At 50.2% G+C, this 576,716-nt stretch overlaps 1 protein-coding gene, 2 long non-coding RNA genes, 1 other non-coding gene and 2 pseudogenes across 4 annotated transcripts; 2 read left to right on the top strand and 4 right to left on the bottom strand.

The window, feature by feature from the left end:
- Window positions 1–96,694: 96,694 nt before the first annotated feature.
- Window positions 96,695–159,093, bottom strand: LOC138498091 (uncharacterized). The gene is made up of 5 exons (XR_011278695.1): window positions 158,878–159,093; window positions 112,895–112,989; window positions 97,682–97,745; window positions 97,488–97,556; window positions 96,695–97,390 (listed from the first exon to the last, which is right to left on the bottom strand). It is a non-coding gene; the product is annotated as an uncharacterized lncRNA (long non-coding RNA).
- Window positions 159,094–159,274: 181 nt separating this feature from the next.
- On the top strand, window positions 159,275–511,622 carry LOC138498080 (zinc finger protein 850-like; annotated as a pseudogene).
- On the top strand, window positions 180,491–182,556 carry LOC138498414 (histone-lysine N-methyltransferase PRDM9-like). The gene is made up of 3 exons (XM_069622174.1): window positions 180,491–180,978; window positions 181,062–181,141; window positions 181,189–182,556. Exons 1-3 carry the CDS (start codon window positions 180,495–180,497, stop codon window positions 181,489–181,491), a joined length of 867 nt encoding a protein of 288 aa, XP_069478275.1. The 5' UTR covers window positions 180,491–180,494; the 3' UTR covers window positions 181,492–182,556.
- Window positions 440,362–444,056, bottom strand: LOC138499083 (28S ribosomal RNA). Its single transcript, XR_011279122.1, has one exon. It is a non-coding gene; the product is annotated as a 28S ribosomal RNA (ribosomal RNA).
- LOC138499419 (5.8S ribosomal RNA) lies at window positions 444,539–444,689 on the bottom strand (annotated as a pseudogene).
- On the bottom strand, window positions 472,075–560,311 carry LOC138498081 (uncharacterized). Its single transcript, XR_011278694.1, has 3 exons — window positions 560,222–560,311; window positions 559,913–560,024; window positions 472,075–472,219 (listed from the first exon to the last, which is right to left on the bottom strand). It is a non-coding gene; the product is annotated as an uncharacterized lncRNA (long non-coding RNA).
- Window positions 560,312–576,716: the final 16,405 nt, after the last annotated feature.

The following is a 576,716-nucleotide window of genomic DNA, read 5'->3' as shown; positions in this document are numbered from 1 at the left end:
CCTGCACTGCTGGGCGGTAGGGGGTAATAGGGGACATGAGTGGGGGCCTGGTGGAGGCTGACCCTGGTGGCTGGGAGGTGGGGGTCATGGTAGACATGAGTGGGGTTCTGGTGGAGGCTGCCCCTGGTGGCGGGGGGTGGGGGTGCTGGGAGAAAGGAGTGGGAGCCTGGTGGAGGGTGCCCCTGACTGCTGGGGGGTAGGGGGTGCAGGGAGACAGGAGTGGGGGCTTGGTGGTGGGTGCCCCTGCACTGCTGGGGGGTGGGGTTGGTGGGAGACATGAGTGGGGGCCTGGTGGAGTCTGCCCCCGGTGGCTGGGGGGTGGGGGGTGGGGTGGTGGGAGACATGAGTGGGGGCCTGGTGGAGGCTGCCCTTGGTTGCTGGGGGGTGGGGGTGGTGGGAGACATGAGTGGGGGCCTGGTGGAGGCTGCCCCTGGTGGCTGGGGGGTGGGGGTGGTGGGAGATATGAGCGGGGGCCTGGTGGAGGCTGCCCATGCACTGCTGGGGGGTGGGGGTAATAGGGGACATGAGTGGGGGCCTGGTGGAGGCTGCCCCTGCACTGCTGGGGGGTGGGGGTAATAGGGGACATGAGTGGGGGCCTGGTGGAGGCTGCCCTGCACTGCTGGAGGGTGGGGGTGGTGGGAGACATGAGTGGGGGCCTGGTGGAGGCTGCCCCTGGTGACTGGGGCGTGGGGGTGGTGGGAGACATGAGTGGGGGCCTGGTGGAGGCTGCCCCTGGTGGCTGGGGGGTGGGAGTGGTGGGAGACATGAGTGGGGGCCTGGTGGAGGCTGCCCCTGCACTGCTGGGTGGTGGGGGTGGTGGGAGACATGATTGGGGGCCTGGTGGAGGCTGCCCCTGGTGACTGGGGGGTGGGGGTGGTGGGAGACATGAGTGGGGGTCTGGTGGAGGCTGCCCCTGGTGGCTGGGGGGTGGGGGTGGTGGGAGACATGAGTGGGGGCCTGGTGGAGGCTGCCCCTGCACTGCTGAGGGGTGAGGGTAATAGGGGACATAAGTGGGGGCCTGGTGGAGGCTGCCCCTGGGGGGTGGGGGTTGGGGGTGGTGGTAGACATGGGTGGGGCCTGGTGGAGGCTGCCCCTGCACTGCTGTGGGGTGGGGGTGGTGGGAGACATGAGTGGGTGCCTGGTGGAGGCTGCCCCTGGTAGCTGGGGGGTGGGGGTGGTGGTAGACATGGGTGGGGGCCTGGTGGAGGCTGCCCCTGCACTACTGGGGGGTGGGGGTGGTGGTGGACATGAGTGGGGGCCTGGTGGAGGCTGCCCCTGGTGGCTGGGGGGTGGGTGTGGTGGGAGACATGAGTGGGGGCCTGGTGGTGTCTGCCCCTGCACTGCTGTGGGGTGGGTGTAATAGGGGACATGAGTGGGGGCCTGGTGGAGGCTGCCCCTGCACTGCTGGGTGGTGGGGGTGGTGGGAGACATGAGTGGGGGCCTGGTGGAGGCTGCCCCTGCACTGCTGGGGGGATGGGGGTGGTGGGAGACATGTTTGGGGGCCTGGTGGAGGCTGCCCCTGGTGGCTGGGGGGTGGGGGTGGTGGTAGACATGGGTGGGGGCCTGGTGGAGGCTGCCCCTGCACTGCTGGGGGGTGGTGGGAGACATGAGTGGGGGCCTGGTGGAGGCTGCCCCTGGTGGCTGGGGGGTGGGGTGGTGGTAGACATGGGTGGGGGCCTGGTGGAGGCTGCCCCTGCACTGCTGGGGGGTGGGGGTGGTGGTAGACATGAGTGGGGGCCTGGTGGAGGCTGCCCCTGGTGGCTGGGGGGTGGGGGTGGTGGGAGACATGAGTTGGACATGAGTGGGGGCCTGGTGGAGGCTGCCCCTGCACTGCTGGGGGGTGGGGGTAATAGGGGACATGAGTGGGGGCCTGGTGGAGGCTGCCCCTGGTGGCTGGGGGGTGGGGGTGGTGGGAGACATGAGTTGGACATGAGTGGGGGCCTGGTGGAGGCTGCCCCTGCACTGCTGGTGGGTAGGGGGTAATAGGGGACATGAGTGGGGTCTTGGTGGAGGCTGACCCTGGTGGCTGGGGGGTGGGGTCATGGTAGACATGAGTGGGGGCCTGGTGGAGGCTGCCCCTGGTGGCGGGGGGTGGGGGTGCGGGGAGACAGGAGTGGGAGCATGGTGGAGGGTGCCCCTGACTGCTGGGGGGTAGGGGGTGCAGGGAGACAGGAGTGGGGGCCTGGTGGAGGGTGCCCCTGCACTGCTGGGGGGTGGGGTTGGTGGGAGACATGAGTGGGGGCCTGGTGGAGGCTGCCCCTGGTGGCTGGGGGGTGGGGGTGGTGGGAGACATGAGTGGGGGCCTGGTGGAGGCTGCCCCTGGTTGGTGGGGGTGGAGGGAGACATGAGTGGGGGCCTGGTGGAGGCTGCCCCTGGTGGCTGTGGGGTGGGTGTGGTGGGAGACATGAGCGGGGGCCTGGTGGAGGCTGCCCCTGCACTGCTGGGGGGGTGGGGGTAATAGGGGACATGAGTGGGCGCCTGGTGGAGGCTGCCCCTGCACTGCTGGGGGGTGGGGGTGGTGGGAGACATGAGTGTGGGCCTGGTGGAGGCTGCCCCTGGTGGCTGGGGGGTGGGTGTGGTGAAAGACATGAGTTGGACATGAGTGGGGGCCTGGTGGAGGCTGCCCCTGCACTGCTGGGGGGTGGGGGTAATAGGGGACATGAGTGGGGGCCTGGTGGAGGCTGCCCCTGGTGGCTGGGGGTTGGGGGTGGTGGGAGACATGTGTTGGACATGAGTGGGGGCCTGGTGGAGGCCGCCCCTGGTGGCCGGGCGGTGGGGGTTGTGGGAGACATGGTTGAGGGCCTAGTGGAGGCTGCCCCTGCACTGCTGGAGGGTGGGGGTGGTGGGAGACATGAATGGGGGCTGGTGGAGGTTGCCCCTGCACTGCTGGGGGGTGGGGGTGGTGGGAGACATGAGTGGGGGCCTGGTGGAGGCTGCCCCTGGTGGCTGGGGGGTGGGGGTGGTGGGAGACATGAGTGGGGGCTTGGTGGAGGCTGCCCCTGGTGGCTGGGGGGTGGGGTGGTGGGAGACATGAGTGGGGGCCTGGTGGAGGCTGCCCCTGCACTGCTGGGGGTGGGGGTAATAGGGGACATGGGTGGGGGCCTGGTAGAGGCTGCCCCTTGTGGCTGGGGGGTGGGGGTGGTGGTAGACATGGGTGGGGGCCTGGTGGAGGCTGCCCCTGACTGCTGGGGGGAGGGGGTGGTGGGAGACATGAGTGGGGGCCTGGTGGAGGCTGCACCTGGTGGCTGGGGGGTGGGGGTGGTGGGAGATATGATTGGGGGCCTGGTGGAGGCTGCCCCTGCACTGCTGGGGTGTGGGGGTGGTGGTAGACATGAGTGGGGGCCTGGTGGAGGCTGCCCCTGGTGGCTGGGGGGTGGGGGTGGTGGAAGACATGAGTTGGACATGAGTGGGGGCCTGGTGGAGGCTGCCCCTGCACTGCTGGGGGTGGGGGTAATAGCGGACATGAGTGGGGGCCTGGTGGAGGCTGCCCCTGGTGGCTGGGGGTGGTAGGAGACATGAGTTGGACATGAGTGGGGGCCTGGTGGAGGCTGCCCCTGCACTGCTGGGGGGTGGGGGTAATAGGAGACATGAGTGGGGGCCTGGTGGAGGCTGCCCCTGGTGGCTGGGGGGTGGGGGTGGTGGTAGACATGAGTGGGGGCCTGATGGAGGCTGCCCCTGCACTGCTGGGGGGTGGGGGTAATAGGGGACATGAGTGGGGGCCTGGTGGAAGCTGCCCCTGGTGGCTGGGGTTGGGGGTGCTGGGAGACAGGAGTGGGAGCCTGGTGGAGGGTGTCCCTGACTGCTGGGGGGTAGGGGGTGCAGGGAGACAGGAGTGGGGGCCTGGTGGAGGGTGCCCCTGACTGCTGGGGGGTGGGGGTGGTGGGAGACATGAGTGGGGGCCTGGTGGAGGCTGCCCCTGGTGGCTGGGGGGTGGGGGTGGTGGGAGACATGAGTTGGACATGAGTGGGGGCCTGGTGGAGGCTGCCCCTGGTGGCTGGGGGTGGGGGTGGTGGGAGACATGAGTGGGGGCCTGGTGGAGGCTGCCCCTGCACTGCTGGGTGGTGGGGGTAATAGGGGACATGAGTGGGGGCCTGGTGGAGGTTGCCTCTGGTGGCTGGGGGGTGGGGGTGGTGGGAGACATGAGTTGGACATGAGTGGGGGCCTGGTGGAGGCTGCCCCTGGTGGCTGGGGGTGGGGGTGGTGGGAGACATGAGTGGGGGCCTGGTGGAGGCTGCCCCTGCACTGCTGGGAGGTGGTGGTAATAGGGGACATGGGTGGGGGCCTGGTGGAGGCTGCCCCTGGTGGCTGGGGGTGGGGGTGGTGGTAGACATGGGTGGGGGCCTGGTGGAGGCAGCCCCTGCACTGCCGGGGGGTGGGGGTGATGGGAAACATGAGTGGGGGCCTGGTGGAGGGTGCCCCTGGTGGCTGGGGGGTGGGGGTGGTGGTAGACATGGGTGGGGGCCTGGTGGAGGCTGCCCCTGCACTGCTGGGGGGTGGGGGTGGTGGTAGACATGAGTGGGGGCCTGGTGGAGGCTGCCCCTGGAGGCTGCGGGTGGGGGTGGTGAGAGACATGAATTGGACATGAGTGGGGGCCTGGTGGAGGCTGCTCCTGCACTGCTGGGGGGTGGGGGTAATAGGGGACATGGACGGGGGCCTGGTGGTGGCTGCCCCTGGTGGCTGGGGGGGTGGGGGCGGTGGGAGACATGAGTTGGACATGAGTGGGGGCCTGGTGGAGGCTGTCCCTGCACTGATGGGGGGTGGGGGTAATAGGGGACATGAGTTGGGGCCTGGTGGAGGCTGCCCCTGGTGGCTGGGGGGTGGGAGTGGTGGTAGACATGGGTGGGGGCCTGGTGGAGGCTGCCCCTGCACTGCTGGGGGGTCGGGTGGTGGGAGACATGAGTGGGGGCCTGGTGGAGGCTACCCCTGGTGGCTGGAGGGTGGGGGTGGTGGTAGACATGGGTGGGGGCCTGGTGGAGGCTGCCCCTGGTGGCTGGGGGGTGGGGGTGGTGGTAGACATGAGTGGGGGCCTGGTGGAGGCTGCTCCTGGTGGCTGGGGGGTGGGGGTGGTGGGAGACATGAGTTGGACATGCGTGGGGGCTGGAGGAGGCTGCCCCTGCACTGCTGGCGGGTGGGGGTAATAGGGGACATGAGTGGGGGCATGGTGGAGGCTGCCCCTGGTGGCTGGGGGGTGGGGGTGGTGGTAGACATGAGTGGGGGCCTGGTGGAGGCTGCTCCTGGTGGCTGGGGGGTGCGGGTGGTGGGAGACATGAGTGGGGGCCTGGTGGAGGCTACCCCTGGTGGCTGGGGGGTGGGGGTGGTGGTAGACATGAGTGGGGGCCTGGTGGAGGCTGCTCCTGGTGGCTGGGGGGTGGGGGTGGTGGGAGACATGAGTTGGACATGCGTGGGGGCTGGAGGAGGCTGCCCCTGCACTGCTGGCGGGTGGGGGTAATAGGGGACATGAGTGGGGGCATGGTGGAGGCTGCCCCTGGTGGCTGGGGGGTGGGGATAATAGGGGACATGAGTGGGGGCCTGGTGGAGGCTGCCCCTGGTGGCTGGGGGGTGCGGGTGGTGGTAGACATGAGTGGGGGCCTGGTGGAGGCTGCCCCTCTCCTGTTGGGGGAGGGGGTAATAGGGGACATGAGTGGGGGCCTGGTGGAGGCTGCCCCTGGTGGCTGGGGGTTGGGGTTGCTGGGAGACAGGAGTGGGAGCCTGGTGGAGGGTGCCCCTGCACTGCTGGGGGGTGGGGATAATAGGGGACATGAGTGGGGGCCTGGTGGAGGCTGCCCCTGGTGGCTGGGGGGTGGGAGTGGTGGTAGACATGGGTGGGGGCCTGGTGGAGGCTGCCCCTGCACTGCTGGGGGGTCGGGGTGGTGGGAGACATGAGTGGGGGCCTGGTGGAGGCTACCCCTGGTGGCTGGAGGGTGGGGGTGGTGGTAGACATGGGTGGGGGCCTGGTGGAGGCTGCCTCTGCACTGCTGGGGTGTAGGGGGTGCAGGGAGACAGGAGTGGGGGCCTGGTGGAGGCTGCCCCTGCACTACTGGGGGGTGGGGGTGGTGGTAGACATGAGTGGGGGCCTGGTGGAGGCTGCCCCTGGTGGCTGGGGGGTGGGGGTGGTGGGAGACATGAGTTGGACATGCGTGGGGGCCTGGAGGAGGCTGCCCCTGCACTGCTGGTGGGTGGGGGTAATAGGGGACATGATTGGGGGCATGGTGGAGGCTGCCCCTGGTGGCTGGGGGGTGGGGGTGGTGGGAGACATGAGTTGAACATGAGTGGGGGCCTGGTGGAGGCTGCACCTGCACTTCTGGGGGGTGGGGATAATAGGGGACATGAGTGGGGGCATGGTGGAGGCTGCCCCTGGTGGCTGGGGGGTGGGGGTGGTGGTAGACATGAGTGGGGGCCTGGTGGAGGCTGCCCCTCTCCTGTTGGGGGAGGGGGTAATAGGGGACATAAGTGGGGGCCTGGTGGAGGCTGCCCCTGGTGGCTGGGGGTTGGGGTTGCTGGGAGACAATAGTGGGAGCCTGGTGGAGGGTGCCCCTGACTGCTGGGGGGTAGGGGGTGCAGGGAGACAGGAGTGGGGGCCTGGTGGAGGGTGCCCCTGACTGCTAGGGGGTGGGGGTGGTGGGAGACATGAGTGGGGGCCTGGTGGAGGATGCCCCTGGTGGCTGGGGGGTGGGGGTGGTGGGAGACATGAGTTGGACATGAGTGGGGGCCTGGTGGAGGCTGCCCCTGCACTGCTGGGGGTTAGGGGTAATAGGGGACATGAGTGGGGTCCTGGTGGAGGCTTCCCCTGGTGGCTGGGGGGTGGGGGTGGTGGGAGACATGAGTTGGACATGAGTGGGGGCCTGGTGGAGGCTGCCCCTGCACTGCTGGGGGATGGGGGTGATAGGAGACATGAGTGGGGGCCTGGTGGAGGCTGCCCCTGGTGGCTGGGGGGTGGTGGTAGACATGAGTGGGGGCCTGGTGGAGACTGCCCCTGCACTGCTGGGGGGTGGGAATAATAGGGGACATGAGTGGGGGCCTGGTGGAGGCTGCCCCTGGTGGCTGAGGGGTGGGGGTGGTGGTAGACATGAGTGGGGGCCTGGTGGAGGCTTCCCCTCTCCTGTTGGGGGTGGGGGTAATAGGGGACATGAGTGGGGGCCTGGTGGAGGCTGCCCCTGGTGGCTGGGGGGTGGGGGTGCTGGGAGACATGAGTTGGACATGAGTGGGGGCCTGGTGGAGGCTGCCCCTGCACTGCTGGGGGATGGGGGTACTAGGAGACATGAGTGGGGGCCTGGTGGAGGGCTGCCCCTGGTGGCCGGGGGGTGGGGGTGGTGGTAGACATGAGTGGGGGCCTGGTGGAGGCTGCCCCTGCACTGCTGGGGGGTGGGGGTAATAGGGGACATGAGTGGGGGACTGGTGGAGGCTGCCCCTGGTGGCTGGGGGTGCTGGGGGACAGGAGTGGGACTCTGGTGGAAGGTGCACTGCTGGGGGGTAGGGGGTACAGGGAGACAGGAGTGGGGGCCTGGTGGAGGGTGCCCCTGACTGCTGGGGGGTGGGGGAGGTGGGAGACATGAGTGGGGGCCTGGTGGAGGCTGCCCCTGGTGGCTGGGGGGCGGGGTGATGGGAGACATGAGTGGGGGCCTGGTGGAGGCTGCCCCTGGTGGCTGGGGGGTGGGGGTGGTGGGAGACATGAGTTGGACATGAGTGGGGGCCTGGTGGAGACTGTCCCTGCACTGCTGGGGGGTGGGGGTAATAGGGGACATGAGTTGGGGCCTGGTGGAGGCTGCCCCTGGTGGCTGGGGGTGGGAGTGGTGGTAGACATGGGTGGGGGCCTGGTGGAGGCTGCCCCTGCACTGCTGGGGGGTGGGGGTGGTGGGAGACATGAGTGGGGGCCTGGTGAAGGCTGCCGCTGGTGGCTGGAGGGTGGGAGTGGTGGTAGACATGGGTGGGGGCCTGGTGGAGGCTGCCCCTGCACTGCTGGGGGGTCGGGTGGTGGGAGACATGAGTGGGGGCCTGGTGGAGGCTACCCCTGGTGGCTGGAGGGTGGGGGTGGTGGTAGACATGGGTGGGGGCCTGGTGGAGGCTGCCTCTGCACTGCTGGGGGGTAGGGGGTGCAGGGAGACAGGAGTGGGGGCCTGGTGGAGGCTGCCCCTGCACTACTGGGGGGTGGGGGTGGTGGTAGACATGAGTGGGGGCCTGGTGGAGGCTGCCCCTGGTGGCTGGGGGGTGGGGATGGTGGGAGACATGAGTTGGACATGCGTGGGGGCCTGGAGGAGGCTGCCCCTGCACTGCTGGTGGGTGGGGGTAATAGGGGACATGAGTGGTGGCATGGTGGAGGCTGCCCCTGGTGGCTGGGGGGTGGGGGTGGTGGGAGACATGAGTTGAACATGAGTGGGGGCCTGGTGGAGGCTGCCCCTGCACTTCTGGGGGGTGGGGATAATAGGGGACATGAGTGGGGGCCTGGTGGAGGCTGCCCCTGGTGGCTGGGGGGTGGGGGTGGTGGTAGACATGAGTGGGGGCCTGGTGGAGGCTGCCCCTCTCCTGTTGGGGGAGGGGGTAATAGGGGACATGAGTGGGGGCCTGGTGGAGGCTGCCCCTGGTGGCTGGGGGTTGGGGTTGCTGGGAGACAATAGTGGGAGCCTGGTGGAGGGTGCCCCTGACTGCTGGGGGGTAGGGGGTGCAGGGAGACAGGAGTGGGGGCCTGGTGGAGGGTGCCCCTGACTGCTAGGGGGTGGGGGTGGTGGGAGACATGAGTGGGGGCCTGGTGGAGGATGCCCCTGGTGGCTGGGGGGTGGTGGGAGACATGAGTTGGACATGAGTGGGGGCCTGGTGGAGGCTGCCCCTGCACTGCTTGGGGTTAGGGGTAATAGGGGACATGAGTGGGGTCCTGGTGGAGGCTTCCCCTGGTGGCTGGGGGGTGGGGGTGGTGGGAGACATGAGTTGGACATGAGTGGGGGCCTGGTGGAGGCTGCCCCTGCACTGCTGGGGGATGGGGGTAATAGGAGACATGAGTGGGGGCCTGGTGGAGGCTGCCCCTGGTGGCTGGGGGGTGGTGGTAGACATGAGTGGGGGCCTGGTGGAGACTGCCCCTGCACTGCTGGGGGGTGGGAATAATAGGGGACATGAGTGGGGGCCTGGTGGAGGCTGCCCCTGGTGGCTGAGGGGTGGGGGTGGTGGTAGACATGAGTGGGGGCCTGGTGGAGGCTTCCCCTCTCCTGTTGGGGGTGGGGGTAATAGGGGACATGAGTGGGGGCCTGGTGGAGGCTGCCCCTGGTGGCTGGGGGGTGGGGGTGCTGGGAGACATGAGTTGGACATGAGTGGGGGCCTGGTGGAGGCTGCCCCTGCACTGCTGGGGGATGGGGGTACTAGGAGACATGAGTGGGGGCCTGGTGGAGGGCTGCCCCTGGTGGCCGGGGGGTGGGGGTGGTGGTAGACATGAGTGGGGGCCTGGTGGAGGCTGCCCCTGCACTGCTGGGGGGTGGGGGTAATAGGGGACATGAGTGGGGGACTGGTGGAGGCTGCCCCTGGTGGCTGGGGGGTGGGGGTGCTGGGGGACAGGAGTGGGACTCTGGTGGAAGGTGCACTGCTGGGGGGTAGGGGGTACAGGGAGACAGGAGTGGGGGCCTGGTGGAGGGTGCCCCTGACTGCTGGGGGGTGGGGGAGGTGGGAGACATGAGTGGGGGCCTGGTGGAGGCTGCCCCTGGTGGCTGGGGGGCGGGGTGATGGGAGACATGAGTGGGGGCCTGGTGGAGGCTGCCCCTGGTGGCTGGGGGGTGGGGGTGGTGGGAGACATGAGTTGGACATGAGTGGGGGCCTGGTGGAGACTGTCCCTGCACTGCTGGGGGGTGGGGGTAATAGGGGACATGAGTTGGGGCCTGGTGGAGGCTGCCCCTGGTGGCTGGGGGTGGGAGTGGTGGTAGACATGGGTGGGGGCCTGGTGGAGGCTGCCCCTGCACTGCTGGGGGGTGGGGGTGGTGGGAGACATGAGTGGGGGCCTGGTGGAGGCTGCCGCTGGTGGCTGGAGGGTGGGGGTGGTGGTAGACATGGGTGGGGGCCTGGTGGAGGCTGCCCCTGCACTGCTGGGGGGTGGGGGTGGTGGTAGACATGAGTGGGGGCCTGGTGGAGGCTGCCCCTGGTGGCTGGGGGGTGGGGGTGGTGGGAGACATGAGTTGGACATGAGTGGGGGCCTGGTGGAGGCTGCCCCTGCACTGCTTGGGGTGGGGGTAATAGGGGACATGAGTGGGGGCCTGGTGGAGGCTGCCCCTGGTGGCTGGGGGGTGGGGGTGGTGGGAGACATGAGTTGGACATGAGTGGGGGCCTGGTGGAGGCTGCCCCTGCACTGGTGGGGGTGGGGGTAATAGGGGACATGAGTGAGGGCCGGTGGAGGCTGCCCCTGGTGGCTGGGGGTTGGTAGTGCTGGGAGACAGGAGTGGGAGCCTGGTGGAGTGTGTCCCTGACTGCTGGGGGGTAGGGGGTGCAGGGAGACAGGAGTGGGGGCCTGGTGGAGTGTGTCCCTGACTGCTGGGGGGTAGGGGGTGCAGGGAGACAGGAGTGGGGGCCTGGTGGAGGGTGCCCCTGACTGCTGGGGGGTGGGGGTGGTGGGAGACATGAGTGGGGGCCTGGTGGAGGCAGCCCCTGGTGGCTGGGGGGTGGGGGTGGTGGGAGACATGAGTTGGACATGAGTGGGGGCCTGGTGGAGGCTGCCCCTGCACTGCTGGGGGGTGGGGGTAATAGGGGACATGAGTGGGGGCCTGGTGGAGGTTGCCCCTGGTGGGGGGGTGGGGGTGGTGGGAGACATGAGTTGGACATGAGTGGGGGCCTGGTGGAGGCTGCCCCTGGTGGCTGGGGGGGTGGGGGTGGTGGGAGACATGAGTGGGGGCCTGGTGGAGGCTGCCCCTGGTGGCTGGGGGTGGGGATGGTGGGAGACATGAGTGGGGGCCTGGTGGAGGCTGCCCCTGCACTGCTGGGGGGTGGTGGTAATAGGGGACATGGGTGTGGGCCTGGTGGAGGCTGCCCCTGGTGGCTGGGGGGTGGGGGTGGTGGTAGACATGGGTGGGGGCCTGGTGGAGGCTACCCCTGCACTGCCGGGGGGTGGGGGTGATGGGAAACATGAGTGGGGGCCTGGTGGAGGCTGCCCCTGGTGGCTGGGGGGTGGGGGTGGTGGTAGACATGGGTGGGGGCCTGGTGGAGGCTGCCCCTGCACTGCTGGGGGGTGGGGTGGTGGTAGACATGAGTGGGGGCCTGGTGGAGGCTGCCCCTGGTGGCTGGGGGGAGGGGGTGGTGGGAGACATGAGTTGGACATGAGTGGGGGCCTGGTGGAGGCTGCCCCTGCACTGCTGGGGGGTGGGGGTAATAGGGGACATGCGTGGGGGCCTGGTGAAGGCTGCCCCTGGTGGCTGGGGGGTGGGGTGGTGGGAGACATGAGTTGGACATGAGTGGGGGCCTGGTGGAGGCTGTCCCTGCACTGCTGGGGGTGGAGGTAATAGGGGACATGAGTTGGGGCCTGGTGGAGGCTGCCCCTGGTGGCTGGGTGGTGGGAGTGGTGGTAGACATGGGTGGGGGCCTGGTGGAGGCTGCCCCCGCACTGCTGGGGGGTGGGGGTGGTGGGAGACATGAGTGGGGGCCTGGTGGAGGCTGCCCCTGGTGGCTGGAGGGTGGGGGTGGTGGTAGACATGGGTGGGGGCCTGGTGGAGGCTGCCCGTGCACTGCTGGGGGGTGGGGATAATAGGGGACATGAGTGGGGGCCTGGTGGAGGCTGCCCCTGGTGGCTGGGGGGTGGGGGTGGTGGTAGACATGAGTGGGGGCCTGGTGGAGGCTGCCCCTCTCCTGTTGGGGGTGGGGGTAATAGGGGACATGAGTGGGGGCCTGGTGGAGGCTGCTCCTGGTGGCTGGGGGGTGGGGGTGGTGGGAGACATGAGTTGGACATGCGTGGGGGCTGGAGGAGGCTGCCCCTGCACTGCTGGCGGGTGGGGGTAATAGGGGACATGAGTGGGGGCATGGTGGAGGCTGCCCCTGGTGGCTGGGGGGTGGGGGTGGTGGTAGACATGAGTGGGGGCCTGGTGGAGGCTGCTCCTGGTGGCTGGGGGGTGCGGGTGGTGGGAGACATGAGTGGGGGCCTGGTGGAGGCTACCCCTGGTGGCTGGGGGGTGGGGGTGGTGGTAGACATGAGTGGGGGCCTGGTGGAGGCTGCTCCTGGTGGCTGGGGGGTGGGGGTGGTGGGAGACATGAGTTGGACATGCGTGGGGGCTGGAGGAGGCTGCCCCTGCACTGCTGGCGGGTGTGGGTAATAGGGGACATGAGTGGGGGCATGGTGGAGGCTGCCCCTGGTGGCTGGGGGGTGGGGATAATAGGGGACATGAGTGGGGGCCTGGTGGAGGCTGCCCCTGGTGGCTGGGGGGTGCGGGTGGTGGTAGACATGAGTGGGGGCCTGGTGGAGGCTGCCCCTCTCCTGTTGGGGGAGGGGGTAATAGGGGACATGAGTGGGGGCCTGGTGGAGGCTGCCCCTGGTGGCTGGGGGTTGGGGTTGCTGGGAGACAGGAGTGGGAGCCTGGTGGAGGGTGCCCCTGCACTGCTGGGGGGTGGGGATAATAGGGGACATGAGTGGGGGCCTGGTGGAGGCTGCCCCTGGTGGCTGGGGGGTGGGAGTGGTGGTAGACATGGGTGGGGGCCTGGTGGAGGCTGCCCCTGCACTGCTGGGGGGTCGGGGTGGTGGGAGACATGAGTGGGGGCCTGGTGGAGGCTACCCCTGGTGGCTGGAGGGTGGGGGTGGTGGTAGACATGGGTGGGGGCCTGGTGGAGGCTGCCTCTGCACTGCTGGGGTGTAGGGGGTGCAGGGAGACAGGAGTGGGGGCCTGGTGGAGGCTGCCCCTGCACTACTGGGGGGTGGGGGTGGTGGTAGACATGAGTGGGGGCCTGGTGGAGGCTGCCCCTGGTGGCTGGGGGGTGGGGGTGGTGGGAGACATGAGTTGGACATGCGTGGGGGCCTGGAGGAGGCTGCCCCTGCACTGCTGGTGGGTGGGGGTAATAGGGGACATGATTGGGGGCATGGTGGAGGCTGCCCCTGGTGGCTGGGGGGTGGGGGTGGTGGGAGACATGAGTTGAACATGAGTGGGGGCCTGGTGGAGGCTGCACCTGCACTTCTGGGGGGTGGGGATAATAGGGGACATGAGTGGGGGCATGGTGGAGGCTGCCCCTGGTGGCTGGGGGGTGGGGGTGGTGGTAGACATGAGTGGGGGCCTGGTGGAGGCTGCCCCTCTCCTGTTGGGGGAGGGGGTAATAGGGGACATAAGTGGGGGCCTGGTGGAGGCTGCCCCTGGTGGCTGGGGGTTGGGGTTGCTGGGAGACAATAGTGGGAGCCTGGTGGAGGGTGCCCCTGACTGCTGGGGGGTAGGGGGTGCAGGGAGACAGGAGTGGGGGCCTGGTGGAGGGTGCCCCTGACTGCTAGGGGGTGGGGGTGGTGGGAGACATGAGTGGGGGCCTGGTGGAGGATGCCCCTGGTGGCTGGGGGGTGGGGGTGGTGGGAGACATGAGTTGGACATGAGTGGGGGCCTGGTGGAGGCTGCCCCTGCACTGCTGGGGGTTAGGGGTAATAGGGGACATGAGTGGGGTCCTGGTGGAGGCTTCCCCTGGTGGCTGGGGGGTGGGGGTGGTGGGAGACATGAGTTGGACATGAGTGGGGGCCTGGTGGAGGCTGCCCCTGCACTGCTGGGGGATGGGGGTGATAGGAGACATGAGTGGGGGCCTGGTGGAGGCTGCCCCTGGTGGCTGGGGGGTGGTGGTAGACATGAGTGGGGGCCTGGTGGAGACTGCCCCTGCACTGCTGGGGGGTGGGAATAATAGGGGACATGAGTGGGGGCCTGGTGGAGGCTGCCCCTGGTGGCTGAGGGGTGGGGGTGGTGGTAGACATGAGTGGGGGCCTGGTGGAGGCTTCCCCTCTCCTGTTGGGGGTGGGGGTAATAGGGGACATGAGTGGGGGCCTGGTGGAGGCTGCCCCTGGTGGCTGGGGGGTGGGGGTGCTGGGAGACATGAGTTGGACATGAGTGGGGGCCTGGTGGAGGCTGCCCCTGCACTGCTGGGGGATGGGGGTACTAGGAGACATGAGTGGGGGCCTGGTGGAGGGCTGCCCCTGGTGGCCGGGGGGTGGGGGTGGTGGTAGACATGAGTGGGGGCCTGGTGGAGGCTGCCCCTGCACTGCTGGGGGGTGGGGGTAATAGGGGACATGAGTGGGGGACTGGTGGAGGCTGCCCCTGGTGGCTGGGGGGTGGGGGTGCTGGGGGACAGGAGTGGGACTCTGGTGGAAGGTGCACTGCTGGGGGGTAGGGGGTACAGGGAGACAGGAGTGGGGGCCTGGTGGAGGGTGCCCCTGACTGCTGGGGGGTGGGGGAGGTGGGAGACATGAGTGGGGGCCTGGTGGAGGCTGCCCCTGGTGGCTGGGGGGCGGGGTGATGGGAGACATGAGTGGGGGCCTGGTGGAGGCTGCCCCTGGTGGCTGGGGGGTGGGGGTGGTGGGAGACATGAGTTGGACATGAGTGGGGGCCTGGTGGAGACTGTCCCTGCACTGCTGGGGGGTGGGGGTAATAGGGGACATGAGTTGGGGCCTGGTGGAGGCTGCCCCTGGTGGCTGGGGGTGGGAGTGGTGGTAGACATGGGTGGGGGCCTGGTGGAGGCTGCCCCTGCACTGCTGGGGGGTGGGGGTGGTGGGAGACATGAGTGGGGGCCTGGTGGAGGCTGCCGCTGGTGGCTGGAGGGTGGGAGTGGTGGTAGACATGGGTGGGGGCCTGGTGGAGGCTGCCCCTGCACTGCTGGGGGGTCGGGGTGGTGGGAGACATGAGTGGGGGCCTGGTGGAGGCTACCCCTGGTGGCTGGAGGGTGGGGGTGGTGGTAGACATGGGTGGGGGCCTGGTGGAGGCTGCCTCTGCACTGCTGGGGGGTAGGGGGTGCAGGGAGACAGGAGTGGGGGCCTGGTGGAGGCTGCCCCTGCACTACTGGGGGGTGGGGGTGGTGGTAGACATGAGTGGGGGCCTGGTGGAGGCTGCCCCTGGTGGCTGGGGGGTGGGGATGGTGGGAGACATGAGTTGGACATGCGTGGGGGCCTGGAGGAGGCTGCCCCTGCACTGCTGGTGGGTGGGGGTAATAGGGGACATGAGTGGTGGCATGGTGGAGGCTGCCCCTGGTGGCTGGGGGGTGGGGGTGGTGGGAGACATGAGTTGAACATGAGTGGGGGCCTGGTGGAGGCTGCCCCTGCACTTCTGGGGGGTGGGGATAATAGGGGACATGAGTGGGGGCCTGGTGGAGGCTGCCCCTGGTGGCTGGGGGGTGGGGGTGGTGGTAGACATGAGTGGGGGCCTGGTGGAGGCTGCCCCTCTCCTGTTGGGGGAGGGGGTAATAGGGGACATGAGTGGGGGCCTGGTGGAGGCTGCCCCTGGTGGCTGGGGGTTGGGGTTGCTGGGAGACAATAGTGGGAGCCTGGTGGAGGGTGCCCCTGACTGCTGGGGGGTAGGGGGTGCAGGGAGACAGGAGTGGGGGCCTGGTGGAGGGTGCCCCTGACTGCTAGGGGGTGGGGGTGGTGGGAGACATGAGTGGGGGCCTGGTGGAGGATGCCCCTGGTGGCTGGGGGGTGGTGGGAGACATGAGTTGGACATGAGTGGGGGCCTGGTGGAGGCTGCCCCTGCACTGCTTGGGGTTAGGGGTAATAGGGGACATGAGTGGGGTCCTGGTGGAGGCTTCCCCTGGTGGCTGGGGGGTGGGGGTGGTGGGAGACATGAGTTGGACATGAGTGGGGGCCTGGTGGAGGCTGCCCCTGCACTGCTGGGGGATGGGGGTAATAGGAGACATGAGTGGGGGCCTGGTGGAGGCTGCCCCTGGTGGCTGGGGGGTGGTGGTAGACATGAGTGGGGGCCTGGTGGAGACTGCCCCTGCACTGCTGGGGGGTGGGAATAATAGGGGACATGAGTGGGGGCCTGGTGGAGGCTGCCCCTGGTGGCTGAGGGGTGGGGGTGGTGGTAGACATGAGTGGGGGCCTGGTGGAGGCTTCCCCTCTCCTGTTGGGGGTGGGGGTAATAGGGGACATGAGTGGGGGCCTGGTGGAGGCTGCCCCTGGTGGCTGGGGGGTGGGGGTGCTGGGAGACATGAGTTGGACATGAGTGGGGGCCTGGTGGAGGCTGCCCCTGCACTGCTGGGGGATGGGGGTACTAGGAGACATGAGTGGGGGCCTGGTGGAGGGCTGCCCCTGGTGGCCGGGGGGTGGGGGTGGTGGTAGACATGAGTGGGGGCCTGGTGGAGGCTGCCCCTGCACTGCTGGGGGGTGGGGGTAATAGGGGACATGAGTGGGGGACTGGTGGAGGCTGCCCCTGGTGGCTGGGGGGTGGGGGTGCTGGGGGACAGGAGTGGGACTCTGGTGGAAGGTGCACTGCTGGGGGGTAGGGGGTACAGGGAGACAGGAGTGGGGGCCTGGTGGAGGGTGCCCCTGACTGCTGGGGGGTGGGGGAGGTGGGAGACATGAGTGGGGGCCTGGTGGAGGCTGCCCCTGGTGGCTGGGGGGCGGGGTGATGGGAGACATGAGTGGGGGCCTGGTGGAGGCTGCCCCTGGTGGCTGGGGGGTGGGGGTGGTGGGAGACATGAGTTGGACATGAGTGGGGGCCTGGTGGAGACTGTCCCTGCACTGCTGGGGGGTGGGGGTAATAGGGGACATGAGTTGGGGCCTGGTGGAGGCTGCCCCTGGTGGCTGGGGGTGGGAGTGGTGGTAGACATGGGTGGGGGCCTGGTGGAGGCTGCCCCTGCACTGCTGGGGGGTGGGGGTGGTGGGAGACATGAGTGGGGGCCTGGTGGAGGCTGCCGCTGGTGGCTGGAGGGTGGGGGTGGTGGTAGACATGGGTGGGGGCCTGGTGGAGGCTGCCCCTGCACTGCTGGGGGGTGGGGGTGGTGGTAGACATGAGTGGGGGCCTGGTGGAGGCTGCCCCTGGTGGCTGGGGGGTGGGGGTGGTGGGAGACATGAGTTGGACATGAGTGGGGGCCTGGTGGAGGCTGCCCCTGCACTGCTTGGGGTGGGGGTAATAGGGGACATGAGTGGGGGCCTGGTGGAGGCTGCCCCTGGTGGCTGGGGGGTGGGGGTGGTAGGAGACATGAGTTGGACATGAGTGGGGGCCTGGTGGAGGCTGCCCCTGCACTGGTGGGGGTGGGGGTAATAGGGGACATGAGTGAGGGCCGGTGGAGGCTGCCCCTGGTGGCTGGGGGTTGGTAGTGCTGGGAGACAGGAGTGGGAGCCTGGTGGAGTGTGTCCCTGACTGCTGGGGGGTAGGGGGTGCAGGGAGACAGGAGTGGGGGCCTGGTGGAGTGTGTCCCTGACTGCTGGGGGTAGGGGGTGCAGGGAGACAGGAGTGGGGGCCTGGTGGAGGGTGCCCCTGTCTGCTGGGGGGTGGGGGTGGTGGGAGACATGAGTGGGGGCCTGGTGGAGGCAGCCCCTGGTGGCTGGGGGGTGGGGGTGGTGGGAGACATGAGTTGGACATGAGTGGGGGCCTGGTGGAGGCTGCCCCTGCACTGCTGGGGGGTGGGGGTAATAGGGGACATGAGTGGGGGCCTGGTGGAGGTTGCCCCTGGTGGGGGGGGTGGGGGTGGTGGGAGACATGAGTTGGACATGAGTGGGGGCCTGGTGGAGGCTGCCCCTGGTGGCTGGGGGGGTGGGGGTGGTGGGAGACATGAGTGGGGGCCTGGTGGAGGCTGCCCCTGGTGGCTGGGGGTGGGGATGGTGGGAGACATGAGTGGGGGCCTGGTGGAGGCTGCCCCTGCACTGCTGGGGGGTGGTGGTAATAGGGGACATGGGTGTGGGCCTGGTGGAGGCTGCCCCTGGTGGCTGGGGGGTGGGGGTGGTGGTAGACATGGGTGGGGGCCTGGTGGAGGCTACCCCTGCACTGCCGGGGGGTGGGGGTGATGGGAAACATGAGTGGGGGCCTGGTGGAGGCTGCCCCTGGTGGCTGGGGGGTGGGGGTGGTGGTAGACATGGGTGGGGGCCTGGTGGAGGCTGCCCCTGCACTGCTGGGGGGTGGGGTGGTGGTAGACATGAGTGGGGGCCTGGTGGAGGCTGCCCCTGGTGGCTGGGGGGAGGGGGTGGTGGGAGACATGAGTTGGACATGAGTGGGGGCCTGGTGGAGGCTGCCCCTGCACTGCTGGGGGGTGGGGGTAATAGGGGACATGCGTGGGGGCCTGGTGAAGGCTGCCCCTGGTGGCTGGGGGGTGGGGTGGTGGGAGACATGAGTTGGACATGAGTGGGGGCCTGGTGGAGGCTGTCCCTGCACTGCTGGGGGTGGAGGTAATAGGGGACATGAGTTGGGGCCTGGTGGAGGCTGCCCCTGGTGGCTGGGTGGTGGGAGTGGTGGTAGACATGGGTGGGGGCCTGGTGGAGGCTGCCCCCGCACTGCTGGGGGGTGGGGGTGGTGGGAGACATGAGTGGGGGCCTGGTGGAGGCTGCCCCTGGTGGCTGGAGGGTGGGGGTGGTGGTAGACATGGGTGGGGGCCTGGTGGAGGCTGCCCGTGCACTGCTGGGGGGTGGGGATAATAGGGGACATGAGTGGGGGCCTGGTGGAGGCTGCCCCTGGTGGCTGGGGGGTGGGGGTGGTGGTAGACATGAGTGGGGGCCTGGTGGAGGCTGCCCCTCTCCTGTTGGGGGTGGGGGTAATAGGGGACATGAGTGGGGGCATGGTGGAGGCTGCCCCTGGTGGCTGGGGGTTGGGGGTGGTGGGAGACATGAGTTGGACATGAGTGGGGGCCTGGTGGAGGCTGCCCCTGCACTGCTGGGGGGTGGGGATAATAGGGGACATGAGTGGGGGCCTGGTGGAGGCTGCCCCTGGTGGCTGGGGGGTGGGGGTGGTGGTAGACATGAGTGGGGGCCTGGTGGAGGCTGCCCCTCTCCTGTTGGGGGTGTGGGTAATAGGGGACATGTGTCGGGGCCTGGTGGAGGCTGCCCCTGGTGGCTGGGGGTTGGGGGTACTGGGAGACAGGAGTGGGAGCCTGGTGGAGAGTGCCCCTGACTGCTGGGGGGTAGCGGGTGCAGGGAGACAGGAGTGGGGGCCTGGTGGAGGGTACCCCTGACTGCTAGGGGGTGTGGGTGGTGGGAGACATGAGTGGGGGCCTGGTGGAAGCTGCCCCTGGTGGCTAGGGGTGGGGGTGGTGGGAGACATGAGTTGGACATGAGTGGGGGCCTGGTGGAGGCTGCCCCTGCACTGTTGTGGTTTGGGGGTAATAGGGGACATGAGTGGGGGCCTGGTGGAGGCTGCCCCTGGTGGCTGGGTGGTGGGGGTGGTGGGAGACATGAGTTGGACATGAGTGGGGGCCTGGTGGAGGCTGCCCCTGCACTGCTGGGGGATGGGGGTAATAGGTGACATGAGTGGGGGCCTGGTGGAGGCTGCCCCTGTTGGCTGGGGGGTGGGGGTGGTGGTAGACATGAGTGGGGGCCTGGTGGAGGCTGCCTGTGCACTGCTGGGGGGTGGGGATAATAGGGGACATGAGTGGGGGCCTGGTGGAGGCTGCCCCTGGTGGCTGGGGGGTGGGGGTGGTGGTAGACATGAGTGGGGGCCTGGTGGAGGCTGCCCCTCTCCTGTTGGGGGTGGGGGTAATAGGGAACATGAGTGGGGGCCTGGTGGAGGCTGCCCCTGGTGGCTGAGGGGTGGGGGTGCTGGGAGACAGGAGTGGGAGCCTGGTGGAGGGTGCCCCTGACTGCTGGGGGGTAGGGGGTGCAGGGAGACAGGAGTGGGGGCCTGGTGGAGGGTGCCCCTGACTGCTGGGGGGTGGGGGTGGTGGGAGACATGAGTGGGGGCCTGGTGGAGGCTGCCCCTGGTGGCTGGGAGTTGGGGGTGGTGGGAGACATGAGTTGGATATGAGTGGGGGCCTGGTGGAGCCTACCCCTGCACTGCTGGGGGATGGGCGTAATAGGGAACATGAGTGGGGGCCTGGTGGAGGCTGCCCCTGGTGGCTGGGGGGTGGGGGTGGTGGGAGACATGAGTTGGACATGAGTGGGCGCCTGGTGGAGGCTGCCCCTGCACTGCTGGGGGTGGGGGTAATAGGGGACATGGGTGGGGGCCTGGTAGAGGCTGTCCCTTGTGGCTGGGGGGTGGGGGTGGTGGTAGACATGGGTGGGGGCTTGGTGGAGGCTGCCCCTGACTGCTGGGGGGTGGGGGTGGTGGGAGATATGAGTGGGGGCCTGGTGGAGGCAGCACCTGGTGGCTGGGGGGTGGGGGTGGTGGGAGACATGAGTTGGGTCCTGGTGGAGGCTGCCCCTGGTGGCTGGGGGGTGGGGGTGGTGGGAGACATGAGTGGGGGCCTGGTGGAGGCTGCCCCTGCACTGCTGGGGGGTGGGGTAATAGAGGACATGAGTGGGGGCCTGGTGGAGGCTGTCCCTGCACTGCTGGGGGGTGGGGGTGGTGGGAGACATGAGTGGGGGCCTGGTGGAGGCTGCCCCTGGTGGGTGGGGGTGGTGGGAGACATGAGTGGGGGCCTGGTGGAGGCTGCCCCTGCACTGCTGGGGGGTGGGGGTAATAGGGGACATGAGTGGGGGCCTGGTGGAGGCTGCCCCTGGTGGCTGGGGGGTGGGGGTGCTGGGAGACATGAGTTGGACATGAGTGGGGGCCTGGTGGAGGCTGCCCCTGCACTGCTGGGGGGTGGGGGTAATAGGGGACATGAGTGGGGGCCTGGTGGAGGCTGCCCCTGGTGGCTGGTGGTGGGGGTGGTGGTAGACAAGAGTGGGGGCCTGGTGGAGGCTGCCCCTGCACTGCTGGGGTGCGGGGGTAATAGGGGACATGAGTGGGGGCCTGGTGGAGGCTGCCCCTGGTGGCTGGGGGTGGGGGTGCTGGGAGACAGGAGTGGGAGCCTGGTGGAGGTTGCCCCTGGTGGCTGGGGGGTGGGGGTGGTGGGAGACATGATTTGGACATGAGTGGGGGACTGGTGGAGGCTGCCCCTGCACTGCTGGGGGGTGGGGGTAATAAGGGACATGAGTGGGGGCCTGGTGGAGGCTGCCCCTGGTGGCTTGGGGGTGGGGGTGATGGGAGACATGAGTGGGGGCCTGGTGGAGGCTGCCCCTGCACTGCTGGGGGGTGGGGGTGATGGGAGACATGAGTGGGGGCCTGGTGGAGGCTGCCCCTGCACTGCTGGGGGGTGGGGGTGGTGGTAGACATGGGTGGGGGCCTGGTGGAGGCTGCCCCTGCACTGCTGGGGGGTAGGGGGTGCAGGGAGACATGAGTGGGGGCCTGGTGGAGGCTGCCCTGCAATGCTGGGGGGTGGGGGTGCTGGGAGACAGGAGTGGGAGCCTGGTGGAGGGTGCCCCTGACTGCTGGGCGGTAGGGGGTGCAGGGAGACAGGAGTGGGGGCCTGGTGGAGGCTGCCCCTGGGGGGTGGGGGTGGTGGGAAACATGAGTTGGACATGAGTGGGGGCCTAGTGGAGGCTGCCCCTGCACTGCTGGGGGGTAGGGGTAATAGGGGACATGAGTGGGGGCCTGGTGGAGGCTGCCCCTGGTGGCTGGGGGGTGGGGGTGCTGGGAGACATGAGTTGGACATGAGTGGGGGCCTGGTGGAGGCTGCCCCTGCCCTGCTGGGGGGTGGGGGTAATAGGGGACATGAGTGGGGGCCTGGTGGAGGCTGCCCCTGGTGGCTGGGGGTGGGGGTGGTGGTAGACATGAGTGGGGGCCTGGTGGAGGCTGCCCCTGCACTGCTGGGGTGTGGGGGTAATAGGGGACATGAGTGGGGGCCTGGTGGAGGCTGCCCCTGGTGGCTGGGGGTGGGGGTGCTGGGAGACAGGAGTGGGAGCCTGGTGGAGGGTGCCCCTGACTGCTGGGGGTATGGGGTGCAGGGAGACAGGAGTGGGGGCCTGGTGGAGGGTGCCCCTGACTGCTGGGGGGTGGGGTGGTGGGAGACATGTGTGGGGGCCTGGTGGAGGCTGCCCCTGGTGGGTGGGGGGTGGGGGTGGTGGGAGACATGAGTTGGACATGAGTGGGGGCCTGGTGGAGGCTGCCCCTGCACTGCTGGGGGTGGGGGTAGTAGGGGACATGAGTGGGGGCCTGGTGGAGGCTGCCCCTGGTGGCTGGGGGGTGGGGGTGGTGGGAGACATGAATTGGACATGAGTGGGGGCCTGGTGGAGGCTGCCGCTGCACTGCTGGGGGGTGGGGGTAATAGGGGACATGAGTGGGGGCCTTGTGGAGGCTGCCCCTGGTGGCTGGGGGTGGGGGTGGTGGTAGACATGAGTGGGGGCCTGGTGGAGGCTGCCCCTGCACTGCTGGGGTGTGGGGGTAATAGGGGACATGAGTGGGGGCCTGGTGGAGGCTGCCCCTGGTGGCTGGGGGGTGGGGGTGGTGGGAGACATGAGTTGGACATGAGTGGGCGCCTGGTGGAGGCTGCCCCTGCACTGCTGGGGGTGGGGGTAATAGGGGACATGGGTGGGGGCCTGGTAGAGGCTGTCCCTTGTGGCTGGGGGGTGGGGGTGGTGGTAGACATGGGTGGGGGCTTGGTGGAGGCTGCCCCTGACTGCTGGGGGGTGGGGGTGGTGGGAGATATGAGTGGGGGCCTGGTGGAGGCAGCACCTGGTGGCTGGGGGGTGGGGGTGGTGGGAGATATGATTGGGGGCCTGGCGGAGGCTGCCCCTGCACTGCTGGGGTGTGGGGGTGGTGGTAGACATGAGTGGGGGCCTGGTGGAGGCTGCCCCTGGTGGCTGGGGGGTGGGGGTGGTGGGAGACATGAGTTGGACATGAGTGGGCGCCTGGTGGAGGCTGCCCCTGCACTGCTGGGGGTGGGGGTAATAGGGGACATGAGTGGGGGCCTGGTGGAGGCTGCCCCTGCACTGCTGGGGTGTGGGGGTAATAGGGGACATGAGTGGGGGCCTGGTGGAGGCTGCCCCTGGTGGCTGGGGGTGGGGGTGCTGGGAGACAGGAGTGGGAGCCTGGTGGAGGGTGCCCCTGACTGCTGGGGGTATGGGGTGCAGGGAGACAGGAGTGGGGGCCTGGTGGAGGCTGCCCCTGGTGGGTGGGGGGTGGGGGTGGTGGGAGACATGAGTTGGACATGAGTGGGGGCCTGGTGGAGGCTGCCCCTGCACTGCTGGGGGTGGGGGTAATAGGGGACATGAGTGGGGGCTTGGTGGAGGCTGCCCCTGGTGGCTGGGGGGTGGGGGTGTTGGGAGACATGAATTGGACATGAGTGGGGGCCTGGTGGAGGCTGCCGCTGCACTGCTGGGGGGTGGGGGTAATAGGGGACATGAGTGGGGGTCTTGTGGAGGCTGCCCCTGGTGGCTGGGGGTGGGGGTGGTGGTAGACATGAGTGGGGGCCTGGTGGAGGCTGCCCCTGGTGGGTGTGGGGTGGGGGTGGTGGGAGACATGAGTTGGACATGAGTGGGGGCCTGGTGGAGGCTGCCCCTGCACTGCTGGGGGTGGGGGTAATAGGGGACATGAGTGGGGGCCTGGTGGAGGCTGCCCCTGGTGGCTGGGGGGTGGGGGTGGTGGGAGACATGAATTGGACATGAGTGGGGGCCTGGTGGAGGCTGCCGCTGCACTGGTGGGGGGTGGGGGTAATAGGGGACATGAGTGGGGGCCTTGTGGAGGCTGCCCCTGGTGGCGGTGGTGGTAGACATGAGTGGGGGCCTGGTGGAGGCTGCCCCTGGTTGCTGGGGGGTGGGGGTGGTGGGAGACATGAGTTGGACATGAGTGGGGGCCTGGTGGAGGTTGCCCCTGGTGGCTGGGGGTGGGGGTGGTGGGAGACATGATTTGGACATGAGTGGGGGCCTGGAAGAGGCTGCCCCTGCACTGCTGGGGGTGGGGGTAATAGGGGACATGAGTGGGGGCCTGGTGGAGGCTGCCCCTGGTGGCTGGGGGGTGGGGGTGATGGGAGACATGAGTGGGGGCCTGGTGGAGGCTGCCCCTGCACTGCTGGGGGGTGGGGGTGATGGGAGACATGAGTGGGGGCCTGGTGGAGGCTGCCCCTGCACTGCCGGGGGGTGGGGTGGTGGTAGACATGGGTGGGGGCCTGGTGGAGGCTGCCCCTGCACTGCTGGGGGGTAGGGGGTGCAGGGAGACATGAGTGGGGGCCTGGTGGAGGCTGCCCCTGCACTGCTGGGGGTTGGGGGTGCTGGGAGACAGGAGTGGGAGCCTGGTGAAGGGTGCCCCTGACTGCTGGGGGGTAAGGGGTGCAGGGAGGATGGAGTGGGGGCTTGGTGGAGAGTGCCCCTGACTGCTGGGGGGTGGGGGTGGTGGGAGACATGAGTGGGGGCCTGGTGGAGGATGCCCCTGGTTGCTGGGGGGTGGGGGTGGTGGGAGACATGAGTTGGACATGAGTGGAGGCCTGGTGGAGGTTGCCCCTGGTGGCTGGGGGGTGGGGGTGGTTGAAGACATGATTTTGACATGAGTGGGGGCCTGGTGGAGGCTGCCCCTGCACTGCTGGGGGGTGGGGGTAATAGGGGACATGAGTGGGGGCCTGGTGGAGGCTGCCCCTGGTGGCTGGGGGGTGGGGGTGATGGGAGACATGAGTGGGGGCCTGGTGGAGGCTGCCCCTGCACTGCTGGGGGGTGGGGGCGATGGGAGACATGAGTGGGGGCCTGGTGGAGGCTGCCCCTGCACTGCTGGGGGGTGGGGGTGGTGGTAGACATGGGTGGGGGCCTGGTGGAGGCTGCCCCTGCACTGCTGGGGGGTAGGGGGTGCAGGAAGACATGAGTGGGGGCCTGGTGGAGGCTGCCCTGCAATGCTGGGGGGTGGGGGTGCTGGGAGACAGGAGTGGGAGCCTGGTGGAGGGTGCCCCTGACTGCTGGGGGGTAGGGGGTGCAGGGAGACAGGAGTGGGGGCCTGGTGGAGAGTGCCCCTGACTGCTGGGGGGAGGGGGTGGTGGGAGACATGAGTGGGGGCCTGGTGGAGGCTGCCCCTGGTGGCTGGGGGGTGGGGGTGGTGGGAAACATGAGTTGGACATGAGTGGGGGCCTGGTGGAGGCTGCCCCTGCACTGCTGGGGGGTGGGGGTAATAGGGGACATGAGTGGGGGCCTGGTGGAGGCTGCCCCTGGTGGCTGGGGGGTGGGGGTGCTGGGAGACATGAGTTGGACATGAGTGGGGGCCTGGTGGAGGCTGCCCCTGCACTGCTGGGGGGTGGGGGTAATAGGGGACATGAGTGGGGGCCTGGTGGAGGCTGCCCCTGGTGGCTGGTGGTGGGGGTGGTGGTAGACAAGAGTGGGGGCCTGGTGGAGGCTGCCCCTGCACTGCTGGGGTGCGGGGGTAATAGGGGACATGAGTGGGGGCCTGGTGGAGGCTGCCCCTGGTGGCTGGGGGTGGGGGTGCTGGGAGACAGGAGTGGGAGCCTGGTGGAGGTTGCCCCTGGTGGCTGGGGGGTGGGGGTGGTGGGAGACATGATTTGGACATGAGTGGGGGCCTGGTGGAGGCTGCCCCTGCACTGCTGGGGGGTGGGGGTAATAAGGGACATGAGTGGGGGCCTGGTGGAGGCTGCCCCTGGTGGCTTGGGGGTGGGGGTGATGGGAGACATGAGTGGGGGCCTGGTGGAGGCTGCCCCTGCACTGCTGGGGGGTGGGGGTGATGGGAGACATGAGTGGGGGCCTGGTGGAGGCTGCCCCTGCACTGCTGGGGGGTGGGGGTGGTGGTAGACATGGGTGGGGGCCTGGTGGAGGCTGCCCCTGCACTGCTGGGGGGTAGGGGGTGCAGGGAGACATGAGTGGGGGCCTGGTGGAGGCTGCCCTGCAATGCTGGGGGGTGGGGGTGCTGGGAGACAGGAGTGGGAGCCTGGTGGAGGGTGCCCCTGACTGCTGGGCGGTAGGGGGTGCAGGGAGACAGGAGTGGGGGCCTGGTGGAGGCTGCCCCTGGGGGGTGGGGGTGGTGGGAAACATGAGTTGGACATGAGTGGGGGCCTAGTGGAGGCTGCCCCTGCACTGCTGGGGGGTAGGGGTAATAGGGGACATGAGTGGGGGCCTGGTGGAGGCTGCCCCTGGTGGCTGGGGGGTGGGGGTGCTGGGAGACATGAGTTGGACATGAGTGGGGGCCTGGTGGAGGCTGCCCCTGCCCTGCTGGGGGGTGGGGGTAATAGGGGACATGAGTGGGGGCCTGGTGGAGGCTGCCCCTGGTGGCTGGGGGTGGGGGTGGTGGTAGACATGAGTGGGGGCCTGGTGGAGGCTGCCCCTGCACTGCTGGGGTGTGGGGGTAATAGGGGACATGAGTGGGGGCCTGGTGGAGGCTGCCCCTGGTGGCTGGGGGTGGGGGTGCTGGGAGACAGGAGTGGGAGCCTGGTGGAGGGTGCCCCTGACTGCTGGGGGTATGGGGTGCAGGGAGACAGGAGTGGGGGCCTGGTGGAGGGTGCCCCTGACTGCTGGGGGGTGGGGTGGTGGGAGACATGTGTGGGGGCCTGGTGGAGGCTGCCCCTGGTGGGTGGGGGGTGGGGGTGGTGGGAGACATGAGTTGGACATGAGTGGGGGCCTGGTGGAGGCTGCCCCTGCACTGCTGGGGGTGGGGGTAGTAGGGGACATGAGTGGGGGCCTGGTGGAGGCTGCCCCTGGTGGCTGGGGGGTGGGGGTGGTGGGAGACATGAATTGGACATGAGTGGGGGCCTGGTGGAGGCTGCCGCTGCACTGCTGGGGGGTGGGGGTAATAGGGGACATGAGTGGGGGCCTTGTGGAGGCTGCCCCTGGTGGCTGGGGGTGGGGGTGGTGGTAGACATGAGTGGGGGCCTGGTGGAGGCTGCCCCTGCGCTGCTGGGGGGTGGGGGTAATAGGGGACATGAGTGGGGGCCTGGTGGAGGCTGCCCCTGGTGGCTGGGCGGTGGGGGTGCTGGGAGACAGGAGTGGGAGCCTGGTGGAGGGTGCCCCTGACTGCTGGGGGGTAGGGGGTGCAGGGAGACATGAGTGGGGGCCTGGTGGAGGGTGCCCCTGACTGCTGGGGGGTGGGAGACATGAGTGGGGGCCTGGTGGAGGCTGCCCCTGCACTGCTGGGGGTGGGGGTAATAGGGGACATGAGTGGGGGCCTGGTGGAGGCTGCCCCTGGTGGCTGGGGGGTGGGGGTGGTGGTAGACATGAGTGGGGGCCTGGTGGAGGCTGCCCCTGCGCTGCTGGGGGGTGGGGGTAATAGGGGACATGAGTGGGGGCCTGGTGGAGGCTGCCCCTGGTGGCTGGGCGGTGGGGGTGCTGGGAGACAGGAGTGGGAGCCTGGTGGAGGGTGCCCCTGACTGCTGGGGGGTGGGGGTAATAGGGGACATGAGTGGGGGCCTGGTGGAGGCTGCCCCTGGTGGCTGGGCGGTGGGGGTGCTGGGAGACAGGAGTGGGAGCCTGGTGGAGGGTGCCCCTGACTGCTGGGGGGTAGGGTGTGCAGGGAGACAGGAGTGGGGGCCTGGTGGAGGGTGCCCCTGACTGCTGGGGGGTGGGAGACATGAGTGGGGGCCTGGTGGAGGCTGCCCCTGCACTGCTGGGGGTGGGGGTAATAGGGGACATGAGTGGGGGCCTGGTGGAGGCTGCCCCTGGTGGCTGGGGGGTGGGGGTGGTGGGAGACATGAATTGGACATGAGTGGGGGCCTGGTGGAGGCTGCCGCTGCACTGCTGGGGGGTGGGGGTAATAGGGGACATGAGTGGGGGCCTTGTGGAGGCTGCCCCTGGTGGCTGGGGGTGGGGGTGGTGGTAGACATGAGTGGGGGCCTGGTGGAGGCTGCCCCTGCGCTGCTGAGGGGTGGGGGTAATAGGGGACATGAGTGGGGGCCTGGTGGAGGCTGCCCCTGCACTGCTGGGGGGTAGGGGGTGCAGGGAGACATGAGTGGGGGCCTGGTGGAGGCTGCCCCTGGTGGCTGGGGGGTGGGGGTGGTGGGAGACATGAGTGGGGGCCTGGTGGAGGCTGCCCCTGCACTGCTGGGGGGTGGGGGTGATGGGAGACATGAGTGGGGGCCTGGTGGAGGCTGCCCCTGCACTGCTGGGGGGTGGGGGTGGTGGTAGACATGGGTGGGGGCCTGGTGGAGGCTGCCCCTGCACTGCTGGGGGGTAGGGGGTGCAGGGAGACATGAGTGGGGGCCTGGTGGAGGCTGCCCCTGCACTGCTGGGGGTGGGGGTGCTGGGAGACAGGAGTGGGAGCCTGGTGGAGGGTGCCCCTGACTGCTGGGGGGTAGGGGGTGCAGGGAGGCTGGAGTGGGGGCCTGGTGGAGAGTTCTCCTGACTGCTGGGGGTGGCGGTGGTGGGAGACATGAGTGGGGGCCTGGTGGAGGCTGCCCCTGGTTGCTGGGGGGGTGGGGGTGGTGGGAGACATGAGTTGGACATGAGTGGAGGCCTGGTGGAGGTTGCCCCTGGTGGCTGGGGGGTGGGGGTGGTGGGAGACATGATTTGGACATGAGTGGGGGCCTGGTGGAGGCTGCCCCTGCACTGCTGGGGGGTGGGGGTAATAGGGGACATGAGTGGGGGCCTGGTGGAGGCTGCCCCTGGTGGCTGGGGGGTGGGGGTGATGGGAGACATGAGTGGGGGCCTGGTGGAGGCTGCCCCTGCACTGCTGGGGGGTGGGGGTGATGGGAGACATGAGTGGGGGCCTGGTGGAGGCTGCCCCTGCACTGCTGGGGGGTGGGGGTGGTGGTAGTCATGGGTGGGGGCCTGGTGGAGGCTGCCCCTGCACTGCCGGGGGGTAGGGGGTGCAGGGAGACATGAGTGGGGGCCTGGTGGAGGCTGCCCTGCAATGCTGGCGGGTGGGGGTGCTGGGAGACAGGAGTGGGAATCTGGTGGAGGGTGCCCCTGACTGCTGGGGGGTAGGGGGTGCAGGGAGACAGGAGTGGGGGCCTGGTGGAGAGTGCCCCTGACTGCTGGGGGGTGGGGGTGCAGGGAGACATGAGTGGTGGCCTGGTGGAGAGTGCCCCTGGTGGCTGGGGGGTGGGGGTGGTGGGAAACATGAGTTGGACATGAGTGGGGGCCTGGTGGAGGCTGCCCCTGCACTGTTGGGGTTTGGGGGTAATAGGGGACATGAGTGGGGGCTTGGTGGAGGCTGCCCCTGGTGACTAGAGGGTGGGGGTGGTGGGAGACATGAGTTGGACATGAGTGGGGGCCTGGTGGAGGCTGCCCCTGCACTGCTGGGGGATGGGGGTAATAGGAGACATGAGTGGGGGCCTGGTGGAGGCTGCCCCTGTTGGCTGGGGGGTGGGGGTGGTGGTAGACATGAGTGGGGGCCTGGTGGAGGATGCCCGTGCACTGCTGGGGGGTGGGGATAATAGGGGACATGAGTGGGGGCCTGGTGGAGGCTGCCCCTGGTGGCTGGGGGGTGGGGGTGGTGGTAGACATGAGTGGGGGCCTGGTGGAGGCTGCCCCTCTCCTGTTGGGGGTAGGGGTAATAGGGGACATGAGTGGGGGCCTGGTGGAGGCTGCCCCTGGTGGCTGGGGGGTGGGGGTGCTGGGAGACAGGAGTGGGAGCCTGGTGGAGGGTGCCCCTGGCTGCTGGGGGGTAGGGGGTGCAGGGAGACAGGAGTGGGGGCCTGGTGGAGGGTGCCCATGACTGCTGGGGGGTGGGGGTGGTGGGAGACATGAGTGGGGGCCTTCTGGAGGCTGCCCCTGGTGGCTGGGAGTTGGGGGTGGTGGGAGACATGAGTTGGATATGAGTGGGGGCCTGGTGGAGCCTGCCCCTGCACTGCTGGGGGGTGGGGGTAATAGGGGACATGAGTGGGGGCCTGGTGGAGGCTGCCCCTGGTGGCTGGGGGGTGGGGGTTGTGGGAGACATGAGTTGGACATGAGTGGGGGCCTGGTGGAGGCTGCCCCTGCACTGCTGGGGGATGGGTGTAATAGGAGACATGAGTGGGGGCCTGGTGGAGGCTGCCCCTGGTGGCTGGGGGGTGAGGGTGGTGGTAGACATGAGTGGGGGCCTGGTGGAGGCTGCCCCTGCACTGCTGGGGGGTGGGGGTAATAGGGGACATGAGTGGGGGCCTGCTGGAGGCTGCCCCTGGGGGGTGAGGGTGCTGGGAGACAGGAGTGGGAGCCTGGTAGAAGGTGAACTGCTGGGGGGTTGGGGGTGCAGGGAGACAGGAGTGGGGGCCTGGCGGAGGGTGCCCCTGACTGCTGGGGGGTGGGGGTGGTGGGAGACATGAGTGGGGGCCTGGTGGAGGCTGCCCCTGGTGGCTGGGTGGTGGGGGTGATGGGAGACATGAGTGGGGGCCTGGTGGAGGCTGCCCCTGCACTGCTGGGGGGTGGGGGTGGTGGTAGACATGGGTGGGGGCCTGGTGGAGGCTGCCCCTGCACTGCTGGGGGGTAGGGGTGCAGGGAGACAGGAGTGGGGGCCTGGTGGAGGCTGCCCATGCACTGCTGGGGGGTGGGGGTGCTGGGAGACAGGAGTGGGAGCCAGGTGGAGGGTGCCCCTGACTGCTGGGGGGTAGGGGATGCAGGGAGACATGAGTGGGGGCCTGGTGGAGGCTGCCTCTGGTTGCTGGGGGGTGGGGGTGGTGGGAGACATGAGTTGGACATGAGTGGGGGCCTGGTGGAGGTTGCCCCTGGTGGCTGGGGGGTGGGGGTGGTGGGAGACATGATTTGGACATGAGTGGGGGCCTGGTGGAGGCTGCCCCTGCACTGCTGGGGGGTGGGGGTAATAGGGGACATGAGTGGGGGCCTGGTGGAGGCTGCCCCTGGTGGCTGGGGAGTGGGGGTGATGGGAGACATGAGTGGGGGCCTGGTGGAGGCTGCCCCTGCACTGCTGGGGGGTGGGGGTGATGGGAGACATGAGTGGGGGCCTGGTGGAGACTGCCCCTGCACTTCTGGGGGGTGGGGATGGTGGTAGACATGGGTGGGGGCCTGGTGGAGGCTGGCCCTGCACTGCTGGGGGGTAGGGGGTGCAGGGAGACATGAGTGGGGGCCTGGTGGAGGCTGCCCTGCAATGCTGGGGGGTGGGGGTGCTGGGAGACAGGAGTGGGAGCCTGGTGGAGGGTGCCCCTGACTGCTGGGGGGTAGGGGGTGCAGGGAGACAGGAGTGGGGGCCTGGTGGAGAGTGCCCCTGACTGCTGGCAGGTGGGGGTGGTGGGAGACATGAGTGGGGGCCTGGTGGAGGCTTCCCCTGGTGGCTGGGGGGTGGGGGTGGTGGGAAACATGAGTTGGACATGAGTGGGGGCCTGGTGGAGGCTGCCCCTGCACTGCTGGGGGGTGGGGGTAATAGGGGACTGAGTGGGGGCCTGGTGGAGGCTGCCCCTGGTGGCTGGGGGGTGGGGGTAATGGGAGACATGAGTTGGACATGAGTGGGGGCCTGGTGGAGGCTGCCCCTGCACTGCTGGGGGGTGGGGGTAATAGGGGACATGAGTGGGGGCCTGGTGGAGGCTGCCCCTGGTGGCTGGGGGTGGGGGTGGTGGTAGACATAAGTGGGGGCCTGGTGGAGGCTGCCCCTGCACTGCTGGGGTGTGGGGGTAATAGGGGACATGAGTGGGGGCCTGGTGGAGGCTGCCCCTGGTGGCTGGGGCTGGGGTGCTGGGAGACAGGAGTGGGAGCCTGGTGGAGGTTGCCCCTGGTGGCGGGGGGGTGGGGGTGGTGGGAGACATGATTTGGATATGAGTGGGGGCCTGGTGGAGGCTGCCCCTGCACTGCTGGGGGGTAGGGGTAATAGGGGACATGAGTGGGGGCCTGGTGGAGGCTGCCCCTGGTGGCTGGGGGGTGGGGGTGATGGGAGACATGAGTGGGGGCCTGGTGGAGGCTGCCCCTGCACTGCTGGGGGGTGGGGGTGATGGGAGACATGAGTGGGGGCCTGGTGGAGGCTACCCCTGCACTGCTGGGGGGTGGGGTGGTGGTAGACATGGGTGGGGGCCTGGTGGAGGCTGCCCCTGCACTGCTGGGGGGTAGGGGTGCAGGGAGACATGAGTGGGGGCCTGGTGGAGGCTGCCCTGCAATGCTGGGGGGTGCGGGTGCTGGGAGACAGGAGTGGGAGCCTGGTGGAGGGTGCCCCTGACTGGGGGGTAGGGGGTGCAGGGAGACAGGAGTGGGGGCCTGGTGGAGAGTGCCCCTGACTGCTGGGGGTTGGGGGTGGTGGGAGACATGAGTGGGGGCCTGGTGGAGGCTGCCCCTGCACTGCTGGGGGGTGGGGGTGGTGGTAGTCATGGGTGGGGGCCTGGTGGAGGCTCCCCCTGCACTGCCGGGGGGTAGGGGGTGCAGGGAGACATGAGTGGGGGCCTGGTGGAGGCTGCCCTGCAATGCTGGGGGGTGGGGGTGCTGGGAGACAGGAGTGGGAATCTGGTGGAGGGTGCCACTGACTGCTGGGGGGTAGGGGGTGCAGGGAGACAGGAGTGGGGGCCTGGTGGAGAGTGCCCCTGACTGCTGGGGGGTGGGGGTGCAGGGAGACATGAGTGGGGGCCTGGTGGAGAGTGCCCCTGGTGGCTGGGGGGTGGGGGTGGTGGGAACAATGAGTTGGACATGAGTGGGGGCCTGGTGGAGGCTGCCCCTGCACTGTTGGGGTTTGGGGGTAATAGGGGACATGAGTGGGGGCTTGGTGGAGGCTGCCCCTGGTGGCTGGGGGGTGGGGGTGGTGGGAGACATGAGTTGGACATGAGTGGGGGCCTGGTGGAGGCTGCCCCTGCACTGCTGGGGGATGGGGGTAATAGGAGACATGAGTGGGGGCCTGGTGGAGGCTGCCCCTGTTGGCTGGGGGGTGGGGGTGGTGGTAGACATGAGTGGGGGCCTGGTGGAGGCTGCCCGTGCACTGCTGGGGGGTGGGGATAATAGGGGACATGAGTGGGGGCCTGGTGGAGGCTGCCCCTGGTGGCTGAGGGGTGGGGGTGGTGTTAGACATGAGTGGGGGCCTGGTGGAGGCTGCCCCTCTCCTGTTGGGGGTGGGGGTAATAGGGGACATGAGTGGGAGCCTGGTGGAGGGTGCCCCTGGCTGCTGGGGGGTAGGGGGTGCAGGGAGACAGGAGTGGGGGCCTGGTGGAGGGTGCCCCTGACTGCTGGGGGGTGGGGGTGGTGGGAGACATGAGTGGGGCCTGGTGGAGGCTGCCCCTGGTGGCTGGGAGTTGGGGGTGGTGGGAGACATGAGTTGGATATGAGTGGGGGCCTGGTGGAGCCTGCACTGCTGGGGGGAGGGGGTAATAGGGGACATGAGTGGGGGCCTGGTGGAGGCTGCCCCTGGTGGCTGGGGGGTGGGGGTGGTGGGAGACATGAGTTGGACATGAGTGGGGGCCTGGTGGAGGCTGCCCCTGCACTGCTGGGGGATGGGGGTAATAGGAGACATGAGTGGGGGCCTGGTGGAGGCTGCCCCTGGTGGCTGGGGGGTGGGGGAGGTGGTAGACATGAGTGGGGGCCTGGTGGAGGCTGCCCCTGCACTGCTGGGGGGTGGGGGTAATAGGGGACATGAGTGGGGGCCTGCTGGAGGCTGCCCCTGTGGGGTGGGGGTGCTGGGAGACAGGAGTGGGAGCCTGGTAGAAGGTGAACTGCTGGGAGGTTGGGGGTGCAGGGAGACAGGAGTGGGGGCCTGGTGGAGGGTGCCCCTGACTGCTGGGGGGTGGGGGTGGTGGGAGACATGAGTGGGGGCCTGGAGGAGGCTGCCCCTGGTGGCTGGGTGGTGGGGGTGATGGGAGACATGAGTGGGGGCCTGGTGGAGGCTGCCCCTGCACTGCTGGGGGGTGGGGGTGATGGGAGACATGAGTGGGGGCCTGGTGGAGGCTGCCTCTGCACTGCTGGGGGGTTGGGGTGGTGGTAGACATGGGTGGGGGCCTGGTGGAGGCTGCCCCTGCACTGCTGGGGGGTAGGGGTGCAGGGAGACAGGAGTGGGGGCCTGGTGGAGGCTGCCCCTGCACTGCTGGGGGGTGGGGGTGCTGGGAGACAGGAGTGGGAGCCAGGTGGAGGGTGCCCCTGACTGCTGGGGGGTAGGGGATGCAGGGAGACATGAGTGGGGGCCTGGTGGAGGCTGCCTCTGGTTGCTGGGGGGTGGTGGGAGACATGAGTTGGACATGAGTGGGGGCCTGGTGGAGGTTGCCCCTGGTGGCTGGGGGGTGGGGGTGGTGGGAAACATGAGTTGGACATGAGTGGGGGCCTGGTGGAGGCTGCCCCTGCACTGTTGGGGTTTGGGGGTAATAGGGGACATGAGTGGGGGCTTGGTGGAGGCTGCCCCTGGTGGCTGGGGGGTGGGGGTGGTGGGAGACATGAGTTGGACATGAGTGGGGGCCTGGTGGAGGCTGCCCCTGCACTGCTGGGGGATGGGGGTAATAGGAGACATGAGTGGGGGCCTGGTGGAGGCTGCCCCTGTTGGCTGGGGGGTGGGGGTTGTGGTAGACATGAGTGGGGGCCTGGTGGAGGCTGCCCGTGCACTGCTGGGGGGTGGGGTAATAGGGGACATGAGTGGGGGCCTGGTGGAGGCTGCCCCTGGTGGCTGGGGGGTGGGGGTGGTGGTAGACATGAGTGGGGGCCTGGTGGAGGCTGCCCCTCTCCTGTTGGGGGTGGGGGTAATAGGGGACATGAGTGGGGGTCTGGTGGAGGCTGCCCCTGGTGGCTGGGGGGTGGGGGTGCTGGGAGACAGGAGTGGGAGCCTGGTGGAGGGTGCCCCTGGCTGCTGGGGGGTAGGGGGTGCAGGGAGACAGGAGTGGGGGCCTGGTGGAGGGTGCCCCTGACTGCTGGGGGGTGGGAGTGGTGGGAGACATGAGTGGGGGCCTGGTGGAGGCTGCCCCTGGTGGCTGGGAGTTGGGGGTGGTGGGAGACATGAGTTGGATATGAGTGGGGGCCTGGTGGAGCCTGCCCCTGCACTGCTGGGGGGTGGGGGTAATAGGGGACATGAGTGGGGGCCTGGTGGAGGCTGCCCCTGGTGGCTGGGGGGTGGGGGTGGTGGGAGACATGAGTTGGACATGAGTGGGGGCCTGGTGGAGGCTGCCCCTGCACTGCTGGGGGATGGGTGTAATAGGAGACATGAGTGGGGGCCTGGTGGAGGCTGCCCCTGGTGGCTGGGGGGTGGGGGTGGTGGTAGACATGAGTGGGGGCCTGGTGGAGGCTGCCCCTGCACTGCTGGGGGGTAGGGGTAATAGGGGACATGAGTGGGGGCCTGCTGGAGGCTGCCCCTGGGGGGTGGGGGTGCTGGGAGACAGGAGTGGGAGCCTGGTAGAAGGTGAACTGCTGGGGGGTTGGGGTGCAGGGAGACAGGAGTGGGGGCCTGGGGGAGGGTGCCCCTGACTGCTGGGGGGTGGTGGGAGACATGAGTGGGGGCCTGGTGGAGGCTGCCCCTGGTGGCTGGGTGGTGGGGGTGATGGGAGACATGAGTGGGGGCCTGGTGGAGGATGCCCCTGCACTGCTGGGGGGTGGGGGTGATGGGAGACATGAGTGGGGGCCTGGTGGAGGCTGCCCCTGCACTGCTGGGGGGTGGGGGTGGTGGTAGACATGGGTGGGGGCCTGGTGGAGGCTGCCCCTGCACTGCTGGGGGGTAGGGGTGCAGGGAGACAGGAGTGGGGGCCTGGTGGAGGCTGCCCCTGCACTGCTGGGGGGTGGGGGTGCTGGGAGACATGAGTGGGAGCCAGGTGGAGGGTGCCCCTGACTGCTGGGGGGTAGGGGATGCAGGGAGACATGAGTGGGGGCCTGGTGGAGGCTGCCTCTGGTTGCTGGGGGGTGGGGGTGGTGGGAGACATGAGTTGGACATGAGTGGGGGCCTGGTGGAGGTTGCCCCTGGTGGCTGGGGGGGTGGGGGTGGTGGGAGACATGATTTGGACATGAGTGGGGGCCTGGTGGAGGCTGCCCCTGCAATGCTGGGGGGTGGGGGTAATAGGGGACATGAGTGGGGGCCTGGTGGAGGCTGCCCCTGGTGGCTGGGGAGTGGGGGTGATGGGAGACATGAGTGGGGGCCTGGTGGAGGCTGCCCCTGCACTGCTGGGGGGTGGGGGTGATGGGAGACATGAGTGGGGGCCTGGTGGAGGCTCCCCCTGCACTGCCGGGGGGTGGGGGTGGTGGTAGACATGGGTGGGGTCCTGGTGGAGGCTGCCCCTGCACTGCTGGGGGGTAGGGGGTGCAGGGAGACATGAGTGGGGGCCTGGTGGAGGCTGCCCCTGCACTGCTGGGGGGTGGGGGTGCTGGGAGACAGGAGTGGGAGCCTGGTGGAGGGTGCCCCTGACTGCTGGGGGGTAGGGGGTGCAGGGAGGCTGGAGTGGGGGCCTGGTGGAGAGTGCCCCTGACTGCTGGGGGGTGGGAGTGGTGGGAGACATGAGTGGGGGCCTGGTGGAGGCTGCCCCTGGTTGCTGGGGGTTGGGGGTGGTGGGAGACATGAGTTGGACATGAGTGGAGGCCTGGTGGAGGTTGCCCCTGGTGGCTGGGGGGTGGGGGTGGTGGGAGACATGATTTGGACATGAGTGGGGGCCTGGTGGAGGCTGCCCCTGCACTGCTGGGGGGTGGGGGTAATAGGGGACATGAGTGAGGGCCTGGTGGAGGCTGCCCCTGGTGGCTGGGGGGTGGGGGTGATGGGAGGAGACATGAGTGGGGGCCTGGTGGAGGCTGCCGCTTCACTTCTGGGGGGTGGGGGTGATGGGAGACATGAGTGGGGGCCTGGTGGAGACTGCCCCTGCACTGCTGGGGGGTGGGGATGGTGGTAGACATGGGTGGGGGCCTGGTGGAGGCTGCCCCTGCACTGCTGGGGGGTAGGGGGTGCAGGGAGACATGAGTGGGGGCCTGGTGGAGGCTGCCCTGCAATGCTGGGGGGTGGGGGTGCTGGGAGACAGGAGTGGGAGCCTGGTGGAGGGTGCCCCTGACTGCTGGGGGGTAGGGGGTGCAGGGAGACAGGAGTGGGGGCCTGGTGGAGAGTGCCCCTGACTGCTGGGGGGTGGGGTGGTGGGAGACATGAGTGGGGGCCTGGTGGAGGCTGCCCCTGGTGGCTGGGGGGTGGGGGTGGTGGGAAACATGAGTTGGACATGAGTGGGGGCCTGGTGGAGGCTGCCCCTGCACTGCTGGGGGGTGGGGGTAATAGGGGACTGAGTGGGGGCCTGGTGGAGGCTGCCCCTGGTGGCTGGGGGGTGGGGGTAATGGGAGACATGAGTTGGACATGAGTGGGGGCCTGGTGGAGGCTGCCCCTGCACTGCTGGGGGGTGGGGGTAATAGGGGACATGAGTGGGGGCCTGGTGGAGGCTGCCCCTGGTGGCTGGGGGTGGGGGTGGTGGTAGACATGAGTGGGGGCCTGGTGGAGGCTGCCCCTGCACTGCTGGGGTGTGGGGTAATAGGGGACATGAGTGGGGGCCTGGTGGAGGCTGCCCCTGGTGGCTGGGGGTGGGGGTGCTGGGAGACAGGAGTGGGAGCCTGGTGGAGGTTGCCCCTGGTGGCTGGGGGGTGGGGGTGGTGGGAGACATGATTTGGATATGAGTGGGGGCCTGGTGGAGGCTGCCCCTGCACTGCTGGGGGGTAGGGGTAATAGGGGACATGAGTGGGGGCCTGGTGGAGGCTGCCCCTGGTGGCTGGGGGGTGGGGGTGATGGGAGGAGACATGAGTGGGGGCCTGGTGGAGGCTGCCCCTTCACTGCTGGGGGGTGGGGGTGATGGGAGACATGAGTGGGGGCCTGGTGGAGACTGCCCCTGCACTGCTGGGGGGTGGGGATGGTGGTAGACATGGGTGGGGGCCTGGTGGAGGCTGCCCCTGCACTGCTGGGGGGTAGGGGGTGCAGGGAGACATGAGTGGGGGCCTGGTGGAGGCTGCCCTGCAATGCTGGGGGGTGGGGGTGCTGGGAGACAGGAGTGGGAGCCTGGTGGAGGGTGCCCCTGACTGCTGGGGGGTAGGGGGTGCAGGGAGACAGGAGTGGGGGCCTGGTGGAGAGTGCCCCTGACTGCTGAGGGGTGGGGGTGGTGGGAGACATGAGTGGGGGCCTGGTGGAGGCTGCCCCTGGTGGCTGGGGGGTGGGGGTGGTGGGAAACATGAGTTGGACATGAGTGGGGGCCTGGTGGAGGCTGCCCCTGCACTGCTGGGGGGTGGGGGTAATAGGGGACTGAGTGTGGGCCTGGTGGAGGCTGCCCCTGGTGGCTGGGGGGTGGGGGTAATGGGAGACATGAGTTGGACATGAGTGGGGGCCTGGTGGAGGCTGCCCCTGCACTGCTGGGGGGTGGGGGTAATAGGGGACATGAGTGGGGCCCTGGTGGAGGCTGCCCCTGGTGGCTAGGGGTGGGGGTGGTGGTAGACATGAGTGGGGGCCTGGTGGAGGCTGCCCCTGCACTGCTGGGGTGTGGGGGTAATAGGGGACATGAGTGGGGGCCTGGTGGAGGCTGCCCCTGGTGGCTGGGGGTGGGGGTGCTGGGAGACAGGAGTGGGAGCCTGGTGGAGGTTGCCCCTGGTGGCTGGGGGGTGGGGGTGGTGGGAGACATGATTTGGATATGAGTGGGGGCCTGGTGGAGGCTGCCCCTGCACTGCTGGGGGGTAGCGGTAATAGGGGACATGAGTGGGGGCCTGGTGGAGGCTGCCCCTGGTGGCTGGGGGGTGGGGGTGATGGGAGACATGAGTGGGGGCCTGGTGGAGGCTGCCCCTGCACTGCTGGGGGGTGGGGGTGATGGGAGACATGAGTGGGGGCCTGGTGGAGGCTACCCCTGCACTGCTGGGGGGTGGGGTGGTGGTAGACATGGGTGGGGGCCTGGTGGAGGCTGCCCCTGCACTGCTGGGGGGTAGGGGGTGCAGGGAGACATGAGTGGGGGCCTGGTGGAGGCTGCCCTGCAATGCTGGGGGGTGCGGGTGCTGGGAGACAGGAGTGGGAGCCTGGTGGAGGGTGTCCCTGACTGGGGGGTAGGGGGTGCAGGGAGACAGGAGTGGGGGCCTGGTGGAGAGTGCCCCTGACTGCTGGGGGGTGGGGGTGGTGGGAGACATGAGTGGGGGCCTGGTGGAGGCTGCCCCTGGTGGCTGGGGGGTGGGGGTGGTGGGAAACATGAGTTGGACATGAGTGGGGGCCTAGTGGAGGCTGCCCCTGCACTGCTGGGGGTTGGGGGTAATAGGGGACATGAGTGGGGGCCTGGTGGAGGCTGCCCCTGGTGGCTGGGGGGTGGGGGTGCTGGGAGACATGAGTTGGACATGAGTGGGGGCCTGGTGGAGGCTGCCCCTGCACTGCTGGGGGGTGGGGGTAATAGGGGACATGAGTGGGGGCCTGGTGGAGGCTGCCCCTGGTGGCTGGGGGTGGGGGTGGTGGTAGACATGAGTGGGGGCCTGGTGGAGGCTGCCCCTGCACTGCTGGGGTGTGGGGGTAATAGGGGACATGAGTGGGGGCCTGGTGGAGGCTGCCCCTGGTGGCTGGGGGTGGGGGTGCTGGGAGACAGGAATGGGAGCCTGGTGGAGGGAGCCCCTGACTGCTGGGGCTATGGGGTGCAGGGAGACAGGAGTAGGGACTGGTGGAGGGTGCCCCTGACTGCTGGGGGGTGGGGCTGGTGGGAGACATGAGTGGGGGCCTGGTGGAGGCTGCCCCTGGTGGGTGGGGGGTGGGGGTGGTGGGAGACATGAGTTGGACATGAGTGGGGGCCTGGTGGAGGCTGCCCCTGCACTGCTGGGGGTGGGGGTAATAGGGGACATGAGTGGGGGCCTGGTGGAGGCTGCCCCTGGTGGCTTGGGGGTGGGGGTGGTGGTAGACATGAATTGGACATGAGTGGGGGCCTGGTGGAGGCTGCCGCTGCACTGCTGGGGGGTGGGGGTAATAGGGGACATGAGTGGGGGCCTTGTGGAGGCTGCCCCTGGTGGCTGGGGGTGGGGGTGGTGGTAGACATGAATGGGGGCCTGGTGGAGGCTGCCCCTGGTTGCTGGGGGGTGGGGGTGGTGGGAGACATGAGTTGGACATGAGTGGGGGCCTGGTGGAGGTTGCCCCTGGTGGCTGGGGGTGGGGGTGGTGGGAGACATGATTTGGACATGAGTGGGGGCCTGGTGGAGGCTGCCCCTGCACTGCTGGGGGGTGGGGGTAATAGAGGACATGAGTGGGGGCCTGGTGGAGGCTGCCCCTGGTGACTGGGGGGTGGGGGTGATGGGAGACATGAGTGGGGGCCTGGTGGAGGCTGCCCCTGCACTGCTGGGGGGTGGGGGTGATGGGAGACATGAGTGGGGGCCTGGTGGAGGCTGCCCCTGCACTGCCGGGGGGTTGGGGGTGGTGGTAGACATGGGTGGGGGCCTGGTGGAGGCTGCCCCTGCACTGCTGGGGGGTAGGGGGTGCAGGGAGACATGAGTGGGGGCCTGGTGGAGGCTGCCCCTGCACTGCTGGGGGGTGGGGGTGCTGGGAGGCAGGAGTGGGAGCCTGGTGGAGGGTGCCCCTGACTGCTGGGGGGTAGGGGGTGCAGGGAGGCTGGAGTGGGGGCCTGGTGGAGAGTGCCCCTGACTGCTGGGGGGTGGGGGTGGTGGGAGACATGAGTGGGGGCCTGGTGGAGGCTGCCCCTGGTTGCTGGGGGGTGGGGGTGGTGGGAGACATGATTTTGACATGAGTGGGGGCCTGGTGGAGGCTCTCCCTGTACTGCTGGAGGGTGGGGGTAATAGGGGACATGAGTGGGGGCCTGGTGGAGGCTGCCCCTGGTGGCTGGGGGGTGGGGGTGATGGGAGACATGAGTGGGGGCCTGGTGGAGGCTGCCCCTGCACTGCTGGGGGGTGGGGGCGATGGGAGACATGAGTGGGGCCTGGTGGAGGCTGCCCCTGCACTGCTGGGGGGTGGGGGTGGTGGTAGACATGGGTGGGGGCCTGGTGGAGGCTGCCCCTGCACTGCTGGGGGGTAGGGGGTGCAGGGAGACATGAGTGGGGGCCTGGTGGAGGCTGCCCTGCAATGCTGGGGGGTGGGGGTGCTGGGAGACAGGAGTGGGAGCCTGGTGGAGGGAGCCCCTGACTGCTGGGGGGTAGGGGGTGCAGGGAGACAGGAGTGTGGGCCTGGTGGAGAGTGCCCCTGACTGCTGGGGGGTGGGGGTGGTGGGAGACATGAGTGGGGGCCTGGTGGAGGCTGCCCCTGGTGGCTGGGGGGTGGGGGTGGTGGGAAACATGAGTTGGACATGAGTGGGGGCCTAGTGGAGGCTGCCCCTGCACTGCTGGGGGTTGGGGGTAATAGGGGACATGAGTGGGGGCCTGGTGGAGGCTGCCCCTGGTGGCTGGGGGGTGGGGGTGCTGGAAGACATGAGTTGGACATGAGTGGGGGCCTGGTGGAGGCTGCCCCTGCACTGCTGGGGGGTGGGGGTAATAGGGGACATGAGTGGGGGCCTGGTGGAGGCAGCCCCTGGTGGCTGGGGGTGGGGGTGGTGGTAGACATGAGTGGGGGCCTGGTGGAGGCTGCCCCTGCACTGCTGGGGTGTGGGGGTAATAGGGGACATGAGTGGGGGCCTGGTGGAGGCTGCCCCTGGTGGCTGGGGGTGGGGGTGCTGGGAGACAGGAATGGGAGCCTGGTGGAGGGAGCCCCTGACTGCTGGGGCTATGGGGTGCAGGGAGACAGGAGTAGGGACTGGTGGAGGGTGCCCCTGACTGCTGGGGGGTGGGGCTGGTGGGAGACATGAGTGGGGGCCTGGTGGAGGCTGCCCCTGGTGGGTGGGGGGTGGGGGTGGTGGGAGACATGAGTTGGACATGAGTGGGGGCCTGGTGGAGGCTGCCCCTGCACTGCTGGGGGTGGGGGTAATAGGGGACATGAGTGGGGGCCTGGTGGAGGCTGCCCCTGGTGGCTGGGGGGTGGGGGTGGTGGGAGACATGAATTGGACATGAGTGGGGGCCTGGTGGAGGCTGCCGCTGCACTGCTGGGGGGTGGGGGTAATAGGGGACATGAGTGGGGGCCTTGTGGAGGCTGCCCCTGGTGGCTGGGGGTGGGGGTGGTGGTAGACATGAATGGGGGCCTGGTGGAGGCTGCCCCTGGTTGCTGGGGGGTGGGGGAGGTGGGAGACATGAGTTGGACATGAGTGGGGGCCTGGTGGAGGTTGCCCCTGGTGGCTGGGGGTGGGGGTGGTGGTAGACATGATTTGGACATGAGTGGGGGCCTGGTGGAGGCTGCCCCTGCACTGCTGGGGGGTGGGGGTAATAGGGGACATGAGTGGGGGCCTGGTGGAGGCTGCCCCTGGTGACTGGGGGGTGGGGGTGATGGGAGACATGAGTGGGGGCCTGGTGGAGGCTGCCCCTGCACTGCTGGGGGGTGGGGGTGATGGGAGACATGAGTGGGGGCCTGGTGGAGGCTGCCCCTGCACTGCCGGGGGGTTGGGGGTGGTGGTAGACATGGGTGGGGGCCTGGTGGAGGCTGCCCCTGCACTGCTGGGGGGTAGGGGGTGCAGGGAGACATGAGTGGGGGCCTGGTGGAGGCTGCCCCTGCACTGCTGGGGGGTGGGGGTGCTGGGAGGCAGGAGTGGGAGCCTGGTGGAGGGTGCCCCTGACTGCTGGGGGGTAGGGGGTGCAGGGAGGCTGGAGTGGGGGCCTGGTGGAGAGTGCCCCTGACTACTGGGGGGTGGGGGTGGTGGGAGACATGAGTGGGGGCCTGGTGGAGGCTGCCCCTGGTTGCTGGGGGGTGGGGGTGGTGGGAGACATGATTTTGACATGAGTGGGGGCCTGGTGGAGGCTGCCCCTGTACTGCTGGAGGGTGGGGGTAATAGGGGACATGAGTGGGGGCCTGGTGGAGGCTGCCCCTGGTGGCTGGGGGGTGGGGGTGATGGGAGACATGAGTGGGGGCCTGGTGGAGGCTGCCCCTGCACTGCTGGGGGGTGGGGGCGATGGGAGACATGAGTGGGGCCTGGTGGAGGCTGCCCCTGCACTGCTGGGGGGTGGGGGTGGTGGTAGACATGGGTGGGGGCCTGGTGGAGGCTGCCCCTGCACTGCTGGGGGGTAGGGGGTGCAGGGAGACATGAGTGGGGGCCTGGTGGAGGCTGCCCTGCAATGCTGGGGGGTGGGGGTGCTGGGAGACAGGAGTGGGAGCCTGGTGGAGGGAGCCCCTGACTGCTGGGGGGTAGGGGGTGCAGGGAGACAGGAGTGTGGGCCTGGTGGAGAGTGCCCCTGACTGCTGGGGGGTGGGGGTGGTGGGAGACATGAGTGGGGGCCTGGTGGAGGCTGCCCCTGGTGGCTGGGGGTGGGGGTGGTGGTAGACATGAGTGGGGGCCTGGTGGAGGCTGCCCCTGCACTGCTGGGGTGTGGGGGTAATAGGGGACATGAGTGGGGGCCTGGTGGAGGCTGCCCCTGGTGGCTGGGGGTGGGGGTGCTGGGAGACAGGAGTGGGAGCCTGGTGGAGGTTGCCCCTGGTGGCTGGGGGGTGGGGGTGGTGGGAGACATGATTTGGACATGAGTGGGGGCCTGGTGGAGGCTGCCCCTGCACTGCTGGGGGGTGGGGGTAATAGGGGACATGAGTGGGGGCCTGGTGGAGGCTGCCCCTGGTGGCTTGGGGGTGGGGGTGATGGGAGACATGAGTGGGGGCCTGGTGGAGGCTGCCCCTGCACTGCTGGGGGGTGGGGGTGATGGGAGACATGAGTGGGGGCCTTGTGGAGGCTGCCCCTGCACTGCTGGGGGGTGGGGGTGGTGGTAGACATGGGTGGGGGCCTGGTGGAGGCGGCCCCTGCACTGCTGGGGGGTAGGGGGTGCAGGGAGACATGAGTGGGGGCCTGGTGGAGGCTGCCCTGCAATGCTGGGGGGTGGGGGTGCTGGGAGACAGGAGTGGGAGCCTGGTGGAGGGTGCCCCTGACTGCTGGGGGGTAGGGGGTGCAGGGAGACAGGAGTGGGGGCCTGGTGGAGCGTGCCCCTGACTGCTGGGGGGTTGGGGTGGTGGGAGACATGAGTGGGGGCCTGGTGGAGGCTGCCCCTGGTGGCTGGGGGGTGGGGGTGGTGGGAAACATGAGTTGGACATGAGTGGGGGCCTAGTGGAGGCTGCCCCTGCACTGCTGGGGGGTAGGGGTAATAGGGGACATGAGTGGGGGCCTGGTGGAGGCTGCCCCTGGTGGCTGGGGGGTGGGGGTGCTGGGAGACATGAGTTGGACATGAGTGGGGGCCTGGTGGAGGCTGCCCCTGCACTGCTGGGGGGTGGGGGTAATAGGGGACATGAATGGGGGCCTGGTGGAGGCTGCCCCTGGTGGCTAGGGGTGGGGGTGGTGGTAGACATGAGTGGGGGCCTGGTGGAGGCTGCCCCTGCACTGCTGGGGTGTGGGGGTAATAGGGGACATGAGTGGGTGCCTGGTGGAGGCTGCCCCTGGTGGCTGGGGGTGGGGGTGCTGGGAGACAGGAGTGGGAGCCTGGTGGAGGGTGCCCCTGACTGCTGGGGGTATGGGGTGCAGGGAGACAGGACTGGGGGCCTGGTGGAGGGTGCCCCTGACTGCTGGGGGGTGGGGGTGGTGGGAGACATGAGTGGGGGCCTGGTGGAGGCTGCCCCTGGTGGGTGGGGGGTGGGGGTGGTGGGAGACATGAGTTGGACATGAGTGGGGGCCCGGTGGAGGCTGCCCCTGCACTGCTGGGGGTGGGGGTAATAGGGGACATGAGTGGGGGCCTGGTGGAGGCTGCCCCTGGTGGCTGGGGGGTGGGGGTGGTGGGAGACATGAGTTGGACATGAGTGGGGGCCTGGTGGAGGCTGCCCCTGCACTGCTGGGGGGTGGGGGTAATAGGGGACATGAGTGGGGGCCTGGTGGAGGCTGCCCCTGGTGGCTGGGGGTGGGGGTGGTGGTAGACATGAGTGGGGGCCTGGTGGAGGCTGCCCCTGCACTGCTGGGGGGTGGGGGTAATAGGGGACATGAGTGGGGGCCTGGTGGAGGCTGCCCCTGGTGGCTGGGGGTGGGGGTGGTGGTAGACATGAGTGGGGGCCTGGTGGAGGCTGCCCCTGCACTGCTGGGGTGTGGGGGTAATAGGGGACATGAGTGGGGGCCTGGTGGAGGCTGCCCCTGGTGGCTGGGGGTGGGGGTGCTGGGAGACAGGAGTGGGAGCCTGGTGGAGGGTGCCCCTGACTGCTGGGGGTATGGGGTGCAGGGAGACAGGACTGGGGGCCTGGTGGAGGGTGCCCCTGACTGCTGGGGGGTGGGGGTGGTGGGAGACATGAGTGGGGGCCTGGTGGAGGCTGCCCCTGGTGGGTGGGGGGTGGGGGTGGTGGGAGACATGAGTTGGACATGAGTGGGGGCCCGGTGGAGGCTGCCCCTGCACTGCTGGGGGTGGGGGTAATAGGGGACATGAGTGGGGGCCTGGTGGAGGCTGCCCCTGGTGGCTGGGGGGTGGGGGTGGTGGGAGACATGAGTTGGACATGAGTGGGGGCCTGGTGGAGGCTGCCCCTGCACTGCTGGGGGGTGGGGGTAATAGGGGACATGAGTGGGGGCCTGGTGGAGGCTGCCCCTGGTGGCTGGGGGTGGGGGTGGTGGTAGACATGAGTGGGGGCCTGGTGGAGGCTGCCCCTGCACTGCTGGGTGGTGGGGGTAATAGGGTACATGAGTGGGGGCCTGGTGGAGGCTGCCCCTGGTGGCTGGGGGTGGGGGTGGTGGTAGACATGAGTGGGGGCCTGGTGGAGGCTGCCCCTGCACTGCTGGGGTGTGGGGGTAATAGGGGACATGAGTGGGGGCCTGGTGGAGGCTGCCCCTGGTGGCTGGGGGTGGGGGTGCTGGGAGACAGGAGTGGGAGCCTGGTGGAGGTTGCCCCTGGTGGCTGGGGGGTGGGGGTGGTGGGAGACATGATTTGGATATGAGTGGGGGCCTGGTGGAGGCTGCCCCTGCACTGCTGGGGGGTAGGGGTAATAGGGGACATGAGTGGGGGCCTGGTGGAGGCTGCCCCTGGTGGCTGGGGGGAGGGGGTGATGGGAGGAGACATGAGTGGGGGCCTGGTGGAGGCTGCCCCTTCACTGCTGGGGGGTGGGGGTGATGAGAGACATGAGTGGGGGCCTGGTGGAGACTGCCCCTGCACTGCTGGGGGGTGGGGATGGTGGTAGACATGGGTGGGGGCCTGGTGGAGGCTGCCCCTGCACTGCTGGGGGGTAGGGGTGCAGGGAGACATGAGTGGGGGCCTGGTGGAGGCTGCCCTGCAATGCTGGGGGGTGGGGGTGCTGGGAGACAGGAGTGGGAGCCTGGTGGAGGGTGCCCCTGACTGCTGGGGGGTAGGGGGTGCAGGGAGACAGGAGTGGGGGCCTGGTGGAGAGTGCCCCTGACTGCTGGGGGGTGGGGGTGGTGGGAGACATGAGTGGGGGCCTGGTGGAGGCTGCCCCTGGTGGCTGGGGGGTGGGAAACATGAGTTGGACATGAGTGGGGGCCTGGTGGAGGCTGCCCCTGCACAGCTGGGGGGTGGGGGTAATAGGGGACTGTGTGGGGGCCTGGTGGAGGCTTCCCCTGGTGGCTGGGGGGTGGGGGTAATGGGAGACATGAGTTGGACATGAGTGGGGGCCTGGTGGAGGCTGCCCCTGCACTGCTGGGGGGTGGGGGTAATAGGGGACATGAGTGGGGGCCTGGTGGAGGCTGCCCCTGGTGGCTGGGGGTGGGGGTGGTGGTAGACATTAGTGGGGGCCTGGTGGAGGCTGCCCCTGCACTGCTGGGGTGTGGGGGTAATAGGGGACATGAGTGGGGGCCTGGTGGAGGCTGCCCCTGGTGGCTGGGGGTGGGGGTGCTGGGAGACAGGAGTGGGAGCCTGGTGGAGGTTGCCCCTGGTGGCTGGGGGGTGGGGGTGGTGGGAGACATGATTTGGATATGAGTGGGGGCCTGGTGGAGGCTGCCCCTGCACTGCTGGGGGGTAGCGGTAATAGGGGACATGAGTGGGGGCCTGGTGGAGGCTGCCCCTGGTGGCTGGGGGGTGGGGGTGATGGGAGACATGAGTGGGGGCCTGGTGGAGGCTGCCCCTGCACTGCTGGGGGGTGGGGGTGATGGGAGACATGAGTGGGGGCCTGGTGGAGGCTACCCCTGCACTGCTGGGGGGTGGGGTGGTGGTAGACATGGGTGGGGGCCTGGTGGAGGCTGCCCCTGCACTGCTGGGGGGTAGGGGGTACAGGGAGACATGAGTGGGGGCCTGGTGGAGGCTGCCCTGCAATGCTGGGGGGTGCGGGTGCTGGGAGACAGGAGTGGGAGCCTGGTGGAGGGTGCCCCTGACTGGGGGGTAGGGGGTGCAGGGAGACAGGAGTGGGGGCCTGGTGGAGAGTGCCCCTGACTGCTGGGGGGTGGGGGTGGTGGGAGACATGAGTGGGGGCCTGGTGGAGGCTGCTCCTGGTGGGTGGGGGGTGGGGTGGTGGGAGACATTAGTTGGACATGAGTGGGGGCCTGGTGGAGGCTGCCCCTGCACTGCTGGGGGGTGGGGGTAATAGGGGACTGAGTGGGGGCCTGGTGGAGGCTTCCCCTGGTGGCTGGGGGGTGGGGGTAATGGGAGACATGAGTTGGACATGAGTGGGGGCCTGGTGGAGGCTGCCCCTGCACTGCTGGGGGGTGGGGGTAATAGGGGACATGAGTGGGGGCCTGGTGGAGGCTGCCCCTGGTGGCTGGGGGTGGGGGTGGTGGTAGACATGAGTGGGGGCCTGGTGGAGGCTGCCCCTGCACTGCTGGGGTGTGGGGGTAATAGGGGACATGAGTGGGGGCCTGGTGGAGGCTGCCCCTGGTGGCTGGGGGTGGGGGTGCTGGGAGACAGGAGTGGGAGCCTGGTGGAGGTTGCCCCTGGTGGCTGGGGGGTGGGGGTGGTGGGAGACATGATTTGGATATGAGTGGGGGCCTGGTGGAGGCTGCCCCTGCACTGCTGGGGGGTAGCGGTAATAGGGGACATGAGTGGGGGCCTGGTGGAGGCTGCCCCTGGTGGCTGGGGGGTGGGGGTGATGGGAGACATGAGTGGGGGCCTGGTGGAGGCTGCCCCTGCACTGCTGGGGGGTGGGGGTGATGGGAGACATGAGTGGGGGCCTGGTGGAGGCTACCCCTGCACTGCTGGGGGGTGGGGTGGTGGTAGACATGGGTGGGGGCCTGGTGGAGGCTGCCCCTGCACTGCTGGGGGGTAGGGGGTACAGGGAGACATGAGTGGGGGCCTGGTGGAGGCTGCCCTGCAATGCTGGGGGGTGCGGGTGCTGGGAGACAGGAGTGGGAGCCTGGTGGAGGGTGCCCCTGACTGGGGGGTAGGGGGTGCAGGGAGACAGGAGTGGGGGCCTGGTGGAGAGTGCCCCTGACTGCTGGGGGGTGGGGGTGGTGGGAGACATGAGTGGGGGCCTGGTGGAGGCTGCCCCTGGTGGGTGGGGGGTGGGGTGGTGGGAGACATGAGTTGGACATGAGTGGGGGCCTGGTGGAGGCTGCCCCTGCACTGCTGGGGGTGGGGGTAATAGGGGACATGAGTGGGGGCCTGGTGGAGGCTGCCCCTGGTGGCTGGGGCTATGGGGTGCAGGGAGACAGGAGTAGGGACTGGTGGAGGGTGCCCCTGACTGCTGGGGGGTGGGGCTGGTGGGAGACATGAGTGGGGGCCTGGTGGAGGCTGCCCCTGGTGGGTGGGGGTTGGGGTGGTGGGAGACATGAGTTGGACATGAGTGGGGGCCTGGTGGAGGCTGCCCCTGCACTGCTGGGGGTGGGGGTAATAGGGGACATGAGTGGGGGCCTGGTGGAGGCTGCCCCTGGTGGCTGGGGGGTGGGGGTGGTGGGAGACATGAATTGGACATGAGTGCGGGCCTGGTGGAGGCTGCCGCTGCACTGCTGGGGGGTGGGGGTAATAGGGGACATGAGTGGGGGCCTTGTGGAGGCTGCCCCTGGTGGCTGGGGGTGGGGGTGGTGGTAGACATGAGTGGGGGCCTGGTGGAGGCTGCCCCTGGTGGGTGGGGGGTGGGGGTGGTGGGAGACATGAGTTGGACATGAGAGGGGGCCTGGTGGAGGCTGCCCCTGCACTGCTGGGGGTGGGGGTAATAGGGGACATGAGTGGGGGCCTGGTGGAGGCTGCCCCTGGTGGCTGGGGGTGGGGGTGGTGGTAGACATGAATGGGGGCCTGGTGGAGGCTGCCCCTGGTTGCTGGGGGGTGGGGGTGGTGGGAGACATGAGTTGGACATGAGTGGGGGCCTGGTGGAGGTTGCCCCTGGTGGCTGGGGGTGGGGGTGGTGGGAGACATGATTTGGACATGAGTGGGGGCCTGGTGGAGGCTGCCCCTGCACTGCTGGGGGGTGGGGGTAATAGGGGACATGAGTGGGGGCCTGGTGGAGGCTGCCCCTGGTGACTGGGGGGTGGGGGTGATGGGAGACATGAGTGGGGGCCTGGTGGAGGCTGCCCCTGCACTGCTGGGGGGTGGGGGTGATGGGAGACATGAGTGGGGGCCTGGTGGAGGCTGCCCCTGCACTGCCGGGGGGTTGGGGGTGGTGGTAGACATGGGTGGGGGCCTGGTGGAGGCTGCCCCTGCACTGCTGGGGGGTAGGGGGTGCAGGGAGACATGAGTGGGGGCCTGGTGGAGGCTGCCCCTGCACTGCTGGGGGGTGGGGGTGCTGGGAGGCAGGAGTGGGAGCCTGGTGGAGGGTGCCCCTGACTGCTGGGGGGTAGGGGGTGCAGGGAGGCTGGAGTGGGGGCCTGGTGGAGAGTGCCCCTGACTGCTGGGGGGTGGGGGTGGTGGGAGACATGAGTGGGGGCCTGGTGGAGGCTGCCCCTGGTTGCTGGGGGGTGGGGGTGGTGGGAGACATGAGTTGGACATGAGTGGAGGCCTGGTGGAGGTTGCCCCTGGTGGCTGGGGGGTGGGGGTGGTGGGAGACATGATTTTGACATGAGTGGGGGCCTGGTGGAGGCTGCCCCTGTACTGCTGGGGGGTGGGGGTAATAGGGGACATGAGTGGGGGCCTGGTGGAGGCTGCCCCTGGTGGCTGGGGGGTGGGGGTGATGGGAGACATGAGTGGGGGCCTGGTGGAGGCTGCCCCTGCACTGCTGGGGGGTGGGGGCGATGGGAGACATGAGTGGGGCCTGGTGGAGGCTGCCCCTGCACTGCTGGGGGGTGGGGGTGGTGGTAGACATGGGTGGGGGCCTGGTGGAGGCTGCCCCTGCACTGCTGGGGGGTAGGGGGTGCAGGGAGACATGAGTGGGGGCCTGGTGGAGGCTGCCCTGCAATGCTGGGGAGTGGGGGTGCTGGGAGACAGGAGTGGGAGCCTGGTGGAGGGAGCCCCTGACTGCTGGGGGGTAGGGGGTGCAGGGAAACAGGAGTGGGGGCCTGGTGGAGAGTGCCCCTGACTGCTGGGGGGTGGGGGTGGTGGGAGACATGAGTGGGGGCCTGGTGGAGGCTGCCCCTGGTGGCTGGGGGTGGGGGTGGTGGTAGACATGAGTGGGGGCCTGGTGGAGGCTGCCCCTGCACTGCTGGGGTGTGGGGGTAATAGGGGACATGAGTGGGGGCCTGGTGGAGGCTGCCCCTGGTGGCTGGGGGTGGGGGTGGTGGGAGACATGATTTGGACATGAGTGGGGGCCTGGTGGAGGCTGCCCCTGCACTGCTGGGGGGTGGGGGTAATAGGGGACATGAGTGGGGGCCTGGTGGAGGCTGCCCCTGGTGGCTTGGGGGTGGGGGTGATGGGAGACATGAGTGGGGGCCTGGTGGAGGCTGCCCCTGCACTGCTGGGGGGTGGGGGTGATGGGAGACATGAGTGGGGGCCTTGTGGAGGCTGCCCCTGCACTGCTGGGGGGTGGGGTTGGTGGTAGACATGGGTGGGGGCCTGGTGGAGGCGGCCCCTGCACTGCTGGGGGGTAGGGGGTGCAGGGAGACATGAGTGGGGGCCTGGTGGAGGCTGCCCTGCAATGCTGGGGGGTGGGGGTGCTGGGAGACAGGAGTGGGAGCCTGGTGGAGGGTGCCCCTGACTGCTGGGGGGAGGGGGTGCAGGGAGGCTGGAGTGGGGGCCTGGTGGAGAGTGCCCCTGACTGCTGGGGGGTGGGGGTGGTGGGAGACATGAGTGGGGGCCTGGTGGAGGCTGCCCCTGGTTGCTGGGGGGTGGGGGTGGTGGGAAACATGAGTTGGACATGAGTGGGGGCCTAGTGGAGGCTGCCCCTGCACTGCTGGGGGGTAGGGGTAATAGGGGACATGAGTGGGGGCCTGGTGGAGGCTGCCCCTGGTGGCTGGGGGGTGGGGGTGCTGGGAGACATGAGTTGGACATGAGTGGGGGCCTGGTGGAGGCTGCCCCTGCACTGCTGGGGGGTGGGGGTAATAGGGGACATGAGTGGGGGCCTGGTGGAGGCTGCCCCTGGTGGCTAGGGGTGGGGGTGGTGGTAGACATGAGTGGGGGCCTGGTGGAGGCTGCCCCTGCACTGCTGGGGTGTGGGGGTAATAGGGGACATGAGTGGGTGCCTGGTGGAGGCTGCCCCTGGTGGCTGGGGGTGGGGGTGCTGGGAGACAGGAGTGGGAGCCTGGTGGAGGGTGCCCCTGACTGCTGGGGGTATGGGGTGCAGGGAGACAGGACTGGGGGCCTGGTGGAGGGTGCCCCTGACTGCTGGGGGGTGGGGGTGGTGGGAGACATGAGTGGGGGCCTGGTGGAGGCTGCCCCTGGTGGGTGGGGGGTGGGGGTGGTGGGAGACATGAATTGGACATGAGTGGGGGCCTGGTGGAGGCTGCCGCTGCACTGCTGGGGGGTGGGGGTAATAGGGGACATGAGTGGGGGCCTTGTGGAGGCTGCCCCTGGTGGCTGGGGGTGGGGGTGGTGGTAGACATGAGTGGGGGCCTGGTGGAGGCTGCCCCTGCACTGCTGGGGGGTGGGGGTAATAGGGGACATGAGTGGGGGCCTGGTGGAGGCTGCCCCTGGTGGCTGTGCGGTGGGGGTGGCGGGAGACATGATTTGGACATGAGTGGGGGCCTGGTGGAGGCTGCCCCTGCACTGCTGGGGGTTGGGGGTAATAGGGGACATGAGTGGCGGCCTGGTGGAGGCTGCCCCTGGTGGCTGGGGGGTGGGGGTGATGGGAGACATGAGTGGGGGCCTGGTGGAGGCTGCTCCTGCACTGCTGGGGGGTGGGGGTGATGGGAGACATGAGTGGGGGCCTGGTGGAGGCTGCCCCTGCACTGCTGGGGGGTGGTGGTAGACATGGGTGGGGGCCTGGTGGAGGCTGCCTCTGCACTGCTGGGGGGTAGGGGGTGCAGGGAGACATGAGTGGGGGCCTGGTGGAGGCTGCCCTGCAATGCTAGGGGGTGGGGGTGCTGGGAGACAGGAGTGGGAGCCTGGTGGAGGGTGCCCCTGACTGCTGGGGGGTAGGGGGTGCAGGGAGACAGGAGTGGGGGCCTGGTGGAGAGTGCCCCTGACTGCTGGGGGGTGGGGGTGGTGGGAGACATGAGTGGGGGCCTGGTGGAGGCTGCCCCTGGTGGCTGGGGGGTGGGGGTGGTGGGAAACATGAGTTGGACATGAGTGGGGGCCTGGTGGAGGCTGCCCCTGCACTGCTTGGGGGTGGGGGTAATAGGGGACATGAATGGGGGCCTGGTGGAGGCTGCCCCTGGTGGCTGGGGGGTGGGGGTGCTGGGAGACATGAGTTGGACATGAGTGGGGGCCTGGGGAGGCTGCCCCTGCACTGCTGGGGGGTGGGGGTAATAGAGGACATGAGTGGGGGCCTGGTAGAGGCTGTCCCTGGTGGCTGGGGGTGGGGGTGGTGGTAGACATGACTGGGGGCCTGGTGGAGGCTGCCCCTGCACTGCTGGGGTGTGGGGGTAATAGGGGACATGAGTGGGGGCCTGGTGGAGGCTGCCCCTGGTGGCTGGGGGTGGGGGTGCTGGGAGACAGGAGTGGGGGCCTGGTGGAGGGTGCCCCTGACTGCTGGGGGTATGGGGTGCAGGGAGACAGGAGTGGGGGCCTGGTGGAAGTTGCCCCTGACTGCTGGGGGGTGGGGGTGGTGGGAGACATGAGTGGGGGCCTGGTGGAGGCTGCCCCTGGTGGGTGGGGGGTGGGGGTGGTGGGAGACATGAGTTGGACATGAGTGGGGGCCTTGTGGAGGCTGCCCATGCACTGCCGGGGGTGGGGGTAATAGGGGACATGAGTGGGGGCCTGGTGGAGGCTGCCCCTGGTGGCTGGGGGGTGGGGGTGGTGGGAGACATGAATTGGACATGAGTGGGGGCCTGGTGGAGGCTGCCACTGCACTGCTGGGGGGTGGGGGTAATAGGGGACATGAGTGGGGGCCTTGTGGAGGCTGCCCCTGGTGGCTGGGGGTGGGGGTGGTGGTAGACATGAGTGGGGGCCTGGTGGAGGCTGCCCCTGCACTGCTGGGGGGTGGGGGTAATAGGGGACATGAGTGGGGGCCTGGTGGAGGCTGCCCCTGGTGGCTGGGGGGTGGGGGTGCTGGGAGACAGGAGTAGGAGCCTGGTGGAGGGTGCCCCTGACTGCTGGGGGTAGGGGGTGCAGGGAGACAGGAGTGGGGGCCTGGTGGAGGGTGCCCCTGACTGCTGGGGGGTGGGAGACATGAGTGGGGGGCTGGTGGAGGCTGCCCCTGGTGGCTGGGGGGTGGGGGTGCTGGGAGACAGGAGTGGGAGCCTGGTGGAGGGGTTGCCCCTGACTGCTGGGGGGAGGGGGTGCAGGGAGACATGAGTGGGGGCCTGGTGGAGGCTGCCCCTGGTGGCTTGGGGGTGGGGGTGGTGGGAGACATGAGTTGAACATGAGTGGGGGCCTGGTGGAGGCTGCCCCCGCACTGCTGGGGGGTGGGGATAATAGGGGACATGAGTGGGGGCCTGGTGGAGGCTGCCCCTGGTGGCTGGGGGGGTGGGGGTGGTGGTAGACATGAGTGGGGGCCTGGTGGAGGCTGCCCCTCTCCTGTTGGGGGTGGGGGTAATAGGGGACATGAGTGGGGGCCTGGTGGAGGCTGCCCCTGGTGGCTGGGGGTTGGGGGTGCTGGGAGACAGGAGTGGGAGTTGGTGGAGGGTGCCCCTGACTGCTGGAGGGTAGGGGGTGCAGGGAGACAGGAGTGGGGGCCTGGTGGAGGGTGCCCCTGACTGCTAGGGGGTGGGGGTGGTGGGAGACATGAGTGGGGGCCTGGTGGAGGATGCCCCTGGTGGCTGGGGGGTGGGGGTGGTGGGAGACATGAGTTGGACATGCGTGGGGGCCTGGTGGAGGCTGTCCCTGCACTGCTGGGGGTGGGGGTAATAGGGGACATGAGTTGGGGCCTGGTGGAGGCTGCCCCTGGTGGCTGGGGGGTGGGAGTGGTGGTAGACATGGGTGGGGGCCTAGTGGAGGCTGCCCCTGCACTGCTGGGGGGTGGGGGTGGTGGGAGACATGAGTGGGGGCCTGGTGGAGGCTGCCCCTGGTGGCTGGAGGGTGGGGGTGGTGGTAGACATGGGTGGGGGCCTGGTGGAGGCTGCCCCTGCACTGCTGGGGTTGGGGGTGGTGGTAGACATGAGTGGGGGCCTGGTGGAGGCTGCCCCTGGTGGCTGGGGGGTGGGGGTGGTGGGAGACATGAGTTGGACATGCGTGGGGGCCTGGTGGAGGCTGCCCCTGCACTGCTGGGGGGTGGGGGTAATAGGGGACATGATTGGGGGCATGGTGGAGGCTGCCCCTGGTGGCTGGGGGGTGGGGGTGGTGGGAGACATGAGTGGGGGCCTGGTGGAGGCTGCCCTTCTCCTGTTGGGGGTGGGGGTAATAGGGGACATGTGTGGGGGCCTGGTGGAGGCTGCCCCTGGTGGCTGGGGGTTGGGGATGCTGGGAGACAGGAGTGGGAGCCTGGTGGAGGGTGCCCCTGACTGCTGGGGGGTAGGGGGTGCAGGGAGACAGGAGTGGGGGCCTGGTGGAGGGTGCCGTGACTGCTAGGGGGTGGGGTGGTGGGAGTCATGAGTGGGGGCTTGGTGGAGGCTGCCCCTGGTGGCTGGGGGTGGGGGTGGTGGGAGACATGAGTTGGACAAGAGTGGGGGCCTGGTGGAGGCTGCCCCTGCACTGCTGGGGTTTGGGGGTAATAGGGGACATGAGTGGGGCCTGGTGGAGGCTGCCCCTGGTGGCTGGGGGGTGGGGGTGGTGGGAGACATGAGTTGGACATGAGTGGGGGCCTGGTGGAGGCTGCCCCTGCACTGCTGGGGGATGGGGTAATAGTAGACATGAGTGGGGGCCTGGTGGAGGCTGCCCCTGTTGGCTGGGGGGTGGGGGTGGTGGTAGACATGAGTGGGGGCCTGGTGGAGGCTGCCCGTGCACTGCTGGGGGGTGGGTATAATAGGGGACATGAGTGGTGGCCTGGTGGAGGCTGCCCCTGGTGGCTGGGGGGTGGGGGTGGTGGTAGACATGAGTGGGGGCCTGGGGGAGGCTGCCCCTCTCCTGTTGGGGGTGGGGGTAATAGGGGACAAGAGTGGGGGCCTGCTGGAGGCTGCCCCTGGTGCTGGGGGGTGGGGGTGCAGGGAGACAGGAGTGGGGGCCTGGTGGAGGGTGTCCCTGACTGCTGGGGTGTGGGGGTGGTGGGAGACATGAGTGGGGGCCTGGTGGAGACTGCCCCTGGTGGCTGGGAGTTGGGGGTGGTGGGAGACATGAGTTGGACATGAGTGGGGGCCTGGTGGAGCCTGCCCCTGCACTGCTGGGGGGTGGGGGTAATAGGGGACATGAGTGGGGGCCTGGTGGAGGCTGCCCCTGGTGGCTGGGGGGTGGGGGTGGTGGGAGACATGAGTTGGACATGAGTGGGGGCCTGGTGGAGGCTGCCCCTGCACTGCTGGGGGATGGGGGTAATAGGAGACATGAGTGGGGGCCTGGTGGAGGCTGCCCCTGGTGGCTGGGGGGTGGGGGTGGTGGTTGACATGAGTGGGGGCCTGGTGGAGGCTGCCCCTGCACTGCTGGGGGGTGGGGGTAATAGGGGACATGAGTGGGGGCCTGCTGGAGGCTGCCCCTAGTGGCTGGGGGGTGGGGGTGCTGGGAGACAGGAGTGGGAGCCTGGTAGAAGGTGCACTGCTGGGGGGTAGGGGGTGCAGGGAGACAGGAGTGGGGGCCTGGTGGAGGGTGCCCCTGACTGCTGGGGGGTGGGGGTGGTGGGAGACATGAGTGGGGGCCTGGTGGAGGCTGCCCCTGGTGGCTGGGGGGTGGGGGTGATGGGAGACATGAGTGGGGGCCTGGTGGAGGCTGCCCCTGCACTGCCGGGAGGTGGGGGTGATGGGAGACATGAGTGGGGGCCTGGTGGAGGCTGCCCCTGCACTGCTGGGGGGTGGGGGTGGTGGTAGACATGGGTGGGGGCCTGGTGGAGGCTGCCCCTGCACTGCTGGGGGGTAGGGGGTGCAGGGAGACAGGAGTGGGGGCCTGGTGGAGGCTGCCCCAGCACTGCTGGGGGGTGGGGGTGCTGGGAGACAGGAGTGGGAGCCAGGTGGAGGGTGCCCCTGACTGCTGGGGGGTGGGGGTGGTGGGAGACATGAGCTGGACATGAGTGGGGGCCTGGTGGAGGTTGCTCCTGGTGGCTGGGGGGTGGGGGTGGTGGGAGACATGGGTGGGGGCCTGGTGGAGGCTGCCCCTGCACTGCTGGGGGGTAGGGGATGCAGGGAGACATGAGTGGGGGCCTGGTGGAGGGTGCCCCTGACTGCTGGGGGGTGGGGGTGGTGGGAGACATGAGTGGGGGCCTGGTGGAGGCTGCCCCTGGTTGCTGGGGGGTGGGGGTGGGGGTGGTGGGAGACATGAGTTGGACATGCGTGGGGGCCTGGTGGAGGCTGCCCCTGCACTGCTGGGGGTTGGGGGTAATAGGAGACATGATTGGGGGCATGGTGGAGGCTGCCCCTGGTGGCTGGGGGGTGGGGGTGGTGGGAGACATGAGTTGGACATGAGTGGGGGCCTGGTGGAGGCTGCACCTGCACTGCTGGGGGGTGGGGATAATAGGGGACATGAGTGGGGGCCTGGTGGAGGCTGCCCCTGGTGGCTGGGGGGTGGGGGTGGTGGTAGACATGAGTGGGGGCGTGGTGGAGGCTGCCCTTCTCCTGTTGGGGGTGGGGGTAATAGGGGACATTTGTGGGGGCCTGGTGGAGGCTGCCCCTGGTGGCTGGGGGTTGGGGATGCTGGGAGACAGGAGTGGGAGGCTGATGGAGGGTGCCCCTGACTGCTGGGGGGTAGGGGGTGCAGGGAGACAGGAGTGGGGGCCTGGTGGAGGGTGCCCTGACTGCTAGGAGGTGGGGGTGGTGGAAGACATGAGTGGGGGCCTGGTGGAGGCTGCCCCTGGTGGCTGGGGGTGGGGGGAGACATGAGCTGGACATGAGTGGGGGCCTGGTGGAGGCTGCCCCTGCACTGCTGGGGTTTGGGGGTAATAGGGGACATGAGTGGGGGCCTGTTGGAGGCTGCCCCTGGTGGCTGGGGGGTGGGGGTGGTGGGAGACATGAGTTGGACATGAGTGGGGGCCTGGTGGAGGCTGCCCCTGCACTGCTGTGGGATGGGGGTAATAGGAGACATGAGTGGGGGCCTGGTGAAGGCTGCCCCTGTTGGCTGGGGGGTGGGGGTCATGGTAGACATGAGTGGGGGCCTGGTGGAGGCTGCCCGTGCACTGCTGGGGGGTGGGGATAATAGGGGACATGAGTGGGGGCCTGGTGGAGGCTGCCCCTGGTGGCTGGGGGGTGGGGGTGGTGGTAGACATGAGTGGGGGCCTGGTGGAGGCTGCCCCTCTCCTGTTTGGGGTGGGGGTAATAGGGGACATGAGTGGGGGCCTGGTGGAGGCTGCCCCTGGTGGCTGGGGGGTGGGGGTGCAGGGAGACAGGAGTGGGGGCCTGGTGGAGGGTGTCCCTGACTGCTGGGGGGTGGGGGTGGTGGGAGACATGAGTGGGGGCCTGGTGGAGGCTGCCCCCGGTTGGCTGGGAGTTGGGGGTGGTGGGAGACATGAGTTGGACATGAGTGGGGGCCTGGTGGAGCCTGCCCCTGCACTGCTGGGGGTGGGGGTAATAGGAGACATGAGTGGGGGCCTGGTGGAGGCTGCCCCTGGTGGCTGGGGGGTGGGGGTGGTGGGAGACATGAGTTGGACATGAGTGGGGGCCTGGTGGAGGCTGCCCCTGCACTGCTGGGGGATGGGGTAATAGGAGACATGAGTGGGGGCCTGGTGGAGGCTGCCCCTGGTGGCTGGGGGGTGGGGGTGGTGGTAGACATGAGTGGGGGACTGGTGGAGGCTGCCCCTGCACTGCTGGGGGGTGGGGGTAATAGGGGACATGAGTGGGGGCCTGCTGGAGGCTGCCCCTGGTGGCTGGGGGGTGGGGGTGCTGGGAGACAGGAGTGGGAACCTGGTAGAAGGTGCACTGCTGGGGGGTAGGGGGTGCAGGGAGACATGAGTGGGGGCCTGGTGGAGGGTGCCCCTGACTGCTGGGGGTGGGGGTGGTGGGTGACATGGGTGGGGGCCTGGTGGAGGCTGCCCCTGCACTGCTGGGGGGTAGGGGGTGCAGGGAGACAGGAGTGGGGGCCTGGTGGAGGCTGCCCCTGCACTGCTGGGGGGTGGGGGCGCTGGGAGACAGGAGTGGGAGCCAGGTGGAGGGTGCCCCTGACTGCTGGGGGGTGGGGGTGGTGGGAGACATGAGTTGGACATGAGTGGGGGCCTGGTGGAGGTTGCCCCTGGTGGCTGGGGGGTGGGGGTGGTGGGAGACATGGGTGGGGGCCTGGTGGAGGCTGCCCCTGCACTGCTGGGGGGTAGGGGATGCAGGGAGACATGAGTGGGGGCCTGGTGGAGGGTGCCCCTGACTGCTGGGGGGTGGGGGTGGTGGGAGACATGAGTGGGGGCCTGGTGGAGGCTGCCCCTGGTTGCTGGGGGGTGGGGGTGGTGGGAGACATGAGTTGGACATGAGTGGGGGCCTGGTGGAGGTTGCCCCTGGTGGCTGGGGGGTGGGGGTGGTGGGAGACATGATTTGGACATGAGTGGGGGCCTGGTGGAGGCTGCCCCTGCACTGCTGGGGGGTGGGGGTAATATGGGACATGAGTGGGGGCCTGGTGGAGGCTGCCCCTGGTGGCTGGGGGGTGGGGGTGATGGGAGACATGAGTGGGGGCCTGGTGGAGGCTGCCCCTGCACTGCTGGGGGTGGGGGTGATGGGAGACATGAGTGGGAGCCTGGTGGAGGCTGCCCCTGCACTGCTGGGGGCTGGGGGTAATAGGGGACATGAGTGGGGGCCTGGTGGAGGCTGCCCCTGGTGGCTGGGGGGTGGGGGTGCTGGGAGACAGGAGTGGGAGCCTGGTGGAGGGTGCCCCTGACTGCTGGGGCGTAGGGGGTGCAGGGAGACAGGACTGGGCGCCTAGTGGAGGGTGCCGCTGACTGCTGGGGGGTGGGAGACATGAGTGGGGGGCTGGTGGAGGCTGTCCCAGGTGGCTGGGGGGTGGGGTGGTGGTAGACATGGGTGGGGGCCTGGTGGAGGCTGCCCCTGCACTGCTGGGGGTTGGGGGTGGTGGGAGACATGAGTGGGGGCCTGGTGGAGGCTGCCCCTGCACTGCTGGGGGGTGGGGGTAATAGGGGACATGAGTGGGGGCCTGGTGGAGGCTGCCCCTGGTGGCTGGGGGTGCTGGGAGACAGGAGTGGGAGCCTGGTGGAGGCTGACTGCTGGGGGGTAGGGGGTGCAGGGAGACATGAGTGGGGGCCTGGTGGAGGCTGCCCCTGGTGGCTGGGGGGTGGGGGTGGTGGGAGACATGAGTTGGACATGAGTGGGGGCCTGGAGGAGGCTGCCCCTGCACTGCTGGGGGGTGGGGATAATAGGGGACATGAGTGGGGGCCTGGTGGAGGCTGCCCCTGGTGGCTGGGGGGTTGGGGTGGTGGTAGACATGAGTGGGGGCCTGGTGGAGGCTGCCCCTCTCCTGTTGGGGGTGGGGGTAGTAGGGGACATGAGTGGGGGCCTGGTGGAGGCTGCCCCTGGTGGCTGGGGGTTGGGGGTGCTGGGAGACAGGAGTGGGAGCCTGGTGGAGGGTGCCCTGACTGCTGGGGGGTAGGGGGTGCAGGGAGACAGGAGTGGGGGCCTGGTGGAGGGTGCCCCTCACTGCTATGGGGTGCGGTGGTGGGAGACATGAGTGGGGGCCTGGTGGAGGATGCCCCTGGTGGCTGGGGGGTGGGGGTGGTGGGAGACATGAGTTGGACATGAGTGGGGGCCTGGTGGAGGCTGCCCCTGCACTGCTGGGGGGTGGGGGTAATAGGGGACATGAGTGGGGGCCTGGTGGAGGCTGCCCCTAGTGGCTGGGGGGGTGGGGGTGGTGGGAGACATGAGTTGGACATGAGTGAGGGCCTGGTGGAGGCTGCCCCTGCACTGCTGGGGGATGGGGGTAATAGAAGACATGAGTGGGGGCCTGGTGGAGGCTGCCCCTGGTGGCTGGGGGGTGGGGGTGGTGGTAGACATGAGTGGGGGCCCGGTGGAGGCTGCCCCTGCACTGCTGGGGGGTGGGGATAATAGGGGACATGAGTGGGGGCCTGGTGGAGGATGCCCCTGGTGGCTGGGGGGGTGGGGGTGGTGGTAGACATGAGTGGGGGCCTGGTGGAGGCTGCCCCTCTCCTGTTGGGGGTCGGGGTAATAGGGGACATGAGTGGGGGCCTGGTGGAGGCTGCCCCTGGTGGCTGGGGGGTGGGGGTGCTGGGAGACAGGAGTGGGAGCCTGTTGGAGGGTGGCCCTGACTGCTGGGGGTAGGGGGTGCAGGGAGACAGGAGTGGGGGCCTGGTGGAGGGTGCCCCTGACTGCTGGGGGGTGGGGGTGGTAGGAGACATGAGTGGGGGCCTGGTGGAGGCTGCCCCTGCACTTCTGGGGGGTGGGGGTAATAGGGTACATGAGTGGGGGCCTGGTGGAGGCTGCCCCTGGTGGCTGGGGGGTGGGGGTGGTGGGAGACATGAGTTGGACAAGAGTGGGGGCCTGGTGGAGGCTGCCCCTGCACTGCTGGGGGATGGGGGTAATAGGAGACATGAGTGGGGGCCTGGTGGAGGCTGCCCTTGGTGGCTAGGGGGTGGGGGTGCTGGGAGACAGGAGTGGGAGCCTGGTGGATGGTGCACTGCTGGGGGGTGGGGGTGGTGGGAGGCATGTGTGGGGGCCTGGTGGAGGCTTCCCCTGGTGGCTGGGGGGTGGGGGTGATGGGAGACATGAGTGGGGGCCTGGTGGAGGCTGCCCCTGCCCTGCTGGGGGGTGGGGGTGGTGGGAGACATGAGTGGGGGCCTGGTGGAGGCTGCCCCTGCACTGCTGGGGGGTGGGGGTGGTGGTAGACATGGGTGGGGGCCTGGTGGAGGCTGCCCCTGCACTGCTGTGGGGTAGGGGGTCCAGGGAGACAGGAGTGGGGGCCTGGTGGAGGCTGCCCCTGCACTGCTGGGGGGTGGGGTGCTGGGAGACAGGAGTGGGAGCCAGGTGGAGGGTGCCCCTGACTGCTGGGGGGTAGGGGATGCAGGGAGACAGGAATGGGGGCCTGGTGGAGGGTGCCCCTGACTGCTAGGGGGTGGGGGTGGGGTTGGTGGGAGACATGAGTGGGGGCCTGGTGGAGGCTGCCCCTGGTTGCTGGGGGGTGGGAGTGGTGGGAGACATGAGTTGGACATTAGTGGGGGCCTGGTGGAGGCTGCCCCTGGTGGCTGGGGGGTGGGGGTGGTGGGAGACATGATGTGGACATGAGTGGGGGCCTGGTGGAGGCTGCCCCTGCACTGCTGGGGGGTGGGGGTAATAGGGGACATGAGTGGGGGCCTGGTGGAGGCTGCCCCTGGTGGCTGGGGGGTGGGGGTGATGGGAGACATGAGTGGGGGCCTGGTGGAGGCTGCCCCTGCACTTCTGGGGGGTGGGGGTGATGGGAGACATGAGTGGGGGCCTGGTGGAGGCTGCCCCTGCACGGGTGGGGGTGGTGGTAGACATGGGCGGGGTCCTGGTGGAGGCTGCCCCTGCACTGCTGGGGGGTAGGGGGTGCAGGGAGACATGAGTGGGGGCCTGGTGGAGGCTGCCCCTGCAATGCTGGGGGGTGGGGGTGATGGGAGACAGGAGTGGGAGCCTGGTGGAGGGTGCCCCTGACAGCTGGGGGGTAGGGGGTGCAGGGAGACAGGAGTGGGGGCCTGGTGGAGAGTGCCCCTGACTGCTGGGGGGTGGGGGTGGTGGGAGACATGAGTGGGGGCCTGGTGGAGGCTGCCCCTGGTGGCTGGGGGGTGGGGGTGGTGGGAAACATGAGTTGGACATGAGTGGGGGCCTGGTGGAGGCTGCCCCTGCACTGCTGGGGGGTGGGGGTAATAGGGGACATGAGTGAGGGCCTGGTGGAGGCTGCCCCTGGTGGCTGGGGGTGGGGGTGGTGGTAGACATGAGTGGGGGCCTGGTGGAGGCTGCCCCTCTCCTGTTGGGGGTCGGGGTAATAGGGGACATGAGTGGGGGCCTGGTGGAGGCTGCCCCTGGTGGCTGGGGGGTGGGGGTGGTGGTAGACATGAGTGGGGGCCTGGTGGAGGCTGCCCCTCTCCTGTTGGGGGTCGGGGTAATAGGGGACATGAGTGGGGGCCTGGTGGAGGCTGCCCCTGGTGGCTGGGGGGTGGGGGTGCTGGGAGACAGGAGTGGGAGCCTGTTGGAGGGTGCCCCTGACTGCTGGGGGTAGGGGGTGCAGGGAGACAGGAGTGGGGGCCTGGTGGAGGGTGCCCCTGACTGCTGGGGGGTGGGGGTGGTAGGAGACATGAGTGGGGGCCTGGTGGAGGCTGCCCCTGCACTTCTGGGGGGTGGGGGTAATAGGGTACATGAGTGGGGGCCTGGTGGAGGCTGCCCCTGGTGGCTGGGGGGTGGGGGTGGTGGGAGACATGAGTTGGACAAGAGTGGGGGCCTGGTGGAGGCTGCCCCTGCACTGCTGGGGGATGGGGGTAATAGGAGACATGAGTGGGGGCCTGGTGGAGGCTGCCCCTGGTGGCTAGGGGTGGGGGTGCTGGGAGACAGGAGTGGGAGCCTGGTGGATGGTGCACTGCTGGGGGGTGGGGGTGGTGGGAGGCATGTGTGGGGGCCTGGTGGAGGCTTCCCCTGGTGGCTGGGGGGTGGGGGTGATGGGAGACATGAGTGGGGGCCTGGTGGAGGCTGCCCCTGCCCTGCTGGGGGGTGGGGGTGGTGGGAGACATGAGTGGGGGCCTGGTGGAGGCTGCCCCTGCACTGCTGGGGGGTGGGGGTGGTGGTAGACATGGGTGGGGGCCTGGTGGAGGCTGCCCCTGCACTGCTGTGGGGTAGGGGGTCCAGGGAGACAGGAGTGGGGGCCTGGTGGAGGCTGCCCCTGCACTGCTGGGGGTGGGGTGCTGGGAGACAGGAGTGGGAGCCAGGTGGAGGGTGCCCCTGACTGCTGGGGGGTAGGGGATGCAGGGAGACAGGAATGGGGGCCTGGTGGAGGGTGCCCCTGACTGCTAGGGGGTGGGGGTGGGGTTGGTGGGAGACATGAGTGGGGGCCTGGTGGAGGCTGCCCCTGGTTGCTGGGGGTGGGAGTGGTGGGAGACATGAGTTGGACATTAGTGGGGGCCTGGTGGAGGCTGCCCCTGGTGGCTGGGGGGTGGGGGTGGTGGGAGACATGATGTGGACATGAGTGGGGGCCTGGTGGAGGCTGCCCCTGCACTGCTGGGGGGTGGGGGTAATAGGGGACATGAGTGGGGGCCTGGTGGAGGCTGCCCCTGGTGGCTGGGGGGTGGGGGTGATGGGAGACATGAGTGGGGGCCTGGTGGAGGCTGCCCCTGCACTTCTGGGGGGTGGGGGTGATGGGAGACATGAGTGGGGGCCTGGTGGAGGCTGCCCCTGCACGGGTGGGGGTGGTGGTAGACATGGGCGGGGTCCTGGTGGAGGCTGCCCCTGCACTGCTGGGGGGTAGGGGGTGCAGGGAGACATGAGTGGGGGCCTGGTGGAGGCTGCCCCTGCAATGCTGGGGGGTGGGGGTGATGGGAGACAGGAGTGGGAGCCTGGTGGAGGGTGCCCCTGACAGCTGGGGGGTAGGGGGTGCAGGGAGACAGGAGTGGGGGCCTGGTGGAGAGTGCCCCTGACTGCTGGGGGGTGGGGGTGGTGGGAGACATGAGTGGGGGCCTGGTGGAGGCTGCCCCTGGTGGCTGGGGGGTGGGGGTGGTGGGAAACATGAGTTGGACATGAGTGGGGGCCTGGTGGAGGCTGCCCCTGCACTGCTGGGGGGGTGGGGGTAATAGGGGACATGAGTGAGGGCCTGGTGGAGGCTGCCCCTGGTGGCTGGGGGTGGGGGTGGTGGTAGACATGAGTGGGGCCTGGTGGAGGCTGCCCCTCTCCTGTTGGGGGTCGGGGTAATAGGGGACATGAGTGGGGGCCTGGTGGAGGCTGCCCCTGGTGGCTGGGGGGTGGGGGTGCTGGGAGACAGGAGTGGGAGGCTGTTGGAGGGTGCCCCTGACTGCTGGGGGGTAGGGGGTGCAGGGAGACCGGAGTGGGGGCCTGGTGGAGGGTGCCCCTGCACTGCTGGGGGGTGGGGGTAATAGGGGACATGAGTGGGGGCCTGGTGGAGGCTGCCCCTGGTGGCTGGGGGGGTGGGGGTGGTGGGAGACATGAGTTGGACATGAGTGAGGGCCTGGTGGAGGCTGCCCCTGCACTGCTGGGGGATGGGGGTAATAGAAGACATGAGTGGTGGCCTGGTGGAGGCTGCCCCTGGTGGCTGGGGGGTGGGGGTGGTGGTAGACATGGGTGGGGGCCTGGTGGAGGCTGCCCCTGCATTGCTGGGGGTGGGGATAATAGGGGACATGAGTGGGGGCCTGGTGGAGGATGCCCCTGGTGGCTGGGGGGTGGGGGTGGTGGTAGACATGAGTGGGGGCCTGGTGGAGGCTGCCCCTCTCCTGTTGGGGGTGGGGGTAATAGGGGACATGAGTGGGGGCCTGGTGGAGGCTCCCCCTGGTGGCTGGGGGGTGGGGGTGCTGGGAGACAGGAGTGGGAGCCTGTTGGAGGGTGCCCCTGACTGCTGGGGGGTAGGGGGTGCAGGGAGACAGGAGTGGGGGCCTGGTGGAGGGTGCGCCTGACTGCTGGGGGGTGGGGGTGGTGGGAGACATGAGTTGGACATGAGTGGGGGCCTGGTGGAGGCTGCCCCTGAACTGCTGGGGGGTGGGGGTAATAGGGTACATGAGTGGGGGCCTGGTGGAGGCTGCCCCTGGTGGCTGGGGGGTGGGGGTGGTGGGAGACATGAGTTGGACATGAGTGGGGGCCTGGTGGAGGCTGCCCCTGCACTGCTGGGGGATGGGGGTAATAGGAGACATGAGTGGGGGCCTGGTGGAGGCTGCCCCTGGTGGCTGGGGGGTGGGGGTGGTGGTAGACATGAGTGGGGACCTGGTGGAGGCTGCCCCTGCACTGCTGGGGGGTGGGGGTAATAGGGGACATGAGTGGGGGCCTGGTGGAGGCTGCCCCTGGTGGCTAGGGGGTGGGGGTGCTGGGAGACAGGAGTGGGAGCCTGGTGGAGGGTGCACTGCTGGGGGCTAGGGGGTGCAGAGTGACAGGAGTGGGGGCCTGGTGGAGGGTGTCCCTGACTGCTGGGGGGTGGGGGTGGTGGGAGACATGTGTGGGGGCCTGGTGGAGGCTGCCCCTGGTGGCTGGGGAGTGGGGGTGATGGGAGACATGAGTGGGGGCCTGGTGGAGGCTGCCCCTACACTGCTGGGGGGTGGGGGTGGTGGGAGACATGAGTGGGGGCCTGGTGGAGGCTGCCCCTGCACTGCTGGGGGGTGGGGCTGGTGGTAGACATGGGTGGGGGCCTGGTGGAGGCTGCCCCTGCACTGCTGGTGGGTAGGGGGTGCAGGGAGACAGGAGTGTGGGCCTGGTGGAGGCTGCCCCTGCACTGCTGGGGGGTGGGGGTGCTGGGAGACAGGAGTGGGAGCCGGGTGGAGGGTGCCCCTGACTGCTGGGGGGTAGGGGATGCAGGGGGACAGGAGTGGGGGCCTGGTGGAGGGTGCCCCTGACTGCTGGGGGGTGGGGGCGGTGGGAGACATGAGTGGGAGCCTGGTGGAGGCTGCCCCTGGTTGCTGGGGGGTGGGGGTGGTGGGAGACATGAGTTGGACATGAGTGGGGGCCTGGTGGAGGCTGCCCCTGGTGGCTGGGGGGTGGGGGTGGTGGGAGACATGATTTGGACATGAGTGGGGGCCTGGTGGAGGCTGCCCCTGCACTGCTGGGGGGTGGGGGTAATAGGGGACATGAGTGGGGGCCTGGTGGAGGCTGCCCCTGGTGGCTGGGGGTGATGGGAGACATGAGTGGGGGCCTGGTGGAGGCCGCCCCTGCACTGCTGGGGGGTGGGGGTGATGGGAGACATGAGTGGGGGCCTGGTGGAGGCTGCCCCTGCACGGGTGGGGGTGGTGGTAGACATGGGCGGGGTCCTGGTGGAGGCTGCCCCTGCACTGCTGGGGGGTAGGGGGTGCAGGGAGACATGAGTGGGGGCCTGGTGGAGGCTGCCCCTGCACTGCTGGGGGGTGGGGGTGCTGGGAGACAGGAGTGGGAGCCTGGTGGAGGGTGCCCCTGAGAGCTGGGGGGAATGGGGTGCAGGGAGACAGGAGTGGGGGCCTGGTGGAGGCTGCCCCTGGTGGCTGGGGGGTGGGGGTGGTGGGAAACATGAGTTGGACATGAGTGGGGGCCTGGTGGAGGCTGCCCCTGCACTGCTGGGGGGTGGGGGTAATAGGGGACATGAGTGAGGGCCTGGTGGAGGCTGCCCCTGGTGGCTGGGGGTGGGGGTGGTGGTAGACATGAGTGGGGGCCTGGTGGAGGCTGCCCCTCTCCTGTTGGGGGTCGGGGTAATAGGGGACATGAGTGGGGGCCTGGTGGAGGCTGCCCCTGGTGGCTGGGGGGTGGGGGTGCTGGGAGACAGGAGTGGGAGCCTGTTGGAGGGTGCCCCTGACTGCTGGGGGGTAGGGGGTGCAGGGAGACAGGAGTGGGGGCCTGGTGGAGGGTGCCCCTGACTGCTGGGGGGTGGGGGTGGTGGGAGACATGAGTGGGGGCCTGGTGGAGGCTGCCCCTGCACTGCTGGGGGGTGGGGGTAATAGGGTACATGAGTGGGGGCCTGGTTAGGCTGCCCCTGGTGGCTGGGGGGTGGGGGTGGTGGGAGACATGAGTTGGACATGAGTGGGGGCCTGGTGGAGGCTGCCCCTGCACTGCTGGGGGATGGGGATAATAGGAGACATGAGTGGGGGCCTGGTGGAGGCTGCCCCTGGTGGCTAGGGGGTGGGGGTGCTGGGAGACAGGAGTGGGAGCCTGGTGGAGGGTGCACTGCTGGGGGGTAGGGGGTGCTGAGAGACAGGAGTGTACTCCTGGTGGAGGGTGCCCCTGACTGCTGGGGGGTGGGGGTGGGTGGAGACATGAGTGGGGGCCTGGTGGAGGCTGCCCCTGGTGGCTGGGGGGTGGGGGTGATGGGAGACATGAGTGGGGGCCTGGTGGAGGCTGCCCCTGCACTGCTGGGGGTGGGGTGGTGGGAGACATGAGTGGGGGCCTTGTGGAGGCTGCCCCTGCACTGCTGGGGGGTGGGGGTGGTGGTAGACATGGGTGGGGGCCTGGTGGAGGCTGCCCCTGCACTGCTGGGGTGTAGGGGGTGCAGGGAGACAGGAGTGGGGGCCTGGTGGAGGCTGCCTCTGCACTGCTGGGGGGGTGGGGGTGCTGGGAGACAGGAGTGGGAGCCAGGTGGAGGGTGCCCCTGACTGCTGGGGGGTAGGGGATGCAGGGAGACAGGAGTGGGGGCCTGGTGGAGGGTGCCCCTGACTGCTGGGGGGTGGGGGTGGTGGGAGACATGAGTGGGGGCCTGGTGGAGGCTGCCCCTGGTTGCTGGGGGGTGGGGGTGGTGGGAGACATGAGTTGGACATGAGTGGGGGCCTGGTGGAGGCTGCCCCTGGTGGCTGGGGGGTGGGGGTGATGGGAGACATGAGTGGGGGCCTGGTGGAGGCTGCCCCTGCACTGCTGGGGGGTGGGGGTGATGGGAGACATGAGTGGGGGCCTGGTGGAGGCTGCCTCTGCACGGGTGGGGGTGGTGGTAGACATGGGTGGGGTCCTGGTGGAGGCTGCCCCTGCACTGCTGGGGGGTGGGGGTGCTGGGAGACAGGAGTGGGAGCCTGGTGGAGGGTGCCCCTGACTGCTGGGGGGTAGGGGGTGCAGGGAGAAAGGAGTGGGGGCCTGGTGGAGAGTTCCCCTGACTGCTGGGGGTGGGGGTGGTGGGAGACATGAGTGGGGGCCTGGTGGAGGCTGCCCCTGGTGGCTGGGGGGTGGGGGTGGTGGGAAACATGAGTTGGACATGAGTGGGGGCCTGGTGGAGGCTGCCCCTGCACTGCTGGGGGGTGGGTGTAATAGGGGACATGAGTGCGGGCCTGGTGGAGGCTGCCCCTGGTGGCTGGGTGGTGGGGGTGGTGGGAGACATGAGTTGGACATGAGTGGGGGCCTGGTGGAGGCTGCCCCTGCACTTCTGGGGGGTGGGGGTAATAGGGGACATGAGTGAGGGCCTGGTGGAGGCTGCCCCTGGTGGCTGGGGGTGGGGATGGTGGTTGACATGAGTGGGGGCCTGGTGGAGGCTGCCCCTGCACTGCTGGGGTGTGGGGGTAATAGGGGACATGAGTGTGGGCCTGGTGGAGGCTGCCCCTGGTGGCTGGGGGGTGGGGGTGCTGGGAGACAGGAGTGGGAGCCTGGTGGAGGGTGCCCCTGACTGCTGGGGGGTAGGGGGTGCATGGAGACAGGAGTGGGGGCCTGGTGGAGGGTGCCCCTGACTGCTGGGGGTGGGGGTGGTGGGAGACATGAGTGGGGGCCTGGTGGAGGCTGCCCCTGGTGGCTGGGGGGTGGGGGTGGTGGGAGACATGAGTTGGACATGAGTGGGGGCCTGGTGGAGGCTGCCCCTGCACTGCTGGAGGTGGGGGTAATAGGGGACATGAGTGGGGGCCTGGTGGAGGCTGCCCCTGGTGGCTGGGGGGTGGGGGTGGTGGGAGACATGAGTTGGACATGAGTGGGGGCCTGGTGGAGGCTGCCCCTGCACTGCTGGGGGGTGGGGGTAATAGCGGACATGAGTGGGGGCCTTGTGGAGGCTGCCCCTGGTGGCTGGGGGAGGGTTTGGTGGTAGACATGAGTGGGGGCCTGGTGGAGGCTGCCCCTGCACTGCTGGGGGGTGGGGGTAATAGGGGACATGAGTGGGGGCCTCGTGGAGGCTGCCCCTGGTGGCTGGGGGTGGGTGTGCTGGGAGACAGGAGTGGGAGCCTGGTGGAGGGTGCCCCTGACTGCTGGCGGGTAGGGGGTGCAGGGAGACAGGTGTGGGGGCCTGGTAGAGGGTGCCCCTGACTGCTGGGGGGTGGGAGACATGAGTAGGGGGCTGGTGGAGGCTGCCCCTGGTGGCTGGGGGGTGGGGTGGTGGTAGACATGGGTGGGGGCCTGTTGGAGGCTGCCCCTTCACTGCAGGGGGGTGGGGGTGGTGGGAGACATGAGAGGGGGCCTGGTGGAGGCTGCCCCTGCACTGCTGGGGGGTGGGGGTAATAGGGGACATGAGTGGGGGCCTGGTGGAGGCTGCCCCTGGTGGCTGGGGGGTGGGGGTGCTGGGAGACAGGAGTGGGAGCCTGGTGGAGGGTGCCCCTGACTGCTGGGGGGTAGGGGGTGCAGGGAGACATGAGTGGGGGCCTGGTGGAGGCTGCCCCTGGTGGCTGGGGGGTGGGGGTGGTGGGAGACATGAGTTGGACATGAGTGGGGGCCTGGTGGAGGCTGCCCCTGCACTGCTGGGGGGTGGGGGGTGGTGAGTGGGGGCCTGGTGGAGGCTGCCCCTGGTGGCTGGGGGGTGGGGTGGTGGGAGACATGAGTTTGACATGAGTGGGGGCCTGGTGGTGGCTGCCCCTGCACTGCTGGGGGGTGGGGGTAATAGGGGACATGAGTGGGGGCCTGGTGGAAGCTGCCCCTGGTGGCTGCGGGGTGGGGGTGGTGGGAGACATGAGTTGGACATGAGTGGGGGCCTGGTGGAGGCTGCCCCTGCACTGCTGGGGTGTGGGGGTGGTGGGAGACATGGGTGGGGGCCTGGTGGAGGCTGCCCCTGCACTGCTGGGGGTTGGGGGTAATAGGGGACATGAGTGGGGGCCTGGTGGAGGCTTCCCCTGGTGGCTGGGGGGTGGGGGTGCTGGGAGACATGCATTGTTGATCAGTAGTGCAAGGTGACGTGTGGGTTGGCTGGGGGGCATGCCCATGGTGGATGGGCTGCCTGCGGGACATGAGCAGGGGTGCAGGGTAGTCCCCCGTGGTGTGGGCTGCCTGCAGGGGCCGTGGAGGTTGTAGAGCGAACACCTGGGAGGACCCACACGGCCAATTCACGTGTAGTACTCCTCAGAACCCCTGAAATACACGTACCCTGCTGAAATCGTGTGTGGAACTTCCCGCGCACCCCTGAAATACACGTACCCTGCTGATATCTCGTGTGGAACTTCCCCCGCACCCCTGGAATACACGTACCCTGCTCGCACGGGGCCATTCGCATGTGGAACTTCCCACGCACCCCTGAAATACACGTACCCTGCTCGCACGGGGCCAATCGCGTGTGGAACTTCCCGCGCACCCCTGAAATACACGTACCCTGCTGAAATTGCGTGTGGAACTTCCCGCGCACCCCTGAAATACACGTACCCTGCTGAAATCGCATGTGGAACTTCCCGCGCACCCCTGGAATACACGTATCTTGCTCGCACGGGGCCAATCGCGTGTGGAACTTCCCGCGCACCCCTGAATACACGTACCCTGATGGAATCGCGTGTGGAACTTCCCGTGCACCCCTGAAATACACATACCCTGCTGAAATCGCATGTGGAACTTCCCGCGCACCCCTGAAATACACGTACCCTGCTCGCACGGGGCCAATCGCGTGTGGAACTTCCCGCGCACCCCTGAAATACACGTACCCTGCTGAAATCGCGTGTGGAACTTCACGCGCACCCCTGTAATACACGTACCCTGCCGGAATCGCGTGTGATACTTCCCGCGCACCCCTGAAATACACGTACCCTGCTGGAATCGCGTGTGATACTTCCCGCGCACCCCTGAAATACACGTACCCTGCTGACTTTGCGTGTGATACTTCCCGCGCACCCCTGATGCACACGTACACTGGACAATCGCGTGTGGAACTTCCCGCGAACCACTGGAATACACGTTCCCCACTTGGCGTTTGCTGTTTGCCAGCCCTGTGAACTGGTCCAGGGTTATCGCAGCCCTTTGCGATTATTTGGGGATTTTGAAGGCTTTTCCTTGCGCGAGGGCGTTCCTGGGGGCGTAACTGGCACTGCTGCAGGGTCGCTGCGCCACACTGCGCCACGGCTGGTTTTGGATGCGAAAATCCATGAATACGCTGTGCGCGGAAATCGATTTTAGCGCATGCGGCTGGCGCAGACATTCGCACGGGCACGCTGTGCGCCAGTCGCGTGCGCCACTTTTGTGCGAATTTCTATGAATTACCCTGAATGTCTTCATTTCTAGCTCATGCTTGAGCTCCATTTCCCTAAGCCTTAGTTCTTTTTCAGTTTGAGCACTAAGTTTTTTATACTCTAATTCTAGTTTCATTTTCTCCAGTTCAAAGTATTGAGGACTAAAGGTGGGACCTGGCAAAGGTCCAGTAGGTACAGCAGGTAGAGCAGACAGAGGCCTAGGGGGGACAGTCACAGCAGCCTCACCCTCCCCTTCTGACTCTTCCTCAAGATCATCAACATTTTCTTCAGGTTCAATCTCTATACTGTTATCTACAGTTGCTGGAGGGGTAGGTTCCTCTGAACCATCATCCAGACTTTGGTTAGCTAACAACCTTTCTATCAATTCCATTTTCTTGCCTTTAGTCATGAGATTTTTATGCTTACAGAGAACTCTTAAACAATCAGCAGTTTTTGTAGCAAGGGACTCTTGACTATAACTTTCCATATTTAACATGTTAGAAAGATTACTTTTTCAGTGCTAAGCTTTGTGGTTAGTTGCACTAAGGTATCTTAAAATCACTCTAAAATGTATACTCAATACAAATCCCACCACTGTACACCAGTGTTAGGCAGAAACATGTGCAGTTCCCTTACGGACCACTGCAAAAGATTTAGGACTACAGGTGTTGGCAGTAAACCCACTTGGTAGCAGTCTGCACCACCCAGATTTACCTGGTAGCTGTGGCTGAACAGTCAGACTTCCCTCAAGAAGAGTTAGGCAGTATGTAAAGTATACACAATAGGCACTCAGACACAATAGCACAAGCAAACACTGACCAGAGCTTTGGTATCAATGTATATAATTATTTATTTAAAAACACACTTATTGAAACACTCCAGCACTATTATTGTAAATCACTTCAAACACAGTTACTATTAATATATATACATCCCTTATTCCTTATCAGACAAGTCTTAGTTAATACCATTTATTTCCAGACAGAGGTGAGCGCTTAACTATAGATGGCACTCCAATAAGTTAATGAGAAAGGGAGGGAAAAAGACAGAATGTAGGAAAATACAACACACTAATACTTAGGAACTCTTAAGCAAGGCAGGAAAGTCAAAAGTTACTTGTGAGCCAAAGTCCATAGGCCGGGCCCACTCTTGGAGAGAGCAGGGCACAAATGCACCCAAGATCACACAACTACAACAGGCTTAAAAAGTCTTGCAGGGAGTTCAGAAAGGATTTAGTTAGGCTCAGAAAAGTTTAGCCAGGGTGTCCCAGGCTAACCCAGGTTCGAAAGCCGGGGGCTAAATCTACCCCGTACAGTCGGTTGCAAGGGAAGCCAGGCGGAACACAGTACCTTATGTGGAAAGGATCCTCCAGCGGGGGCAGTTGTTCCTGGCAGCGGGTGCAAGTCACAGCGTCGTCCAGAAGAAGAGAATATCTCGACGTGGAGGAAAGATGAAGGTCGTTGCACTGCCAGGGAAGAAACCAGCCGCAGAGTTTTCCGGTTAAAGGTACTACCCTTTGTTTCGCGGTCGTGGTAAAACGTGGTATCCCGGTTGCCGGGGTGCTTGGCACAGGCAAGGCGGCCATGAGATGCTCCAGGAAGCGAAAAAGGAAGGCAGATTGGTTATCCCCACCAGTCGAAGGAAGAAGTCTCTCCGGATTGGAGATCTCCTCTGTCGTTGGGAAGTGGTGAGACGGTTCAGCAGGGTTCCACCGGTGGTGTCGTCATTGCAGGTCGGCTCAGCTTCTCCCTCGTCGGATTCTTAGGTCCTGTGGCGACTTCTGAAGATCCAGTCCCCAAGACCCTGCTTTTATGCAGCAAACCCCCATTCATCAGTCCTAGCTGTCACTCAAACATGCTAAGTGGTGAGACAGGCGGCTCACCACGGGGCCAACCAGAGAAGAGTGCGACTTGGGTTGCCAAGGCAACGCAGTCCAGGGTGCCTAAATCCCCCTCCACCCCTTCTAAGTACCCCAGACAGAGTGGCACCACTTGGAGGGCTTCTGTGGAGAAGCCCGCCAAAACGGTGGAACAAAGGGCTCGAATTGGGTTGGAGTCACAGAAGCAAACACAAACGCCATTTTGGAACAGAGTTTCGGCAAAATATACCAACCGGCGATTTTATATTAATTTAATAAACCAGCGGTATGTTCGAGGCTATATTAAAAAGTGGTAGCCTCGAACAATGGGAAAATCCCATAGGGATATATGCGCGGTCGAATATAAAAAGTAGTTTCCACTGCCACCAGCCAAAACTCGATCAGGGGGGACGGAGACGTGCCCCCTCGAACAACAGGCCCCGGGGCAATCGAATTGCCCCGACCAGTACGTCCACAATATGATGGTTTGTACTGGTTCTGTTTCAGAATTGCAGACTAGTAAAGTCAATGGGGACTTTACATGCCCTGGGAGACAGTAGTCAGTCCCAGGGTATGGAGTCTATGTTTGGGGGTCACTATGACACCCCTGTGTTACTGCACTGAGGGTGCTGTGTAACACACATCACAAAAACACATGAAGCCCTATGGAGTAAAAGACCCCATAGCCCATAGAACACATATAGAGTCAAAGAAACACACTCATATCATGTCCAGGAGTGAGGGTTAAAGAGGGTTAAAGAGTCTCACTCATGGCAGGAGAAAGAAATAAACCCCAAAAATCCAGCAAAGCTGCTGGGGGACTCACTAGGTTTGGGAAATTAGCCTTTACAGAGAATTCTCCCTAACACCCGGATTGGCCACCGTGTACCCCATCGGCCCCAGGCACAGGCGTTACTTTTCAACCAGGCCGCACCGCACACGCGGCCCAGGGCTTTAACCTTCTCTGCTCTGGCCCGGCGCGCAGCCCAGCTCGGCCCCTTCAGAAGGCCCAGGGGTAGGGGTGCTCAAGGCTGTGACCCCCCAGGGAGTACCGCTTTTTCTTTTCTTTCTGGCCTTTTTACATTCGCCTTTGGTTTCTCTGCCTTTCAACTGTCACCTTCTAACGGTTCCTCCCTCTTCAGGAAATTCTAGTCCCTGTCTCTGTCTGTTGGCAGGGGAGGCCTGCCCATTGTCCCTCAGCCTCAAGGTTCCATGTGTCTCCCCTGGTGGGGACCGTGGTACAGTCAGGTAAATTCATGTTAAGCACATACACATTTAATAAAAGCTTTTGAACTTCTTCTTGAGGCTTGTCTTTTCTTATATATGTTTACATAACCCCCTATCTGTAAGGGCCCCATTTGGGCCAGGGGTTACATTCATCTCATTTTTGCTTTATTTTTAAATCCTTTTAAAGGAGCACAAAATAAAAATGTAATTTGTCAAACATGGCATTTCTGTACTGGAGAGAGTATTGCACACTTGCTATTTCTATGCAGACGGCCCTGAAATACCAGCTGTAAACTGGCAAATCAATGTAATGACACGAGAGAAGGTTTTGCATGACAGAAAGAAGCAATTGATGATGCATTATGTTGACATACATTGACACTGTTTATTACACTGCAGCACTCAAAATCCATGTCAGGGATGGGCCGCTCATCCAGTCCTGGTTTTGTTTGCATTCTGATTTTTCAGGTTATCTGTATGTGTTATCCTCACTGCTTACACCATGAGTCACCTGGGAATTCCATGTTCACAAGTGGGGTATGTTTCCCCCCTTGAATGGATCTTCTGATGGCTCCCCAAATCCCACATGAGAGGCTTTCCTAATGTTCATACAAGTCACAGCTTGTAGAGCAACTTGTCTTCCATTTCATATGCTATTCAAATTTCTCACTAGGAGTGATTGTTGGACAGCGGCATGCAGCAGACCTCTGAGCAAAGCTTTTCCTGCACTGTGTGCTCTGGTTCAGTTGCTCGCCAATGTGGACCATCTGATGTTTGTATAGGTCAGAGTGAAGCTTTGCATGCATGTTGTATGCCTTTATAGTTTCGCTGCAGTATGTGATGACTGTACAGATGAGAACTGGGACAGAACCCTTTCTTGCACTGGTATGGTTTCACCCATGTATACAGCATCTGATGTGATGACAGCGGAGAGATCTGAGTGCAGCTTCTCTCACCCTTTATGCACTGGTATGGTTTCACCCATGTATACAGCATCTGATGTGATGACAGCGGAGAGCTCATAGTGCAGCTTCTCTCACCCTTCATGCACTGGTATGGTTTCACCCATGTATACAGCATCTGATGTGATGACAGCGGAGAGCTCTGAGTGCAGCTTCCCTCACCCTTCATGCACTGGTATGGTTTCACCCATGTATACAGCATCTGATGTGATGACAGCAGAGAGATCTGAGTGCAGCTTCTCTCACCCTTTATGCACTGGTATGGTTTCACCCATGTATACAGCATCTGATGTGATGACAGCGGAGAGCTCATAGTGCAGCTTCTCTCACCCTTCATGCACTGGTATGGTTTCACCCATGTGTACAGCATCTGATGTGATGACAGCGGAGAGCTCATAGTGCAGCTTCTCTCACCCTTCATGCACTGGTATGGTTTCACCCATGTGTACAGCATCTGATGTGATGACAGCGGAGAGATCTGAGTGCAGCTTCTCTCACCCTTCATGCACTGGTATGGTTTCACCCATGTATACAGCGTCTGATGTGATGACAGCGGAGAGCTCATAGTGCAGCTTCTCTCACCCTTCATGCACTGGTATGGTTTCACCCATGTATACAGCATCTGATGTGATGACAGCGGAGAGCTCATAGTGCAGCTTCTCTCACCCTTCATGCACTGGTATGGTTTCACCCATGTATACAGCATCTGATGTGATGACAGCGGAGAGCTCATAGTGCAGCTTCTCTCACCCTTCATGCACTGGTATGGTTTCACCCATGTATACAGCATCTGATGTGATGACAGCGGAGAGCTCTGAGTGCAGCTTCTCTCACCCTTCATGCACTGGTATGGTTTCACCCATGTATACAGCATCTGATGTGATGACAGCGGAGAGCTCTGCGTGCAGCTTCTCTCACCCTTCATGCACTGGTATGGTTTCACTCATGTATACAGCATCTGATGTGATGACAGCGGAGAGCTCTGAGTGCAGCTTCTCTCACCCTTCATGCACGGGTATGGTTTCCCCCATGTATACAGCATCTGATGTGATGACAGCGGAGAGCTCTGAGTGCAGCTTCCCTCACCCTTCATGCACTGGGATGGTTTTACCCATGTATACAGCATCTGATGTGATGACAGCGGAGAACTCATAGTGCAGCTTCTCTCACCCTTCATGCACTGGTATGGTTTCACCCATGTATACAGCATCTGATGTGATGAGAGCGGAGAGCTCGGAGTGCAGCTTCTCTCAACCCTCAATGCACTGGTATGGTTTCACCCATGTATACAGCATCTGATGTGATGACAGCGGAGAGCTCTGCGTGCAGCTTCGCTCACCCTTCATGCACTGGTATGGTTTCACCCATGTATACAGCATCTGATGTGATGACAGCGGAGAGCTCATAGTGCAGCTTCTCTCACCCTTCATGCACTGGTATGGTTTCACCCATGTATACAGCATCTGATGTGATGACAGCGGAGAGCTCTGAGTGCAGCTTCTCTCACCCTTCATGCACTGGTATGGTTTCACCCATGTATACAGCATCTGATGTGATGACAGCGGAGAGCTCTGAGTGCAGCTTCTCTCACCCTTCATGCACTGGTATGGTTTCACCCATGTATACAGCATCTGATGTGATGACAGCGGAGAGCTCTGCGTGCAGCTTCTCTCACCCTTCATGCACTGGTATGGTTTCACTCATGTATACAGCATCTGATGTGATGACAGCGGAGAGCTCTGAGTGCAGCTTCTCTCACCCTTCATGCACGGGTATGGTTTCCCCCATGTATACAGCATCTGATGTGATGACAGCGGAGAGCTCTGAGTGCAGCTTCCCTCACCCTTCATGCACTGGGATGGTTTTACCCATGTATACAGCATCTGATGTGATGACAGCGGAGAACTCATAGTGCAGCTTCTCTCACCCTTCATGCACTGGTATGGTTTCACCCATGTATACAGCATCTGATGTGATGAGAGCGGAGAGCTCGGAGTGCAGCTTCTCTCACCCTTCATGCACTGGTATGGTTTCACCCATGTATACAGCATCTGATGTGATGACAGCGGAGAGCTCTGCGTGCAGCTTCGCTCACCCTTCATGCACTGGTATGGTTTCACTCATGTATACAGCATCTGATGTGATGACAGCGGAGAGCTCTGAGTGCAGCTTCTCTCACCCTTCATGCACGGGTATGGTTTCCCCCATGTATACAGCATCTGATGTGATGACAGCGGAGAGCTCGGAGTGCAGCTTCTCTCACCCTTCATGCACTGGTATGGTTTCACCCATGTATACAACATCTGATGTGATGACAGCAGAGACCTCTGAGTGCAGCTTCTCTCACCCTTCATGCACTGGTACGGTCACTCTCTGGTATGCAGCTTTTGATGCCTGCATAGATTAGAGCTGTAATTGAATTTTTTCCTGCACTTTGTGCATTGGTATGGCCTATCCCCAGTATGCATCCTCTGATGTAATAACAGATTTGAGCTCCAAGTGAAATTGTTCTCACACACTGTGCACTGGTGTGGTCCCCTCCCCCCCAGTATGCAACATACGCGTCCTGGACAGAGAAGAGCTCTGAATGAAGGTTTTTTCACACTCGTGTTGGGGCAGACCCATAATTGCCTCAGTCAAAACTGAGCTCACCACCTGAGGAACAAGTGCATGTTTTGTACGTAAAGCAAGGTTTATTGTACAAATATCCAGGGAGCACTTAGATGGTACTGTAGGACCAAACAAAACCAAGTCTCAAAATGTACATCAATTGATACATGTGTATACATTTTAACAACAGTTGAATCAATTCAAGATAATTTATGACCACCCACCCCTCAAACATGATTGGACAAAACATTTACAAAGAAGTACCATCTTTTGCCCAGTTCATTATTTCTCATTGATCATTGACAATCTTTACCACCATCTTCTGATTGTGTTCGAAGTCTGTCTTTACTGGGGATTGGTCTGTGGTAGGTTGTGACATCATGGCACAATGAAACATTCACATACAACATTATTCATTACTTGGTAACAACTGTCCTAGAGCCCTTTAACCTTAAGTGTGATTGCACATGGTCCACTCGGATATCTTAGCAATACGAAGAAGGGCTCACCAAACAGGTTCTCTTTGAACTACTGAATGCAATCTCATCTGCCCCAGCATCCCTGTTCCTCTTTAGACATTCTAATTTATGTGACTAATGCTCCAACATGTACACCTGCTAGTTTTACCCTGAGAAAACAATTGAACCCCGGACACCCTGGCCTCGGGCCCTATCTTTATTGCTGGCCCAAACTCCTCTGCACGACTTCAATGCAATGGGCAAGATTGTGTCATGATCTCTGCTTCCAAAAGGTCAGGGTTTTCCCAACTCCCTTGGAAAAAGATCCATACCCCAGGTTCCGAGTGCCAACCAGTCCCAATTGGGACCTTTTGGACCCAGTCCTGGCGTCAGTGGCACCAGGCTCATAAATATGCCCAGTCCCAGCGCTGGAAGCGCCGGGCTCATAATGCTTGGGTGGACTTACCTGCAGCAGACCATGCTGCTTACTTGCCTGCCAGTTGAGCCTCTGATCCTCTTCTGTTTGGAACTACTTTTCCTGTTGGGTGGGGCAGGAGCCACTCCCTAGATTCAGAACACTGGAACTCTTCTGGAAAGCAGGAACTCTTTTCTTACCTAGGAGTGGCTGTGGAAGGAGACACCTAAGCAATACAGGAGGCTATTTAAACCACACCCGATGGATGAATCTTGCTTTGCGTTATTCTGCATCCTCTGCAGCAGAACGCTCATCGAGTCTTCTGCATCTGATCCTGGGCCTAAGGAAAAAGGCTTACCATTCTGAATCCAGTCTTCAGCAACACCTATAAAGACAAGAAAGAACAGGTTAGCATTACGGTCTTCAGTGACAGCTCTTCACTTACCTGGTCCATCGGCTGTCACCAACGCCTCGCGCTGCATTCCGGCATCTGAAAGACAAAGGCTTACCTACTCTTCGTGCGCTCCGGAGGTCTTCACACTGCATTCCGGCATCTGAAAGACAAAAGCTTACCAACTCTTCGCACGCTCCGGAGGCCTTCGGCCCTGCATCCCGCATCTGAAAGACAAAACAAGGTGCGTTTAAAGACATTGGGGAACTTTAATACTCACGTGCCATTACTCCTTTCCACATCTAACCCAGTGGGTATTCCGGCACCCTGCAGCCGCTCCGAACTTGTACCTGCAAGATAAAAAGACAGTTAGAGCGCATCGTGAAGCAGGCAACAAGCGCTTACTTACGTGCTTCCAGGCGCTTCTATTCATCACACGGGCTCCATCTTCAACTCACTTCAGCCCATCATCCGCCATCGCCGGAACCCTGCAAAACAAGAAACATCATTACTAAAGACTTTAAAGACATTAGAATTACTCGAAACTTACCGTTCGTGCAGTAAACGACGGACAGCAGTCCTCTGAAGTCAAGAGGCCTGCTCCCCTTATCCAGTGAAGAAACTGGTTACAGCACTCTGCCCCGAGGCAGATGGAGAGCACGGCGTTCACTTACCTAAGGTGAGAGCGTTAACCTTTGGGGTTCTACTGGAGAAGAGAAAGGGAAGAAGAGAGAGACATTCAATAACCCAGTTCCTTAATCCCATATTTTCTATCTGCAGACATCTTACCCTTCGAGTCAGACATACAGTGCACAGAGGTCCAGCCCAAAGAGCCAGCCGTGTGTTACACATCACCTTTGAAGATACGGTATATGCCCAGTCAAGACCGGCGCCTCTACGGGAATCAGGTGAGCGTTACAGAACACAAAGCCTACCACAAAACTCCCGTCCAGGCGCTATGGAAACCTCGGATACCGACCAGCTAGCCCAGTTACTTGGGTAACTAAGGGCAGAAGTGCATGCAGCCCGTCAGGAAACGAACGCTCTAAGAAGGGAACTGATTATTTCCAAGGAGCGAACAGATGATCTCGCTAGACAATTGCTACAGTCACAAGCCGGACAGACCCCGTTACCCGCATCTGGGGGAAATCTTCCTTCTACATCCTCTATGAATCCAGTGCAGATCAACCTACCTGCGAATGTACCTCTGGCTCCGCCCGAACGATTTTCTGGTGACCCAAAGAGGTTTGCAGTATTTATCAATCAGTGCCGGTTGCATTTCTTATGCCGGCCAGCAGCCTTTCCAACTGATCAAGCTAAAGTAGCTTTCGTGCTTTCGTACCTTAGTGGCAATGCGGCAGACTGGTCGATCCCTCTAGTAAATCAAGATGATCCGGTCCTCCATGATTTTCAAGCTTTTCAGCTCAGTATGGAAAAACTGTTCGCAAGACATTCACAAGGGCAGGCCTTGGACAATGAGCTTCTTTCGTTGCGACAAGGTAATCAAGACCTTTTGGCTTATATTGCGTCTTTCAACAGACTGATAGTGGAAACTCAATGGCCTGAGGACAAAAGGATTACGCTGTTTTATAGAGGTCTACGTGGAGAGCTCAAAGATGTGTTAGCCCAAGTAGTGAATCCCCCACAAGATTGTTCGGACTATATAGACTTAGTCGTTCAAATAGATCACAGACTGCAGAACAGGAAGGCCGATCGTTCCAAGTTTGATGCTCGAGTATTTTCCAAACCGCCAACTCCTTCCAAAGGAGTAGACTCCGGGGAACCCATGCAAATAGGGGGTATGAAAGGTCCTCTAACACAAAAGGAGCGGGAAAGGAGAAAACAGTTGCAATTATGCCTCTATTGCGGAAACTCAGGGCACTTTCTTCGAGACTGTCCGGTGAAACCTGCCAAGAAGGCAGTAGGAGCTGCAGTTACCAAAGTTACAAACTCTGAGCAGGGATACGACCTCGCCCGACAAGAATAGAGGTCCTCTTGCCGAGCGTGAAAACCAGTTCCGTGACCTCGCATTTCGTGATACCTATGGTCCTCATTAGCCCTGATAATCCGGATCGATTACATGCAATTGAAGCTTACGTCGACAGCGGTGCCATCGGCAATTATGTGGATCATGAAATGGTTTTGAGGATGAATCTAACTCTTTGTCCCAAGGCTGTAAAGGACGTCATTACTACGGTGGATGGTACGGAGATAGCCTCCGGGCCAGTAACGCATACCACTCAAGAGGTGACGCTAGTAAGTCAAGATGGACACCATGAGAAGATCGTGTTCGATGTGATCAAGGCCCCTCAGTTTCAGATTATTCTAGGAATACCTTGGTTAGAGAAACACAATCCTCTGATCGATTGGCGAGCAAGAACGGTCCAGTTTCCAGAATGTGTCTCTACTTGTCACCCTCCACCTGGTGTTGCACTGGCAGCAATTTCTTCAGAGACTCCCCAGTTACCTCCCGAATACCTAGAATACCAAGATGTTTTCCGGAAGGATCAGGCTAACTCTCTACCTCCTCATAGGTCTTATGACTGCCAGATAGACCTGATACCTGGATCTACTCCTCCTTGTAGTAGAATTTATGCCCTCACCGAGCCTGAGAACCTTCACCTTCGACAATACCTGGATCAATACCTGGCAAATGGTTTATTCGTCCTTCCAAGTCCCCTGCTTCTTCAGCTTTGTTCTTCGTTCCAAAAAAGGAAGGAGACCTTAGAACTTGTATAGATTATCGCTCCCTGAACCAGATCACCGTTAAGAATAGATATCCGTTACCTTTGATCCCTGAACTCCTGGACCAAGTCAGAAAAGCATGCATATATACAAATCTGGATTTTAGAGGAGCTTACCACTTGGTACGAGTAAAAGAGGGCGATGAATGGAAGACGGCCTTCCGCACCAAGTATGGGTTATTTGATTATCAGGTCATGCCCTTCGGACTTTGCAATGCCCCGGCCGCCTTTCAATATTTTATGAACGATGTCCTCAGAGAGCTCATAGATGTGTGTGTTGTTGTTTACATTGACGACCTCCTCGTTTATTCTTCATCGGAATCTGAACATCGGAAACACGTGAAAATGGTCCTCGAAAGATTGCGTCAACACAAACTTTTCGCTAAATTGGAAAAATGTGTTTTCAACGTGACTGAAGTTGAATTCTTGGGATTCATATTATCACCTGGCGGAGTGCGTATGGATTCAAAGAAGGTCGATGCAGTTCTCAAATGGCCATCACCATCCTCCGTAAAAGGTGTGCAAAGCATGTTAGGCTTCGCTAACTTTTACCGCAGGTTTATCCCCGAATTCTCTCGAATAGTCCAGCCCATCACTGCCTTGTTAAAGAAAAACAAACGTTTTGAATGGTCTACCGAGGCGGAACAAGCTTCCCAGGATTTGAAGACTAAATTTATCTCTGCACCAATCTTAAAACACCCTCGCCCCGAACTCCCCTACATCGTGGAAACTGATGCTTCAAGCCTTGCCATGGGGGCAGTTCGATCACAAAAGGACCCGGTAACCAATCAGTTGCATCCCGTGGCATTTTGGTCCCGCAAATTCTCGCCTCCTGAAATCAATTACACGATTACTGACAAGGAACTTCTGGCTATCAAGTCTGCCTTTAAGGCTTGGCGGCATTATCTGCTGGGGGCCCGACACACCGTTACTGTGATTACGGATCACCGAAACCTGCAATATTTGAAAACCGCAAAAGCCCAATCCTCTAGACAACTCCGTTGGGCATTATTCTTTGCCGAGTTTGACTTCATAATTACCTATCAACCTGGTACAAAGAACGATAAAGCTGATGCCCTTTCTCGGATGGGAGTGGAAGAACACTTGATCAACCCTAAACCTGTACCAATCATTCCCGAACAAAGAATTCTGGGTGTAATCGCCACAGAATCCATAGAGGAAGTTAAGGATAAAGCCAGGCAACTTGTAACTCCAGCAGACATACAGAATTGGCATCTGCAGCGAAAGGACTTTGCAGTAAAGGACAACTTATTGTATTTCCAAGAACGATTATACCTACCCAGCACAGATTTACAGAAAAAAGTAATCTCTTGTTATCACGATTCTTTAATGGAAGGACATCCCGGTATGGCCAAGACCTCAGAAAAGATCAAGCGCTACTTCTGGTGGCCGTCTTGGAAAAAAGATATCAGAGACTTTATAATGTCCTGTGGAGTATGCGCCCAAAACAAGAGTCAAAAGGAAAGACCAGCAGGCCTCTTACGCCCTATTGACATCCCACCTCGCCCTTGGCATACGCTTTCTATGGACTTCATCACCGATCTACCTCCATGCTCCGGATACAAAACGATTCTAGTAATCGTGGACTTATTCTCCAAGATGGCGCATTTCATTCCGCTCAAAGGCTTGCCAACAGCAGCAACTCTGGCCCGAGAATTTCTCGAAAACATCGTCCGACTGCACGGTTTTCCTTCGGTTCTAATTTCGGATCGAGGTAGTCAATTTATTTCTCATTTTTGGCGAAGTTGCTGTCGGTCGGCTCAAATTGATGTGAGACTATCGACCAGTCACCACCCTCAGACCGACGGACAAACCGAGAGGACCAATCAAACTCTGGAACAGTATTTACGCTGCATGCTGCAACAAACTGAAAAAACTTGGAAAGACATCCTTTGGATAGCCGAATATGCCTACAATAACTCTGTCCATTCGGGAACTGGGAAAACCCCGTTTTTTCTTTTGTACGGCAGTCACCCTCGAACCTCGGAGTTGGATCCCCTCCAAGATCTTGAAACACCAGCAGTAGACTACCTGCATTCTACAATCACCCAAGCCTTTAAGGAAGCTGTTTCTCACCTTCAAAGGGCTAAAGAACAATACAAGAAAGGAGCAGATCAACATCGGAAGGAAGCCCCTCAATATCAAGTAGGGGATCAAGTCTGGTTATCCACCAAATATCTACCTCTAAAAGGGCCACGCACATTCAACCCAAGATACCTTGGTCCCTATTCCATCACTACCATAGTAAACCCAGTAGCGGTCAAGTTGGACTTGCCCCCGCACATGAAGATACATCCGGTCTTCCACGTCTCTCTATTAAAACCCGTGCAACCTCAAACCCGACTAACTAAATCTCCAAAACCTATCCTAGTTGATGGAGAACTCGAGTTTGAAGTCAAAAGCATTCTGGACTCCAAGATCTCCAAATCTAAACTATTTTACCTAATTGACTGGAAAGGCTACGGCCCCCAAGAGAGATCCTGGGAACCTGCTGAATATGTCCACGCTCCTCGCCTAATCAAAAGATTTCACCGAACATTTCCTGACAAGCCAAAACCCCCGGAGAAGCCCGGTTTGGGAGGGGCCTTGAGGGGGTTACTGTCATGATCTCTGCTTCCAAAAGGTCAGGGTTTTCCCAACTCCCTTGGAAGCAGATCCATAACCGAGGTTCCGAGTGCCAACCAGTCCCAATTGGGACCTTTTGGACCCAGTCCTGGCGCCAGTGGCACCAGGCTCATAAATATGCCCAGTCCCAGCGCTGGAAGCGCCGGGCTCATAATGCTTGGGTGGACTTACCTGCAGCAGACCATGCTGCTTACTTGCCTGCCAGTTGAGCCTCTGATCCTCTTCTGTTTGGAACTACTTTTCCTGTTGGGTGGGGCAGGAGCCACTCCCTAGATTCAGAACACTGGAACTCTTCTGGAAAGCAGGAACTCTTTTCTTACCTAGGCGTGGCTGTGGAAGGAGACACCTAAGCACTACAGGAGGCTATTTAAACCACACCCGATGGATGAATCTTGCTTTTCGTTATTCTGCATCCTCTGCAGCAGAACGCTCATCGTGTCTTCTGCATCTGATCCTGGGCCTAAGGAAAAAGGCTTACCATCCTGAATCCAGTCTTCAGCAACACCTATAAAGACAAGAAAGAACAGGTTAGCATTACGGTCTTCAGTGACAGCTCTTCACTTACCTGGTCCATCGGCTGTCACCAACGCCTCGCGCTGCATTCCGGCATCTGAAAGACAAAGGCTTACCTACTCTTCGTGCGCTCCGGAGGTCTTCACACTGCATTCCGGCATCTGAAAGACAAAAGCTTACCAACTCTTCGCACGCTCCGGAGGCCTTCGGCACTGCATCCCGCATCTGAAAGACAAAACAAGGTGCGTTTAAAGACATTGGGGAACTTTAATACTCACGTGCCATTACTCCTTTCCACATCTAACCCAGTGGGTATTCCGGCACCCTGCAGCCGCTCCGAACTTGTACCTGCAAAATAAAAAGACAGTTAGAGCGCATCGTGAAGCAGGCAACAAGCGCTTACTTACGTGCTTCCAGGCACTTCTATTCATCACACGGGCTCCATCTTCAACTCACTTCAGCCCGTCATCCGCCATCGCCGGAACCCTGCAAAACAAGAAACATCATTACTAAAGACTTTAAAGACATTAGAATTACTCGAAACCTACCATTCGTGCAGTAAACGACGGACAGCAGTCCTCTGAAGTCAAGAGGCCTGCTCCCCTTATCCAGTGAAGAAACTGGTTACAGCACCTTGCCCCGAGGCAGATGGAGAGCACGGTGTTCACTTACCTAAGGTGAGAGCGTTAATCTTTGGGGTTCTACAGGAGAAGAGAAAGGGAAGAAGAGAGAGACATTCAATAACCCAGTTCCTTAATCCCATATTTTCTATCTGCAGACATCTTACCCTTCGAGTCAGACATACAGTGCACAGAGGTCCAGTCCAAAGAGCCAGCCGTGTGTTACACATCACCTTTGAAGATACGGTATACGCCCAGTCAAGACCGGCGCCTCTACGGGAATCAGGTGAGCGTTACAGATTGCATCTGTTCCTTGCAGAACTGTTAAACCATAAACCATTACGTCCTGCTTGATGGTTGACCCTCTACTGGATTGCTGATTCTTTCTCCATCAACCCCCAAGCAGAAGAAATTCAGCTGTGAGTCTTCATCCCAACTCCCCAGTCCTTCATGGAACTGGGGACTTCCTTCACATTGACCGCAAGTGTAGCACATTCTAATGCAGTACCAGTTACAGCTGCTGCCCGGGATTATCAGTTCTAAGAGGAATCACTGCTGCTGCCTGGGAATGCACAAAACATCTTCCCACCCACGCCTCATAGCAATAATTACCAGCACCTGACACAGCAGGACGGCTCCCTTATGAAACCCGATATGTGCACAACCTGCGTGCACACGTTCTTCCCACAGCATTAAGGGGATTGTAGTTTCTCGCCACCAGAACAGTCTGGGCCCCAGCGCAAGACACCTCCAGGGCTTGTTAGCCTGCGCTTGGTGGCTCTGGCCACAGGAGACCCTAGATGTGGCCCCAAGTGCCCCCATCCACCTAACAATGGACCAAAATTAGATGTTCCTCAGGGGTTAGGAGAAAGAGCACATAAAGGGTAGAGGAACTGCACACACCTCACCAGGCTGGAGGCAACTGCCTGTATGCGTTTTGTCCACAGGTCTAGAAGTTATCTAGAAAAGCAGCCACACCTCCAGACATATCTGCAATGAAAAGCGAGCAGCTGCAGTTCTATTTGTGCCAACAGGCACCGTGCTATTGCCCTTAAAACATGATCCTGTTCGGCTGTGGGTGGTGAATCGAGCACATCATTTGCTTGATCCCTTTGAGCAAAGTCATTTCTATGAACAAAATATTAAAGAAGTGGGTTACATTGTCAGATTTTAAGACCTCACAAATTCCCCACTGCGGAAACGCCTCTCTCACCAGAAATCTCGCTGATAATTTAGCATCAGCATGTACAAAGGGACCAACCTCCAGCCGCCGGGAGAATGGACAAGCTACCATGATTAAATATCTGAAATGACTGCACCACATGATCATGTCCTCGAAAGTGATGTGGAGCTCCTTGAATGGATCAGAGGGCCTGGGCAAGGCCCCCCGTCTTTGACCCCATGGTATTTCTGGGATTGAACTCCTTACACACTGCACAATTCCTTATGAATCTAATTACCTGTTCTTGTAAGTTAGGGATAAACCAGTCCTCCTGGTTCCTACTGCGATTTGTTGCCAAGAAGTATGTAATGGGTAGTGCAGAGCCAAAAGAGGCGGCTCTACAGGCATTAATACCTTCCCCGTCACCTCCTGTCTCCACAGCAAATCCGTGGGTGAGAGAACACATCATTCCTTTTTCCAGAGCTCGTTATTCTATAGCGGCTTTCTCTTACATTTCTATAATCTAAATCAAGGGACTTCAGTATATGGGCCTGCTAACCAAATGTGTTGGGACAGGGGGTCCATGTACTGAAAAAGGTAAATAGGCCACTTACTTTGCGGCCTTGTCTGTGGCATCATTCCCACAAGCTATTGAACTAATGCGGTTAGTATGGGCAGTGTATTTAACTAAACCTATCTCTAATAGCAAAGTTATTGCTTCAATTAATCAGGAGAGCAGCGCAGCATGCTAGACAGGGGACGTGTCACACCTCCTGAACCCTCTTCTCTGCCATCTTGATAACCGAGAATGGACAGTGGACGTGACATACTCGGAGACAGGATAAACAGTAACTGCCTTCCCTTTAGTAATTTCTAGTGCCTCTCTGATTGCCACTAATTCCAAAGCTTGCATAGAGTATGAGAAGGCAACCATCTCTTCAATCTGACCATGTGTTCCCCATCCACAAGACCCATGACAGCTGCACCCGTAAGCCTCTCACCCATCTCCTGGTTGATGGGTGAAGACCCAGCAACATAAATCAACTCAAGCCCCTCCAGGGAATCCTCTTTCACATTCACCCTCTCTTCCTCTTCTCCCTCATACATGGCACAACCATGAACAATATCTTCAGGCTGCACTGGCTTGGCTACAAATGTTGCAGGATTCGGGAGGAATGGATGCATTTGACAAATTACCTCATAGCCTGAAACACGTTAAAGACATTAACGTTGACTTAGACTTTTAAAAAATCACAAAAACTGCATGTTCCACGTACAATGTCACTGGCAACCATACTAATGGTTGAAGACATTTGAATCGTAAAAGCCGCCACTGCTTGAGCTTGCTCTCAATGGAACGGTCCCTGTATTACTGGATCTAGGAGTCCGCTGTAGTATGCTAAAGGTTTGCGGCTTAGCAATGTTTGCTGGGCCAGGACCACTGTCATCACCTGCCTTTTCGAATGTGAAAAAGATCAAATGGCTTCTTGTAATTCAGGGTCACTAAAACCAGAGCATTGCTGATTGCAGCCTTGAGTTCCCACAAACAAGTCCCTGTTTCTTCAGACCACTCTACCGGACAATTCTTTTTTTTTTGTATTATGTATGGTTCATTTCAAACCTCTCATACATTTTACATACACTTTAAAACTATTTTTATCATCTTCACAACCAAGAATTACAATGTTACTATTCTTTAACATCCACCCAAATACAGATACATCCTTTTTTCAAAAAAACAATCCATAAAAAAAGAAGAGGGAAAAACAAAAACACAGGGGTGATTATAAAATCAGCCTCAGGATATCCTAAATCAGATGTCGCAGATCCTCCAGCCAGTCCCTTTCAATGGAGGATCTGTGGCACCTCTTCCACAAATGCCTTTACCCCGATGATAGTTGATTTATTCTCCCCTATTAAAAACATAATCCACCATTCTTTAGGTGACAATGACTTGCAGCCCTTAGTAATATCGCACATATATTTCATCCTCATAATTTTTAGAGAATTATATTCAGAGATGACATGCTCTAGAGATTCAATCACGGTCACATGGCCACAAAATCTACATTCTGGCCCCAGGTCACCCAGCAACCTTCTAGCACCAAGAACTTCTCTTGTTGGTAAGATGTTGAATCTAAATCATAGTCTAGTATTAGGTTCTACTTGTATAAAGAGCGACTTGTCTTTGAAACAAGGTTCTACCAACCTTCTTTCAGTTTGGCTTCCATCTTCCATATTTTTATTCTTTGGTATTGGCACCAGAGAGAACTTGTTGAACTCACTAAGTCTTCTCTGCACTTCCTCATTGTGGTTTGGATATCTACAATATCAAGCGAAAGTCTGGCAGCGACAGCAGAGTGTTGCCCCTCCAGGCTACTTCGACTTGCACTTATAGACAACCCTACTCCTTGCATTACTGGATTTGCAGGAGAGTACATTCATGCATAATCTGGGGAGTCGGGACGTGTAAACACCTTCTCCAGAAATGCATACTCGTCCGCATAACCAGAAACTTCCTGCCACAGTGGGAATGCTTGTTCGTTGTCTTCATTGTTTTCTTCATCTTCACGTTCATTAGAGCCCTCATTGGTGCCCTCGTTATCAGTGCGTATCTTCATCTGCTCTGAGGTAGGCAGAAATGACTGAGGATGCCTTGTCTTTCCCATGGGAGTTTCTCCAAAAGCCATTGAGGTATAGCAAACCCTTATCCTCCCACATACCTCAGGTTCATTTGTCTCAAGTTCGAGTCTCCTGTCACTGGGCGAGTTCAAATCAGGATGTAGTGTTGTATCTGTGGCACCCATTGTGTCAGGCGCCTCTTGGGGGGGGGGCATAGGGTTCCGTGGCATTGTTAGTGACCGACTCTATTGAGTCACTGGGCATATTCCCTGCGCCATCAAGAACAGTCAAATCAGCCGGGCCAGGACTGCCGAGGGAGGGCGACGGGTGAAGTCTGGGCAGTAGGGTTTAAAGCTCTGAGGTAGTAGATGGCGCTTTCTCACGTTTTCTTCCCTGCCTGCGAGTGCACAGACCTTTTGGTGACATTTAAGTGTCAAATATCTATGGTAGTGTAATATAGATAAAGGGAGATCGTATCCAGGTCGTACCCAGGGCAACAGAGACACAGATGGCACCAATGAGCTTCCCACTCACACAAAAGGGCTTCGGCTCCATTGGGTTTTGGAACCTGGTTAGACAGCTCACCATGGCCCACAGAGAGTACTGACAGTACTGGCCTTACCAAAGATAGTTTTTAGTGTCCTGGGATGTATGTCGTCCATATCCCACCCTGAATGGAAGATTCTCAAACAGCCACTGCCAGACTGCTCCACTCAGCACCCCTCTGCGGCTCACTCTGAGAGGGAAATGCTGTTTTGAACACTTGCTCTGACTCCAAAGGATTAGAGAGAATGGACAAACTCTCAAACAGCCACTGCCAGACTGCTCCAATCAGCACCTTTCACCTTCTGTGATTCCTTGAGTACTTGCAGTAAGGGCCTCAGATAACTGGAGTCATTGAAGATCCATGACCTACAATAGTTATAGAGCCACAAAAACTGCTGCATCTGTTTCACTGTGACTGGCTGAGGCGTTTTCTGAACTGCGGTGGCCTTCTTCGGCATTACGTTCCTTCCTGCAGGAAAATATACTACCTCTGTCTCTCTCTGTCTACCTCTGTCTATCAGTACTGCAATTTATTTGCCCACTTTGTACCCCTTACCCATGAGCAGGGTGAAGGGCATTATTGAGTGTCCTCGACACTGCTCCTCTGAAGTGCTACAGACTAAGAAATTATCCACGTACTGAATTATGCAACTGCATACATGTAAATTCCCCAAATCCATCTGAATCACCCTGTTAAAGACACTCAGAGATTCGCAGTACCCATGGAGCAACTTTGTGTGCTCGAATCTCTGACATTGATATGTGATGAATCAGCAATGATTCACCACATAAACCTGTCCTGAGACCCGTCTCATTTGGCCAGGGGAGGGCAGACACTTCCTGATCCCAAACCTGGAGGTGCTGTTCTGCAGGAGGATCACATGGGTGGGTGGAACAGGTCAGGAAGACTGGGAAAAAACCCTGCTTAACTTTCACCGCAACTGCACCCTTTTAAAGGCATATTACCAAGTAGAAGAAATGAGATAACCTCATTTTGTTGTTAGGGACTACAGATCCCATAATCCCTGAAATATTGGGACTAGGTAGAGGGCTCAAGAGCAATGTTGCAGGAGTAGACAGCTAATTAAGCAAAATGACCCTAACCTGAGGGAAGCAGAGAGGCTTAAAAGGCCCCCTCAGGTGCAGGCCATTAGATGGAGCTGTAGCTGGATTGGTTGCAGAAACAGAGCACAGTGTTGGCAATCCAAGTAGATGTGGGTGAAGAGAAGGGATGCCAGGACTTTGACCAAGCTGATTTTAGATTCCTGTCCTGAGAGGGTCCTGTTCCCTGAAAATCTGAGGTGCAGAGTTTGCAAAGCGGAAAGCATGACGGAAGTCTATGTTTCCCCATGTGAACCTCATTGTGGAGATTGCGCAGCAGAAAGCGTGCCGGAGACCGTGACTGACAGAAGTTGTATGACTGAGGGTCCTAGGAGTGAGAGAGCTCCATAACGGCATGACAGTAACGAAGACACCTTCACAGAGGAGAAGGGTGTGTGCTCATACAAAGCCAGAAGACACTGAAGCCCTGCAGCATGCAAAGGGAGCAAGACAGAAGCCAGTGAGTGTTACTGATCTTTCTGATTTGTTGCATGAACAAAGGCAGGCAACTGCATCCAAGAAGAATCATTTGCGTACGAGTGAAAGCTATATTCAACCGACCATCAATTGTCGGACAATGAGACGTCTGAAAAGTAGCACTCACGTATAAATTAACTTCATCCCTTTCACTCGTGTAACAGTTAAAGGCTGTGAAACCAAGGCCCTCAGGCAAACCTTCTCTTTGACAGATGCTTCCCGTGCCTCTTCAATTTCCTTTCTTCTCCTGATGTCCTCTCTCTTCCCCCCACAGCTTCCTTGCCTCCCCCTACTGTCTTCTCCTTGGCTACCTTGCTCTCTCCTCCTTCCTCTTCTGCCCCTCCTCAGGCTTCTTCTATACCTCTGCACGGCGTACCTCTGATTTGTACCCCTCCACAGAAGTTTTTCAAGGACATGGCTCTCAACTCTCGCTCTGATGTCAAACACTCCTCTGACATCTGCTGCCTCCTGGAAGAACTTGACCTTGATGTTCTCGGTCTCACCGAGACATGGTTCACGGCTAGCTCTGTCATGAGCTTCGACACTCTGCTCCCCGATACAAATACGTGACCTCAGAGCTACTGAGAATCGGGGTGAAAGGGAACACAGAAAAATTCATTTTTTAAATCAATTACCTTGAAGTGGGTCGACCCAGTAGGCATGCTGAAGTGAATGGTGGCAGGATTCAGTACCACTGGAAATTACACCTCAAAAATATTATTGAGGGGGCGCAAATACTGGACCATCTGCCAACTGGACGCCTTCAATTTCTTCACAGGGTAGATAGCAGTATTGCATGTAGACACAGGAGGTTGTATTGTGCATTGATTTAACAGTGCCATAAGGCTCTCGTAAATCCCTTTGTCCGCCGCCCTGGACATGGGGTACTGCTTAATCTCCAGTAATATTGCACCGGGTTTCAATGTTATCCTCACAGCTACAACACCCTTTGGCAGCCCCACATCATAAGGATTAGTGGTCCGGCATTTTTTCCAAATCCTTCTTCCAATATGGTAATGTACTTCTAACGATGAACATTGTCTGTGATAATTCCATTTGCTCTATCGCTATCTGGCAAGGAACCCACATTTCAAAGACCATCTCACCTGTGTCTTGGGTACCTTCAAACAATTTCTCATCGGACACGTCCCTCAGTGACAAGGGCAGATAAATGCACAGAACTGTGCGCCATTCTCTGCCTTTCTCATCAGTGCCTGACAGAACAACCCTGTTCCTGATCACTACGAGAATCGTAACAATGTGCCGGGTGTTACCTCCTGTGGTACATCAGGCCAAAATATAAACTCAATTAGTGCCCACCAAGACCGATTTCTGATCCCCACGACCAACTTAACAAAACCATCACCCCTAAATAAAGTGGTGAATGTACGGGAACCCCTCTAATCGCGCTGTCGCTACAATAGGCCAGAATACACGCTGCTTCCCTTACCGGATACAACCCTGGTGTCGAGCATACAATACCATCCTCCGTGAAAGCAATCGAAATCTGTAACCAGCTCAGGAGGTCACTTCCCAAATGATGCGCTGGGGTGTCCAAACAATACAACAAAGGGGCTGATACATTTTAAGTACTTATCTTAATATGAAGATCTTCAGTATAAGGAACCAACAGGATAGCCCAAGAGAATCCCTGCGTGCCCATCATTCTGCCTGACAAAGGGAACTCACCTTCCTTAATGCAATATTTTGTAGCCCCTGTGTCGACCATGGAAGATAACGTTCAGTCACCTACCTGCATGCCGATCCAGGGTTCATCTTCCGGATTGGTGGTATCGGACAGGGCTGGACACATCGGAGACCCCTGTGGGCTGTCCTACTCCTGGTACATATTAGCACCGGGAAGAGTCAAAGTATTTCTTCCAAACACCCATGCTCTTGTATAGTGAGTAACCGTTCCTTGCGGTAAAGGATTCTTGTACCATGTCACCACCGATGTTTGCGCTGGCATGGTTGGGGGAATCCCAAAGGTCTGTGCAGCCACAGAGTTCTGTTCAACCCGTGCCTGCTGTGATTGCACAGAGCCTGGAGCATATGGCAAGTTTGGTGCTTGCAGCTGTTGAGCTCACAACAATCTCATGACACATGTCCCAACCTTCCACACGACCAACACCAGAACTGTTTCTCATCGGTCCATTAAACCGAGGACCCATTCCTCTGAACCTGCCAAATGACCCTCTCCCTCACAGAAATCCTCCCCCGCTCCTCGGAAAGTCTCTCATTGGCAACCGGGAACATACCCGTCCATCTACCCCTGTGTCATACCCGGTTCACTGTGTCCCTGTTGTCCCAATTGCCCATGCTGTCCCTCCATAGAATTCGTAATTACTGCCCTTTCTAGACAAATCTTCGCCAATGTCTTTTGAATGAGCTTAGCCTCTGCTTTTTGTGCCTGCTCGACACTTTCTTCTTCTTGTCTTCTTTTGCAAAAATGCATAATATGTGGTTGAATCTCTGACCAACTCTTGGCCTCCATTCCTACCACCATATCTAAATCATGCTGGACTTTCTTAGGGATCCTTTCTTTAGCATGTGGTAAAAGATTGCCACTCTTTGATCCCACCCTTCTCCGGTCTCTGCCCTCCACATCTCATGAATTAACCGGATTTGCGCGGCAGGATCATCCTCCAATTTCATTGTCTTCATTAATATCAAATTTATATCTGCCGGATCCGGAAGCAAAGTTCCCAGGGCACCCCAAACCTGTACTGTATAATTATTAAACAATGCTCCATCATGGGTATTCAGAGCTAACCGAATTCCCGGAAATCCCACTTTTTTCCAAAGCTTATCTGACCGCTCCACAATCAGAGCCACAAATAGGCTTTTCATATCCCCTATGGCCAACATGACACCGGCGGTATGTTTTTCAAATGCATAAATCCATGTCCCCACTCCTACAGTGAGCGAAGGGAGTGTCTTCATCAAGTTATTCTGGTCCATTTGTGACCACAGGACATAATACACCTTTTCTTGAACCTTCTGAAGTAATGGAAACTGAGTTACATCCAGTTTAACTGGGGCCTGGGGAATAGTGCAGATTACCTATGGGAAACACCACTATAGTACTGGGATGAAGAAGAAGGATCCTGAAAGCTACAGGACTAAAGGTCAGGGATTTCCTGTTAATTGGATTAATTGTGGGCAGGCAATTGGCCCTGAGGCTGTACACCTGCAACCTGTTAGTGCTCACAGGTGCATAAAAGGTGTAGTCACAAACACCAAGGAGAGTGAGAAGCCTGTGTGAAGAAGGAGCAGCAGGACGCCCAGCTCAACACACAGAGCGCCGGAGCAGAGCGTGCTGCCAAAATGCTGAAGGAGGGCACAGACAAACAAGTTGTCAGTGCGTGGTGTGGGCGCTGTGTCTCCAAGGAGTCAGAGAAGGTGGAATAAGGGAGTTGTGGGAAGTGCCGGCTCCTTTGCTGTGGCCAAGAATTGCTTGTTCCCCTGAATGACAATAACCATCCAGTGGTGCCTGGGGGGCAGACTGTGAGACCCTGACCTCAACTACCAGAAACCATCTTATCAAAAGAACCGATGAAAGGTACCCGGCAACCAGTGAGTTTCAAGAGAATGAGAGGAATCCAGATGCGCATATGAAAGTGAATGAATCACATTGTATCGGAGTGATCGCGTGCGGTCCGTACATTCCCGAAAGTCTCAGAACCAAAGTTAATGATTGAATTATGAGAAATGCAATGTTTGTAATGGATTGTAAAGAAATGTTGGGTCAGAGTGGTTACATTAAAGCGCTACGTATTGAAAAGTCTCTGATTAACTACGGATAGTAAATAAGTATCACGTAAATGAGAATACTATGAATAAAAGAATGAAAGCTATGAGAGTGCAACCCGATGCGAGGCAGTGAAGTGCGAGCAAAATGCTGATCAGGCAAAACAAGGCTGTAAACGAAAGCCAACCAAGTAGATTATAGAAAAGAGAGGCAAAGAAGTATCCATAAAGGCAAACACTTGATCTATGAACTTGTGAGACCTGGTAAACTGCCAAAGTGGCAGAATGCTGGGCAACTGGTGGCGTGACCTGTAGCGGGTGGGCCGTGCGGCCTGTTAACTGCGCCGGGACCAGGATGCTCCAACGAAACCAGGAGAAGCGTGAAAACAACTTTTAAACACAATGAAGCTTGGGGAAGAGAACTACTGAGCTCCTATGGAACATTGTTGTTTTGTGCATCAAGGAATGCAGCTTGGGGAAGAGAACCCCTGAGATCCTGTGGAAAATTGTTGTTTTGTGCATCAAGGCATGAAGCTTGGGGAAGAGAACCCCTGAGATCCTATGGAACATTGTTGTTTTGTGCATCAAGGCATGAAGCTTGGGGAAGAGAACCACTGAGCTCCTATGGAACATTGTTGTTTTGTGCATCAAGGCATGAAGCTTGGGGAAGAGAACCCCTGAGCTCCCATGGAACATTGTTGTTTTGTGCATCAAGGCATGAAGATTGGGGAAGTGAACCACTGAGCTCCCATGGAACATTGTTGTTTTGTGCATCAAGGCATGAAGCTTGGGGAAGAGAACCACTGAGCTCCCATGGAACATTGTTGTTTTGTGCATCAAGGCATGCAGCTTGGGGAAGAGAACCCCTGAGATCCTATGGAACATTGTTGTTTTGTGCATCAAGGCATGAAGCTTGGGGAAGAGAACCCTGAGATCCTATGGAACATTGTTGTTTTGTGCATCAAGGCATGAAGCTTGGAGAAGAGAACCACTGAGCTCCTATGGAACATTGTTGTTTTGTGCATCAAGGAATGACGCTTGGGGAAGAGAACCACTGAGCTCCTATGGAACATTGTTGTTTTGTGCATCAAGGAATGAAGCTTGGGGAAGAGAACCACTGAGCTCCTATGGAACATTGTTGTTTTGTGCATCAAGGCATGAAGCTTGGGGAAGAGAACCACTGAGCTCCTATGGAACATTGTTGTTTTGTGAATCAAGACATGAAGCTTGGGGATGGGAACCCCGGAGCTCCTATGGAACATTGTTGTTTTGTGAATAAAGGCATGAAACTTGGGGAAGGGAACTCCTCATAATACGGTTTTACTTTGAGAGTTTATTTTTGGGAGAAATTGGAATTCCTTGTTATCGATACTGTATATTGTTATTTTTGAAAAGCACAGAAAAAGCACAAGAACTTGAGTGTGAATTCCTTTTACGTGTCTACCAATGAGTGGGAATTTCACTCAGACTTGGTAATGAAATCTGCCTGCCCCTTACCCTCTGATTCAAAAGGAGGGGGATATCAGGTAAAAGAGAGGGGAGTAAACCTGATACAAATAATATGTCAATATAAAACAGACTCCCTGTCTCGTAAGGTAAGGTGAGAAAAATCGCTAGACTACGGGGTATGCATCACCTGTAAACACTTGACATCACAAAACCGTTACAAACAAGTGCATGGAAAATGAAGCCAATAGCACTCTAACTCAACAGTATCACACATATTTTTAATGCAAGATTATAAAACACAATTCAATAAAACATCATAAACAACTGTATAAAATATCCCAAAGTGCGAAGTGCAGATACCTGAAAGGTGTGATTGGCACCTCAGGGTGTCAACTGTGCAAAATATGCAATCTTGTTACAATAATGTAAGCACCTATTTACAACACACAAATGGCAAACAAAACACAATGTTGGACACCATTCAGTGAAATATTCATTTCTGTAGAATCCGAATCCTGGTTGGTAAATGATAGAAACCACAGTCACAAAGACAGCAAAAGAAAACAAGCAATGCACAGAGTACTCCAATCGAGAGTTACTCTAAAGTTGATGTGTACGCTGTCTAATGCTTTGTTAACATCACATGTGGTAATTGATCCACCTCCAAACACTTGGTTATAGTGTTAAAATAAACCCTACATGTTTCGTTCCTACAGCTAGTAATATAAATACAGGATTCTTTTCAGGGGCATTATATTTCTCAAGCGTGGACCCATAGGGTCACAACTTTCAGTGGTTTACAAACACAGTCCAAATCTAAGTTTGGGCAACAAACAACTGGTGTTTAAATTGAAGGTGACATTGCTCAAATGCATCCCCAAAGGAACAATTGCAAAGTAGCTTGTTCCATAGGCTCTTCTCTGTATAGTAGAGTTCAAGCGTCTAGACCAAACCTGGGTACAAAAGCAAAAGAGAGGGACCTAATTAGTAATGGTCACCAGTGTTATTATCCACTGTGTCAAATATAAGCGGTATAATAGTGGTGCTTACCGTCTATTAATGTCGGTATCGCATCCTGTGAGGCTGGTAACGGAGTCTGTAATCCAGTCACTTTTATCCCTATGGATATACAAAAAGGACACATGGGGTCCTGTCATCAAAATCGAGAAGCGGTGGCAGACAAGGAGTAAATCGCTTAGCAGATCGTCACAAGTTTATACCGGAGAGAGAGTTATAGTACTTACTGTCATTCTCTCCGGTGTACTGTTATAAAGTTGAAAAAGATGTTGTAATCGCGCGTGGTTATACCTAAAGGACAAAGCACGCTTTAATTAGCAGATAGGTTAAAGTATACATGTGTTAGACATTAATGTATACATCAAGATAGTGTTCAAACAGAGCACGTCTTAGTATAAGTGAAGGGGAAGAAACGATTGCGACAATCTAAAAGAGCTGAATCCATATGGTGGCACTAGTTCATGCCTCATTAGGTCGAGCAGTAAAGTAAACACAAAATTATATTCGTGCCCTAATATGTAAAATATCTGGAGCTGCAGAGTGAGGAAAACAAATGTCAGGAGTGAAAATAAAGTGGCATATGCATCACTCTTTATGGAACCAAAATGTGCTGGGCCATGCAAAAGATGAGGAGAGTGCGATCTATATGGAGTGCGCGCGGGAGGAAGTTGCATACATTGGGAAACAGATTGCCAACATTGCTGAGAAGTGTACATTAACGGTACAGTGGTACGCATCCCTACCCAGTATTGAGGGAGGAGAAAAACTATAGTCAATGTAAATCGGGATTAGAATTAGAGCCAGCTCCACATCGGTGCACTCACCAAAGGGTAAAGGTCCAACGGGAAGCAGAGTGATGGTGTATATTGAATAACACACCAGAGCAGCGAACTCAGCACCATGTCCGCCATATCACGGGATAGAGTGCACGTCAACCCAAATTACACATGCGTACTGCGTCAGTGGTCCGATGTGATAGAAAAAGGACTGCTGAACGGTACTATAGATCCATAACGCCATGTTAGAATGGTAGCGTTACGAATTAGAATTAAGGATCTAGGAGTGAGATCTAGGAGTGAGTTGACGGCTTCGAGTACATCTAATATAGTACTCTATATGTTATCTGCATTTCTGGTAAAGAAGGGGGGTAGGAGTATTGGGGGGGGTCCCTAATTAAGGGGACCATCATGTTAATTTAAACAAAGGTAACTCGCCCCACTCATCTAGATAGTATACTGAAGTGGATAATACTAATGCGGCATAACGGAGCACAATCGATCACATGGACCGCAAAGTAGTGCACAACCACCAGTTTTTTGTCTAAATTATAAACACATTCCAATCTATATTTTCATTCAGGCCCGTGAGGTGGCTTTTAGTAAGGAAGATCATTTTCTGTTCTTGTATACTGAGCATTTGTTTACTGTTACAGGTATTGTCAGACTGTCCAATTTTCATTACTACTGACCACCTTAATTCTTCTGGTTTGTGGCCTAGGCTATTAAAGTGACCAGTTAGGGGTGCATTTAAGGTATTGTTCCTTATGCAACTTTTATGTTCCCCTATTTTGACCTTTATTTTTCTTTCAGATTGTGTAAATTACCATCATGGAATTACAATTGCTCAAGGATCTTTGTTCCCACAATTTAGGTAGCCCAAATCAATGTTCTTGGTTCTTTTGGTCTGTGCACAACAACTACATTGTCCACACGGGCTCTGTCCAGTTGGTTTAGGTAAGCCCCATTGTTCTGTAATTGTAGTTTGTTTCTGCTTAATCATCACATCATTTCTCATTGTTAATTCCTTCAAAATTTTGCATCTTTTTTTTAAAATTTTATTTAAATGTTTTTGGGTTGTCTTTCAAACCTTTCATTTCATTTACTTATTTTGGATCACTTTATTTCGCCTTCTTTTCCATGAGATATGCATAGACCTTTCTGATTTTAAAGGTCTTTTCATCCTTTGTCGTTTCTTAGCCTATCTGTGGCTGTTCCATGAAGTTGTTCCAGAATGAGACCACAGCATATATCCATTTTATTTTCCTTTCCCACTAGGATTGAAGCCCATCTGTCTTTGGGTGTACGTTTTGCTTGGTTCTGCATAAACCATCCAACAGACAGATTTCTTTTCTCGCTTAGAGCTGGGCAGATCATTATTATGTGGTGTAGACTCTCTAATGTTGCTTCCTTGCCGCAGAATCTGCAGAATTTCTTTTGTTCTGTTATTATATTCCATGCCGCCATGATTATAAAGCATATTTGGACCTAGCCTCATTTGTCTTTATCCAGTAATTTTCTATCAATCTTTTTTTTGCTCTCTGTGGTCTGTTTATGAGCTGATCTCTGGATATTCCTTCGTCTTCGCATTTAGCTTTGATGACATTTTTCCACAGTTCCAAAGGTTGAGCTGTCATCTCACTTTCTTTGTCTTGTAGAATTTCTATCGGTGGTGGAAAGTTCTCGCTTGTTATCTTTCTGTATAGGTCTAATTGCTTCCAGAGGACACGAGATTGCAGTGATTGTGGAGCTAGTTCTGCTCTAATACGTGGCATGGGAAATGATGGGGGTAGATTTAGAACTTTCCACCAGAACAAGCCTTCAATTTGTTGCCATACATTTTTGTCTATAATCAGCATTGATTCTACGCCATATGAAAGTATGGCCATCACTTTCTGTTTGTATAACATTGTTATTGGTGTCATGGAGAATTTTCCATATTTTGCGTGTATTACCTTTGCTTGCCGTGCTAAGGCTCACGCTTTGTTCTTGAGGAGTGCTACTGTTTCTGTTCTGATGCCGATTGATTTAGCCATATGCCAAGGTATTTTACTTTGTTCACTTCCTCAATTTTTTCTTTTCCAATATAATAGGCATATTTTCATCCTTTCTTGCTGTGTTGTTTCTTCAGAGTCATAATTTTAGTTTTGTTCACATTTATTATCAGTTGGTTTTTGTCCATATACGACTGTATGTTGTCTATAGCAATTTGCAGGCCCCGTGGGGTTTTAGCAAGTACAACTATGTCATCCGCAAAAATGATGCACGTTGTTATTGTACCATTCAGTTTTGGTGGATTGATCCGGGGTGTGTGGATGCATCCTTCTAAGTCTGCTGTGTAAAGGTGAAAGAGGGTAGCGGCCAAGGCGCATCCTTGTTTTAATCCATTGGTTGTTTTTATCTTGCTAGAGAGTATGCCTTCTTTACTCATTCTTATCTTGATGGATGTGTTCTGATATAGTAGCTTAATTGGTTCCAGGATGTTATTAGGACATTCCCAATCGCTGAGCTTTTTCCAAAGGAGTTTTCTGTTGACTGTGTCGAATGCGAGTTTTAAGTCTATGATTCCGGGGTATATTTGTGTCTTTGATTGTATGGCTTGATGCTTTAACAGGTTGATGTTGGTTCCTATATTTTTAGCAAATCCAGTCTGCCTCTTTGCATATTTTTTTTCCTTTGTTGCCCAGTTATTCAGCTTCCTCAGTAGTATTCTTGAAAATACTTTCCCGAGAGGGTCTAGTAAAGCCAGTGGGCGGTAATTGCAGGGTTCTTCCACAGGGCCACTTTTGTAAATTGGTATGATGATGGCCTGCTGCCATGTTTCAGGTATGTTTTTGGTTGTTTGTATGAGACTGAATATGCTGTTACATATAGATCTCCATATTTTCGGATTATTTTTGATTATCATATTAGTCAATCCGTCGGGTCCAGGGGCTCTTGACATATTTAAAGCTTTTATTGCTTCATGGATATCATCCATCTCCCACTCAAGCTGCCATGTAGCAATCTTTGCCCGTTTGTCGGTGTGTTTGTCCATTGTCTTTTCTCCATAAAGTTCCCTGAAGTATTTTATCCAACTTGCTTCTGGTACGTTTGCTGTCATGGCATCTTGGATCCGAGGCTGCGCGTTGAGTAGAGTCCATAACTGTTTCGTGTTCCGGTTACTTACAGCGTGCAGCATTTCCTCAGCGTCGACTTGGAGCATCATTGCCTTGTTGTTTTTCATCCAATTTTTATGTTGTTGTTTTGCCCGTTTGATTTCTGATGCCGTATCTTTCGTATTCTCTTTCTTTATTTGCTTTATTGTGTGTCTCAGATCTTTCTTTTTTCGTGCAATTTTCAAGTTATATGCATGTTGGTGGATCTGTACAGTTGTTTGGGTTGTTTTTGTGTCTTTCATATATGGGAGAAGGAGCCAACCATAGTTCATCCTTTCCTTGTCTTCCAAGTTTGATTTTGTCATAGCATCAGGAAGCTTGTTCACATTCTGTTGACTAATCCTTAAGCTGCTCATTCCTTTGTTTATTTCCATTATCGGTAGACGACAGGTAGCTTTCTTCGTGGGCACAATATTCAAACATCTTTTCAACATGTAATGATCGCTGTTTGGGTTTTTGAGATTGGTTGAATATGTTATCTCTTTGTGTATGTCTTGTGACATGTAGATGTAATCTATTATTGCAGTTTTTCCGCCCATTGCCCAGGTTTCCATCATGCTTCTTCCAGTGTTGTCCATGCAATCTGATCTCAACAGATATCTGTTTGCAGTTTCTTTGCTCCATTGTCTAGCTCTATTTTCCAAAACGTTGTTGTTTATTAGACAGCCTTCCCTATTGAATAGATGTATATTTAGGTCGCCGCAAATGATGAATTCTGTTAGGTCTTCGGTCTTTGCTTGGTCAATTGTTGAAAATACGCTATCTATAAAGAGTTCTTTTATTGCATTGGGATTCCAATATACGTTTATTACACACCAAATAAAGTTTTTATCTGTGCTTCTGTTGGTATTGGGTACGGATTGGGTGTTATTAATGTTTATTGTGGTGGCCTGAATCCAAGGAAGTATGTTTTCCGACTTGATTATTTCGATATTTGCTGTGCATTTTAGCATAGTCAATAGTCCTGCTGATGGATGGCCCTTTTCTCTATGTATCGCAGGGTTCTTCAATGTCGTAAATCGGTCAGATATAGGTTGTTCTTTTATCCAGGGTTCTTGTATGCAAACTATATCACAGTCATTTAGTATTTCTCCTGTATCTCTAAACAAATGCTTGTGTCCACGTGTGTTCCATGAACATATTGAGATCATGGCCTTCCTGTTGTTCTTTCGTTGTTATCTTTGGTCATAGGGGCTTTCATATTCGCTCACATCTGAATCGTTGTATTGTCTCCATATTCCTTTTTCTTTCCTTGATTCCTGCCACTTTCTCTGCGTTTCTTCGCTTCCACTGTTCTCATGCATCTTACTCCTTATCTGAGTCTCTTTGTGTGTGTTGAAGATTTCTTTTCCGTTATTCCATTCGTTACTCTTCTGTGGCATCATTGTTTGGCTGTCAAATTTCATCTGCTGTTTTCCAGTTTTGGGCTCTTGGAATTCTGATTGTGCTATATCAAAGCCTAGTTGTTTTAGAGTCTTCTCATTTTGGATCATTTTTGTTAATGCTTTTTCATTTGCAAATTCAATCCATACCGAAGTATATTAGCCAAGGAGGCTGAAAAGCAGAAGCATCAAAGTTGGGAGAGTGGGTAGGAGTTCACATATGAAAAGCCCTGGCAGGAGAGTATACCAGACTGTTGCAAAAGGTGTAAAAGAAATCCTGACAGGGAAATACACGGGGAGAGTTGGAAGTGAATAAGATATGACATAGCCAGCAGGCTGTGTTGGTTTAAGAGACAGGCAGAAGAGTACACCAGGTATGCCAACAACACATAAAAAGACAACGAGTTTGAAGATAAATGTTGCTGTTAACACAAGGAAACGTCAAGAACTGTTCTTTTGAACCCGGAATAGGCAGTCTGACTAATCACAATCTGCCTTTCCTGGTTGCGATTCGCCATCACTGCTTGCAGTAGCGGAAAAAAAAAAGAATAAGGAAAAGGAAATAGCTGCCATTAAAATAGAAAAGGGACTAGGTCCCTTTCGGATGACAGCAGCCATTTTGAGCCTATTTTCAACGGCCGCCATCATCTGAAAAGGGAGCTAATCCCTCTTCCATTTTAATGGCAGCAGCCATTCTTTTGTTGTCAGTTTCAAACCTCCGCCCGACAGGGGAAGCGTCACACACATGCATCTCTGATACGGCACCCCCCCCAGAAAACTATCTGCATGCCAGGAAATTCCAGGGTGCGAGTAGCTTTCACGCCCCTCAGCCGGAACGGACATGGCATTGAACAGCCTGTAGCTGAACATTTATAAACCACTCAAGGCCAAAGCCATCATCCTTTTCATGTTTTTGTTTGGAGTGTGAGGGTCAGAATAGTACTTTGGACACAGGATGGTTTGGATTGGACATTCTGATACTAAGAGATCCTTAGTTTTGAGTTTAAGTAGGGAAACTCTGCTAGTGCAGGGACAGCAAGGCCTTTTCCCAACCCAGTTTGGGTTAGAAGTCTTCAGCCGAAATCATGTCTAACTTGTGTCCCAGTATCATTTCTGATACCTCGGTTATCACAATCCCATGAAAAGAAATAAACACTAGAGTAATCAAAATCCCATACAAAAGAAAGTTCATCCATCGCTTTTGTTCAAAGTGTAAGAAAAGTGGCAGGTCATGCTAACAAATGTTTATACAAGACAGGAAATATATGGGTTTAATTCACTGGAATAATTACAACATTTTGTATATATTAATTAATTTGTGAGCACTTACCTTCATTTACACAATTTTTTCTCTTTGATGCCATATCGTCTTCAGTTTAGGATTATGGTATGGAAGGGCACACCATGCAGATTTGAATACCAGCACCTCCTTCTCTTTACCCCACCTGCTCTGTCACGACCAGCTCCCTCCAAGTACACCACTTTCCCACCCCTCCACAGACCCCATTACCCACTCCTCTTTAACCCACCTGCTCCATCACGACCAGCTCCCTCGATGTTCACCTCTTTCCCACTCCTCCACTAAACCCATTACGACCATCTATTTACCCCATCTCCTCCGTCACAACACACTCTCTCCATTTTCATGACAATAAAGTTTAAAAAGTGGACAATAACATTCATTACAGCATAAAACTGGAATAGAGGTGGTCACCCCACTAAAACAATTGAATCACCTCGGTTCCAGGAAGCAGTTTACACAAATGTGAAGCCAGAAAAAAAGATTTAATACACAAATGAAGTTATTACTAACAATTTCATTTAATGTTAACACAGTGACATATTGGCGGAAAATCAATATTCATTTTATCACCATTTCCTTCAGTGTATGAATCCCGGTGGGAGACTTTTACATTAGACATGTCAGTTTATCCAAGACCAGCCTTATTTTATAAACATTTATGTCCACTATTCCTTCTTGGAATTTAGAGAACAGCTGTGATATCATTACACCCACAACTCTTTCATTTCAGACAGAAAGGCACCATTTCATTTCCAAATGTGCATGAGTTTTATTGTTTCATAACACAGCAAACATTTCTATTCCATTTGCCCTTTCTACTCTATTCACAAAATGTCACTTTTCTAAAATGCATGTAAACATAATTTTATGGAACACTTGACATCTTCTCTGGACTCTTCTCACCAAACCAATTTCTCATAAGGTAGTGCTTTAATGGTGGGCATGCACCCTCCCTTGTGTAACTGCACCTCCATATGCCGATCCCAGGCTAGGGAACCATATACTTATGCTGCAACAGAGCTAGGCAATAGTGTAATACAGTAATGGGATCCTAAGGAGAAAAGAACACAGTAGTGCTGTAGAAAATGCTACAAAAAGTGGAAACGATGTGGCATTCAGCAAGGATGGCACACCAGGTGAGGCATGCATTTCTTGGAAACTGACTTCTGGAGTGATATTGGAGACTCCAGTTTTATGGATTCCATTCACCATGTTTTCCCTTTGTAAAACAGTCTTTGCACATGTGTTGTGCCAAGTTTAGTCTAATTAGCCATAGGAGATAGAACTTTCTCCAATTTAATTAACAAGGTCCGCAGATAATTTAAATGTGGGGTATTTTAATCCCCATGTGTTGATGTTGAAAGTAAGAGTACTTTGTGGGTGTGTACACATGTAATTCTAGTAGAGGCATTTCGAATGGATTCCTTCCTGCCACAGATTCCTCATCTATGTTATCCATATCCCAGGGCAGCTGTTCTCTGGAAACATTTCTTCCGTGAGGGACTCTGCATGGCTCTGTGTTGGGTCCATCCAAAGCCTCTTTGTGCCAGAAATGACACTGAGGCCAGTATAAGTAGTCGAGCCATTCCCCATGACCCTTTCCACACTTCAACGACATCACGCCATGGACTCTGTGGCTCTGTGGGAATATGTCCCGCTTCCCATCAACACTTATGTTGAAAAGTATGACACAATGAGGAAGGCGGCCAGATCCCATTTGGGTTGGAGCCCATGAGTTCTAGAGAGGAGAAGGACTAAGTTCTATGGGAGTGGCGACATGCTGGACTTGGCAGCTGAACTGCCAGGGCACAGCGGTATGGACACTTCCCTGGAGTTGGACATTCCACCAGCACCAACACCATGTAAACCTCCAGCTGCTTTTCAGTGCCTGATGGGAAAGGGGGCCAATACCCTGGGTTACTCTCCGCCGCCTAGGTCCAGAGTGCATCACAAACTCTGCGACATTCTGGGCGATGCACCACAGAGGCACGCCCTATTTACGGAAAGGTTTCTGGAGAACAGCTGTGCTAGGATATGGATATCATAGATGAGGAAATCGTGGCAGGTATATCCATCAGAAAAAACATTACCGAAAGGCAAGTTATTTGTTAGTTTACTTATGTAGAAACAATTGTAACTTTGTAATTCAAACTTCTTTATGACTAGCGATTCATGTAAAATAAAATATAAATGTTTACTTTTTAGTTTCTCTACATATCAGGCAGAAATCCCTGTAGGCTGCCATTCACTGGTACTGCCTGGCTGGCATGACTGGGCTGAACATATTCACGAACCTGAGTGGGAGAAAGCAGGAAAGTTGGCACCTATTTGTCTATTGCTTCCAATTTTACAGTTGGGAGTTTTGCTACTTTCTTAAAGTTAGTAATTGTCAATTTGTGTGGAGTAATTGGTTAATACACCACTTATCTGTAGGGCTGGTATGAAGAGCTGCGTTTTTTTAATTTAAGAAAGCATTTGTCTATGGCACATATTCACCCAAAGGTTTATGGGTTCTAACAGCAGGAGGACATTAAAACATTGGAGAATCCAGCAGAATTAAGGAAAGAAACCAGACCAGATGGGTCTATAGCACGCATCTGAAGGTCATCTGGCCCGTGGTGATGTGCCATCTCAGATGAGGGCATTCCAGATACAGGGAGCAACCCTTCCCCCCAAAAAAAGGCACAGCACCTGCTCATTTAGAGGAATAGATTTAAAGGTACAGGGAGGACAAGGGTGGAAGGATCCAATGCAGAAAGGGGGACGTTTGCCATAAAAGACACAATGAGCTAGACAAAGCACGTTAAACCCAATCTGAGAGGTCACAGGAAGCCAATGCAGGCGGTAATGAAAGTGATATGCCACATTTCTCAATGGGTGAAAAAAGCAGGTTGGCACTTTATGCCACCTGACGTTAGTCACATATGCCAGTGAGCACAGAAAAAAACAGCATTGCCATAGTGAAATCTATAAATAATTAGGGTTATAACAACTGATAGAGTTTGAAGGATGAGAAGTATCTATAAAAGGCTGGTTGGCTGACTTGCTGAGGCGATGCTATGATCCTGTGAGAGGGAGAAGGGGGTGCACGCCTTAAGCTGCACCTTTGAGTCATGATCTGGGAAAGTATTGCAATGGGGTTTGCTTGACTCAATAATGTGCTCCACCTTTGGTTTTGGGATGATGCAGTGATATTTTGTTATGCATTTGAACATTATGATGATTTGCATAGATATATATATTGCTTGATATATTGTGATTTGCCATAAAATAGCTTGTATAGGCTCATCAAACCTATTACTTTATGACATTGTATGCATATTGCTTCAGTGATAGAGCAAGTTTATTTGGACTTAGATGTATCTTAAACAGAAGGCGTAAGGCTGGAAAGGACTTGTGTCCGTCAATGGAAAGGCTATTTAAACCCCAGGTGGAGTTGGACAGTGCTTTATATGCTTGACATGTACTTTAATATCCAGGGCTAAAGAAGTGATGTGGAGTGATTTGATTACAGAATATGAGACTTGGTGCTTATCAGACAAACACATGTTGGAATTCTAAGTGAACGTGCAGAGTTGGAATATGTCGTTATTCTAGGGAGAGAATGTGTAAATAAATACTTCCTTTTACAACATTATTCATTCTTGGCTCTCAGACATTTGTACAGTGAAATGTCAATTGATAACACTGTTATGTAATGCATATTATGCCTCTTTCCCTGAAGCCTTTTTGTTTTGTGAAAACCTATATCTCGGTATATGTGCATTAGATGTGACAGGAACTGTTGTGGATGTGTTGCAGAACCCAGGAGTGTAGTACATTTTAAGGGTTGTACATTGGTAGAGCTGTGCAATGGAGTTGGGAAGGGAAATGCATTTTGAGCACCTCAGAATCCACTTTTAGAATCTATGAAGCAAGAGCATAATATCAGTACTTAAAAAGAAGAGGAGACATCCTCTGGGTTCCATTTCAGTAGCTGGTAGCTTCCCTGTTGCATAAGAAGGGTCCTAGACCTTAGATAAGCCAGCCGCTGGTGGGAGCCCTCCCCTTATGGTCAGAGGCCTTACTAGCTGCAGAATCAGTCTGAAGATTAAGCTGGGAGATGGCCAGCTGTTCCGGGAGTTTCCCAGGAAAGGTGCGATGGAGATCGTGCAGTAGTTAGCCGGGCATGAGGAGTCGGCAGTGGGTATCTTGAGAAGAGGATACACAACAGTGCTTCAGGGGGGCGGGGAAGGCTCCAGAGGCGAAGGAGAGGTTACAGAAGGCAGCCAGAGCAGGAGAAAGGGTGTCAATATGGTCCATGATGGTTTTAGATAAACAGGGACAAACCTGTTTTGATGAGACTTTCATAGATCGGACTAGTCTTGAAACCTCGTCGGGGGAGAAAGGAGGAAAGGAAGAGAAGGTGGGACGGGGACAGCTTTAGGAGGACCAGAGGTAGAGGAGAGAGAAGGGGGAAGAGAGGACAGGAGAGTGGACAGGATGTCCTGTTTTTTTTTAGATGAAATGAGAGGCAAGGGCTGTGTAAAGGGCCTGGGAGGAGATAGGAGAGGTAGAGACTGCAGCAGGGTTGGCCAGCTCCTTGCAGATTTTAAAGAGTTCTGCCTTGTTGTTAGAGGCCAGAGGCTTGGATATGGGCCCTCTCCTTCATTCGGACAAGGAGCTGGTAATGCCTTTGGAGCAGGCGGCAGGCATGTCTGACAGAGGATGTACAAGAAGCCTGCCATTTCCTCTCAGCCACCCTACACTTGCGTTCAAGGGTTGCTATGTCAGAGTCGTACCAAGAGTTGCACTTAGCTTTGGGCTTCAAGCGGATCCTCATGACAGGGGCAAGAACATCCAGAGTTTCAGAGATAGAAGAGTAGAGCATGGAAAGGGCCGTGTCAGGATGAGAGTCAGCCGGAGGAGGAGTGGGGGAGAGAGTGGGGGCGAAAAAGCCTCAACTGACATGTTTCATGGGTTAGATGACCGAGAAGGTAGGTGGCAGTTTTGGAGTTGGATTGGCCTGAGGAGTAGAGATGGAGAGATGGGAGGAAAGGACGGAGCAATCACTCCAGGAGAGGGAGTGGTTAGAGGGATGGAGAGGGAGAGGTCAGAGGAGATCAGAGCATGTAGCGTGTGCCTGCGGAGTGAGTCAGGCCAGAGGGGAGAATGTATAGAGAGAGGGAGAATCGCAGAGGTCACGAAAGAGTACAGAGGAGGAAAAGGGAGCATCCACAACAGGGAGGAGTTGAGTGGTAGAAGCCAGGAGGGAGGAGGTGATCTGATCAGGTGGCTGATAGATGTTAGCCACGGTAAGAGAGTGGTCAGGAGAGAGCCTGCAGACAAGGCATTCGAAAGAGGAGTAGGTCTGTAGGAGTAGCTGTGTGCATGCAACATATATATTTGTACTAGCCTATTCTGTTGATGTTATTATACCTGCTGACTCCATTGATTATACTAACCTATGTCAAAGTTGGACTAGCCTATTCTGTTGATGTTATCATGCCTGCTGACTCCATTGATTATACTAACCTATGTCAAAGTTGGACTAGCCTATTCTGTTGATGTTATTATACCTGCTGACTCCATTGATTATAATCACCTATGTCAAAGTTGGACTAGCCTATTCTTTTGATGTTATTATACCTGCTGACTCCATTGATTATACCGACCTATGTCAAAGTTGGACTAGCCTATTCTGTTGATGTTATTATACCTGCTGACTCCATTGATTATAATCACTTATGTCAAAGTTGGACTAGCCTATTCGGTTGATGTTATTATACCTGCTGACGCCATTGATTGTACTCACCTATGTCAAAGTTGGACTAGCCTATTCGGTTGATGTTATTATACCTGCTGACGCCATTGATTGTACTCACCTATGTCAAAGTTGTACTAGCCTATTCGGTTGATGTTATTATACCTGCTGACGCCATTGATTGTACTCACCTATGTCAAAGTTGGACTAGCCTATTCGGTTGATGTTATTATACCTGCTGACTCCATTGATTGTACTCACCTATGTCAAAGTTGGACTAGCCTATTCGGTTGATGTTATTATACCTGCTGACTCCATTGATTGTACTCACCTATGTCAAAGTTGGACTAGCCTATTCGGTTGATGTTATTATACCTGCTGACGCCATTGATTGTACTCACCTATGTCAAAGTTGGACTAGCCTATTCGGTTGATGTTATTATACCTGCTGACGCCATTGATTGTACTCACCTATGTCAAAGTTGGACTAGCCTATTCGGTTGATGTTATTATACCTGCTGACGCCATTGATTGTACTCACCTATGTCAAAGTTGGACTAGCCTATTCGGTTGATGTTATTATACCTGCTGACGCCATTGATTGTACTCACCTATGTCAAAGTTGGACTAGCCTATTCTGTTGATGTTATTATACCTGCTGACTCCATTGATTATAATCGCTTATGTCAAAGTTGTACTAGCCTATTCGGTTGATGTTATTATACCTGCTGACGCCATTGATTGTACTCACCTATGTCAAAGTTGGACTAGCCTATTCGGTTGATGTTATTATACCTGCTGACTCCATTGATTATAATCGCTTATGTCAAAGTTGGACTAGCCTATTTGGTTGATGTTATTATACCTGCTGACGCCATTGATTGTACTCACCTATGTCAAAGTTGGACGAGCCTATTCTGTGATGCGGTTAGACCTGCTGACGCCATTGATTGTACTCACCTATGTCAAAGTTGGACTAGCCTATTCGGTTGATGTTATTATACCTGCTGACTCCAGTGATTATAATCGCTTATGTCAAAGTTGGACTAGCCTATTCGGTTGATGTTATTATACCTGCTGACGCCATTGATTGTACTCACCTATGTCAAAGTTGGACGAGCCTATTCTGTGATGCGGTTAGACCTGCTGACGCCATTGATTGTACTCACCTATGTCAAAGTTGGACTAGCCTATTCGGTTGATGTTATTATACCTGCTGACGCCATTGATTGTACTCACCTATGTCAAAGTTGTACTAGCCTATTCGGTTGATTTTATTATACCTGCTGACGCCATTGATTGTACTCACCTATGTCAAAGTTGGACTAGCCTATTCTGTGATGCGGTTAGACCTGCCGTCCCTCCTGATTGCACTCACCTATGTCAAAGTTGGACTAGCCTATTCGGTTGATGTTATTATACCTGCTGACTCCATTGATTGTACTCACCTATGTCAAAGTTGGACTAGCCTATTCTGTGATGCGGTTAGACCTGCCGTCCCTCCTGATTGCACCCACCTATGCTAAGCTCAGACTAACTGATTATATTAGGCCTGCCCATTCCATTGATTGTATTTGCCTTTGCCAATGTAGATTTGATTGAGATTCTTATCCCAGTATGTTTACCACGGCCCCTAACTGCAGCGCCTTAGTCACACTTCTTACTCTCAATATCCTATTGAGCTTTGCTAGACACCCGACCCTTTACCATCCTACTCCTCCGAGCATGGCCAACCCTACAATGACTACAGACACAAAGCTGAACCAAACCCAATTTAGTAACTCTACAAAGGGTTTATTCCTAGGCAACCCCTGTAATATAGATATTAGGAATACTAGACTTTGATCTAGACTAGCCAAACTATTTGAACCCCTCGTCAGATCTATGCCCATTGCTAATCTAAAAACTAACCGTGCCCCTCATAGCCAAAATACTATAAGTGCCAAACCCTCAAAAAATCGCTCACCCCTCCATGTTACTTCCAAGTACTGTAATACTCATCAACCTAAGAGAGCAGACTCTCTACCTCCCCACATACCTGCCATAAATCTCCCTACTCCTCCGCTCAAGGGGGCTCTAATCAATACCAGATCCCTGGTAGCACAAGCCACAGAGATTTCTGATCAGATTATGGCAGCAAATCTCAACTTCCTTGCCATTACTGAGTCATGGTTGCATGCTGCAGCAGGACCTTTACTCCTGCTAGCTATTACTGGCGGCTATACGATTATTAGACAGGACAGACATGAGGCGCGAGGTGGAGGCATCGCCATCATCGCACAATCTAGCTTAACCTTGAGACTTGCCCCCTCCCAAGACATCCAATTTTGTGAAGTTCTCAAAAGCTAAATTACCGCTGGTCAACTCCCAGACCTTTATCATTCATCTGATCTACAGACCCCCTGGCACCATTGGGACATTTGAGGAGTAGAGAGAAACTCCTCTTTCAATCACATTCTCTTGTCCCTCATAGGAGTGGCAATAGGTTTTCAGAAGTTTTGGCACCAAGTACTATAAGGAGACACAAGCTCCAGCAGGAACAACTCTCCTTCTCTACATTTTTGAGTGTTAATAATGCTTCTGAGAATGATTTGAAGTTATCAAATAATTCTGTTTGCTCCCTCCCTACCATGCCCAAGCTCACACCCTTAAAAGCAGTTAATCCTCACGATCATGGAGTAAGATATGGGATTCATTCTCCTAAGCAAGACATCTGATAACCATGAACACCACAGTCCGTTGGACGCCCAAGATGAAGTAACTTCACAAACCGTCAAAGGGATGCATATAGGGGTACCACCTGTAGCAAGTTCAGACACAGGGTTAGCGGACTCCAAAACTTCAGTCACGTGGCGACACCTCAAGGCACCGATGCTGCGCAACCTTGCGGCATGTTGCAACATGGAGGATTTTCAGGCCCTTTCACGCCCAAGCCACCTCTGCCACATGCACTAATGTTTATTCAAACCGAACCAGAACTCGAAGGCATAGAAACATCTACCCAAACTCGTCCTGGCTTTCTTGGTACCCATCAGGGTTGTCAAACAGTCCCCATAGAACTCCCCTCTGCAGTCTTACCTAAGCAAACTAAGTCTGTCAGGCCGGTTCCTCATTTGCTGGGGGAGCCATTACGGGAAGTCGTCCACCTGGAGGGCCAAAATCACGCCAATCACCTGCCAAAAAGAGAGCAGTGGAGAACGTCAAAATTAAGCAGGTGACTCCAGGTAGCCTGTTTGTAAGGAAATCACAAATGCCTAATATCGAGAATGGGATAACCAAATCTTTTGTCATAGACCAAAGGAACTTTGTGATTACCAACATCAAAAAACTGGATGGGAGAGAGAAACATTGAGAAATAAGGTACTCGCATGGTTATGACAAAGGACAGGCCCCGGTGTGGTCAGAATGTCTGACCTTAAGATCCTACGTAGGATAGACTTGAGCGATTGGTGCTCCGAACTCACCTGCGATTGCGTGTTACTGGTGGGTTGTGGGTTTAGCACTGTACGCCTCTATCTTAGAGCATGTAAACCCACTCCCATGAGAGGCACAAACTGTAAGCTTGTACTCTGATGTGTTGCGGCATGTAGAAATGTCACCCATTCTCAATTCTTTTTCCACAATCTGCAATCCATTCAACATTACCAAGGCAGCGTCCACGCCGTTGCCACATTCGGCGTGGTGGGGGGGCCATCTCATGCAGCCCTCATATCTGCCCCCAGGGAGGGCTGCATGAGATGACCCCCCACTCCATTTTGGGTGGGGGGGAGAGGGTCAACCACCTTTCCATTACAAAATTCCCCGGCGGTTTAGGGTGTCCCTCAGCCCCCCTAAAATGGAGCCTACCATTTTCCATTTTTTTCTTTGTTTACTCAACTTCCGTTGGTGCAGATGGGCACATTTGTGTACCAATATTCCCCCAGGGTGCCATAACCGTCTGCCCTATCCACTGGGGGGCCTGTCCCATGTTTTGTGGTGGCCCTCTCCCCCACCCCAAATGGATGGGGGCCCCTCATGTGTTTGTAGATGCCACTGAGTACATATCCTTGGAGTTGGGTGGATGGCATCAGCCGTCTCCGGAGTATCGCCCTCCATCTTCCCTTAGTGGGGTTGCTGATCTGGGTGGACTCCTTTCTCTGTCTCTGGGTGCCAGAGTCTCTGGACCAGATTTTCTTTCTGGGCTTCCGCTATTGGTGTCTGTTCCATCGGCATGGTGGGGGCATATTTGTCCTGTTGAGCTTCTTCCCACAGGGTAGATGATGTCTGCCTGAAGTGGGCCATGTTTCTGGTGACTGTTTCCAGGCCTTGTGTAGCTGTAGCCACCCAGTGTTCTCGATGGGTGACGGCCCAGGGGAGAGACTCATAGGGGAGGGTCATATTTCCCCTAGAGGTGGCGTTCTTGACGAGTACTATATCCCACACTCTGAGGTGATTTGGCGTTGCTTATCTTGCATGGTCTTTCCTTGCATTGTGTTCTTGTCTCCTTTGTTCAATTTGCTACAGATCTAATTGAGGTGATCATCACGAGTGGTGTTGGGGAAGTCCTGCTTGAATGGGTGCCCCGAACATCAGCACTGCAGGGCTGGCCTGAGTGGCTGAGTGGGGGGTTGCCGGGTCAAGCGAAGGAACCGGTATAGTTCCGGTAGCCATGCCCGTTTTTTGTCTTTGGTGATCCTCACACACTTGTTGATAGACGCCTTGAATAGTTGGCGTAGGGCCAGTATGTGTGATATGGTGGTGGCTGATCCCCATGTCGTTGATGAAGTGTTTGAATTCTTTGCTTGTCAATGGGGGCCCATTGTCACTCTTTATTGACGATGGTATGCCTTGGACTGCAAACATCTTCTCCAGCGCTGTCGTGACAGAGGCTGCATCCGTTGAGTCGACTGGCTAGACCTTGGGGTATCTTGTATATATATCCACTACCATCAGGAGGTAGGCCTCGTTGGTGATAGTGCAAAAGCCTATGCTCACAGCGTCCCAGCGACACTCAGTTCTTGAGGGGCAGACCATGGGCTCTGGCAGTCCCAGGTCTGGCGTGGCTAGGCATGCTGTGCAGGCTTCAACAAGGTTCACGAATTTCAATTGTATTTGCAGCATCCAAATTCGAGATTTGAGGAACACCTGTGTCTTTACAATGCCCTGGTGCCCTTCGTGTGCGAGCTGGAGCACTCTCTCGTGGAGGTTGGTGGGCAAGATGGTGCAGTGTCTTTTAAGGATTAGGCCTTCCAGAGACACAGACAGCTTGTATCATATTCCAAACAGTGATTGCATCATCTCCTGCGCTTGGGGTGTCCGGAGAGCAACAGCTGAGAGAAACGTCTTCCACTCCCCGGAGAGTATTGCTTCTTTTGTCTTTTGGAGGCAGGGATCCTTGTCTGTTTCTTCCACGATTTCATGTAGCTTCATGGTTTTGGGTTTGGCACAGGCGATGATCTGGCATACATGCTCTTTCGTCTCCTTGGCCTCTTCGCATTCTGTTGCTGTGGCTGGTCGGGGTTGTTGGGATAGGAAGTCTGCAGGGTTGTCTGCTCCTGCCAGGTAGTGTACTTCAAGGGCAAATTGCTGTAGCTGCAGCATCAAGTGTTCAATTCTGGCTGGAGGTTGTGGTGCTGACCCCTTGAATATTCGTACCAGGGGTGTGTGGTGCATTAGTACGATCACGGGGTGGCCCAGTATGGACACGAGAAAGTGTCTGCACCTCCCATATGATAGCGAGGGCCTCTTGTTCTATGTGCACGTAGTTTCTTTCTGTGGGAGTGAGGGCTTGGCTGGTGAATGCGGTCGAGACAACCGTCCTGTCTCAGTCAGTCTGGGTGAGGACTGCCCCGAGGCCAACCAGACTGGCGTCCAGTAGTAGTTCTGACTTTCTGGATGTGTCGAAGAATGCCATGGTGGCATCGCTGGACAGCGTGTCCTTGATCTTTTGGAATGCTGTCTCTTGAGGCGCTCCCCACTCCCATTTCGTTTTTGCTTTTGTGAGCTCCCGCTGGGGGGTGGCAATGGAGGCCAGATTGGGGATGAACCGCCCACAGTATGTTGCAATATCTAGGATGCTGCAGACTTCGGTGGCACTGGTGGGGGCTCAGCCATTTTTGATGTCTTCTACATTTACAGGGTCCAGGGATACACCTTTCTCATTGAAGAAATACCCGAAAAAACTTAATGTAGATTTACCAAATTCGCATTTCTCCTCGTGGAGCATTATCCCTGAATCTTCTAGCTGCTGTAGTGTGGCAGCCAGCCGGGTGTTGTGTTCTTTTTCGGTTTTGCCGTACACCGAGATGCCATTGCTGACATTTGTGACCCCAGGGAGATGCTGCAGTACTTTTCGTATTTCGTGTTGAGCCAGTGTAATTACATTTTTCCAAAATGAAACCTCAGAACCTGGTTTAATTGAATTTAAAATTGAGTCTGTTGCCCCTCCCACTGATTGATCAATGTTCCTGATCGTTGTGGACAAACGTTTATGTGGTGCTGGGGCCGGAGTTGAAGAATAAGAGGTTATTGAGGAGTCTGACTCTGTGTCTGCAGCCTCTGAAAACACGGCAGGGTATTAAAAATAAAAGTCCTCTGTACCGATCGCCTCTTCTTCTCCCTCCTGTACCACAGAGAGTTCCCGGTCCGTCACCAAGGGTAACAAGGGATCACTGTAGTCAGATCCTCTCTTCTAGGCGACGTTCCTGGTTGTTGTTGGTCATTCACTTTACTCCTTGGTATTGTAGAGAAATAGGAGGCAATAGAGACCAAGGTCTTATCTCATGGAATGGCTGTGTCGTCCTGCCCCCCTCCCTGCCGGGCATGGTCCCCACTCCCATGGAGTCCTATGGGAATGGGGATTAACAGAATTACTGGCGCCTGATTTCGTGGCTGCTGGGGTTTTACCGGGATGTCAGGCGCCAGTAATTCTTTACGGTATCACCAGCAGGGTTACTGCCGGACCCGTAATGAGGCTGTGATTTAGATTCTGTAGCTCCTAGTAGGTGAATTGGTTAGAGAGGTTTTGGTGAAAATAATCTGAGCACGAATGGCCCTGGTTAGTGTGGAGAGAACAGTGAATTGGTGTTCTTTCCTACAGAATTTTGTAGGGGGGTGGAGATACTCATTCTGTAAATGTGGAGAAGGGGCAAGAGAGACCCAACTGGGTCCAAGAGGTTCCAACACAAGAAAGATACATGCGCTTGGAGCCACTGGGCCAGTCCAACTGTTCTTCTGAGACACCTAATCATTTTATGTCTTCTGGAGGACTGCCCAGGGATGTAGAAAGATGTAAGGGAAATGCTTCCTCTTGCATCCTGCGTGGTGACAAAGGCACAGACGGGTGGGAATACAAAGAGTATTATAATTTGCCTTTTGTCCTGCAGCCTAAATGACAAGAAGGTAGAAAGGAAAGAAAAATATAAATAATCATATACATAGTAAGCAGGGGGTCTGGAAGCTGAAAATGGAACGTGTTTCATTTGAAAACAGATGTATGGTTCTAAACAGATCTGGTATTCTGAGGTTGTTCATGGGAATTCCTTCTCTAAGAGCAATTGCCATGAGAGATACTAACAGAACAGATGTGGTATCTGTGGTTTGTTTTTCCAAAAAAAGAATATGATCGTATATTGAGTGAAATGATACCCTTGAACCATCTGGGCTTTGATCCTTGTCAGATCTATTCCCGATTGGGACAGGATAATAGGGGGAGGGCTGGGCACATGGAATGAAGGAGCCAGGAATGACTTGAGAGACACACTCAGGAGTGAGAATAATGGTTTCCCGAAATGGTCAACGGCAAGGGTCAGACGGATTAAGAAGACCGAGCGAGAGGAATGACTGGGCCTGGGTGTTGGGGCCATTAATGATCATTCTCAAGTGAGGCAGTGGGGAAGAAGCGTTCAAATGTTCACTCTGATCTTGGAACAGTTGGGGACACAACCATTTATCTGCAAATCCGAGCCTGGGTAAGATTCTACAATAGTATGTTATTGTTTTTATCCAGGAAACATGGTTGACCGAAGCACCAGTGGTAGACGGGTATTTGACATTGTTTAAAGCGGCAGAAAAAGGCCCTAGGGGAAGGCCCCCTGGAGGCCTGGTAATGTTAATAAAAGAAGGGGCTGGGATTTTTCTAGGGCACCAAATAATCGCAAATAAAAGTATGCTTGTGGTGCAAATAGGTATAATGATTGCAGGAGTTAAAAAGAAGTTCCTATTAGTGAATATCTATTGCCGTTGCCTATTGTGTAATCTTGAGAGCATGCTTAATGAGGTGACAGAATGGTTAGCGAGCTGGTCATCAAAGTGGATTGATGTTGTAATAGTTTTGGCGGGGGATTTGATTTCATTCTGTTTCTCTGATAACACTGTGTGAACGGACAGGGAGGATCCCTTCTATGGTAAAAAGGAAGTTTGGTAAGGTCGCTTGTATAGGAAAATGTTGAGTCTGAAATGGTTTCACATGAGAGGTTTAATCTACTGGAGCGGTCAGCAAGGTCGATGACATATTCATGTAATATTAGTAGTACTGAGTCGTCGATAGTTGAGGAATTTCCAATGTTCTCATGCACATCTGTATGTGTTGTTAAGTTTAAAAGGTTGTCTTTCAGAATTTCTGGTGATACTTTGCTTGGTGTCAAGAATGGGTCGATGATGAGTGGTATCAGCTGGTTTAGATTCGTTATTGTTTTTCTTATTTGTACTGCAAGAGGTTAATTGGCTAGTGCTAACCGGTTCTATAGGGACATCAAGATTTCTTAAAAATGCTCGAGATCCTGTTTGTCTGTTACCCTTTTTTTTGGTTTTGGGAGTCTGTTTGTTAATGACAATGTCATTTTGGATTTTATTTGTAGAGAAAAAGTGGAAAATATCAGTTTGCTTTGTTGCAGGTGGGATTTCATTGACTGATATGTGTGGGGTGATCGGATAATCTGATGAGGAGGCGGTCGGCTCAGTCGCACTCTGTCACAACGTCACGCTGGAAGGCCTGTCAGACGTCTTCGGAATCGTTGGTGGAGGTGCCAAGTTGGTTTTTGGAGATGGGGCAGGATGGGATTTCAACAAAGTCATCATTGTCGAGGTCAGGAGTGCTTTTTCCGCCCTGTCAGCTGCTGCCATTTCGAATAGTCTTGTTTGCCATTGGTGAGAATGTTCTGCTTCATGGTCTAAGCGTTCTTTTCAGGGTAGCAATGAAAGACTCGAGATGGATTTGCTTTGTATGAAATAATGCTAAAAGGGTAGTTTGATCTTTGACTTTCTCATTGGTAGATTCAGATAATTTGCAAAATGGAATCCTAGTTTGAGTGGTGATTGCTATGAGCATGTTTTGGAGCTCAACCATGGAAGTGGGGATCCTCTGCTGGTATTGATCGTCAAGCATTTCGCATTGGCAGTTGGTGGAAGCTTGGAGGTCTATTGGGTCGCACCTGAGTGAAGCTTTTTTCTTGTTGCCCCTTTGGGTGGCTGGGATGGGAGGATTTATTTCTTTGTATTCAAAATCCAAATGACTAATTAGTGTGGCTGTGGTATTAGTAGATGAGTGTATATCCTGAGTGGTGTTAGCAAGATGTTTGCCAGGTGGAAGAGAATGTCTTATAGCCGGGGTGGATGTAGAAGGCGGATCATTTGTCTGCTTAGAGGACATGACTTGTTTTCTCTTTTCAATGCTTGTCATGAGTGACTCGATTTCGGTGATATCTAGCATAGCTCTCAACTCACACGCTTTTGGCGGGTGTTACCCGCCTTGTAAAAGAGTGGACTCACCCGCCAAGCCTCCTGCAGGCCCATTCATTTCAATGGGCCTCTCACCCGCCAAAAACAAAATCGGGTGTTTTCACCCGCTGTTGCGACTCAAATGGTTGAGAGCTATGTATCTAGCGAGAGTCGTGCCGCTCTTATTTGGTTGATTTGGGGGTCTTTGCGCCGTGATTTTTGAAGGCCTCTGACAATCGTAAGATTGTAGCCATTTCAGTTTGGCTTGCTTCGCTCTTTCTTTCATTGATGAGTCAGCACCTAAGGTCATGTTTGCTTTGTGCGTAGAGGCTTTCGAAACTTTAGCAAGTGACGTTTTAGATAGGAGGGCCGGATTGGATTCAATGGCCTTCTCTGTCTGGTGGAAGCCTTGAGTGGGCTTGTTCAGTAGATCAATGGGAGGGGCACTTCCAGTTAATAGAGGCTGGTTCAGAGTCTATAGGGCTAATGTTGGCCTCTGCACGATTACAGTCGGAAAAAGACAGGATTCAATAATCGTGGGATTCGATTCAATGGATTGAAGATCCTCCTGTTGATAGGTTTAGTGTTGGTAGGGGCTCTCGTAATCGGTTCTTCATGGTCCAATGGTGAAACCTTTTGTAATTCATTTTCTCTGCACAGTGGTGCGAGATTCTCATTGGATTCAAGGCTTGATTTGAGTCTCTGGGGTGCTGGAGTTTTCCCAGACAAAGTGTCAGACTCTTTTCCAGAAAGTCCAAGGTTAGTTTCTTGGGTGTTCACTTTCACATCTTTGTTTTTGTGGAAGGATGGAAGGACTTGGAAAGGACTTGTTCAATAGTGGGTTGGATTGAGAGGTCAAGAGAAACTGGCCTTTTTGTTTGGTCACGTTTCCCATGTAGCCTGGTTCGCGGTCCGGATGTCTGAGGATGAGTGTTGTCTTGTCCAATTGGTGATAAGTGTGCCCGGGAGGGCATCTTGATATAAGGTTCAATGGCAGATTATGACAAAGGTGTCTCGGATTGCAGTGCTTGAGGATGCCGAGGAGAACGCCAAACAGTTTTGCCAGGCGGGATTCAAGGGGTTGCCACCCCCGCAGTCTCCCGAGCTGGATATTTCTACTGGAGGATGGGTGGGTATGTGCAAGTAAGATGCACTGCAGTCAGACCTTAAGGGGGGGTGCTTTAATTTCTTCTCCTTCCAGGTTGATACCCCTTTGTTCCGTTTCCTTGTTTGTTAATGGTCCCTTCTCCTCTCTTTATCGTTCGTGTTCTTTCCTTATCTGGGGATCCATGGGATTTCTAGGAACAGTGCTAGCGGGGAGATCACTCCTGTGCAGGGCCTGGCAGGTCAACGATATAGCTGGTCAGTGAGTTTCAAGGTAAAAAGAGGGTGTCCCACTGACAGCCCAGCATGGGAAAGCAAAACTATCTGGTAGGCGGTCTATGAGGAATTGGCGGCACCGTACACAGTCAATGCGGCGGGCAGGATCAAAGGGGCGAGCCCCCACAGTCTCCTGGATGCAGCACAAGGGGCAAGCCCCCTCAGTCTCCTGGATGCAGCGCAAGACAGGTAGGGGTCACTTGCTTGTGGGTGCGGGCAGAAAGTTGCAGGGTCGGGTGTCGCAGCCGACTGGCGGGGCCGCGCAGCAGTACAGAGCAGCCTAGTGGGTGGTCTGTTGAAAGCTACCACCACCAGATGAAATCAGCGCATCAGACATGATCAAAGGGGCGAACCCCCGCAGTCTCCTCTACGCGACACACGACAGATAGGGGACGCTTGCTCAGGGGGGCAAACAGGACGATGCAAGTCCGAGAGTCACAGCTGATGGGAAACCCGGTGGGGAGGAGTGGCAATGTAGTGTAGTCTAGCAAATAATCTCTTGGCCGCTGATTTGGAGGGGCAGACCGGAAGACTCAGCAGTTCCGACAATTAGTGAGGTTGGTGGCACACTGCTTCAAAGCAAACGAGTGGGCTGTAAAGGCTGCTTGAGTGCATGCAGCTGTAGAGATCAAAGGGCAAGCCCTGCAGTCTCTCCGGTGCTGCGAACGCTCACAGCTGGCCTCAGCTGTTCCCGGGCTTCACACACACCCTCCTGCTAGCTCGATAATCAGGAGGTTAGTTCGCTAGATCTAGGACACTAGGCAGTAGGAAGGCAACAGCGACAGGGGAGTGTGGGTGGGTTGCGACTAGTTAGTAGTTTTGGTAAGGACAAGTGTACTTACAGTTCGGTTCCTTTGGGAATAAGTAGGGTCTCAATGCGGATGGTCGCACATGCTCGGCGATGGTTTGGGAAAGCGATTGAAGGCAGTTACGCCAGACCCACACCACACCTGTGCACTGCCAACTGTCACTTGACTCATTTAGCTCCGCTTCGCTTGAAGTGAGGTTTATGAGTCCGTGGCAGCAGTGGGTGGTAGGAGCCCACAGCAGTCCCAGGGTGCACAGTAGTCTTAAGGGCACAAGGCATGTTCTTGCAGCAGTGTTAACAATCCGAAAATAAAAGCTTTCACTAAAGCACTGTAATTCCAAAGAAAGACGGCAGTACTTCTTCCTGCCAACACTCACACATCACTTATCTTCTTATACCCATAAACACACAACACCGCTCTCCCATCATCACCCATTCAACTCACCCACCACTTTTCCCAGACTACAAACATATCCACAGACCACAAAACATAGTTCTGCTGCTCAAACATGTTGCAGATCCGTGCAGGAATGTTCTGCACGATAAATGGTTTCCAACATTTGTCTCTCTATTCTATTGATGACTTTTCTGCTAGACAAAGCCCGGGCATGTTCACCCATTGTTAAATGCTTGTGCGCTGTTGTGCTGGACACGCTGCTGGATTAGCTCTCTCTTGCTTGCTTAGGACCTGGCTCCACGCTGCATGCCTAAGAGGAAGACTCCCAGGCTGCCGTCACGTGGACTATAAACAGCAGCATATGGACTGTGTTGCTCTGAAGTAAATCTTTGTTCTTACTTGGTTCACTCTTACGTGAACTTTGTTGTTTTTTCAACCCCTAACTCCACAGCTTCTTTAATTTGTGCTGTCTGCTGCTCGGCCACCCACTCTGAGAAACCTTACTTCAACTCTGTGCACGCGTACCTACAGTGCACCTAAGTCTGCTGTTTGGATGTGCGGGGTGTTCAGGCTTTGTGATCATTTTCTTTTTTGACCGTACCCTGATAAACACTGTAGGTTTTTCATTTTTATTTTTGAGTGCTAGTCCGTCTGGGCAATCACGCTCGAGGACTTAAACACAGCCCTTTTTTTGTTAGAAATGTGCGTTGCTTATGCATAATCTGTACAACTACTTTTCTGTGCAATTAACTCTGCTGCCTGTGCTTAGGGGCGTATGGCTTTGGTTTTTCTTTCCTGCTATTTACTGAATGTGCATCGCTCTTCACCATTCTCCACTCAGCACACATGTTGCATGGTTTATAGTGACTTTTTCGAATGGCATTTTTTCGAATGCCATTTTGTCGACAGCAATTTGCCGAAAGAAAATATTTCGAATGTCTTTTTTTTTTTTAAATGGGGGGGTTCCGGGTCCCCCCCCCCCGAAACCCTATTTTTTTAACACTTTGTTTGCTTACAAAACAAACAAAAAAATATAAACTAAAAAATACATTCGAAAAAAACATTTTCGTCAAAATTGCTGTCGACAAAATGGCATTAGAAAAAATGTTTTCAATAAAATAACTGGATACCATGTTGCATAGGGAATTGCCGTGTTAAACCTATTAGGTTTTTGATACTTTTAATGAAACTCATGTATGCATCTATGCCTGTGAATGGTGTGCCATTTAAGACTGGCAATATTCAACCTGTGGCTTACTCACGTAACATCTTACAGGCAATGCGTGTGTAGTCTGTCAACTGATTGCCTCACTACAGGCTCTGAAATTGCCACTAAATCGTGAACTTTTTTTAGTGAACCTATTAGGTCTTTGATGCTTCTAATAAAACTCATGTATGCATTTATACTAGCAAATGGTGTTATTTAAGTCTGGTAACATTTAACCTGTGGCTTACTCACGCAACACCTTATAGTCAGTACGTGTTTAGTTGGTCAACCGATTGCCTCTACAAGCTTTGAAATTGCCTCTACATAGTTAATTTTGTTTTTCTCTGCTTAATCTGGAATTGACCTTGTCACTCTTGTCCTAAATAGGAACAATAGTTACACAGTCAATAAGCATCCTTTCATTCCAAGCTTCCCAGTACTGACTTTTGCTCTTTCACTAGGGATATAAGTCTCAGAAGTGGAAAGCGCTTAGGTGAACACTCCACAAAACCTAGAGCTGCGCTGCCTTTAGTCACTAATGCAAACATATCTATCATGCCCACGCCTGGGCAACGCTTATTACTCTCTGTGTCCTTCCAATCTTCCCACACAATGTTGAGCAGCAAAATAGATAGGAGCTTGCTTGATATGCCTACGGGAAATCCCTTTCCATCTTCAATTCGGGTTGTTAAGAAGATATTATCCCCAGTCCCCAACACGACCGTTTCTCTGAAAGATGTGAATGAACATGACCCCAGCTTCATGATTCCTTCTATAGATTCGTCTGAACTGGACTTATCGAGCATGGGCAACCACGATGCTGGACAGTTTGCTCCGATGTCTGATACTTCTTTACTCGCTCCAGTCGTCATGACGGCATTGGACAAATGTGTACGTCTTTCCATTGGCCCTTCAACCCCAGTTACTAAATCTCATAAACAGTGCGAACAAGTTCATTTTCACAAGACTGACACCCCTACGTTCCCTGTGATGTCTGTCCCTGAGTCTTCGCCCTCAGCGTCTAGCTTTCCATCATCGATCCCTATAACGGTGAGCTCTCCCACTTCAACTAAGTGGGTTCCATTCCCGCTCCACTTCAACCTGACCCGTATCTCTTGGGCCGTTCTAAGGATGCTTCCTTCTCTCGTTTCCTAATCGGCCTCCTACTCCTCCCTTCATACATTAAGATGCAGATAACAACTTTTCAGAACAGGAATTACAGAACTTCCCAGTACTGTTTAGAATTCTGAACCTGCTTGATAGGGGCCATGAATATACTCACATAGGACTCAAAGAACTTAAAGAGGTAGCTGCCACTACAACAGCAAAATTGAGCAACATTGAAGGCTACATCCTAGCACAGGAAGCTTGTCACCAATTCCATGCTTCCTGTCCTGAGAGGTCTATGTTGGCCGTTCAAAACGTGCTTCTTGCTCAAGCAAAAACCGCATCCTCATGTGTTGCATCTACACAAACTAATGATGATTTTTTGCTGATAAATGCTGGGCCCAAATCCTTTGCCCATGTTGTCCAAGGCTGCTACTCAGACACAAACATGCCTTTACAGTCATGTGACATCGATTTAGTATCTGTGGCCAAATTACAACACGAGAGACTATCGCAAATTGAACAGATTCTTTTTAGGGCTAACTGAGTGCCTAATTTCTGTCTGAAGAAATTCCCACATGCCTTGGGAACCACACCTTTTGTTGAATCTGCAGACAGCCCTTCTGCTACTACTGACATTCTGGACCAACACGCACTCATTTTCCAATTTCAAATTCCCCTTTCTGAGAACTCTCTATCACATGATGACACTCAACCCACACAATATTTTATGTCACGGAAAGTAAAACAATCTCAGAGAGCATTAAAAGGAAGATCAATACTCCGTTTATAGATGTGAAAGCCAAACCCAAAAATCAGCCTTCCACTAAAATGAAAGGACATAACTCTAATGTGAAAACATTATGTAACCTCTCTCTTGAAGATCAAGCACTGCACCTTAAACAATGATGAGAGCAAAGCAGTACTGCAATTAAAAACAGTCAAAGGGACAACCACTTTCTCAAATCCCTCTTTGGGAACTGCACAACTGGTAAAGCTTAATCCTACCTTGGCTACTAGCAAACAATCCCAACGGACCGCACTCTCATCAGCTTCTCGAGATTGTGAAAATCAGGTTCCCCTTGTTCAATCTCAGCTATCAAACCTTTTTCCTGTAACTCTTAATAAAAAGGTTTCTTATGCACTGCATTCAGATGGGATTAGTGTAATCAAAAAGGTTTCTTATGCACTGCATTCAGATGGGATTAGTGTAATCAATACTCCACTAGTCCCACCATTTCCTGCTACTCTTGTACCTCCCGCTCAGGACACACGTGGACCTCCTAACGTACAGCAATCCGTCATTAGCTGTGGTGATCCTATCTTGACATCTGTAAGCCCTGCTTCTAGGAGGCAACTTATACAGATGAGCCATTGCATAGTATAAAGACTACTTTGCCCCAACATCTATGCATATCAGTTCTGATATTGCACATTTTGCTGGCCCGCCCGTCAGTCTGACCACCTGTCAGTATGAGAAGTGATCCACTTCCTCCTAGTGAAATGAGAACACTTCTGGGGTGGCATAGTGATCCTCTACTAAACGGTACTGCATGCATTAATCGGTCCTATTTTTTGAATGCTCTATATAAAATTCCCTCTTTGCGCATTCTCACATCCAGTGATGTTGAATGGATTAAGCTTTCAAAGTACAATCCTCCATTATTGCAAAGCTTTTATGGGACTATAACTCAGATCTAGCCCTGCTTGGTCTTGAGATGCATGGCTTTTGCGGCATTGATGAAGCGTGGGCTTTTCTTGACTTTCAGCCTCCTTCTAAACCTGCACTGACATCCAATGATAATAAGGATCTTCTCTCGAAAGTAGCCAATAAAGAAATGTTAGTACAGTTAACATCTCTGGCCAATGCTCCTAACGGTTTGACCTGGCTGGAACCATTGATCAAAGCCGCTACTCATTGGGAAGAGCTTGCAACCACTTCATAATCCTCTCCTTTTTCCATTCTTTCATGCAATTGCTGTGGTCTCAAACATTTTTTGTTATGGTTTAGTTCTTATTCAGTATGCCAACTCCCCTCCATCATTCTTTTACAGGAGACTATGTGTACCTCTGACTTTCATCCTATTTCTCTCCTGCAAAACGCACAACTACAGGAAGACCTGCTGGTGGACTGGTAATACTCATTAATAATAGCTTGAGATATACTGCTAAACTCTGCTATGCGTCTGAGCTCTGTCTTATCCTAGAACTACATTTAGAGGAATTTTGTTGTAAGATTGTGTTGTTTTGTTGTATTGATCTCCTTATATTGGAATCTAGATGCGACTCCGCATGATATGGCTATTCTCAGCCTGAATTCTGCATTCTCTGAGGCCGTCTCCTGCAGTCCTGAATGTGAGATTATAATAGGGGGTGACTTCAATGCCTCTCTGTTTGCAGACTTGCCCTCTCAATCGAAGACATGTCAATCCTTTCATCTCAAGCTTTCGCTTATGCGGGGGCAGATCTGGATCATTTTTTTGGAGGAATGGGACTTTCACCTTGTATCTCCAGCTTCTCCCCAACAGTATATTACCTGGCAAAGAGGCCTTGCTTGTTCCTCGATTGATTATATAGTAGCTTCTAGGATGATGTCTGGTCTTCTTGTACCGGTTGTTATCATCAATCCCCACCCGGTGATCATAGGATACTGTCTACTTCGCTTCAGTTCTACCCCAGAAGTCACAATTCTATGCCTGCTCTTTCCTTGCTCCAAATAGATAGGCATGCGCGATCCATTCATTGGAACCCTAGGATCTGCAGGAAATTGACCTTCTTAGTCTATCACGTTCTGTGGGTAGTCAATGATGAATTCCTCTCTTCCTCCTTCATGCAACGGATCCTGGTATGGAATTTAAAAATGATTAACGCCCATTTTAGTACTTTGGCTTCTCGGACCTCGCCTATTGCTAATTCTTCAGATTTAAAAATCCCACTTTTGTCCATCACTGCTCTCAAAAACTCTAAAAACCGCAAGCTCAGAAGGGCAAAAGCTAATGCGGTTTGACTTTATGTCGTACCTTAGTACTAAGAAACGGATAATAGCACGTTATAAAATTGAGATTAAAAGGACCCGCTTTCAACACCATTTGGAGAGGAAACAAATGATGGTCCTAAACATATGCTAGCGTAATACCAAAGATATTTGGACACTTCTGAGAAAGCCTTTTGGGAACTTATACACCACCCCTGAATTCCTCCATTGATGGAGGGACTTGGCACACATTTTTTAAGAACAAATATATGCGTACACTGTCACACAATCCTTTTGATGTGACTCCATTACTTCAGTATATCCCTTTGCAATGTCCTTGGTCCTTTGATGATATCCTATACGCTATCAACAAACTAAAATCTAAAACCACCCTGCGTAATTAAAGATGATCCTCTTTTTTGGGCAAAAATTATATTCAGGACTATCTTTTGCTACAGAAATCTTCCTTCTTCTTGGCTCACATCAATTATTATTCCTTTACATAAAAAAGGTCCAATAAATGATCCTAAATATTTATTTATTTATTTTATTTATTTATTTGTTTATATAACGCTAAAGCCCGCGGGCATCAGAGCACTGACACATAGACAGGACAACAAAAAGAAGAAGACGGGACTAGTCGGGAGAGGCCTAAATTAACTCAGTAAGATACAATGTGTTTCTAGGATTTACTTAAAAAGAAAGGTTTTCAGTTTTTTCCTGAAGATGAGATAGTTAGGCTCAAGTTTTAGTGAAGTGGGTAGGTCATTCCATTTACCGATGACTATTGTCGGGAAGGCCTTGCCAAGGCCATGTTGTTTTTTAGTGATAATGGTTTGAAGTTTGCCTATATTAGATGATCTAAGGCTCCTGGATGGTTCGTACCATTTAAACTGTTTCTTGAGATAGGCCGGGGCTGTGCCATAGAGACAGCGATGTGCTATGGTGAGAGACTTGAAGGAGATTCTCTCCTCCATAGCCAACCAATGGAGGGCTTTCCTTTCTCCGGAGATGTGTTCTCTCCATGATTTTCCAGTGATCGTTCTGATAGCGTTGTTTTGGATGATTTGACATCTTTTCAGGCACTTGCTGTTGGCTCCCAAGAGTAGGGAGTTTCCGTAGTCTAATCTAGATAGTATAGTGGCCCTAGCAATGATGGTACTATTCTTTTGGTCTAACAGTGGCCTGATCTTTCTAAGGAGGATTTGGTGATATTGACAGTTTTTTTTAAGGTAGTTTGTGTGTGCTTCAGCGCCAAGAGAGGCTTGAAGATACACACCTAGGGTCTTTACTTTTACAGATATTGGGATCTGGATGTTTTTGATGGTAAATGAATTAAAGGCAGGGCTCAATTTCTTTCTGGCTTGTGTGGATCCGAAGATCATGAGCTCGGTCTTAGAGCCGTTTAGGCACATCCAGTTTTCTTTCATCCAGTATTCGATGGTGTTGTAAAGGAGAGTAAGCTTATCGTTGTCTATTTGATGGTTCCCGCTGAGTTCAAACACCAATTGGGTGTCGTCAGCGAAGTTGGTAAAAAATATGCCCATCTGTGATAACATAGTGCATAGGCATCGCATATAGAGATTAAAAAGTAGTGGGGAGAAACTGGCTCCCTGAGGGACCCCGCAGTCGACTAGCTTAGCGCTAGATGTTTTGTCTCCCCAAACAATCTTAGATTGTCTGTTTTGCAGAAAAGAGGCAATCCATTCAATGGCTCCCTTTGAACAATTGCCTGATTTTTCAAGGGCCTCGCGGAGTTTGACATGGTCTAGCAAGTCAAACGCCGCTGAAAGGTCTAGCAGTATCAGCAGCCCCGACTTGCCTTTGTCCAAAATGGAGAGCATGTCAGTTTGGAGGTCCAATAATGCCGACTCGGTGCTGTGACTGGATCTAAACCCGGATTGTTGTGGATGAAGTAGGTTGTTTTCATCTATGTAGCTTTGAAGTTGGTCAGTAGCTATTTTATCCATAATTTTCAGCAGAAAATTGCAATTTGTGATGGGCCTGAGGTTGGCAGGGTCCTGTTGGTTGAGGTCTGGTTTTTTTGGTAGGGGGGTGACCGTAACCGTTTTGATGGTGTTGGGTACAGTGTGATCTCTGAATGAGGCATTTACCATTCTTGTGAGAAAGGGACCAAAGATATCAGGGTTTTCAAGAATGAGCTTAGGGGGAAGAACATTTTCTAAGCACGAGGTACACCTCATAGTGGATAGTGTTTTCTTCATTGTGTCGACTGTGATGTGTAAATATGTTAGGCCTATTGTCTTAATTGATGTAGCAACCAAAGTGTTCTCCTTGCTCATTCTTAATGAACTTGAAAAATACATGGCAGACAAGCCTATCTTCTCTAAAGCGCAGGTGTCATGGCCACTGGTCAAGGGCCATTAACTTTATGCCCTGCAGGGTCTCAATGGACCCAGTCCTGGCGCCTCTGGCGCCAAGCTCATTTAAAATTGTGCTCTGCACACAGTATGCTTAAAGCACGTGCACCCAGGCCGGGCGTGGCCATACAGATCATTGGAAGCACATGCAAAAGACAGGGGGAGTGGCAAGGTCGGGCCACAAGGCGGGGCCTAAAGGGAGTGGACGGGGCCAGGCTATACAAGCCATCCCCATGCTGGCGCTTCGCGTTAGTCTGCTGGAGCAGCATAATGCTTACCACCGCCTACAGATCCTTACCTGTTTCCAGTTCAGCACAAGCATCTTTCGTCTCCAGAACTCCTCCTACATCTTACTTGAGACTAGCCATGCCATTGCTCGAAGCTCTGCTACCCGACTCCAACTCTGCAGCTACCGCGCGCATCTTACCTGAGACCAGCCACGCCATCGCTCAAAGCACTGCTACCCGCTTCCAACTCTGCAGCCACCGCGCGCATCTTACCTGCCTCAGCAAATCCAACTCTTGCAGCATCTTGCATCCTTACCTGTCCCGAACGCCCATCAACACAGAGTCATCTTCCGGCTCAGCATCCTTGCAGATCATTCCATCTTGCAGCCGACAGGAGTTCAGAACACCGCTCGCCATCAAGCGACGTTTAGCTGAACCTGCTAAGGAGACAGAAAGCACAAGGTTAGCAATTGCATAAACTTTTAACGCTAGGCCACGCAAGTAGCAAACTCAGCGCATCATCCGGAATCCCAACTTACCTCTTGTAGGTTCTCCGGATTGGCCGTGTTATGGACTCGCTTCCATCACCGTGTACTCGTGGGCCTTCTTCATACCTAAAGGGGAAGGAAAGGACATTATAAGTTACGGACAATGATCATTGGGGAAAATCACCACAGAGGATACGCACAATAATCATTGTTATAAAACACATACCTTCAAGGCGGAATTGGTCGCAGCCCGTCTGGGCCACCACGCATAAGGACCAGTGACGCAACTTGGTCTATCAACGGCGCCCCTGCTGAGAGAAAGCAGGACGGAGAGCACATCCTTATAATACAACAGGTGAGGGCGTATGGGAAAACGCATGCTCATCCCATTCTGGCACAAAGGGTTCGAGGGGGATCGCTATACCACCACAGCATTCTCATTGCCTCTTACCTTCTCCCAGGGGTATAACCAGCAACCCGGGCTGTCTACACTACCACAGTCGAGGGAAGAGCCCAAACCAGGTGTCCAGTCCAGGGAGGGCTCCAACCGTGCCCCAACGTTCCCACAGAGACCAGGTGAGCGTAAAAGAACGTGAAGCCTCTCTGAATCTCTGCCTGGGCGTTATGAACACCTCAGAGACTGACAAGTTTGCCCAATTGCTGGGGGAACTACGGGATGAGGTGCATGTCTCCAGACAAGAGACAAATGCCCTAAGAAGAGATCTAATTGCCGCTCGAGAACAAACTGACGAACTGGCACGACAGCTGCTTCAAACTCATGCAGGGCAAGACCCTTTACCTGGAATTGCACCAACCCCTTTGCCACAGCCATCACCACCAGTTCAAGTGGTACTTCCGGGGGCTGTACCTTTGGCCCCACCCAAACGGTTCACCGGTGACCCCAACAAATATGCCATATTTATGAATCAGTGTCATCTTCATTTTTTGTGCCGTCCTGGGGCCTTCCCTAACAATAGTGCCAGAGTTGCTTTCATACTTTCATATTTGGGAGGCAGCGCACTCCTGATCCTGCACTTCACAATTTTGGGGAATTTCAACGGGAATTGGAAAAGTTGTTTGCGAGACACACCCAAGGACAGGCCCTAGATAACGAACTGTTGTCCCTAAAACAAGGAAGTCATGATCTGCTGACGTACATAGCCACCATTAATTGCCTCATTGCGCAAACCAACTGGCCCGAAAAAAAGAGAACTACATTATTCTATCGAGGACTACGTGGGGAATTAAAGGATGGACTATCCCAAGTGGTCAACCCTCCTGAGTGTTGTGCAGGATATATTAATCAGACGGTACAACTGGATCATAGGTCACAAGATTGAAAAATGGACCGCACAAGAACTGAAAGGAGGTCGGTTTATATGCCTGTGCCTGTGCTTCTTACGTTTTGCAGAGTAGATGACACAATATTGTATTTAGATCTAGAAATGGAAGACAGTGGGCCTCATTACGACCCAGGCGGTAAGTTACCGCCTGAGTCGTACCCTTACCACCATGGTGTAAACTATGTTTACGCCATGGTGGATGGCAGATTTACCGCCCCATTCCAAGGTGAGTGGGGCGGTAAATCCCCATTTCCCATTTTACCCTTCCCCATTCCCATTTTTGCCCCATAGGGCATAATGGGAGTGGGGAAGGCGCTAATTACGCCACCGTAAATTACGGTGGCGTAATTAGCACCATGGTCCCTTAGCGCCATGGATTTTAACGCCTGCAAAAAGCAGGCGTTAAACTCACCATGGTGCAAAGGGACCTCGGAATCAGGCGTTAAGGGTCGGTGCCGTTTACGGCGCCGTTAACCCCTTAACGCCTGACTCGTAATGAGGCCCAGTATTATGTTATTAAAATACTACAAACGCAAGACATCCTATAACGATATATAACCGAAACGTCCAAAGAGGAGCTTCTGTTCTCTGCCCGCCCAGGAATACACCCTTGATCACATACACAGAAGAAACGATTAACTGGAGGTTTATGAAGAACAAACAGGGACAATGTAAATAACACTTGGCCAAAAACAGATGATCACTTTCTCACTAAAAGAGGTGTGAAGAGTGGCTGGTCACTCACCTACAGCAAATAATTCCTTAAAAGACATATTTCACATTTAAAAAAGTAGCATTTGAGGTCCGAGGGTGATAAAAAGGAGCCCATCCACCCAGGACAGTTACCAGTCCAGTTGGTGCCCAGGGTGAAACACTACAATGCGACCGCCACGCTCAGCATGCGCGCCACTCCCAAACTACACCCACAATTAAGTAACTCCTACCAAATACCAATAAATCACTGCTATACAAAACAGGTTTATTTTATTGTGATTCAAGAACTTCGCAAAAAAAAAGCAAAAAATGCTAGTGTGGGCATGTTTTTCAGTCCAAGTGTGCCACTTTGATGAGTTGCTTCACTGTGCAACTAGTAGTTGTGAACATTGTTGCTGAATAAATATCCTTTAAATTGCACTATTTGCATTACATTTTTATCAAAGACACCCCCTCCCCATTGGCTACTATTCAAACAGTCTGTCGCAAAAGGAATGAATTGTCATTTGCAACTATGGGCCACTTTTACATTGGTGCCCGAGCCAATGTTATGCCCCAGTCCCACCCTGGTGCTGTCAAAAGTGAGTCACTGAGGTTGTATTCTCAGGGCAGGTGCGGATGGTGGGGAGCACCAGGTGCAAAAAAGTAATCAGAGAAAAATGATAGGAAGCCACAGAGGCCGGGGCAGTAGCCTGGCCGGGCCCAGGCACCATACGGGGGGGCATGTAGAGCTGTAGAACCCCATGAAAGGACAATGTACGCGCGCCGGATGCTGCTTCTACGCAGCGAGACGTGGCTTCTCACCTGGTTTTATCCACGCCCTGAAATCAGCAGGTGTGGTGCTGCCCGATGACGGGACGCGGAGGCGTGACGTTGCACACCGCCGCATGCAGTATAAATAAACGGGGTGTTCCCTGCCGCGGCAGTGCGACCGGGAAGCCCGAGCCAGAAGGACGTGTGTGCGAGTCCTTTGTCTGCTGGGGGCCTATGGGAATTGCCGGGGTCTGGACACACCCCCAACAGTGGCGACGAGTGGGGAGATGATGCCTGGGTCCGGCGGTGATGAATCTGCAATTTTTTCTCTCTGAAACAGAGTATTGCTGTAACTTCGTTTCGTGCCGTAGGCCGTGCATCACCCACGCGGCTGGCGGCCATTTTGAATACAAGGCCATGGAACTACACAGAGCTCCGGTTTGGGCGGTGAGTGGCATCCAGGCCTAATTTTTGGACACACTGCTAGCAGGCAGTTATACCTGCATGCCTATGCCCGATTTTTGTCATCGAGTGCAAGCAAGAAGGAGGGCTACAATGGCTGGGCCTGCAGAGCTCACAATTCTTTCTTGACTCAATTTTTGGACCAGCTGAAGGCTGGGGCCTTCTTTATCCTCTTCATCATCAGCCTGGTGGCCCTGTTCTTCTTCATTTTCTTCATCATCTCGGGGGTGCGTTGCAGTTGTGTTTTTCACTCATCGGATTGGTGGCTCTGCTGTTTTGGCCCACTTCATCATCATGAGGTGTATTGCAGCTGTTTCTCCACCGGTGAACTTTCCTGTGCCTGAATGGGGTCAGAGTCTGAGTTGTGGCCCCCATTTCACATGCGGGGGGTGCCTGTGCGCTCGGACTCATGAGTGACACTGAGGATTTGGACGGTGGTCAAGCAGCAGCGGTGCAGCAGCCTCCGATTCAACAGCCTCCACATGCTGAAGCAGGCCCTCCGCCTCCAGCGCAGCCGGTGGTTGCACCTATTGTCCAGCCAGGATTTCCTGCCATGGCCCAGGTACATGCTCATGCGGCCTTGCAGCCCATCCTGGAGTTTGATGTCTCGAGCCCGCCCTCTAGCTTGGGGCCCAGATGGAAGAGGTGGGTGGACCGCCTGGACATGTACTTTCGAGCTGCTCAGGTGGCAGATGACGACAGCATGCTGGCAACCATGCTGTACTCGGCAGGCCCCTCAGTCCAGGAAATCTTTGAATCACTTCCACCAGGGGATGGGTCATACGGTCAGGCAAAAGCTGCGCTTCAAGATCATTTTCTGCCTCTTGCTAACGCGGACTATGAACGTTTCGTGATGTTGTCCGCCAAGCAGAAAGAGGACGAGACTTTGGACACTTTCTATGGACCCCTGCGGCGCCTGTCGCTGGCCTCTGCATGGGGAGTTGCGGACAACATGATTAGGACCATGCTCATCCAGGCGTGTTCCTCAGGTAAGCTCAGACACCAAGTATTAAGGGAGCCCGGAATCACGCTCCAACGTATCCTCGAGCTGGGGCGGTGCCATGAGGTGTCTGAAGCAAGGGCAGCCAGAATGGAGGGTGGGTCGCGCCCCATCAAGACTGAGGAGGTGTGTGCCATGTGGCATGGCGCCAGAGGTACCAGAAGGCCTGGCGGTGGTCCCCGTGACAGAGCTGGAAGGGCAGGGGAGCCCTGCCAAAAGTGTGGGTACGACCTGCCCCACCCGACGGAGTGCCCCGCAGCAGGAAGAACGTGCGGAAGGTGTGGGCTGCCGGATCACTTCTCGAGGGTATGCAAGGCTGCCATGCCTGCGATGGTGCCGCGAGGCCCGCCCCGATCCGGGCTTCTTCATCAGGGTAGACCGCAAAATGTTGCCCAGGTGGACCAGGGTGAAGCGGAGGCCCAGGCAGAAGAAGTAGACGAAGAGGAGGAAGAGAACATTTTCTTCGTCTCCAGTGTGGCGGTCCTGAAAGGAAAGAACAGGAGACAGCTGAGGTGCGTGGTGGAGGTTCACCGGTCTCCAGTCCCAGTCTTGGTGGACACATGGGCGTCAGTCAACGTAATGGCCCGGGGACACTATGACGCCATGGTCATGCCCCCCAAGCTGGTTGCACCGAAGGCGCACATATTCTCCTTCGGTGGTCTGGACCCCATCCCCCTGGATGGTGCTTTTGTGGCAAAAGTGGAACACGACAGCTCGCAGATCACGGCACGCTGCTACGTGACGGAGGTGAGCACCAACACCCTGCTAAGCTGTGCAGCGGCGGAGGCCCTTGGCATCGTAAGTTTTGCGTACTCCGTCTATCTGGAGGACATTAATGACCTGCTGGAAAAGTATGCCGCATTGTTCACTGGAATCGGACAGATGGCTGCTGATCCAGTAAGACTGCATATTGATGAATCTGTGCAGCCCATCGCCCTGAAACAGCGCAGGGTACCCTTCCACCTTTGTGAACATGTGGACAAGGAGTTGGATAACTTGGTCGATTTGGACATAATTGAGAAGGTGGAGGGTCCGACTCCCTGGGTGTCCCCGATTGTGGTGGCACGGAAGCCCAAACAACCAGATGCCGTCAGAATTTGTGTCGACATGAGGCTGCCGAATAAAGCGATCAAGAGAGAGAGGCACCTCACCCCGACAATCAACGACATCATTGCGGAGGTGCAGGATGCTTGTGTCTTTTCGAAGCTGGACCTCCGTTCAGGCTATCACCAGGTGATTCTTCACCCCGAATCGAGGTACATCACCACCTTTACCACACACCGAGGGCTTTATCGCTACAAAAGACTGAGCTTTGGTGTGTTCTCGGCGGCAGAAGTTTTCCAAAATGTCATCCGGGGCGGCCTGGCAGATCTGGAGGGCGTCTTGAACATGAGTGATGACATCCTGGTGTTTGCAAAGACTGAGGTGGACCACCTGCGGCGGCTGGCGAAGACGTTTGAGAGGTTTCAGTCACTGGGCCTCACCCTCCATAAAGAAAAATGCAAATTTCTGCGATCATCGATAGAATTCTTTGGCTTCGTGTTTAAAGAGGGCGGGGTGTCACCAGATCCAAAGAAGGTCCAGGACATTAAAAAGGTGCAGCCTCTGAGGCGTAGCCTCTGGAATCCGTGTCCGATGTGCGGAGCTTCCTTGGTATGGTTACATACTGTGGACGATTCATCCAGAATCTCGCCTCCAGGTCGGAACCGCTCAGAGCCCTGACAAGGAAAGAGTCCACCTGGAACTGGGGCCCGCTTGAGCAGGCGGCCTTTGACAACATCAGGGGTGCGTTAACTGCAGAGGACACCATCTCATTCTTTGACACTGCATTACCATCAGAGATCATTGTAGACGCCAGCCCGTTTGGCCTGGGGGCCGTGCTGACGCAGATTGATCGCGATGGGGGTGTCCGCCCGGTGGCCTACGCCAGCAAGGGACTGTCGGATACCGAGCAGCGGTATTCACAGATTGAGCGTGAAGCGCTGGCGGTGCTCTGGGGCTGCAGACACTTCCGGCTCTATGTTCTCGGACGCCCGGTGACAGTGGTGACGGACCACAAGCCGCTGATTCCCATCCTGGCAGGGTCGTTGTCCAAGCCGCCGGCGAGGATAGAGCGGTGGATGCTCGCTCTCCTGGAATACGGAGTCACACTGGTGTATCGGCAGGGGGAAAACAATGCGGCGGACTATCTTTCACGACACCCGGGTGCGCCTGGGGAGGGAGTCCAAGGAGACCATGACACCTGTGTGGAAGAGGCAGATGAACATGTCCGTGTGGTAGTGGAGGCGGCCACGCCTAATGCAATGCCCCTTCGAGGAGCTGGAGGTAGCCGCAGCAGAGGATGAGTGTTTCGGAATCCTGAGGCACGCCATGCAGCAGGGATCCTGGAAGTCAGTGCTGGAGGCTCTGGCGCGTCGCACACAGGAGGCCAGAACCGGTCTGGAACAGCTGTGCTATCCTTTTCAGCCTCCGGCCTTCTGCTCAGAGGAGACCGCATTGTTGTGCCTCAGGCCAAGGTGAAGGATGTGATTACGCTTGCCCACCGTGGTCACCAGGGAGCCGCCAAGACCAAGGCATGTTTCAGGATGAAAGTATGGTTCCCGGAACTGGAACGGAAAGTGGACGATTTTGTGGTGGCCTGTGTCTGGTGTCAGGCGGTGTCTCCTCTGCAGCGGGAGCCAGTCATCGAAGCCATGCCTCGAGGGATGCGACCATGGGAAGTCGTTCACGCGGACTTTGGCTCCACCACGATGGGCACCCACTTCCTGGTGCTGGTCGACGAATACTCTCGCTACCCGGAGGTGGAGTTTGTGGAGTCGGTGGTGTTTGAACACGTCGTAGTGGCCATGGAAAAGGTGTTTGCGGCCCATGTTTCCCCTACACAGTGTGCTCGAACAACGGGGCACCGTTCCAGAGCGAGTGGTTCTCGGAGCTGATGGAGAGCTGCGGGGTAATCCATCGGAAAATCATGCCCCTCTTGCCGAGGGCAAATGGAGAAGCCGAACGGCTAATGAGAACTCTAAACAAGACCTTCAGAATCGCCCAAGGCCAGGGACAGTCCCTCCAAAGGGCTCTCTATCAGTTCCTGAGGGTATACCGCACAACTCCACATGCCTCCATCGGGGTGGCACCGGCTGAGGCGTTATTCAAGCGGTGCTCTCGTGGACTGTTACCAGAAGTGGGCGAGAAAGAACCGGGGGTGATCGACAACCAGCAGGTCGAGGCAGACCGGCGAGTGAGGATCGAGCAGGAAAACATCCGGCGAGGGCTTCGCCCGCAGAGGCTGGAGCCGGGCGATGAGGTCCTCATTCGAAATAGACACCCCCATGGAAAGCTGTCCCTTCCATATGAGCCGGAGCCGCTGGACGTCATTGCAGTCAAGGGTTCGAAGGTAACTGCCTCCGACGGAATGTCCGCAGTAACACGCAATGTGAGCTTCTTCAAGAAGCTAGGGGACCCGAGGACTGACCCACCCCCCGATCCGGACTTACTGGTGGTCCCTGAGGACGGAGGAAATGCACCCTGCCTGCCTGAATACCCGGCCCGGGGAACGGCCATGGACAGACCACCCGTGCCAGAGTTGAGCAGGAGGTACCCCCAGAGGACTGAGCGAGGGATACCCGCTCACCTCAGCGACTACGTATTGGGACACTTATTTGGTCGGCCCGAGGCTGAGAACAATTAAGTAAGGGGACCCGGGTGGATGTGAATAAAGGGGTGTTCTTGAAAGTGGGTGTTTAAAGTTGTATTGTTGTGTTGGTTTGCAGTGTGTAGTTCTTAAATGCTTTGTTGTTTGTCCTCCCGAAAAAGGAGGAGTGTGGTGCTGCCCGATGACGGGACGTGCACACCGCCGCGGCAGTGCGACCGGGAAGCCCGAGCCAGAAGGAGGTGTGTGTGTGTGTGTGTGAGTCCTTCGTGTGCTGGGGGTTTACGGGAATCGCCGGTCTCGACACACCCCCAACAGCAGGGATCAAGAACACCTTTCAGAGGCGCCCTGTACCCCCACACACCAGCGTGAAACTTGAGACAATGGGGCCCCTGCACGTGCTGCACGTGCATTGGGTAGCGTGCGTAAGAAGCAGCACCTGCTGCTACTACTCGCCCGGGTGCCCGAGGACAATAGCGCCCCTCAGGCCAATGCGAGTTCCAGCAAAGAAACGGACCTCAGCCTCCCACGGCTCACGACTGGGGGGAGTGGCTGTGGATTGGCCAGAGCCCGGCCCGGAAACAAAAGAACAGACATGCGCAGTATTGAGACACAGCCCACTAGAGCATGCGCAGTGAAAGGATGGGCAGTTTTCATGTCTTACAGAGAGGTGATAAAAAACCGTGCCGGAAGATAAGGCACCCTACCAACCCAGGTGGCCCAATGGCAATGCGAGCTCCTGCAAAGAAATGGACCTTCAGCCTCCCGCCGCTCGCGACCTCGAACACTGACTGCTGATTGGCCAAACCCAAGATCAGACATGCGCAGTGCTGAGACACTATTTACCAGACCATGCGCAGTGAAAGGATTGCGGTATTCATGTCTTACACAGTGGCGATAAAAAAAAAACTCGCCGAAAGCTAAGCCACCCTCTTCACATCCCATCCGAGCAGGCGTGCCACAGGGATCGAACCTCGGACCCTTCCTGTTCAACCTCTTCACCAACGACATCCTGACAGATCTCCACAAGACGAACCTGGCGCTGTATGCAGACGATGTTGCAGTCATCTCCCAGTCATTCAGCGAAAAGGAAGTGGCGAATAACCTGCAAGATTCATTGGATACCATTGCAAAGTGGTACAGCGACTGGCGGATAGAACTCAACACCAGCAAGACAACTGCAACGCTGTTCACCAGAAAGAAGATCAAGGAGCACCCACACATCAGCCTCAACGGGGAGACCATCAAACGGGAGAGCAGCAGCCGCTACCTCAGTGTGACCCTGGACAGCAAACTCAACTGGGAAAGCCACATCGAGAATACTCAGCAGAAGGCAACAGGAAAGATGGCAGCGCTGTACCCACTCCTGAAGAGCAAGTCCATGCCCCTCCAGACAAAGATCAACGTCTACAAGGCGATCATCAGACCAACCCTGACTTATGCCTCACCAGCATGGATGACCTGCCATGAGCGACACCGGAAGAGTCTTCAGATAGTCCAGAACAAGGCCCTGCGGATATCATCTGGAGCTCCAATCTTCACAAGGATAGCAGACCTTCACAGAGACCTGGACATCGAGATGTTGGATGAACATCTAGCGAAGCTGAGTAAGAACTTCTGCCAAGAACTGGATCAGAACCCGAACCCTCTGATCAGAAGACTCACTGCCACCACTGCAAAACCCTTCGACCGCTACCCGCGGCCCATCACTGCAAAGACCCTGTGAAACCAGCCCTACTGTGACAAGACCACACAGACCAAGAAGAATACAAACCCACGACTACACACTCAACCTGAGAAGATGGAGTAATGAGGCTTAAGCCTCGGTATCCAAAAATCACCGCTGATGGATAAAAATCTATCAGCAAGAAGAAGAACAAGCGCTAAGCCACCCCACTCGCCCAGGTGGAGCAATGGCAATTTCAGAGAGGTGATAAAACTAACTGGCCACTATCCGAGAAATGGACCATAGCAACGGCCCGCCTACTCTTCTCCACGTGACTCCTGACGTCACCGGAGTGATTTTCCAGAGCAATGAAGCGGTTTCGGAGCACTTCCAGAGAGCGGGTCTGAGCGGGAAGCGGCGAGGCTCTGGCTGCAGGAGCAGCAGCAATCCGGGTGCTCTTGGCTGCAGGAACAGCAGCAATCCGTGTGCTCTTGGCTGCAGGAGCAGCAGCAATCCCGTGTGCTCTTGCTTGCCAGCCTGCAAGGGCAGCAGCAATCCGTGTGCTCTTGGCTGCCAGGCTGCAGGAACAGCAGCAATCCGAATTTGTTTTTGGTGGGTGAGAGCCTATTGAAATGAATGGGCGTGCAGGAGGATTGGCGGGTGAGTCAGTTCTTTGCAAGGCGAGTGACACCCGCCAAAAGCATGTGAGTTGAGAGCTATGCTGCAAGGGCAATAGCAATCCACGTGCTCTTGGCTACAGGAACAGCAGCAATCCGTGTGCTCTTGCCTGCCAGCCTGCAAGGGCAATAGCAATCCATGTGCTCTTGGCTGCAGGAACAGCAGCAATCCGTGTGCTCTTGGCAGTCAGGCTGCATGAGCAGCAGCACTCCGTGTGCTCTTGGCAGCCAGGCTGCAGGAGCAGCAGCAATCCGGGTGCTCTTGGCTGCAGGAACAGCAGCAATCCGGGCGCTCTTGGCTGCAGGAACAGCAGCAATCCGGGTGCTCTTGGCTGCAGGAACAGCAGCAATCCGGGTGCTCTTGGCTGCAGGAACAGCAGCAATCCGTGTGCTCTTGCTTGCCAGCCTGCAAGGGCAGCAGCAATCCGTGTGCTCCTGGCTGCCAGGCTGCAGGAACAGCAGCAATCCGTGTGCTCCTGGCTGCCACGCTGCAGGAACAGCAGCAATCCGGGCGCTCTTGGCTGCAGGAACAGCAGCAATCCGTGTGCTCTTGGCTGCAGGAACAGCAGCAATCCGGGTGCTCTTGGCTGCAGGAACAGCAGCAATCCGTGTGCTCTTGCTTGCCAGCCTGCAAGGGCAGCAGCAATCCGTGTGCTCCTGGCTGCCAGGCTGCAGGAACAGCAGCAATCCGTGTGCTCCTGGCTGCCAGGCTGCAGGAACAGCAGCAATCCGTGTGCTCTTGCTTGCCAGCCTGCAAGGGCAGCAGCAATCCGTGTGCTCTTGGCTGCAGGAACAGCAGCAATCCACGTGCTCTTGGCTGCCAGCTTGCAAGGCATAGGTCTCAACCATTTCTGTCGCAAAGGCGGGTGAAAACACCCGAATTGGTTTTTGGTGGGTGAGAGCCCATTGAAATGAATGGGCGTGCAGGAGGATTGGCGGGTGAGTCAGTTCTTTGCAAGGCGAGTGACACCCGCCAAAAGCGTGTGAGTTGAGAGCTATGCTGCAAGGGCAATAGCAATCCACGTGCTCTTGGTTACAGGAACAGCAGCAATCCATGTGCTCTTGCCTGCCAGCCTGCAAGGGCAATAGCAATCCATGTGCTCTTGGCAGCCAGGCTGCAGGAGCAGCGGTAATCTGTGTGCTCTTGGCTGCAGGAACAGCAGCAATCCGTGTGCTCTTGGCTGCAGGAGCAGCAGCAATCCCGTGTGCTCTTGCTTGCCAGCCTGCAAGGGCAGCAGCAATCTGTGTGCTCTTGGCTGCAGGAACAGCAGCAATCCGTGTGCTCTTGCCTGCCAGCCTGCAAGGGCAATAGCAATCCACGTGCTCTGGCTACAGGAACAGCAGCAATCCGTGTGCTCTTGCCTGCCAGCCTGCAAGGGCAATAGCAATCCACGTGATCTGGCTGCAGGAGCAGCAGCAATCCACGTGCTCTGGCTACAGGAACAGCAGCAATCCGTGTGCTCTTGCTTGCCAGCCTGCAAGGGCAATAGCAATCCACGTGCTCTGGCTGCAGGAGCAGCAGCAATCCACGTGCTCTTGGCTGCAGGAACAGCAGCAATCCCTGTGCTCTTGCTTGCCAGCCTGCAAGGGCAGCAGCAATCCACGTGCTCTGGCTGCAGGAGCAGCAGCAATCCACGTGCTCTGGCTACAGGAACAGCAGCAATCCGTGTGCTCTTGCCTGCCAGCCTGCAAGGGCAATAGCAATCCACGTGCTCTGGCTGCAGGAGCAGCAGCAATCCACGTGCTCTTGGCTGCAGGAACAGCAGCAATCCGTGTGCTCTTGCTTGCCAGCCTGCAAGGGCAATAGCAATCCACGTGCTCTGGCTACAGGAACAGCAGCAATCCGTGTGCTCTTGCTTGCCAGCCTGCAAGGGCAATAGCAATCCATGTGCTCTTGGCTGCAGGAACAGCAGCAATCCGTGTATCTTGGCAGTCAGGCTGCATGAGCAGCAGCACTCCGTGTGCTCTTGGCAGCCAGGCTGCAGGAGCAGCGGTAATCTGTGTGCTCTTGGCTGCAGGAACAGCAGCAATCCATGTGCTTTTGGTTGCAAATACAATTTGCATTTTCTTCCGGATACTGTGAACGTTTCTGCAAGACACCTGATTTAGACAGGGGAGCGGGCAATTACACTTACTTTAAAAATTATGTTCAGCTATTCAACATGAAAGGTATGGAGGACCAAGGGACAGGGAGACAGTGGATGGTAGTGTTTAACTGATCAACGGGGGCTAATAGAGTGAGTTAATGTTTCATGAGGGTTTGTTTAGGATGGGTGGTTTTAGAGGGGGTTGGCCTGGGCATCTGTTGCAAGGGGGAAGGGGCATCTTGCTATGTGGAGGTAGAATGGGCATTATGGTATTGGTCTAGACTAGAGGGAGGGATGGGGCATCTTGGTGGGGTCTGAATGGTTGGATAGGGTCACGCTGGTGTGGATCTGGTGGGATGGGGCACATTGTTGTGAGTGGAGAGATGGATAGAAACATAGTGGTGTGGGTCTGAGAGGGAGGGATGGGGCATATTGGTGTGGGTCTGGAGGGAGGGATGGGGACATTTCTGTGGGTAAGAAGGGAGGCATAGGACACATTGGTATGGGTCTGGAGGGAGGGATGGGGTACATTGGTGGAGGGAGGATATGACATCATGGTATGGGTCTTGAGGAAGGGATTGGGCATCTTGGTGGAGTCTGGATCAGAGGGGGGCATTGTTGATCTGGAATAGAGGGACAGGGCATATGATGGGGGCATGTCAGGGAATGATGGAGCATGTGGATCAGGGCTGGAGCACAATGGTGGGAAGGAAGGGGGCATCTGGGTGTGAATGGAGGATGTGGTATGCATGTCTGAAGAGAAGGATGTTGGTTTATTGGAGGGGTGAGAGCATGTGTGTCGAAGGGATGGGGTAATCGGGTGTGGGTATAGAGAGAGGGAAGATGGCACCATCTGAATGTGAGTCTGGAGGTAGAGGTGAAGCACATGGGCGTGGCTCTGAGGGGTGCAGCATCTTGGTGTAGGGATGGAGGGAAGGATGTCGGTGTCTGTGTGGGTTTGGATGGAGGAAGGGTGGCATGTGGGTCAGGAGGGAGGTGGCATTTGAATCTGGAACGTGTTTGGAAGGAGAAATGGGGCATTTGAGTGTGAATTGGGGAATGTAGGGGTAGTGTATCTGCTTGTGAATAGGGGCATGAAGAATCATTAACAGCGGAGCAGAGCGAGAGAGGGCCACAGGCCTGACCTCGGTTGCATCCCAGACGTGCACACGCAGAGCCCGGGGCAACTCTCGCAGAGCGATCCAGTGCGCATGGTCAACCACGTTCCAGGGAGCAGGAATTCCCTTCCATCGGAGGGGGGTCCGCGACCCAGCAGATGGGTGATGTCGCCTGGCGGCTTAGAAACCTCTGGGTATTTAAGCACGTTATAAACACGCAACTAAGACAACAAAAACAATTACGCAACTAACAAACAATTCCTGTAACATCGCATCGATGCCCGTGGGCTGTGTGAGCACTTAAAAAAAAAAAAGTAAAATAAATAGAGTGGTGCACTTCAACCAAAAGAAAACGGCCCCACACTAGCATTTAGCGTTTTTGCGAAGTTCTTGAATCGCGATGTAATAAAACCTGTTTCATTCGTATAGAAGTGTTTTATTGACATTGGGTAGGAGTTACTTAACCGTCGAGTGTAGTATGGGAGGGGCGCTCATCCCGCGCGCGGGGGGAGGCGCACGCGCATTGTAGTGTTTCGGCCTGGGCACCACATGGACTAGAAGCTGCGCCTGGGTGGAGGGGCTCATTTTTGTCTCACTGGGACCTCAAATGCTACGTTTTTAAATATGAAATATTTCTTTTAGGGGAATCATTTGCTGTAGGCGAGTGACCAGAGACTATTCACTCCTCATTTGGTCCGAAAGTGATCATCTTTTTTGCTTGTTCTTCATAAACTTCCAGTTAATCCTGTCTTTTGTATGGGATGGAGGATGCATTACTGGGCGGGGAGAGTGGACCGGCAGCTCCTCTTTGGATGTTTCCATTATATGGTGTTATATGATGTCTTGTGTTTGTAGTATTTAATAACATAATGTCTTCCATTTCTAGATCTAAACACATTATTGTGTCATCCTACTCTGCAAAGCGTAAGAAGCACAGGCACCAAAAGGTAAATAACTGCTGTAATTTGTTTCTCTACACAGGTTGTGATGCTTCTGAGATAATCTGTCTCCCGCCCTGCGTTCCTGGACCCTTCATGTCTCCTTCTCTCCTGTCTTGTCTCCATTCCTCCTTCCTGCCTCTTCCTGGAAGTGACGTCCAGATCCAGGTTTAGGGTCCAGGTCTGTAGCCCAGTGACTACTTCATTCTCTAGAAGGATTGATGCATGTGACCTCATAGTCACTGGTTTGAATCCCTGCAGGTCCACCCAGCACTTCATCCACCCAAGATTAACTGAATGAGTACCACTGAGTTGTGTAACATTGTTAGGTGATTGAACCCCTTATTGGCTAGAGTCCCATATGCATTCCTGATGAAGACCCACTTTGAAGCACTCTCCTTCACATTGTCCTGGGAGGGAAGCTCCAAGATGTGGCTCCATCAACTGGGCCTAGGTCTTCATCAAGTCCTCACGGCTCAGACCGTGAAGATACTGTTGCTAACAGCAGCATGATGCAGTCATAACCCGTAAGGAGCTCTGCATGACATGCTATGTGAGGGATCTAAAATCCTGATATTGCCCCATCCTGGCAGGAGAGGTACTGGATGGACCATATCCATTAATGCCTCAATAACCGATGTGGCAAAGCCATTATGTGAAATATAGCATTAAGAATCTTGGTTTTAGGCCAGAGTACCCAGACCTTGGTGTTACGGTACCACCTGCTGAGGAGGAACATAGATATTTTAGAACTGATATATTTTCTTTTCAGGAATAATCTCTCCTACACATACCTGCACTCGCCTCACTGTAAATCATGATGTAGTCAATTACATGTGAAAGTGAGCAGCAAAGATAGGTAAACCTACTTATTCCAAGCAGGCAAAATCCAGATTATTTTTGAAAATATGTTGCTATCTTGGGAGCTTTGCTTAAAATGGCAGCTGATTTCTTTCCTCTCATTGTCCTTCTTGATGTTCTTCAGCCGCCCTGTGCTTCTTGGTTCCGTTCTTTTCCTCTTCTTGCACCTAAGCATTGGAGCGCTCTTTCACATTCTATCCGTGCATCCTCTACCTATCAGTTTTTTCATTCCCAATTAAAAACTCTGTTCTCTTTCCTCTAATCAGCTTTGATCATTGATTTTGTTATCGTGCTACATTTTTTTTTTCAAAATTGCCATTGTATTTCAAATGTTTGTAAAGCGATAAAAAAAGAACTAGCAGCCTAAAGGATCTAGAGGGAGATGAGAATCAACATGCTAACAGAGAGTTTCCTACCATTTAAGAAGCACTAGCCCAAGAACAATTAAAGGAATGTTTGAATGAGACCACTACCCAAGGGATAAGAGAAAACCTAGACTCCAGCACCCTGCAAGATGATAGTCCCCATAGGCAGGGACAACATAGAAATGATCAGTCAAACAGGTGGCCCTAGGTAACGGGCAGAAGAGCCCGGCAATAGCACCAGAGCAGTTGGACGCTCAACAATCAAGCACAGCCACTTTTCCAGCATTGCATTTTCTCATGAACTGCCTGGTTTCTGTTTTCAAGCATTTGAAAACAGAGGTGCAATCTCAAGCAGGGCTTCTGCTCGAACTAACTAGAGAAACAGCAAACTTTGAATCTTCAACAATCGGAATAACTAGCACAGACAATACAATAGTGATTCAATCTCTCACTCCCTTCCTGGGCAAGCTCCTGGTGAAACTGGCCATCTCCCAGCTTAATCTCCATGCTGAATCTGTTGGTAGCCTTCATGACCATCAGTCTGGCTTCAGAGCTGCCAGAAGCACGTAAACTGCTCTCATGAACATCTGTGAGGATCTACTCTCGAACCTTGACTCTAACATTCCATGTGTTCTCATTTTGCTTGATCTCTCTTCTGCCTTTGACACTGTCAACCATACCATCCTGCTCAACCGTCTCCGTGATAACCTGGGTATCACTGGTCAGGCTCTGGCTGAGCTAACCTCTTTCCTCTCAAATCGACCCTCCCAGGTCCAACTAGGGTCTTTTCTCTCTGACATCTTTTTCTCTACCTGTGGTGTCCCCCAGGGTTCTAACCTCTCTCCCTGGCTGTTCAACCAGTATCTGGCACTTCTTGCCCACCACATCGCTGCTCTCTGCCCCAACTTTCAGTGCTATGCGGACGATACCCAGCTCATTTTCAGGCTACCCTCTGCCTCCTCTTCTCCTTCCCTCATCTCTGACTGTCTTTCTGCTATCCAGGAATGGTGTGCCGCCAACGACCTCTGCCTTAATGCCAGTAAGACTCGAGATTCGACTCATCGGCACACCCACTTCCTCCTTCCCTGCAGCTCTCTGGCCGGCCTCTCTTGGCCCTCTTCCTGCTCCTACCTGCAAGGCGAAAAACCTTGGGGTCATCTTCGACTCCACACTCTCCTTCTCTCCTCACATTTCTGACGTTTCTAAGAAGTCACACTACCAGCTGCACCTCCTCAGAGGTATCCTTCCTTTCCTCTCCTTCCCCCAGAAGCTCACTGTCTCCAGAGCCCTGGTTCTCTTGAAGCAGGACTACTGTAACAGCCTCTATCTAAATCTGCCTGCCTCTACCCTCCGCCCTCTGCAACTCATCCAGAACAGGACTGCGAGACTTGTCCTTGGCCTCAAGCCCAGGGACCGTATCTCTCCAGGACTGAAATCGCTACACTGGCTCCCTGTGGCTGCGAGGATTAAGTTCAAAACCCTCTGCATTGTCCACAAGGCCTTCTGGGGCCTTGGGCCGAAATATCTTCAACTCTCTCTTCCTAAATATCTTCCTTCTCAAGCTCTTCGCTCTTCCTCCTCCAACTCCCATAGGGTCAGCCGCTTCTCCAAGCAACGAGTTGGGGGAAGATCTCTCTCCGCAGCAGCGGCCTCCCTCTGGAACAGCCTTCCTGCCTCCCTGAAACTTGAGGAGAACCATCTACGGTTCCGGAAGCACCTCAAAACCTTTCTCTTTGCTTCTGCTTTCTCTCCCCCTCTCCCCTGCTAAATCACTATAACTGTACTGAATAAGCAACTGGGCCACTCACCAATTTCGGTCCTTGGCCCAGCCACTCTCCCCTGCACTGCCTCCCTGGCAACCCCTGCACTGCAGGACTGTCTCTGTATCCCTACAGCCCCCTTTCCCAGCACTTGTCTGCACTTATCCTGCACTTGCCACCAGCTGGCCCTCATTATTTATCTTGTTTTTTACTAATCACTTTGTACCGCACTTCCCCTCTCCTTTTCCCCCCTGCACTTTTGCCGTCCACTTACCCCTGCACTTGCGCGATCTGAATGACACCTGGCCTAGTAGGATCGTTTGTCTGTCTCCCCTGTTCCCCCCTCCCTGCCTCGTCGCGCCTTGAAACACTTGTGTATAGGCGCGTTACAAATGCCATATCATATCATTCCGACCCTCGAAGACTCAAGGCTGAAGATAACTAAACAAGGGCTGGACCTCTCCGCTATTCAAGTGTCTCTGAGGGAAAAGGAAAAGGGAGAAGAAGCCCTTTATGCATCAGTTTGGGATCTTCTGTCTCAGTTAAATGCTTCAAACCGTAAAGGAGTGAGAGAGGCGGAGGCAGAAGAGTATGAAGAGCCACCAAATCCCTTCGATGATACCCCCCTCTCTGAGTCTACTATGGAGGAGTTTAGAAGACTTGCGCTAGTGGTTGAGGGAGAGGTGGAGAGGGGAAGTTACCCTCCCCAAACTATCATAGAAGTACTTGCACGAGAGAATGACGTCTCCTCAAAAGTGGATAGAGGAGGGCCTACAGCACTCTAGAGGTAGGAGGAAAGCCAAGAAAAGAGTGGCAAGACAGAACCGTTCAATTTGTCTTTCTAAAACCTCGTAGGGAAACAAAACGACAGATTTGAGTTCCTCCCCTTAATCCTCTCTAGGTCTACCCCAAGAGGGCAAAACATTGTAGAAAGGAAGAGTGGGCACAGGAGAAGAAACTCAGGGGCGCCCAATAGACATCACACCAATATGCAATCAAGTGGGCAATCTGAGTAAGAAGCAAAAGATTGTGAGGTACTCAATGCAGTTCCCACTAACGACAAGTTTGGGTTTTCCAATGTTCCTAATAATTAAGTGTATCATCTTTGTTTTTCAAAAATCAATGGGCAGCCCATTTTCACCTGCATAATTATATAATTCAAACAGTAGTCTTTGAACACCCACATATGTGGGATCAAGGATCACAAGATCGACTTTGTATGACACAATTAGGTCTAGGGGAACAGCTGTCAATCCTCCCTAGAGTTGCAGGAAGACCAGACATGTATTTGTTAAACAGCAGGGGAGCTAGCGCACAGCCTTGTTTTATGCCTTTATTGATAAATATTGGCACAGTGACAGCTCCCCTGCTGTCCAGCCTGACCTGTACACCGGTATTCTCATGCATCTCCCTGATGGCACCAAGGGTACTCCCTGGGCAACCTAAGCACTCGTCTTACTCCACAGTTTGTCTACGGAGTGAAATGCTGCTGAAATCTACCAGAGTTGCCTACACACTAGGACTGCCTTTCTTTGTTGCTGCTAAAATCTACCAGAGTTGCCTGTACACCATGAGTGCCTTTCTTTGTTGCTTGCACATGAGTGTTATGTTATGGAACATTCCAGAACCAGGTCTAAATCCTGTTTAGAATAGATAGTCTGGCCATTTATGTTTTTCGTTGAGTAAAAAGGAAGTGAACATTTTCCCTATTAGCTCAAACATTGATAGCAGACTGTAGTTTGAGAGTTCTGTAAATCTACCTTATTTGAAGACCGGTTCTAATTCCAAATTCTTCGAGATGCAGGTTTTACACCCTCCACACATACCTTGCTGAACATAAGCTGCAATATCGGGGTCCAAGCCTCGTGATCTTCCTCCACACATACCTCGCTGAACATAATCTGCAATATCGGGGTCCAAGCCTCGTGATCTTCCTCCACACATACCTCGCTGAACATAATCTGCAATATCGGGGTCCAAGCCTCGTGATCTTCCTCCACACATACCTTGCTGAATGTAATCTCCAGTATCGTGGTCCAAGCGTTGTGATCTTTTTTGGAATGCTACCTTTGCAAGTCCCTTAGGACCTGGAGCCTGAGATCCTTTGAGCTTGGCTATTTTGTTCGGTATATCATCTCTGTCTGGTACAATATTGAAACCTCCAGGTTCCTTATTTATAGCTTCAGCGTCGACTCTCGAACGTACAAAGTTCTGGGGTATATAGTTGCACCACTGTGAAGAACTGACAGTTAGCTACTAAGTGGTCTTTAGCAGCTCTTGTTTTGCCCAAGAGGTTCCACATTTTCTTGTGGTCCCTGGTATTGATCACCTTGACTAAATGTTGCCATTGCACATTTTTGTTTGAGGTGCCCCACCATTTAGTGAGGCCCGTCTGCGGTTAAGAGTGGCTGTTCCGAGCCGCAGGCTATTTTAAGCAGAAGGTTATTTGTCCCTAGATGCTGTGTTGCTGCGGGAGGTCTATTTCAGGGACTCTGAGGAACGCCTGCAGCGGACTGTCTGACTTTCTTACATCCAGCCTCATATCCTGCCCACGACGGGGAAAGGGCGTTGTGCCTGGCGCTGCCAGGGTTTATGTGCAGCAGCATTCTACGTCATATTTTCCAGGGAGCTCCCGCCAATGTTACTCCATCTGAGGTTTGCTGTTTGTTGCCTCGCCCTCTGCGTATTGGCTTCTTCTAAACCCCCCGCCTGGCTACTCATTCTTTGTTTGTTTGCCCTGCTTGCATGTGGCCGTAGGTCCGATGGTCTTGGACAATGACATGAGCCCTGTTGGCGCAGGGTGTTGGAGGGGAGACGGACCATGGCGGCCCCTTGAGATGTCAGGCTTGCCTGTCTTGTTGCCCAGTAGTACTGCTGTGCTGAGCTAGAGCCAGTTGTTCTGTCTGTGCTTAACCTGGCTTTACCTGAGACTGATTAGACATCTAATGCCAGCTCGACTGTTGGGAAAAGCTCACTGCTGCGTTGATTGCATATTCATACAATGTCCATGTACTTGTATCTTTATTGCATGTGATTGTCTGTGCAGCTGAGTACCATTACAATATACACAGCAAGCTGTATTTATTCTGTGTGTGCCCCGAGTGCCTAGAGTTTCCGGACTGCGAAGCAAAAAAGGAGCATGACTAAAAGAAAAGCGGGGAGTTCCCCGATTGATAGCACGGCAGGCAAGCAAGCCTCAATTTTTATCGCTCCGATAGATTAGACTAATGCCATGATTGAGGAAATAGCTGGCTTGGTCCATTCCATAATATTGAACCTCAGGCTCACCCCAATGGCAAGGCCGGGTGGAGGGAGGAGTGTGGGGAGAGTAAGGAAGGTGGTTGACACGGATGACCTCTGTCTATAGCCAGCAGCGATGTGGCCCCTTCAGAGTCCCGCTTCTGACAGGGGAATCAGCTGCCTGTAAACTCTCTGTGAAAGAGAGGCGAAAGCTAGCACAGGACAGCATGGGGGCATCTAAAATTACGCTTGCAGCCCTGGCTGAGTACGGTCCTGGCTGAGAATGGGAACATTTTAATGGGGCACAAGGTTCCAAATCGGCCAGAACAACAGGGGGCTGTGGGGGGGATCTTTTAACATTCCTGAGGAGCTAAACTATTCTCAGTCTGAGAGGTCCCAGATGGGAGGTAACGCTGCTTATTCTGCCACCACCAGCTTTGATGTAGTGATGTCTTAGTCCCCTGAAGTAATGATGGATATGTGGCACCGAGCGATTTGGCCCTGTATGGGCAAGGTCTATCTCTTCCCTGTCCCCAGAGCATGTATGTATGATATGATATGGCATTTATAATGCGCCTATACACAAGTACTTCAAGGCACGACGCGGCAATGGGAGGGGAAACAGAGGGAAGACAGAGTCAACAATCCTACTAGGCCAAGTGTCATACAGATTGCGCAAGTTCAGTGGAAGGGGAAGAGCATACCATTTTTGAAAGTGCACAGGCAGACCTTTTGAAGGCTGGGTGACTTGTGCAGAGGACAAAAGCATACATTGCCTAAATCAGCAATTAAAGGTAGGTCACATTTGGGAAATGAAAGGGTTGTGTAACAAAGTGCAGTAGCAAATGTATGAAAACATTATGAAAACCAAGAGAAAACAAATGTCCTACCTTCCCGCAGGTGTCCGAATGAAAACCGTATGTCACATGTGGGGGTGCACCTACCTGGGCGCAAAGGGAAAAGGCTAAACCACTGGTAACCCAAGTGTTTCGGGAGAGCAGACTCCCGTGGGAACCCACAGAGGTCTGACTTGCGCGAATCGCACAAGAATTTATTACCCAAAAGCCTGGCAAAGTCTGAAATTTAGGAGCAAGAAAACACAATTTTCAGACATTTCCCACCTGGAAACTACTGAAACATACCGCCAATAACACATGTCCTACCTTACCACATTCCCACAGGTGTCCGAATGAAAACAGTACCTCATGTGTGGGTCCACCTACCTGGGTGAAAAAGAAAAAGTGTTAACCATCCCCATGTCCAACGGTTGTCCCAAGGAGCCCCGGCAGGGTCCCCATCTGTTTCCTGAGAGAAATTCTGTAATGCTGTCTAGCCAGAGCTCCAGGATGGTCGGGGGTGATGTCCCCGGCCTTGGACGACTCTACCATGTGGGTCCACCATCCATCCCCAAGCTCAGCGGCACTCCCAGGGAGCCCGGCAGGGTCCCCGACCTTTCCCAGAGGGAGAAGCTGTAACAGCTCCGGGATAGTTGGAGGTAATGTTCCTGGCCTTGGGCAGTTGTCTCCCATATGGGGCGACCATCTCCAAGAGCAGTGGCTGTCCCAGGGAGCCCTGGCGGGGTCCCCATCCCTGAGGGAGTGGTACCCTGCCGGAGCTTCATGGAACTGCTGCTGGGCTGCGGGACGGTCAACCCACATGGGAGACAGCCACCCAAGGCCAGGGATATCACCTCCGACCATCCTGCTGCTCTGGCTGCCCACATTTCCAGCTTTTCCCTCAGAGGAAGAATGGGGACCGGGCTGGGGATCACTGGAACTGTTGCTGGACTTGGGGACAGTCGACCCACTTGGGAGACAGGTGCCCAAGCCCAGGGACATCACCCCCGACCATCCTGGAGTGTTGTCTGGCTGTGTTACAGAATTTCCCTTGGAGAAGGGATGGGAACCCTGTCGGGGGCTTCCTGGGACAACCGCTGCACTTGGGGATGTTTGCTTCATATGAGAGACAGTTGAGAGAGAGGGCAAGGTAGCCAAGGGGGGAGAGTAGGAGACAGCAGGAGATGAGAGAAAATTGGAGGAGGAGATTGGCCTGAGGGCCTTGGCCCATAACAGTGCCATTAAGGTAGATATTAATGATGACTTTAGAGGAGTCGAAGGAAGCCATGAGAATTTCCCAGTGAGTCCCACCATTAATGGGAGAGGAGGAGATTGGACAGAGCACAGACATCATATGAGGAGTCCATAGATCTGGTGAAGGAACGACAAAGAGGATGTCGGTGAGGGTCTGTCTGTAGGAAGTATTGGAGTAGGTGTCGATGATAGGAAGACCAGAGGCCAAGATATCCTTTTCAAACTTCTTCCTACCAGACTTAGGGCCTCATCACGAGTTTGGCGGTAACCCTTAAAAGCAGCGGTAGCGCTATTACCGCTGCATTTAAGGGTCTGCCAAATCATGGCCTTGGCTGATTTCCCCTCAGCTCTGTGCTGGGGGTAAATCTGCCAAAAATGTGCTGATGTTTGGCACGTATACCGCCGGCGGGAAATCCGCCGGCAGTAATGGCACGAAAATTCCCCATTGTGCCCAATGGGGGATGAGGAATTCCCGAATGGGCCCAATGGGAATGGGAACCAACTGCTCAGCCAAACCCGTGATCCACGCTATTAGCGCCAGGGGGGTTTGGCAGTATCGCTAATAGCTCCAGCACTAATAGCGCCAGCCCTACCGCCCAACTCGTGATGAGGCCCTTAGTGAGAAGGGAAGGTTATTCAATGGAGAAATTCTATGGACAGAAATGGAAGCATTTTGCCACTTGGTTCCGGTAGCAGAAGATCGACCCTCTCAGTGTCATGGCTCCTCAGATACTTCTGTGTTTGTCATTGGATAATTCAGAGCTGGCACATGACCCCATCAAGGTACATCTTGCGGCTATCTCCCGCTATACCAGGGCTCCGGGACGGTCTTCACAGTGGTTGCACCGTATAGTGAAAGAGTTCATCAAGGGACTGTTGTGCTCGTTCCTGCCGGTGAAGGGCCTGGCGTGGGAGCTTAACGTGGTGCTGACTAGGCTTGTGGGGGTGGCCCCAATCGAACCTATGCATTCAGCGCCACTCGAGTGTCTGTCGTGGAAGACAGCTTTCCTCGTGGCCATCACCGCTGCAAGAAGAGTAGGTGAGATCCAGGCTCTGTCCTGCAAGCAGCCTTATTTGACTTTCCACGAGACGAGGGTAGTGCTGCAGACGCACCCCTCCTTCATGGCCAAGGTTCTGTTGGAATTTCATGTCAATGAGCCCTTGGTGTTGCCTGTGTTCTTCTGGTGCATTTGTGGCCGGCTGAGAAGACTTTGCACTCGTTGGATGTGGCCTGAGCGCTAAAGGTTTGTGGCCTGCATGAAGAGTTTCCGGAAAACCTCTCTGTATTTTTAACTTTGGTCTTGTGAACCATGGGAAGGCCCTTTCCAAGGCTTCCATTTCCAGGTAGCTCTTCGGCTGTGTGTGGTATATATTTATCAACTCAGCTGTACTTCCCCACATCACCAAGCTGCATTTCAGCAGAAACAGCAAAATGGCTGCACTGGCTCCTGTGAGCACCATGGCCTCAAAACTGCATTTTGCAGTGACAAAAAGATGGCTGCACCATCTTGCCAGGCACATATTGGGCAGTATGGAACCAGGGGGCACACTGAGGGAGCTTGCTAGCGTGTTCTTACATATATAAAAGGAATAGAGTAAAAAAAAAGCAGCACTGCTTTGCTGCCGGCCCAAAGTCCCCATTGTAAAGGGGGTATTTTACCTTACAATGATGCTGCTCTGATGCTATTTTTATCTGTTCTTCCTTGAACTACTTTTATTAATAAGGCCCTGCCATGCCAATTCACATCCTCATTGTGCTTCAGCAAAACCAAGTATGACCCCTGAATGACAGGCTCTGCCAAACCAAATCTGAGAAAAATCAGCAAAGAAACTTCATTTTCCGGCGCACAGGAAAAGCTTCACTTTTTAAGTTACAATGTGTCAATGATCAGTAATTCAAAGGAACTCCAGCTCTGGGCTATGTCAATTTCAGTGCATAGGTGGGTACTACCTACAAGAAAATAACTATGGCTGCAAAAGCGTGTGGGAATCCAGATGAAAAGTCAAAAAGCGAATTTGAAAGCAAAGTGCTAGCAGCTTGCACCACATGTGTAAAAATGGGCTTTGCAAACTAAAGAAGAAAGATGCCTGTTTAAGAGTACTATGTTGAACAAAAACCTCTTCTTGCATAGCCATGTGAAAGGGGATTGTGCTGTGAAGGTACACGTATGGGATAGTTCTATTCAGCAAGTTTTCTTCAAATTCAGAACAAAAATAAATACAATTCAATCAAACTTCAGTGGCTGCATGGGGGGAGGAATCAGCCCAAAACAGGTTTCTGCTGAGAGAATGACAGAAACAAAAGGGCCCCTCTCAGTAGATACTAACACCCAAGTGATAATGCATAGGTTGGGCAGAATCTGGTCTGGGCTGAACCCTCTGACAATGGAACTTCCAGGACACGGGAGTGTGAAGTGGAGAAGGGGCAATAAACTTTCAATCAATTTGGAAACCCCCACCTTACTCTGGAGTAAATGATAGTTGGTGGTAGCTGAAAGCAAAAAATGGTCCAGTGAAGGACAAAGGACCGCCCATCTGTTTCCAGAGATTATTTTATAAATAAACTTTAAAGACTTTTGTCTTTGCAGCAGGATTTTGCAAAAATATAAACATTTAGCAGTTTAAATAAATGGGTCCACATGTCCCGATGGCCTCTCCCCTACATTGACCAGGGGCTGGCCCAGATCCAGGGGTCAAAGGTATACACTGCCATTGACCTGACCAATGGGTACTGGACTTTGCCTGTCAGTAGGAGGACCAATATAAGCTGCTATTTACCTTCGGGTGGCAGCAGTACACGTGGACCCGGACTCCCTTCGGATACATGAACTCCGGCAACAAATTCAACATCTTCCTACATAAGGCCATGCGCGACTTGGGTGGAAGGGGTAACCTGGCCTATGTGGATGATGTCCTGATAAAAAGCTCAACTGTGGAGGAACATATAAATCCGTTATGTTCTGACCCAGTTGATGGTTGCCAGAGCAAAAATGTTGTTAGGCAGAAACCTGTGCAGTTCCCTTAGGGAGCACTGCAAAAGATTTAGGACTACAAGTGATTAGCAGTAAACCCACTTGGTAGCAGTCTGCACAACCCAGATTCACTTGGTAGCTGTGGCTGAGCAGTTAGACTTCCCTCAAGAAGAGTTAGGCAGTATGCAAAGTATACACAATATTCACTCAAACACAATAGTACAAGCAAACACTGACCAGAGCTTTGGTATCAAGGTATATAATTATTTATTTAAAAACACACTTATTGAAACACTCCAGCACTATTATTGTAAATCACTTCAAACACAGTTACTATTAATATATATACATCCCTTATTCCTTATCAGACAAGTCTTAGTTAACACCACTTATTTTCAGACAGAGGTGAGCGCTTAACTATAGATGGCACTCCAATAAGTTAATGAAAAAGGAAGAATGTAGGAAAGTACACCACACTAATACTTTAAGAATACTTAAGCAAGGCAGGAAAGTCAAAGTCTACTTGTGAGCAAAAGTTCATAGGCCGGGCCCACTCTTGGAGAGAGCAGGGCACAAATGCACCCAAGATCACACAGCTACAACAGGCTTGAAAAGTCTTTTAGAGAGTTCAAAAAGGTTTTTAGTTAGGCTCAGAAAAGTTTAGCTAGGGTGTCCCAGGCTAACCCAGGTTCGAAAGCCGGGGGCTAAATCTACCCCGTACAGTCGGTTGCAAGGGAAGCCAGGCGGAACACAGTACCTTATGCGGAAAGGATCCTCCAGCGGGGGCAGTTGTTCCTGGCAGCGGGTGAAAGTTGCAGCATCGTCCAGAGGAAGAGAAGATCTCGACGTGGGGGAAAGATGAAGGTCGTTGCACTGCCAGGGAAGAAGCAAGCCGCAGAGTTTTCCGGTTAAAGGTACTACCCTTTGTTTTGCGGTCATGGTAAAACGTGGTATCCCGGTTGCCGGGGTGCTTGACACAGGCAAGGCGGCCATGAGATGCTCCAGGAAGCGAAAAAGGAAGGCATACTGGTTGTCCCCACCAGTCGAAGGAAGAAGACTCTCCGGATTGGAGAACTCCTCTGTCGTTGGGATGTGGTGAGACGGTTCAGCAGGGCTCCACCGGTGGTGTCGTCGTTGCAGGTCGGCTCAGCTTCTCCCTCGTCGGATTCTTAGGTCCTGTGGCGACTTCTGAAGATCCAGTCCCCAAGACCCTGCTTTTATGCGGCAAACCCCCATTCATCAGTCCTAGCTGTCACTCAAACATGCTAAGTGGTGAGCCGGGCGGCTCACCACTGGGCCAACCAGAGAAGAGTGCGACTTGGGTTGCCAAGGCAACGCAGTCCAGGGTGCCTAAATCCCTCTCCACCCCTCCTAAGTACCCCAGACAGAGTGGCACCACTTGGAGGGCTTCTGTGGAGAAGCCCACCAAATAGGTGGAACAAAGGGCTCGACTTGGGTTGGAGTTACAGAAGCGAACACAAACGCCATTTTGGAACAGAGTTTCGGCAAAATATACCAACCGGAGATTTCATATTAATTTAATAAACCAGCGGTATGTTCGAGGCTATATTAAAAAGTGGTATGCTCGAACAATGGGAAAATTCCATAGGGATATATTTGTGGTCGAATATAAAAAGTAGTTTCCACTGCCACCAGCCAAAACCCGATCAGGGGGGATGGAGACGTGCCCCCTTGAACAACAGACCCCGGGTCAATCGAATTGCCCCGTCCAGTACGTTCACAATATGATGGTTTGCACTGGTTCTGTTCAGAATTGGAGACTAGTAAAGTCAATGGTGACTTTACATGCCCTGGGAGACAGTAGTCAGTCCCAGGGTATGGAGTCTATGTTTGGGGGTCACTATGCCACCCCTGTGCTACTGCACTGAGGGTGCTGTGTAACACACATCACAAAAACACATGAAACCCTATGGAGTAAAAGACCCCATAGGCCGTAGAACACATATAGAGTCAAAAAAACACACTCAAATCATGTCCAAGAGTGAGGGTAAAAGAGTCTCACTCTTGGCAGGAGAAAAAAAATAAACCCCAAAAATCCAGCAAAGCTGCTGGGGGACTCACTAGGTTTGGGAAATTAGCCTTTACAGAGAATTCTGCCTACCAAATGTCCTTCCAAAAGGCACAGTGGTGCAGGACCCCTGTCAACTTCTTGGGGAATGAGATAACTCCTGAGGGTCTCTGTCCCCAGGAAAAGAAAGTGGACGCACTCGTAAAACTAAAAGACCCCACAACTCTGCGTGAGCTAAGAAGCCTCCTTGGACTGGAGGTATGCATTGGTACGTTGAGCCCTGGGCTGCAAGAGGGTGGGTGTGTGTGATGGATGAGCTGGTCATTAGCACGCGTGCACTGCAATGTGAAGATACCATAAGGAAAACAGGCTCTGGCATTAACTAGCAAAAGGCTCTGGGATTAACTAGCAAGAGGCTCTGGGATTAACTAGCAAGAGGCTCTGGGATTAACTAGTGAGAGGCTTTGGGATTAACTAGCGAGAGGCTCTGGGATTAACTAGCGAGATGCTCTGGCATTAACTAGCAAGTAAAGGCAACACAACAGTAAAGAGCTGGAGGCTGTAACATGACCTGAGGGGCCCAGCAGGGGCAACACAGGATGCACATGAGCAATAGTGCATGATGCACGCACTGCAATATGAAGGAACTGGGCTGAATAGCTGACACATGACTACCTTGTAATGTCGGTGCAGTTGCAGGTTTCTCGCCCTTGTTATCCTTTTTCTGCGCATGCGCTAGTGAATAGTGTGTCAGCGCTCTGCATGTTTAACACCTCTGCGCAGGACGCAGATCACGGAACACGTTCGGAAATGTCCGCATGGTCCTCATGGTCCTTTTCCTGCGCATACTTAGATGATTCTCTCTCAGAGTTTGTTATTGCTGTCTTAGCGCTCGATATGTTTACACCCCTGCATAAGACTCCGATTCTTGAGCATGCGCAGTTTGTTCTATGATGTACGCATGCCCGGTGCATCACGTGATTACTGCGCATACTCTGTGAAGCTGTCTCTCAGCACTGCGCATGCGCTGAGGATCAATTTTCCAGCACTGCACATATCTGTTCTTCGGGTTTGCGGCTCGGCTTTGCTGATGCGGATCTTTAGTGCGAGGTCCCGAGCGGTGGACGGGGTCAAGTTCGTTCTCCTGCACGTCATCATACAGGAGCAGGGAGAGTTGCCGTGCGGAGCAGGCAGCAGATGCTGAGATTGATGCATTGCCGGGGGCGGAACTAGCTATTGAGACACTCAGCACCGGGAGCGGCTCCTGCAGCGGTGCAGATCTGGAGGAAGTAGTTAGGGGCTCAGGTGCGACGCGTTGGGGGGCCGATATGAGTGAGCAGGGAAATACTCTGGAGAAGGCGGCTGCGGAGTGAGGGTGCAAGATGGCCTAAGGCCTGCGCCTGGGAGGGTGATGCATTGGGAGGCAAGGGTACCCTGGGGTCTGCAGGGGCTGCTGCACCTGGGAGAGGTGATGCATTAGGTAGTAAGGGTACCCTGGGGTCTGCAGGGGCTGCTGTGCCTGGGAGAGGTGATGCATTGGGTAGTAAGGGTACCCTGGGGTCTGCAGGGGCTGCTGCGCCTGGGAGGGCTGATGCATTGGGTAGTAAGGGTACCCTGGGGTCTGCAGGGGTTGCTGCGCCTGGGAGGGTGATGCATTGGGAGGTCAGGGTACCCTGGGGTCTGCAGGGGTTGCTGCGCCTGGGAGGGTGATGCATTGGGTAGTAAGGGTACCATGGGGTATGCAGGGGCTGCTGTGCCTGGGGGGGGTGACACATTGGGTAGTAAGGGTACCCTGGGGTCTGCAGGGGTTGCTGCGCCTGGGAGGGGTGACACATTGGGTAGTAAGGGTACCCTGGGGTCTGCAGGGGTTGCTGTGCCTTGGAGGGTGATGCATTGGGAGGCAAGGGTACCCTGGGGTCTACAGGGATGATGCATTGGGAGGCAAGGGTACCCTGGGGTCTGCAGGGGTGATGCATGGGAGGCAAGGGTACCCTGGGGTCTGCAGGGGCTGCTGCGCCTGGGAGGGGTGATGCAATGGGAGGCAAGGGTATCCTGGGGTCTGCATGGGTTGCTGCTCCTGGGAGAGTGATGCATTGGGAGGCAAGGGTAACCCAAGGTCTGCAGTGCAAGGGCTGCTGTGCCTGGGAGGGTAGTGCATTGGGAGGCAAGGGTACCCTGGGGTCTGCAGGGGCTGTTGTGCCTGGGACGGTGATGCATTGGGAGGCAAGGGCAACCCGGGGTCTGCAGGGGTTGGTGGTGGTGTATCTGACAAAGTGTCTCTTAGGACTGGAGGGGGGAGCCCAAGTGGGACGAAAAGTGGCAAGGGTGATGGTGGGAAAGGGAAATTGGCTGCGGGTGGTGGTTGGCAGTCTCTAGCGGAGGGTTTGGTGGGAGCTGGTGTTGATGGTGAGAGGAAAAATAGGGGGTCGCTTGAGGATGTCAGGGGGGAGCTGCTTTGTAGTAGACCCCCCCCCATCCTCCTCTGTGAATTGGAGGGTGGAGGGCAGTGGGGGTTCTGGTGATGGACAGCAGTGTGTGGGTGGGTGAGAGGCTGTGGTTGAATCCATGGAGGCAGAGTTGGGGTGGCAGGTGGTCATAAAGTCGGCAAAGTCCGATCAGGATCTCAATGGAGTTGGCCCTTTTGGGGTGTCAGAGTGGGTCTGCAAAGGGATTGGTGCTGTGCAGTCTGTCCAGGTAATCAGTAGGGGGCGTTTGTTGGTTAAGGGTGTGGGTGAGCTGACCAGGAACAAGGCATTGTTTTTGGGATGTCTTGGGAGACATCCTGTTTCTGTGTCGGATCAGGGTGGTGCAGTGTGTAAGAGAGTGATTTATGGTGTACCTCTTTGTGTGCATTACAGGGACATTGAGTTTGTTGCAAGAGTTGGGGGTTTTGGAGGTGTGACGGTTGGGTAGGAAAGATCCTGATGGGGGTATCATTTCTACTACTGTGGCTTTTTGGTTTAGTGTGAGTGAGGTGCCGGAGCATGTGTTTTTGGGGTTTCGGGTGAAGCCTTATGTCCCAGCCCCCCTTAGGTGCTATAAGTGTCGGGCGTATGGTCACGTGGCGCGATCTCATAGGAAGAAGAGAAGGTGTGGTAAGTGTGGGGGTCCCCATGATATTAAGGATTGTGTCTCTGTATGTACACCAAAGTGTTGCAATTGTGGTAGGGATCATGTTGCTTCTTTTAGGGGGTGTGTTGCACATGTGGAGGCCTGTAAGGATGTGAGCACTAAGGTGTGTCAGTTCAGGAGGTGCGGGCGGAGCAGGTGGTTGTGGTGGGTAGTCCTGCTGTAGTGGTGAAGTGACTGGAGGTGGGGGAGGTTCAGTCTTTGGCGGTTGAGAGGGTGATTGGAGGGGGTGTCACTATCAGAATGGCGAATTTGTTGTGTTTTATTATTGTAACTGTTAATATGATGGCCGAGTATCAGTCGATCGGACAGGTTACAGGCGGTGGTGAAGGCAGCGAAGATGTATTTAAGGAAGTACATAGGATGATGAGTGGGGGTGTTTTTGTGCTCCCATGTCCTCCTCCCTTGTCGCGCTCTGAAACACTTGTGTACGAGTGCGATACTAATAAAATATCAATATTAAAGTGGACCATAGTTGCAAAATACAATTCATTCCTTTTGCGGCAGGCCTTTTGAATAGTACCCAATTGGGGGTGGGGAGGGTGGGAGTTTGTTGATCAAATGTAATGCAAATTGTGTACAATTTAATCAATATCAATAATTGATATTTATTCAGCAACAATGTTAAAAACTACTAGTTGCACGGTGAAGCAACTCATCAAAGTGGCGCACTTGGACTGAAAAAACTCCCACACTAGCATTTAGTGTTTTTGCAAAGTTGTTGACTCGCAATGTAATAAAATCTGTTTCATTTCAATAGCAGTGATTTATTGATATTGGGTAGGAGTTACTCAACTGTGGGGTGTAGTTTCGGAGTATCGCACATGCCGAGCGCAGGGGGCGCATTGGTAGTATTTTGCCCTGGGCACCAACTGGACAAGTAACTGTCCTGGGTGGATGGGCTCCTTTTAATCACCCTGGGACCTCAAATGCTACGTTTTTAAATGTGAGTAATGTCTTAAGGAATCATTGGGGAATCATTTGCTATGGGTGAGAGACCAGCGACTATTCACTCCTCTTTTAGTGAGAAAGTGATCATCTGTTTTGGCCAAGTGTTATTTACGTTGTCTCTGCTTGTTCTTCATAAACCTCCAGTTAATCCTGTCCTCTGTGTATGTGATGGACGGTGCATTCCTGGGCGAGGAGAGAATGGAAGCTCCTCTTTGGATGTTTCTATTATATATCGTTATAGGATGTCTTGCGTTTGTAGTATTTAATAACGTAATAATGTCTTCCATTTCTAGATCTAAACACAATATTGCGTCATCCTACTCTGCAAAACGTAAGAAACACAGGCACCAAAAGGTAAATAACTGCTGTAGTTTTTGTCTGCACAGGTTGTCCTATGCTTCTGAGATAGCCGGTCTCCCGCCCTGCGTTCCTGTACCCTTCATGTCTCCTTCACTTCTGTCTTGTCTCCATTCCTGCCTCTTCCTAAAACTGGTGTCCAGATCCAGGTTTAGCATCCAGGTCTGTGGCTCAGTGGACTAGTGCATTCTCTGGTAGGATCCTTGGTTGTGAGTTCTCATAATCACTAGTTTGAATCCTGCAGGTCCACCCAGCCCTTCATCCATCCAGGATGGACAGAATGAGCCACTGAGTTTTGTAACAATGAAAATCTGATTTTCAAGGAGGAAATGGCCTAGCCATCAATGCCGCAAACACTAGGAGCATGGTCTTTAGTGTTGGGGGAAAAGAAGAAACCGAAACCCCTAAGGTTAGAAGAGGTTTGCATAGATTGCATCAACCACTATGATTATCTAGGCTTGAAGGTGGCGTTGTCCTGCTGTTGGGATCTGCACATGGACACGGCGAGGGTCTCATTGGCTACATACAGTGGGGCCCTCTAGAGGTTCTCGAGCAACTTTGGCAATGTTGCTATCCTACAAAGCCCAAGCAAGGCAGGCACGATCTGCGGAGCAGTGGGGGAATACAAACTGCTCACTACTAACCACAATTGAAAATAAATATCTCACAAACATGCTGGGTTTCCATTTGGCTACCCCGAATATACCGGTTTGGTTGGAAACGGCGATCCAAAGTCCACATTCTATTACTGAGTTTGCTTGTGGTCAAATGAACTTTTAGTTAAGTATAGGGAGGCCATGAAAGATGTGTTGACACAGGCTGGGGTTGCGGCTCTGCCGGGGATTGTACATATTAAGGTAGAAATGAGAGTACAGGCTTGAGTGAGCTTTGGTGCATTCCCTCAGCTATGTCTGGTGCAGTCCAGAGAGGTGAAATCAGCGATGGGGAAGAATTTTGAATGCAACTTTGTTTCTAAAGCCGAAGGTTCAACTGCCTTTCTGCGCTACTGTAATATGAAGCAGAATATGGGTTATGCAGGCCTTGCTGCGCTACTGTAATATGAAGCAGAATATGGGTTATGCAGGCCTTGCTGCGCTACTGTAATATGGAGCAGAATATGGGTTATGAGGGCCTTGCTGCGCTACTGTAATATGAAGCAGAATATGGGATATGCAGGCCGTGCTGCGCTACTGTAATATGAAGCAGAATATGGGTTATGCGGGCCTTGCTGCGCTACTGTGATATGAAGCAGAATATGGGTTATGCGGGCCTTGCTCCGCTACTGTAATATGAAGCAGAATATGGGTTATGCGGGCCTTGCTGCGCTACTGTAATATGAAGCAGAATATGGGTTATGCAGGCCTTGCTGCACTATTGTAATGTGAAGCAGAATATGGGTTATGCAGGCCTTGCTGCGCTACTGTAGTATGAAGCAGAATATGGGTTATGAAGTGTATCTGGGTTTTGTAAACACCAACTATGAAAGATCATTGTATGCAAAATTTCTAATAGGGCCTCTACCAATCACTAACCTCTAATAAGTGGGGCCATTCTGTTTTTTCGACTTGCCCCCCTGTGTGTTTGCATTTGTGATTTCTGCTCCAATTCTAGCCCTGTGCCAGTAGTTTTCTCAACATGTTAATATCTTGTGTGGGCATTGAGACTGAGAAGGAAAAGACCATGTTGATTATATCTGGGGACAATTTACTGTACTAATGATCACCATTGCCAGAGGTGTTTTACTCTGTGTTGTTTTTGATCTGCAATATTGGAGGTTTCATGCCTTGGTATGAGTGGGTAAGCATACATCTAAAGAGTTCTTCTTTTATTTTTGACATGATTCACTAAATGTTATAGTCACTATATGTCAGCCATCAAACACTCCACTGACATCTGCCTCCTTCTTGAAGACATTGACCTCGACATTCTCACACTTACCGAAACATGGTTCAATGCCAGCTTAGTCACTGCTTTTGACTCTCATCTCCCTGATGGCTATGAGATCCTTTCCAAGCCATGACGTACCTGTGCTGGCAGTAGGGTTTCCCTTATCCATGAGTGGGTTCCTTCCTCCCTCCTTCCCACTCAGCTCTACTCTCCCTTTGAGAGCTTGGTTTGCAAGTTGGTCATCTCTCCCTCCTCCTCTCTGACCATTGTCATGGTCTACGGGTCCCATGGTGCTGCCACCCTGTCCCTCTCTGAATGGGCTGATTTCTGCTCCTCTCTCCTCTGAACCTCCTCTAAACTCCATTCTTGGGCGAATTCAACATCCCCTTGTACTCTGCTGACACAGTATCCACTCTCTTCCTTGACCTCTTCACCTCGCTCTCCCTCTTTATTTTCCCTTCGGGTCCAAACCACACAGCAGGACACTCTTGACACCCTCATCCACTCTGATCTTTCCCTCTCTCCCGCGCCACTGATCACACCTCTTTCCTTGTCAGACCACTCTCTCCTCCCTTCTTACCTGGGTCCCCTCGGCCCTTTAACCGCACCTCCTCCAGCCCTGCCAATATCATTCACAAACATCTGTCCGATGAAACAAGTGTCAGGTGCTGTCTTCACATCAAACTTCATCCCCCTCTGTCCCAACCCAGACTCTACCTCTGACTCTGCTCTCAGCATCCTCCATCTGGCTATTACTAACACTCTGGACATTCTTGCCCCAGTCATGAGGATCCGCTTGAAACCTGCTTCCCAAGCGCAAAACCTGGTATGACTCTGAACTTGCAGCCATGAAACTCAAGTGCAGAGCTGCGGAACTGAAGTGGCAAACCTCGGGTTCACCCTCTGACAAACGGTCCTGCCGCCTGCTCCAAAGATGATAAAGACTACCCGTGCCAAGAAAAGGGCCCACATCCAGGCATGGGTATCTGGTGCATCCAACAACACGGCTGAACTCTTTAAAATCTGCAGGGAACTAGCCAAGCCTTCTGCAGTCTCCTCCTTCTCTCTTTCGTCCCAAGGACCTCTGCAATGCACTGGTCACACACTTCACCACTAAAACTCTGGACATCCTGAGCGCCCTTGCTACCCTCTCCTCCAGCCTCTCTCACTCTATCACTCTTGCTGCTGGTAATTTCCCCTCCTCCCTTAAGCACTCCCTTGTGCACCCCCTCCTGAAAAAGATTTCAGAATATCCCTACCTGTCCAGCCAACTACCACCCATTTCTGTCACCCCTTCCTTGGGAAACTCCTGGAGAAGCTGGACTTCTCCTAACTTACCTCACATATTCAACCTGTTGGCGGTCTCCACAACCATCAATCTGGATTCCGAGCAACCAGAGGCACGGAAACTGCTCTTCTTAAGACCTGTGAAGAGCTGCTCCCATCTCTGGACACTCTCTCCTCTGCCTTTGACACAGTCAACCACTCCATCCTCATAAAACTGCTCCATGAAACCCTTCATATCTTGGAGCAGGCACTGGACTGGCTGATCTCCTTCCTAACTGATTGTTCGTCCAAGTTAATCTGGGCACCTTCTCTTCACCTATCATTCTCCACCTGTGGTGTCCCCCAGGGCTCCAATCTCTCCCCCCTGGCTTTTTAACATTTAACCTTCTCTGCTGGCACTCCTCATTTCCTCCTTCTCCCCCAGATTCCAGTATTACACAGATGAGACACAATTATTTTTCCAGCTTCCTGCTGACCCTCTTGCAGACTGCCTAGCTGCCACCCAGTCCTGGTGCACTTCCAACAATCTCTGCCTCAATGACAGCAAGACCCGCCATCCTTTATGGGCTCTCCCCCTTCTTCATCTCAAGCCGCAAACCTTGGAGTTATCTTTAACTCCTCTTTCCTTCCTCCCGCACATTCAGGACATTGCCAAGAAGTTCAACTTTCAACTCTTCCTTCTCAAAGGAATTCTCCCATTTCTCACTTTCCCACAAAAGCTCACTGTTACCAAAGCTCTGGTTCTCTCTAGGCTACAATACTGCAACAGCCTTCTCTTGAATCTACCCTCATCCTCTCTATGACCCCTGCAGCTAATCCAGAATAGGGCAGCAAGATTTATCCTTGGCCTCAAGCCCAGGGACCGCATCTCTCCTTCCCTAAAAACTCTTCACTGGCTGAGTTGCTGCAAAGATCAAGTCCAAATCCCTTTGTATCATCCAATACAGATGTCTGGATCCACGCTATCTACAACTTGCTCTTACTAAATACTCACCCTCTAGACCTCTACATTCCTCTGGTACCAACTATCTGCGTGTCAATTGTTTCTCTAAACAGAGGGCTGGAGGCAGATCTCCCTCTTATTTTATAGCCTCCCCCTTCTTCTTGAGCCGGATCTCCTCAAATTCCGGAAGCTCCTCAAGAATTTCCTTTTCACCTCCTCTGTCCCTTCTTCCCTCCTCTGCTAATCTCAGTCGCTGTGATTGGTGTTCGGGGCCCTGGCCTTCCACACCCAATTGGCTCCGCCACTGCCTGCGCACTGCACTTGCCTTGACACTTAACAGCCTTCGCCACTGTAGGCCTGCACTTTTACACCTGCTCCTCACTCACAAGCACTTCAGCACTTACCCCCCCACCCCACTCTACCCCCCTCCTCTCTGCACTTGCACGCTCTGAATGCTCACAAGGCCTAGTAGGTTTGTCTTTATCCTCCAGTGTATTGTTTTCTGTCCCATGTTCCCTCCCTGTTGCCCTGTGGGCGGTTAGAAACACAATGTACTTGTTGTACAAGCGCCTAACAAATGCACAATAAATAAAAAAATAAACCAATGCTGTGCAATAGGGTGTAATATTCATGAATGTTGAGATGCATTGTATTTTTATTATTTTTTTTTACAATGTGTATTGTATGTGGAGCCTTTCCCTGTTAAGGTACATAGACCCAGTGGCCTTTAAGCCCTCTAGCGCGGAGCCTTTCCCTGTTAAGGTACGTAGTCCCAGTGGCCTTTAAGCCCTCTAGCGCAGAGCCTTTCCCTGTTAAGTTACGTAGACCCAGTGGCCTTTAAGCCCTCTAGCGCGGAGCCTTTCCCTGTTAAGTTACCTAGACCCAGTGGCCTTTAACCCCTCTAGCGTGGAGCCGTTCCCTGTTAAGTTACGTAGACCCAGTGGCCTTTAAGCCCTCTAGCGTGGAGCTGTTCCCTGTTAAGGTACGTAGACCCAGTGGCCTTTAAGCCCTCTAGTGTGGAGCCTTTCCCTGTTAAGGTACGTAGACCCAGTGGCCTTTAAGCCCTCTAGCGCGGAGCCGTTCCCTGTTAAAGTACGTAGACCCAGTGGCCTTTAAGCCCTCTAGCGTGGAGCCTTTCCCTGTTACGTTACGTAGACCCAGTGGCTTTTAACCCCTCTAGCGCGGAGCCGTTCCCTGTTAAGTTACGTAGACCCAGTGGCCTTTAAGCCCTCTAGCGCGGAGCCGTTCCCTGTTAAGGTACGTAGACCCAGTGGCCTTTAAGCCCTCTAGCGTGGAGCCGTTCCCTGTAAAGGTACGTAGACCCAGTGGCCTTTAAGCCCTCTAGCGTGGAGCCTTTCCCTGTTAAGGTACGTAGACCCAGTGGCCTTTAAGCCCTCTAGCGCGGAGCCTTTCCCTGTTAAGGTACGTAGACCCAGTGGCCTTTAAGCCCTCTAGCGCGGAGCCTTTCCCTGTTAAGGTACGTAGACCCAGTGGCCTTTAAGCCCTCTAGCGCGGAGCCTTTCCCTGTTAAGGTACGTAGACCCAGTGGCCTTTAAGCCCTCTAGCGTGGAGCCTTTCCCTGTTAAGGTACGTAGACCCAGTGGCCTTTAAGCCCTCTAGCGCAGAGCCTTTCCCTGTTAAGGTACGTAGACCCTTTCCCTGTTAAGGTACGTAGACCCAGTGGCCTTTAATTTGAAGAATATGTTTTGTAGTGAGTCAAGAGTCTTTAAAGCCAACAGATGAGTATATTGTTCCAGTGAAGTGTGGGAGATTAGGAGTCCTTTCCCAATCTGATCACACTAGTACAGTGGTCTCCAAAGGTTTTCATACTTACCCCCCTCCATCACCCCCAGTTTGAGTAAACCTATTGTTTCTGCCCCCCACCTACAAGTTGGTCCCCCCCGTCCCCTTTGGTGGGGCCTAAAGGATGTCTAGGGGGGCCATGCTCTTTTCATTGTAAGCAGATGTTCTACTGCTTATATTTTCCATTAAAAGCAGTCACCTTAATCCTTTAAAAAAAAGCATCTGGGGCCTTGGCTAGAACTACACCAATCATGATTGGGCAAGGAAGAAGTAGGGTGACTACCTTCCACCCCTTAATCTCTGTTATGGGTGTGTGCGCGGTATAATTACTATGCAAGCTTGTCCCCCATTATTCCAATTAAGCTAACAACCACCACTAGAGTTCCTAAATTCACTTGGATCCCTTAATTCGGTTGCAGAGGGTCCAGGTGTCGTGGATGCAGTGGTCACTTTCAGTCCCTGGATTGTGTCCCGCTAAGTGTCGGTTCCTAGGACTGATTAACAACATTCACCCACGAATGGGAGGGGATTGTCAGACCAGGGGATGTTACACTTCCGCTTTCTCTCTACCTCACCTTTGCTGATGTCCCGACTGCTGGGCTTACTGGCTTCCTGGCCACCCACTGATATTACGGGTTCAGGCTCCTGCATGATCAGTGGCTCCTGCATGATCAGTTGCCCGTGCACTACCTCCAGGCTACCCAGCCACTTAGGGGACTGTATCTGCAACCCTACAGTCTCTTGACCACCTGCACCTATGAGCCACTTCCTGGCAGCATTTACTAGTTACTTGCACTCCCCCACCACCCCCCCGCCCCTTGGCACTTGTCCCGCACCCTTCCCCCTGCACTTGCACATTCTGAATGACACTAGGCCTAGTAAGATTGTTGTTTTGTCCTCCCTTCCTTGGCTTTTCGTGCCTAGAAACACTTGTGTACAGGTGCGTTATAAATGACTTATCATATTAGAAAAGCCTGCTCTGCTAATCAATTATGTAAAACTAATTTATACTTTGCGGTTAGGAAAGAGGGTTATTATCAGATGAGAATCCTGTCCCAGTCCTGAGGACAAAATAGTAAAAAGAAGCCAGTTGACAAGAGAAGTGAAAATAATATATAAAAGGGCATTACCCAAACCAGATGGGGGAACACACAGAGAGTGGAAACGAGTCCCCCTAGGAGGTAGGGAAGACACCATATGAACAGGATAAAAGAGGAGTGAGTTTTAGACTGTCAATTCATAACTAGGAAAGCCTGATAAGGGGTCAAGATACCCCAACTCGCGAAAGTCTGAAATTAGAGACTGGGAAGTCTCTACAAGGGACGACAAGAATGTGAGGAACCACTGCCAGAGAAAACATTCTAAATATAGGACCACAGAAAGCACAAAAACTAAGAACTCATCTCGGAGACGATTCAAGGAGACTAGGGGCCTCATTAGGACCCTGGCGGAGAGGGTATTACGCCAGCGTAGTGCATGGCGTACCTCTCCGCCATACTACGAGTTCCCGTAGCGCCATGGAGGTTTTCTCCGCCTGGTTTTACCAGCCGGAGAAAACCATGGCGCTACGGGACCTCGTTGTTAATTACGCCACCGTATTTTACGGTGGCGTAATTAACTCCTTCCCCACTCCCATTATACCCTATGGGGCGAAAATGGGAATGGGGAAGGGCAGAATGGGGATTGGGGATTTACCGCTCCGCCGAGGTCGGAATGGGGCGGTAAATCCGCCAACCCCCATGGCGCTATCGGCGGCTTTCCGCCATGCTTCGCGGTGCATTTAGCACCGCGAAGTCCGCCCGGGTCGTAATGAGGCCCTATGTCAAGAAATATCTGTACCACAGAGAAAAGGTATAAATAAAGAGACTATCTGAAGAGAAGACCAGGCAAATATAAGAAACTCTCCTGGCCTATTTAATTTCTTTGGCTATAGTGGTAGGGTCAGATAGTTAGTTTGGAAGGAGGACACGTTTACTTTGGACTTCCTGACAACTGACTAGCACATTCCTTTAGATGGGTAGAGTGTTCCCTCTAGCAATAGGGAAAGATAAGCTTTTGTTTATAATTTCATTAAAGAGATTGAATAATGTCCTCAGTGTTTCCGGCTCCTTCTTCCGACCCACCACACAACTCGGTAGTTATGGTCATGCTGGGTACCATATTTCACTATGTAGTGCCAAGTAACCTTAAGTATAGCGCTAGCAACTCTGTAACATAACCTGTGTATTTATAAAGCTCACGTTCACCCCCGTAGGGGCATCTTGGCGCTAATAGCAGTTGTTTGTTACCCAACTTAATGGTACTCCTATCAACCTCGGAAGGAAGAAGGGCTCTGGGAACCTGCCAGGATTTGAACCTGTGACCATGAGGTCAAACAAAGGCCCTTGTAGTGGATGCATTAGTCCACTGAGCCACAGACATGGCTGGTCTGGTTACGTCGGGGGTACCATATTTCCCTAAATAGTTTCATGTAACTGTAAGTATAGCGGTAGCATATTGTTTATTTGTAATGCGCCTATACACAAGTGTTTCGAGGTGCAATAAGGCTGGGGCGTGGGGTGGAAACAGGGGAGACGAAAAGTGGTCTTACTAGGCCATGTGACATTGAGATCATGCAAGTGCAGTAACCAGAAGTGCAGGAGGAGGGGCGAAGTGCTGGAACAGGGCTGTTGGGCCAGTGACGAGGACATGGCCGGGGAAGAGAAGGGAAACAAAGCCAAGTGCAATGGAGAGGGAAGGAATGGCCATCCAGTCATGTGCAGGCGGGGGGGGGGGGGCAAGGGAGGGAGGTTGTGGTGGGTCCGGGGAGAACAAGGGCATGGCTGGACTGGACAAGGGGGCTGGTGACTCTGAAGGAACCATGCCAGGGCAGAGGGGTAAAATTGGCAGGGGAGAGGGAAGGAAATGAGAAAAGGGAAGGTCTTGAGTCACTGTGGCAGGGGAGTAGGAGAGGGAGAGAAGAAGAAAAGGAGGATCTTGAGAAGCTTCCGGAACTTAAGGCGATCCGGCTCACGAGGCCATTCCAGCGTAAGCCACCTGTGGAGGAGAGCTCTTTCCCCTTACTCTCTGCTTGGAGAAACATCTGATCTGCGGAGAGTTGGAGCTCAGAGACCAAAGGGCTCTAGCAGGTATGTATTTCGGGAGAGAGAGTTGGATGTAGTGGGGTCAAAGGCCCCAGAAAGCCTTGTGGAACATGCAGAGGGTCTTGAATTTAATCCTTGCAGCAACTGGGAGCCAGTGGAAGTGCTTGGGGTCACACAAGAAAAAATGGCTTATTCCTGACCCCTCAAGGCCATCCCTTTTCTCGCATCGTCCCCCACTTCTCAGCAATGGCGACCATGACTAGTTAATATTGAGAGGCGTCCAAACGTGGGAAGGAGTGTCAAGGCTTCAGCAAGGAAAACTCGTGCCATATTGTGCAAGTACCTGGCACATAATAGCAATACCTGATAATGATTTGAGTGCCTTCCATTTGAATTGACTGCCTGTTGTCTTTAACTTTCCATTTGATACCAATATCTGTAAAAAGAATTGCACTACCCAAAAGCAGTTGGCTTTTCTGTACTTCTCCCTATGTGCTTGGAACACCAAGAATGTCACCCTGCCCTTTTATAGCACGCCCTCCGTTGCGTCTCGTGCAACGATCATCTTTGACTATTCAATAGTTGCACAACTGAACCAAACCTTAAAGGTTTAGCACCTCATTAGCAAACTATGGATACCACTTTAATTATTGACTAGCTCTCTCCTCTAAGAAAAATAATTTCTCTTTCTTTACCTAAATTGAACAATCATTTTAGGAAAACCAGCCATCTTATTTCCCTTGTATCACTAAAGGAGGGTGACAAGATGATTGCATGTTATCTGTACACCCCTTCTTAGTTTTGGGTATTAGCTGGTGCTAGAAGGCAAATGTTTTACCTTAGAATATTGATAAGCGGGAGATCAGATAGGAGTGAAGGACACACAGCTTGTCTGTGTTTGGCATTTTACTGACTCAATTGACTGCCTATTGCCAGGCCAATCTCTATGGCCATTCCCACTCACTACCTACCCTTCCCACCCAAAACACATCCTTCTGAAACCTATTTGAATTATCTCTGTCTAGCAGCAACATCAAACATTATGCTGTGTATATAGGGCCTGCCAGTGTTATTTTTATCTTAGAATGGCTCAATTGCAGCTGTAAAGGAACCTTTGGTGTAATAAAGATACCATCGCTTAGTGTGCCTTCAGCTGCTCAATTTAGAAGCAATACGTCTCCTCACATCTGTTCCTTGCATTGGAGTTTTGTTAGAAAAAGCACTGGCAAAGCCAACACTTTTGGCTTGTGTATAGGATAGACATTTGGCACACACTGACATTATATGGCCAGGTACTCGCACCATTTTCTAGCTGTTATCATCTTATTGCCAAGTACTAGGGCCTGGTAAATCCTGAGCCCTTCTCCATACAAAAGCCAAAACGAATGGTTTTGCCAATGCTTGTTTTTGTCCTGATGAAGGTCCCCTACTAGCCATAAGTCACTAAGCTCGAAGTGGATGGAAACACAGCGTGTCGTCAGACAACCGATTAGATATAAATGTCACATTAAATATAACAATCTCATTAGTGTCTTCAAATTGTGTCCATTGATTTGCAGTGAAGTCTATTATTTGTATTTATAAGGGTATATAGCGCTTTAATCCAAAGCGCTTTACATTATTACAACAGGATTACAAAAAAGAATGAAATAGAAGCATATTTACAAACGTGAAACAAACCAATGAAGCAATATGTAGAACAATTTACCTGGGTAGTAGAAAGGTGAAGGGAGGGGTGAGGAGTAAGGGAAGAGAAGAGGGAGTCAAGATGGGGAATATAGATGAAGTTTCAAGGGGATAGGAGGAGGCATAAGAGGGAAAGGAGAGGGTGGGAAAGGTGGGCAGGAGGCAGAATAGGGAAGTAAGAGAAGTGAAGGAGGTCAGGGCGGGGGATGGAGAAGAGATTTCAGGCAGGCGCGGATTTAATCGTGCCAAGAGATTTCCAACTGTTTATGCTAAACAGTTGGCACGATGATGCACACATGGGTTCCCGTGGTATTTGAATGATATGAAGTGTTGAGATTTTATTTACATTGTTTTGTTGTAAAATAAAATATGTAATTTTGTAATGGAGGTTTGCTGACATATTAGGCATTATTTGAGTAGCCTTAAGTTTGTGTGTTTTTGGGAAAGTTAGGGTTGATCTAGCTCATCCCAGAATGATGGATTAATGAAGGCTTTTGGGCCCTCTCTATTAAAGAAAGATCATTGAATCATTCAGTAAAAATGCAGGTGTCTTGACTGGTGGACCTGTGGTGTCGAGGTACTTCGATCTTTGTTCTGAGTTTACCTTTTTTAGTGCGTTTCAATTAAAATGGATGATTTTAACAAAACACTGAGGTAATGTGGGTTTTTAGGTTATAGGAAATATGTGTATTAATTATGTTGTGTTCTTCTAACGTAAACTCACAACGGTAATAGAGTGTAAGTAATAACCAGACTATTTGGGCTTAGCTTACAATTAGCCAACGGAGAAAGATTTGCTTATAACACATTTTTGGAGTCCATTTGCATAGAATACATTAATTTGAGACCAACATTAATGTGATTTGCTTCACAGATGTCACCCCAGTTTGTTTTTTAGTTTCTCAAGTAACGTTGGTGCTCGCTACTTAATCTAGACCATGATAGCTTTGCATATACACCGTCTTAGACTATATGCTTGCCAAAATGGCATCTCATGTGAGCCTACACAGGCTCCCAAACCTTCCAACACTACCGGGCAGGGGAATGTCAGAAAGGCAAGTGGACATGGATCATCTGGTCTGGAGCGGAGTATGCCTCGTTCCTCATGCATGCAGAGTAGAAGGGCTGTGGAAGGCAACAGCACAATACAACACCTGTGAGGCCGAGGAGAGAACGAATGAGCAGTGGCGGCTGGTGACTTTGAAAGGTGGTGGGGCGTAAATTTCTCCTGGCGAATTAGTGAGCGAGCAAGCCCAACCCACATGAAGAGTGGTGCGGGGGGGTCACCCCCGTGAAAATATTTGAAAAATGGCTTCCAAAATGTACAATTTACTGTTCAAACCCACAGAAAAAGGACATAAAAAGCATTAGGTTTTACATACTAATGGTGGTACATTATTCTTACGTGTGCACGTGTGATGGTGTATTTCACAGCAGCTTGTATTGAGAATAGCTGGTACTATGGTGTAGGCATATCCAGTAATGATAGAAAATTATAATTTTGTAACTCTGTTACTGGCTTTCAAATTTAGCAAAAGAAATTCTTAAGAAGTCAATGCATAGCGCATAAATAGAAAACTCACGTGCCTACAGCACCCATCCCAAACATAAAGCCTGCAATCCACAGCCTCAAATACCTAACACCCGGCCTAGACAGAAGATTGCATTTCAGCAGGGCCAACTCAGCCCTCCAATCGCCCGATGGCATTTTGCAATGCTTAGAAGCGTGAAGAACCTGGCATGGAGCGCAGCGCTATATAACAATGGGACGTTACATATTAAGTTGTCAGCTGAGCTGAAGCTCTGAAGAAAACCTAGTGAAAGGGAAAACCCAGGAGAGGTGGGTGCACTGTGAAGTCCAGATGGGTTTATTATTCCACTGTGTTCAAATTTCAATAACGGGGCGCCTTAAGGTGGTTTGCAGCTCTCTGAGACACTACACGCATACAAGAAACAAGAGCTGGTTGAGGAACAGCAAGGATCGGTGCGCAGGGATGTGAGACATAAGAGTCAATATGAGCACCCAGGTACTTGAACTGTTTTCTCTTTGAATACCCAATTATTGTCTCGAGCAGCGTCAATTGTTCGAGTGATGTCTTCTTGAACAAATCACCCCGTAACCTCAAGCACTTTTGATTTGATTCTGCCATCTTTTGACAGTTCAAAGGAATCAAAGGCGGCCTTACAAGGACTGCGATTGATTTGTGTTCTTGCTTATCACGCTAATTCCCTTTTGCCTGATTATTGCTCTTAGAAAGACTGAGGATTGCTGGAGATCAAACGGGCCAGTTATTGTTATCACGCATTGTCCAGAGCCAATACTCCAAGCATGCCATACAACATTCCAAATCTCACGGGATCCGCCATGTTGCCAACATTTAGCACGAGTTTTTCTACCTTCCCCTAGCTGGCTTCCTCAGAAAGGGCATATTAAATATAATGCTATGTATGCACATCATTTTCGAGGGAATTATAATGTGAAGCCTGTATGATTAATTAATATGCAACCACAAACTAGTACTCACTGCATTAAATAGATGATAAAGCACATCACAAAATTCATTCATAAAACCATTGCAGATTTTAAGGTTTGTATTTTAAATGCGTACGTGCATCAAGGGGCCGCATGTTAATCACTAGTTATTTGGCTATTGCATTTCACTGGAAATGTGCCTTTTTTATTGCTAAAAGGGCAAGTTTAATTGACCTTTTGGTCTACATGCGACTGAGGAATAACAGTTTATTGACCTGCCTTGACACATAATACATATCATGGGGCCTCATTACAACTCAGGCGTTAAGGGTTAACGCCACCGTTAACCCTTAACGCCTGATTCTGATTTTAACGCCTGCTTTTAGCAGGCGTTAAAATCCATGGCGCTAACCTGCCATGGTGCTAATTACGCCGCCGTAATTTACGGCGGCGTAATTAGCGCCTTCCCCACTCCCATTATGCCCTATGGGGCAAAAATGGGGAAGGGAAAATGGGAAATGGGGATTTACCGCCCCACTCACCTTGGAATGGGGCGGTAAATCCGCCATCCACCATGGTGTAAACGGAGTTTACACCATGGTGGTAAAGTTGGTGCACTTAGCACCAAGGTTGTAATGAGAAATGTCAAGGTGATTTCTTTCATGTGTGTTTTCCTGTAATACATGCCAGTGAAAGAAATTACCTTAACATTTATTTTTTAAGACCATGATATGTATTATGTGTCAAGGCAGGTCTCCGGGTAAAGGCGAGAATGATGTGTTTCTGTGCCTCGGTCTAGTTGCGCACAATGGCACACTGTTGTGGTCAAAAGGATAACACACCATTCGCAAACCTATCCAGCATGTTCCCCCGCTCCCCACAAACCTAACCCACCACCGTTTGCACGACCTCCAGCCTGATCTGAAAGAGAGGGGGACTCCGACCCCCTCCCATTCAGCTCAGGCTGGAGGTCGTGCAAACGGCAGGGGTGCGCCTTAACGCAGGAGCGGCAATCAGCCCACTTAAAAAACAACACTTTGGGCATGGGAGTAAAGGTGCCAGACCGTCGATGGCGTCGACATGGGGAACAAGGCCCTGCATACCCCAGTGCACGGCTCCAGGACCAGGACGGTCTGTGAGTGGGAGCACTGTCCTGGGGAATGGCGGGCTGTGGGCACAAACATTTCGAACTTTAACTAGGCCCGGCCCCTGCATTCCCCAGGGCAGGGCTCCAGAGGAAGACTAGGACGGCCCTGGGCTGGGAGCACTGTCCGGGGGAATGAAGGCCGGGTGGGCATCATGTTAAGTTAGCTCACTTACTTACAGGAGGCAGAGGTAGGCCGTCTGACGTGGACCCTGCTCTGCTTTTCTGTTCTCTGGTCTGGGTGGGCAGCTTGATGGCATCACCACACGCTTGCGCCCAGCCACACAGCCATGATGAATGTCATTGGCTGACAAGCAGCCAATGGCATTCCAGTATAACCTGTTGCTGTGCCCATTGCCAAGGAGGTCCTGACAGGTGCGCTGTTTGCGCACAGAATAATACTGGCGGGGCCACCCCTCGAGCGCCCCGCCAGCATCTACATTGCTTTGGTGTTACGTAGAGTGCGTGGAGCTACGAGCTCCAGGCACTCTACAGTGGAAATAAATGCGTAAAAGGGGACGCGCCCCTCTGCAGCAGGCCCAGCCAGCCATGAAGACGGCAGAGAGCCTGGGAGCAGCCGATTGTTTATTTATTTATTGCCTTGATTTCACGGCAGGCAGCGCTGCTGAAAAAGGATGCATAGCAGAGCTAGAGAACAGAACGTGAACATCTGTTCCCTGCACACGCCGTGCTTCCCTGGGGTGGGGGGCGGCGCCCCCCCGCCCTATGTAAGCGGCCGCCACTGCGAATGAGCAATCCATATCTAGGCTTTCCAGAGATCTCCCACCAACCCGTTGCTCATGCTTCCTGCAGGATTGCCCCTACCCTGGTGGGATGCTCCATTGGGCAGACGTCCTGGGAAAAGGAAGCATTGAGGATGATAGCCAGGCACTAGAGTACAGAGGGATGGGCATGGCTGACGGCAGCAGCAAGGTGCGGTTTAATAGACCAAGCACTGGCGGGCAAATTATTCACAGTATCATGGCAGGCTGGTGCGATATTAATGATGCAGGGAGAGAGAGTGCCTGGGCCATGCACAGCCTTTACTCCTGCTAGAATTACATTGCCAACTTGTGGTAGTGTTCAGCTGTAGGTTCCTGACAGCCCAGCTGAGAGCAGTTCACCAACTTGTGAAACAATGCAAGGATCTGGGAAAACCTGTGCATTACATTTCTGGTAGAGGAAGATGATAAAGATGTGTCTCATGAATGAATCAATGGTCTTTGCTATGTTGGAAGGAGTACTGGTCAAGGGCAGGACTCTGGCTCATTCTGCTTCTTAGTAAAGAACCTGAGTGGTGGAGTTTTTAATTAGTTTCCACTAAGCGAGTTCAGAAGCACACATGTAGAGACTAGGATGGAGGGTGTTGAGGTACAGCAGGGAATTCTACTTTTTATTGCAATTGCTTATTATAGTACATTGTGGCCAGATAAATGGATCAACATTCGGGGAGTGCAGAAATAGGATTTAAAGGGGACTCAAGATTGATATGCGCCACACAGGGATATGGTTAGACCAAGATTGTTAAATATTGTGGGCCTTGACAGCCTAAAAAAGAGGTGTTGCTTCTGAAGGGTGGGTAAGCTTGCACAGCCTAAGGTGGTGGCTACACAGATGACACACCTGACAACAGATGAGGGGGAGTTTGTCCTCTAAGTATTATCCACTCCGAGCATAGAGCACTCCCAAAAAATGACTTCATCGTGTCACCTCAAACTGGTGTTTGTCCCCCATACTGGAAAGTTCAAAGGTTCACGCATATACTGTTGTGATGGCTACCTAACTAGACACACAATACCTACACCAGACACACAATACCTACACTAGACACACAATACCTACACTAGACCCACAATACCTACAATAGACACACAATACCTACACTAGACCCACAATACCTACACTAGACCCACAATACCTACACCAGACACACAATACCTACACCAGATACACAATACCTACACCAGACACACAATACCTACACTAGACAGATAATACCTACACTAGACCCACAATAAATGTAGGTCTGGCAGAGAAACAGGTGGACAGTTGGGGTGACTATGCATACTATTAACATGTACATACATCTTATTCCTGGGTTGCTGCCATATGGGTTGCAAGAGATGCAGGCTTTAGAATTCTCGTCCCTTTCAGGTCATGGATCTGTGGGATTATGTTGAGCAGATTCCCCTGGAGTAGGTCGAGTAGAATTTCCACAGTAGATCAACAGGAATAATGTGTGGAATCACTAAATGGTGGCATCAATTTGTGGATAATGGCAGTGATGGGGCAACATCCCCATTGGTTATCAGGAATGTGATGAAAGCAGTTCTTGGTCACAGCACAGAGGGTACAGGGGCATGCTGAGATTGAACCTAAGGTGCAAGGATCAGAATCCACAAAAAAAGGGTCTGGGTCAGTTTAGGGGAGCCTGGTAAGTAACAGACCCAATTACACCCACTCCTTAACAGTAAAACAGAGTGTGTACCACCTCCTGAAAACGACACTGTGGTATTTCGAACAGGGAAACGGAAGTGGGATCCCTCTGGCCAATTAAATTTAGTACTTGGCAAGGGGGCATTTATATAAAAATTAGGTAGGCAAATTGGGTGATATTGTGGAGTTCACAGAGTCTTTCATACACTTTCTATTCTTTTGGTCTCTGACACAAACTCCAGATCCATCCCTCATCTCCAATTTATCTAGGTTTAAAGTCAATGGGCCTCATTACGAGTCCGGCGAAAACCACGGCGGTAAAACCGCCAGGTTACCGCCGGACTCGTATTACCATTCCGCCTCTGTGATTCCCAGAATTACCGGGGCATTACAACCCCAGTTTCCCGGGAATCACAGAGGCAGAATGGTGTTAATCCCCATTCCCACTAAGTCCTATGGGACTCAATGGGAATGGGGATCATGGAAACACCGGCAGGATCTCGTAATGCTGCCGGTGTTTCCTCGTCCGCCTGCAGGTGGGTGGTGTTAAACCCACCAGGTCAGACCTGGCGGGAACATCACCTCCCGCCTGCAGGAGTTGTGATCGCCCGGCATGGAAACAACGATGGCGGCGGGTTTACCGCCACCGTTGTTTCCATACCGGGCAATTTGTAATGAGGCCCAATGTTTTGAATGTAGTGGCAGCATGGCCTGTGCCATTCTCACCATGGGAAGAGATTGGCGCTTTCCTTTTTTAAAATCACAATTCTGTCCTTGTTTCCTCAATAGTGCTGTTTGTTGGGTTATATTATTCATGTTTGGGCCAATACCCAAGTCATCAGTGATTACGTAATGGACTGGTCAAGCAGGCGTCTGATTTGTGGCAAACGCCTGCTTTTTATCATTTGTGTATGGAAAATGGGAGCTTCCATGTACTAATTTAGTCATTTCCGAATAAATATATAAAATATGCATTTAAAATGTTTGTTCACCAAGCCTGTGTTTTTCCCTAGTGTTTTGGATGCAAAACCTTTCTAAATAAAAATTAATCGCATTATTCCTGCTGCATGTTACCTCTGTTCCACTAAATGTTCCCATTGGAGCACGTTACACATGCACAAAATGTGGGAACAATTGCCATCTCAAGAGCATACTTACTGCTCACATGAGGACATAGGTAAAAAACCTTATCAGTGCACTGAATTTGATAACTGTAGCATGAAAATGGACATCATTATCAGCCACCAGCAAATAAATAAAGGTGAGAAACCTTATGAGTGCATTCAATGTCAGAAAGGGTTTGCTACAAAGGGGGAGCTTGCTATCCACCAGAGAACACATACAGGTGTGAAACCTTATGAGTGCACTGAATGTGGACATGGGTTTGCTTGGAAAGAACATCTTATTAATCACCAGATAACACATACAGGTGGGAAACCTTATGAGTGTGTTGAATGTGGGAATGGGTTTGTTCAGAAGGGAGCTCTTAGTAGCCACCAGGGAACACATACAGGAGAGAAGCCTTATGGGTGCACTGAATGTGGGAAAGGGTTTGCTACAAAGGGAGTGCTTACTATCCACCAGAGAACGCATACAGGTGGGAAGCCTTATGAGTGCACTGAATGTGGACATGGGTTTGCTCGGAAAAAAATCTTATTAATCACCAGATAACACATACAGGTGAGAAACCTTATGAGTGCACTGAATGTGGGAAAGGGTATGCTACAGAGACCTTACTATCCACCAAAGAACACATACAGGTGAGAAACCTTAGAAGTGCATTGAATGTGGAAAACGGTTTGCTCAGAAAGGACCCCTTATTCGGCACCAGAGAACGCATACAGGTGTGAAGCCTTATGAGGGCATTGAATGCGGAAAAGGGTTTGCTACAAAGCAAGAGCTCACTATCCACCAGAACATTCATACAGGTGAGAAGCCTTATGAGTGCACTGAATGTGGACATGGGTTTGCTCGGAAAGAACATCTTATTAATCACCAGATAACACATACAGGTGAGAATCCTTATGAGTGCACTGAATGTGGACATGGGTTTGCTCGGAAAGAACATCTCATTAATCACCAGATAACACATACCAGTGAGAAACCTTAAGAATGCATTGAATGTGGGAAAGGGTTTGCTTGGAAGGGACGTCTTATTAGCCACCAGAGAACACATGCAGGTAAAGAAAATGCATAAATGCGTTGAGTGTGGGAACTGCTTTAGTCATGAGGTACGTCTTATTTACCAGCACTGAATCAAAAATTGTCAAATTTGTATACTCCCTTTTTGCAGTGATTCTTAATAACCCCTCTTCAACTTTTCTCTTTCATGCAAATGCTTGGTAACTCTGCTGTGTAGTAGAATAGGGCCTCATTACGAGGTTGGCGGTAGCCGTCCCTGTATGGCATGCATGGCTACCGCCACCTGTAAATGGGCAATTACCGGCCCATTTTGAGTTGAATGGGCTGGTAATTGCCCATTCGCGGGTGGCGGTGTTACCGCCCTCCCCATCCCCATTCTGCCCATAGGCAGAATAGGGCAGAATTGAGATGGGGAGCATGGATGCACCGTTCACACCGTACCGCCAAAGTTATCATGAGGCCCATAGTCTTGATTCTAAAATAAATAAATGGGTGTGTTTATAACTTATAACACTGTTCATGTGCTTACCAATAACTAATGACTATGAATGCAACTAGATATCTGGTCTCTGGCGCGCTCACGTTTAGTCATGAATGAGGAAAAAGCATCGGAGGTCATGGGGGCGTGGCTCCACTACTTACACTGGCCTCAATGTCTTTTCTGGTGTAAAGCTCATAGAGGCTTTGGACGGACCAGACACATAGCCATGCCGAGCTTCCTGACGGCAGAAATGTTTCTAGAGAACAGCTGCACTGGGATATGGATATCATAAATGAGTAAACTGTGGCAGGAAGGAATCCATTAGAAATGCTTCTACTGGGAATTACATTTGTACACCCCCATAAAGTAATTTTACTTTCAACATCAACACATAGGGATTCAAATACTGCAAATTTCAATTATTTGGAGCCCTCCTGAATAATAAAAATGGAGAAGGCTATATTCTCACATGGCAATTAGACTAAGCTTGGCACGACACATGTGCAAAGACTGTTTTGCAAAGGTAAAACATGGATAATGGCATCCATAAAACTGGACTCTCCAATGTTACTCTAGAAGCTCATTTAAAAGAAATGCATGCCTCACCAGGCGTGCCATCCTTGCTGAATGCTGCAGTGTTTCCACTGTTTGTAGCATGTTCTACAGTTTCCTTTTCTCCTCAGGATGCCCTGTACTGTATTACACTATTGCCTATCTCTGTCAGTGCATTTAGGATTAGTAGATGATTCCCTTGCCTGGGATCGACATGTGGGGTTGTGATTACACAAGGGCGGGTGCATGCCCACTATTAAAGCACTAACTTAAAAGAAATTGGTTTGATGAGCAGGGCACAGAGAAGATGTCAAATTATGTGGATATGTATTTTAGAAAAGTGTCATTTTGTGAATAGAGTAGAAAGGGCAAATGTAATAGAAATATGCACTGTGTTGTGAGACAATAAAAGTCATGCAAATTTGGAAATGAAATGGTGCCTTTCTGTCTGAAATGAGAGTTGTGGGTTTAATGATATCACAGCTGTTCTCTAAATTCCAAGAAGGAATAGTGGACATAAATGTTTAGAAAATAAAGCTGGTTTTGGATAAACTGACATGTCTGATGTAAAAGTCTCCCACCTGGATTCATACACTGAGTGAAATGCTGATGAAATGAATATTGAGCTTCAGCCAATATGTCACTGTGTTAACATTGAAAATAAATTGTTAGGAACTCCATTTGTGTTAAATCTTTTTCCCTAACTTTTTGTATAAACTGCCTCCTGAAACTGAGGCAATTCATTTGTTTTAATTAGTGGGACCACCTCTATTCCAGATTTATGCTGGAATGTATTTATTTTATTTTTGGATTTGTAGAGCGCGCTACAGCCCACAGGCATTGAGGCGCTGTAAGGACTTGTAAGAGAGCTTGCTTGAGGATTACAGGAGTGCGGCCCATGGAGAAATGCTTAATACAATTTGCTTGGTTACAGGCTAATAAGTTACTTTACAGAACAAACAGTAAATGAGCGACAGGATGAACACAGAAGAATGCATAGCATGATGGGATGGGCCATTTAGAAAAATAACCTGGTTTTGAAGCTGCATGAGAATCAATCATCTTGATTGGGACTGGGAGGGTGTTCCAAAATGTTGCGGCCATGGTTGAGAAACTGGAACCCCCAGCACGTGCTCTACGTTTGGGAGGTGCAGTGATCTGATTGGCATAGGCAGACCTGGATGGTCTGGAGGAGGTCAGTTTGGTGATCCTGGGTGCTAAGTAGGGGGGTGCCAGGCCATGAAGACATTTATGTGTGAGGGCCAGTGCTTTGAAGACAATCCTTTTCTTGACAGGTAGCCAGTGTACCTGCCTCCTAACCCCAGAAATGTGATCTCTGCTTGAGATGCCTGTTGATGCCCTTAAGGCATTGTTCTGAGCTATTTGGAGTTTAGCCTGATTCTTCTGGGATGTCCCAACAAAGAGGGCATTGCAATAGTCCAGTCTTGAACCAATGATGGCCCTTGCGATGGTGATGCAGTTCTGTTGGGAGAGGAAGGGCCTTATTGCATTGATCAGTTTAGAGTGATAGGCTGCGGAGGATGCAATGGCATTGACCTGCCTATCCATGGTAAGGCTAGGTTCAAGATACTTGCCCACAGTCTTGATTACTTGAGACACTGATGGGAATGTTGTCTTGAACTTTCTGGTCATTACCATGGAGGGAGTGGGTAGTAACAGAGGAGGTGGGGTAAGGGGGTGGGAAAGAGGTGATCATGTAGGGAGCTGGTCATGACTGAGGAGGTGGGGGGAGGGGGTGGCAAAGAGGTGATCATGGTGGGAGCTGGTCGTGACAGAGGAGGTGGTGTAACGTGAAGGAGATGGTAATGGTTTCAGTGGAGAGGTGGCAAGGAGGTGATTATGGTGGGAGGTGGTAGTGACGAAGGAGGTGGGGTGAGGGGGTGGGAAAGAGGTGATCATGTAGGGAGCTGGTCGTGACTGAGGAGATGGGGTTACGTGAAGGAGGTGGTAATGGTTTCAGTGGATGGGAGGGAAACAGGTGATCATGTAGGGAGCTGGTTGTGACTGAGGAGGTGGGGTAAGGGGGTGGGAAAGAGGTGATCATGTAGGGAGCTGGTCGTGACTGAGGAGGTGGGGTAAAGAGAAGGAGGTGGTAATGGTTTCAGTGGATGGGTGGGAAAGAGGTGAACATGGTGGGAGGTGGTAGTGACTGAGGAGGTTGGGTAACTTGAAGGAGGTGGTAATGGGTTCAGTGGATGGGTGGGAAAGAGGTGAACATGGTGAGAGGTGGTAGTGAGGAAGGAGGTGGGGTAACGAGAAGGAGGTGGTGATGGGTTCAGTGGATGGGTGGGAAAGAGGTGAACATGGTGAGAGGTGGTAGTGATGGAGGAGGTGGGGTAAAATCTGCAGGGTGTGCCCTTCCACACCTTACCCTTCATCGGCATTACAGAAAAAATGGAGGAAATGAAGTTAAGTGTTTGCAAATCAATGGATTGATAGAAAATTGTGTAATCAATCCAGTGAATTAAACCCACATTCTACATTTCCTGTTCTTGTATAAACATTTGCTAGCATGACCTGCCACTTTTCTTACAGCAAAAGCGATGGATGAACTTTCTTTTGTATTTGTGATGCAAAGGCGGGTGAAATCACCCAATTTTCTTTTTGGCGGGTGAGACGCCCATTGGAATTAATGGGCGTGCAAGAAGATTGGCGGGCGAGTCAGCCCTTTACAAGGCAGGTGACACCTGCCAAAAGTGTGTGAGTTGAGAGCTGAGTTAGACAGGATTTTGGCTGAAGATTTTTGTTATAACACCAACTGGTTTGGGGAAAGGCCTCGCTGTCCCTGCACTAGCAGAGTTTCCCTACCTAAACTCAAAACTAAGGATCTGTTGGTGCCAGAAGTCCAAAACAAAACCATCCTGTGTGGAAGTACTATTCTGACCCTCACACTCTAAACAAATAAATTCTAAGGTGAAAAGGATGAATTCTGAGGTGAAAAAGATAATGTGCCTCATTATGACTGGCGGTGGCCGGCTGCCACCAGAGTAATTTTTTTTCCACCCGGAAAAAGAATATTCCCCATTCCCATCGAGTCCCATAGGACTCGATGGGAATGGGGAGGACGGTAGCACCAACACCATTAATAACAGTGCCGATGCTACCGTCAAGGTCTGCGAGCGTGTGCCGGTCCCCCCGCCAGGTCAGCCCTGGCGGGCAGAAAGGCACCCGCTCGCAGAACTCGTAGTATCGCGGTACGGTAACACCGGTGCCAGTAGCTTACCAGCACTGTTGTTACCGTACTGCCATACTTGTAATGAGGCCCAATGTCTTTGGCCTTGAGTGCTGTATAAATGTTAAAAATAAAGGAAAAATGTATAAGTCCCACAAAAAAGAAGTCTTTCAAGTATGGGCATCCTTGCTCCAGAGGGTTCTTCCCTTCCGCTGGTCACTTCATCACTTTTTTTGGGTTACAAGTATAGCTTAAACCGCCCCGCCGCCGGGTCAGACATGGTGTTTAACGTCCCACCAGCCTGAGCTTTGTAGGCCCGAGCTGAGGGCCGTTAAAATGGGAAACGCATAGCTTTTTTTGCTTTTGCATGACGGGAGATACACTCTGCGTAAGCACATCTCCTGAAGAAAACAAAAATGACATAAGTAATGGCAGCCACCCTTAAAATGGAAGAGAAACTAAGTCCCTTTTCAGATGATGGCGGCCATTGAAAATATGTTAAAAAATGACCAACCTAATCTGAAAAGGGACCAAGTCCCTATTTTTTTAATGGTGGCAGTCAGTGAAGGCAGAATCTCGCCCGGGAAAGGTGGATTCTGATTGGTCAGACCGTCTTTCCCGTGTGCAAAGAACAGTTCTTTGCGTTCCCTTGGGTCATCAACAAAAGTTTCCTTCAAACTGGTTGTCTTCCTTTTCATATGTGATTCGGATACCTGGTACACTCTCCTGCCAGGGCTTTTCATATGTGAACTCCTGCCCACTTTACCACCTTTTGATGTTTCCGCTGTTTAGCCTCCTTGGCTAATATAATTGGTTTCTTATATATGGTCTTTGTCTAATATGCTTGCAGCATGCATTGACTAACTTGAAAGTCTCTCCTCTTAGAAAACTGCTCTTTCAGTCTTTCTCTGGGTTTAGACACGGCCATCGCTATTGGATCTAGTTCCTGGGTTGAACCGCTGCGGGAGGTTCACCTGGATGGGCGTGTCTTTGGGGAGTGGAAGTGGGACACCGAAGGGTGAAATGCGGTATCCCATTCCTTAGGACACCTTTTCCCCATCCTACCCCGTAGGATACATAGAAGCTCTACCCCGCCCCCTTTTCCAACCCAAACACTTTCTCACACTGTGAAAGATAATGGACTAACACCAGAGCCGTTTACCTGACATGTCCCAACACAAGGGTCAGGCAGTGCTGATAACTACACACACTTGACTGCCCTTTCCCTTCCCCACTGGGATAAAAAGCGGTGGAGCATGAGAGCACACTTGAGCGAGGCCGGAATGCACGAGGAAGAAGCCATTCCAGGACGGCAGTTAAAACTGAGGAGAAAGACGTAGAGATCTGAAATGACGACCAGGAGGGAATTACCCTTGCCCTTTCCAACCTAGACCTGCATAGCCTCTGTGAAAGGAAAAATAACACTGAGAATCACAGCTGGCGAGTGTTGTCGGATGTCAGTGATACATGGACCCCTCCCACCCTGCTTGCCAGGGCGGGGAGAAGTGGTTGCCATTGTGGTACTGTCCTTGACTCTGGCGGCGAAGGAAACGCCAACGATTTCAGCACAGCCGGCGAGTCGGAAGAAGCTGATAGTAGACCAGACAGTGTTTGGCTGAAGGTTGCAGTGGCAACATTGTATGTGAAGATAATAGACAGAGGTCTTTGGTGAGTAGAATTGGTACCAGCAATAGAGTTGTCTGGTGCCACGTGGGTGCTCATTCAAAAGACTCAAGCTTGTACCACTCTCCTGAAAGAAAAATAAGTATTGAACTAAGAACTTTTTGATTAGTGAAACTACAGAGACCAAGAGGCCTAGGGGAGGCCAGCGTGAAGTTTCAAAGGGGTCATACGAGGGTCAAGCTAAATCCCTCGTACAGTTGAAAGTCTTTGACACGTTGTGAAATGAAGTGAGCACTGATAATTGGCAAACGTGAACCTGACTGAGGGATGCCTGCGAATTGGGGTAAATAGTAATATACCCGTGAACATTCTGACAAGTATGATCCCGACTAAGGGATGTCCACAGTGAGTTGATGGTCTGAGCCTGATCGAGGGGGCTAATGTTGATTAAAGGATCGGAACCCGGCTGAGGGGGATCCAAGGTGAAGTATAGTCGCATGATGTTAAGATTAACAGAAGGAACTTATTTTTTGTGTCTATAACTATCAGGCCCTCTGAAGCAAGAGACTTTGCATGAACGAGACTTTGGTACAGAAGACCCTTATATTGTGGAAAGGAATTATAAGCTTGTGCCGGAGAAACCCTAAGGTGTGCTGTGCTCAAGAGTCCTACCTTGTCCCATGCCAAAAAACGTGGGGAAGGGAGACCTCACCTTTAGCATCCTGACTTATAATTTTGTGAACACACTTTTTTTTCTTGTGAACATTATCCCACACTATTTAGTAGCATAGCGGTAAGGATGGGCAATATTTTATTTTAGTATAGGCCCTTTTATATATGACTAGGCTCCACCAGGACTGTATTATTAATGTTTGATGGTTGTAGTTTTCTACCAACATCTAGGGGTTTATTTCACCCATTGTTGCAGTTTAATAAACACCCTTGAACTGTGATCACTTGTGTCTGTCTTACTTTGATGCCATGCCTTCCTTACAGGACACAGGTGTGTGCTTGCTGCCACTAGAGTGCTGCCTGTGCTCGTGGAGTCCTGTGTTCTGCATTACTCCGCTCCTCTTCCTCATCCCAGTATTGTGGGAATAGTGGTGCCTTCCTGAATGCACTGTATGAATGTTTGCCATGGGTTTTAAAGGAAACTAGGTTTGGAGGAAGAAGAGTAGGTGGAGTTGGAAAAAGTGTTTTGTAATTTTACAAGGCCATTTAGAGTTTGAGAGTTGGCCTTCGGGGTGTAACAAGATTTGTACTACTCTCCATGTGGGAAAGAGGGGAGGTGTTACAATAGACTATGGGGAATTGGAGATGTATCTTCAGAAAGGAAATGGGGATACCATGTCTCACCCGATGACACCATAACCCTCTCCTGGAGCCTATCTCCCCCATGTGATCCTCCCTCATATAACCGCCCCCAGGGTCAGGCTCAGGTAGCGACAGCCGTCCCCTGGCCACATGGGAGGAGGTCACCGTCGGTAAAAGAATGATGATACCATTAGATAATCACAATCCCATGATTTTTGCATGGCATTGTGATTCCTTTGCTTTTTTTGCACGGGATTGTGATTCCTCTGGTGTTTTTTGCACAGGAGTCTGAATTACCTCCATATAGACACCCACGAGGACGGACACCCCAGCACCTACTCCACTGCCCTCTTCCTTCCTGCACTTGCACATTCTCAATATTCACAAGGCATCGTAAGTTTGACCGTTCCTTCACTCACTATATTTATATTTGTGTTTCTAATGTACTTCAATTCTATGTCCCCCCGCGCCCCTCTCGCCACTTTTAATAAACAGACTTAATTTTCTGTATAAGGGCCTAACAAGCAAACAATAAATAAAATGAAATAGCAGTTCCTTGTCCCAGTGCTTTCTCATGAAGGTGCTCCACCTGCTGACAGAACTCATACCAAGAAAATGTTTCATCCTCCTGCCTCATTCAGGGCATAAAAACATTGCGCCCCCCCAGAATCCACCTGTTTTCCTATTGGAGTCAGAAAGGTCACTCTGGGTTCCTAGTCATGGGGAATGTGAACCTGTCATGGTTGAGGGAAAAAGGCGAGAATTTGAGGAAAGGTGCTGATGACCTGAGTTTTGGAGAAATTGAGTATCGGGTGGTAAATTGTTGCACACTGGGGAATTTTAGACAGGGAATCAGTGCTGTGGGAAGAACGCTCTGGTTAAAGGAGGGAAAGAGAAAAGTATTTGGATAAGAGCTGGTAAGGGAGCCCACAGCAGGAGATGTGCTTGCTTAGGAGCTGGAAGTAAAGAGGAACTTGTAGAGGTAAAAGAACACACACTTGAGGAACTCCTCTGATAGAGGGGGTCAAGAGGATGCTGTGGAACGCAAGGAGGAGAAAAACTGGCTTTTCAGTAAGTAGGTAGCAATACAGGCTTGGGCACTACCCTGCAAGATGTGGTGCAACAGTCAAAAAGGACAAAGTTGGCAACAGTACAGAAGGCATCAGAAATCCGAGAGAGTGGTGAGGAGGTTTGAAGCATGGGCGAGTGCTGTCTCACTGTGGAATTCAAATGGGATTTGGGTGTTAATGTGTTAAGGTGCTGCTGAGTCCATGCATCCCAATTTATGACGATGCAGCTGAGCACCATGTGCTCATGAAATCTTAAATAGTTCAGAAGTGAGACATGACGGGTTAAGCAGCGTTTATGGCATCAGCTGTTCTGCATTTACTTTTATACCCTGCCGCCCCCCAACCAACCAACCCCCCCATCAGACGTAGTGACAGAGTAGAACAGCAGGCAACCTATTGTAGGTTAGGAAGATTGCAGTGAACTGGAAGATGTTGAACATGTGAGAGCAGTAGGTGCAAGGCCGGGGTGTCGGCACCTTAACTGATCCTGGGTGATAATGGATTGAAAGAATCATGGGAAGTGTCAACCGACCAAAGGACGAGTGCTGTTCCTGCTAAGGGAGTGGGGGTAAAAAAGAGACTGGCGAAAATTGATTGGGTGTGTGTAAGTGTGTTGGAGAGGGTGTCACTGATGTTTAATAGAGTAGTAGAAGTAGTAGATGGTCACAAGGGGATGGGAGTAGAGCACAGCCAATTGGGGTGGGAAGAATGGACTGGGGGACCTTGATAAATTGCAAGTCTGGGAGCAGAGGGCGTAGTAACATGATTTCATAATATGTGGCAGTACCTAACAACATACAAGCTGCATTTATCATACCGACTGTACCAATGCTCTTCATAGCTGTGAACAAATTACTCGTGATCTGCATGAGTACAGGGATGAATACCGGCTAAACTGTCTACCCTGACCGACATTGGTACTAAACCAGCAGTGATCCAAATCCTAAAGGTGAAACGGGCACAGCCTTATAGGTATATCACCTTCACCTCTTTTGCTAACGTGGCCCATGGATGGGCTTTATCTACAGGAGTGTTGTGAGCTGATAAAGTTGCAACACAAACAATAGTACGATGGTGTCAAAATAAAAGCATGTCAATCAAGGCTCTGAAAATAGGAACTTTAGTAACAATGATCAATGGACACAACAAATTAAACCAGTTAGACCAGGGAGTGCTGCGAGTGTGTTTTGTTACTGGAGCTCTACCCAGACAGTCCAAACCAGAGTCTTTCTACAGTCTCCATTTGTGTGACGGCAGAGCAACCACGCTAAAACCTGCAGCTACAGTGAAGCGGATTAATGCAAGTGTGTTTACTGTGTTTCCTGCTGGTTGCTTGATATTCCCAGCCCTGCTCTATGGAAAAGTTACATCACCCCAGGGGATATTTGAGCCGGTGTTTTCAAAGAGGCAATGGACGGAAGCCTGGGGGAGGGGAGTGCTTGCTGGTGAGTAAAGTGAGTCTCACAGGTACGCTGTGCCTGCTAAAACGGTTCTTGTACTCTTAGCATAGCAAGCGCTCCTTGCATTGATATGAAGGTTGTAAACCAGAAGGGGGCATTTATTTCTATTTTCTCCCTCTATACAGACTTGCTCAATCCACCCAGCCTGTCACAAATGAGTATTTACTCTTTAAGGAGTGGTGCAAAGATCTCCCACACCGAAAACCTGGCAGCACACATTGGGATAACCGATCAGGAGACAGAAACAAAGCCCCCCTGCGTCCCCAGTGCTTCCCCCTTGAACAGACACTGCGTTCCTACAACTATCTTGTATTATGACGGAAAATAAAATGATAGAGATCCCCGCAGAGCCAGTGCAAGAAGTGTTCACCCGAATAAAAAATGTTTTTATTCCTCCACAGCCTCAATTTGTTTCTTTTTCTCCACAGCCTCAATTTGTGACAGATGAAAACTTGTCCCAAACCCCACTGTTTTTTGCCTAAGAGTCCTTGGACCCTAAGCAAATGCCTTCACCTCTGGACCTTCCACTGCAGGATTCCTCTCAAAACGAAGAGGGATCCATCCACATGCATACTACCATAGACAACATACCCAACACGCCGGGCTCTGCCCTTCATGCTCTGAACTTTACCCTTTCCCGGATGGGGAATCCATACGACTCAATCTCTGAGGAATTTTGCAAACAGCACGCCCCCCTAACTACAATGGTTTCATACATGGAAGGGTTCAATGCCAAGATGAACGTGCTGGCAAAGTAGGGGTACCACAGTCAGGAGGGAGGGGGGTCAAGAAGCCAGTACTAGTTCTGGCTTTGAGCCGCTCTCTCCGAAAAAGAAAGGGAACCAAGCAGCGAAAACGGAGAACACAGTGGGGAAGGAAACAAAATGCGTCAGTTTAAAATCAAAGAAACCCAAAAATCAGACTATTCTCCCAAAACGAGGGTGAAGTGGATCACAGAGTTTCAAGAGGAGCCCATAGAGTAGTCAGTCTCCCCCTACAATTGAGGAGGTTGTAACCACCAACCACCACCAAATCTAACCCCTGCAAAACACACAAGCAAAAAGCCAGCATGTGCCCCCCAGGAAGGAAAAGAAGAAGTCAAATAAGCAAACAAAGGGCTCCGCGGAAGGGCTAAAGGGCGTAATTGACAAGTTTGTAAAAACCACCGGAACATCTGTAAAAAGTTCGGATCACAGCATCCTGGAAGGGTATTCGGACATAGAGAGTGTGTGAGTGAACCAGCGGACTTTAGCTTGGCTTATATGGAAGATTTTTCGCCAACCTCTGCATTGGTAAATGCCTTGACCACGGTGGAGCAGCAGCAATTGGAACACCCAGTGGAAAGCCAGAACAGATTACAGGAGAGGGCTCTGCAACTCGTGCCAATTTTCCAAATACGGGGCCTGGCGCCCAAATATCCACTAGAAACAAGCCCTGGTAAGTTGAGATAGCCTACAAATGACTTTCAGTCTCCTAAACCCAGAGTCATGTGATGTGCAAAGAGCGAAATCGCGATGCCCAGGAAATCAAATGAGCAGAGCGGCCTACTTGGGGAAGTGAAGTGAGGGATATACCATGATCGCTAAGCAACAGCTTTGAACAACAACTAACCCAAATCTGGGAGAGACAAGACAATATAACTATAATATGAGGCACATCCTGGGGAAACAACCCCCCAATCTTTTTCTTCAATTATTCTTGCCTTGATAAGGACCCCTTTGGGTCGAAACACGTGTCAGCTGACCACTATTTAGACCAAGTGTCTACACCATAATAAATAAATAATCTCACAGAGAAATACTACATCCTAGCATGAGAATAATTGTATGCCTAAGATTCACTCAAACCAAAAACTGCAAGGTAACCACGACTGTCTATAATTTCCTTACTAGAGGCGTGGGTTCGCTTCTACCAACCTGGGACCTTGCATAGATACCAGGACTGTCTATAATTTCCTTACTAGAGGCGTGGGTTCACTTCTACCAACCTGGGACCTTGCCTAGATATATCCGGAGCATTAGACTAAATGACTAGCTCACCACAGGAGTGTTCATATCTAGAGCCCAGCCTTCTCTCTACCCTAGTTTTGTACTAATATGGATGTGTTATGCAATTATAAGTGCAATACCCATTGGCATATTCTAACTGTGTATTGTAGGCATTTGGGTGGAAGGAAAGTTAAGTAGGCATTTGTTACATTTGCTGGTAACCTGTGTTTTTGAGTAACCGAAGTGTCGTTACATTTCAACCAACCACTTTTTTTTTCACAAATGCAGTATAGTGGCCTGAAGTGGTTGTGGCACCAGAGTGGTAAATTATGCCAACTGTTGTGAAGGTTTTCTTGCCAAGAGATACTTGGCCATGTCTAAAGCTGGTGAGCTTACTGTTATTTTTGGTATCATCTGCATTGTACCTTAAAAGCATTAGTATGACATATTGGCACGTGAGTTTATATGTATGGTGGAACGATTGTCTGAATTGATTGCAAAAAGATCATAATATGCCATGCCTTGCATTTTGTAGAAGCTGTTGAAATTGAATAGTTTCTGAATTTGGTATAGATACATACCCAAATCGTTCATTATGGACGTGCTCTTGTGAAACATCGATGCACAGAGTGCATTTATGTTTTCACGTGTATGAAATCTGGAAGATTTAATTTATATGGCTGTTCTTTGTTTATAGTACTTGTAGTAAGTACATTAGGAATTCTTGTGGATCTTCCTGTGTGTTTATGGTGAATTTAATCATTCCTGTTGTGAGGGATCAGAAATGAGAGACGGACACAAAGGTAACGTTTTCTCAAGGATTGTCATTTTTTTCAAATAAAAAAAGGTTTGATAAATGCCTATCTTTCCCTATCCTGACCACGAGGGCCCTGCCTCACAAACTAAAGAAAAAGACCTAGGGCCTCATTCCTGGCAGTAGCCGGTAAAACCGGCACGGCTGCTGCCAGAGTTTCATCTGGGCCTGGCACCCGCGAATGGGCAATTACCAGGTCATGCCGAGTTCAGCGGACCCATTAATTGCCTTTTCACGGTCGCCGGTACCAGTAGATCCCCATTCCCATTGAGACCCATAGGGCTCAATGGGAATGGGGCGCTCGGATGCACCGGCACCGTCAATCACGGTGCCGGTGCATCCGACGAGCTGTGCTTGCAGGGGCCACTCTGCCCACAGTCACCCGCAAGCACAGCTCATAGTATGGCGGTACGGTAGCAACAGTGCCGGTAGCTTACCAGCACCGTTGTTACCGTAACGCCATACTTATAACGAGGCCCCCAGTGTTCAAAACAGCTCTGACCCTTACACTAATACACACAACAGAATTATACAAGGACAGTATGGCACATTTTTAGTTCAACAAAACAATATCTTAAATCGAACTCAAGAGATCTTGAAAGCACTCCTTGCGACCAGGTTTGGTCTCCCTTCCCCTAGATCAATACAGGAATACCTTGATTACAGCTCTGATTCAACAAAGTTCTGTTCAAGGCAACAGAAAAGTATTTTTCAACCACTGTGACTTTCTCTGGGATACAACAAATGCCTCTTCCACAAAGTTTGGTTGATAATTCAAACAACGTGATGCTTTCCACAATATCTCTCCTGAAAAGATAATTGTCTTTCTTTTCCAAACACAAGTTCAAACCAATGTAATTATTCTGTTATCATGTCACACCTTCTTTAGAGGAACTACTTTTTTCCTGATAGCACTTGAACTTTTCTTAGTACATCTTCTTGAAGTAAAACAATTTGATCAGGCTAGTAAATCAACTTGGCTTAGTGATGCCACTGCTTGTTAAACAAATGATAAACTAAATGGATTTCTTCAACAAAGGTTCTTTCAATACACCTTTATGCCACAAACGTATTTTATCAAAAAAGGTTATTTCCAGGTTCACAACTCCTACAACTACTTTCAAACAAACCTTTGATGGCAAAATTGTTTCCAGGGTTCTCAACACCAATCTCTCTTGGAAGGAGGGTTGCAAAATAACTGCCTTTTCTTATGGTCTCTTGAAAACCTTTGTTCCAGTTTTCCCAAAACTGAGAATGGAATATAAAGGAATTATTCTAAACGTGTCTCTTAATAACTTCTAGATAGCCTCTTGACTGATATCATTTTGGATTACAAGCTTCCCCCAGGTGAGATCCCAAAAAGGAAGAGTTGCGCACTTGTTGCCTCTGTATGGTTTCACATTCTCTTGGCTGTTGGTAATGTGAGATATAAGCTTTTCCAAAAGTATATCTCTTATAAGAGGATTTTTGCTTTGGTTGCTTTTATGAGGTTCTCTCATAACGTCTTGCCTGGTGGTAAGGCTGGTTCTCAGTTTTCCCCAGTGCTAGTCTTAGTATGTTTTTCTCATAGCCTCTTGGCTGTTGGTAAGGCTGGTTTTGAGTTTTCCCCAGTGGTAGTCTTAGTATGTTTTTCTTATAGCCTCTTGGCTGTTGGTAAGGATGGTTATGAGTTTTCCCCAGTGGTAGTCTTAGTCTATTTTTCTTATAGCCTCTTCACTGTTGGTAATACTGGTTAGAGACATTCCCCACTGGTAGTTCTATTCAAGACTATTGACAGCCTCTTGGCAGTTTATAATACTGGTCATACACTTTCCCCAATGTTAGTCCCTTATTGGGAACTTTTTCTTTGCCAATTATGTTCGGTTTCCTTACTTGTTCGATATTCAGAAAATGGATTCTGTTTTAATTCATTAATTGTTTGCTATTCAAAATTGTTGTATTGTAACAATGTTCTTGTGTGGAGCACCCCAGGGTCAGCATTTCCATTCAGCCAATTTACCAATTCTTTGCAGAGGCTGCTTGCTATCAGGCTTTGCGGCAGACATCCAGCTTTTAGTTTGCTTTCTCTCCCGCCTCTGCAAACTTCCAGTAAGCTGCGTATTGTCTTCTGGAGCGCTAACTGCTCCGTTGATGTTCCGCAGCTCTGCGAGCACGTGTATCCTCTAGCTGGGCTTCTTCTTAGTTTGCTGTTCCCGCTGCATGTACTCTGCAATTCAGTTAATTTCACCCTGTGTGGTGACTTCTGCTAGCGTGCTTCTCGCTGTAGTTGCTCATGCACCTCGGTTAGCTTCAGCTTCCTCAGCTATGCCTCCTGTATGGTCTTCAGTAACTCTGTTACTTTCTTCCTCTGCTTCACCTGCATTTTGAATTATGGGAACTATAGTCCACAGAGGATTGTATGACTTTAGTTTGTAATTAAACATTAGATTGAGGACTTCTAATTAAGGCAGAATTATGACAATTCAAGATTCTCATTTTTAATTCCTGAACCCTTGAGACACCAACCTTATTCTGTTTAGAAGATTTCTAATGACAGATTCTTTTGGTAGTTACGTGGGAGAGACTTGTAGACTGCAAACATACCATTAGGTATCTGGGAATGATTTCACTTTTATCCTCAGAAAAAGATGATAGCCGTCTCCTCCCATGTGATCTTTCCCCTTAATACCAACTTCATGGTTAGGATCAGGTAGTGGCTGCCTTAACCTGGCCACAGGGGAGGAGACCTTCGGGAGGGGTCATCTGAGGACTCTGCTGGATTCATCACACCCTGCACAAGAGGTGTTTCCCTACCTAAAACCAAAAATAAGGATCTGTCAATGGTCAGAATGTCCAAAACAAAAACTGTCCAGTGTTCAAAGTCCTATTCAGGCCCTCACATGCTAATAATATAAACTCTAAGGTGAAAATGGTTATGTCTTTGGCCTTGAGTGGTTTATAAATGTTCATAAAGGGAAAGGTATAACTCAAACACAAAAGTTCCAAAAGGATAGAGTTCCTTATTCCAGCGAGTGGTACCGTTTTCCCTGGATTTCTCTTCCTTCTGTTTTAGATTCAAAGATATCAATTCCTTGAGTTTCTCTTATTCCACTACACAACAAGCAATTTTGTTCTTTGTCTTTGTGTTTCTCTTGTTCCACAACACAATTGATATACGAAGGAACTTGGCTCTTTGCCCTTTTCTTGTCAGAATACCTGGTGGACTTTCGTGCCAGATTTTCACTCATCTCTTTTTGTTTTCACAAAGCCTTTTCCTAGTCCTAATTTATCCTCCTTAGGAGTCGTTTTTCATAATGTGTTCCCTATACACTTCAGTTTGTCCATGCCTGGTGTGAATTCCTGACAGAGCTTTCCCAATTGCACTCACTTGCAACTGCCTGGTATACTCTCCTGCCAGAGCTTTCTCAAATGCACTCTCTTGCAACTGTCTGGTATAATCTCCTGCAAGGGTTTTCTCAAATGTATTCCCTTGCAACTGCCTGGTGTTGGGTATTTTGTGGATATTTGGGGCTTTGCGGTATTTTCTTACCGCCAAAATACCTTTAGCAATAATCACTCTCTGTATTCATATTGGGTCACACATAACAATAATACATTGCATTATTTCAGAATTCAGACCTATTTAGATGATGTGCGCGGTAATTTGCGTGGTTGGTTTATTTGTGGCCCCAATATCCAACATCCCTTGTTTTTATCTAGATTGTTCTTGATCACTAGAGAGACCTCAGGCCTACATTTTAGGGATACCACATTTTCAGTGTTAGTGTTGTGTGCCACCATGGGCTATTGTGGTATTTTTGTGGTAATTTCCACTACCTTATATACGGTATGGAACTATGTCCAGAGAGTCTCTCGTCCCGTTGGCTCATGTACCTCCAACAAGCTATGCTACAAACAGTCACTCACAACTGTCCATACTGAATAGAATCATGCACACATCTGTTCTAAAATGACAATTGCACTGTTTAAAAATCTACCCACGTTTAAACCTTTTCCCATGCAAAATGAAAGAGAGAAATAATACACACTAGCTATCTGTTTTCAGATATTTTTGTATTATAGAAATTTCTTTTAAACAGGGTTTCACTTTTTTTACAGATACAGAAATAAATGAAATGGTACAACATTATGTGTGATAAAATGAACAGAGAGCTGCGAGAATATATTCAATTGGTAACATTAAATATGCTGATAAGGGACTGGGACTCCCTCGAATACACTGATTGAACAGTTTTGCACACTTTCGCACAGCTCCCACACGCTTCTGTAATTACCTTATCTGTTCAGCATGAGTTTTCTCCAGCTATTCTCTTTCTGAATTTGGCTCCCTTGAAGATTAACCCCAGTGAAAACAAGCGTCTGCCGTTCTCAAACCGGGGTTATTGATTGAAATTCTCAGCTTTTGCAGCAGGAATACCTCAGCCAGGAAACAGGTCCTTCTCCCAGCTCTGCAAGATCTCGATTGCTCTCCCCCTCTCCTCAAGCTTCCCCAGCAAAACTCTAATCACAGCCTCTAGCATGATACTTGCTATGACGCTGCTCCAATCAGAATCAATCATGTCATCTCCTCCCTCACTACACAATGGCTCATTTCTACAGTAAAAATTGTAACAAACTGATTTCCTGTTCCTTCGAGCTCTTTGCTTCCTGTAGTTATGTGGGCAGAGCAGCAGAGAAAAAAAATGAATGTGCGTTTAAAAGTTCACTTTCAGAGTAGGCCTAATTCTGCAGTGGAGACACATTTTTATTAGTGGATTATGTTAAATGAAGTTTTATTAGTCAGGTTAGTTATTAATAAGGTTAGTTATTAATTTTCAAATGTGTCTCTTGCAACATAGGCATTTCAGGTGAAAAATAGTGTGCATTTTGAATGTGCACATGTGTGCTTTTAACTGTAAAAATAGATTTGCATCTTATATGTAAAAATCGTGTTTGACTGAATAGCCTGTCTTTACTTATATGTCCATGTTACTCTGGCAACACATATAGCAATGCAACACACCCATGCGGTGGTGCTGCATCAAAAAAAAAAAAATGCTACCTGTGCAGTAGTGCTGTACTCTGTGCTGTAACACGCCAAATATCCTTACACTGGTATACTCTCCTGCCAGGGCTTTCTCAAATGCACTCTCTTGCAACTGCTTAGTATATTCCTCTGCCACGGCCTTCTAAAATGTTCTCTCTTGTACCTGCCTGGTATACACTGCTGCCAGGGCTTTCTCAAATTCACTCACTTGCAGCTGCCTGGTATACTTCTCCTGACAGGGCTTTTCTCATATATGTATTTCATAGATTCATCACTCTGTAACTGCTTTGCTTTAGATCTGTTTCCCCCATTAAAGAAATGCTCATGGTTTCTTTCTCTTTCATACTGCATTTGATTCCTTTGCGGCCATTCACGTTTGGCATGGTTCCCAATACACCCTGGGTTTTGCTGCTTCCTTTTCTTGGACTCACCAGCTCTTGCTGGCATGCTTTTCTCTTGCGGCAAGGCAGTAGCAGATACTTGTTGATTCTTCCCGCCTCACCTCCTTTGTTCGGCTTCTCTGCCTCTAGCGGTTCCTCATTCTTGCCGAGTGTGTGTCAGGCAAACGCTGCCTCATAACACCGGCAAACATCCCGGAGTCCTGTGTTGGCTTCTGGCATTATGATATGATATGGCATTTATAACGGGCCTATACACAAGTGTTTCACGGCGCGATGAGGCCATGGAGGAGGAACAAAGGGAGGGGAAACAATGAACCTACTAGGCCAGGTGTCATTCAGATCGTGCAATTGCATGGGAGTGGGGAGGGGAAAAGTGCGGGGGAAGGGGCAGTGCAGTACATGGCATAGAACAATAACAATAAGTAAAAAGTAATGGGCAACAGGTGGCAAGTGCAAAGTTAAGTGCAGACATCAGGTGTCAAGAGCTGGTAGTGGGACTGTAGGAATAATGAACAGTCCCCAAGTGCGGGGGTTGCCAGGCAGGCAGTGCTGGTGTGCGTGAACTGGCGAGGGAGGGACCTACGCCCAAAAATGGAGGGAGGCCAGGTAACCAGTGCTGATTCAGTTTCAGCCAGGAGGTCAGCAGAGGAGAGTAGGAGAAAAAAGGTTTTGAGGTGCTTCCGGAACTGGAGATGGTTCTCCTCAAGTTTCAGGGAGGCAGGGAGGCTGTTCCACAGGGAGGCCCTAGCCGAAGAAAGAGATCTACCACCTACTTGTTGCTTGGAGAAGCAACTGACCCTAAGGGAATTGGAGGCAGATGAGCGACGAGCTTGAGAGGGAAGAGAGAGTTGAAGGTATTGAAGCCCCAGGCCCCAGAGGCCTTGTGGACAATGCAGAGGGTTTTGAATTTGATCCTCGCAGCCACTGGGAGCCAGTACAGAGATTTCAGTCCTGGAGAGATACGATCCCTGGGCTTGAGGCCAAGGACAAGTCTCGCAGTCCTGTTCTGGATGATGAGTTGTAGAGGGCGGAGAGTAGAAGCAGGCAGATTTAGAAAGAGGCTGTTGCAATAGTCCAGCCTAGAGAGGACCAGAGCTCTGGAGACAGTGAGCTTCTGGGGGAAGGAGAGGAAAGGAAGAATACCTCTGAGGAAGTGCAGCTGGTAGTGTGACTTCTTAGAGACGTCAGAGATGTGAGGAGAGAAGGAGAGTGTGGAGTCGAAGATGACCCCAAGGGTTTTAGCCTCGCATGTGGGAGCAGGAAGAGGGCCAAGAGAGGCTGACCAGAGAGCTGCAGGGAAGGAGGGAGCGGGTGTGCCGATGAGGAGAATCTCAGTCTTACTAGCATTAAAGCAGAGGTCATTCGTGGCACACCACTCCTGGATAGCAGACAGACAGTCTGAGATGAGGGAAGGAAAGGAGGAGGCCGAGGGTAGCCTGAGAATGAGCTGGGTGTCATCCGCATAGCATTGAAAGTTGGGGCAGATAGCGGCAATGCGTTGGGCAAGAAGTGCCAGGTATAGGTTGAACAGCCAGGGGGAGAGGTTAGACCCCTGGGGGACACCACAGGTAGAGAAAAAGATAGCGGAGAGGAAGGACCCAAGTTGGACCTTGGAGGATCGGTCAGAGAGGAAAGAAGTCAGCCACGCCAGGGCCTGACCGGTGATACCCAGGTTATCACAGAGACATTTGAGCAGGATGGCATGGTTGACCGTCTCAAAGGCAGAAGACAAATCAAGCAAGATAAGGACACAGGGGATGTTAGAATCAAAATTGGAGAGCATGTCTTCACAGATGTTCAGGAGAGCAGTTTCCGTGCTTCTGGCAGCTCTGCAGCCAGACTGATGGTTATGAAGACAACCAACAGATTCAGTGTGGAGATTAAGCTGGGAGATGGCCAGTTTGTCTAGGAGTTTGCCCAGGAAGGGCGTGATGCAGATTGGGAGATAGTTAGCCGGGCAGGAGGGGTCGGCAGAGGGTTTCTTAAGAATAGGGTGCACAAGGGAGTGTTTGAGGGGGGATGGGAAGACTCCAGTGGTGAAGTAGTGGTTGCAGAAGTCGGCCAGGGCAGGAGCCAGGGAGTCAATGTGGTCCTTGATGGTTTTGGAGGAACAGGGTTGAACCTGTTTTGATGAGACTTTCATAGATCAGACTTGTCTCGAAACCTTGTCTGCGGAGAACAGGGGAAAGGCAGAGAAGGAGTGAGGAGAGGTGGCTGCAGAAGGACCAGAGGAATAGCAGGGAGTAGAGGGAGGCAGGAGAGAGGAAGGAGAGAGGAGGAGAGTGGAGGAGAGTGAGGACAGGATGTCTTGAGTTTTAGAGATGAAGTGAGAAGCAAGTGCCGTGCAGAGGGCCTGGGAAGGGACAATAGAGGTAGAGACTGCGGAAGGATTGGCCAGTTCCTTGCAGATTTTAATGAGTTCAGCCGAGTTGTTGGATGCCGCAGAGATGCAGGCTTGGATAAGAGATCTCTTCTTGGTGAGGACACAGAGGGGGTATTGCCTTTGGACCAGGCGGCAGGCCAGTTTGTCAGAGGATGTACATGAAGCACGCCATTTCCTCTCTGCCACCCTGCACTTGCATTGAAGGGTGACAAGGCCTGAGTCATACCAGGAGTTGTACCAGGAGTTGCACTTAGCTTTGGGCTTCAGGCAGATTCTCATGACAGGGGCAACAATATCAAGAGTATCAGATATAGCAGGGTGGAGCAGGGAAAGGGCTGTGTCAGGCTCAGAGTCAGCCAAAGGGGGAGAGGGATGTGAAAGTGGCGGCGAAAGCCTCAACTGACGCACGCTTCATGGGTCGGATAACTGAGAAGGTAGGTGGCAGTGCTGGAGTTGGCTTGGCCTGAGGGGTAGAGAGTATGAGGTGGGAGGAAAGGAGAAAGTGAACACTAAAGGAGAGAGTTGTGGTGAGCGGGGCAGAAAGGGGAAGGTCTGAGGAAATAGGAAAACATCCAGAGTGTGCCCTGCAGAGTGTGTCGGGCCAGAGGGGAGAGAGAGAGAGTTGCAGAGGTCGCGAAAGAGTCCAGAGGGAGGACAGGAGGCATCCAGGTTGATGTTGAAGTCTCCAAGAAGGAGGAGTTGAGTGGTTGAGACCAGGAGTGAAGAGGAGAGGTTCCTGTAGCTTGTTTTCCATTTCAGTCACCCCTCCTTTTCTTCCTCCAAGAGCCGGTTGGCTTCACAACACTTTCAGCAGGCCCACGGTCTCTCCGTCCTTTCTGACAGAAGCAGCTTCCTTTCTCCAGCAGCAAGCACAAGTCAGCATGCGTGTCTGTGGTTTAAATCTTCCGGTTTCAAGTACGTGCTCACAATAACTAGAGCGCAGCCTATTCTTTTGGTCTTTTCTGCTCTGCATTACTTGGCTCATCTTTCTCGTCCCAGTATTCCCATGGTTATGGGAATGTTAGTTGATGTATAAGTGTTCTCAGAAGTCTTTAAGGGCAAGTTGGTTCTGAATAACCTGTAGAAAGAGTCCAAGAAGATACTTTCATGAATAATGAGGGGCAAGATAGATCTTAATGGTTCACACACAGATCTTATTCAAAGTTATTCAGTACCTTTCCTAATGGAGTGAGGAGAGGTGTAACTATATGCCATGAGTGCATTGGGTATGGATGGGGTAGACTCGAGAGGAAGAGAAATACCATGCGTTGTCTGATGGTGCCCTGCCACTCCCGCAGAGGTTGCCTCCCCCATGTGATCCTCCCTCAGATAGTCGCCCCCAGGGTCAGGATCAGGTAGCGGCTGCTGTCGCCTTGCCGCATGAGGAGAGGTCGCCTCCCCCATGTGATCCTCCCTCATATAGTCGCCCCCAGGGTCAGGATCAGGTAGCGGCTGCTGTCGCCTGGCCGCATGAGGAGAGGTCACCTCCCCCATGTGATCCTCCCTCATATAGTCGCCCCCAGGGTCAGGATCAGGTAGCGGCTGCTGTCGCCTGGCCACATGAGGAGAGGTCGCCTCCCCCATGTGATCCTCCCTCATATAGTCGCCCCCAGGGTCAGGATCAGGTAGCGGCTGCTGTCGCCTGGCCACATGAGGAGAGGTCACCTCCCCCATGTGATCCTCCCTCATATAGTCGCCCCCAGGGTCAGGATCAGGTAGCGGCTGCTGTCGCCTGGCCACATGAGGAGAGGTCACCTCCCCTTGTGATCCTCCCTCATATAGTCGCCCCCAGGGTCAGGATCAGGTAGCGGCTGCTGTCGCCTGGCCACATGAGGCGAGGTCGCATCCCCCATGTATCCTCCCTCATATAGTTGTCCCCAGGGTCAGGATCAGGTAGCGGCTGCTGTCGCCTGGCCACATGAGGAGAGGTCGCCTCCCCCATGTGATCCTCCCTCATATAGTCGCCCCCAGGGTCAGGATTAGGTAGCGGCTGCTGTCGCCTGGCCACATGAGGAGATGTCGCCTCCCCCATGTGATCCTCCCTCATATAGTCGCCCCCAGGGTCAGGATCAGGTAGCGGCTGCTGTCGCCTGGCCACATGAGGAGAGGTCGCCTCCCCCATGTGATCCTCCCTCATATAGTCGCCCCCAGGGTCAGGATCAGGTAGCGGCTCCTGTCGCCTGGCCACATGAGGAGAGGTCGCCTCCCCCATGTGATCCTCCCTCATATAGTCGCCCCCAGGGTCAGGATTAGGATCAGGTAGCGGCTGCTGTCGCCTGGCCACATGAGGAGAGGTCACCTCCCCCATGTGATCCTCCCTCATATAGCCGCCCCCAGGGTCAGGATCAGGTAGCGGCTGCTGTCGCCTGGCCACATGAGGAGAGGTCACCTGCCCCATGTGATCCTCCCTCATATAGCCGCCCCCAGGGTCAGGATCAGGTAGCAGCTGCTGTCGCCGGGCCACATGAGGAGAGGTCACAGCTGTGAAAGAAGTTATGACACCATCAGATTCATCACATACCCTTCCCCTTAGGACGTGTCCTCCTGCCAAGGGCTACCCTTTAAGCTTTGGCCTGGGGTTTCCCCTAAGGAAGGAATTTCCTCTTGGACATTGGCATTCCACCTCCACAGAGGACTTTCAGGTATAAACCCATCTTCTTCCCAGCAATTAAGAGGGGAGTAAGGAAGGGGATACTTATTTGTTCTTTTTGTATGGTTTGAAAACTTGGAAAGTCTGGGCCAATTATGGTCTCTTCCGGCAATCCGATAATGACAGCAGCATTCATTTGGGGTGATTCTCCCTGGCCTCAGATGGTAACTGGGGTTTTGTGATATATCTCTTCATCCCCATGGACGCAAGTCATTTCTACAAGACGTTCCCTTCCAAACTCTCTGGTTAAGATTACGTCAGCTCTTACCGCTGTCTGTTTGTCTGCCTGAATCAATTAAGGCCTTACCTGGCACCCCGGACTCAGTTGCTGAATCGTGAGTTTTAAATGGCATCGCCCCCAGAGATGTTGCTTGCTGTTTCAATAAATTAGCACCTTGATTAACAATAATTGCAGGTGGGGACATAACCTCTCTTCCTGTAAAAGAGGGAGGTCAAACTCTGCTATAATCATATCATTGTCACTCCAATCACAGGGGATCACTTTAAATTGTTTGCACATAAAGAAATAAACCATCATCAACAAACATATAGTTCAGAATGAACTGTTTGTCATCCTGAGCCCAGGTAGTGTGACTCGGAAGATCACCCTCAATGGAACCATTCAACCACTGCAGACCAGGGGACTCCAGGCATTCTAGCCATCTCTTGCCAAACTTCCTTTTTACCATAGATGGGATCCTCCCTGTCAGCTCACATAGTGTTATCAGAGAAACAGAATGAATTCAAATCCCATGCCAAAAGTATTACAACATCAATCCACTTTGATGACCAGCTCGCTAACCATTCTGTCACCTCATTAAGCATGCTCTCAAGATTAAACAATAGGCAACGGCAATAGATATTCACTAATAGGAACTTCTTTTTAACTCCTCTAATCATACTGTGATGGCCTGTCTTCAATGTTGTATAAATAAAGGTCTGAGACAACAAATAGTTTTTATGGAATTCAACGAGAACCGAAATAACTTTATTAACAATGTTTTCCTCTTCTCTTTCAGAGGCAGTTTAAAAGAAAAGGATACGTCTTCACTGTTGGATCTGGCCAGCTTTGCAGCAATATGGACTTCTCTTCCGGCTTAAGGTAAGTTGTCTGTCTCTTTAATCTACGTTGACTCTTTCCTTTCTGGGTTGATGTTACTTCCCTCCTTTCACCATACAGTTTTGAAAACTTGTCTCTTTTCTCTTCTCTGTTCAGTGACTTATCCCTTGACTTCCTTACGTTAGTTTTACTATTCTCTTTTCTTCAGAGTAACCTTCTACGTTTGTTTTTCTCACTTTGCCCAAACGTATCCTCTAACACTTCTGATAATATATATATATATTCAGAGGCTAATATTGGTAGTCCCGGTTCCTATCACATCGTCGCAAAGTCTCTGCAGCTTCTCTTCACGAGGTATTTCGGTTCATAGGAAGTGGTAGACATACCTTTGAGACTCCCTTCTTACTTAGCTCCTATTCATAGTGATGTTGGATTCAACCTCTCACCTACTTCAGCTTCTTCTAGTTATGTTCTCCAAGAAATTCTGCAGGTCGCTGTTTATCTACACAGCGTCGTATCGTAGTCTTTATCAGGCATTCGGTTCCATAATGATGACCATTAAATAAAGATGCCTCCTTATTTGCGGTTCCCTGAAGTCTATAATGCTATCCCTCTTTAGAGGTCTGTCACTAGTAGCCAGCTCTCCCATACGATTTTCTGATCTTACTTGTTCACCGTCTCAACGGCGCCTACTGCTTCCTTCTGGACAAGAACATATGCGATCCGCCGTTCCCTTCTGGGCACGACTCGTAGTTGGTTCAGCACGGCTTCTCCAGGACAACGGCGTCTACTGCTTCCCGTTTCCGCTACGTCCGCAATCAGCTGTTCCCCTCCGGACACGGCGGTTTTCGTTGGTTCAGGGCGGCGCTTCTCTCGGCCAAGTCAGCGACTACGATCGCTGTGTTGAAACTCACACAAACAAAAAAAACTCCTCAAACTGCGCAACGGCGCAACTTTGTATCGATTTTTCTAAACTTCAGGCCGAAGCCAACAGCTGCTTCTTTTAAGAAAACCTCCTCTTCAATATGCCCAGGCATAACCGTCCTTCTCTCCTTCTTCCACTCGAGACCCCGTCTCCTAGGTAACAAAACATGACAGCCAGGCCATTAGAGGAAAGTCCATACACGGATCAACTAAAACAGGACTTCCTGGTTATACGTTCAATAGAAAGTCCATACACGGATCAACTAAAACAGGACTTCCTGGTTATATGTTCAATAGGTAATACTGTATACGTGAGTTTACCACATTTAAAGACACCGTCACACCCCCTCTACTAAACCCTTACGTTCGGGAAGGGTTTCTGCTCTGGACAAATAATCAGCTTGTGATAGCATCTTTCCAGGTCTATGAACAGTATTAAAGGAGAAGGGCTGGAGGGAAAGAAACCATCTTAGAACCCTCTGGTTTGAGTCTTTATTACGGGCTAACCAGACCAAGGGAGCGTGATCTGTAATCAGCGTAAACTCTCGACCAAGCAGGTAGTACCTAAGTGCATCAATGGCCCACTTGACGGCCAGACACTCCTTCTCTATGGTCGGGTAACTTAACTCATGTGGTAACAATTTCCTACTGATGAACAGTATAGGCCTTTCCCCTCCGCCTTGATTCTGAAGAAGCACTGCTCCGAGTCCCATTCCTGAAGCATCAGTGTGAAGAGTAAATGGAGATTTAAAATCTGGACATTGCAAGACAGCTCTTTCGGTGAGGGCCTCTTTTAGAAGATTAAAGGCTTTTCTGGCTTCAACTGTTTCCCAAATTTTCTTAGGTACCGTGGGTTTCTTCAACAGATCTGTTAGAGGAGTGGCTAAAGTAGAAAAATGCGGGATAAACCGTCTGTAATACCCCACAAATCCTAGAAATGCCCGTACTTGTTTTGGACTTTCGGGGAACTTCAACTGCTTTATAGCCTTCACTTTTTCTTCTTGAGGTCTAATCATTCCCTGACCCACATATTATCCCAAATATTTAGTATGAAATGTTGCTACATGTGTCTTCTTAGGGTTTATGTGTAATCCAGCTCGTTTCAAAGTCGAGAGTATATTCCTCAGATGTACTAGATGTTCTTGCCATGAGTGACTATAGATAATGATGTCATCAAGATATGCCCCGACATAACTTTCATGACCTTTTATGAGGTAATTCATCAATCTTTGAAATGTTGCAGGTGCTCCATGTAACCCAAAGGGCAACACCGTGAACTGGTATAGGCCGGTAGGTGTAGCAAAGGCTGTCTTCTCCTTATCTGTTGGTGATAACGGTATCTGCCAATAGCCTTTGGTTAGATCAATAGTGGTTAAGAATCTGGCCTTCCCTAGATTATTCAGTAAATCTTCTATGCGTGGCATGGGATAAGCATCAAATTTAGAAATTTCGTTCAGTTTTCGGAAGTCCATGCAGAACCTTACACTGCCATCTGGCTTTGGTACCAAGACTACCGGCGAACTCCAATCACTATGTGAGGGCTCGATGATACCCAAATCTAACATCTCCTGTACTTCCTGGTTGATGGCGTTTATTTTTGACTCAGCTATTCGATATGGTCGGAGTCTTATTATAGATCCAGGTTTAGTATCTATACGATGGCAAGTTAGTTTGGTTCTTCCTGGTAGGGATGAGAATATCTCCGTGAACTCTTGTAAGAGGGAAGACAGATCAGATTTTTGTAGGATAGACAATTCAGGGTTAATGTTTAAGCTTTCCACACCGAACCTTTCCTTAATCTGTGGGAAGTTTTCTTCTGGTGGTACTTTTCTAGTAATCATAGCAACGGTTTGCACTGGAGGTATCCACTTTTTCAGTAAATTCACATGATATGTCTGACAAGCCAGTCTACTACCTGGCTGCTTCACCTTATACGTTAAAGGCCCCAGAACTTCCTGAATTTCAAAAGGTCCCTTCCAGCTGGCTAACATCTTATTGTCTGAGGTGGGCATCAGCACTAGTACTTGATCCCCTGTTTTGAACGTACGTAACTGGGCCTTTTGGTTATAATATTTTCCTTGTTTCACTTGAGCTTGAAGAAGGTTGTTTCTAGCTATATCTTGTAGCTTCTCGATTCGATCTTGTAACTGTGATGCGTATTCTGTTAAAGTCAACTCCTGATCTGGTTGTTCCTCCCAATTTTCTTTCAGAATGTCTAATAAAGTTCTTACTGATCTTCCGAACAGTAACTCGAAAGGCGAGAAACCTGTTGATGACTGGGGTGTGTTTCTTAGAGTCATTAATATCCACGGTAACATTCTGTCCCAGTCTCCGTTTCCTGGCGAAGTTGTCTTCCTTAGCATCTGTTTAATAGTTTGGTTGTAGCGCTCAACTAACCCATCAGTCTGGGGATGGTATACAGCTGTTTTTAGATGTCCAATTTTTAGTATATCACAGACTTGCTTCAAGACATTAGACATGAAGTTCGACCCTCGGTCTGTTACGATTTCTCTTGGGATCCCCACTCGTCCAATAAAGGGAATCAATACATCACATATCTGTTGTGTATTGGTGGCTTTCAATGGAAAAGCTTCTGGGTATCTAGTGGCATAGTCTACCACAACGAGGATGTACTTATGACCTCTTCTTGTGGGTTCTATCGGCCCGACAATATCAAGTCCAATCCGACTGAAAGGCTCTAGAACAAGTGGCATTGGTTGCAACGGTGCTTTCTTTATATTAGCTCTATTTTTCTTCTGACAGTCTTCGCAGGATTGTCAAAACCTAACCACTTGTTGGTATACGCCTGGCCAGTAGAACCTATCCAAAATTTTTCTAGTAGTCTTTTCCGTTCCGAGATGGCCTTCACCAACTTGTAAGTGAGCTACCTCCAGAACTGTTTGATAATATTTTCTTGGGACCAGAAGTTGCTTCACCTCATCTCCACTCCTGGACTTACTCACTCGGTATAACAACCCCTTCTCTTTTATGAAACGTGGACCTTGTCCCTTAGGATCTTCTGACGTTCGCTCCCGAGCATACTGAAGTAATGGATCCAGCGCTTGAGCCGACCTAAAACTATCGCCATCCTCTTCCAACTTCCAATCAACGGCTAACGGAAGCATATTCTTGTCCTTCCATTCCCTTTTTTGAGTTCTCTTCAATTTCTTGCTCTTTTGTTGCTTACATGAGGGGGCGTAGATTTCTTCTTCCCTGAAAGGGGCCTCTTCCCACCAGCTCTTCTCAATTGCACGTATTATCTTAGGAAATTCAGGTATGTCGGACCCAACTAATAAGGGTTTTGGTAAAGAGGGTAGTACGGCTGCTTTCACTCCCAATTCCTCCCCTCCCAATTTGATCTGTATGTACTTTGATGGATAAGCCTTTACATCCCCATGTACACAGCGAACTGGGATCTCCCCTGAGGAATTATAACTTTCACCTACCAATTCTGATGTCACAGCAGTCTGAAGGCTTCCCGAGTCGACTAGGGCAGTTGTAGGTTTTCCATCCACCTCAGCCTCACACGTATATAGGTATTGTGACTGCCTTCCAGTGAACCTGCTTGTTCAACGTATTCACTTTCTTTAATGGAGTCGAAGACCCCCACATCCATTGGTTCTGTTCTTGGTTTCTTTGGGCAAAATCTAGCAAGGTGGCCCCAGTCTCCGCAGTCAAAACATTGAGGTCCTCGAACGGTTGTGGTGGAAGGACGATAATTTACGGGGCCCTCACTGTTGGGTCTGGACCGTAACACTTCCCCTTCCGGCTTCCTCAGCATGGAGTGGGGCCATCTTGGTTGAGGCCCAGCTTTATTGTTGGTTGTATGTGCTTTATACGTTGTCGTATAGGATACCAACCGTCCCTGGCCCGCTTTCTGATAAGCGGAGGCCACATCTACCGCTTCCTGTAGAGACAGTCGATGATGTTGTTTGACCCATCTCTGCACAGGACCGGGAAGGGCCTCAATGAACTGTTCCAAGATCACTTTCTCTGTTATTTCATTTGTAGTGGTCAGACTAGGTTGTAACCATTTCTCCGCCAGTTCCTTTACCCTATAAAATAACTGTCTGGGGGTTTCCTCTCCAGTCAATTTGACTTCTCTAAACTTGATTCGGTACATTTCCTCATCATGTCCCATTCGTTCCAGCAACACTTTCTTCATATCTCCGTATAGGGTATCCCCCGTTGGGTTCGCGGCCTGATAGGCTGACTGCATTTCCCCGGTCATTAATGGTGCCATGTAATGGCACCATCTCTCGGCTGGCCATTGGGCATTCCTAGCTACCCTTTCGAAGTTCACAAAAAAATGGGTCGGATCCTCCCCAGTCGCGTATTTTTGCAAGACAGATGTAGGTACTTGAGGGTTGTTCCTAGTATTAGTAACCTCTAATAATTGTGCTTGCTGCATTTGTAATGCTTGCTGAAAAGCTAGTCTGTCTGCTTGGGCCTGTTGATTCTGCATTTGCAAGGCCTGCTGTAACATTTGTTGTCCCTCACTTAGGGTCTTGATAAATTCCTCCATTGCGTGCTCTCTATCCCACTTCTGACACCAACGTGATGGCCTGTCTTCAATGTTGTATAAATAAAGGTCTGAGACAACAAATAGTTTTTATGGAATTCAACGAGAACCCAAATAACTTTATTAACAATGTTTTCCTCTTCTCTTTCAGAGGCAGTTTAAAAGAAAAGGATACGTCTTCACTGTTGGATCTGGCCAGCTTTGTAGCAATATGGACTTCTCTTCCGGCTTAAGGTAAATTGTCTGTCTCTTTAATCTACGTTGACTCTTTCCTTTCTGGGTTGATGTTACTTCCCTCCTTTCACCATACAGTTTTGAAAACTTGTCTCTTTTCTCTTCTCTGTTCAGTGACTTATCCCTTGACTTCCTTACGTTAGTTTTACTATTCTCTTTTCTTCAGAGTAACCTTCTACGTTTGTTTTTCTCACTTTGCCCAAACTTATCCTCTAACACTTCTGATAATATATATATATATTCAGAGGCTAATATTGGTAGTCCCGGTTCCTATCACATCGTCGCAAAGTCTCTGCAGCTTCTCTTCACGAGGTATTTCGGTTCATAGGAAGTGGTAGACATACCTTTGAGACTCCCTTCTTACTTAGCTCCTATTCATAGTGATGTTGGATTCAACCTCTCACCCACTTCAGCTTCTTCTAGTTATGTTCTCCAAGAAATTCTGCAGGTCGCTGTTTATCTACACAGCGTCGTATCGTAGTCTTTATCAGGCATTCGGTTCCATAATGATGACCATTAAATAAAGATGCCTCCTTATTTGCGGTTCCCTGAAGTCTATAATGCTATCCCTCTTTAGAGGTCTGTCACTAGTAGCCAGCTCTCCCATACGATTTTCTGATCTTACTTGTTCACCGTCTCAACGGCGCCTACTGCTTCCTTCTGGACAAGAACATATGCGATCCGCCGTTCCCTTCTGGACACGACTCGTAGTTGGTTCAGCACGGCTTCTCCAGGACAACGGCGTCTACTGCTTCCCGTTTCCGCTACGTCCGCGATCAGCTGTTCCCCTCCGGACACGGCGGTTTTCGTTGGTTCAGGGCGGCGCTTCTCTCGGCCAAGTCAGCGACTACGATCGCTGTGTTGAAACTCACACAAACAAAACAAACTCCTCAAACGGCGCAACGGCGCAACTTTGTATCGATTTTTCTAACCTTCAGGCCGAAGCCAACAGCTGCTTCTTTTAAGAAAACCTCCTCTTCAATATGCCCAGGCATAACCGTCCTTCTCTCCTTCTTCCACTCGAGACCCCGTCTCCTAGGTAACAAAACATGACAGCCAGGCCATTAGAGGAAAGTCCATACACGGATCAACTAAAACAGGACTTCCTGGACTTCCTGGTTATACGTTCAATAGAAAGTCCATACACGGATCAACTAAAACAGGACTTCCTGGTTATACGTTCAATAGGTAATACTGTATACGTGAGTTTACCACATTTAAAGACACCGTCACACATACCTATTTGCACCTCAAGCATATGTTTATTTGCTATTATTTGGTGCTCTAGAAGAATCCCAGCCCCTTCTTGTATTAACATTACCAGGCCTCCAGGGGGCCTTCCCCTAGGGCCTTTTTCTTCCGCACTAAACAATGTCACATACCAGTCTACCACTGGTGCTTCCGTCAACCACGTTTTCTGGATAAAAACAATAACATACTGTCGTAGAATCTTACCCAGGCTCAGATTTGCAAATAAATGGGTGTGTCCCCAACTGTTCCAAGATAAGAGTGATCATTTAAACGCTTCTTCCCCACTGCCCCGACACTCAGGGCTAGTCATTCCTCTCGCTCTGCCTTCTTAATCCTTCCGACCTTTGCCTTTGACCATTTCGGAAACCATAATTCTTGCACCTGAGTGTGTCTCTCAAGTCATTCCTGGCTCCTTCATTCCATGTGCCCAGCCTCCCCCTATTATCCTGTCCCAATCAGAAATCGATCTGACAAAGATCAAAGCCCAGCTGGTGCAAGGTTATCATTTCACTCAATATAAGATCATATTCATTTTTGGAAAAACAAACCACGGTTACCACATCTGCTCTGTCAGTATATCTCATGGCAATTGCTCTTAGAGAAGGAATTTCCATTCATAACCTCAGAATACCAGATCTGTTCAGAACCATACATCTGTTTTCAAATGAAGCACATTCAATGTTCAGCTTCCAGACCCCCTGCTTACTATTTTTCTTTTTCTTTCCTTTCTACCTTCTTGCCATTTATGCTGCGCGACAAAAGGCAAATTATCATACGCCTTGTATTCCCACCCTCCCGTGCCTTTGGCACCATGCAGGATGCAAGAGGAAGCATTTCCCTTGCTTCTTCCTGCATCCCTGGGCAGTTCTCTTGCAGCCAAAAAAGGATTAGGTGTCTCGGAAGAACAGTTGGACTGGCCCAGTGGCTCCAAATGCATGTATCTTTCTTGTGATGGAAACTCTAGGACCAAGTTGGGTCTCTCTTTCCCCTACTCCACATTTACAGAATTAGTATCTCTACCCCCCAAACAAAATTCTGTAGGAGAGAACACAAATTCACTGTTCTCTCTACACTAACCAGGGCCATTCGTGCTCAGATTATTTTCACCAAAAACTCTCTCATCAATTTACCTACTAGGAGCTAAAGAATCTAAATCACAGCCTCATTACGGGTCCGGCAGTAACTCTGCTGGTGATACCATAAAGAATTACTGGCGCCTGAGTTCCCGGTAAAATCGGGCTATTACAACCCAAGCAGCCACGAAGTCAGGCATCGGTAATTCTGTTAATCCCCATTCCCGTATAATTCCATGGGAGTGGGGACCACGGAAGCACCAGCTCCGTTAATAACGGTGCCGGTGCTTCCGTTAATAATGTTGCCGGTGCTTCCGTGACGGCTACCCTACTGTGGCTGCTATGTCGGGCACAGCTGCTCCGGCAGGCAAACCCATACCGGCACCGTTGTTTCTGGACTGGCACACATGTAATGAGGCCAGTGATTCCGCCTCATTACAGGCAGGCAGGATGGCACCCACCCGCAAAGTTGTACTGTGCCGGTCCGGAAACAACGGTGCCGGTAGGCTTACCGGCAGCGTTGTTTCCGTACTGGTACAATTGTAATGAGGCCCACTGTGTTTGGTTTTCACAAAGGGGAATTGTTTGGGCAGATGAATCCTTTTCAGAAATACATCTGTGAGTTGAAGGTGAAGTACCGACTTATCTGGCCTTAACATCTTTTGCTGAGGTCTTTCTATCTTGTTCCCCACCTTCAATATGTATTGGTTCATCCTGCCTCTCAATTGGCTTCCAAACCTGCACAAATTTTACCGGGATAGACAAAGCTTTAAAAAAGAATTTAGCACTTGAATTAGGGATCTTTGTTTGTTTGATGTTTTTTTATTTCTTTTGCCGTTTACATTTAACTTTTTCAAAATGTTTGGAAGGAGGACGGTGAGGTTCAGGGCCCAACCCTTCCACTTCCGCTCTTTCTTCCACTATAAAAACCTCCTCTGTACCAGGACACCCTAGATCACTCCGTGACTGAGACACGCTCAGAGTTGATTGTCCCAGTTTCTAGAACACTCTTGTCCGTCCATGGGGTCTTTTATTAGCAAATCGACATTCATTTTCTGTAAACTTGAGCCAGTGCAATTACATTTTTCCAAAATAAAACCTCAGAACCTTGTTTAATTCCATAGAAATGGAGTCTGTTGCCCCTCCCACTGATTGATCAATGTTCCTGATCGTTGTGGACAAATGTTTATGTTGTGCTGGGGCCGGAGATGAAGAATAAGAGGTTATTGAGGAGCAGCCTCTGAAAACACAGCAGGGTATTAAAAATAAAAATTCTCTGTACCGATCTCCTCTTCTTCTCCCTCCTGTACCACAGAGAGTTCCCGGTCTGTCACCAAGGGTAACAAGGGATCACTGTACTCCGATCCTCTCTCCTAGCCAACGTGCTTGGTTGTTGTTGGCCATTCACTTTACTCCTTGGTAATGTAGAGAAATAGGAGGCAATGGGCCTCATTACGAGTTTGGCGGCAGCCGTGCCTGTAACACAGGCACAGCTGCCGCCAAACCCGTGATTTTACCGGCACCCGCAAATGGGCAATTACCGAGTCGTGCCGAGTTTGGCGGACCTGGTAATTGCTCATTCGCGGGTGTCGGTAATAATGCGCTCCCCATCCTCATTCTGCCCCATAGGGCTGAATAGGAATGGAGAGCATGGATGCACCGGCACCGTTCATAACAGTGCCCGTGCATTCACGAGTTGTGCTCATGGGTGCCCGCACTTCCCGCCAGGTCAGACCTGGCGGGCAGAGCGAGACCCGCAAGAATAACTCAGAGTATGGCGGTACGGTGACAACGGTGCCAGGAAGCAGGAGGCCCACTTTATTTAGAGACCGAGGTCTTATTTCGTGGAATCGCTGTGTCGTCCCCCCCCAGGCATACCCGGTGGCAATGGTATAGATAGAACAGGGGCTTGTAAGGTGGGGGCTGTCACTGTAACCGGAGAAATAGGTAAAGGAAGTTCCCTTGCGAGAGACATTGCTGCTGAGACATTCATTACTCCTGCTTTGCTCCACTCCTCAATTCATATATGGATTTTTTAGAAATAATCGCTTGGTCTGCCATATTTTCCTACTTTAGGAACCACGTTTCTAAGATTATAACCCAAAGTGGTCAACTTGAGAATACATTTCAGTCCAGTTTGATGATTGTAAACATAGGTAAAAAGAATTTCCAAGCCCTGATGGCTCACCTACCGCTTTAAGAAGAATGCTGCTGACAGGAGAATTTTTCGGGGAAAGCGATCCAGCCCTCAAGCCAGCAAAACTGTAACAACTTGACTTTCTCCACGACTTTGCATGCCATCGTGCTGGGCGGGGCTTTTGTATAAGAAGTAGGAATTAGTAGTGCGCCTACCGCGCAGAGCTCGAGAAGCTCCCAGGCATGATAGGTAGAAATCAGATACAGCGCTGAGGGGTAAAGAGAAAGAGCTGGTAATGGGTTCAGTGGATGTGGAAAGAGGTGAACATGGAGGGAGCTCGTAGTGACAGAGGAGGTGGGGTAAATATGAGGTGGTAGTTCCAGTGTAGGGGTGGTAAGGAGGTAAAATATGGACCGGGTAGTGGCAGAGGAGGTGGAAATAGGTTTGGTGGAGATGTGGAAAAGAGCTGAAGATGGAGGGAGCTGGTACTGGGTAAAGAGGTGAACATGGTGGGAGGTGGTAGGGTCAGAAGAGATAGGGTAAAGAGGAGGTGATAATAGGTTCAGTGGATGGGTGTGATAGGTGAGCATGGAGGGAGGTGGTCATGGTGGAGGAGGTGGGGTAAAGAGAAGGAGGTGCTAATAGGTTCAGTGGAGAGGTGGGGAAGTGGTAAACATGGAAGGAGCTGGTAGTGACAGAGGGGGTGGAGTAAAGAGGAGCAGGTGGTAATAGGTACAGTGGAGAGGTGGGAGAGAGGTGAGCATGTAGGGAGCTGGTAGTGACATAGGAGGTGGGGTAAAGAGGAGCAGGTGGCAATAGGTACAGTGGAGAGGTGGGAAAGAGGTGAGCATGTAGGGAGCTGGTAGTGACAGAGAAGGTGGGGTAAAGAGGAGGAAGTGGTAATAGGTTCAGTGGAGGAGTGGGGAAGAGGTGAGCATGGAAGGAGCTAGTTGTGACAGAGGAGGTGGGGTAAAGAGAAGGATGTTGTGGTGGTAAAATCTGCAGGGTGTGCCCTTCCATACCTTAACCCTCAGCTAAAGAAGATATGGCATTAAAGAACAAATTGAGGAAATTAAGATAAAAGTGCTCACAAATCAATGAATTGATAGAAAATGATTAATCAATCCAGTGAATTAAACCCACATTCTACATTTCCTGTCTTTGTAAGTAGAAAAGGATGATACCTTTAGTCATCAAACTAAGCTTGACAGGTTGCCACGCCCCTTTAACCAGATGTCCCGCCCTAGCGGAGGTCCCGGGGTCGGAAGTACCATCATTGCGGGGCTTCCCCGGAAGTTCCGCCTGAGCAGAATTCCCATCCTGGAAGTGATGTAGGGGTGTTTAACCAGAGCTTAGTTGCTAGCGGGTGTGTTCCACTGGATGTGATATCATAGGTGCTAGCAGGAAGGTCCCCCCAAGGCCTGGAGTCCCTAGGGCCCCCACTGGTGCTGCCACCGGATGTCCCCCACAAAGGCTGATGTCCCCCACAGAAGTGTGTTGCAGTGTTTTGACATGGTGGGGTGCCTGAAGGTGATGTCTAACAGGCGTCCATCTTTAGGGGTGTGGCATGTAGGGTGTATATATACAGCTGGGGTTTGGGTGGGAGGTACAAGCCACTCCTGAAGCCCTGGAAATATCCGATAGCTCAGCGATAGCCATCCCGGGAATTATGAAGCGCTACAGCTACTACTCTAAGAATAATACAGAGGCCGATGATTTGAGCACCCTTCAAAAATACTACAGCCTTGAAAGTCCGTCTGCAACAACAACAACTGTCGAAAGTGAACCTGATGACGCTGCGGCTATAGATAAGATGTGTGAAAGCCAGCCTGTGATGACTTTTGATTACTTGACAGAGCCTGTTTCTACTATCATGCCCTCTGATGGTGTAGATGACCCCTATATAGATGCCGACTATGCGGATATGGATAAGTCTGTTAAGGCTCTTAAGGAGCACCCGTATGAAAATCTGGATGTTTTAGAGAGCCGGTTTCCAGAGTCCGCAATGACACCTTCGTTGGAACCAGCGTCCACTGAAGATAAGTTGTTTATGGATATAACCAGCGCCTCTTTGCTGGAAGATGCTGGCTCTGAAACGTGTACTATGGTAAGTAATAAAGTATGTCAGGGTGTGGGTGTGTGAAAAAAACTGTGAAAACATGGGCTCAGGAGTTAAACTTCTTTCTTTATTGAATTGCAGAAAACGCCAGATAAACTTGACGGCACTGTGGGCCTGACCAACACATTCAATCCTGTCAATTATTATTGTGTGTGCTGTTCAAAAGGGATCGAAAGTCCAGCATTCCCAAGCGGTGATATGTATAAGAAATTTGACATTTCAAAATGCTTTGAAAGCTCTGATGAAGAAGAAAATTAAACTATGGCCCCTTTGGAGCCTTTAGCAGTCCAAGCTTTTGTTGCGTGTGTTGTGAACATATGTTTGAAGCAGGACTATTACCGATGGTGTGAAGGGCATAAAGGCGAAGACCCCAGCAGGATGCTCATGATCGTTTACTCCTGCATCATCATGCAGGAGCAATACGGCAGATATGTTTTATGTTGAATTCATATAACGTTTTTCAGATGCTTAAATGTGTTTTATAAAGCCATGGGTATGCGTGTACATGCTAGTGTAGGGGGGTCTACTAGCAAAACAGTCCTGGAAATATAAACATGTCGCAAGCCTGAGAAAAAAATAAAATATTTACAACTGGCAGCCACATGGTTTTTAGAAACCATGTAGCCTGTTTAATGCAGAAAGACTTTTCTAACCTATGCAGTGTTAGGAAGAGCCATAAGGGGTGTCCGGTATGGCGAAAGGTTTTTTAAAGATAAAAATACAATAAGCCTGCTCCTTATTCATGTACATTGTTTCTAGGGTAGCATTTCTGGAGGACAAGCAGGGCGTTTGTAGCGTGCCCTGATGCCTGGACGTATGTGTATGGAAAAACTTGTATACACTATGCTGAAAGCGAGAATAGCTGTAAACAGCCCACACCTGCTGTGGGATTCTTGTGATACCGACACTCGGATATCAGTGGATTTGTGAAAGTGAAATCTGTACAAGGGTCATATGTAACATCATCAAGATGCTGGCGTGTGATGAATACGGTTCTGTATTCCGATACGATTTGGGATCTTTATACCTGTGTCCTAGAACGGTGTTGCAGCAACACGTGGCTGAATGGCATGCAAGATACCTCTGCTTTGAAGGTCGTATTTTACAAGCCTTTGAACTATCTGAACTGTTAACTGCTACAAGTATCTGGTGCCTGCAGTGTTTTAGACAGGGGGACCAAGTGGGCGTGTATAGCATGTTTTATAATGCGTCCAATAAAATATCAGCGGTGGTAACGCTGCGTCACACCCCACATGTATAAGACCCGTTATGAAAAATAAAACCTTATACAACAGCTTGGTGTCTGGTTATTTTTTTGTAGTGCTTCAATGGATAACAACACGCATTCAAGATTGCATATATGCTATTATGATAAAAGTGGTGTTGGGAGTTATGGTGGTATTGAAGTGCTTTATTGAAAATTACAGCATGATAAACACACCATCACATGTGGAGATGTTAAGGCTTGTGTCATGATGCCTACCTCCAAGGAGACAGACCAGGCCCAGCTACCCCAGAGGCAGACATCTTGTCCCCGAGGGAAGTCTCAGCAGCCCCAAATAGGGGCCCTTTGGACTCAGGCGCCAGGCTCATATAGGACAACAGTCCTGGCGCCATAGGCGCCAGGCTCATAAAAGATAACTTTGTGTAGAAAGCTGCTTGGTGTAAACTTACCTGATGCAGACCATGCTGCAACATCCAGGCCATCTAGAGGCCTGAATGGGACTACTTTATCTTTGGGGACTACTTAACCACACGGGTGTGGCCGGAGGAAGAATACATACCTGAGAGGAAGGATACATACCTGGTACTACTTTGAAGGCTATTTAAGCCACGCCCAAGCAGCAACTCACGCTTCGCTTTGTTCTGCATCTAGCAGCTGGACGCTCACCGTGTCTGCTCCTGCATCCTGACTTCTGCCACGCCCGCCAGCATCCTGGAACACCTGCAAAGGGAGAAGAGAAGAGAATAGAAGAAAGAAGAGTCCTTACCTGCTAAATCCACATCCCGGAGACATTTCGCCGACGATCCTGAAAAGGAAGACATTCATTTTAAAAGCACATCGCATCGATCGCTGCAGCGCCGCATTCCACTCACCTTTACTGGGCGCCTCCATGTTCATCAGCGACCATCTGGATCCGCAGCCACATTTCAGCGCCTAGGGAGAAAAAGACAAGAACAAAGGTGAGCTAGGGAAGAGAATAAGAAAACCTTAATTTTCCATCATAAGATTTACCTGTTGGGTCATTCCCACTTAATTTCGGGTCGGTGCTGCATCCTGGCATTTCCGGACCCCGGCCCCTAAGGGGAAAAAAGAGACATCAGCGTTAGTGAGCGAATGCTAAGACATTACCAGCACGCTCATTAAAGACTTACCTGATATCTACTGGAACTGCACCTCTCACTTCGGGTCGGTGCCATATCTCCGGCATTTCCGAACCCCGGCCCCTATGGGGAAAAAAGACACAAGGATTAGTGCATTAATGCAAGGACACTAAAGGAACCTCTCATCAAACAACTCACTTGAGTTTCCTTCGTCGGTTCCATTGATCATCTCAGAATCTTTGTTCTGCACCTGAAATAGAGACAACGGACAATTATTATTTCGGGCTCATACTTATAAACAGAATTCTCACAGTATTTTACCGGGAAGGTCAAGCAAACTTGAACTCTCTACAATCCAAGATCCAGTGAAGTAACTGGATTACAACGCACCCCTGCATCAGAAGCAGGATGGAGAGCTTGTCCTTTCAGACCCTAAGGTGAGACTTCACAGGGAATCGCAGAAGGGTTTCGTGGAGGGTGAGAAAGGAGTGGGAGGCTTACACATTATCCTGCAGATTGTTAATACTCCCTTTTCACACAAAGAAGGATATTTCTGCGAGCCAGACAAGCCAGACTTGAGGGTCCGGTCCTGTCCATCTTCCGAGTCCTGCGCTTCACCATAGAAGAGGCAACAGCACTCCAAACCAGGCCTGCGCCTCCGTGGGAGTCAGGTGAGCGTAACAGCTTGTCTATCTGAGCAGGAGACATATACCCTTCATACAAATGCTAGAAAACGTTTTAAAAGAAGAATGACCGTTGTATCCTCCAAAGATCATCAGTGGCAGGCGGATCTCGTGGACGTTTGTCCTTCTGAAAAGCAGAACGACGGTGCACAGTACATCCTGACGGTGATAGATATTTTATCAAAATACACCCTTTGCAGAGATCTTGAGGGATAAGACTGGTGCAAGAGTGGCCGCGGATTTCAAGCATATCTTCAGCAAGGGATGAGTACCTGTAAAATTACAAACTGATGCCAGTGAGGAATTTCTGAATAGGACTCTCCAAAACCTTCTAAAACAACACGGCGTGCATCATTTTATTACACACATGGAGGTTAAAGCAGCGGTTGTTGAACATTTTAATAGAACCCTGAAATCTAAACTATGGAGATATTTCACAGCCTATAATACACAGCGCCATGTGGATATATTACAGCCTTTTATAGATGTGTATAATGACAGCGATCACCAGTCTATTAGAATGACTCAAAAATCTGTGACGTCTGAAAACTCATTAGACGTGTGGAGAAACCTGTATGCTGCAAGGGTAACAGAGAAGATCAAGAAAACAACCTTACGCATAGGGGACCACGTCCAAGTATCCAAGTTAAAAGGTGTCTTTACAAAAGGTTACCATCAATCCTTTACCAATTAAATTTTCATTGTGACAAAAGCAACCGTGAAAGAGGGGGTGTACATATACCATCTGATGGATTATGCTGGTGTAGTTGTAAGCAGTAATTTCTATACAGAGGAGTTACAAAAAGTGGTTGACGATCCAGAACGTCTTTATAGGGTTGAGAAAATGATTCAGAGTAAAGGTAAGGGGTCTAAGAAACAGCACCTGGTAAAATGGGTAATTTGGCCTGAGAAATTCAACAGTTGGGTCAACGCGGCTTCTCTAGAGGATGTAAAAAGCCGAGGAGCTCCCTGAGAAGTAGAAGAAGATGGAAAACACCAGCTTTTATATCACCTTGACCAGCAAAGCCTCTTTAGATACATTCCCCACCAACAAAATAGCAGATTATTCTGTTAAACTGGCTAAGCGTGTTAATTTACAAGGTCAGTGGGAAGTGAGTCTGATGGAGATTCAGTACCCCCATACGTGGGACACCCTGGACAAAAAAGAATCCTGGTATACCATCAAACGTGGAGAACCTGCTGAATTGTTAAACATGGGTTTTCCTCATGGCTTCTACCCCACAATACAAGTGCTGCTCGATACTATCAACAAATCGATCGCAAGCATTGAGCGCTATGCAGATATACAGCTGTTTCTAAATAACTCACGGGGGAAAGTATTTGTAAGATCGCCCGATCTTACCATGGAGTTTATATGTAGCGGGAAACTTGCTATGGTGTTGTGGAACATTCAACATATAAAAACATCATAATAAAAATACGGAATAGGACGAAATTACTGAAGTGGAAAAGTCTGACCACCAAAAGTCTGACCCCGATTTATTCGCATATGTATATGTGGGGGGGGGTAAAGGTAATAAAAATGTATAAGTGTAAGGTGGAGGGGCTGTGGGAGGTCTCCCCCCACATATATATATGCGAATAAATGAAGAAAAGAAAAAAAATGTTTGGTGGTCGGACTTTTCAACTCAGTAATTTCACGCCCATCCTAAAAATACAGACCGAACACATGCTGATATTGATGGTGGATTTTACAGCCTCATGATCTACGGTGATATAGAAGAATACCAACGGGTTGGCGACTCATATGCCCCCCTGATGGGAACCGCACAAGTCAAGGGTGAAAATAACAGCATTGTTAATATACAATACATGAAACCTGATTATATTCCTGTTTCTAAGTGTCATTTTGACACCATCCACATACAATAAGGGACGATCAGGGTGAGCTGGTCTCATTTAAATACGGGGAGGTCCTAGTGAAACTACACGTGCACCCTAGACTAGAGAAAGACAGTTAGACCATGGTAATCATGAAGAATTACAGGGAGCCACATGCTTATAGCAATTATTACTGCAGACAGGCCATTATAGAGATCAACCATACTTCCAAGGAGCGCTGGTTACGTATGTTGAGGGTCTAGGAAGTATTTTCAGAAGTCTTTTTCAGAGAGCCATGCCCTTCCTGCGCAAAGGGTTTGAATTAGCCAAGCTGCATATGACAACAGCTGCTACAAACATTGATAAGGATGTGGTGTCTACGGCAACAACCTCCATTGCAAATCGTTTCACCCAACCAGCACAAGAGGGTTCAGGCCTGGTTTATCTGGGTAAAAGCCCATCAAAACGAAAAAGGCGAGCTTTGCACAGACGGGGGCCTCCAAAGCCGCATAAAAAACGAAGATCAACAACTAGAGCCCCTCAGAAGAGAAAACGCACGTCAAAGAACAGACGGGGCAAGCGAAATAAAAGCAGACCCAGCATCAATATTTTCTAAAAGATGGACTTTATCCAGTGTGCTTCGGGGGAGTGTGTGAAATCTGAACTAGGCCTGTTAGTCATACCCCTGAGACAGATGAGCATTGAAAACAGTTATTTCATGGAAGTTACGCTCCTAGCAGCACTATCTCCTTTAGTGCCCATAGAGTTTTACATATCGGGCTCAACGGAAACGTACCTGGATCTGAATGACACCTTACTCTACCTATCCTATAGAATAACAAAAGCAGATGGGACAGCTTTCAGAGCTGCTGCTAAGGTCACCACGATTGCCTATCCCGTGGCAACCCTTTTCAACCATGTGGATATTATTCCAGGTGATTGACTGATTACACAGAGTGACAATATGTACATCTATAGAGCGTACATAGAAAGCATTCTGAACTACAGCAATGACACTTTGGACACACAGCTCACTGCAAGGTTTTTTTTATAAGGACACTGCGGGGCATATGGAGTCTTATGCTCTAGATGGAAACAACAAGGGGTTTATAAAGAGCGCATCGTATGCGCGCAGTAGCAGAACTTTTGATTTACTAGGGCGTCTACGCGCAGATCTGTTTTTCCAGGAGAAACTTATGGTGAATGGTGTTGAACTGAAAATTAAACTCTCTTGAAATAAAGACGCCTTCTGTCTTAACAATGATGATGCAGAAGCATACAAGCTGGTAATAGTATCAGCTAGTTTATTCATTAAAAGGGTCAACATGTCACCTACGGTCAGACTCGCTCATGCTGACACTCTACAAGTATCTAACTTGAAATACCCAGTGGAGAGGACATCCTTGAAAATCTTCAGTGTACCAGTGGGCAGTTGGGTCGCCAGTCAAGATAGCTTTTTCCTGGGACAGCTACCTAAAATAATCATTATTGGTTTTGTGAATAAGACTGCTTTTTCAGGGGATTACGAGAGCAATCCTTTTAATTTTAAACATTACAGCATTAACAATGCTGCTCTTTTTAAGGATGGGGTTGTCATACCTGCCAAAGCCAACAGCCCCAGTTTTGAACACAAAAATACGATTAGGGAGTATCTGGGACTAGTCGCCAAAGCATTTACATAAACACATATTTTATTACAAACAGCACCTTTGTTTAATCAATCTGGCTGGTTATACTTATAAAAAACATTTACATAAACACATATATATATATATATATATTCACTGACAAAAAGCGTTGTTTAAGGGACGTTATGGTTAAGTTGCACTAGTAAAAACCTATGCAATTCACTCACAAAAAACATTGTTAAAAGCACGTTATGGATAAGTTGCACTAGTACAAAGCTATTTAATTCACAGACAAAAAACGTTGTTATAGGGACAATATGTTTCAGTTCCCCTAAGAAAAACCTATCAAATTCAGTGCAACAAGTACTTGAAAGGAACATTACACTTACTTTGCACTAATAACAACCTATCCATCTTATGGTTACAAGTAAAACCAAGAAACCCTACAAATTCGCCAGTTGTTGTAACCCAAGCAACCATAACCCGCACCACCACTTTGCACTGCTAAGACTAACACCCAGGACATCAAAGATGACATCAAATTACAGTAACATTTTAAAACAGAGTAAAATTAATTACATAAAATAAGACAAACACACATAAAAAGAAACAAGAAGGCCAGGCCAGGGCTAGAAATGATAACTAATCAAAAAGAATTAAGATAAAGGACATGGGTCAAAGGACATAAGATACAATGAGGACAGCAAACTTACATGGCAGGTTCCTTAGGCACACAAGAGATATCGAAACACGTGGTATATATAATAACAGAGGGCATAATGCCCAATTGTCAGACATACAATAACCAACCTACCAGCCAGGTCAAATAAGAAAACATAGTGACCATTAGCATCTTTACTTCTAGGCTAGGTATCTCGATCCATCAGCAATTTGGCCTCCTCTTCAAATTTTCGCAGGCGTTCATTAACCACCTTCCAAATCTGGGAAATGGCAATGACCAAACTAGTATTCATCCCAGAGAGGCACCTCAGCCAGAAGATTTCACTTTCACTATATACCTGATCATATTCAAATTTGGCAAAATATTTGTCATAGGTTGATCTCATCATCGGACAGCAGGTGAGTACATGCCTAGTAGTTTCCACCACTGTATCATCTAGACAGAGGGCCTCATCATGAGTCTGGCGGTTACACTTAAATGCGGCGGTAGCGCTATTACCGCCGCATTTAAGGGTCCGCTAGATCATAGCTTTGGCGGATTTCCCCCCAGCTCTGAGCTGGGGGGAAATCCGCAGAAATTTTGCGCTCTTACCGCCGGCGGGAAATCCGCCGGCGGTAAAAGAGCAAAAAATTCCCATTGAGTCCAATGGGGTATGGGGAATTCACGAATGGGCTCACTGGGGAATGGGCAATACCCGTTCCGCCGAACCCGTGATCCAGCGCTATTAGCGCCGGGGGTTCGGCGGTAGGGCTATTAACGCCGGTGCTAATAGCGCCGGCGTTACCGCCCAACTCGTGATGAGGCCCAGAGTCTGCAATTCCTTCTCTCAACTGGAACACCAGACCAGACTCCCCGTACCACTAATGCATTCAAGCAGTTAAGTCTAATATCCAGAAGAAATATTCTACGATTGGCCTGAGACGGCATCAATTTTCAGTTTTGAGGCTTTTTATATGAGAAAGGCATCTTGGCAAACGTAGACAGAGAACTCATAGTAGCTACCTTATCATGGCTGGCAACCTAGTCTCACTTCTCTATTGAATCCTTGAGAGATTTTAACACAGCCCCTTCCCCATATTCCCATTTGGGAGACCATCCAATTCTATCAAAGAGTTGATCATTTAACTCATGTGTTCAGGGCATCCATTTTACCCCCCCTCCAAGCCTTCCCGAAGGATATACAACAGGGTTTCAAGGCGGGCATATTTGATTTTTACATAGAACTTAGCTCTATGATGCTCTATCTGTGCAGAAAGGGAGATAATTCCTGCTGCAATGACTTACAAAACTGACCCCATTGGTACTCACAGAATTGTGAAACGTACATTGTGTAATATATATTGCTTCATGTACACCTAACACATTTTCTTTTCCGTAAGAGAACATATTGGAAAGGAAAGCAAGGCAGCACAAGCGACACCCCTTCCACAACAGTATACGGGCATAGGAAAGGAAAGAAACTCTGTAAATAGCTAAATGGACAGCCTGGAAGCCAAAATGGAAGAATTGGTGTACAGTTTTGCCTCCTTAAAAGATTGCGTACGAGGGTATATTATGGACTAAATAAAACAGCACCGCCAGACCTGCACGTGTACCTCTTCCCCATGTCACAGCCCGCCATCCCCTCAAAATCCGTGTGATGGGAGATGATACGGTGATACCTCAATCTCTTCGTCCCCTCCGTCACAACCAACTTGTGGAAATCCCCAAATCCTACAATAAGTATCCACTACTGCTAACCCTTCCCTTTCCTAATGGTGTGTATGAATGTGTGGAAGTAAACGTTGATATTTAAATTGTTGCTGAGTGTAAATATGGTATTGTTTGTTTTTTGAAATGCTGTTATGGCTCTGCGGCTCACAATCCTCATAGGAATGACTGCAATTTATGAAAGGTTGGGTGTCCTATGGACACCGCACCTGCCCGGCCTATCTGCAATTACAATCGAGGCATCCGTACCACACCAGCACAATCCTCATGTCCGCATGTTGTGCACCACCTATAATTACATGTGGGAGCAGACGTTTGTTTGTTGTGCAAGTAGGCGCATGTGTATGTGTTCCTGTGTGTCCTGGTAACACCGCCACTGTGCAGCATATGCGACCAAACTTTATTTAGCTTGAGGCGCCCACCCACGTCCCAGGTAGCTATACAGATAAACATCCCACCTGCTATACCCTTAAACAACCAGCATCTTCCAAAATGGTCGGCACATGTGTGTCGCACTATTATTCAGTAGACAAGTGGAATTGGACACTTATGCTCATGCGCACAATGTATTCCGCCCAAAACAGCCGTCCCAAGGGAGAACAGTGGCAATGTCACAAGGCGACCGCACCCACGCTACGCCTGGGCCCTTATTTCGGGGGCAGGATTCAGACCCTCGAACAGCAGAAAAGTACAGTGTTGTGCAATGTACAGAGTGTGTTTAAGAAAGTACACACTTGCAAACACACCAGAATGTGCCGTTGCACATGTATGTATGTATGTTTTTGAACAATGTAGGCCTGTTTTCCGGGTGAAAGTTCTCCAGAGCAGCGCTACAAAAGGCTGCACCCCAGAGCTGCTTCCGCAATGTGTTTGTAGCTTTTCAGAGCACAGTAGCAGGCCACATTGGTTTGCCCTATAATTGATGACGGACCGAATGTGCTGAGCTACACTGCCTTTGCAAGCAATGGCAACCATGTCAGCCCGGCTCGCTACGCACAGTAATGGAGACAAGTATTGCGTGTGGGCGTGGAGGAAATAATTCCAACCTGGGTAGGGGAGTTTGTTTGTAAGGGCGGCTCTAAAAAGAGCCTTTTTTTATTTTGTATTGCAGGTGCTTCTAGTGAAACACCTTTTTTCGGGTTTTATTTGCTTTTGTTTTTTCTTGTGCTCACATCGTTACAGTAAAGTCTTCACTGCATCCTGTAGACGGGCAAACAAAACAGCATTACCAATGGACGACAACGAAATGCCATTTGCTTGGAAAAACTCTGCATTTTCACAACTCATGATTTCATTGTTGCAGAAGAACATCCCACCAGCGGACAAAAAAGTATACATGCTTCTGTTCAAGAGACACTTTCCAACCTCTTGCTCGGAACAACTTCCATGACCATTGGCCCCTACTCTTCTTAGGGTTATGGACGAGCAAAGCACCTTGGCAGTGCGAAAAAGCCGCTTCACGGCATTGAGCAACCTCTTCAGTCAACGGAGGAAACCTAAACAAGTCAGGTAAACCATATGCATACCACCGTAGTGCATGATGATAACATCGACAGTATGAAATGTGGCCAGGTCTCTGCAAAGTGCATGCACATCGGCGAAACTGCGGTCATACACAGCACACCACAATGCGTCCACTCCTTCCAAACCGAAATTGCCATCAAAGTGTCTTTCCAGGGCATATTTGTGCAGATCTATCACAAAGGCATCACCCAAAGCCAGCTCAATGCGTTTCACCTTGTCAGACAACCTCACTATGTAGCGTAATATACAACAGTATGACCGCCCCTTTCTGTGAACCACACCTACAGTACCTGATTGATAATCCCCAGTCCCATTTCTATTGGCCAGCATGGTGAGAAGTGCAGAATGTGGCACGTGCGCTTCCCAAAGAACCGCGAGGGCCGCGCCCCACTAAAGCAGGAGCAATTATTCTTCCCTTAACACTTCCTTCTTTCCAGCACGCCGTCATTATGTACTGTTAGAATGTTCCACACGCATCCACCAATCACATAGAAGAGCTCTCCATGTAACAGTATCAGTTCTGTAAACCAGTCATCTGCGTCCTTACCACACCCAGAAACGGTATTGCGCAATACTTCAGCCTGCACAGTCCCATTTCCATGGCCATTATCAAAATCCCTGGATGTGGATTTCGTGCTGCATGCGGGCGTGGGGGAATAAATTGCAACCAGGATAGGGGAGTTTGTTTTTAAGGGCAGCTCTGAAAAGAGCTTTTTTTAAAATTATTTTTTGTTTTAGGTGTGTCTAGTGAAACACCTTTTTCTGGTTTTTATTTAATTTTGTGGTCACATGGCTACAGCAAACTCTTCAACACATGCTGTAGATTGGCAAACAAAACAGCATTGCCAATGGGTGAAAACGAAATTTCATTTGTATGGAAAAACTCTGCATTTCCACAACTAATAAGGTCATTGTTGCAGAAAAACATCCCCGAGCGGACAAACAGTCAGAGAGGCTCCTGTTGATGAGACACCTCCCAGCGTCTGGCTCAGAACAACATACATTAGCATTGTCCCATACTCTTCTTGGTGTTATTGATGAGAAAAGCACCTGGGCAGTGGGGAAAAGGCGCCACGCTGCATTCAGCAACTTCCTGAGTCGACAAAGCAAACCTAAACAAGCCACGTAACCCATATGCATACTGCCGTATTGCACGACGACAACATCGACAGTCACAAACGTGGCCAGGTCTCTGCAAAGCGCATGCATATTGGCGAAACTGCGGTCACAGACAGCGTGCCACAAAGCATCCACTCCTTCCAAACCAAAATTGCCATCCAAGTGTCTTTCCATGGCATACTTGTGTAGATCTAGCACAAACACATCACCCAAAATCAACACAATGGGCCTCATTACGAGGTGGGTGGTAAGGGGTTAACGGCACCGGTAAGGGTGCCAGTGCCATTAACCCCTTACCGCCCTGTTACGAGGTACCCTAGAGGGACCCGCTCAGAACGTCTGGTCAGACCAGACGTCCTTTGCAGGTCCCACTAGGGGACCAGGGAGCTAATAACAGGCCGTTATTAACAGGCCCGTTATTAGCTCCCTCCCCATTCCCATTGAGCCTTCGGGGTGGGCGAGGGTGGGATCACCGAGGTTGTTTGCTCTAGAACTTCTTCCGACGACGCAACACAAACCCCTAAAATTAAACAAAAGAAAAAGAAGTTTGAGCATGGTATTACAGAAAAACCAGGCCAAGCAATACTTTACAATGAAATGCTAGGGTAAACCTAGGGGTTTACAAAATCACATTAAAATATTAAAGGACCTAGTTGGTAAAAATAGTCCAAGCAATACTCTATAATGACATGAGCAGACCAGTATAGGGTTTTAAAAAAAGACACACTGAAATATTAACAGACAGCGCTGTGGAAAAAGGTCTTTTTCGTTGTTTCCGCTTTAACAACGGGACATCCTATGAGGTTCTCCAGCGTGTGCATCTGACGGGGCATCCGATGAGGCTGGTCCTCCAGCGTGTGCATCTGACGGGGCATCCGATGAGGTTGGTCCTCCAGCGTGTGCATCTGACGGGCAACTGATGAGGCTGGTCCTCCAGCGTGTGCATCTGACGGGGCATCCGATGAGGCTGGTCCTCCAGCGTGTGCATCTGACGGGGCATCCGATGAGGTTGGTCCTCCAGCGTGTGCATCTGACGGGGCAACTGATGAGGCTGGTCCTCCAGCGTGTGCATCTGACGGGGCATCCGATGAGGCTGGTCCTCCAGCGTGTGCATCTGACGGGGCATCCGATGAGGCTGGTCCTCCAGCGTGTGCATCTGACGGGGCATCCGATGAGGTTGGTCCTCCAGCGTGTGCATCTGACGGGGCATCCGATGAGGCTGGTCCTCCAGCGTGTGCATCTGACGGGGCATCCGATGAGGCTGGTCCTCCAGCGTGTGCATCTGACGGGGCATCCGATGAGGTTGGTCCTCCAGCGTGTGCATCTGACGGGGCATCCGATGAGGCTGGTCCTCCAGCGTGTGCATCTGATAAAGTCACAGAAAACTGTTACCAACATGCTCTACATCGAGCATCCACACGGCCACCATATGCTTCAAATGCTTAACACTATTTTACACAAAAGACTCAAATCTTGGAAAACAACTGTTACCAAATAACAGAGATCAACCTTTAACTAACATAGCTAGAGTGACAGCAGTCATTACCTGTTACAATGATTGATGCCTCTCCCAACCTCAGAAGACACCGCATCAAGCGGTTGAGTATCAGCGTCATCGGGCCTGTCACTGCAACAAAAAAAAGAAACAGCACACATTATTGTAAAAGTAAAATTATAATTAAAAAATCTAATTACACATATTAATACACACCAAAAGTCTCAACATTAATCCCAATTCCGTTCAAGACGTCAGTCAGGGTTTCGGAATCTAGACAGACTGCCTCCAAACGGGCGATCCATGTAGCATATTCCCCGGCTAGAAACATATAAACAAGCACAAGCCTCTGGCCTCACATACTGCAAATGACCAAACCCAGTGGCACCAGACACATGAGCGCACAAGAGACACAACATGCCATGCTTGGGGCCCTTATTCATTGTGGACCATTGGGAGGCAGGTTGTGGGGTTAATGCACTATGAGGCTAGTAGTTTTGACCAGCGTTGCTGAATAAACATTCTTTAAAATGTACACTATCACATTTTATCAAAACCAACCCCCCGGGGGCCTGTTCAAACGGTGTCACAAAAGGCATGGATTACAATATGGATCTGTGGCCCCTGGGGGCCTTTTGATGAGTTACTTCACTATGAGGCTTATAGTTTTGACCAGTGTTGCTGAATATTCATTAAAATGGACACTAACACATTTTATCAAAAGCATCCTATTTGGGGTGCGGTTCAAGCCGTGTCACAAGAGGCTTGCATAGATAATTGCTGCTGGGCCCCCTTATTTGCGGGGGCCCTACCCACGGGTGGTGCGGCATCACCCTGCAGAGCCCCTTATTTGGTGGGTTGGCCCCGCAACCTGTGGTGCGGCACCCCCTCGTTGATTGGGCCAGCAGGGGTGAAACGTGAAGACCCAGCCCTGTCACGGTGCAACCTCCAACCCCAGCCATGAAAATAAAGAGGGCTGCCTCAGCCCGCCTCTAGGCGCACCATCTATGCACATTAAAGCAAACACGGTGCTGCCGCCTTTGCTTAAATGCGCCTGCAAGGATTTTTTTGTAACACGAATATGGGGAGCTGGTAATTAGATGGCTCAGCCCCCCGCATCCGTTTTACGAGGCTTGCAGTCGCATTAAAACAAACGCGGCGCGGTATTACCGCATTTGCTTTAATGCGGCTGCAAGCTTTCTTTTTTTGGGGTAAAACGAATGCAGGGAGCTGGGTCGTCTAATTACCATCTCCCAACCGCAGTCACACTGGGGACAATAAGAGCCTTTAACAGGCTGCATATGGAAAGGGCTGGGATGCCGTTCATGCACTGGCCATCTCTGCCCTTTCAATGGCAGGTCGTTAACGGTTCTTATTGCCCGCTACATTCCGGCGGCGCACAGCGGGCTGTAAGAGCCCTTAAGAACATGTCATTGGAAAGGGTGGGGAGGCCGTTCATGCCCTTGACATCTCCGCCCTTTCAATGGCAGGTCGTTAACGGTTCTTATTGCCCGCTACATTCCGGCGGCGCACAGCGGGCTGTAAGAGCCCTTAAGAACATGTCATTGGAAAGGGCGGGGAGGCCGTTCATGCACTGGACATCCCCGCCCTTTCAATGGCAGGCTGTTAACGGTTCTTATTGCCCGCTACATGCTGGCGATGCACAGCGGGCTGTAAGTGCCCTTAAGAACATGTATTGGAAAGGGCGGGGATGCCCCGCTTTTGCTTTTTATTGAGAGACCACATTTAGTTTATTGTTCAGGGCCATTATGTGATTAGAATTATTGGCCCCTGGGATCACCACACCAAGGTAAGTATATTGGGGAACAACTTCCAACACCACTGAACGGATATGCCATTTCCATGAGTGTTTGGTCTGTCCATTCGTGTTTCGTTTTAGTGGGTTACACACCATCACCTTTGTTTTATTCAAATTAATTGTTAAAATATTTCTTTCAACATATGAGGAGAGGGCATCTAAAAGGTTCTGTAACCCTCTCTGTGTTTTTGAAATCAGCACATGGTCGTCTGCATATAGCAGAGCTGGTACAACCTTCCCTGCTAGTTTCGGCGCATCTGTAACAACACCCTTAACTCTTCCCCAATATCTGAAATAAAAAATGTAAACAGTGAGGCTGCTAGTATGCCCCCTTGCCTCAATCCAGGGAAGGTTTTAATGACTGAGGACAGTGTTCCTTTGGTATCAAGTCGCACTGTCAAATTAGTATTCGTGTGCAAGGCCTCAATGAGGTTGATTTAGTAAGGGGGACAACCTTCTTTCAGAAGTTTTGAAATCAACAAGGCTCGGGAAACTAAATCAAAAGCTGCCCTGAAATCAATAAAAGCAAAAAATAAAGTTTGCTTCAAGATCCGATGATGATGTATTATCAATGTTAATGTGAATAAATTGACAGCAGTCCCCATCCCAGGGATAAACCCGGTCTGATATGGATCTTGCTTCCGGGCAACTTCAGTCCATTTATTAAAATCCCTCAAGATGAACCTGGCAAATAACTTTCCCGGAATATCCAAGAGGGCGATTGGTCTGTAGTTAGACGGACAGGCACGATCGCCCTTCTTGAATATCGGGACAATTATTGATGATTGCCATGATAGAGGGATAGTATTAGATTTCACGACCTGCACAACAATATTATACACTATCCGAGCCCAGGATTCAGGGTGTTGCTTCATCATTACATTTGTAAGGTCATCCGGCCCAGGAGCCCTCAAATTTGATGACTTCATTATATAATGCAGAATGTCACTCTCCTGAATATCCAAATATTGATAGTTTACCTCAGTAATTACCGGTCTACGTGCCCACCCATCACAAGCAAAGTACAGGTCCGAGAAGTAAAGTATCCATGAGGCCTCCAATACTCCATTGATCTGCATAGTGGTTTGCTTTGTGTTGGCAGACGCATTGAGGTGAGACCATATTTCCGCAATGTTTTTGCACACAATCGATTTCAGCATTGCCTCCCCATCAGCTTGATACAGCATACTTCTTTGTGATTTTATCCAGTTCCTGTAATTATGCTGTATCACCTGCAGGGTGGATTTTCTGATGACCAGGGGTAGACTCATCGCAGCCTTCCTTTCTCGGCGCATAAAACTTCTCCGATTTTGAATTGTGATGTTAAAGTTATGTTTTGGAATGGGTGCCTGATAGAACGCTGGACTCGCGATTACCTGAAAGATCTGCAGAGCAGTGTTATAAGGCACTGCTCGACCCTGAGGAAGTTGGTAGTTCTGCAGAATAGTGTCATTTAGACTAGCTAAGGATTTTTCTGACCAGTGAAAACGCAATCTAGCATTATTCACCGTTAAGTCAAACATATATTTTTTAGATCTTAATTTAGTAGATGATATATCGTAACTCCACTCAGCTGATAACAGATCATGGTCACTGAATGGTTGTTTTAGAATGCAAAATTGCATAATTGCTTGAAACGTAACCTTATCTGTATAGATGTAATCTATAATTGATCGAGTTGTCTCGCGGGGGGACATCTCCAGCTATAGTTCCATTAAGCATATACATGTTACGATGTCTCATCAATAGTTCCCAATTCCCACAAACAGGATTTTTAGCAAACTGTTTTGGGTCTAAACATTGTAAATTGAGATCACCCACCACAATGGTGTTGGTTATCTCTGGCGTCAGGGAAATTAAGTTAAATAATTGATTCAGTTCATGAAAGAACACCTGATCTGTTATTGCTAATGGGTTGAGATAGATGTTAACTAACACAACAACTCCTGTGGGGAATTTAATTTTGACCATTTGAAGTAATATATTCGGAGCTTGCCACGGCAAAATGATCATTCCTCGACCCAATTTTACTGCTACAAGTAAACCTGCTGATGGTCGACCTCTCATATTAGCTTTGGCAGCTTGGAATGCAATATCATATCCATCCCACACTGTTCTGTCCACCAACTATGTTTCCTGAAGGGCCACCACGTCAAACTTATTCAAGGTTGCGGCACTCTGACCAGTTAGATGGATATATCCACAAGAATACCAGCAGGCCAAAGTTATGGTTCCTTGCTGTATTTTCTCGAATTGTTATGATGGGATATTTAATTCGTTAACATCATTAATTTCTTGATCTCGAAGCCAATTAGATTTGGATCTCACATTCTGCGTAGTTGTCAGCGATGGGGCTCACCTGTGATTCGGAGTCTGATTCGCAGGAAGATAACTCAGATTCTGTAGGTTCTGTAGTCCTGTCCGGAGTTCCTTTTTTGGAGAAGAGATAGGGTCTGTTCCGGGAACTCGCCACAGTGGTTGTGTTGAGGACAGACAGCAATCAAAGTGGTGATTCCCCTGCACAGCCCTTTAAGGAGGAAAAAGCCAGTGGCACAAAAAACCCCTGTAGTTCTCTGACTAGACTGGCCAGAGTAAAGTCTCAATAGAAGTTTCTGAATGGAAGTGCGCAGGAATTCCGGAAACAGCTGGCAAGTAAATCCAGACAGGAATCAGGCAAATAACACTTCAGTAAGAATTCAAGCAGGAATCCAGCAGGGATAAGGCGGTAAGGTTCCTTATTATTCTTAGGAATCCAGCAGAGGACAAGGCAGGAATTAAATCTGAAGAGAAGGTGTAAAGAGATGGGTGACAATAGAAGGGGGGGGGTTACTAAATACAGTGAACTGCAAGAAAAGGAAAGGTAGGTAGCATAAAGTAGTACACGTAAGAACCAAGCAGCAAGAAAAAAGGAACCGCGTGTATTAACAGAGAAAGAATGCCAAAACCAATAAGAACTCACCATATGTTGAAGAGTAGGAAAGAAGAAACAAGGTGTGTTAGCATTACGAGAGAAATGCTAGCGACCGCAGAGTGAGCCCAAGCCTGAAAGGAAAAAAAAACACAAACAGGGCAGGAGGCAGAAAGAAAACGGCAACGGCACAGGAGTAGGAGTGAAACACGGAAATTAAATGCCCGAGAGCAGGCGGACAGAAAGCACAACAAAGGCGGGAGCCGAAAACGGCGAATAGTAAACATACAAGGTCCCGAGGACCACTGAAAGGGAAACTATAAGAGGAGGAAATGCCAGGAGAAGGAGTAGCACACAAAGTGTCAGGAATCTGAGGAAAGACACTGGTCGGCGCTTCTTGCTTTGCAAGAGGCGATAAACTACATTTCCCATGAGGCATTGGGAAGTGTGTAGTTCTCCTATCGCACGCTACAACAGATGCTCAATAACAGCAACTGTTAAGACTCGCCGCTGCCCGTGCCTCGGTGCAGGTAATTAATGATTCTCAGCACGGGTGGCGGCAGCTTAGGAGCAGGCATGCGGAAATTCTCAGACGCCGAAGGACTGATGGAGCTTCCCCGGGCTGCGACGGTGACGAACAGCTGAATAAACACGGGCCGCGGCGGTGAAGCGGGCTCAGTCCCAAAAGCTTTGGGCATCGCTCTTCAGGGTCCGGATGTCCTTGTGAGGCATCCGGACCATCAGTTAAGTGTTTTTGACCCCAGTGTTCATATTCTGGAGTTGCTATATGCTTACTTTGTTTATTAATTGATTACTTCAACACGGCAGTGAGTGTGTGATGTAACACGCCCTAAAGATACATGCCATGTTTTAGACACGCCATGTGGAGAAAACATGCTATAAAGCTCTGAACGGATAAAACAGGGCACTGGGAAAGATATAGAGACTATTCAAAGCACATGTATGGGTCCACACAGTACAAGGACATGTTCTTGTGTGTCTTTTTTCCTAAATCATTGTTTGTGGCTTCATTGTGCCCGACGGGCCATGTGTCTCGTGTCTTCATAAAAAGGGACACCCCTTTGTTTGTGCCATTTAGCTTGTAAGCCAATCTATGCGTGTTCAAGAAATGACTGTCCAAGTCCTACGTTATGTTCAAGCCCTATGTTATGTTCAAAGTCCATGTTCTAGGTTATCCGCTTATGTTCTGTGAGGTGCAAAGTGGAGTTTAGAGAGCTCCTATGGTTCGTATGTAGCAAGGTCATTACAGGTATAGGAGGTCAGGCTAGGTGTTCAGGAAATAGAGGTACAGGTTCAGGAATCTTGCTGTATTGTATGTATTTGCTTGTGTATGTTCCCTTCCTTTCCTTTGTCACTCCATCCCCTTTTCCCTAACTCCATCTTCCCCCATTGGCTGCCACGTGGCTTCCTGTGATATCAGTTTTCAGGTGCCCGTGCCAACCACGGTGGGAGAGGTCAATCTATTTAGCTTCTGTGGTTAGGAAGACGGGATTGAGACCCCTATTCCCTATAAGTTTGACAGAATTACCTGCCCCCGATTTCGGGGTAATTGAACCACCCAGGCCAAATGGATACGAATCCTCCCTCTTTAGAAGATGTGCTAAAAGCACTACAAGACATACAAGTAGAGTTGGTACAAGCTAGACAAGAGCCTAGTATATTGAAAGCCCAGGTACAGGGGTTGGTCGCACAAGGCACCCCGCTGGATGGGGCTGGAACCTCTACGGAGGGCAAACTGGTAGAGCCCCGCCTACTGTAATTGTGCAGCCCCCCTAGTAGTGTGCCATTAGCCGCACCAGGAAGATTCACAGGAGACCCTAAGAAATACATGACCTTTTTAACACAGTGGAGACTTCATTTGTTGTGTAAATCTAAGGCATTTGAAACAGTACAAGCTAGAACAGCATTTGTTATTTCCTATTTAACTGGAGATGCAGCAGCATGGGCTATGCCTCTGGTGCAAAAGGATGATCCTTTATTATATAATTGGGATGGTTTTCTAGTGGAGTTTGGTAGGTTATTTGATCGCTGAGAGGTGTCTTTGGCTCAAGACAAAGAATTGTTAGCTTTAAGACAAGGAACACGTGACTTGGTTTCGTATGTTACCCAATTTAACAGGTTGGTGATTGAAACTGATTGGCCTGAGAATAAACAGACTGTGTTGTTTTATCAAGGGCTCAAAGAGGAATTGAAGGATGCTATTGCTCAAGTAGAACCTCAGCCTAGTACATGTACCGCCATGATTGATTTAGCCCTAAGATTGGATCTATCTATCTATCTTTTTAAAATTATGCTCTGGTCACAAAAGGGGTGTGGCTTCCCACATCACAGGGTGGAATAACTGGTTTATCCACTTCCCCCAAGCTCAGCTGCTAGCAGAGGCACTGCCCCTCCCAGTTTCCGCTAAGAGGAAGCCACTTTTACGACGCCCCCAATATAACATTTGCCTGAGTCCAGGACAGGCCTTTGTTCAACTCCCTGTAGTCCCCAGCTGCCACTCCCCTTTCAATCAACAGGGTCATGTGACCTCAGGATGCAGCCAGGCCTGGCAGACACAGCTGTTGATCCAGTTTCAACTCCTGTCGGGGGTAGTTGTCAGGCAGAATTCAGTTTCATTAAGCCAGGTTTCAGCTAAATGTCACTTTTTGTTCCCAGTTTAAATCACTTACAATTTTTACATATACATTAAATAATTACTTCCTTCAAGTCATTTCAGAATACAGTTTTACATTGTATCCACCTCTTAGCAAGTCTTTCCTTGGTCTGGTTTTGTTTCATTTGTTCAGTTTTACACAAAAGTCTGGTGGTTTTAAAACGCCGGCTTTCTGATAGTGGTGAGTACTGGTAATGCAACCATTTTTGGGATTTAAGAAAATGAATTCCCCACAGTTCTGAGTTGCTTTTTTGGCAATCAGCATTGCCATTCCCAATGGTTTCAGGCTACTGTGTGTGTAGCCCACTGGTGGTTTTAGGCAGTGCCCTCCTGTGCTCACAACATAGGCAAAAATGGGTGGCAGCCTATTCTTCATGTTTTCCCTGTGCACTCTCTGGGGAGTTCTGGCCATCAAGAAGTTTTCCATGCCAGTACTGCACAGTTTTATTGTAGGGCTTGGATGCATGGGTAAAAACATCCCAAAAGCCCCCCCTCTTGCGATGGCCATTCTGTCCTTTCTCAGATGGAACTCGCAAGATCTGGGATGTTCTCCTCATCTTCTTCTGGTAGATGGCACAGTTCAGCATCTTTTCCCCCATCCAGTTGGATCGATCGGTTCTCCTCGCCGGTCCTGATGGGAATAATGGGCGGTACCCCGAGCCCCTCGGGTCTCTGCTTCCAGTCCCCGGTAGTCCTCCTTGGTCAGTCTCCATGGTTTCATCTCTCCTAGGATGATAAAGAAAAGCGGCAATACACATTCCTAGACATTTTTCCACCACTATTAATGGTGTGGCGAACATAAGCATTTCATGAATCAGAAGATATGAACATATACATTTTCTTTTTTAACTTAGGAGACAAGAACACATATATATATATATATATATATATATATATACACACACAAGGATCACAGAATTTTATATGCTATATCGGGAATATTTTAGGGTTGGAACTGAGTTACTCTGGAGCGGCCCCCTCTGGGATTCCAGTGGATTCCTCCAGTTGTTGCAGAGTGTACCTGGGATGGCAACACTTTAGCTGATTTATATTTACCCACTTGTCTTCCCCCTCTGCCAAACCGCCTTTGGGGATGCGGATCTTGTAGGCCACAGGGGAGATTTTGTCTATAATTTCAAATGGTCCCTTCCATGTAGGCAAGAATTTTCGCTTTTTGGCCTGGTTCCTTTGGAAATTGTATAGATAGACCCGATCACCCACCTTATATTCCTTTCGGGTAGTTTTTAAATCATAGTGGGTCTTCATGCTCTCGGCTGATCTTTCTAGATTCTGCTGAGCATAGGCAAAAGCATGTTGAAGGTGCTTCCTTAAATTCTCCACATACTCATAAATTGTGGAGGCATTTATCAACATTTGCTATTGGGTTCGGTAGAGCAAATGCTGGGGAAGCACCATCTTGCGTCCAGTCATCAACTCAAATGGTGACATTTTGGTTGCAGATGAAGGGGTAGATCTGATGGCCATTAGGACCAGAGGTAATCGGATATCCCAATTTGGCCCACAATCTGCCACAAACTTTTTCAATATGCTCACAATGGTTCGGTTATATCTCTCTACTGCCCCAGAAGAAGCTGGCCGGTAAGCAATATGTAACTTCCTTTTGACCCCCAGTATCTCCCACATCTTTGTCATTACTTCACTGGTGAAGTGGCTACCCCTGTCTTAGTCAATCCTTTGAGGAAGACCAAAACGGGAAAAGATGTGGTTAATCATCAGGGCAGCTGCTGTTTCTGCCTTGAAATTTAGGGCCGGGAGATATTCCACCCACTTGGTAAACAAGCATGTAACTGTCAACATGTACTTGTTTCCTCTAGACGAGCGAATCACAGGGCCTACAAAGTCGATTTGCAAATCTGACCATGGCAGTGTCATCCCCCTCTTTTGGAGAGGCGCACGGTGTGTGAGGGATGATGGCTGAAATTGTGCACACACAAGACACCCCTTCAAGTATTGGTCGAGGTCCTGCCCCATGTGTGGCCAGTATGCAACCTCTCTTAAGATTTCCAGTGTTGTGTGAGACCCCCTATGACCGGCGGTTGCCGCATCATGGGCGTGACTTAACATCAGGCTTCAGAATGAGGTAGGAACCACCCACTGATCATGGCCAGCTTGGGATTTCCTTACCAACAAACCGTCTTGGATTCGGAACATTTTTGGACATTTCATCAACACTCTTAGGTCCTCTTTCCCAATGTAATCAGTATCCGTCAGGGGAAAGTTCTCAGGGTCCTCAAGGTGTTGGTAAAACTTACCAATGATTGGATCCCCCTTCTGAGCTGTAATCAAATCAGCATCAGGGGTCTCCTTGCTCCACTGGGCAGTTGAAAGATCATTGTGAGCATTTGTCTGGGACCCAGTGATAGCAGTGACCTGGATTTCCCCCAACAGGGACTCTATTTTGATTAGATCCCCTTGGATGGTCCTGGTTTTGGCCAGCTGATCAGCTAAGTCATTTCCAGTTTTGTCTGGTCCCTCTACTTTGGAATGACCCTTGATCTTTTTCCAGTAGATGGTCATCCCATTCGATGTGACCAGACCATCAATGTTTTGGATTAACTTCCCATGTTTCAAGGGTTTGTTATTAGCACATAACATGCCTCTGGTTTTCCAATTAACCAGGTGCTCTACGAACCCGTTCCGTACATAATCCGAATCGGTGATTATGACCAGTTCGTGGAGTTGATGTTGGACAGCAGTGAGGATGGCCTGAAGCACAGCCATCAATGCTGCCACCTGACTACTTTGGGGACCAATTTTGTATCCAGTGGAGGGTTCTGGGAACTCCTTCACCCATGCATTCCCTACGCCAGCCACCAGTTCTTTCTCCCCGTCGTCGTCAACATGGTACGAGCATCCATCCACATAGACAGTGGGCATTCCCTCACACTTGTCTTCTTCAAAGACTTTGTGTGGGGAATTAAGTTATGCCTCCATGTTGTCCTTGATTTTTAGACTTTCGTCTTCGAGACAGTTTTCTCTGGCACAATCATGCAAGTCAGCCAGACCTTACGCGAGGGGACTCTTCTTGTTTTGGCCATATCTGACCTCTACAGGAAAGCCTTGCATTGACAGAATCCAGGAAGTAATTCGGGAATTGCTCACATTTCTGGCCTGGATTCTGTCACTTTGGAGATATTGCAGAGGCTGGTGTGGAGTCTCCACTATGATGTGTTCCCCCTGGATAAACGGGCGGTAATTCTTCAATGCCCACACCGTTGCCAGGAGTGCCTTCTCACAATCGTTGAATTTTTCCTCCACGGAGAATAAAGTTTTGCTCGCATAGGAGATTACTTTATTGACCTTGTCATGCTTTTGGTATAATACTGCCGTCAAGCACGTATTAAAGAACCCCGTCTCCAGGAAGAACTCATTGTTTCTGACAGGGTTAGCTAGGCAAGGCGCTTGCGAGAGGCTTCTTTTGAGTTGTCTTACCACCTCGGATTGTTCTGGACCCCATTCCCACTTGACCCCCCCTTCAAGAGATGAATCAGGTGTCTAGTGATCTTTGCGTAGCTTCAATGAACTTTCTGCTGTAATTAGTCAGTCCAAGGAGGCTCCTTAGTTCCCGCAGAGTTGTGGGGTCTTTCAGTTTCTGGAGTGCTTCCACTTTCTTTTCTTGGGGACAGAGACCCTGAGGAGTAATCTCATGCCCCAAGAAATTAACACAGGTTCTACACCACTGTGCTTTCTGAAAGGAAAGTTTTGCTCCGGCGGCCCTCAACTGTGTCAGAACATAACGGATCTCCGCTATGTGTTCCTCCACAGATGAACTTTTGATGAGGACATCATCTACATAAGCCAGGTTACCCCTCGCACCCAGGTCGGGCATGGCCTTATGTAGGAAAATGTTGAATTAATTGCCGGAGTTGAGGTATCCGAAGGGAGTCCGGGTCCAGGTGTACTGCTGGCCCCCAAAGGTAAAAGGCAGTTTGTAATGGTCCTCCCTACTGACAGGCACGGTCCAGTATCCATTGGTCAGGTCTATTGCAGTGAATACTTGTGACCCTTGAATCTGGGCCAGCCCTTGGTCAATGTAGGGCAGAGGCCATCGGGAAGTATGGACCCGTTTGTTGAGCTCCCTGAGGTCGGCGCAGAGTCTCCACTGGCCGTTTGGCTTCAATATTCCCAGCACCGGGTTATTGAAGGTGCTGTGAACTGGACAGATTATTCCCCGGGACTCCAGGTTCTTAATTATTTCAGTAAGGGACTCCATGGATGCGAGAGGCAAACGATATTGCTTCACAAACACTGGAGTCATTCCAGTGTCCGTGGGAATTGTTGTGGTGTGGATGTCGGTGCGACGACAGTCATATGAGTCTACCGCAAAGAGATCTTGGAAATCCAAGAAAACTTGTTTCAACTTTTGCTTCTGTTCCAGAGTCACACAGGCATCAGCTAGGTTGACTCTCTCTTCCACCATCTGCCTGAAGCCTGGAAAGACTTCTGGTTTGGCTATCTCAGCAGCCTCCTCCAGCTGGGTGGAGAAGTCCCTGGTCAGAGTGCTGATTTGGACTGGAGGCTTCAGGTGGGAAAGGCAGCCCTCATGGACCTGGAAAATCACCTCATCCCTCCTGAAGTCACAAGTCACATCTTCCTTACCATAAGGGCAGGAAGTGTATACCAGGAAGTTCCCCCCATGCCGGGTAAAAATCCTGTCTGGTGTTGTATTGTCATCACTGTCACTGTCAAAACAGTCCTTGGGGATTGGTCCTAACAGTTCATTTCCTAAATCAATGGAAAAATGTCGGTCATCAACCGCCATTCCAATAATGGTGCCTGCGGCTAGAGTAATACTCTTTAAGTCGCTGTTATCCACCTCTATTAGAATGGTGTCATGTTCTATGTTGACTAATGGAGTTGGGTTTACCCCAACCCTTGCTGTTGGAGAGAAGCGTTTAGATGTATGTAAGCATTAGGGTTTTTCAAATGTTGTCCTCTTTTAACTTTCACTTCCATGGAGAATTGTCGGGTCCTTTCTGGGATGGTGACTTCCTCTTTGATCTGAATTTCAACTGCATAAGGTAGCAATTGAGCTGACCTAAATGCTTTTTCTGGATCATCAAAGCCCATGGGATTATCCGCTAATCGGGACCAAGCTTTGATGTTTATTAGGTCCAAACTAATGGCAAAGCGATTGAGAATGTCACTGCCTAAGTAAAAGGCGGCAGTGACGTCTCGCACAACCCAACAATTATGGACTATGCTCTTGTTGCCAATGGAGATTTTGAGCATACACCTGCTTGGCAGGAGCTGTTTGGAATTAGGTGCTTCCAGGTCCATTTCCCATTTGTCTATCAGTTTGAATGTGGGAATGGCTGGATCTTTTGGGAGTTGGCAGAACATGGCTTCGCTGATGAAGCTCTTACCGTTGTTCACACACACTCGAGCGAGAACAGAGTCCTTCCCATCATTTAACTGAACAGGGATGAACAACTGCTCCCCAATTTGCTGAATATCAGCCAGGCTCGGAGCTGATTTCACCTCTTTCTGGACTATAGGGGTGGGAGTTTCTGATTGTGGATTAGTAAAGAATTTCAGGGTGTTTGCTTCCGGTGTGGAATACCACCTTAAACTGGAAGGAAGGCTGATTTTCAGAAATAGAGAGGACCCCCCATCACCAGTCTGTTGTCCTACTGCTATTACTGTCACGTCTGGAGTTTGTTTGTTCTGGAACTGAAATTCTACTTGGTCAGATTTTTGTCAACCATGTGGCAGGTGCCGTTTAAACTAACATGGTTGACACTCTGTTTTAATTTTATTGGTCGGCTAGTCTGGGTCCAGAGGACCTTGTTTACACAATCTATTAGGGGTGACAACCTTCTCAGGAGGTCATTCCTTAGTAAACAAGGGGTGCCCTCTGGAGTCACTACTATGACCGGGTGTTTCACCTTGTGTCGCCCAATTTTAATGTCCAAGTCTGCAGTCCCCTCAACGGGAATTTCCTTCCCGTCAAAGTTCTGCAGTTGTCCAGGAAGAGAGGTGAGAGGAATTCGGTAATTCTCCCCCCTTCCTGCATTTAGTTCCTCAAAGGCCCTTTTGGACAGAAGGGTAGCTTGGGATCCAGTGTCCACCAGTGCCAAAATTGTACCCTGCCCCTGTGCCGGGGCATAGTATCTTCCCTCCTTCTCCTCAAGGGGGCACAGATAATGCACATTTTTGGACAACTGGTGGGCTAACTTTCTGGTTTTGGACATTGCTAGCAAAGAGATTTGGGCATAATTCTGTGGAGAGCCTTGGGAATCTGAAAGAAAAAGTTGGCAACTGGAGATCAGAGCCATTGTGGGTTCCCCTGGTTCCGGTTCTGGGCCGCCCCCCCCCTTTTTGGAGGCAGTCACCAGGATGGGTTTGAACCAGGGGATTTCGGTATTGTGGGTTCTGGGATGAGATGATGGGCGGCAGTAGCTCAGTCTCCACATCTCCCGAGTCTGGATTGGAATCCCTTGGGACCCATTTTTCCTTGGGAGGAGTTCCCCCATCTGTGAAGGAGAAGATCATTTCCCCAGGATCTTCTGAGGATCCCCCTCCCTCAAATTGGAAGACCTGTACCTCCTCCACAAAGTGGGTCTGTTTGGGTCCTTTGTTTCTCCTACCTTCTCTCTGCTCCTTGGGTGGCAGACTTTCAGGGGTAGGAGATTTTGTTTCTGGTTCCCGGTTTTCCAGGGGCTGTTTACAAGTTGGGAAGGAAGCTTCCTCCAAGGCTTTACACCCCCCTTCCCCTTTTGCCTCCTCCCTGGGAACCGGTGAGTTATCGGGGTGCTGCCCCCGTCATTGTTCTGGAGCACCAGGTCCAGAGTTTGGGGCATTCTGCAGTGGCATGCTCATCTGAGGGTTCTGTTGAGCCCTCAGTATGTGACCCAGATCTCGTGCCATGTTTTGGACCTGGCACTCAAGTTGAGAAACCCGCTCAGGCTGATACGGGGCTCTATTTTCTCCCCTGGGCTGATCCCGGGAAGGGTAGCTATCCCTTCTCTGGTAGTACCCCTGGTTGGGAAGATTTTGGTACCCCTCCACCCTTGGCCTCCTCTCTCCTGAATTAGGTTGTCTGGGCTCAGGGAATTGGGGAAAGAAGGATGGATGGTTTTGGGGTTGGAAATTGGGTGGATACCTGGGGAAAAAGTTCTGCCCAGGATTTGGAGAATTTCTACCCTCCTGTGGGAAGTTGGGAGGGAAGTTCCCTGGGTTAGGTGCTTGGCTGGTTCACCCCCCTTGGGCTGGAGGAGTCCACACATAACCCAGGATTGGTCGGTTTCTCTTATAGCGGGGACTTACATAGTCAGGGGAGCGGGGGACCCCATTTGTGGGACTACCTCCTCGACTCCCTGTCTGTGACTGGCCCGAAGGCCTTCTGGGCTGTGAATTATTTGGTGCAGGCAGGTTTTTAGGCCCCCCCCCATCTCCAAATCTAAAACGGGGGCAACCTTTACCTCTGCCACCTTGGCAGCAGCAGGGGTGCTGTTGGTTTTGGGGTTTTTAAGCATGTTTTTTTATTTTCGATAGGCTTCTGCACCTCATAGATCCAGGTAGCCTGTTCAATGACCCAGTCTAAAGATCTTTTCTCATGAAAATCTCTCACGAGCTGGGTCATTATATATTTAGGGAGAGCATGGAAAAATGTATTGACAAACTCTTTGCTGTCTGTGCGCACCCTTCTGGTGGTCTGCGCAAAAGCATGCTTTAATTCTTGCACAAACTCTTGTGGGGCCTGATCCTCCCCACATTGCAAATTGTAGGCTGCCTTGCGAGCCTCTTGGGGATTTCTGTGCACAGAAAAATGTTTCAAGATGGCCGCCCTGTATGTGGACCACCTTGACTGATTTTGGTCCTCCAGCCCCGCAAAGAAACTGGAGTACTCTGGTGAGAAGGTCCACCTTACATATTGAATACAGCTTTGGCTGTCCTTCAAATGAAAAGTCTCCATCATTTGCTCAAACAGCTCTAAGTGCTCCCAAACAGAATACTTGGCGTTCTTATGATAAGGCGTGATAACACTCCTTATTGCCTTTATTTGCTTCAATGGGTCCTTAAGCAAGGCCCTTTTTGCCTTATTGGCCTTTTTGGTTCGGGTAACCCTGGTCCATTCATCCTCTAACTCAGAGGCACTGCTCCCAGAGGTTCCTGTCTGATCTTCCAGGTTTTCCCTGATTCTGCGAGCCTGGGAATGGCTGGCAGAATGTGGGGACCTAGTCTCCTGTGTCCTGCGCCGTTCAGAGGAGTCTTCAGATTCCTCCTTGCTGCCAGGATTTGATGGGTACCCCTCCAATGACCTAACTGGGCAGAAGTTTTCAGGATGCCCTTAATGGGCCTACTCTCCTGGGGTTCCCCACTAAATTGCACTGTGCTTGGGTGCCCATACCCGGATGCCCGCCCCTCCATTCCTGGGAGGTACTGGCCTATGAGCCCCATACTTCTGGTTGGATAGTAATCTGCCATCCCTGTGGCTCGGTTCTCATGTGCGCCAGGGGACATGGGGTTGGCAGAGTCCAGGGACTGAGAGATATGAAGGCCTCTGATACTAGGGCTCCTGAGGTTATGCTCAGGAGTCTCCCTCTCCCAGCGAACCTGGTCTCTATCCGCCCCTGCTCCCTGTTGCAATGCAAGAGCCTGCGCTTTCAGTTCCTCAGTTAAGGCCTTACTAGACTCTATCAGTCTCTCCTGCATCGCTACCTGTTGCTGGAGCCTATCATTGTGCTGACAGAGAGCCTCATTTTCTCTCTGTGCCTCCTGATTGGTCCTGGAGTACTTGGCAAGTCTCTGCTGCAGGAGGGTTACCTCCTGAGCTGTGTCCCTATTGGCCTGCTCCTTTCATGCCAGAGCATCCTCCACCCTCCTGGTGTGCTCTAACAAGTTCTGGTGTTCTTTTTGGAGGTCACCCAGTCCCTGAAGGGCCACGTGATTTTCTTCCATTTTCCTTTCTAAGTGGCAGACTTCCTGGCCGAAGGTATCCCTTTCCTGACTAAGAGTCTGCATCTGTGCCGCCATGTCATCCCTTTGCCTTTGGAAGGCACCAGCTTTCTGGTGTTCTTCATCAAACTCTGCCTGGGTATCCAGGTCTTTCAAAATCAAGTTATTGCTTTCCTCTTTCCCTCTGTCTAGTTGGATTTGCAGGGTGGCTACCTGCTCTGTGCATGCCCTGTTGAAATTGATCTGTTGTTCCAGCTTTTTCTGGCTCTGCAGTAAGGAGTCCAGACTGTCTTGGTGCTCCTTCTGCAAAGCCAGAATTCTGGTATCCTGGTCCGTCTTTTCCTGTTGCAGGATATCCATATCCGTCTTTATTTTAATGATGTACTGTCGACTCTCATTTTCGGACTCCTGGCTTCTGTGCAGCCTCTGCTCAGAAGAGTCTAGATCAGATTGGGCCTTCTGTAATGCCAGCAGTTGCCTACTCGCCAGATCTTGGCCTTCAGCACATATGTCCTGCATGGCTCCCATATGTAAATATAAATATGCCGCTACCCTGGCAATCTTGTTGTGCTCATCCTTGGCCTTAGGAGCCATTTATAGTTCACTCAGGGCCACATGTAAGGGACCCTAGTCTCTTCATATATCTGACCCTGTTTCAGTGATCTGGGGTGCGATTGCCTGCAACCAGACCGTCTAGTCCTGATGAGTCCACTCACCTCTCACAAATAGCTTATGTAAGAAGTGCTCTCTGGCTATTTTCATATCTACCAAGGTCGTCATTCTGGAATTTGAGTTCCTTCCTGATTTACAGAAGTTTGTATTTTATTTTTGCAAAAAAGACCTTTCCCTTAGAGCGTCCTTTTGAGGAGTGCTTTACAGCGTGGTGATCCGACCGGATGTATGTATCTTGTCAGTTAGCACACTGTATTAATCTGCACAAGTGATAGATCTAAGCCGGAATCCCGGACGAGCACCCAATTTGTAAGAAGATTCAATTCAACACTACAGCTAAGTCAATGCCTAGTCTGGGATACTGAATGGAAACCCTTATTGATATATCTTTATGTCCAGTTCATGAGTTCTGGATGACTACCCCTATATATAACACCCCTCTCTTAGAATCCCCCAGACCCCACTGAGCCAAGAAGTAGTTCTTTTTTGCAAGTTTAAAAGGTTTATTTGAGAAATAAAACAAAATATAGATACCACGCTTTTATAATAAATTAATAATCGATATCGCCCTTATAAATATAATGTTAATCAACAATGGGTAATCTGACACTAGCACACTTCTTTATAATCAATGAGGAGTTATTATAGGATGGATAAAGTAGCAAAAATACTTTTATGATTTCAAGGGAAAAGCAATGAGGAATGAAATGCAGTACAGAAATAATTGATATGATTTTAGCAAAAGATAAGATAATCACTTTTTCTCTGGCAATTCACCCCCTCCCCTATGCAATGTAAGAAATGGAAGGAGATGGAAAGAGGAGCACACAGTTCTCAGGAATGCAATCAAATACAATACGAAATTCAGTTCCCCCCCAGCAAGCTTAGAGAAAACCGGTATGAGTTTTAAAACACTGGCCCAAGTGCTTTGAATGTGGTGGCAATGAAGTGAGAAATATGCTGAAAATGCTTTCAATTCCCTTTAGGAGGTTCAGGGTGAGTGAGTCTCACTTTAGCAATGATTCAGAGATGGTGATTAAGAGGCAAACAAATGTTTAGCAAGGAAAGAAATGACTGCTGATGGTTACACGTGGCTGGATTTTTAACCAAATCGCAAATCACTGTAAAATTTGCGAGTGTGTGAATCGTGATTATGGCAAATAAGGATAAGGAGTAGCAAGTTCGGTTTGTTGGAAAGCTGAGATTCTAAGCTTTCAGAGGTAAGTTAAATTTTGTTCCTAGCCCAAATGGTTCCAGAGATACGGACGATTAAATAAAGGTAGTTTTTCGGATTTAAAGTAAACTCAAAATGACAGGTGACAGCTTGCAGCTTCAGAATTGACAGGTGACAGTTGTGCAGCTTTACAAATGACAGATGACACGATTTCTAGGAGGCTGTTCTACTTAGGTTAAAATAGTTTGGATTAGATTATTTTAACTAAGAGATTGGTTCTGCACAGTTCTGCTAGGTACTCACAATATAAATTTGAAATAGGCCTCGCCACAGATCTGGTCAGGTTTTGGACTGGACTCCGGTTCTGGTCTCAGGACTTCACAGTGATCTGGGTCAGCTCTCTGGTTCTGCTCACAGCGGTCTGGGTCACTCTTGATCTCTGGTCTGGTCTCTGGCAATTGTTCTTGGCAAAATAATTCAAACAGCTTGCCCGGCTGTGGATTAATTTGCAAATGATTTTAAGGTTGCTGAGGCCTGCTGAGAAGAGTTCTCAGTTTGTGGGTTTAGGCCCTTGCTTTAAGTTCTGAAGTAAAGTTCTGGTCTTTGGAGATTGATGGATTTGAAGTCTGGATCTCTGGATGTGAAGTCGTCGGTCAGCATGCTCCGCAGCAAATGGAATTGAATGTCTCTACCTGTCCCAGCAGTCTCTTTTTATGTGTTTTGGAAAGTGGGTGTGTGCGTTGGTCATAACTAAACCTGCCCCTCTCACTTGTCATTGGCCCAATTCTCCCCTCTCCCATGACTGGGGGAAGGAAATGTGAGTCAGAGTGATGCTGTAGGTTTTATGGTCAGAGGAACCTCCCCTTGTCAGATTGCACACAAATCTATTTCTGACCCAAATACATATTTATCTATGCACCATTTTTCTAATATTATAGGTCCAGTTAACATATTTTCTGTAGCACCAAACCATCCGATCCCTGTCTTTGTACGATGTTGTGTCCACTGATGACAGAATTATCCCCTTTTCATCCAGATAATGACCTCTAAACCTTTCCAGATTTTACACAAATGTGCACCAGGGATATGGGTTACAGTTGATAAAGTGTCAGATTTTTAACATGCATACATTTGGAGTGAGACCCTATTTTCCGCTAGCAACCACCCAGAATACACCACAGGGTCCTAACGCCCCTTAAAATGTTCACAGAAAAATCACAAAAATAATGATATTACTTATATAATTCTGACAAGTCCGCACTATGAGTTATCTATCTTTTTAAAATTATGCTCTGGTCAAAAAAGGGGTGTGGCTTCCCACATCACAGGGTGGAATAACTGGTTTATCCACTTCCCCCAAGCTCAGCTGCTAGCAGAGGCACTGCCCCTCCCAGTTTCCCCTAAGAGGAAGCCACTTTTACGACGCCCCCAATATAACATTTGCCTGAGTCCAGGACAGGCCTTTGTTCAACTCCCTGTAGTCCCCAGCTGCCACTCCCCTTTCAATCAACATAGTCATGTGACCTCAGGATGCAGCCAGGCCTGGCAGACACAGCTGTTGATCCAGTTTCAACTCCTGTCGGGGGTAGTTGTCAGGCAGAATTCAGTTTCATTAAGCCAGGTTTCAGCTAAATGTCACTTTTTGTTCCCAGTTTAAATCACTTACAATTTTTACATATACATTAAATAATTACTTCCTTCAAGTCATTTCAGAATATAGTTTTACATTGTATCCACCTCTTAGCAAGTCTTTCCTTGGTCTGGTTTTGTTTCATTTGTTCAGTTTTACACAAAAGTCTGGTGGTTTTAAAACGCCGGCTTTCTGATAGTGGTGAGTACTGGTAATGCAACCATTTTTGGGATTTAAGAAAATGAATTCCCCACAGTTCTGAGTTGCTTTTTTGGCAATCAGCATTGCCATTCCCAATGGTTTCAGGCTACTGTGTGTGTAGCCCACAACCAGAGCATGACCTGCTTTCAAGTTATCATTTGCCTCAGCCATCATGTGTGACATTCTCCTCCGGAGTCCTATCATATAGTCAGTGACTCTGACTGGCGTGGGGGATGGAGCACTGTCCAACCCCTCCTTGATCTGGGCCAATGGACCTCTGACCGGTTGGCCATAGAGACGTTCAAAGGGACTGTAACCCACTCCCTCCTGAGGGACTTCTCTACATGCAAAGAGAAGGCATGCAGTAGGAGATCCCATTTTTTCTTAAGGGGATCCTCTAAAGCTCCTATCATGCTCTTCATGGTTCTGTTGAACCTTTCTACCAACCCATTTGTCTGAGGGTGGTATGCTGTTGAGAACTTGTAGGTAACTCCATAGTTTTTCCACATGGCCTTCATGTAGTGGGACATAAAATGTGACCCCCCCTGTCTGATATTACCTCCTTAGTAAAACCCAACCCTGGTAAAAATACCAAGGAGGGCCTTAGCCACAGCTGGAGCTGTAACAGTCCTTATAGGAATTGCTTCAGGGTACCTAGTAGCATGGTCTACTACAAGTATAAACCTGTTGCCTGAAGAGGTTGGAGGATCTAGGGGACCAACAATGTTGATTCCTACCCTCTCAAATGGTACTTCCACCACAGGGAGAGGCAATAAAGGTGCAACGTTCTTGGAGCCACTTTTACCAGAAGTTTGGCAAGGGTGGCAACTCTTGCAATACTTATCTACCTCAGCCCCATTTTAGGCCAGTAAAAGTAGAGAGAGAGCCTTTCCTTGGTCTTCTTGAAACTCAACTGACCAGCCAAAGGTATCTCATGAGCGAGTTGCAAGAATTGGAGTCTGTTCTCTTGGGGCACTACAAGTCTCTTGTAGTCTCCAGGGATTGACTCTGTCGGTTCACTATAGAAGAGGCCATCTTCCCAGTGTAACCTATACTTCCCAGGCTCTTGCCCTTCAAGCTGAGAAGCTGCCTGGTGGCAAAGACCTTCCAGAGTTGGACATTCTCTTTGTCCCTTACTGAAGTCTGCCCTTTGGGGTCCACCTTCTGCAAGTAAAGACTGCAGCTCAGGATGGTCGACAGGGTCAAGATCTCCAGTGAGTTCCTGGCCTCCTACTAGATCTGAGTCTTCAGGCTCTAGTTCAACCACGCAGGGTTGTACCTCACGCTCAGCCTCAGCTGGAGGAGGAATCACAGGTGTGATTTTTGACAACCTAGGAGATTTCTTGGTTGGCAGCACTGGAGTGCGTTCTGCTGGTTTCATCTTTGAAGTCTTGGGTTTCCCCTTTGCTTCTAGTTGCTTTGAAATAGCAGTTAGTAACTCCAGTGGAGTAGGAGTGATTTCTTTTTCTATCATCTCCTCAGGAGAGCCCCTCAAGGTCCTCTCCCTTGCAGGTCTGGTAAGCTCCTGTAATCTCTTACTAGGTGGTCTGGGTGTACTTGACACTACTCCCAGATCTTTCAGATCATTGCCCAACAGCACCCTTCCTGGTACTTCAGATTGTACACTCACAGGTATCCTGACAGTCATTTCATTGCACTGGATGAGAGCTGGTAATTGCGGAAGCATCTGCACAGGCCCTCCAGCTAACTTGGTGAGGCGTTTGGGTGCCTTAGCAACATCCTTCACCTTGAAAAAAGATTTGTCCACCACATTTATGCTGGCCCGAGTGTCTCTAATGGCAGGAGTCTCCTGACCATTGACTAGGATACTGTCTTTATAATACTCTTTAGTAGTAGGAGGGATAGAATTATACACATCTAAATTCCGATGTTCCCACAACCCTAGGGATACTAAAGATACACTAGCTAAGACTCCAATGGGGTCTTCAGCTAGTAGTTGAAAGTTTCCACTGGCCATATGTACTTCCTCCTCTGGAGCGAAGGCTAAGGAGACAGTGTGGACCCTTGAAGGTTTACCCTTACATCTGGGATCCCCTTTCACATGATCAGTAGAGCCACACACATAACATTTCCCACCCAGAAGGTGCACTAGCCTGATTAGGTTTCCCTTGTGGCTTACCCTTAGAATTTTGGTTTGGGGCCCTCTTTGGAATTGGAATTATTTGAATTCTCTTTGTTGTCTTTCTTAGGCTGCTTTCCCTCATCCTTTTTCTGAGTTACCCCTGAATCCTTGTGAGTAGCCCTGTTGGCAACCCACAGGTCAGCAGCCTTAGCTAGTTTCTTAGAATCTAGCACGAGCAAGTTCACGGCTAAGTTCCGCTTTACCGCTCGTGTGGACTTTGTGTGGACTTTGTGCCTTTGCATTTGGATCGATTTGGACTGATTTGGACTTCGCCTAGTCAGTGCTTCACCTCGCGCTTAAGCGGACCGCATTACTGGTTACACCAGCCACGGTGATTGACATCTCCTGCTAGCCCTGCCCAGGAAAAGGCGTGTTTTCAACTCCCCATTTCCTATTAAAGAAGTTCCCACGCGCACAGCGCGCGCGCACGAGCAAGTTCACGGCTAAGTTCCGCTTTACCGCTCGTGTGGACTTTGTGTGGACTTTGTGCCTTTGCATTTGGATCGATTTGGACTGATTTGGACTTCGCCTAGTCAGGTGATTTGCTCTTGGGTGTTTGCACTTGCACTTGGACTTCAACCCTAGACGGAGTTCTCCAACTTCAGCAACTACCTGCTATATGTTTGTCTGCTTTAGTCTTTTAGCAGCTCTTTGATACATGTTTGTTTCTTTGTTTGCTTTGGTCACAGTGCTTCACCTCGCGCTCAAGCGGACCGCATTACTGGTTACACCAGCCACGGTGATTGACATCTCCTGCTAGCCCTGCCCAGGAAAAGGCGTGTTTTCAACTCCCCATTTCCTATTAAAGAAGTCCCACGCGCACAGCGCGCGCGCACGAGCAAGTTCACGGCTAAGTTCCGCTTTACCGCTTCACCGCGTCTCCGTGACCGTGACCTGGTTTCTTAGCGGTGGTTTCCCTTCATTTGGCCCCATATCTACGCTTTCAGGCTAGTGCGTGAGTCGCCTCACAGCTAATGTCCTTTGTGCCCTATTCACTCAAATCAAGCATGCCAGACTCTGCCTTACATCTTAAGCCTGGCTGCCCACCCCCCGGGATGTTTCAGACAAAAATCCCGGCGTTCATTCTATCTCCCAGAACTGTAGTCGTGCCCATTTCCGCTTCTGCTAATTCCAACACGGGCTCGGCGGCAGCTCCTGTCTTTCCTCCCTCCCAGGCTACCCCTTCTTTATTACAAGGGCGTGAGGGGTCTAACCCTCCTTCCATCAGTCACCAACTGGTCTCATGTAGGGTGCCCTCATGTTTGTCGGTTGATCCAACGAGTCCACTTCGTACCGGCTGCATCTCCGACAAAACGATCCTTGCCTCACTGAAAGCACGAAATGTGAGGAGAAAATTCAGCACTCACTCCAATCAAACCTTTTCATCCATCTCACCAGTATCCCCCATTATCTTAGATAGTACTAGCATTTCATTATATGCTAGCCAGCGCGAATCTTTGCATTCTACGAAAACTCACTGTGATGTGATATTACCTAACCATTCCTCTCATTGCTCCTATTCTACTCCAATAGAGTCAGCAATTGCCTCTTTTGCTTTCCCCACGCCTCGCGCAGTTGTGCCTGCTTGCAAAATGTCAGCAGCAGGCGCGAACATTGGTGTTGAATTGGCCCTTCAGGCTATCAATACCTCTATTTTGGGAATGCATAAAATGTTTGACATTTGGAATACCAAAATCGAAACTCAAGGAACACAACTGGAGGAACTCTTACACTGGAGTCGCCGTCACGAACATTTAAGTACTCCTCCTTCTGTACCTTTAGAAGAGCCTTTGGTGAGTTGTGAGGCCTCAATCATTACTTGCGGTAGCTTCACCAACATTGACAGGTACACAAGCTTAGGAGCTCCGCCTGCGATCACTGCTTTGCAAGTGAAAAGTGTGACCGCTCCGCCTCCCCTACCTCATATTCAAAATATAATTTGTGCCGTTGACCCCCCACTTAGTTCTATGACTCCCACTATTCTGCCCTCTACTCAGCCTGCTTTACAGAATATGGCCCTAATACCTGCCTCTGAGGTGTTACTTCAACCTGCTGTCACTGTTCCTCCCGTCCCTTTGCCCTTCTCTGAGGGACCTTCTTTGGAAATGACGACTGCTGCAGCAGCCCTTGCAGTCGCTAGTGGCAGACCCGGGACCCCACAAATCCCAAAAAACCTGCATGCCCGGGTAAAAAAAACCAAGAAACAGATGCCCCGTAGAGGCAACAAAAACACCCTGAATGCCTTTTTCAAAGCTATTGGTGGGTCTTTGGCAATAGGGACAAAACAAACCCTTTTACCTCCCTCCCCCACAAAACCCTCAGCAGTCTCATCCCCCACACGACTGCACTCCGGCGTTTCCTCATCCGTCCAAATAAAGGAGACTTCAGCTGCCGTGTCTGTTAACACCCCGGCTCTGATACCCTCTCATCTCCCTTTGGACGAACTGGTTGAGTCACTTGAGATGGTTGAGCAGGGTACAGATCGAGTTACAATAGACTTACTACCTAAAAAAAGCGTTTCTTTTGCCCCAACGGCTGGACGGCTTTCGGCCTTACCATCAGCACCAATTCAGAGTTCAATGATGGAGCTGAAACAAGCGGTTGACAAATATCTTGAGGATAGGTTTTCTGCTTTACCCAAATCACAACTCACTCCTGTCACTATAGTACCTTCTCAGTTAATTTGCACACCCTCTGATATGTGCAACTACTCCAATCTTGAGCAGTATAACCTTGAGTCTCAAGCGCCTGGGTTTAAAGACTTGCATTCTCAGCAAACGCATCAACCTAGATTACCCCAATCCCATCACTTTGAATCAAGCAGATCCCGCTCTCCTCTTCCCCAGGTGTCCTCCACTCTCTCGCCATGCACTTTTATTTTAAAATGTCGAGAGGGATCTTATCCTGTTTATAACTTGAATAGAAGGAGTGTTTTGAACATCTTTAGTGACATTGAGGAATTAAGGGATGTGACGACCTTGGATATAGCACAAATCGAATTCATCTCTGCTACTTCCAACTCTGTCATCAGATTATGGATCCCGTCGACCATTGTGGCTAACACTATCTGGCGAGCTAGAATGGCTTTATTTGACATGGGATTTTTATTGGCACATGATCCGCATGTCAATATGCCCCAAACCAGGGTCCCTAACCCTAAACCATGCATCTATAAAAAACAACAACTTGCCAGATGTGACACTAATTTAGCGCAAGAATCTCGACCCTTCATTCAGAATTAACCATCATTGTGCCAGAATGGCAATTGTCTGAATCTTGCGTGTTGGAACACTAGGGGGCATAATCATCTACATGACTCTATTAAAGCCATGCCAGTTGTCTATCATATTTTCACTTTTCAGGAGACCTGGTTCTTAGTCCCCCCGGTGTGGGATGGATATGAAATTACACTCCTCCCTGCTGCCCGAACCAAAGGCCGACCCACCTCAGGCTTGCTGGTTGCTGTTCTCCAAAAGGTTGGACTCCATGTAACTGCATGGGCCTCCTTTGGGGTTCACTTACAACTAGTTAAAATTGATCTGGATTCTGTCTCGTTTGCTTTGCTAAATGTGTACAGAAATCCTGCTGCATGTTCTGACGATGTTTTTTATCGTGGTCTCATTTCTCTGTTGGACATCATAAACATGGCGAACATCACTAATTTCACTATTATACTGGGAGATCTCAACATGAATTGCATTGCTGACAATCCGCATTCAAAAGATAGCTCACGTTGGATTCAGCTGATGAATGAACGCAATTTTGTTATGACTAATGGGGCTTTTAAAGGTGATTTGCCTCCTCAATCGACCTGGTTTCGCAATAACAGCGCAAGCACAATTGATTATATTTTTGTAGACTTACCATTGTTTAAATTCGGTCAGGACCTATCGATCACTGCATATCCTGGCAGCGATCACAAGGTATTATCCCTGACCTTTTCATTGCAAATTCTCAATTCAAAATTGTCTTCTAACAGTTTTGGACTTGGCATTAATACAGCCAGATCTAGACTGAAATGGACAGATCAGCGACTCTGCACATTTGAAAAACTAATTCAAAAGAATTTGTCTAGTTCAGGGGTTCAATATACTGAGATACTTGCACCGTTTATGCATACCATGTCCATTCCTAGGCAACACCAGATTAAACACCCCCATACCTTTGTTCAGTTAGTTAAAGAGCGAAAGACTGAGTTTAGGCGTTTAAAGCGCGAGATACAAAACTATCCTTCTCCCACTCGCTGGAAAGCGCTTACAAATTTAAAAACACAACACAAAAATTGGCTAAAGGGCCATAAAGCGCTGATGTTCCAACATGATAGTGAAACAATGTTACAGTCACTTGCCAACAAAAACTCGGCCCAAATGTGGCATTTGTTACAAAATCATGCATGCAATAGAGATGCTGATGCACAATTAAATGCAGTAAATGAATTACAATGGATTCAATATTTCACAGATCTGTATGCTGATGCCAATTTTGATCCCGCCACCTTTGGCTCTGCTAGAGCGGTCGTCTGGAATCTTGCATTCACGATTAATGACATTGTCTCAATCATTAAAAATGCTAGTTCTTCTCGAGCCGTTGGGCCAGATGGCATCTCCAATGCCATCCTAAAATCAAACCCTGACACTTGGGCTCGCATATTGTATCGCATTTTTCAAGAAATATTGTATTCAGGCACCATACCACTCTCCTGGAAATCTTCTATTATTATTCCAATTTTTAAAAAAGGCGATAGGTGTATACCCCAGAACTATCGCCCAATTGCACTTTTAGACTCACCGAGCAAAATTTTTACTAAACTTGTATTAATTGAATTTAACAAGTGGACACTCCAGAACTCCCTTAGAGATCCGTTTCAGACTGGTTTCATTGCAGGGATGGGTACTCAGGTCAACCTTCTCACACTAAATTCTATTAAGGCATGTTGTCAAGAGTCGAAACAGCCATTATTCCTGGCTTTCATCGACCTCCACTCAGCATTTGATTCCATTTCTCGTACTCTCCTTTTCACCAAATTAAATCGTGACTGTTGTCCGCACACATTGTTTGAAATCATCTTAGCTCTCCACTCTAACACATGCATCAGTGTACGACTCACCCTTGATGGCACCTTGTCCTCTCCCATCCCCACGGCTCGTGGGCTGAAACAAGGTTGTCTGCTTGCGTCATCCATTTTTAACTATTTCATTCATGACTTAGCCTTTGCATTTCAAAACCTTAACTCCGACTCTCCGAAGATTAACAATCACCTTGTCCAAAGTTTAATGTACGCTGATGACATGGTTCTGTTATCGAAAACCCAAATTGGTTTACAAAAATTGTTGACAGCCTTCGATGCCTACATCACCCAGAATGATTTAAGGATTAATACCAACAAGTCCCAGATAATGTTGTATCATCCAGCCAAAAAGAACAAATCGTTTGTGTGGAACATTAGTCAGACAAACCTACTGATTGTCCCCAAATATACCTACTTGGGCATGATATTTGAGCTGCGTGGAACCTTCGTTGCACATTTAGATGGGGTTCAAAAAAAGGTGACAACGGCCACATCTCAAGCTAGGCTGATCATGTCCAGATATGGCAAATTCTCCATTGCTCCAGCTCTCGTCTACTGGAATCAAAAAGCAGTTCCATCAATATTGTATGGTCTTGAAACCCTCACCTGTCAGTCTAAGATTGCCTTTTACAAATGGGAAAGCCAGTATTGGAAAAAGATTCTTAATTTACCAGCTTGCGTCCCAATTTCATGGATTAGATATGAGTTGGGTTTAATCTCATTAGAGGCTTTATATATTTGGCGTCTGTGTGCGCTTTTTAGAAAATGCATCATAGCTTCTAAAAATCATACTTTACTATCGGAACTTTCACAACACATGTTTAACACAAAACAAAAATTTTTTGTCTCATGGTCCACTATTGCATATTATGCTTTAAGCTATGCAAGTGTTTCCTTGGACACTTTAATTAATAACCCTGATAAGGAAAAGACACAGCTGTATGAGTTTGATTGGATTAAGACAGGTGAAACCTGCCGAACCTACTGTGATGGCAATGTTTTCCGGTTTCCTCCAAAAAAGATGCGCACACTTCCTCTATATCTAGTTAAATCACCAGCGGCCAACATTCGAGGTGCAATTATGCGCTTACGTTTTAACATCTGGCCCACCAAAGCCATACTTTATAGACGCAAAATAATATCGGAGAATGAAAATGTCTGCCGTTTCTGTAAGAACGGCCTTCAACCAGAGACATTGGAGCATCTTATCATTGAGTGCCCTGCTCTAATCTCTTGTAGATCTAGGCTTTTGGGACGCCATTGTCGGTATTTAGGGTTTCTTGAATACGAGGAATGTTGGCAAACCATTCTGAATTCTGTGTATTTGCCAATCCAAATTGCTGTTATCAAATTCCTGGAAAGTCTTTTGTTGGTAAACCCAGAAATTTAAGTTCACAAAATTCGGATGAAGCAGCTCTTGTCCAGTTACATCGAGGCCTAGCTGCTGGCCTTTGAGTTTGAATATGCCCTATCAACCATTCTATGATTTAAAGTAACAACTGGATTGTTAGAGGCAGCCAGACATCATGTTTCAGTATTGTTCTGTGTGTGTAACCCATTCGAGAGTTCTGTTTTAATGTTGAATAGATATTTTGTCCTGTTTTACATTATCTGATTGTGAAAAAAAAAAAAAATATATATATATGCTTGTAATCATATTGTGTTATGATGCTCTTATCTTTTATTTTCTGTATCTTCTTTATCTTTTTTTTTTTTGAAAGGTTGATTTGTTTCAACCAAACAATAAAAAAAAAAAAAAAAAAAAAAAGAATCTAGTTCTTTTGAATCAGCCAAGTGCTGTCTGAGCTCAGGAGAGCAGGCATCATAGATAGACTCCATCATTACAAGATTTCTCATTCCTTCATAAGTGTTAACCCTATAACCCTTAAACCATCCCTCTAAGTTCTTCAAACACTCATTCACCCAAGGAGCCCAAGGGGTACTATCATGCTTTTTGAGGTTCCTAAACCTCTTAAGGTACTAGGAAGGAGTCTTCCCAAATCTAGCTATCAAAGCTAGATTTGCACATTCATAATTCATCCTATCCACCCCCCCAACTCCATTACCACATCAGATGCAACAAGGGGGAGTCTAGAGAATAACCAGGGGATCAACTGATTCCCTGTGATATCCTGGAGCCCATGATTGTATTCAAACATAGCTAACCAATCTAATACATCCAACTTAGGTTCATACATACCCACAATCTCTTTAGGCATCCGGGGTCTTTTTGGACTGGAGGATCTAGAGGATACGGGGAGAGAAGCATTTTCCAATTCCTCCATCTCAAGCACATGATTGAGCTCCATTTCTTTGAGCCTTAGTTCTTGATGTCTCTGTTCAGTTTGGGCACTAATTCTTTTGAATTCTAGTTCAAGTCTAAATTATTCTAGTGAGATAAATTCAGGACTTAATGGGGGACTTGACAATGGTCCAGTAGCCATAGGTTGAGGTCTTTGAGCAGGCAGAGGGCCAGAGGGGGTGACATTGTTATCCTCCTCTTCCTCATCTGTTTCAACAATAACATTTTCAACATTATCATCCTCAATGTATGCTACATTTGCTGGAGTAGTGGGCACCAAAGCACCACTGTCCAGACTTTGTTTCTCTAACAGTCTATCAATCATTTCTATTTTCTTGCCTTTGACAGGAAGACCTTTCTGTCTACACAGATCCTTTAAATAATCAGCAGTATTAGTAAGGAGGGTCTCCTGGCTGTAACTTTCCATATTTTTGACTTTGTTTTAAAATAAACTTGTTGTGATAGTTAGCCTTGTGGTTAATTGAGTCAAGGCACTAGCAGAACTCTAAAATGTAAATCCAATACTTTTATCCTCACCGCTGTACACCAGTTTTAGGCAGAATCCTGTGCAGTTCCCTTAGGGAGCACTACAAAAAGATTAGGACTACAGGTGAGAGAAATAAATCCCCTTTGGTATCAGTCTGTACCACAAAGATTTAGTTGGTAGCTGTGGCTGAGCAGTCAGACTTATCTCAAGAGGGAGATGAGCAGTATTCAGGGTTTACACAATAGGCCTACAGTACTATGGCACAAGGAAACACTAACCAAAGCTTTGTATTACAAAGTAATTTATATTTATTGTATACACTTCTAGTAAAATACATTTATCACAGTTATTAATCAAGTTAAAATAAGTCAAAGAAAAGCAAACACAACTCCCTAGTTAAATTGTAGACCAAGTGAACCAGAGTGAAAACTGAGCAAAACGGCACAGTGAAAACCAAACACAAGGGGTACTCTAGCAATTTCTCACAAGGGTGGGAAAACACAAGCCATACAGAAATATCTTCTTACACACCCTAGTAAAACTTCCCCTAAGTTTGTGAACCAGTTTAGGCAAGGCAGTACATTAGTATAGAGAATACCTAAATGAAAACTGAGCAAAATGGCATTTCACAAGGTTTAAAAGTGGGAAGAAAAAGGTGGTTATAAGAAGTAGGTGCACCAACACAGTTCTAGTTGAGAAACAATCTAGAGAAGGCAGTTTTAACAAATTTAGCCAGAGTCAGTAGGCCTGTGCCAAAGTCAGTGGTACAGGATAAAGGACCCAGGAGCAAAATGTTCTCGTAGCTGCATTCAAGTCTTTGGTTAACGATTCGAAAAGGCAGATGCCCACAACACAGTCCCATGTAGAGCTGTAGAACCCTATGAAAGGACAATGCAACGCATGGATGTATGATAGGAAGCAGGAGAGGCCGGGGCAGTGGCTTGGCCAGGCCCATGCAGGCCTTCCGGGGACCTCACAGGTGGGTGGGTACAGACGCCCAGAGCACAGTCCCATGTACAGCTGCAGAACCCCATGAAGGACAATGCCACGCACGCCGGATGATATGAAGCAGGAGAGGCTGGGGCAATGGCCTGGCCCAGGTACTATTCAGGCCTCCCGGGGATGGGGGACTTAGTCATAAGTGGGGGTGGGTACAGACGCCCACCGCACAGTACCATGTAGAGCTGTAGAACCCCATGAAAGGACAATGCAACGCACGTCGAATGATAGGAAGCAGGAGAGGCCAAGACAGTGGCCTTGGCAGGCACCATTCAGGTCTCCGGGGACTGCACATGCGTGTGTGTACAGACGCCTACAGCACAGTCGCATGTAGAGCTGTGGAACCCTATGCTAGGACAATGTAACACATGCCGGAAGAGGCCCGGACAGTGGCCTGGCCGGGCCCAGGCGCCACCCACGCCTCAGGGGACCTCACAGGTGGGTAGGTATAGACGCCCACAGCACTGTCCCATGAACAGCTCTAAAACCCCATGAAAGGAAAATGCAACGCACATCATATGATAGGAAGCAGGAGAGGCCGGAGCAGTGGTCTGGCCGGGCCAAGGCACCATTCAGGCCTCCCGGGGACCTCACAGGTAGGTGGGGACAGACGCCCACAACACAGTCCCATGTAGAGCTGTAGACGCCCATGAAAGGGCAATCCCACGCACGCCGGATGATAGGAAGCAGAAGAGTCCGGGGCAGCGGGCTGGCCGGGCCTAGGCACCATTCAGGTCTCCCAGGTGGGCGAGTACAGACGCCCACAGAACAGTCCCATGTAGAGCTGTAGACCCCCATGAAAGGGCAATACGCCCACAGCACAGTCCCATGTAGAGCTGTAGACCCCCATGAAAGGGCAATCCCACGCACTCCGGATGATAGGAAGCAGGAGAGTCCGGCGGAGTGGCCTGGCCGGGCCCAGGCACCATTCAGGTCTCCCGGGGGCCTCATAGGTGGGTGGGTACAGACGCCCACAGCACAGTCCCATGTAGTAGACCCCCCATGAAAGGACAATCCCACGCACGCCGGATGAGAGGATGCAGGAGAGGCCGGGACAGTGGCCTGGCCGGGCCCAGGAACCATTCAGGCCTCCCGGGGACCTCACAGGTGGGTGGGTACAGACGCTCACAGCACAGTCCCATGTAGAGCTGTAGAACCCTATGAAAGGACAATGCACTGCACGCTGGATGTTAGGAAGCAGGAGAGGCCGGGACAGTGGACTGGCCGGGCACTGGCACCATTCAGGTCTCCCGGGGACCTCACAGGTGGGTGGGGACAGAAGCCCACAGCACAGTCCCATGTAGAGCTGTAGAACCCTATGAAAGGACAGTGCACCGCGCGCCGGATGTTGGTTCTACGCAAGGAGTCGTGGCCCAGAGCCTTCATTTCCGAGAGGCCTGCTGTCTCTTGTAGCCAGAGCCTCCCCGAGTTCCAGCTCACTGAAATTAAACCAGAACCGCTTCATTGCTCCGGAAAATCACATTGATGACGTCGGAAGTCACGTGGCTTTTGAGTGGGTGGCCGTTGCTATGGTCTGTTTCTCGGATGGGAACTAGCAATGTGCGTCTCGCGATCCTTTTCCTGCGCATACGTGATTCTCTCTCAGGGCTCAGCATGTGCTATTGCTGTCTCAGCACCAGCCATGTTTACACCTCTGCATACTTGGCAACCCAACAGATTTAGGCAGTAGGCTACTGCTTTTGAAGCAGCCCTACCGCATACATGCCAACCCTCCCAATTTAGGCGGGAGACTCCCGATTTTCTAGTGAAAAATACTGCTATTTTTCACGTTTTCCCGCCTAAAATAATTATTTCCCCAATGCATTTCTATGGCGAAATTGTTGTCTCCTGATTTCGCTGTAGAAATCTCCCTCTCAGGTGCTTCGGATTGTTGGCATGTATGCTACCGCCTACAGATTTCAGTAACAGATCCTACTGCTTTTTACAGTGGCGAGTAATTTATGTGATTCTAAGGCAGGCTCCAGGACAGAGCATGCAACACATTCATTAGTCTGTCTATACAGTGGACTGGTAGGTGATTACTTTGATTGCACTCAGACCAATCCACTGACCTGACAGTGCATGGCTCTGTCCTGCACTCTTGCCGGTACAACCCTTAGGTGAACCAGCAGTGAAAGCAAGCGGCAGAGTGTAACACCATCACACAGCATGTGCCGACAATTTGGTGTTAGCATTCAGAATTATACATTTTTAACATTTCAACATCTTTCCATGTTGTGCTTTTTGTATGTTTTGTATTTTCCTGTTATGTCATTGTTTCTGGGAATTATTATTTTTCAAACTTGAAAAATCCTACATCTTTTTGGTGAAAGAATGTTGGCAAGTATGCCTCTGCACAAGTCGTGATACTTGAGCATGCGCAGTTTGATCCTTTTCCTGTGCATACTTTCTCTCAGCGCTCAGCATGTGCCTTGTGTGATCCTTGAGCATGCGCAGTTTGTTTCTTTTCCTGCGCATACTTTGGTGGTTCTCTCTCAGAGCTCAGCACGTGCTTTTGCCGTCTCAGCGCCCGCCACGTTTACACTTCTTCATGTGCGTGTCTTGATACTTGAGCATGCGCAGTTTGTTCCAGAATGTACGCATGCCCAGCACCGCATGCTTTTACTGCAGATCCGTATATGAGCAGAGCGCATGCTCTGCGGATCCATGTTTCAGCACGGCACAAGCTTTGGAAATCAGTATCTGAGCAGTGCGCATGCTCTGAGGATCAGTATCTCATCAGTGCGCATGTCTGTTCTGGTTTGCGGTTCGGCTTTGCTGATGCAGATCTTTATCTCGGCCGATCTGCAGTTGTCTCCGAGGTCCAGAGCGTGGTAAGTGGTCTTTTTTTTTGTCTTCCTGGGACATTAAATATTACGTTATCAAATGTGCAATACATCCAGCGGTGGAAGTGGACGGGAACTAAAGAATACACCGTTCCCTTTTTTTTTAAAAGAATACTTTGTTTTCAAGTTCATCCCTACTGGAGACTCGAACCTGGGCCTTCCCGGTATCAAGCCAGTGTAGCCTTTCACTGCTCTCTCTCGCACGTGTTTGAAAGGGATACTTTATTGCAATGGACTGGGATGTAAAACCCATTCCCAAACAGCCAAGAAGCCCAGTTTGACAGTGATCTGGATCTGCCTATGAATGGTTGTAAGATCTTGTTTGCATGCAATGAGGGGGGGGGGTTGCATGTGGCTAGGCATGTTCTTTAAGAGGTGTGAACAGTGAAGGGGAGGCTGCATGAAGGTGCAGGCTGAATGGGATAATGACACACTAACGGTGGTCATTTTAAATTCATTTTCTTTCATTGTTTTATTCACTTTTACAACAACTTTTGTAAAACACAAAAACACAATGTTGCAGGGCGCAGTGGAGGACAGGAAGGACCCATGAGTATGGGGGAGTGGGCAGAAATGGGGACAGGGTGAGGGAACATAGTTCCACACATTTAAAAAAAAAACATTTTGACCACTAAATCCTTCACGATCTTTTAAGGAATAATTGGGGAATAATTTGCAGTAGGTGAGTGACCAGCGACTATTCCCTCCTCTTGGTGAGAAAGCAATCCTCTTTTTTGGCCAAGTGTTAAATTGTCTCTGGTTGTTCTTCATAAACCTTCAGTTAATCCTGTCTTCTGTGTATGTGACCTAGGATGCATTACTGGGCAGGGAGAGGAGATGTCTTGTTTTTTAAGAATGTCTTCCATTTCTAGATCTAAACACACTATTGTGTCATCCTACTCTGCACAACATAAGAAGCACAGGCACCAAAAGGTAAATAACTGTTGTAGTTTGTTTCTCTGCACAGTTTGCTCTATGCTTCTGAGATAGCCTGTCTCCCACCCTGTGTTCCTGAACTCTTCATGTCCCCTTCTCTCCTGTCTTGTCTCAATTTCTCCCTCCTGCCTCATCCTGGAAGTGGTGTCCCGATCCAGGTTTAGGGTCCATGTATGTGGCTCAGTCGACCAATGTGTGTCATTATAGTCACTGGTCCACCCAGCCCTTCATCCAGCCAAGATTAACAGAATGGGTACCGCTGAGTTGTGTAACAATGAACATCTGTTAGCTTCTGTCTATAACACCAAAATGCACCAGTGGGGGCGGGGGGAAGCAGCACTCTACAAATACACCTATTATTTTATGTTAATACATTCCTCTGTGCCTTCCTATTAATTAGTAATTCACTATTGAACCTGTATGGTGGATCACAGCACTTTGCTATAGGGGTGGAGGAGTGGAGGTCTATAAGTGAATTAAATAGGCACTTTGGTAGCTACAAGTAGTGTTGGTTGTTCTCCTTCCAGATCACATGGGGTGCAACGGAACCCCAGATCTGCTCTTGGCCATCTATCTGGATGTTGTTTCGTGTCTAAGTATGAATGAGGTAGCATTCGGGAGCAGAATTGAGAGCAAGAGGTAGTCGATGGAAAGGATGGTATGGAGTGCGGAAGTATGACGGACCCACACTCCCCTTGCCTGTCCACCCGCTAGAGGGGCCTCAGCAAGAGGTGACTGAAAAGGAAGCCCCTTTTTCACGCTTGTGAAGGGAGGTGAGTCAAGGACAGTGACATGCCCGCGTACACGCGTTCGTGAACGGTTAGACATTCAGGTGATCAGAGTATTACAGGCTCCTGAAATCATCTGTATCGCTTCTTGTCTCCAGTTATTGGAAATAAGGACCAAATGGCATTGTTAGGTGTTAGGACCCCCTGTTGGCTAGCATCCTGTGTGCATTCCTGATGAAGACCCACTTTTAAGCACTCGCCCACACATTGCCCTGGGAGGAAAGCTCCCTCAACTGGGCCCAGGGGCCTCATTATAAGTTTGGCGGTAGCCTTGCCGGTAAAACCGTCAAACTTGTGAAAAGTTCTGGCACCCGCCAATGAGGAATTACTGGGGTATTCCGACTTTACCAGATCCGGTAATTCCTCCATTTCCGGGTGCCGGTAAATGTCAGTCCCCATTCCCTTTGGAGCCCCATAGGGCTCAATGTGAACGGGGACGTCGGATGCACCGATGCATCTGACATGCTGTGCTCGCAGGTGCCGCTCTGCCCGCCATGTCAGACATGGCAGGCTGACAGGCACCCACGAGCACAGCTCATAGTATGGCGGTACGGTAGCAACGGTGCCGGTAGCTTACTGGCACCGTTGTTACTGTACCGCCATACTTATAATGAGGCCTTAGCTCTTCAGCAAGTCCTCACAGCTCAGACGCTGCAGATACTGTTGCTAACAGCAGCATGATTCAATATATTAAACAGTTACAGAGACAGTGTATTAAATAGTTCTTAGGACCAGGTTACATGTGGTCAGGGTGATGATGGCAATAATCGGAAAAACATGATGGGGATGAGACAGATGAGTAACAGTACTGAGTACATAGTTAGGCGAAGAGCCATTCTTTTACTTTAGCTCTGAAGGCCCAGAAAGAGGGTTCGGCTCTGATAGCTGTTGGGGGGGGAGTTCCAGCATTTGGCGCCAGCACTGGGAAACTCGATTTCCCCCTGCCGTTTTCATTTTAAACTTAGGTATATTGAGGCAGTGCAGGTAGGTAGGTAGATCTGGTGGATTGGTGTCTTGACAATTTGTCTGATAGATATTGTGGAGCTATGTTGGCCAGGGATTTGTGTATAATGACAAGTGTGCAAAGTTTGATTCTGTCACGTACTGGTAACCAGTGAGAGTTGTGTCTGGGGGACGAGATATGGCAAGAGCGCGGTATGTTCAAGGCGCAGCGCAGGATGTTGTTCTCCCATTCATTCTGATGGGTCACACTCAGGCACCCAATCGGGCATACAGTGCATTCAGGCCATTCTCCTCCCTCTCAGACACTCACAACAAGGAATGTGTATTGGGATAAGTACCTAGCCATTCAACTCTACACACTGCATTCATACCTGTTTCGGGCAGGGCTGTCTCAGTCATTGTGTTTCATACCAGAAACCAGACATCCACAACAAGAAGTGCATATTGGTCACACACTCCATTCACCCAGGTCCCACCCACAGGGTGTGCCCACAACATACAGTCACTGGGAAGGTTCCAGCCAGTCTGGCCGGGACTTCACTACAATACCATATATGGAACTTCCACCCAACAGCCAGTCAGGGGGAAGGGACAGTCAGGGCTTCCCAGGTCTTTGGGAAAACAAGGTAACAGGCAATAGAAAGCAAGAGGCCACAGGGGCCATCTTGTTTCCTATCAGGAATCAACTGATTCCAATGGCAGGGCCTGGGTATCCCCAAAATGGAGGATACTCGGAGCACCTGTCAAATTCAGCATGGAGTTGCCACCAGCCCATACCCTGCTGTGTGGGCCACACACAGGTGCCCAAAAACATACACTAGGGGCACAGGGTTGTATCCCCACCCATCGGTGCCATAAATGTATCCCATGGGTCTATACACCAAACCAAACATTGGAAGAGCTGCACTGCCAGGAGTCCCACATGGACTCCTGGGCAGAAAATACAGAACACAAATGAAAAAAGACTACAGGACAAGGACAGGGAGGCCCTGTCCCTCCAATGCCTTTCCAGCATCACACTAATCGGCTCCCTCACTGGTCAAATGCATTCAAGCTTTCAGTTTAATATATTTACCTTCAACGCGTAGCCTTGCGTACAACACTATAGCTTTCCACAATCGCGCGTATCACAAACCAGGCTCTCCCTTTATTGGAACTCACCGGCTGTGATTGCTTTCGCGCATCCTTCTCTTTTCAACTCGTCGAGGTCAGGGTCTTACCCACCTGCCCCTCAGACACTCCTGGGTGGCCTTGCTGCCCTGCTGCCCCAGGGAGGAAACAAACAGTTTGCTGGTTCATGGAGTAAAGAGATTAGCCGGCTCGTCGGCTCCCTTCTTTGAACTCTCCCTGCTTCTTGGAGACACGGCTCCATCGCCACGCTTTCTCATGCCTTAACTTGCAGCGTGTCAGCTCCTCGGCATACCATTCTATCTGGCCCTCTTCTTGTCAGCTTTCTCTCAGCTGCTCCTCCAGCTTGCCTTCCTTCTTGGCCCTTGTCTCGCTTCATTTTCAATCTTGCTGTTTCTCAAAGCTGCAAGTCCCATAATGACTTACTTTCAAAAATGTGATTTAACTCCCTCTTCCCTTGTTCCCAGCGGCAGCATCTTTTCCTTTCAGCGATCTTGGGAGATTCAATTACAGTTCACTGTGTTTCCCTCTTGTGCCGCTCGGCACTCTTGCAGCACAGTTATCCTGTTACAGCCACATGCACACCACTGGGTCTCTTCTTACCCTGAGCAGCACATCGCTGGCGGGACCTCACTGGGATGAGGCGAAGGTCAGGGTCTCACCACCTGCCTCTGAGCCACCTGGACTTTATGTAATTTGCCCAGGGAAACTAGCACTTCGATGGACATGACCAGCAGGCTGCAGTTTGCCTTTCTTCGGCTCTCTGGAGACACGGCTCCCTAGCTACACTGCAGCCCCTCACGCACACCAGGCCAGCACTTCACCGCTCTGCTCTCGTCCAAACTCTCCAGGCTGCCCTACTTTCTGGCTCTCATGGTTCACTCTGCATCCCCAGCTCGCTCTACTTGCTCTTTCATCCCCTACCTTTTATTCCTTGCTGGGCAGTTAAGTAAAGTCGGGTGTGCATGGTTGTGATTGATTGCCTGACCCTGACAACCTAGTGGTGCTTGGTAGCAGTCTTCCGTCTGTTTCTTAAAGTGTTTCTCAGAGGTCATCCTCACTATTCTCAGTCGCCTCTTCTTCTTCCCAGTGTTTGTTGGAAATGGGCAGGGGAGATGGAACATGATTTAAAATAGCCCATGAAAGTTTGGGTAACATCATGTTCATGGAAAAAACGGAAATGTGGGATACTGTGTCCTTCCTAAGGGGTTCCTCCTTCTAAGTCTCCTCCTCCCAGGTGATCCTCCCTCACATACCCGCCCCCAGGGTCAGGATCCAAAAGCGTGGGGACATGATGACACATGAATGCCAACATGGCCCATGCCATTCAGAGCATGCTTTTCAGAAAAGCTTCTCATATGTCGCGTGGATCATGCATGATTAGTTTGTGAGGGCGGCGTCTGCTTTACCATGGAGGCGATGAACCACTAAAACATGTCAAAAAGGAGAATTGGCAGAATGAAGAGTTGACACTTGAAGCACTGCTGCCCATGCTGCCCTTCCCCCACTGATGTCATGTATGCTGGAGTCCTGAGAGTATAAGATGTGATTTGGTTCACACGTGGCATTCAGAGTATCATTACAAGAGTATGAGTTATGCATTCAGAGTATCAGGTGACATGCTTGTAGAGGTGGTGTAGGGATAGCTAGTTAAGTTTGTGTGCAGGTGGTGCTTTCCCTACAGTTTCCCATACCTATCCAATGTACTTTCCCTAAACATATTTCCAGTTTTCCCATTTCCCTGTGGCTATCCACAACTTCTTTCTAACCCTCTTCCCAACCATTGGTTGAATAAATGTGGCCTGTGGCCTGTATATCTATGGCATCTCTGACCAACCAAGGGGGGAGGGTTGTTTCCATGCAACTTCCATGGTTAGGACGAGAGCGTGAATCACACCTCCGACAAAAGGGGACCGCGACCGCTTATTTCAGCAATGAGGTATTTTCTTTTTGTTGAGGAAGGCTATGGGTCTGTGAAATCGGGAAAGGACATGGCGCCTCATTCCGAGTATGGAGGTGGCCATGCCTCTTTTAGCGGCATGGCTACCCCCATACCGGGTACCGGGTCCAGGTTCCCTGAATGGGGAAATACCGGGCCATTCCGACCTTGGAGGGCCCGGTATTTCCCCATTCAGGGAACCCAGACCCGGTACATCCCCATTCCCATTTGAGTCCCCATAGGGCTCAATGGGAATGGGGAGGATGCTAACAACGGGCCCGTTAATGACGGGGCCATTGTTAGCATCCTGGTCTGCTCGCGGGACCCGCTTACCAGGCGTCCTTAGCAGGACCCGCGAGCAGGCCTCGTAATGAGGCGGTAGGAGGTTAACGGCGCTGGCAGCTCTACCGGCGCCGTTAACCCCCTACCGACAGGGTCTTAAAGAGGCCCTTGGTCTTGTGTTTTTGCTATACCCTGATATCCAGTGGTCACATTTGCGCATGCGCGGGTTCCATCACTTCTTTCTGAAACGTTCTATGGATCAGCACTTGATGACAATCCTTACCATCACCCTTTGGATTTTGCTGCACACGATAAAGGAGCTCCCATTTTCTAGAAAACATGGGCCCAGGTGTTCCCTTCATGCGACTTCTGGGATGGCTTTCTGACACGATTCTTATCACCTCTACCTCACAGAGCCTTTCGTCCACCCCAAAGGGAGTGTGCTAGGCCCCCTCCCCTCAGCAGGGACTGTGGCAGGAATAGAGGTAGATAAAAGCATATACCTGAGAGAGTAGGCAACAAACCCGTGCAGTAGCAGTTTAGATCCTCACCATCTACACAGGACTGATTTACTAATGTCATGTAATTTATTGAGAGTCTACTGTTCAAATCCATTCCTTATCAAAACCTGCACCATATACATTAAGACAATATGCAGTACTTTATATAGATGCCCCACACCTAATACGCATTTATCAATGTGTCTGACTTGATTCTCGATAATGAATACTTGATACACTGTCCTGTAAAGTGAAATTATTTTATTAGGAGAAATAAGTAATAAAAACACATTGCCACTATTATTGTAACTACACATAAAACACTCCATATGCAAAAGGTTATGAATGGAATTACAGCTATCTTTGTCTACCCTTTAGGTCTGCTCAAGATGGGTCAACCATCTCAAAAAACAAAAAAGCTCCATAAAAGTAAGGGTCATTCCGAGGTGGGCGGGAAGCGTTAACGGGCACCGGTAACGAGACCGGTGCTGTAAAACCCTTACCGCCCAATTTCGAGTTCCCTTTGCGGGTCCTTCCTTTACTCCTGCTTTTAGCAGGAGTTAAGTACGGGACCCGCAAAGGGACTTTGGAGGTAATAACGGTACCGTAATTTACGGTGCCGTAATTACCTCCTTCCCCATTCCCATTGAGCCCTATGGGGCAGAAATGGGGAAGGGCAAAAGGTGAATGGGGAATTACCGCCCCCTCCAACCTTGGAATGGGGCGGTTATATCTCCATTCACCATGGAGGAGTCGGAGCGGGTTTGGAGGCAGCCATTAAGCTAATAGCTCCATGGTTACCTCCAAACTCGGAATGAGGGCCAGTGACTAAACCCAATTCCCACTAAATGGCCTCATAAACTGAACGGGATTCTCAATACCTCTCCTCTTTCCCAAAGTGATATTGAAAATCAGTAAAACTATCTCTAATACTCATTACAGTCCACTGATAGTAGGGAGAAGAGAGCTGGAGGACTGGAGCCTGGGTCCTTGTTGAAGGTGTTGGGATGGTGTTGAATGCACGTACAGCGTCCCAGCCAGGCAGAAAGGTTCCGTTTGAGAAAAATATATCAGTGATCCACCTTGTGGGAGCATAATGAAGGGTGTGCCATGGACAGTGTATACATTGTCTTAGTTAGGTCCGATACATTTAGATACCCACCTATAGCAACACAGTAAGAGCAACAAATGTATTAATGTTGCAGTTGCAGGGGTTATAGGTAGGGCAACTTTATAGGCTGGTGTTTAGTTGTTGTATTATTAGTACGTATTGATGTGCAATATGGGGGAAGATGGAGTCGGTAGTGTGGCAGAAACGAGATCAGTGTGGTAAAAGTGATAGGAGTAACGCCATTTTGGATGTTAAGGCCTAGCACACGATGAACAGATGAGAATGCAGGACTTGGTGTGGATCTGCTGCTCGGTAACACCAGCTCCAAAAACAAAGCCCTTTTTCCATTCCCCCAGCAGAGAAGCCGAGGTCAGAGGCATTCATTGTACGCAGATAAGCATTATTTGTATTCAACTGCAGGGTCTGGATGTGATGGGAACGGAATGTTAGTTGGTAAAAGAGCAGTAAGGGATGTGCCCTTTGAAGGACAAATTCATGGGAATAGTGCACGTGGCTGAGTAATGCCAACAAGCCAGCCGATGATTTAGAACAATACTGCCCTCACCCTAGGACAAACACCCCATATGAATTACACCTAGACGCCCAACTTAAGCAAACAAATCCTTGAAATTCAGACTCGAGAACGGTGCCCTTGTCACATCATCCATGGGCACCTGGGGTTGTGAGGAGATAAGGGCAGGGAGCTGTGTCTGGAAAGTCTTGTGATTCGGGACAGGAGTAGCAGAGTTGATGCCAATACATTTTGTACAAATTGGGAGGCGTAGCTCGCGTGCGCCATGGCATCTAGGTTAATCAGGAAGCCTACTGTCTCATCAAAAGCAGGGTTGGCCTCGCAAAGTTTCTTTGATCGCGCCTGGAACAGGAGAGTGAACATCATGTGATGGTCCCAGATTTACAAGCTTATCGATAAGGACGCACCAATAACACATGTGGGTTTGGCAGTGACTATGTAGGGGACCACATGTCCATGGAAATGGGGGTAGCGTGGATGTGGCCAATCGGTCATGGGACTACAGGGTGGGAGATTAGCATGTTCTATATGTGGTAGCCAATGAGGGTGGTGGGATTATGTTGTACTCATTATTAAGCATAGTATTGTTAATTTGGGTTTTTCCCCGCTATATAAGGTGTAACGTCTTGAGATAAGATGAGCACTGTGTCAGGTTCGTTCTATGGAACTGTCTGAGACCCTTTTGCATATAATAAACCTTGTTGTTCCTTGCAAAGAGGTGCAGTGATTGTATTGGTCATTTGGATTAGTTTTATTCTACGTTTTCTGTCTGCCATCCTTTCAAAGGCATGTGGTTTGTACAATGCAAACATTCTAAAATATCAAATCCAGTTGGATAAACCGCCTATCCAAACATCATGGTCACTTAGCAGAAAGCATCAAAAAAGGTAACTGTGCCTTAACAAATGTAGTATCAATTGGAATTGACCATGATGCAAACATAAGCCAAACCTGAATAAAATCGTTCCATGGGTAGTGAGCTGATTACCATAGGTAGGATTACTTCCCTGTGCAGCTCAATCAAATATAGTAGTTCACGCAAAAAGAAAAACTTTGGGTCTCTAGAGCCCAAACATTCAATTCCAAAAGCTTCAAAATCCATGCAGAGTAAAGGTGTGAATATTAACCCCTCCCCTATGGCCATAATGGAGGAAGTTGTTCCAGCTCGATGCTCGTCCTCGAGCTCTGCTCTCCAGTCAGATGGCATTCCTTTAGGATTCACAACCAGCACTGCCTGCCTTTTCCCAGAAACTGGATTTTTATAGCTTTAGCAAAGTTGTTTACTAAAAGCCTGAAGCTTTTTTATCGATAAAAGCTCACTTTTATATGTCTTAAAGCCTGATGCTCTTTTTTTCTCCATACCCATCAGTTGTAACACCTTACCTGAGGTCCTGCGGGGTCGTCACGGATTTCCCAGGGAACGCAGAGGCACAAGTGATGATAGCACACAGACTCCAAAGCGGGACTGGATAGCAGCAATGGAATGAAACAGCCCCTCCACCCAGGTCCCCCAAAAGAAATGGGTTTCTATGTGCTGAATCTTCTTGTGGCGGAATCATCCCGTCATGTAGTCTGTAATCCTTGGTTGTGAATTGCACTGCCTGCAGGGAGGAGAGAGAGAGAGGTAAAAGCAATGAGCGTGTTAACTAGGCTCCAACCCTTTTCGTCCCCTCCTTTCCCTGGTTTCTGTCCCCTCCCATCACTGATATGTACCTGGCGGTTTTGCAAGGGGCTCATAATGCTGTTGGATAGGTTAATGATGAAAAGTTCTCTGGTTGCATACAAGTGGGCCAGCCGCGATGTTAGTGCCACTCTCATTAGCTTCTCTATATCGGCACCCTTCCATAAGCACGCTGTTTCTATGAATGAACTCTTCACCCGAGTGCTTAGAGTTCCTGGAGATATCTACCTCACACTGAGCATTTTTTAACAAAGTATTAGCGCAAAGGTCAAATGCACTTCTGGCAGTCAACAGGTCTCCAGCGTAGTTTTATAGATAAGAAGGTATTGCCCAGATACCTGACACACTCCAGCATGCATCATATATTACAATGGATTCAACTTGCATGGACATGCTGCTCGGTAACCCTTATCTGCTTCTTTTCTTCATTCAGATCTGGAAACTGTGCAGAGGGCAGGGGTTCATCCTGAAGCCAGACGGTAGCCCAATGAATGAAAAACATCCAGGAAGAAACAAGGAGGCAACAACGTAGGAAGAAAACACGCCACATGGACCGGGTTGCTAACAGGTAATAGTTGCTCACCTGAATTGCAAACGCTGAGCACGGATTGGAGAGTGGCATGGCCTTTTATAGGCTTTGTTTCCCAAGATGATGGGCAGCTGGGCATTTTGGAAAAGGTCGTTTGATTTCTGTGCACAGATCGCAGCATTTCAAGACAAACCACGCACACAGAACCCTTTGCCTCCAGGTGTGGTATGGCTTAATACATACAAAATAGGGCTTCATTTGTGAGTAAGGAGTGTACTGTGCCTCCCCTTACTGGTGTTTTATGTGGGCTGGGGGTCAGTGTTACGGAGAACCTGCCCCTCTTTTGCTGCTCAATCCTGACATCAGTCAACAATCTCCCTCATATCCGGCCTAGCCCAGAAGCTTGGTAGTCCATTGTAGTCTTTCAGGACTTAATTATTGTTATCAAAATATTGGATACTATTAACCAAAACAAAAAGAACTACTGGAACACATCCAAGACCATTGTGTTGCAGCCCAGAAGCTACACTAGCCATAGTGTACCTGGCTGTTCCAAAACTACTGATTAGCCTGGTACTAAGCCCAGACTTCCACAGTAAACAATAACGGGCCTCATCGCAAGTTAGGCAGTAGCCTTTAAATGCAGGGGTAAGGGAATTAGCACCAGCAATACCGTTCCACCGGATCACAAGTCAGAGCTAATTCCTTCAGCCACCAAAACGAACTGGTGCTATTACAGCCAGCGCTAATAGCCCTGACAACACAAAGCGGAATTACAGCCATATCAAGTCCATGTACGGCAGTATTAGCGCCGAAAACCGGCACTAATACAGCTGAGATTTATCTCCAGCCTCCAGCTGGAGGTAAAAGAACACAGGTGCTAGAAATAAAGCCACAGGTGCATCCACTGCACTCCAGAGGGCTACATAAGGCTGTTAGGGAGTATTCTCAAGAATGTGCTAATTTCCCTTACCTTTTGAGACCCCCCCCCGGCAACTTTGCTGGATTTCTGGGATTACATTTTTTACCAGGGAAGAGTTTGAGCCTTTTTTCCCCACTCTTCGATGTATTTTGTGTGTGTTTTACTTTTGTGTTATGTGGTTATGGAGTCTTAAAGCAACTCCAGTGGCATCATCTTTTTATGTGTGTCACACAGCACCTTTAGTGCAGTGGCACAGGGGTGTCTTTCAGACTTCCCAAGGTTTAAATACCTTCTCTGGGACTGACTAGCATCTCCCAGCGCATGTAAAGTTAAATTGGCTTTACTAGTCTTTTTAAATTTACTGACCTAGCACGCACTATCTTCCTATAGAGTGCTGGAGGGGTTGCTTAGCTTCTCCTGCGTCAAAACACTCATGTAACAGTAAAATGTTACCTTTTCCTACTTTAAATGGCTGGTGGATTGAAAGCAGCATCATTTCGGCGGCGGCATGCAAATATCGTGTACTCGATTTGGAGTGATCTGGTGGAGTTGAAATCATGATCCCTGGTGCAAAAGAAATCTCCCGGCAATCTCTCACCTGCTCTTGGTCTGTTCTAGTTCCACTTTGGTTGGTGTCTCCCTGGGACTAGGCTCTCTTCACTACTCCAAGCTCTGAGGAGAGAAGACGCACTAATCATTGGATTGAAAGCAACAACCGAGTTTACCTTTTTGATAGGAGGGCAGGGCGTGTGGGCGGAGCCATGTGCAAATGGGCGGAGTCTCGTGTGGCTGTGGGCTGGGCATGAATCTCAGGAATTTTGATTTTCAAATGTAGGCAGGTATGATGCATGCACTATAATATGAAGGAACTGAGCTGAATAGCTGACACATGAATACCTTGTACGGTCGGCCTGCAGATGCAGGTTTAGGGACTAGAATTAAACCAAGATGACAAGAGGGAATTAGTGCCCTCCCTCGCCCTTGTTATCCTTTTTACTGCACATGCGTTAGTGAATAGTGTCTCGCTCTGAATGTTTAACATCTCTGCCCGGGACGCAGATCCTTGAATATGTTCTGAAATGTCTGCATGCACGTCTCATGATCCTTTTCCTGCGCATACTTTGGTGATTCTCTCTCAGCGCTCAGCATGTGCTATTGCTGTCTCAGCGCCGGCATGTTTACACCTCTGCGGACGATTTGTATCCTTGAGCATGCGCAGTGATGTTCCATGGTGTACGCATGCCCGGCTCCTCATGCTTACCGCGCATGCGCTGAGGATCTGTTTCTCAGCACTGTGCATGTCTGTTCTTCGGGTTTGCAGATGCAGATCATTAGACCGAGCAATTTGCAGTCACTCCTCGAGGTCTCGAGCGTTGCATGGGGTCCAATTTGTCTTCCTGGGAACTCAAATACTACGCTTTCAAATGTGAAATACATCCAACGGTGAAAGTGTGAAGGAACTAAAGAGTACCACGTTCCCTTACTTTTCGGGTTAACTCGTCATCCTTCCCTTACGTTAGTGGGTAGTTCCCATCCGAGAAACGGACCATAGCAACGGGCCGCCCACTATTCTCCACATTACTTCCTACGGTCTTGGCTGGATCCCATTAGAAAAACGGACCTTAGCAATGGCCCGTCTGCTCTTCCTCATGTGACCTCCAAGTCATATATGTGCTTTTTCCGGACCAATGAATGAAGCACTTCCGGGGCAGAGGGTGGATTCGGCTAGGGGCGTGGTGCCGAGTTCGGCAGCAGGGGTGTCCGTGAGTTCCACGTCATCATACAGGATGCATTGCCACAGCCGGGGGGCGGAACTAGCTACGGAGACTCTCAGCATCGGGAGCGGCTCCTGCGGTGGTGCAGATCTGGAGGAAGGAGGTGGGGGCGCCGGCGGAACGCATTGGGGGGTGCTACGGGAGTGGCGGCCGTTCTTGCACAGGTGCTGTGTGCTGTTGCTGGCGGGGGCTGTGTGAGTGGGCAGGGGAATACTCTGGAGGCTGCAGGGTGGGGGTGCATGATGGCGTAAGGCCTGCTCCTTGGAGGGTAATGCATTGGGAGACAAGAGTACCCTGGGGTCTGCAGGGGCTGCTGCGCCTGGGAGGGTGATGCATTGGGAGGCCAGGGTACCCTGGGGTCTGCAGGGGTTGCTGCGCCTGGGAGGGTGATGCATTGGGAGGCCAGGGTACCCTGGGGTCTGCAGGGGTTGCTGCGCCTGGGAGGGTGATGCATTGGGAGGCCAGGGTACCCTGGGGTCTGCATGGGTTGCTGCGCCTGGGAGGGTGATGCATTGGGAGGCCAGGGTACCCTGGGGACTGCAGGGGTTGCTGGGGGTGGGGGTGCAAGATGGTGTAAGGCCTGCACCTGGGAGGGTGATGCATTTGGAGGCAAGGGTACCCTGGGGTCTGAAGGGGCTGCTGCACCTGGGAGGGTGATGCATTGGGAGGCTAGGGTACCCTGGGGTCTGCAGGGGTTGCTGCGCCTGGGAGGGTGATGCATTGGGAGGCCAGGGTACCCTGGGGTCTGCATGCGTTGCTGCGCCTGGGAGGGTGATGCATTGGGATGCCAGGGTACCCTGGGGTCTGCAGGGGTTGCTGGGGGTGGGGGTGCAAGATGGCGTAAGGCCTGCGCCTGGGAGGGTGATGCATTGGGAGGCCAGGGTACCCTGGGGTCTGCAGGGGCTGCTGTGCCTGGGAGGGTGATGCATTGGGAGGCCAGGGTACCCTGGGGTCTGCAGGGGTTGCTGAGGGTGGGGGTGCAAGATGGCGTAAGGCCTGCGCCTGGGAGGGGGGATGCATTTGGAGGCAGGGTACCCTGGGGTCTGCAGGGGCTGCTGTGCCTGGGAGGGTGATGCATTGGGAGGCCAGGGTACCCTGGGGTCTGCAGGGGCTGCTGTGCCTGGGAGGGTGATGCATTGGGAGGTGAGGGTACCCTGGGGTCTGCAGGGGTTGCTGCACCTGGGAGGGTGATGCATTGGGAGGCCAGGGTACCCTGGGCTCTGCAGGGGTTCCTGGTGGTGGGATGGATTGGATTTAGGATGTCTTGGGAGGCATCCTGTTTCTGTGTCAGAACAGGATGGTGCAGTGTGTAAGGGAGTGATTTATTGTGTACCTCCTTTGTGTGCATGACAGGGACATTGTGAGTTTGTTGCAGTTGGGGGTTTTGGAGGTGTGACGGTTGGGTAGGAAAGATTCTGATGGGGGTATCATTTCTATGACTGTAGCTTTTTGGTTTAGGGGGAGTGAGGTGCCGGAGCATGTGTTTTTGGAGTTTCGGGTGAAGCCTTATGTCCCAGCCCCCCTTAGGTGCTATAAGTGTCAGGAGTATGGCCATGTGGCGCTATCTTGTAGGAAGGAGAGAAGGTGTGGTAAGTGTGGTGGTCCCCATAATATTAAGGATTGTGTCTCTGTATGTACACCAACGTTTTGTAATAGTGGTGGGGATCATGTTGCTTATTTTAGGGGTGTGTTGCACAGGTGGAGGCCTGTAAGGTTTTGAGCACTAAGGTGAGTCATAACATCAGCTGCAGCAGTTCAAAAGGTGCGGGCGGAGCAGCTGGTTGTGGTGGGCAGTCCTGCTGTAGTGGTGAAGCACGTGGAGGTGGCAGAGGTCCAGTCTTTGGAGGGGGTGTCACTATCCGAATGGTGGATTTGTTGTGTTTTATTACCACAACTATTAATATGATGGCAGAGTGCCAGTCGAAATCGGACAGGTTACAAGCTATGGTGAAGGCAGCGAAGATGTATTTAAGGATGTACATAGGATGAGTGGTGGTGTTTTTGTTCTCCCTTTTCGCGCTCTGAAACACGTGTGTACAAGTGCGATACAAATATAATATCAATATAAAAGTGGACCATAGTTGCAAAATGCAATTCATTCCTTTTGCGGCAGGCTGTTTGAATAGTACTCAATTGGGTGGTGGGGTTTGTTGATCAAATGTAATGCAAATTGTGTGCATTTTAAAGGATATTTATTCAGCAACAATGTTAAAAACTACTAGTTGCACAGTGAAGCAACTCATCAAAGTGGCACACTTGGACTGAAAAAACTCCCACACTAGCATTTTGCATTTTTGCAAAGTTCTTGACTCGCAAATGTAATAAAACCTGTTTCATTTGAATAGCAGTGATTTATTGATATTGGGTAAGAGCTACTTAACTGTGGGGTGTAGTTTGGGAGTGGCGCGCATGCAGAGCGCAGGGGGCGCATCATAGTGTTTCGCCCTGGGCACCAACTGGACTAGTAACTGTCCTGGCTGGATGGGCTCCTTTTAATCTCCCTCTGACCTCAAATGCTACGTTTTTAAATGTGAAATATGTCTTAAGGAATCATTGGGGAATCATTTGCTGTGGGTGAGAGACCAGCGACTATTCACTCCTCTTTTAGTGAGAAAGTGATCATCTGTTTTGGCCAGGTGTTATTTACGTTGTCTCTGCTTGTTCTTCATTCTTCCCTTAAAGAATCAACAGATAGAGCAAGTAGAATGAATAGCCACAACAAACAGAAATCCAAAGTTGCTTGAACAATGAAATCAAAGCGTAGAGCAAATGGAATGAATAGCCATAACAAACAGAAATCCAAGGTTGTTTGAACAAAGAAATCAAAGCGTAGAGCACATGGAATGAATAGCCATAACAAACAGAAATCCAAGGTTGCTTGAACAAAGAAAATAAAAGAGCAAAGTGAGCCGATGGAACAGATAGAAAGACTAAATCAGATAGTGTAACTAAATGAATAGACTGAGCGAAACGGATAGAGTAAGCGAAATGAATGGAATAGATGGAACGGGTAGAGCGGATGGAAAGGGTGGAGCGGATGCAGTGCTTGGAACGGATGAAGTTGATGGAACGGATGAAGGGATAGAACTGATGCAAATGATGGAAGTGAATGGATAGAGTGGATGGAACGGACCGAGTGGAAGGAACTAACCGAACAGATGGAACGGATGAATGGAACGGTTTAGGCTTGTTCGAGTGGATGGAAAAGCTAGCGTGGACGAAGGATGGAGTGGATGGAAAAAGGATGGAAGGACTGGAACGGATGGAAGGAATGGAATGGATGGAACGGGTGGAATGGGTGGAACAGATGGAGTGGATGGAAAGGATGGGGTGAACTGAACAGTTCAGTGGGTGGAACGATTAGAACTGATGGAACGGATGAAGAGGATGGAATTGGATGAAGAGGATGGAATCGGATGAAGTGGATGGAATAGGATTGAGAAAGAAGAAGTCAATGGAACAGATGAAGTCGATGGAACGGATGAAAGGAGGGATGAAATAGATTGACGGAGTGGATGGAACACATGGAACGGATGGAATAGATGGAACGTATAGAGTGGATAGAACGAACAGAGTGGCTAGAATGGACGGAGTAGTTAGAATAGACAAAGTGGATGGAACGGACGAAGTGGATGGAACAGATGAAGGGATAGTAGAAATGAAAAGGATGGAATTGATGGAGTGAATGGACGGAGTAGATAGAACGGACAAAGTGGACGGAAGGATTGGAAGGATGGATGAAATAGATTGATGGCGTGGATTATTGGATGAACGGATGGAGTGGATGGAACAAATGGAATGGATAGAACAAACAGAGTAGTTAGAATAGACAGAGCGGATGGAACGGATGAAGTGGATGGAACGGATGAAGGGATAGTAGAGATGGAAAGGATGGAATTGATGGAGTGAACGGACGGAGTGGATGGAACGGATGAGTGAACGGATTAGACTCGATGGAGTAGATGGAAAAGATAGAGTAGACGAATGATGGAATGATGAATAGATAGAACCAATGAATAGATAGAACGTATGGAGTGGATGGAACGGGTGAAGTGGATGGAACGGATGAAGTGGATGGAGCGGATGAAGTGAATAAAAAGGATGAATTGGATGGAGTGGATGAGTTGGATGGAATGGATGAAGTGGATGGAATGGATGAAGTGGATGGAAAGACGAAAGGACGGAGGAAATAGATAGATGGAGTAGATAGATATGAGCAGATATAGTGGATGGAACACATGGAATAGACAGAATAGATAGAACAAACAGAGTAGATAGAACGGACAAAGTGAATTGAGTGGAATGAGTGGATGCAATGAATGGAATGAATGCAGTGGATAGAACGGATGAAGCGGATGGAATAGATGAAGCGGGTAGCACGGATGAAGCAGATGGAACAGATGAAGGAATAGAACAGAGGTCCTGCTCTCGTGCTTGGTCTCGGCGCATTACTGATAATCACCATATCACACTACTACGCTTACTCTCCCCTATACACCATCAATCAACTAGAACACGGCCATGCTATGACACATTCGGCCTAGCTGTTCTCATACTAACATGACCCCACATACACCTCATCACCCTAATAAAACACAGCTAGCTGAAGCACATACCAACTAGTTTAGGCATCTCCTCAGGCCTAACGCAGCCAGATCTCAGTCTGGGTGTCCACCCTCCAGACTGATCACATTCCAACTGATTTCCTCATCACCACACCTTCCGCTATAAATCAGCTATCATGCAACAACCACTCCAGCTACACACATATCCGGTGCGCCCACGCACCATACCATATATATTTTCTCTCTCTCTCTCTCTCTCTCTCTCTCTCTCTCTCTCGGAGTGTGGTTCCCGAGGGCGTTCAACCTACCAGCGCTTTGAGGTCATACCAATGATACATAAGGCGCTATATAAATGCCAAATAACATACACCTCCAGTTAATCCTGTCTTCTGTGTACGTGATGGACATTGCATTCCTGGGCAGGGAGAGAACGGAAGCTCCTCTTTGGATGTTTCGATTATATATCGTTATAGGATGTCTTGCGTTTGTAGTATTTAATAACGTAATAATGTCTTCTATTTCTAGATCTAAGCACAATATTGCGTCATCCGACTCTGCAAAATGTAAGAAGCACAGGCACCAAAAGGTTAATAACTGCTGTAGTTTTTGTCTGCACAGCTTGTTCTATGCTTCTGAGATAGCCGGTCTCCCACCCTGCGTTCCTCTACCCTTCATGTCTCCTTCTCTCCTGTCTTGTCTCCCTTCCTGCCTCTTCCTGAAACTGGTGTCCAGATCCAGGTTTAGCATCCAGGTTTGTGGCTCAGTGGACTAGTGCATTCTATGGTAGGATCCATGGTTGTGTGATCTCATAGTAACTAGTTTGAATCCTGCAGGTCCACCCAGCCCTTCATCCATCCAAGGTTGACAGAATGAACCTCTGAGTTTTGTAACAATGAAAATCTGTTACCTTCTGTCCAGGGCACGAAAATACATCAGTGTGTGTGGGGGGAGCTGGGTACACTCTACAAATACACATAGTATGTTATGTTAATCCTTTCCTCTGTGCCGTCCTATTAAACTCGATTGGTAATTCGCTATTGGACCTGTATGGTGGATCTCAGCACTTTTCTATAGGGGGTGGAGGAGTGGAATTGTAAAAGTGAGTTAAATAAGCACATTGGTAGCTACACCTAGTGTTGGTTGTCCTCTTTGCTGATCACCCGGGGAGCAAGGGATTGGTGGTAAAGCCTTAATCGGGAGGGGCTGAATGAAACGGAACACCAGATCTCCACTTTGGTGGGTGTATTTTTTGTTTCTAGGAATGAATGAGTGAGCGTTCTGGAGGGGAATTGAGGGCATGCGGTAGAGTCAATGGAAAGGATAATATGGAGTGCGGAAGTATCACAGACACACACACACACACACTCCCCTTGCCTGCCCACCCGCTAGAGCAGTCACAACATGAGGTGATTGAAACGGTCGCCCTCGTGATTGTTAAGGAAGGTGAGTCATGGACAGTGACATGCCCACTTGCACACGTTCATGAACGGTTAGCAAGTCGGGTGATCCGAGTATTGCAGGCTCCTGAAATCATCTGCATCCCTTATTTATTAACTTATTGTCGCCAGTTGTGGTATAAGATGGCCAACTGGCATTGTTAGGTGTTGGGATCCCCTATTGGCTAGCAACCCGTGTGCATTCCTGATGACCCACTTTGAAGCACAAAATGGCTGCTACCCTTTCATCCAAGTGGGCAGCCAGGCAGGACATAGTTTTGAGCCTGGCCCCCAGTAACAGCACGTCCTGCGATGGAATCAAGCAGGACTTTGGATAGTTCACCGAGAACCCCAACAGCAATGTCCCTTGACTTGGTCCGGATGAGCCAGTTGTCGAGGTATGGGTATACATGTATTTCCTGCAGGCGCAGATGGGCTGCCACCAGAGCTAGGCACTTCGTAAAGACTCTGTGCACCGACTTCATTCTGAAGGGGAGAGCCTTGAACTGGTAGTGTTTCCCTTGTATGACGAATGGCAGGAACTTGCAATGTTTTCTGTGAATGGGGATGTGAAAGTACGTGTCATCTAGATCCAGTGACGATAGGAAGTCTCCCTGCTTCAGTTGGCCAAGCACGTGCTGCAACGTGACCACCCTGAATTGTTGGGACTTGATGTACTTGTTGAGTTGTCGTAGATCAAGGATGGGCCTACAGCCCCTGGTTTTCTTTCTTACTAAGAAGTATCTGGAGTAAACGCAGGAGCCCCGAAATCACTCCAGAACTAGCTCTACAGCCTCTTTTTAACATGGCCTGAACTTCCAGCCGCAGTTGAGGTACGTGTTGTTCCTACCGGGACACTGGTGGTATCCGCAGACACTTTCGCTGACACTCCAAAGTGTGTCCGTGGCCAAGAGCGTCCAGCACCCATCGATCGGTGGAGATGTTTTCCCACACGCTGATGAAGTTCGCCAGCCGGCCTAACGCATGGGTGGGAGCCCGACGTCTTTGCCAGTTCAGTCCTGCTTGGAGGCCAGTGCGCCGCCTTGGGAGCCTTGACGACAACAGCAGTCACCTCCAAAGGCCTTGGAACAGCCCCTCAAGGTCTCCAGGGTTGAGGAACGGGAGGGCTGGCGGTAAGAGGACGATCCTCTGCCGAAACCCTTCAAAGATCTGCCCGACTTTTCTTGAGGATTGAAAGGACAGACAGTGCTGTTGCAGTGTGCCCGGGGCACGGCCGTCTGTGTGGGTCTTGATGGCCTGAAGAGATTCATCGACGGCCTTTCCGAAGAGATTGTCTCTGTCAAAAGGCATGTCCAGGACCCTCATCTGAATCTCTTGCCTAAAGTTGGTGGCCTTCAGCCAGCCACGACAACAGAGGCAAACCCTGTTTCCGTACTGGCAGAACCCCATGTCCGCAATGTCCAGGGCCACGGTGATAACATGGTCTGACGCAACCTCGCCCTCCTAAAGGATCTCCATCGCCTCGACCCGTTTGTCCAGGAAATCCAGTATCAGGGCCATCTTGTACCATAACTCCAGGACATACCTGGCTAGGATAGCTAAAGCGCTTGCCGCCTTGACCATCGTTGCCATTGAGTAGATGACCTTTCTACCTACGGCGTCCAACTTCTTCCCCTCGTTAACGGAGGCTGACGGATTGGATGATTTCTTCTGTGCGGACGCCGAGACCACCGAGTCCGGTGATGGCTGGGATCGCAGACACTTCGGGGCAGACTCCGGCATCTGGTATTTCTTCTCCAGCCGGTCTCTCTTCGCCAAGGCTGAGGCAGGGGGTTCTTCAGCAGTGCCAGACCCTCATTCTAGACGTTGTCCAGCAGGGGCACCGCTAGAATGGTCTTCCTTTTTCCCTCCCGGCGTTGATAAATGAAGCCCTCCTTCTTCGTCTCATCTGGCATAAGCTGGAAGAGTGCCAATGCGCGTGTGACCATGTAGTGGAAGGAGCCCATTTCGTCCAGGGGAGAAGCCCTTGGAGGTGAAGAGATACCACTGTTGTCGTCGCTGTCTGTCGTCGCCATGTCCATCCCTGTATCACTGGGGGTGGGGGGATGGCACTGGCGGCTGGAGCGGAGGGCGCCTCTTCCTTTTCTTCGGCGGTTGTCGCCCTAGTGTCAAGAGGGTCATCGCCAGTGGTGCCGGTGGAGGTGCCATCGGCATCCTCGTCTTTATCTCTGACACCAGTGTGTGGAGGGTCGAGAGAATGTCCTGTGACAGATCTCTGGGAGGTGCCTGGGGAGTAGGGTAGCTGGGCCCAGCGCCTATGTCATCATCATCGTCGGCGGCCTCTCCGGGGTGGACTACCGCCTCGACGTTCCAGTCATCCCCAATGTATTCTTGGATGGTATGGATGGAACCCTCGTGTTCCTCATTGGAAGAAGAAATATCCGTGCCCTGGAGCTCTTCTACAACCCACCCACAGACCCTGGCCGCCTGGGTCGCCGTAGGGTTACCCTGGACCAGAACAGCCCTTTTGCCTTCGAAAGGGCGGCCGCCACCAGCTCGATAGATGAGGACGATTTAGCTTGTATCACCTGGGCTTTTATGGGCAGATTGGACATCTTGTCCTGCTGTCTGGCCTTCTCCGGTTTCTTCCACAGCTTGCCCGGGGTACCTGACTTTCTCTATGGCGAAGAACTGAAGTGACGGCTGGGGACTGAGGCCAATGGAGATGTTGATGCGTGCGCCCTGGCCGTCGTGGAACCCGCTTGCGTGGCAACCCCAACGGAAACTGCCTCGCAGTGCTTGGCCTTGTCTTGGGCACCCACGGATGGAGCGCCCTCAAAGGACTTAGAAGCCTACTTTGACTGGCCGGATCCAGATGAGGCATGCCCCTGTGAACCACAGGGGGTAGGGGCCTTGGCTTTGAGCCACGCCGCCAGTCTGGTGTGCCGATCCTTCATAGTGCGCTTGGTAGAGCCACGACAGATCTCACAATCTTCCTCCTTGTGCGTCGGGTGAAGACAATAAAGGCACTGGGAATGATTGTCCTCCATGAAAACATTCTGCAAACCGCAGCTGGTGCAGAGCTTGAAGAGGGAAGCCCCATCCTCCTTCTCCTCCGACATGGTCCGGCATGCAGTGTAGGCCTGATGGCCTTCTGGAAACTTCAAAGAAGAAACACCAATGATTCTGCCCTTGAGGATCCTATGAAAGATGCCGTCAAACAGAACCCCATTAGTCGGATGAAGAAATGATAGCGCACGCACCCGATCAAACAAAAATAGGATTTTACTAGCAAAAAAACGCAATAAACCCAAAAAGCTGTAAGAGCGAAACACGAGGACTCCCAACACTTGGATGTGAGATAAAAATCTCAAGATGGCTGCCAGAGGAGGGGCTTAGGGAGAGGGCAATCATTGGCTAGGGGCAGTATGACCCAGAGCTCAGTGATTGTTTTATAGGAGAAAGACCGTTTTTAAACTAAAGTGAAACTGTTTTTCTTTTACCGAGAATTCCCGGCCTGACTACAGGGAATATTCATGACCATGTGAATCCATGCCAGACCCCATACTGGAAAATAGAATGATGAACAAAATAAAATAAAACATGGTAATGCAGGTAATGCAGGTTTAAATGAAGATGGGGGACAGAGGACAGCTTTCTGCTGGTAAGAAGTAGCCTTGGTGTCCTTTTGCTGGGCAGAGACTTGGAGGACTGTGTTCATTGCGTGCTTAGGGAGAGCAGTGGCACTGTCCTGCTCTGCATTTCCCTTGCATACTTTTCTGAAACCAAGACGGAGAGTAGGTCCTTCGGATGAGTAAATGCATGCTACTTTGGCATTGCAGTTCTTCACCTGCAGGCAAGCTGAATGTATTTTAGGTTCAGCTTTTCTGCATGGGAATACCATTGTAAGTACCTCCTCAAGTCATGCTACAGTGCTGGACATGGAGGGCATCACAGGAGTTGGAGGTGCAGAGGTGGGTGCCAGCAGACAGGAGGCATGAGGTGAGTCAACGAGCAACGAGTCAACCGCCCCCCGCCCGCACATGTGCATGCATCAATGACAGCCTAGCAGAAGATGCCCCAGTCGACAGAATCAGGAGACAAGCATGGTGACAGGGTGCAGTGAGTGGGTACCACATCCACCACCTACCACAATAGCCATGCAAGTCTGAGAAGTGGGAAGGGGAGCGAAGGGACCCATCAACGTGTCATGCAGTACATACCCATGCTGGCATCATAGCAGTGCCATGTAGCAAGCCAAACCCCCTCCCCCCAATTTGAGTGGCACCTGTGGAGGGGACTTGCGAGAATGTGCACCAGAAGCATGCATGCCAGACAACAGCTGCCCAGCACAGACCCCCTTGCCATTCCCACACACAGGCCAACAACCAACTGTCCATGTGACAAACACCCATATCCGCATCCGTCCCCATCATTGTGAACACACATGTGAACACCCTTGACCAACCATGCACATCTACCCAATTGTCTGGGGTTCTACTCGGCACCATGTAATAAATGTCTTGCATGCCAAAACACGCGTGGAATGAAACCTGACGGCATCTCCTATGTTCCATACAGGCACTCAAGCAATGCCAGAGGCGTTCGAGGATGATGAGTTGGCAGGCCCATCTGGGAGTGGGACGTCTCGGCACTCAGGAACCGCCAATACTACCACCACCAACACCACCCCGCAAAGAGGCAGACAGGCCATGCAATGGTGCATGTCCCGCCATGACCACATATCACAGCAACACCAGGCCCACCTCCCACCCACAGTCCACCAGGAGCACAGTATACCCAGCTGCAACCACTCCTGCAGCTGTGGGCTCCGCCACAGAGGCTACGTAACCTAGCGGAATGACCGTGGAAACACAGGGAGACACCATCCTGGTCACAACACATGCAAAGTGCCACTAACCCCTGGCTGCAGTCTCTGGCGGCCACCTCCCACTACATCCGAAAGCTCGCCCAGCCGGCAACAGCGTGGACAGACCCCTCAGCGCCCACCACACCATTGGCGCATGCATACGCCCAAGCCGGACACTGACACACCATCATATGGCTCCTCTGACAACTGCCCACGCCGATAGCGCTCCCCCTCTCCAGCGCAGCCTTCACCTACACTCAGCATGTTGCTGCAGAGGTTGCGGTACATGTAGCAGAGACAGAGGGAGATGGAGGCCATTGAGCATACCCTCCCAGGCAGTGGTCGAAGTGTACAAAAAGAAGTAGTGGAACTTTGTCCCCTGCTGGGCGGCACCACTCCCCACAAACCCCACCCCCATGCACCCTCCCACACACAATACAAACCCCCAAACTCTTGCACCTGCTGTTTAAGGGAAAGTTCAGTTCAGTGCACTGAAAGTGCAAGCTGCAACGTCTTCCTACACTTTTATTTTAAAACAAAACCATTCCGGAATGGTTTCTAAGTATAGGAGCTGTAAAACGTAATTTAGAAAAGTAGAGGAGCACCGCTCCCGACCGCTCCTGCTCACTTCGACCACTGCTCTCAGGACACGTGCAGGCCATACGCGACAGTACCCATGGGAACACATGAAGGATTGCGCGGGACAACGCAAGGAACCGGATAGTGACAACTGCCAGTATGGCCACACTGACGCCATTTGGCCAGAGGGTCATGGAGTTGATGTAAGGCGTATCAGCACTTGCAGAGGCCATCCGCCAAAGCAATGAGTTGGTGCGCCAACATCTCCCGGGGCCTAGCTACATCCCTTCAAGTTCCATGACGCCAAAAGGGGACTCGAAGGAGAGCACACTGAGGCGTTGGTCCCTGCGCCACCTTTGCTCCAGATTAAAAGGTGCTGGGAGGGGAGGAGTGGGGGGGGAAACGAGGCCACGGACATAGTCAATGACGTGACACCAATTGGCCCGAGTGGCCATGCCGTGGAGTTGGTGGTGGGAGGGGGGTAGAGTGCTGGGGAGTTGGTGGTGGGAAGTGGGATAGTTGGTGCACAATAATAATTCACTAAAACTGTTCAACTTCATAAATGCGAGAACATTCCTGATTGTGTTCATGTGCAATGTATTCACAGTGTTGGAAGTGGCTTGAGACAGGGTAGTGCTCTAGAAGAAACTGTCTATTAGTGCCTACGTGCAAGTCTCCCATCTCTCACGTCATTCCTTTGAGTGGCTGGTCTGGCTCCTTCCTCCTGCATCATGCAGTTCATCTGAATCTTCCTCTGGGTGAGGCATGCCCGTGTCTAGTGGCACATTCCTCCTCAGGCAAATGTTATGCAGCATTGTGCACACTAGCACAGTTTTTCCAACCTTGTCTGTGGCGTACATTAGTGCTCTGCCAATACTTTCTAGGCACCAGAATCGTACCTTGACGATTCTGAAGGTGCGCTGAATGCACACACTGCACACTGAGGACATGGTTGTAGGTGGTCTCGTATGGTGTACATGGGTCATGCACAGGGGGCATCAGCCACACCAGCTGGGGACATCCGCAGTCATCTGAATGAGATGATGCACAGATAATAGTCACAATGTCATACTTGGGGGAAGTCTCACGCAGTATTGGGGCAATGGTCAGCGTGTGCATGTATGTGTTCATGCCACCCATGCCATGTGTATGTGTGATGTCTGTGCAGCCTTTGTCAAATGTGTCATGTATTCCTTTGCCTGCACATGCACCCTGTGTCGTTGTGACGGTTGTTCAACGGTGTGTCCCTGGTGGCTGTGTGCAGCTCTCATGCATGGGACATGCTGGGTTGGTTTGTGTCCTACCCTACTACTCTAGGGGCAGTGTGTCAACATTCCCAGGTGGATGCATGTGGGCTCATGGCTGTGGCACTGGCTGTCCTGCAATTGGGTGCTGTAGTGTGGTTATGGTACATGTGGTCATGTATGTTGTAATTGCTGCAGTATGTGTACGTCAGTGTGTGTGTCCAGGCGTGTCCAACGTGTGCATGTGCCCTTTGCTATCCCTTGTTGTTGGTGTGGGTGCTTGTCGGGTGCTGCTAGTGCAATCACTTGCCATGCCATGCAACAGTGTTAACTCCCCCCACCCCAATTTTTGCTTCACTGTGCATATGTGGAGGCAATTGTACTCACCCAATATCCACGTCTGTTGTCCTCTGCGCCTCTCCATGTATCCCGGCAGTGTGGTGTAGTGAAGGACCATGGAACCAGCTTGAACCAGCTTGACCAGTGGGGGCACAGCTGTGTAGATTTTGATACTGCTCCCAATGTCCTCCTGTAATGGTAATGGTTTAACCCTGGGGATGGGTGCTCGTCTAGTTCGGAAAGTTCTCCTCCTCCTCCTATCCCCCCCCCCCCCCCCCGTGCTCACTGTGCCCTGGCCTGGTTGTCCAACATCTTAAGATTCAGATGCAGCACGGAGCAGCTGGCTGTTCCAGCGTGCAGTAAATAATGGCAGCATGGTGTTAGAAAAAGTGTTTGGGGTAGGGATGTGCCTTTGTTAGGCAGAATCACCTGCTGTACCCCATCATCTTGGGAAACAAAGCCTATAAAAGGCCATGCCACTCTGCAATCCGTTGTTAGGCAGAATCATGTGCAGTACCCTTTGGGAACACTACAGGCAATTATGACTACAAGTGTAAGCACACTTTCACCTTTGGTACAAGCCTGTACTACACAGTGAAGTGGTAGCGATGGCTGAGCAGCCAGACTTATCTCAAGCGTTTAAGTTAGCAGTAGAACAAGTTACACAAAGGACCAATGATACAGTGATTCAAATATACACTTACTCAAGGTTTCTTGGTAAAAGAATATACATTTATTTACACATTGACTTTGAAAACATTATACTAGCACAAACAGCTCAATATCACACACTAATAAACCACATAAATAGAACCGTTAAAAAGTTATCTCCAAAATAAAGTGGGAGAAAAATGGCACTTCAGATACATAGAAAACGGAGGAAAAGAGAAGGGTATAAGAATAGAGAGCCTGAATACATTAAAAGGCAGGGCAAAAGGTTTTAGTTAAATACAACCAGCAATTCTTCTCAACAGGCCTGGGCCAAAGCCAATGGTTCAGAGTCTTTTGTCTAGGATAGCACAGTTCTGGTATATAACGGTTAAGTCTTTGCCACAGATTTTCAAAGGATTTGGCTAGGCGAAAAGTTTGACGAATGTTTGGAGAAGGAAGAACCTTCGAAGTTGAGGAAAGTTTCACGCACTTTCTCGATGGCCAAAAATATTTCCGGACCACTTTTGCACAGTACCTTTTTAAACTGAGAAAGCTGTAGCAGAGGCAGTTGTTCCTGACAGGTCCGAGCAGGTCTCGCAGTTCCTGAGCGTCAGTCGTGGGGACAAGAAGGAGGACGTCGGGAGGTTCCTGCACTGCTCAGGGATGAAGCCAAAGCTGTAGCAAGACGTTGCTTTAAGGTGTGAGTGCCTTAAAGACCACGAACTGATTTCCTTCCCACTGGCTATCCGGTTTTCAAGCAGTACTCTGCGGAAAATGCGACCCGTATCCGACGGTGTCCAGGTGGCTTACGAGTTGGTTGTTCCCACCAAACTCAAGGGAGGAAGGTAACCTTGAAGGGCTTCTCTGTCGATTGGAGTTTCAGGCAATTGAGACCTGCAGCACGGCTTCACCGGTCGTCGAGGAGTTGCAGCAGTCCTCTTCCTTCAGCTCGTCTTCGGTTCTTTCGTTCCAGAGGTCGACTCTCCTTTCCAAGTCCCAGAGACCTGCTTTTAAAATGTTTTCCCCCATTCATTCAGCCTGGCTGCCACTCACCCAGCAGGGTGGCTGTCCTTGCCGGACAGTCAGCCAGCCAGCCAATCACACCAGAGTGCATTCAGGTCTCCTAGGAGACTAAGTACAGGGAGTTTCGGGCACCTCCCTCACATCCTGTCCACCCCAGACACTCGGCACCAGAGGAGGGCTTCAGCACAGAAGACCGCCAAAGTGCATGAACAAAGGGACCAAACCTGGTTTGGCGCGCAGAGTTAAACACAAGAAGGACTTTTCCTAAAACAAATGGCGAAAAAGTTGACCGGAGTCTGTTTTTACAGATAGGTCTTGGGCGCCATATTGAAAAACATGGCTTCCCTTGATTTTGAGCTACCGTTGTTAGTAGTCGCGAAAATTCTAGGTAGATGATCTAAACCACTGCCAGCAGCCATTTAAAGTAGGAAAAGGTAACATTTTACTGTTACATGAGTGTTTTGACGCAGGGGAAGCTAAGCAACCCCTCCAGCACTCTATAGGAAGATAGTGTGTGCTGGGTCAGTGAATTTAAAAAGACTAGTAAAGCCAATTTAACTTTACATGCTCTGGGAGATGCTAGTCAGTCCCAGAGAAGGTATTTAAACCTTGGGGAGTCTGAAAGACACCCCTGTGCCACTGCACTAACGGTGCTGTGTGACACACATAAAAAGATGATGCCACTGGAGTTGCTTTAAGACTCCATAACCACATAACACAAAAGTAAAACGCACACAAAATACATCGAAGAGTGGGGGAAAAAAAGGCTCACACTCTTCCCAGGTAAAAAATGTAATCCCAGAAATCCAGAAAAGTTGCCGGGGGGTCTCAAAAGGTAAGGGAAATTAGCACATTCTTGAGAATTCTCCCTAACAGCCTTATGTAGCCCTCTGGAGTGCAGTGGATGCACCTGTGGCTTCATTTCTGGCACCTGTGTTCTTTTACCTCCAGCCGGAGGCGTGGAGATAAATCTCAGCTGGATTAGCGCCGGTTTTCGGCGCCAATACTGCCGTACATGGACTTGATATGGCTGTAATTGCCCTTTGTGTTGTCAGGGCTATTAGCGCTGGCTGTAATAGCACCAGTTCGTTTTGGTGGCTGAAGGAATTAGCTCTGACTTGTGATCCGGTGGAGCGGTATTGCTGGTGCTGATTCCCTTACCGCTGCATTTAAAGGCTACTGCCTAACTCGCGATGAGGCCCGTTATTGTTTACTGTGGAAGTCTGGGCTTCGTGCCAGACTAATCAGTAGTTATGGAACAGGAAGGAACACTATGGCTAGTGTAGCTTCTGGCTGCAACACAATGGTCTGGGATGTGTTCCAATAGTTCAATAGTTCTTTTTGTTTTGGGTAATAGTATCCAATGTTCTGATAATAATTAAGTCCTGAAAGACTACAATGGACTACCAGGCTTCTGGGCTAGGCCGGATATGAAGGAGATGGTTGACTGATGTCAGGACTGAGCAGCAAAAGAGGGGCAGGTTCTCCATAACACTGACCCCCAGCCCACATAAAACACCAGGAAGGGGAGGCACAGTACACTCCTTACTCACAAAGGAAGCCCTATTTTGTATGTATTAAGCCATACCGCACCTGGAGGCAAATGGTTCTGTGTGCATGGTTTGTCTTGAAATGCTGCGATCTGTGCACAGAGATCAAACTAACTTTTCCAAAATGCCCAGCTGCCCATCATCTTGAGAAACAAAGTATATAAAAGGCCATGCCACAATCCAATCCGTGCTCAGCGTTTGCAGTTCAGGTGAGCAACGCTTACCTGTTAGCAACACGGTCCATGTGGCACGTTTCTTCCTACGTTGTTGCCTCCTTGTTTCTTCCTGGACGTTTTTCATTTGTTGGGCTACCGTCTAGCTTCAGGATGAACCCCTGCCCTCTGCACAGTTTCCAGACCTGAAAGAAGAAAAGAAGCAGATAAGTGCTACGGAGCAGCATGTGCATGCAGGTTGAATCCATTGTAATATCTGAAAGACCTGTTGCATGCTGGAGTGTGTCGGCACTTGGGCAATACCTTCTTATCTGTAAAACTACGCTGGAGACCTGTTGACTGCCAGAAGTGCATTTGACCTTTGCGCTAATACTTTGTCTGGTAACAAAAGCTCAGTGTGAGGTAGATATCTCCAGGAACTCTAAGCACTCGGGTGAGGAGTTCATTCATAGTAACAGCGTGCTTATGGAAGGGTGCCGATATAGCGAAGCTAATGAAGAGTGGCACTAACATCGCGGCTGGCCACTGTTAGGCAGAAACCTGTGCAGTTCCCTTAGGGACCACTGCAAAAGATTTAGGACTACAGGTGTTGGCAGTAAACCCACTTGGTAGCAGTCTGTACCACCCAGATTTACCTGGTAGCTGTGGCTGAGCAGTCCGACTTCCCTCAAGAAGAGTTAGGCAGTATACAGAGCATACACAATAGGTACAGAGATACAGTAGCACAAGCAAACATTGACCAGAGCTTTAGTGTAAAAGTATATAATTATTTATTTAAAAACACACTTATTGAAACACTACAGCACTATTTCGTAAATCACTTCAAATCACAGTTACTATTAAAATATATACATCCCTTATTCCTTATCAGACAAGTCTTAGTTAACACCACTTATTTCCAGACAGAGGTGAGCGCTTAACTATAGATGGCACTCCAATAGGTTAATTAAAAAGGGAGGGGAAAAAGGCAGAATGTAGGAAAATAAACCACACTAATACTTTAGGAACACTTAAGCAAGGCAGGAACGTCAAAAGTCTATTTGTGAGCCAGAGTTCATAGGACGGGCCCACTCTTGGAGAGAGCAGGGCACAAATGCACCCAAGATCTCACAAATACAACAGGCTTGAAAAGTCTTGCAGAGAGTTCAGAAAGTGTTTAGTTAGGCTCAGAAAAGTTTAGCTAGGGTGTCCCAGGCTAACCCAGGTTCGAAAGCCGGGGGCTAAATCTACCCCGTACAGTTGGTTGCAAGGGAAGCCAGGCGGAACACAGTACCTTATGTGGAAAGGATCCTCCAGCGGGGGCAGTTGTTCCTGGCAGCGGGTGCAAGTTGCGTCGTCGTCCAGAGGAAGAGAAGATCTCGACGTGGAGGAAAGCTGAAGGTTGTTGCACTGCCAGGGAAGAAACTAGCCGCAGAGTTTTCCGGTTAAAGGTACTACCCTTAGTTTCGCGGTAGTAGAAAAACATGGTATCCCGGTTGCCGGGGTGCTTGGCACAGGCAAGGCGGCCACGAGATGCTTCAGGTAGGCGAAAAGAAGGTGAAACTGGTTATCCCCACCAGTCAAAGGAAGAAGACTCTCCGGCTGGAGATCTCCTCTGTCGTCGGGAAAAGTGGTGAGACGGTTCAGCAGGGCTCCACCGGTGGTGTCGTCATTGCAGGTCGGCTCGGCTTCTCCCTCCTCGGATTCTTTAGGTCCTGTGGCGACTTCTCAAGTTCCAGTCCCCAAAGCCCTGCTTTTATGCAGAAAACCCCCATTCACTCAGCCTAGCTGTCACTCAAACATGCTAAGTGGTGGGCCAATCAGGACAGAGTGCGACTTGAGTTGCCTAGGCAACTCAGTTCAGGGTGCCTAAATCCCCCTCCACTCCTCCTAAGTACCCCAGACAGAGTTGCACCACTTTCGAGGGCTTCTGTGGAGAAGCCCGCCAAAGAGTGGAACAAAGGGCTCGACTTGGGTTGGAGTCACAGAAGAGAACACAAACGCCATTTTAGAATCGAGTTCTGGGAAAAAATACCAACCGGCGAATTAATATTAAATAAATAAACCAGCGGTATGTTCGAGGCTATCGGAATTAAATAATTAAAGTTAGTAGCCTCGAACAATGGGAAAATCCCATAGAGATATATTTGCGGTTGAATATAAAAAGTAGTATCCACTGCCACCAGCCAAAACTCGATCAGGGGGGGACAGAGACGTGCCCCCTCGACTAACAGACCCCGGGGTAATCGAATTACCCCGGCCAGTACGCCCACAATATGATGGTTTGTACTGGTTCTGTTCAGAATTTGAGACTAGTAAAGTCAATGGTGACTTTACATGCCCTGGGAGACAGTAGTCAGTCCCAGGGTATGGAGTCTATGTTTGGGGGTCACTATGACACCCCTGTGTTACTGCACGGATGGTGCTGTGTAACACACATCACAAAAACACATGAAGCCCTATGGAGTAAAAGACCCCATAGCCCAGTAAACACATCTAGAGTCAAAGAAACACACTCAAATCGTGCCCAAGAGTGGGAGTAAAAGAGTCTCACTCTTGGCAGGAGAAAAAAATAAACCCCAAAAATCCAGCAAAGCTGCTGGGGGACTAGGTTTGGGAAATTAGCCTTTACAGAGAATTCTCCCAAACAGCCACCTTGTACGCAACCAGAGAACCTTTCATCATTAACCTATCCAACAGCATTATGAGCCCCTTGCAAAACCGCCAGGTACATATCAGTGATGGGAGGGGAAAGAAACCAGGGAAAGGAGGGGAAGACAAGGGTTGGAGCCTAGGTTACACGCTCATTGCTTTTACCGCTCTCTCTCCACCATGCAGGCAGTGCAATTCACAACCAAGGATTACAGACTACATGACGGGTTGATTCCGCCACAAGAAGCTTCAGCACATAGAAACCCATTTCTTTTGGGGGACCTGGGTGGAGGGGCTGTTTCATTCCAGTGCTGCTATCCAGTCCCACTTTGGAGTCTGTGTGCTATCATCATTTGTGCCTCTGCGTTCCCTGGGAAATCTGTGACGACCCTGCAGGACCTCAGGTAAGGTGTTACAACTGACGGGCATGGAGAAAAAAAGAGCATCAGGCTTTTAGACATATAAAAGCTTTCAGCTTTTATAGATAAAAAATCTTCAGGCTTTTGGTAAACAACTTTTCTAAAGCTATAAAAAGCCAGTTTCTAGGAGGAGGCAGGCAGTGCTGTTTGTGAATCCTGAAGGAATGCCATCTGACTGGAGAGCAGAGCTCAAGGACGAGCATCGAGCTGGAACATCTTCCTCCATTATGGCCATAGGGGAGGGGGTTAATATTCACACCTTTATTCTGCTTGGATTTTGAAGCTTTTGGAATAGAATGTTTGGGCTCTAGAGACCCAAAGCTTTTCTTTTTGCGAGAACTACTATATTTGCCTGAGCTGCACAGGGAAATAATCCTACCTATGGTAATCAGCTCACTAACCATGGAACGATTTTATTCAGATTTGGCTTATGTTTGCATCATGGTCAATTCCAATTGACACTACATTTTTTAAGGCACAGTTATCTTTTTTGATGCTTTTTGCAAAGTGACCATGATGTTTGGATAGGCGGTTTATCCAACTGGATTTGATATTTTAGAATGTTTGGATCGTAGAAACCACATGCCTTTGAAAGGATGGCAGACAGAAAACGTAGAATAAAACCAATCCAGATTACCAATATAATCACTACACCTCTTTGCAAGTAACAACAAGGTTTATTATATGCAAAAAGGGTCTCAGACAGTTCCATAGAACGAACCTGACAAAGAGCTTGTCTTATCTCAAGACGTTACACCTTATATAGTGGAAAAATCGCAAATTAACAGTACTATGCTTAATGAGTACAACATAATCCCACCACCCTCATTGGCTACCACCTATAGAACATGCTAATCCCCCACCCTGTAGTCCCATGACCGATTGTCCACATCCACTCTACCCCCATTTCCATAGACACGTGGTCCCCTACATAGTCACTGCCAAACCCACATGTGTTAGTGGTGCGTCCTTATCGATAAGCTTGTAAATCTGGGATCATAACATAATGTTCACTCTCCTGCTCCAGGCGCGATCAAAGAAACTTTGCGAGGCCAACCCTGCTTTTGATGAGACAGTAGGCTTCCTGATTAACCTAGATGCCAAGGCGCACGCGAGCTGCGCCCCCCAAATCTGTACAAAATGTATTGGCATCAACTCTGCTACTCCTGTCCCGAATCACAAGACTTTCCAGACACAGCTCCCTGCCCTTATCTCCTCACAACCCCAGGTGCCCATGGATGATGTGACAAGGGCACCGTTCTCGAGTCTGAATTTCAAGGATTTGTTTGCTTAAGTTGTGCGTCTAGGTTTAATTCATATGGGGTGTCCATCCCAGGGTGAGGGCAGTAGTGTTCTAAATCATCGGCTGGCTTGTTGGCATTACTCAGCCACGTGCACTATTCCCATGAATTTGTCCTTACTGCTCTTTTACCAACTAACATTCCGTTCCCATCACATCCAGGCTCTGCAGCTGGATACAAATAGTGTTTATCTACGTACAATGAATGCCTCTGACCTCGGCTTCTCTGCTGGGGGAATGGAAAAAGGGCTTTGTTTTTGGAGCTGGACTTACCGAGCAGCAGATCCACACTAAGTCCTGAATTATCATCTGTTCATCGTGTGCTAGGCCTTAACATCCAAAATGGTGTTACTCCAGTCACTTTTATCAAACTGACCTCGTTTCTACCACACTACCCTACTGACTCCATCTTCCACCTACGTCTGCTTCTTCCCCCATATTGCACTTCAATACATACTAATAATACAACAACTAAACACTGGCCTATAAAGGTGCCTTATCTATAACCTCTGCAATTGGAACTTTAATACATTTGTTGCTCTTACTGTGTTGATATATGTGGGCATCTAAATGTATCGGACCTAACTAAGACAATGTATACAATGTCCATGGGACACCCTTCACTCTGCTCCCACAAGGTGGATCACTGATATATTTTTCTCAAATGGAACCTTTCTGCCTGCCTGGGATTCTGTACGTGCATTCAACACCATCCCAACACCTTCAACAAGGACCCAGGCTCCAGGCCTCCAGCCTACAGCTCTCTTCTCCCTACTATCAGTGGACTGTAATGAGTATTAGAGATAGTTTTACCCTTTTTCAATATCACTCTGGGAAAGAGGAGAGGTATTGAGAATCCAGTTCAGTTTATGAGGCCGTTTAGTGGGAATTGGTTGTCAGCAATTACTTTTATAGAGCTTTTATGTTTTTGAGATGGTTGACCCATCTTGAGTAGACCTACAGAGTAGACTAAGATAGCTGTAATTCCATTCATAAATCTTTGCATATGGAGTGTTTTATGTGTAGTTACAATAATAGTGGGAACGTGTTTTTACTACTTATTTCTCCTAATAAAATAATTTGTAGCCTACTCTTATCAGCTGGGCTGGAGCCCCTCTGCACCAGCAGCCGTGCCTGCTCACCCCTTCACAGCTGGAGGCTGCATTCGATCAAGCAGCTCAACACGATGAAGCTGCCCTGCTGCATCATGATTGCGGACTGCCTTTAAAAGTAAGCCTCCTACACTTTACCACTGGGGCATTACATTCATGCTGAACTGCATCGTAGCATTATCCTCTGCCCAGATGCCCCGCAGACCCACGAGGGACCGCGGCCGTAGCCGCAACATATTCCTATCTTAAAATGGCCGCCGCATCCTAAGCGCGCCTTTTGTTTACCCTGGTTGCCTAGCAACCAGAGCACACGTGTGCCTGTAGGCCCGGAGGCAAGCCCGAGGCGGAAGCCGGCCCACCTCCTCTAAGGCACACCATGTACAAGGCACCTTCCTGTCTGCCCCTGTTCGCACCGGTCCGCTACGGCGCTGGATACTGCTCCGCAGCACCTCCTCTGTACATTCATCCTCAGCTGCGGACGCGCCCCTGTCTATAGATTACGTACGGACCTCTTCCTACAACAAACGTGGTAAGACTTTTTCGATGCCTTAACCTCGATGAGCCCAGCATGGTCGCAGTCGCCTGGCTTGAGGTCCCCACTCCTTCCACCGGAAGACACTCTCCACCCTCATTTTGGAGTGTACCCGCCAATATGGTATTACCTTTGTACTTTTTTGGTAACCAATAACTGCCTTTCCTGAGTGTTCATATGCATGCCGCACAGTGTCCTCTCTGTACAGCTCTCGCACAGCGCCTGATGCTAAGCCGTCTGCTCACAACTAGCTGCACCCACCTAGTTGGCCTAGCTGAACCATTGCCTTTGAGTCATTGCTTGCATTTTGCACATGTACTTACCTAGTCGGCCTAGCTGAACCATTGCCTTTGAGTCATTGATTGCATTTTTGCACAGGTACTTACCTAGCAAGCCATACTCGGGCAGCCATCCCCTGGCTAATCCTACTCCCGCCCAGTGTAGAACTTCACTATTTACCTTTAGTGCACTCATACCGCACCCTACAGACGGTTAGGTCACTTGGATTACGACATGCAGCCACTGCCAACTGTCAACTACCCTATCTTCGCTATCATCGTAGGGTACATCACTACCATATGCCCGTGCTCCTCTACTACTAGCATTGTTAAGATCAACCCACACTACTCTACTTTACATTATCCTACAATGCTCCTTAGTAATCCATACCTCAATGACCCCGCCTTATGGCTCCAACACTTCGCTACTAAACCAACACCTAATCAACCTTGCACGCTCCAAGTTAGGAATCTCATACTTAGATCTAGATTGCCCCGTGCACCCTGCATTCAGCGCATCCACACCACCATCACCCCCCCCTACTGCGCAGAAAATACCACCCTCCCATAGCAAAGAACTTAAGGGTGCCCTCATTAACGCTAGATCCATCACGGCCCACGCGTTGGACATCTCCGACCTCATCACCGCCCAAAACCTCGATTTTGTGGCCATTACTGAAACCTGGCTACATGCAGCCTCTGGCCCACTTCTTGCCCTCGCCATCCCCAACGGTTACTCTATCACTAGAGCTGACCGACAATCAACATCCAAAGGAGGCAGAGTCGCTTTCATACACAGAAGTAACATTACACTTAGAACTATCCCTAACATTGAGCTGAGTTCTGCAGAGTCTCTATCCGTGAAACGTACCCTTTCCCCAACTAACACTGCAACTCTTCACCTCATCTATAGACCTCCAGGACCACTTGGCTCCTTCATTGATGAGATCACGGCCATTCTGACCGTCAACACTAAACCCAACTCTCAGGTACTACTTTTAGGAGACCTCAACCTTGGCCTATCCGACACCAAGAATCACCTGGCCACAGAGGTTCCTACCACACTAGCTAATTTAGGCTTCCAGCAACGCATTGATGAACCTACCCATATCAAGGGTAGAACGCTTGACTGGATCACTGATCTTAACTGCAACACCACTATAAGCTCCAACCATGCCTGTGCCTGGTCTGACCACCACATCATCATCATCTTCCACTTACCAGCCACCAACCCTCACACCACTCCTACTATAGCGCCAGCCATTCCCACAAGGAACAAAAAGACATCACCAGGGATAAACTACTCCCCATCATCCTTCCCATCCTGAATAACTGCATATCCCAACACAACGACCCTACAGTCTTAGTAGATATCTTCAATCAAACACTGCTCAAAGCCATTGATAATATAGCACCGCTCAAATTACGGAAAGCCAAACAACAAGCCCATTTGAACTCTTGGTTCACCCCGCAGCTAAGAGCTCTACGCAAAGAAAAACGCAAGGCTGAATCACTCTGGAAAAGCCACCCATTTGACTCTAACAAAGATCGCCTCATCATCACCACCCACAATTACAAGGAAGTGATCCTACAAGCCAAAAAGGAGACCTACAACCAACGTATCTCCCAAGCAGAATCCAACACCAAGGAGCTATTTAAAATCCGTGAAGAAGTGGAATCCCCCTCATCTGCTCCTGATACTTGCAGTAAAGACAATACATGGTGCAATAACATCCAAAACGCCCTCCTCAACAAAATCACCACCTTGCAATCGAAAATGAACTACTCTGCTTACCAACTCCTCTATTAAACCATTCACAACTCCTACGGCCTCCTTCTCTCACACTCCTTTTAGTTTCACCCCACTCACCATTCCCGAGGTCGAAAACATCATTAGCAATTTAAAACCATCTAATTGCCAAGGTGACACCTGCCCGGCACCTATCATTAAGGAAGCGGCACATGACCTCGCCCCGTTTATAACCACCTTCATTAACTCTTCATTCCTAACTGGAACGGTAACTAACAACTTAAAGGACGCATGGGTTATCCCTCTCCTAAAAAAAGGACTCTAGACCCTGAAACACCAACTAATTACAGACCCATCATAACCGTACCCTTCCTTCTCAAAATACTTGACAGAGCAGCATACCTACGGATTCAGAACTACTTGGAAACAAATAACCTCCTCGGCTCAAGACAATCTGGCTTCAGGCCCAAGCATGGGACGGAAACAGCTCTTCTAGACCTCAAAACTCAAATTGAGGACCTTAAAGACAACGGCAAACTGGCCCTTTTACTACTATTGGACTTATCCGCTGCCTTCGATATGGTCAATCACCAAATACTATGTCGACACCTGAAATCCGCTGCCCACTTTTCCGACAATGCATCCAATTGGATTAGGTAATTCCTCGACAATAGGCACATGAGAGTATTCTCACCCACCTCATCGGCTGATCCTACTCCAGTCCCTTGCGGAATCCCTCAAGGGTCATGTGTCCCCACAACTCTCTACAATGTCTTCACCAAACCTCTATTTGATGTGCTTGACTATCTGGGCGTCACCTACACAAATTATGCTGATGACACCCAGATACTCCTACCCATCACTGGCGACTACATTGTTGACTCAAAAGCCCTTAATGGCATATAGTTTGTCATCCAAGCCTGGATGGCCCAGCACGAGATGTGCCTCAACGATGACAAGACAGAGCTTCTCATCTTAGGCACGCAACAGAGACTCAGCAAACTAAGTCCCCTGTTCGGCTCCTTTAATATCGACGGTAATCTCATTAAAGTATCTAAAGATACCAAAACTCTGGGCATCTACCTTGATTCCTCCCTGACTCTCACTAGACAAACCAATGCAGTGGCAGCTGCGTCTGCTTACACCTGCAAATTTATCTCAGCTTGTCGCCCATTCCTCACCACACAGAACTGCATCACCCTGGCCAGGACCTTGGTTATGTCCAAATTGGACTACTGCAATGCAATGTACCAAGGTACTAAGCAGGGCAATCTCAACAAACTCCAAACTACCCAAAATAATGCCATTAGAGCGGCCCTCAATATCCCCCGATCTGCCCACATTTCTGAAACTAGAAAGAACCTCAATTGGCTTTCAGTCGCCCAAAGGATCTCTCTGAAAGCACAGGCCCTCACATACAAATGTGTAAATAACCAGGCCCCTCGCAATTCACTCAGCACATTCCATCGCAAGTACTCCGATCTGCACAATCCCAATGTCTTGCGATCCCTAGATTCAAGCTCCAAACTGCTGGGGGCGCCAGCTTCCCAGTCCTGGCAGCTAAGCTTTGGAACACCTGACCACTCTCCATCAGAACTCTACCTTCACTTAGCCTATTTAAACCCAAAGCCAAGCTTTGGTTAGCTACCTCACACTAACATCCATCTTCTTGATCGTGTTTGGGCCGGTAGGGACCTTGATCTGCCTTGCTCTCTCACTGCTGCTTTGTTGTTGTCTTGATTTATGTAACACCAATTGTATACTTTGTTACACCTGTTGAGACCACTGTGATTTTATGTCATTCCTGTAACGTCCACTAAATATGCACCTGGTTGCCCTTGGGCCTGGTCTGCGCTATATAAATAAAATAAATACAAATACAAATTTCACTTTACAGGACAGTGTATCAAATATTCATTATCGAGAATCGAGTCAGAAGTGTTGATAAATGCGTATTAAGTGTGGGGCATCTATATAAAGTACTGCATATTGTCTTAATGTATATGGTGCAGGTTTTGATAAGGAATGGATTTGAACAGTAGACTCTCAATAAATTACATGACTTTTGTAAATCAGTCCTGTGTAGATGGTGAGGGTGGCTAACTCACTACTGCAGGGGTTTGTCTTCTACTCTCTCAGGTCTATGCTTTTCTCTACCTCTATTCCTGCCACACCCCTGGGAAGGGCGCAGGGGCCAGGGGGGAAGGTTCAAGCACACTCCCCTTGGGGTGGACGAAAGGCTCTGTGAGGTAGAGGTGATAAGAATCGTGTCTCCAGAGAGCCGTAGAAAGGCAAACTGCAGCCTGCTGGTCATGTCCATCGAAGTGCTAGTTTCCCTGGGCAAGTTACTTAAGTCCAGGTGGCTGAGAGGCAGGTGGTGAGACCCTGACCATAGCCTCATCCCAGTGAGGACCCGCCAGCGCTGTGCTGATCAGGGTAAGAAGAGACCCAGTGGGGTGTGTGTGGCTGTAGCAGGATAACTGTGCTGCAAGAGTGCCGAGCGGCACAAGAGGGAAACACAGTGAACTGTAATTGAATCTCCCAAGATCGCTGAAAGGAAAAGATGCTGCCGCTGGGAACTAGTGAAGAGAGTTAAATCAAATTGTTGAAAGAAAGTCATTATGGGACTTGCAGCTTTGAGAAACAGCAAGATTGAAAATGGAGTGAGACAGGGGCCAAGAAGGAAGGCAAGCTGGAGGGGCAGCTGAGAGAAAGCTGCCAAGAACAGGGCCAGATAGAATGGTATGCCGAGGAGCTCACAGGATGCAAGTTAAGGCATGAGAAAGCGTGGCGATGGAGCCATGTCTCCAAGAAGCCGGGAGAGTTTAAAGAAGGGAGCCGACGAGCCGGCTAATCTCTTTCCTCTATGAGCCAGCAAACTGTTTGTTTCCTCCCCGGAGCAGCAGGGCAGCAAGGCCACCCAGGAGGGCCCAAGGGGCAGGTGGGTAAGACTCTGACCTCGACGAGTTGAAAAGAGAAGGATGCCCGAAAGCAATCACAGCCGCGAGTTCCAATAAAGGGAGAGCCTGGTTTGTGATACGCGCGATTGTGGAAAGCTATACTGTTGCACGCAAGGCTACGCGTTGAAGGTAAAGATATTAAATTGAAAGCTTGAATGTATTTGGCCAGTGAGGGAGCCGATTAGTGTGATGCTGGAAAGGCGTTGGAGGGACAGGGCCTCCCTGTCCTTGTCCTGTAGTCCTTTTTCATTTGTGTTCCGTATTATTTTCTGCCCAGGAGTCCACGTGGGACTCCTGGCAGTGCAGCTCTTCCAATTTTTGGTTTGGTGTACAGACCCATGGGATACATTTATGGCACCCATGGGTGGGGGTACAACTCTGTGCCCCTAGTGTATGTTTTTGGGCACCTGTGTGTGGCTCACACAGCACGGTATGGGCTGGTGGCAACTCCATGCTGAATTTGACAGGTGATCTGAGTATCCTCCATTTTGGGGATACCCAGACCCTGGCATTGGAATCAGTTGATTCCTGATAGGAAACAAGATGGCCCCTGTGGTCTCTTGCTTTCTATTGCCTGTTACCTTGTTTTCCCAAAGACCTGGGAAGCCCTGACTGTCCCTTCCCCCTGATTGGCTGTTTGGTGGAAGTTCCATGTATGGTATTGTAGTGAAGTCCCGGCCAGACTGGCTGGAGCCTTCCCAGTGACTGTATGTTGTGGGTACACCCTGTGGGTGGGACCTGGATGAATGGAGTGTGTGAACAATATGCACTTCTTGTTGTGGATGTCTGGTTTCTGGTATGAAACACAATGACTGAGACAGCCCTGCCCGAAACTGGTATGAATGCAGTGTGTAGTGTTGAATGGCTGGGTACTTGTCCCAATACACATTCCTTGTTGTGAGTGTCTGAGAGGGAGGAGAATGGCCTGAATGCACTATATGCCCGATTGGCTGACTGACTGCTGAATGCCCTTCTGAGTGATCGGGTGCCTGAGTGTGACCCATCAGAATGAATGGGAGAACAACATCCTGCGCTGCGCCTTGAACATACCGCGCTCTTGCCATATCTCGTCCTCCAGACACAACTCTCACTGGTTACCAGTACGTGACAGAATCAAACTTTGCACACTTGTCATTATACACAAATCCCTGGTCAACATAGCTCCACAATATCTATCAGACAAATTCTCAAGACACCAATCCACCAGATCTACCTACCTGCACTGCCTCAATATACCTAAGTTTAAATTGAAAATGGCAGTGGGAAATCGAGTTTCCCAGTGCTGGCGCCAAATGCTGGAACTCCCCCCCCCCCCACCCAACAGCTACCATTGCCGAACCCTCTTTCTGGGCCTTCAGAGCTAAAGTGAAAGAATGGCTCTTCGCCTAACTACTCAGTACTGTTTCTCATCTGTCTCATCCCCATCATGTTTTGCCGATTATTGCCATCATCACCCTGACCACATGTAACCTGGTCCTAAGAACTATTTAATACACTGTCTCTGTAACTGTTTAATATACTGAATCATGCTGCTGTTAGTCTTTAGTTCCCGTGCGCTTACACTGATGGATGTATTTCTCATTTGATAACGTCATATTTGATATCCCAGGAAGACAAAAAAAGACCACATACCACGCTCTGGACCTCGGAGAGTAACTGCAGATTGGCTGAGATAAAGATCACCATCAGCAAAGCCAGGCCGTGAATCTAAAGAACAGACATGCGCAATGTAGAGAGAGGGATCCCGAGAGCATGCGCAGTACCGAGATACTGATCCTCAGTGCATGCGCAGTGCTGAAACACGGATCCCTAGAGCATGCACCCTGCTGATCTACAGATCCACAGAGCATGCGCAGTAAAAGCATGCGGTGCTGGCCACGCGTACATACTGGAACAAACTGCGCATGTTCAAGTATCAAGTATCAAGACTCCTGCAGAGGTGTAAACATTCCGGGTGCTGAGAAAGCAATAGCACGTGCCGAGCCCTGAGAGAGAATCACCAAAGTATACGCAGGAAAAGGAACAAACTGCGCACGCTCAAGTATCAGCAATAGCACGTGCTGAGAGCGAATCACCAAAGTATGTGCAGGAAAAGGATCACGGGATGCACATGGCTAGTTCCCATCCGACAAACAGACCATAGCAACGGCCTGCCCACTCAAAAGTCATGTGACTTTCGACATCATCAATGTGATTTTCCGGAGCAATGTAGCGGTTCCGGGTTAATTTCAGTGAGCCAGAGAGGCTTTGGCTGCAAGAGCAGCAGGACTCGCGGGAAGGCAGGCTCTGGTCGCCAGGCTGCAGGAGCAGCAGGACTCGCGGGAAGGAAGGTTCTGGTCGCCAGGCTGCAGGAGCAGCAGCACTCGCGGGAAGGAAGACTCTGGTCGCCAGGCTGCAGGAGCAGCAGCACTCGCGGGAAGGAAGGCTCTGGGCGCCAGGCTGCAGGAGCAGCAGGACTCGCGGGAAGGAAGGCTCTGGGCGCCAGGCTGCAGGAGCGGCAGGAATCGCGGGAAGGAAGGCTCTGGGCCACGTCTCCTTGCGTAGAAGCAACATCCGGCGTGCGTTGCATTGTCCTTTCATGGGGTTCTACGACTCTACATGGGACTGTGCTGTGGGCGTCTATCCCCACCCACCCGTGAGGTCCCCGGGAGGCCTGCATGGGCCTGGACAGGCCACTGCCCCGGCCTCTCCTGCTTCCTATCATATATCCATGCGTTGCATTGTCCTTTTTATAGGGTTCTACAGCTCTACATGGGACTGTGCTGTGGGCGTCTACCCACCCACCTTTGAGGTCCCCGGGTGCGTTGCTGGAGCCTGGACCCGGCCAGGCTACTGCCCCGGCCTCTCCTGCTTCCTATCGTCTGGCGTGCAGTGCATTGTCCTTTCATAGGATTCGCCAGCTCTACATGGGACTGTGCTCTGGGCTTCTGTACCCACCCACTTGAGAGGTCCCTGGGAAGCCTGAATGGTGCCTGGGCCCGGCCAGGCCACTGCCCCGGACTCTCCTGCTTCCTATCCTATGACATGCGTTGCATTTTCCTTTCATGGGGTTCTAGAGCTGTGCATGGGACCGTGCTCTGGGCTTCTGTACCCACCCACCTGTGAGGTCCCCGGAGGTGTGGGTGGTGCCTGGGCCCAGCCAGGCCACTGTCTGGGCCTCTCCCGGCGTGCGTTACATTGTCCTTTCATCGGGTTCTACAGCTCTACATGGGACTGTGCTGTGGGCGTCTGTACACACACACCTGTGCAGTCACCGGAGGCCTGAATGGTGCCTGCACAGGCCACTGCCTTGGCCTTTCCTGCTTCATATCATACATCTATGCGTTGCATTGTCCTTTTATAGGGTTCTACAGCTCTATTTGTATTTATTTTATTTGTATAGGGCAAACCAGGCCCGGAGGCTACCGGGCACGTATCTTGAGACAGTGGTTACATAACAATATGACATTGCAAAGAACATATAAATAGAACATATAAATTGAACATTAGAATAAGATCACATTGCAGATTCGAGAACTGATACATACCTAGACATGCTTATCAAAGTGTCAATTGGTCTTCAGAGGAGACTAGCCAAAGTTTGGCTTTGTGTTTGAATGAATTCAGGGAAGGCATGTTTCTGATAGGGAGAGGCACAGAGTTCCACAGTTTGGCTGCCAGAACTGGGAAGCTGGGCCCCACCAGCTGTTTGGAGCTTGAATCTTGGGATCAGTAGGCTCTGGCTAGAGGCAAACCTTAGTGAGCGAGGTGGGATATACTGGGTAAACCTGGAGTATAGATAGCTAGGGGCCTGGTTATTCATGCATTTGTAAGTCAGGGCAAGAGATTTGAGTGAAATCCTTTGGGAGACTGACAGCCAGTGAAGGTTTCAGAGATGTGGGCTGATCTAGGGATGTTGAGGGCTGCTCTGATGGCGTTATTTTGTGTTATCTGGAGTTTGTCAAGGTTACATTGGTTGGTGCCTTGATACAGTGTATTACAGTAGTCAAGTTTGGACATGACCAAAGTCCTAGCAAGGGTAGTGCAGTTCTGAGAAGAGAGAAAAGGGCGACATGCTGTGATCAGCTTGCATGTGTAGGCAGAGGCGGCTACTACTGCATTTGTTTGTCTGTGAAGGGAGAGAGTTGAATCAAGGTAAATTCCGAGGGTTTTAGTATCTTTGGAGACTTTTATGGAATTTCTGTCAATATTGAAGGAGCTGAACATAGGGTTCACCTTGTTAAGTCTTTGCTGTGTCCCTAGGATGAGGAGCTCTGTCTTGTCGTCATTAAGACAGAGCTCATGTTGTGCCATCCAGGTTTGAATTACATGGTATATGTCATTTAAAGCTTTCGAGTCTGCCGTGTAGTCATCCGTGATGGGGATGAGTATCTGGGTGTCATCGGCATAATTGTTGTAGGTGACACCCAGATAATCAAGCACATCAAACAGGGGTTTAGTGAAACATTGTAGAGGGTAGGGGATACGCACGATCCTTGAGGGACCCCGCAAAGGACTGGCGCAGGGTCAGCAGAGGAGGTGGGGGAGAATACCCTCATATGTCTATTGTCCAGGAATGATTTAATCCAGTTAGTGGCATTGTCAGAAAAGTGGGCTGCAGTTCTTAGGTGATGACAAAGGATTTGGTGGTTGATCAAGTTGAAGGCAGTGGATAAATCTAGTAGTAGTAGCAGGGCTAGTTTACCTTTGTCTTTGAGTCTACATGGGACTGTGCTGTGGGCGTCTGTACCCACCAACCTGTGAGGTCCCAGGGAGCTCTGAATGGGGCCTGGGCCCGGCCAGACTACTGCTGCGGCCTCCCCTGCTTCCCATCATACGACGTGTGTTGCATTGTCCTTTAATGGGGTTCTACGACTCTACCTGGGACTGACTGTGCTGTGGGCGTATTTACCCACCCACCTGCGGGGTCGCTGGGGGTGTGGGTGGTGCCTGGATACAGCCAGGCCACTGCCCCGGCCTCTCCTGCTTCCTATCATCCGATGTGCTCTGCATTGTCCTTTCGTGGCGTTCTACAGCGCTACATGGGACTGTGCTGTACCCACCCACTTGTGAAGTCCCTGGGAGGGCTGAAAGGTGCCTGGGCCTGGCCAGGCCACTGCCCCAACCTCTCCTGCTTCCTATCATTTTTCTATATTAACTTTTTTTGCACATGGTGTACCCCACCATCCACACCTGCCCTGCTGGGAATGCAACCTCGGTGTCTCACAGGTGTCTGTACTCTGGGCGTCTGCAAGTGAAGGGGGCAATATGCAGGTCTACATGGGGCTGTGCAGTGAGCGCCTGTGCAGAGGTGGGCTTCTGCAAGGGGGTAATATGCAGTTGGCATCTGCGAGTGCTGTACAGTGGGCTTCTACAAAGGTGGTATGCCGTGGGCAGCTCTGTATGGGGGATTGTGCAGTGTGTGTCTGCAAGGGGGGCTGTGCAGTGTGTGTCTGCAAGGGGGCTGTGCAGTGGGCATCTGTACTGGGGCTGTGCAGTGGATGTCTGCAAGGGGGGTACACAGTGGGTAGCTTTACATGGGGCTATGCAGTGGGCATCTGTAAGAGGGGCTGAGATGGGCACTTGCAGCACCCACCTGTGTGGACCCCGGGCTGCGCCGGCCTCTCCTGCTTCCTTTAATTTTTCTCTGATTACTTTTTTGCACACCTGCTCCCCACCATCCACACCTGCCCTGGGAATACAACCTCAGTGGCTCACTTTTGGCAGCCACCAGGGTTGGACTGTTGCATAAAATTGGCTCGGGCACCAATGTAAAAGTGGGCCATAGTTGAAAATAGCAATTCATTCTTTTTGTGACAGGCTGTTTTAATAGTACCCAATCGGTGGGACGGGGGTTGTTCAATGATTTAAAGGATATTCAGCAACACTGGTCAAAACTAGTAGTTGCATAAAAAAGTTACTCGCACTTTGACCAAAAAAACTGTCCCACACCAGCATTTAGCGTTTTTGAGAAGTTCTTGAGTCCCAATGTAATGAAACCTGTTTGATTTGTATAGCAGTGATTTATTGGCATTGGGGTGGAATTACTAAACTGTGAGGTGTAGTTTGGGAGTGGAGTGCATGCCAAGCATGGGGGGCGCATTGTAGTGTTTCGCCCTGGGCACCACATGGACTAGTGACTGCTCTGGGTGTATGGGCTCCTTTTTGCCTCCCTGGGACCTCACATGATACGTTTTTACATGTGAAATACGTCTTATAAGGAATAATTGGGGAATCGTTTACTGTAGGTGAGTGACCGGCGACTATTCATTCCCATTTAGTTGAGAAAGTGATCATCTTTTTTGGCCCAGTGTTGAGTTGTATATGTTTGTTCTTCATAAACCTGCTGCCCTCTCTCCTTCAGCGCTTTGAAACACTTGTGTATCAGATTTTTTGTTACCAATTAAAAACTCCTCTTTCTTTCCTCTAATTTGCTTTGATCATTGATTTGTTTGTTTGTTTATTTTATTTCTATAGCGCTCCGGACCCGGGAGTAAAAGGGCGCTTAGTACAAGTTACAAGGCACAGTACATGGTAATAAGCAGTAATAGTAGAGCAACATATATATACAGAATATACAGACAGTGGAGGTAATAGCAACCAATAATGACAAAATGAGACATGTGCAATATGTACAGTTTAAAGCTAAGTCTAACTTAAAGGTTGACTTTTATCAAAAGCCACCCAATGGCAAGTTTCCTGAACGACTGGAAGGATTTGGAAGACTTAATATTCAGTGGCAGGGCGTTCCAGAGTTGGGAGGCGAGGACAGTGAAGCTCGAGCCTCCGGCTCTTTTAGAGGTAAATCTAGGTACTTTAAGACATAAGGTATTGGAAGATCTCGTGGTTCTGATGGAAGATTCATGGTGAATTTGTTAGTAAGGTGGGGGGGGCTAGATGGTTGAGAGCTTTGTAAGTAAGGCAGAGGGTTTTTAGATCGATTTTATGTTGGATGGTGAGCCATTTGCATGTAGTTCTAATGGCAGAGATGTGCTCATGCCTGGGAATGTTTAGCGCTGCCCGTAGCACATTATTTTGAAGGACTTGGAGTTTACTAATTATCGCTTGGTTGGCACCTAAGTAGAGGCTGTTGCAGTAGTCTAACTTAGATTGTATAAGAGCTCTAGCTAGCGTGAGGCAACTGTTAGAGGAAAGAAATGGTCTACAGGCTCTAATTAGTTTTCCTCTATAGGCAGTGGCTGAAGCGGTTGAGTTGACTTGTTTAGTGAGGTTAATATTGGCATCGAGATAGAAGCCAAGTGTTTTCACTTTTTTGGCGACCGGGATTGTATTGCCATCATTTATGATGTTGGAGTAGTTGGGACTTAGTTTTTGTAAGTTGTTCGGTGACCCAACAATGTATTTCACATTTTTGTAAAGCGCTTTGGTGAAAACGCTCAATAAAATAAATACAAATACAAAAACTGCCTTTAATAAAAAAAGGCAACAAACAACTGTTTTAAGCACAAGGCCCATTTGTCCCTAGAGGCTGTGTTGCTGCAGATGGTGGATTTCAGGCACCCTGAAGAAATCCAGGGGATGCGGCGAGCGCAGGGAGGGCTGTATCATACGCTGCCGTAGCCACAAACCAGAGCAGGCCTCCCTTGCGGCCTTTATACCCCCTCCCCCTCCAACAATAGGACAATGCGGGGGTCAAGGGGAGTGCCCTCCTCGGACTAGCTGGCACCAGTCCCAGGAAAAAGGGAAGGAACAACAAGGAGTGTTGGGGGGAGCTAATAGGGGGGGAGCTAGACCATCCAATATGTCAAGCAAATAAGCATGGTAAAGTGAGGAAAACAGCCTCCTTTTCCTGCTACTCAGAAGGAAGAAAGAATACTGCCATTTCCTGTTCCTTGTTCGTGATGCATCCTGCTCATTTGTTTGTGATGTCCAGTGGGGGAAGGGTTCCAGCGTCGAGGAGTTCCAGTGAAAGACGCTTTCAGTTCCAGTTAAGAGTGAGCGTCGTGTTTCGCAGAGCAAACAGAAACACGGTGAATATCGAATGTAGTGGGGCGTTCGAGGTGGGACCTTAGGCCGTGGGTAGCTGGGAGCAAGGTACTTTGTGGTGTTCAATATTTGCACTTCATATGACGAGGTTGCACGTCCACGTTATTGGTTGCCCTGGGTGTGTGCGTTATATGCTAGAATCTGTATCATGGGATAGACAGTGCCGGTGTAACGTCACTTTTTGCTATCTGTCAGAAAATCCTATCGGTAGGAAAATCTGACAGGAATTGTAATGTCACTTTTTGCTACCCATGAGAATATTTTACCGGTAGGAAAATCTGACAGGAATTGTAATGTCATTTTTTGCTACCCATCAGAAAATCATACCGAGAGCAGGCATTGGGAAACTCACCCTGGGGTAGGAAAAAGTGATGGGGTAGGAAAATCTGACAGCCTGACCTGTCATTTTTTTGCTACCCGTCAGAAAATCATACCGAGAGCAGGCATTGGGCAAGCCACCCAGGGGTAGGAAAAAGTGACGGGGTAGGACATTCTGACAGCCTGACCTGTCATTGTTTCCTACCCGTCAAAAAATCCTTACCGAGAGCAGGCTTTAGGGCAAGCCCCCCAGAGGTAGGAAAAAGTGACGGGGTCAGAAAATCTGACAGCCTGACCTGTCATTTTTTGTTACCCGTCAGAAAATCCTACCGAGAGCAGGCACTGGGCATCCCACCCAGGGGTAGGAAAAAGTGATGGGGTAGGAAAATCTGACAGCCTGACCTGTCATTTTTTGCTACCCGTCAGAAAATCCTACCGAGAGCAGGCATTGGGCAACCCACACAGGGGTAGGAAAAAGTGACGGGGTAGGAAAATCTGACAGCCTGACCTGCCATTTTTTCCTACACATGAGAAAATCCTCCAGAGAGCAGGCATTTGCCCTTGTACCAGGTAAGTGGAGTAAGAGGTTATGGAAACAATTCCTCTTTTTTCAGTTTGATGACATACCCAAGTGGATTGAAACCTCTCCCGATGCAAGCTCCTCACGGTGCTCGGTGGAGGTTTCCGAATGCCCAGTCAGCGTGTGTGTGCCGAGGGGGCAATGTTCAAGGCGCTTTAGGAAGCCTATAAAGAGATGGGGGCATTGCATAAAGAGTTGGGGACTGAGACCCTATGAGTTCCCAGCAGTATGCTGTCACACATGGGTGGGGTACAGAGTGCCCTCTGGCAGCCCAAACACTGATGTGCTTTCTTCAAAGAGGCGTTTTATCTGCAGTTAATTTCTTAATGGGGCGGGCATGTTAATGGCAAAATGAGGAAAGCAGATTATTGTGTAAATATAGACTGGGGTGTGAGAAAATCGCCCCTCCAACAAAAGGGCCCTGCCTCTCTGATTTTCGATCCCCGGCCCAGCCCAGATCCCCCATGCATTAGGGTCTTGTGGAACGCCAGGCACCCACTCCCTTCTCCCTGACATCAGCATGCTTTGCCCTGCCAGCCTCATGTTCCTGCTGGGTGAGATGGCTCACCCGGCAGCACTGCGCCTTGACCACATCAAGCAAGATCTAAGGTGGGGGCACACCCTCACCCACGCCCTGGGCCGGTGTAAAATGGCTGAGGTGTGTAGACACTGCCCTAAGCGCTCCCTCCCCCTACTGCTTTCCTCTGTACAAGGATGCCTCTGCTATTTCGGCGGCCCTGCTCCCACTATTTAACTATAAGTCATGAGTGAGCATGCGCACGCACTGCACAGTTTATTTAGTATTCATTTTTGCAGTTACATGGCGCTACAGGCTTCTGAGCGCTGCTCATTACCAACAGAGTATGGTGCTCATTTATTGACCTCAGCGGGTTAAACATCAAAGCTTTCTCTGAATACGGAACATGAGGGAAGAAACCTGGGCATGTACTGCAGTGGGGCGGGGAGTGAGCGAATGGATGCGAGCATGCGCGCATGTGTGGAAGAGCCCAGGGGGGGGCATGGAGAAACATCCACAAGGGCTGAGAGGCCGATGTGGGCATGTCTGCATACATACTGGTGCAGCAGAGGTCCATTAATGGCAGCGTTCTCTCTGGCCATCTTACGGTCACAGTAAAAAGAGCTTCATGGGGGGGCAAGAGAGGCTGGGGGTGGGTGGGGGGACACACAAACATCACAGAGGCAACATGCCCTGGTCTTTCTACAGCAGAATTCCAACCATGGAAGTGACATTGGAATAAGTTGCCATAAGTAAGTAAAATGGGAAACAAAAGCAAATGTAAGTTATGTAAGAACAAACTTACCTGGAAAGGCAGCAGCAGTACTACTCAGGGACTCTACACCTTTCACCGTTCAAGTCAGCAAAGAAAGAGGGCTACTACTCCCCAAACCTGTGCATATAAGCATTTCCCGGCCTCCCACTATCCAGCCTTGCCTCTGGACAGCCCCTCACACCTTGCCCCAGTATTCAGCCAATGTCCTTCTGCCTCCTGCCATCCTCTTCACCCCAGCATGCCCTCCCTTTTATCACACTCTCCCATTTGCCAGGTGCCCCTTCCCCTTGGAGCTGCCGGCATTCCTTCCCCCCAAGCCGGTGAATCTCCATGGCTGGTGGGGGGCTCACCACTAGGTGTTAGGTGTGGTGGCCACCAAGAGGCCAATGTGGACAGGTCTGCATACTGACTGGTACAGCAGAGGTCCACTGCACACTTTTAGTATTCATTTCTGCATTTATATAGCGCTACAGCCGTCTGCATTTTGGAGCTCGTATTTTTTATATGTCAAATTTAATATGGATCTCCAAGTTCCAGGGGGCAACGCGCGGTTGGCTCAAATTATAGGATCGTCCTACCATTTCATACACCATGAGGAGAAACTGTACCATTTGGTCACAGAACAAGTGTGTTGATAATTGTCCAGTAATCAGGGTATCTGCAAAAAGAAAGATGTTTTTGGAGGGGACACCATTGTGTTACCTGACTGGCATACTTTTGTGTTCTTCGCTTGAGTTTGAGCCGGGATCATGACCTAATCCCGTTGAACGTTAAATAACGAACAATGTGCGCATAACTTTTAGTTTCCTCTCAAGGGCAAAATAGCTCTGGGAGCTAATGCACTCCCTACACGCGATCAGCTAGCAACCACCTGGTCGTGCATTCACATCATGTCAGGGTGCACAATGCTCAACTCTTCTTAATTCATTCCAGATACATTTATTTCAACTGCTAGGATGCCCAGTGCCTGTCACAACAATTCTTAATTAACATCACGCTTCATTGCACCCAGAGTTCGCGTTCCATCTATGCTGTCCCCTGTCTACTGGTGCTGAAATCGCTCGCACATCAGTCTCCTGCCTCTATTTACTGCCCTAAATTCCTTCACCTTGCGCCTTAGCCATTGGACAACCTACACCATTCACCACGAGGTGTTTGAGACATGCTTGACCTACGATTCGGAAGCCGCTGTGCAATGTTTTATGTGCTCCCTTATGTGGGTACCCCACCAAATGCATTCTGGTATCTGTGGCCCGGAGCTAACTATCGCAGTAAACAGAAGTTTGGTCAGTGCTGTGCTGTGTTGTGCCAGGATTTGTGGAGGCTATGCTGGGGTGACCTAGGTGAGTGGGCATTGCAGTGAGTGAGCTGCGGTGGGTCAGTGCTGTGTTGGGGGTGGTTGAGGAACTGGCTTGATCTGGGCCATGTTTGGTGCCAGGTCTAAGCTAGAGTGGGATGGTGGAGTGCTTGCAGGCGCTAGGGTTTGTGGAGGAGGACCTACAGTGACCTGGTTTGGGCGCAGCGCTGTGGTGAGTGGGCTGCTGGGCTGTGCTAATGTGGGTGCAAAGGGACTCATTACATGTTTGGTGTTCATTCAGTGGCCCCTATTCTTCATTGCCATTACCGCCATTTGGTCCCATGAGTGCACCATGGGATTACAAGTGGTGGTAATGTGGTGTAATTCCCCGTGCGTGTAGTGCACAGGGCTCCATGGAGATTTGTGGTGGATTTACCACCGGCGGATTTGTTGCTGAAGGTAAATCCGCCACTTTATATCCAAATGTATGATTCAGTGGTTTCTGAAAAATGGCAGTAATTCTGCTACTGCCAAAAAAGGTGGCAGTAATGGAATTACCACTTTTGGCAGTGCCAATGAACTTGTAATGAGGCCCTTAAAGTGTGCTGCTTTTAGCTCAGTTGGGTGTGTGTTGTGCCCGATCGAGCTATGGGATGCTTGTGTGTGCTATGCGATGCGTGTGTGAGCTATATGATGCGTGTGTGAGCTATATGATGCGTGTGTGAGCTATATGATGCGTGTGTGAGCTAGGGGATGCTTGTGTGAGCTAGGGGATGCGTGTGTGAGCTAGGGGATGCGTGTGTGAGCTAGGGGATGCGTGTGTGAGCTAGGGGATGCGTGTGTGAGCTGTGGGATGCGTGTGTGAGCTGTGGGATGCGTGTGTGAGCTGTGGGATGCGTGTGTGAGCTGTGGGATGCGTGTGTGAGCTGTGGGATGCGTGTGTGAGCTATGGGATGCGTGTGTGAGCTATGGGATGCGTGTGTGAGCTATGGGATGCGTGTGTGAGCTATGGGATGCGTGTGTGATCTATGGGATGCGTGTGTGATCTATGGGATGCGTGTGTGAGCTATGGTATGCGTGTGTGAGCTATATGATGCTTGTGAGCTATGGGATGCTTGTGTGAGCTAGGGTTTGCTCGGTTGATGCAGTGGGCGGGCATCAAGAAGATGCAATCTAGGGTGGTGTGATGTCTTGAGAGGAGCGTGTACTGGGATGTAATTGGGTGCTTGGCTAAACCGCTCTGGTGAGCTTATGTGGGTGGGTGAGCTGTTGGGGTGAGCTAGGCTGGGTGGGTGCTGTGCTGGGGTGAGTTACGATGGGGTGCTTGGATGAGCCACGGTGACGTCGTTATTTGCTCTAGTGTCCTAGGGTGGGTGGGTGATATGCCGTGATAAGCTATGTAAGCTTGTTCAGATGCTGGGTGGCTAGTTTAAGTGGGCTGGGTGCTGGTATGAGCTTAGGTCAAGTGGGAAGATGATGTGAATTAGGGTAGGCGGGTGGGGTTGGTGGGAATAGCTCTGGTGGGTGTGGGGTTAGAGTGAACTAGGATGGATGGTTTGCTGGGGTGAATTAAGATCAGCGTGCTAGTCTGTGTCATGCTAGGCTGGGGCGTTTTGCTGGTGTGAGGTACGGTCGGTGGATGTTGTACCTGATGATCTAGGTGGGTGGGTGCTATGTTGTGGTGAGCTAGAGTGAGTGGCTAGGGGCTGAGATGAGTTCAAATCTCATCTGTGCAGTTTTGAGGGAGCTTATGGTGGATAGGATGCTTGGATTATGGGATGATTTGGTGAGCTTGAGTTGACAGATGGGGTGCTATAGTGACCTTGTGCTGGAGTGATCTAGGGTGCACGGGGTGTTGCTAAGAGCTAGAGGAGGGTGGTTGTACTGCACAGGTGAGCTAGGGCGGGTAGATTGTATGCTAGTAAGAGTTAGGGTGAGTGGAATGTTTTTTTTTGTGGTGATCTAAGTTGTGAGCTAGGGTGGGTGGGTGGAGAGCTGGAGAGAGGCAAGGTCGGGAGTGTACTGATGCAAGCTGGGATAGGTGTGTGGATTGGTTTGCTGAGGCAGCTTATGGTGCCCTGGGTGAGATACAATACGTATTGTGCCAGGGCAAGCTAGGCCGGGAGGTTTATGTACTGGAGGGAGCTAGGGTGGATATGTATTGTGCGAGATTAGTTAGGGTAGATGGGTGGCGTGCTGCGGAGAGCTAGGGTGGGTCGGTGTTATGCTGGGGAGCTAGGGCGGGGTGACGACGTTGGGTAAGCTTGTGTAGGATGAGGCAAAGTGGGTTGTTGAAGTTTGGTGGGGTGTGTGAGGTTGGGTGAGGTGTGAGGGAGGTTGTGTGACTGGGGAGAATGGGGCGCTGGGGTGAACTCATGTTTTCTGGGGTGCTTTGGCAGTGGTTGGTTAGTTGGGCTGCTGGGATGAGCTGTGTTGAATGAGTTGTGCTTGTTTCTATTGCATTTACATTGGGGTGAATGCTTGGCTGAGCTAAGGTTCTTGGGTGTGGTAGGTTGTGCTGGGGTGAGGTAGGTTTGCTGTGGTGAGCTACGGTTTGCTTTGGTGCGCAAGGGTGGTTGGGGTGAGCCGCATGTGTTGCAGTGATGTAGCCGGGCTGGGAGTGATCAGGGTGTCATAGGGTATGGGGTGGGCTAGGGTATGGGAGTGAGCTTGGTTGGGTTCTTAGGGTGTGTGTTTTGGTGTGATGCTGCAACCAGCAGGGGGAATTCTAGGTGAGGAAGAGTGGGTAGAGGGTTAGGTGTGATGCTGGGGTAACAAGTGTGGGTGAGTGTGATGCTAGGGTGGGTGGACTCATGGGGTGAGCTCTGGGTGGTTGCTGGGGCACGCTGGGTTGGGTGGGGTGGGTGGTGTGTTACTTTGAGGTGACCTAGCATGTGTGAGTGGGGTGTTGGGGTGAGCTATAGTGTTCTGGGGCTAGTTATGAAAAATGGGTTGTTGTGCCTGGATGAGCTAGGGTAGTTGGGTATTGTGCTAGGGTGAGCTAGGGTCCTCAAGTGTATGTGCTATAGTTAGCCTAGGTGGGAGGGGTCCTGGGCTCAGTGAAGTGGTGGGGTGATATTATGTTGGATGAGGCACGCTAATGTGATGAGTTTGGGTGAGCAGTTGACATGGTTGGGTGGGTGCTGTAGATGGGGTGATGTGAGGTAGTGGGGGGTTGGTTTGGTGGAGAAGAGGCGGTGGTTGGGTGGAATTAGGTGTATTAGTGGGGTGATTGTGGGCGGTCTGAGATTTCTTGGTGAGGGTTTAGGGTGAGGTTAGGTCGTTGGGAAAGGCTCGGTGGATGAAGTGAAGTGGGGTGGGGTTGGGTGTGGTGAGCTTTAGGCTGCCATGTGCTAGGGTACATGGATGGAGGAAGGGCAAAGCTGAGGCAGGTAAGTTGTTGACCAGAACTACGGTTCCCGACGGCATTCAACCTACCAGCGCTTTGAGGCCATATCAATGATATATAGAGTGCTATATAAATGGCAAGTAACATAGGACTGGGGTGTGCTCGGATGGTTGGGATTCACTACTGGGGTGATCTAGAGTGAGTGGGCTTCAGTGCTAAGGTAAACTAGGCTTGGTGTGTTTCGGGAGTAGGTAGGGTGACAATCTAAGATGGGGTGCTAGGGTGAAGTAGGTGAGTTGGGGTCAACAAGGGATGGTTGGTGGTTGAGGGGCTAGTGAAAGTTTGGGATTCTGGGTGGGGCTCTGCTGGGTTAATGAGTGGCAGGCCAGGGCATGCTAGGTTGGGTGAGTAAATGGTGTGCTGTTAGGTTTCACAGCCATTTGGAGTGCTGCAGTGAGGTAGGATGAATGGGTGGGCACTAGGGTGAGCATATACTGGAGGTCGGGCTACTGGGGTGATTAGTGTGGAAGGATGAGCTGCTGGGGTGATCTAGTGTGAAGGGTGAGCTGCTGGGTGATCTAAAATGGTTGGTGTTGTGCTGGGGTGATAGAGGGTTGCTGGGAGGTATGCTGTGTCAAGCTACGGTGGGAGGCAGTGAGATGGAATGACTATACCATGCCGGGGATGAGGAAAGATGGGTCGTTTGAGGTGTTCTGAGGTAAGTTTTGTTGGGTGTGCAGGTTGGTGTGTTGAGCCAAACCAGGGTGGGTAGAATGCTGGGACGACATGGCGTGGGTGTGTTTGTGTGAGGTAAGGTGAATGGGTGGAGGGCTGTGGTGAGTTAGAGTTTGTGCATGTTGGGTAAAGTGGTGCAGTAAGCATGTGTGGGATGAGGTAAGAGAGTTTAGCTTTGGTGAGTGGATGGAGTGGGCAAGGTGGTGGGTTAAGGGTGGCTGGGGTGATGGTGGTGAGGAAGCAGACTGAGGTAGCGTGGGTGGGTTATGTCGGAGGGGTGGGGAGGTTGGGTGGCGTGAGCTGTTGTGCTGCATTGAGTTAGGGTTGTGATGGGTGGCAAGAGTGGTTCTGTCATTATGGCGGGGAGTCTGGACGGTGCGAACTAGGGTGAATATCCTTCCCTTATACGTAGGACTTGCCTATAGATGGCAGCAAGGCAGGAGAGCAAGGCGAACGCCATGCGGTTGTCTAAATTTAAGTTTCAAATGGAATGTATTTGGCAGTGTGTTTAAGTTGAATGATGAAAACTAACAAGGAGAATGGAGCGGTCATCATGCTGGCTAATGTGGAACTAGGCGATGGAAGTGCTGCGTTGGTTTCAGGTATGCAGCTCCCAGGGTTATAGCGAATGGAGCGGTCCTCGTGCCGGCTAATGTGGAACCAGGCGATGGAAGTGCTGCGTTGGTTTCAGGTATGCAGCTCCCAGGGTTATAGGGAACGGAGCGGTCATGGTGCCGGCTAATGTGGAACTACACGATGGAAGTGCTGTGTTGGTTTCAGGTATGCAGGTCCCAGGGTTAGAGCGAATGGAGCGGTCCTCATGACGGCTAATGTGGAACTAGGTGATGGAAGTGCTGTGTTGGTTTTAGGTATGCAGCTCCCAGGGTTATAGCGAATGGAGCGGTCCTCGTGCCGGCTAATGTGGAACTAGGCGATGGTAGTGCTGCGTTGGTTTCAGTTATGCAGCTCCCAGGCTTATAGCGAATGGAGCTGTCATTATGCCGACTAATTTGGAACTAGGTGATGGAAGTGCTGCGTTGGTTTCAGGTATGCAGCTCCCAGGGTTATAGCAAATGGGGCAGTCCTCGTGCCGGCTAATGTGGAACTACTCACCTTCAAGCGAACAGGTTACGCAGCACCGCATGGCCGTCTCTGGACTCCTCCATGGAATCCCTGTCAACGCAGTAGAATTTTGTGAAGGTGTGTCGCCCTCCACGTAGCAGCCCTGCAAATGTCCAGCAGGGGCAGACCAGATAGAAAGGCCATCGTCACAGCTATCACTCTGGTAGAATGGGCTCTTGGATGGCCAGGCAGATGTCGGTTTGCCATTCGGTGACAATGATGCAGCCGGAGAGCCACCTGGAAATGGAAGCCTTGGACAGGGCCTTCCCATGGTTCACAGGGCCAAAGTTCACAAAAAGCTGAGAAGTCTTTCGGAAACTCTTTGTGCGGGCCACATAAAACGTTAGCGTTCGAGCCACATCCAGCGAATGCAAAGTCATCTCAGCTGGCGACAAAGGCGTCACAAAAAACACTGGCAACACCAAGGGTTCATTGAGATGAAATTGCCATGGAACCTTGGGCATGAAGGAGGGGTGCCTCCAAAGCACCACCCTCTTCTCGTGGAAAGTCAAATAAGGCTGCTTGCAGGACAGGGCCTGGATCTCACCTACACTTCGGGCAGAGGTGATGGCCATGAGGAAAGCTGTCTTCTGTAAGTGAGAGGCCCCCAAAAATACAGTTAAATCTCCCACTGGAGTCAATAAAAACACATCCCAGGAGGGAATGAGACCAAGACCAAGTGCTGGTGGTATCAAAGGCTTTATCTAAAATAGCGTAAGCAGAATCTACTCTGCTCACGCTGAGAGCGCTCTGCAGAAAACATGTTACAATTCAGTTATATACAGGGAAATCGTCATCAGGCTGTGGGAAGGCCTAGGGGGCACATGAACAGTTGGGATTGGACACTAAGAGTGGACACCTATAGGTGCCATAGGGTCAGAGATACTTGGTTGGCTCAAGGGCACATGGTGAGATGACGTTGTGTCATGGGTGAATCGGTCAGCTGGGCTCATCGGGTTGGTATGTAGAGTTGACACTTGTACTGTTTTCTTCCGTTACACTAACCATTTGACATTTGCCCTTGCGGCCACTCACTCCCATTCATTCATTACCATAATCTGTCTGGTAAATTCAAAGGCCTGTATCTCAAACACTTGTGAAAACATGTTTCAAAGGTAGGTTATTTATTACTGGTCATAGATTAAGCTTCACCCATTAAATACTGCGCTCAACCTGTTTAAACAAGTCAGGATATACTGACTCAGGGGTAGAGCTCATGGGGTCATTGTATGGTCTGAGGTGTCGGTCTGATAACAACAAAGAGGATTCTGAATATATGGCTGAAATGACTAGGTCACAGGAGGCACATATCATCATGGGCATACGTTTCATTGTGGGGGTTTAGTGATCAAATGTCCAAACATCATTAAATCTCTGATAAGCTATCTTGACACCATGATGGGCAGAAGGGAACCAAGACCTCTTTGCGGTATGGTTCCTCGTTGCACAGAAGAACAGGGCCTTTAGACACACTTTTATATGCAGGCTTTTACACGTGGCTTACTATGTTGCACTCAGGTCATACTGGTTTAAAGTATACTATATCTTTCATCTGGCTAAGCACTCCCATCATAACAAAGGAAAACAAAAGAACTCATCAAGAAATAAAACGTGTACTTGAATAAATGTTCATCTTTCATAAAAAGGCAGTTCATAGCTCGGGGTCTGTGTGCGCATCCTTAGTAGGGATTGTGGCTTGTCGAGAGGGATTAGCTGCTGTATTATGTTTAGACAATGTTGCACATGTATTTACATTTGAACTTATGAAAGTGAGGTAGCTTAGTGCTGGCGTGTACAGTATTATACTGGTTATACATTACATTGTTACAAAAATGCTCATGGAAATAGATTGCATCATAGGTTAACATGCATCATACTTTCATCGTGCAAGTTTAACATGAGAACTTCTAATTACACATGTATGTTATATTGTTCACTCGTATACACATTAGCCCATCATTGGGTTTCCCCGAACCTGCATGCAAAAGGCACGTTGGCTCTGTCCATATTAGAGCGTAAATAAACAGACAGACTCAAGGGTCACTTTTAACTGTTGTCTCTGTCCTAAGGGGCATGGGGATTATGTTCTTTATGGCCAGGGTCTGTGGGGTGCGGGCAGGTTTATAGAGACAGATAGCTTTTGCTCTGGCCCCTGCTCAGGGCTGTATCTGGGTCAATGAAGTGGGTCGGAAGACAGAAGATACAGTGTGGATTTTGTTGCATTCTCGCAGCCAGTCTTCTCATTGGAACCGAACAACTGCAGAGTTGGCAGAGGGGAGGAGGTGGGGGGAGGAACTCGCTCACTGTGCGCGCCTGGCTGGGAGAGCTGCAGGTCTACGTTGGAACGTCATGGATGTTTTATCATTACAAAATGGAGTCCGTGGCTTACAAAAATTGAGTCTTATTCACCCTTGGTCTTATACTGTTATGAGGGGTGTTACAAGGAGTTTCACAGTTCCTAGGGGTATTCCCGCATGAGTGCTCCGGGGCCGAGGCCCTGAACCCAAAGCAGCTGCGACTGGGCCTTCCCAGGAAGTGTAGGAGAAAGCAAAGGGGGGGTTCACAATGCCCCCTCCTTCCACTCACTTCCAAGACAGAAACGTGAGCGGAGCTTGATGCACAGGCTCGAATGGAGGCCCATGAGCCTAGTCAATACCACGTTGAGTTCCCACGCCAGGGCCTGAGATTTCACCGGGGGGGAACGAACGGAACAGTCCCCTGATCAACTCTTTGACTAAACGGTGCGACAAAAGGGAAGATCGTCCTGGAGATCGAGTGTAGTGGGAGATAGCTGCCAATTGCACCTTGGAGGCGTGCGCCAGCCCAGATTTAGCCAATCACAAGAAGTACGGAAGAACCTGGGGTGCCATGACCCTCAGTGGGTTAATCTTCTGTGACTGGCACCAAGCTGCAAAATGCTTCCATTTGTGTCCGTAGCACATCAAAGTCGACGACACTCTGGCCATGGCGAGGATCTCTCTGCAGTCCGGCAGCAGCTCATAACCACCAAACTCTTAATGCTGCAGGAGCCAGGCCTTCAGGTTCAGCGACCCTGGATCGTGGTGCAGAATTGCGCCTCCCTCCCTGGCGAGAACATCTGCGACAACTGGCAGCTTGAGTGGAGGGGACGCTGACATGCTGCGAAGGTCCAGGTACCAGATCGGCCTCGACCACGTTGGTGCGACAAGGCTCATACTGCACTGGAACCGTCTGAGTTGACTGATGACTCATAGCAGTAGTGGCAACGGGGGGGGGGGGGGATGTGTATCGAAACAGGCCTTTCCAAGGGAAGGCAAATGCATCCCCCATGCTCGCCGGCTGGGGAAACCTGCAGTCGAACCGCTGGCACTTGGTGTTTGCCCCCTTCACAGACCGATCTGGGGACTGCCCCACTGGAGGAAAAGTTTGTCCACTTGATCCTGCCGAAGCTCCCACTCATGGCAAGAGCGCAGTTCCCTGATGAAAGAGTAGGTGACTGTGTGCTTTACTCCTGCCAGGTGAACCGGAACGAGGATCATCCTCTGGGCGATGGCCCAGTGCCACAAATCCTGTGCCTCTTTGGTGAGCACTTGGAGCTGGTGCCCCCCCTGCTTCTGAATGTAAATCATTGTGGTGGTATTGCCCATGAAGACCCTCACCACTTTGCGCTTGAGGGACGGCAGAAACGACTTGAGGGCCCGAAACATTGCCCATAGTTCCAGTACATTGATGTGTAGCATCTTCTCCTCCGGCAGCCACAGGCATCTGGCCACAGACGTCTGGTGTGGGCTCCCCATCCTTCTAGGGAAGCATCCGTCGTGACCGTTTCCTGGTACGGGGGGGGGCTTTGGAAGTCTTATGCCACCTTATCGCTTGACGGAACTCTCGTCAAGCGCAATGCTGTCCTGAAAGCCTCCGGACACCTGGATCCAATGGGCGTCCAGGAATTCCTGTAGCAGGCGCATCTACAATCTGCAGAGTTGCAACCTTGCCCAAGATGGCCGCTATCCTCTCCTCCGATGGTGCCGCCAGGCAGGACACTGTATTGAGCCTGGAGCCTGGATCCCAGGAACAGAGCGTCCTGCGATGGAGTCAAGCAAGACTTTGTATAATTCACCGAGAACCCCAGGTCTGTCAGCAGCCGGACCGTCCTCTCCGTGTGATAGACGGCGATGTCCCTTGACCTGGCCCGGATGAGCCAGTCATCGAGGTAAGGATACACATGAATCCCCTGTAGTCTTGGATGGGACGGAGCCAGGCACTTGGTGAAGACTCTGTGGGCGCTGACTTCAGTCCGAAGGGGAGAGCCTTGAACTGGTAATGCTTCCCTTGTACGATGAAGAACAGGAACTTGCAATGCATTTCATGTATGGGGACGTGGAAGTATGCGTGCTCCAGATCCAACAATGACAGAAAGTCTCCCTACTCCAGCTGGCCGAGCACGTGCTGCAGCGTGACCATCCTGAACTTCTGGGACTTTATGTACTTGATGAGTCGTCGTAGATCGAGAATGGGCCTCCAGCCCCCGGTCTTCTTTCTTACGAGAAAGTATCTTGAGTAAACTCCAGAGTCGCTTTGGAACCAGCTCTATCACCCCTTTTCTTAAATTGGCCCGAACTTCCAGCAGCAGCTGAGGGATGCGTTGTTCCTGTCGGGCCACCACTGGTATTTGCAGACACTTCTGTTGACATTCCAAAGTGTGTCCATGGGCGAGAGCGTCCAGCACCCATCGATCGGTGGAGTTGGTCTCCCACATGCTGACGAAGTTCGCCAGCCGCCCTCCCACTGGGGTGCAGGGATGGGGGCCCAATGTCTTGGCCGGTTCAGTCCTGCTTGGAGGCTAGCGCACAGCCCTGGGAGCCTTGACGATGACGGCCACCTCCGAAGGCCTTGGAGAGACACCTGTTGGCTTCCTGGGTCGTGGAACAGCAGGGTTGGCGGTAAGAGGATGAGGCCCCGCCAAAAGCCTTGGAAGACCTGCTAAACTTCCCTCCTGAGGAACGAAAGGACAGGTGGTGCTGTTGTATTGTGCCCAAGGAATTGGCCATTGTGCGTGTCGGTCTTGATGGCCTGGAGGGATTCATCGACAACCTTCCAAAAAGGTTGTCTCCGTCGAACAGCATGTCCAGGCCCCTCGTCTAGACCTCCTGTCTAAAGTTGGTGGCCTTGAGCCAGCCACGACGATGAAGGCAAACCCTGTTTCCCCATCTGGTGGAAACCCATGTCCGGAATGTCCAGGGCCACAGTGATGGCGTGGTCCGACGCCACCTTGCCTTCCTGAAGGATCTCCAAAGCCTCAACCCGTTTGTCATTGGGAAGGAAATCCAGGAGTGGAGCCATCTTGTACCAAAGCTCCCGGTCGTACCTGGCCACGATCGTTAAGGTTTTGGCCGCCTTGACCGTTGTCGCAACCGAGTAGATGACCTTTCTCTCCATGGAATCCAATTTCTTTCCCTCGTTGTTCGGGGGTGCAGATGAAGAATACAATGAGTTTGACGACTTCTTCCCGGCAGCCGCCAAGAACACCAAGTCTGGCGATGGTTAAGACCACAGACACTTGGGTGCAGACTCCGGCACCCACTATTTCTTTACAAGTCACTCAATCTTCACTGGGCTGAGGCAGGGTTCCACAGCAGTGCCAGCCCCTCATCCCAGATGTCATCCAGGAGCGGTACCAACAAAATGGACTTCCTTTTCGCCTCCCGGCGCTGGTACAGGGAGCCCTCCATCTCTTCCAGAGTGACCTGGAAGAGCCCCGATGCTTGGGCGATCATGGAGTGTAAGGATCCCAATTCGTCTGGCGGAGAAGCCCTCAGTGGCGGGGACATCCCGCCGTAGTCCGTGTCTGTCGTCGCTGTGTCTGACCCCCTAGCAGGGGAGGGCAGCAACGGTTGGAATGGAGGCATAGGGTGTCTCCTCCTTTTCTTCATCGGTGGTTGTCTCAGACTCAATGGGGTCACCACCATTGGTGGTGCCGCTGGTGGTGCCATCGGCATCCTCTTCTGAATCTCCAACACCAGCGTGTGGAGGGTCGGGAGAATATCACGCAACAGGTCTCAAGGAGGTACCCAGGGAACAGGGTCACTGGGCCCAGCACCCATGTCATCATCCCCGTTGCCATAGTCGTCGCCTCTGGCGGGCATCCCCTCGACGTTCTCATCAGTCTCCTCACCACCTTCTCCGGGATGGTGTGGATGGAAACTATCTCCTCCTTGGACAAAGAAATGTCCATGCCCTGGAGTTCTTCTCCACCCCACTTCTTCGGGTCCTGAGGGGTCGCTCTAAGGTCTGGCATCTCTAGCTTAGGCAAAGCCTCCCGCCTGGGAGGAAGAGCCACTCTGGCCGCCACCGGGCACCCTGGACCGGGTCACCCCCTTTCGCATTCGAGAGGGAGGCAACAGCCATCTCTATGAAAGAGGACGTTTTGGCCTGGATCCCGTGGGCCTTCCCGGGCAAGTCCGATACCTTGTCCTGCTTGGCCTTCTACGTTTTCTCCCGCAGCTTCCCTGGGGTAGCTGACTTTCTCTTGGACAAAGAGCTGGAGCAGTGGCTGGAGATCGAGGCAGACGGAGACGATGAATGTGCCCTGACGGTCACAGGACCCGCTTGCGCGGCGACCCCAGTGAAAGTGGACTCGCTGTGCTTGGCCTTGTCTGGCAGGCTGGATCCAGAGCCACCCGGGGCAGAGGCCCTGGCTTTGAGCCACGTCGCCAGCCGGACGTGTCAATCCTTCATCGTGCGCTTGGAGAAGCCATGGCAGATCTCACAATCTTGTTCCTTGAGCTTCGGGTGTAGACAATACAGGCACTGGGAATGCTTGTCGACCGTGAAGACATTCCGTAAACTGCAGCTGGTGCACAGCTTGAAGAGGGAAGCTCTGTACTTCTCTGTAATGATCCGGTGTAGCCCTAAAGGACTTCTTGAAGCTTCCAAGAAAAAACACTCAATGATTTCTGCCCTTGAGGGGCGATAAAAGATGCCGAAAAATGGATCCCCGTTAATCAGAAGGATAAACGATGGAGCAGACGGGCTTGATTGAACCGAAAACAGAATTTCCCTACCTAAAAAAGGAAAAAAAGGCAGCAAGCTTGAAGAGCAAAACGTGACGACTCCCAACACGAACGAGCGGTAAAAATCTGAAGATGGCTGCCAGAGGAGGGACTTAGGGAGAGGGCAGTTATTGGCTGGAGGGCTTTATGACCCAGAGCTCAGTGATTCGTTTATAAACTGTTTTTCTCCTATGAAACTATTTTTTCTTTTACCGAGGATTCCCAGCCTGACAACAGGGAATATTCATGAGCATGTGACTCCATGCCAGACCCCATGCTGGAGAAGTGCGTTTCCCTTGGATCCTTTCAGGGGAAGCCTGGATGCGTAGTCTTGGAATTACAAGTTTTCCTGTGTTGCAAAAAGGTCCAGCTCCCGGAACGCCCAGTTTGAGAAGGCGTGGTTTAGCAAGTCTCTGTCTCGTTGCCATTCGTTCCCCAAGGGTAGCAATGTACCTTTGCTTAGTACGTCTGCTAGATAATCAAGTTCCCATGAAACATGCTGTGCCACTAGGAACATGTGATGCAGTGCCCACCGCCAAATGTTCTGGGCTAGTTTGGACAGCCCTGGAAAGTGTGTACCCCCCACCCCCTCCTATTGGTTTACATAAAACATGGATGTGGTACTGTCCATAAGGACTGGGACTGTTTTGTGCGCTAGCTGAGTCTTGAAGTACATTGAGAATCGCTAGTAGTTCCAGAAGGTTGATGTATTTCCTGGTTAGTGCCTTTGTCCACAGGCAAGTAGCAGTGGGATGCAGGAAGTGAGCTCCCCACCCAGTCATGAATGTGTCTGTCGTCAGAGTGGCCTTGATGGCAGGTGTGTAGAAAGGTTGTCCCTTTAGCAGGTTGTCTCTGTTCCACCACTGTAGCGATTGAACCAGAGCTTTGCAAAACCACCACTAGAGGGCTCCTTTCTGTAACGGGATTCCATTCTCCTCCTAGAGGATGTTGAGATGTGCGGAGAACATGCGTCCTACTCGAGGTGGATGGTGGCGAGGCACTCAGAGTATCTTTTGGCCACTGTATTTAAGACCCAGCGGTACGACATTATTTCCTCCCATTGCTGGGCGAAGTGTTACGCGACCCCCGCAACTGGGGACACATGGGAGGAAACATGAATGGGCATGTCATTTGGTGGCAGTGGCTGCTGCGCCTCTGGAGGCTGCAGTCCTGCCTAGTCCTTTACCACGGCGAAACCCACGCTGTTGGTACCGATAGGACATCTGAGTGTGTGGAATGTAGAAGGAGGTGCCAGATGTGTATGCTCCAGCTTGGTCTTGTTTTCCGGAGCGATCTGGATAATACAGAGTGATTTTTTTGCTCAATGAATAATGGTTTAAATTTAATCCGGGCCCCGACCGGAAGCCAATGGGGGCTTTGTCGAGCTGCTGAAATAGGCGTTCCATAGGGATCCCCTTAGCCCGTCTAGCTGCTCTATTTTGCAGCCCTTACAGCCGGTTGAGTAGATAAGCGGGGTAAGCTTGGAGAGAAGGAGAGTGTGGAGTCGAAGATGACCCAGAGGGCCGCACGCTCCACCTCCCGCTTCTGACATTGTGAGGGAGAAGTGTCACCAAGTGGAACCCGGTGCTCGAGGGACCTCATTGAGCACTGGAGGCAGTGAAGCTTGGGAGCCGGCAGCTGTCTCTGTGGTTTGCCACGGCACGGCATTTTCGTGGCACTAAGGCAGCTCATTGAAACAGATGAACATAAACATAGTTCACATAAGGCCGCAGCCAGGAGTGGAAGAAGATGCAAGGGGATGGCACTCCAGGAGGGAACCGTGCGCAAAAAGATCTCAAACAGTTTCTGCAGATGGCGAGGATGGCAGCTGGCAGGCACGGGGCCAACTGCTTACAGAAGGTTGCAAGAGAGCTGGAGGGTGGAGTAGCAGGACCTTCGAGGGACAGGTCCCAGTCTTCATTGTTGTTTCCTGCTTTTACTGTGGAGCAAGCTATGCAGGAGCTGATTGCAATGGGCCAAGAGGAGGAGAACACTGACGGCAAAAGCAAAGGCAATCAGGCAGCAAACGGAAGCCGTCAAGAAAAGAAGGGAAGCAGTGAAAAGAACTGTGGGAGATAGAGGCAGAGGGGAAAAGCAGGGGCCTGTTGCCACCCCGGCAGCTCCTCCCATAGTGGTTCCAAGGGCGAGCAGCCGTGGACCCAGCACGCATTCGGCCATCACGGGACCTGCATCCTTGGAGCAAGTGAAAGGTATAGTGATGCAGTGCTTACAAGCATGGGGCAAAGGGGTTAATGGGCAAATGCTGTGTGAGAATGTTAATACTTTTAACCAAGTAGGGAGGATCGCTGGGGGGATGCTCAGAGAGGGGTGGTTAATGGCCCAGAAGGGGCTTTTGGGGCTGGCACACCGGGGCAAGCGGGTAGCGTGCCCAGTGTACTGCCACAATGGGTAGTCACGCAGCTACAGCAGGTGACCACAATGGCATCCAGCGGTCAGGGGCAAGGGGAGGTGTCAGGGAATTATACAAATTATGGCAGAGGGATGCCATGGTTCCCACCAGTGCAGGCAAAGGCGAACGCGTTAGTATGGCACAGCCCAACACTGTTCAAGGAAAGGATATGGTAAAAGGGATTTATTGATATTTTCACCTTGCTTGATTTGGAACAAACAAGTCTTGACATGTGGCAAGTTTCAGAGAAGGAAAGGGAGAAGAAAGATAGGGAGAGAGTGAAGAAGGAGGAGTGAAGAAGGAGGAGACCATTCACAATTGGTTAGCAGGTTTCAGAATGCTGGCATCCATTATAGTAGAAAAATTCCCAGAGGATGCGGAGGCGTTATGGATTTATGAGCAATACATTCATAATGCTTACTTAACTTATGGGGGGATGCATGGTTAAAATATGACAGGGTTTTTCGTTTAAAGATGTAGATGTGGCCGGCCATGTCATGGGAGGAAGTTGTTGTTACAGGCTTCATTGAAAAGATGGTAGCAGCAAAAGAAGTGGGAAAAGGGCGCAGGTTGAGAAGCCTTACTATAAGAAAGAGAAATGGACATATGGGGACAGGAGGAGGGGATCCTTTCGCGGGCGCTCTTCCTGGAATAATTGATCCAGCTATCAGCATGGGGAGAAAGCGACATGCTGGAAATTTGAGCAAAGCTATTGGCCTTTCGGCAAAATCTGTAAATTCAAGCATGCATGCACCAAATGTTCGGGGAGTCATAGCACGACATCATGTGATGGGGGTGAGGGGAGGAAGAGCACTAGCACAAAGCCAAAGGAGAATACAAAGCGAAATTGCCACCTCACTGCCTACACCCATACTCCTTGCCAAAATGATGCCATTCTAAACTCTCACCATAACAGTGCAGATGCACAACTAATGTGGGAGGGATTTCAGGGGGAGGAGGGGGTGTGTAGTCCCTTACACTGGTCCAGTAGGCAACAGGGAGGCGGATAAACTGAAGTCAGCGCTAAAATTGCCAGAGGTTGTGAAACAAGAAATTGCAACGGAAGTTAGTTTAGGAAGGGTGGCCGGTCCTTTTGCCACCTCCCCCTTTGAAAACATTAAGGTATCAACCTTGGGATTGGCGCCCAAGAAAGAGAGAGGCCAGTTTCAACTCATCCAGCACCTATCCTTCCAGAGGGACAATCAGTGAACGATGGCATTGCAGAGGAAAGCTGTAGGGTCAATATACACCTCCTTTGAGGATGCAGTGGAGCAGGTAAAGGCCATGTGAAAAGGGGCCCTAATGGGGAAAGCAGACATTGAATTTGCCTTCAGGCTATTACCAATCAACAGAGGACGCAATAACTTGCTTGGCTTCAAGGTCAATGGGCAGTATTATTACGACAAATGCCTGCCCATGGGTTGCTCAATTTCCTGTGCATCCTTCGAGAAATGTAGCACGTTTTTGGAATACGCACTAAAGGAGAGGGGAAGTGATGCATTATTTGATGACTTTCTGTTCATCGGCAGGAAAGGGACAGCGAAATGTGGCACTTTAATGGACAGGTTTAAGGCATTGACACATGAACTGGGGGTTCCCCTAGCAGAAGGAAAGATAGTTTGCCCACTCTCTAGGCTAACATTCTTGGGAATTGAGATTGATTCAGAGGAGGGGAAGATGAGGCAACCAAGAGATAAAGTGGAGAACTTAAAGGACAATATCTGTTACGCTCACCTGGTACCCACAGGGGGCGTCGATCGGACCCGGACAGCTGCGGTCTCCACCAACGTGATGCGTAGTGCAGAGATGACAGACTGGACTGGCCCGCCTAATCTTGTCTGCTGGATCCGTAGAAGTATTCTCCTGCAAGTGGAGAAAGGGATTTAGCCACCCGTGGACTTTAGTGATGGCCCCCTCCCCAACTGTTCTCGTTCTCCCACTGATCACCTCCGATATCCCTTTTAGTAACCTCACCTTATGTTTTTAAATGATGAGCTCTCCATCCTGCATGACATGCATGGGCGCGTAGATACCAGTTACTTCACTGGTTTGAAGGTACTGGAGGAGTTCCGGAAGAATATTGGCTCCAATGTTTATAAAGTTCAAAGAGTTCAATATGTCCGATGTTCACTCTTGTTCCATTCCCTCGTTAGATTGCAGCTGGCTCCAAGAGAATATTGCCTGGAGGCAGCCAATGGAGTTCAGGTAAAAGTCTGTGTTATCAAACACTGTCCGGTAAAAGTTGCAGGAATTTAACTTGTTGTTTTCTCTCCCTTTATAGGTGCGGCATAAGAAGATGCGGCGAATTAAAGAGTAATGCCTCCGGTGATAAATCAGGTAAGCCTATGGTGGCAAAAGAGATTGTCTTTGTCGGTTCTCACGACTCACCTTGTGTTTTCTTTTGTTGTTCCTTCCAGGTGCTGGGTTTCAACGAAGAAAATGATGGAGGCAGCGCCGAGTCAAAAGATGCTGTGGACTGGTGTTATAACGCAGCGCTGCTGCTCGCGACGCGACGTGTGCTGGAATAATGTCCTTTCCAGGCTCGGAGATGTGCTGGGTCCGGAATCAGGTACGGAATCAAATAAAGTTCATTTTCTAACCTTGTCCTTTTCTTCCTCTTTATTCTAGGAGCTCCGGATTCGAGGCGGGCGTGGCAGAAGACTGGATGCAGACTGCAGGCACGGTGAGCGTCACGCTGCTGGATGCAGAATAACGCGAAGCGTGTGCTGCTGTTCGGGCGTAGTTTAAATAGCCTCCAAAGTAGTTTCAGGTAAGAAGTTCCCTAGAGCCACGCCCGAGAAAAAAATAGTCCCTGTAACAAAATAGTCCCTGTAACAAAATAGTCCCATCCAGGCCTCATGTAGGCTTGGGGGGGTTTTGCAGCATGGTCTGCATCAGGTAAGTAAAGTCTATGAGCCTGGCGCTTATGGCGCCAGGACTGATTTCTATGATGAGCCTGGCGCCTAAGGCGCCAGGACTGAACCCAGACAGCCCCTAGGCTGCTGAGGTTTAAATAAATGTCTGGATGCCTGCTCCCGGAGCTGATGGCCTTGGTCCTGATGCCCGGGGGTAAGCATCATGACAATATCAAGGGATTGAGGGGCAGGAACAAGGCGACATTGAGGGAGCTACAGTCGTTGCAGAAAAAACAGAATTTCGCTGGTAGGGTGATCCCAACAGGCAGGGTGTTGGTCAGGAGCTTTGAATGGAAGACAGTGGGGCTGCAACATGCATCCCAACACGTCTGTCTGGGGGCAGAAGTATAGGAGGATCTGAAGATGTGGGACAGTTTCCTGGATAGGTCTAATGGGGTGCTACTCTGGAGAGACCAGCCGGCAACTACTGAAAGCGTGAGGCTTTTTACGGACGCATCAGTCCCTCACGGGTTTGGAGCGATCCTGGGGAAGAAATGGTGTGCACACACATGGCCGGCATCATGGCATGAAGAGGGTGTAACCTGAGACAACACACTGCTAGAGTTGTTTCCCATCGTGGTGGCAATTCGGCTATGGGAGACATCACTGGCCAATGAAAGCGTGATTCTGTATTCAGATAACCTAGCAGTGGTTCAGATCATGAATCAAAGGACATCTAGCAACTTGAGGGTTTTGAGGTTAGTCAGGGAGCTTGCAACAAGCTTGCACACTTTAAACTCGGAAGTGAGAGCGAGACACATACCCGGGGTAAGGAACGTAGCAGCTGACTTTCTCTCTCGTTTACAGTTGGGAAGGTTTCGGGAGAGCAGACCAGAGGCAAATGAGAGGATGACCCCATTCAAGGGCCAATGGTTTGGCATGATTGGGAAATGTGAGCACACTGATCAGCACGGCATTGGCGACAGGCACAGGGAGGTGATACAAGGCGTGTTGGGAGCGATTCCTGACTTTCAGGGAAGGTTTCCTGGTGGAGCACCAGGGCGGATCTCCATGGTGGATAAAGGTAAACTTCAATACTGCCTAGCAGAATTGTTATACCTAGCACAGTTTATTTCAAAAGATGGTAAAAGAATTATACCTACAGAGCAGCAGCAATACGTCACACAATAATACCAAAGACAGTGAAGGATATGCAGAAATTTCTTGGCATATGTAATTATTACCATGCATGGATTCTAGACTATGCGGCCTACACACGCCCATTATCGCAAGGATTAAAATAAGCACAAAAGAACAGTGCCCCAATAAAATGAACCCAGGAAATGATGATACAATACTTTAAGTTACAAGACCTTATCACACATGCCCCAGTTTTAGCAAACCCTGATCATAACCGGGAGTTCTACCTCTTTTTGCACTGGAATGGAATACTCATGACAGCAGTTCTAACACAGAAAACATCACTAGGCCACAAGTCATTGGCCTACTACAGCAGCACATTAGACTCAGTAATGCAGGGTCACTTCGCTTGCGAACAAGCTCTCAGACATGAGCGCAACAGCGAAACAAGCAACAGAAAGCCATATCCAAGGGGGAAAAATGTGGCTGACATATCGGCAGCACCCCAGCCAGCAACAACCGAGCCCTCTGCATACAACATTCTGTCTCAAAACTAACTACAAGACTGAGTGTCCCGCAAAAGAAGGTCATCCGACTAGCTTCCATTTTGTGTGCCCTCGACTCCATCTTTGGACTAGGCCTCACTCCGATACTACGAAAAGGCTTCTCTCCCCTCTGCAGCGTCGCACACAGCACGCTCATGGCCCCCACCTTTTCTTCCACTGTCTGAAAGCTTCACAAATCCCTTTCTCACAGATGCACCGGGAATAATTGAAACAAATAGTAAATTGTATCATCTCACTCTTCCTCTGTGATCACTGTCCTGTGCGTGAACCGGCTCGAAACATGACTTGTAACTCATCCATCTCCACAGACCTGCTCCTACACTCTTACCCCCGCTGTTGGAAAATTACTACCAATGTAACCCTGTGCCCTCCTAAGGTATTCTCTTGATGTACCAGAAGTGTGACCCTGCTGTGCGGCCCACCCTAGAGTGCCCCCACTAAATCCAGAACTCTGTCGCAGTATATTGTCTCCTAAAACTAACATATGTCAAGTATACTCCCTGCTCGCCTTGATTTGCTAAGAACCACCCAAGTCCCAATGAAAGACGATGTAATCATGTGAATGCAATTTATAGGTTTGCAAAGATTTACTCAAAGGTATATTAAGGATTGTCATTTATTATATGTCTAGCGGTAGTTTCTCATGCCAGCTTAGTTAGTGCCAACTCTATCTCGCCGTGACCTAACCCTCACCCCTCCTGGACACAGGCAGCTGGACCTCGTGACGCTCACCCTCCCGCCAACTGGGCAGCCTATCCGGAAGAAGCAGTGCCTACAGAAAATGTATGTAACATCGCTCCCCAACCAATCGTGTACTAATGTAGTACCCTATGTTAATGACGTCATCGATGATGCTGTTTGGCTTTATAATTCCATGTACATGTTTTGTTTGCCAGAGCACTCTCGAGGCAGCAGAGTTCTCTGGATGCCAAATTTATATAAAGATTTATCAATCTTGCGACCTGTTCTCCTCGTCTCATTCCCTACTGGGATGTGTTATACTTTATAAGTTTGTATTGGTAAGTTGGGGAGTGAACCTTTACAATTGCCACATAGATATTCGCCCTGTATAGCGCCTTTCTTTGCAAGTTGTGGAACTTTTCTGAGTAATATCCCTGTTGGCCATTGGTTACTGTATATATGTTTGCTAGATTAGTGTTGTGTGGGTTTTGTTATTACTGCTGAAGAATTACTTTGTGATTTGACTTAAAATGCCTTTAATAAATGTATATATATTTTTTATAGAAACCCGACAGAGTAATTTGTGGTTTTGTTTATGGTGTGTGCTCATTGTGAGCTTTCGACCACCCTCACCACTTCTGAGATCTAGGGCCTCATTACGACTTTGGCAGTAGCAATGCCGCTATTGGTGGCATGGCTGCCACCAAAATCGGGTTCCGGGTTCCCTGAATGGGGAATTACTGGGCCATTCCGAGTTCAAAGGGCCCGGTAATTCCTCCCTCCAGGAATCCGGGCCCGGACCTTCCCCATTCCCATCTGAGCCCCCATAGGGCTCAATGGGAATGGGAGAGGGAGCAAACAATGGGGCGATTACGAGCGGCGTTGCGCACTGGTAAAGGTACCCAGTTTACACTTACACGGGACACATAGAGACCTTAGTTGTAACGTAACAGTAAAGGCTAACGACCTATCTTAAAACATGGAAGCAATAACCGACATCACCTTGAATGCTTCCAAGTTAGAAACACCGAGAAGGATGTGTATCGAGAGAGGCGTATCTGCTCAAGGTACAAAGTGTTTGGGTTAAAATGCCTTTAATGAATGTATATGTATTTTTGATACATACACTCAACAGAGTAATTTGTGGTGTTGTTTACTGTGTGGGCTTTTCAATCACCCTCACTCCTCCTGAGACCTAGTCATGACTGCCGCCAATGCTCCCTTGATTGGTCTGGCTTGTCCAGAAAGTTACCCTCTTCCAAGAAACTAGGCTGGCCTTCTGAACCTCTGCCCACAAGCTCAGAGTTCAGAAATCCATCTTAACATGGGCAGAACCTCTAGATTGGGCATATCAAAGTTTTTTTCCCACCCAAAGCAACTCTTGCACTCCCACTTCCCTCACTCAGTTGCTCTTTCGTTGTGAGAATTGGATTGAAATGTCTTGATCATGCGGTTTTAGGGCTCTCTGCTCCATCAATAAAACATCTTGCACCATCCTGGGAGTCAGCTTTTAGGACTTTAATCAGATACCTACAAAGTGTCCATACTTCATGGCACTCCCGTCCCTTCCACACCTATATTTACTGAAAAATGATCAGTCAGTATTTTATATGATTTTCATCAATAATTATAGGAAATTACATAAGTGTTACTTATCACCGGGCAACAATTAAGGAAACTTTGATATGTTCTTTTTGTGAGCTATTTACTTAATATTTTCTTAATTGTTGCCCGGTGATAAGTAACACTTATGTAATTTCCTATAATTATTGATGAAAATCATATAAAATACTGACTGATAATTTTTCAGTAAATATAGGTGTGCAAGGGACGGTAGTGCTATGAAGTATGGACAATTTGCATGTTTCTAATTTATGTTTTCACTTTTGATACCAGAGTCATAGATTTCTCCCTTGCACCCTCAACAGATCAAAAATCCCCTTTAGCTATGTTCTAGCTTTACATATTCAAAAAAGGAAAATCTGTATTTCGAAAAATTCGGTGTGCTTAGCCACTTCCCAATCTTGTTCTTTAATTAGATCCCTGCCTGTCAACCCTGGCAACCGTTTGCATACTACTATGTTGCTCCCAATTATGGAAAGGTATACCCTTTTAGCCTGTACCCAGTGGAACACGTTATTCACTAGGCCATCTTTAGGTTCAGATCCCTGGCTCGGCAGCTGGAGCACAATCACCAGGAAAAAGCAGTTCCGAGATGGTTTCAAGTCATAGCCAGACATACCATTTCTGCTAGCTATATCAGAACCCCTACTCGTCATGAGACCGTGGGATCAGCCACTGGATTACCTCCACCAACCTTTTGGTGGCCTCCCGTATCTCCTTTGTGGTCCACCAACCCATCAACAACACCATGCATGTTTCCCCTCAGTACCCCACCCCCTCCAACCCCCATAATCCTTTAGTGGATTGGACTACATGCGGGGCAACTGTGCTTGCCCCCTTCTAGAAGCTGGACACTTGATCAGATCATCAACCACCTTATGCAAAGCCTTCAGTTCGACCCTCATTATCCTTCCTTATGTGTGCTACAGTGGACACGGCACAGCTACAAGCATCACATTGCCCAGAGCCACATGCGCCCCCTGAGTCCTTGACTACATCCATGCTCCGGGGACAGGGAAGAGATAGACCTTGCCCATGGATGTGTGGGCTCTGGGCGCACATCACTCACTGCCACATATCCATCATTACTTCAGGGGGGATAAGGCATTGCTACGTTGAAGCCGGTGGTGGCAGAATACGCCTTCTGAGATCTCTCATATGGAGAATGGGTTAGCTCCACAGGAATGTTAAAAGATCCCCCGACCGCCTGTTGTTCTAGCCGAGTTGTAACCTTGTACCCCAGTAGGATGTTCCCCAGCTCAGCCAGGGCCGCAAGTGTAATTTTAGAGGCCCCAATGCTGTCCTGTGCTAGCTTTCGCATCTCTTTCACAGGGAGTTTACAGGCAGCCAATTCCCCTGTCATAAGCGGGACTCTGGAGGGGGCCACATTGCTGCTGGCTATAGACAGAGGTAATCCGTGTCAATCACTGAACAGTTGGGACCCACCTTCCTTCCTCTCCCCTCACTCCTCCCTCAGCCTGGCCTTGCCATTAGGGGGTGCTTGAGGTTCAATAATATGGAATGGAGCAAGCCAGCTATTTCCTCAATCATGGCATTAGCCTAATCTATCGGAGCGATAAAAATTGAGTCTCGCTTGACTGCCGTGCTATCAATCGGGGAACTCCCCGCTTTTCTTTTAGTCATGCTCCTTTTTTGCTTTGCAGTCTGGGAACTCTAGGCACTCGGGGCACGCACAGAATAAATACGGCTTGTTGTGTATATTGTTAGTGGTACTCAGCTGCGTGGACAATCACATGCAATAAAGATACAAGTACATGGACATTGTATGACTATGCAATCAACGCAGCAGTGAGCTTTTCCCAACAGTCGAGCTGGCGTTCGATGTCTAATCAGTCTCAGGTAAAGCCAGGTTAAGCACAGACAGAACAACTGGCTCTAGCTCAGCACAGCACTCCAACAGCAGTACTACTGGGCAACAGGACGAGGCACGCCCGACATCTCAAGGGGCTGGCATAGTCACGTCTGCCCTCCCTCGCCCTGCTCCTTCTGTGCTCCCATCCTAGTCCAAGTCCAGCAGACCTAGGGCCACATGAATGAATAGCCAAACAGGGGGTATAGAGAAAGCAAATATGCACAGGGCGAGGCAACAAACAGCAAACCTCAGATGGAGTAACATCGGAGGGAGCTCCCTGGAAAAGATGACGTAGAATGCTGCTGCACAGAAACCCTGTCAGCGCCAGGCACAACGCCCTTTCCCTGTCGTGGGCTTGATATGAGGCTGGATGTCAGAAAGTCAAACAGACCGCTGCAGACGCTCTTCAGAGTGCCTGAAATAGACCACCCGCAGCAACACAGCATCTAGGGACAAATAACCTTCTGCTTAAAACAGACTGCGGCTCGGAACAGCCACTCTTAACCGCAGACTGGCTTCACTAAGTGGTGGCGCACCTCACACAAAAATGTGCAATGGCAACATTTAGTCAAGGTGATCAATCAATTGATGACATCAAGGTCCAAATTGCCAAACTGATTAGGGCCCCGGTACCTGACAGATTAAGCAATCGGATTTTTAACGGCCATCCTGCACATTAGGCCAGGATACTTTTCACTGAATTTAACCAAATAATGTTACCACAAACCTTGCCTCCATCCTGGCGAAAATCCATTGTGATTCCCATTTTCAAAAAGGGCGATTGGGCCTCATTACGACCCAGGCGGTAAAGGGTTAATGGCGCCGGTAGAGCTGCCGGCGCCGTTATCCCTCTACCACCTCATTATGAGGTCTGCTCACACGTCCCACTAAGGACGTCTGGTAAAACCAGGCATCCTTAGCGGGACCCGCTAGCAGACCAGGATGCTAACAACGGCCCATTATTAACAGACCTTTTGTTAGCATCCTCCCCATTCCCATTGAGCCATATGGGGGCTCAAATGGGAATGGGGATGTACCAGGTCCGGGTCCCTGGAAAGGGAATTACCGGGTTCTCCAAGGTCGGACTGGCCCGGTAATTCCCCATTCCAGGAACCCGGTACCCGGTACCCGGTATGGGGGTAGCCATGCCGCTAAAAGCGGCATGGCTACCTCCATACTCATAATGAGGCCCATTGTCTCCAACCTTGCAAATACCACCCAATTGCACTCTTAGATGCTGTTACCACCTCACTTACCTGTCGGAGGGGGCGCGCCTATGGGACCCGACGCGCCCCATCCTGGCGCTGTTATCCCCGATACCGGCTGGGGGGACCGCGGTCATCCGCGGCACTCGGCGCTTCCGGGGTTTCTGTGTCCCGGGGTCTGCGCATGCGTGAAAGGCCGCGTCTCATTCTTCGCGCATGCGCAGTCCTCGAGACGCTTGGGAAGCCACAAGCTTGCTTCCCAAGCCTCGTTTCGGGCCCGGCAGCACTCGGGGATAGCACGGCTTGCGTTCCAAGCCCCCTGAGTGCTGCCGGTCCTAATTATGGAGCGAGATCCCGAAACTCGCCGCGTCTCAACGCGGTTTGTCTTTCGGATCGTGTTTTCGCTCCTGTAGCCTCCTGCTACTCCAGTTTCCTGTTGATCCCTGCTCCAGCCTTGCTCTTCAGCCTGCCCTACAGCCTTGCCTGCTCCAGCCTAGCCCTCAGCCTTGCCTGCTTCAGCCTGCCCTACAGCCTTGCCTGCTCCAGCCTGCCCTACAGCCTTGCCTGCTCCGGCCTACCCTTCAGCCTTGCCTGCTTCAGCTTGCCCTTCAGCCTTGCCCGCTTCTGCTAGTCCTTCATCCTTACCACCTACAGCCTTGCTCCTCGGCCTTGTCTTCCACGACCTACCTGCCTCTCTCTTCCTGCATTCCAGCTGCTTCCAGTTGCAAACTCTCTACTTTGCTCTACTATTGGGTTCCCAGTTGTTTTTCCTGGAATCTGGCCTTATATATTTTGCGGACATTCACTTCACTCATCAGCCTACCTTTGTGTTCCTCTCTGAAGGATACCACAGCATACAGTTCGCAACACAAAATTGCAGACTGCTCCGGCGCCACAAGAATCAGGAAGGAGCACACTTGTGGCGTTGGGAGCTGGTCCACCCCTAACCCTGTTGACTTCAGGGAAAGGGCTGCACCGGTTTCTCACGTTACATCATCTACCGAAACCTGTCGGACAGCCTGGCGACCTCACCACGAACAACTACCGGAAGCCCAGGTACCCTGTGCCCTAGAGACGCCATCTTTAACAGATTGAGACGCCTGCCTTCCGACTCCGAGATGGACGAGGCTCAAGATCTCCAGGAGGAGATGCGTGTTCTTCGGGCCGAAATGACAGCACTCCGTCAAGAGAACATTGGTCTAAGACAGATGGTGTCACAATCCTCCGGGGTATCGTCTCAGGGAGAAGGGGCTATGTCCCAGACTACACGCATCAAGTTTGACGGAGACCCAAGACGTGTGGCAGAGTTTTGCAATCATTGCAGAATACATTTCCTCTTTAGAGCCTCTCATTTCAGTTCTGATAAAGCCAAGATAGGATACATATTGGGTAATTTGACTGGAAATGCCCTGGCTTGGGCCGCCCCATTGGTGTCCGCCAATAGCCCCATACTCAATGACTTCGCAGCTTTTGAAACAGCATTTCTGGAGGTTTTTCAATCACCTAATCTGGCCTCCACAGCCCAGAATCAATTGATGGATTTGAAACAGGGTGTTATGGATATCATAGCCTACATTGGCCGTTTCCGTCAATTGGCAACTGACTCCCAGTGGCCTGAGATAACTCAAAAGACTTTGTTCCGAAGAGGTTTAAGAGAGGAGTACAAAGACGAATTACTACATATTCCTGAGCCAGACACCCTACTACAATTAAGTGAACAAGTGTTGCGAATAGATCACAGATTGGCAGAACGGAAGGGTGAGAGACGACGAGCTGAACGGATGTTCACTAGACCACCCAACGCTCAGGCTGGAAATTCCGGGCCTTCGGACTCTGGCCCCGAACCCCTGCAGTTGGGAGCCGTTAGGGGTCCGCTCTCGGAAGCTGAACGGAAACGCAGACGAAATTTAAGACTTTGCTTATACTGTGGGGCTGCTGGGCATTTCTTGGGTGCTTGTCCTTTACGCCCACAAAGGAAGTCGGAAAACTAGTAGGCCTGTCGTCAGTAGGAAGGGCAACGACAGGTCCAGATTCGTATTCAGTCCTTTCCAGTTCCGCCTCTTTTCAGCCCATGCAACCGGCTGTTTTACTGGTGGTAAGGATCAAGTTATCATGGTTAAACAAAGAGACAGAGGTGCTAGGCTTGTTGGATTGTGGGGCCTCCGGAAACTATATAGACGAGACATTTGCAGTCTGCCATGAAATACCCTTGCTCACCCGGAGAAGTGTCTTGCCCGTCGAGGTTATCGATGGAACCCCATTATCTTCTGGTCCAATTCGTCAACAAACCATGTGCCTACATATGCAGATTAAAGAACATGGGGAAAGAATCGCCTTGGATGTCATCAGATCACCCTCCTATCCCGTGGTCTTGGGTTTACCTTGGCTTCTTCACCATAATCCTACCATCGATTGGGGAGCTCGCATTTTGGACTTCACCTCAGCTCTCTGCCTCCAAGATTGCTGTTTGCCTGGTGTGTCAAGAAAGGAGATCTCCTCCATACCCCTCACGAGGGATACTGGCTCTCCTGAATTCTGTGCTTTGTTGTCTGTCCCTCAGGAATATGCCGAATTCCAGCCAGTGTTTTCTGAACCCGAAGACATACCACTACCACCTCATCGACTATTTGACTGTACTATTGAATTGGTACCTGGTTCTGTGATACCTCATGGGAAGGTATACGCCTTATCCCTTACTGAGAAGGCGGTTCTTCAGGAAGACTTGTCGGACTGTATCAGGAAGGGATACATCACTCCCTCGAAATCACCAGCTGGATTCCCGCTATTTTTTGTGAAAAAGAAGGAAGGAACCCTACGACCCTGTATTGACTACCGTCAATTAAATGATATCACAAGAAAGGATAGATATCCATTGCCTTTAATTCGGAGCATCATGGAGTCCCTTCGAACTGCCCAGGTGTTTACTAAGTTGGATCTAAGAGGCGCTTATCATCTAATTCGAATTAAAAACGGAGACGAATGGAAGACGGCTTTTAAGACCCCCTTTGGGCATTACGAATACCGGGTCATGCCATTCGGGTTATGCAATGCCCCGGCTGTTTTTCAGCGTTTTATGGATAACATATTTGGTGATCTAATCGGGATATCCGTTTGGGTGTACCTCGATGATATCCTCATTTTTTCCGTCTCCCTGAAGCAACATGTGGAACATGTTCAAGAGGTGCTTCGACGTTTGTCTCAGAACCAACTGTACGTTAAGGTTGAGAAGTGTTCTTTTCATCAAGAAAGAATGGAATTTCTGGGCTATGTGATCAGTGGCACAGGAATCATCATGGATCCAGCCAAGGTACAAGCCATTCAAGATTGGACTCAACCTTCTGATGTGAAGTCCCTTCAACGATTCTTGGGATTTGCTAATTTTTATCGGCAATTTATACCCCATTTCTCCCAACACACGGCTCCCTTAACTCAACTAACGAGCAGTAAAACACCCTTTCTTTGGAATTCACAAGCCACCAAGGCTTTCAACGTCTTGAAACAAGCCTTTAGTACTGCTCCCATTTTGCGTCATCCAAATGACGAGATGCTATACATTGTAGAAGCCGACGCCTCCGATTTTGCTGTCGGTGCAGTCCTTTTGCAAAAGGAACCAGAAACTGATGTGGAACACCCCGTGGCATACTTTTCTCGCAAGCTCTCGCCTAGCGAACGAAATTACGCAGTAATTGAGAAGGAATTGTTGGCAATAAAGGCTGCATTTGAAGAGTGGAGGTATCATCTCCTTGGAGGCCGGCATTCTGTGGAAGTACGTACTGACCACCGAAATTTGCAGTATTTGAAGTCTCTTCAGTGCCGAACCTCTCGTCAAGCCCGGTGGGCCTTCTTTTTCTCTCACTATGACTTTCATATCACATACATCCCCAGTGCTCGGAATTTAAAGGCCGATGCTTTGTCTCGATCCTTGGAGGTAGAAGCAAGAAAGCAGTGCAGGGATGAGCCAATAATATCCCCAAGGCATTTCCTGTTCGCCCTCTCACCTTATCTTCAGAAGATTCTACAAGACACGAATTCCGATCCCGATCGGGAAGGCCTCATGAGGCATCCACAGATTACTGAAGAGAATGGGCTGCTTTTCTTCCGGAACAGGCTGTATATCCCCACAACCACTCATCGGATTCTTGTGCTTCAGGGATTTCACGACTCCCGAGTGGGTGGCCATCGTGGAATAGGAGCAACTTGAGAAGTAATATCCAGACAGTTCTGGTGGCCTGGTTGGGCTGATGATGTCGCACGTTATGTAAAGAGTTGTCCTGTTTGTGCCCAGGTGAAGATTCCTAGGAAGAGGCCCCTGGGTTTGCTTCATCCCACCGAGATTCCTCCTTACCCTTGGCACACCATTGCGGTTGATTTTATCGTGGAACTTCCTCCATCTGAAGGATATACCTGTATCATGGTCATTGTGGACTGTTTTTCCAAAGTGGCTCATTTTGTTCCATTCTTTAGAATACCTACTGCTTCACAGATGGCAACGGCATTTCTTCAGGAGATATACAGGTTACACGGATTACCGCAGAAGATCATATCCGACCGAGGGTCTCAATTCTTGTCATCTTTCTGGCGTCAATTATGCAGTCATCTCGGCATTCATCGCGCACTTAGTTCTGGTTATCATCCTCACACCAACGGCCAGACAGAAAGGACTAACCAGACTCTAGAACAGTATCTTCGCTGTTTTGCCAATGCCACCCAGTCTAACTGGAAGTCGCATCTAGTGTTTGCTGAAATCTCCTATAACAACATGGTTCATTCTGCTACGGGCCTGAGTCCGTTTTTCTGTTTGTCTGGCTTGCATCCTAGATTGGTACCCTTTTGTCCTGTGCCTTCAAGTGCAGTTCCTTCTGCTGATCATCTCGTAACTTCCATCCAGGATCTACACTCCTTGCCACGCAGTACTTTGGCGGAGGCACAGGCACGGATGAAGCGACAGGCGGATAAGGGAAGGTCCCCGGAACCTGCTTTCCAGGTGGGAGATCTGGTTTGGTTATCCTCCAAGCATCTTCCCATACGTAATTTGCCCACCAAATTGGCTCCCCGATATTTTGGCCCTTTCAAGATCACTAAGCGCCTGTCTGCTGTGGCTTTTCGCTTGCGATTACCTCAGACATGGCGGGTGCATCCGGTTTTCCATGTCTCCCTGTTGAAACCATACGTGGTTGACACTTTTGGCCGATCTACCCCTCGTCCCACGCCTGTATTTGTCCGGGGGTCCCCTGAATTTGAGGTACAAGAAATTTGCGATTCCCGCATCAGGCGAGGGGTACTCCAGTATCTAGTGGACTGGAAGGGCTACCCATCCTGTGATAGAACTTGGGAACCACGTAGTTATGTACTTGCTCCCCGCCTGATCCATGACTTTTATCACCGCTTTCCTTGGAAACCTGGGGCTCCTGGCCTTTCTGGGAGGGGGCAAAGTGTTACCACCTCACTTACCTGTCGGAGGGGGCGCGCCTATGGGTCCCGACGCGCCCCATCCTGGCGCTGTTATCCCCGATACCGGCTGGGGGGACCGCGGCACTCGGCGCTTCCGGGGTTTCTGTGTCCCGGGGTCTGCGCATGCGCGGAAGGCCGCGTCTCGTTCTTCGCGCATGCGCAGTCCTCGAGACGCTTGGGAAGCCACAAGCTTGCTTCCCAAGCCTCGTTTCGGGCCCGGCAGCACTCGGGGATAGCACGGCTTGCGTTCCAAGCCTCCTGAGTGCTGCCGGTCCTATTTAAGGAGCGAGATCCCGAAACTCGCCGCGTCTCAACGCGGTTTGTCTTTCGGATCGTGTTTTTGCTCCTGTAGCCTCCTGCTACTCCAGTTTCCTGTTGATCCCTGCTCCAGCCTTGCTCTTCAGCCTGCCCTACAGCCTTGCCTGCTCCAGCCTAGCCCTCAGCCTTGCCTGCTTCAGCCTGCCCTACAGCCTTGCCTGCTCCAGCCTGCCCTACAGCCTTGCCTGCTCCAGCCTGCCCTACAGCCTTGCCTGCTCCGACCTACCCTTCAGCCTTGCCTGCTTCAGCTTGCCCTTCAGCCTTGCCTGCTTCTGCTAGTCCTTCATCCTTACCACCTACAGCCTTGCTCCTCGGCCTTGTCTTCCACGACCTACCTGCCTCTCTCTTCCTGCATTCCAGCTGCTTCCAGTTGCGAACTCTCTACTTTGCTCTACTATTGGGTTCCCAGTTGTTTTTCCTGGAATCTGGCCTTATATATTTTGCGGACATTCACTTCACTCATCAGCCTACCTTTGTGTTCCTCTCTGAAGGATACCACAGCATACAGTCCGCAACACAACCTTGCAGACTGCTCCGGCGCCACAAGAATCAGGAAGGAGCACACTTGTGGCGTTGGGAGCTGGTCCACCCCTAACCCTGTTGACTTCAGGGAAAGGGCTGCACCGGTTTCTCGCGTTACATCATCTACCGAAACCTGTCGGACAGCCTGGCGACCTCACCACGAACAACTACCGGAAGCCCAGGTACCCTGCGCCCTAGAGACGCCATCTTTAACAGATGCCCCTAGCATGTTTATTTGCCCACCTCATTCTGAAAGAATTCAATTCATGGACGAAGAGCCAAAATCTCCAGGATCCCTTCCAGACGGGGTTCATATGCGGACTAGGGACATCTACTAATCTCATTGTCATGAGTGCCATTAAGGCTCGCTGCTTCGAAATCAAGCAGCCACTTTACATGGCATTTGTTGATTTTGGGTTGGCTTTCGACTCTATATCTAGAGATCTTTTGATTAACAAACTTTCGGAAGCTGGCTGTCCGCAATCTTTACTGACACTGATAGTGCAGCTGCACTCAAATACGACAGCCGAATATGTCTTACATTAGATGGCCATATGACCCAACCCATAAAGACCCTGCGAGGCTTGAATCAAGGCTGTATATTGGTCTCAGCCCTTTTTAATTACTTCATATCTATCATAGGCAAAACATTCACAGAAGTTGTGTCTGAGGACCCCAAAGCTTGGCTCACATCCTATTCCGTGGCTTTTCTATGCAGACGATTTAGTCCTCTTGTCAAAAACTCCAAAAGGCTTGAGGAACCTATTGTCTGTTTTAGAACAGTACACTATCGATAACCATCTTGTGAAGAACACAGAAGAAACCAAAGTTTTACAACATGTACCGAGGCGGGTGAAACGCACACCTCAACGAATTTGGTCTCTTCATGGCACCAGATTAGAGACAGTCGATGAATATCGTTATTTAGGCCTGGATATTAACAACTACAATGATGATCATCCATACTGTTGTGAACGTAAAAAGAAAATCCAAACTGCAACTTCTCAGGCATTTAACGTTCATGAAAGACATGGAAAATGTTCATATTCGCCTGTAATAACATTTTATTTACAAAAGGTAGTGCCAATGTTGCTGTATGGTGCTGAGACCAAACCGTTGAAGTTGAAAGTGTTTTGGTCCAAAATCAAGGTTTTTTTCTGGAAACGTCTATTGAAATTACCTCTGTCACATCCAGTGCCTGTTATTAGGCATGAGCTTGGCTTATTATCCTTGCATAATACGTATGAATGGAGACTAGCTTGTCTGTATAGAAAGTGCCTGACTGATTCCAAATCGGGAGCCTTGTTGCAAATGTTGTCATCATATCTGACCAGCTCGGAGCATCGAGTTGTGACCAAATGGAGACAGCGAATCTTGGCCATTCTGCAAGCTGCTGATATTTCTCCCGCCCTGCTTCTCCGTAATCCGACTACGGCCAAGCAAAAAATATGGCAGAAGGATTGGATAGCAACTCGAGAAGCATGCTTCACCTAAGCCTTCGTACAAGCTGTTAGGGAGAATTCACATTCTATGGCTAATTTCCCTCACCTATTGAGTCCCTTATCAGCTTTGCTGGATCTCTGGAGTTATTTCTTTCCACTTGGTAAGAGTGTGAGCTTTTCACCACTCTTACTTGTGTTTTGCTATGTGTTTTTACCTGTTTTTGTGATGGTGGACTCTGGTGTACACCACTTCAGCCCTCTCCTTTTTGTGTGTCACACAGCACCTTCAGTGCCGTGGCGCAGGGTTGCCTTTGAGACTTCCCACCGACTCCATTTCTGAAGCTGACTACTGTCCCCCAGAAAAGGGCAAAGTTACCATTAACTTTACTTAGTCAAATTAACCACAGATCCAGTACACCCCATCTTATATGGAGTACTTCAAGGGTTAACTCTTAGCCCTTTTCATCTGTACCTCGTAGAGCATTGTTTCGCTCTTTTTAACATTTAGACCTGGCTGGTGGCAGTGGTATCTACCCTAATTTTCTACCGCAGATATCTTATATAACCGTGGTAATATGGTAGGCTATTGTGTTAGCCTCGAACTTAAACCCGCTTGACCAAATACTTTTTCTTTTGGCTCCGGTGCAGTTTATTCGCCATTTCTTTTTGTTAAAATCCTTTTTGTGTTTTACTTTACACGGCAAACCAGGTTTGCCTTCTTTGTTCACAGTCTTTTGGCGGGCTTCTGCCAAGAAGCCATCCTCATGGCGCCTGAGTGTCTAGGTGGGCTGAATGTGAGGGAGGGGTGTAGTCACCCCCTGCACAGGGTATCCTAGGAAACCCAAGTCGCACTTTTTCATGATTGGCTGAAGTGGTTGTCCGGGCTGGACAACCCGCCTGCTGTGTGATTGAAAGCCAGGCTGTGTGAATGGGGGATTTTCACATAAAAGGCAGGTCTCTTGGGCTGGAAGTCAGAGAGTCGCCACTGGAACTACAAGGAACCGAAGAGAAGCGGAGGAAAGGTCGACTGCTGCAACTATCCCGTACCGGTGAAGCCCTGCTGCAGTCCAGAGCTATCTACCCTTCAACGACTAAGAGGAGATCCAGTCCGGAGTCTTCTTCCCTTGAGCCTGGTGGGGATAACCAGCTCGACTTCTTCAGCCAGAGGTCACCTTCGTGGTCGAAATCGCTGCACACTGCTGTAGTGGTCCGGATAGCAACCTGAAGAGCCTCTCCTCTTTTTAAGGAGCGCACCTTTTATTCATTGTCGCTGCTGCCGGCCTCCTCCCTGTGTTGTGTAGACCCCCTTCATCGTCCTTCTTCGTGCCGAAGCCAGGAATCGTGGGTCTACAGGAAACTACCAGGAACAACTGCCATGGCACCAGCTTCTTCTTGGAAAAGGTACTGTGTTCTGCTTCAGGAATTTTGGGTGAAATCCCTATTTCTCGGTTATAAGGCTTGCCCTTATTTTTCCCTCCTTCTTATAACTTTTGCTTCCAAACATTTGACAATATCTAAAGTACTTTGGCAACTTTGAATCGTGAACTATGCGACGTGTGATCCTCGACACAGGAACCCGGTTCCACTTGACACTGGCTCCGGCCCCTTGACTCTTGTATTTCTGCCTATGTGTGTTCTTTGATTCTGTTTGCCTGCCTAACATATTGCCTATGATTTTTGCCCCCAACTCTCTCTGGGTATCTCAGGTGCTAAGTGTGTTTTTGTACCCGGTAGCATTTCTTGCCGCGGATACGCGTTTTATTTAGTAGACCGAACTGTCAAAAAGTGATCGCAATCGTATTCACGGTAACGTGTATTGTTTCGTAACACCGGTACTCTCAAACACAGGGTACTTACCTTGATTCATACCGTACAAAGTGAATTGGTCAGTTGTAGCGTATTTAACGTGTGGTTTTAAATTTAATAGAAGTGTCGTGTTAATAACAAATGGTTTAAAAATAAATGTACTTATATTTTTTACCTGAAACCTTGAGCCATTGTTTGCTTGAGCCACAGTAATTGTGTCCCTTTGTGTAATCTCTGCTACTGCTCATATACTCTTGAGATAAGCCTGGCTGCTCCGCTACTGCTACCACTATACCATAGTAGTACAGGCTTGTACCAAAGTAAAACTTGTATTGCCACCTGTAGTCTTAATTGTGTGTAGTGGTCCCTAAGGGCACTGCACAGGATTCTGCCTAACACAAGCCAATCCCTTGGGCCTAAAAAAGTGTGGACTCACTGAGACTTATCTGACCAAATTTCCATCCCCGCTCTACAGAACCGTCTACCTACGGTTTCGTCTGAACCTGTTCCATACTAAAGATCTAATGTCCAGGTGCAAGACAATTCCGAAAACCGAGAATATCTGTAGATTTTGCAACAATCCTTAGCAACAGGAGACTGTTCAGCATCTGATGACACAATGCCCTGGTTTGATTATCAAACAAACTCAATATTTTAGAAAGTATTTCAAGGGTCGGAGACAATGTGGAAGGAGCTGTTTGCTACTAATAGAAACGCCTTGAGGATTGCAATCGTCAGATTTTTGAACTCTATGAATCTTAGTCAAAGATGCCCACTGCACAGCCCCCCTACAAATGCCCACTGCATATTGCTGCCTTATGACACACACAGCACAGTCCCATGTAGAGCTGCCCACTGCATATCCCCCCCTTGCAGATGCCCAGAGCACAATCCTCTGCACAGGTGCCCACAGCACAGACCCCTGTATAGACGCCCACAGCACAGACCCCTGTACAGATGCCCCCAGCACAGACCCCTGAACAGACTCCCACTGCGCAGACCCTTGTACAGAGGCCCACAACACATATCCCTGTACAGATGCCCACAGGATATCCCCCTGTGTGAATGCCCATCTCACAGCACCAGTGGCGGAGTGGCCTACGGGGAACTCCTGCGATTTCCCGGTGGGCCTCTGTATAACCAAAAAAAGCTCAAATTCTGCATACCTAACTCATACAGAAACCTACACAACCACCTCTCGCACAGCAAGATGGAAGCACTTTGCCACACGGTAACAACAAACAAACAACACATAAGCAGCACCAACATAGGGTGACCAGATTTCCAAAACGAAAAACTGGGACAACCAACAACATACAGGAGGGACTACCGCATCACAGCCCACCAATTACCGCCCCTCCCCCTACACGCCCCCACAACCACTACCCAATCATATTTCCAGTACTTCTCCTTTCTATAAACTGCATATGATCTCATCTGTGCAGTTTTGTCTGTGAACCTTGGCATGTTAATTTAAAACAGACGTATGCTCTAATTGATATAACATGCCTTGCTGTACACCTCTCGTCCTTTCCTGTGCATGCGCTGTTGATTAGTGTCTCGGGGCTCTGCGTGTATAACGCTTCTGTGTAAGATATGAATACTGTGCAATCTTTTACTGTGCATGCTCCGCTGATTAGTATTCCTGCGCAATGTGTTCGGTGGCGAAAGATACGTGTACTGAACATGCGCAATGTGTTACCTGGCGGACGCCACGAATAATGCTCAGATTACTTACCGGTAATCTTCATTACTCCTAGTCCTACTCTTCCTCGTCAGAGTACTTACTTCATGAGGCACCTGCCTCCGAGATAGGACCTTCTTCTATTTCTTTAAATCTCTATAACTCCTCCCCCACATCCATGTCACTCAGTTTCATATTACCAAGCCGGAGCATGGGACCTTCCCCGGAGGGAGGGTGAGAAGGGTCGTCAGTACTGTGACGAGGAAGAGTAGGACTAGGAGTAATGAAGATTACCGGTAAGTAATCAGAGCATTACCTCCACGTCCACTCTTCCTCGTCCCAGTACTTACTTCATGAGGTATACCAAAGCAGCAACGGGGAAAAGGTCCCAATGAGACACAGAGCCAAAAACAGTGCAGCAAAACACACCCACAATAACTCTTAAATCACATCCCCACAGACAAAACTCCAACCACGAAGGAACCAACCCCCGAGTGGGAGAAACTCAACCCATAGCGGTTGATGAAAATGCCTAGACCAGCCAAGACGGCAGCCATACAAATCTCTTGCAGAGAAAAAACACTCCTTGCATCGGCCCAGGAAGACGCCAAACCCCTGGCAGACCGCCCCTGATTGTGCGCAGGCACAGGCAGGCCAGAAGCCACATAGGCCCTAGAGATCACAACCCGGAACCACCGGAAAATGGAAACCACAGATGCGTTATGCCCAGCCCCAGCCGGACCACAAGCAATCAGAAGACTATCAGATTGGTGGAAAAAGCAAACCAAGCCAAATACTCCAACGCGTCCCGCCGGACATCAATGTTAAGCCGAGCCACCTCCTCAGGCGTCTTGGATCATGAAAGAAGTCAGGGAGAACCAGACCCTGAGAGGTGTGAAAACCGAGAGACAACTGAAGGGAGAAACATCGGACTACACCCCGGCACCACCGAGTCTGGCAGCACCCTCAGGAAAGGAGCGTGACAAAAGAGAGCCCCAATCTCCCCAAGCCTATGGGCAGAAGTGAGGGTAATAAGAAAAGCAGATTTCAGTGTAAGAAGTTTGATATCAATCTCGGAAATTGGCTCAAAAGGAGGCCCGTGAAGGAACCGTAATACAAGAGGGAGATCCCAAGAGGAAAGCCCTTTATCAGCACAAGGACGGGAAGAAGAAAAACCCTGGATCAATTTCCCCACCAACACCTCCCCATCCAAGTGACTGTCAGAGTCCCCCAAAAGTAATTTCATGGAGGCCCACTGAGAGCGAAGCCTGGAAAAACTGCCAGGCCCCTGTCAAAACCCCTCCTGGAGGAACCGAAGGATAGCAGAGGCCAGAACGCAGGGGAGGGATCCCAGACCGCCCATACCAGTCTCGGAAATGGCCCCAGTGTCTGCCTAACACCTTCAGAGTGGAGGGTCTAAGAGCATCCATTTGGACCCAAGTACAGGATCTGAGAACCCCTGAGATATCAACCTAGACTGAGCAATAGCCACACCGCCCATTGCATCTGGTGGAATTCCAACCGCAGATCCCCTTGAAGGGGACACGGCCACCTCAGAACCAGCCAAGGTTCCTAGGACCGAAGCTCCAACAGAGAGGGGAGCCAACTCCGGCGGGACCAGAATGGAGCTAACAACAACACAGTCACCCTGGACACTCTGATGCGCCAAACCACCCGGGGCAGAAGGGGAATAGGCGGAAAAGCATAAAGGAAAACCCCAAGGCCACTGTACAGAGAGGGCGTCCATCCCCCAATCCCCACAGCCCGAAACCTAGAGCAGAAGAGGGGAACTTCTGCTGAGGCCGGGGATGCAAACAGGTCTAGAACCAGGGACCCTAATCTGACACAGGTCACCACAAAGACCTGGGCCAACAGGACCAGTTCCGCAAAGGAGTGAAAACCGGCGTCTGAGAAGATCCGCTTGAACATTGTCCACCCTTCTGATACGTGAGGCCACCAGAGACACCAGATGAGAGTCCTCCCAGGTGCCTATCAGCGCTGCAAGAGCATTCAAGGAGTGGCCGGAAGCCCTTTTGCAGTTAACATATGCCAAGGCCGTCGTATTGTCCGATCGGACCAAAAACCGCCGACCGTCCAGCAACTCCTCGAAGTACACCAGAGCTTGGACAATGGCACAACTCTGGATGATCGCCGGCTCTCCCCAGATCTCACAACCCTTGAGCTGAGAGGACCCCCAATGTAGACCCTTTCTGCTGGTGTTGGTAGTAGGAGAGGCCACAGGAGGAAGGACCATGCACACCTCAGCCTGTAGACCTGAAACCCCCCACCACCATAGCAGGGACACTCGCAGCGCTGGGGACACTGAAAACAAAACTACGAAAGCTGAGATGTCGGGAGCCAGTGGGAGAGAGTATAAGACACCAGGAGACGTAACCGAAGACGGGCTCAAGGAACTGGAAAACATGCAAGACGCCACGTGCCCCGTAACTTCAGCAACAGGCGAGCCGAGATATACTGCCTTCTGAGAACCCAGCCCAGAACAGCCAGCAAGCGCCCCCCCTGCACAACATCCAGAGTACGCTCTCCCCAGACGTCCGGACAAGCAGTGCAGGGTCTTGAGACCCATAAGCAGGTGACACATCCTAGAAGGCATAGGGACCAGGAACACCCGCAAGTAGAAAACTTGACCCTGAACAGGGAGAGGAACGGGCAAGACGGTAACCCACAACAACCGTTCGGAGAGAACGGATCCCATGGCCAACTACTTGGACCGTGAGCTGGGTACCAAAGTCCTAACCATGCAAACCTGGACAGGAGGAGACAGGAACGGCAACTGATACCCCATCCAGAAGGAGCCCATTACCCAGGAAGCTTAACCATACACCTCTGAGAAGATAGAGACGAGGAGCCAGGGAAAACCGCCAGTCACTGCACTTGCACCAGAGGGAAATCACAGGACGTTGAAACAGGCCTGCGCCACAATATAACAGCATGCTTGTCAGCCCACAAAAAAGATCTGACCTATCAAAAGGAAGATACTGGACAGCCCAGAAGTCCAGCAGACTATGGCCCCCTCAGCTGACAGAGGAGCCACCAGGCTGGCGTGAAAAGGGCAGAGTACTGTCACAAAGCGGGGCAAAGCAATCCATCCCGGATAGCCGACCTCAAAAACAACCCCCTACCTGAGGTATGCCTATACTGGAAAAACCACTGAAGTGACATCCCCCTCCACCGGCACCAGGGGCTCAGAGAACCCCTCTAAGCACAGACATGTGCCACCATGTGCCCTATCACTTCCCACAAGTCTGAGAGGAGGCGTGAAAGCAACACGTCGGCACCGGAGGACCTAGGCCCTAAAAGAAGAGACACTGGGAACCCCATGCATGGCCGTTACTTCCATGATGCATTTTCCATAATCCCATGCCGGACAAGGGAAAAGCAAATCAACTCCTTCGACTTTCCCTCACGCAGTTTAGAGGAAGAGGACAGGACAAGGAGTCTGCGTCCATAGCTAGCACAGACCCAAACACACCACTAACACGCCACATGACTGAGAGGTGGCTTGAGCCCTGTATCCAGTAGCTGGTAGCCCCATGCTCTAGATCGTTCCAATGCGTCGGTCTAGGAAGATTGAAGGACCGAGTCAGCACCGCTGATACTCGAACCCGAAGTGTAGACTATGCCAGGCCGGTACCCTTCCGGCCGCTTGCAGACGTGTCCAAATCTGCGCCGTATTCACAGGCAGCACGCAAGGAATGCAGCCAACATCTGGTGCATCCTGGGCTGCGTGTGTCTGAGGAGCGGGTGGTATGTGACATGCCTATGACAGTACAGAGCCCCCACACTTTCAAATACTCTGTCACAGACACCCCACGACAAGAAGCAGAGAATCCTCACAACAAAAAGGGAAGGCTAGCCAATACTGCCAAGTGCTTGCCATCATTTCCAATAAAGATGTGTACACAGAGCACGAGGTAACGGCCTTTCGAAGGAGTCAAGATGGCCATACCAGCAAGAGAGGGGAAAACATCAAGCACAGTCCTCCCCTCTCCTTACCTTCCCCCAGATAATGCAGCTAACATCCTGTGCATCCTGGGCCGTGTGTCTCTGAGGAGCGGGTGGTATGTGACATGCCTGCGACAGAACAGAGCCCCCACACTTTCAAATACTCTGTCACAGTCAGCCCACGACAAGAAGTAGAGAGGCCTCACAACAAAAGGGAAGGCTTAGCCCATACTGCCAAGTGCTTGCCATCATTTCCAATAAAGATGTGCACACAAAGCACGAGGAAAACGGCATGTGACATGCCTGCGACAGAACAGAGCCCCCGCACTCCCAAAGACTCTCTGCCACTGTCACCCCACGACAAGAAGCAGAGAGGCCTCACAACAAAAGGGAAGGCTAGCCCATACTGCCAAGTCGAATCAAGACGGCCAAAACAGGAGGAGAGGGGAAAAACATCAAGCCCAGTCCTCCCCTCTCCTTACCTTCCCGGGGCCGTGCAGGACCCGGGACACAATGCTCACGCTGCGGTCCGGAGCCCAGCAAAGAACCGAGCGAGGCAATCCAGCTCAACTGTGACCCCAAGCCCCGCAGGGGGCCCAGGAGCAGCGCCGCACCTGAGGGAGCTGAGGGCCCCGCCACACAGCCCCCCCAGGGGGCCAGCAATCGGTGCTCCCTGGTGCCCCGCACCGGGAAGAAAAAGTCCAACCTGCCAGAGGCAGGAAAAATTAAACTGAGTGACATGGATGTGGGGGAGGAGTTATAGAGATTTAAATAAATAGAAGAAGGTCCTGTGTCGGAGGCAGGTGCCTCATGAAGTAAGTACTGGGACGAGGAAGAGTGGACGTGGAGGTAATGGGTAGGCGCAATGTGTTCCGTGGCATACGAAACGAATACTGGGCATGCGTAGTGTGTTCTATGGTGCATGCATGCCTTACTGCACATGCTCTGGTCGGCAGTGACTTATGTCTGTTCTTTGGGTTGCGCCCTGCCGCACCGGCAATCTGCAGTCATTCCAAGAGTTATCGGAGCTCACATTACCCTGAGGTGCTGCCTCTTACAGACGCTACGGAATTGCACCTGCAGCCTGGGCGGGGCCCCATTACGGTTCTACAGCGCCTCTAAGCGCCACGTTTGCATCGCAGCGTTATACATAATGCAGATACAATTAATAGCGGGCCATTCTCTAGCAACGCTCCGATCGCTCGCGGTAACTGCGGGTTCCCCTCCCGCTCCCCGATGCAAACATCATATCCCACTCACTGGGTGTTAGAAAGGCCTCCTGCATGGGGTGGGGGTGTAGTGGGCATCTGCATGGGGTGGGGCTGTAATGGGCATCTGCACGGAGTGGGGTGTAATGGGCATCTGCACGGAGTGGGGGTGTAATGGGCATCTGCAGTGGGTGGGGGTGTAATGGGCATCTACACAAGGGCTGTGCAGTGGGCATCTGCATGGGGTGCGGGTGTAATGGGCATCTGCACAAGGGCCGCGCAGTGGGCATCTGCACGGGGTGGGGGTGTAATGGGCATCTACACAAGGGCTGTGCAGTGGGCATCTGCATGGGGTGCGGGTGTAATGGGCATCTGCACAAGGGCCGCGCAGTGGGCATCTGCACGGGGTGGGGGTGTAATGGGCATCTACACAAGGACCGTGTAGTGGGCATCTGCATGGGGTGGGGGTGTAATGGGCATCTACAAAAGGACCGTGTAGTGGGCATCTGCATGGGCTGGGGGTGTAATGGGCATCTACACAAGGGCTGTGCAGTGGGCATCTGCATGGGGTGCGGGTGTAATGGGCATCTGCACAAGGGCTGTGCAGTGGGCATCTGCACGGGGTGGGGGTGTAATGGGCATCTGCACGGGGTGGGGGTGTAATGGGCATCTACACAAGGGACATGTAGTGGGCATCTGCACGGGGTGGGGGTGTAATGGGCATCTACACAAGGGACATGTAGTGGGCATCTGCACGGGGTGGGGGTGTAATGGGCATCTACACAAGGGCCGTGTAGTGGGCATCTGCATGGGGTGGGGGTGTAATGGACCTTCTGCAAGGGGCGGGAGTGTAATGGGCATCTGCACGGGGTGGTGGTGTAGTGGCCATCTGCGCGGGGTGGGGGTGTAGTGGCCATCTGCGCGGGGTGGGGGTGTAGTGGCCATCTGCATGGGGTGGGGGTGTAGCGGGCATCTAGAAAAGGGCCGCGGAGTTGGCATCTGCACAAGGGCCATGTAGTGGGCATCTGCACGGGATAGGGGTGTAATGGGCCTTCTGCACGGGGTGGAGGTGTAATGGCATCTGCAAGAGGTGGAGGTGTAATGGCATCTGCAAGAGGTGGAGGTGTAATGGCATCTGCACAGGGTGGGGTTGTAATGGGCATCTGCACGGGGTGGGGGTGTAGTGGGCATCTACACAAGGGCCGTGTAGTGGGCATCTGCACAGGGTGGGGTTGTAATGGGCATCTGCACGGGGTGGGGGTGTAGTGGCCATTTGCACGGGTTGGGGGTGTAGTGGCCATGTGCACGGGGTGGGGGTGTAGTGGGCATCTACACAACGGCCATGCAGTGGGCATCTGCACGGGTTGGGGGTGTAGTGGGCATCTGCACGGGGCGGCGGTGTAATGGGCATCTGCACGGAGTGGGGGTGTATTGAGCACCAGTGCAGGGCACTGGAACCAAAAGTGGCCCTGGAAATGTGTTTCCAAGTGGCCCCATGTTAACATATATTGGAGGTTTTGTAACTTGACTTCATCCCACTCAAAAGTGCCCATGGTACAGAGGCCCAACGGGAAATCGCAGGAGATCCCCGTAGACCACTCCAGCACTGGTGCTGTGAGATGAGCATTCACACAGGTGGATATGCTGTGGGCATCTGTACAGGGGGACTGCTGTGGGCATCTATACAGGGGTCTGTGCATGTGTACAGGGGTCTGTTCTGTTGGCATCTGCAAGGGGGGATATGCAGTGGGCACCAGTACAGTGGACTGTGCAGGGGGCTGTGCAGGGGGCATCTTTACGGGGGCTGTGCAGTGAATGACTGCAAAGGGGGTTATGGAGTGCAGCTCTACATGGGAGTGTGCTGTGGGTGTCTGCAAGGAGGCAATATGCAGTGGGCATCTGTACAGACATCTGTATAGGGGCTATGCAGTGTGCATCTGTACGGGTGCTGTGCCGTGGGCGCCTTGCAGAGGACTGTGCTGTGGGCATCTGCAAGAGGGATACGCAGTGGACAGCTCTACATGGGGCTTTCCAGTGGGCATCCGTACGGGTGCTGTGCCGTGGGCATCTGTATGGGGGCTCTGCAGTGTGCATCTATGGGTGCTATGCAGGGGGTGTCTGGAAAGGGGGCTGAGATGGGCATTTGCAGCACCCACCTGGGAGTTCCCCGGGAGGGCTGAATGGTGCCTGTGCCCGGCCAGGCTACTGCCCCGGCCTCTCCTGCCCCGATCCTTTTTCTATGATTACTTTTTTGCACCTGGTGCTCCCCATCACCCGCGCCTGCCCTGGGAATACAACCTCTGTGGCTCACTTTTGACAGCCACCAGGGTCGGACTGGAGCATAACATTTTCTCAGGCACCAGTGAAAACGTGGCCCATAGTTGCAAATGGCTCGCACGATTTCCATTACGTTTTTTGCAAATTGTGTGATTTAAAGGATATTTATTCAGCAACAATGATCAAACTACTAGTTGCATAGTGAAGTAACTCAGCAAAGTCCTGGGAGGATAGCTCAGCAGCAACGTGTTTGCCTTGGAAGCAAGACGACACGAAGCAACACAGGTTTGATCCCCGGGTCGCGCTTAGAAACCTCTGGGTATTTAAGCACGTTATAAATACGCAACGAAGACAAAAAAAAACAATTACGCAACTAACAAACAGTTCCTGTAACAGCGCCTCAATGCCCGCGGGCTGTGTGAGCGCTTAACAAAAAAAAAGCAAAATAAATAAATAAAGTGGCGCACTTAAAAAAACGGCCCCACACTAGCATTTAGCGTTTTGGCGAAGTTCTTGAATCACGATGTAATAAACCTGTTTCATTCGTATAGCAGTGATTTATTGACATTGGGTAGGAGTTACTTAACCGTTGAGTGTAGTATGGGAGGGGCGCTCATCCCGCGCGCGGGGGGAGGAGCACGCGCATTGTAGTGTTTCGGCCTGGGCACCACATGGACTAGAAGCTGCGCCTGGGTGGAGGGGCTCATTTTTGTCTCCCTGGGACCTCAAATGCTACGTTTTTAAATATGAAATATTTCTTTTAGGGGAATCATTTGCTGTAGGCGAGTGACCAGAGACTATTCACTCCTCATTTGGTCCGAAAGTGATCATCTTTTTTGCTTGTACTTCATAAGCTTCCAGTTAATCCTGACCTCTGTGTATGTGATGGAGGATGCATTACTGGGCGGGGAGAGTGGACCGGCAGCTCCTCTTTGGATGTTTCCATTATATGGCGTTATATGATGTCTTGTGTTTGTAGTATTTAATAACATAATATCTTCCATTTCTAGATCTAAACACATTATTGTGTCATCCTACTCTGCAAAGCGTAAGAAGCACAGGCACCAAAAGGTAAATAACTGCTGTAGTTTGTTTCTCTACACAGGTTGTTATGCTTCTGAGATAATCTGTCTCCCTCCCTGCGTTCCTGGACCCTTCATGTCTCCTTCTCTCCTGTCTTGTCTCCATTCCTCCTTCGTGCCTCTTCCTGGAAGTGACGTCCAGATCCAGGTTTAGGGTCCAGGTCTGTAGCCCAGTGGACTAGTGCATTCTCTAGAAGGATTCATGCATGTGACCTCTTAGTCACTGGTTTGAATCCCTGCAGGTCCACCCAGCACTTCATCCACACAAGATTAACTGAATGAGTACCACTAAGTTGTGTAACATTGTTAGGTGTTAGAACCCCTTATTGGCTAGAGTCCCATGTGCTTTCCTGATGAAGACCCACTTTGAAGCACTCTCCCACACGTTGCCCTGGGAGGGACGCTCCAAGATGTCCAAGTCTTCAAGTCCTCACGGCTCACACCCTGAAGATACTGTTGCTAACAGCAGCATGATTCAGTCATAACACGTAACGAGCTCTGCATGACGTGCTATGTGAGGGATCTAAAGTCCTGATGTAGGACCATCCTGGCAGGAGAAGTGCGGGATGGACCATATCCATTAATGCCTCAATCACTGAGGTGACAAAGCCTTTATGTGAAATATAGCATTAAGAGTCTTGGTTTTAGGCCAGAGTATCTTGCCCTTGATGTTATGGTACCACCTGCTGGGGAAGAACGTGGATATTTTAGAACTGATATATTTTCTTTTCAGGAATAATCTCTCTTACCCATACCCGCACTCGCCTCACTGTAAATCATGATGTAGTCAATTACATGTGAAAGTGAGCAGCAAAGATAGGTAAACCTACTCGTTCCAAGCAGGCAAAATCCAGATTATTTTTGATAATGTGTTGCTATCTTGGGAGCTTTGATTAAAATGGCAGCTGATTTCTTTCTTCTCATTGTCCTTCTTGGCGTTCTTCAGCCGCCCTGTGCTTCTCGGCTCTGTTCTTTTCCTCTTCTTGCACCTAAGCATTGGAGCACTCTTCCACATTCTATCCGTGCACCCTCTAGCTATCAGTTTTTTTCATTCCCAATTAAAAACTCTGTCTCTTTCCTCTAATCAGCTTTGATCATTGATTTTGTTATCGTGCTACATTTTCTTTTCAAAATGGCCATTGTATTTCAAATGTTTGTAAAGTGATAAAAAAAGAACTAGGAGCCTAAAGGATCTAGAGGGAGATGAGAATCAACACGCTAACAGAGAGCTTCCTACCACTCAAGAAGCACTAGCCCAAGAACAATTAAGGGAATGTTTGGATGAGACTACTGCCCAAGGGACAAGAGAAAACCTAGACTCCAGCACCCTGCAAGAGGAGAGTCCCTATAGACAGGGACAACAAAGAACTGATCAAACAGGTGGCTCTAGGTAACGGGCAGAAGAACCCGGCAATAGCACCAGAGCAGTTGGACGCTCAACAATCAAGCGCAGCCACTTTGCCAGCATTGAATTTTGTCCTGAACTCCCTGGTTACTGTTTGAGCATTTGAAAACGGAGGTGCAATCTCAAGCAGGGCTTCTGCTCGAACTAACTAGAGAAATAGCGAACTTTAAATCTTCAATAGTCGGAATAACTAACACAATCAATACAATAGTGATTCCGATCCTCAAAGACTCAAGGCTGGATATACCTAAACAAGGGCTGTACCTCTCCCCTATTCAAGTGTTTCTGAGGGAAAAGGAAAAGGGAGAAGAAGCCCTTTATGCATTAGTTTGGGATTTTCTGTCTCAGTTAAATGCTTCAAACCGTAAAGTAATGAGAGATGGTGAGGCCGAAGGGTATGAAGAGCCACCAAATCCCTTTGATGATACCCCCTCTCTGAGTCTACTATGGAGGAGTTTAGAAGACTGGCGCTAGTGGTTAAGGGAGAGTTGGAGAGGGGAAGTTACCCTCCCCAAACTATCATAGAAGTACTTGCACGAGAGAATGAAGCCTCTCCTCAAAAGTGGATAGAGGAGGGCCAACAGCACTCTAGAGGTAGGAGGAACGCCAAGAAAAGAGCGGCAAGACAGAACTATTCAATGGTCTTTCCGAATCCTCGTAGGGAAAAAAAAAAACGCAAAAACAAAAAGGACAGATTTGAGTTCCTCCCCTAAATACTCTCTAGGTCTACCCCATGAGGGCAAAACATTGGAGGAAGGAAGAGGGGGCACAGGAGAAGAAACTCGGGGGCGCCCAATAGACATCACACCAATATGCAATCAAGTGGGCGATCTGAGTAAGAAGCAAAAGCCTGGGAAGGACGCAAGAGGGGGCACAATTCACAAGTGCTTGAGATTGTCAGTGTGAGCGTGGGGCTGCAAACGGACCCTCATGAAAGCCTTGCATCAAATCTTGCCTGGTCAGTAGCAGCAGTCAACATGGAACCTAAAGGGTTGAATGGGAGACTAGTAGCAGGAGGGGGAGGAAGCAGCGATCCGCCCCACAATCCATCGGGCCAGCCTTGGCCCGATGTTTCTAAAGAACAAAAAGAGCCCTGTGTTACCAATAACAACCAGCGCTGCAGGAGACATCTCAAGCTTGAAAATAGCCCCTATTTTCTTGAAACATCAGAATCCGGACCAACCTAAAACCTTAATGTTTACAGGAAGCACTTCTGGACAGGGAAAGGCCATGGCTCTCCAGGAGAACGTAAATGGCTCTGGGAAATTGACAACATTAGTGTCACCAGTACCGGAAACATCTAAGCCAAACGTAACTTTGAAAAAACACATGGTACCCACTGAGTCTATTGAGGCAAGAGCCTCTGCATTTGCAATACGGAGAGTTTGGCTTAGATTAGCGGGGAAGAACCCATATCACAGCTATCTGTGTAGAGTTGCGATCTTATCATTCTTCAAGAGTGTGCCAAACCTATATCTTCTGGGAACTGGGGTGGTGGAATTTGTGAAATTCCCAGATAGAAGTGATCCTGACTCAGTAGAAGTGGGCCTTAAATCAAGAAAGGCTCAGTTAGCTATATTGAATGCAAAAGAAGAACTGGAGGGACATAACCTCATCGTTTCTTCCTCAGTCCTACTAGAGATGCCTAATGACTATTGGAGAAATCAGTGTCACACAAGCAGTTCTCTATCTGATCCTAAGATAAATTTGAGAAAGACGGACACCTCTGGGGTAGGGAAGGACAGCCAGCAAGATAACCAACACAATGCGCTTATGTTACTGCCACAAATTCTTGGACTATGCGGGGTCCCAAGAACTTTGTAACACAATTTATGAGAGAACGCCTGTTTAGCAATGCAGAAATAATAATTATCCAAGAAACCTGGTTAGTAAATCCTATTGCGATTGAGGGCTACTTGGTTTTTACTCTACCTGCTCAACAAAAGGTGAAAGGAAGACCATCAGGTGGTCTGCTGATGGCATTTAGAGATACTACATGCCGGGAAATAGCACTGATTTTCAATAATATCCAAGGCATCCAAGCATGTAAATTTGTATTAAGATGCTTGCAAGACAATATCCAGGTGATAGTTATAAACATATATTGAAACCATGCCTGTTTCAGCCTTCAGACCTTTCTCAGTACTTTGTCAACACTATTTGAAAAGATTAAACTCTCCTTTGGGCAGGCATACATAATTCTGGCTGGAGACCTGAATGCACAATGCCTACATCTTCCAAAACAAGGGGAGGGAATGAGAAGCGCTGGAATCAGACAAAAAAGAATTCACTGGCTGGAATTCTTGGACTCGTGGGGGTTGAAAATGTTAAATGGAGTGGTACCAGGCGACATCCCCCCGGCAAGTACCTGGAGGCGAGGAAAGTCCTCCTCCGCTCTGGCCTATTTCTTCATGTCAGAAGGTTTATTATCACGCAGTGTCTCCTTGAAGATTAATCCAAAGGGAGGGAGTGACCATTCATGGTTAAGGTTATCAATTGCAGACATTGGGAATTGTCTGGTAGACAGACACGGGCCGGATCTGGTACTAAGCAAGAAAAGTGCACACCTAGTAAAGTACAGACAGGAGGGTAGTACACTAAATAATAAAATTAAGGCCCTTCCTGTAGTGCAAGAGCTAAAAGACTGTGAGCCTAGCAAGTTCATAAAGTTTATTTGGTCTGTTAGCCCACCTAGTTTAGGTGGAATAGGTAAACGCTTGGTTCACTGCCACACTTTTGACGAGGACACCTGGTTACACAAAAAAACACTTGGACAGAAGTTGAGGAAGTTAAAACAAGCAAAACTCGGCACAGAGCTACTCAGAGTGGATGTTAAGAGAGTGATGTCTGAATATAAGGGTTGGCCACGTGACAGGAAGATGCTGCGTCTTCAAAAAGATGGTGAAACAATGCCAAAGGCGCTAGGTAAAGATAACACCAGAAACGTCTGGTCACTTATTAACCAATCAGAAAAAAATGTTAATAGTGTCCAATGCAATTTAGTCCCTGAATGCAAATGGGTAGAATATCTCACTAAAAACTTTGAAAATCGAGTTAACATTGCTGTGGCCCCGGTAAAGGAGACCATATGGTATCTGCCCATAGATGAACAGGACATAGCAGAGCTAATTCTTTAATCCTCTTCTTCCAAAGCAGCAGGCACAAAAGGACTTAAAAAACAACAACCTAAAAAACAACATAGAGGTTTGGGCCAGACTACTTAGTAGGCTCTTTGAGGAGATTCTAGCAAAAAAGATCTTCCCTGACTCTTGGTAAACAGCAACGAACATTCCTTTCTTCAAGGGAGGGTGATCGTTTAGAGCCCGATAGTTATCGGTCGATCGCCCTCCTTGACATCGAAAGTAAACTCTTTATGAACATTTTGCTAAGGGAGTTGAAAAAATGGGCGGAGGAGGCAACATTCTCTTTTAAGTTCCAAACGGGGTTTAGGTGAGGCCTGTCAATGGCGCTGAATGGGCTGGCTCTTAGTCTAATTAGTGAAGAGACCAGGGAAAAGGGCGAATGTCAGCTATGTGGTGTATGGGTGAACTTCTCAAGGGCGTTCCATAATGTCAACAGGGAACTCCTTTGGATGAAAATGAGGAATTGGTGGGCCCCGGAAGGACTAATGTCTATGCCAATTGAGTTGCACAGGGACACCACCGTGAGAGTCTGTTTGGACGAGGAAGGGCATCTATCAGACCCCATTAGAGTGGAGAAGGAAGTCAGACAAGGTTGCTGAAATCTTTGACAACTTTGGCAGACTGGAGAATGCTCTCTCTTTATCGACTTATTGTGAGAGCTCAGAAAGATGCATTATATGAGGGTATTAAAGCACACATGGAACATAATACATCTAAATCTCTTGCCCACTTAACAAAAAGAAACATCTGATATCTTGGTAAAAGCTGAATCTGATCTGGTCACACTAATTGGTAATCCTTTAAAAATGAAGAAATGACTTAATAGGTTCACTAAAAAAAGTTCACGATGTAGTGGCAATTTCAGAGCCTGTAGTGAGGCAATCGGTTGACAAACTGCACACGTACTGACTATGGGCCTCATCACGAGTCTGGCGGTAACCCTTAAATGTGGCAGTAGCGCTATTACCGCCGCATTTAAGGGTACGCCAGATGATGGCCTTGGCGGATTTCCCCACAAATCTGAGCTGGGGGGAAATCCGGGGCGAATTTGGCGATTTTCGGTGCTATTACCATGGCGGGAAATCCACCGGCAGGAATAGCACAAATTTTCCCCATTGGGCCCAATGGGGAATGAGGAATTCCCTAATGGGCCCAATGGGGAATGGGCACTAACCGCTCCGCCAAACCCGTGATCCGGGGCTAAAAGCGCCAGAGGGTTTGGCGGTAGGGCTAATGGCGCCGGCGGTAATAGCGCCGGCGTTACCGCCCAACTTGTGATGAGGCCCTATAAAGGTGTTGCGTGAGTAAGCCACAGGTTAAATGTTACCAGACTTAAATGACACACCGTTTACTAGTATAAATGCATACATGAGTTTCATTAGAAGCATCAAAAACCTAATAGGTTCACTAAAAAAAAGTTCACTATGTAGCGCCAATTTCAGAGCCTGTAGTGAGGCAATCGGTTGACAAAATGCACACGTACTGCCTATAAGATGTTACGTGAGTAAGCCACAGGTTGAATGTTGCCAGTCTTAAATGACACACCATTCACAGGCATAGATGCATACATGAGTTTCATTAGAAGCATCAAAAACCTAATAGGTTTAACACGGCAATTCCCTCTGCAACATATGTGCTGAGTGGAGAATGGTGAAGAACGAGGCACATTCAGTAAAGAGCAGGATGGAAAAACCAAAGCCGTACGCCCCCAAACGTGAAAGCAGTGTCAATTGCACTGAAAAGAAGTTGTACAGATTATGCATAAGCAATGCACATTTCCCACTCAAAAACAGAGAAAAACAAATGTGCAGCACGTTCAAATAAATACAGGAAGCGCAGGATGTCATGTAGAAGTGTTAGAACTAAGCTCGGCTGCAAGTAGTGCTTTGAATTTCGCAGCCAGTGAACAGCGTGACTAATAGAGAGAAAAAGAACCTTGACCTTTCCGTTTTCAGAAGGAATGTCACAAAAAAAGGGCTGAGTTTAAGTCCTCGAGCGTGATTGCCTAGACGAACTATCACTCAAAAATTAAAAACCTACAGTGTTTATCAGAGCATGGACAAAAAAGAAAATTATCACAAAGCCTGTGAACCCCGCACACCCAAACAGTACAACAGCACACTTAGGGACACTGTGGCTGTGCGCGCATGGGTGCGCGTGCACAGAGTTTAAGTAGGGTTTCTGGGAGTGGGTGGGCAGAGCAGCAGGTGGCATTGAGTGCAACAAAGTACATATGCTGCTATTTATAGATCATGTTTCGGCAGCCTGGGAGTCTTCCTGTTAGGCATGCAGCGTGGAGCCAGGTCCAAAGCAGGCAAGAGAGAGCTAATCCAGCAGCGTGTCCAGCACAACAGCACACTTAGGTACACAAGCATTTAACAATGGGTGAACATACCCAGGCTTTGTTTAGCAGAAAAGTCAACAATAGAATAGAGAGCCACATGTTGGAAACCATTTAGTGTGCAGAACATTCCTAACGGATCTGAAATATGTTGAGCAGCAGAACTATGTTTTGTGGTCTGTGGATATGTTTGTATGTTTGTAGTCTGGGAAAAGTGGTGGGTGAGTTGAATGGGTGATTATGGGAGAGTGGAGTTGGGTGTTTAAGGGTATAAGAAGATAAGTGAGGTGTGAGTGTTGAAGGGACATCAGAGATCTGGAGGTATGCATTGGTACGTTGAGCCCTGGGCTGCAAGAGGGTGGGTGTGATTGATGAGCATGTGGTTGAAGGATGAGCTGGTCATTAGCACGTGTGCACAGCAATGTGAAGATACTAATTGCAAGACAACATGATGCAAAGTGTTACAGACAAACAGTTGCAGTTTTACAATATCTGCGCATTTGGAGCAATAGAAGTGGTACAAGCAATTATAATGAGAACAGGCTCTGGCATTAATTAGCAAGAGGCTCTGTCATTAACTAGCGAGAGGCTCTGGGATTAACTAGCAAGAGGCTCTGGCATTAATTAGCAAGTATAGTGCTGGAGGCTGTAACATGACCTGAAAGGCCCAGCAGGGGCAACACAGGAGCAATAGTGCTTGATGCATTCACTGGAATATGAAGGAACTGGCTGAATAGCTGACACATGACTACCTTGTAATGTCGGTGCAGTTGCAGGTTTCTCGCCCTTATCTTTTTTTCTGCGCATGCGCTAGTGAATAGTGTCTCAGAGCTCTGCATGTTTAACACCTCTGTGCAGGACGCAGATCACGGAACACGTTCGGAAATGTCCGCATGCACGTCTCATTGTCCTTTTCCTGTGCCTACTTAGGCGATTCTCTCTCAGAGCGTGTTATTGCTGTCTCAGCGCTCGACTTATTTACACCCCTGCATAAGACTCCGATTCTTGAGCATGCGCAGTTTGTTCTAAAATGTACGCATGCCAAGCGCATCACGCGATTACTGCGCATGCTCTGTGAAGCTGTCTCGTAGCACTGCGCATGCTCTGAGGATCAGTTTGTCAGCACTGCGCATGTCTGTTCTTCGGGTTTGCGGCTCGGCTTTGCCGATGCAGATCTTTAGTGCGAGGTCCCGAGCGGTGGATGGGGTCCAGTTCGATTTCCTGGGAACACAAATACTATGTTTTCAAATGTGAAATAATTACATCGGTCAAAGCAGGTACTAAACAGTACGATGTTCCCTTACTTTTCGGGCTAATCCGTCATCCTTCCCTTACGGTAGTGGATAGTTCCCATCCGAGAAACGGTCCATAGCAACGGCCCGCCCACTATTCTCCACGTGACTTCCTACGGTCGTGGCTGGTTCCCATTAGAGAAAGGGACCTTAGCAATGGCCTTCCTGCTCTTCTTCACGTGACCTCCACATCATCGTGCTTTTCCAGGACCAATGAATGAAGCGCTTCCGGGGCAGAGGGTGGATCCGGCTAGGGGCGTGGTGCCAAGTTCATGTTGCCGGCAGCAGGGGCGGAGCGCGCGTTTGCACGTCATCATACAGGCGCCGGGACAGGAGCCGCGCGAAGCAGGCAGCTGATGCTGACGTTGATGCATTGCCGGGGGCAGAACTAGCTACTGAGACTCTCAGCACCGGGAGCGGCTCCTGCAGCGGTGCAGATCGGGAGGAAGTATGTCGGGGCGCAGGTGCAACGCGTTGGGGGGGCCGATATGAGTGAGCAGGGGAATACTCTGGAGAAGGTGGCTGCGGAGTGAGGGTGCAAGATGGCCTAAGGCCTGCACCTGGGAGGGGTGATGCATTGGGAGGCAAGGGTACCCTGGGGTCTGCAGGGGTTGCTGCGCCTGGGAGGGTGATGCATTGGGAGGCCAGTGTACCCTGGGCTCTGCAGGGGTTGCTGCGCCTGGGAGGTGCGATGCATTGGGTAGTAAGGGTACCCTGGGCTCTGCAGGGGTTGCTGCGCCTGGGAGGGATGATGCATTGGGTAGTAAGGGTACCCTGGGGTCTGCAGGGGTTGCTGCGCCTGGGAGGGGTGATTCATTGGGTAGTAAGGGTACCCTGGGGTCTGCAGGGGTTGCTGCGCCTGGGAGGTGCGATGCATTAGGAGGCCAGTGTACCCTGGGCTCTGCAGGGGTTGCTGTGCCTGGGAGGGATGATGCATTGGGTAGTAAGGGTACCCTGGGGTCTGCAGGGGTTGCTGCGCCTGGGAGGGGTGATTCATTGGGTAGTAAGGGTACCCTGGGTTCTGCAGGGGTTGCTGTGCCTGCGAGGGGTGATGCATTGTGGGGGAAAGGGTACCCTGGGCTCTGCAGGGGTTGCTGCGCCTGGGAGGGGTGATGCATTGGGTAGTAAGGATACCCTGGGGTATGCAAGGGGCTGTTGCACCTGGGATTGGTGACACATTGGGTAGTAAGGGTACACTGGGGTCTGCAGGGGCTGCTGCGCCTGGGAGGGGTGATGCATTGGGTAGTAAGGGTACCCTGGGGTCTGGGAGGCAAGATTACCCTGGGGTCTGCAGGGGTTGCTGTGCCTGGGAAGGTGATGCATTGGAAGGCAAGGGTACCCTGGGGTCTGCAAGGGTTGCTGCTCCTAGGAGGGTGATGCATTGGAAGGCAAGGGTACCCTGGGGTCTGCAGGGGCTGCTGCGCCTGGGAGGGGTGATGCATTGGGTAGTAAGGGTACCCCCTGGGCTCTGCAGGGGTTGGTGGTGGTGTATCTGACAAGGTGTCTGTTAAGACTGGAGGGGGGAGCCCAAGTGGGAAGGAAAGTGTCAAGGGTGATGGTGGGAAAGGGAAATTGGCTGCGGGTGGTGGTTGGCAGTCTCTAGGGTAGGGTTTGGTGGGAGCCGGTGTTGATATTGGGAGGAGAAAGGGGGGGGGGTCGCATGAGGATGTCAGGGAAGTTCTGCTTTGTAGTAGACCCCCCCCCCCCATCCTCTGTGGATCGGAGGGTGGAGGGCAGTGTGTGGGCGGGTGTGAGGCTGTGGTTGAATCCATGGAGGCAGAGTTGGGGTGGCAGGTGGTCATAAAGTCGGCGAAGCCCAATCAGGATCTCAATGGAGTTGGCCCTTTTGTGGTGTCAGAGTGGGTCTGGAAAGCGATTGGCGTTGTGCAGTCTGTCCAGGTAATCATTGGGGGGGCGTTTGTTGGTTAAGGGTGTGGGTGAGCTGACCAGGAACAAGGCATTGGATTTGGGATGTCTTGGGAAACATCCTGTTTCTGTGTCAGGGCGGTGCAGTGTGTAAGGGAGTCATTTATTGTGTACCTCTTTGTGTGCATGTGTTTTTGGGTTTTCAGCGGTTTCGGGTGAAGCCTTATGTCCCAGCCCCCCTTAGGTGCCATAAGTGTCGGGAGTATGGTCACGTGGTGCAATCTTGTAGGAAGGAGAGAAGGTGTGGTAAGTGTGGTGGTCCCCATGATATTAAAGATTGTATCTCTGTATGCACACCAAAGTGTTGCAATTGTGGTAGGGATCATGTTGCTTCTTGTAGGGGATGTACTGCACAGGTGGGGGCCTGTAAGGTTGTGAGCACTAAGGTGAGTCATAACATCAGCTGCAGCAGTTGAGAAGGTGCGGGCGGAGCAGGTGGTTGTGGTGGGTAGTCCTGCTGTAGTGGTGAAGCGAGTGGAGGTGGGGGAGGTTCAGTCTTTGGCGGTTGAGAGGGTAATTGGAGGGGGTGTTACTATCAGAATGGCGGAATTATTGTGTTTTATTATCGCAAATATTAATACGTTGGCCGAGTGTCAGTCGATCGGACAGGTTACAAGCGGTGGTGAAGGCAGCAAAGATGTATTTAAGGATGTACATAGGACGATGAGTGGTGGTGTTTTTGTGCTCCCTTGTCCCCCTCCCTTGTCGCGCTCCGAAACACTTATGTACAAGCGCAATACAAATAAATTATCAATATAAAAGTGGACCATAGTTGCAAAATGCAGTTAATTCCTTTTGCGGCAGGCTGTTTGAATAGGACCCAATTGGGGGTTGGGGGGTTGTTGATCAAATGTAATGCAAATTGTGTACAATTTAAAGGATATTTATTCAGCAACAATGTTAAAAACTACTAGTTGCACAGTGAAGCAACTCATCAAAGTGGCGCACTTGGACTGAAAAAACTCCCACACTAGCATTTTGTGTTTTTGCAAAGTTCTTGACTCGCAAAATAATAAAACCTGTTTCATTTGAATAGCAGTGATTTATTGATATTGGGTAGGAGTTACTTAACTGTGGGGTGTAGTTTGGGAGTGGCGCGCAGGGAGCGCATTGTAGTGTTTCGCTCTGGGCATCAACTGGACTAGTAACTGTCCTGGGTGGATGGGCTCCTTTTAATCTCCCTCGGACCTCAAATGCTACGTTTTTAAGTAGTGTGAAATATGTCTTGAGGAATCATTTGCTGTGGGTGAGAGACCAGTGACTATTCACTCCTCTTTTAGTGAGAAAGTGATCATGTGTTTTGGCCAAGTGTTATTTACATTGTCTCTGCTTGTTCTTCATACACCTCCAGTTAATCCTGTCTTCTGTGTATGTGATGGAGGGTACATTCCTGGGTGGGGAGAGAACGGAAGCTCCTCTTTGGATGTTTCGATTATATATCATTATAGAATGTCTTGCGTTTGTATTACTTAATAACGTAATAATAGTCTTCCATTTCTAGATTTAAACACAATATTGCGTCACCCTACTCTGCAAAGCGTAAGAAGCACAGGCACCAAAAGGTAAATAACTGCTGTAGTTTTTGTCTGCACAGGTTGTTCTATGTTTCTGAGATAGCCGGTCTCCCACCCTGCGTTCCTGTACCCTTCATGTCTCCCTCTCTCCTGTCTTGTCTCCATTCCTGCCTCTTCCTGAAACTGGTGTCCAGATCCAGGTTTAGCATCCAGGTCTGTGGCTCAGTGGACTAGTGCATTCTCTGGTAGGATCCATGGTTGTGTGATCTCATAGTCACTAGTTTGAATCCTGCAGGTCCACCCAGCCCTTCATCCATCCAAGATTGACAGAATGAGCCTCTGAGTTTTGTAACAATGAACATCTGTTACCTTCTGTCTAGGGCACCAAAATACATTAGTGTGTGTGGGGGAGCTGGGTACACTCTACAAATACACATAGTATGTTATGTTAATCCTTTCCTCTGTGCCGTCCTATTAAACTCAATTGGTAATTCGCTATTGGACCTGTATGGTGGATCTCAGCACTTTTCTATAGGGGGGCGGAGGAGTGGAATTGTGAAAGTGAGTTAAATAAGCACATTGGTAGCTACACCTAGTGTTGGTTGTCCTCTTTGCTGATCACCTGGGGAGAAAGGGGTTTATGGTAAAGCCTTAATCGGGAGGGGCTGAATGAAGTGGACCAACAGATCTGCACTTTGGTGGGTGTTGTTTTGTTTCTAGGCATGAATGAGTGAGCGTTCTGGAGGGGAATTGAGGGCATGTGGTATAGTCAATGGAAAGGGTAATATGGAGTGCGGAAGTATGACAGACCCACACTCCCCTTGCCTGCCCACCCGCTAGAGCAGTCACAACATGAGGTGATTGAAACGGTCGCATTGGGAGGCGAGGGTACCCTGGGCTCTGCAGGGGTTTGCTGCGCCTGGGAGGGTGATACATTGGGAGGCCAAGGTACCCTGGAGTCTGCAGGGGTTCCTGGTGGACGACCTCGTGATTGTTAAGGAAGGTGAGTCAAGGACAGTGACCTGCCCACTTGCACACGTTCGTGAACGGTTAGCAAGTCGGGTGATCCAAGTATTGCAAGCTCATGAATTCATCTGCAACCCTTATTTATTAACTTCTTGTCCCCAGTTATAGGAAATAATGACCCACTGGCATTGTTAGGTGTTGGGATCCCCTATTGGCTAGCAACCGGTGTGCATTCCTGATGGCGACCCACTTTGAAGCACTCTCCCACAAATTGACCTGGGAGGGAAGCTCCAAGATGTAGCTCCATCAACTGGGCCTAGGTCTTCATCAAGTCCTCGCAGCTCACACCCTGCAGATACTGTTCCGAACAGCAGCATGATTCAGTCATGACGCGTGCCGAGTTCTGCATGACGTGCTATGTGAGGGATCTAAAATCCTGATATTGGACCATCCTGGCAGGAGGGGTGCGGGATGGACCTCATCCGTTAATGCCTCAATCACTGATGTGACAAAGCCTTTATATGAAATATAGCATTAAGAGTCGTGATTTTAGGCCAGAGTAACCTGATGTTTGTGTTATGGTACCACCTGCAGGGGTTTTTAGAAATAATCTCTCTTGCTTATACCCACACTCGCCTCACTGTAAAATCATGATGTAGTAAATTACATAAGTGGGCAGCAAATATAGGTAAACCTACTCCTTCCAAGGAGGGGAAACCCATTTTTTTTTTTTTTTGGGGAAAATGGGTTGCTATCTTGAGAGCTTTGCTTAAAACGGCCGCCGGTTTTCTGTCCTCTCATTGTCCTTGTCGTTCCTCGGCCGCCCTGTGCTTCTCGATGCCGTCTTTTCTTCTTGCACCTAACCATTCCACATTCTATCCGTGCATCCTGTACCTCATTCTATCTGTGCATAGAATAATGTATAAATTAATTTCCATCAAATCTAAAGAGCAATTAATCACTAATGATGTAGCATAACTTTCCGCAATATTCACAATGGCTCCTACTTGAGCACCTAAAATAACATTTTGACCTTAACATTTGTTTTCCATTGATTCAGGCTAATTCTGATTAAGACGATAAATCATTCTGTTTTCTTAATAAATCATCAGCTTCCATACACAGTGTAAAGCAATGTGTAGTGCCTTCTTCTCGGTTTTCAAGCAGTGCTGCCAGAAACTGTTGTCTCTGATACTGTCCTAACGATTAATGAAGCCTCCCAGGATAGACCTGTATAATGATCCCTTTTCCCTACATCCTCCCAGGACAGACCTGTATAATGATCCCTTTTCCCTACATCTTCCCAGGTCAGACCTGTATAATGATCCCTTTTCCCTACATCCTCCCAGGACAGACCTGTATAATGATCCCTTTTCCCTACATCTTCCCAGGACAGACCTGTATAATGATCCCTTTTCCCTACATCCTCCCAGGACAGACCTGTATAATGATCCCTTTTCCCTACATCTTCCCAGGCCAGACCTGTATAATGATCCCTTTTCCCTACATCCTCCCAGGACAGACCTGTATAATGATCCCTTTTCCCTACATTCTGCCAGTACATGTCAAATAGTTTCCTCCATAATCAATAGTTTAAACAATCCACACGTTCTTTTTGATTTCAGGCTACCTCTTTCAGGTTCTATTACGGTCGGCACTGGTAACCTCTCTGTGCCAAGAAGCAGTAAGAATGTATGCACCAGGGGGATGGAGAGTCCTAAGAGCCGTTCTGGGCATTGAACGTGACTGATTCTACTGGCATGAGTGTTCCGCTGGCTTTTGTGGGACATGCCCAGTGTAATATCACGTGGATTAATGGTCATCTACCACTGGTCCCGCCATTGGTTTATGGGGACTTTCTTTCTCTTTTAGAACATATTACCACTTTAGAGAGTAATGCACATCTAACGGGACAGAAGGTCCATGCCGACCTGATGAGAAAACTTGACACGTTTTTCTTTAAATCTCAAAGCGGTTCCTTTCATTACGATTGCCCGAGCCCTTGGTATAATGCCGACTGTAGAGCAGCAAAACAAGCTTTAATTCTACAAGCTAGGCTCCAACGCACTATGGGTAGCTCGATTATCCAAGAGACCAGGAAAGCACGCTGCTTGCTCCTGAAAGAGAAAAAACAAGCATGGACTGAAGAAATTTGGAGCCAACTGCTGACAGCTCTTGGCAGGGGGTGGTTTACAGGGTTTCTGGGGAATCATGGCTTATGCTGCGAGAATACCAGTAGTTATCAGCAGGGCTGTGTTCCTGAATCTGTGTGGGTCAATCAATTTTGTGAACTATTCAAGGAGAATAGGTCTCTTGTCTGGGATACACAAGGCCCCCTGACCCGCACTCCATGCGTGATTGTCCTCACTGATCCATCCTTCCTCATCTCTTATGAGGAGGTTGGAGAATACGTCTCTTGTCTGGGATACACCAGGCCCTCTGACCCGCACTCCATGCGTGATTGACCTCACTGATCCATCCTTCCTCATCTCTTATGAGGAGGTTGCTAGAGCTCTACAGAAGCAGAAATTAGGCAGGGCCCTAGGGCCAGATAGGTTCCCTATTGATTTTTTGCATGTCAGAACCTGGCATATGGGTTCCATATTTGACTAGGCTGTTCAACTCTGTTTTAAAAAGGGCTCGAGGGATCTACCCTCCCATATCTCTGCTCGACTCAGGGGGCAAAATATATGCTAAAGTAGTATTGAGCCGCCTGGATTAGTGATAATCGTATTGGTCACCGTCAGTCAGGTTTCTGCAGTACCCTAAGCACTGTGGATCAAAGCTTGAGGTTACGCTTAATATGTGACAAATACGCTGTATTAAGGAACATCAATGTGTATGCCATCTTTGTAGTCCTTCGTACAGCTTTTGATACTGTGCCAAGGAGCCGCCTGGGGAAGTTTTACGTAGTTTAGACAGTCCATCGCATTCGCTTACGGCCATTCAAATACTTTATTCAGGCAACGCGGCTATGGTGCGCTGGGGCACTGATGGGACCACACCGCGACCCACTTGCATTGAGAATGGAGTCCACCAGGGTTGTGTACTGGGTCCCAAGCTCTTGTGCATTTTCATCAATGGGATTATTGTTTATTTGGTGTCTGCATGTAATGATGCCCCAAAAGTGACTGCTGATAACAGTCCTTCTCTCTCTTAAACAGGTAGGTGCCAGGAAACTATTTTAGCTATTCAGGGATTTCCAAGGGGGAACTGGCCTAGCCATCAATGCCGCAAAAACTAGCAGCATGGTCTTCAGTGTTGGGGAAAAGAAGAAACCGAAACCCCTAAGGTTAGAACTGGAAGAGGGTTGCATAGATCTGGTTGACCACTATGATTATCTAGGCTTGAAGGTGGCGTTGTCCTGCTGTTGGGATCTGCACATGGCCACGGCGAGGGTCTCATTGGCTACATACAGTGGGGCCCTCTAGTGGTTCTCGAGCAACTTTGGCAATGGTGCTGTACTACAAAGCCCAAGCAAGGCAGGGGCGATCTATGGAGCGGAGCAGTGGGGGCATACAAACTGCTCACTACTAACCACAATTGAAAAAAAAAATCTCACAAACATGCTGGGTTTCCATTTGGCTACCCCGAATATACCGGTTTGGTTGGAAACGGGGATCCAAAGTCTACATGCCGACAGCGGCCAATTAATTACTGAGTTTGCTTGTGGTCAAATGAACTTTTAAGTATATGGAGGCCGTGAACGATGTTTTGACGCAGGCTGGGGTTGCGGCTCTGCCGTGGGTTGTACCTGTCCCTTCTCCCTTTCCCCCCCTTCCCTTTCAGTTAATTCCTCTTTCCATTGTTTTGTTGTTTGATTGATTCATATTGTTATGCTTCCACAGTTTATCGTTCATGTTTTTATGTATCATGTTGTTCTTTGTACAGCGCTTTGGCGTAAGGCGCTTTATAAATCAATAAAATACAAATATTAAGGTAGAAATGAGAGTACTGAGCTTGAGTGAGCTTTGGTGCATTCCCTCAGCTATGACTGGTGCAGTCCAGAGAGGTGAAATCAGCGATGGGGAAGAATTTTGAATGCAACTTTGTTTCTAAAGCCGAGGGTTCAACTGCCTTGCTGCGCTACTGTGATATGAAGCAGAATATGGGTTATGAGGGCCTTGCTGCGCTACTGGAATATCAAACAGAATATGGGTTATGCAGGCCTTGCTGCGCTACTGTAATATGGAGCAGAATATGGGTTATGCAGGCCTTGCTGCGCTACTGTAATATGAAGCAGAATATGGGTTATGCGGGCCTTGCTGCGCTACTGTAATATGAAGCAGAATATGGGTTATGAGGGCCTTGCTGCGCTACTGTAATATGAAGCAGAATATGGGTTATGCGGGCCTTGCTGCGCTACTGTAATATGAAGCAGAATATGGGTTATGCAGGCCTTGCTGCGCTACTGTAATATGAAGCAGAATGTGGGTTATGCAGGCCTTGCTCCGCTACTGTAATATGAAGCAGAATATGGGTTATGAAGTGTATTTGGGTTTTGTAAACACCAAATATGAAAGATCATTGTATGCTACATTTCTAATAGGGCCTCAACCAATCACTAGCCTCTAATAAGTGGGACCATTGTGTTTTTTCGACTGTGTTTGCATTTGTGATTTCTGCTCCAATTCTAGCGATGTGCCAGTAGTTTTCTCAACATGTTAATATCTTTTGTGGGCATTGAGACTGAGAAGGAAAAGACCATGTTGATTATATCTGGGGACGATTTACTGTACTAATGATCACCATTGCCAGAGGTGTTTTCCCCTGTGTTGTTTTTTATCTGCACTATTGGAGGTTTCATGCCTTGGTATGAGTGGGTATGCATACATCTAAAGAGTACTTCTTGAATTTTTGACATGATTCACTAAATGTTATAGTCACTATATGTCAGCCATCAAACACTCCACTGACCTCTGCCTCCTTCTTGAAGACATTGACCTCGACATTCTCGCACTTACCGAAACATGGTTCAATGCCAGCGTGGTCACTGCTTTTGACTCTCTTCTCCCTGATGGCCACGAGATCATTCCCAAGCCATGACGGACCCGTGCTGGCTCTGGGGTTGCCCCTTATCCCTGAGTGGGTTCCCACTCAGCTCTACTCTTCCTTTGAGAGCTTGGTTTGCAAGTTGCTAATCTCTCCCTCCTCCTCTCTGACCATTGCCACGGTCTACGGGCCCCCTGGTGCTACCACCCTGTCCCTCTCTGAATGGGCTGATTTCTGCTCCTCTCTCCTCTGAACCTCCTCTAAACTCCATTTTTGGGCGACTTCAACATCCACTTGTACTCTATCACAGCATCCACTCTCTTCCTTGACCTCTTCACCTCGCTCTCCCTCTTTATTTTCCCTTCGGGTCCAACCCACACAGCAGGACACTCTTGACGCCCTCATCCACTCTGATCTTTCCCTCTCTCCCGCGCCACTGATCACACCTCTTTCCTTGTCAGACCACTCTCTCCTCCCTTCTTACCTGGGTCCCCTCGGCCCTTTGACCGCACCTCCTCCAGCCCTGCCAATATCATTCACAAAGATCCGTCCGATGAAGCAAGTGTCGGGTGCTGTCTTCACATCCACCTTCATCCCCCTCTGCCCCCACCCAGACTCTACCTCTGACTCTGCTCTCAGCATCCTCCATCTAGCCATTACCAACACTCTGGACATTCTTGCCCCAGTCATGAGGATCCGCCTGAAACCTGCCTCCCAAGCGCAATACCTGGTATGACTCCGAACTTGCAGCCCTGAAACGCAAGTGCAGAGCTGCTGAACTGAAGTGGCAAACCTCAGGTACACCCTCTGACAAACGGTCCTGCCGCCTGCTCCAAAGACGATAAAGACTACCCGTGCCAAGAAAAGGGCCCACATCCAGGCATGGGTATCTGGTGGATCCAAAAACACGGCTGAACTCTTTAAAATCTGCAGGGAACTAGCCAAGCCTTCCACAGTCTCCTCCTCTTTCATCCCAGGCCCTCTGCAATGCTCTGGCCACACACTTCACCACTAAAACTCTGGACATCCTGAGCACCCTTGCTACCCTCTCCTCCACCCCCTCCCACACACTCTTGCCTCCTATGGCCTCCCATCTTCCTTCTCTATCTCTCCTCCCCCTGTCACACCTGATGAGGTCACCAGAGTGGTCCGCTCTATGAAGGTCCAATCCAGGTTTCTCCTTGCTCCTCCAAAACCATTAAGGACAACATTGGCTCTCTTGCCCCCGCTCTTTTGCAGATTTCTGCAACCACTCTTGCTACTGGTAATTTCCCCTCCTCCCTTAAGCACTCCCTTGTGCGCCCCTTCCTGAACAAAAACTTCAGCAGACCCTACCTGTCCAGCCAACTACGGTCCTATTTCTGTCACCCCTTCCTTGGGGAAACTCCTGGAGAAGCTGGCCTTCCCCTAACTTACCTCACATACTGAACTTGTTGGCGGTTTCCACAACCATCAGTCTGGATTCCGAGCAACCAGAGGCACGGAAACTGCTCTTCTGCACACCTGTGAAGAGCTGCTCGCATCTCTGGACTCTCTCTCTCCTCTGCCTTTGACACGGTCAACCACTCCATCCTCATAAAACTGCTCCATGAAACCCTTCGTATCTTGGAGCAGGCACTCGACTGGCTGACCTCCTTCCTAACTGATTCTTCGTCCAAGTTAATCTGGGCACCTTCTCTTCACCTATCTTTCTCCACCTGTGGTGTCCCCCAGGGCTCCAATTCCCGCCCCCCCCCCCCGCTGGCTTTTTAACACTTAACTTGCTCAGCTTGCACTCCTCATTTCCTCCTTCGCCCCCAGATTCCAGTGTTACACAGATGAGACACAATTCTTTTTCCAACTTCCTGCTGACCCTCTTGCAGACAGCCTATCTGCCACCTAGTCCTGATGCACTTCCAACAATCTCTGCCTCAATGACAGCAAGACTGGCCATCCTTTATGGGCTCTCCCGCTTCTTCATCTGAAACCGCAAACTTTGGAGTTATCTTTAACTCCTCTTTCCTTCCTCTCGCACATTCAGGACATTGCCAAGAAGTGCAACTTTCAACTCTTCCCTCTCAAAGGAATTCTCCCATTTCTTTTTTTCCCACAAAATCTCAATGTTACCAAAGCTCTGGTTCTCTCTAGGCTAGACTATTGCAACAGCCTTCTCTTGATTCTACCCTCTTCCTCTCTATGACCCCTGCAGCTAATCCAGAATAGAGCAGCAAGACTTATCCTTGGCCTCAAGCCCAGGGGCCGCATCTCTCCTTCCCTAAAAACTCTTCACTGGCTGTGTTGCTGCAAAGATCAAGTTCAAATCCCTCTGCATCATCCAATACGGCTGTCTGGGTCCACGCTATCTACAACTTGCTCTTACTAAATACTCACCCTCTAGACCTCTACATTCCTCTGGTACCAAGTATCTGTGTGTCAATCGTTTCGCTAAACAGAGGGCCGGAGGCAGATATCTTTCCTCAGTTGGCGTCCTCTTATTTAATAGCCCCCCCCTTCCTCTTGAGCCGGATCTCCTCAAATTCCGGAAGCTCCTCAAGACTTTCCTTTTCACCTCCTCCATCCCTTCTTCCCTCCTCTGCTAATCTCAGTCGCTGTGATTGGTGTTCGGGGCCCTGGCCTTCCACACCCAATCGCCTCCACCACTGCCTGCACGCTGCACTTGACTTGACATTTACCTGCCTTCTCCACTGTAGGCCTGCACTTTTACACCTGCTGCTCACTCACGAGCACTTCAGCACTTACACCCCCACCCGCTCTTCCCCTCTTCTTTCTGCACTTGCACGCTCTGAATGCTCACAAGGCCTAGTAGGTTTGTCTTTATCCTCCAGTGTATTGTTTTCTCTCCCATGTTTCCTCCCTGTTGCCCTGTGGGCGCTTTGAAACACAATTTACTTGATGTACAAGCGCCTAACAAATGCACAATAAATACAAAATAAACCAATGCTGTGCAATAGGGTGTAATATTTATGAATGTTGAAATGCATTGTATTTTTATTTTATTCTTTTAAAAATGTGTATTGTATGTATGTGCTTTTATGCGATTGTATGTCAAAATAAAGCTTTTATGATGATGATTTAATCAATCTCCTATACTTGCTTTTATTCAACCTGATCACCTTGCTCTCTGTGTACTATAGGAGTATTGCGCTTAATGCCCCTTTTCTCATCTCCCTCTTCGTGTCTCTGACTTCCTTATGGAAGTAGTACTGAGTAGGGACTGTGGATGATATTATAAAGCTGCCCTTCTGTATTGCTGCCACTGTTTCTCTTAACCGATCTTCCGTCAAATCCACCGATAGGCTGCCAAACTGATCCAAATCAGTGGTGCTAAGATTGCTGACAAGATTGTGTACTTTCTGCAGGTTTCTGTGCGACCGGCTAATCCTATTTCCACCACAATGTCGAGGTCCCTGTTAGGAGTGATTTGCTATACTCTGGCCTGGTGGACGGATGTATAGAATGCCAACCTATATTGTGACAGACAACTCTGGGGAGCTGTAGCCAAACCAGTTCAGGTAGCAATGACAGGCTAAGTTCTTCAGAGGTGATGAACTTGTAAAGGGTCCACCATGAGTTCACACAATGGAAATCACAAATGACACTTAGGATTTATAAAAATACAATTATTATGTATTGGCCAAAAACACACTATAGAAAAATGACTACTGGCAAAATAGATGCATATATACATTCACTTAGCACAGGACATAATATACATAACCCCTGCAAAGGAAAGGTAAGGTTATATTTATGCACTCATGGTCCACAGAGAATGACTCCTAACTAAACATGTCCAGCCCTAAATTGTCTGGGGCCTTTTGCCCAATAGTTCAGGTCAAGTTCCACAGCATCTTTGAGGCAGGAGAAAATGCAGGTAGAGTCTCTGGGGTCCAGTGAAGGTTTCTAATTGTCAGAGTACAAGTTAAACTAGCTAACAGAAGTAGCCCCAACTTTCAGAAGCCTTGCGCAAGCACTGGCCACGCCAATAGTGTTAGAATAAAGGTTTATTAGAAGCCCATTGTCTTATAGGGTATAGAGTATAGGGGTAGGTAAGGAGCTCTGTACCTTACCCCCATACTCCCAATTCTTCCCCAGACTTGGCAGGACAAAGGAAGAGGGTCTGAGGTTGCTTTTCCCACCGAAGTCGCAGTCCTCGATTTGCAGAGGTTGCAGGTTCTAGCTTATCTCTGGTTGGTGTCTTTCACTGTTGCAAGGACTCTTGAATGAAGAATGTATTTAAACGCAATGCAGGACCCCTTCTCGGGACTGGACTCGAGGCAGGTAAGTGATTTTGGATGGTGGTCAGCACAGCGATGCAAAGGGACTTAAAGCTAGGACGCCGAGATTTCGCAGAGGCGAGTTTTGTAGGGCCAGCTGATGATCCCCAAAGTTCCATGTCGAAACACGGAACCATGACGACGGGAACAAGGTAGCCAAAACTCTGAGCTGGTCAGCCACAGGATGGTCCAGGGGCACTGACGAAGGCTTTTCTTTGCAGGGCACTGAGCAGACATCAGGAATGGATGTTCCCTCTGCTCCCAGGGTCGCAGCCCCTTCGCAGGACTGCTGAAGATCTTCAGCAAGACAGTGCGCCTCCAGGACTGCAGCATAAGTTGGAGACCAGGCCTGCATCCAACGGGTCTCTGGTTTCTTCGCAGGTCTCAGTTGGATAGAAGTCTTGCCTCCTTCAGGTTTCTCCAGGATTTCTGTAGAGTTGATGCAGGAGTTCCATTCTTATCCTAAAAGCCAGGCCCTCACTGGCCAAAGACGGAAGTAGCCCACACACACCCTTCTAGTGGTCCAATCAGGACTACTGGCGGCAACACTCATGCATATGACTAGGACACACCGAAACCAGTTTGTGGATTGGGGACAGACAGTCCCAGTCCACATCCTGCCAGCACACCAGTAGCCCGCCAAAAGCTTCTCCTTTCCCGGGCACTGGAAGTGCTTAGGATTTCCCTGGCCTCACAGACCAGGAAGCTGGCTGAAGAACTAGATGGCTAAAGGACAAGCGAAAAACCATGTGACACTGCCATGTTTGGACACTAGCCACAGTTAGTAGCCAAACGCGGTAAGGCTAAAACGGAAAGTCCCAAAAAGTGGGAAAAAGTCACTGCTGTCGCCATTCCTTTTAACACACCTAGAGTAACTGAAAATCCTCTGTTAGGTTAGGTCAAAATCAAAAGGTGTACCCCATTGTACTGCAGTGTAAGCTAAATTGTACAAAGGTTGACCACAAGCTTAAGGCTTCACTGCACTACAAAAAGAGAAAGTCAGCATCAAAAATAAAAGCAAAAAGTTTGGGGGTTCCATAAAGATGTAAGGAAAGGTACAGTACAGAGAAATCTTCCCTAACAGTCTCCAAGCATCTCCTGTGTGCTAACCTCTCCCCAATCCCTCAATAATTAGATTGAGGATAGAGTGGTCACTATGCTCGCTCTTGGTGATAAACCTTATACAAGAGCCAATACATTGTGGCTAACAAAGACCTAGTGGAGTGTCGCAGTTTTGCCGGTGCACCATGTGCCACCAGGGCAGACTCTGGGCTCAGCCATTCATCATGGTACATCCTCCAATCATACAAATAAGCCTTTCCCTGTTAAGGAACGTAGACTCAGTGGCCGTTAATTTGAATAATATTTTTTGTAGTGAGTCAAGAGTCTTTAAAGCCAACAGATGAGTATATTGTTCCAGTGAAGTGTGAGAGATTAGGCGTCCTTTCCCAATCTGATCACACTAGTGCAGTGGTCAGTGGTCTCCAAACTTTTTCATACTTACTCCCTTTCCACCCCCACATTGAGTAAACCTATTGTTTAAAGGATGTCCAGGGGGCCCATGCTCTTTACAGTGTAAGCAGATGTTCTACTGCTTATATTTTCCATTAAAAGCAGTCACCTTAATCCTTTAAAAAAAGCATCTGGGGCCTTGGCTAGAACTACACCAATCATGATAGGGCAAGGAAGAGGTAGGGTGACTACCTTTCACCCCTTAATCCCTATTATGGGTGTGTGTGAAGTATAATTAATATGCAACCTTGTCCCCTATATTCCAATTAAGCTAAGAACCACCACTAGGGTTCCTAAATTCACTGGGATCCCTTAATTCGGTTGCAGAGGGTCCAGGTGTCGTGGATGCAGTGGTCACTTTCAGTCCCTGGATTGGGTCCCGCTAAGTGGCGGTTCCTAGGACTGATTAACAACATTCACCCACGAATGGGAGGGGATTGTCAGACATGTGGGTGATAAGCGCGGTCAGAGAATTACTTGATCTGCCTCCACACAATCATTTCTCACATCTCCGTAAAGAGGTCAAGGCACTGCTACAAAAAGGAGCAATAGAACCAGTACCAGCCATTTGGTAAGTAGGGGGTATTTTCTCATGATTTCCATGTACCCAATAAAGACAAACCAAAAGGCCAGTTTCGGACCTAACAGCCAGTAAGATAATGTGTAAAATCCCAGAAATTCAGGATGGTTACCCTCCAAGATATCCCTCTGCAAAAGAAGGGTGATGTCATGGCAACATGATGCAGACTTTTCCAGGCTACTGCCAACATCTGCAGCTCACTGTATCAAACCATCATTTTCAATTCAATGTGCTTCCTCTTGGGATATAAGGGACACCTGGCACTTCCCTGGCTCGTCCAGGTTGACAAGTCTATATGTAACAGAGAAGGGATCAGGACGAACTCGAAATATCAATTTTTAAAATGTTTCATTTACCATATTGGAAACCGTAAACGTGAAGTTTCAACAAACACATGTGGTACAATGCAACCAAAGTTTAGCACAGGAAAATATATACCATACATTATATGTGAAATCTCTCTACTGGCTCTCTGTGGCTGCTGCGAGGGTCAAGTTCAAGACCCTCTGCATCGTCCACAAGGCTTTCTGGGGCCAGGAACCACACTAAATCCAACGTTATCTTCCTAAACAACTTCCCTCTTGAGTCCTACACTCATCCACCTCCAACTCTGAGGGTCAGACGCTTCTCCAAGCAAAAAGTTGGTGGTAGATCTCTGTCCTCGGCTGGGGCTTCCCTCTGGAACAGCCTCCCTGCCTCTCTCAAACTTGAGCAGGACCACCTAAGGTTCTGTAAACAACTCAAGATCTTCCTTTTCACTTCCTCTCTACCTCTCCCTTGCTGATGTCCCCGACTGCTGCGCATACTGGCTATCTGGCCACCCACTGATATTACGGGTTCAGGCTCCTGCATGATCAGTTGCCCCTGCACTGCCTCCGGACTACACAGCCACTTAAGGGACTGTATCTGCGACCCTACAGTCTCTTGACCACCTGCACATATGAGCCACTTCCTGGCAACACTTACTAGTTACTTGCACTCTCCTTCCCCTTTGCCCCACCACCCCATGGCACTTCTCCCGCTCCCTTCCCCCTGCACTTGCACGTTCTGAATGACATTAGGCCTAGTAAGATTGTTGTTTTGTCCCCTCTTCCTTGGCTTTTCACGCCTAGAAACACTTGTGTACAGGTGCGTTAAAAATGACCTATAATATTAGAAAAGCCTGCTCTGCTAATTAATTAAAACTAATTTATACTTTGCGGTTAGGAAAGAGGGTTATTATCAGATGAGAGAATCTTGTCCCAGTCCTGAGGACAAAATAGTAAAAAGAAGCCAGTTTACAAGAGAAGTGAAAAGAATATATAAAAGGGCATTACCCAAACCAATTGGGGGAACAAACAGAGAGTGGAAACGAGTCCCCTAGGAGGCAGCGAAGACACTGTATGAACAGGATAAAAGAGGAGGGTGTTTTAGACCGTCAATGCATAACTAGGAAAGCCTGATAAGGGGGCAAGATACCCCAACTTGCGAAAGCCTGAATTTAGAGACTGGGAAGTGTCTACAAGGGACAACAAGAATGTGAGGAACCACTGCCAGAGAAAACATTCTAAATATAGGACCACAGAAAGCACGGAAACTAAGAACTGATCTCTGAGACGATTCAAGGAGAATATGTTAAGAAATATCTGTACCACAGAGAAAAGGTATAAATAAAGAGACTATCTGAAGAGAAGACCAGGCAAATATAAGAAACTCTCCTGGCCTATTTAAATTCATTGGATATAGTGGTAGGGGCAGATAGTTAGTTTGGAAGGAGGACACGTTTACTTTGGACTTCCTGACAACTGACTAGCACGTTCCTTTAGATGGGTAGAGTATTCCCTCTTGCAATAGGGAAAGATGGGCCTTTTATTTATAATTTCATTAAAGATATTGAATAATGTCCTCAGTGTGTCCGACTCCTTCCGACCCACCACATAACTCGGTAGTTCTGGTTATGCTGGGTACCATATTTCACTATGTAGTGCCAAGTAACCTTAAGTATAGCGCTAGCAACTCTGTAACATAACCAGTGTATTTATAAAATGCACGTTCACCCCCGAAGGGCCATCTTGGCGCTAATAGCAGTTGTTTATTGTTACCCAACTTAATGGTACTCCTATCGACCTCGGAAGGAAGAAGGGCTGAGGGAACCTGCCAGGATTCGAAACTGTGACCATGAGGTCAAACAAAGGCCCCTGTAGTGGATGCAATAGTCCACTGAGCCACAGACCTGGCTGTTCTGGTGACGTCAGGGAACCATATTTCCCTATGTAGTTTCATGTAACTGTAAGTATAGCGGTAGCACATCGGTAGGTCTGGATATTGTTTATTTGTAATGCGCCTATACACAAGTGTTTCGAGGTGCAACAAGGCTGGGGGGTGGGGTGGAAAAGTGATTTTACTAGGCCATGTGACATTGAGATCATGCAAGTGCAGTAACCAGAAGTGCAGGTGGAGGGGCGAAGTGCTGGAACAGGGCAGTTGGGCCCGTGACGAGGACAGGGCCGGGGAAGAGAAGGGGAACAAAGCTAAGTGCAATGGAGAGGGACGGAATGGCCATCCAGTCATGTGCAGGCGGAGACGGTGGGTAGGGTGGCTGGTGCCCTATAAAACTCTGAAGGAACCAGGGCAGAGGGGTAAAATTGGCAGGGGAGAAAATATAAGGTCTAGAGTCACTGTGGCAAGGGAGTAGGACAGGGAGAGAAGAAGAAAAGGAGGATGTTGAGAAGCTTCCAGAACTTAAGGAGATCCGGTTCACAAGGCCATTCCAGCATAAGCCACTTGTGGAGGATCGCTCTATCCCCTTACTCTCTGCTTGGAGAAACATCTGATCTGCGGAGAGTTGGAGCTCAGTAACCGAAGGGTTCTAGCAGGTAGGTATTTCGGGACAGAGAGTTGGATGTAGTGGGGTCACAGGCCCCAGAAAGCCTTGTGGAACATGCAGAGGGTCTTGAATTTAATCCTGCAGCAACCGGGAGGCAGTGGAAGTGCTTGGGTTCGCACGCAAAAGAATTGATTATCCCATCCCTTTCTCGCATCGTGCCCCGCTCTCGCCACTGGCGACCATGACTAGTTAAGGGTGAGAGGTATCCAAATGTGGGAAGGAGTGTCAAGGCACCAGCGAGAAAACGTGTGCCATATTGTGCAAGTACCCTGAACATAATAGCAATACCTGATAATGATTTGTGCCTTCCATTTGAATTGACCGCCTGTTGTCTTTAACTTTCCATTTGATACCAATACCTGTAAAAAGAATTGTACTACCCAAAAGCAAAAGCAGTTGGCTTTTCTGTACGTCTCCCGATGCGGTTGGAAAGACAAGAATGTCACCCTGCCCTTTTATAGCACACTCTCCGTCACGTCTCGTGCAACGATCATCTTTGACTATTCAATAGTTGTACAACTGAACAAAACCTTAAAGGTTTAGCACCTCGTTAGCAAACTATGGATACCACTTTAATTATTGACCTGCTCTCTCCTCTAAGAAAAATAATTTCTCTTTCTTTACCTAAATTGAATAATAATTTTGTGAAAACCGACCATCTTATTTCCATTTTATTATAATGGCTCAATTGCAGCTGTAAAGGAACCTTTGGTGTAATAAAGATACCATCACTGAGTGTGCCTTCAGCTGCTCGATTTATAAGCAATACGTCTCCTCACATCTGTTCCTTGCATTGAAGTTTTGTTAAAAAAAAGTACTGGCAATGCCAACACTTTTGGCTTGTGTATAAGATAGACATTTGGCACACACTGACATCATATGGCCAGGTACTCGCATCATTTTCCAGATGTTATCATCGTATTGCCAGGTACTAGGGCCTGGTAAATGCTGAGCCCTTGTCCATACAAAAGCCAAAACGAATGGTTTTGCCAATGCTTGTTTTTGTCCTGATGAAGGTCCCCTACTAGCCATAGCCATAAGACCCTAAGCTCGAAGTGGACGGAAACACAGCGTGTCGACAGACAACCGAATAGATATAAATGTCACATTAAATATAACAATCTCATTAGTGTCCTCAAATGTGTCCATTGATTTGCAGTGAAGTCTATTATTTGTATTTATAAGGTTTATATAGCGCTTTAATCCAAAGCGTTTTACATTATAACAGGATTACAAAGAATAATGAAATAGAAGCATATTTACAAACCAATGAAACAATATGTAGACCAATTTACCTAGGTAGTAGAAAGGTGAAGGGAGGGGTGAGGAGTAAGGGAAGAGAAGAGGGAGTCAAGATGGGGAATATAGATGAAGTTTCAAGGGGATAGGAGGAGGCATAAGAGGGAAAGGAGAGGGTAGGAAAGGTGTGTAGGAGGGAGAATAGGGAAGTAAGAGAGAAGTGAAGGAGGTCCGGGCGGGGGATGGAGAAGAGGAGATTTCAGGGAGGCGCGGATTTCAGCGTGCCAAGAGATTTCATCGTGCCAACTGTTTATGCTAAACAGTTGGCACGATGATGCACACATGGGTTCCCGTGGCATTTGAATGATATGAATTGTTGAGATTTTGTTTCTTTACATTGTTTTGTTGTAAAATAAAATATGTAATTTTGTAACAGAGGTTTGCTGACATATTAGGCATTATTTGATTAGCCTTAACTTTGTATGTTTTTGAGAAAGTTAGGGTTGATCCAGCTCATCCCAGAATGATGGATTAATGAAGGCTTTCGGGCCCGCTTTATTAAAGAAAGATCATTAAATCATTCATTAAAAATGCAGGTGTCTTGACTTTGTGTTTTACAAGTGGTTGGTGGACCTGTGGCGTCGAGGTTCTTCAATCTGAGTTTACTTTTTCTAGAGTGTATCAATTAAAATAGACGATTTTAACAAAACACTGAGGTAATGTGGGGTTTTAGGTTATAGGAAATATGTGTATAAATGATCTTCGTACTTCTAACGTAAACACACAGTAGTAATAGATTGTAAGTAATAACCAGACAATTTGGGCTTAGCTAACAATTAGCCAACGGAGAAAGATTTGCTTATAACACATTTATGGAGTCTATCTGCATAGAATACATTAATTTGAGACCAACATTAATGTGATTTGCTTCACAGATTTCACCCCAGTTTGTTTTTTAGTTTCTCAAGTAACGTTAGTGCTCGCCACTTATTGTATACTCTGATAGGTTCTGCATATATACCGTCTTAGACTGTATGCTTGCCAAAATGGCATCTCATGTGAGCCTACACAGACTCCCAAACCTTCCAACACTACCCAGCAGGGGAATGTCAGAAAGGCAATAGGACATGGATCATCTGGTCTGGAGAGGAGTGTGCCTCGTTCCTCATGCATGCAGAGTAGAAGGGCTGTGGAAGGCAACAGCACAATACAACACCTGTGAGGCCAGGGAGAGAATGAATGAGCAATCCATATCTAGGCTTTCCAGAAATCTCCCACCAACCCGTTGCTCAGGCATTCTGCAGGTTTGGGCAGACGTCCTGGGAAAAGGAAGCATTGATGGTGGTAGCCAGGCACTAGAGTACAGAGAGATGGGCATGGCTGACGGCAGCAGCAAGGTGTGGTTTAATAGACCAAGCACTGGCAGGCAAAGTTATTCACAGTATCATGGCAGGCTGGTGCGATATTAATGATGCAGGGAGGCAAATGGCCCGGCCATGCACAGCCTTTACTCCTGCTAGAATTACATTGCCAACTTGTGGTAGTGTTCAGCTGTAGGTTCCTGACCGCCCTGCTGAGAGCAGTTCACCAACTTGTGAAACAATGAAAGGATCTGGGAAAACCTGTGCATCACATTTGTGGTAGAGGAAGATGATAAAGATGTGTCTCATGAATGAATCAATGGTCTTTGCTATGTTGGGAGGGCACTGGGGTCAAGGGCAGGACTCTGGCTCATTCTGCTTCTTAGTAAAGAACCTCAGTGATGGAGTTTTAATTTGTTTTCACTCTGCAAGTTCAGAAGCACGCGTGTAGAGACTAAGATGGAGGATGTTGAGGTACAGCATTCTACTTTTTATTGCAATTGCTTATTATAGTACATTGTGGCCAGATAAATGGATCAACATTCTAGGAGCACGGAAATTGGATTCAAAGGGGACTCGAGATTGATATGCACCACACAAGGATCTGGTTAGGTCAAGATTGTTAAATATTGTGGGCCTTGACATCCTACAAAAAAAGAGGTGTTGCTTCTGGAGGGTGGTCAAGCTCACACAGCCTAAGATGGTGGCTGCACAGACGACGCACCCGAGAACAGATTAGGGGGGAACAGATTAGGGGGAGCTTGTCGTCTAAGGATTATCCACTCCGAGCATAGAGCACTCCCAAAAAATGATTTCATTGTGTCACCGCAAACTGGTGTTTGTCCCCCATACTGGAACGTTCAAAGGTTCTCGCATATACTGTTGTGATAGCTACCTACCCTAGACACACAATACCTACACCAGACACACAATAAATGTAGGTTTGGCAGACAAACAGGTGGACAGTTGGGGTGACTATGCATACTATTTACACGGGCATACATCTTATTCCAGGGTCGCTGCCATATGGGTTGCAAGAGATGCAGGCTTTGGAATTCTCGTCCTTTTCAGATCATGGATCTGTGGGATTATGTTGAGCGGATTTCCCTGGAATAGGTTGAGTAGAATTTCCACAGTAGATCAACAGGAATAATGTGTGGAATCCCTAAATGGTGGCATTAATTTGTGGATATCAATGGTGATGGGGCAACACCCCCATTAGTTACCAGGGATGTGATGAAAGCAGTTTTTGGTCACAGCACAGAGGGTACAAGGGCATCCTGAGATTGAACCTAAGGTGCAAGGATTAGAATCCACAAAAATGGGTCTGGGTCAGGTTAGGGGAGCCTGGTAAGTAACAGACCCATTTACACCCACTCCTTAACAGTAAAACAGAGTGTGTACCACCTCCTGAAAATTACACTGTGGTATTTTGTACAGGGAAACGGAAGTGGGATCCCTCTGGCCAATTAAATTTAGTACTTGGAAAGGGGGCATTTATATAAAAAATTAGGAAGGCAAATGGGGTGATATTGTGGAGTTCACAGAGTCTCTCATACACTTGATTCTTTTGGTCTCTGACACAAACTCCAAATCCATCCCTCATCTCCAGCATTGACAGAAAAAATAAGTTAATCTAGGTTTAAAGTCAAAGTTTGAATATAGTGGCAGCATGGCCTGTGCCATTCTCACCATGGGAAGAGATTGGCGCTTTCCCTTTTAAATTACAATTCTGTCCTTGTTTCCTCGATAGTGCTGTTTGTTGGGTTATATTATTCATGTTTGGGCCAATCATCAGTGATTACATAATGGACTGGTCAAGCAGGCGCCCGATTGGTGGCAAACGCCTGCCTTTTATCATTTGTGTATGGAAATTGGGAGCTTCCATGTGCTAATTTAGTCATTTCTGAATAAATATATAAAATATGCATTTAAAATATTTGTTCACCAAGCCTGTGTTTTTCCCTATTGTTTTGGATGCAAAACATTTCTAAATAGAAATGAATCACATTATTCCTGCTGCCTGTTAACTCTGTTCCACTAAATGTTCCCATTGGAGCACCACTTCTCTGCCACCTATTAGGGCGCCTTTCCCCAATAGATGGCACTTCAAAGTCAAATAAGTTGCTACGGGAGGAGTTCACATCACTACTACTGAGTAGAGTCTTATTACATATGCTGCCTGTGATTGTGAACATATTGAAACTAATAATGTGCTTCTCCATTTATGTTAATAGGTGATTGCCCCAGAAAAGCAAAAACAGTGATTGTTCGATTCTCTGGACTATCGCGGTGAAAAGCCTCATTGTTGGAATATGCAATTTCCAAGCATCTTAGAAGTGTGCAAATTTGGGGTCAAGTTGACTTTTCAGAGTAAATAGGAACTGGGATTGCGAAGCCTGTTGATACATGATGGCTTCCAGCCATGCAACCCCTTTGTGGTAACATCCAGTAACCAAGCGTGTTCATTCTGTAAATCCTGTCATTCTGTAAATCCTGGGGGAGAGGTATATCTAGCATGAAAATGACAATGTGTTATGTGCAGTAAGAAAAGCATTTTTTCATTTGTGCTCTGAATTTGGAAAAGGTTAATTGAAAAGGCTCCCCTTAAGAGAAGGCACCTGACAAAATAAACTGGCAAGACACGTTACATGTGCACAAAATGTGGGAACAATTGCCATCTCAAGAGCATACGTACTGCCCACATGAGGACATAGGTGAAAAACCTTATCAGTGCACTGAATTTGATAATGACGTCCATTTGAATGATACAGTTATCAGCCACCAGCAAATGAATAAAGGTGAGAAACCTTATGAGTACATTCAATGTCAGAAAGGGTTTGCTACAAAGGGGGAGCTTGCTATCCACCAGAGAACACATACAGGTGAGAAGCCTTACCAGTGCACTGAATGTGGACATGGGTTTGCTCGGAAAGAACACCTTATTAATCACCAGAGAACACATACAGGTGAGAAACCTTATGAGTGTGTTGAATGTGGGAAAGGGTTTGTTCAGAAGGTAGCTCTTAGTAGCCACAAGAGAACACATACAGGAGATAAGCCTTATGAGTGCACTGAATGTGGGAAAGGGTTTTCTACAAAGCAAGTGCTTACTATCCACCAGAGAACACATACAGGTGTGAAGCCTTATGAGTGCATTGAATGTGGAAAAGGGTTTTCTCAGAAGGGAGCTCTTAGTAGCCACCAGAGAACACATACAGGTGAGAAGCCTTATGAGTGCACTGAATGTGGACATGGGTTTGCTCGAAAAGAACAACTTATTAATCACCATAGAACACATACAGGTGAGAAACCTTATGAGTGCGTTGAATGTGGGAAAGGGTTTGTTCAGAAGGTAGCTCTTATTGGCCACCAGAGAACACATACAGGAGTTAAGCCTTATGAGTGCACTGAATGTGGGAAAGGGTTTGCTACAAAGCAAGAGCTTACTATCCACCAGAGAACGCATACAGGTGAGAAGCCTTATGTGTGCGTTGAATGTGGGAAAGGGTTTATTCAGAAGGGAGCTCTTAGTAGACACCAGAGAACACATACAGGTGAAAAACCTTATGAGTGCACTGAATGTGGGAAAGGGTTTGCTACAAAGGGAGTTCTTAGTATGCACCAGAGAACACATACAGGTGGGAAACCTTATGAGTGCATTGAATGTGGGAAAGGGTTTGTCCAGAAGGGAGCGCTTAGCAGACACAAGAGAACACATACAGGTGAGAAACCTTATGAGTGCGTTGAATGTGGGAAAGGGTTTGTTCAGAAGGTAGCTCTTATTGGCCACCAGAGAACACATACAGGAGATAAGCCTTATGAGTGCACTGAATGTGGGAAAGGGTTTGCTACAAAGCAAGAGCTTACTATCCACCAGAGAACGCATACAGGTGAGAAGCCTTATGTGTGCGTTGAATGTGGGAAAGGGTTTATTCAGAAGGGAGCTCTTAGTAGACACCAGAGAACACATACAGGTGAAAAACCTTATGAGTGCATTGACTGTGGGAAAGGGTTTGTCGAGAAGGGAGCGCTTAGCAGACACCAGAGAACACATACAGGTGGGAAACCTTAAGAATGCATTGAATGTGGGAAAGGGTTTGCTACAGAGGGATTTCTTAGTAAGTACCAGCGAACACATATAGGTGAGAAACCTTAAGAATGCATTGATTGTGGGAAAGGGTTTGCTTGGAAGGCACATCTTATTATTTTATTAGCCACCAGAGAACACATGCAAGTAAAAAAAATGCAGAACTGCGTTGAGTGTGGTAACTGGTTTAGTCATAAGGTACGTCTTATTTACCAGCATTGAATAAAAAATTGTCAAATTTGTATACTCCCTTTTTGCAGTGATTCTTAATGGCACCTCTTTAACTTTTCTCTTTCATGCAAACGCTGGTAACTCTGCTGTGTAGTAGAATAGGGCCTCATTACGAGGTTGGCGGTAGCCATGCCTGTATGGCAGACACGGCTACCGCCAACCTCGCCTCCGGCACCGCCACCCGTGAATAGGCAATTACCGGCCCATTACGAGTTGAATGGGCCGGTAATTGCCATTCGCGGGTGGCGGTGTTACCGCACTCCCCATCCCATTCTGCCCCATAGGGAAGAATGGAGATGGGTAGCATGGATGCACCGGCACCGTTAATAACAGGGCCGGTGCATCTGCGGGTTTTGCTTGTGGGTGCCGCACTGCCCGCCAGGTCAGACCTGGCGGGGTGTCGGGCACCCGCGAGTAAAACTCGTACTTTGGCGGTACGGTGTGAACCATGCCAGTGCCATACCCGCACCGTTGATACGTACCCCCAAAGCTATAATGAGGCCCATAGTCTTGATTCTAAAATAAATAAATGGTTGTGTCCCTTTTAACTTATAAAACTGTTCATGTGCTTACCAATGGATATCTGGTCTCTGGCGTGCTTACCTTTAGTCATGAATGAGGAAAAAGGAACAGAGGTCATGGGAGCGTGGCTGCTTTGGACGGACCAGACACACAGCCATGCTGCGCTCCCTGACGGCCGAAATGTTTCTAGAGAACAGCTGCACTGGGATATGGATATCATAAATGAGTAAACTGTGGCAGGAAGGTATCCATTAGAAATGTCTCTACTGGGAATTACATTTGTACACCCCCATAAAGTAATTTTACTTTCAACATCAACACCTAAGGATTAAAATACTGCACATTTAGTTTATTTGGAGCCCTCCTGAATAATAAAAATGGAGAAGGCTATATTCTCATATGACAATTATACTAAGCTTGGCAGAACACATGTGCAAAGACGGTTTTGCAAAGGGAAAACATGGATAATGGCATCCATAAAACTGGAATCTCCAGTATTACTCTAGAAGCCCGTTTCCAAGAAATGCATGCCTCACCAGGAGTGCCATCCTCGCTGAATGCTGCAGTGTTTCCACTTTTTGTAGCATGTTCTACTGCACTACAGTTTCCTTTTCTCCCCAGGATCCCCTCTAGTCTATTACACTATTGCCTATCTCTATTGGTGCATTTAGGATTAGTAGATGGTTCCCTAGCCTGGGATCGACATGTGGGGGTGTGATTACACAAGGGAGGGGGCATGCCCACCATTAAAGTACTAATTTAAAAGAAATTGGTTTGATGAGAAGGGCACAGAGAAGATGTCAAATTATGTGGACATGTATTTTAGAAAAGTGACATTTTGTGAATAGAGTAGAAAGCACAAATGGAATAGAAATGTCTGCTGTGTTGTGAGACAGTAAAGGTCATGCAAATTTGGAAATGAAATGGTGCCTTTCTGTTTGAAATGAGAGTTGTGGGTGTAATGATATCACAGCTGTTCTCTAAATTCCAAGAAGGAATAGTGTTTATAAAATAAAGCTGGTCTTGGATAAACTGACATGTCTAATGTAAATGTCTCCCACCAGGATTCATACACTGAGTGAAATGCTGATAACATGAATACTGAGCTTCAGCCAATATGTCACTGTGTTCACATTAAAAATAAAAACTCCATTTGTGGTAAATCTTTTTCCCTGACTTTTTGTGTAAACTGCATCCTGAAACAGAGGCGATTCATTTGTTTTAATTAGTGGGACCACCTCTATTCCAGATTTATGCTGGAATGTATTTATTTTATTTTTGGGTTTGGAGAGTACAGCCCACAGGCATTGAGGCGCTATAAGGACATGTAAGAGAGCTTGCTTGAGGGTTACAGGAGTGCGGCCCATAGAGAAATGCTTAATACAATTTGCTTGGTTACAGGCTAATAAGTTACTTTACAGAACAAACAGTAAATGAGTGACAGGAAGAATACAGACACAAGAATGCATAGCATGATGGGATGGGCCATTCAGACAAATAGCCTGGTTATGATGGCCTTCCGGAAAGCTGCATGAGAATCAATCATCCTGATCGGGGCTGGGAGGGTGTTCCAAAATGTTGCGGCCATGGTTGGGAAACTGGAACCCCCAGCCCGTACTCTACGTGTGGGGAGTACAGTGATACGATTGGCATAGGCAGACCTAGCTGGTCTGGAGGTCTGTTTGGTGATCCTGTGTGCTAAGTAGGGGGGCGCCAGGCCATGAAACATTTATGTGTGAAGGCCAGTGTTTTGAACGCAATCCTTTCCTTGACAGGTAGCCAGTGTACCTGCCTCCTGACCCCAGAAATGTGGTCCCAGCGTGAGATGCCTGTTGCAGCCCTTAAGGCATTGTTCTGAGCTATTTGGAGTTTAACCAGATTCTTCTGGGATGTCGCAACAAAGAGGGCATTGCAATAGTCCTGCCTTGAACCAATGATGGCCCTTGCGATGGTGATGCAGTTCTGTTGGGAGAGGAGGGGCCTAATTGCATTGATCAGTTTAGAGTGATAGGCTGTGAAGGATGCAATGGCATTGACCTGCCTATCCATGGTAAGGCTAGGCTTGAGATACATGCCCAGAGTCTTGATTACTTAAGACACTGTGATGGGAATGTTGTCTTAAACTTTCTTGTCATTACCATGGAGGGAGTGGGTAGTGACAGATGAGGTGATCTAAGGGGGTGGGAAAGAGGTGATCATGTAGGGAGCTGGTTGTGACTGAGGAGGTGGGGTAATGTGAAGGAGGTGGTAATGGTTTCAGTGGACGGGTGGGAAAGAGGTGAGCATGGAGGGAGCTGATCATGACTGGGGAGGTGGGGTAAAGTGGTGGGAAAGACGTGATCATGTAGGGAGCTGATCGTGACTGAGGAGGTGGGGTAAGTGGGTGGGAAAGAGGTGATCATGTAAGGAGTTGGTTGTGACTGAGGAGGTGGGGTAAGGGGGTGGGAAAGAGGTGATCATGTAAGGAGTTGGTTGTGACTGAGGAGGTGGGGTAAGGGGGTGGGAAAGAGGTGATCATGTAGGGAGCTGATCGTGACTGAGGTGGTGGGGTCACGTGAAGGAGGGGTAACGTGAAGGAGGTGGTAATGATTTCAGTGGATGGGTGGGAAAGAGGTGAACATGGTGGGAGGTGGTAGTGACGGAGGAGGTGGGGTAAAGAGGAGGTGGTGCTTGTGTACCCTTCCATACCTTAACCCTCATCAGCATTTAAGAAAAAATGGAGGAAATTAAGATAAGTGTTTACAAATCAATGGATTGATACAACATTGTGTAAACCCACATTCTACATTTCCTGTCTTTGTATAAACATTTGCTAGCATGACCTGTCACGTTTCTTACAACAAAAGCGATGGATGAACTTTCTTTTGCATAGGATTGCGATAACTGAGGAGTCTGGAATGATACTGGGACATAAGTTAGACTGGCTGAAGACTTTTGTTATTACACCAACTGGGTTGGGAAAAGGCCTCGCTGTCCCTGCACTAGCGAAGTTTCCCTACCCAAACTCCAAACTAGGGATCTGCTTGTGTCCGAAGTCCAAAACAAAACCATCCTGTGTCCATAGTACTATTCTGACCCTCGCACTCTAAACAAATGAATTCGAAGGTGAAAAGGATAATGTCTTTGGCCTTCAGTGTTTTATAATTTTTGAAAAGAAAGGAAACCTGTAGAAGTCCCACAAAAAAGAATTCTTTCAAGTCTGGGCCTCCTTGCTCCAGAGGTTCTTCTCTTCCCCTGGATTCTTCATCCCTTTTTTTGGGTTACAGATGTAGTTTTCACACCCCGCTGCCGGGACGGACGTGGCATTTAACGGCCCACCAGCCTGAGCTTTGTTGGCCCGAGCTGTGGGCTGTTAAACCTGGGTATGGATATTTTTTTTTTTTTTGCCTGATGGGAGATGCACTCTGCGTGAGCGCTTCTCTTGACAGAGAAAATAAAATGACGTAAAAAATGACATCTGCCCTTAAAATGGAAGATGGATTAGGTTCCTTTCGGATGACAGCGCCCATTGAAAATATGTATTTTAGAAAAATCCCGCCAGGGAAAGGTGGATCCTGATTGGTCGTAGGCTCATTTTTTTTGGCACAGAAGGAGCGGATGTCTCTTTTAGAGAGTTCTTAGGACTGGTGTGAGCGTGATCATTTTTCTGGAGGTGCGAGATAGTGGTTTTAGCTTCTCACTTGCCATGGGAGAAGTATTTATCAACAGACCTAAAGAATCAGGCATGTTCGATTTCAAGGAGTACAAACGGTGTAGCATATACTCTTTTTGTCCCTCTCTTTTATCCACAACTTTCTTTCCCAAGGCACACAATTCCCAATACACACCACAAAGACAGTTCCGACTACTACTTCTGATAGAATAAGTTAGTCAAATCTGGCAACACCCCGTATAACTAGCTGTTTGAAAGTGGCGCAGAGCAGCAGCAAAGCAGCACCGCGGCAAAGCGGCTAAGCAGTACTTGTAAGGTACTTGCTAGGTGCGCGCGCACTGGTGTGTGTGCGTGCACAATATATAGTACGCCTCAAAAGGGGTGTGTCACTTGCCACAATGCCTACAGAAAAACAAGGAAAAAGGTGCTGTAAGTAAAATTTCCATAGTGTAAATCGTAGGCAATAATGTCCATTCAATTTGTTCACCTTCTGGGGCAGTTAGTTGCAATCCAAAAGTCCAATAGTCTCCAAGATTGCAGCCACCATTTAAACGCACAGTCTCACAGGTAAGCGGTACTTGAAAGGTACTTGCAAGGTGCGATTCTATTTTCAAAATCTGGATTGGAAACGTGTTGGTTTTTAATTCTGAATTGTGGGATCTCCTCCCTTTCCATTATGCGCTGAACTAGTTTTTCATTAATAAAACTCCTTTCTTGCTCAAGCACTAACATGGCTTTTATCAATTCAGAATGACCGTTTATACCAATATGGATCCATGGCTGTTCATCTCCCATGTGTATTTCAGACAGGGTTGTAATATGTTTTCCTGTTGTCATCTCAGGGATAGTATTTTGCTTGTACTTCTCTTCTTTTAAGTAAAAGCGCAATGGGTGCTCATCTATTTCAGTCTGCCATTTTTTCCTAAGTTCCAAATCAATCTCCATGGACTGTTTCTCTTTTTCACTTTGCATTTCACCCTGTCGCATCAGGATGACGGTGACACTAGGCACACAACCATTTTGAAGACACACTTCCACTGCATCATGTGATTTAGCAACAGTATGGCATTTGCTTACACTGTTGTTTTGCGACTTTATTTTCTTAGGCCTCAATAGTTTTTTTTGTTAGAGACCACAGGACTCTACCCCATCAATGAGGGGCGACAACCTCTTCAGGCAATCTGTTTCCATCAGAATGGGATTTCACTGATAGATGTGATTAACACTTCCTGTCTCATTCTGTGTTTTCCTATCTTTAAGTCAACCACAGTGACACCTTCGATAGGTATCTCCTCACCATTGACATTATGTACTGGGCCTTCATTTTGTCTGTCTTTGATGTGATTTTGTGAGGATCTCCCTTCAATGACACTTTTTACCAACTCTTTGGACATAATTGTGGCCTTTGACCTGTGTCAATCATTGCAAATGCATGGCACTTCTCCACAGTAATGGGAGCATAATACCTGTCGTCAACTTCTTCTAATACACACAAAAAGTGAGAATTTTTGATGATTCAGGACACACTTTTTTGCTAAGCACAGGGGCAAGTGAAAGGATATCTTTCCCTCCTTTTTGCCCATTTCACTTTGAGAAACTTTATCTCCCCATGTTCAGAAGTCATCTGGAGTGTAGCCACTGTTCGTCCCTCCATCCGGGGACCATCAATGTTCACACTGCATTGCTTTGACTGAACATCCTTACAACAATCATGCAGTGACTTATCCTTTTCTTGCCCAGGATGTTTATCTCTCTCTGGTGTGGTTACTGTTATCTTAATCTCTTGAAATAGGTGTGGCTCAAAGTACTCCTCGGGTGATCGATCTGTACCCTCCTTTTTGGTACTCCTTTTTTCTGTCTGCATTTTATAGGCATTTTGAACATCTAGGGAGGATGTTTTACCAGTCAAGCCTACTCCTTCATCAGTTGTCTTATCATGGCATGTGATGTCTTTTTGAATCTGCCTCTTTGCTCTATTGGAGTTTGTTAATTTTTTTCCTTTCTCTTTTTCATTTGCACACACTTCGATAGTCTGGTTCAACGCTAAATTAAACCAACTCCATATTTTATGTGTATTTCCATCCCCTACCTCATTCTCATGTGTCGTCATCTTCGTCTTTAAGTCAGCATGCAACTCAGGGCCGTTACACAAGACTGGTTCATGGGATTCTGTACCTTTATCATTGCAGAGATAAAGAGATTCTCCAGAGATTGGAGACCCAGCTCATAACGTAACCTAGCCATTGATAAATAAGGTGTTAGATTGACTACTTTATCCTTCTCCAGCCAGCATGGGATTACAGAGATTGGAGAGCCAGGTGCAAACCAGCATAGGATTACAGAGATTGGAGACCCAGCTTCCAGCCAGCATGGGATTCCAGAGATTGGAGACCCAGCTCATACCGTAACCTAGCCATTGATAAAGAAGGCGTTAGATTGAGTAGGTTATCCTTCTCCAGCCAGCATGGGATTCCAGAGATTGGAGACCCAGCTCATAACGTAACCTAGCCATTGATAAAGAAAGCGTTAGATTGAGTACGTTATTCTTCTCCAGCCAGCATGGGATTCCAGAGATTGGAGACCCAGCTCATAACATAACCTAGCCATTGATAAAGAAGGTCTTAGATTGAGTACTTGATCCTTCTCCAGCCAGCATGGGGTTCCAGAGATTAGAGACGCAGCTCATAACGTAACCTAGCCATTGATAAAGAAGGTGTTAGATTGAGTATGTTATCCTTCTCCAGCCAGCATGGGATTCCAGAGATTGGAGACACAGCTCATAACGTAACCTAGCCATTGATAAAGAAGGGGATGGATTGAGTACTTTATCCTTCTCCAGCCAGCATGGGATTCCAGAGATTGGAGACCCAGCTCATAACGTAACCTAGCCATTGATAAAGAAGGGGATGGATTGAGTACTTTATCCTTCTCCAGCCAGCATGGGATTCCAGATTGTCATATTCAATGTGACAATGATATCTAATCTGTGGTCACGCTGTCTTTCGGTCCACTTCAAGCTCAATGTTTTATGGCTCTGGCTAGTAGGGGACCTTTATCGGGACAAACAATTGAATATGTGACATAACAATTACCTCCCATGTGTGTTTTGTAAAGTATCACAGATTCCTGTTGGAATAATTTGTTATGTGCCAATCTTTCTAAATGTCACTTAAATGCAAACATTTTACTAACCTTTCCCAAAAATCTTAAGGTCAGGCAATTATTTCTTGTATTTCCACTAGTGACTTGATTCACTAGTGTTATCCTCATGTCTGAAAATTGCATGTGTCTGCAATATCTATATACATCGTTCTATATGCCTCTAATTGATCTGTGAATTGAATACATCCCTCCTCTTGATGCGAGGGAAATCGTGCAGCAGCTAAGCACTTTCAACTGTATTTCTCCTCTAAACCAATCACTGTCCTCTGGGTCATACTGCCCCCATCCAATGACAGTCCTCTCCCTAAGCTCCACCACTGGTGGCCATCTTCAGATTTGGTAAGCACGTAAAGTGGCAGTATGAACCAAGAAGCGCCACAGAGGGGAAGGTGGGAGGGTTTGCATGTGAATCCATGCCAGAACCATGCTGGAGAACAATAGTTACAGTTAAGTAGCTTAAACCTTCTCCAGCATGGAATCTGGCATGGATTCAAATGCTCATGAATAACAAGTACACAGTATACACAACCATGGGAGGCGGCAAGGCTCAACAGAAGCAATAAACACACACCTCTAGAACAGACTCACTTCAAGCAAACAGATTGCATAGCACGGCTTAACCGACTCAGACCTCCTCCCTGGAATCCCCATCAACGCAGTAGAACCTTGTGAAGGTGTGCGTGGACCTCTGTGTCGAAGCCCAGCATATGTCGAGCAGAGGCACACCAGAAAGAAAAGCTGTTGTCACTGTAATGGCTCTGGTGGAGTGGGCTCTCGGCTGGCCAGGCAGCGGTCTGCCAGCTAGTCGATGCCAGTGCCTGATGAAGCAAGAGAGCCACCTGGAGATGGAAGGCCATTCCTTGATTTACAGGTCCAAAGTTGACGAAAAACTGAGAAGTCTTCTGAAAACTCTTTGTATGTGCCACATAGAACATCAAGGCATGAGCAACGTCCAGAGAATGCTAGGTCTTTCCGCTGGTGAGGACGAGTTTGGGAAGAAGACAGGTAACACCAAAGGTTTGTTGAGGTGGAATTCCGATGGCACCTTTGGCATAAAGGTTGGGTGGGTACTCAGTATCACCTTTGAAGCGTGGAAAGACAAGAAAGGCTGCCTGCAAGGCCGTGCCTGACTCTCCTCAAACTACCTGGCCACGGTGATAGCCACGAGGAAAGCCGTTTTCCATGAGAGAAAAATGAGCGGGGTTGTCATCGGCATAAAAACGGCATCCTCCTCGATATCTCAGAGATCAGCGTATTCAGCGTAGAGAGAATGTCCACTGAGAGGTCTCTAGGGGGCAGCTGATGCGCAGGGCATATTGGAATCTGGGGCACAGGAGCAGAGCCAAGGACCTCATCGTCCCGAGGCCCTCGTCGCCTTCCTCAATGGTATTTTCGTAATTGTTGCCCTCATCTGTACCCTCGTCGTAGGGCGTGACTCTGATATTTCCCTCGTTGCCATAGCCTTCCTGGACAGTCTGTAGGTAGACGAGTTCCTCCTCTGAGGAGATATCCGTGCCCTGGAGGACTTCCGCGCGCCCCCCTTTCGTGGAGTCCAGAGGGAACTGTCTCGGGGAGATGATCAGCATCCCCTTCTCCAGGGTCTTCTGGGTGGGTTGGAATGCAGCCTCCCTCCTGGGAGGGAGGGACACTCTTGCCATAGGAAGGGTGCCTTGTGGGTCCACCCCCACGGCCTTCGAAAGGGATACTACCACCACCTCGATGGAAGGAGGCACCTTCGTCTGATGCACCTGGGCCTTCACGGTCCGACAGGTCTCTTGTCCTCCGTGGTCGTCCTAGACACCTTGTCCTTCTTGACCTTCTCCTTGGGGGACGGGTCGGGACTGGGCCTCCTTTGGCCTTTTTCCAACAAGGGTAGGTCGGACGTCATACCCTGTTTGGTCTTCTCTTTGGTTGCCTCTGGGGCCACCTTGAGCTTGCCCGGGTGGTCCGACTTCCTCTTAGATGAAGATTCAGAGTGATGACTGGCAACCAAAGCAGCTGGACATGTCGAACGTGCCCTGGCCACCGAGGAGCCAGCTGCAACGGCGCTCCAGACAGTAGTGGTCTTGCAGTGCTTTGTATTTTGTTGGACTCCCGCGGGAGGGGCACCCTCAAAGGACTTGGAAGCCAGCTCAGCTTTCCCAGAGCCGGAAGAGACATGCCCCTGGGTGCCACCCAGGGTAGAGACCTTGGCCTGCAGCCACTCCTCCAGCCGTTTACGACGATCCTTCAATGTGCGTTTCGCAAGCTCACTGCAAAATGCACAATCTTCCTCCTTGTGCGCTGGGTGCACGCAGTAGAGGCACTGGGGATGTGTATTGTCCATTTAAACATTCTGCAAACAGTATTCTGTATAAAGCTTAAAGAGAGAGGGGGAATCCTTCTCCTCGTTGCTATGAACCACGCGGTGTAGGCCTTGAAGAATCTTCTGGAAGCCTCCACGAAGAAACTCGATGAAATCCGCCCTTGAGGGGTGCTGAAGAATCCAAAAAACGGGTGCCCGTTAATCGGAAGGTTGATTGATGGAGCACAAGGGCTCGAATGACCGAAAAATAGAGTAAAACTCTTCCAAAAAGTGAAAAACACAGTAAAAGCTCAAGAGCTAAGCGTGAGGACTCCCAACACTTTAACAAGCGGTAAAAATCTGAAGATGGCTGCCAGAGGAGGGGCTTATGTAGAGCACAGTCATTGGCTAGGGGCATTATGACCCAGAGCTCAGGGATTAGTTAGGAGAAATACAGTTCAGAAATGAAACAGATTTTTTTTCTGTTACTGAGGATTCTCAGCTTGACGACAGGGAATATTCACGAGCATGTGAATCCATGCCAGACCCCATTCTGGAGAAATATTAATTAGCAAAAGCTGCTAGTCAATTTTTGAAAACTAATTTATGCTCTGTGAGAAACCTGAAGGTGTCTCACCCGCTAGTCCCCGGGGATCTGTCATCCAGGTGACCAAGACATGGTCATCGCTATTGGATCCAGTTCCTGGGGGTGGACGGGTGTGGGAGGATCGCCTGGGTGAGGGGTCCTTGGGGAGTGCAAGTGGGACACCAACGGGTGTGACACGGTACCACCTTCCCTATAACACATTTTCCCCATCCTACCCCATAGGATACTCAGATATTCTATCCCCTACCTCTTTTCCAACACAAACACTTTCCTACACCGTGACAGACAATGGCCTAACAACCAAGCCGTTTACCTGACATGTCCCAACACAAGGGTAGACGAGAGAGCCCTGGTGGTCTCGGGCTTCCTCGAACACTCCAAAGTAACCATTGTATCAGTCTACTGCCGAAACACAGGCCAAATGCAAGTTCTGAGGGAAGCCATGGGTGAGATATTGAGTAGGACAGAGGGTCTTCTTATCCTGGGGGGAGACTTCAACATGTGGGCAGAGAAGGAAATGGACCACAGGAGGGCAAACCACCTCCGGGGGCAGATCTGGAACCACGCGAGAGGGACTGGGAGACTTCATGTGGGACCGGGGGTTGGATGATGTATGGCGAGACGCCAACCCGACCGTGAAGGGTTATACATTTTAGTCGGCAGTCCACAGGTCTAGAACGAGGATAGATTACTAGTTCATGCAACACCAGCAAATCAACAGGGCTAGTGTTAGGACAGTTTTTCTGAAGTGCTACCCACTTCTTCAAAACCATTCAACTGAGGCAGTACAAGAATCCACTCTTAGTATAAGACTGTACCACCTGAGTACATGGTAGCGTAGACAGAGCAGCCAGGCTTATTTTAGGATGGAGAGGGGGCAGTAGATACAGTACAAGTGAACATTGTAATGCAACTGATCCAAAGAAACACTGAAACACTATGTATTGTAAAAATAAAGGATTTATTTAAATACAGGTAGGCCCAGATAAATCTAGGGGTTAAGTAAGTACTAACACATTATATGAAATCACAATATAAAACACACACTATACTTGAAAGCACACATGCCCAAGTATAAACCTTATTTGGAACACCTAACAGTAGTTCTAGGGAAGTCAAAACCTTGTTATACACATTTAGTATAGGTCAAGCCTATTCTTGGGGAGTAAAAGACCAATGGTTACTTTTAGATTACTTTTGGTAATACAAGGACAGTAGGCCCTTCCAGTTGTACAGTGACTCTTGGAAAAAATCACAAAAACAGTCAACTGGACAATATACTTTTGGTGAATAGTGAAACACTTATTCTAGGTGCAGTAAAAACCTATAGCTACTTTTGCCATAACACACAGTTATACCAGGTGAGTAAAACCTAAGGATGTAATATACAATTACAGGTGCTTTGGAAATCAGGGAACCCCAGATTGAGGTAAGCAATAACTCTTAACTTGTTTTGGATGGCACACAGCTAACACAAGGTAAGTAAAACCCACTTACTTTAACTTCACAATGAAGGGGAAAGTAAAACCCAATGGGCCTCATTACCCAGTAGGCGGTGAGCCATGGCGCTATTAGCGCCATGGCTCATGCCGGTAAAATACCGGCACCGCCTTGGCGGAAAGGGGATTTACCGCCCCATTCCAAGGTTGGAGGGGCGGTAAATCCCCTTTCCGCCATTGCCCTTCCCCATTCCTGCCCCATAGGGTTCTATGGGAATGGGGAAGGCGCTAATTACGGCACCGCAATTTTGTGGTGCCGTAATTAGCTCCGAGGTCCCTTAGCGGGTTGGATTTTAACGCCTGCTAAAAGCAGGCGTTAAATCCCCCAACCCGCAAAGGGACCTCGTAGTAAGGCGGTAGGGATTTACCGGTACCGGTATTTTACCGGTACCGGTAAATCCCTACCGCCATCCGTGTAATGAGGCCCAATGTCACACTTTACTGAATAGTTATTCTAGGTAGGCAACAACCTAATGTAGACTTATTAAGGACAGGCTAGCAGCAAGACAGGGGAAGCAAGACCCAGTTGGGGGACACTCATACAGTTATCCTAGCAGGACTAACTTGGTGATACCAACAGTTGGAGGACACTCATACAATTACCCTACAGGAATAATCTGGTGGAACCAACACATTACTTTTGTAAAGAGACACAACCTGATCACAGGAGAGTAAAATACCTTTGCATCTACTTTCTTTTAGACTGGCAATACACTGGCTAAGGAAGAAAAGATGTTAACCTTACTTTTAAGAATAGTGCATCACACATTCAAGATCAGTAAGAACTTTTTTTAACTGTTCACTCTTAGAATTACAGTTACCAACTAACCAACTCTTTAGAGTTTTATTGTTCAAAGGCAATCCCATACTTAACATATGGACTTGAGCTTTGTTCAGAGGCTTTGGTACCTTATTTGAAAACAATTGAAGCACAAGTGTGGCGTAAGGTTTTAAGATACATACCGAAATGTTTACCAATGGATACGTTACGAGCTGGGCTTGCCCTCTTTAAAGAGTATTATACATTGGAATAAGCTGTCATTATTACGCAAATGTCTTGTCTCAGAAGCAAATATGCTGTATTACATTCTAGGAACAGATTTGGAAGGGGTTTTTATGTGTGAGCTAAAAAGTGATTGTGATAAAATACTAAGTGATTTGGGTCTATCTATGGAGATTCTCATAAGGAATCCGGGTAAAGTGAAAGAACCGTTAAAAGCCTCGGATTGGTTGGATAATAATGTGGTGATTTTAAACTCTCGTTGTACTCACAAGCAATTTCATTTTGGAAATGGAAACCTGCCCCCGAGAATTATCTAGAAAAATATCCATCAAGAGCATATAGAAATTTGACCATGAGATTCCGTTTTAATGTCCTAAACACTCACGAAATTCAGAATATAAGGAATAGTAATGCTGTAATCAAATTTTGTAGACACTGTAATGAAAATGGGGTCATTGAATCTCTAATGCACTTACTGTTGATATGCCCAGCACTTTTGAAACAAAGAATTGAATATTTTGCAATGTTTGTACAGGATACTTCAAATGTGAATAGACTTAACCTATGGTATGAAATGCTGCATGGGAACTCCACGGTTTTAAAAATACGAATTAATTAATTTTTGAGAATTATTTGTGATTTAGTATGATATTGCTCCTGTTTTTGGCTAAATGTTTTATGCATTTGGTAGGATATTTTAAAATTGTTATATGTAGATTTGGTCTATTAATATTCTTAAGGAAATTCTGATTACATTCTTATTCGGTAATAATAATTCTTGTTTTATCTTGTAATTGGATTTAAGTGTATTAATATGTAAATGTTTAAGTAAGTATGTTTGTAGTTGTTTTAGATAAGAAATGTTTTGTACTTTCTGTAATCATTCAATTGTACTTTGTACAAACATTTTGTAAAGGTTTATACAAACCAAAAACAATAAAGATAATAACAAGCAAGTAAAACACTTGATTTCTTTTCTAGGCAGAAGTCCCAATCCCTTCAAAGTCTTTCCCTTAGAGCATGAGTGTTCTCAGTGGCAGAAGGGGGGTCACTAGGACTAGTGACCAACAGGCAGTGTTAGAATAAGTTCTTTAGTAGCAAAAGTCAGAGTTTCCTTAGGAAAACTGGCAAACAAGTGAGTACTTTACTTCTAGGGTTAGAAGAGGGTCCAGGGGCTTCACAGAAGGCACCCCAGCAGGATTCTAGCAGTGGGACTGGGTGTACTGGACGAGGGACCTCCCAATCACAGAAAACACAGCAGGACTACACAGAAATCCAAACAGGCTTAAGGTAAGTATATACCCAAGCCAACACAGTACCTCAGCAATGAAGAAGAGATTGCAGCAGGAGAATTTCAGGGACTGCAGCCAAATACCCGGTCAGTGGATTCTTGTCCTGGAGACTGAACACGAGACTTCAGAAGGGACTTTGCAGCAGGGATCGATGAAGAAGGCTCTAGGCAAGATTTCTCTCGTGGCTGAATATTGTTTTGGCACCTTTTCAAGGAGCAGAGAAAAAGACAGAAAATCGCCGTTGTATTCTCGTCGTTTACAAGGTCCAACACTCTTCTGAGGGGACTTTTTGGAATCGATTTGTGTCTCTGGAGATACACCAGGATGCCTATGAAGTTTCAGCGAGATTCGGAATTCGGAAGACTGTGCACCGCACAGTGGTTGGAGGTCCCAGGGTATTGGGGTATTGCAAGAACGCAAGGTCGCAGCAACCCGTGGGATGGCTCAAAATGCAGGTCGTCGTGAGTCTAGTGGGTCTCACCAGGCTCTGGGTTCGGGTCGTCGTTTTCGGAGACCCCAGGTCAATCGGAAGGAAGGGCTGCAGCAGGCTCTGGTTACACAGCAGCCTCTCCGGTCGCTGGAAATCATTCCCGCAGCTTTTCCTTTGTCATCCTCTTCGGTTTTCTGTTCCAGTGGTCGACATCCCTTCAGCTTCCAGGTTTCCAGTATTTATCAGGAACTGCAACACAACCTCTGCATTCTCTCACCGAGAAAGGGGCGTCTGGCTGTCCAATCAGGACAGCCAACCCCCCACTGGGATTTGGCCCAGTTGAAGGAAGGCCTAAGACAAAGGAGGGGGAAGTTTTGGACTCCTCCCTCACTTCCTGTGCTTACAGACTGACTGGAGCCTGGGCGGGGTGTCCAGGAGACTCCCGCCAAAGACAAAACTCAAACAAAGGAATGTCCCACCCTGGATGTCAGGGGAAGGAACAAGAAACGACAAGAAACACTAAAATGGCAGAAAAAGAAGACAGGGGCCGGAAAATTAGCACCCTTAGGTGCCTTTACTGCAGCTGTGATCACAGCCGCGGTAAAGTGCACCAAATTAGTAAAAGGTATCACTGCCACCAGCCATTTAAGGTAAGCTTGTCACTGTAACAGAATTGTTACAGTTTTAATGTGAAAGGGGATACATTGTATCTCCCCAGCACTCCACATAAGGTGGGGGGTGCTGGTTTCACAGAATAAAATGTAAAAGGGATCCAAAGATCCTTTCTACCCTTGGGAACTGTAGTTCACTCAAGGTTAGCACAAGAAAGTTAAATGGGAAGCCCCTAGGGCAACCCAGCAACAACAGGCACTTATTGCCAATAAGTTGTTAGACATGATAACTTTAAAAAGACACTATGGAGAGTCTTAAAAATGACACCCATAAAAAGAGTTAATGACAGGTGAGTGTGGAAAAAGGTTCCCACTCACTGAGGTATTAATGAAAAATATCCCACTAGAAAAGCAAAAAGTTCTGGAGTTGAACCAGGAAAGGAAGATTTACCAGCTCTGTGGAAATCTTACCTAACAGCTAGTAAAAGCGAGCATCTCCCGATCAGCTGGTCAGAGCATGACATGGTGAGACTCGACGTGGTCTTGTCAGGCCTGAGACCACGGGAATCTATTTGGAGATGCAATGACCTCCTGCTCTGGGACACAGTCTTCGCCGATGAAATTAAGGAGGCAATTGGGGAATACTTCTGTCTCAATGACACAGGGGAGGTCGAGAAGGGTATGGTCTGGGACGCGGCAAAGGCAACATGGCGGGGTCTCCTTATTAGGGAGGGCGCCGCCAAAAAGCAAATTAGGACCCTACTAGCCCGAAACCTCTGGGGGGAGATTTGGAACCTAAAGAGGGTGGAAGGCAAGGATGATGCAAAACTGGCTGAAACCTTGGGGCGACAAGGGGAAAATGCCAGGAACTCAGAGACACAGAGATGGGTAGGTTGTTGTCGAGCCTGCAGTTCCTGAAAAAAAAATATTATGAACAATGGGACAAGGCAGACACAATACTGGCGGCGAAACTCCAGGGCCAGAGAGCAGAGAGGTGGGTAAAGGCGGTCCAGCGGGACGAAGGGCCCAAGCGCACTGAGGCAGGGGGAATCGCCGGCAAATTAGCTGCATTCTACGAATATTTATACAGAAAAGAGGAGACCCTGGATGAGGACTCCCTAAAATGGTACTTGGCCAAGGTCCCCCTCCCAAGCATCTGGGATGGAGAGAGCCTTGAGTTAGGCAAGCCAATCACACCGGAAGAGGTCCTGAAAGCCATAACAGGGTTGAAACTGGGAAAAGCCCCGGAGGAGGATGGTTATACAGCAGGCTTTTACAAGACCTTTGCAGGGCCCCTGGCGTGACACTTGGCAGACCTCTTCTCCAACATTATAGCCACAGGCACTCCTCCCCCTTTTGGGAAAGCATTGATTACTGTAGAACCCAGAGATTTGTAAATCGTATCGTGCCATTTCCTTGCTCAATGCCAAGATCTTCACCAGAATTTTGTCCAAACGAATGGAGGACCTCATGCCGAGAATGATTCACTTTGGACCAGGTGGGGTTCATCAAAGGTAGACAGGGAGCCGACACCATGCGCAAGACCCTGCATCTTATGGAGGCCTCTGCAGGAAAGGGGGGCAACCCGGTCTTGGCGGCCATAGCCACAGAGAAGGCTTTGGATCGGGTGGGCTGGGCTTTCTGTATGGGGTTCTTCAGAAATGTGGCTTTGGCAAAGGGATTCAGCAGGCTATTCGGGTGTTGTATGAAAACCTGACGGCCAGAGTTAGTCAACAGAAGGTTGTCACAGACCTTCTCTCTTCAAAGGGGAACCAGACAGGGGTCCCCTCTGTCACACCTGATCTTTGCTTTAACGATGGAAGTGCTAGTAGAGGTTCTGAGAAGGACCCCGCAAGTAGAAGGTATCAGGGTTGGTGATCGAGAGTTCAAACTCGGGTTGCATGCTGACGACATCATGCTACACTTGAGGAATCCTGTTCAGTCCATCCCTGCTTCCATGGAAGTGATAGAGAACTTTGGGAGGCATTCAGGATTTAAGGTAAATATAGGAAATCAGTGGTATTCCCGTTTGCGCCAGATGGGGACAAACAGGTGGGGGAACTGAGACCCGTGGGGCTTCAGATTTGGTTGGAGGCAGTGATGTACCTTGGAGTTAACATCGTCCGGCCTAGGCAAGATCTGGGCCTAGCTAACTACCCCCCGCCTCCATTTGACAAACTTTTCAACGAAATGGAGGCATGGGGTAAGGGACAGCTGTCTTGGATGCCATAAAGATGAACCTACTTCTGAGGGCGGTTTACCTCTTCCAAATGCTTCCGATTCGACCACCAGAGGTATACCTGAAAGAGGCCAAACGGCGTATCCTGCGGTTCCTTTGGCCAGAACCCCAGGGTGGTATATGAGAGTCTTATTCTGCCCAAAGATGAGAGAGGGGTAGGTCTCCCAGACCTGACAATGTACTATAGAGCGGCACAACTTAGAGCGCTGGTGCCACACTTGAGGGAGGACGCGGACAAACAGTGGGTGTTCCTGAAAAATCAACACCTACTCCCTGTAACAGTAGGAGAATGGCTCTGGGTTCCTAGAAATAACTCCCGAGGCGGATCAGAGATCATCCAGTACTGGGGGTCCACTTTGAGGTACTGGCCAAAGGAGCTAGGGGGGAGAAGATCACCGCTTGGCCCTCCCTGATGAGCCACAACTGGGCACCACCAGTCAGGGATGCTATTCCGGAGGTCGAGCATTACCAAGCCTGGTTCGAAGGGGGATTAGCCAGAGTGGGTCAACTGGTAAAATAAAAGGGGATTTCACAAGCATTTAGGAGTTGGAGGAGGCACTGGGCGTAGGCACACAGTCAGTACCGTTATACTTTAGACTGAAGGGAATGCTCATGTCTGAGAAATGTAAAAGTGAATACCCCCAGAGGGACCTCCTTCCGGTTGAGAGGGTTCTAGACAAACCTCCGGATATGAGGGGACTTATCTCCCGCCTCTATGGAGCCCTACTGGAGCCCTGGGGAGGGGCTATACAAGGGCTCTGAACACACTGGGGGGAAAGACTTACGCATGGAGCTGGGAGACAACCGGTGGAGGCAGATGTGTAGGCAGGCTTTTAAAACATCCATCTCCTGTCAGTACAAGTTGCATGCCATAAAGCTGCTTCATCGTTGGCAATATGACCCTGTACACTTCTCCAGAATGTTTCCAGCGGTTGATCCCTACTGATGGCATGGATGCGGAGCTAGGGCCAACTACTGGCACATGTGGTGGGACTGCCCCAGGATGCAGGTGTTCTGGACAGAAGTCCTAGGATGGATCAGGGATGCGGGCGGAATAGTACTCAGGTTAGACCCGATGCTGGTTCTCTTCGGCTTAAAACATGGGGAGGAGAGATGGGGAACACCCACACCCTTAGTGCATTTTTTGCTACTGGCGGCTTGTGCATGTCGGGCCAGATTCTGGAAAAGGGGGTCCCTTCCCATGATGCAAGAGTGGTCGTCAACATCAAAGGACATTTACCTTACAGAAAAGATAACGGCAGCACTCCACCGGAGTAACACCACAGTGGAATCGGAATGGTTGCAATTCCACAATAGGTTTCAGTGAAAGGACAGGCCCGGCGTGACAAAACGTTGAACATGAGAGGAAAGACACGGCTCGAAAGGTAGAGCTCTCTCGTAAATAGTCCACTTGGTCCAGGATTTACACTGTTCCAATCATAAAATTACAAAGAGAACGAAAAACTCTGGTTGCAAAGTGGTGGGCGCAGAGGGGGTAACAAGGCCGTAATGTGTCCAATTGATTACATTACGTTGAGAGTCCACCCCTCATGTTGTTGAAGTGCTTCAATGCTTGACCCTGTGAAAAGTTAATAAAAAGAAATTTGCAACAAAAAAAAAATTGGTATAGAAAGCTGCCATGTCCCTCAGCTCTCTGGTTCTCATCTTGGAATAAAGGCTACACAAATCTTACTTTGGTAGCATTTTTCAATCAGCTGTCAATGCTCCAAAACAACTTTTCCAGGCAGTGGGCCTCATTACAAGGACGGCGGTAAGGGTTTACCGGTACCGGTAAGGGCACCGGTACCGGTAAACCCTTACCGCCTTACTACGAGGTCCCTTTGCGGGTAGGTACTTTAACGCCTGCTGTTTAGCAGGTGTTAAAACCAACCCGCAAAGGGACCAGGGTGCTAATTACGGTACCGCAATTTGCGGCACCGTAATTAGCGCCTTCCCCATTCCCATAGAGAAAATGGGAATGGGGAAGGGCAATGGGGGAATTACTGCCCCGCCAACCTTGGAATAGGGCGGTAATTCCCCTTTCCACCAAGGCGGTGCTGGTATTTTACGGGCATGGACCAAGGTGCTAAAAGCACCTTGGTCCTCCGCCTACCGTGTAATGAGGCCCAGTGAAAGATCTTTCTGCTCAGAAACTGGCATCAGTAGCGCTAGATTCCCAGAAACGTGGCAACAATCGGGTCTCCCCCCCCCACCCACAAATAAAATCAAGGTTGTTAGGGATAACATCAGAAACCAAGTGTCCTCTACATCTGTGCTGCAACCTTCTGTACCTCCTTCCGAGACTGTGGTACCTTTACAGAGGTTCCAGTCTTTCCAACTTATTAGCCTCTCCACAACAGTAAACGCTGGGTTTGTCTAAAATCGGCCTCATCTCTAGATGAGAATCCTCTTTCCATCTTTAACTCTATAGCCAAGGAGATAGGCAAGTTTCTCGCTGGAGACCTCAATTCGTCTCTTGCTCATGGTTTCTTTCCTGCCACTCTGAAACATGCGTTGGTTATCCCACTATTGAAGAAAGCATCTTTGGATGCTACAGTGGTAGCAAACTATAGTCCCATTTCTTTACTCCCTTTCTTTATGAAATTGTTGGAGTCAGTAGTCACTCCCCAGCGTAGGTCTTTTCTGGAAGACCAGCAAGTTCTGGATCCTGCACAATTGGGTTTCTGCTCACTTATGGGCATTGAGCCTGTACTGGATTCCGTCCTGGATGATCTAGCCTGAATTAAAGATCAGGGCGGTGTGACAGGTGTGAAGAATCCTGTGGAGTCATCACTGATTCCCTGGCGTCAATCTCCTCCCATGTGACCAAGGGACGGTAGTCGCTACCTGTTCCTCACCCTGGGGGTGATACTAGGGGGGAGGATCACATGGGAGGAGTCGGCTATATCAGAAGCATAGAGCAAGCTGTGCAGAGAAACAAACTACAACAGTTATTTACCTTTTGGTGCCTGTGCTTCTTATGTTGTGCAGAGCAGGATGACACAATAGTGTGCGCAGATCTAGAAAAGGAAGACATTCTTATGTTATTAATTAAATAGTACAAACACAAGACATCTTCTCTCCCCACCAGTAATGCACCCTCCATCACATACACAGAAGACAGGATTAACTGGAGGTTTATGAAGAACAAGCAGAGACAGCTTAGCACGAGGCCAAAAAAGACGATCGCTTTCTCACCAAGAGGATTGAATAGTCGCAGGTTACGGATTGTGAAGGATTCAGTGGTCAAAATGTTTTTTAAAAGTGTGTGGAACTATGTTCCCTCACCCTGCCCCCATGTCTGCCCACTCCCCCATACTCATGGGCCCTTCCTTTCCTCCACTGCACCCTGCAACATTGTGCTTTACAACAGTTCTAGTAAAACTGAAGAAAACGGAAGGAAATGGATTTCAATGACCACCTTTAGTGTCCCATTCAGCATGCACCTTCATGCAGCCTCCCCTTCACTGTTCACACCTCTTTAAAAACATGCCTAGCCACATGCACACCCCACACCCATTGCCTGCAAACAAAATCCCACAATAGGCAGATCCAGATCACTGTCACACTGGGCTTCTTGGCTGTTTGGGAATGGGTTTTACATCCCAGGATATTGAAATAAATTATCCCTTTCACACACGTGAGAGATAGAGCAGTGCAAGGCTACACTGGCTTGATCTCGGGGAGGCCCACGTTCGAGTCTCCAGTAGGGATGAATTTGAAAAGAAAGTATTCTTTAAAACAAAAAAAGGGAACGTCGTACCCTTTAGTTTCCGCCCACTTTGATCGTTGGATATATTTCACAAAAGGCTCGGTCCTCGAAGAGTGAGTGCAGATTGGCCGAAATAAAGATCTGCATCAGCAAAACCGTAGAACAGACATGCGCAGTGCCGAGATATTTCCTTAGAGCATGCGCACTGTTCAGACACGGTTCCTGAGACTGCTCTTCTGAGCATGCGCATGGTTCAGACACCATTCCGAAGATCTTGCGCACTGCTGAGACTGCTCCTAAGAGCATGCGCATTGTTCAGACACCGTTCCGAAGATCTTGCGCACTGCTGAGAATTCTCCTCAGCCCGTGTAATGCCGAGACCGTAGCTGCGCATGCGTATTGCCGAGTTACCTCCTAAGATCATGGGTATTGCTGAGACATTATCCCCAGAGCATACGTTTGCCAGATATCGATCCCCGGGGCATGCGCAGTGCTGAGATGTGAGATACTGATCCCCAGAATATGCGTCCTGCTAAGAAATGAGTCCTCTGAGCATGCGCACTAAAGACATGATGAGACGGGCATGCGCAGATCTTGGAACACCGGATGCTGAAAGATCCAAATCTTACTCAGAGGCGTAAACATGCCGCGCGCTGAGAGAGCACTGACACGTGCAGAGCGCTGAGAGAGAAGCACCAAAGTATACGCAGGAAAAGGAACACACTGCGCATGCTCAAGGATCTGCGCATGCTCAAAGATCCACGTCTTATGCAGAGGTGTAAACATGTCGAGCCCTGAGACATCAATGGCACGTGCAGAGCGCTGAGAGAATCCCCAAAGTATATGCAGGAAAAGGAGCAAACTGCGCATAAAAAGGGACAATAGGGGCGAGGGGGCACTATCTTTCCCTTGTCAGCTTGCCTTTGGTTCTAGTCACTAAACCTGCATCTGCCGACATTACAAGGTAGTCATTTATCAGCGAGCTATTCCGCTCAGTTCCTTCATATTGCTGCTATGCGTGCATGCATGTACTATTTGAAATTTTGAGCACAACACATAATGGGTCACAGTGGAATGTTTTTCTCTTTTCATATGCGCAGAGGTACAGAAACAGCTGTGACTTATGTGATATCTTGGAGGGGACCGCCTCACGCTGCATACATATTCAGCCTCTCGTCATGCACACAAGAAGGATGCCGACAGCTTGTTCTTCTTCTTGCTGATAGATTTTTATCCATCAGCAGTGATTTTTGGATACCGAGGCTTGAGCCTCATTACTCCATCTTCTCGGGTTGAGTATGTAGTCGTGGGTTTGTATTCTTCTTGGAGCTGGGGTGCAACACCTCTTTATTCATACAGTGGCCGTCAGGAACTGGCGCCTTTCCCTTCTGTGGCTCCTCCCCTTCCCTCTGTCCCCTGGTAGTCCTCACGTGACATGAGTGCAGCAGCGACACCACAACTTACATAACAGACAAGTCCCTGCAGTCTCTTCATTGGACCCCTTGCCTTCCTTCTCCTTGACCTATCGCTGACCTTTAACACCGTTTATCACTGCACCCTCATAAGCATCATGCAATTCCACTTTGGCATTCACAGTACATCCCTCCAATCAATCCCCTCTTACCTGTTTTACCAGACCTTGCCAGAGCATGCTGAATTCATACAGATCTGTAATTATTAACAGTACAATCCTACTCTGCAAACACTTGAATTTCACAATGTAAAGCTCAAAACCTTTCTCTTTAAATAATCATTTGCTGGGCCTCAGGTTCAGGGGGCAGAACAAGAGGCTGCATTGATGGAGGCAGCATGTCAGAAATTGTGCAGCAGGCCTGCCAACGTGGACTGCATCACTGCAGGAACTGTGGAGAATTGATTGTTGCATAATGCCATTATACATTCCTGAATGCTGTTAAGATGGCTTAGCAAATTAAGAGCTTGCTAGAGTTATCTGTGAAACATGCAGACACAGGTTCAAATCCTGGCAGGACCAAGCCCACCATCCATCCATGCAATGTCAATTACACGCCATCCCATGAAACTGGGTCTAATTACCACCTGTGGTGGTCTCCTCTTTCTTTGTTGCCAGGCCCACCGGCCAAAAATATCTGGGGATCCACCACGCCACCCCTGCTTGCCACCAATAAAAACAACTTGGTTTTTTTTGTATTGTTATGTCTGAAATTATTCAACCTTACAATACAATTAAAATCTCATACATTAGCAAAAGAAAAACATTTATTTCAAACTCAATGTCATAAGACAATCAAATATCAGATTCTTATTTACTCTGCTTATGCCCTGAATCAGGTAAAATGTCAATTGCAAGCAAAACATCTAATAGTCGCTAAAATCAATTATATACATTGGGCCTCATTACACTGTAGGCGGTAACCATGGCGCTATTAGTGCCATGGTTGCCGCCAGTATTTTACCGTGTCCGCCTTAGTGGATGGCGGAATTACCGCCCTACTCCAAGGTGAGCGGGGGCGGTAATTCCCCATTCACCAAGGCTCTTCCCCATTCCCATTTTGCCGCAAATTGCGGTACTGTAATTAGCTCCGAGTTCCCTTTGCGGCACCCTACTTTAACGGCTGGTAAAACCAGTCGTTAAAGTCGGGTCCCGCAAAGGGAACTCGTAGTAAGGCGGTAGGGGTTTACCGGTACCGGTGCCCTTACCGGTACCGATAACCCCTACCGCCTACCGTGTAATGAGGCCCATTGTCCACTAAAAATCATCACCCGTCCTTTTTCTTCAGATAAATGTCTATAGTTCTCAAAGTGCTTAGTCAGGTATACATTTCTTATTTCTGTTAATTTAGGACAACATACCAGTAAATGTTTCAACATTTCCAGTTCATCAGGATTATCACAAAAGGGACAGCATTGCTCCTTTTCAGACCAATTCGCCCTTCTCCCTCTGACTTCCTTCTTGGCCACAAATGAAAACGTAGTCTCAGAAACCAGGTGCAACATTTATGTCATGGGAACGTCTTTAAATAATAAGGTATGCAATTAATGGGCTTTATCTCATATTTACATTTTTTAAAAACCTTTACATTGTTCCAATTTCATAGACCAATCATACCACCATAATTTCTGTTTTGCCTTATCCGGGGTCAACAACAAGATATCTAGGGAGATATCCACTGCAGATAGCAATTTGAAACATGCTCTCTTCCATTTCAGCATTAATCGGTCAGTTTCAGCCTCTAACGAATTTCCAATAAGGGGGAGAATCGAGTTTGTACTAACAGGCACTTCCTCAAGAATGCTAGGGCTCTCCACGTAACCATGATACAGCAAGGTTGGGGCCAGCTTTTGCTTATAATATATTACCACAAGGTCATATGAGTACCTACTAAACCTCCTGTGAATGATCAGCCCTTGTGAGACAGCGGTTTTGGACTTCTGCCTTAGCTCAGCTCTATAAAGGGCCTCTATGGTATTATCATTGCTACAGACGCCCAAACATCTATATTCTTTCACTGCTTTTAACGTGGCTTTATACAGATATCATTTAAGACTAGATTCTTTCCTGACTGTTTTTGATGTAAAAATCATCACATTTGATTTATTCACATTAATGCTCTATCGCAAATGCTTCGAGCATCGTTAACTGTCTCTGTAGGCCAACCAGCATCTGGTCCAACAGGATGAGATGGACTACGTATAATAACCATGAAATTGGGCTTTTGCCTAATTTAGGAGGAAAAGAGGCTGCCTTAGTGGGAACATTTTAATTTGAATTGAACTCTGAACAACAATCCAGTAGAAGGGAGCCATACTCCTGGACAACAAACACTTTATTTGCCTTTAGCTTAATACAAGTGTGAGGGACAGAAGTAGGGATTTTGACACAGGACGGTAGATGTTTAAGCCGATCAGACATTCTGACAGAATCCTAGGTGTTTTAGTTGAGGCTGGGAAATCCCTCATAAAAGTAGGTACAGATAGGTTTTCTTCCATTCATTTAAGACTAAAAGACTGCACCCTTTCAAATGGTGTGAGCTGTGTGATTGGACCCAGTTGACATAAACTGGGGCACCCTAAAATTCTAAAAGTTAAGTGACCGAGCCTCAAAACCCTCTTTAGCTACCAGTGAGTCTATAGGGTTTGACCTCTCCAGTAGGTGAGGTATCACTATAGAGCCTGGAGAGCGACAACTGATACCCCACAGGCCTAGTTTTAGTAGCTCCCAAGGGCACATACATCCATCTATTATACAAGTCCGGTCTTGCCTGGAAACATGGCTTGGACGTTATGGCCAGGGTAATAGATTCAGACTACAGAGGGGATGTCAAAATTTAAATCCAAAATAACAGGAAATGTGCTTATCATGTCAAGACTGGGAAAAATATTGCCATGGGAACCTCAGAGAATGCCCTATTTCCCAAACTCTTGGAGGTACCTGAACAAGATCTAACAGATAGGTGGACTAAGGGCTTTGGAGAGGCTGACCAAGAGCCAGACCCGATCATGGAGACCCCCAGCACAATGTGCAGAAGAGGAAGAACCCAAGATTTTTCCTGATCTAGCACTTGCTCAATGCAATTACCTTTTTTTAGCCTAAGCCTTCCTCAAATTACCTCTGAGGAAGAAGGAATAACAAACAATGGCACATTCTTTTTTCTTAAAACAGGGATTGCTGTACCATGGAGTCACCATTAATCAAGTGCCCCTAGAACCCAGCTAATGGCACCGAGAAGCCATTGAAGTGTTGTTAGAAATCACCCACTTAAATTCAGGACACTTGGGGATGGCCAAAACCCAAGGGAAAGTGGTGAGCAGGTTCTACTGGCCGGGTGTGCACGCTGACATGAATAAATTTGTTGCAACATGGTCCCTGTGCCAGAAGACCACCCCATCTAACCTTCCACTAGCACCATTGCAACCTTAATAGACATTCCTTTCCTCCAAGTAGGGATGGACATAGTTGGCCCGTTAGAACCATCTAGACTAGGAACCAAATATATTTTGGTCTTCATAAATTAACCTACAAGATACTCTGATGCCTTCACAATGAGGAGCAATATATCACAACAGATCCTCAAACACTGTATCCCTCTTCTCTCACATTTTGGTTTCATGAAGGAGATATTAACCGACCAAGGAACTACTTTTATGAGCAAAAATTATGGCAGAGGTTAAACAAATCTTGCAAATTAAAACCCTGAGAAGCTTTGCGTATCATGCCCAGACCGACGGCCTAGTAGAATTCTTTAATAAAACCCTCAAAAGCAAACTAAACTATTTAGTAGAAGCTGACAGTCAGAACTGGGTCATGATGGTGCCCTGGCCAATATTCGCCAACCAGAAAGCACTCCAAGCTTCCCTCAGATTTTCTTGGACATGTTGCGGGAGACATGGGAAGAAACGGAGGAGGCTATATTACCTCTATCCCAAGCTGCATAGCAGATTAAGGAACCCATGGCTGTGGTGAGAGATATAGTCCACTCTCAACTGAAGGAGGTACAGGAACAACAAAAGACCCAATATGCTAAAAAGGCAGTCAGTCTGTCTTTTTCTGTGGGATAAAAGGTATTACTTCACACTTCGGAACATAAAATGCCACCTCTCTGGCACGTCCCCTTTGAGGTATTTGAAAGAAGTGTGCAGGATTCCAAGATGCCCGCCGTGCACTGAGGGTGTGAACTGTTCCAGAAGCGTTGATAAAGGGCATATGGAAAGGTGTTTGTCGGATGGCCTCCTTTTTCAATGAAGGTCTGGGCCGCACTGAGGTGGTCGGTACTCCCCTGGACTTAACTTGGTTTGAATTTGGAGTCAAATTCAGAGGCTGAAGGGGAGATATGCGGTCTGACTATGCCCGCTATTTTGCTACGCGTCCCGACCCCATAACAATCATGGGTTGTTCTCAACACATGGCCCGTATAAGCTAAGCATGTCAAGCTACATCAAGCTTTGCATGGACCTTCTGGAGACATTGGTGGGAGAAATAATAAGCCGGCATGATGCACTGAAAGATCCTCCTCTTCCGCTGCGGCACAGCAGAGGATTAAGCAGACTCATCAGGTGGACGCCACCTGCCCTCATAAAAAAGGGCTAACATTGAGCCTCATTAGGAGTTTGGAGGTAGCCATGCCATTTTTAGCGGCATGGCAACTCCCAAACCGGGTACCGGGTCCGGGTCCCAAAAATAGGCAATTACCGGGCCATGCCGACTTTGGCGGGCCCAGTAATTCCCATTCTCGGGACCCGGACCCGGTACCCGGTTTGGGAGTTGCCATGCCGCTAAAAACGGTATTTCTGTGCTGGTATCCTTGACCCATAAAATATTCCAAGATAGCCTTTTCTCTGAACCCTCTCCCGGTGCCTCCTTCTAAACACACAAAACAGGTGGGCCTTATGCATAATCCTGTGGGACCAAAATCAATCACTTTGTAGTGATCTTGGACACCGTCGGGGGGGAAGGAGGGTCCCATCTCCCTCTGACCCTCTGTGTGGGCCATTTGGAACACATTTCTTCTTCGAGCTCTTAGATGTGTGTTTAGTCCACTCCCAGGATTTCCTCTTGACCGGCACCCTTTGTAGATTTCTAGGTCCAATTGTGGTCTCCTTCCTCTTCAATTCCCAAGAGTCTCATTCCTTCTTCACATGAGGTGATCCTGTGTTGCCTCCCTTCCCATTCAAGCAAGAGACCGAATGGAAATGTCCATCCTTACTATATCTAATTTTTCCTCAGTTCTCTGACCACTGAACCCATCATCTGTCCCTTTGTCAAGGTGATTTGTGCTACATCCTGATAAAGTTGCATGCTGGATCCGTTATACGTGATTGCCTTTACTCTTCTTGCCGCTGCCAACACTCTCTCTTTTTGCTCGTAGTTATGCAGTGCGACCAGCACATCCCTGGGTCTTGCACCCGGTTTGCTCCTCTTGGGTCTGATGCACTTTTATCTTTGTACCATCTTTCAGCTCTATTAAGTCTTCAAGCACTTGTTTGGCCATCAAGCTCAGGTCATTGTCGCGCACTTCTTCCGCCAGGACTTTAATCCTTATGTTAGAGTGTCTTGATCAATTTGCAAGGTCCTCAATTTGGATCTCTAGGTCTGGATAACCCTGGATAGGTGCTCTATGAGTTCATCAATCTTCTGTGTGTCCTCGGATAGATCCTACACTGCAGTTTCCATCATGTCGACTCTCTCCTCAAGCTTACTCATGTCCCCCTTAACCTCTTGCAGAGCTGAAGAGAAGTGATATCTCATCTTACTCATTTGTGTCTGCAGGTTGTTCGCAATTTTGTCCCCAATGTGCTGGAAGCACTAGCAAAGGACTTCTTGAGTAACTACCTGGTCATTTGCTGGCTTGTCTTGGGGCCCCACCTCCATTGGTCCTTCCTGGTCCTGCCCGCCCTCCAACAGATGTCCATCATCTTTACGCCACAGTTTCTGAAAGTTGCCCTCTTGTTTTTTTGTGTGGATTTCATTAGATTTTGGGCTTCTTTTCCTTTACTTTTAGGCATTTTATCCAGTGATGGCAGGGGAAGGTACTAGTGGTCCTAATAGTGGTTGAGGATCGATATGCTAGACCCTGCAGAGTTGAGGTATGTGCCAAGGGCTGGCCCTCAGTGAACTGTGATCCTAGCTCTTGCACCTGTCTTCTCCGGGGTGGGATGTCTATTTCCGCTTGCTGTTTCAGGCCAACCCTGCCAAACCCTGTCAGTAGACCTCTGGCCACCCGGGTCCTGGCACCCTCACCGGCGCATTCTCCATGCTGGCTAGTCTACTCGCCAGTGACCAGGGGCTGGATATCCAACAGCTTGTGGTGCCCCAGTGGTGCCTTTCCTTGGCTCTTCACGCTCTGTGGGGGGTCTCCAACCAGCTGTCTCTGCCGGTCTACCACTCCTCCACAAGTTTTGCCATTGATCTAGGTGTGGGGCTAGGGGTCCTCCTCTCCCACCCACCCCGGTCGGCTCTGCACCCGAGTGCTTCTTAGCTTTCCCTGCATCAGGCCCAGTTGGCCGCACTGTGCTGTGGTCTCCTTAGTTCAGTAATATGTCCCTCACTTCAGTAGCAACGGTTTTGGCAGTTTAGTTGTTTACGTAGCATGCACTTTAATGACTTTTTTGTATTCCTTTTGAATCTTTTGATGGGTAATCTATAATGCCTTTTTGTTTTGCAGAGTGCACATGCTTAGTGTCCTTGTCTGCCTTCTTTTGTCCGTACGCAGATTACACATGTCCCAGTGTCATTTCTAAGTTTTGTTTTGCCGATGACTGTAGAATTTGGCGGTCCACGAGGGCATTAGATCTTATAACGGAGTGCCGCGAAGTTATGGGTAAGTGGCAGCACGATCCGAGAATGATGCTGTATTATGCAGTGGTAAAAGCGGATTGCTCGCTAGTGATTGCGTCGGGTGTTTGCCGGGACGGGAATGAAAGTGGTGATCACGTCAGGTTTATGAGCTGAAAGCAGAGCTGAATGCCGGTGGTCACGTTGGGTGCTGGAGCGGTTATCTTGTCCGTTTGCTCACTGGTGTTCACTTTTTCTCCATTGAGATTCTGGGCAAGCGGATTGTTGATTATGGTGAACCATGGCAGGCTCCCTGCTGGCGCTGACAACAGGACTTTGGTAAACCCCAGTTTCCCGGGCTCTTTACGCTCTGTGCGTTGGGTTCACATGGCTATCTCACTCTTTTTGCCGCACCTCCACAAGTTTCGTTGTACAACTAGGTGAGGGGATGGGAGTGCCCCTGCTTGGCTCCAAACCCAGCGGCTTCCCAGTGACTCTCATATAGGAGTCTTGTGTGCCGTGTCGAGCCCACCCCCGTTACCCTCAACAGGGGGCTAGCAGTATCTCAGATGCTGCTGAACTGCTGTCCCCACAGGCGGGCCTCTGGGGCTACTCCTCTCCTGCTTCCCTTGTGGCTGCGCTGCAACCGCTGGGGGACCTCTGTCCCACATGTCTCACTCTATTGCTTGCCCATTCACTGCTTTGTTGCTGGCCCCCAAGCACCGCTCCGGGCAGTTTGCACTCTATTTCGTGCCAGTGGGGCTGTGGATCACCTGGAGGTGATACTGTCCCTAGCCTGGGGAGGTATCAGCTTGTGAAAGCCTTATGTATTAGGCCCAAGGGGGAAGGAGGACTCTGTTTACACAGCTCTCCACATGGCAGCCATCTTTGGAATCCCCTGATAAGAGATTCGAAGCTCACCTCTTAATATGGGTCCCACATAACAGATTTTAAGGTCATCTTCCCATCCAAACTTGATAGCCAGACTTTCAATGTTTAAAAAAAAGTTGCCACAAGCCTCACCTTAATGGTATAGTTGTAAAATCCCTTGTGGAAGACGGGGTCTGGTTTGTATTGCAATAAATTGTTCTAACCCAGTTTGTAAGCGAGCTTTGGCCTGTAATTGGTGAGCAGCCAAGCAGATTACAGCATTCTCTAGGGAGGCCATGTCAAAACCTGGAGTTAAGGTCTGATCCGACTCGCTTCTGAATTCCGAGCAAACTGAAAGAGACTCAAGTTTATGCATGCCTTGTGTCTACCAATGAGTTCATCCATGGACAACCTCAGATTCGAACTGGGCCTTAGATCACTAAAATCACAAGCGGGGTCGAAACTGATGGTCTTGCATCATCGTATTATGACAACCCAAGATCATTCATTTTATACAGACATGAGAAAACATCTGGAGGCAGGTAGCTCTCAATATCTGGGTAGGCTAGACTTGCTGGTGAAGGAGTGGCTTGGGAGCGCGGACATAGGCACAAGATTGTTGGAGGAAAACCCAACAAAGGCCAAAAGAAATGGGAGGAAATGGATTGGATCCAGACTCTTGATAAAATGAGATCAGGGCCTAATCCGAATCCTCTCCAAATGTCAGAATGAAAACTGGGCTTCCTCAGTAAATATCTAATACAATTCCCAGATTGGAGACTGAGGAACACATTTCTGAGATTAAGATTAAACATCCTACATACTGGGGAAATTCTAGCGAGAAGAGGATTGGGGGCCTTAGCCTTGAATCTGTGTCAGTCCTGTGCCAAGCCAGAAAATCAGTCAATCAAACATCTGATGATGGAGTGTGAGGGCACGAGAAACTCCAGACAACAGTTCTTCAGCAGATCCATTTTTGACTCAACGTATTGGGTACATGACCATTTTTGGGAAAGCCTGATTGATGGTCAATCCCAACAAAAGACGATCGCTGTAGTTAAGATGCTGGAGGACTGTAAGTTAGAACTGTAAAATCTATGCAAATGTCTGCCCGGGGGTCTGGAGAGAAAAAATGTTGTCCCCTAGGAGCGCCAAAGCTTGGACAATTTGATTTCCTGCGGAAGTTCCCTCTATTTCTCCTCAGTTTTCACTCCTTTCCTCTTTTCCTCTTTTCTCTTTCAATTATTCTAGTCTGTGTTTCCCTGTTCTTTTTTTGTAAGAGTCGAAGGTTGGAAAAAAAATAGTTTTTTCTGTTTTGGATCTGCTTCTTTTTAAGCATTTGTTTTTTTTCTCAGCTTAAATATTTCGTATGTTTGTGAAAGGTTACATTTTTGTAACCATATAAAATAAAAATAAATAAAAAAAAGTTTATCTTCTGCGTAACACTCAAGAATGAATTCTGATTGCGCTATATCCAAATCAGTTTTATGAGGGGAGGATTGATCTTTTACTTCAGGAAAAAGAACATTATAATTGGAAGGTAGGTTAATTCCTGAGAGTTTTACTTGCCAGTGTGATCCCTAAAGTGCTGGGTTTTATATAAGTTTGGAGAGCTATGATTTTTAGAACAATATGGTCCCACTGTTTCAACTGGAAATGGGAAGCAGGAAGAGTATCCCACAGTATTTGAGACCAGAAAAATAGGTCCTGGTCTCTTACAGGAATATGGGTCTGTAAGAAGATTGATTGTCTGATGGCTTGTATCCTGTCTGTGCTCTCAATATTTACAAGAATTCTTTACTCAACGGGAGGTAATATAATTAGAAGCATAGATTCCTCAACTTGTTTCAGTTGAGACACATCCCACAGCTGACACCATATGCGAGGCATGCATGGTATCACAAGTGAAGACACAGAAAGAAAAGCTTCAACATTTATTAAGTTTGACTGGGGTTGGAGACTTCCTATCTGGCCCTAACTCTAAAATGGGAGTAGTCACGGCCATCAAAGAAAACCAAATAGTCCAAGTCAGTCAGTCAACAAAAAGAATAGTCTGTGTCATAAACCTATACTTGCCCTCATGCTTTACAATAACTAAGTGTGGGTAAATGAATGTAAAAATAAAAGAGTGTATTCAAAAGAATGTCAGAATGGCTGACAAAATGGCCCTCCACTGCCTTCCCCAAGTTAAGTTCACTGGGGTATTCACAAAGTTCTTCAAGGTAGTTAGAATGCACAATTCACCAGTTCTCACAAGTTCCATAAGATTCCTCTGCCTATGCTGCTTAACCGTTCAATACTTGACAATGGTAATTTCACTTGACTTTCTCCGGGCTTCCCTCGCTCATGTGAAGTTTCTCAAACAATATGTTCTTTTACTTATTATTCGCTCTGGCGAATTACTTGATTCACAATGGTTCAAAACCAACACACATCTGTCTGTGCATCACACCGTTCTTCAAGGTAGCTCCACCTCGTAGAGCTTGGGAAAAAATCCTTCCCCCAACCTTTATACTTGGTACTTTCCGTCTCTTAGAGACCTTTGCAACTCCATGCTAATCAGAAACAGCTAACAGCCTTCGCTGACCATCTTTAGCCTTAAGGATCGCAGCAAATCTCTTATCCCTTTTTTCGCCCGTTCCAGAGCACAAGGAAACGGCATGTTGAAGGAGTCAAGATGGCCAAACCAGCAGGAGAGGGGAAAAATATCAAGCACAGTCCTCCCCTCTCCTTACCTTCCACCAGAGAATGCAGCTAACATCCGGTGCATCCTGGGCTGTGTGTGTCCGAGGAGCGGGTGGTATGTGACATGCCTGCGACAGAACATAGCCCCCGCACTTTCAAATACTCTCTGCCACTGTCACCCCACGACAAGAAGCAGACAGGCCACACAACAAAAGGGAAGACTTGGCCCATACTGCCAAGTGCTTGCCATCATTTCCAATAAAGATGTGTACACAGAGCACGAGAAAAAGGCCTGTGAAATCAAGATGGCCAAAACAGGAGGAGAGGGGAAAAAACATCAAGCCCAGTCCTCCCCTCTCCTTACCTTCCCGGGCCATGCAGGACCTTGGACACAATGGTCACGCTGCGGTCCGGAGCCCAGCAAAGAACCAAGAGAGCAATCCCGCTCAACTGCGACCCCAAGCCCCGCAGGTGGCCCCAGAGCAGCGCCGCACCTGAGGGAGCCAAGGGCCCCGCCACACAGCACCCCCCAGGGGGCCAGCAATCGGTGCTCCCCAGTGCCCCGCACCGGGAAGAAAAAGTCCTGCCGGAAAAAATTTTACTTTACAAGAAATAGAAGAAGGTCCTGTGTCGGAGGCAGGGGCCTCATGAAGTAAGTACTGGGATGAGGAAGAGTGGACGTGGAGGTAATGCGCATTGTGTGCCTTCAGCCAGGCTTCCTGCAGTAAACTGCTTCTCTGCACATGCACACTGTAACCCTACAGACTACTAAACACTCACTGCAGAGACACGATCAGAACAATCTACTGCCAGGCTCGCTTCTAAAACACTGCTTCTGTGCACATGCGCACTGTGCTTCTATAGCTACTTGCCAGGCTCACTGGTAAAACACTGCTTCTGTGCACATGCGCTCTGTGCTTCTATAGCTACTTGCCAGGCTCACTTTGCTTCTGTGCACATGCGCACTGTGCTTCAATTGTTACTTGCCAGGCCCAGGTTACTTCTGTGCACATGCGCACGGTGCTTCTACAGTTACTTGACAGGCTCTCTGCATGCAGGGTGCAAGGCTTCTCTGCACATGCGCAAGGCTTCTCTGCACATGCGCAGTATGAACTCTTACCCGCCCTGTATTTGAGGGCCATCAGATTGAAGACCCAGGGCCATCTTGTTTACCTCGAGACCTCTTCTTCGGCTCTGGAGTTTTTCCCGCCTTTGCACCTCGTGGTGACATGAGAGAGGTGAGAGGTTTTTTATCCCTGACTGTAGCTTGGGTCCTTTAAAACGGATGACGTGGCAAATGATCCTACACCACGCTCGGCATTTTTCATGGCAATTGTACTAGCAGTGGCCTCGCAGGCAGTACTGAGAACTGGTGCAGCAGCCTTGCAATCATTAGGCACAGGAGCATTACAATCATTAGGTATGGCATCTGGCATGGCAATTATGCTAGCAGTGGGCTCGCAGGCAGTACTGAGAACTGGTGCAGGAGCCTTGCAATCATAGGTATGGCATTTGACATGGCAACTGTGCTAGCAGTGGGCTCATAGGCAGTACTGAGAATCAGTGCAGGAGCATTACAATCATTAAGTATGGCATTTGGCATGACAATTGTAGTAGCAGAGGGCTCTGAGGCAGTACTTTTTTACTAGCAGTGGGATCGCAGGCAGTACTGAGAACTGGTGCAGGAGCATTGCAAATATTAGGCACAGCATTTGGCATGGCAGTTGTACTAGCAGTGGGATCGCAGGCAGTACTGAGAACTGGTGCTGGAGCCTTGCAATCATTAGCGGGAGGAGGGAGGCGGAAAGAAAATGTCGGACCAAAATAGGAATGGCATGCAAAAGGGTTGCTTAGCTAAGTAAATAGTGCAAAGAGGAACCTCTTGAAAATGGGCAGTTCCCATGATGTCATTCAGATGGATTGGTTGTTGATAGGAGCAAGCTGGCGAACTAAGAATAGCCGCATGGAGGAGCAAAACCCGACTGCAGGAATGATGTGTGTGCCAGAAACCTGGGGAAACGACATAAGAAGATCATGTGGCAGAGATTGCCAGTAGTGCCCGGATATATAGAAAGCACATGTAAGGTGGCCAAAAAGAAGTTACCTCAGTGTGTTGCTGGAATGAATCCGCTGTAAGGAGTATACAGGTGGGAGCCCGCTGGGGGGAGAGAGCTGAGAAGTCTGCGTCTCTCGCCACGTGAGAGCTAAGTCAGAGTCCCCATGAAGGGCATACAGAGATCATGGCTCTGAGACAGAAGAAGAAATCAAAGGGGGAAAATGAATGAAGGGATTCGCACAAGCTGTGAGCTGAGCCAGTCACCGTCGCGGCCTGTAACAGACCGACAGTGATAGAAAAGGTGAATAAATAAATAAAATACTTGGTAGCGAGGAGAGTGAAGCTCCAACTGATCTCGAAGAACCGGCAAGACTGGGAACACCGCCATGTCCTGTGTTAGGGCTACGTTCGTCATCTGCACTGGCAGGTTGGGCAGAAAAAGAAAAAAAAATGAGAAAGGGCGGCATCCGTTGCTGTGGCAACAACGTCGCGTTGTGAGGGCTCGTAGTGGGGAACGGTGTCAATGGGTAGAAAGGCGTCCAATCAGAGGAGCCCAGAACGGTGCTGCCAACCCCGGAGGTGTGTCCCGGATGGCCAATGAAAATCAGGCACGTCCAAGTACTAGGAAGTGCCTCGGGTTGCCCTGAGCAAAGAGGGCGAGGCACCGAGAAGCCCGTTGTAAAAAAGGAAAGAATCCAGACATTGTGATTGGTGAGTCCCTCACCGGGAAGATATGGAGCTGTGCACACGTGGGAGGTGCCTGAGTGAAGTCGGCCCCCCCCAGATGCAATGTTTGTGCGCATGTGTAATGGTGCGAGCCCCGAGCAATGTCTAAGGGGAGGGGCAGGGGAGCCCATGTGGAGCGGGTGACGGCAGGCAGGTGATGCTGCAAGTAATGCTCCGCTTGTAAAAATAAGAGAAAGAGATGAGAGCTGGGAGTTAAGGTCCAAGCAAGATAATTGGTACGACTCTGCTGTTAGGCGTGCCACGATGTGTGTGAAGAGTAACTCACACCGAAAGAAAAAAGTGTAGAGTGAATGCGTGGGGAGAATGTTGTATCCTGCATATGTATGAATGAGGTCTGAGTCAGTGTGATAGCTGTGTTGGAATGCTAGGGGAGCCTGGAGTGTTGGGGCACCTGGGGATTCCAAAGAAGACGGTTAAGGACTTGGAGCTGGGCAGGGAACCAGGGAAGAAGCTACTGATGATCTCTCTCTCCTATATTCTATACTGAACCTGTAAACAAGACAATAAAGCGTGTTTCCTATTTTCTACATACCTGGGTCAGCCTGGTTCCTGCTCCTTGTTGTTACTGGCCCAGAGTAAATCCTGCAGGAGGCAGGATACATCATTTGGCGACGAGGATCTAAAGAATCCAGTGAAGGTGGAGAGAAATGAAACAGGGAACTGGAGATTTGGAGAGGAGAAGACCTGATGCCCTACTGACGCCAACACCAGCTGAGAGAAACGCTGGTTTGGTGAGCTGGAGATTTACAAAGCGACGTGAAGTTGATGCCATACTGAGAAGGCACTGTACCATCAAACAGGCTGTGGAGGAAGCCTGTAGCCCATCTGTGGGGCCGGAAAAATGTCGGGCTCCGATGGAGAAATGATGCTGGAACGGCAAGAAAAAGGAGTTTGGCAGGAGCAGATTTGTATTTGATGTTGCAGCCTATGAACCAGCGCCGTTGCGCTCCTGTTGTGCAGTGATCATGGGACCTGTAGTACCACAAGTCAAGGTACTGAGAAAAAAAAAAAAAAAAAAAACGTTCAAATTTGCCATGTTTTGGGGCATTTTCGGGGTCCTTGGGGGCCGTGGGTGGCGCGCGCCCAGTCGTGCCCCTGCGTTCCAGCATCACCGTTAGGCTGGAACGCATGAATTATGCCCCTGCGCCATGTTCGGAGCTCCGGAGCTGCAAGTGCAAGGAAGCGGCCGATTTGAAGAAAGCCCCCAGCGACGTGGTTGAGCGTGATGACGTGCCAGGAAGGACACTTCACAACAAATATATGCGTTTTGGGGAAACGTGCGATCGTGGATGTATTATGTACAATCTGCAAGAGTATTTATGGTTGTGCGTCTGCTGGAGATGCATTTTCACGAGATAGCATGAAACTGGGAAGTACAATTATTTTAATATCATCACTCCGGCATCTATGGGACACATGGCACATTGTTTAATTGATGACCGCCGCTCCTGGAAATTCAAGTACAGCTGGATTTGCTTACAGAGCGGGGCGCTCTGCGTGTTTTGCCAGGAAAAATGCAGAGCACGGAGTTTTGCAACCCATTTTGGCACAAGCCATAAGAAGAAGTGGAAGCAAGACATGGCAACAAATTTTGGGCATGGTAACGTGAGCGTACTTAGTGACTCGATTACACATGCAACTTTGAGATTGATGTTGTTTTAGAGCCATGTGTTTGAAGGTTTATGTTTGGGCCAAAGGTGCTGCGTTTGATTGAGCACTTGTAATACAAGATAAGTATGCAATTTTGAAACAACTAGACATAAATTGATAGGTGAAAAGATGCTCATTTAAAGTTGTTGCCCAAACGTTTTTTTTCAGGAGTTTATTGGGGATTAATGGAGACTATTGTCGTGAGTTTGATTTGTTGTGCATGTGCTATGGATGATGTCATGAGATTTTGAGGAGTGAAATTGTAAATTGTAAAAAAAAAAAGGGAAATTATCTCTGCACAGCGTTTATAATGAGATTGCTGGTAGTTTATTTTCAGAAAAAATGAAATGTTTTTCAAGAAGCTTTATGAGGAGATTTTGCATTTGGACATTATAATTTTCATATTATGATGAAGTGAAGTATAGTCCAAAGTTTTGAGGTTTTAAAATGCAGAAATGTTTTAATCAATGTTGTAAAACGTATACAATGTATTTTGGGGAAACATTGATCTTTTCATGTTTAAATATGAAGTGCACCATGGGAAATGCATAATTTTTAGAATATGAAAATTTTAGGAAATGCAAATTTTAGAAATGCATTATTGATGTGTGTGTGTGTATTACATATTTTGAAGATATGGTATAAATTTGAATTGAAGCTTGTGTAAGTATGTGCAAGTGGTGTATAGTAAGTGACGCAATGTGCGCACAGGAGGCAGCTGGTTCTGCAGCAGTGTATTTGTGTGTGGTAATCGCGTATGTGTAGTAGGTGTGCGTGCTTGGAGTTGCACGTGCATAGAGTTGCACATTGTTTCTAGTTGTTATGTTGACGTGTGTGGGTATGCACGTTCGTAGTGGAGTAATTGCGAAATATGACGGAGTATTTAGTTGCATGCATGCAAAAAGGGGTTAGGCTTATACACTTTGGCCAGGTGTATTTGGCAGTTGTACTAAAACCTTCAGGAGTAACCCCAAGGAGTTTGGACACAGTAGAGTGTTCCATTATTGGATACCTAAGGGCACGGGGCCCGTTTTCTTTTCTTTAGGTTGTTGTGAAGTTCAACGCAGTTGTGCGTAAAAGGAAGGGAAAGGAGATTTTTTTTTTTCTCTCTAGTAGTGTATGTTTACATAATCGGGGCTACACTAGTTTGTCTGCGTTGTAGGTAACCGCACGGCAAGATGCTTCCTTTTGTTGAGTTTAGGGTTTTCCCTAGTTAGTTCTGTGATGCCAGGCGGTGCATGTGAGAGGAGGATATTTGTTGTTTTTGCACGCCAGTTTGCAAGTGGTATTTAATAGTAGTGGAGGGCACACAGTGTTTAGCCAGTGTTTATTTAGTATTGTAGTTGTGGACAATACACTGGCATGGGTTACTGGATTTAAATTCAGTTTGAATTACATTTTTTCAATATTTTCAAAGTTTTCAGGTCACACCATTTGATTTTTCATCCCAGTGGTGTGTCGGAGCTTTTGGGTTTTGCAAAATTTTGAAATTGCACTACACTACTGGTTTCTTTTCATCTGGTAGTGTTAACATTTTTACATCGCAATTTTTGGTTTTTTTTGCAAATGTGAATGTGCAACGCACTACCATCTTTGCCATCTGGTAGTAATTGCAGGTTAACATTTTTTCATAGCTTTTGCTATGCAATTTTTAAGCCACAAATTCTTCCTTTTTGTGGTTGTGTTTTTTTTTGTGATCTTTGTATCGTGTGTCACTTTCATTGATTTTTTCATTCTTTCTTCATGTTCTTTTTAGGGGAGAAGGGATGAAGCATTGTTATATTTTGTTTGGCATGTTTAGGACAATTGTGATGGCCTTTGTGTAAGTTTAAAAGATTCGTGGCTACACTGTTTTGGCAAGAGAGTTAGCCTATTTTGGGGCATTTTGGTTTGTGCTCAAGTGTGGCAGACTTGAGGTCAAGAGTGGCAGTCTTGGCGGAAGGTGTTTAGTTTAGGAGGGTCGATGGCTGTAGTTTTGTTTTGTTTGTCCATGTGGCAAGGTAGTGCTTGGTGGTGGCGGCACTGAGACCCTGGTGTGGCAGGCCAGGGTGGAAGGAGTAGTAGAAATGTTGTGGTTGTAAGTCCTAGCATGGTTGTGAGTTTGTATGTTTTCTTTTGATTGAAAAAGGGGGGGGGATGTGTTGTATCCTGCATATGTATGAATGAGGTCTGAGTCAGTGTGATAGCTGTGTTGGAATGCTAGGGGAGCCTGGAGTGTTGGGGCACCTGGGGATTCCAAAGAAGACGGTTAAGGACTTGGAGCTGGGCAGGGAACCAGGGAAGAAGCTACTGATGATCTCTCTCTCCTATATTCTATACTGAACCTGTAAACAAGACAATAAAGCGTGTTTCCTATTTTCTACATACCTGGGCCAGCCTGGTTCCTGCTCCTTGTTGTTACTGGCCCAGAGTAAATCCTGCAGGAGGCAGGATACATCAGAGAACAGGCATTCTCCCCAGGCTGAATACTGGGTGTGAGTGTAGGACGCAACTTGGTCACGTGGGAGATAGATACTACTGAGAACCAGTGCCTTGCAATCATTGGGTACGGCATTTGGCATGGCAATTGTACTAGCAGTGGGCTCATAGGCAGTACTGAGAACTGGTGCAGCAGCATTGCAATCATTAGGTATGGCATTTGGCATGGCAATTGTACTAGCAGTGGGCTCATAGGCAGTACTGAGAACTGGTGCAGCAGCATTGCAATCATTAGGTATGGCATTTGGCATGGCAATTGTACTAGCAGTGGGCTCGCAGGCAGTACTGAGAACCAGTGCAGGAGCCTTGCAATCATTAGGTACGGCATTTGGCATGGCAATTGTACTAGCAGTGGGCTCATAGGCAGTACTGAGAACTGGCGCAGGAGCATTGCAATCATTAGGCACAGGAGCATTACAATCATTGGGTAGGCATTTGGCATGGCAATTGTGCTAGCAGTGGGCTCGCAGGCAGTACTGAGAACTGATGCTGCAGCCTTGCAATCATTAGGTACAGCATTTGGCATGGCAATTGTACCAGCAGTGGGCTTGCAGGCAGTACTGAGAACTTGTGCAGGAGCCTGGCAACTATTTGGTATGGCATTTGTCATGGCAATTGTGCTAGCAGTGGGCTCACAGGCAGTACTGAGAACTGGTGCAGGAGCCTTGCAATCATTTGGTATGGCATTTGTCATGGCAATTGTGCTAGCAGTGGGCTCACAAGCAGTACTGAGAACTGGTGCAGGAGCCTTGCAATCATTTGGTATGGCATTTGTCATGGCAATTGTGCTAGCAGTGGGTTCATAGGCAGTACTGCGAACTGGTGCAGGAGCCTTGCAATCATTAGACACAGGAGCATTACAATCATTAGGTATGGCATATGTCAAGGCAATTGTGCTAGCAGTGGGCTCATAGGCAGTACTGAGAACTGGTGCAAGAGCATTGCAATCATTTGGCATGGCAATTGTGCTAGCAGTGGGCTCGCAGGCAGTACTGCGAACTGGTGCAGGAGCCTTGCAATCATTAGGCACAGGAGCATTATAATCATTAGGTATGGCATTTGGCATGGCAGTTGTACTAGCAGTGGGCTCGAAGGCAGTACTGAGAACTGGTGCAGCAGCATTGCAATCATTAGGCATAGGAGCATTACAATCATTGGGTAGGCATTTGACATGGCAGTTGTACTAGCAGTGGGCTCGAAGGCAGTACTGAGAACCAGTGCAGGAGCATTACAATCATTAAGTATGGCATTTGGCATGGCAGTTGTACTAGCAGTGGGCTCGAAGGCAGTACCGAGAACTGGTGCAGCAGCATTGCAATCATTAGGCATAGGAGCATTACAATCATTGGGTAGGCATTTGGCATGGCAATTGTAGTAGCAGTGGGCTCGTAGGCAGTACTGAGAACTGGTGCAGGAGCCTTGCAATCATTAGGCACAGGAGCATTACAATCATTAGGTATGGCATTTGGCATGGCAGTTGTACTAGCAGTGGGCTCGAAGGCAGTACTGAACTGGTGCAGCAGCATTGCCATTATTAGGCACAGGAGCATTACAATCATTGGGTAGGCATTTGGCATGGCAATTGTATTAGCAGTGGGCTCGCAGGCAGTACTGAGAACTGGTGCAGCAGCATTGCAATCATTAGGCACAGAAGCATTACGATCATTAGGTATGGCATATGTCATGGCAATTGTGCTAGCAGTGGGCTCATAGGCAGTACTGAGAACTGGTGCAAGAGCATTACAATCATTAAGTATGGCATTTGGCATGGCAGTTGTACTAGCAGTGGCCTCGTAGGCAGTACTGAGAAGTGGTGCAGCAGCATTGCAATCATTAGGCACAGGAGCATTACGATCATTAGGTATTGCATTTGTCATGGCAATTGTGCTAGCAGTGGACTCGCAACCAGTACTGAAAACTGGTGCAGGAGCTTGGCAATCATTAGGTATGGCAATTGTACTAGTAGTGGGCTCGTAGGCAGTACTGAGAACTGGTGCAGGAGCCTTGCAATCATTAGGCACAGGAGCATTATAATCATTAGGTATTGCATTTGTCATGGCAATTGTGCTAGCAGTGGGCTCGCAGGCAGTACTGAGAACTGGTGCAGCAGCATTGCAATCATTAGGCACAGGAGCATTACAATCATTAAGTATGGCATTTGGCATGGCAGTTGTACTAGCAGTGGACTCGCAACCAGTACTGAGAACTGGCGCAGGAGCCTTACAATTATTAGGTATTGCATTTGTCATGGCAGTTGTGCTAGCAGTGGGCTCGCAGGCAGTACTGAGAACTGGTGCAGCAGCATTGCAATCATTAGGCACAGGAGCATTATAATCATTAGGTATTGCATTAGTCATGGCAATTGTGCTAGCAGTGGGCTCTCAGGCAGTACTGTGAACTGGTGCAGCAGCATTGCAATCATTAGGCACAGGAGCATTACAATCATTAAGTATGGCATTTGGCATGGCAATTGTACTAGCAGTGGACTCGCAACCAGTACTGAGAACTGGCGCAGGAGTATTACAATCATTAGGTATGGCATTTGGCATGGCAATTGTGCTAGCCGTGGGCTCGGAGGCAGTACTGAGAACTGGTGCAGGAGCCTCGCAGTCATTAGGCACAGGAGCATTACAATGATTAGGTATGCTGCCTCCGAGCCCACTGCTAGCACAATTGCCATGCCAAATGGTGTAGATAATGATTGTAATGCTCCTGTGCCTAATGATTGCAAGGCTCCTGCACTGCCAGATCGCTAATCGACATAGTTTATGTTTGGAACTACGGCAGTAGGTTAATGAAAACATTATTGTGTAATGCTTTCACTTTGGTTCGTCTTGCGCTGGTCCAAGAATGTCACCTCTAGTGGCACAATACGAATGCCCCCGGCCGTCCGTCTTAATCATGGGCACAGTTCCCGAAAAACACAAAATAGAACCAGTGTCCTATTCTATTATTCCTAGCTTAAGTATTCAGGTGACCGGCCTGCTTTGAACACTGTACTTTATTCAAAGTAAACGCTTCAGACACCCAGGACACTCAGTCAAGAGCATCAAGGCGGTGCCAAGAGGCAGTGGCTTGGACAGGCAGTGGTAGCTCGCCTCACGGCAGACCACCAGCTCGATCCCAAGATCCAACTACGAGCTTTTTAACTGCACCAACTTTAATATATGCTATTGGAGTTGGAATTACTGCGGCTGCTGGCACCAGACTTGCCCTCTAATGGGTACTCGTTAAAGGATTTAAAGTGTATCATTCCAATTACAGTGCCTCGAAAGAGTCCTGTATTGTTATTTTCCGTCACTACCTCCCGGAGTCAGGATTGGGTCATTTGGGCACCTGCTGCATTCCTTGGTGTGGTAGCCGTTTCTCAGGCTCCCTCTCCAGAATCAAACCCCGATTCCCCATCACCTGTGGTCACCATGGTAGGCACAGAAAGTACCATCAAAAGTTGATAGGGCAGACATCTGAATGCATTGTCGCGGTCACATGGATGTGCGATCGGCCTGAGGTTATCTAGAGTCACCAAAGTGGCCGGGCGAGCCCGGATTGGTCTTGGGTCTGATAAATGCACGCATCCCGGGAGGTCTGCGCTCGTCGGCATGTATTAGCTCTAGAATTACCACAGTTATCCAAGTAACAGATGGAGCGATCAATGGAACATAACTGATTTAATGAGCCATTTGCAGTTTCACTGTACCAGTCGTTTGTACTTACACGTGCATGGCTTAATCTTTGAGACACGCATATGCTACTGGCAGGATCAACGAGGTAGCCGCACCTGCTGGAGGGTAGCAACAGGGGGAGCCATGCGACTGCCTCAGAGCCAACCTTTGCACCCTCTGGGGCTGTCTGCAGGACCCAAGCGCCAAAGAGCATCTCTAGACGTGTGTGGGTCGGGTGGACAGGTTGGTCACGCGGGTGCCGGCGGTGGGTGGGAGATAGTGGCCAGGCCAAGGCACAACTTGAACCGGTAGGGGGGTTCGCCAGCACGCTGCCACTGGTATGGCGACAGAGGGGGTCAGCAGCCAACTTGTGTTCCGAACTGCTGGAGAAACGTGCTTGGTGGAGGAGGAGCCTCGTCATGGCTTGCGAGGGGATCCCGTCTGATCTGACCACTGGGGAGTTTCTGGGCTGCTCGGCCTTCACGCTAGAGCCGCCCACTCGAGGGGGTCCTCCCCGAGGGAAGCACACCCTTGACACGGTCCCAAGGCGGGTGGAAGCAAATTGCTTGAAACAGCCGAGGCTGGCCAAACAGTCCAACCCTAGACAGACCAAGTGCACCAAATCGATCCCATGGAGTGCTCGGAAGAGCACCCCTAGCAGGCCAGTCTCTGCTGGGGCATTGCGTGGGGCACGCCCCCCGGCCGGCCCGGGGAGGTACTGTGGTTTCACCATGGAGCCCGGGTTGGGCAGCGAGAACCAAGAGGAGCTCAGACAGGCTCCTCTCACCCAGTCTATAGTAATCCGGAGGAAGGTGACTAAGCTTTTTCATCTGTGTACCCAGAAGACCTCTCGGCAAAAGCGTCGGGTATAGAGCCAACTGGAGAAAAATGTCAAACTTACGCCCATCGGGACTTCCAGAGCAGCCCAGCCGTCTGGTCCTTGCAGACATTCCTCTGGGCAATGACCAGATGGCCGTGCTCAGAGAGCAGCCATCGGTAGGTCAATGCATTCCAATGGGCCTGGACGGGAAGGGCCTTTGCCCCCCCGCCTGACAAAGGACAGGGGACCGGTAGGTGCCCAAAGGCATGGGCCAGCACCAATCGTCATCCTTGAGCTCTGGCCAGGCCACCTTAGAGTCCCCCCCCCTCCACGTAAGAGGTTTTTCATCCACCTTGGAGCTTATCCCTCCGGGGAGGGACAGTCGACCCACATGTGAGACAGGTACCCAAGGCTGGGTGCTTGGGGGGGGCAGCATCCCCCCCCTGTAAGCCTGGAGCTTTAGCAGGGCCCCTTTAGAGTTTCTCCCTCCGGTGCTCCCCGTGTCTGCCGCAAGGCTTGGGGACTCTCGACCCACACGCACAAGGCTGGCACCCAAGGCCAGTGGGGGCAGCTTCCCTGGCCACCCTGGAGCTCTGGCCCGGGCCACCTTAGAGCTTCTCCAGCCACATTAGAGCTTTACCCTCCAGGGAGGGACAGGACCACCGGGCTTGGGGACAGTCAACCCAGACATGAGCCATGCGCCCCAGGCCAGGACCCCCCCCCGCCAGCCACCCTGGAGCTTTAGCAGGGCCCCTTTAGAGCTTTTCCCTGTGGGGAGCGATGGGAACTCCACCAGGGCTCCCTGTGACTACCACTGGGTTTGGGGGCTTTCGCCCTGGAGCTCTGGCCGGGCCCCCCCTCAGAGATTCTCCCACCACATTAGAGCCTTTCCCTCCAGGACTAACCCACAAACACTGTGGAACTCAGGGCCGGACACTGCAAGCGCATTTACCCCCACGCGGAGGAAAGGTACCCGCTCAGGGTGCCCCTTGACACACGCACCTCGTCTTGGACCTGATCACATGTGGTTGATACTTGCCCGAGGACCGGGAGCAACCCACCAACGCCATTGAACTGAAGCCGGTAATTGCGCCACGGCCGACCTGGAGGCCGCAGGGTGGCACTTCCATGCCAACTGAGACAAATGCAGGAGTCAGCCGTGGCAACCACAACTCGGGCCATCTGGGCCTACTCCCCGGGCCAGATGGCCCAGCGGCCGTGCCTGCCCCCACCGTCCAGGGGCACAGGCTTAAGGTACCATCCCGCGCCCTGGTGTGGCTTAAGGCACCACCTCGAAGGCCCGGGCCAAGACCATCTGGTCCGCCAGGCTGACCAGGAAAGCTGAGACGAGTGCTCCCTCCCAGCCCGCACACCCCCGTGGGTGCGCACCTAGGGTGGGTGGTATTTTACTGTGCGTCCTGCAGGCACCAGGAGGAAGGATGGAGAACCTTGGTGACGGTGCCGCCTTGCGACAAAAGCTAGGCACAGAGGATGACTTCCACTAGATCGCAGCGAGGTAGCTGCTCTGCTACTTATGAAACACTGAACCAGAATCAGGTTGTCTACGAATGATTTAGCACCAGATTCCCCACAAACATGCGGTGCACTACGGGTGAGAGAGGTGGCCCCCTTCTGTCCAAGTCCCAAGGCGAGCGGCTCTACACACCGGCCGCGAGGCCGGCTATCCTAAGCCAACAGATGCTCGACAGCGCTGCAGTATCACGGTTTGGGGGGGGGGGATTTCTGACTTAGAGGCGTTCACTCATAATCCCACAGATGGTAGCTTCACCCCATTGACTCTTCAGCCAAGCATGCACACCAAATGTCTGAACCTGCGGTTCCTATCGTACTGAGCAGGATTACTATTGCAACAACACAACATCAGTAGGGTAAAACTAACCTGTCTCACATCGGTCTAAATCCACCTCACATTCCCTATTAGTGGGTGAACAATCCGATGCTTGGTGAAATCTGTTTCACAATGACAGGAAGAGTCGACATCGAAGGATCAAAAAGCGACGTCGCTATGAAGGCTTGTCCGCCACAAGCCAGTTATCCCTGTGATAACTTTTCTGACACCTCCTGCTTGAAACCCAAAGTCAGCAGGATCGTGAAGCCCCGCTTTCACGGTCTGTATTCATACTGAAAAATTGAGATCAAGCTAGCTTTTGCCCTTCTGCACTGCAGGAGGTTTCTGTCCTCCCCGAGTTCGCCTTAGGACACCTGCGTTATCCTTTGACAGGTGTACCACCCCAGTCAAACCCCCCACCTGCCACTGTCCCCGGAGTGGGTCGTGCCCAGCAGGTGCCGGGCGCTTGGAGCCAGAAGCGAGAGCCCCAAGGGGTAAGTGGAAAAACAATAAGAGTATGGTGTTTCCCAGAGGCCCAAGGGCCTCCCACTTATCCTACCTCTCATGTCTCTTCACAGTGCCAGACTAGAGTCAAACTCAACGCAGACGATTCTGCCAAGCTTGTTCCCTTGGCTGTGGTTTCGCTAGATAGTAGGTAGGGACAGTGGGAATCTCATTCATCCATTCATGCACATCACTAATTGGATGACAAGGCATTTGGCTACCTTAAAGGTCATAGTTACTCCAGCCGTTTACCCACGCTTCATTGAATTTCTTCACTTTGACATTAAGAGCACTTGGCAGAAATCACATTGCGTCAACACCCTCCACGGGCCTTTGCAATGCTTTGTTTTAATTAAACAGTCAGATTCCCCTAGTCCGTACCAGTTCCAAGTCAGCTGCTAGGTGTCGGCCGAGGCAGAATGCCGGCCCTGAACCCCAGGAGGGGGAACGAGAGAGGCAAACACTGCAGCTGGGGTGATCCACAGGAAGGGCCTGGCTCGCATCCAGAGGCAGAGCCGCCCCCCTGGGGGGGGAAGACACCTCATCCAGCCATGGTGCACATCCAGCCCTGCTTTGCGCCCCAGCCCGACCGACCTAGCCCTTAGAGGCAATCCTTATCCCGAAGTTACGGACCTAACTTGCCAACTTACATTGTTCTGACATGCCAGGTTGTCCGCCTTGGAGACCTGCTGCGGATATGGGTACGGCCTGGCGCGAGATTTGCAACATCTCACCCAGATTTTCAAGGACCAGCGAGAGCTCACCGGATGCCGCCGGAACCGCAACGCTTTCCAAGGCTCGGGCCCCTTTCTCAGGGCTTACTCATTCCAGGGTGCCCTGCCCTTCACAAAGAAAATAACTCTCCCTGCGGCTACCGCCGGCTTCTCTGGGATCATTTGCGTTACCGCACTGGACGCCGCAAGGGCGCTTGACTCTGCCAATCTGGGTTCGGGGATCTGAACCCAACTCCCTTTCGATTATCTGAGGGCAACGGAGGCCATAGCCCATCCCTTCCGAAGAGTGCTCGCCTATCTCTTAGGACCGACTGACCCATGTTCAACTTCTGTTCACATGAAACCTTTCTCCACTTAACCCTTCAAAGTTCTTGTTTGAATATTTGCTACTATAACCAAGATCTGCATCTGTGGCAGCTGCACCCGGGCCCTCGCTCTGGGCTTCTGTGCGTACCGCAGCAGCCCTCCTACTCGCCTGACTTGGTCCCCGCGGCTCTCAGCGCGGGCCGTGTATGGGCCTGACGCTCCAGCGCCATCCATTTTCAGGGCTAGTTGATTCGGCAGGTGAGTTGTTACACACTCCTTAGCGGATTCCGACTTCCATGGCCACCATCCTGCTGTCTATATCAACCAACACCATTTCTGAGGTCTGATGAGCATCGGCATCACGCGCCTTAACCCGGGGTGCGGTTCATCCCGCAGCGCCAGTTCTGCTTACCAAAAGTTGCCCACTGAGCACTTTCATACAATACCCGGATCCACGCAGGCGAGCCGGGCTAAATACCCATTTAAAGTTTGAGAGTAGGTTGAGATAATTTTGGCCCCAAGACATCTAATCATTCGCTTTGCTAGATAAAACTGGGGTTTCCGTGCACCAGCTATCCTGAGGGAAACTTCGGAGAGAACCAGCTACTATATTGGTCGATTAGTCTTTTGCCCCTATCCCCAGGTCGGATGATCAGTTTGCACATCAGGACCGCTACAGACCTCCACCAGGCCGAGTCCACCATCTTTCGGGTACTATCACACACGCTCATGCATCATCTCTCTGATAGAGCGGGCGAGACGGGTTGGTGGAGGGCCCACCGCGACAGGATGCCACTGCTATCGGTGAGCACCGGCCCTCAACATCATTGCATCACAGGGTTTCATTCGGCCCTCTGACTCAGGCGCGTGTTATACTCCTTAGTCAGTGTTTCCAGACAGGTCGGGTGGTTAACTGACATCACCTCGGACACCTGGCTCCCTTTTGTGGGCCGCCCCGCCCGGCAGCACGACGTGGTCGGGGCGTATTGAGGGCAGTCCACCACAGTCGCATCGGGAGCCCTGTCTCCCATCGCCACTCTAGCGACCCCCCCAAGAGTGGCCAGGACGGTTGCCGGATAAGGGCCCTGTGGCGGTCTATCTCCCTCAGCCCCGTGGACACAGCAAAACTGCTGTCAGGGGGCTGTAACACTCTCTGCTGGAGCAGAGAGCCACCTGCCGCCTGGGGCCTTCCCAGCCAGTCGTGGTGCACCGCTACAGAGGAAATGCACCCTGCTGGGGCTGGATGTGCCCGGGCCGCAGACCCACAAGGGCCTCCCCCGTTCCAGGTAACCAACCTGGCTGCCGTGTTGAATCCTGTGGGCGGACTACACAGACCCCACCAGTTTACCGCTCAACTATTTCACGCCCTCTTGAACTCTCTCTTCAAACTTCTGTTCAACTTTCCCTTACAGTACTTGTTGGCCATCAGTCTCGCGTCCGTATTTAGCCTTAGACAGAGTTTACCACATGCTTTGGGCTGCATTCCCAAGCAACCCGACTCCAAGAAGACCTGATCCCGGTGTGCAAGAGGCCGCTATTGGCCTAACACCATCTGCGTGGTGAGACTCAATCAGAAGGACTTGAGCCCCCTGAGCGATGCCAGGGAGTCTGTCTTCTGTACGCCACATTTCCCACGCCTGCCGCTGAATGGGGATTCCGCGCTGGGCTATTCCCTTTTCACTGGCCGTTACGGAGGGAATCCTGGTTAGTTTCTTTTCCTCTGCTTAGTAATATGCTTAAATTCAGCAGGTCACCACGTCTGATCTGAGGCCGTGGTCGGGGATGCGCAAAGCTCAGGGCAGCTGGCCTCGGGCCCGTACGGGGGGTTGCCCCAGCCCTGTGCCTCTGGCGCAGGCGAGTGTGCTCTGTCCCAATCTGCGACAGAAGCCCACATGGTCACGAGGTCCGCGCTCCATGGTCATCCTGCGCCGGCAGCCATGGGACACCAAAGACAGCCGCACACATCACGGCCAGATGCCCCGGGGTAGGGTGAAGGTGCGCCAGGCTTTTTTAAAGCCTGCTGCTGCCACCACCACATCCGGGGGGTGCGCCGGCCACCCGGCCCTCCCGAAACCAGCATGATGCGGGGAAACTGGGGAGGTAGGACGCGTCTGCAATGAGCTTGCGTGCCAGATCCATGGATCCTGCGACGGTGCTGATCGGGGTCTGACCTTAGGGGGATGAATGGAATGGGGTCTCTGCGACAGCCCCAGTCACGCCCCTGGGAGGGAACCCTGGGGCGATTGATGTACAAGCGACCCTCAGACAGGCATAGCCCCGGGAAAAACCCAGGGCCACATGGTGCGTTCGAAGTGTTGATCAATGTGTCCTGCAATTCAAAGTAATTCTTGCAGCTAGCTGCGTTCTTCATTGAGGCACAAGTCGAGTGATCCACCACCAAGCGTCACAGGCAACTTTGTTTTGTTCCAGACGCTGGCCTGACCCTGCCGGTGCAGGAGAGGTCGGGGGAGGCAGCGCTGCCTGTAGCGGGACAGCCCAGCGCCCTGTCTAGCTCGGCCGAAACCATTGTGGTTTAATAAAAGAAAAAAAAGCCAGATGCTCAGCCTGGGAAGCCTGACCGCCACCTGCCGCAGCACATCTCCCCATCTCTCCCTCTCCCTCCAGAAACACACCCATGTGCACCATCCCTATGCCCAGATCCACACCAATGTGCCCCCACCACCTCACTCCAGAGCCACACCAATGTGCACCCACCACCTCACTCCAGAGCCACACCAAGATGCCCCGTCCCACTTCCCAACCCACACCTAGATGACCCATGCCACCCTCTAGACCCACTGTGCCCCATCTCTCCCTCCAGAAACACACCCATGTGCACCATACCTCCGCCCACATCCACAATGTGCCTCCACCACCTCCCTCCAGAGCCACACCAAGATGCCACATCCGCCACCTGCCCACCTGGCCCGATACACTCCTTCTTCCCAGACCCCTTCCGCTTCCCTTTTGGAGGGGGCTGGGAGACGGACAGCGAGGTGGGCCAGAGACAGCACAGACGGGGGGTTGGGTGGGACCGCTAGAGTCTTCAAACCCCAGCCCAGCCGCATAGGGCCCAGCTCCAGGTACCTGGGCAAGAGGGAAGGTCACCCACTGTGCCAGCGGGCCTGGCCATCGCTCGCTCATAGATGTGGGCGGCTGGAACCTTGGCGCCCACCGTCGAGTAAGCCAGCTGCACCATGGCTCAGGACTCATGCCTGGCGTTCCGGGCCCCTGTCTGCCTGGGGAGGCGCCCCTCGAGAGCAGTCAGGTTCCCCTCGGCTCCAGGCTGCCCCCACTCGGGGCCTCCCTGTTGACCAGGGTGTGCCCACCAATGCCCACCCGCTGGCAGGTCTGAGAGAGTAGTGCACGCCCCTGGCCAGCGCAGAGACGGGCTCAGTGAGGAGAGGGGGCTGTGCAGGGCTTCATTTCCGTTGCGTGGTTGGGGACATCTCCAGCAGGTTAACCCAACCCTGCCAGGCATCCCTGGCCATCTGCTGGGTCGCGGACCCCTCTCTGGTGGAAGGGAATCCCCGCTCTCTGGTGGACCACACATACCGGACTGCTCTGCGAGAGGTGCCCCGGGCTGTGGGTGTGCATGTCTGGGATGCAACCAAGGTCGGGCCCACGGCTCTCCCTCCCGCTGCTCCACTGTTAATGATCCTTCATGCCCCCACCCACAAGCAGATACCATTCACACTCAAATGCCCCATTTCTCCTTCCAAACACATGTTCCAGATTCAAATGCCACCTCCCTCCTGACCCACATGCCACCATCCCTCCATCAAAACCCACACAAAGACACCAACATCCCTCCATACCTACACCAAGATCTTCCACCCCTCAGAGCCACACCCATATGCTTCACCTCTACCTCCAGACTCACACTCAGATAGCGCCATTCGCCCTCTCTCTATACCCACACCCGATTACCCAATCCCTTCGACACACACATGCTCCCACCACTCCAATAAACCAACATCCTTCTTTCAAGACAAACATACCCCATCCCTCCATTCACACCCAGATATTCCCTTACTTCCCACCAGAGTGCTCCAGCCCTGACCCATATGCTCCTCCACCATTCCCTGACATGCCCCCACCATATGCCCTGTCCCTCCATTCCAGATCAACAATGCCCCCTCCGATCCAGACTCCAAGATGCCCAATCCCTTCCTCAAGACCCATACCATGATGGCCCATGCTCCCTCCACACAGAAAGATGCCCCTATCCGTCCCTCGACCAATGAGCCCCAATCCCTCCCTCCAGATGCACACCCATGTGCACCATCCCTTCCTCTCAGACCCACACCAATATGCCCCATCCCTCCCTCTCAGAACCACACCAAGATGCCCCATCCCTCCCTCTAGACCAATACCATAATGCCCCATCCTCCCTCCACATAGCAAGATGCCCCTTCCCCTTGCATCAGATGCCCATGTGCCGATCCTGAATCACATGCAGATAGCCCCAGCCAACCCCCTCTAAAACCACCCATCCTAGTATGCCCCCATCCGCCCAGACCCACACCAATATGCCCCATCCCCTCCTTCCAGACCCACCCAAATATGCAGCCTTCCCTCCCCAGACCAATGTCCCCGCCCCTCCCATCAAACCCACACCAATGTGCCCACACCAATGTGCCCCCACCACCTCCTTCCAGAGCCACACCAAGATGCCCCGTCCAACTTCCCAACCCACACCTAGATGACCCATGCCACCCTCCAGACCCACTGTGCCTCATCTCTCCCTCCAGAAACACACCCATGTGCACCATCCCTCTGCCCAGATCCACACCAATGTGCCCCCACCACCTCCCTCCAGAGCCACACCAAGATGCCACTTCCCAACCCACACCTAGATGACCCATGCCACCCTCCAGACCCACTGTGCCCTATCTCTCCTTCCAGAAACACACCCATGTGCACCATCCCTCCCTCCAGAGCCCCACCAATGTGCCCCCACCACCTCCCTCCAGAGCCCCACCAATGTGCCCCCACCACCTCCCTCCAGAGCCACACCAAGATGCCCCGTCCAACTTCCCAACCCACACCTAGATGACCAATGCTACCCTCCAAACCCACTGTGCCCCATCTCTCCCTCCAGAAACACACCCATGTGCACCATCCCTCTGCCCAGATCCACACCTATGTGCCCCCACCACCTCCCTCCAGAGCCACACCAAGATGCCCCGTCCCACTTCCCAACCCACACCTAGATGACCCATGCCACCCTCCAGACCCACTGTGCCCCATCTCTCCCTCCAGAAACACACCCATGTGCACCATCCCTCTGCCCAGATCCACACCAATGTGCCCCCCACCACCTCACTCCAGAGCCACACCAATGTGCACCCACCACCTCACTCCAGAACCACACCAAGATGCCCCGTCCCACTTCCCAACCCACACCTAGATGACCCATGCCACCCTCCAGACCCACTGTGCCCCATCTCTCCCTCCAGAATCACACCCATGTGCACCATCCCTCCACCCAGATCCACACCAATGTACCCCAACCCTCCCCCAAACCCACACCGCTTTCCCTATCCCTCCCCCAGATCCACACCACTATGTCCTATCCCTCCCTCCAGACCCACACCAATGTGCCCCTTTCTCCAGATCCACACAAATGTGCCCAATCCCCCAGACCCACACCAGCATGCCCCTATCCTACCATTCAGAACCCACCAAAATGCCCAATCCCTCCCTCTAGTCTAGACCAATACCATAATGCCCCATCCTCCCTCCAAATAGCAAGATGCCCCTTCCCCCTTGCAACAGATACCTGTGTGCCAATCCCGAATCACACGCAGATAGCCCCAGCCAACCCCCTCTAAAACCACCTGTTCTAAGAGTCATACGCTCATGAAACATTAAATCATTCTATTAGCCCCCTTTGATCAGTTAAACACCACCACTGTCTCCCTGTCCCGTAGCCCTCCATACCGTTCATGTTGAATAGATGAGCATGATTTTTAAAGTACATGTAATATCCCGCTCCCCTGTCTAAATCGGGTGTCTCGGGTGTCTTGCAGGAACATTCACTGTATCCAGAAGAAAATTGCAACCTGGCAGCCAGAGCCTTGGCGCTCAGGACGCTCCAGGGTCTCCTAAAAACGTTCCCGCCGTCCCAATGAAAATGCCCACCCCAAACGCTCCAAGCAAAAGGCTGGCAAGCAGGGTCCCAAGGAAAATGCCCACCCCATCCGCTGCGAGGCAAAGGCAGGCAGGGTCACAAGGAAAATGCCCACCTCATCCGCTGCAAGCAAAAGGCTGGCACGGTCTCAAGGAAAATGCCCACCCCATCTGCTGCAAGCAAAAGGCTGGCAGGGTCACAAGGGAAATGCCCACCCCATCCGCTGCAAGCAAAAGGCTGGCAGGGTCCCAAGGAAAATGCCCACCCCATCCGCTGCAAGCAAAAGGCAGGCAGGGTCCCAATGAAAACGCCCACCCCAAACGCTGCAAGCCAAAGCCTGGCAGGGTCACAAGGAAAATGCCCACCCCATCCGCTGCAAGCAAAAGGCAGGCAGGGTCCCAAGGAAAATGCCCACCTTAAATGCTGCAAGGCAAAGGCAGGCAGGGTCCCAATGAAAACACACACCCCAAAAGCTGCGAGGCAAAGGCAGGACGGGTCCCAAGGATAATGCCCACCCCATCCGCTGCGAGGCGCAGGCAGGCAGGGTCCCAAGGAAAATGCCCACCCCATCTGCTGCAAGGCAAAAGGCTGGCAGGGTCACAAGGAAATTCCCACCCCATCCGCTGCAAGGCACGGGCAGGCAGGGTCCCAAGGAAAATGCCTACCCATCCACTGCAAGGCAAAGGCAGGCAGGGTCCCAAGGAAAATGCCCACCCCCATCCGCTGCAAGCAAAAGGCTGGCAAGGTCCCAAGGAAAATGCCCACCCCCATCCGCTGCAAGCAAAAGGCTGGCAAGGTCCCAAGGAAAATGCCCACCCCCATCCGCTGCAAGGCAAAGGCAGGCAGGGTCACAAGGAAAATGCCCACCCCATCCGTTGCAAGGCAAAGGCAGGCCAGGTCCCAAGGAAAATGCCCACCCCATCCGCTACAAGGCAAAGGCAGGCAGGGTCCCAAGGAAAATGCCCACCCCATCCGCTGCAAGGCAAAGGCAGGCAGGGTCCCAAGGAAAATGCCCACCCCATCTGCTGCAGGGCAAAGGCAGGCCGGGTCCCAGGGAAAATGCCCACCCCATCCGCTGCAAGGCAAAGGCAGAAGGGTCCCAAGAAAAATGCCCACCCCATCCACTGCAATGCAAAGGCAGGCCGGGTCACAAGGAAAATGCACACCCCACCCGCTGCAAGGCTAAGGCAGGTAGGGTCCCCAGAGAAAATTCACACCCCATCCACTGCAAGGCAAAGGCTGGCAGGGTCCCAATGAAAATGCACACCCCATCCGCTGCAAGCAAAAGGCTGGCCGGGTCACAAGGAAAATGCCCACCCCATCCGCTGCGAGGCAAAGGCAGGCAGGGTCACAAGGAAAATGCCCGTCCCATCCGCTGCGAGGCAAAGGCAGGCAGGGTCCCAAGGAAAATGCCCACCCCATCCGCTGCAAGGCAAAGGCAGGCAGGGTCCCAAGGAAAATGCCCACCCCATCTGCTGCAGGGCAAAGGCAGGCCGGGTCCCAGGGAAAATGCCCACCCCATCCACTGCAAGGCAAAGGCAGAAGGGTCCCAAGGAAAATGCCCACCCCATCCACTGCAATGCAAAGGCAGGCCGGGTCACAAGGAAAATGCACACCCCACCCGCTGCAAGGCTAAGGCAGGTAGGGTCCCCAGAGAAAATTCACACCCCATCCACTGCAAGGCAAAGGCTGGCAGGGTCCCAATGAAAATGCACACCCCATCCGCTGCAAGCAAAAGGCTGGCCGGGTCACAAGGAAAATGCCCACCCCATCCGCTGCGAGGCAAAGGCAGGCAGGGTCACAAGGAAAATGCCCGTCCCATCCGCTGCGAGGCAAAGGCAGGCAGGGTCCCAAGGAGAATGCCCACCCCACCCCATCCGCTGCAAGCAAAAGGCTTGCCGAGGCACAAGGAAAATGCCCACCCCATCCGCTGCGAGGCAAAGGCAGGCAGGTTCCCAAGGAGAATGCCCACCCCACCCCATCCGCTGCAAGCAAAAGGCTGGCCGAGTCACAAGGAAAATGCCCACCCCATCTGCTGCGAGGCAAAGGCAGGCAGGGTCCCAAGGAGAATGCCAACCCCACCCCATCCGCTGTAAGCAAAAGGCTGGCCGAGTCACAAGGAAAATGCCCACCCCATCCGCTGTGAGGCAAAGGCAGGCAGGGTCACAAGGAAAATGCCCACCCCATCCACTGCAAACCAAAGGCAGGCAGGGTCCCAAGGAAAATGCCCACTCCATCCGCTGCAAGGCAAAGGCAGGCAGGGTCCCACAGAAAATGCCCACCCCATCCACTGTAAGGCAAAGGCAGGCAGGGTCCCAATGAAAATGCCCACCCCATCCGCTGCAAGCAAAAGGCTGGCACGGTCCCAATGAAAATGCCCACACCATCCGCTGCAAGCAAAAGGCTGGCAGGGTTCCAATGAAAATGCCCACCCCATCCACTGCAAGGCAAAGGCAGGCAGGGTCCCAAGGAAAATGCCCACCCCACCCACTGCAAGGCAAAGGCAGGCAGGGTCCCAAGGAAAATGCCCACTCAAACGCTGCAAGCAAAAGGCTGGCAGGGTCCCACTGAAAATGCCCACCCCAGCCACTGCAAGGCAAAGGCAGGCAGGGTCCCAAAGAAAATGCCCACCCATCCGCTGCAAGCCAAAGGCAGGCAGGGTCCCAAGGAAAATACCCACCCCATCCGCTGCAAGCAAAAGGCAGGCAGGGTCCGGTTGCACTTGCACCGGCAGTCAGAGCATTCAGAATTCCCACTCAACCCCGGGCTGCTCACTGAACGTCTCCGGAAGCGCTTCACTGCTCCGCCCGGAATCACAGGGATGACATCGGAGTCACATGAAGAAGAGGGGGCGGGCTAGGGTCCTTTTCTCGGATGGGACTTATCCACCACTGTAGGATGTCACGTGGGGAATGGTGGGCGGGCCGTTGCTAGGGTCCTTTTCTCGGATGGGACTTATTCACCACTGTAGGATGTCACGTGAGGAAGAGTGGGCGGGCCGTTGCTAGGGTCCTTTTCTCGGATGGGACTTATTCACCACTGTAGGATGTCACGTGGAGAAGAGTGGGTGGGCCGTTGCTAGGGTCCTTTTCTCGGATGGGACTTATTCACCACTGTGGGATGTCACATGGAGAAGAGTGGGCGGGCCGTTACTAGGGTCCTTTTCTTGGATGGGACTTATTCACCACTGTAGGATGTCACGTGAGGAAAAGTGGGCGGGCCGTTGCTAGGGTCCTTTTCTCGGACGGGACTTATTCACCACTGTAGGAGGTCACGTGAGGAAGAGTGGGTGGGCCGTTGCTAGGGTCCTTTTCTCAGATGGGACTTATTCACCACTGTAGGATGTCAAATGGAGAAGAGTGGGCGGGCCGTAGCTAGGGTCCTTTTCTCGGATGGGACTTATTCACCACTGTAGGATGTCACATGGAGAAGAGTGGGCGGGCCGTTGCTAGGGTCCTTTTCTCAGATGGGACTTATCCACCACTGTAGGATGTCACGTGGGGAAGAGTGGGCGGGCCGTTGCTTGGTTCCTTTTCTCGGATGGGACTTATTCACCACTGTAGGATGCCACGTGAGGAAGAGTGGGCGGGCCGTTGCTAGGGTCCTTTTCTCGGATGGGACTTATCCACCACTGTAGGATGTCACGTGGAGAAGAGTGGGCGGGCCTTTGCTTGGGTCCTTTTCTCGGATGGGACTTATCCACCACTGTAGGATGTCACGTGGAGAAAAGTGGGCAGGCCGTTGCTAGGGTCCTTTTCTCGGATGAGACTTATTCACCACTGTAGGATTTCACGTGAGGAAGAGTGGGCGGGCCGTTGCTAGGGTCCTTTTCTCAGATGGGACTTATCCACCACTGTAGGATGTCACATGGAGAAGAGTGGGCGGGCCGTTGCTAGGGTCCTTTTCTCGGATGGGACTTATCCACCCCTGTAGGATGTCACATGGAGAAGAGTGGGCGGGCCGTTGCTAGGGTCCTTTTCTCGGATGGGACTTATCCACCACTGTAGGATGTCACGTGAGGAAGAGTGGGCGGGCCGTTTCTAGGGTCCTTTTCTCGGATGGGACTTATCCACCACTGTAGAATGTCACATGGAGAAGAGTGGGCGGGCCGTTGCTAGGGTCCTTTTCTCGGATGGGACTTATCCACCACTGTAGGATGTCATGTGGGGAAGAGTGGGCGGGCCGTTGCTAGGGTCCTTTTCTCGGATGGGACTTATTCACCACCGTAGGATGTCACGTGAGGAAGAGTGGGCGGGCCGTTGCTAGAGTCCTTTTCTCGGATGGGACTTATTCACCACCGTAGGATGTCACGTGAGGAAGAGTTGGCGGGCCGTTGCTAGGGTCCTTTTCTCGGATGGGATTTATCCGACACCGTAGCATGTCACGTGAGGAAGAGTGGGCGGGCCGTTGCTAGGGTCTTTTTCTCGGATGGGGACAAGGACATGGTCTATAAACAGTGGTGTGCCCAACTGAAGCCGGTTCCGGCATCCACGTCATCAACATGCGAACAGAGTCAGGCTGCAGATGAGAACAGTTGGCGGACTCAGGCAGGGCGGAGCGGTGACTGAGTGGAGGGTGCTGGGCTCGAGGAGGTGGAGCGGACTCTCAAGGCTGGGGCTGGGGAGGAATGAGCTCTAAGGAGGAGGTAAGGAATGGGTATGGAGAAAGGAAAGAAAAAGGAGGTGGAGGAGGGGGTGAAGAGGGGGGAGGACGGTGACTATAAAATCTACATCTGTGGAACGAGGGATGGAGGAGAGAGGGGGACAGGATCGCAGCAGATCCCCGAGGGATGATGAAGGGAGGCTGGCCCGGAACAACACTGGGTCGGTAATCCAGGAAAAGCACGTTTTGAAAGGGCTGGAAGCCTCAGAGAGCGGTGGGTCTGGGGAGAAGATGCAGGGTGACAGTGTGTGGAAGGTGGTGTTGAAGCCTGAAAGTCAAGAGAAGACGTTTCTGGGGTGAATCCGTTGGAAATTGCTAGATGGGTGGAGGCGGCTGTGGGGGATGTTACTCGGGTGTTAGTGGTGGCTGGGGGCCGGTTGTTGGTGGAGGGGACGGATGCTGGTAGCAAGGCTAAGATTCTGGAGGTGCGTTGTCTGGGTAGGCATGCGGTGCGAGTGATTGATCAAAGTGGTGTGTCGTGTAAGGGGGTGCTGTATGGAGTGCCAGTGTCTGTGAATATGTCTAAGGTGGAAAAGGAATTGGCGGATGTGGGGGTGGTGGAAGCATGGAGGTTGGGGATGAGAGATGCACTTGGGGATGTGGTGTCTACGACTGTGGCAGTGAGGTTTGCGAGGACGGAGTGTCCGGAAGTGGTGGAGTTGGGATATCAGAGGTTCCGTGTGAAAGTTTATGTAGCATTGCCCTTGAGATGTTATAAATGTCAACAGTTTTGACATGTGGCGAGAGTATGCAGGAATGAGAGACACTGTGGGAGGTGTGGTGGAGATCATGATATTAAGGAATGCAAGGTGGAGACCCCGGAGAAGTGTGTGAATTGTGGGGGGCGCATTCTACCGCGTATAGGGGGTGTGAGAGTCACAGGGTGGCGAGAGAGGTAGTGCAGGTGAGGGCGGCGGAAGGTTTGTCTTATGCGAAGGCTGTAGCAAGGGTGAAACCGGCAGGGGTAGTGAGTGAGGTGAATGCGAAAGAGCCGGTGGTGGATGAGGCTTTCGGAAGGAGGAAAGTGGTGGGTGAGGTGAAAGGCGTAGAAATGGTGATTGTCCCGAAAACTGAGTTTATGTGCTTCATAGTGAGTGTACTGGAGCTGGTCCAGGGGAATGTGTCTATCAGTGTGTCGGATCTTACGAAAGGAGTGGTGGAAGCTGGGAGGAGGTTTTTGAGTGTTGTGGATGTGGCGGAACAGGATGTGTTTAGGATGGTTGCTAAAGTGCGGAAGCAGAGTGGGGTACCGGCATGAGGATTTTGCAGTGAAACGTGAGGAGTTTGTTGAGGAATGGTCAGGAGTTGAAAGCGGTGTTGTGTGGAGAATTGAGTGTTGATGTGGTTTGTATTCAGGAGACATGGCTGAGGGATGATCTGAGGTTTGTGATTCTGGGTTTTGAGTTGTTTCGTAAGGATAGGCTGGTGGGGAGAGGGGGGGTGTGGCTTTGGCAGTTCGGAAGGGGTTGATTGCGAGGGAGATTGTGGTGGATGGAGAAGTAGAAGCAATCGTGGCGGGGATTCGGGTAGGAGGGTCGGAAGTATTGGTATTGAATTATTATAATCCGTGTGAGGTGGTGAAGGTGGGCGTGTTGTTTGGAGTGATTAGGGGACATGTGGGACCTTGTGTTTTGTGTGGCGATTTTAATAGTGCCAATACGTTGTGGGGTAGTGACCGGACAGATGCGAATGGAGAACTGTTGGAGGACATGGCGGATGAATTGAGTCTGTTTTTGCTGAATGATGGTTCAGGTACACGGTTGGATCTGAGGACTGGGAAGTTGTGTTTGGATTTAACCTGGGTGTCTGCTGCGATTGCGGGTGAATGTGATTGGGAGGTGCGTGAGGATGGGGATATGAGGAGCGACCACTCTGGTATTTTGGTGACTGTGAGGGGAGAGGTAGGGATCAGGCCACGGATGTCTGGGAGTAGGTTGAATTTTAGGAAGGCTGATTGGGAGGTGTATAAGGGAGTGTGTCAGGAATTGATTGTTCCTCGGGGTAGGGATGGGGGGGTGGATGAATGGAATGAGCATCTGGTGCAGGGAATGAGAGCAGCGTCTGTGGCGGCAGTTCCGGAGATTGAGAAGGTGGTCGGTGGAATGTTCGAGGGCTGTGGCTGCGCGTAAGAAGGCTAAGGCCAGGGCAGTGAGATTGGTAATGTTGGTGGATTTGGTGGCATATAAGAAGGCTAAGGCGGTGGTGCAGAGGGTGATTAGGGAAAGGAAGCGTGGGTATTGGAGGGGCTACTGTGGGACCCTGGGGAGTGATTCTGGTGTGGGTGAGGTTTGGAAACAGTTCAAGTGAATGTCCGGATTGATGAGGCCGCAGGGTAGTATGTCAGTGTTGTTGAAAGGGGAAGAGGTGGTCAGTGAGGATGGGGAGAAGGCGAATTTGTTGGGGGGAGTATTTTGCGGGAGTGCACAGTTCAGGGAACTTCCCAGAAGCGGTGAGGCTAGGTATGGGTGTGGTTGAGGAGGAGATGCGAGAGTTGTTGGCGGATGTTGGGCCTTGGGAGGAGCGGTATGAAGTTCCATTTTCTATGGTAGAGTTGGATGGGGCGATTCGAAAGGGGAAGTGGTCTAGCCCAGGGGTGGATGGGGTCATGTATGTATTTTTGGAGAAGTTGCCAGCGGAATGTAAGTTGGAGGTATTGGCGCTGTTTAATGAGATCTGGAAGAGTGGAGTTTTGCCGAAGTTGTGGAAGAGAGCGATTGTGGTGGCGATTTTGAAGGGTGGCAAGGTTCCTAAGGAGTGTAAGTCGTATAGGCCGATTACGTTGACTGTTGTGCTGTGTAAGGTTATGGAACGGATGGTGGTTGAGCGATTGGGGTTTTATTTGGAGTCGAATGGGTGTTTGAGTGATTTTCAGAGTGGGTTCAGGGGGAATCGGTCGGTGGCTGATCCGTTATGAGGTTGGTGACTGGAGTGGAGGAGGCGTTGTCTGATGGGGAGCTGGTGGGGGTGTTCTTTTTGGATTTGGAGAAGGCGTATGATCTGGTGTGGAGGAGTGGGTTGTTTTTGAGACTGTTGGAGATGGGTGTGAAGGGGAGGATGTTTCGGTGGATCAAGGCATTTTTGGCAGATAGGACCTTTCAGGTGAGAGTGTGTGGGGTGCTGTCTGAAGTTTGGAAGACGGAGAATGGGACGCCGCAGGGGAGTGTGATTAGTGCAATGCTGTTTAATGTGATGGTGGATGGGTTGATTCGGGCTTTGGCAGGAATCGGGTGTCAGGTGGATTTCTTCGCAGATGATGGTGTGGTATGGGTAAGAGGGCGGAGTTTGTTGTTGGTGCAGAGTCGGCTGCAAGCTGCGATTGGGCGTATAGAGGAGTGGTGTGGGAAATGGGGCTTTTCGGTGTCTGTGGATAAAAGTGTTTGTATGGTTTTCTCGAGGAAAAGGGTGCAGCAGGAGTTAGAATTGGTTTTGAAAGGTGTGAGGGTGAAGAGCGTAGAAGAGTTTCGGTACTTGGGGGTAATTTTGGATAGGAAGTTGAACTGGAATTTGCAGGTGGATGGTGTGGTGGATAAGTGTAAACGTAGGTTGTATTTGTTGCGGGCGGTGTCTGGGAAAGAATGGGGTGCCCAGAAGAAGTGTTTACGAATGTTGTATAAGGAGTTGATTTTGAGTGTGATGGATTTTGGATGTCAGGTGGCAGTGGGTTTCACAGCGAGTCAGAAGTTGCGGTTGGATAGGGTGCAGGCGAGTGCATTGAGGGTGTGTTCGGGTGTGATGAGGTCCTCTCCAGTGAATGCGGTGCAGGTGCTTGTGGGGGAGATGCCGTTGGGGTTGAGGAGGGATGTGTTGAATATGAGGTGGTGGGTGAAGTGCAGTGCGAAGAGTGTGGCTCATCCGGTGCATGAATGTTTGAAGTATAATTGGAGGTTTGACTACTACAGGGACCGGTGGAGGAGGAAGGGGGGAGCTTTGGGGTTTCACATGTGGGAGAAGGGGGTGCAGTGGGGTGTGGGCGAGTTGTTGGCTGTGACGGGCACGGATTTGATGAGATGGCCAATGTGGATGATGGGGTCTCCAAAGATGTGTTTGGAGTTGGCGAGTGTAGTGTCGAAGAAGCAGGGTTTGCGGGGTGAGATCAAGGTTTTGGGTCAGGCGTATGTGGCAGGGAAGGAAGGATGTATGGTGTTCACGGATGGTTCGAAAGATCCTGTGTCTGGGAGAGTGGGTATGGCATATTATCTGGAAAGCACTGGGGAGTATAAAGTGGGGCGACTGACGAATGATGTGTCTATTTGTAAGGCTGAGTTGGTGGCGATTGCATTGGCGATTGATAGGGTGGGCGAGTTGGGGTATGTGAAAGTGGTGGTATTCTCAGATTCATTGAGTGGGTTGCAGGCGATTGTGGCAGGAGATGGTGATAGGAAGGATGTGATTTTGGACATCAGGAGGAAGATTGATCGGTGTGTGCGTGGGGGAATCGATTTGGAGTTGGCGTGGGTCCCCAGTCACAGTGGCATTTTGGGTAATGAGTTGGTGGATCTGGCGACGGGTGAAGGTATGAGGAGGGGAGCGGTTGATGTGAGGTTGCCTTTGAGTGTGGATGAGGTGAAGGCTGTGGTGGTGAGATGGGTCATGGATGAGTGGCAGGAGAGGTGGGGGAGTGGGGTGAAGGGCAGGTGGATGTTTGTTGTCCGTGGGAAAGTGTCGGTGAAGGTGGATGCGGGGAGTCTGGAATGGAGAAAGGGGGAGGAGGTGAATCGGTTGAGAATAGGACATGTGGGGCTGAATGACTGTCTATATCGAGTGGGGAAGCGTGAGTCGAGGGACTGTGCAGTGTGTGGGGTGCCTGAGACTGTGAGACATTTTCTGCTTAGGTGTGAGAGACATGTTGAGGAGAGAGAATTGATGAGAGTTCGGATGTCTGCGCTGGGTGTGGCTGAGCTGAGTGGGAAGGCTTTTCTGGGAGGTGACAGGGTGAGAGGCAGGAGGAGGAGCAGTGTGTTGTTGGATTTTGTGAGGCAGACAGGGCGGTGGGAGGAGTTATGAGATTGTGAGGGCAATGTGTATGAATGGTGGGGGTAGGTGCACATCATCCTATTGGATGGGGAAGCACCCTGCGTGGGTCCGCCCACCATTCAGAGAAGAAGACAATAGCTACTTTTCTTGCTGAGGAGTTGGCAACACTGGTTCCCTGAGCGTTGCTGCTTCTGGCGGATTGTGCAAGGTTTCCTGCTCCGGGATGTGGCATAGGAGGTTGAGGTTCAGAGGAAGAGGACGCGGGAACAGGAAGGGGCCGGGGCAGGACCAGTTTTACAGCAAATGGTCTACACCGGGACGCGGCAGGTGGTTGGGGGTAATGGTGAGCATGTGCCGCCGCCGCACGGGGTGTTAGATTGTGGGGCCTTGTTACCTTAGGACGGGAGCCGCGACTGGGGTCAATAGGGCACAGGATGCCGCGCTACTAGGAAAGGCCGGAGGACTAGGGAAGTGGGAGGGCCAGCTCGGACGGCGAGGGGAATACGCAAACAAATCATTCTCTGTCTGTTGGATCATCAAACATGGGTCAGGGCTTAGAAACTCGCGGGCACCCGCGAGCATTAGGGTACGAAGTGGCTTGGGGTGGGCATTAACGCGCAGCCTGGTAATGACCGGTTTTGTGGAAGGGATTAGGAATGGCGGTTGCAGCATTAGGTTAGGGGCGGCACGGTGTGCGTTGGCCCCGAAGCGGCCTTGGTAGGGTGAGAGGGGCAGATTGGACGGCGAGGGGAATACGCAAACAGGAGTGACGGATGGTCAGGACGCAGCAAACGGGCCAAGCCAGGTATGGGCAGAGGAGCGGGAAGGTACTGGAGAGTCGGAATGTGAACGCATCGGGGGCATGCGACAGGGGGCCCATGCGACAGGGGCCGCTTCTCGGAAACGCATTGGTGGGTTCCATTGTGTTGGACAAAGGGGCATGGCAAGGGCTCTACACTAGAGCGCCCGCCCGCCCAAGATCACAAGGTTCGAGCGATGGGACAGGGGGTGCGGCCAGGGTACGGTGGGGGGTTATTGAGACCGGGCAGCTGGTTACGGGGGAGGTGGTGCATTCTGGGCTGTAGCTACACCGGGCTCCACTAGACTGCAGGGGGTGGGGTGGAGGGGGAGCTGCTTCTTGCTCTGTGTGGGTAATTCAGTGCGGGCGGGGGGTTCCAGTTTATAATGATGAGATGAAATGTACCCCAGTGCGGGCGGGGGGGTTCCAGTTCATAATGATGAGATGAAATGTACCCCAGTGGGGGTGGGCAGGGGGGGCATTCCAGTTCATAATGATGAGATGAAATGTACCCCAGTGCGGGCGGGGGGTTTCCAGTTCATAATGATGAGATGAAATGTACCACAGTGCGGGCGGGGGGTTTCCAGTTCATAATGATGAGATGAAATGTACTGCAGTGCGGGGTAGGGGTGGGAGTATGGCTTGTGTCGGGGGCGGTGCAGGCGACGGGTGTACGATTCTGTCCACTATGGATCACGTGTGGTTTCAGTGGGTTTCAATTGTAATTTACTTACCTGGCGCTGTCGGTTACAGTTAAAAATGGTTAGAAAAAATAAATAAATAAAAACGCGGGGGGTGGCTGCAACTATGGTTTATTTACATATCGTTGGGGTCTTTCAATCATGGTCTTATAAAATAAGCCATAGCAAAGTGGATCTCGGAGTGCTTCAGATCGCATGGGCATGTGTGGTAGAAAGTAGTTTAAAGAGTTTGAAGTTTATAACGATGCTGGCATTAGACCAAGAAGGAAGAACCATTGTTATAGAGGGAACTTACAAATGGACAAAATATTAGTAGAGTATCATTTTGAACTATTCATCAATTTCACAACGTTCACAGGGCAAAAAACAAACAAAACGGGAGTCGCCTACTAAAAGCCATACACTACCTAGAGGACCGCCGAGGGGGCAGAGCCAATTCACCATGGGCCTTGCACGATTCAGCACGTTCAAACCTCAGCGCTGCTTACAGTGATACCAATGCGTACTGGCCATTTTGCAGCCAACTAACTCCCTGTTAAACCCTTTCCCTCAGTTCTTGTCCGTGTCCTGGACCTCGATCGGTTTGTAGCCCCCCCCCCCGGCCCACTACCCCGCACGCTACAATGGACTATAGCCAGGTGCCCTCATTGCATGCCTGTAATGGCCTTTAGCATTTTTGCACAGATAACACCGTATTAAATGTACTGATTAGCAGGTGCAAGCCTAGCGGGCAGGTTTCTGGTGCTTTAGGTGGGAAGTCTGGGAGAGGACGTGAATATGTCGCCTGAAGAGGGACATAAAAGGAAGGGGTAGGAATTGGCAGCAGTTTAACATTGGTGCCAGATGGGAGGTTAACACACTCGCATAACAAACAAGCAAACAAATAAATAAAAAAAACTGCTGGGCCATTACAGATGCAGGGGGTGCAACGTTGTAATGGGACGACGGTATGTTTTACATTTTGTATAGGTTGAGCCCTGGGGCAGTGCGCGGGGGGGCCCCCAGGGCTGGAATTAGAATATTGGTGCTTTGAACAGGGGCAACGGCGGGCGGTGCATTGAGGGGGCTCCAGTTTCAACTAAAACACAGCATGTTTACATTCAGGAAAGGAAAAGTACTGCGGGCCGCGTGTTGGGTGGCATGATGGCTCGTGGTTTGGACCCGCGGGGCAGTGCAGGCAATAGGTTTAATGCATTGCCTGGTTAGAATGGTGGCAAACTCGGTGGGGGAGGTGGCAGATGGGCTCACGGGAGGCGCGCGCCACTTTATTATCAGATCTTATTAAAGTGCATCAACTATACTCTGGTCAAATGTCACACAGATCAAGGAATAAGATTTACCAACAAAAGGTAGAGGAGGAGAGCATTTGGTTAGAACAACTGGAGGAATATGGTACGCCTACGCCCATGAGAGCGTACAAGTGTCAAATGCCATCAGTTAGGTTCTTGCATGCTTAGCTTTGGCTATACGGAGCATTTTGGGTTTGGGCGCAAGGGCAAACCCCCCCGCTCTGGAAGGGGAACGATATGGAGCGTCACAGGTGCAATCTCCGGCCCAGGCTTTAGAAGCGGTATGGGCAATAGCGCGGAGCAAGCTATGGGGAAGGTAGGGTGCGCAGGCTGTATCCCCCTCTCCCTGTTGCGGGGGGAGGGGTGCTCTGGCGTGCATGTGAAGGAGGGGCAAAGGGGGGACGATAGGAGTGGCAGATTCCGCGCACAGTGCCTGTGGGCTGTAAGGAAAGAAGAGTGGGTGAAGGTAAGAGCGTACACGGGAGGGGGAGGATGGAAGAATTTGACAGGATCCCCAGCAAGAAGAAAGGATAAGAAAAAGGTAAAATAAGAAATTAAAATAATAGTCAGTAAGCCATTGCTTAAATAAATTAAAGAAATAATCTAAATGCTTACAATTGAGGGCTTCTGTGGAGGGATCACAACGGCCAAGAAAGGTCCAACACGCCCCCCCCCCACCCCTGGCGGACGGGGGGCCTCCTACAAAATAACCACCCGGTCAAGGGAAGACCTTTTTTCCAATACGCCGCTGTCAGGACAGTTGGCCCTCCTGCAATGGAGTACAAACGAATGGATCTGTAACCGGCAAAGGACGCCGTCACACAAGGGTGACAGTCAGGGATGGCGATCCCCAGCACAAATCATCACGCCACCGGTGGAATCCGGAGGGCATGCTTGCTGGTTGCGAATGGAACGAATGAGGGTAGAAGAACATTGTGCTGGGTCTATAGTGGGGGTCTTGGGCAGCACAGGCGACCAGGTGCCTGAGGGGGAACTCACTGCTGCCGGTTGCCCGCAGTGAGTCATGGCAGAGGCACCGCTCGCGTGAATAGGTGTCTGTTGGACATGCCCAGCGGATGTTACATGGTCTTCCCTTTAGAAAGTACTGGCGGATACCACAAGGGGAACTGCACAGCCATCAGCTTAGAATGAACGGCGCCCAGGAGTATTACACTCAGGAGAGGCCCCTATAAAAGGGCAGGGATAGGGGGCTTGGAAGACCTTCCAACTCCAACCATGGGTGGGGGAAAAAGGGAAGTGCATCGATGGGAAAAGAAAAAGGAGTAACAACAAATACAACAAGGGGAGGGGAAGGAATAAAAGAATTTTAGTTCAAACAGGGTCGGGAAGGAGGATGAAAAAATGGGAGGGGAACTGGGAACGATGGGTTAGCTGGGGGGGATTAGGAGAAATGGGGCAGCTACAAGGGACCGTTTAGGGAGAACTCTGGGTAGTGCCTGGGGGGGGCACTTGGCAGCTTGGGGGTAGTGGCCTAAGAGGAGAAGGGGGGGAGAGCTGGGGAGGACATTTCAAGCGTGGATATGGGGAATAGGATGGGGAAGGAATGGCTCTGGGCTCCGGGGGGTAGCTAGCAATGGTAGGGTGGAGGGCTCTTGGGAACAGGAGGGCGTTTAGGGGAAGGATGGGCTTTCGGGGGGGCAAAAGCAGTCAGAAAGAGAGGCCTCCAAGGAAAAGGGGAAGAGAGGGAAGCTTGGAAAAGGGAAGCATGAGGAGGGGAAAGGAGAAGTATTGGAAGGATCCTAAGAAAGGAGAACATGAAACAATGGAAACGATAAATGAAAAGGAAACACTTAAGAGTTTGCAAGGCGGCCATGCCTGTACTGGTACCGAGGGGCCCGGGACGGTCGAGCTTCTTTCGCCAGGGTCGACCATCCAATGTTGCTCAAGTGGATCAGAGCGAGGAGGAGGCCCAGGCGGAGGAACTGGACGAGGAGGACGAAGAGAATATCTTCTTTGTTTCAAGTGTGGGGGTCCTAAAGAGCAAGAACAGGAGACAGCCAAGGTGCGTGGTTGAGGTAAATCGATCTCCAGTGCCCGTCCTTGTGGACACAGGGGCGTCTGTTTGGCACGTGGACATTATGATGCTATGGATCCACCCCCCAAGTTGGCTGCCCCTAAGGCCCGCATCTTTGCTTTTGGTGGTCTGGACCCTATCCCTCTGGACGGTGCGTTCGTAGCAAAGGTGCAGCACGATGGCTCCCACATGACGGCACGATTTTACGTGACACCGGTGAACACCAATACCTTGTTGAGCTGTGCTGCAGCGGAGGCCCTCGGCATTGTTAGTTTTGCTTACTCCATGCATCTGGAAGACATCAATGACTTGTTGGAGAAGTATGCCGCTCTGTTTGAAGGGATTGGGCAGATGGCCGGGGAACCTGTGAGGCTGCATATTGATGAGTCGGTGCAGCCCCTTGCCCTCAAACATCGAAGGGTACCTTTTCACCTTCGCGAACATGTCGACAAGGAGTTGGACAAATTGGTCGAGCTTGACATTATAGAGAAGGTGGAGGGGCCAACTCCCTGGGTGTCCCCAATAGTGGTGGCCCGGAAGCCCAAACAACTGGACGCTGTCAGAATATGTGTAGACATGAGGCTTCCGAACAAGGCCATCAAAAGAGAAAGACACCTCACCCCAACGATAGATGACATCATTGCGGAAGTACAGGGTGCTCGGTTCTTTTTAAAGCTTGATCTCCGGGCAGGCTAGCACCAGGGCATACTTCACCCCGAGTCGAGGTATATCACCACGTTCATCACACATCGAGGGCTCTATCGTTACAAGAGACTGAGTTTTGGTGTGTCCTCGGCGGCGGAGGAGGTGTTTCAAAACATCATTCGGGGTGCTCTAGCTGGTCTAGAAGGCATTCTGAATATAAGCAACGACATCCTGGTGTTCGCCAGAAGGGAGGTGGACCATCTGAGGCGATTGGCGAAAACGTTTGAGAGACTGTGGTCTTTGGGCCTCACCCTCCACAAAGAGAAGTGTGAATTCCTGCGACCATCCATTACATTTTTTGGCTTTGTCTTCAGGGAAGGGGGGTGTCTCCTGACCCCAAGAAGGTACTGGACATAAAGAAGGCCCAGCCTCCGGAATCTGTGTCCGAGGTGAGGAGTTTCCTGGGCATGGTGACGTACCTTGGACGGTTCATAAAGAATCTTGCCTCCAGGTCGGAACCGCTCAGGGCACTGACTAGGAAGGATACCATCTACAACTGGGGCCCGCTGGAACAGGTAGCATTTGATGACATCAGAGGGGCTCTGGCAGCGGAAGACACCATGTCATTCTTTGACCCTGCATTGCCATCAGAGATCATCGTCGACGCCATCCCCTTCGGCCTCAGTGCTGTACTCACGCAGGTTGGCCGTGGTGGGGGGTGTCTGCCCGGTGGCTTTTGCCAGCAAAGCGCTGCCGGAGATGGAGCAGCGGTACTCGCAAATTGAACGCGAGGCACTGGCAGTGCTCTGGGGATGCCGGCATTTCCGTCTCTACGTCCTCGGACGCCCGGTGACGGATCACAAGCCTTTGCTTCCCATCTTGGCGGGGATGTCATCCAAACCTCCGGCTCGCATTGAGCGATGGATTCCCGCCCTTCTGGAGTATGGAGTCACTCTAGTATACCGGCCAGGGGTGAATAATGCGGCGGACTACCTCTCCAGACACCCCAGAGCACCCGGAGGAGGAGAACCTGACGCATGTGCGGATGAGGCTGACGAGCATGTCCGGGTGGTGGTGGAGGCGGCTACGCCGAATGCCATGCCTCTTCAGGAGCTGGAGACGGCGGCGGCGGATGGTGAGTGCTTTAAGATTCTGAGGCACTCCATGCAGCAAGGATCCTGGAAGTCGGTGCTGGAAGCTCTGGCGGGGCGCACTCAGGAGGCCAGGACCGGACTTGGAACAGTTATGGAAGGTCCGGGACAAACTATCGTTTTCAACATCTGGCCTACTGCTCCGGGGAGATCGGATTGCGGTGCCCCAGTCAAAGGTGGATGATGTAATTGCACTGGCACATCATGGTCACCAGGGTGCTGCCAAGACCAAGGCCCGCCTAAGGCTGAAGGTGTGGTTTCCGGAACTTGAGCGGAAAGTGGATGACTTTGTGGCAGCCTGTGTGTGGTGTCAGGCTGCCTCTCCCCCGCAGCGTGAGCCGGACATAGAGTTAATGCCTCGGGGGACGTGACCATGGGAGGTCGTCCACGCAGACTTTGGTTCCACCACGATGGGCACCCACTTCTTGGTACTGGTTGATGAGTACTCAAGATACCCCGAGGTGGAGTTTGTGGAGTCTGTGGCATTCAAACACGTTGTGGTGGCTGTAGAGAAGGTGTTTGCGGCCCATGGGTTTCCACACACGCTGTGCTCGGCAATGGGGTGCCATTCCAGAGCGAACGCTTCTCCGAGCTGATGGAGAGCTGTGGGGTGGTGCACCGGAAGATCACACCCCTCTGGCCAAGGCCCAATGGCGAAGTGGAAAGGCTCATGAGGACTCTTAACAAGACCTTTAGAATTGCTCTGGGGCAGTCATTGCAGAGAGCTCTGTACCAGTTTTTGCGGGTGTACCGCACCACACCCCATGCATCTACCGGAGTGGCCCCTGCAGAGGTGTTGTTCAAGCGGTGCCCTCGGGGGCTGCTGCCGGAAGTGGGGGAGAAAGAACCGGGGGTGATCGACGACCAACAAGTCGAAATGGACCGGCGAGCACAAATCGAGCAAGAGAATGTTTGGAGGGGGCTTCGCCCGCAGCAGCTGGAGCCGGGTGACGAGGTCCTTATTCGTAATAGACATCCCCATGGAAAGCTCTCCTTACCATATGAACCTGAGCCGCTGGATGTGGTCGCAGTCAAGGAGTCCATGGTCACTGCCTCGGACGGCCGGTCTGCGGTCACTCGCAACGTGAGTTTCCTCAAATAGCTGCGGGATCCAAGAACTGATCCGCCTCCTGACCCGGACCCTGGGGAGGTCCCTGAGGACAATGATGAAACACACTGTCTGCCTGGGTCTCCGGCCTCTACCTTTGGACAGATCACCCGTGCCGGAGGTGAGCAGGAGGTACCCCCAGAGGGCTGGGCGAAGGAAATCTGCTCGTCTCACCGATTACATACTGCGACATCTAGCTGATCACTGTGATGGATATAACTAGTAAAGTAAGGGGACCCGGGTGGTTGTGAATAAAGAGGTGTCCTCGGGGTGGGGCGTTTCAAAATGTTAGTGTTGTAATTTGTGTTTTGGTTTGCAGTGTTTAGTTTTATTATGTTTTGTTTGTCCTCCCGGAAAAAGGAGGAGTGTGGCGATGCCCGATGACGGGCGCGCACACGGCGGCGTGACGTTGCACACCGCCGCGTGCATCATAAATAAACGGGGCGACCGGGAAGCCCGAACCTAGAAGGACGTGTCTGTCTGAGTCCTTTGGTGCCGGTGCTTACGGCGATGCGTTGGGGGGGGGGGGGGCTATGGGAGTGGCGGGCGTTCTTGCACAGGCGGCGTGTGTTGTTCCTGGCGGGGGCTGTGTGTGTCCGATGCTGGGGCCGATATGAGTGGGCAGGGGAATACTCTGGAGGCTGCGTGGTGGAGGTGCAAGATAGCGTAAGGCCTGCGCCTGGGACCCTGGGGTCTGCAGGGGCTCCTGGGAGGGTGATGCATTGGGAGGCGAGGGTACCCTGGGGTCTGCAGGGATTCCTGGGGGTGCAAGATGGTGTAAGGCCTACTCCTGGGAGGGTGGAGGGAAGGGTACCCTGGGTTCTGCAGGGTTGCTGCACCTGGGAGGGTGATGCATTGGGAGGCAAGGGGACCCTGGGGTCTGCAGGCACTGCTGTGACGCATTGGGTAGTAAGGGTAACCTGGGGACTGCAGGAGCTGCTGTGCCTGGGAGGGTGATGCATTGGGTAGTAAGGGTACCCTGGGGTCTGCAGAGGTTGCTGTGCCTGGGAGGGGTGATCCAGTGGATCAGAGGGTGGAGGGCAGTGTGTGTGTGTGTGTGTGGGTGGGTGTGAGGCTGCGGTTGAATCCATGGGGGCAGAGTTGGGGTGGCAGGTGGTCATAAAGTCGGCAAATCCCGATCATGATCTTAATGTAGTTGGCCGTTTTGTGATGTCAGAGTGGGTCTGGAAAGGGATTGGTGCTGTGCAGTCTGTCAGGTCATCAGTGGGGGGCGTTTGTTGGTTAAGGGTGTGGGTGAGCTGACCAGGGACAAGGCATTGGATTTGGGAAGTCTTGGGAGACCTGAGTGATTTATGGTGTACCTCCTTTGTGTGCGTGACAGAGACATTGAGTTTGTTGAAGGAGTTGGGGGTGGGGCGGCGGGGAGGGTTTGGAGGTGTGACGGTTAGGTCGGAAAGATCCTGATGGGGGTATCATTTCTACGACTGTGGCTATTCGGTTTAGGGGGAGTGAGGTGCCGGAGCATGTGTTTTTGGGGTTTCAGCGGTTTCGGGTGAAGCCTTATGTCCCCGCACCCCCCCCCCTTAGGTGCTATAAGTGTCAGGAGTATGGTCACGTGGTGCGATCTTGTAGGACGGAGAGAAGGTGTGGTAAGTGTGGTGGTCCCCATGATATTAAGGATTGTGTCTCTGTATGTACACCAAATCATTGTAATTGTGGTAGGGATCATGTTGCTTCTTTTAGGGGGTGTGTTGCACAGGTGGAGGCCTGTAAGGTTGTGAGCACTAAGGTGAGTCATGACATCAGCTGCAGCAGTTCAGAAGGTGCGGGCGGAGCATGTGGTTGTGGTGGGTAGTGGTGAAGCGACTGGAGGTGGGAGAGGTTCAGTCTTTGGTGGTTGAGAGGGTGATTGGAGGGGGTGTCACTATCAGAATGGCAGATTTGTTGTGTTTTATTATCGCAACTATTAATATGATGGCTGAGTGTCAGTCGACCGGACGCGTTACAAGCGGTGGTGAAGGCAGCAAAGATACATTTAATGATGTACATAGAATGATGAGTGGTGGTGTTTTTGTTCTCCCTTGTCGTGCTCTGAAACACATGTGTACGAGCGCGATACAAATAAAATATCAAAATAAAAGTGGACCATTGTTGCAAAATGCAATTAATTCCTTTTGCGGCAGGCTGTTTGAATAGTACCCACTTGGGGGGAGGTGGGGGGGGGTTGTTGGTCAAATGTAATGCAAATTGTGTGCAATGATATTTATTCAGCAACAATGGGATATCTTGCGTTTGTAGTATTTAATAACGTAATAATGTCTTCCATTTCTAGATCTAAACACAATATTGCATCATCCTACTCTGCAAAACCTAAGAAGCACAGGCATCAAAAGGTAAATAACTGCTGTAATTTTTGTCTGCACAGGTTGTCCTATGCTTCTGAGATTGAAGGGGCCCCTGAGGGACCCTCGCGTATGGAAACAAGGCACAATCGCCACACACAAACTGATACGCCAGACACAAGGTTGTATTCCCAAAAGCTAGGGTTTATTGCAACTCAAATAGTCTCAATTGGCCAACTGGGTCCCACGTCCCGCGACATGTGTTTCCAAACCCCGGGGGACGCAAGAGTGCGAGAATCGTACAACAGTTAAATATATACAAAGCAAGCATCTTACAATCAGTACTGACGCATCCAATACCGCCCCTAATACATTTCCTTTGAATTCGGCTTGATGATTGAATAATGGTGACGAGTATGACACCTTCAAACATTCAATTTAGCAACAGTTTGCAATATTTCGAGCCTTCAGACATAAGTCTTTGTTTTAAAGAACACAGTGCCTCTGCTTTCGCAAGCAAGCTGCGTGCATGGGAGAAACGCATTGCAGGCCTTGCTATCTCCTAGTTTCTATTCGTGTACTGGGGGTCAACTTGCTCTCCAGGGTGCTACAGGGCTCAGGAAAGAGGGGACGTAAGAAGCGCATAATTAAAACCATTTAATGTTCGCTTCTAACATTTCTACTGTGTTAACGAGACTGGCTGGCACCTGTGTGCTGATTAGAATGCCTCACTGCTTACTTCCAAGGATTTGTGAGAGAGGAGACCAGGCATTTCTGTCTGGGTTACTGCGTTATGTTCCAACATGTCTCTCGCGGCCTTGTGTTATGCACTAGTGGAGCAGAATAAGATTTCAGCAAAGTGGCTTTAACAGAAAGTAAAAAGTGAACGTTAGAGAAAACAACATGGCGATTTCAGTCACCTCAAGATGGCTGCACTTTAGTCAAGCATATGGTTATATTTTTCTAATACTAAACGCATGATGCGGTTGGTCTTCGTCCAACAAAGTACATTGCCTCCTGATTGAGGGGTGTCTACTTTTTCTGGACTGACAAGATGGCCGGTCTCCCATCCTGCGTTCCTGTACCCTTCTGATAGTGACACCCCCCCAATCACCCTCTCAACCACCAAAGACGAAACCTCCCCCACCTCCAATCGCTTCACCACTACCCACCACAACCACATGCTCCGCCCGCACCTTCTGAACTGCTGCAGCTGATGTTGTGACTCACCTTAGTGCTCACAACCTTACAGGCCTCCACCTGTGCAACACGCCCCCTAAAATAAGTAACGTGATCCCTACCACAATTACAACGATTTAGTATACATGCAGAGACACAATCCTTAATATCATGGGGACCACCACACTTACCACACCTTCTCTCCGTCCTACAAGATCGCACCACGTAACCATACTCCTGACACTTATAGCACCTAAGGGGGGGGTGCGGGGACATAAGGCTTCACCCGAAACTGCTGAAACCCCAAAAACATAAATCACATAAATCACACACACCCTCTCGCACCCCGGAGCTCAACCTATCAATGCTTACCTCCAGATCTCTGATGTCCATTCAACCCTCGTCCTCCCAATGCATCACCCTCCTAGGCGCAGCAGCTCCTGCAGACCCCAGGGTACTGTTGCCTCCCAATGCATCACCCCTCCCAGGCGCAGCAACCTCTGCAGACCCCAGGGTACCATTACTACCCAATACATCACCCTCCCAGGCGCAGCAGCCCCTGCAGACACCAGGGTACCCTTGCCTCCCAATGCATCATCCCTCCCAGGCACAGCAACCCCTGCAGACCCCATGGTACCCTTGCCTCCCAATGCATCATCCCTCCCAGGCGCAGCAACCCCTGCAGACCCTAGGGTACCCTGGCCTCCCAATGCATCACCCTCCCAGGAGCAGCAACCCCTATAGAGCCCAGGGTACCCTGGTAAATAACTGCTGTAGTTTTTGTCTGCACAGGCTGTCCTATGCTTCTGAGATAGCCGGTCTCCCACCCTGCGTTCCTGTACCCTTCATGTCTCCTTCTCTCCTGTCTTGTCTCCATTCCTGCCTCTTCCAACTGGTGTCCAGATCCAAGTTTAGCATCCCGGTCTGTGGCTCAGTGGACTAGTGCATTGTCTGGTAGGATCCATGGTTGTGTGATCTCATAGTCACTAGTTTGAATCCTACAGGTCAACCCAGCCCTTCATCCATCCAAGATTGACAGAATGAGCCGCGGAGTTGTGTAACAATTAACATCTGTTACCTTCTGTCTATAACACCTGTGTGTGTGTGGGGGGGGGTGCGGTGCACTCTACAAATGCACATATTATGTTATGTTAATAATTTCCTCTGTGCCGTCCTATTAAACTCAATTGGTAATTCGCTATCTCAGCACTTTTCTATAGGGGTTAGAGGAGTGAAGTTGTAAAAGTGAGTTAAATAAGCACATTGGTAGCTACACCTAGTGTTGGTTGTCCTCTTTGCTGATCACCTGGGGAGAAAGGGATTGATGGGAAATCCTTAATCGGGAGGGGCTGAATGAAGCAGACCACCAGATCTGCACTTTGGTGGGTGTTTTTCTTTTGTTTCTAGGAATGAATGAGTGAGCGTTCTGGAGGGGAATTGAGGGCATGCGGTAGAGTCAATGGAAAGGATGGTATGGAGTGTGGAAATATCACAGACGCACACACGCCCTTGCCTGCCCACCCGCTAGAGCAGTCACAACATGAGGTGATTGAAACGGTCGCCCTCGTGATTGTTAAGGAAGGTGAGTCAAGGACAGTGACCTGCCCACTTGCACACATTCGTGAACGGTTAGCAAGTCAGGTGATCTGGGTATTGCAGGCTCCTGAAATCATCTGCATCCCTTATTTATTCACTTATTGTCACCGGTTGTGGGATAAAATGACCAACTGGCATTGTAGGTGTTGGGATTCCCTATTGGCTAGCAGCCCGTGTGCATTCCTGATGACCCACTTTGAAGCACTCGCCCACACATTGCCCGGGGTGGGAAGCTCCAAGATGTGGCTCCATCAACTGGGCCTAGGTCTTCATCAAGTCCTCGCAGCTTACACCCTGCAGATACTGTTCCAAACAGTAGCGTGATTCAGTCATGACACGTGCTGAGCTCTGCATGACGTGCTATGTGAGGGATCTAAAATCCTGATATTGGACCATCCTGGCAGGAGGGGTGCGGGATGGACCTCATCCGTTAATGCCTCAATCACTGATGTGACAAAGCCTTCATGTGAAATATAGCATTAAGAGTCGTGGTTTTTGGCCAGAGTAACCTGACGTTTGTGTTATGGTACCACCTGCGGCGTTTTTCAGAAATAATCTCTTGCTCATACCCACACTCGCTTCACTGTAAAATCTTGATGTAGTAAATTACATGAAAGTGGGCAGCATATATAGGTAAACCGTAATAATGAAAAAAATCGGGGTGGGAGATCAAAACAGCAAGATTTTGGATTAATATATTTAATCTCAAAAGAATAGCATACTGATAAACAGTGAACAGACAGGTTTTGCACTTTATCAATGGGGGGTACTTCTGAGTACCAACCTCTTCAATATTAGTGCACATTCTCTCATTTCAAAACAAACACGAGTAAGTGCTGCCCAGGACTAATAGTGGTCCATGGGTTTTGAAAAACATAACACAAAAATATGTACAAACAGAAAAATGAGACAAGGCGTTGTGTCACAGATCGACACTGTTGTGTTTCGGCCAACTGTATCGCTTGATTGGAGCTAGCTGTTGTGGTGGCCTTCTTCAGGATAGGGGTGAAGGGTGACTCTGTCCGTATGGTATCTGTCGGAGTATAATAAAGGTGTAAAAAGGCTGTTATGATCTCTGTGATGTGTAATTTATACTTTTAATACTTGTTAGTGGCTGGTTGGTGCCGAACAAATACACTAGATCGTTTATTCATGTAGAGCTTACCGTTGACCAAAGATGCAGCGGTAGAGCTTCCACAAATGGTCCCTCAGTGTTTCATGGTGGAGACTGGTGTAGTGGTGTACTGAATACACTGCTTTAGAGAAACGAGAGTGTAAGAATCACTCTGGAAATCCTGGGCACAATAAGTTGGCCAGGATGTGGCAGCGCCTGTGAGTGGCCAGCAGAATCCCCAGGTCTGTGAGAAAAAGGACGAAAAATAACATGTATTTCCGTCAATTTAAAATAAATGAAACATTTCAAAACAAGGGTGATGCTGAGTGTTGGAGCATGCGTGATGACAGTGAAATACAAGGTGCCGGGAGGCATGCCTCAAGTAATAAACTGCTTATAGTTATCACATAGGACTGGGTGACCCATCGGGCGGTGGGATCTGGGCACGGTACTGGGTTATTTGTGCGCACCGTATATGGGCAATGCATGCGTTCATGTCTGTGCCCGTGATGTAGTGGGGACGTGGATGTTAAAAACAACTTTTTAAGCGTCTAAAACTCACTAGGTGATACCAACAAGATTGAACGTGAATGGCATTTGGAGGACATGCTCAATGGGGTGCGTGCAGCAGATGGATCGTGCATAATTCCGTGTCCATACCCGTGGGGTAATCAGGGCGTGAAGGGACCTCTGTGATTAAACTTACTTGTAGGATCCGCAAGCGTCTGACTCTCACTGCGTATGCGGCAGTGTGTACTGAGAGTTGGCCTGGAGATAAGTCCCTATGCTGTATGGTATGCCCCGCCCCTAGGTCGACGCCGCCAATAGTGATGGGCCAATGGGGACAGGGGTCTGCGCGTGACGCACAGCTCAAGAGAAAGTGAGTCTGATTGGCAAAAGGTACATGCAGCTTGGCCAATAATGAATGGACTCAAGATGGGGGTTGTCCCGACTTAATTATGCTGGAAAAATGTGGTTGCATGCATACGAGCAAGGTGCACAAAAAACGGTGCCTAATGCCTGAAGCATGATGGGAATTGTACTCTTGCACGAGCAAGCGTCCATGTCAGGATTTGTGCAAAAAGTCTTTTATTAGAGCCGCTGGGAGGCAGCAGATGAAACTGCCCACACGTGAGCCCTGTTTCTATGTGAGGCTATGTGTATAACTCTCGGTACTGGAAAAGGTGGCATGATTTGCAAGATGCAATAAAGGACTGGTAAGGACAGTTCAATGATGTAATGAATGCAACTGCGGAAAATATATCTATTATGTTGCACAACTGAGTTAAAAATGTAACAGCAATGATCATATCCATGTGCATAACATCCAACGGAATTAGACCCAAGCAACATTTCATCCATGAGAAGTAATGACGTAGTCTAAGTCGAATGTGTGAGGCACCAGATGCGTTTTACAAAGGTCTTTTTCAGACATTGGGCCTCATTACGACCCTGGCGGAATTCGGAAAACGATGGCGGAAATGCAATACCGCCATCGAATAGCGCTCGGTGCGACTATGACCCGTCACCGCAAAGTACGAAGCCATTAGCGACACCGTAGTGAACGCCAACGCTAACTGCACCAAGCACGCGCGCGCGCGCCATGCCAAACCGTAAACACCACCATGGCGCAAGGGTACGCTAATTCCGACCCTAGCGGACATATACCTAACGCCATCAAGCATGGCGGAATGTACCATTCCGCCATGGTGAGAAGTACGGCATCGCGAATCAACCGTAAACGGCCCCACTGAGTGCCTGTACACCGCTCCCTGCCCACAAAGTACAACTCCCCGTAGGTGCAATGAAGTCACAATGCAACCATTGAAATGAAGTCACCCATGCATGCCTACGAACAAATGAAACACAAGAGGGGCCAATGGGAGCTGCAGGGCACAGATGGCACGAATACAGAAGCCATCCCAATGGACATGACCACAGTCCCCCACCAAGAAACGCACGCAAACACAGGCACCTGTGACCAGCAATATTCCGAAAATCACATCATTCCACCAGTCCACCTGGCTGACCGGCATCTGTTACACAAAACCCAATCCCCCGCCCCTGAGCATGACAACATTCAAACAGTCATATTGGCAGCCCCCATCCCTGACCTCACGGGCTTCGTAGGCAAACGCGCCCAGTACAGTACCACACAACTAAACTCCGAAGCTGGAACCCAATGCAGATCTCCTCACAATACATCGCTCCCCAAATAGGAATATGCCACATCACTTGCAAAGAAGAACGCTACACGGGCCAAATCAGAATAGAAATTTAATGCACAACAAAATCACCAAGGCCATACAGCCATCAGGCCATGAACTCCAAAACACATTTCACCATTGTGGGCTGCATCCGCAAGAAATGACCAGCCACTACTTGTGTGACGCCCTGTTCCATCATGGTACACAGAGCCACATTCACGTACGAAAAGGCAACATGGAAGCGCACAGAACCGCAGGGCCGTCCCAATGGGGAGGTACTAGTCCAGCTGAAAGGCCGAAATGTTGCTCCGAGCCACTAGTACTGCGTAAGGGCATGTGGCCCATTGGCGATCGTCCCATAAGATCTTAATGCTGCTCCACTGATTAACACGAAGCAGCAGGTGTCGGGAGTAAAAGCCATCTGCAGGAGTGGCATACAGATGGCAGTGGCAAAAGGGGAGGAGATACCTGTCAACCAAAAGAAAAGAAAAAGAACAGAATGGCCATCAGAACTACATCCGAACAACTCACTTCAATGATCACACTGAATCCACAGCCATATGCATGCTAGCCCACTCCAAAGGATCATCACCACCCCAAAACCACTTGCGACTCATAACCATCTATATCGAGGTGTAAACACCATCACAAACGAGTGTACCTGTGCATGCGTCTGTCAAAACAGAATCCATCTGATGGGATTGTTAACGTGCATGGACACAAGTGTCTGAAGGCGCGTCGAGAAAGGGAGGGCTCAACAAGGCCAGATAGACGATGGTCCCACTATGGCAGCCCTGCATCACATAGCGCAGGGGAGGCGGATAGATTCCAAGAAGCCCTGAACATGGCAAACTCTGTATCAAATCATCTGCCCATGCATCCATTCATCATTCCCTCATCCCGGTATAAAAACGCCAGAACATTTACTCACATGACATTAGAAATATCCATTGAGTCTGTGCGTTATGCAGCCTGCAAAATCCACAGTGCCCCAGCCCGTAATTCCAGTGTTGTGAAGTAACATGTATTTGGGAACGTCCGGCCTCATCGCCCACGTCGCTATTGCGCATCCCAAACTATTCATATCAATCATTGCTTCCTCGCCATGGCCCCTGTCTCAAGGACATTGAACAATAGAACGTTATATTTGCAGTCAGACCTGTGGGCATCTCCTCGCCGCGAGCTGAAAACCGAAAGCGCCGCCCTTCGAATTCCTCATTTGCAACATCACGTCGAAAAGGCATCTGTGGCCGTTTGAAATCACAAATTAATCCATCTAGTGCGGCTGTGTGTGAAAATGGCAACTGCCTTCACCCACAAATGGGACGCCCCGCCCGTCGGTGCAACTCGGTACAGTGATCCATGAGGGCCCACCGTTACTCGAGTACTACGTTCCACTGACCCTTCACAAGTCTGTTCGCGACGGCAAAGATTGTATGTGAAACAATGGGACCATAGCCGAATGTACATATCAACAAATGTTACACGGCCATCGGGTACAAATACATGATTGCAATAGCAAGATGCCATTACCGAATTGCAGCGTTGTGTGCGGGACGTGCTCGGCCAAAGGGGAGAGCAGCTTGCACAGGTGGAATGAATCACCACAGGTGGAGGCCATACAGCCTGAAAACACATAAATTGCACACCCAGTCTCCTCCCACAACCACACACACTCCGAAATGCTACCGGCAGGACTCGCGATGTTGGCCCTGGGGGACCTGATAGCACTGCAAGTACTCCAACTCCAAGAAGAAGACGAACACCAACTACAACCGGCCGCACGGAGGAGACGCAGGAGGAGGAGGAGGAGGGCAAGGCAGGGCCAGCAAGGGCCGCCAGCACAGCCACTACCACCACGCAGGCAGGCCGCAATCCCACGCCTCCGAGCACATCCGTTCAACCTCACTGATGAGCAGATCCACACCCTCTACCGTTTGGACCGGGACACCATAGCCGCCATTGTGGACATGACACAGGCTGACCTTGTCAGCATGATAGATAGCCCAACCGCCATCCCACCCCTACTGAAGGTGGTGTCTGTACTCCACTTCCTGGCCACAGGCACCTACCAGCACACAGTCGGACAGTTGCATGGCATTTCTCAGCCACTGTTCTCACGGACACTATTGCAAGTGCTCGATGGCCTCCTGCAGCACGCAGACGACTACATCACCCTACCACGCTCGGAGCAGGAAATTACAAACACGAAAGTGGGATTCCATGCACTTGGCGGCATACCGGGTTGCATTGGTGCCATCGACTGCACCCATGTTGAATTGGTCGTCCCACATGCCATGGAGGCCCAGTACCGCAACCGAAAACAATTTCATTCCCTGAATGTACAAATGGTGTGTGACTCCAACAGGATCATTACACATTGTTGTGCCCGATTCCCTGGATCAACCCATGATTCTATGGTCTTGAGGAACTCTACAATACCACGCTACATGGAGCGACACGCAGGGAACAGATCCTGGCTACTCGGTGAGTCTCATTACATGCATGATAATGTGGGGTATGTGATTCGGCAATGACCTGGCAGGAAGGGGGGGGGGGTGGTGTGCGTACGTAGCAATGGCATTCCACATAATCCGTTTATCGTCCACATACAGGTGATGCTGGATATCCACTGAAGAGATGGCTCCTCACACCAGTCCGGAACCCACGGGACCAGCATGAGGAGGACTACAACCATGCCCACTCACGTACCCGTGTAGTCATTGAACAGGCATTCGGCCTACTGAAGACTCGTTTCCGCTGCCTCAGCAGGTCTGGCGGGGCACTCCTGTACCGCCATGAGAAGGTTGCAAAGATGGTCATGGCATGTGTCATGCTCCACAACATGTGCGTACGTAGAAATGTGCCCATGCCCCCTGACGCAGAACTGCAAGCACCTGATGATGGTCATGATGAGGGTGGGGATGTGGCAGCACCTCAAGGAGTCTGCGAGGCACCGGAGGGCCGTGACATTCGTCAGCATCTCATTGATGCATGCTTCTAGCACTCACGCCTGGTGGCTGATACATGGACACGGTACTCGTGGCACTGTGTGTGTCTGGTACATGCACAATATGGACTGTACGCCTATGATGGTCTAGTACACAATGATCATTGTCCACACATCACATTGGTTGATCGTGCACTGTTTATGGCATATGTGATATCATATTGAACACCCTATCGACCCGCCACCCAAGTGAGCCCAACACACCCCCTCCACCCTCCTACCTCCCCCCCGAACACCAGTGTCCAAAGATGCTCATTGTCAGTGGGCTGTCGCTATTGCAAGCCCCCTCTGCGGGTATCAGGGGCACCCCTGCCTGTGGAGCGCAGGTTCCTCCCATATCTACGTTGGGGGCTGCTCTGGACGGAACTTGCAACGGATGATGTCTCTGCCTGCTCACGTCCATGCATGTCCCTAAGGGTTTGTGAGAGCTCAGTGAGCACACGGCGCACTGCGGGAAGTTCGGCACATACGTCTGTGGACGTCGCATACAGTTCCCCCCTCAGGCTCTCGGTGCTTCTCTCCATTTGGACTCTCAGGCTCTCGGTGCCACTCTCCATTTGGACTCTCAGGCTCTCGGTGCTAGTCTCCATTTGGACTCTCAGGCTCTCGGTGCTACTCTCCATTTGTGCCCTTAGTGTCTCTGTACTTCTCACCATTTCTGCCCTAAGTGTCTCAGTTGATGTTTCTATGTCTGCCTTAGTGCCCCCACATTCATCGGCATGGTCCTTGAGGAGCGTGGCCAGTTGCTGCTGTTGCACGATTAACTGGTCGAGGGACTGTTGCCTCTGCTGGGCCATGGCCATTTGCGGGGGTGTCACAGAGGGGCTGTTGACCTCATGTTGCCTTGCCACAGGGCTTGTGGGGGATGGCCAGTCGTCGTCTTGTGGGTGCCCCTGCGTGGTATCCTCATGTTGTACGGGATGGGACAGACAGGGGGATTGGGACAGGTCATGGATGGATCTGACTTCGACATCCCCGTCTTCTGTGTCGGAGCATGCTGCCATCAATGGGGTGTCACCTATGGTGCTGCTGCCACCAGAGGCAGTGCCTTCTGTGGCATCCGTTGGGGGGACCTGTGGTGGTGGTGTTGTGGGCATGCTGGCTGCTGGGGTGCCTGTTGATGTTCCCTCCTCTGTGCTGCCACCTGATTTGTGCTGCTGCCGTGTCTTGGTGCGTGCAGCTGAGGTGGAGGGTCTTTGGCCGTTGGTCTTGGCCCTCTTTGCAGGTGTGCTGGTAGGGGTGTCCTGATGCTCGTCGTTTGGATCGGACCCTGTGGTGGAGTAAAGGAGGGCGAGGGTTATTAATGGGTCTGTGGGTATTGGAATGGCATTGTATCACATGCATTGGGGTGGTACCTGAGGGTGATTTGGGTCGGGGCCTTGGAGGTGCTTTCATTTGTGTGTGGAGTGAGGGTGCAGTTGTTTGGCAGCCTGCAGTTAGGGTGTGCCTGCTGCACGTGTAGTGGGTGTTTTAGGGGTTTTTAATTATTTATGTATTTATTGTGAGTTTTAAAGTGCGCTATCAGGCCGATGTGTGTGGACGTTCTCCTGGACATGTGTTTCTGTTGCAATATGTGGACACATGGTACTTCACATGATTGGACATTGTGGATTTAGCATTGTTTTATTTGGCCCACCTACCTGAATCTTCGGATGTCTGCACTCCTTTCTCCATCCCTCCGACTCCCTCTATGCTCTCCATTCCGATGGTGGAGGCACAGATTTCTTCCCAGGGGGTCAACTTGATGGGTGATTCAGGACCTCCCCCGGTGGCTGTGGCAATGTTGCGGTTGGCAGAGAGTATGCTGCGGACGCGTATCTGCAGGTCGTCCCATCGCTTTCGGCATTGCTGTGGGGTGCGGTCCCCACCGCACTTACCCGCTGTGCCACCAGAGCCCATATGGCCTTCTTGTTTGCAAGTGCCGTCCTGGTCATTTGTGTGCAGAAGACGACGGCAGCATTCTCCTGGAGGGTCTCTGTTAGCACGGTGAGTTCCTCACGGGAGAAGTGGACCTGCCGCTTGCGGTCGCACGCTTTCTTCGCTACTTTTCCCATTTTTCTTGGTTTCGCTAGGGTGGATGACGGGTTGGGGTGTGTCTCAGGGTAGTGTTTTTAGTGGTTGTGTGGTTTTAGTGGTTTTATAGGTGTACGGCGGGATGTTTCCCGTTCCGGGCCCATGTTTTTACTTCCGTTTCCGTATATTTCCGGTCACCGTACTTTCCGGTAGGCGCACACTGCGGTGTCCGCTGTGATGGGTGGCGGTATTGCACCTAGGGCGCCGTACGGCGGCGGTGTGGGCCGTTTTGGGGTCATTTCCGCCATCGCAGACTTTGCACTTCCGCCATGCCGTGGTGCTCGTGCCCGATGGGTCGGAATGGGCCGCACTTTGCTCCTTCGTGCAATGGCGGAAACGCTATTTACGCTGTGGCGGTCCGGTCAGTCACTTTCCGCCAGGGTCGTAATGAGGGCCATTGTGTTGGATGCTATTGTTTGTGGAATACAGTATAGTAGTTTCATAATTTCATGCAGGTGCAATGGATGGCTGGGTTTGACAATTCGATTAGGTACTAGATACAAGTTCCATCAAAGAGGTGTGTCTGTACACAACTAAATTAATTGTGCGGTATCAATGATCAAATCCATGTGCAATAAATCCAACAAAATAAGACTCAAGCAACATTTGTTCTACGTGATCTGTCACAGATCTCGAGCACCAGATGCATTTTTACAAACAAAAACAGTACATTTGCATAATTTCATACAAGTATATACATGGCATGGTACTGATTTGTGTGCATCAAAGAATGATGTGTTCCAGGTTTTCAGTAGAATAGACTATGGGCTGCATCGGTGGGATATGTTTGGGCACGGTCATGACCTATGACTGAAGCTACAAAAGTCTATGCTGCTGTGTACTTGCTAATATAAAATGATGGTGGGGCGTTAGTAAAGGTGAGAAATGCCCGTGTGTTATGGTATCTGGCAAACATCATGTGCCAGGTGTGGTGGGTTAATTCCAAAAGTGCTTCCATTCGACTGTGATATTCAGTCCATTTTTCGCAGTGTCTAATCTAGGTACCCATTTTTGTTCCAATTTTGTTAGGGATAGCTTGATATCTCCACCTTGTTTTTGTGGGGTCAGGTGCTGTACAATTGCCCATGTAAATTGCTCATTGGTGTCCTTTTTTGGTGAAGTGTTCCACAAGTGGTTTATCAGCCACCGCATTTTTGATGCATGACCTGTGTTAATTAATCCGTTGTTTGATGGGCCTGATTGTTTTGCCGTTGTAGATTAGGTCACACGGACGATGACATAGATGACGAATTTGCTTTCGCAGTTGGTGTGATTGAAAATCCTTATAGGTGAATGTTTTGCTGGATTTTGTGTATCTACAGGCCACACATCGACCGCAGATGAAGTGTCCAACCACAGGTGGTAATTCCCATAATGTTTGCATTTCTTTTTCCGGTTCGAAGAAGGTGTGTACCAGCGTGTCTCGTAGGTTTTTGTTCTTTTTGAACGCAAAAAAAAGTTTTTTTTTTTGCCAGGGTCCCCTCATTTTTGATGAGATACCAATGTTTATTGATGGAGGCTTTGGTGAGATTACTGATGGGATTGAAGGTGGCGACACAGACTGTCCTGTTGATGGGATTCTTATCGTTGGGGGTAAGACAGATGGTGCAGTCTGTGTTTGCTGCTCTCTTTTAGCCATTCTTATCGATTTTCTTGGGTACCCTCTCTCTGTGAGACGTATTTGTTGCTGTTTGGCATGGTACTCCAATCTCTCTTTTTTGGTGCAGTTTCTGCGTATGCGAAGGAATTGGCCGTACGGCAAGTTGTATTTAAGTCCTTCTGGATGGTAGCTTGTAAAATGCAGGAGGCTGTTCCTGTCTGAGATTTCCTGAAAAGTTTGGTTTTCAGGTTGTTTCCAGAGCGATGTTTGTAGGTCCAAGAAATTGATTGTCTGAAAGTCCCATTCCAGGGTAAATTTTATGTTGGTTCCATAGATTGAGCCATTGATGGAAGGCTACAAGTTGTTCCTCGCTGCCTTGCCAGATGAGGAGGGCATCATCTATACCATACAGCATCGGGACTTATCTCCAGGACAACTCTCAGTACATACTGCCGCATACGCAAAATATATGCTGAAGTAGTATTGCTGAAGTAGTATTGAGCCGCCTGGATTAGTGATAATCTTATTGGTCACCGTCAGTCAGGTTTCTGCAGAACCCTAAGCACTGTGGATCAAAGCTTGAGGTTGCGCTTAATATGTGACAAGTACGCTGTATTAAGGAACATCAATGTGTATGCCATCTTTGTAGTCCTTTGTACGGCTTTTGATACTGTGCCAAGGAGCCGCCTGTGGGAAGTTTTACGTAGTTTAGACAGCCCATCGCATTTGCTTGCGGCCATTCAAATACATTATTCAGGCCACGCGGCTATGGTGCGCTGGGGCGCTGATGGGAGCACACTGCAACCCACTTGCATTGAGAAGGGAGTCCGCCAGGGTTGTGTGCTGGGTCCCAACCTCTTGTGCATTTTCATCAATGGGATTATTGCTTATTTCGTGTCTGCATGTAATGATGCCCCAAAACTGACTGGTGATAACAGTCCTTCTCGCTCTTAAACAGATAGGTGCCATGAAACAATTTGACCTATTCGAGGATTTCCGTGGGGGTAATGGCATAGCCATCAATGCCGCAAAAACTAGGAGCATGGTCTTCAGTGTTGGGGAGGAAAAGAAGAAACCGAGACCACTAAGGTTAGGACTGTGAGAGGGTTGCATAGATCGGGTCGACCACCATGATTATCTAGGCTTGAAGGTGGCGTTATCCTGCTGTTGGGATCTGCACATGGCCACAGCGAGGGTCTCATTGGCTACATACAGTGAGGCCTTCAAGCAACTTTGGCAATGTTGCTGTCCTACAAAGCCCAAGCAAGGCAGGCACGATCTATGGAGCGGAGCAGTGATGGCATACACACTGTTCACTACTAACTACAATTGAAAATAAATATCTGACGAACATGCTGGGTTTCCATTTGGCTACCCCAAGTATAGCGGTTTGGTTTGAAACAGGGATCCAAAGTCTACATGCCGACAGCGGCCAATTTATTACCGAGTTTGCTTGTGGACAAATGAACTTTTATTTAAGTATAGGGAGGCCATGACGGGTGTTTTGACGCAGGCTGGGGTTGCGGCTCTTGCGTTGTTCGTACATATTAAGGTAGAAATAAGAGTACCAGGCTTGAGTGAGCTTTGGTGCATTCCCTCAGCTATGACTGGTGCAGTCCAGAGAGGTGAAATCAGCGATGTGGAGGAATTTTGAATGCAACTTTTTTGCTAAAGCCGAAGGTTCAACTGCCTTGCTGCGCTACTGTAATATGGAGCAGAATATGGGCTATGCGGGCCTTGCTGCGCTACTGTAATATGAAGCAGAATATGGGTTATGCGGGCCTTGCTCCGCTACTGTAATATGAAGCAGAATATGGGTTATGCGGGCATTGCTGTGCTACTGTGATATGAAGCAGAATATGGGTTATGAGGGCCGTGCTGCGCTACTGTAATATGAAGCAGAATATGGGTTATGAGGGCCTTGCTGTGCTACTGTAATATGAAGCAGAATATGGGTTATGAGGGCCTTGCTGCGCTACTGTAATATGAAGCAGAATATGGGTTATGAGGGCCTTGCTGCGCTACTGTAATATGAAGCAGAATATGGGTTATGCAGGCCTTGCTGCGCTACAGTAATATGAAGCAGAATATGGGTTATGTGGGCCTTGCTGCGCTACTGTAATATGAAGCAGAATATGGGTTATGAAGTGTATTTGGGTTTTGTAAACACCAAATATGAAAGATCATTGTATGCAAAATTTCTAATAGGGCCTCAACCAATCACAAGCCTCTGTAATAAGTGGGACCATTCAGTTTTTTCGACTTGCGCTCCTGTGTGTTTGCATTTGTGATTTCTGCTCTGATTTTGGCGATGTGCCAGTAGTTTTCACAACATGTAAATATCTTGTGTGGGCATTGAGACTGAGAAGGAAAAGACCATGTTGATTATATCTGGGGACAATTTACTGTACTAATGATCACCATTGCCAGAGGTGTTTTACTCTGTGTTGTTTTTGATCTGCACTATTGGCGGTTTCATGCCTTGGTATGAGTGGGTATGCATACATCTAAAGAGTACTTCTTGAATTTTTGACATGATTCACTAAATGTTATATACACTATATGTCAGCCATAAAACACTCCACTGACATCTGCCTCCTTCTTGAAGACATTGACCTCGACATTCTCGCACTTACCGAAACATGGTTCAATGCCAGCTTGGTCACTGCTTTTGACTCTCTTCTCCCTGGTGGCTACGAGATCATTTCCAAGCCATGATGTACCCGTGCTGGTGGTGGGGTTGCCCCTTATCCCTGAGTGGGTTCCTTCCTCCCACCTACCCTCTCAGCTCTACTCTTCCTTTGAGAACTTGGTTTGCAAGTTGGTCATCTCTCCCTCCTCCTCTCTGACCATTGCCACGGTTTACGGGCCCCCTGGTGCTACCACCCTGCCCCTCTCTGAATGGGCCGATTTCTGCTCCTCTCGCCTCTGAACCTCCTCTAAACTCCATTTTCGGGCGACTTCAACATCCACTTGTACTCTATCACAGTATCCACTCTCTTCCTTGACCTCTTCACCTCGCTGTCCCTCTATTTTTCCTTCGGGTCCAAACCACACAGCAGGACACTCTTGACACCCTCATCCACTCTGACCTTTCCCTCTCCCGCGCCACTGTTCACACCTCTTTTCTTGTCAGACCACTCTCTCCTCCCTTCTTACCTGGGTCCCCTCGGCCCTTTAACCGCACCTCCTCCAGCCCTGCCAATATCATTCACAAAGATCCGTCCGATGAAACAAGTGTCAGGTGCTGTCTTCACATCCACCTTCATCCCCCTCTGCCCCCACCCAGACTCTACCTCTGACTCTGCTCTCAGCATCCTCCATCTGGCCATTACTAACACTCTGGACATTCTTGCCCCAGTCATGAGGATCAGCCTGAAACCTGCTTCCCAAGAGCAATACCTGGTATGACTCCGAACTTGCAGCCCTGAATCGCAAGTGCAGAGCTGCAGAACGGAAGTGGCAAACCTTGGGTTCACCCTCTGACAAACGGTCCTGCCGCCGGCTCCAAAGACGATAAAGACTTCCCGTGCCAAGAAAGGGCCCACATCCAGGCATGGGTATCTGGTGCATCCAACAACACGGCTGAACTCTTTAAAATCTGCAGGGAACTGGCCAAGCCTTCTGCAGTCTCCTCCTTCTCTCTTTCGTCCCAAGGCCCTCTGCAATGCACTGGTCACACTTCACCACTAAAACTCTAGACATCCTGAGCACCCTTGCTACCCTCTCCTCCAGCCTCTCTCACTCTCTCACTCTTGCTACTGGTAATTCCCCTCCTCCCTTGTGCACCCCCTCCTGGGAAAAAAACTTCAGCAGATCCCTACCTGTCCATCCAACTACCGCCCATTTCTGTCACCCCTTCCTTGGTGAAACTCCTTGAGAAGCTGGCCTTCCCCTAATTTACCTCACATATTCAAGTTATAGGTGTGTCCACAACCAGCAATCTGGATTCCGAGCATCCAGAGGCGCGGAAACTGCTCTTCTTAACACCTGGGAAGAGCTGCTCCCATCTCTGGACACTCTCTCCTCTGCCTTTGACACAGTCAACCACTCCATCCTCATAAAACTGCTCCATGAAACCCTTCATAACTTGGAGCAGGCACTGGACTGGCTGACCTCCTTCCTAACTGGTTGTTCATCCAAGTTAATCTGGGCACCTTCTCTTCACCTATGTTTCTCCACCTGTAGTGTCCCCCAGGTCTCCAATCTCCCCCCACCCCCTGGATTTTTAACATTTAACTTTCTCAGCTGGCACTCCTCATTTCCTCCTTCTCCCCCAGATTCCAGTATTACACCGATGACACACAATTCTTTTTCCAACTTCCTGCTGACCCTCTTGCAGACTGCCTATCTGCCACCCAGTCCTGGTGCACTTCCAACAATCTCTGCCACAATGACAGCAAGACTGGCCATCCTTTATGGGCTCTCCCCCTTCTTCATCTGAAGCCGCAAACCTTGGAGTTATCTTTAACTCCTCTTTCCTTTCTCCCGCACATTCAGGACATTGCCAAGAAGTTCAACTTTCAACTCTTCCTTCTCAAAGGAATTCCCCCATTTCTCACCTTTTTCACAAAAGCTCAATGTTACCAAAGTTCTGGTTCTCTCTAGGCTAGACTACTGCAACAGCCTTCTCTTGAATTTACCCTCATCCTCTCTATGACCCCTGCAGCTAATCCAGAATAGGGCAGCAAGATTTATTTTTGGCCTCAAGCCCAGGGACTGTATCTCTCCTTCCCTAAAAACTGTTCACTGGCTATGAGTTGCTGCAAAGATCAAGTCCAAATCCCTTTGTATCATCCAGTACGGATGTCTGGGGCCACGCTATCTACAACTTGCTCATACTAAATACTCACCCTCTAGACCTCTACATTCCACTGGTACCAACTATCTGCGTGTCAATCATTTCTCTAAACAAAGGGCCGGAGGCAAATCGCTTTCCTCAGTTGGCTCCCTCTTATTTAATGGCCTCCCCCTTCTTTTTGAGCCGGATCTCCTCAAATTCCGGAAGCTCCTCAAGACTTTCCTTTTTACCTCCTCCGTCCCTTCTTCCTTTATCTGCTAATCTCAGTCGCTGTGATTGGTGTTCGGGGGCCCTGGCCTTCCACACCCAATCACCCGCGCGCTGCACTTGCCTTGACACTTACCGGTCTTCACCACTGTAGGCCTGCACGTTTACACCTGCTGCTCACTCACGAGCACTTCAGCCCTTACCCCCACCCCACTCTACCCCTCTCCTCTCTGCACTTGCACGCTCTGAATGCTCACAAGGCCTAGTAGGTTTGTCTTTATCCTCCAGTGTATTGTTTTCTATCCCATGTTCCCTCCCTGGTGCCGTGTGGGCGCTTTGAAACACAATTTACTTCTTGTACAAGCGCCTAACAAATGCTCAATAAATAAAAAATAAACCAATGCTGTGCAATAGGGTGTAATATTTATGAATGTTGAGATTCATTGTATTTTTATTTAGTTTTTACACTTTGTATTGTATGTATGTGCTTTTATGACATTGTATGTCAAAATAAAGCTTTTATGGTGCTGATTTAATCAATCTCCTATACTTGCTTTTATTCAACCTGATCACCTTGCTCTCTGTGTACTATAGGAGTATTGCGCTTAATGCCCCTTTTCTCATCTCCCTCTTCGCATCTCTGACTTCCTTATGGAAGTAGTACTGAGTAGGGACTGTGGATGATATTATAAAGCTGCCCTTTTGTATTGCTGCCACTGTGTCTCTTAACCGATCTTCCTTCACATCCACCGATAGGCTGCCAAACTGATCCAAATCAGTGGTGCTAAGATTACTGACAAGATTCTCTACTTTCTGCAAGTTTCTGTGCGACCAGCTAATCTTATTTCCACCACAATGTATGTCGAGGTCACTGTTAGGAGTGATTTTCTATAATCTGCCCTGGTGGACGGATGTATAGAATGCCAACCTATATTGTGACAGACAACTCTGGGGAGCTGTAGCCAAACCAGTTCAGGTAGCATTGACAGGATAAGTTATTCCAAGGTGGTGAGCTTGTAAACGGTCCACAATGAGTTCACACAATGGGAATCAAAAATACACTTAGGCAGGATGTATAAAAATACAATTATTTATTGGCCAAAACACGCTATAGAAAAATGACTACTAGCAAAATAGATGCATATATACATTGACTTATCAGAGGGCATAATATACATAACCCCTGCAAAGGAAAGGGAAGGTTATATTTATGCAGTCATGGTCCACAGAGAATGAGCCTTAACTAAAAATGTCCAGCCCAAGTTGTCTGGGGCCTTTTGCCCAATAGTTCAGGTAAAGTTCCTCAGAATTTTTGAGGCAGGAGAAAATGCAGGTAGGGTCTCTGGGGTCCAGTGAAGGTTTCTAATTGTCAGAGTACAAGTTAAACTAGCTAACGGAAGTAGCCCCAACTTTCAGAAGTCTTGCGCAAGCAATGGCAACGCCAATAGTGTTAGAATAAAGGTTTATTATAAGTCCATAGTCTTATAATGGGAGTATAGGGGTAGGTAAGAAGCTTGAAGTAGCCGCAATCGACATGGTACAAATGGCAGGAGGCAATCATAAACGTAAGTATATTTATTGAATGATATATATAATAATATAAGTATATAACAATATATGTAAAAGGAGGAGGGAGACAACTAGTAGCAAAGGGATCTGGACAGTTATGATTCAATTCCAGCCTTCCCTTCTAGAACTCTGTAAACACCTGAGCTCCAGGTATTCTGATTCTACATACCATAATGTAGTCAGGCATGTCCTACATAGATCAGGCAGCTTCTATCAGAATAGTAGATACTACACATCGCCTTCCCTTTATATTGTTCCAAACAAACTATATTCCCTTATATTGTTCATAAACTATGTACAACAACTGATGTAACAACAGTTCCAGCTGGTTCACTTGAACTCCACATAGTCCTCCATCCTCTTCGGTAGACGATAAAGTCTGCCAGATCTGGACATACATCCTCCATGTCTGGAGGTGGTTGGCAAGGAAAATTGAACTTGCTCAGAATTGCCATCATATCTCTTCTCAACAGTACTGCTACTTTTACCTTTCACACCACTGCTTAAATTTCTAGATATCTTAACATTACTAACTGTATTCTGGCCTACATTTTTCCTTTCTTTCTTGTCACAATCATTACCTTCACATATCCAAATTCTTTCTACATTCCATATCCTTTTGTCCTCTGTCCTGACAGAATTACGAAACGCCTCTATAACCCTAATAGGATTAGACCATTTGCATGGTCCATTTCTTAGAGCAGGAGGAAGTAACACTTTAACCAACTTACCAACAGCTGTATACATATCATACTTGTTGCTACGAACCTTCTTATCATAATTCACCTTGTTTCTCTTTTGTGTTTCCCTAATTTTGTCCTTTGCGTTAACCAGATTTTTTTCTATTTCTTTACCCCCTTTAATAAGCCAAATGGGAGCTAATTTGGTGTTTGCCTTTCTTCCTCTGCTATGCTCAAAAGGAGAAATACCTGTACTGGTGTGTGGAGTAAAGCGATGAGCAATTACTTTCTCCCTGAGAGCATCTTCCCAATCCAACCCATTGGCCCACGCCATTCTGATGGTCTCTTTCAAGATTTTATTAAAACGTTCTACTGTTCCGTTAGTTTGGGGATGATAAATTGAGCTAGTCTTGTGCTCAATGGCAAATTTTTTACAGAAGTCTGCCACTTCTTTAGACTTAAATTGAGTACCGTTATCGGAAAGAATACTTCCCGGATATCCTTCCCTCTCACATATATTTGATAAAAATTCAACCACAGTTTTACCCGTGACACTAGAAGTAATTAAAATCTCTGCCCACCTGGTGAGAAGATCTATGACCACTAAACAATACTTTTGTACACCTTTACAACATATGGGACCTACAATATCCATGCTTATATCCCTCCATACACTATTTGGAATGTCAGTAATAACCATTGGTTGCCTAGAACCCACACATTTTTTTTCATCATCACAACAAAGGATACATTCCCTAATATATCGCTCAATCTGCAGGTCACAACCAGGCCACCAATAGTCATTTCTAATTATTTGTTTAGTCTTTATCACTCCTTGATGACCTTCATGACCCAGTTCTATAATCTTCAAACGCAGATCCTTCGGAGGAATGACTTTATCTCCTCTCATTACAAAATTATCGTGAACATGCAGTTCATCTGCAACCGTCCAAAAAGCACTTAAGTTGGCCTCCTCAAATTTAGATTTCTTCATACAATGATGACTTTGAATTAATTCTTTCAATTTCTTGATGTTATTATCATTAGATTCAGCCTGATCCCAAACATCTTTGGATATTGAAGAAGTTTCCACACAAAAGACAACTTCCATGTCTTCATCTTCATCGACAATCTCAGAAATGTTAGTTAAAAGAGATAAACAATCAGCAGAGGCATTCCTTATTCCTGGAACATATATCACAGTGTAGTTGAACTCTTGCAGCATCATGACCCATCTTCTCATTCTGTTGGATACCTTATTAAGACCCTTTGACATGAACACTTGAGTTAAAGCCTTGTGATCAGTTCGAAACTCAACTTGGTTTCCCCATATAAAACTTCTAAACTTGTCAGCTGCCCACTTAATTGCTAGAGCTTCCTTCTCTATAGTGGCGTATGCAATCTCTGCTCCCTTAAGCAATCTTGATGCAAAAGCAATTATTGCTTCCTGACCATCTTTCTCTTGGGACAACACTGCTCCCAAGCCTATGTTGCTGGCATCCGTAGTGATGATAATCTTGTCATTGGTACAAAAATTCTTTAATGCAGGGGCAGAATTTATCGCATTTTTTATAAAATTGAATTCATTTTCACACTCCACGTTCCACTCAAACAATTTCCTCTTGAGTGCCTCTCGTAATGGAACAGTGTGTATGGCAAAATCCTTGACAAGTTTTGAGTAATATTCAGCCATGCCAATAAATGTACGAATCTCATCTTTGTTACTCGGGCTCGACATTCCCACAAAGGTATTGACTAATTGTGGTTTTGGAAAAATTCCTTCTGCTGTAATTTTATGTCCCAAATATTCGATTTCCATGCAATTTATCTTACATTTGTCCTTGCTCAAAGTCATGCCAGCATCATACAATTTTTTACATACATGTAATAATCTCTTGTCCTGTAATTCTTGAGTGACAGCATGAATTAATATATCGTCTTGAAAACAAATCACTCCATTAGTATTCTTGAACATACCATGCATAACCTTCTGGAAGACTGATGCTGCCGACACTAATCCGAATGGCATTCTTTTAAATTGATACAACCCATCAGGAGTTATGAACGCAGTCAGTTTCCTTGAACTTCTATGCAATTTAATCTGATGGTAAGCAGATGATAAGTCTAGCGTCGAAAATATTTTGGAGGGTCCAATGGTAGAAACAATTTCTTGTATATTTGGTAAAGGATGGCGATCAGGTATGACACATTTGTTCAACTCGCGTAAATCAACACAAATTCTAAGTTTTCCTGATTTCTTTCTTATCACAACAAGTGGAGAAACCCATTCGCTGGCATCAATGCTTTCTATGATTCCATCTTCTTCCATTTTCTTTATTTCCTTGCTGACTTCTTCTCGTACAGCTAAAGGAATGCTTCTTAACCTTTGAGCTATCGGTTTTTTGTCTGGCTTGTGTAATATCTGATGGGTATAACCTTGAAGACATCCTATCTTATCTCGGAAAACCTTTAGCAAACCAGCTTTACGTATAACATCACCACCATTAATCGATTCAGCGCCTCCACTACTTATAGACAAAACTGATTCCATACTGGTGGAGTCCACTTTCACTCGTAATTTACTCTGGTGGGTCCAGCTGAGTAGAGCAGTTTTCCCTTCACCTGTGATATATATTTTGCCATTGGCAATTCTGTTCTTAAATTTCAACTTTCCCCAATGCCAACCAATAACATTAATTTTCACACCTCCATAGGCTCTTGGATTGATATCCGCCTCATGTAAATATTCATGTTTATTCTTGTTCCAAAATTGTCTCGGCAGGAGTGTATATTTTGCACCCGTATCAATCATCATACATACTTCATTGCCATCAATGGACACCATCGCCCTGGGACTTTCCAACACTTCTTCATCATCGTCATCAGTTATAGTACATACACATTCGTCTTGAGTATCCTTTTCACTATGATCACTATCAGAATTGTCCCGTATCCAGTTCATGGCATTGTCGCGAGATCTGCAACACTTAGAGAAGTTACCTTTTCCTTTGCACTTGTTGCAAATGATTTTTAATGCTGGACAATCTGGGTCATCAGCCCAATGATTCACATTGCCGCATCTGTAACACCTTCCTTGGCGTTTTTTTTCCACTTTCCTTAATTGATTCTCTGGACTGTTTTTCTTATAAACTTCATATAAGGAACCCTTTTGACCATATTTGCTTGATCTTTTGTCCGTTCTCAATACATTATATTGTTTTGTGACAGATCTCCTCTTAATGGTGTCATTATTGATCATGGAAATTGACTCCTCATCAGGTGTATCATGCATTTTACTATTACTGCTTCCTATCTTTACTTGTTTCATCTTATTCTCCAATTCTTTAACACACTCCTCGGTGTGTTCTACTTCTTTTGCTACTCGGAGAACAGTGTCAAGAGAAGGATCACTTTCAGACCACAATCTTTCCCTCACTTTGCTACTGCGACACTCTAACATAAATTGGTCTCTGAGTCTCTCATCCAGTTGCTCATTGAAATTGCATGACTTTGCTAATTTCCTTAATGCAGTGACAAACTTCTCCACACTCTCTCCCTCCTCCTGTGTGCGTTTGCCAAACTTGTAACGTTCTAGAATTATGCTCACTTTCTTTTCAAAATGTTTATCAATTTTCTTTACAGCTCGCTGGTATTCATTTAGGTCCACACTCTCCTCTTCTGGTAATTCTGGAAGTGTTTCATATTTTTCTTGACCAACAGGACCTAAACAGTGCAAGAGTAATGACTTCCTTTTCTCTGCACTGCAATTGGGACCACAAATCACCCCCGCATAATGTTCGAAAGATTTGATCCACCTCTTCCAAGGTAAAGCAGGTTCGTCAGTGCTGGGCATAAAGAAGGCAGGTGAAGGCACACTGCTAAATACCATGACAGTTTGTTATGCTTATTCAAGTCTGTCAAAGTGCATGAGAGAAACAGGCTTGCGTTTGAAAAAACAGTGTACTGCGCCTTTAAAATTGTCTTCCTTCTTCAACTCATTCAACGCATGCGCGAAATCCAATGGGTAATGTAGATGCAGCGGTTCAGTGATACGTAGCACAGACCCTCAAATTTCGTCAAATTCCTCATGGGCCGCACTGAAATGAATACAACACAACGCCGGCTCGATACAATTAAAACGAGAACCGAGCGTTACCTTCAGGAACAGGATTACGGGGCCGCTTCTACGCTCGGGCATGAGCGGAGCAGTTCCGTACAGCTTGATGCAGCAACATTTCAACTGGAGCCATCCTCGTCGCCAAATGAAGTAGCCGCAATCGATATGGTACAAATGGCAGGAGGCGATCATAAACGTAAGTATATTTATTGAATGATATATATAATAATATAAGTATATAACAATATATGTAAAAGGAGGAGGGAGACAACTAGTAGCAAAAGGATCTGGACAGTTATGATTCAATTCCAGCCTTCTCTTCTAGAACTCTGTAAACACCTGAGCTCCAGGTATTCTGATTCTACATACCATAATGTAGTCAGGCATGTCCTACATAGATCAGGCAGCTTCTATCAGAATAGTAGATACTACACATTGGTTGACCTCACTTTGAGTCCATCTGGTTGGTTTACCGGTACAATATGGTAATCTTGCCCACTTGAAGCTTCACAAGTTAAACTAGCTAACAGAAGTAGCCCCAACTTTCAGAAGTCTTGCGCAAGCAATGGCAACGCCAGTAGTGTTAGAATAAAGGTTTATTATAAGTCCATAGTCTTATAATGGGAGTATAGGGGTAGGTAAGAAGCTCTGTAACTTACTCCCGATTCTTCCCCAGACTTGGCAGGACAAAGGAAGAGTGTCAGAGGTTGCTTTTCCCACCAAAGTCGCAGTCCTCGATTTGCAGGGGTTGCAGGTTCTAGCTAATCTCTGGTTGGTGTCTTTCACTGTTGCAAGGACTCTTGAATGAAGAATGTATTTAAACGCAATGCAGGACCCCTGTCAGGACTGGACTCGAGTCAGGTAAGTGAATTCGGACGGTGGTCAGCGCAGCGATGCAAAGGGGCTGCCCTTGAAGCTAGGACGCCAAGATTACGTAAAGGCGAGTCTTGTAGGGCCAGCTGATGATCCCCAAAGTTCCAAGTCGAAACACAGAACAGTGACAGCGGGAGCACGGTAGCCCAAACTCTGAGCTGGTAAGCCACATAATGGGTCAGGGGCACCTCCGAAGACTTTTCTTTGCAGGGCACTGAGCAGACATCAGGAATGGATGTTCCTCCGCTGCCAGGGTTGCAGCTCCTTCGCAGGACTGCTGAAGATCTTCAGCATGACAGCGCTCCTCCGGGACAGGGGCATACGTTGGTAGCTAGGCCTCCTTCCGACGGGTCTCCAGTTTCTTCGCAAGTCTCAGTTGGATAGAAGTCTTGCCTCCTTCAGGTTTCTCCAGGATCTGTGTAGAGTTGATGCAGGAGTTTCATTCTTATCCTAAAAGCCAGGTAAGAGCAGCTGCCCTCCCTAGCCAAAGACGGAAGTAGCCCACACACACCCTTCCAGTGGTCCAATCAGGACCACTGGCGGCAACACTCATGCATATGACTCGGACACAGTGAAACCAGTTTGTGGATTGGGGCCAGACAGTCCCAGTCCACATCCTGCCAGCAAACCATTAGCCCGCCAAAATATTCTGCTTTCCCGTGCTTAGGATTTCCCTGGCCTCACAGACCAGGAAGATGGCTAAAGAACTAGATGGCCAAAGAACAAGTGAAAAATCATGTGGCACGGCCATGTTTGGACACTATCCACAGTTAGTAGCCAAACACGGTAAGGCTAAAACAAAAAGTCCCACAAAGTGGGAAAAAGTCACTGCTGCCACCATTCCTTTTAGCACAACTAGAGTAACCAAAAATCCTCTGAGTGTTAGTTTAGGGCAAAACCAAAAAGTGTACCCCATTTTACAAAAAATAACCACAAGTGATAAAAGTAACCAAAAGTAGTAACACTGTAACACGACTAAGGGAAACAATGGGCCTCATTACAAGGAAGGAGGTAACCATGCTGCTTCCATGCTGTTATTAGTGTGGGGCCTGGGTGCTTAGAAAGTGGGTGGAAATAATTGCCATTTTCTAAGCACCCCGGCACGCACTAATAATAGCATGGTGCTGCCGAGGGCCTTTAGATATTCCTTCAGTCTCGTGATTAAGGTGCCACGAGCTTTTAATCACAAGACTGAAAGCCAGGGTTCCAGTGAAACCTGATCCATTTTGGAACGTCTTTGTATGTCGGATAACTGCAGTTTTAAAGCACACTGCTAACCATCTAGATAATCTGACTGTGACATGCCAACATTCTGGAACCAGTTTCAAAAATAGTAAGTAGCATATGATGACATCATAGTAGATGTCACATCACTTTTACCCAATGAAATGACAAAGAAATAATCTGGGGGGTAAACTGCCGCCGATTATCACTAAACGGCCAGGCAGCAGAAAGTTGAAACAATGCCCACTGAAAAGCTATAAATCCTATATAAAGCCTACGTCAGCAAGTGCCTGCTGTGGAGGAACCCATGTGAAAAGGCAACGAGGTGATCTGTATACCCCAAGGGAAGTGACGGCCGGAAGGGCTCCCGCAAATGCAGCTAAGGCATTAAGCCCCAGAACAAAAGTATATATAAATTGCTGTGTTATTATATAACACTGCAAACTGGCAACATGGGTTAGTTGCTGTGGACATCCCTGAGGCTCATGGCCCTTATCGAATGAAAAGGCTGAAAGGCCCGGATGCTGTCCCTGATTGCAGGGCTTTTTGTTAGCAAGTGGCTGGCAGTAATATTTCTCCTACCCGTTCCGGTGGGACAAATATTTACAGCCACTTAAGCACATTGCTGTGGGTAATCTGTGGCTCTTTGTCTGTTTTGTAGACCTTATGATGTGTCTGTAGAGGACGATAACAGGAAAGAGTGAACCTTCAGACTGACTCTGACAACAAACGAAGAGTCACCAGAGAGGTAAGAAAAGCGTAGCCCATCTTTTTATACTAAAAAACAGCTTTTGTGTTGGTGCCATAGGCAGCGCCTTACAAGAATGGAACAATATTTAAAAGGCCTTTTGCAAGCAGGTTGTGTTATGGGGCTGTCACTTGTAGTTTTATCTTCAGGGTGGTGCAAATACTCCCCCAAAGGTGGTTGCTTCGAGTGATTTGTGTTCTTTGCAAAAAAACAACCATTGTGTGGTTCTTGGAACACAAAACAAATGTGTACTAATTGGAGCTTGGAAGGTATGTGGTAAACTGATGGCAAATTCTGGCTTCACTGCTTAACCAAACTGTGTGATCCTGGGCAAATCATTTGATCCAACCCAGCCACACCAGTGTGCTGGCAAGAACAGAAATGTGCATTATTTATCCTTCGGCAGTGTTGGTGGCCTGATGGGCATTACTTTGCACAATTTGCTGCTAACTTGCCACTCAGTACTTCAAACAATGCCGCGGAGTCACAAAATGCGGGGCCTGTGCGCCATAGGTTTAGAGAAGAGATTTCCGACCTCTTGGGCACCCTGATTATTTTTCTGTTGGCTTTTAGGTGTCTGGGACGGCACTCCATCTTTAGATCATTTATTTTGATCTTTTAAATCATCTCAGTTTTTGCTGGCTTGCAATAAGCCAGACCACAAATGGATGATTACATGTTAACTTGCTGGGCCTATTTGTCTCGCAGATTAAACTTTAGCTGTATCAGGGCCTCAATGACCTGGGCAGACCAAGAGACTGGCATCTAGCCATTTGCTTCTGCAGAATAAGATAACTAATGTCCCCAATTTGTCATAAACTCATTGTAGCTGCTGTCTTCATCTTGGGCAGTTGCTTGTGACTGTTTTATGCCAAACACTAGTTAAATGAAACTTGATAATAAAATAAAAAGGACACACGCACAATTATCTTTATTGGTGTCTTGTTGAGATGGACACTGCACTATGCATCACTGACTGCTGCATGACCCAGCTGCACAGAGCGTTGAACTGAAAAATGTTTACAGAGCTTTTTTTATCAGATCTATTTATGTAGTTCATTCATGCAGTGAACTTTTACATTTTACACTCATTGCACGAATGTATTACTTCAGAGGTACACAGAAATGCTGTATTCTTGATAATTGTATGTCTTGGGGTAAAACTAACTTCTGATGACATTTAAAATAGGTGTACAAAATTGCTAATGAAATGGTTCATTTGCTAATCAAAAATATTTTAATTAGCAAATTCTGCTTATCAATTTTTGAAAACTAATTCATGCCTTGTAGTTAAGTGTGAGAGGCGTCCAAACGTGGGAAGGAGTGTCAAGGCTCCAGCAAGGAAAACCCGTGCCAAATTGTGCAAGTACCTTGCACATAATAGCAATACCTGATAATGATTTGAGTGCCTTCCATTTGAATTGACCGCCTAACTTTCCATTTGATACCAATACCTGTAAAAAGAATTGTACTACCCAAAAGCAGTTGGCTTTTCTGTACTTCTCCCGATGCGGTTGGAACACCAAGAAGGTCACCCTGCCCTTTTATAGCACGCCCTCCGTCGCGTATCGTGCAACGATCATCTTTGACTATTCAATAGTTGTACAACTAAACAAAACCTTAAAGGTTTAGCACCTCTTTAGCAAACTATGGATACCACTTTAATTATTGACTAGCTCTCTCCTCTAAGAAAAATAACTTCTCTTTCTTTACCTATATTGAACAATCGTTTTGTGAAAATCGACCATCATATTTCCCTCTTGTTACTAAAGGAGGGTGACCAGATGATTGCATGTTATCTGGACACCCCTTCTTAGTTTTGGGTATAAGCTGGTGCTAGAAGCCAAATGTTTTCCCTTAGAATATCGATAAGAGGGAGATCAGATAGGAGTGAAGGACACACAGCTTGTCTGTGTTTGGCATTTTACTGACTCAATTGGCTGCCTATTGCGAGGCCAATCTCTATGGCCATTCCAACTCACTGCATACTCTTCCCCACCCAGAACACATCCTTCTGAAGCCTATTTGAATTAGCTCTGTCTAGCAGCAACATCAAACCTTATGCTGTGTATATAGGCCCTGCCAGTGTTATTTTTATCTGTGAATGGCTCAATTGCAGCTGTAAAGGAACCTTTGGTGTAATAAAGATACCATCACTGAGTGCGCCTTCAGCTGCTCGATTTATAAGCAATACGTCTCCTCACATCTGTTCCTTGCATTGAAGTTTTGTTAAAAAAAGCACTGGCAAAGCCAACACTTTTGGCTTGTGTATAGGATAGACATTTGGCACACACTGACATCATATGGCCAGGTACTCGCACCATTTTCTAGCTGTTATCATTTTATTGCCAGGTACTAGGGCCTGGTAAATGCTGAGTCCTTGTCCATACAAAAGCCAAAATGAATGGTTTTGCCAATGCTTGTTTTTGTCCTGATGAAGGTCCCCTACTAGCCATAGCCATAAAACACTAAGCTCGAAGTGGACGGAAACACAGCGTGTCGACAGACAACCAATTAGATATAAATGCCACATTAAAAATGCCACATTAAATTTAACAATCTCATTAGTGTCTACAAATGTGTCCATTGATTTGCAGTGAAGTCTATTATTTGTATATAGCGCTTTAATCCAAAGCTATTTAGATTATTACAACAGGATTACAAAAAATAATGAAATAGAAGCATATTTACAAACGTGAAACAAACCAAGGAAACAATATGTAGAACAATTTACCTGGGTAGTAGAAAGGTGAAGGGAGGGGTGAGGAGTAAGGGAAGAGAAGAGGGAGTCAACATGGGGAATATAGATGAAGTTTCAAGGGGATAGGAGGAGGCATAAGAGGGAAAGGAGAGGGTGGGAAAGGTGGGCAGGAGGGAGAATAGGGACTTAAGAGAGAAGTGAAGGTAGTGAAGGAGGTCAGGGCGGGGGATGGAGAAGAGATTTCAGGCAGGCGCCGATTTAATTGTGCCAAGAGAGTTCAAACTGTTTATGCTAAACATTTGGCACGATGATGCACACATGGGTTACCGTGGTATTTGAATGATATGAAGTGTTGAGATTTTGTTTGTTTACATTGTTTTGTTGTAAAATAAAATATGTCATTTTATAATAGAGGTTTGCTGACATATTAGGCATTATTTGATTAGTCTTAAGTTTGTGTGTTTTTGAGAAAGTTAGGGTTGATCTGGCTCATCCCAGAATGATGGATTAATGAAGGCTTTCGGGCCCGCTCTATTAAAGAAAGATCATTGAATCATTCAGTAAAAATGTAGGTGTCTTGACTTTGGGCCTCATTCCGAGTTTGGCGCAAAGGGATTACTGGCACCGGTAAGGACATGGGGCCGGTAATCCCTTTGCGCCCTATTCTGAGTTCCCTTTGCGGGTCCCGCTATGGGCGCCTGGTTTTAGTAGGCGCCCTTAGCGGGAGCCGCAAAGGGACCTGGGAGCAAATAACGGTACCGCAAATTGCGGTACCGTTATTAGCTCCCTCCCCATTCCCATTTGAGCCCTATGTGGGCTCAAATGGGAATGGGGATCAGTTTTTTGAATGGGGAATTACCGGTCCCGCAAAGGTCGGAATAGACCTGTAAGTCCCCAGTGAACGAGGGCAGACTCAGTACCGGTATTGGAGGTAGTCATGGTGCTAATAGCGCCATGATTACCTCCAAACTCGGAATGAGGCCCTTTGTGTTTTACAAGTGGTTGGTGGACCTGTGGCATCGAGGTACTTCGATCTTTGTTCTGATTTTACCTTTTCTAGTGCGTTATTAAAATGGATGATTTTAACAAAACACTGAGGTAATGTGGGTTTTTAGGTTATAGGAAATGTGTATTAATTATCTTGTGTACTTTTTTTTAAAAAAACTTGTTTTTATTAGTTTTACTACATAATACCAGTACCATTCCAACATTAGCCCTCCCCCCCCCCCCCCCCCGGAATATTTGCTTCTTTCTTCCTGTCCGAGGTATTTTGCGTATGGTCTTAGTTAAACATGTCCAAAATCCGTATCCTGTGTGGGCACCATTGCTCCATATAGTCACTCTGGAGGTGCGCCAGGGTTTCACCCCAGTCCTCTCTAAATTTTTTTATGGGCCCCCTGTATATTATGTTAGCCTCTCCATTGCTGTATGTGTCCAGACTCCTTATCCAGTCTATGGTCACTGGATGATCCCTCTGTTTCCATTTGTGAGCTAATTCCAACCAAGCAGCTATTAAGAGTCCCATAAAATTATGTGTTTGTCTCTTGCTGAATTGTCTGTCCTTGGGGTCCCACATCCCACACAACCAGACCTCTTCCCCTACAATACCCATTGTCGGGAACATTGAGTTCATATGTGTCTTGATTTCTCCCCAGAATTGTTGCAAGTGTGGGCCATCCCACCATATATGTTTCCAAGTTCCCTCCTTCCACAGCCCCTCCAACACATATTTGAGGTGTTCCGGAACATTTGGTTAAGTCTTTCTCGCATATCGTGCCATTGCAGGAGGACTTTCATCCACATTTCCTTTGTTTGGATCGATGTAGTCAATTTTGGTATCATTTCCCATATATATTCCCAGTGCCCTTTAGGGGTGGTGGTGTTCAGTGTTCGCTCTCATTTTTTTTTGTAGTCCCATTTCACTTCTTCATAGGAATGAGTTTATAAACTTGTAGGTATTGGAAACACATTTTTTCGCTCCTGTATTTGTCATGATATATTTTTCAAATGGAGTCCGCTCCCTCTCCAAGGCCTCTCTGATTCTTGGTGTCTAACCAGTGATATATTTGATCATACCTATATTTATCTGTGGAGCTGAGCTTAAATAGGGATATGTATTCCACAAATGTTCGTATGTTTCCATCTTCATACATATCTGCAACCATCTTGCATCCGGCTTCTTCCCATTTCTGGAATGCACCTTTCTCCATTCCCGGCGGGAATTTGTGGTTTCTAAAGAGGGGCATGAAGGGAGCCCGATCCTTAGTTAGCGTTCCTATCTGTGTGGCTCTGTCCCACACCGCTAATGCTGCCTACATGATTTCGCTAATTTGTACATTTGGGTGCCTGTGGATTTTCCCTATCCAGAGCATATGCCTGGTGGGGGTTGTCGCTACTGCTCTATCTTGGGCTGCCCATATTTTTTGCAATTCGACTGGTATCCATTCCTTTAAAACCCACAGTTGTGCTGCCTCCATAGTATTTCTTAAAATGTGGGAGTGCACATCCACCTTCACTTCTAGAAGCAGTAAGGACAGCTCTTGATGCTCTTGGAGTTTTCCCTTGCCATATATATGACATGATGGTTTTTGTTAGTACTCTGAAGAAGGCCGATGGGATCTTTATTGGAAGGGCTTGGAACAAGTATAACAGCCGTGGGAGTATAGTCATTTTGATTACTGTTCTCCTCCACCACCAGGATATAGACAGGGGGTTCCATCTTGCCAGGTCATTTTTTATTTGTTGCAATATTGATGGATAGTTTTGTGAGAACAGATCTTGAATTTCCCCCATCAATGGTATTCCTAAATATTTCACCCCTGATTTCGCTATTTTAAATTGGAGTGCCCCTGCCATGTTATGGATTTGTGTGGTGTCTCCTGCCGAGCGTAAAAGTTCTGATTTCTGTCTGTTTATTTTCAGGCCCGACAGAGATCCAAACTTATCTATTTCTTGCATTAAGATTGGGAGAGATTGTATTGGACCCCCCAGGGACACCAGCATATCGTCCGCGTATGCTGCGATTTTATGCGAGTAACCCACCATGTTGATTCTCTTGATATCTGTGTTAGCCCGTATCTTTTCCAGCAATGGTTCTAGAAAGATGGCATACAACAGAGGAGAGAGAGGGCAGCCTTGTTTTGTCCCCCTCCTAATTTGTATTCTGCTTGTTAGGGACCCATTTACTGCGATTTATATTGGGGGAATTATAATTTGCCCGTACCATCCGAATGTAATTCTCCCCCATCTTCCTTAGAATGTGGAAGAGGAGGGACCTTTCTACTCGGTCGAACGCTTTCCCTGCGTCCAGAGCAAGCACTACCGCTGGAGTTTGTGTAATTCCTGTCTTTTCGACCAGGTGGATTACCCTCCTAATGTTTATCATGCGTTTGTCTACCAGGAACAAACCCCGCTTGGTCCTAGTGGATTAGTTTCGTGAGTACTTGTTTAAGTCTGTCAGCCAATATCTTTGTGTACAATTTTGCGTCCTGATTTATCAGGGCTATAGGGTGGTATGAACCCGGGAGCTGGGGATCTTTCCCTGGTTTATGGAGAACCAACATCTTCGCTTCATTCATTGATCTGGTGATATCCCCTAGTCCTTAAAGGAGTTAAATAAGTTTGCTAGTGTAGGGGCTAACAGATCCTTATATGTCTTATAGAACTGTGCGGTGAACCCATCTGGGCCTGGGGCCTTGTTCCTTGGAAGGCCCTTGATCGCTTCCAGGGCTTCTTCCTGGGATATTTCCTCGCCTAGCATTTGCTTTTCCGATTCCGATACTGTTGGGAGCTCTATGGCTTCTAAATATGTGGCTTGTTCTCTTTCCTCAGGGTGGTCCGAAGTGTATAATTGTTGATAAAATTGTTCAAATATGTGGCCTATCTCTTCCGTTTGCGTCTTTCTTTCCCCTCCCTCAGAGCCCTTACCGTCCGATCTAGTTTTTGCCCCTTAAGTTGTCTGGCCAGATATGTGTCTGCCTTATTGGCTTTGACGTGATACCAGTGTTTCAATCTCAACAGATGTCTTTCTGCTTTCTTCGTGCGGACGGAGTCCAGTTGGCCCTGGACATGTCTAAATGCTTTATGTGATTTCGGGGAAGATTTCTGTGTGAGTTCCGCCTGGATCTTTGTTATATTGCCTTCTAATTCTCTTTCCCATTGGGCGTTCTGTTTCTCCCTTTGACTCTTTAGGGCTATTTTGTGTCCCCGGGTGACTGCTTTCAGAGCCTCCCAGTGTGTTTCTACAGAGATTTCTGTGAGATTGTTTAGTTCTAAGTATTCTGTAATATGTTCCCGCAGGGTGTTACCTAACACTGGATCTCTAATCCTCTCTTCAGGGAGCTGCCAGTTCCACAGGCCCGGTGCCCTGTGGAGCAACATTAAATCTACTCAGAGGGGTGCATGGTCCGATAACGAGAGAGACCCAATTTCCGATCCCCTTATTTTGCCTAATAGACCGTTGTGACCCAAAGGTAGTCTATCCTAGACATAGTCGCATGTACGTGAGAAAAGTGTATCCCTGTTGCGTGGGGTTGGTATGCCTCCATACATCTTCCAGGGATAAGTTGGTTATTCTCTGTTTTAATTCCTTTGACGGGGAGCACTGTCCTTGTTGTCTGGGCCCTGATCTGTCTCAAGATGGGTCCCATGCTATATTCAGATCTCCACCCAATATGATTTCCCCCCCTTGCGAAGTTTTCCAGTCTGGCCAGTGTGTCTCTAAGGAAACCGTCTTGGCCCGAGTTTGGAGCGTATAAGTTTGCTAAGGTGATGGGGATTCCAGCTAGTTTTGTATTAAGAAATAGATATCTCCCCTGTTTATCTCCTTCTGTTTGGATTACCTGAGGATTAAGGGAGTCCTTAATAGCTATCATGACCCCTGCCCTTTTCTCGGGGGCATTAGCCTGCTGGAGCATGTTGTATCCTTTCAGTTTGATTTTATTTTTATCCTGTCCCCGTATGTGTGTTTCTTGGAACATCACTATATCGTCATTCCCTTGTCTTAGGAAAGATTCTATTTTCTTCGTTTTAATTGGAGAGTTTAGGCCCCGAACATTATATGTTAATATTTTTATCCCCATGTTTTTATTTTGAATTTATGCTTCCTTTGACCTCGGATTGGACCTTGTTTCATACATACATCCCCGTTTGTGTAAACCTCCCCCCCCCCCCAATATGAGCAACCCCCCCCCCCCGCACTAACACTCAGCGATAACCTGTGGGGTGTCCCAAAATCCCTTTGGATCCCAGTTGGCGGCCCTTCCCCTCCCGGCCTCACCTGAAATGGTGTGGGTCCTGCCCCCCAAACTCCCTCGACTGCCATGATTTATCCCCCCAGCCAGTCGGAGTGCAGATCATATTCTTATTTGTTTCCAACTGGTATTCAAGCGTTACGTTGGGCCCTTTTCGATTTACTGTCATTTGTTTTCCACTCCCATACTGGTCCTTTTTGGGAGTTCTTCCCTCTCCATCCTCTTTGGGTGGGTTCATCCTGATCGGGCATTCCTAGTATTTGTTTCCCTTCACCGCAGGACGTCACCCTCCGTTGCTTACCTTCCCACGTGAATAACAAGCCAAAAGGGAAGGTTCACTTATATCTGATTTGTCTTGCCGTTAGCTCCTTTGTCACTGGGGCCATTTCCCTCCGTTTTTGCAAAGTGGTTTGTGCCAGGTCTTGATATAATTGTACATCCTGACCTTTCATGCGAATATGGTCAATTGTCCTGGCTCACCGAAGAATACTTTCCTTTTGCGCATAGGAGGTTAATGCTGCCAACACATCACGGGGTCTTGCACCTGATTATTGCTGCCTCCTTGGACCCACTTGGTGAATTCTGTCTATTACTATTTCCTCCTCCTCTCCCCCGTCTAGAATGACTTTGAATACTTGTATCGCTTCCTTCAGGTCCTTTTCTTCTACTGTCTCCGGCACATTTTTGATCCTTATTCAATCTCCTTGAGCGGTTGTCTAAATCCTCACATTGCAACTCTAAATTGTGAGTTTGTGTCAATAGTTGTTCTTGGATTTCCGCTTGCTGTTTCGCTTCTTCATCCAGGTTTTGCGTGATCTTTTCTAAAGTGTCCGTTCTCTTCCCCCACAGAGTCGATTTAGATCCTGCACCATTGTTTTCATGTCTGATTTAATGGTCTCAAATTGGGATTGCATATTTGACATTAGTTGATCTTGAAATTCTGTGAACCATTTCTTCATGTCTTCTCTCGTAGCCATGTCTCCGTTGTCAGTTCCTGTTCCAGCTTTAGCAATCTGCCCTTCTTGATTCTTCCTTCTTGTTGAGCTCGCCGGGGTGCCTGTTTCTGTTCCCCACAATTGTGGAATGCGTTGATCCTGCTTCCCCCTCGGCGGTGATTGGGAGGAATACGCTTGTTTGCCCCTCGATTTTGACATAGATGCTGCTCAGTTATTCGGATCTTGGATGCCTCCCTGATACTGGGCTTTTTGTCCACATATAAGCTTAAAGGAGGCTCTTTCTGCGGACCTCGAGACCTGCGTGGATGAGGTATGTGGACTGTTCGTTGGTTGGGGCCCTTGACGGAGCCCCTCTCTCTTTAAATATGGGTGCAGTTATGTTGTCAGCCCCGTGGGGGGTGGGGGTGGGGGTGGTGTCCTTGTGGGGCGACTCCCACTCCGCTTCCCAGATGCCCCTATGTTGTTGCCCTTCTCCGGTGGACCTCCTTTCCTATATTGGGCAGTCCGTGCTTGTTGACTACACCCCCTACTCTTTATGCACTTGCACCTCCAGTACACCTTGCTTCTGCATGGAGAATTGGGACCAACAGAGCTCCCCCTCTCCTTGTTCTAGCGCACTGATTGTCCACAATGCCTGTATGAGGTGTTCTGGGGACTTGAACTCTCCCCACTTTTTTTGCTTTATTATAATTTGTTTTTTGTTAGAATGCACGTTTCTCCACTTAATTCGCCCCCTCCTTCCACTGCTGGCCAGGGTGTTCCCAAATGTTTTCAGTACTATACCTCTGTGCAGCTGAGTGGTCTGATCATTCTTTCACTCAGAGCCTGGGTTCATTTGCTGCACCTCAGTGTTCTAATTTATTTGCTGACCTGGCGATGCTATAGCCCCGAGCCTCTGTTGTATTTATGACTCCCCTTCGCTCCGGCGTAGCGCTGCCTCCCGCCATGTTCACTGCTTTCGGAGCGGCTGGCTCCGAGTTCCAAGCCGGGCTCCCTCAGGGCTTTCGCTCCTCCTCTCTCCCTTCTCGCGATGGGGGAGCCTACCGGTGCGGAAGTGGGGACCGCGCAGAGCCTGAGTGCTGCGCTGCACTTCCTCGGATGAATTTTATGAGGGTCACGGCTGGCTTCTCCGGTCCGCTGCTGGGTCAGCTTTCCCTGTTCCAGACCCGTTCGCTGTTACTGTGTCCTGTGTCGCGGGCTGGGCCGCTCTTCCTGGAGGGGTTCCGGCGCTGCCCTGGCTTCTTCGTTGCTCCGACCTGCAACATTACCGCACTCCCTGGGGGGGGGGGAAACACGGACCCAATCCTGCTTACTTGGTGTGCTTGTGTGGGAGGACGGTGCTCACTTCACAGACGTCCTTCCCACTCCGCCGCCATCTTGGAATCCCCATCTTGCGTACTTCTAATGTAAACACACAACGGTAATAGATTGTAAGTAATAACCAGACAATTTGGGCTTAGCTATCAATTAGCCAACGGAGAAAGATTTGCTTATAACAAATTTATGGAGTCCATTTGCATAGGATACATTAATTTGAGACCAACATTAATGTGATTTGCTTCACAGATGTCACCCCAGTTTGTTTTTTAGTTTCTCAAGTAACGTTAGTGCTTGCCACTTATTGTATACTATGATAGCTTTGAATATACACCGCCTTAGACTATATGCTTGCCAAAATGGCATCTCATGTGAGCTTACACAGACTCCCAAACCTTCCAACACTACCCAGCAGGGGAATATCAGAAAGGCAAGTGGACATGGATCATCTGGTCTGGAGAGGAGTATGCCTCGTTCCTCACACATACCCAATGCAGAGGAGGAGGGCTGTGGAAGGCAACAGCACAATACAACACCTGTGAGGCTGAGGAGAGAATGAATGAGCAATCCATATCTAGGCTTTCCAGAGATCTCCCACCAGCCCTGGCGGGATGGTCCATTGGGGGAGACGTTCAGGGAAAAGGAAGCATTGACGATGATAGCCAGGCACTACAGTACAGAGAGATGGGCATGGCTGAAGGCAGCAGCAAGGTGCGGTTTAATAGACCAAGCATTGGCGGGCAACGTTATTCACAGTATCACGGCAGGCTGGTGCGATATTAATGATGCAGGGAGGCAAAGGGCCTGGGCCATGCACAGCCTTTACTCCTGCTGAATTACATTGCCAACTTGTGGTAGTGTTCAGCTGTAGATTCCTGACAGCCCAGCTGAGAGCAGTTCACCAACTTGTGAAACGATGCAAGGATCTGGGAAAACCTGTGCTCTACATTTGTGGTAGAGGAAGATGATAAAGATATGTCTCATGAATGGATCAGTGGACTTTGCTATGTCGGGAGGGGACTGGGTCAAGGGCAGGAATCTGGCTCATTCTGCTTATTAGTAAAGAACCTGAATTATGGAGTTTTCACTAAGCGAGTTCAGAAGCATGCATGTAGAGACTAGGATTGGGGGTGTTGAGGTACAGCAGGGCATTCTACTTTTTATTGCAATCGCTTACTTTAGTACGTTGTGGCCAGATAAATGGATCAACATTCGGGGAGTGCAGAAATGGATTTAAAGGGGACTCAAGATTGATATGCGCCACACAAGGATATGGTTAGGCCAAGATTGTTAAATATTGTGGGCCTTGACAGCCTAAAAAAGAGGTGTTACTTCTGGAGGGTTGTTAAGCTCACACAGCCTAATGGGGTGGCTACACAGATGACGCACCTCAGAACAGATGAGGGGGAGCTTGTCTTCTAAGGATTATCCACTCCGAGCATAGAGCACTCCCAAAAAATCCTTTCATTGTGTCACCTCAAACTCGTGTTTGCTCCCCATACTGGAAAGCTCAAAGGTTCTTGCATATACTGTTGTGATAGCTACCTACACCAGATCCGCAATACCTACACCAGACCCGCAATACCTACACCAGACCCACAATAAATGTAGGTCTGGCAGAGAAACAGGTGGACAGTTGGGGTGACTATGCATACTATTCACAAGCACATACATTTTAATCCAGGGTTGCTGCCAAATGGGTTGCAAGAGATGCAGGCTTTGGAATTCTCATCCCTTTTAGGTGATGGATCTGTGGGATTATGTTGAGCAGATTCCCCTGGAGTAGGTTGAGTAGAATTTCCACAGTAGATCAACAGGAATAATGTGTGTAATCCCTAAATGGTGGCATCAATTTGTGGATATCAATGCTGATGGGGCAACATCCCCGATAGTTACCAGGGATGTGACGAAAGCAGTTTTTGGTCACAGCACAGGATACAAGGGCACGCTGAAATTGGACCGAAGGTGCAAGGATCAGAATCCACAAAAAGGGGTCTGGGCCAGGTTAGGGGAGCCTGGTAAGTAACAGACCCATTTACACCTACTCCTTAACAGTAAAACAGAGTCTGTACCACCTCCTGAAAACAACACTGTGGTATTTTGAACAGGGAAACAGACGTGGGATCCCTCTTGTCAGTTAAATTTAGTAGTTGGCAAGGGGGCATTTATATAAAAATTAGGAAGGCAAATGGGGTGATATTGTGGAGTTCAGAGTCTTTCATACACTTTTTATTCGTTTGGTCTCTGACACAAACTCCTAAAGTCAATGTTTTGAATGTAGTGGCAGCATGGCCTGTGCCGTTCTCACCATGGGATGAGATTGGAGCTTTCCTTTTTTAAATCACAATTCTCTCCTTGTTTCCTCGATTGTGCTGTTGGGTTATATTATTCATGTTTGGGCCAATACACAAGTCATCAGTGATTATGTAATGGACTGGTGAAGCAGGTGTTCAATTGGTGGCAAACGCCTGCTTTTTATCATTTGTGTATGGACATTGGGAGCTTCCATGCTCTAATGTAGTCATTTCTGAATAAATATATAAAATAAGCATTTAAAATGTTTGTTCACCAAGCCTGTGTTTTTCCCTAGTGTTTTGGATGCAAAACATTTCTAAATAAAAATGAATCGTATTATTCCTGCTGCATGTTACCTCTGTTCCACTAAATGTTCCCATTGGAGCACTACTTCTCTGCCACCTATTAGGGTTCATTTCCCCAATAGATGAGGAGTTAACATCACTACTACTACTGAGTAGAGTCTTATTAAATATGCTGCCTGCGATTGTGAACGTATTGAAACTAATAATGTGCATCTCCTTTTATGTTAATAGGTGACTGATGCCCCAGAAATGCAAAAACAGTGATTGTTTGATTCTCTGGACTATTGCAGTGAAAAGCCTCATTGTTGGAATATGCGATTTCCAAGCATCTTAGAAGTGCGCAAATTTGGGGTCCAGTTACCTTTTCAGAGTATTTAGGAACTGGGCTGCGAAGTCTGATACATGATGGTTCCATCCATGCAGCCACTTCGTGGTAACATCCAGTAACCAAGCGTGTTCATTCTGTAAATCCAGAGGGGGAGAGGTATATCTAGCATGAAAATTACAATGTGTTATGTGCAGTAAGGAAAGCATTTTTCATTTGAGCTCTGAATTTGGAAAAGGTTAATTGAAAAGGCTCTTCTTAAGAGAAGGCACCTCTTAAGAGAAGGCACCTGACAAAATAAACTGGCAAGACCAGTTACACGTGCACAAAATGTGGGAACAATTGCCATCCCAAGAGCATACTTACTGCCCACATGAGGACATAGGTAAAAAGCCTTATCAGTACACTGAATTTGATAATGACGTCCATTTGCATGATACAGTTATCAGCCAACAGCAAATGAATAAAGGTGAGAAACCTTATGAGTGTGTTGAATGTGGGAAAGGGTTTGTTCAGAAGGGAGCTCTTAGTAGCCAACAGAGAACACACATAGGAGAGAAGCCTTATTGGTGCACTGAATGTGGGAAAGGGTTTGCTACAAAGGGAACGCTTACTATCCACCAGAGAATGCATACAGGTGAGAAGCCTTATGAGTGCATTGAATGTGGAAAAGGGTTTGCTATAAAGCGAACGCTTACTATCCACCAGAGAATGCATACAGGTGAGAAGCCTTATGAGTGCATTGAATGTGGAAAAGGGTTTGCTCGGAAAGAACATCTTATTAATCACCAGAAAACACATACAGGTGAGAAACCTTATGAGTGCACTGAGTGTGGGAAAGGGTTTGCTTGGAAGGGAAATCTTACTATCCACCAGAAAACACATACAAGTGAGAAACCTTATGAGTGCATTGAATGTGGGAAAGGGTTTGCTAGAAAGGAAGTTCCTACTGTCCACCAGAGAACGCATACAGGTGAGAAGCCTTATGAGTGCATTGAATGTGGAAAAGGGTTTGCTCAGAAGGGAGATCTTACTATCCACCAGAGAACACATACAGGTGAGAAACCTTATGAGTGCACTGAATGTGGGAAAGGGATTGCCACAAAGCAAGAGCTTACTATCCACCAGAGAACACATACAGGTGAGAAACCCTATGCGTGCATTGACTGTGGGAAAGGGTTTCCTACAAAGCAAGAGCTTACTATCCACCAAAGAACGCATACAGGTGAGAAGCCTTATGAGTGCATTGAATGTGGAAAACGGTTTGCTCAGAAAGGACACCTTATTACGCACCAGAGAACACATACGGGTGTGAAACCTTATGAGTGCACTGAATGTGGGAAAGGGTTTGCTACAAAGCAAGCGCTTACTATCCACCAGAGAACACATACAGGTGAGAAACCTTATGTGTGCTCTGAATGTGGCGAAGGGTTTGCTTGCAGTGGAAATCTTACTATCCACCAGAGAACACATACAGGTGAGAAACCTCATGAGTGCATTGAATGTGGAAAAGGATTTGCTCAGAAAAGAAATCTTATTAATCACCAGAGAACACATACAGGTGAGAAACCTTATGAGTGCATTGAATGTGGTAAAGGGTTTGCTACAAAGGGAGTTCTTAGTAAGCACCAGAGAACACATACAGGCGAGAAACCTTATTAATGCACTGAATGTGGGAATGGGTTTGCTACAAAGGGAGTTCTTAGTAAGCACTAGAGAACACACACCGGTCGTAAACCTTATGAGTGCATTGAATGTGGTAAAGGGTTTGCTTGGAAGGGACATCTCATTAGCCACCAGAGAACACATGCAGGTAAAAAAATGCCTAACTGCATTGGGTGTGGGAACTGGTTTAGTCATAAGGTACGTCTTATTTACCAGCACTGAATCAAAAATGGTCAAATTTGTATACTCCCTTTTTGCAGTGATTCTTAATGGCCCCTCTTCAACTTTTCTCTTTCATGCAAACGCTTGGTAACTCTGCTGTGTGGTAGAATAGGGCCTCATTACGAGGTTGGTGGTAGCCGTCCCTGTGTAGCATGCATGGCTACCGCCACCCGCGAATGGGCAATTACCGGCCCATTCAACTCTTAATGGTGTTACCGCCCTCCCCATTCTGCCCATGGTAGCATGGATGCACCGTTCACACCGTACCGCCAAGTTATAATGAGGCCCATAGTCTTGATTCTAAAATAAATAAATGGGTGTGTCTCTAACTTATAACATTGTTCATGTGCTTACCAATACACACTAATGACTATCAATGGAACTGGATAGCTGGTCTCTGGCGTGCTCACGTTTAGTCATGAATGAGGAAAAAGGAACGGAGGTCATGGGGGCATGGCTCCCCTACTTACACTGGCCTCAATGTCTTTTCTGGTGCAAAATGCATAGAGGCACAGAGCTGTGCCGAGTTCCCCGACGGCAGAAATGTTTCTAGAGAACAGCTGCACTGGGATATGGATATCATAGATGAGTAAACTGTGGCAGGAAGGAATCCATTAGAAATGCCTCTACTGGGAAACATTTGTACACCCCCCATGACGTAATTTTACTTTCAACATCAACACATAGGGATTAAAATACTGCAAATTTCAATTATTTGGAGCCCTCCTGAATAATAAAAATGGAGAAAGCTATATTCTCACATGGCAATTAGACTAAGCTTGGCACAACACATGTGCAAAGACTGTTTTGCAAAGGGAAAACATGGATAATGGCATCCATAAAACTAGAATCTCCAATGTTACTCTAGAAGCCAGTTTCCAAGAAATGCATGCCTCACCTGGAGGGCCATTCTCGCTGAATGCTGCAGTGTTTCCACTTTTTGTAACATGCTCTACAGTTTTCTTTTCTCCTCAGGATCCCCTGTACTGTATTACACTGTTGCCTATCTCTTTTGGAGCATTTAGGTTAGTAGATGATTCCCTAGCCTGGAATCTTTATGTGGGGGTGTGAGGGTGCATGCCCACTATTAAAGCACTAAATTAAATAAATTGGTTTGATGAGCAGGGCACAGAGAAGATGTCAAATTATGTGGACATGTATTTTAGAAAAGTGTCATTTTGTGAATAGAGTAGAAAGGGCAAATGTAATAGAAATATGCACTGTGTTGTGAGACAATAAAATTCATGCAAATTTGGAAATGAAATGGTGCCTTTCTGTCTGAAATGAGAGTTGTGGGTGTAATGCTGTCACAGCTGTTCTCTGCATTCCAAGAAGGAATAGTGTTTATAAAATAAAGCTGGTCTTGGATAAACTGACATGTCTAATGTAAAAGTCTCCCACCGGGATTCATACACTGAGTGAAATGCTGATGAAATCAATATTGAGCTTCAGCCAATATGTCACTGTGTTCACATTAAAAATAAATTGTTAGGAACTCCATTTGTGTTAAATCTTTTTCCCTGACTTTTTGTGTAAACTGCCTCCTGAAACGGAGGCAATTCATTTGCTTTGATTAGTAGGACCACCTCTATTCCAGATTTATGCTGGAATGTATTTTTTATTTTTGGATTTGTAGAGCGTGCTACAGCCCACAGACATTGAGGCGCTATAAGGACTTGTAAGAGAGCTTGCTTGATGGTTACAGGAGTGCGGCCCATGGAGAAATGCTTAATACATTTTGCTTGGTTACAGGCTAATAAGTTACTTTACAGAACAAACAGTAAATGAGCACAGAAGAACACAGATGGAAGAATACATAGCATGATGGGATGGGCCATTCAGACAATATAGCCTGGTTATGATGGCCTTCCGGAAAGCTGCATGAGAATCAATCATCCTGATTGGGGCTGGGAGGGTGCTCCAAAATGTTGCAGCCATGGTTGGGAAACTGGAACCCCCAGCACGTGCTCTACGTGGGAGGTGCAGTGATACGATTGGCATAGGCAGACCTAGATGGACTGGAGGAGGTCTGTTTGGTGATCCTGTGTGCTAAGTAGGGGGCGCCAGGCCATGAACATATTTATGTGTGAGGGCCAGTGCTTTGAAGACAATCCTTTCCTTGACAGGTAGCCAGTGTACCTGCCTCCTAACCCCAGAAATGTGGTCCCTGCATGAGATGCCTGTTGTGGCCCTTAAGGCATTGTTCTGAGCTATTTGGAGTTTAGCCTGATTCTTCTGGGATGTCCCAACAAGGAGGGCATTGCAATAGTCCAGCCTTGAACCAATGCTGGCCCTTGCGATGGTGATGCAGTTCTGTTGGGAGGGGAAGGGCCTAATTGCATTGATCAGTTTAGAGTGATAGGCTGCGGAAGATGCGATGGCATTGACCTGCCTATCCATGGTAAGGCTGGGCTCGAGATACATGCATTGATCATTAGAGTGATAGGCTGCGGAAGATGCAATGGCATTGACCTGCCTATCCATGGTACGGCTAGGCTTGAGATACATGGATTGATCATTAGAGTGATAGGCTGCGGAAGATGCAATGGCATTGACCTGCCTATCCATGGTAAGGCTAGGCTCGAGATACATGCATTGATCATTAGAGTGATAGGCTGCGGAAGATGCAATGGCATTGACCTGCCTATCCATGCTAAGGCTAGGCTCGAGATACATGCATTGATCATTAGAGTGATAGGCTGCGGAAGATGCAATGGCATTGACCTGCCTATCCATGGTAAGGCTGGGCTCGAGATACATGCATTGATCATTAGAGTGATAGGCTGCGGAAGATGCAATGGCATTGACCTGCCTATTCATGGTAAGGCTGGGCTCGAGATACATGCATTGATCATTAGAGTGATAGGCTGCGGAAGATGCAATGGCATTGGCCTGCCTATCCATGGTAAGGCTGGGCTCGAGATACATGCATTGATCATTAGAGTGATAGGCTGCGGAAGATGCAATGGCATTGACCTGCCTATCCATGCTAAGGCTGGGCTCGAGATACATGCATTGATCATTAGAGTGATAGGCTGCGGAAGATGCAATGGCATTGACCTGCCTATCCATGGTAAGGCTGGGCTCGAGATACATGCATTGATCATTAGGGTGATAGGCTGCGGAAGATGCAATGGCATTGACCTGCCTATCCATGGTAAGGCTAGGCTCGAGATACATGCCTTGATCATTAGAGTGATAGGCTGCGGAAGATGCAATGGCATTGACCTGCCTATCCTTGGTAAGGCTAGGCTCGAGATACATGCCTTGATCATTAGAGTGATAGGCTGCGGAAGATGCAATGGCATTGACCTGCCTATCCATGGTAAGGCTAGGCTCGAGATACATGCATTGATCATTAGAGTGATAGGCTGCGGAGGATGCAATGGCATTGACCTGCCTATCCATGGTAAGGCTAGGCTCGAGATACATGCATTGATCATTAGAGTGATAGGCTGCGGAAGATGCAATGGCATTGACCTGCCTATCCATGGTAAGGCTAGGCTCGAGATACATGCATTGATCATTAGAGTGATAGGCTGCGGAAGATGCAATGGCATTGACCTGCCTATCCATGGTAAGGCTGGGCTCGAGATACATGCATTGATCATTAGAGTGATAGGCTGCGGAAGATGCAATGGCATTGACCTGCCTATCCATGGTAAGGCTGGGCTCGAGATACATGCATTGATCATTAGAGTGCTAGGCTGCGGAAGATGCAATGGCATTGACCTGCCTATCCATGATAAGGCTGGGCTCGAGATACATGCATTGATCATTAGAGTGATAGGCTGCGGAAGATGCAATGGCATTGACCTGCCTATCCATGGTAAGGCTAGGCTCGAGATACATGCATTGATCATTAGAGTGATAGGCTGCGGAAGATGCAATGGCATTGACCTGCCTATCCATGGTAAGGGTAAGGCTAGGCTCGAGATACATGCATTGATCATTAGAGTGATAGGCTGCGGAAGATGCAATGGCATTGACCTGCCTATCCATGGTAAGGCTAGGCTCGAGATACATGCATTGATCATTAGAGTGATAGGCTGCGGAAGATGCAATGGCATTGACCTGCCTATCCATGGTAAGGCTAGGCTCGAGATACATGCATTGATCATTAGAGTGATAGGCTGCGGAAGATGCAATGGCATTGACCTGCCTATCCATGGTAAGGCTAGGTTCGAGATACATGACCCGTGTCTTGATTACTTGAGACACTGTGATGGGAATGTTGTCTTAAATGTTCTTTTCATTACCATGGAGGGAGTGGGTAGTGACGGAGGAGGTGGGGTAATGTGAAGGAGGTGGTAATGGTTTCAGTGGAGAGGTGGCAAAGAGGTGATCATGGTGGGAGGTGGTAGTGACGGAGGAGGTGGGGTAAGGGGGTGGGAAAGAGGTGAACATGGTGGGAGCTGGTCGTGACAGAGGAGGTGGGGTAACGTGAAGGAGGTGGTCATGGTTTCAGTGGATGGGAGGGAAAGAGGTGAACATGGTGGGAGGTGGTAATGACTGAGGAGGTGGGATAACGAGAAGGAGGTGGTAATGGGTTTAGTGGATGGGTGGGAAATAGGTGAACATGGTGGGAGGTGGTAGTGACGAGGAGCTGGGGTTAGGGGATTTGGAAAGGGGTGATCATGTAGGGAGCTGGTCGTGACTGGGGAGGTAGGGTAATGTGAAGGAGGTGGTAATGGTTTCAGTAGAGAGGTGGGAAAGAGGTGATCATTTAGGGAGCTGGTCGTGACTGAGGAGGTGGGGTAACGTGAAGGAGGTGGTAATGGTTTCAGTGGATGGGAGGGAAAGAGGTGAACATGGTGGGAGGTGGTAGTGATGGAGGAGGTGGGGTAAGGAGGAGGTGGGAAAGAGGTGAACATGGTGGGAGCTGGTCGTGACAGAGGAAGTGGGGTAACGTGAAGGTGGTGGTCATGTGTTTAGTGGATGGTTGGTAAAGAGGTGAACCTGGAGGGAGGTGGTAGTGACTGAGGAGGTGGGGTAATGAGATGGAGGTGGTAATGGATTCAGTGGATGGGTGGGAAAGAGGTGAACATGGTGGGAGGTGGTAGTGACGAGGAGGTGGGGTAACATGAAGGAGGTGGTAATGGGTTCAGTGGATGGGAGGGAAAGAGGTGAACATGGTGGGAGGTGGTAGTGACGAGGAGGTGGGGTAAGGGGATGGGAAAGGGGTGATCATGGAGGGAGCTGGTCGTGACAGAGGAGGTGGGGTAACGTGAAGGTGGTGGTAATGGAGGACTTAGGGAAAGGGGGTGGGAAAGAGGTGATCATGCAGGGATCTGGTCGTGACTGAGGAGGTGGGGTAACGTGAAGGAGGTGGTAATGGTTTCAGTGGATGGGAGGGAAAGAGGTGAACATAGTGGGAGGTGGTAGTGATGGAGAAGGTGGGGTAAGAAGGAGGTGGTGCTTGTGTTCAAATCTTCAGGGTGTGCCCTTCCACACCTTACCCTTCATCGCCATTAAAGAAAAAATGGAGGAAATTAAGATAAGATACACACTTTTCTATCAATCCATTGATTTGTAATCAATCCAGTGAATTAAACCCACATTCTACATTTCCTGTTTTTGTATAAACATCTGCTTGCATGACTTGCCAAAAGCGATGGATGAACTTTCTGTAGCATAGAATTGTGCCAACTGAGGAGTATACTGCAACAGAAGTTAGCATAGCTCTCAACCATTTGTGTTGCAAAGGCGGGTGAAAACACCCGATTTTGTTTTTGGCGGGTGAGACGCCCATTGGAATTAATGGGCGTGCAAGGGGCTTGACGGGTGAGTCAGCCCTTTACAAGGCGGGTGACACCTGCCAAAAGTGTGTGAGTTGAGAGCTGATTTAGACAGGATTTTGGCTGAAGACTTTTGTTATAACACCAACTGGGTTGGGGAAAGACCTCACTGTCCCTGCATTAGCAGAGTTTCCCGCCCCTAAACTCAAAACTAAGGATCTGTTGGTGCCAGAAGTCCAAAACAAAACCATCCTGTGTGGAAGTACTATTCTGACTCCCGCACTCTAAATAAATGAATTCTAAGGTGAAAAAGATAATGTGCCCCATTATGACTTTGGCGGTAGCCGGCTGCCGCCGGAGTAATGTTTTTTCCACCTGGAAAAAAAATATTCCCGATTCCCATTGAGTCCCAAAGGACCTAATGGGAATGGGGAGAACGGTAGAACCAGCACCATTAATAACAGTGCTGGTGCTACCGTCAAGGTCTGCGAGTGGGTGCTGGTACCCCTGCCAGGTCCGCCCAGGCGGGCAGAAAGGCACCCGCTCACAGAACTCGTAGTATGGCGGTACGGTAGTAACGGTGCCAGTAGCTTACCAGCACTGTTTTTACCGTACTGCCATACTTGTAATGAGACCCAATGTCTTTGGCCTTGAGTGTTGTATAAATGTTAAAAATAAAGGAAAAATGTATAACTCCCACAAAAAGATGTCTTTCAAGAATGGACATTCTTGCTCCAGAGGGTTCTTCCCTTCCGCTGGACACTTCATCACTTTTTTTGGGTTACAAGTATAGCTTAAACCGCCGCCGGGTCAGACATGGTTGTGTAACGGCCCACCAGCCTGAGCTTTGTAGGCCCGAGCTATGGGCCGTTAAAACGGGATACGCATAGCTTTTTTTGCTTTTGCATGACGGGAGATGCACTCTGCGTAAGCGCATCTCCTGAAGAAAACAAAAATGACATAAAAAATGGCAGCCACCCTTAAAATGGAAGAGGGACTAAGTCCCTTTTCAGATGATGGCGGCCATTGAAAATATGTTAAAAAATGTCCATAATCCGAAAAGGGACCATTTTTTTAAATTTTTTATGGCAGCAGGCAGTCAAGGCAGAATCTCGCCCAGGAAAGGTGGATTCTGATTACTCAGACCGTCTTTCCCGTGTGCAAAGAACAGTTCTTTGCATTCCCTTGGGTCATCAACAAAAGTTCTCTTCAAACTGGTTGTCTTCCTTTTCATGTGTGATTCGGATACCTGGTATACTCTCCTGCCAGGGCTTTTCATATGAAAAAAAAGTGGGAGAGTGGGCAGGAGTTCACATAACATTTTATTGATTTTTACAAAATAATATATTCATTCTCCAGCATGGGGCCTGGCATGGATTCACATGCTCATGAATATTCCCCGTCGTCAGGCCGGGAATCCTCGGTATAGAAAAAATCAGTATCAGTTTCGTTTCTGATCTGTCTTTCTCAGTAGTAACCAATCACTGGTCTCTGGGTCATACTGCCCCCAGCCAATGACTGCCCTCTCCCTAAGCCCCGCCCCTGGCAGCTATCCTCAGATTTTTACCACACGTTCAAGTGTTGGGAGTCCTCGTGCTTAGCGCTCGAGCTTTTGCTACGTTTTTGCGCTTTTTCAGGAGATTTTCTCATTTTTTCGGTTAAATAGAGCCTCAAGCTCCACCGTTTCTACTTCCGATCAACGGGATCCATTTCGGAGTTTCTACGCCCCTCAAGGGTGAAAATTTCATTGAGTTACGCTTTTGCAGAATTCCAGAAGTTCCGAGGCCTACTCCGGACATGTCCCAGCAGAAAGGGAGCTCGACGCCCTGGAAGCTATTCAGGACCCGCCCTGGATGCCAGCTTCAGAATGTTTTCAAGGAGGTCGAGCATTCGTTATGCCTCTACTGTCTCCATGAGGACAAGACGCACAAGGAAAAGGATTGCGCGTTTTGTGGAAACATGTCGGAGCGGACCATGAAGGATCGCCACCTCCGTCTCGCCAACTGGCTGGAAGGTAAGAGTCCACCAGGTGAGAAGAAGAAGAAGAAGTCCGAGCGGTCTTCTAAGTCCTGTGAGGGTGCTCTGGCGACGGGGCCCAACAAAAGGCTAAGCACCACGAGTCCGCGGGCACTGGGAGCGCCGAACGGTCGGGCTCCTTGGCTGCCAGGCAGGGCGCACCCTCCCCGGCACCATTGACCACGAGCCAACGCTTTGGCTCGGGTAAGAGGAAGTCCGAGAACCTGGCGAAGCTTCTGGAGAGGCCCCGGTCGATCTCGAAGATTCCGGCAAAGGGGGAGCGAGGCTCGGACCCTCCCCCCAAGGTGAAGGCCCCAGGCGTACAGAAGGTGACGGTGGCCTTAATTCACCCTGCTAAGACCTCGATTGAGGATGTCGCCGCGGACCTGGCTCAGCCTGTGGAGGCTACGCCAGTGGAGGCGCCCTCAGGTACCAGAGTCTCCCTGCCACTATGGAGGGAGTCGTCTTTCAGGCCCATCGGGAAGACCCCCACAAAGTCCTCGTTGGAAAGGGGGGCAGGGGGTGGTGGCCGTCGTGGATACGGACATGACCTCTGAAGAGGAGCTCATCCAAGTCGTGGAGGAGACCCAGCCCATCGGGAGGGATCCCGACGAGGGTGACGGTGACGCAGACGAAGCTCCTCAAGAGCCCTCGCTCCCGTCATTTCCGGCGCCGCAGGACACCTCTGTGGCCATTTTGTCAGCCATCCAGAGATAAGGACTAGGGTGCCTCTTCTCCCGACGGGGGTGCCTGAGCCAGACCCGACGGAGGAACCAGAGCAACGACCTTCGGGGAGCCCACCGCTTAAGAGGAGTAGGACACATCCTAGGCCTCCTCTGCGGCCTTCTCTGCCTTCCCCCGGTCCACTACCCACGGGGATGATACAGGCATGGGCACGACTACGACGGGTACGGATGACGACAGAGGCGACGACGGGACGTGTCCTCCGTCGCCCCTGTCTGGGCGTCCCCGCCCGACGAGATTGGATCCTTCCATCCAATGATCTCCAGGGCATCCGAGCTCTTCCAGCTCTGCCCCGAGGAAAAGAAGGAGGGGTTCCTTTACCAGCGGCGCGAGGCTAAAGGAAGACGGTCCTCCCCGTACCGCTTCTTGATGACATCTGGGATGAGGGGCTCGCCCTCCTCAAGAACCCTGCCACGGCTCCTGCGAAGAGGGACCGGTACGAGAAGAAGTACCGGGTCCCCGACGCTGCCCCCTTGTGCCTTAGGGTGCAACCTACCCCGGACTCAGTCGTTTTGGCGGCGGCCAAGAAGAAAGCGGGGGGGCATCGGCCTCGACTTCAACCTCCCCTCCGGACGGCGAGGGTAGGAAGCTGGATGCGATGGGACGACGGGTCATCTCATCTGCAGCGACGACCATCAAGGCGGCCAAGGCCCTGGCCATCGTAGCCCGCTACGACAGGGAGTTGTGGTTCAAGATCGGCCCTCTGTTGGACTTCCTTCCAGATGCCCAGAGGGCTGATGCCCTGGAAATCTTGCAGGAAGGTGAGATTGCCTTGGACCACACCATTACGGTCGCTACGGACATCGCCGACACCGGTTTCCGTCGGTCGGGCAACGGCGTTTGCCTGAGACGACGAGGATGGCTCAAGGCGACGGATTTCCGCCAGGACGTTCAGACCAAGGTTTTGGACATGCCCTTCGATGGCAACAACCTTTTTGGCAAGGCGGTTGATGAATCCCTTCAGGCAATCAAGACGGACACAGAGATAGCCCGTGCACTGGGTGTGCTCCAACAGCGACGGCCGTCCTTTCGGAGCTCCAGAGGCAGACAGGGTGCCTCCAAGGGAGCCAGCAGCAGCTCCTCTACTTACCGTCAATCGGCAAGGTCTTCGTCGCAGGAGGCCTACAGGGGACGCGGCAAGTCAGGTGGATCCCGCCGTCGTCGCCAAGGTGGTTAAGGAGGCAAAGCGGCCTCCAAGCAAGATTGAACCATCCGTCGGGTCGGGCCCTCATCGAAGCACTACGGTGGGAGGCGGGCTGACGAAGTTCGTCGGCGTGTGTGAGTCCATCTCCACCGACCATTGGGTGCTGGACGCCCTGGCCCACGCCCTCGAGTTCCAGAAGAGGTGCCCCTGCATTCCTCCCGTGGCCAGGAAGGAAAATCACGTCCCTCAACTGCTGTTGTAAGTACGGGCGATGCTCAGGAAAGATGCCATCGAGCTCGTCCCGAAGAGGCTTCGGGACTCCGGAGTTTACTCAAGATACTTCCTCGTGAGGAAGAAGACAGGGGGATGGCGTCCCATCCTGGACCTGCGACGACTAAACAAATACATCAAGGCACAGAAGTTCTGGATGGTCACCCTCCAGCATGTGCTGGGACAGCTGGAGGAGGGTGATTTCCTGTCGTCGTTGGACTTGGAGGATGCTTACGTCCACATCCCTATTCTAAAGAGGCACCGAAAGTTCCTCAGGTTCGTGGTCAAAGGGCAGCACTACCAGTTCAAGGCCCTCCCGTTCGGATTAAGATCGGCGCCCAGGGTGTTCACCAAGTGCCTAGCACCGGTGGCGGTGTGGCTGCGCCTGCAAGGGATCCCCGTCTACCCCTACCTGGACGACTGGCTCATACGGACAAGGACAAGGGAGCTTGCCGTGGAACACACTGCAAAGTCCGTCCAGCTGCTCACGGACCTGGGGTTCTCCATCAACTTTCCAAAATCCCACTTGGTCCCGTCGCAAGTCGCCCTGTTTCTGGGAGCACAGCTCGACACAGTGGCGCGGCGGGCCTCACCGTCGGAGGAAAGGATAATGACCATCCTAGGGAAGGTGCAACGTCTACTGGCCACAGATGTGGCCAGAGTGAGGTCTATAAAGTCCCTCCTCGGAATGATGTCCTCCTGCATTTATCTGGTGCCCCACTGCAGACTTTGGATGCGGCCCTTGCAAGAATTCCTCGACGCCCACTGGATCCAGACAACGGGCAGATTGGAGGACAGGATCCCTCTCGAAGAAGCGTTCCATCAGGCGAAACGATGGTGGGGTGTCCGTGCTTATCTGACAGCGGGAACAGGCTTCCTAGCCCCGGCCCACCAGGTGACGGTGATGACGGATGCCTCCCTGGAAGGTTGGGGAGCGCACACCGGGGGTCTCCACGCGAGAGGCCTTTGGTGCTCGGAGGAGAAGACTCTCCACATCAACATCTTGGAGCTCCGCGCAGTGTTCTGTGTCCTCAGGTCCTTCCTTCCGTCCCTCAAGGGCAAGGTGGTGAGGATCTTCACCGACACCACCACGATGTTTTACATTCGGAAGCAGGGCGGAACCAGAGCCCCTGCCCTGTCCAAGGAAGCCCAGGATCTGTGGCATTGGGCCGTCGCCCAAGGGATGTTTCTGGTACCCTTTCATCTGGCAGGGATAAAAAACACCATCGCCGACTCACTCAGCAGGGAGCTGCGCTCATGCCACGAGTGGGAACTGCGCCAGGATCAAGTGGACCGACTCTTCTGACGATGGGGCGAACCCCAGATCGATCTCTTTGCAACGGCGAACTCCAAGTGCCAGAGGTTCGCCAGCAGGTTTCCCCAACCGAGGAGCATGGGCGATGCTTTCTCGTTCCCCTGGGATGGCCTGTTCCTTTATGCATTCCCGCCGTTGCTACTCCGGCTCGTCAACCAGCTCAAGAGGTCCCGGTGCAGGATGATCCTCATTGCACCGGCGTGGCCGAGGCAGATCTGGTTCCCGGACCTTCTGGACTTGTCAGCGTCCACACCAGTCAAGCTGCCGACGGACGCGGATCTTCTCTCCAGAGAAGGAGGAGCCATTCTTCATCACGAACCAGAGTCGCTGAACTTGCAGGCCTGGCTCCTGCAGCACTAGAGTTTGGAGGATACGACATCCCAGCCGACTGCAGAGAGGTTCTTGCAAAGGCCAGGGCATCCTCAACTCTCAAGTGCTACGGACACAAATGGAAGAGGTTCTCTGTCTGGTGCCGTGCACAGAAGATTAACCCTCTGCGGATTACGGCCCCTCAAGTATTGCTGTACCTACTGTCTTTGGCCAAGGCTGGCCTATCTCACGCTTCCATCAAGGTACATCTGGCTGCCGTCTCACGTTACACCAGAACTACAGGACGGGCGTCCTTGTGGTCTCATCGTCTGGTGAAGGAATTTATGAAAGGACTGTTCCGATCATTACCGCCAGTGAAGGCCCCGGCCCCGGCGTGGGAGCTCAACGTGGTGCTAACTAGGCTCATGGGGGGGGCCCCATTCGAGCCTATGCATTCAGTGCCGTGAAGTTTCTGTGGAAGACAGCATTCCTCGTGGCCATCACCTCTGCACGACGAGTGGGAGAGATCCAGGCCCTATCTTGCAAGCCTCCATATTTGACTTTTCACGACACGAGCGTGGTGCTGAGGACGCACCCCTCTTTCATGCCCAAGGTGGCGTCGGACTTCCACCTCAACGAGCCCTTGGTGTTGCCAGTTTTCTTCCCATCGCCTTTGTCGCCGGCTGAGAGGACTTTGCACTCGCTGGATGTGGCTAGAGCACTGAAGTTCTACGTGGACCGCACAAAGAGTTTTCGGAAGACATCACAGCTGTTTGTGAACTTTGGACCTGTGAATCAAGGGAAGGCTCTCTCCAGATGACTCTCCGGCTGCATCATGCACTGTCACCGCTTGGCAAACCGACCGTTGCCAGGCCGTCCGAGGGCCCATTCGACCAGAGCGATCGCTGCTACTACGGCGTTCCTGTCTGGTGTGCCCCTGCTCGACATCTGCAGGGCTGCTACGTGGAGGTCGGCGCACACCTTCATGAGATTCTACTGCGGCGACCGGGATTCCAGGGAGGAGTCCAGAGTCGGCCAGGCAGTGCTGCGCAACCTGTTCGCCTAAGGTGAGCCTGGTGAGGAGGTAAGAGTTGCTTAATGTTGAGTTGTTGTATTGCTTGATATTGAGCCTTGTGCCAACTCCCGTGGTTGTGCGTGTGTATACTGCTATGTATTCTTATATTCATGAGCATGTGAATCCATGCCAGACCCCAAGCTGGAGAAGGAACAAGTTACTTACCTGTAACTGTTGTTCTCCAGCATGGGTCTGGCATGGATTCACATGCGAACCCTCCCGCCTACCCCTCTGCGGCTCTTCACTTGGTCATACTGCCACTTCACGTGCTACCAAATCTGAGGATGGCTGCCAGGGGCGGGGCTTAGGAAGAGGGCAGTCATTGGCTGGGGGCAGTATGACCCAGAGACCAGTGATTGGTTACTACTGAGAAAGACAGATCAGAAACGAAACTGATACTGATTTTTTTCTATTACGAGGATTTCCGGCCTGACGACAGGGAATATTCATGAGCATGTGAATCCATGACAGACCCATGCTGGAGAACAACAGTTACAGGTAAGTAACTTGTTCCTTACAACAATGCAATAACATATAAGTTGAATCTTCAAAAGTGTCTCTCGGAGTGATTGTAGGTTGGGAGCGAGGATGATGCTGGTCTCCTGGCCATTGACGGCAGGTCATCTTGGTCACGGATAGGTGTCCGACTTCACTCTGGCGAGTTTAGGGGATCTCCTGGGTTCAGTAAAGTGGGCTGCATTGGAGCCACCTGGTGAGTGGGGGTCTTCTAGTGAGTGCTGGGAATTTGGCCGCATAATCTAAAAATGGGTCCCACATATTCCAGGTTCTATTTAGGGAGACTGTTCCTATTGCCGTGATTTGATTTTTTCAGCTACTGCTATGTCCCAGCATTTGGCCCACCATAGGGCAATCGATGGGCCACTTTAGTCTTTCCATAGTCGGGCCATTGCGATTTTTGCACCTAATAGGTGATTGCATAGGCTGGGTATTTGTCCTGAGATCGGGAATGCTCCGTCTCCGGTTTCGCCTATAAGGACAATTCCTGGGTCCCAGGGAATGGAGAGTCCGGAAATATCTTTGATGTGTTTTAGGACTTCCTTCCACTATACCTCCGCCTTTGGGCAGGACCATAGCCGGTGGAATAGGGATCTGGGCTTTGTGGATTTGAGTAGGGGTGATATAGTATCTGTAGCACAGTTTGCAACCCCCTTCCCTGTTCGTGATGCATTGTGAGCTATTGTGCAATCTAGCCCATATTTTCCCCCATTCTTCCACCGCTATTTCTCACCCAAGATCCTTTTCCCATTCTGTCATGTATCTTTCTTTTTTTGTAGGGTCTGACCTGTCTAGGAGCTGGTAAATGGTGGACGTTCTGCCTCTGCTGGTTGGCGTTGTTAGCGTGAGTTCCAGCGCTGGTAGTTCTCTAGAGCATTTTTCTTGGGTTTTCCTGTGGGACATGCAGTGCCTGATTTGGGTGTAGCGGAATCTTTCTCGCTCTCCCACTCCGAATTTTATTTTGCATCTTTCGAATGTGATGGGCCCCCCTTCGTCTAGAAAGTCGCTAGTTTTTGCCAGGCCCCTACTGTCCAGGCTTGCGAGGGATTTCCTGGTGAGAATTCAGGGTTGTTCCATATGGGGGACAAGGGACCCAGAGCGCATCGTACTCCCCATTTCCGTGCTGCGGATTTCCAGCAATGGGTCGTTACATTCATGGCTGATGGGGGCCCGCTGTTTGCCTGTGGCTTTATGGGTGGTAGGTGCGGGAGATCGGGTAGTGGGACCGGGCACCAGGATTCTTCGATTTGTCGCCATTTCGGAGGGTCTACTTCTTGCACCCAGGAGAATGCATGTGATAATTGGGTGACTAGGGAGTATCTGGCCAAGTCAGGGACTCCCAACCCCCCCCCTGTGATTTCCCCTTTAGCATAATTTGTTTGTTAATTCGAGGCCAAAGTGTTGAAGGACCGCTTGGATATAGCCCCAATCTGCCCGGTCAAAGGCTTTGTGGGCATCTAGTGAGAGCACCGCCATCCCTATCTTTGTTTTGTGGGCGCACTCAATTAAATTTATCGTTCGCCTGATGTTGTCGTGGGTCCCTCTTCCAGGGATAAACCCTGTCTGATCTTGGTCGATTAAACCTGGGAGGACCGGCCCTAGTCTTCTAGCTAATACTTTGGCGAACATCTTGCCGTCGTTGTTCAAGAGTGATATCAGACGGTAGGAATTGGGGATCCTTCCCGGGTTTGTGTAGTAGGACTGTGATTGATTCGGCCATTGATTTCATGACTGTTCTTGTGGATAGGAAGGAGTTAAATAAAGCGGCTAGCTGTGGAGCCAAAACTCTGGCAAATTTTTTGTAGAAGTTTGCGGAAAGGCCATCTGGGCCAGGGGTGGAAGATTTGAGGGCTTTGATATATTCAATGACTTCTCCATCGTCAATAGGGGCTTCCAGGGGTTCTAGTTAGGATGAGTTGTGGATTGGCAGCGCCCTCAGATATTCTGGTAGATCTTTTAGGACCGTGGGCTCTCCGGCCATTATGATCAATCATGAGTTCATTGATTTTGTCCGACTCGGAGTAAAGCAGCTTTCCATTTACCCCTCGTAGCTTTCGACTTCGGATCGCCCTTAGCCTCTGCACTAGTATCCTTTTTGCTTTGTTACCTTTATTATAATAGAACTGTTTTGTATGTGCTAGGGATTTGGCTGTCCGGTCGGCGCAATGCATTTCCAGGGCGATCTTCGCCTTCCTCAAGACTCGTTCGGATTTTCTAGAGTATCGTGCTTTTAGCTGTGCTTCCTGTTGGAGTACCTCTTTTTCCAGCTTGGTTGTAGCTATGTTTGAAATTCTTCGCTATTCCACTCCTGCCCCAATCAGCACGCCTCTGACCACCGCCTTCATTGCGTCCCAGATTATGTTGATGGGGGATGACTCCATGGTGTTTTCCTTGAAGTAGTTGGATATTGAGTCCTCCACTTCGGCCCTTATGCTAATGTCTAGTAAGAGTGAATTTAGCTTCCAATACCTCTGGATAGGATTTCTTTGTCCTGATATGGCTAGGTTCACGGAGACTGGAGCGTGGTCGGAGGTCATGCATGTGTGGATTTCCGCATTGTTAACGCATGGGAATAGTATTCCAGAGATTAGAATGAAGTCTATTCTTGAATAGCCCTTGTGAACTTTGGAGTAGTGCGTGTAGTCTCGTGAGGTATCTTTCTATAGTCTCCAGACATCTACGGTCTCTGTTTCCCTAAACAGTTTGGCTAGGGCCTGTGTGAAGTCTGCGCTTGTGGGGGGGAAGCGTTTTGTTTAGCTGCGGGTTCGGCATGGAATTGAAATCTCCGCCGATAATCAGGTGGCCTTCGTGGAAAGCTGAGATGGTCGGGAGGATTTCTGTGATGAAGCTACCTTGGGAAGTGTTGGGGCTGTAAATTGTCATGATCGTAATGGGGAGCTCCTCGAAGAAACCTTTGAGTTGGAGATATCTGTCCTCTGGGTCTCTCCTTATTGTGATCTTGGACAGTGGGATTTTGTCGCTGAGTAGTATTGCTACTCCCCTTTTCTTCGACCCTGATGAGGCGAAGAAAGCCTGCTTGAATCTCTTGATTTTTATGCAGTGTTCGTCTTCCATTAGTAGATGTGTTTCTTGTAGTAGGACGATGTCTCTGGACAGATGACCCAGGCAGTGTTCAACTGATCTGCGCTTTCTTGGTGAATTCATCCCTTGGATGTTCCAGGAGAGGTTTCTCGTTTCGTTCGTATTAGCCATCCACTGCATTGTTGTGCTGAGTGTACCTCATGGATCTTTCCCCCAACCTAAACTGTGAGTCTTGGAGCGGCTTTTGCGGTTGTATTGAAGTGGTAATATGCTTTCTGTTGTTGCATGTTGCGTTGAAGTACCATAGGACAAAGCCAGAGACGCCTGATGTCCATTGCTTTGGGTTTGTCCTTCTGGATGGAGCTCTGGTGATTGTCCTCTGTGCCCCACCGTAGCTGCCGCCGGATATGGAGATGTGAGATCTGGGCGTTGGTGGTAACTGGGTGGTGGCGGGGAGCTTGGGGGTCGGGGGGGTGTACATTGGTTTTAGGTATAGGACCGGGGTGGCCTGCTGTTGAGTGTTCCTGGATACCGGGCCGCTGTGTCTGCGGGAGCCATCTCCAGGGGCCCAGCCGGGTCATGGCAGGCAGCTCTACTCTCCCTGACTCCTCACCTCTTATCTCTGGAGTTGGTATGCTGATGTGATGCTGTGCGGGACTGTGGCTGCAGGGTCTTCCCGTTCCTCCGGGGGGAACTTTTTGGGGCGCAGCTTTCTCTTCCTTGGAGCTGCAGGCCGCCTTTCAGAGCTCCCCTGTGAGTGCGGGAGCCAGTCGGGCGATGGAACCCATGACAGGGGACCGCCTGGACAGATGGACGGGTCTGTAGACCCTGCAGGCCCGTGGATCGCCGGTCCCAGGAGCCAGAGTGCCAGAAGGTGCCGAAAAGCATGGCGCAGATAGCTGAAGGGTGGTGCATGTCCGGGGGTCTACCCCCGTAGTTGAAGTAGGAGTCCGTGCCCTCAGCGGGATCAGAGGGTGGGGTCCGCGGCAGAGGTGGCTGGTGGAAAAGCCTTCCGATGGTGCTGGAGGGGAGCGGGCGGCAAGCCCTGCTGCTGTGCTGGAGGATTTGAGATCCGGCGGGAAGTTGCGAGATGGCTGTCAGGCCCGGAAGGTCCAGGGCCCCCAGAGGTTGCTGCTGGAGGTGGTTGCGAGAGGCCGCCTCAGGGGGTAGCTGGGACAACGTTTGCTGGGAATGCTTCCCGGCTGTCTGGCACCCAAAGCTGGGGAGGTGGAGACCTCGGACAGGAGCCCCGGCGGAATCGGAGCTTGTATTGCTTCGCCAAGGGAGACTACGGGGGCTCTCCTGGCGGGCTGGGCTGGAACCAGAGCACCCGAGCTCGATCGGGGTGGGAGGGAGGGTGATGGGTGTCTACGCCGGGTTTGCGTGAGATGAGTCTACTTGGTTGCTCACGATAAGTTGGGCGAGGTAGCCTTTTACCTGATCCGGGAAGAGTGTAGCCGGGCGGGAGACAGCGAGCCAGCCCTGGCAGGTGGGGGATGGTGGAGAACTGGAGATCCTCCTGTGTCCGCAGCAGAGCGCCGCTTCAGCAGGCGATGAGGACGAAAGATGGTCAGTGGATCTGACGCATGTGTAGCTCAAAGGCGGGCAGCGAGCAAGCTGAGGTTGGCTTATTCCACTCGGCGGCTGTTCGGCGACGATATTATGCCTGCTCCGCCCCTCCTGGGAAGCCTCCCGGCCGAGGAGATGCGGTGGCCATTTTACCACTGAATGTGTCCCAGAGCTGTAGAGGGACCGCATCAAGCCGTATGAGATCGGAAACGGGACCCACTCGAGCAGAGGGTGCAGAAGAGGATCCCCCACCGGTGGTTTCAATTCCGGGCTCAAACGGGTTCAGAGAGCGGCATTTATGATGACAGGTGTAATGGGCCGGGCGGGAACTCTCAGGCAGACATGCCAGTCGAAGAAGCTCCAGGCCATGCCCCCACTCTCCCACCTTTTGATGGTTCCGCTTTTTAGCCTCCTTGGCTAATATAATTGGTTTCTTATATATGGTCTTTGTCTCATATGCTTGCAGCATGCATTGACTAACTTGAAAGTCTCTCCTCTTAGAAAACTGCTCTTTCAGTCTTTCTCTGGGTTTAGAAACTGTTCATTTTCTCTCTTTCTTGGTTTTGCTATCGGTAATTTAAGTTTGGTGCAGCCGCCAATACATCCCGGTTTTCTCTGTCCGTTTATGGGTGCACTGTTCTTGATGGCATCTCGTTTCTTCTACGGTCCCCTGTTGATGGTCTCCTGTTGCTTTCTGCTTGCAACCGTTTCTCCACTGTTGTCATGCTTCCTGAAGCTTCTGCTGTGCTTGGCTGCTTCGCATGGGATTCTGGTAAGCAAAACGCTGTGCTCCAACGCCAGCAAGTGCCCAGGAGCCCTGCACTGGCTTTTTGCATTCTTGCTGTGTGTCATCCACTTCCAGCAGCCTTCTCCCTTCAGGTTCCTAAGCCAGTTAGCTTCACCAACTTCCTGCCAGGCGTCACTTTGCACAGAGACATGTAACTCTCTCCTGCCAGCAGCCTGCTTGCAAAGCTTTAAAAAAGAATTTAGCACTTGAATTAGGGATCTTTGTTTGTTTGATGTTTTTTGATTTCTTTTGCTGTTTACATTTAACTTTTTCAAAATGTTTGGAAGGAGAACGGTGAGGTTCAGGGCCCAACCCTTCCACTTCCGCTCTTTCTTCCACTATAAAAACCTCCTCTGTACTAGGACACCCTAGATCACCCCATGACTGAGACACGCTCAGAGTTGATTGTCCCAGTTTCTAAAACACTCTTGTCCGTCCATGGGGTCTTTTATTAGCAAATCGACATTCATTTTCTGTAAACGTGAGTCAGTGCAATTACATTTTTCCAAAATAAAACCTCAGAACCTTGTTTAATTCCATAGAAATGGAGTCTGTTACCCCTCCCACTAATTGATCAATGTTCCTGATCGTTGTGGACAAATGTTTATGTTGTGCTGGGGCCGGAGTTGAAGAATAAGAGGCTATTGAGGAGTCCGACTCTGTATCTGCAGACTCTGAAAATACTGCCAGGGTATTAAAAATAAAAATCCTCTGTACCGATCGCCTCTTCTTCTCCCTCCTGTACCACAGAGAGTTCCCGGTCTGTCACCAAGGGTAACAAGGGATCACTGTACTCCGATCCTCTCTCCTAGCCAACGTGCTTGGTGGTTGTTGGTCATTCACTTTACTCCTTGGTAATGTAGAGAAATGGGAGGCAATGGGCCTCATTAAGAGTTTGGCGGTAGCCATGCCTGTAAAACAGGCACGGCTGCTGCCAAACTCGTGATTTTACGGGCACCCACAAATGGGCAATTACCGGGTTGTGATGAGTTCGGCGGACCCGGTAATTGCCTATTCGCGGGTGCCTGTAATAAGGGGCTCCCCATCCCCATTCTGTCCCATAGGGCTGAATGGGAATGGAGAGCAGGGATGCACCGGCCCGTGCATTCACGAGTTGTGCTCATGGGTGCCCGCACTTCCCGCCAGGTCAGACCTGGCGGGCAGAGTGAGACCCGCGAGTACAACTCGGAGTATGGCGGTACGGTGACAATGGTGCCAGGAAGCTCACCGGCACCGTTCTCACCATACCGCCATACTCGTAATGAGGCCCACTGTATTTAGAGACCGAGGTCTTATCTCGTGGAATGGGTGTGTCGCCCCCCCCACCCCATCCAGGCATAGCCGGTGGCAATGGTATAGATAGAACAGGGACTTATAAGGCGGGGGCTGTAACTGTAACCAGAGAAATAGGTAAAGGAAGTTCCATTTCGAGAGACATTGCTGCTGAGACATTCATTACTCCTGCTTTGCTCCACTCCTCAATTCATATATGGATTTTATTAGAAAGAATCGCTTGGTCTGCCATATTTTCCTACTTTAGGAACCACGTTTCTAAGATTATAACCCAAAGTGGTCAACTTGAGAATACATTTCAGTCCAGTTTGATGATTGTAAACATAGGTAAAAAGAAGCCTTGATAAAAATGTTTATCCACAACTTTCCAAGCCCTGATGGCTCACCTACCGCTTTAAGAAGAATGCTGCTGACAGGAGAATATTTCAGGGAAAGCGATCCAGCCCTCAAGCCAGCAAAACTGTAACAACTTGACTTTCTCCACGACTTCGCATGCCCATCGTGCTGGGCAGGGTTTTTGTGTTAGCAGTAGGAATTAGAAGAGCGTCTACCTCGCAGAGCTCGAGAAGCTCCCAGGCATGATAGGTAGAAATCAGATACAGCGCTGAGGGGTAAAGAGAAAGAGCTGGTAATGGCTTCAGTGGGGGCGGAAAGAGGTGAACATGGAGGGAGCTCGTAGTGACACAGGAGGTGGGGGTAAATATGAGGTGGTAGTTCCAGTGGAAGGGTGGTAAGGAGGTAAAATATGGACCGGGTAGTGGCAGAGGAGGTGGAAATAGGTTTGGTGGAGACGTGGAAAAGAGCTGAAGATGGAGGGAGCTGGTAGTGGGTAAAGAGGTGAACATGGTGGGAGGTGGTAGGGTCAGAAGAGATAGGGTAAAGAGGAGGTGATAATAGGTTCAGTGAGTGGATGGGTGTGATAGGTGAGCATGGAGGGAGGTGGTCATGGTGGAGGAGGTGGGGTAAAGAGAAGGAGGTTGTAATCTTTTCAGTGGAGGGGTGAGAAAGAGGTGAACATGGAGGGAGCTGGTAGTGACAGAGGAGGAGGGATAAAGAGAAGGAGGTGCTAATAGGTTCAGTGGGGAGGTGGGGAAGAGGTAAACATGGAAGGAGCTGGTAGTGACAGAGGGGGTGGGGTAAAGAGGAGCAGGTGGTAATAGGTACAGTGGAGAGGTGGGAGAGAGGTGAGCATGTAGGGAGCTGGTAGTGACATAGGAGGTGGGGTAAAGAGGAGCAGGTGGTAATAGGTACAGTGGAGAGGTGGGAAAGAGGTGAGCATGTAGGGAGCTGGTAGTGACAGAGAAGATAGGGTAAAGAGAAGGAGGTGGTAATAGGTACAGTAGAGAGTTGAGAAAGGTGAGCAGGGAGGGAGCTAGTTGTGACAGAGAAGGTGGGGTAAAGAGAAGGATGTTGTGTTGGTAAAATCTGCAGGGTGTGCCCTTCCATACCTTAACCCTCAGCTAAAGAAGATATGGCATTAAAGAACAAATTGAGGAAATTAAGATAAAAGTGCTCCCAAATCAATGAATTGATAGAAAATGATTAATCAATCCAGTGAATTAAACCCACGTTCTACATTTCCTGTCTTTGTAAGTAGAAAAGGATGATACCTTTAGTCATCAAACTAAGCTTGACAGGTTGCCACGCCCCTTTAACCGGATGTCCCGCCCTAGCGGAGGTCCCGGGGTCGGAAGTACCATCATTGCGGGGCTTCCCCGGAAGTTCCGCCTGAGCAGAATTCCCATCCCGGAAGTGATGTAGGGGTGTTTAACCAGAGCTTAGGTGCTAGCGGGTGTGTTCCACTGGATGTGACATCATAGGTGCTAGCAGGAAGGTCCCCCCAAGGCCTGGAGTCCCTAGGGCCCCCACTGGTGCTGCCACCGGATGACCCCCACAAAGGCTGATGTCCCCCACAGAAGTGTGTTGCAGTGTTTTTACAAGGTGGGGTGCCTGAAGGTGATGTCTGACCGGTGGCCATCTTTAGGGGTGTGGCATGTAGGGTGTATATATACAGCTGGGGTTTGGGCAGGAGGTACAAGCCACTCCTGAAGACCTGGAAAGCGATAGCCATCCCGGGAATTATGAAGCGCTACAGCTACTACTCTAAGAATAATACAGAGGCCGATGATTTGAGCACCCTTCAGAAATACTACAGCCTTGAAAGTCAGCCGGCAACGACAACTGTTCGTCGAAAACGAACCTGATGACGCTGCGGTTATGGATAAGATGTGCGAAAGCCAGCCTGTGATGACTTGTGATTACTTGACAGAGCCTGTTTCTACTATCATGCCCTCTGATGGTGTAGATGACTCCTACACAGATGCCGACTATGCGGATATGGAAGAGTCAGTTAAGGCTCTTAAGGAGCACCCATATGAGAATCTGGATGTTTTAGAGAGCCTGTTTCCAGAGTCCGCAATGATACCTTCGTTGGAACCAGCGTCCACTGAAGACAAGTTGTTTATGGATATAACTATCGCCTCTTTGCTGGAAGATGCTGGCTCTGAAACGTGTACTATGGTAAGTAATAAAGTATGCCACGGTGTAGGTGTGTGAAAAAACCTGTGAAAACATGGGCTCAGGAGTTAAACTTCTTTCTTTATTTAATTGCAGAAAACGCCAGATAAACCTGACCAACGCATTCAATCCTGTCAATTATTATTGCGCGTGCTGTCCAAAAACGATTGAAAGTCCAGCATTCCCAAAAGGTGATATGTATAAGAAATGTGACATATTAAAACGCTTTCAAAGCTCTGATGAAGAAGAAAATTCAACTATGACCCCTTTGGAGCTTTTAGCAGTTCAAGCTTTTGCTGCGTGTGTTGTGAAAACATGTTTGAAGCAGGGCTATTACCGATGGTGTGAAGGGCATAAAGGCGAAGACCCCAGCAGGATGCTCATGATTATTTACTCCTGCATCATCATGCAGGAGCAATACGGCGGATATGTTTTATGTTGATTCATATAAAGATTTTCAGATGCTTAAATGTGTTTATAAAGCCATGGGTATGTGTGTACATGCTAGTGTGTGGAGGGGGGAGGGGTCTACTAGCAAAAACAGTCGTGGAAATATACACATGTCGCAAGCATGAGAAAAAAATAAAATCTTTACAACTGGCAGGCCGCATGGTTTTTAGAAACCATGTAGCCCATTTAATGCAGAAAGACTTTTCTAACCTGTACAGTGTTAGGAAGAGTATCCACAATATTGGAACCTGGTTGGGGGATCTGTAGCTCAAATCTTCCCTATCATCATATCACAAATTAGTTTGAGTACATTCTATTCAAGTATTGCTTTTTCTTATGGGGGATTCACTCTACAGTGTTAAGTTCCTGTTTTTTCTTTATCCTTCCAGGTTTTTCACATAATATGTTGTTTCCCAAATAAAACTGAACAATTTTATTTCACTTCTTTGGAATGCAACCTTTATTAAAAAACTAGAGGTGTTGATCTAATATCTTTCAGCTACTAAGAAAATTATATAAGTCGAGAGGTAGACTTCATGAAACTGTTTCATAAGTCATATTTGTTAAAAAAACATCATTTGGGCGTGTATAGCATGTTTTATAATGTTTTATAATGCGTCCAATAAAATATCAGTGGTGGTAACACTGCATCACACCCCACTTGTATAAGACCCGTTCTGAAAAATAAAACCTTATATAACAGCTTGGTCTCTGGTTATTTATTTGTAGTGCTTCAATGGATAACAACATTCAAGATTGCATAAAAGCTATTATGATAAGAGTGTTGTTGGGAGTTATGGTGGTATTGAAGTGCTTTATTGAAAATTACAGCGTGATAAACACACCATCACACGTGGAGATGTTAAGGCTTGGCTATCTGGGCAGGAGACATATACCCTTCATAAAAATGCTAGAAAACATTTTAAAAGAAGAATGACCGTTGTATCCTCCAAAGACCATCAGTGGCAGGCTGATCTCATGGATGTTTGTCCTTCTGAAAAGCAGAATGACGGTGCACAGTACATCTTGACGGTGATAGATGTTTTATCAAAATACACCCTTTGCAGAGATCTTGAGGGATAAGACTGGTGCAAGAGTGGCCGCGACTTTCAAGCATATCTTCAGCAAGGGATGAGTACCGATAAAATTATAAACTGATGCCAGTGAGGAATTTCTGAATAGGACCCTCCAAAACCTTCTAAAACAACACGCTGTGCATCATTTTATAACACACATGGAGGTTAAAGCAGCGGTTGTTGAACATTTTAATAGAACCCTGAAATCTAAACTATGGAGATATTTCACAGCCTATAATACACAGCGCTATGTGGATATATTACAGCCTTTTATAGATGTGTATAATGACAGCGATCACCAGTCTATTAGAATGACTCAAAAATCTGTGACGTCTGAAAACTCATTAGACGTGTGGAGAAACCTGTATGCTAGAAGGTTAACAGAGAAGATCAAGAAAACAACCTTACGCGTAGGGGACCACGTCCAAGTATCCAAGTTAAAAGGTGTCTTTACAAAAGGTTACCATAAATCCTTTACCAATTACATTTTCAGAGTGACAAAAGCAACCGTGAAAGAGGGGGTGTACATATACCATCTGATGGATTATGCTGGTGTAGTTGTAAGCAGTAATTTCTATACCGAGGAGTTACAAAAAGTGGTTGACGATCCCGAGCGTCTTTATAGGGTTGAGAAAATGATTCAGAGTAAAGGTAAGGGGTCTAAGAAACAGCACCTGGTAAAATGGGTAATTTGGCCTGAGAAATTCAACAGTTGGGTCAACGCGGCTTCTCTAGAGGATGTAAAAAGCAGAGGAGCTCCGTGAGAAGAAGAAAAAGATGTAAAACACCAGCTTTTATATCACCTTGGCCAGCAACGCCTCTTTAGATATATTCCCCAACAACAAAATAGCAGATTATTCTGTTAAACTGGCTAAGCGTGTTAATTTACAAGGTCAGTGGGAAGTGAGCCTGATGGAGATTCAGTACCCCCATACGTGGGACACCCTAGACAAAAAAGAATCCTGGTATACCATCAAACGTGGAGAACCTGCTGAATTGATAAACATGGGTTTTCCTCATGGCTTCTACCCCACAATACAAGTGCTGCTCGATACTATCATCAAATCGATCGCAAGCATTGAACGCTATGCAGATATACAGCTGTTTCTAAATAGCTCACGGCCGAAAGTATTTGTAAGATTGCCCAATCTTACCGTGGAGTTTATATGTAGCGGAAAACTTGCTATGGTGTTGAGGAACATTCAACATGTAAACAATTATAATAAAAATACGGAATAGGACAAAATTACCGAAATGGAAACGTCCGACCACCAAAAGTCCGACCCCCATTTATTCGCATATGTATATGTGGGGGGGGGGTAATGGTAATAAAAATGTATAGGTGTAAGGTGGGGAGGGGCTTTGGGAGGTCTCCCCCACATATATATGTGAACAAATTAAGAGAAAAAAATGTTTGGTGGTCAGACTTTTCAACTCAGTAATTTCACGCCCATCCTAAAAATATAGATAGAACACATGCTGATATTGATGGTGGATTTTACAGCCTCATGATCTACAGTGATATAGTAGAATACCAACGGGTTGGCGACTCATATGCCCCCCTGATGGGAACCGCACAAGTCAAGGGTTAAAATAGCAGCATTGTTAATATACAATACATGAAACCTGATTATATTCCTGTTTCTAAGTGTCATTTTGACACCATCAACATACAATAAGGGACGATCAGGGTGAGCTGGTCTCATTTAAATACAGGAAGGTCCTAGTGAAACTACATATGCGCCCTAGACTAGAGAAAGACAGTTAGACCATGGTAATCATGAAGAATTACGAGGAGCCGCATGCTTATAGCAATTATTACTGCAGACAGGCCGTTATGGAGATCACCCATACTTCCAAGGAGCGCTGGTTATGTATGGTGAGAGTCTAGGAAGTAGTTTCAGAGAGCCATGCCCTTCCTGCGCAAAGGGTTTGAATTAGCCAAGCCGCATATGAAAACAGCTGCTACAAATATTGCTAAGGATGTGGTGTCTACGGCAACAACCTCCATCGCAAATCGTTTCAACCAACCAGCACAAGAGGGTTCAGGCCTGGTTTATGTGGGTAAAATCCCAGCAAAATGAAAAAGGCGAGCTTCGCACAGACGGGGGCATCCGAAGCCGCATGAAAAACAAAGATCAACAACTATAGCCCCTCAGAAGAGAAAACGCACGTCAAAGAACAGACAGGGCAAGCGAAATAAAAGCAGGCCAAGCATCAATATTGTCTAAAAGAGGGCCTTTATCCATTGTGCCTCGGGGGAGTGTGTGAAATCTGAACTAGGCCTGTTAGTCGTACCCCTGACACAGACGAGCATCGAAAACAGTTATTTCATGGAATTTGTGCCCCTAGCAGCACTATCTCCTTTAGTGCCCATAGGGTTTTACATATCGGGCTCAACGGAGACGTACCTGGATCTGAATGACACCTTACTCTACCTATCCTGTAGAATAACAAAAGCGGATGGGACAGCTATCGGAGCTGCTTCTAAGGTCACCACGATTGCCTATCCCGTGGCAATCCTTTTCAACCATGTGGATATTATTCCAGGCGATTGACTGATTACACAGTGTGACAATATGTATGCCTATAGAGCGTACATAGAAAGCATTCTGAACTACAGCAATGACACTTTGGACACACAGCTCACTGCAGGGCTTTTTTATAAGGACACTGCGGGCCTTTGGAGTATTATGCTCTAGATGGAAACAACAAGGGGTTTATAAAGAGCACATCATTTGCGCGCAGTAGCAGAACTTTTGATTTACTAGGGCGTCTACACGCGGATCTGTTTTTCCAGGAGAAACTTATGGTCAATGCTGTTGAACTGAAAATTAAACTCTCTCGAAATAAAGACGCCTTCTGTCTTAACAATGATGTTGCAGAAGCATACAAGCTGGCAATAGTAACAGCTAGTTTATTCATTAAAAGCGCCAACATGTCACCCATGTTCAGACTCGCTCATGCTGACACTCTACAAGTATCTGTCACGCCCCCATCCATGCTCCCCTCTGACACACCCCGAAACCTGACCCCCACCACCACGAAAACACGGCAGGCACATAAAGCACACCAGGTCCCCACACGTGTCAGGACACGCTCTCACCTGCAGGCCTGCCGGCAAGGGGTTGGCCAGGAACGTCAACACTGACTTCTACCTCGTTTCCTGTTTCGGTGTTGGCAGTTGCCATGGAGACGCGCCACAGGTGTCCTGCAACGTCTCCGTTTCCGACGCCTGGGGAGCCCTTCTCAGCACGTTCGGTCACGTGACGGGTGACGGAATCACGGTCACGTGATCGCGGTTCAGCGTTCAAAAGCGACGCGCTGACTGCCATTCAGCGCTTCACAGCTGATTCCTGTTTAGCGTTCTACGGACTACGGACTAACTTTGCTACCTCGACCTCGGATTGATTTTTGGATACTGATTTGGTTCTTCCCCTCATTGAACTTTTGCCTGGAACGTGCTACCTCCTGGATACGACCTCGGCTCCTCTCTCGATTGGTTTGGATTTTCTTTTTTGTACCTCTGGAGGAATTTGCTTTCTCCTGGACACGACCTCGGTTTACTCATCGGACTGCTGTTGGATTTGCCCTTTGTTACAGCTTTTGACTCTGTTCTTTGGATCACGTACTATTCAGGACTCCTCTACCTGATTGGCTCATAGTTTCAAGTTTCCTGCATCAGGTGGTGACTACACCTTCTCAAGTGCCTTGCCAGGCTGCCACCCTGTCGTCAACTTCTGCCGGCTGCCTCAGACAACATTCCCTACACCAACATTGGGTTCCGACCAACTACTCAGGGTAAGCCCACTTGTAGATTCATTAGGTTTTCGGGTCTGGGTTCGTGTTTATTATCTAACCCACTTGTTTGCCTTACAGTGGTCTGGGCGGGCATCTTCCGGCATTCCTGGTTCCGGCTGACGACATTCACCACCTGTGGTGTCAAGGATCGCTCGGGCAGTAACTTATTGTTTGCTCGAGTGGTACTTGGGGACGGAGGTATCATCGTCTACACGACCATCAAGTGTTGACAGAATCTAACTTGAAATACCCAGTGGAGAGGACATCCTTAAAAATCTTCAGTGTACCAGCGGGCATTTGGGTCACCAGTCAAGATAGCTTTTTCCTGGGACAGCTACCTAAAATAATCATTATTGGTTTTGTGAATAATACTGCTTTTTCAGGGGATTACGAGAGCAATCCTTTTAATTTTAAATATTACAACATTAACAATGGGGTCATCATACCTGCCAAGGCCTACAGCCCCAGTTTTGAACACAAAAATACGATTAGGGAGTATCTGGGACTAGTCGCCATCAGCGGCAAGCACATGCGTGATAAAGGATTTGTGATACCTCGTGGTTAAACCTTGTTGGCTTTTGATTTGAGACTCGATAATGCATCATCAGGCCATTATAATCTGATTATGAATGGTAATTTACGCATTGAGGTCTGGTTCGCTGCAAATTTACCAAACACTCTGAATCTTATTATTATGGCTCTATTTGACTCGGTCATAGAACTCAAAAGTTAGCGGCAGGTGCTATATGATATGTAATGGATACATACCAGATCATGTGTTTCCTACGTAAAGACAAACAGGCTATGAAAACATTCCGGGGTGTGTTTTCGTGTGATGACATTCCAAGGGATAAACCTGGTGAGCGGCCCGTCAGCTTTGTGGTGAGCACCAATCCCCAGCATCAAGAAGACACCCAACGGATAGCAATGTTTATAGACAATGGTGCAATAACTGTTTCTGATAGTCTGGGGTACTTCCCAAGCCACCGTATATACGGTGGTGCTCTACTGGCCTATGTTAAACATACATCACCCATATTACATTATAATAGAACACAGGTGCAACATTCTGAAGATGTGACATGCGGGCAGCACCCTTGTTACTTTGTATCTAAAATGTCTGAGAAACAGTTGTTGCGTGCCATTATACAGCCCTATTCTCTTGATCTCAGACAAAATGATCGGATTGTGACTGATTTTGTGAACAAGATCAAATATCGCCGTCTCCCTGTAAATGTATATAGCTTTTGTCAGAAATGTACGCTTGTTACTAAACACTAGCAGTGTGCACATGTCTAAATAAAAAAAAACATATTCTACTTTTAAACAATGGCCTCTTTTCTTACTTGTCTAATTTCTAATTAATATTTTAAAATACTAAATGTTGTGATATACATGCTTGAAATAATTAGATGCAAAAATGTTTGGTTGGTATAAATAATCAGTGTATTTTATTACAAGCAGATCCTTTGTTTATACAGTTTGAAGTGGTATACATATAAAAGCATTTACATAAAAACATATTTTATTACAAACAGCGCCTTTGTTTAATCAATCTGGCTGGTTCTACTTATGAAAAACATTTACATAAACATATATATATATATATTTGAAAAAGGGGAACAACAGCCGGACCTCCAGCGCCCCAAAGGATGATCTGCACTCCAATCGATCCGCATGTCTGTGCTGTGCTGAAACTTCAAGAATCAGCCTGACTCGGTTGTTTCCTCTCGCAATGTCAAAATTAATTTTGTTATTAAACCATTAAAAAGGATTATAAAAAGGAGAACGCTCAGTATGACGCGTTTCGAAGCGTGCTCGCTGCTTGTTCACTTACAAATGTTTCAAACACCAAGGTGATACATATACTTGTTCACATTTTTAGTCTCTATGGTTTCCACTCCACAATTGTCCTATGTCTATTTCCTCTTTTCCCCACGTTCAATGCATTCTGTTTGTTATTTTACACACGAATACCATGGCGGCCATTTTAAGCCAGTTTCTAAACCAATAGTGGTACGCTTGTGTGAGCTTAGTTATGGCATGTTTTTTCACTGGCAAATATGATTAGCATGTTTCAGAGGCTACTTTCCTGTGTAGAAAATACAGTTTTTACAAAAAGGGACAATTTTTTGTATGTTGCTAAAATACATCAGAGTTATGACCACAATAATTATTGTGGATCCAATGAAAACATATAACACTTGAGTAGTGCTTTGCTCGTAAATAAAACCAAAGCAGCAGTTTTTTCCGGCATTGTGATCATAAAGTGCTTAATGCATTTAAAGAAGGTGAACAATACTGTTCTTGTTTTCATTAGGATTGTAAAGTGCTTAGTGCATCAGAACCATAACAGCAACAATCGCTGTTTCCTTAATAAAGTGCATAATGCGTAAGAAAGTGCTTAATTTGTTAACGAAAACATAGCAGCAATTATTTTTCCGCTTGCAATTATAAAGTGCTAAGTGCATAAAAATTAAAAACATAGTTGCCTATATTTGTTCTTTTCTGAAAGTAAAAGTGCTCAGTGCCTTCTTTTAAATTATGTATCCACAATACATCATGCATAATCATTATCTCTGCCTTGAAGGTTGGTGTTGAGATGGGATTCTCTGTGTCATTGGTGCCTATCTATAGTAAGTATCATATAGAGTAGACTAAGCTTGCCTTAAAGTTTTCGACAATAGTCTTATATTTGTACTCAGGATCCCAGCTATCATCAGTATTGCATTTCTCAACTGCATGGATATATGTCATGACTCTTATTTAGTAACACTAAAACATTCAAAATAAGAAACCAACACGAGACTGTGCTTTACCACCCGATCACCAATACAAACAAAATATAGCACCAGCCATTTTTGTGAATTCTAAAGTGAAACTACAACCAAACTGTAAACAAAAATTCGGACAATTTCATCAATATCAATTTGCTATATGACGATGGAACACACTTTTTTCCTTTTCTTTTTATAATTCTTTACCATACTATATATTGACGCAGATAAAGACCTGTAGGGAGAAAAGATGTTAAAAACAGCCACACTTGCTTCAGACTTGTATGTCAATTTTAAGTTGCTAAAACGTGTACAATTCTTCGTCCAAATTGTGTCCCTTTGGCTTTTTGGTTTCAAAATCTAGAATTAATCTTGTTTCCATTTGGCGAAAGTCCAATTCTCGGTTACCCCCTCTGGGGTTTTTCTTTCACATGATGTACACCCAAGAATCTAAAAGTTTCAATTTTGCCTCCATGGGCTTCTTTAAAGTGTACTGCCATTGGATATGCAACATCTAAATTCTTGATTGCTCTCATGTGCTGGAGAATTCTCAATTTTAACTTTCCAATGGTGCTTCCAATGTACTATAACTTGCACAAGCACATGAGAGCATATTCTGCGAATTCCGTGTTGCATGTAATTCTTGCCTTTAATTCCACCGTATGGCCCAATACTGGATGTGTGTAGGTGGTACTGTTCATGGCGTATTGGCAGGCTTTAAACTTTGAACACTTAAAGAAACCATTTCTGTTTCCGGTTAGTCATGTACCGGTGTTTGGTGTTTTAATTACAGGTGGCATATAGCTACTAACAAGTAGATCTTTAATGGAACAAGACTTTCTATACGTGATGTTGATCCTTTCTCCTAGGTGTGATGCCAGAACTTCATCCGAACGTAACACATTCCAATGTCGCTGGAGTATCTTGCGTATGGCACCGGAATGTGTGCCATACGTTAAGATGAGCCGAATAGCGTTTCCTTTATCAATTTCTCCCAAAGCTCGATTTGTTGAGAGTAGTTCTGTACGATTCAAGTTTCGAGCCTTTAGATACGCTTTTTCCAATATGGCTTTTGGATATCTTTGTTTCTTAAAGTTTGTTGCAGTTAGTCTACATTCTTTATCGAAGCAGTCCAAATTTGAACAGTTTCATCGGATTCTAACAAACTCGCCATATGGGATACTCCACTTCAAAGTGGTAGGATGGTTACTGCTTGCTAATAGCTGCATATTGGAACCGGTCGGTTTCCGATGGAGTTCAGTAATTATTTCATGTTGATTTACTTTTACTACCACATCAAGGAAGATGATTGACTTCCGACTATGTGTTTCTGTGAAGTGTAAGTTCAGGTTGTTGATGTTTAAAGTTTTCACAAAGTCAAACCAGTCTTTATCATCTCCTTTTCATAGGATAAAAAGATCATCAATAAATCTCAGCCAAAGATCCACCTGGTTGGTGTATTTGCTGCTGATTTCAGCCCATACTGTTGTTTTTTCCCACCAACCCATTGTCAGATTTGCATAGGCAGAGCAAAGCTAGTTCCCATGGCTGTGCCCCTTAGCTGATTATAGTATGTATTATTGAATAAAAAGACATTATTGGTTAAACATAATTCTATCATTTCCATAATCATCTGGCCATGCGAAAGATAGTTCAGTGATCTTCTGCCAAGGAAAGGTTTGCACGCGATTTTTCCATCGCAGTGTCTCATTGATGTATATAATGACACTACGTATAGTGTTGCAAACATATAATCCTCCTCCCATGTGGTTCCATTGATTTTGCTGACGAAATCCTTTGTGTCCCGTATGTACGATGGTAAGGTGAATAGTAAGGGCAGGAGGGTCTGATCAATGTACTTGACATGTTTTCCAAAGCTGTGCCATTTAACGTGACAATGGGTCTGCCAGGTGGATGTGAAGGATTTTTGTGCACTTTTGGCAGGAAGTAAATAGTCTGTATTGTGGGGGATTTGTTAAATAGGAAATTGCAATCATCATCGGTGAGAATATCTAAGTCCAGCCATTTGTCAAGTAAACCCTTTACTTTCATAGTGATTTGTTCAGATGGATTAATGGCCAATTCTTCGTAGCAACTGGAATCCTGTAATTGTCGATAAGCTTCCTTGATATAGTCGTCTTTGTTCTCAATTACTATATTGGTCCCCTTGTCGGAGGCTTTAATTACAATATCCTTTATATTTTGTAATTCATGTAAGGTCTGTTTTTCTTTAAGTGATACATTTGATTTTACATTTTTTTTCGACCTAGCTTTTTTGAGGTCATGAATTTCCAAATCTTGAAATGCCTCTAGGTGCCCCCCCCGGTTGAAACATAGGGTGGAATTTGGATTTAGATTTCAGATTGCTACTGATTGACCAATCTGTGTCAATGTGCAAGCATTTCCAATGTTACTTCGGTTTCATTTTCATTGGTTTGTGCCATTAGTTCCAATTGTGCTAAATCTAGTAACCCTTCCAGATCTTCAATGGGTACTGTTGTTTTACCTTGCAGTCGCTTGCCAGATTTTTCTTTGGGTGGATTCATGATGAAAAATGTCTTAAGTCTTATCTTCCGCATGTAGTTGTAAAAGTCTACTCTCGTTTCGGCATAATCATAGCTGGCCATTGGACAAAAGTTAAATCCATGTTTAAGTACTTTAATTTGTTCCTCAGACAATTGATGTCTAGACAAATTAATTATGCTGTTACCTGTGTTCGTATAGTTCATTCTGTGTTCTTCTTGCCAGAGCGAGTTCTTGTGTTCCCGTCCGACTCTGAGCTGCTTATTCCTTTGCCCCCTCCTGGTTTTCTTTTACCTCCACATCCTCGTGCTTTTCCTCTGCCTCTTCCTGAAGCCATTTTGGTGTGGTTGCGTCCGTCTAATCCCAACATTCTCATTTCGTCTAAGAAATTTGTTTTTTTGGGCTGGTTGTCACTCTCACTAGCAGTAGAATCTACGTCAGAGCGAGAGGCTGCATCGCTTGTGGTTGGGGGCGATATTCCGGATTTCTTTTGTGTATTTTGACTTGATATGTTTTTTCTTAAATGGTCGAATCGGCGGGCAAAGGTATAAACTCACCCCCTTTCATAGTCTTCTTTGTCACGAAGGAGTTTCCTTTGTTTCCGCAATTTTATATCCTCTTCGTATGTTTTGAGACTTTCTTCTATACTGGCTCTGATTTTATTTCCTTCTTCAATTGGTGTTATTTGGGAAAGTAGTCCATTTATTTCTTCTATCTTTGCCAGTATCTTCTGCCTATCGATCCGTGCATATCTAATTAAGATGTTAAGAAATTGTCCTGAAGAGGACTTCGTTGAATCCCCCCATTCCTTAAGCATATCGGGGTCCTATTCTTCAAACTATGGCGAAATCAATATTCTTAAGCCTTTTGGAATTCTCCCGACATCCACGTAGTTTTGCAATGAGTGTTCCTCCCACCACTTGCTGATTTCTTTTTTCTGTTTTTTTTCAAGTTCTTTTAGCAAGTTTGATTCATTTTTTTCTTTTGGCCCAAGGTTAGGTTGTGTGGAACTCCTGTCAATTACAATAACTGTTTATGTTTCACTAAACAGAGATTGTGCTTGCTCTCGGCGAGCGTTCTCCTTATCATATTGTGATGCCATGTCGCACAAATAAGGCTGAACAAATCGTTTGTTTGTAACGGGAGGGTCAGGTGGTTCTTATCTCAAATTGAGGAAAAAAGCACTCTGGTTATCAGCCAGTTAGCAGTGCTGGTGCAAATGATCGTTGGTTATATTTGGATAAAATCATACAACAAAACTGCTGAAGACACGGGTATGGGCGAGAGCCACACAGACAGTCTAGCACGGACACCACTCACAGGTGTTTTGAAGATCCCTGTTCACCCTCCGATGAGCATGGGCTCCTCTTCGATCCCAGCGGGGGCCCGCGGCGTCTGCCTGATTGCTGTGGGTTCCGTTTATCAATCGTCCGTGCCCTGAGCGTGTCAGCAAGGAGCCCAGCAGTAATTTAGCACTCTGCACGCATTAAATTTCCAGTAGGTGCAGCTCCAGCGCCCGTTACCATGGCGTGAAAATATTTGAAAAAGGGGGACAAAGGAGGATCTGCACTCCAATCGATCCGCACGTCTGTGCTGCGCTGAAACTTCAAGAACCAGCCTGACTCGGTTGTTTCCTCTCGCAATGTCCAACATGTATTTAGTTATTAAGCCATTAAAAGGGATTATAATAAGGAGAACGCTCATATGACGCGTTTCGCAGCGTGCTTGCTGCTTGTTCACATACAAATGTTTCAAACACCAAGGTGATACATATAAACGTTCACATTTTTAGTCTCTATGGTTTCCACTCCACAATTGTCCTATGTCTATTTCCTCTTTTCCCCACGTTCAATGCATTCTGTTTGTTATTTTACACGCAAATACCATGGTGGCCATTTTAAGCCAGTTTCTATACCAATAGTGGTATGCTTGTGTGAGCTTAGTTATGGCATGTTTTTCACTAGCAAATATGATTAGCCATGTTTCAGAGGCTATTTTCCTGTGTAGAAAATACAGTTTTACAAAAAGGGACAATTTTTTGTATGTTGCTAAAATACATCAGAGACATGACCACAATAATTATTGTGGATCCAATGAAAACATATTACACTTGAGAAGTGCTTTGCTCATAAAAAAAAACCAAAGCAGCAGTTTTTTCCGGCATTGTGATCATAAAGTGCTTAATGCATTTAAAGAAGGTGAACAATACTGTTCTTGTTTTCATTAGGATTGTAAAATGCTTAGTGCATCAGAACCATAACAGCAACAATCGCTGTTTCCTTAATAAAGTGCATAATGAGTAAAAAAGTGCTTAATTTGTTAGCAAAAACATAGCAGCAATTCTTTTTCCGCTTGCAATTATATTATTGAGTATATATATTCACCTGCAAAAAACGTTGTTATGGGATGTTATGGTTAAGTTGCACTACTACAAAGCTATGTAATTCACTGACAAAAAACGTTGTTAAAAGGACAGTATGTTTCAGTTCCCCTAAGAAAAACCTATCAAATTCAGTGCAACAAGTACTTGAAAGGAACATTACACTTACTTTGCACTAATAACAACCTATCCATCTTATGGTTACAAGTAAAATCAAAAAACATTACAAATTCGTCAATTATTGTAACCTAAGCAACCATAACTCGCGCCACCACTTTGCACTGCTAAGACTAACACCCAGGGCATCAAAGATGACATCACATTACAGTAACATTTTAAAAGAGAGTAAACTTAATTACATGAAATAAGACAAACACACATAAAAAGAAACAAGAAGGCCAGGCCAGGGCTAGAAATTATAACTAATCAAAAATAATTAAGATAAAGGACACAGGTCAAAGGACATAAGATACAAGGAGCACAGCAAACTTACATCGCAGGTTCCTTAGGCACGAGTTACACAAGCAATATCGAAACACGTGGTATATATAATAACATAGGGCATAATGCCCAATTGTCAGACATACAATAACCAACCTCCCAGCCAGGTCAAATAAGAAAACATAGTGACCATTAGCATCTTTACTTCTAGGCTAGGTATCTCGATCCATCAGCAATTTGACCTCCTCTTCAAATGTTCGCAGGTGTTCATTAACCACCTTACAAATCAGGGTAATAGCAATGACCAAACTTTTATTCATCCCAGAGAGGCACCTCAGCCAGAAGATTTCACTTTCAATATATACCTGATCATATTCAAATTTGGCAAAATATTTGTCATAGGTCGATCTCATCATCGGACAGCAGGTGAGTACATGCCTAGTAGTTTCCACCACTGTATCATCTAGACAGAGTCTGCAATTCCATCTCTCAACTGGAACACCAGACCAGGCTCCTCGTATCCCTAATACATTCAAGCAGCTAAGTCTAATATCCAGAAATATTATACGATTGGCCTGAGACGGCATCAATTTCAGATAGTTTTGAGGCTTTTTATATGAGAAAGGCATCTTGGCAAACGTAGACAGAGAACTCATAGTAGCTACCTTATCATGGCTGGCAACCCAGTCTCACTGCTCTATCGAATCCTTGAGAGATTTTAACACAGACCCTTCCCCATATTCCCATTTGGGAGACCATCCGATTCTATCAAAGAGTTGGTCATTTAACTCCTGGAATGTGTTCAGGGCATCCGTTTTACCCCCCTCCAAGCCTTCCCGAAGGATATACAACAGGGTTTCAAGGCGGGCATATTTGATTTTTACATATAACTTAGCTCTATTATGCTCTATCTGTGCAGACAGGGAGACAAGCCCTGCTGCAATGCTTCAATGACTTACAATACTAACCCTATTGGTGCTCACAGAATTGTGAAACGTAAATTGTGTAATATATATTGCTTCATGTACACCTAACACATTTTCTTTTTCGTAAGAGAACATATTGGAAAGGAAAGCAAGGCAGCACAAGCGACACCTCTTCAACAGCAGCATACGGGCATAGGAAAGGAACAAAACTCTGTAAATAGCTAAATGGACAGCCTGGAAGCCAAAATGGAAGAATTGGTGTACAGTTTTGCCGCCTTAAAAGATTGCGTACGAGGGTATATTATGGACTAAATAAAACAGCACCGCCAGACCTGCACGTGTACCTCTTCCCCATGTCACAGCCCGCCCTCCCCACAAAATCCGTGTGATGGGAGATGGTACGGTGATACCTCAATCTCTTTGTCCCCTCCCCTCAAAACCAACTTGTGGAAATCCCCAAATCCCCACAATAAGTATCCACTACTGCTAACCCTTCCCTTTCCTAATGGTGTGTATGAATGTGTGGAAGTAAACGTTGATATTTAAATTGTTGCTGAGTGTAAATGTGGTATTGTTTGTTTTTTGAAATGCTGTTCTAACACTGCGGCTCACAGTCCTCGTAGGAATGACCGCAATTTATGAAAGTTTGGGTGTCCTACAGACACCGCACCTGCCCGGTCTATCTGCAATTACAATCGAGGCATCCGTACCACGTGTTAGGCAGAATCCTGTGCAGTTCCCTTAGGGAACACTGCAAAAAGATTATGACTACAGGTGTTGGCAGTAAAGCCACTTGGTAGCAGTCCGCACCACCCAGATTTACCTGGTAGCTGTGGCTGAGCAGTCAGACTTCTCTCAAGGTGAGTAGGGCAGTATATAGAGCATACACAATAGGGCTAAAAACACAGTAGAACAAGCAAACACTGACCAGAGCTTTGGTGTCAAAAGTATATAATTATTTATTTGACACACACTTTAGAAATTACACTAGCACTATATGGCAAAGCAAGTTCAAAAAACACAATCAACAAAGTATACACACCTCCCTTTGTAATTATTAGACAAGTCTAGGTTAAAACACCACTATTTGTCAAAACAGATGTGAGCGCGTAACTTAGATGGCACTACAATAATTAAACTAAAGGGAGAGAAAAAGGCAGGTCACGAATATAAAACAGTTACCAACACTTTTAGGAGATCACAGCAAGTTAGTGAAGGCAGAGTCTATTGTAGAGTCAAAGTTCACAGGCCAGGCCCACTTTGAAGAGAGCAAGGCAGAATGTGTCCAAGATCACACAGTTAAAACGGCACTAAAAGTCTTTGCGAAATGTTCAAAAGAAGTTGGTTCAATACGAGAGGTAAAGTTAGAAGGTCTGGGGCCAACCCAGTTGGAAAGCCCAGGATTTTAGGGTCACCTTTAGCAATCCGTAGAAAGGGAGGCCAGCTGGAACACAGTACCTTGAAAAGTGAGGAAGTTCCAGCGGTGGCAGTTGTTCCTTGCAGCGGGTGCAGTTCATTGTTTCAACCAGGGGAAGAGATGATCTTGTCGAGGAGGAAAACTTGGAGTCGTGCACTGCCCAGGGATGAAACCAGCCGCGGAGTTCTTCGGTTAAAAGGTGTGTTCATTTTATTCGCGGTCACAGTGGTGAAGCTTGGCTATCCGGCCGCCGGGGTGCTTGGCATGGGCGATTCGACCAAGAGACGTCCTGGAAGGCGAATGGCGAACTGGTTGGTCCCACCAGCTCAAAGGAAGAAGACTCTTTCAGCAGAAGATCTTAGCTTGTCGTCGGGAAAGTGGTGAGGTCGTTGCAGCAGGGCTCCACCGGTGGTGTCGTCGTTGCAGATGGCTCAGCTTCTCCCCTCTTCAGATTCTTTAGGTCCTGTGGCGACTTCTGAAGGTCCAGTCCCCAAAGCCCTGCTTTTATGCAGAAAACCCCCCATTCAACAGCCTAGCTGTTACTCAGAATAGAGTGCGACTTGAGTTGCCGAGGCAACGCATTCCAGGGTGCCTATGCCCCCTCCCACACATCCTGTGGACCCCAGACAAAGTGGCACCATTTGGAGGGCTTCTGTGGAGAAGTCCGCCAAAATAGTGGAACAAAGGGCTCGACCTGGGTCAGAGTTACAGAGACAGACACAAACGCCATTTTGGAACCAAGTTCTGGCAAAAAGACCCAACCGGTGATTTGATATTAAATAAATAAACTGGCGGTATCTTTAACATTGCACCAAAAAGTGGTGCATTTAAAATGAATGGGAAAATCCAATAGGAAATATTCTGGTGGAATATTCTGAGTGATAACCACTGCCACCAGCCAGAAACTTGACAAGGGGGGACTGGACAGTGCCCCCTTGAAGACAGACCCAGGGGTAATCTAATTAACCCCTTCCAGCACTTCCACAATATGATGGTTTGTACTGGTTCTGTTCACAATTTAGGACTAATAAAGCCAATGGTGACTTTACATGCCCTGGGAGACAGTAGTCAGTCCCAGGGTATGGAGTCTATGTTTGGGGGTCACTATGACACCCTTGTGTTACTGCACTGAGGGTGCTGTGTAACACACATACAAAAACAGATGATACCCTATGGAGTGAAAGACCCCATAGCCCCCCATAAGCACACAAACAGTCAAGACATACTTCAAATCATGCTTAAGAGTGGGAAGAAAACAGTCTCACTCTTAGCAGGAGAAAAAAACAAACATCAAAAATCCAGCAAAGCTGCTGGGGATCTCACTAGGTTTGGGAAATCAGACTTATAAGAGGATTCTCCCTAACACCACGCCAGCACAATCCTCATGTCCGCATGTTGTGCACCACCTATAATTACATGTGGGAGCAGACGTTTGTTTGTTGTGCTAGTAGGCGCATGTGTATGTGTTCCTGTGTGTCCTGGTAACACCGCCACTGTGCAGCATATGCAAACAAACTTTATTTAGCTTGAGGCGCCCACCCACGTCCTACAGGTAGCTATACAGATAAACATCCCACCTGCTACACCTTGTAAACAACCAGCGTCTCCCAAAATGGCCGGCGCACATGTGTTGCACTATTATTCAGTAGACAAGTGGCAACTGTGTGCATCGGACACTTATGCTCATGCGCACAATGTATTCTACCCAAAACACAAAACAGCCGTCCCAAGAGAGAACAGTGGCGCCATCACAAGGTGAACGTACCCACGCTACCCCTGGGCCCTTATTTCGGGGCACTATCTGGACCCTTGGACAGCAGAAAAGTACAGTGTTGTGCAATGTACAGTGTGTTTCAGAAAGTACACACTTGCAAACACACCAGAATGTGCCTTTGCACATGTATGTATGTTTTTGAACAATGTAGGCCTGTTTTCCGGGTGCAAGTTCTCCACAGCCGCGCTATAAAAGGCTGCACCCCGGAGCTGCTCTGCAATGTGTTTGTAGCTTTTCAGAGCACACTAACAGGCCACATAGGTTTGCCCTGTAATTGATGTCGGACCGAATGTGCTGTGCTACACTGCCTTTGCAAGCAATGGCAACCATGTCAGTCCGGCTCGCTACGCAGAGTAATGGAGAAAAGTATTAACGGCCCTTGCAATGAACCACACCCTCTTTTTCGATAGTCCCCACTGTCCCATTCCCATGGGTAGCATACTGAAAACAGTAGTATGTGGCACATGCGTTTTCTCCAAGTACGGCGAGGGCCGTGTCCCAATGAAGCAGAAACATTCCTTCTTCCCTTTCCTCTTCCTTCTTTCCAGCACGCCGTCATTGGTTGCTGTTAGAAGGTTCCACACACATCCACCAATCACATTGAAGAGCTCTCTATGTAACAGTATCAGTTCTGCACACCAGTCCTCTATGTACACACCACACCCAGAAATGGTATTGCGCAATTCCTCAGCCTTCACAGTCCCATTTCCATGGCCATCCTCCAAATACCCGAATGTGGATTTTGTGCTCCTTGCGGGTGTGGGGGTATAAATTGCAACCAGGGTAGGGGAATTTGTGTGTAAGGGCGGCTCTGAAAAGAGCCTTTTTTATTTTATATTGCAGGTGCTTCTAGTGAAACATGCTTTTGTTTTTTCTTGTGCTCACATTGTTACAGTACAGGCAAACAAAACAACATTACCAATGGGCGACAACAAGATGCCATTTGCTCGGAAAAACTCTGCATTTCCACAACTAATGAGTTCATTGTTGCAGAAGAACATCCCACAAGTGGACAAAAAAGTATACATGCTTCTGTTCAAGAGACGCCTTCCAAACTCTTGCTCGGAACAACCTCCATGACCATTGTCCCATACTCTTCTTAGTGTTATGGACGAGCAAAGCACTTTGGCAGTGCGAAAAAGCCATTTTACGACATTTAGCAACCTCTTCAGTCGACGGAGGAAACCTAAACAAGCCAGGTAAAACATATGCATACCACCGTAGTGCATGACGAGAACATCGACAGTACGAAAAGTTTCCAGGTCTCTGCAAAGTGCATGCACATCAGCAAAACTGCGGTCATACACAGCACACCACAATGTGTCCACTCCTTCAAAACCGAAATTGCCATCAAAGTGTCTTTCCAGGGCATACTTGTGCAGATCTATCACAAAGGCATCACCCAAAGCCAAGTCAATGCGTTTCACCATGTCAGACAGCCTCACTACGCAGAGTAATATACAACAGTATGACCGCCCCTTTCCATGAACCACACCCACAGTACCTGATTGATAATCCCCGCAGTCCCATTTCCATTGGCTAGCATGGTGAGAAGCGCAGAATGTGGCACGTGTGCTTCCCAAAGAACCGTGAGGGCCGCGCCCCACTAAAGCAGGAGCAAATATTCTTCCCATTCCACTTCATCTTTCCAGCATGCCGTCACTATGTACTGTTAGAAAGTTCCACACGCATCCACCAATCACATAGAAGAGCTCTCCATGTAACAGTATCAGTTCTGTATACCAGTCCTCTGCGTCCATACCACACCCAGAAAAGGTATTGCACAATACCTCAGCCAGCATAGTCCCATTTCCATGGCCATTATCAAAATCCCTGGATGTGGATTTTGTGCTGCGTACGGGCGTGGGGGGATAAATTGCAACCAGGATAGGAGAGTTTGTTTTTAAGGGCAGCTTTGAAAAGAGCCTTTTTTAAATAATTTTCTGTTTTAGGTGCGTCTAGTGAAACAACTTTTTTTCCAGTTTTTAGTCAATTTTGTGTGTTTTTGTGGTCACATTGCTACAGTAAACTCTTCAACGCATTCTCTAGATTGGCAAACAAAACAGCATTGCCAATGGGCGACAACGAAATTTCATTTGTATGGAAAAACTCTGCATTTCCACAACTAATGAGGACATTGTTGCAGAAAAACATCCCACGAGCGGACAATCAGACCGGCTTCTGTTGATGAGACACCTCCCAGCGTCTGGCTCAGAACAACATACATTAGCATTGTCCCATACTCTTCTTGGTGTTATTGATGAGAAAAGCACCTGGGCAGTGGGAAAAAGGCAGAAAACAAAAAGAGTGGGCACCACTGCGAGATGTTCACGTTTCTCAAATATTCGTTTCTGTGAAAAAGTTCATTTCCTTGAAAATTCCTTGTCAACAAATTATAAAAAGGAGCTGACTGTGACGAATAAGGAGACACCCAAATTCAAAATACACAAGAAGCCAAAGAACAAGTGGGATGCAAGGTCACCCAGCCGCTCTCTTAGAAGACCCTATCAGGGTATAGAAGTAATGTAAACTCTCCAAAGCTTGATGAATTCCAAAGTAAAATGTTTACATATTCAAAAATGATGATAATTATAGAAGTTCAGTGATTTTTCAAAAAGCCTTTTATCAACAAATGATTTTGTAAAAGAATAATTCGTCTCTTGATATGAGGCGTCACTAATATCTTCTTAGGGAGGAAGAAAAAAGCCACTAGCATTTTACATCAGACCAGAACATTTTTGCCAATGCATTTCGGATTTACAAATCCTTCATCGAGGCAAGTCTGCAATTAACATGTACGATTTCATAACATCCAAAAGACAGTGTATCAAAATGCACATTTGCATAAAAAATGTAAATAACATACCAATCATTGTAGTGGTAGAAGAAGTCGAGATTGATTGATACATAGAATATAAAACAGAAAGAGAAAGAGCAATGAGAGGTCTGTTTATAATGAGGTTGGCGGTGACAAGAGATGCAGAAAGCATTTACCCGATGAAGGATTTGTAAATCCGAAATGCATTGGCAAAAATGTTCTGGTCTGATGTAAAATGCTAGTGGCTTTTTTCTTCCTCACTAAGAAGATATTAGTGACGCCTCATATCAAGAGATGCATAATTCTTTTACAAAATCATTTGTTGATAAAAGGCTTTTTGAAAAATCACTGAACTTCTATGATTATCATCATTTTTGAATATGTAAACATTTTACTTTGGAATTCATCAAGCTTTGGAGAGTTTACACTACTTCTATACCGTGATTGGGTCTTCTAAGAGAGCGGCTGTGTGATCTTGCATCCCACTTGGTCTTTGGCTTCCAGTGGGAAAAAGGCGCCACACTGCATTCAGCAACTTACTGAGTCGACGAAACAAATGTAAACAAGCGACGTAACCCATATGCATACTGCCGTAGTGCACGACGACAACATCGACAGTCGCAAAAGTGGCCAGCTCTCTGCAAAGTGCATGCATATTGACGAAACTGCGGTCATAGACCGCTTTCCACAAAGCGTCCACTCCTTCCAAACCGAAATTGCCATCAAAGTGTCTTTCCATGGCATACTTGTGTAGATCTATCACAAAAGCATCACCCAAAATCAAGACGATGTGTTTCGCCTTGTCAGCCACCCTCACTATGCAGAGTAATGTAACACTGTATGACCGTCCCTTTCAGTGAACCACACCCGCAGTATCTGATTGGATAATCCCCACAATAAAATTTCCATTGGGCCGCATGGTGCAGAGCGCACAATGTGGCACGTGCGCTTCCCAAAGTACTGCGAGGGCCGTACCACAGGAAAGCAGGAGCAGTCCTTCCCTTTCTACTATTTTCTGTCCACCCCTACCTCATTGGGTACAGATAAACAGTCACACAGGCATCCACCAGTGCCATTCTAGACGTTAGCATCTAACACTGTCAGTTCTGCACAACACTTCATATGTACCATTATAAAATCAGCCTGCAAGTGTCCTGTCATTAGAAAGCACGTCCAGTAGAAAGTTCAGTAAAAGATTGCCATATTTTAGCATCCACATTCATCCACATGAGCATCCATCACCACAAAATGGAGGTATGCAAACCTTTCCCGCAATATGTTTACAACTCTGTTATAAGTGCCTCTGCGCACGATATGTGGCACTGAGATTACGTTACGTTCTTAGAAAGCATACTGTTTTTCCCCATCCCCTACCATCAAGTGGAACTTCAATTCTATGTGCTTGCAGCGTTTTCATATACCCATATCTTACATTGTAATATGAAAACAGGAACTCTGCTTTTCTTCTGACAATGCTATGATTAGTTTTCCCCACTAATCCATTTCCTACATAAATTCTAAAAATATGCCACCAAAAGCAGTAGTGAATGTATCTTACCAACCTAAAGCAAGTTTCCAAAAGGTCACTGTGTGCACAGCTGTGCTTCTCTCTGGGCTGCACTATTGCAACAGGTTCTTTTTTAATGTGCCCGCTTCTTCTCTCCGCCCTCTGCAACCCATCCACAATAGTTCTGTATCCCTAACAGTTCCACCACCACCTGATGTCTGCACTTATCCTTCCACTTGGCACAATCAGGACACATTTTTACTTATTGTCATTTGTTTTTCTTCTCATGTACTGGACTTCCCCCTGCCCCTATCCATGCATTCAGCTGTTCCGAGTGACACCTGGCCAGGTAGGTTTGTTATCTCTGTCTCCCCTCTGTACCCCCTCCCTTGCCTCGTTGCGCCTTGCAAAACTTGTGTATAGGCGCATTATGAATGCCATATCATATGATATCAAACACACATTGCATTCATGACAACAGGATGCCTGCCACTTACCTTGTACACTTCACAGGGTTTTCCCCCCGTACTCCACTTACTACACATATTCAAACATTATTGCCCAAAAGCAGCACTGAATGCATGCTACCAACTTCAAACAAGTACATACAGTTCATGTATCAAACAGGATGCCTGCCCCTTACCTTTCACAGTTCCACCATAGCCATCTGCACTTCTAAGTACAAAGAGACTTCTGCCACAGTATTTGCATACACACCACAAACAGAAACCTTATTGAGCAATGTATTTCGCTCCACAGTTCCATTTCCATGGCTCCCATCCTGAAAATGTCCGGATGTGGCATGTGTAATCCTGATCCGTAGAGTTTTCGTGCTACAAAGGAAGGGGGGTGCGTGGGGGAAAGTGTCAAGCAGGTTAGGGGAATGGGTCTTTAGTGGTCCCTCTGAAAAGATTTTTTTTACATGTTTTTTTTGTTACGTGTTTGTCAACAACCTTTTTGTTTTTTTCTTTGTATAACTTTCTGTTTGCTCCTCCTCCTTCAATTTCTACTGAATTATAGTCCACAATCTTGCACAGTGTAAAAGAAACTGGTATTGCCAATGGCGTTCAAAGAAATGCCATTTGCCTTGAAGCACTGTATTTATTGCAACTGCATGCTCTCATAGTGCGTGGAGAACATCCCATCAGTGGACATAAATGCAGACATGCTTCTGTTTATAAGACACCTTCCGAGCTCTGGCTGGGGACAAATTACACCGGCATGGTCCCATGCTCCTCACGGTGAAATGGTTGAGAAAACGACCTTGGCAGTGGTAAAAATCCACATCACTGCATTCATCAACTTCTTCAGGTGACAGAGCAAACGTCCACATGACATGTAACCCAAATGTAAACTTTCATAATGCACCACCACAACTTCAACAGTAACAATAGAGGCCACATATCTGCAAAGGCAAACCATCCCGCCGAAACTGCACGCATAGAGACTGGCTCACAAAGCGTCCACTCCTTCCAACCCGAAATTAGCAGCAATGCCTCTTTGCACGGCATACCTGTGCAGATCTTGCACAAATGTATCACCCACGATCAGCACTGTGCGTCTGTCCATCTCTACCAACCTCATTACACAGAGAGTATAGGAAAAAGTAGTACCACCCCTTTCTGTGAACCACACCCTTCACACGTGATTCCATAATCCCCACAATTGCATTTGCATGCCCACCATGGGAAGAATGGCAGGATGTGGCGCATGCGCATATCCAGCTACAGTGAGGGCTACACCCCTGTAAAGCCGACACAACCCTTCTCCCTTCTGCACTGTTATTCTTCCAGCAGTCCCTCATTGAGTACTGTGAAATATTCACACATGCATGAATCAAAGGCAAGAACTCTGAATCCAACACTATCATTTCTGTACAGCACTGCATATTTACCGTTCAACACTCTGAGTACATGTCGCGTGTTCTCCCAAAACACATTCGGTACAAAGGTCTGCAAAATAATCCACGATTTCAGCATCCAAAATCATCAGGAGCGGCACCCATCATGCCTTTGACAATGCACACAAGAGTCTACTGCTTGCCCACACCCAGCACAACATAATGTAGACATGCATGTGAACATGTGGCCAGAAGCCACAATCCACAAACGTAAATTAGGCAGCAGCACTTGTACCCACATTCCACAAACATACAACTGCCTCCATCACCTGTACCCACTTCCATTCACAAAGTATTATGTCACTGGCAATCAAACCACACAATCTTCACAACATTGGGCCTACTCCCAGGAAGCTACACAAACCAGAATATCCGAGCACATACAATATTCACTTCATCCCTACCCTCTTCTATACAGACAGTGTTCCAACACTGCACCCAGTGGGCACACTGCAAGACCTTTGACTGCACAATCTCCAGCCATACACCGAATACCGTAGTATGTTCGCACAATGACCACACCCATAGAACCAACAATATGTGCATGTCAGCGCACTTCTGGTGCTCTATCAAGAGTAAAATGTGCTCCTCAACCATTCTGTAAAGGTGACCACCCTCTGAGAGATGCAGTCAAAACTGCATTGCTGCAGTGGGTGTAGTGAAGGCCTTGGCTTTTGGGTGCATGCCCTACGGCCTACCGCCTTTGGCAATGCACCCAATAGTCTAGGCCTTGGCCACACCCACCGCAACATAATCCAGCCATGCATGGCAACATGACTCAAACTACTACAATCCACACATGTACCACAACCACCGGCACGCCTACCCAACCTTCACACTGTTATACAGCTATGCATAGAAAGATGCACCGTTTCACAGAATCTACAAACTTAACACAGCCTCTGGCACCCCTACCCACTTTCATTCACATACAATGGTGTTACTGCCAACTGAACCAACCAACACTATATGCATGTCAGCTGACTTCTGGTGCTGTAGCAAGTCTAAAATGTGCTTCACAACCATTCTGTAAAGGTGAGCACCCTCTGACAGATGCAGTCTAAACAGCATTGCTCCGGTGGGTGTGGGGCAAGGCCTAGACTTTGGCCATGCACCCAATAGTCTAGGTCCTGTGCACACCCACCAGAACGTAGTGCAGCCATACATGACAACATGTGCCCAAGCACCACACTCCACACACATACCACAGCCACCACCACTGCTACCCAACCGCCACACCATAATACAGCTATGTATGGAAACATGCAACAGTTAGCAGAATCTACAAACATACCACAGCCTCCGGCAACCATACCCACTTTCATTCCCATAGTATGGTGTTACTGCCAACCAAACCAAACATTTTTTGCAACACTGTCCCTGCTCCCATCACTCTATTCAGTACACAAAAGCAACAGCTCATAGTGCAGTACAATAGTCAACAGTCTGCGCAATGTACACTACGCAATCCTCTGCGCTATGCAGTTTGCCCTTATCCACTTCTATGAACACACTACTTAACTATTGCATCCACTTCACACACTGCAGTATTCATGCACAACTTCAACCATACCCTCTTCTGTACTGACAGTATTCCAACACTGTACTCAGTGCACACACTGCAGAACTGTTCACTCCATTAGCTACAGCCATAGTGTAAGTAGTGTAGGATGCGCTAAGAAGCGCTACACCCATGGAATGAACAATGTAGGCAATGTTGACGAACCACACGCAGAAGCCAACAATGTGAAACCTAATTGTAACCACGGCACATAGTTGTCGGAGCAAGGCCTCCATCCGTGCATCGAATGGCCTATGGCCTTACCACATGCAACACACTGCAGTAAATGCTATCTTACAATGTGCATGTCATGTGCAATGGACTCCCCTTCTGGAATTGAGCTCACACCAGTCACCACAGAAAGAGGTCTCTGCACCAGCTATCATGATGTGACAAAGCCTGCCTGCATTCAGTGCACACGGTAGGCGGCTATGCAGAGACACGCGAATTGGTGCTGTACGCGCAGATACTGTAGGTACATCAATGTCTTCGTCCACCTATTGACATATCTCAGATGAATCACTTCTCACTCCTCTACCCTTTCCATGCCTTCCTCCCACCACCACATGGCATACTATTTGTTTTGCTATGCACTCCCGTCTGCTATTCAGCTTCCACCAGTCAGCACGGTAAAAGGTTGCAGCACAAGCTATTGTGCCATAACAAATGCTGCCTACATTCACCACACATGCTAGTCGCCTGTGCAGGGACCGGCGAATTGGCGCAATATGTGTGAATACTGCAAGCTCCACTGTCTTTGTCCACCTTATAATCACCCATCTCAGATGACCCACTTCTCTCTCCCCCACCCTTTCCATCCCCTCTTCCCACCACCTCATGCCGTACATTATGTTTGTCAGTCCCTTTCGGCACCGCACTGTCCTCTGCTACACCATGGCAGTGTTTCCCAAAAAACTTTGACGCAAAACACGCTTCCCTCCATCCAACCACCGGCCACGTCCTAAATTTGTTGCCAGCACAGCGTTCTGCAAGCCAAAGAGAATTCTGTCTGCGGGGCGAACAGGGAAATGGGTCCGCAGTGCGGAGCCAGATATCACTAATTTTAATTTAAATAATTTAAACAAATGTACTGGTCATTTTCCACCAAACATACAAAAGCACGCTTTCTGAAACAAGCCCCCACTCTTGCCGCAAATTTGGTGCAAATCCATCCAGCCATTCGGGCTGTAGCCATGCGCAAAGTATTTGCCCATTCAGTCTATGGAATAAAAATAAAAACTCGGGACCCCCCTATAACTTTCCCCCCTGCATGCAACCTCACCAAACTTGCCGCATAAATTCAGAGCGGGCCATATACTTTACTTGCAAAGTTTGGTGAGGATTCCTCCAGGGAGAGCACAGTTGTAAGCTGCCAAAAAAGTGGTCTTCCTATGGGTTTAGCAACTTAACCATAACTACACGGCCGTGTAATATATACATATAACAAGGGTTAAACAGGGTTCTTAAAATTAAAAAAAAAAAACACACACACCCTGTTACACGCTAAAGCATGTCGAGCGTTTGCATTTCTGTTTTTCTTTTTTCCTTTTTTTCTTTTCTTAAGGGTAATATCTAGGGAATCAACATCGTCTGACAGGGTTTTAACACCAGAGTCTTTGAATGTCTCGAGCAGTTCCTGATGACCCATATTTCCCACTAAAGCAGCAGGGAGGCTCAAATCGGCAGCGGATTGCATGAACAGATCCCAGCCTCTAGGTTGTTTGTGTCTTCCAAAGGCCTGAGGATTGGTGATACTGAGAACTAAATTGTGGATGTTTGAACCTTTGACAACCACCCTGTTATACACAAACTCTCCCTTTGCGTTCCAGGGTACCCCCTTAGCACCAGTCATCTTGTTAAACAATAGTTTATCATTTTTACGATTGCGGGGGTTAATGGTGTTCAGGACTTCAGCCACCAGGGTGTCTGAAACGGGGGTGTCCGGGGCTTGTGCTGCCGAGACCTAGTTGGCAAAAATAGTCCAAGCAATACTCTATAATGACATGAGCAGACCAGTATAGGGTTTTAAAAAAAGACACACTGAAATATTAACGGGCAGCGCTGTGGAAAAAGGGCTTTTTCGTTAGTAGTCATACAAACGTACAATTTGTATCTCCGGAGGTTGTTTCCACTTTAACAACGGGACATCCAATGAGGTTCTCCAGCGTGTGCATCTGACGGGGCAACCAATGGCATTGATCCTTCAACGTGTGGATCTGAAAAAGTCAAAGAAAACTGTTACCAACATGCTCTACATCGAGCGTCCACACGGCCCCCATATGCTTCAAATGCATAACACTATTTTACACAAAAGACTCAAATCTTGGAAAACAACTGTTACCAAATAAAAAACATACAGGCTTTACAGAGATCGACCTTTAACTAACATAGCTAGAGTGACAGCAGTCATTACCTGCTACAATGATTGATGCCTCTCTCCCAGCCTCAGAAGACACCGCATCAAGCGGTTGAGTATCAGCATCATCGGGCCTGTCACTGCAACAAAAAAAAGAAACAGCACACATTATTGTAAAAGTAAAATTATAGTTCAAAATCTAATTACACATATTAATACACACCAAAAGTCTCAACATTAATCCTGATTTCGTTCAAGACGTCAGTCAGGGTTTCGGAATCTAGACAGACTGCCTCCAAACGGGCGATCCATGTAGCATATTCCCCGGCTAGAAAAAGATGGACAAGCACAAGCCTCTGGCCTCACATACTGCAAATGATCAAACCCAGTGGCACCAGACACATGAGCGCACAAGAGACACAACATGCCATGCTTGGGGCCCTTATTCATTGGGGACCATTGGGGGCTGATTGTGGGGTTACTGCACTATGCGGCTAGTAGTTTTGACCAGCATTGCTAAATAAAATTTGATAGTGTACATTTTAAAGAATGTTTATCAAAAACAACCCCCTGGGGGCCTGTTCAAAGAGTGTCACAAAAGGCATGGATTACAATATGGATCTGGGGCCCCTGGGGGCCTTTTGATCAGTTACTTCACTATGAGGCTTATAGTTTTGACCAGTGTTGCTGATTATTCATTAAAATGGACACTAACACATTTTATCAAAAGCATCCTATTTGGGGTGCGGTTCAAGCCGTGTCACAAGAGGCTTGCATAGATAATTGCTGCCGGGCCCCCTTATTTGCGGGGGTCCTACCCACGGGTGGTGCGGCATCACCCGGCAGAGCCCCTTATTTGGTGGGTTGGCCCCGCACCCTGTGGTGCGGCACCCCCTCGTTGATTGGGCCAGCAGGGGTGAAACGTGAAGACCCAGTCCTGTCACGCTTCACCCTCCAGCCCCAGCCATGAAAATAAAGAGGTAAGAAGTTTGGAATGCCTCACTATCTGCACTGCCAACCTGGATCAATGTGAATATGTGGCAGAGCTAATAGTAATTCCAGGTAATGCAATTGAGTATGAACTTTAACAACTTGAGAATTACCAAATTGGTAAACATACAGTAACATAAATGAAGACTATCATGCATCCAAAGGAGGTTCCAGATGAGATTATTGGAAATACACTTAGCCTACTCAGAATTTCCAAGAAATTGTTTTTAATGTTCCATAAGCTTATTCAGCAAAATCGCCAAACGTAATCATCAAAAACGCCAATAAGTGTTTCAACCCTAACTGGGCCGTCTTTAGAGCGTAAAAAATGTATCGCTGATAGAGTACGTGGTGCTGGCTGTGTGCCAAAGGTTGTGTGTGGTTAGGTAGTTTTGTCATCTAATCTCTGCGAGAATTCTGTGCAGTATTTTGGATCTGTAAGTCACAGGATTTATATGATAACACGTGTTTCAACCCTAACTGGGCCGTCTTCAGGGCGTAAAAAATGTATCGCTACCAACAGAAATAACAGTTTGGACATGTTTCAACACATAAATCATCAACATAATGGTAGGTCAAAAACAACGGTTATGGAATTCCAATGAAGATATAGAAGATATAGAGGCATGAATACAAAAGCGTGGTAAGGGAAAGAGAAGGGAAAACAAAAACAAAAGAAATAGTCAGCGAAAAAATGCACCATCTTAACTGTGTTTTTTCATTAATATTATAGTGCAGTCAAAGGCAGTAGGTGAGCATATCCACATCCCAAAGAGAATAACAGTCGAAACAAGAGGGGTACCTGAGAAATAGAGCACGTGGTGCTGGCTGTGTGCCAAGGGTTGTGTGTTCTTAGGTAGTTTTGTCATCTAATCTCTGCGAGACTTCCATGCGGTATATTGGATCTGTAAAAGCAGACACGGCCTGCTATTATAATACTGAGTCAGTAGTCCCGTTTTCCAATGCTAAATAGGAATGAATAGCGATCTGCCGCTTACCTCTAAGTCACAGGATTTACATGATAAGTGACGCGAAGTCATTGCAATGCAGCTAGATGTCCTATTTTAAACTTGCCAAATCATGTCGTGAGGTCTAGTTGCCAAATCGTATTCTAAATAATAGAATAAGACAAAGAGAGAAGGAGAGAAGACCATAGGTTGTGTCAGCCCGTGTATCTTAAACACCAGGCAGGAAACGCCATGTAAAATGCGGTTTGCAGACAACGCTTCGGAAGCTTACCCATTAACTGCTTGATTACTGCTGTCTGGCCGGTAGCAGCCTTGTGGAATGTGGGTGTTGTCTGGACTGTCCTATAACAGCTCAGCAAGTAAATATGGTAACTGGTCATGTCTGGTTGAGCACTGTTAGCCTAGCAACCCCGTGCTGTGCTCCCACATAACGCCCTTTCAGAACCTCACTCGTCTGTTTGCTGATTCACAAAGGAAGTTTTACTGCCCCAATGAATATAATTGTCCTGAAGTACTGAGCATTTTCACACACGTCTGTTTCCAAGTCGCATGGGTCGTAAAGCTGAAGTAATATGCAAAGTCGAGCTGTGGTTTAAAACCTCTGTAATATGTTAGGTAAATGCCTTAACTGTCATTAGGCGAACAGTGTGCATAAATGAGCTGTAATCTGAAGCCACTAAGCTATGTTGGGTTACCGCTGAAAATGTTACTAAGCAGGCGGTGAATTGATAGTTCAGCTGCAACCCGCGCTCGGATCGTGTGACTGGGTGCTGTTCTGATCGCAGCATACCCTCAGCAGTGTAACACATGTGCATGTTAATAAGTGAATTCATGTTAAAAGTGGGCCCCAATGTGTGCAACTGTACTGATATTGTTAGAAAAGTATAATATCAGACGGAAACAAATATCCAATGAAAGTGTAATGGCTACACGCGTACCAAGGCATATAGCTAGATTCCCTTATTTATGCATAGTTCATTATTCTGTCATGAGGTGCCTGGAGATATATTAAAGTATGTATGCCAGTAATAATTAGGTACTGAGTTGATATTCTAATATGAGAGGTATACACGGGTAAGTGAGGTAATAGAGAATGGCAGAGGTTGGTCACTATCCAGAGCAAGGGGCTAAGCTGCTATGGTGCACTAGGTGATGAGAGTTACACACAGTCACTGGCCACATTACTAAGTCAGGTTAGTTCATGACCCCTTTGTTAGCTGCTCTGTCTATTGCGATCTGGTAGCATCACCAAGCCTCATAATTGCAACATATGCTTAAGTTAGCATAATCCAGTTTGATCATAGTAATACATTCAGTTCATGTTCTTGGTTTAGACCAAGCTGGACACATCGTAACCTACAAATCATACGTTCTTCTGCTTGTCGTAATTTCAATTGTCTGTCACCACCTCTTGTGTGTGGCTTGATGTGTTGTAAACCCACAAATCTTATGTCACTTCGATGTGCCATTTGATGTTCCTTTTGCCAATGTGATGAGAAAGGTAGTTAAGCATCTTGACTATTTAAGTTGGCCAGATGTTCTCTTATCCTTATTCTCAGCTCCCGGATGGTACTGCCAATATACACTTTAATGTACACAAAGTATGTCAGCGGAAAAATCAAGTTAAGGGAGGAATCCGGCTAAAGGACAGGGAGAGGGACACCCAAATTCGGAACTACGGATCAAACCATACCAAAAGCAACATAATTAGAAAACATGAATATTTTATTTGTATTTCATTGTTTGTTTACAATATACATATTAAATCATGTTCAAGCTCATTATCTAAATGAAAACATTTAATTAGAAAGTAGAATATATAATCAAACAAAGTGCTTATCTAAAAACACGACTGATAATTCAGTCTGTACTGGCTTAATGTAGCCGAGCAATCTGAACATCATGCCGGTTGAAGGGGATCATCCGGCTGGTGGTCAGAGGTTACGGCCACATTTAATGATATAAGAACAACCACAATTACATAAACAAGGCAATGTTGATTATTTCTGGAGTTGAAACTAAAAGAGAAGGGGGGTGCCGTACGTCAACTACTATACTGTCATGACCTATTGTATACACTGGGTCTGACATGGAAACAAACAGTAGTTTCGATGGTACCGAGCATCTAAGCTGTTTCACGATTGATGCCCATCTTCTTCAAGACGGTGCACTCCCATCAAGGTGTATGTCACTGGAATTTATAATGTGGAAAAATGCATATCTTGTGCGATAATGCATTCAGCTGTAGAGATTTGTGCAGACTGAATCCATAATGTTGCCTAAAACATCAAACAAAATAGAAAAACACAAAACCCTGATCAAACAAATTCATAAATGAATTATGCAATAAATATAAAACTAAAACTAAATTACAAACGCAATAAACTAAAAATGTGGTTTTGATAAGAATGATCTTGTGAATAGCGAACAGGATGAACACCTCCCTCCAAGATAGTCTGGCAGAAAATCCTCCATACTTGTTTACGGGAGAAAAAGGTTTAGCAATTAAAATCTCAATTTACCATTATCTCAACCTTTAAACTGGTCACCTTTTCCCGAATATAAATCCTGAGAAGTGAATGTAGACCAGTAGAGTCAGTTCTCTACCAAGTAGAACTTCAAAAAACAGAAAACAAGAAACAGGAACATGTTATAATCGGGGAGGGGTAGTGAATGACTACAAACCTCTGCAGAAACCAGTGAAAAACCACTGAATTGCAGTCCTTCCCAATGTGACCATTGGATCAAAAAATTATGCTCACCTGAGTAAGAATAAACAGGGCGAAGAAAAAATCAATCTTGACATTGTATTGCAGGTGACAGATGGCGTTAGGGCATCTGGGAAAGAAATGTCCTACCAAGACAGAATGATATTCGGCATGGTGTAGTAGGCAGACCAGGAACTGAAACTGCGTGAAAAAATGAAAAAATAATAAAAAAATAAAATAAATAGATAAGCAATGTACCACCAATGCATTGAGTTTTCATAACAGATCATGCTTGTATTATGGTGATCACCCTAATGCTAATCAAATTGTATTCCTAAGTGTTTCCAAGTGCTTCAACAGATTGCGCAAACAATGCAATTGCTGCCGTATTCATGGGAGTAACGGCATTGCAGAACAAGAATGAAAGGCATTCCTTGGTGTTTCATGACATTTACGCAACATTTTCAACAAATGGCTAAGGCAGTAAATTTGCTGTAACGCCCATGAAGATAGCGACATTACCGAGCGTAATAGGAAAAAGAGCAGCATAACACATGATGGCTAGCAGTATCCCAAATGTTGGAAAAAGCCCAATATGCCGGCTTAGGAACAATGCCCAACATAGTTTAAGGACTCGCGGCAGACAGCCGAAGCTAAAGAGGCCCATACTGATCCCCTTCCTTGCAAACGGCTGACAGCGGGCATAAGTTAGCAATTGCTGCCCGTTACCCCAAACGCGGTGCCCCAGCTCTCAGCATAGGGCTGGCTTACCTGAGTTACATTGGCGTCTGGCACTGCACCCGTCCTGAACCCTGGCACCGCAGAGGACCTCCCAAGTATCCAAGCGGGCGGATACTACTAACATGATGCAATATCCGCCTTCAGGAGCTAAACAGCAGCTGGGCACGCAGAAACAGGAGCCCAAGCAGGGAAGGAAACCCCACGTCAATGCCGCGGCCATAAATAAACAGCAGCTGGGCACGGAGAAACAGGAGCCCACGCCGGGAAGGAAACCCCACCTCAAAGCCGCGGCCATAAATAAACAGCAGCTGGGCACGGAGAAACAAGAGCCCAAGCCGGGAAGGAAAACCCCACCTCTGGGCCGCGGCCATAAATAAACAGCAGCTGGGCACGGAGAAACAGGAGCCCACGCCGGGAAGGAAAACCCCACCTCAATGCCATGGCCATAAATAAACAGCAGCTGGGCACGGAGAAACAGGAGCCCACGCCGGGAAGGAAAACCCCACCACTGGGCCGCGGCCATAAATAAACAGCAGCTGGGCACGGAGAAACAAGAGCCCACGCCGGGAAGGAAAACCCCACCTCTGGGCCGCGGCCATAAATAAACAGCAGCTGGGCACGGAGAAACAGGAGCCCACGCCAGGAAGGAAAACCCCACCACTGGGCCGCGGCCATAAATAAACAGCAGCTGGGCACGGAGAAACAGGAGCCCAGGCCGGGAAGGAAAACCCACCTCAATGCCGCGGCCATAAATAAACAGCAGCTGGGCACGGAGAAACAGGAGCCCACGCCGGGAAGGAAAACCCCACCTCTGGGCCACAGCCATAAATAAACAGCAGCTGGGCACGGAGAAACAGGAGCCCAGGCCGGGAAGGACAACCCACCTCAGGGCCACGGCCACAAATAAACAGCAGCTGGGCACGGAGAAACAGGAGCCCACGCGAGGAAGGAAAACCCCACCTCTGGGCCGCGGCCATAAATAAACAGCAGCTGGGCACGGAGAAACAGGAGCCCAGGCCTGGAAGGAAAACCCACCTCAATGCCGCGGCCATAAATAAACAGCAGCTGGGCACGGAGAAACAGGAGCCCACGCTGGGAAGGAAAACCCCACCTCTGGGCCACGGCCATAAATAAACAGCAGCTGGGCACGGAGAAACAGGAGCCCAGGCCGGGAAGGACAACCCACCTCAGGGCCACGGCCATAAATAAACAGCAGCTGGGCACGGAGAAACAGGAGCCCACGCCAGGAAGGAAAACCCCACCTCTGGGCCGCGGCCATAAATAAACAGCAGCTGGGCACGGAGAAACAGGAGCCCAGGCCGGGAAGGAAAACCCACCTCAATGCCGCGGCCATAAATAAACAGCAGCTGGGCACGGAGAAACAGGAGCCCACGCCGGGAAGGAAAACCCACCTCAATGCCGCGGCCATAAATAAACAGCAGCTGGGCACGGAGAAACACGAGCCCAGGCCGGGAAGGAAAACCCACCTCAATGCCGCGGCCATAAATAAACAGCAGCTGGGCACGGAGAAACAGGAGCCCAGGCCGGGGAGGAAAACCCACCTCAATGCCGCGGCCATAAATAAACAGCAGCTGGGCACGGAGAAACAGGAGCCCAGGCCGGGAAGGAAAACCCCACCTCTGGGCCACGGCCATAAATAAACAGCAGCTGGGCACGGAGAAACAGGAGCCCAGGCCGGGAAGGAAAACCCCACCTCTGGGCCGCGGCCATAAATAAACAGCAGCTGGGCACGGAGAAACAGGAGCCCAGGCCGGGAAGGACAACCCCACCTCTGGGCCGCGGCCATAAATAAACAGCAGCTGGGCACGGAGAAACAGGAGCCCTGGCCGGGAAGGACAACCCCACCTCTGGGCCGCGGCCATAAATAAACAACAGCTGGGCACGGAGAAACAGGAGCCCACGCCGGGAAGGAAAACCCCACCACTGGGCCGCGGCCATAAATAAACACGCAGACAAGTCTGAAAAGGCCCAAACGGAGCCGCTTGATGGAAAGTCAGCCCTGCTTAAGGGCGCATTGAAATAAATGTTGAACGTCATGTTCGAATATATTGTGTCTATAATGTTGTTGATTAGAAAAATGTAAAATGAAAAGATGGGAAATCGAACAGCAACAATATAGAAAAATACAATAGGAATATAAAGTAACATGAAAAAGGTTTTTTTGTCTAGATATTTACAAGTTACTGGAGGGAAAGGCCCATCCGGAACTTTAAAGAGCATAAACAAAACAAAAGAAACCCTAAAATAGAAACTGAAATAGTTTCTGAATAAAACCCCAGAATAAGATGAAATAAAATAATCTAGGCTACAGGAGACATAGCACCTAAAATAGAAACTGCTCTAGTTTCTGAAGAAAAACTGAAACTAGGATGGGATAAAGTAATCTAAGCTGCACACGCATATTATTCCATATATAATGTATTTGGAGCGACAATTATATTATCTTTCAAACTTCCATGGCAAATGAATACTTTGGTGGGTGACAGGGCAAACTGTCAAAATAAAGAGGGCTGCCTCAGCCCGCCTCTAGGCGCACCATCTAGGCACATCAAAGCAAACGCGGTGTTGCCGCCTTTGCTTTAATGCGCCTGCAAGGATTTTTTTGTAACACGAATGCGGAGAGCTGGTTATTAGATGACTCAGTTCCCCACATCTGTTTTTACAAAAAAAGAGGCTTGCAGTCGCATTAAAACAAACGCGGCGTGGTATTACCGCATTTGCTTTAATACGGCTGCAAGCTTTCTTTTTTTGGGGTAAAACGAATGCGGGGAGCTGGGTCGTCTGATTGCCAGCTCCCCGCACCAGTTACACCGCGGACAATAAGAGCCTTTAGCAGGCTGCATATGGAAAGGGCGGGGAGGCCGTTCATGCGCTGGACATCTCTGCACTTTCAATTGCAGGTCGTTAACGGTTCTTATTGCCCGCCACATGCCGGCGGCGCACAGCGGGCTGTATGAGCCCTTAAGAACATGTCGTCAGAAAGGGCGGGGATGCCGTTCACGCCCTGGACATCTCCGCCCTTTCAATGGCAGGTCGTTAACGGTTCTTATTGCCCGCTACATGCCGGCGGCGCACAGCGGGCTGCAAGAGCCCTTAAGAACATGTCGTCGGAAAGGGCGGGGATGCCATTCATGCATGATTATTGGTCATTGTAAGTGTAACATTTTGAAAAACAATTGAATTTGAATACTGTTGTGCAAAAGTGGTATATAAAACGACACCGAATATTGAGGTAATGAGAACTGTGCCCATATAAAACATACTAGGAGAGGCAACAGAAGGGGTCAGAGGACAGGATGGGCGCAGAGACGCCATTGGCCCATATATGTTAGAGTTTGGCAGGTTATGCACATAGAATGACCAAATATCATGATCAATGGATCACGGAATTGAAGGGGGAGGGCCTACCCCAGGTATGGCCAAAAGGGGGATTGTTCGATAAGAATGTCCTAGACATGGTGGCCACGTGTCTTTACATGAAATATAAAGGTAGGCAATACCACAGCAGAAGGGAGATACTAGATTTATGGAGACTTTTTCAAGAAGTCCTGCCAATAAAAGTAAAGGAGCTGGTAAAGGAAAATAATTCATCTCCCCTGGCAACAAGCAGTGGTGGGAAAGAGGGAGAAGAAAAGGAAGGTCCAATAGAAGTTGTACGATTATATCCCCTTTACCAAAACCAGTACAAGCTGAAGGATACAGTGATCCCGTGTATGTGTCAAAGCCCAAATTTTCCAACCACACCTCAACACACAGCGCCTCCCTCATATGAGTGCCCAAGATCAGGTGGACAGGTGAGTACCCCGGCAATAGACATTGAAAAGTTTACACAAGAATTAGACTCAGGGTTAACAATGGCCCGAAGCGTACTATCCAGACTAATAGACATGTGTGAACAAAGTGGATCAGGCACCTCCAGGATAGAACAGACATAAATGTCACAGTCACTCGACAGGTCTACAGAAGAAGGGTGGAAGAAGGGGGAAATACTATTTCGGATAAACGATACACCAACAAGGATAATAGAGATAGGGCAAGACATGACCGAGGGGGAAACAATCGGAGGGGGCATGGCATCAGAAAGATAGGAAGAACTTTGGTGTGACATAGAGGAACTAGAAGAAAGGAGAATAGGGATTGCAGCAGGAGGGGCGCCAGCGGGGATGGAATAGATGCTGCTGGGACGAGCAATGGACGAAGAATGGAATGGGAGGTTAAGAAACAGAATGGGGCGGATGGCAGTGCTAGGGAAGAGAGGGACGAAGGTCAGTACGGGGAAAGGGACCAATGGGAAGATGCAACTACCATTGATACACAGGGGAGGGGGAAGGCCAAATTACATACCCTGGGCCCAGATGGATAAGGCACATTTATTAAAATTGTTGCCCCCGCTATCAGGAGGGGCAAGTAAATGGATATATGCATTTGAAAAAAACAATGCTGGGATCCCTTTACCAGTAGGTGATGTCAAAAGCTTGCTAGTATCTGCAGTAGGTGACCAAGCTGACAGGGTCTGGGTGAAAGCAGGCTTCCCAGGAATAACATTGGATTGTGACTGCCATGATAGTGCCTCCTTTAATACGGTGAGGGCAAGAATATGGGATGCACTAAGAGATACTTTTCCAGACACACCTGATTTACAGTCAGTAATGTGGTGCACAATGGTTGATGAGGAAGATGCAATGACCTTTATTTTACGGGTGCAGGAGATGTGGAGGGCGGAGACGGACACGGCCTGGGATCAATCCACCTTCCTGTTCTACTTCATAATAAAGAGAGGTTTCCTGAAGGAAGTTCATAAAGCCCTCAATAAGATAGATAGATACAGATAGATACAGAGCATCATAGTATACCATTGCAAAAGGATCAAAGAAAGAGAGAAGGAGATAGCACAGAGAAGGCTGGCAGACGAGGCCAAATTAATTCAGAGGAAACTAGTGAAGGTCACAGCAGCTGTAGCCGCGCTCCCCACAGACAGGGAATGAAAGGAGGAGGAAGGGTCAATAGCAATACAAGCTAGAATGGCAGCTAATTGGGCACGAAACTGACAGGAGCAGTGGAATGATGAGGAGCAATAAAGAGGGCCACAATGGCAAGCAAGGAATGCCCGTGGAGGACGAGGTGGGTACAGAGGTCAAAGGGGGGGTGGATATGGGTATGGAGGGTCCAGAGGTCCAGGTCCATGTGGGGGACAAGGGAATTGTTGGAATTGCGGGAGGTGGAGACATTTCTGGAGGGAGTGTTGGAGTAGACCCATGAATAATTATCAAAACGAACAGCAGTATGGCCACCCCCACCCAGGGAGCCCACACAGGCTGCCAATGGGTGGTGGAGGGAGAGAAGAACAACATGATCAGAGGTGCACAGACGAGCGCAGAGCACCGCCGCGTAATGTTCAACAGCACCCAAAATCCCGCGAACACATGACCCATGTACAAGGTAACCCGTTAAATAGAACAGTAAACGGTGCCCCGCACCTTTTGGAGGGGTGGCAGTGGTGTCAGGGAATGTTTTTGACAATGGGGAAAACACAAGATATTCATCATAGGACAGCCCACAGAGAGCACTTGCGTGTCCAGTACTATCAACGACCCTCGATGCAGCTGAGGAACCACTGGTGGGGGCGGAGATAGGAAACAAACAATTCATTTTTATGGTAGACTCGGGAGCCAAAAAATCATGCTTACGAGAAGGCAGGTTTCCGTTATCTAATCGTAAATTGGAAACAAAGGGGTTCTCTAGGGTAGTGGTCAAGGTTCCATACATAGAGGATTTGGATGTAACGGTGGGCGAGAAGACAGTTCGAGCACCTTTACTGTACTATGAAGAATCGCCCATTAACTTATTGGGGAGGGACCTCCTCAGTAAACTCAATATGACAATATCCTTTACTGAAAGAGGGATAGTTTGCTCAACCCCTGGGATCTGTCCAATGCGAGTGATGTTGGTGCGTGGAATACCAGTTGATCCAGACATGTTCATCCAGGGGCTAAAAACACTAGCACGGGTTGTACCTGAGTTGAAGCGTCAGGAGTGGAGAGTGCCCGCAGAATCTGTTTTTCGCCCTATAGCACGGCCAGAAATAATGCCAGGTACAGTGATGTCCCTAGATTTGCATGGAGTACAGGTGTTCGCGCAAAGAATAGCGGTAATAGGAATGGACATACATGGGTGTCAATGGCGAACAGTATTGTGTATTAATCCAAACATAGCTCTGCGAGACCTATCTGACGAGGACCTCTTCACTGACTCAGACAGTGATGGGGAGATAGTGATGGAGATAGCAATCCCCTGCGACATCATGATTCAGACAAGGCAAGTGCCAGTACAGCTAATGGCAGTAGTAGGTACGCCACCTCCCTTTTTCGATGATGACATGCAGTTAGTGCCACAGGAGCTATGGACAACAGGCCTGCATGATGTAGGACTGTTGCGCGAGGTGACACCAGTAAAAATAAAACTCAAACCAGGGGCATTTTTACCCCGGGTAAAGCAATAGCCCTTGTCCCGAGAAGCAAAAGAAGGGATAAAAGAAACAATATATTCCTTGCTAGTGCAGGGGATAATAGTGCCCTCAAATTCGCTGTGTAACACTTGTATTTACCCTATCAAAAAAGTAAAGGGAAGGACGTGGAGGATGATCCAGGACCTACGCCCACTTAATTACGTCATACAAAAAGAATTCCCTCTGGTTCCAAATCCTGCATCAATATTGTGTAGCATACCCAAAGATGCATCCAGTTTTACAGTGGTAGACTTGAAGAATGCATTATTCTCAGTCCCACTGGACCCCGAGTCACAGTATTTGAAAGCATTCCCCCTGGGAGGGAAAAGATATGAGCATTGCAGTTTGCCTCAGGGATACTGTGAGAGCGCAAGCATATTTAACAGGATTTTACATGACGATCTAGGAAATATCGACACAAAGAGCATGATCATTCAATATGTGGATGATCTATTGATCTGTCGGAAGAAAGAGGATGAGTGCAGGCAGGACTCTGTTGCACTATTGACATTGTTGGCCCAGAAAGGCTACAAGGTAGATCGAGAGAAGCTACAATACTGTCTGACAGAGGTGTTGTACTTGGGACAGTTAATATCTAAAGATGGAAAAAGAATCATACCAGAAAAGGCTTCTGCAGTACGTGCAACTACTGCCGTGCCTGGAACTACTGCCGTGCCTGGATATGTGAATAGGCAGGGTACGCGAAACCACTATTACAGGGACTAAAAGAGGCACAAAGAGAACACACAGCCATACAATGGACAGCAGAAATGGACACTGCCTTCAGTACACTAAAACACAGCACCAGTACTCGCAAACCCAGATTATGAACACACATTTTATTTATTCTTGCATTGTGATGGGACCCTCATGACAGCAGTACTGACACAAAAAACATCATTGGGTCACAAGCCTCTGGCGTACTACAGTGGTACATTAGATGCAGTAATGCAGGGACACTTCGCTTGCAAACAATCTCTCGCAGCCGCAGCGTTTGCAATTGAGAAAAGTGCCGCAATTGTGATGGGGTGTTCTGTGACATTGTTCATGGAACATTCATTATTCACAATATTAGAGAGGTCAAAGAGCACACTAGCAACACAGAGAGCTACAGCATACGAGATAATATTATCAAGTGCCAACATGCAAATAGTGAGGTGTAAAACAGTAAACCCTGCAACATTTCTCACAGAAGCATGCACAGTGGAAGACATGCAAACACACGCCTGCACCACATGAAGATGCATTGTCAGAAGGGGAGATATATTTTATAGATGGATCAGCATCCATTAACTCGGAGACAGGAGAAAAGCATGTGGGGGTCGCTATTGTGCGTTTGGAGGAAGGTGAATATGAAGTAATTGTTCAAAGAAGATTAGAATTACAACAAGGAGTAACCGCTGAGGAGCAAGAGTTGTGGGAAAAAAGAGGGTGTAGCCAGTCATCCACTGATCTCCTCTGGTGTCAAAATAATACAGGGAAAGTAGTGATGCCCCAAAAACTACTAGAAATAGTGTTCCAACAGCTTCACTTCCCAGCTCATAATGCCAAACAACACATAGCAGCAGAAATACAGGGAAATTGGTTTGTACCAGGGTTGCAGGAGCGAATATCAAAAATGGCCATGGAATGTACAACATGTCAGATATATAATTCAGGAATGACATTAAGAACACTGCAGGGAACACTGCCAAAACCAACCGGCCATTCAGAGAGTTACACATAGATTACGCCGACATGGGCGAGAGATGCAACAGATCATGCTACATGATAGTGGTGGTATGCCCCTTTTCAAGGTGGGTGGAAGCAGGCCCCTGTGCCCTCCCAGATGCAAAATGTGCAGCGAAGTTCCTAGTGCGGGTAGTATTTTGCTCGGAGTATTACGCTCAGACAACAGGACACATTTTGTCAATTATATGTTCAAAGAAGTAACAGCAATGTTGGGAATAGCACATAAATTGTGCATGATTTATCAGCTGCAATTGAACGGCGCGGTTGAGAAAATAAATGTCCTCTTGAAAGGAAGACTCTCTAAACTGTGCTACACGCTAAAGAAAAATTAGGTGTACTGTTTACCACTGCCCTTGTTTGAACTGAGAAATCCACCCAGCAAGGACCGCCATTGTCCCCCCATGAGATAGTGACAGGAAGACGCATGCATACAGCACACTCTCCACTGCGCAGACACTCAGATGCTCACAGGAGTGTGGCAGTACTCGGAGAAGAATTAAATGAATATCTGACAAAACTCACAAAAGCAGCTCACATGATCGCCAGGCAGCTACACTACTGTTCACAAAAGAAGCAGCAAATGACATGGTAACGCCAGCCGCGGATAGTCCAACAGGTCAGCTCTTGCCAGGGGAGATGGTGTACGTAAGGAGTTTCGTACGTCGGTGGAAAACTTTGAAGATTGCATGGCCCATATGGAGTGGTGTACTGCACACCCACAGCTGTAAAGGTGAAGGGGCTGAGGTACTTGATACATTTGACTGACATCCGAAAAGCTTATGATAGTGTGACACAGGTAACAGAGACAGGAACAACAGAGGAGATAACACAAACCTAGGAGGGAAAAGTTGGGGACTGGAGAATGTGAACGTGGCAGGAAATGAAAAGCAGAAATAAAAGACAAAATTATGTTTATGCCAAATATGATGTGATAAAAGAAATGTCTCTTTCTCCCTATCTCTCTCTCTCTCTCTCTCTCTCTCTCTCTCTCTCTCTCTCTCTCTCTCTCTGTCTCTCTCTCTCTCTCTCTTTTCACTCTCCTTCCATGTATCCCTCCTCTATTAAGATAATAAGAAAGATTACATACATAGCAAACATAGACTAAGGTAGTAAAGAGTAATGCACAAGTAGAAAAAGAATGTAAATAGGAAAAATTCTTATGTATATGTGTTGCTTAATACACCTTTATGTCTCATTATGTAGGAGAAACCATGGCAACGGAAGGGGCCTCAGACATCAACAGCATTAGGATAGATAGGAAGGCCAATAGAAACTTTGACTTGCGTAGATAAAGTTACGAATGTGGACTGTTTATGTGTGCAGTGATATTCTTTTCCATGTTGTTTGGACTGATAGTATACTGTGCAATTGCATTTATATCGGTAGATATAAATGAGGGTGGAGGAAATGGGACCAACATGGTAAGAAGGGGAACCTATCTTATATGGGATGGGTTTAAACTAATTTGGGAGCATGGGACACACAATAGTGGCACACGGCATACAAACAACACAGCCAATATACCTGTATCAGTGCGCCCTACTGCCTTATACAATGCCTCCACATATAACATATACAGATTAAACAACCCTGGTTCTTCTGAATTGCCCTGGCTATATGATGACACTGATCCAACTATAACACCAGAAACAACCGAAATGGTAATGTCCTCTAAAAATGTAGAACATGAGAATGCGGAAACTGTCAAGAAATGTATTGCCCTGTAAAATGTGTGGGAACGGGGGGGGGGCAAGTGGAATACCCTTAACCCAGTACGGAGAAGGGAAAGACAGAGAGCACTCCAAAAGTAATGAGACGGAAAAGGGGGCAGGGAAGAGAAATGATGATGAATATTATGGGCTGGGGCTAGACACAATAGAAGACCCACAACACCAACACCAGTCCAATAAATGGTACGTAGACATGAGCTCCACTGCAAAGCAGGCAGCCAATGAGAGCTGTTATGTGTGCTCTCTAATACTTCATGCCTCGGGTACTCCTAAAGTACTGCTGCCACAAGAGTCACCTTCATCTCACGCTATGCATAATAAAGAACACCTTCCAGGCACACACCGTCACCTTTGAAATGTTACAGAATGAAAAAGCATGCCACAAAAAACCTAAAGGAGTGGTGTTCCTGAAAGAGCTGTTTTTAGTGATCAAAGGGACATTGTATTTGGACAATAAATGGCAAGACGAGCAGATCACATGCAAAGCAGAGGTGCTGCGAGGGTTGGCAGCCGTAAAATTGCAATGGATACAGAAAACATGCGTCCCGATATGGACCCACAACATCACAAAGCTCACTTGGGTCACAGCCCTGGAAAAGCCCTTCCAAGTGCAAAAAGAAATCGCCTACGACCTGTGTTTTCTTGGAGAAGGAAAAGTCAATATGGCCACAAACAAGAACTGTAACAAAATGCTCATCATCCCAGACATGAAAAAGGGAACAGCTGCTTTAATGGACACATATTGGGTTTGCGGCCAACAGGCGTACTCCCACAGTCATGGAGGGGCACTTTTTCCCTGGCTACATTGCATTCTGCCCTGATGGTGGTTCCTGAAAGTCACATCCAAAGTGGGAAGGGGCTGTCGGCTGTCCAGGAATCAGGAGCCCCACAACCAACTGACGAGGCCCCAGTGTATGCCTTATCCGCCGAAAACATGCAAAGCTCAGTATCACGAAAAAGAAGGTCATGCAATTACATCTCCAATGCATCTACAGAACTCTTGGCACAAATTCCAGACAGGTTCCGGTTGTTCAATTCTGCTGAAACGTTTTTCGCCTCCCCCATCCCCAGCATCCAATCACGAGCCAATGCAAAATGGCTCCAAATCACTCGCTGGAAGCTGATTCAACTGGCCAATGACATAGAGAAAGGATTTAA

The sequence above is a fragment of the Ambystoma mexicanum genome, chromosome 5q, assembly GCF_040938575.1.
Source record: "Ambystoma mexicanum isolate Mex_15411 chromosome 5q, UKY_AmexF1_1, whole genome shotgun sequence".
NCBI lineage: Eukaryota > Metazoa > Chordata > Amphibia > Caudata > Ambystomatidae > Ambystoma > Ambystoma mexicanum.
Note: the sequence above shows the minus strand (reverse complement) of the source record. Positions and strands in the feature narration are given on the sequence as shown.

Coding starts and splice junctions, on each gene's coding strand:
- LOC138498414 (XM_069622174.1), top strand. CDS start 180,495: ATGCACAAAATGTGGGAACAATTGCCATCTCAAGAGCATACTTACTGC. Junction 180,979..181,061: donor CCACCAGAGAACGCATACAG/GTGGGAAGCCTT, acceptor TAACACATACAG/GTGAGAAACCTTATGAGTGC. Junction 181,142..181,188: donor CCACCAAAGAACACATACAG/GTGAGAAACCTT, acceptor CGGTTTGCTCAG/AAAGGACCCCTTATTCGGCA.